Source organism: Tursiops truncatus, chromosome 6 (assembly GCF_011762595.2).
Source record: "Tursiops truncatus isolate mTurTru1 chromosome 6, mTurTru1.mat.Y, whole genome shotgun sequence".
In the NCBI taxonomy this organism is placed as follows: Eukaryota; Metazoa; Chordata; class Mammalia; order Artiodactyla; family Delphinidae; genus Tursiops; species Tursiops truncatus.
Genome location: NC_047039.1, coordinates 8,544,456 through 9,114,684, shown reverse-complemented (window position 1 = coordinate 9,114,684; position 570,229 = coordinate 8,544,456). Strand labels below are relative to the sequence as shown.

At 45.6% G+C, this 570,229-nt stretch overlaps 3 protein-coding genes, 1 long non-coding RNA gene, 1 other non-coding gene and 1 pseudogene across 12 annotated transcripts in view; 2 read left to right on the top strand and 4 right to left on the bottom strand.

The window, feature by feature from the left end:
- Window positions 1-16,128: 16,128 nt before the first annotated feature.
- On the bottom strand, window positions 16,129-134,958 carry SOX7 (SRY-box transcription factor 7). Of its 6 annotated transcripts, XM_033857571.2 has the most exons (10): window positions 134,801-134,958; window positions 130,408-130,517; window positions 128,746-128,838; window positions 126,937-127,015; window positions 116,085-116,177; window positions 109,939-110,015; window positions 50,359-50,444; window positions 30,297-30,469; window positions 27,816-28,550; window positions 21,595-24,406 (listed from the first exon to the last, which is right to left on the bottom strand). In XM_033857571.2, exons 1-10 carry the CDS (start codon window positions 134,817-134,819, stop codon window positions 23,478-23,480), a joined length of 2,394 nt encoding a protein of 797 aa, XP_033713462.1. In that variant the 5' UTR covers window positions 134,820-134,958; the 3' UTR covers window positions 21,595-23,477. The 6 variants fall into 6 exon arrangements, 4 of the variants coding, with proteins under 4 accessions (XP_033713462.1, XP_073661876.1, XP_033713464.2 ...); XM_004310577.4 differs by lacking the exons at window positions 21,595-24,406; window positions 27,816-28,550; window positions 30,297-30,469; window positions 50,359-50,444 and adding an exon at window positions 53,492-54,187; XR_012332361.1 differs by lacking the exons at window positions 50,359-50,444; window positions 109,939-110,015; window positions 116,085-116,177; ... (2 more) ...; window positions 130,408-130,517; window positions 134,801-134,958 and adding an exon at window positions 16,129-16,460 and having other exon boundaries at window positions 23,054-24,406.
- A 46,330-nt stretch (window positions 134,959-181,288) lies between these two features.
- XKR6 (XK related 6) lies at window positions 181,289-452,038 on the bottom strand. Its single transcript, XM_033857570.2, has 3 exons — window positions 450,791-452,038; window positions 203,070-203,266; window positions 181,289-182,436 (listed from the first exon to the last, which is right to left on the bottom strand). The coding sequence occupies exons 1-3, from the start codon at window positions 451,522-451,524 to the stop codon at window positions 181,472-181,474; spliced, it is 1,896 nt and encodes a 631-aa protein (XP_033713461.1). The 5' UTR covers window positions 451,525-452,038; the 3' UTR covers window positions 181,289-181,471.
- LOC141278936 (uncharacterized) lies at window positions 367,948-423,904 on the bottom strand. 2 transcript variants are annotated; one of them, XR_012332358.1, is made up of 3 exons: window positions 421,734-423,904; window positions 375,343-375,455; window positions 367,948-373,222 (listed from the first exon to the last, which is right to left on the bottom strand). It is a non-coding gene; the product is annotated as an uncharacterized lncRNA (long non-coding RNA). The 2 variants fall into 2 exon arrangements; XR_012332359.1 differs by lacking the exon at window positions 421,734-423,904 and adding an exon at window positions 419,139-419,188.
- Window positions 372,701-372,807, bottom strand: LOC117312871 (U6 spliceosomal RNA). The gene has a single exon (XR_004527275.1). It is a non-coding gene; the product is annotated as a U6 spliceosomal RNA (small nuclear RNA).
- An 81,911-nt stretch (window positions 452,039-533,949) lies between the features above and the next one.
- MTMR9 (myotubularin related protein 9) overlaps window positions 533,950-570,229 on the top strand; it is a 92,226-nt gene continuing 55,946 nt past the window's right edge. Inside the window, exons 1-3 of one of the 2 annotated variants that reach the window (XM_033857569.2) lie at window positions 533,950-534,770; window positions 547,880-547,988; window positions 552,843-552,968. In XM_033857569.2, coding sequence (XP_033713460.1) covers window positions 534,589-534,770; window positions 547,880-547,988; window positions 552,843-552,968 — 417 coding nt within the window. In that variant the 5' untranslated portion in view covers window positions 533,950-534,588. The remainder of the gene's footprint in view (window positions 534,771-547,879; window positions 547,989-552,842; window positions 552,969-570,229) is intronic. The other variant, XM_073805774.1, reaches the window with a different exon arrangement.
- The window catches only part of LOC109550898 (large ribosomal subunit protein P1 pseudogene), a 10,486-nt pseudogene continuing 927 nt past the window's right edge, over window positions 560,671-570,229 (top strand).

Sequence of the window (570,229 nt, the reverse complement as noted above, 5' to 3'; positions counted from 1 at the left end):
TTTCCTTAAATGTTTTCATTCATTCGTTCATTCATGGATTCATCCTTCACTCCACAAGCATTTTTCAACATTCATGTCTACCGTGTGGCTGAAACCACTACGGTCCAGGCCTGACCAGGATCCCAGCCTGTGTGGGTGGTGTGTGTGTGTGTGTGTGTGTGTGTGTGTGTGTGTGTGTGTGTGTGTGTGTGTTTGGAGGAGGTGGAGGGGGAAAGTGGGTACCCCTCCAGCTCAGGCCATATGCTGGAGGACCCCCATCTAGAGCAAGAGAGACTTGGGCGCCCTGGCCAGCCTGGGAACCAGCTGGGCTGGGAGCACTGCTCTAGTGCCCAGAAGCCACTGGAAGTCCTGGCTGACGCTGGGCTGGGTCACTGACATGCAAAGGGGTCGACAGCTCCCTCCTGCCCTGTCTTTCTCCCAGGTTGCAGGAGGTTCAACCATCCTGTCCACAGCCTCGTCCACATCCGTGTCCCAGCCTTGCCCTGCCGGTGCCCAGAAAAACCCCTGAGGCTCTGGGCGCTTTCAGACTCAGTTCATTCGGAGAGTGAGCTGTGTGGGCAGCGGACTAGGGGCGCTGTCCTCCCCACTGGACCTGGACCTTCCCCGGGAGGACTCCTGCCATGGGAGCCCCAGGTCGCTACCCCATGGTGGACCACTGGCCTGGCCGGATCCTCCTCCTAGGACCAGCCAAGCTGCCAGCGGTGGGGTGGGCGCTGCGGGGGCTGAGAGGAGGAAGGGGGCTCCTGCAGCCTCGTGTCCACGCTGCTTGCACCCCGGACCCTGCCTTCACCCTCAGGGGCAGCGCTGCCCCTCCCCCTGGGAGGGTTGGGTGGGGTCAGAGTGAGGGTTTCAGCCACATAGTACGTGCAGAGGTTACAAAGTGTTTGGGGGAGGAAAGAAAGAAAGAAAGAGAGAGAGAGAAAGAAAGAAAGAAAGAAAGCAAGGAAGGAAGAAAGAAAGAAAGAAAGAAAAAGAAAGGAAGGAAGGAAGGAAGGAGGGAGGAAAGAAAGAGAGAGAGGGAGGGAGGGAGGGAGGAAGAGTGAATGAATAAAAAATGTAAGAAAACCCTGAGCCTCCCTCCTCTGTCCACAGGGGTGTTGGGAAGCTTATGAAACTTCTCAGGTGTAACGCTCCCTTCCTCCTGCCAGGGCCTAGAGCACAGCTGCAGGCTCTACCTGTGATGGAAGAGGGAGACCCTCCCACCCTGCCCTTCCCCGTGGAACCCTCCAGGGGCTCGGCCCGGCCCTGTGCTGGAAGCCTCTGCCCTTGAGAAGATTGCCCCACTTAGCAAGAGAGACAAATGCCCCTCATACCCGGCTGGCTGCCACAGTCACTTGGTGTCATCTGCTCAAGGCCAAGCACAGGAGGCTGGGGGCTGGGCATCCGAGAGAAAGACACCCCACAGAACCCCAAGGCCCTTCCACCCCAAGGGCAGACCAAGCGCCTTTGGAAATGCTGGCTTTCAGGCGCGGGGCCCGAGCAGGCTTAGGAAGCCGCCCTCCTCCAGCTCGTTCTCAAACACGCAAACGTCCTGGTTACAGTACTTGTCAAATATCTACTTCACGTGTAGCTGAGTTACATTAGTGAAGGAGGGGGGAACAGAGAGGTCACAAGGGGCCAGAGCTGAGGAGGAAAGTCACTGCGATGAGCGGATTCCAAGGCCTCCTCGGGGACGGGAGTGGAGACCTCGGGAGCTAGAGCCGGGATTTCTACATCAAGGTAAGGCCACAGAATGGGTGGTCCTACTGGGAAAACCCTCCCTCTCACTACCCTGAGGAAGCAGGAGTGCGCAGCCTCTTGCAGTAACTCGTGGAGGACCCCAAGTCTGCTGTTCCCACCTGTGCCGCACGCTCGTGCAAGGCCTGGACGCACACACCACCCCTAACTCCGGCTGAGGTTGGAGCATCCCCTAGGGCCCGAGGATAAAGCGCCCCATAAGTGAGGCGACCGCACGCTCTGGTTTGTCCGGGACAGTCCTGGCTGACCTCTTTTGTCCTGGAGTCCTGCCTGGTTTGTCATTGTTTAATGGAGTGTTAATAAGGATTGCTCTAGGGCTTCCCTGGTGGCGCAGTGGTTGAGAGTCCGCCTGCCGATGCAGGGGACACGGGTTTGTGCCCCGGCCTGGGAAGATCCCACATGCCGCGGAGCGGCTGGGCCCGTGAGCCATGGCCGCTGAGCCTGCGCGTCCGGAGCCTGTGCTCCACAACGGGAGAGGCCACAACAGTGAGAGGCCCGTGTACCACAAAAAAAAAAAAAAAAAAAAAGAATTGCTCTAAAAGAAGCCAGGATGCGACTGGTGCCCTTCCACTTGGGCTTCCAGCTCCTGCCAGCTTCTTTTGTTTTTTTTTAACATCTTTATTGGAGTATAATTGCTTTACAATGGTGTGTTAGTTTCTGCTTTATAACAAAGTGAATCAGCTATACATATACATATATCCCCATATCTCCTCCCTCTTGTGTCTCCCTCCCACCCTCCCTATCCCACCCCTCTAGGTGGTCACAAAGCCCCGAGCTGATCTCCCTGTGCTATGCAGCTGCTTCCCACTAGCTATCTATTTTACCTTTGGTAGTGTATATATGTCCATGCCACTCTCTCACTTCGTCCCAGCTTACCCTTCCCCCTCCCCGTGTCCTCAAGTCCATTCTCTACGTCTGCATCTTTATTCCTGTCCTGCCACTAGGTTCATCAGAACCATTTATTTTTTAGATTCCACATATATGCATTAATATACAATATTTGTTTTTCTCTTTCTGACTTACTTCACTCTGTATGACAGTCTCTAGGTCCATCCACGTTTCTACAAATGACCCCATTTCGTTCCTTTTTATGGCTGAGTAATATTCCACTGTGTATATGTGCCACATCTTCTTTATCCGTTCATCAGTCGATGGACACTTAGGTTGCTTCCATGTCCTGGCTATTGTAAAGAGAGCTGCAGTGAGCACTGTGGTACATGACTCTTTTTGAATTATGCTTTTCTCAGGGTATATGCCCAGTAGTGGGATTGCTGGGTCATATGATAGTTTTATTTTTAGTTTTTTAAGGAACCTCCATACTGTTCTCCATAGCGGCCGTATCAATTTACATTCCCCTGCCAGCTTCTTGGTGTGTGAGTCACGTGTGCAGTGAGCAAGTTTTCAGTAAACTTGAGGCTAAATCCGGAAGATGACGAGGGCTGACCTGCCACTCCTTCCCAGGCCTTTCCTGTCTCAGGGTAACCCTCCCAAGGACAGGGTTTGCGGCTCTCCCGGGCATGCTGAAATGCTCGCGGACACAAGCAACTCAGGAGAGCTGACTCCCCCTGGCTGGGGTGGTGCAAAGGGACAGACTCAGTATTGCTGATCCAGTCGGTGATGCTGTGGCCTGCAAGAGGCATAAGGCCACAAGGCCACTGGAGAGCCAGTGGGGGACGGGGAGTGACAGGCGAAGGGCGTATTCGCGACATGCGGGACCTCAAAGGCAGGAGTCTTGCTGAAGGGCTCACAGGCAGTAGTCGGAGCAACTTTGCCACTTACTGGATGGTGTAAACCTACAGTTATTTATCATAGTGTTTGCAATCGCGTTGTCACTTTTCAACGACCCTTAGAAGCAATGAGTCTGACAAAAAAGGAAAGTGCATAAGTAATGAAAATGTAAAGGTCTTGACTTTCTCTTTTTCAAGAAAGTTAATGATGAGATGGTAACATGCGCAAATGCTTCGCTGCGTTTCATCCACCCTGAGAACTGTAGCGGTGTTATTGGCTATATAAAAAACAAGACATGAATCCACTCCAGAATCATCAGCATCTAACTCAAAGGTCAGCATTAACTTTAAAAAGACTGTCTAAAACCCAGGTCAAACATTATTCGGTGTGTTTCTGTGAGGGTGTTTCTGCACGAGGTTAACATTTGAATCTGTAGACTGAGTAAAGCAGACTGCCTTCCCTAATCTCCACAGCATGTGGCCTCACCCCATCAGTTGAAGGCTTTAATACAACAAAACCCTGACCTTTTGAGTAAGAGCAAAAGGATTGGAGGGATATAGAGGCTGGAAGAAGGGAGACCAGGAAGGAGGCTCTTAAAATAATTCAAGCCAAGTATAAGATTAACTGTCAGGTATGCAGTACACAAATATTTAGTAAGTACCTACTGTGTGCTAGCAACTATTCTGAGCCTTGAGAAGACTGCACCCAGCTGTAAAAAAGTCCCTGCTCATGAAATTTATAATCTGGTGGGGAGACAGAAAGTCAATGAAGTAACAAGCAAATATTTGATGTGACACATGGCAACAAGTTATGTGAGTTGGACACATGCTGTGTGCTTACACTTGTAAGCACTTGACATGTAGTAACATGTTATTTGCATGACAACCCTGTGAAGTGTGTACTATTATTATCATCACCATGTTATAGATGAGAAAAATGATGGGCAGGGGCTGGATAACACCAGCCAGTCCAGACAGAGCTCATACTCTTTGCCTCCCCGTGTTACTGCCTTTCAAGTATTGGTGGCCTGGCAATGGCAGGGAGTGGGGAGAAGTCCACAAGCAGGGGCCATCCTCTCCCCAGACCAGGCATTCTGAGCCCCTCGGCCTCCCCCCTCTCTGCTCCATGCTGACAGCTCCTGAGCGTTCATGCCTTTTTGCCAGCTGTCCCCCTGCCAGCCTGCAACTCCTTTGAGAGCCAGGAGCCATTGTACCTCTGTTGTGTCTTCTTAGACTTTCACATGTTGTCAGGCACATTGTACGCGTGTAGACCAGAGAGCATTGCCAAAGACCACCTGTTCAGCAAAGAGTGGCTGCGTGGACGGAGTAGAAAAGGAGAACCATGATGGGAGAAGCACTTTGAGGGCACTCATGCTGTGCACGCTGTGTTCTCTGGTTTTTCTGGGGTCTTCATTGCTGCACACGGGCTTTCTCTAGACAAGGCGAGCAGGGGCTACTCTTCGTTGGGGTGCGCGAGCTTCTTACTGTGGTGGCTTCTCTTGTTGCGGAGCACGGGCTCTAGGCACGCGGGCTTCAGTAGTTGTGGCTCACGGGCTCTAGAGCACAGGCTCAGTAGTTGTGGCGCACGGGCTTAGTTGCTCCACAGCATGTGGGATCTTCCCGGACCAGGGCTCGGACCCATGTCCCCTGAATTGGCAGGCGGATTCTTAACCACTGCGCCACCAGGGAAGTCCCATGTGTTCTCTGTTTTAAAGGGGAGAACTGTTGTATCGATAAGACATTGGAATTTTCAATAACAGGTGAGAAATCAAGTCCCCAACCTTCTTGGCCAGGATACTCAGAGTGGAGCAGGCTCCTCGTCCCTGGTCCTCCTCACAGAAACTCAGGTACAGGGCTAACAACAGAAATATTGACGTCGCCTTACAGGCACCTGGCGCCTAAAGGCTCACAAAGCAGCCCTCCACTTCAGTGGACATTTACAGTTTCGACTGCCCAGATCAACAGCTCCTTCTCTGAAAAACTGTCCTCCACCTCCTGCACCAACCAGGCGGTTCTGATGGACGCTCCCAGGTATAGTGCCTCCCTCCCTGGCCAAAGGATGAGCATGTTCCCCAAGTGGACCAATCCTAGTACTCCATTGCCCTCGGCCACAGTGATTGGACCAGGCATGGGCACATGACCCAAGCTAGACCAATCAAAATACTCCATAGTCACCCCACCCACCACACCCCCAGCCACGGTGATTGATTCAGGTGTTTTTGTACCTAGAGCTGGCAGGGTTCCCTCCCTCTAGGTGTGAGGCTGTAAGGATTCTAGGAGGCTGATATTCTAGTAGCTGAGATTCCTGGCTGAGAGAAGGAAGACACCGTGCAAAGGGAAGCAGAAAAGAAAGAGGAGAGATTGATTGAGAGATTGCTCCTTACCGATCACCTGGAGGCAGCTCCACCCCGTCAGTGGTTTGAGCCAATGTGCACACACCCATTATCTGGCTGAGGTCAGCAAGCCGGCGAGGCAGGGAACCTTCTCCCATGACAGATAAGGAAACTGAGGCTCACACAGGTGAGATGATTACTCAAGGTCACTTGACTAACAGGGGGCGAAGCCACGACAGATGCAGCAGAACTCCAGCCTTGAGATGAGAGCTTTGTCTCATCTACTGCCCCAAAAGGCACCGTCCCTGTAGCCAAGACCACTGCCCCACCCACAGGTGTAATTGCTCTTGGGTATAAGTCACACTTTTTGCTCTGGACTCTGAGCCAGAACACAGTATCTACTCTTAGATGGAAGATTATTCAGGGTCCACGGGACAGAACCTCTTCTTTGGGAACTTGGACCCTCAAAGTCCAGTGGAGGATTTAGGCAGCAATGAACTGAATTTACCCAACGCTATTATCCTCTCTTCAGAAAACATCCACCCCAACAGCAATGTCATCATACCCTGCTTGTTCAACAGGGTCTCGGCCATAAAATGCATTAAGTGCAAACCTCTGTCAACCGTTCATGTTTTATTATTATAACTCCTTACAATGCTACTTTGAAAATGTCCTTCAAAGAACCCAAAGGGCTTTCTGACATTTTCTGTAAAGTTCTTTTACACCTACTCCAAAGCTTGAGAAACCAGAGGCCATTCCCAGTGCCCACTTTTTTGAAATGAGGGGCAAGGTAACCCCTGTGACCTTTCTGAGCCCCCTGCCTACTCCAACCTTCTGAGAACACGGCAACGTGATTCCCAGCCTAGGTTCCAGGAACATACTTTCCTGAACCTGCTACGATGAGACTGTATTCTCCAGGCCCCATCATCCCAGAAGAGTTTCTTAGGAGGCTGCCCTTCCTGTGGGTTTCAGAGTTCCAGCAGAATCTGGAAGTGTCACCTCCATGACCTCTGAGCAGGGGAAGTGGCACAGCTAGAAAGAGCCTCTCATGTAAACCGGCCTTAGGTGTTTCCTTCTAGAGGACTCCAAGTACCTCTAAAGTTTTTGTGAATAATTTAGGCCAGACAGGTGGACAAAGGCTTTGGAACTTTTCTAGCCAAAGGGTAGAGCTGTTGGTGAAAGGTGGGCAGCGCTGCTTAAGATTCTTTGCAAGAAGCACTAACCTGGCCCAGTGGCTACTGCCTCCGGGACAATGCCAGTTGGAAATCTTAGCGTCCAGAGGAGACTCACTTTCAAACTCTGAACCAGGAGGTTGCTGGTGACTGGGACTCAAAGCCCGGAATTAACACCAGCCTGCAGGTGCGGCTGAGAGAGCCTGACAGCTTCATGGAGTAGCCACTGCCCACGTGCTGAAAAGGGCACTAGACGGTCAGCTTCTCAAAGGGCCGTGTCATTCTAGACATCTCTCGTGGGCCACCTCCCATTCTCACGGCCTCACCTCTGATTCCAGCCGAGGCTACAGCAATGGTTCCATGCCACTTTGTCCACTTTGTGCTCACAGTACCTAACTCCAACATATGCCAATGTCCCCTGCTTCCTGGCCCGGGACTTCTCTCATGTCACAGCCTGCGGCACTGTCAGGAACCCGCGTGGCATTCACACACTCACATCCTGGAAGTGTGGGGGGACTGAACATCCCACGGACCCCTCCGGCCAATAGAGGGGGGAACCCAATGCTTCTCCCTTTCATCCCTCAGGCAGACGATTCTGAGACACAATGTTTGGGGCTCCTCAGACGGTCCCAGTGGGCTCAAGTACTAGTCACCCACTGTGGTGGACAACTCAGGGACACACCTAAATACTGGCTTTCCTTCCTCTGTCTTCCCCCTTTGGTCTTCATTTCTGCTCTCTGAGGTCACTTCTCAAAGAAACTGTATACTGCAAGCAAACCTTTGTCTTAGGTTCTGGTTTTGAGAGGAGCGTAGGCTAAGACACGTCTTTATCTTTGGGTTCCCATAGACCAGCACTAGCTCTGAAGTTTCAGTGATGATTGCTGTGTAACAAACTATCCCCAGACTTAGTGGTTTAAAATAACAACAATCAGGGCTTCCCTGGTGACGCAGTGGTTGAGAGTCCGCCTGCCGATGCAGGGGACACGGGTTCGTGCCCCGGTCCGGGAAGATCCCACATGCCGCGGAGCGGCTGGGCCCGTGAGCCATGGCCGCTGAGCCTGCGCGTCCGGAGCCTGTGCTCCGCAGCGGGAGAGGCCGCAGCAGTGAGAGGCCCGCGTGCCGCAAAAAACAAACAAACAAAAAAAACAATCAGGATTTTGCTATAGGGGCAGGGTCCACGTGGACTGCTTACTTGTCTCTGTTCCACGTGGCATCAGCTAGAACAGCTCAACTGGGGCTGAAGGAGCCACTTCCAAGATGCTTCACCTCCATGGCTGGCAGGTTGGTGCTGGTTGTTGGCTGGGAGCTCAGCTGAGACTATTGACTCAGAGCCCTAACCCTCCTCCACACGGGCCTCTCCGTGTGGCTGCCTGGGCTTCATCACAAGCTGGGTTCCAAGAAGGAGGAAGTGGAAGGTGACAGTCATCTTAAAGCAGAGCATCACTTCTACCGTATTCTGTTGGTTAAAGCAGTGTTAGGTCCAGCTCAGAATCACGGGAGCGGGAAAATAGACATGCCTTTCAGGGAGAGGAGTGACAAAGCATTCTCAGCCAACTTTGATCTGCCACGGTGGCACGGAACACTAGATAAATGAAGAGTTAAATAAATGGTTAATTACAGAAGCAAATTCATTAATTAATGCTACCAGCCATTATTCAACAATTACTATTCCTCCCACCCACCCGTATAGGCAGTGTCACTCTACCTGAAATTTGAGAATAAAATATCACCTTTATTTATTTGAGACCAGGAAGCTTTTTGACCTCAGAGTCACGGAACAGCAGAGCTGAAGGGATCCTAGGGGTACCTCCTTCAGCCACCTCATAGTACAACTGAGGGAAATAAGTCCCAGGGAGAGAAAGGGATTTGCCCAAGGTCACCATCATGGTCATTGGTGATGATACCAACCCAGGGCTCAAATTTCCAGCCCAGACCCTCCCAGCACACCGGAATGCTGGGTGAAAGGGTGCAGGAAGGGCTGCCTCCTCCCTGCCTTTGAGTCTTTGTACCTGGAAATGCCACAATCCAATCTACTGTGAGCATGAGAGTCTGTGAAAGGGCTGAGGCGCCAGCACGGAGGAGGAGCTCAGACTGGAACCAGTAAGACCTCCAGGTACAGCTTGGCCTGCTCTACATTCGCGCCCATCACGGCCACGTGGCCCAGCCAAGCACGCTGGTTACTGCCCCATTTCAGGAGCATTTGTGGAACCTCTGGAATGTGCGAGACACAGAGGAGACTGCAAAAATAGCACCATGAAGGGCATCTCTAACTTAATACCGAGTACCTACCAGGTGCCAAGCGCCTTATTTCATTGTCGTCATTTTACAGATGAGACCACTGAGGCTCAGAGGAGTCGGAGAACTTACCTATTGTTCCCGAGCTAGTAAGTGACCTGCTGGGGTTCAAACCCAGGCCACTCACACCTAAACCTAAACGTCTATATTTCTCCCTAAATCAGCCATCACACTGAAGCGACCCCTGCCCTCTAGGGGGCTGCATCTAGAGGTAAGCCTGGTACAGCTGGTACCCAGTCCATAGGGCACTGCGTGACCAAGGGCAATGGCCCACAGGCATGCAGGTCATGGAAGAGGCAGGACTCGGGCAGGAGGGACCTCGGGACCCTGGAGGGCACAGGAGGGCAGGCCTCAGGGACAGGAGGCACCTGAGCCAGGGCTCCTGCTGGGAGGAGGGTGATGGTTAGAGTGGGCAGCGGTGTTGGAGGGCAGGCTGGCTGGTGGAATCTGGGGCTTGGAATGTCTGTATACGTTAGGGGAGAGGCCTGGGGGGCTCCTGGACTCCAGGTTCAAAGGGGAATGAGGGAGCCTGTCTTGAAGCTGCGTTTGCACAGCGACCCTACTGTTTTTTAATTGCTTGTGCACCAAGGCGCCCTCCAATAAGCCAGTCTGGTGCAGACCAGGGTTGGGAGGGGAATATGGAAATGGGCCCTCGGTGTGAGGCTGGGACTTTTGAGCCGTGTTCCCAGGAGGGAACCACCGTGATTCTCAGATGGGCAGTGACAGGATGAAGTCAAAAGAAAAGTGCACATTTTTTAAGTGCCGCCTTTGAGTCACTTGATGACAGCCTGGAATTTTGATCCACCCATCCACCCTGTGTGTCGGGGGGCTCTCAGGATTCCCGTTCTTCCAGCTGAGGAAACTGAGGCTCAAGGAAGTGGAGTGACTCACCCTGGGCCTCACAGGCAGCAAGGAGGGGAGCCGAGAGCTGGCCCGAGGCCCTGACCTCTGCGCACACTTTCTCCCCCCAGGCAGCAAGGGACAGGAAGACCATGTCCTGCACAGTCACAGTGAGGCTGGGCCGAGGGACACACACAGGAAAAGGCCACCCCAAAGCCACTGGGCCTTTTCTGGCAGAGCAGGCGCCCCAGGACTGGGGCCCCCCTGGGTCTTTGCCCTCCTTCACAGGAAGAGAGGTTTCCACCCTGAGCAGGACGGTGCATGTTAGAGGCCGGGCGGCAGCCCTGGGCCCGGGCCGGTTCCCAGCAGTCGGGGAGGCTGGGCAGAGCTGCTGAGTCACGGCACAGCCTCGGACAAGTCACTTCCCCCCGCCCCGGGCACCCGGCCTGGCACTGCAAGTGGGAATCCTGGTGGCCCGCACCTGGGCCCCAGGGGCCTTCCCACCGGAGCCAGCTGTCAGCTGGTCCAGCGGGGAAGGGGCGGATGACACAGGGGAGCAGGGAACACGTCGTTTGAGAACTGACGCTCGGTGGCAAGTAGACCCCACATGTAGAAAGCAAACATGTGGCTACTGACCTTTGTGGCAAAAAAGCCCCACACACCCTTGGGCGATGGGAACATGCCCGGGAGAGAGTCCTGGGTGACGAGGCTTCTGAAAATGGGTACAGCTGAGAGCCAAGACACCCCAAAGGTGGAGGTTGCACACGTCACTCCTCAGTGTAAGGAGCCCGTGAACTGCTCTCCAGTCGAGGAGAGGGGTCCTCATCTAGGGCACCGCAGGCTCGCTCAGCAAACTGCGGGGCATCCGTGGGGTCTGGTAACGTGGGGCACAGAAACGTGGCTTCTAGAAGCGCCCACAACAGAGTTCATCACCTGTTCAGAGGCATGCGCTGCTGCGGAAATGTATTCAGGCTACAATGTTCACTTTTTAAAAAAGTGAGTTTACAAAATGATGTAATCTCGATATTCTGAAATAAAGTTTAAAAATGTGTGTGTGAGCACACACAAAAACCTAGGGGAAAAAAAAAGCCTAGAAGGAATAGAACAAAAAATAATAAAAGGTTTTTAAGTTAGACCTGGAAGATAACTTACCAAAGGGCTCGATTTACTTCCAAAGGGAACTTAGCATCCTTATTACGATAGAATTAGCTGCCAGCTCCTTACTTTGATAAATCCGAACACTGACCATTAGTGTCGGCCCCCTAGATCTGTCCCCTTGGGGCGAGAGAAGAAGCTATCCCGAAGTCTTTTATATCAGGCCTTGGAAAGCCATGATGTGTGTGTATATGTGTGTAATATGTATTCCTGTATATGTGAGTGTGTGCAATATATGTGTGTAATATGTGTGTATGTAATATATATGTAATATATACGTGTGTGTATGTGTGTGTAATATATACGTGTGTAATATGTATATGTAACACGTGTGTGTGTGTGTGTTATGTGTTATCACTCAGCTCCCCACATGCAGCAGCAATTTTCTTCCTGATCTGCTCTGGTGGGGACAATATTACAAATAGTTTTCATTCCTGACAGATGGCCAAGGGTGGGGTATGGACACAGGCTGAAAGGTGGCAGACAGCCAGTGGAGAATTACATTTTTCCAGCAATCATCAAAAGGTGATTGCATCAGGAATTTATCCCTCACCATTGATCATCTCCTGAGCTTCTAGTTATTACCATAATCTGAAAGCTCTTGACATAAGCTAGTACCAATTTACAGGTAGAAAGACTGAGTCCCACAGAAATGAAGCGACTTGTCTAAGATCAAACACTGAGCAGAGGGGGGACCAGGACGTGTTGGAGCCCTGAGTAGATTCTGTCATCTAGCAGACACTGACGGGGCACCTACTGTGTGCCTGGCACGAAGTAGCCCCCGTGGAATCAAAGATAAAGATGCCCTTTCCAGATAAATTCGTTCCCAGACTAGCGGGAGGATAGAGGCTCGAAAACAGAGGTTGCATCGTCACACCCTCGGTACTGTGTGAGAGGGCTGTGGTAATAGTCACACACCCTCTGGGGCTGAGGGCCGGGGGAAGGTGGGTCGGATGGGTGGAGGATGTGTGGAAGAGGCTGTCTGAGAGCGGGAACATTCAAGCTGGGTCTTGAGACATGAGTAGCAGTGCACAGAGTCAAGATGCTGGGAAGGGCATTCCAGCCCGAGGGAACAGCCTATGCAAAGGCACTGGGGGATGCAGAAACAAATCCTATTTGGAAATCTGCTGTGCCCAGAACACAGGGTGTGCTGTGGGGAATGAGTCAGGGGAGAGGTGGCTGCCAGCTGGACCGGGGCCTGAATGTCCCTCTGAGAGGTCCGAGCTCCGCTTTGCTGGCGATACCAGGCAGGCAGAAGCTGGCCCCAAAGGGTGACACTTGCAGATCTTATGGGCCCTCCAGCTGGCCTGGATGGGGGGAGGCTCAGGGCGAGAGCCAGGTGACTGTGGCGAGGCCCGGGAGTGGACAGTAGTTGTGGGGTGGGGAGGATGGAGCCTGGGAGTCCCCCTGGGCCACAGAGGGCCCAGCCTCCCTTGGGAGACCAGCTGCAGTCTTCACACCTGGTCCTGACGGGAGGGGTGCTCCTGGGTGTCAGGGTTATGTGAGGACCTGCCAGGCTGAGCTCAGACAACAGAGGCCTCTTGCCTCACCCTGCGCGGCCCAGCAGCCTGTGTGGAGAGGTAGAGAGATCAGATGATGTGGGCAAGGTGAGGCAGAGTTCCAAGGAGGCGGGGCCAGGGCCTGGTGACACATGGAAATGGGGCCGGGCCAGATGTCTGGGGGCCTTATGCCACGGCCTGGTGACAAGGCTGGGCAACAACCCGGGGCAGCTGAAGTGAGAAGGGATGATGAGGAGGGACGTGTTCAGGGCCCGGGTGCGGGAGCCACACCCCCAGCACAGATGTGTGCAGCTCAGGGGAACCCCGCCCCGGGACCCCCACCACTGCCACCTCCCTAGAGACCACTCCCATGCTGAGGCCAGGAGCAGAGAGGAGGGGCACACTTCTCTTTTCCTTGCTCCTTTTCAGAGGCTCAGAGAACCAGGGTATTCTAGCCCCTAGAAACTCTCAAGTCTGGACTCCTAATTTACAGAGGCCCAGAGACGGAAAGTGACTTGCCCGAGGTCACACAGCAGACAAGTGGCTGGGCCAGCCCTGCAGAGCATAAAATGGAAAGGCCTAGACCCCAGTCTTCCTTCCTTCACCCACCTCTCCTATCTGCAGGCCTCCCATGACCAGGCGACCCCAGATCAGAGGACGGCACAGCCCAGGCAGCTCGGGTGGCCCTGTGCCATCAGCCAGGCTGCGAGTGGTCTCGCTGCCCAGGGAATCCCCCCACCTTCCTCTCCGTCGCCCACCAGCTGTTCAGGCTCAGCTGTGGTGGGTGGATGCTCACCCCAGGCGCAGTCGAGAGACAGCCCGTCCTCCTGGGCAGGAACTGGGAAGGGCAAGTTTGTCTCCACCTTCATTGGCAGGATCCCCATCTCTGCTTACCAGCGACGGGGCCTTAGCCCCTCTTTGCCCCACCTGAGCATCAGCTCCACCTGTGAAAGGGCATAATCACGCCTACATCGGGATGGCTGCAACGGCCACGCGAAACACCAAACGCAGCAGGGCTTTGTAAATAACCGTGTCCCCAAACGTGAAGGACGGAGTGCTGCCCGCACGTCCTGTGTGCCCACTCGGGGATCTGTCAACGCCTAGGCACATGTTTTCTCCAAGGCGAGCACATGTTCACCTGTGCTGGGCCTGAGATGCTCCCTTTGGGTGCTTTTATTCACCGAGAACCGGCTTCCCGATGAGGGTGGAGGGGGCGCCTTTATCAGGGGCCTGGGAAGCAGGTCTGGGCGTGAGTAAGGAGGTGCATCCCCAGTTTGGGGCCGGACTGCCCGGGGCAGGGGGCCTGTGGGAGAGCCGGCTATCGGGGGTGGGGGGGATGCGCTTGGATGGCGGTGGCCGGCAGTCCTGCTGGGGCCCCCATTGATGGCCGTGTGTCTGAGCAGCCCCTCTGCCCTCTCCAGGACTTAGTCCTCTGAGAAGCCCCTCTCCCAGACCTTGGGGTCCTATGCATAATCCTTGCCCCCAACCTGGAGTCCCGGGGAGCCCGGCTCCCAGGGAGGCGTCTGGCCCCAGGGGCAGGATGGTGGGAGGGAAACCAGGGAGGATGTTCTCTAGGGGAGAGGAGAGCTGAGCAGGGGCAGGGGCAGCTGCTGGTGACACTGATGAGTAGGTGCTGTCCCTCCAGGCCCTCCCTCCTTCCCACGGTGGGCGTGGGCTGCGCTCAGCGTGCCAGCCTTCCCCGGGGGCGGCCACTGCCCCAGCTGCTCCCCGAGTCCTCGATCCCTCATGACTCCCGGGAGGGGCTCCCCTGTGGCTCCCCTGTGGCTCCCCCGTCCAATTAGGCGGGGAGCGAGGCTCAGAAAGGGTCAGGGACTCACCCTGGCCACACAGCCCGTCAGGGCAGAACAGGGCAGCAGCTGGGTCCTGGGCCAGCCCCTGCCCCTCCCTCTGGGCCAGCCTGGCGTCTTACTTCCCAAGCCCACCGCTCTCCGCCCTCTGCCCTCGGACAGTGGCCAGGTGAGAGGGGGCTGGTGCGTGGACTGACTGTGAAGAAATTGACCAGCTTTCAGGCCCGAACTCCAGGCATGAGATCTGACAAACACATAAAAAGGTTTGCAGTCACTGCCCTCCTTGGACATGGTTGACTTTGGAGCAGGAAGGCTTCCGCTCTCAGGGGACTTGGCCGCTGAGGCCCCAAGACAGGCCGGAGTCCCTGGGCCTGGAGCCTGACTGCTCTGAAGGTGGGGACCTCTGGGCGTGCTGGGCCCCGGCCCCGTTTCCTGTGGCTGCAGAACGGGGCGGGGGAGGAACGCCCGGCCTGGGCGAGCTAATCTGGAGAAGTGATTTTCCTCCTCAGCCGGCCCCTCCCGGGCAGGGCTCTGGGCCCGAAGGTAGCCAGGCCAGGGCTCCCAGGGAGGGGCCGGCTTATCAGGCAGGAAACACTGGGCTCGGGCCACATCCTCCTCCTCCTGGTCACAGCGGCTCCCGTGGGCAGGAAAGTGCTCAGCGGACAGGCTGCGCCTCCACCCTCTCCAGGCCCCTCCTGCCGGCCTTCGTCCCCCAGCGACTGGGGAAGCAGAGTATGGTGGGCTGTGGCGGCCAGCTCGGGGTTCTGCCCGGCAGCCCTGGCCTCCCAGCCCCTCTGCTGCCCCTGGACCACCTGCTGCCTTTCTGGGCAGCCTGGTCACAGAGAGGGCAGACGAGTATGGCAGGAACACGACGAAGGGGCACTGGCTGCCAGAGACGTCTGGCTCCCTCTGTGCCACCTCCTGTTCCCAGAAGTGTCTGGGACCCTAGGGCCGTGGGCCTGCCCCTACCAGAGCGTACCGGGGCTCTCCATCCCCAGCCTCCCTCTCCTGGGCCAGCACCACCAAGGCCAGCCAGGCTGCCAGAATCCAGGAGGAAACTTCTAGGGAAGTCTCCTGGAGGCATGCCCACCCACAGGCTCCTGCGTCCCCTCCCATCTGCACTCCCAGGAACCCTTCTTCCCATCACCCGCATCCCTGCACTTGTGCCGCCAGCCCCCGTGGTGGTGGTGGGGATCTCCCTCAGCCCTGCCTCAGCCGCCCTCCTTGGCCAGCGCTGCCGAGGATGACTGACCCTCCGGGCCCAAGGGGAGGGGTCTCACCCGGCTCCCCCCACCCCCACCCCACCCCGCTGCTTCTGCTCCGAGTTGCTCCGTCTCAGGCGAATCCCCTGACCTCTCTAGGCCTCCAGTTCCTTTTTCATCAAATCTGGGGATTGACAACACGATAACAATTCCTTCCAGCTCTGACCTCCGCGATTTTTTTTCAAGGTCGCAGAGCTGGGAGGAGAATTCTTTCCAGTAAAAATGTAACTGCTCTGTTTACACGAGGACACCTCGATCGATTGACGGTCCTCATCGGAACAGACGGCTTTATCTCAGTATACCCTGTCTTGCAGATTTTAAAGGATGTCGCATGCTTTCCTGGACCTTCACAGCGCCCTGAGACGTGGGAGCCAGTGCTTCTGTTTTTCAGGGAAGGGAATAAAGAAAAAGAAAGTTTTGACACTTGTCGGAATTGGAGTGGAGGAGCTACAAAGCTCTCTTGGATTCTCTGACATGATAAGGACACACCAGCATGCAGGGACACACGTGGAGCACGTGGACGCCTTTGGGCCCCTGCCCCAGTGGCAGGACCCCATCCGTGGAAGTCGACCACATCTCTCAGGTCCTGTCATCAGAAGGTGCACTAGCCAGCTCCTTGAGGCCCCTGGAGGCTGCAAAGACATTTCAGTCATCAGAATCCACTGATTTTTTTCCAGAATCCAGTGGAATATTTTTCTTGTTTTAAGGTCCCCCCACTTGTCCCAGACCTGTGCCTCCCCCTGCCCCTCGGATGGAAGGAAGGTGAGTGACCGGTGAAAGGGCAGTGAGTAGAGCTAGGGGACCCGCCTTTTGGCCCAGGTGTGGCCCTCTGAGAGACGACTGCACCCCAGGCCTACAGAACATTCCAGAAGTGCCCACAGAGACCCCTCTCCCAGTCCCGGGCGATCCCCCGCTTTCCTCAATCACGGTTTGTATAATGGAACCTTCCTCATCCCTCCCCCTCCCACGTCCCTACAACCTTCAGCCTCCGGCTCAGGGGAAAACAGCCCTGATCTGGAGGAAAACTCAACCCACACCGGGGCCTCAACATGGTCCCATTACAAGGACGAAAGGAGTGTGACCACTACAGGGGGAGGACCACCTGGGGACAAATCCTGTACATCTCCTCATACAACATCAAGCAGATGTGGATTTAGACTGAGCAGGAGGGATTTAGGTGAGGTCCAAGAAAGAACTTTTGGATGATGGAACTCGTTAGACGAACTTACAGAGAGAAAACCCATTTCTCTAGAGGACTCCAATCAAATAGAAACCCGTCTGCCGACAATGGCTAAGACGCAGTCCTCAATAGAGGCAGGGGAGTGGACTCAATGACCCAAACGGTCTCTCAGTGCCAAACAAGGAAATGGATGGACCCTCTATAAGCCCCTCTCATGAGGTCCGTTCCCTCATTTCTGCTGCACAATCCGTCTCGGCGCGGTAACTGCTGAACACGTGACTCTGGGTTTTTTAAACTAGTACCAGCCTCCAGGTCTAAAAGAAATCTAACTTGTTTAAAGAGATCTGAAATAGACAATAGCTGTTCCGTACATGTGTATATATACACATATTTATACATGTGTATAAAGTCTTACAATTTCTCAAGTGCCCACAAATTCACAAACTACCTGTCCTGGAGGAGAGAACAGGTCCAGAGATTTACCGCCAGTCCAATCAAAGTCCAGTGATGGGGTGAGGTCACACCCCTGCCCTGAGTTCCGGCTCTTTCCAGATGCTCTCCCACTACCTGGATCTCCGAGCGCCCTGTGAACGCAGCCAGCTGCTCTGCGCTCCAGGGGACTCTGGGCACCAACCCAGTACCTGTGCTGACTGACAGAGGAAGCCTTTCCCCCACACAGTAAGCTGATGCAGATGGGAGGGTGTGCCCTCTACCATAGCGCCTGAGGAAAGGAACATCTCCAACGTGCCGAGGAAGCCAGCAGCAGGCACATAGCTGGTCCCCAGGAAGACAAGCCACCATGACAGGGGAAGCCCACGGAGCATTGGAGTTAGTGATAAACAGTCTTCAGGAGTTTTCCTTCTTCCTGGTAGGAAAGAGTTCATCCTGGGAATCGCACGGAGCCACCTTGTGCCTCGACAGCCAGCTGAGATGCGCCGGGAGGGCCAACAAACCAGCAGTCTGCTCCAAAGCTGGAAACGTGTTCATAGCTTAGACCTGTGATACCCCACTGGGAATCTAGCCAAGGACAGAAACAAGTAAATGTTCACCGCAGTGCTATGTATAATGGCAAAAATGAAGATGCGACAACTTAGTTATCTAATATCAAGGGGATGGTCAAGTAAATTAAACCGCATTCATGCGCCGAAGTACTGAGCTATCATCAAAAATGATAAATATGAAGACAGATATCCATGTGGCAAAACTTCTATAACAGGATGATGAAAGGATAAAGCCCAAAACCAATGGTATCTGTATCTTGAACACATGAATACAGGACTGGGGAGTTCAGTATACAAAAATGAGTATGTTGAAAATAGTTATGTTGGGAATTACCTGGTGGTCCAGTGGTTAGGACTCCGCCATTTAACTGCCAAGGACATGGGTTTGATCCCTTGTTGGGGAACTAAGATCCTGCAAGCCACACAGCACAGCCAAAAAAAACAATTCTTCTTAATTTTAAAAAAAGAAAATAGTTATGTCAAGGTCATGGAGTGGGTAATTTTTCTCTTTTTCTGAAATTTTTTCTTATTGATTTTTCAACCGCAAAGAAAACACCTTTTGCAGAAAAAGTTTAAGAACATAGGAAAACGTTTATTTAATATTAATGAATAAAAATATCTATTAAAAGAGACATGTGTATATGTAGAGCTATAGACAGACAAACAAAAAAGACTTGGTGGATATGTGTAAAAAAATTACCAGTCATGTCTCTAGGCTGCTGACAATAGATGATTTATTTTTTTCTCTATGATTTTTTTTCCTAAACTTTCTACAAAGACTGTGTCTCTTTTGAGAATTAAAGTATCAATAAACGATATAGATAGATAAGTGACAGATCGATGGATAAGTGGGTGGGCGGATGGATGGAAAGATGATAGAGAGACGGGTAGGTGAAGTGGGTGGATGGGTGAATGGATGGATGGATAGATGGATGGATGGATAGATGGATGGATGGATGGATGGATGGATGGATGGATGGATGGATAGATGGATGGATGGATGGATGGATGGATGGATGGATGGATGGATGGATAGATGGATGGATGGATAGATGGATGGATGGATGGATGGATGGATGGATGGATGGATGGATGGATAGGTAGATAATGTCTCTTTCCTTCTCTCCCTTCCTGCCCTCCTTCCTTCCTTCCTTCCTTCCAAATTCCTTTCACTTGGGATGAAATCAACAGCACACCTTTTTCGAAAGGAAAGGTAGGCAGTTACAAAAGCTGCCAATCACCCATCCTCAGCTCTGTTCTGCTGCCCTAGGATGGGACGGGAGAGATGCTCTGGTCCCCTGTGCCCGCCTCCTAACCTGTTTACTGCAGGCTGTATTGTCGCAGGGGAGGTGAACAGCCATGGCTGCATCACATCCAGCCTCAGAGCTCTGCACACACAAGGGCTCCAGAGTCTGGGTTTCCAGAGAGATGAGTGAGAAGATTAGGAACCCAGAATGTCTCGGGTCTTTAGCACCAGGACTAACTGGAATACCTACAGGACCTCTCAGATGTTTACCTTATTCATTTATTCATTCGCTTATTTGTTGAGCAGCTACTACGTGTCTGCCCTGCTGGGGAAGATGCACGTGGGTGGATGACACCAACGCCAGCTGTTAAGTGCCAGATCTGCTCACGTCCCGCGGGAGCTCAGGGAGGAGAGTGACCCGCCCCTCTGCCTGCACAGGTGGGGACGTCTGATCTGGAGCTGGAATGTGGGTGGGGTGTCATCAGACAGGTGATGGGAGTGAGGGTCTCCCTGGTCGGGGAATAGCGCTGGGAAGAGCATGGAAGCATGGGAAAAGAGAGCATTTTCAGAGAACAATAGGCTTTCCGTGCAGTAGGTACACTGTGGGGGAGGGGCGGAGGGCTGGCCATGTGAACACAGCACCCTCCCAGCACCCAGGAATCTCGCTGGCTCCCTGTGGACCCACCACTGCACTCACCCTGTGTGCCGTGGGCGACGCACAGGCACTGAAGGGTCTTAAGGAAAAGCGTGACGTGCTAACATCTATGTTTTAGGAAAACAGCTCATAACTGTGCACACCCATCAATTCCCATCAGCCAAAGCCCAAAGTGCTTTTGTCACGGGGCGGGGGTGTGGGGGTGTGTGGGGGGGTGGGGGTGGGAGTTGGGTCCCCGGGATGGGCAGCTAAAACTCTGAAATACACCCCGCTTCCGGGCATGACTGTTTCACTCATAGCTGAGCAAAAGTGAGAGAGCACCCTGTCGCCTGCCAGTTTCCTGCCCTCCCAGAGGCAGGGACAACGCCTCCACCCCGCACAGTGTGGCCTGGAATGAAACACGCCCATCTGGCAGCGTCCAGGGCCGGACGCTGACACACAGACAAGGCCAGCAGACGCTGCACGACAAGCCCTCCCGCCAGCCGACGACCCCGCAGACGGCCACTGTCAGCGGCCATGGTGGTGGGCCTGAGCAGCTAGGAATTCGGGGGTCATCTAACACCGGCCCTGCCATTTCCTCTTGGTCCATCCTCTTTCCCTGGGCTGTGAGAGGTACGAATGGGCCGCGTGTAATCCCATGCCTGGTGAAGCTCTATAAAAGGAACTGGGAGACTCAGCTGGGAGACTGTTCCACCGCCAGCAGATGCATCTGACAAAGTGCTGAAACCTCAGCCTCCGCTGGTCGGGTGACTCCAGGGTGTTACCTCCCACCCTGGGCCTCAGTGTTCCTGACTGTGCAATGAGGTGGAGTGATGACGGGCCCCACCTGGGGCTGGGGATGAGAAACAGACCATGAAACTTGCTGTAAAACTCCCTACATCTATAAAGTGCTATGAAAGTAATGACGAGAGATTACGATCAAATTTGCAGGATGAACGTCTGCCTGTGCGGACCCTCCCAAGACCTACTCCTTGGCCCAGAGGCCATGGAAGAACACAAGGCTACTACTGACATAAACAAGTCACAACGGCTTCCCTGCAGAGAAGAGCCAGACGCGGTGACCTGCCTGGGGACTGAGGGATCATCAGTTTTTTTCCAGGCACTTTTTGGCTGGGATTTTCATCCTAAACCTCACAAGATGCTATATCCTTTAATTAAATTACCCAACCTTGTGCTCCCCTGTCTTCTCCACAGCACTCCACGGAGCTTTGAGAGCACACGATTTTTGTAATACCACATCTATAAATGCCTAGTAAAGAAGGCAATCCAAATATTCTTCAAAAGATGATTTCAAAAAGAAGGGGGAAATGTGGTAGCCTTAAGGAAGCAAATAACTGGGCACTACTTCCCATCCTGAGAGAGCTGACAGCCACCTCATTCCACTTTACAAGTGTGAAGTCATCGCTCCCGAGGAGAAAACCGTTTTGCAAGCAGGCTATGAATCCATCTTTTCTTTCGATATCAATGACAACAACAGTGCTTCTAAGGTGTAAAATTAGGCTTTATCTCTTTACCATAACTCATAAAAGAAAACCAGCCACTCCTACAAGATAACTTTTTAAAATAAAAAAAGTTGAGGGAGAAAACATTTTGACCAATGCTGGAAGGAGCACTGCGCGTAATACCTACGCCTCCCTTGAAAACTTTTTCTTTTTGCAAAACTGTATTTCGAATGATAGAATGGTCACGGTACAAAAACGTTTATTTAAATTAAATATTTTAGACAAATCAATATCTACAACCATTCCAAAGCATGTGTAGTTCTTACAGAAAATGGAACAGTTTAGCTTAATGTCTGTGATAATGTTTTATAAGACTATTAACATACATTCTGGACTGCACCAATCATATTGTCCATGATTTACTATTTATTACCAAATGTCATATACAGTAATAGCATAAAGATTAATCACATAAGAGATTTTACAAGAGGACTCCTCGGAAGGAAAAAAGAAAAAGGATCTTTCAACAATATGAAATATAAGGTGAAACTAATAGGAGAATATATAAAACACGTACATATTTCATACAGACAATAATATGGTGAAATCAAAAGACAAACAACTGTCTTTTAGCACACTGACAGGTATGTTCCTTCAAAGGAGGCTTGGGGAAGGATGGAAATGTTTTGGGGAGGGGGTCAGGGCTCAGAAATATTTTCTGAATCACAGTGCACTTCTGTTCTTTGGGAAGTAAGTATCATAAAGGGAAGTTCCTTTGATGTGTGGGCTGAAGGTGTTACCCAAAGAACCAGCTGGCTGGTGAGGAGAACAAATTCCCATTTCTGCCGTAGGAATCATGCCTGCAATTTTAAGTCAAGGGATCTTTGAATTAGTGGCCAATTCCGGGGTGGAGAACGAGCAGAGAAGAAGAGAAAAAAGAAATTCCAGGAAAGGGAGATGGAGACAGCAGGAAGGAAGATCCTTTTGCATCTGCAGAAGGGAGAGCGTGATGAAATTTTGCTCAAGAAATCAACACATTCAGATTGGAAGAAAGCGATGCTGCTGTGCTGAAATTCTTTTCCAGTTCCCTGCTCTTTGGGTTGTTAGGAACAGAGGGCTGACGAGAAGCTGCGAAGGACAGCAAAGAGTATCTGATTCAGGCTGTGCATGGAGATGCGTGTGTTGTGTGTGTCTCACACACACTGTATGTATTCAGGCTGTGTATATTCTCTTGAAATGTGTGTGTAATAAAAAAAGAACTTGTCTAAAAAAATATGTTTGTTTGTTTTAAAATCTTGAATTCAATCTCATTTTCAGTGATGCAGTTAACGCCAGGGGTTAATTTCCCAAATCAAGGTGAGTGTCCTTTCTCAAAGCGTCCTTTTGGAAGTCTATGATCATATTGGAAGATTGTGACCAAGTGCAGCAGCCTGGTGTCCTTGGGCTGTGCATGGAATCGTCACCAGGTTGCAGGTGAATGAGCTCACTGAGGCCAACTTCATCTTCCTGTGTTAGCCTCGAGAGAATCCTAAATCAGAAAACCCTGGAGCAGAGGGGACCTTAGATGCGGCGTCTGTCCCTCACTCTACAGATGGGGGGGATGGGCGGGGAGGGGAGGGGAGTCGGGTTTCACCAGCCCCCTGAGGCAGAATTGGGATTGGGTCCCGGGTCCCCTGAATCTTAGCCCAGGGTTCTCCTCACCTGGACGACCAAGGGTCAGGACGGCTGTACCCCTGCAGCTGTGTCAGAAGCAGGAGAGATGCGAATGCTTCCGGGCTTTTCCCGAATTTGTTTCCGGGATGAGAAATGGGAGGAGAGGTCAGTGAAAATTCTCGCGGGAAACAGTGTCTTTCAGCCACGACCGGGCCTGATTCCCAGGGTGTGGCCAATGAAAACTCATTTGAAGGAATATACTCAAAACGCAGGCTGCAGGGGGCGGGGCGGGGCGGGGCGGGGCGGCCGGGCGGGGAAGGGGGCGGGCGGAGGGGCCCTGGATCCGCAGAGCCGATCCGCAGAGCCGGTCCGCAGCACAGACCTGCCCACCCCGGGGCGCTGCGCATGAGCTCCGCTCCGCGCGGGAAGGAGAGGCTGCGACCAGGCCGGGCCGGCCGGGCTGCCCCGGGCTCTATGACACGCTGTAGCTGTTGTAATACGTGGCCGTGGCATCAGCCAGCACGGAGATGAGGCTGGTCTCCGTGGGGCCCGTCGGTGTCACCTGCGAGACCGGGCCCTGCCCGCTGAGGGCCCCGGCCCCGGCGGCAGAGTCTGGGTGGCCAGGAGTGTTCAAGTACTGGTCGAACTCATTGCGATCCATGTCCCCCAGGAGTTCCACCTGGCTCAGCTGATCCAGGGCGTCGAAGCCGGGGTGCTCGGGAGGCGGGGAGAGCTGGCCCAGGTGGGCGTGGAGGTTGGAGTGGAGAGGAGGGTAGGCGGCTGGGGAGTAATAGGCAGGAGACGGGGGGCAGCCGGGCACGGTGGACATCATAGAGACGCCCGAGGACTGGCCGAGGGCCAGGGAGCCCAGGGGATGGCCGCAGTGGAGAGGGCTGGGGGCGTACTCCGGAGAGTAGGGGGGCCCGGGCAGATGGGGGATGCGGCGGGAATGCGCGTGCTCCTCCTGGCACGGGGAGGAGAAGAAGCTCTGCTCCGGCTCTAGCACGTCCAGGGGCGACATCTCCGGCGGGGTGGGCAGCCCGTAGGGATAGGCGTCCACGCTGCCCGGGGTGCCGCCGCCGCCGCCGCCGGCCGGGCCCTCGTGGAAGCAGCCCCGCAGGCCGGGCAGCGCGGAGCCCGGGGAGTACTCACCCCTGTCCTCCTTCTCCCCCGGCGCCCCCCGGCCGCCGCCCCGCTTCTCGGGCAGGGCGTTCTGGTCGCGGGAGAGCGAGCTGAGCAGGAAGCCGGGGTCCACGCGCTTGCACAGGCGCTTGGCCTGCTTCTTCCTGCGCGGCCGGTACTTGTAGTTGGGATAGTCCTGCATGTGCTGCAGGCGCAGCCGCTCCGCCTCATCCACGTAGGGCCTCTTCTGGGACAGTGTCAGCGCCTTCCACGACTTTCCTGCTCACACAAGTCAGAGAAGACCGCGCTCAGCCTCTGCGCGGCTCCGGACGGCCCGTGCGCCTGTCTCCGACTCGGGCCTCGGAGCATCGCACGTGCACACGCCGGCCGCCTCGGTCCCCCGTCCCCCCCCCCCCGCGGTCCCCCCTCCGCACAGGACGCACCGCACTCCTCGCATCCTCTGCCCAGCCCACGTCCTGCACGCACAGTGAGGCCAAACCAACCTCTCCCGCTTGCATGCCCCAAGGCGCTCGTACCAACTAGGCACATAGTCACTGGCACCTCTCCTGTCCAAGCCACCAGATAACGAACATATATCAACAGTGTGGGATTCTCGGTGAAAGGCCCACCTGACCCAACGTCACCGACAGGACAAAAACATGTCACGACTACAACATTGATTTGGGCTGCCTTTACCCTTTGAGGGTCAGTGCTAATCATTTGTGCATTTTAGTGAAAACTCTGTCTTCCTCTATTATCGCTGCCCCATCAAGGAAGTGATGCTATAATATTTATTTGTGGCATAAATCTCACAGGCCTTCTTGTCAGGGAACTCAGGCTCAGTTAATAGTTTTACAGATGGACGTAAATTACAGGATCTCACTTAGGGCATCAGAGGATTATCCCTTACATCTGAAGGTCAAATAGGACCCTACTGCATGCAACACGCACGCACACGCACACAAGCCATGGCTTCCGGTTGTCTACTTAGGACCCTCTGACCATGGCAGGGGGCACCTGCTCAGCCACTGACTCCCTGTACAGAAGCAAATCCCTTACCTTCCCCTGGTCTCTGTTTTCCTCACTATAAAAAATATATTGCGATGTTACGCAAGTCAAAACTCTCTCCTGAAGAAGCATCGCACACGTGTGTCCCACTGGTGCGAAAATGCTGGTTTCACATGTATTTTCTATTCATCCTTATTCACTTACGTTTTGTTTTGTGAACCGCTTTAGTATCTCTTTCTCTCTCAAAGTACATTGCACATCCCTCCCGCTGCAGGTTTTCTAAAGGCTGCTTCTGGACCCCTTAGATTGTTACCTCCTAGGGTGGGCTTGGGATTCTATAACTTGACAAGTTCTCCCATGACTCTACTGTATCCTGAAGTCTGAGACAAGCTAGCCCAGAAGGCAGGTCCCGCCACCAAGCCCTGGAAGGAAAGGGGCCACATCTCCCACCCAGAGCACTCTGCACAGCGCTGAGTCCAGAGCTGTGTACTGGCTGGCCATGTGTGCCGGGTCCACAGAGGGGGCTGGAGAGGGTAATTATTCAAGGCGTTCTCCTGTTGGGATGAAAGTTTATAACTATTCCGACAGACTTGTCAATTACTACAATTAGCTCTCACTTATAAAGGCAACTTGAAACGTGTCAGGAACTCCAGATTCGGGGTTGGCTATTAGTTTCCAGAGCGTGGCTGAGGCCACAGTCGTGGCAAGAGGCCTAAGACCCAGATACACCCACACCCTGAGTATGGACTGAATATAAAATGTGACTCTAGTTTCTAAGTGCACCTGGATATTGTAGTATTCATAAAATAGAGGTTCATTTTTAAAACCACTAAATGTATAACTGTCTTTACATGCTTTCTCACTCATAACATAAAAAATACCAGCGCTACTGGGTGAAGTTTTTAATGTTAAAGATTGCAGAGCTAATCGTCAAAAAAGTCTGGGCTCTCACAATCAGCCCCTTCCCTTTCCTAAGTCAGAAAGGAAAGGGCTGGGCGAGATCATGGGCTTGGGGTGGAAATAGATCATCCTGCTGCTCCCCGAGTAGCAGGTGTAGAAAGTCCACATTTTTCAAAGCAACACCATGTTGGTTTCCTTTGCCTAGTGCCAGGGGCTGTGTGGTTAAGCAGGAAGGAATCAGTGTCTTTCCTGCAAAGTGCACTGTAACCTCTGGAAGCCTAAGTGCCAACTGCCCACAAGGATCAGCTCACAGGAAGCGTTTGTCACCCAAGTCCCTTTGCCTGTCCTCTCCCTGAGAGCAGGCAGCCCTAATCCTGCAAGGCTCCCCAGCTTGAGTTCTCCCATCCCTGGCCTGGGCCTGCTCTATCCTGGTCACAAGAGCTGTGCTTGGGCAAAAGGCATGGCACCTGGGCACACCAAAAGAAAAACTTTTAGTGGCCCAGAAACAAAAAAGGTGTTTTCATTTCTTTGGAAACCTGAAGAAAAATGTAAATTTTTTGCTTGAAGAAATGTTTTATTATTGTATATATTAATATATTTTTCTTTAGGCCAACACAGTATAAAGTATGATTTAAAATATTTTTTTATGAGAGAAGGGGCTCACTAAGACACTGGCCCACTAATTCATCCTGGGCACAGCTAGCCAGGGGGCTGGGCTGGGGGGTAGGAGGCTATTTGAGACCAGCACTCCATCAGCTGCTTTGAAAGGGCGCCTAACTGCAGGAGGACGCTTTCCGCTGGAGGGCCTGTGGCTTTACCCCGCACAAAGGTGGATGTCAGCCCTCACTCCACGGATCTGGGGAAGGTGCCCCGAGCCCCAACGGAAAAAGGAAAAAGGCTGCAGCCTGGGCCGGGTGGGGTTGCAGAGGGCAGGGCCAGCCTCGGGTGACCACACACTGTCCCTTCTCACAGAGCCTGGTGTCCGCTGGGCACACAAAGTGCTTTTAAAAGTTCCCATCCTTCGAAATGAATAAAAACCACATTGAAGGGCAAAGAGGTTAGGAGTTGGGCGGAGCTGATAAATGCTCAGCTTCTGTCAAGGGAGAGAGAAGAGACCCCGGAGAACATCTTTTCTCTAGGCTCCTGGGCCTGGCTTGTCCCTGTCCCCAGTCCCGTCGCCGGGGCTGGGACCGCACAGCAGCCCGCGAGAAGCGGCCGGGCTCCAGGACAGACCCGCACTGGCCGCGCTAAGCATCCGAATCAAATTTTCTACACTCCTGAGACTGAGAAACAGAGGCTCGAATCAAGTCCACGTTGCTGTCGGTTTAATAATTAAGGTAAAGCAGGAATGCGTTCCCGCAAGGTCTCTCTTCACGAATATTCGTTAATGAGAGTTACGACCACCCTCTGCGATTGTGCCCGCGGTGGAGTTCAGGGAATGAGGGGGTCTCCCGCTCTGGTATGCCTGGCGAACGCCCGGTGCACCCAGCCGCGGCGTTTCCGACCCGGCCCGTCTGTGCTCGCGGGGCCCCTAACTCGGCTCCCGTCCCCGCGAGGGGGCCTCTCCGGCCACCCCGAGGGGCGCGCGGGTTCTCTTTGGGCCTTGTCCGGGCACCCCTGCTCGGAATCCCCGTCCCCGAGCGCACACCCACGCTCGCCCCGATGCCCAACCTCGCGGGCACGGCGCGCGCCCCACGCCGGGTCTGGCCCACCCCGCCCGGCCTCCAGCCGCCAGCCCCCCGCCCGCCGACCTCGGGCCGCGCCCCGCCCGCTCACTCACCCAGCATCTTGCTGAGCTCCGCGTTGTGCAGGTCCGGGTTCTGCACCGCCAGACGTTTCCTCTCGTCCTTGGCCCACACCATGAAGGCGTTCATGGGCCGCCGGATACGGCTCTCCGAGCCCTTGTCCCCCGGCGGGCGGGGGGCGGCCGGCGGCGATAGCCCGTCCGACAGCTCGGCTTCCAGGGCCGGGCACTCGAGCCCCTCGGGCCACGGGTAAGCTCCCAGCAGCGCCGCCATGGCCGCGCGGGGGTCGCCTCGCTTCGCGTCGACGGGCCGGCGCTGACCTGGCCCTCGCACCGGTCGGGGCGTCCAGCTTGGCCGGCAGCCGCGGCCCGGCCCCTTATTTATCAGCTTCGAGCGGCCGCGTCCTCCAATGACTCTCGAAGGCAGCGCGGCCACTCCCTCATTCTCGACGCGGGCCCCCTCCCTGCGTCCCGGGCCGCCGCGTCCCGGCTCCGACCTGCAGGGAGGGGAGGCGGGAGGGCGGGCCACTTCCCCCGCGCCCGCCCCCGGCCCGCCCCTCCGCCTCCCAGGTCCCTCCCGGAGATCCGCGCCCCGCCGCCCCGGGACCGCCGCTCTGCCCGCCCACTCCCCTCTCAGGTGCCGCTGGCCGGGAGGCGGGCGCCGCCCGCAGTCACCGGGCCCGCGTGCGGGAGCCGGACTCCAGCCCCCTGTCCCGACTGGCCGCGGCCTCCCTGGGCCAGGCTCCGCCAGCTTCTCCCGAGTGTGGAATCCTGCGGAGAATAGAAGCCAAACAGGTTTCGCTGGGGGTGGCCGGGCACGAGTGACTTTGACCGTGAATCCCGGCCTGTGACAGAACACACCTACTGCTTTTCTAAAATGACCTAAGGAGCGACAACCTCGCCCCCAGCCAACTTGGGCGGCCAGAGAGGCTGGCAAGGGCTGGATCCCGCGTCGGGTTCGCCGTGATGCCCACCCGAGGGCCCCCTCGACGGCCCGCGGCTCCCTGGCTCTCGGAGAGCACGTCGGCGTCCTCAGTTCTCCCTTATTCACCCTGCCGTCTGGTCTGATTTCTCTCTTCTCACACCTCTACCCCCATCCCACCCTGGTCTCCGGTGTCCCGGCTTCCCGCTCCCTCACCTCTAGCCCTTCCCTCACGGAATTCCCTTCTCGTATTTTCTCTCTTCTCCTCCGAGCAGAGTCATCCTGGCCCTCCCCTCCCGCATGCTCTAGGCTTTGGCACGACCCGGGGGCTCCCGAGTTCCCCTCCCCCTGACACCCCAGAGTAGACGGGGCTGCGGGCTCTGGGCCTGCGCTCAACTCCAAGGGCTGCGGACTGGGAGCTCAGGGCCATCCCTCGCGGACGCGAACCCCCTGCTCAGAGGACAGCTCCGCGTCCCGCTGCTCCGTGTGAGTAGGGCTCTTCCCCTGGCGCTCACTTCAGTGCAGGCATCCAGGAGGCACTCAGGAAATGTAGAATAAGTGAATGAATAAATGAGTGCGAAGATACGGCTTAGACACATCCTACTGTATAAAACAGGGCAGTCATAAGGCTTGACGAGATCCTGGAATCCCATCCACAAATATTTACTGAGCGCCCCCCCTCCACCCCGTGCAGGGCTCCGCAGAGGCAACCCTGAAAGGAGGCGGCACTGGGAGAGGACCGAGGGGGTCTGCAGTCAGGACCTGTCTTCAGTGGTGGGTTACTCCGTGCATGACCCAGACCTCCTCTCCCAATCCTAGAAGGAAGAGGATGATAAGACTGACCTCACAGGGCTGGGTGTGAAAGCTCAAACTCTACACATATATGATGGTTGATGTTAATATAACTGTTCACGTGCATCCCGTAACGTCTAACCCTGGATTTCAGGGCCCCCCGTTCAATGACTGAATTCACACATGCCTCGTGTGCAACATGCCCTCCCGGACCGGGCCCCACGGCTAAGACCGGGCAAGTGGGTGGAGAAGTGCAACTTCTCCGTTTTTAAGTCCCACTTTCAACCTCCAGAGCCCCGGACTTCACAGAGAACAGACTGAGTAGTTTCCCTCTCCCTTACAGCCAGGACCTAGAAGCAGCACCCTAGGCCTGGGCCCTCCACCCGCCGCTCTCGCGGGCCGAGGGTGACCAGCGAGGGGCGCGGGGCGCGGCGCAGCGCTGGCTGGAAAGTGGGTGTCGGGAGCCGGGAAAGCATCTTGGAACCCGAGGTGGAGCGGGCGGGGCTGGCTGGCACCGGGGATCCGGCGGGAAGGGGGTGATTTGCGGAGAGAATGTGTCCGCGGTCTAGGCTGACTTCCCTACTTTGGGAAGCCTAGGCCGTTTCCCGTGTTGAACCCCTCTGCCAAAAATTCCTTAAGAAAAATCCCCAGACCAGAATGCTCCGGGAACCGCGGGGAACTAGGGCCGCGCCCGGCCGGGGGTGCAGCTCGTTGTTGGGGGAGAGAAGGGATCCCCGCAGGGGTATTTGCGCGGCAGCCCAGGGCCCCTGGAAGGAACCGACTGCTACCCTTTCTAACCTCACCGTCGCTCCAGGGCGGGACGATGCTCCGCAGGGTCAGAGGCCTCTGGCGACAGCGCCCCCTTGCCGGCCGTGGGCGTCCCCTTCCCGGCTCGCAGCCCCTGGCGCCCTCCGTGAGCGGTTCCAGAACAGAGCGTGCGCGCTGTGGGGCCGCCCCCAGGAGCCAGGTTAAGAAGCTGCGCGGGCGCCGGGGAGCGCAGAGCGGTCCAGTTGGATTCCAGAGTCCGACAGCAAAGATGGAGAAAACAGCGGGGGCGGGGACAAAGAGAATACATGTTGTGATTGTTGTCTCCAATAATAATGTCTTGCATTTCGTCCGGAGAGCGCGCGCGAGCCTGGCTTGTGTAGGACCTGGGTGTTAAACTCCACATCGCCAGCACGGGCTTCGCCCCGAGCACGTGAACTGTGTGCACAAGGGAACCGGGCTCTCTCTCTCGCTCCATTCCTTTATTTCTTCACTCACTTGCACTGATTCACCTGGGCAACTTTATGCAAGCGCGCCCTGGTGCGGGCGGCGCTCAGGGATGCCGGGTCACTGCGACCTTCAGTCCGCCGAGCTCCGCATAGACCTCAAGTGTCCCCAAAGGCCGGGGCTCGGAGGCCTGAGCGAGAGGGTCAGTGCTGGCGTCCTCCGAGGCATCCCCAACACCTGCCTGGCCAGCGCTGGGCCCTGGACCGCGGCCAGTTGCTGGTAGAGGCTCATCAGTGGAGACTCTGCGCGGTGAATTAGAGAGCAACCGTGCCGAGAAGGGTCGAAACGTATGGGGCTGCGGTGCTTGGACCCGCAGCGGGATGGGATGGGGGTAGAGCGGCGGGTCCGCGTGTGACGATTCGGGGGCACAGTGGGCCTTGCCTGCCCACAGACTGAATCTTACTCTTGCGGTGTGTATTGTGTGAACGCTGCTCTCTTTCTCAAACGACTTTTTTCTTTCCTTTGCTTTTTCCCTTTCCTCCTTCTGTACTTCTCTGCTCCCCTCCTTCCCTCCCTCCCCCCTTCCCTTTCTAATCTCCCCCCTCTCTCCTCCCTTCCCCCATCTCTCCCCTCCCTCCCACCTTCATTTAGGTCTGTAGTTCACTGAACAGGGTTTACAGGAACACAGGACTTGAAGTCAGAAACCGGTTGCTTCAAGTTTCTAGCAGTGTGATGATCATTCATTCAGCTGATCTCAGCCTCGGTTTCTTCACCAGTAAAATGGGGATAATACAGGATTACTGATGTGGTGTTTGTGAAAGAACCTCGTACACTTAAATAACTGTGAAATATAGTAACGTAATGAATGGATGGAATTCTAAATATAAAATTAATAGGGTCGAGCCCACAAAACTTTCCCCGTGAGGAGCTTTCCTTATTCTATTCCAAACTGAAGAGTTTCGGTGATTCTAGGGGAAGGAGAAAGAAGGGAGTAGGGCACACATTCCTGCCTCGAACCGATTCCAGCCCTGGCCCCTGGCACTGGAGCCCTGCGCAAGACCAAGTGCTGGCAGCTGTGCCAGGCTGGAGGTGCCGTGGCTCCCAGCCCTCCTCTCTGCAACGGTTTTGTGCACATGGTCTGCTGGTGCTTTTTGTCCCTCACATCTGGCTGGTGGCTGAAATCACCATCACCGCAATCACCTTTGCTCACACTGATTTATCTGTACTCGACTGACAGTCTTTGCAAAGGTCATTCCCAGCTCATTCTTGCCTCTGTACAACCCTCTGTGGATTGGGCGGCCCAGGCTGTAGTAGTAAGCCAGTTCCCAGATGAGGCAGGTGGCACAGCAGAGACCTGAATACGCATCTCTCGTCCTCAGGTCTCTGCTTCCCCATTCCGGGGCTACCCCGGGTCAGCTTCCAGCTCAAAGCAGAGCCCCACGCCAGAGAGAAGGGCTTCTAACCAGCTGCTGCGTCTCCCCCTGCTTGTGTGCCCTTCCAGACCCATCGCTCAAGTCCCACTGGACCTTTCCTCATCCAAAGGGCACTGGAAGTTCAAGGTAAGGTGAAAAGCAAATGGGTAAACCCTGTTGGCCACGGGTAAGGTGCATGCTGGAGAGCCAGGAGACCTCATCCAGGCCTGCTGACTGCCCTCTCCTCTCCCCTCCATGCACCCCACCCTGCCCCACGCCTGGCTTCCCTCCAAGAAGCGGAGTTCCTCTCTTTCAAGCAACAGAAATCTCTTCATAGTCATTTAGGAGAAATTCGTCAAGGTCTCAGATTCAGAATAATTCAGAGATTTAAGATATATCTGAGGGCCTACCTGAGTGGACACAAGGACACCTGGACAGAGTTTCACAGTGTCCTAGGTTTAACAGCTCTTCTACAGGGGACTAGGGGGAAAGGAATAGGATTTTCAGATGACATTGCTTCTGAGCATGGGTAGTGTAGACCCCCTGGCAACATCAAAACTCTTTTGTAAGAGGGACTTTATAGTAACAAAACACTGGGGTAGAGAAACCCAAGTTCCCCAGATCAGGCTTTCTGGTTACCATAGAATGCCCCCTCTACATGTGTGTGCTCGTCTCTGATCAGTCATGTCTCCCAGCGAATGGTGGATGGATCCTGACTTAGAGCCAGAAGACATAAGTCCAGTCCCATCTGCCACTACTGGCTGAGCACATCTGAGCAAGTCTCTTAGCCAGTGCACAGGGTAGAGAGCCTCGGAGGCCCAGTGAACCAATGACGGGCTTGCCTCTGCTGTGTGTACACCGAGGACAGCACCGACGTAAGCTCTGCTCATCCTGGGATTTGTGTTTGCTTCCTCCTAGCCCTGGGGGCCAGGAGAGTTCCAAGCCAAGAACAAACCTTTGCTACATTAATTTTCTCCCGCTCCACTCTGAACAATGATCAGATTTCCTTCTGTAAGGGAGCACGTGTGCAGGATTACTGCACTGAAACGATCTTTACTTAATTGGTCAGAAGCTAAATTCTGACAAATTTAAATGGAAAAACCAACAGATGACAAGAAAAACTAAGAGTTGGTTTAAGGACGTATGCTCCATCTCTTTAATCCTATTGCCTCTTCTTTCCAGATGCCTAAGAGGAAGAAGAGAAATTGACTAGAAACCGCCTGTAAATAATACAAAATGGAAAGTAAGTCTTTTCTGAGCCGAGGTGCACACACGTCAGGATAATGAGTGACGTGAGGCAGGACTGATAGCGATCTCAACACGGATCACTCTGTCATCGGCCAACAATTCCGCTGTGAGAAACCAGGGATACTTGTTTGGTTTATGAGACTGCTTTAATGGGCAGATTTCAAGCTGCCATTATCTTACGTTTTGTTTCTTTAATCAGATGTTCATTGGAGTACAGTGTGCCCACAGAGAAGTGCGCAGGCGTGCGTGATGGCGGAGATTCCACAGGTGACCACACCTGCGTAAGCAGTGCGCACAGCACGAAACAGAATGCTGCCAGCCCTACTGGGCTAAGGCTCCCACTACCACTGACTTTTAAGTTCCTTTAGGGCAGGGACTGGGTGTCATGGTGTCTTAAAATGTAGTATATGAAGAGAAAACGTGAGGCATGGCAAGGCTGACAGACAAGGAGTCAATTGCCATTGAAAGCAGGGCACACGACACCATGGGGGCCACGTGGGGAAGCACTGGGGGCGGGGAGACTGGGCAAGAGACTTTATTACGGGTTCCTCAGGAAGGAACGAGGGAGGGAGGCAAATCAGGCTTAGGACTGGCAAGGCTGAATAATGTGGGTGGTCTCTGGGGTATAGGGGCTGTTCCTGGTTGTCTGGTAACTGGCCTTGGGGTGATTAGGACTGGAGGATAGTGGCCCAGAGTGCAAGCGCTCCTTAAAGGAGGTGTTTAGGGTGGGGGTTTATACCTGAGAAGTGCACTAGCCAGCAAGGTGTTTACTGCTCTGGGAAGTAGCTGGCCCTGGGAGGGGCGGCCCCTCCAGAGTCAGCAGGGCCCCAGGTGTCAAAGCATCAGCACACAGACAATAAGAGACATGGTTAACATACACTCAGCTTTCACACCCCGGAACCTAAAATAATGTGTGGCATGTAATGGGCACTCAATAAAAGAGGAAAGATGGAGGGAAAAGAGAAGGGAGGGAGTGAGGGAGGACACAAGGGGACAGCACACAGTGGGCTGGCTAGTTGGGCAACACGAGGGCTGACTTCAATAGCCTCGCTCCCCACGAGTGTCAAAGGGAGTTGCCCACAGCAGCTCATGGGGGGACCCCATTCAAGAGCTCCTGGATTTATATTCAGAAAGTTGGGATGTCTCAGCAGTGTTAGATGTCCCTTTATGAAGCCTTCACTGGGAAACACGCCTCTCATTCAACATCACTTAGAATACCTGTTTAAATTGGTCCTTGAACCATTCACCCTGCATTTCTGCTGGTATCTGACAGGGATCAGGGAAGACATGTGCTCTAGTTACCTATGGCTGTGTGACAGACCACCCCAAACGCAGCAGTGCAAGCAACCACTGTTACTATGTTCAGTGACTCTGAACATAGGAATCTGGCAGGAATTTGACAGTGTACAGCAAGGGTGTCTGCTTCATGATGTCTGAGGTGTCAGCTGGAAAGACACGAATGGCTCAGAGTAACTCGAATGGCCAGAAGCTGGAACCATCTGGAAGCTTCTTCACCCATATGTCTGACACCAAGGCTAGGATGACTCAAAGGCTGGGCTAAGCTGGGACTATTAGCCGGAGTGTCTATCCATGGCTTTTCCATATTATTTTGTCTTCCTCTTAGCATGGCGGCCTTAGAGGAGGTTTATTTCTTACCTGTCAGCTCAGCTCCAAGAATGAGTGTTCCACAAACAAAGCAAAAGCTTCATGGTATTTTATGACTTAGGCTTAGAGATCACATGGCATCACCTCTACTCTGTCGTCACCAATACTCTATTGGTCAAAGCAGTCAGAAGCCTGGCCAGATTTAAGGGGAAAGAACATAGATCCCCAATTCTCAATATGGGGAGTATCAAAGAATTGTGGCCATGTCTTCAAACTACCATGATGTGTGTGTATGTGTGAGAGGGTGGTGGTGAGAAGATCAGAGGTTTAAAACTGATAAGAAACTAAGTAACTCATCACAATACTCCTTCCCTCCCAAAGGCCAACGTCAAGGCAAAGAAGTGTGTCACCTTCTTCTTCACGCCTTCCTCCCACATACATTACACAATGCCCTTCCTTCAAAAGGTTTTTCAAAGCTCCCCCAAAGGAAGTAGTAGAAATAGGGTAATAGTAATTTCATTCTTACCCTAGTTTTGTAGATGAGGAACTAAGGCCCACAGAAATGAAATGACAGCTAGTGAGTGGCAAAACAGTTCTCATTCCAAGGCTCTCTCAAGGACACCCATTCATCGCTTAATTCTCCACAAGATGTAGGGCTTGAATGAAATGAGCCTGGATCCAAACGAACAACAGCACTTAAGAAAGTCACCTTTTCAATGATAGAAACTTCCACTTCTGCCCATGATGGAGAAACAGGGATCTGATTTCTCTTCCTACCTTGAACCAACACAGAACTAGATAAAATATATGAAACAAAAGTTTTCAGACATTGTACACGATGTAGAACAATAATCCTGGAAACGAGAAACAAACGAGGTGAACCCAGGAAGTTCCCTGCTCCCTGTCTGGACAAAGTTTCCAGGTCACAGCACAGGGAAGAGAAACTGAAACAGAGACTGGTGGTCTTGCTGTGTTGAGGAGACAGTGTTCTGAATTCAGGGAGGACAAAGCAAAGAAGAGGGGCCTGCAGAGAGGGAGGGCCTCAGGTATTTGCAGAAGGGTCTCCTTGAATCTTGGGCTGAGTACTCATATGCACATGTGTGAAAAAAAAATACCGAGACTGTGGAAAAAACACTGGAAAAAAAGTTTTTGAAAGAGTTTCTTTCAAAGAAGGAGTTTCTGTTACTACCAGCCAGGGTGGAAAAATGTCCTAATACATGGTGCATCAGCTAGTGTCCTCAGAAGAGTATTGGCTTTTGGGGGAAAAAAATCACAGAAAAATACAATGCATAACCAGGATGAAAAAAACGGTCAATAGAAATAGAACCAGAAATGGTAATGGAACTAGCAGATCAGGATGTTAAAAGAGCTGTTTTAAATACACTCCATATGTTCAAGAAGGTAGAGAAAAACAAGAACATGATGGGGAAAGGATGAAAAGATCTTAAAAAGACCAAAATCAAAATTTTAAAGTTGAAATGTACAATATGTGGAATGTAAAATACACTAGCTAAGATTAACATCAGACTAGACATTACGGAAGAAAATGTTAGTGAACACGAGACAAATATTCACAATGAAAAGCAGAGAGAAAAAAGACAGAAAATAGAGAAGCAACAACTGTGAGACAGTATTGAGTGGCCTGTCATAAAAGTAATTGAACTTCCAGAAGAAATGGAGGGATCAGAATATACATCTGAACCTATAATGGCTGAAAATTTCCCAAAGTTAATGGAAACTATAAACCCACTGATTCAAAAATCTCAACCATCTCTAACCAGACAAAACATAAGAAAACCACATAAAGGCACAAGATAATCAAATTTCTGAAAATCTAAAAATCAACCAGAGGAAAATGGACACATTACATACAGAGGAACAAAGATAAGAATTACAGTAGACTTTGTGCTTGAAACCAGGCAATCCAGAATAACATTTTTAAAAACACTGGAAGAAAAAATTTAAAACTCTGAACCTAGAATTCTGTACCCAGCCAGAATATCTTTTAAAATGAAGGTAAAATAAAAACTTTTCAGACATGCAGAAGCTTAGTGAGGTCATTATCAGTAGACTAGCACTATGAAAAATGCTGAAGGAAGTCCTATCACAAAGGAAAGTGAAACCAAATGGAAATTTGGATCCACATAAAGAAATGGTAACACACGGGTAAGTAGAAAAGACTTTTTTTTTTCTCTATTTTTAAAAACCTCTTTGAAAGATAATTGTTTCAAGCCAAAAAAAAAGAAATAAAAACAATATATTATGGAATTTATAACATATGTAGAAGTAAAATGTTACGATAAAATAGCACAAAGACCGTGAGGAGGGAAATGAAAATATACTTGTAAGGTTCTTGTTCCATATGTGAAGTGGTATTACATTATCTAATGGTAGACTTTGATCAATTAAAGATAAATATTGTAAACCCTGGAGCAACCAATTTTTAAAAAATGAATTAATAGACTATTAATGTAGATAGTACTGTATCATAAAAAATCAATTAATCCAATTTATACAAGACAGGAAAAGAGGAAAAAAGAAACAAAAAACAGATGGGACAAATAGAAAACAAAGAGTAAGATGTTAGATTAAAACCCAACCATGTCAGTGATCACATTAAGCAATGATCACATAAGCAATGATCACATTAAGCATGGTCTAAATACTCCATTTAAAAGGCAGAGATTGTCAGATTGGATACAAAAGCAAGACTCAACTATATGGCGACTATAAGAAATCCACTTTAAACACAAAGACACAGATAAATTCAAAGTAAAAGAATGGGAATGCTGGTTTCCAGTTTGTCATGGAAGGGGTTTAGAAGTTATCAGTCACGTTCTAACAACAAGCAAAGAGATGAACAAACTGAAAATCAACAACTCTTCTTAGATCCATCAGAGAATTAGGCCACAGGATGTGAGATAATAGAAAATATATATTGGTCTCTGCCTCTGGTTCCTGGCACAGAGTTCCTCGAGCCCTTGTAAATTCCTAAGTGATAAGAGCACTAGGGGCATCTTTTGTTCTATTGAGGTGACTCTGGGTGGGCATCGGGATGGGGGCTGGTCACCAGAAAGACTAAACCACAATTAGAAGCTTGGAATTTTCAGCCCCACCCTCCATCCTCTAGAGAAGGGAAAAGGACTGAAAATAGAGTTATTAATTGTTCATGCCTACATGAGGAAGCCTCCATAAAATCCCCAAAGCACAGTGTTCATGTGGGTGAGCACATCCACACCAGGAGGGGGATGCACTCCAGCTTCATGGGGACAAAAGTTCCTGCGCTGGGGACCCTCCCAGACCTCACCTATGTATCTCTTCATCTGGCTATTCATATGCATCCTTTATCATATGCTTTAATAACCTGGTAAACGTAAGTAAGAGTTTCCCTGAGTTCTGTGAACACTCTAGCAATTTAGTCAAACCCAAGGAGAGGGTTGTTGGAAACTCTGATCTGTAATTTGTTGGTCAGAAGCACAGGTGATAACCTGGGCTTGCAACTGCTGTCTGAAGTGTCTGTGTCTCGTGGGGGGCAGTCTTGTTATATTATACTAAAGGGCAAAAACACAGTTTGAAAAGAAAGAGCAAGCATCAGAACCAAATTCAGATATGACAGGGATGTTGACATTATCAGATTGGGGATTTAAAATAACTATGATTGGGACTTCCCTGGCGGTCCAGTGGTTAGGACTCTGCGCTTCCACTGCAGGGGGGCATGGGTTGGGTCCCTGGCTGGGGAACGAATGTCCCTGCAAGCCACGTGGCGAGGCCAAAAAAAAAAAAATCTATGATTAATATGCTAAGGGCTCTAGTGGAAAAACTAGACAACATGCGAGAACAGATGTGTAATGTAAACAGAGAGATGGGAATTCTAAGAAAGTATAAAAAAGAAATGCTCAAAATCAAAAGCACTGTCACAGAATTGAATGCCTTTACGGGTTCATTGGTAGACTGCACACAGCAAAGAGTCAGTGAGTCTGAGGATATGTCAATAGAAACGTCTCAAACTGAAAAAGCGAAGAGAAAAAGGACAAAAGATTTGAAACAGTGTATTCAAGAATGGTGGGACAACTACAGAAGGTGTAGCATATATGTAACGGAAATTATGCATGTTCCCGCGCACCAGGAGGAGAAGACAGGAAAGGACGGAAGAAATATTGAAAGCAATAATAATAATCCCCAAGCCACATTTTCAGGAAATTCAGAGAACACCAGATAGGAAAACGCCAAAAGAACTACACCTGGGCACATCATATTCAAACGGCAGAATATCAGACAAAGAAAAAATCCTGATAGAAGCCAGAGGAAAAATTGTCCTACCAGTAGAGCAGCAAGAATACGAATTACACGGGGCTTCTCTTCAGAAATTATCCAAAGGAGGAGAGACGGGAATGAACAGTCTGATTGCTGCACATCCTTGCAACACTTGTAACTTTATGGTTGTTGCTACTGTTGTTTTTCCTTTCTTTTTTATAACAGCCATCCTAGTAGGTGTGAAATGGTATCTTGCATATGATTTGAATTTCCCTAATGTGCTTATTTCCTGTGCTTATTGGCCATTTGTATATCTTCCTTGGAGAAATGTCTATTCAAGTCCTTTGAGCATTTGTTAATAGAGATGTGTTTGGCTATTGAGTTGTAATTCTTTATATATTCTGGATATCAATCTTTTATTAGCTATATGATTTGCAAATACTTTCTCCCATTCTGTGGGTTGCATTTCACTCTGTTTATAATGTTCCTTGCCACACGAAAATTTTTAATTTTGATGAAGTGCAACTTAATCTATTTTCTCCTTTGTTGCCTGTGCTTATGACGTCAATCCAAGAAATCATTGTCAAATCCAGTGTCAAATCCAATTTTGCCCCTGTGTTTCCTTCTGAGAGTTTTATAGTTTTAGTCACTACATTTAGGTCTTTGATCCCTTTTGTTATTTTTGTATATGGTATAAGGCAATGGTCCAACTTTATTGTTTTGCATGTGGACATCCAGTTTTTCCAACACCATTTGTTGAAAAGACTGTCCTTTCCCCATTTAATGGTCTTGGCACCCTTGTTGAAAATCATTTGCCCATATACCTGAAGGCTTATTTCCAGGCTCTATATTTCTTCCATTGGTTTATATGCCTGTCTTTATGCCAATACCACACAATTTTGGTTACCAGAACTTGGTAGCAAGTTTTGAAATCAGGAAATGTGAGACTTTCAAATTTGTTCTTTTCAGGATTGTTTTGACTATTTGAAGTCCCTTAAGGTTCCATATGAATTTTAGGATGTATTTTTCTATTTCTGCAAAAATCTCTCATTGCGATTATGACCAAGATTTCATTGAATCTGTAGATCGTTTGGGGGTAGTTATTAACATCTTAACAATATTGAGTCTTCCAATTCATAAACATAGGCTGTCTTTCCAGTTATTTGTCTTCTTTAATTTCTTTCAGCAATATTTTGTAGTTTTCAGTGCACAAGTTTTAGCCTGCTGGGTTAAGTTTATTCCTATTTTATTCTTTTTGATGCTATTTTAAATGAGAATTTTCCTCAATTTCCTCTTTGGATTGTTCATTGTTAGTGTATAGAAATGCAACTGATTTTTGTGTGTTGATTTTTCAACTTTGCTGAATTTATTAGTTCTAACAGTTTTTTTTTTTTTTGGTATGTGTGTAATCTTATGGTTTTCTGTATATAAGATAATATCATCTGTGAACAGAGGTAGTTTTACTTCTTCCTTTGGAATTTGGATAGCTTTTATTAATTTTTTTTTTTCTAAAATTCTCTGGCTATAACTTCCAGTCTTATGTTGAATAGAAATGGTGAGAGTGGGCATCACTGAATTGTTCCTGATCTTGGAGGAAAAGCTTTCAGTCTTTCTCCACTGAGTATCACGTTGGCTATGGCTTTTTCATATGTGGCCTTTAGTATGTTGAAATAGCTTCTTTCTAGTATACATTTCCATCTGTTCACTTTCAACCTATGATCCTTATATCTAAAAAATCTAGTGCCTCTTATAGTTGGATACTATTTTTTTTTGTCCATTCTCCCATTCTATGTCTTTTGATTGAGAAGTTTAACCCATTTACTTTTCAACTAGTTACTGATATAAGAACACTTTTGCCATTTATTTTCTGTATGCTTATAGCTTTTTTGTCCATTTCCTCCATTACTGCTTTCCTTTGTGTTCAGCTGACTTTTTGTAGTGACACATTTTTATTCTCTTCTCATTTTTTTTTGTATAGTCCATAGATGTTTTCTTTGTGGTTATCATGGGAATTAGATACACCATCCTAAAGTCATGACAATCTACCTTAAATTGATACCAACTTAATTTCAACCACATATAAAACCTCTATTCCTTTACAGCTCCACTCCCCTCACTCTGTGTTACTGATGTCACAACTTACATCATTATATATTGAATATCCATTAACATAGATTTATATTAATTAATTTGTCTTAAAAGACTGTAGAAAACAAAAATTGGAGTTACAAACCAAAATTACTATACTTTTTTTTCTATTTGTCTAAGTATTTACCTTTACTAGAAAACCATTTATTTTCATATGAGAGTATAGACATATTCTCTAGTGTCCTTGTATTGCAACTTGAAGGTTTTTTCCCCCAGCATTTAAAATACATCATCTTATTGCTTTCTGGCCTGCAGGTTTTCTGCTGAGAAATCTACTGATAGTCTTATTGGGGATCATTTGTGATGATCAATGTGATGTCATTTTTCTCTCGCTGCTTTCAAGATTCTCTACCTTTGGCTTTCAACACTTTGATGATAATGTGTCTTGGTGTGAGTCTCTTGGGTTTATCCCACTTGGAGTTTGTTAAGCTTATTGAATTTATATCTGTATATTTCCCTAAATTTGACATGTTTTCAGCAATTATTTCTTCAAATATTCTCTGTGCCCCTTTTCTTTCTTCTCCTTCTGGAACTCCCATGATTCTTATACTGGTCTGCTTGTTCTGTCCCACGAGTCTCTTAGGCTCTGCTCATTTTTCTTCCTTTTTTTTCTTTTTTTCTTCTCAGACTTGATAATTTCAAATGTCCAGCCTTCAAGTTCACTGATTTTCTTCCGCCTATTTGGTTTTTTTTAATTAAAAAAAATTATTTATTTTATTTATTTATTTTTGGCTGTGCTGGGTCTTCATTGCTGCGTGTGGGCTTTCTCTAGTTGCGGCAAGCGGGGGCTACTCTTCGTTGAGGTGATCAGGCTTCTCACTGTGGTGGCTTCTCTTGTTGTGGAGCATGGGCTCTCGGTGCGTGGGCCTCAGTAGTTGTGGCATGTGGGTTCAGTAGTTGTGGCTCGCAGGCTCTAGAGCTCAGGCTCAGTAGTTGTGGCGCACGGGCTTAGTTGCTCCATGGCATGTGGGATCTTCCTGGACCAGGGCTCAAACCCATGTCCCCTGCATTGGCAGGCGGATTCTTAATCAATGCGCCACCAGGGAAGCCCTCTTTTGCCTCTTTGAATGTGCTGTTGAATCCCTCTTGTGAAAATTTCATTATTTTTCATCCTGGAATTTTCTGTTTTGCTCATTTTTATATCGTTGCCTTGTTCACATGTAGTTTTCCTAATTTCCTTTAGTTCTTTGAGCATATGTAAGATGGTTGTTGTAACGTACTTGTCTGTATGCTTATAGCTTTTTGTCTCTCATGTCCACTGTGTGTGTTTCTTCAGAGATTGTTTCTGGAGATTTATTTTGTTCCTTTGAATGGGCCATGTTTCCCTATTTCTTTGCATGCCTTGTGATCTTTTATTGAAAACCAGGCATATGAAAAAACAGCCACTCTACCAGTCTTTGCAGACTGGCATGGGAGACGTTTACTAATTAGCAGGTCCCTGAGCCTGGAGATCAGCACAAGGTGAAGGCTTAAGAGCTTCTAAGGTCTTTTCTGGGAATATATCCTGTCTGTATATATGCTGTGCCTGTGTGTATATGCTCTCAACCACCCCTGCCCCCGCCCACCCCCTTCCCCTGGCTGCTTCTAAATGTATTTATTTCCCAGACCTAATGAAACTTAAAAGCTTTTGCACAGCAAAGGAAACTATAAACAAGACGAAAAGACAACCCTCAGAATGGGAGAAAATATTTGCAAATGAAGCAACTGACAAAGGATTAATCTCCAAAATATATAAACAGCTCATGCAGCTCAATGTTAAAAAACCAAACAACCCAATCAAAAAATGGGCAGAAGACCTAAATAGACATTTCTCCAAAGAAGACATACCGATGGCCAAGAGGCACATGAAAAGCTGCTCAACACCACTATAAGAGAAATGCAAATCAAAACTACAATGAGGTATCACCTCACACCAGTTAGGGTGGGCATCATCAGAAAATCTACAAACAACAAATGCTGGAGAGGGTGTGGAGAAAAGAGAACCCTCTTGCACTGTTGGTGGGAATGTAAACTGATATAGCCACTATGGAGAACAGTATGGAGGTTCCTTAAAAAACTAAAAATAGAACTACCATATGACCCAGCAATCCCACTGCAGGGCATATACCCTGAGAAAGCCATAATTCAAAAGGACACATGCACCCCAATGTTCATTGCAGCATTACTTACAATAGCCAGGTCATGGAAGCAACCTAGATGCCCATCAACAGATGAGTGGATAAAGAAGATGTGGTACATATATACAGTGGAATATTACTCAGCCTTAAAAGGGAACGAAATTGGGTCATTTGTAGAGATGTGGGTGGACCTAGAGACTGTCAGACAGAGTGAAGTAAGTCAGAAAGACAAAAACAAATACCGTATATTAACACACATATGTGGAATCTAGAAAAACGGTACAGATGAACCTGTTTGCAGGGCAGAAATAGAGACACAGATGTAGAGAACAAACGTATGGACACCAAGGGGGGAAAGCGGCAGGGGGTGGGGTGGTGGGGGGATGAATTGGGAGATTGGGATTGACATATACACACTAATATGTATAAAATAACTAATAAGAACCTGCTGTATAAAAAAATAAAATTTAATTAAAAAATAATAAATGTATTTATTTCCCAAAGAGTCTCACTCCAGCTTTTTCTCAGGGTCTTAGATGTTCTGTGTATTCCTCTGCCCACAATCTTTTGCCCCCAGGCACCTGTGGACCTGTGGTTCCCCTGCAGTTTCACATGCCAAGGTGCCCACCAGTTCCTTCCATGGCTTCCAGACTAAGATCCAAACTTTGCTGCTGTTCCCTGAGTTCTGAATCAGGAAGAAAGATACCAGTCCCTTGGGCAGCCCACAGATAGGCTAGAATGTTAACAATTTCCACTCAACTCTTTCTGGTCCAAGGGACAGAAATGAAGATCGGGCCACTTCCTCTTGACTGCATGGTGGGGGGTGGAACGAGGGCAAGTAAAGGCATCACAAAACCTTCTACCATCCTGAGTGAAGCTTCTTCTTGACTGAGTGTTCACTTGGTTTCTGCAGATCTCTGCTGGTTTCCAGAGCTTCTAAATGTTATTTTGGTTAGCATATAGTTGTTTATTTGATGTTTTTGTGGGAGAACTAGGGCCTGGATCTTCCTAGTCTGCCACCTTGCTGACGTCCCCAGTATTTAATTCTTCTGAGTGACTGAACATACTATTGTGTTTTTAATTTCTATTTCCAATAGTTCATTAAAGTATAAAAAATATAATTGTGTGTCGCCCTTGTACCCTGTGAGCTTGTTAAACTCACTTATCAGTTCAAGGAGATTTTGGGGGAAGATTCCTAGAGGTTTTCTATGTAGACAATCATTTTACAACTCAATATTGAGTAAAATGCAATGAAGGGGTAGGCGAAGAATTTGGACACTTTACAAAAGAAGATATAAGAATGCCAATAAGCATCTGAAAAGATGCTCAACATTATTAGTTATCAGGGGACTGTGCAAATTAAAACCACAATGAGATAATCTTATACATCCATTAGAATGACTAAAATTTAAAAGATATGAGAATACTAAGTGTTCGTGAGGATGTGGGACACACGGAAGCCTCACGAACAGCTAGTGAGGATGCAACGTGGCAGCTTTGGAAAACTGCTCGGCAGTTTCTAAGTTAAGCAACCTATGATCATATGCCCTGGCCATTCCACTCCTAGGTATTTCTCTACGAGAAATGGAAGTATATATCCAAATAAGAATTTGTACTTGAAAGGTTCACAGCAGTTTTACGTACAAGAGTACATGACTGCAAAAAACCCAAATATTCATGTGATAGATAAACGGTGGTCTCTCCACAAAATGTAATTTATCTAGTAATAAAAATGAACCACTGACAAATACAATAACACTGTCGAATCTCAAGAGCATTATGCTAAGTTGAAATGATTCCACTTACATGAAATTCTAGAAAAAATAAAGCTACAATGATAGAAGGCAGATCAGTGTTGCCAGGGGGCCAGGGCACGGGGGGAGGGAACTGACTGCAAAAGAGCACAAGGAAACTTACTGGTTGATGGAAATGTTCTAATCACAATAGTTGTGATGATGACACACTGTATCCACTTCTCAAAGCTCATCAAATGGCGCACTTAAAATTGGTGAATTTACTGTTTGTAAATTACATTGGAATCAGTCTGACTTTAAAAGTACAAAATTGAGTGCTAGGCACAGATTTCTTTGGGCTACAGGTGCCCACTGCCCCAAGATACACAGAAATGTGGAATAGAGGAAACAATTTTCATTTACTCATTGATTCCATTATTTATTTATTAAAAAATATTTCTTAAATACATGTTAGGGGATAGGCACAGGATTAGGTGTTGGGGATACAGAGGGACAAAGCTTATTCTGTGATAAGTTTAGGAAAAGGCTCCAAAGGAGCACAGGAGAGGGACGTGTAGCCCAGACCGAGAGTGGTCAGGGACGCAGGCGGCTGCTGAGCTAAATCTGGAATCATGAATATGTTGTGCTCCTCCTTCCCAAACATGTTCACACGGCGATCCTCAGGGAGAGCTAGGAGGCTCTGTAACGCAGAGGAGACAGCGGGGGCTTTCCAGTCGGGCAGATGTGGGCCCCAGGGCTGGTCTGGGTGCTGACTAGCTGTCGGACCTTGCAAAAATGTCAATCAAGCAGAAACTCATTTTTTCCATACCCAGAATCAGGGTAATCATAATTATCTGTAGGTTGTTCTGAAAATAAATGTTAAAATAATCACAAAGCATCCAGCTTAATGAAGGATGTCATTAATAACTGATAATGAGGTACACGTATCAGCCATTCTCAGCCATTTATGATAAACTCTTTCTACCATCCTGGTCAAACACGAGGGTAAGGAAAGAGGTGACTGGGACCCCTGAGAGTCAAGACTCACAAAGTGTCATGACCAGTGGAGTCGGGGTGGAGTGTCCTCTCAGGAGCCAGCCAGGAGATGGCCCTGGCCCAGGGACTGGCAGAGGACCCAGGAAGTCATCCAGTGCCTTCCCTTCTGCCTGGGGTGGTTCTGCACCACATCACTGCTCTGACTTGCATCTTCCTAGTGAAATTTCTAAAGTTCCTTCCGGTTCTAAAACTCCATGATCCATGAAGCAAAATTCAAAACACAAAATCCCAGCAAAGGGACTTCAAGGATATCACCTCTCTGATAAAGTCCTCTGGCACTAAGCAGCTCCTTTGACTTTGAACTGTCACACTCATGCCTTCATTCACAGGGTTCCTGCTGCCCATGCACAGCAAATGAGCATTCCTTGGCCTGCAAAATCTCTTGACAACTTCCTTCTGCATTTGGATACATAAGATTGTGACTATCCAAATGAATCATACGGCTTAGTTTTTCCAACCTTTGTGACACAGTTCACTGCACGATGAGCTTCCTGAGGGCTGGGGCCGTGTCTTCGTCATATCTGCATTCCTAGCCCCTGCTGCTTCAGGTCTGTGGGAAGACGAAGTGGGCACATGTGACAATACTCTGCCTCAGAGTAAGTACAACTCTCCCCTTACTGGTGAATCACCCTGCAGGGGCTAGGGAGGCACCTTCCGTCCCCAAATGGACTAAAGCACACCTTGAGCAGATAAATTCAACTATTCAAAACAAAACTCGAACGTAGTATCCATCACCTTTCCAGGATCAAAAACGGGTTAGGGCTGGGGAGACACCGTTCCATCCGCTGCTCTATGAACTGGTGACCTTGGTCCAGGTACTTAGAAACTCTGAGCCTATTTCTTCATCTACAAAGCAAGGAATGTAATACTGCAGCCCTTACAGGCTGAGGCTGAGGCGAGCAGGATCACTGGTCTCAGGGATGAATGTCTGGAGGGATCCTCCGGTTTGGAAGCCTGAGTACGTTTGTCCCCCCTTTGTTCCCCCTCTGCCGGCGCAGCTAACATAGTTTATCTCAGATTGGCAGTGCCTCGCCCCATCACGGCAGGATTTTGTAATCCCTCCAGGCCAAATTGCAACAACTTGCTTGACTTGGGCCACCAAGGAGACCCAGGGAGGGCAGGGTCCCAGAGCCTGTCACCTGAGAAGTCTGAGTCAATGTGACCACACCTGGCCTGCCCCAGGGCCCAGCTCGCAGCTCACCTCCCAGTGGGGAGCCCTAAGCCCTCCTGGGACTCTGGTGTCTTCAGGATGACCTGGCCACGCCTTCCTGTGCTGCACCCTGGAGCTGGTCGGCCTCGAGCACGAGCACAGAAGTGGTTCGGGAGCCCCGGTGACAGGGGGCACTGGGAGGGCGGGGACGCCAGCGCCTTCCCGCGTCCGGGGTCTCCGCTTTGTATAGGCAGCACTTACTCTCATTTCTCCTCTTGTGCTTGGAGGAGGAGAGGAAATGCATTGAGGGCTTTCTGTCAGGTGTTTCGCTGGGTCCTTTTTCCATTTAATCCTACCGCCGCCACTTGAGGAAGGGAGTCTTGAAAATGGGGCCCTGGGAGGGGGTCATCCGAGCTCCCAGTGGCAGGGTGACAGTCACACGGAAGGTACAGGCGGAGTGGGGAGGAATTCACGATTGAGCCCTCAGGCTGGGCGAGGAGGTCTCACACATACGGGTTCTCGTGCTGAGAATCAGAAGGATCTCCAAGCGGGGCCGGGGCCACAGCCGCGCAGCCCTGGTTAGTCATCTTGGTCTTGGGATACACTTCAGGCCTTCGGTTCGTTTGCTCCTTCATTTAAGGGTCCTCCTGCACCTGCTGTGTGCAAGGCATTGTCCTGGGTGCTCTATGGATACAAAGAGTTACTCCACCTCCAGAGGCCCTCGACCTGCATGGGGAAAATGATACACCCCAAAGTTCTATTACAGGGTAGACTCTGAGTCAGAAAGCGCTAGGAAAATTCGCAAGAAGGAGAGATTGCTTCTGGGGGCTGATGAGAAAAGGCTGGAGAATGTTGATGGCATCGAAGGCAGGCCTTGAAGGCCAGTAGGTGAAGAAGACACCCAGCAGAAGAGAGGGGGTGGGGATAGAGAAGAGCCAGTCATGGGCAATAACAAGAGACTGCAGGCCAGGGTGGGGGACCCTCGAGGCAGTGGGTGCAAGGGTCCGGGAGGGTGTATTACAGAGTGAACTGGAAGAATGGAAGGGAGAGCCAGGCCACGAGCCAGGCCGAGGGGGCAGGAGGGAGGGCGCGCTAAGCTGTGAGCCCCGTGGGGCGATGACTCACCTAGGACACTGACGATGGTCACTTAATCAGGTTGAATTATTACAAACAACCACAGATGCTAAAGTCAGAGGGCTGAGAGCACGGGGTACACACAGCAGTAACAGGGTACGGAAGGTGGCCTGGGAAGGGTGAACCAGAATTCCTTCCAGACCCACTGAATTTGAGGGGCCCTCGGGCTGGCTGGCTGGAGATGCCGGATGAAAACATCACCTGGCTTGAGACTGACTGGTGAGGGACAGAGACACAGCGCTAAGACTCGTCCAGAAATGAGCAGAAATGTCAGCCATGAATACATATGTACAGGGAACGGAGAGAGAGAACAGAGTGAGGCCGAAACCTTCAAAGACCTCCTGCCTCCTTCTCATGCTTAGCTGACAGTAGTAGGAGGAAGGGCCAGGGGTATTCACGAAAGGACACTCAGGAAGGGAGTTCTAGGGAGTCTAGGAGAAGGCGGAAGACGGAGACAGCCTGGAATGAAGCCCCTCGCCGGGGGGAAGCCACGAGGACGAGGGAGAAGGGGATGCTTCCACCAGCTAAGGTGCTGGACATCGCCCCTGGAGTTCTCACACCCTCATTTCCCCAAGTTCTGAAGGCTGGAGTTGGGGTTTGCCTTCAGCCATTTTCCATTTCCTTAACAAATGTGTGTCAATAGCTGTTTGTTCCATCTATGTTCAAAGGGTGTCCTGGTTGCTAGGTGATGTGAGGCTACCTGAAGGCCACCCCTCCTAGAACTTCCACACCTGGTTCCCTCAGCCGATGTGCTGGTAGCAGGAGGGATGAGGGGGGAGGGGAGGATGAGAGAGAGAAGCTGGGGTCTATCTTTCTCACACGCCCCACTTACACAAAACACATTTTTAGTTTACTCTACATGGAGGAATGTGCACATTAACTCTGCTTATGTATCACAGACTTAGAAATCCTGTTAATAGGGAGATTTTAGTAGAAAGTCATTCCTCAGGTTCAAGTCAAATGAGTGAGCACAGAATGTCTCACAGCTTACCACCCAACTCGATTAACACCCGCCAAAAGCTGAAGGAGATGCAACACCGTCTAGCCCTTGTAGACGCAGCCAGGTCCCAGGTATGTCCCACAGAGAGCGTCCCAGGGCACAGCGGCCCATTCTCAATGGCACGAGTTAGTAGGTCTTGAGGGTGGGTAGACCCTATAGTGGATTTGTTTCCCCGTCCTGAATTGGCCTGGGCTCCGCCTGAAGTTGCAGCTCAATAAATGTTTTTAGAACAAATAAATGTCTTTCGGCAACCATGTACTTTGCTCTAAGGAAACGCAATATAGGAAATACCAACAGAAAATTTGAGATGTAACTCATTACCAAATTCTTCCTTTGGTCAAATAATTCACTGTAGTTTTCCTTAAAAGTTGACTGCTAATGCTTATATAAATAAGCTCAGCACAGGTCGGAGGAAAGCACACGGTAGGCATGCGTGCTTTAGCCCACGCCCTGCAGGCAGCCTCAGGGCCCCAGCAACCAGAACGCCCCCTGTCCCAGCTACCCTGCCCTGCATGCGCCTCTCTCGGCCTCCCCGGCCCTGTCCCTATGGGCTTTGTGCATGTCGTTTGAGTGTATTCAGTGTCTCCTAACTGGAGAGCGTACTTTCATACAAGGAGTCTAGTCATCCTCTTTATTAGGACATACTAATTTGCTCACTAATAACTGAGCACTATAAAGTCAGATATCAGAGCAGCGATCTGACCTCCCCAGCCTCACAAGCCAGCGCAACAGGCTCTGAACTGCAGTGGCTGCAGAACCCGAAAGACAAACAGGGTGACAGTGGGGAAGTTCTTACTCAAATCTAAGTACGGCGCTGCTTGCTGGTCCAGAGGCTGAGATCGCTCGGGGAGATGGTGCTGAAACATTTCTCTGATGCTGTTCCTAAAAAACAAAACAAAACAAAACAAAAAACAGGTCCCGGCTTGCTCCTGCCAGGGTCAGCAGCAGGTGAGGAGAGAAGCAGGGATAGGCACTGTGGTATAGAACAAATGCTGGTTTTGCTTTCACCTTTCAGAAGGATCAGTATTTTCTACAAATTGGAAGAAATTCTGTCTTTGTTTCGTAGACTGGCAAACAGGCCTTATGAAGCTGAGTTACTTAAACAATTTCCCACCAACCTCTTGACCACACTGGAAAGGAAAACTCATCAAGAATTTCTAACATGCGGTGTTAGAAAGCATTTTCAACAGTTCGTATCAACAATACTAACTCAAGTTAACTGCAAAACTCTTCACAGTTTGCCAGCTGCTTTCAAATATATTCTCATTTAAATGTAACAATGGCATGTGAAGAGCAACAGCCACAGAAAATCTTGCTAAAGACAGGTGACGTCACAAGGGTGAGGACTAAATAAAGCAGTGCGGGCGTGTGGCCAGGGCAGAGAGGAGACTAGAGCATTGCTGGTTCCCTGGGAGCAGCATAAACCTAGTGATAAAAATCAAAAGAGGTCCTTTTATAAAGCAGAGTTTATCTGTAAAAGGGGATAAACAATAATGGTTATCTTACTGGGTTGTCTGAAGACTAAACAAGTTGATTTATTTAAAGTGCTCGGAACAGGGCCGGGCACATAAAACAGCAGAGAGTGATAATTATTTTCTATTACAATTAACAGAAAACAAAAGAAGGGCACTACAAGACAACATTTAAGCACCTCTTCATGGGACAAATCTTTTCCTGGGAACCTACTTTCCCTCTTAAAACTGAAGGATGCCAAGAAAAGCACTGATGACTACAGAATTAATACATTTTCACCGAGTGAAATAAATTAAGGCAAAAAATAGGGCTCATATGTTAACAATTTTTAAAATATCATGCCTATGAAATTCAAGTGTCCAGAGAGCATACATTTCATTGTTCTAAATTCCACTTTGATTCAGAAAACTAAGTGGCCTGAAAAGGAGACACTTGGGAAAAATGAAAGCTGAGCATTTCTAGAGGAAATATTCTGTGTTATTCAAAGCAAATGGTCACGATGTCTGCTCTTTGCTGAGCGTGTACCTTTTTCTCAGGCTACCCACTCGATTATTAAAATCATTCAGTTCTTTCTGCGATGCTTTAATATAATAATTGCCACGGTCTACAGGTGCTCTCCATGAGAGTTGCACTGCAACAGTCTCGCGATGCGACTGCCTTGGGTTCCCAACTCTGAGAGCACCCCTGAGCACCTCCCTCCTCTGGTCTTCCCACTGCCCACTTCACCCCACCTGGCCGAGATGCAGCTCCCTGCTCCCTAAATGCCCATTTGTTTCCTTCCCCTGCATACAATTCAGCATATCCTCCTGGCTCTCATTTTTACTGGCAAATGAAGTTAAAAGTAAATGAAAAGGCAAAAAACCCTACCCCAGTCTAATATATATCCATATATCTGTATCTATATATAAATAAAGATAATTCTCTTTAGGTTTCATACATACCCACTCCCTTCTGGAACTCTAGTTTCTTTCTGGAACTCCCTTCTGGAACTCTAGTTCTTTCGGAACTCTAGTTTCATATACAAGATAGGACAAGCACAGATAACTTGGCATGTGCCCTCTGTGAAGAAAAGTGACTTTAAAAATCTTTGGTGCTTTATTAGACTGGACATTGCCTGGGATTCTAAACTCTGAGGGCCACAATAAACTCAGACACTACAACTCAGGCTCTGAATTCATACGAATTTTCTCTGTGGGGTGTGTGCGTGTGTATCCTTTTAAACAACTAGCACCATTCGGAATTCTTAGGAGACTAAAATCAAACATTCTTCATATATTTTCTCAGTTTTAAGAAACTTGGGGCCATGCTTCATTTCTAATGTGTGACCCCGAGGGTTAAAATCCAGGGCAAAAGCTCATCAGGTGGTAGTGAGTTTTCGTTACTGTTACCCAGGAGCATCTATAAATCAGGTGGAAGGCAGCACACGACCCGCCCTTGTACCACATCCTCAGAGTTCCCGAAAGGTCTGTAGGACCGGAGCAGGCAGCCAGCAAGGGGTAAGAGAAAACTGGGAACTGAAAATCTGGGGGGTGGGGGGGCGGAGCAAGGAAGATGGAGTAAAAGGGCGAAAGGATGAAAAAGAAAAGGAGGGAGAGGTCAAGAGAACAAAGACAGCAGAAGAGAGGAAACCACAGTGCTGGACCTCTAAATCTTAAACATGTGCTTTCTTTTGCATTCTGTGTCCCAAAGAGGGTGTAAAGCTGTCTGCAGTTTTCCGGGGAAACCGCGTGGGGAGGGTTTACGCTGCACACGGGGAGACACGCCACGGGACGGCAGAGGCAGTATAAACCCAGGAGGTGACACCATCTGGTGGGAGCAGGACTGAAGGTGTCTTTTACTCTTTATGTGATATTTATACTTCTAGGAGCTTTCACAAGGCAGTTCCAGTCTAGATGAAAGTAATTTCATAAGCTTAGAGTCTCAGTTTTTCTTTCAACTTCCTGAGGATCCCCTGACGGTCACCGTTAAGGAGGAGTCCACTCTAGGGCACCTGTCCTTGAGGACACCTAATGGAAATGTATCCGACCACCGACTCTCGCTGAGGAACCGCAAGAGGGCTCCTGTGAGAGCGCTGGGAAGTTAAACTGCCCCCACCGTCAGCTCAAACTCCTCAAAATACACGGCTGCCACTGCTTAGTGGAAAAGACGGCATTAAAACAAATTCCCCATCAGAACCAAACCAGACCAGACCAAAACAACTCTCTGATTTGGGAATGTAATGATATAAAAGCAACTTGGCAGAAACATACGGTTGGCTATAGAACAAAAAGAGCTATCTGAATGCCAACTATTGCCTCTTAATCCTTTAATTAGACCGAGTCCTTCAGCAGGAAGCACAGTTCACTGTTACTGAAAGAAATCAAGAGCAAATACAGACTGTGAGAGACCTACACACACAAGCACGTGCACATAACGATGTACTCACATGAAGGGGAATAAATACGGTGGACTCAGAGTCTAAGAAAGAAATGTATTTGTTTCTGAGAGCCATGATTTGGGACACTAAGAAGTTCTGGGAATCCGATTTGGGAAAGCGTGAGGGCGAGATGCAGCAGGGCCGGGCGTGTCCGAGGCTGCGCGCGGCTCGCGGAGTGAACCGGCTCTGCCGTCGGGCCAGGGAGTTTGCCCCAGCAGCGCCCTGACAGCTGAGAAGCTGGGAGGCCCTGGCTCCAGAGAATTTATTTGGAACCTTTCTTCTTTTTCCTCTTCTTTTTCACTGGTGTTTCATCCAGCGTACCGTCCTCTGCTGTCTCAGCTTGCTTCTGTCCCCTTTTCTTTTCTTTCCTGTTTCTGGGCCTCGAGGGAGGGTCCCGGTCATCGAGTGGCGCCACGCAACCTTCTTCACCCTCAGAAGCAGCACCAGAATTCTCGTCCCAGCGTGGGTCTCCCAGCTGCCACTCAACTTGGTCTCTCTTCTTCTTGGCCTTGGGGTGGGTGCAATTCTCCACACTTTTATCTTTCGCCTCTTTCTTTCTTTTCTTCCCTGCTTTCCTTTCCACTGGGGTCTCTGAAGCCTCTGGCCCCACGGCCGTGCCCTGCGCCTTACTCTTGCGCTCCGCCATGCGCCTGGCAAAGTACTCGCGGATGGTGAAGGCACTGGTGGTCATGGGGGAGACGTCAGTCCCCTCTGCAGCGTCGGGACTGGGCTGGCCCTGAGGTGGGGAGAAGAGTAACACCGGTTACGCATCAGCTAGTCACTCACCACCGCCCGGAGCCCGTGTGGCTGGGGGGCCGGGCTCCCCCTGGACCCCTTGCCGGCCGTCGGGTAGAGCTGAGCCGCACGGTGCGGAATGCAGTGGCCACGCGCACCAGCTGAGGGCCGTACGGGGTGGGAGGCCGGGGAGTCGGAGGCTAACTTCACAAGGTAGATGGTGAGTCACCTGGACGCCATTCTGACAGAATGGCCCCTTGGCAACAAGCTTATAAATGGCAACGAAGTTCCCAGAGTCTCCATCAGAAACAAGGACCCTAAAAGCCCGGAGCTCTGGGGTGTCGTCAGACACCTACTTGGTCTCGCTGTGGATACACAGGCCTTTGCGCCCTGACCCACAAGCTCAGACGCCACGCGTATATGGGAGCCCCTGCTAAACCAGGAGCCACGTGCCAGCCTCGACCCTGGTGTGTCCAGAGCGTGGCCCTCTGGCCGCTCAAGAGAGGAGGCACCGGGGCTGGAAGGGCCCGTGTGCCCCCTTCCTCCTGGAAGGAACAGGAGAGCTGGGGTGCCCTCTGCCCTCAGCTGGGGGTGGGAGACATGAGACGCCCCCCCCCTCACACTGCCGTGAACTAGACACCCATGGCTGTGTCCGTCTGCTTCTAAATGGAGGAATTACTCACTCATAACCGCCGGGATTAAGTGTGGTTTACATTTTAATTTTACATGAATACACTCAGTTGTAAGGCTCGAGAAGGCTTGAGAAGAGGAAAACAAAAATGCTAACTTAATAGGCTGGGATAAAAAATCAAATGCTGCTATCACACCATATAGGTTGTGGCTGGCTGGCAGTAGGGAGATGAAAAGGTGTGTGTGAAAAAGGAAGCACCTTCAAATGGAAGCATATAAGGACTGTGCTTTAGGTAAGGTCAGTGTCTGGAATAATTCTGCCCACAGTCTTTTAAAATAATCAAGCCCTTAAACAAATACACTAAACTTAGGTTTTCATAATTACCTGGCTTCTCCCTTCACATTCACTTATTCACACAGGACGAGATGGGTGGTCCGACCCTTTCATGAGGTGGGAAAACAGTTTTCTGAATAAATCAGTTTCCAAATTAGGAGTCTGCAAATTATTCTGAACTGGGCGGGCAAAGCTCTGCTTGTGCAGCTAACTTTATTACAACCACACATATAACTGGACAAGGTATTTTCTTGTTACAGCAGCACTCAAAACCCGGCTCAGTGGGATCAAAGTTGCGTCCCGTCTGAAATTTCGGCTGAATCAGTATTATATCAGTGGGCAATTGGGCTCTGAATGGCCGCTGACCCAGCAAGCTCTCCCCAAAGGGTACCTTACCAACAACATCACAGCTTATCTAATCAGCACAAACCTTATTTTACTCAGGGCTAAAACCACAAAATCACGTAGTCAGTTTCTTAAATTTCAAAAGGTAAAATGCAGAACATGTGGAATAAACCAAATAAGCTTTTTAAATGTTATCTATCAATATTCAGTTTGGGCTGGAATCCCACGAGGTAATTTTGAGAAAAATTTAAAAATAGCTGCCACAGGAGCCAAAAACACAAGGTCACTTTGTCTTTTTGTTCCTCAAATGTTGAAAAAGAGCTGAAATTTTGCACAGCAGGATGAAAAATCTTCTCAAGGCTCTCCTGATCCCAGCCAATCCCCGCCTGATGGACGAGAAAGGTCTTGCCTTCCGTTTAGTAACGGCACACAGCCACACACGGCAAGTCTCCACGAAGCAGGCCTGTTTACATAAAATAGGTCTCACTTAGCTTCACAGTATGACAGGAGTTTGTCTTACGTGGGCCACCTCCTCTGGAGTGTATCTGTGTCCTAGGACTCAAATTCGAGTCATATCCCATGGCTCCTTACCTTGTTCACCTGTTTATTACCTTCTGAATTCCTGCTTTTAACAGTTAAATCACAGGAACTAAGTACTGGTATTAATCACACTTTTAATTACTAGAAAATACAAGATCATTTTTGAGTCACTTGTTGAACTCTGCGGGTCTTTCTAATCCTAGAAAATAACTCTGCTCGTAATCAAGTCCTCTGGTGATAAGGATTTTAATAATCATGGGCCACTGCACACCAAGCTCAGCGGGGCGTGGAGACAAGCCAGAGAGATGCCAGCACCCAAGGGAAGTGGAGGCGAAACAATGACTTGCAGGGGAGAGTGGTGGGCAGCCTCCCACACTCCAGGAATGTACCTGTTTTGAAAACCATGGCAACAAAGGAGGAATAGGTTGCAGACCTGACTGCTGTAGAAGCAAAGCCCAGGTCTCATATTTCATGACTTTATAAATCATAAACCCAGTTTTACTACAGTGATTACAATCCCTGTTTCTATATTCTCAGCCATGAATGCATGAATGTGAACAATGTACACCTTTTTAAGAAAATGAATACTTTTCATATCTGGTCTCTTCTTCAAAGTAAACAAGTACTGAGAAAAGCACCGGCAACTTTTTAGTACTCTGAAATAGCAACAAACTCGCTTCTTCCCACATTTCCACTAAACGCATAATGCAACCCCCCCACCAAAAAATAAAAAATCTGTAATACCAAATGTGACTTTCACTGCTTCATAAACTTTGAGGATCCCAATTTGCTAACAGTGTTCTAAAATCTAGTAAAATAAATTTACAAATAACTTGAAAACTTCCTGTTCCATACAAAATACTAGCAAGGGAGGTATGGTTAACTAATGATCTTACCGAACATTTGATTTAAGCTTAGGGATTTAGGAAACCTTTTCTTTTAAAATTCCAATTCCTGCTATTAACTAATGGAGAGCCTTAGATAAATCCCATAACCTCTCTGGGTCTCAGTTACTAATCAAGTCAAATAAGTAGGTTAAATTGGACCTGAAAGTCTAAAATTTACTGAACTATGAAATGACATTTGGGCTGGCCATTCCTCTGTGACACCAGACAGCAGAGGAGGGATAGTGAGGCTCTATAAGCAGGTAGCAGGTGAGCTCAGCTCATAGACCACTGTCACCCCAACTGTCAGGCCAAGATGCAGGAGTGACAGCAATGCACCTACAAGTCCATCCACAGAGAATATTTTACACCACCTGTAAGAGAGCATACAGCGGGAGAGCACATCTAGTAATACTACTTAGGAGAACAGAAAGGGCCAAATACTATTTTGCAATGAATAATTTGTAAGCATTCATTTAAAAGAACTGACACTATATATTAGAAGCTAAAATCAATAAAAGCAACAAACTGGGGTGACTACTAACTGGAATATGAATCTATTTTAAACCTAAGTCCTGGAAATCATCCTAATATTTCTAAGAAAGGTAGTAAGAAGCTGGAACTTTTAAAATGATAATAAATTCCCATTTTGTACTTAAGGTTTTGAAGGTTCTCTTTTTAGATACCTTGGCTTGAAAGTCTCCACTGATCCTTTACATACCCTAAAAATTTGTGTTCTCAAGAGGCAGAGAGTCGGGAAAATACCAATGGAAAATACCAATATCCGGATGGAAGCGGAAATGTGATGGGTTTCTGGAACGAATGACCTGGCAAGCTCTCCCTCAGCTTCATGCCTCTACAGTCTAAGATTCCTTAAGTCCTGCTTGAATGCCAAGAGATAAAATAGCTGTCCAGTCACAGCATACGCAAGGACAGTCAGGCTTTCCCCTGGGGACAGTGAGGGATAGAGTCTCTATAGTAGGAGCTAGGTAGGGGTCTCTCTGTAGAACCTCCAGCCTTTCTGTTGGCCTTGATGTCCCGTCAGTTCACTGGTCTCCTCACTCAGCTGGGGAAGGGACATGTCGCCTGCAGCTGTGCATATCCGAGGCCATGCAGTGCACCTAAGACGAAGAAGCTTTCCAAACACACAGTTCGGTCAATGAGGGGAAACGGTAAGGGAAACAACAAAACAGTTTAAAAGATCTCTCCCTAAATTTGTAATATATCCACTACTCTACCTCCCTTTTTGTTAATTAAAAAGAAAGATCCAAAGCTACATTGAGAATCTTGAATTATTTTCCATATATTTTAAAAGCTACCATTTTAAAAATATAAAATGAAATAGTCTGTGTTGTTCTAAAACACTGTTTCATGGGTCAATCTTGTCTGCCTCAGAAAACCCCGCAGTGTTCTCATTTCTTTCAGAACCTGTGAGTGTACAGCCTGTGTTTAAAAAAACATTTGACGATGGATTTTCCCAAGTGACAGCAAGGGCCTTAATTTCTACCCCAACCAATAAACACTCTGAGGGTCAGAACCCAGGAGGACTGCTCCCCAGCTCACAGAGCCTCAGTGGCTTAAAGCCAGAAGAGCCCGGCGGGACTACTCCCTCCATCATGTGTGGAGACTTGACCCAGAGTGCCCGCAGCCCGGTGCACTGAAGAAAGCGGCTATCATTTCTTGAATGCCTTCAGTGTGGCAATCACTTATTATCGTGTGTCACCTCACCTTGACAGGGGTAGAAACCGAACCTCAAAGCACTTAATATTCAGAAGGCCTGACGGTGGGAACTGGCAGAAGTAGGATTTGGCCCAAGGCTGCCAGGCGCAGAGCCCGTCCTCCCTCCACGCCAGCATCCCAACTTCCGGCCTGCATCACACAGACCCACTTGTCACTGTTTCTCTCTTCAGAAATCATCCCAACACTTAAGTATATATCAATTGGTCCATGCTCAACTTTATGAGGCAGAAGTTAACTGATGCTAAAACTTCAGGTCGAAAAAAAGGCCACAAGAAATAGATACTACTTTCTAAATAGAAAAAAACTCTATTATCTAGTTTGCAATTCATATAAATAAAAAAATAGCCTGAAACCAGGCTTAAGAGTTGTTGTTTTTTTGTTTGTTTGTTTGCGGTACGCGGGCCTCTCACCGCTGTGGCCTCTCCCGTTGCGGAGCACAGGCTCCGGACGCGCAGGCTCAGCGGCCATGGCTCACGGGCCCAGCCGCTCCGCGGCATGTGGGATCCTCCCGGACCGGGGCACAAACCCGTGTCCCCTGCATTGGCAGGCGGACTCTCAACCACTGCGCCACCAGGGAAGCCCAAGAGTTTTATAATTAGAGCTGGAGAATCTTAAGGCCTCAACCTATCTCTGGCCATTCTGAATTACAAATGGGGTAGGGGCGGGGGGCGGGAAGAGTTGGATGCAAAGGACACAAGACCTTGCAGAGAGAAACACTTAAGAAATTAGCTATCATATACCATAATCATCTCAGGTGCCTGAAAGATGCATGTCGCCTTTTCTCAAATGGCTACAGAATGTCATGGGCCTGTTCTTCGCTTCTTTTAGGTGCTCTGCCTAGAGGCTTTGCAGCTCAGTGAGCTGTCTGCTCAAGCTCTTCTGGGTTCCCAGTCCTCGGTGTCATTCAACCATGTCTACTGAGATGGATTAACAGTGAATTGCCCAAATATAGAGGATTCTCTTTATTATTCTCGGAAGAATGTTGTTAGTAACTTTTGGGGCAGGGATCACCGCAGTTTGGATAGAGAATTCAGGGAGGTGTTTGGGGCAGATGCACCACAAGCATAAAATCTTATCAGTTATGATAAGCATACAGTCCAGGATGAGCTTTCAAAGGCACAACGCTTTAGCTCACCAGCCTTTCTCATATGTCACTGCCGATCTTAAGTGACAAGATGATTGAAGCCTTTTGATTTCCACGTTGCGACACAGGCTGCAACAGTAACCCTTCAATGAACTTTCTCATTGAAAGAAAAAGCAGACAGCCAGAGCTCAAGGGTAATGGACTTAGCAACAGGGTCATTAGCTCTGAGAACTACTGCCTGTGATGAACAAATGCACACTTCCAGCCCAGCCTGTGTCATCAGCTTGTGCTGCATTAGTCTGTGAAGAGTTAAGAAAGCTTGGCAAGTGAGTAGTTTGAAAGAACACTTGCATCTTCTCTAAACTTTCCGGCAGGACAGCTCTGACAAACACAAGTTATGTCTTGATGTCTCCTGGGAGGCAGAAATTGCGCCCATCCACTTAGGACAGCGATGAATTCAGGTATGAAGCCATTTCAGGTATGAAGCCCGTCAAGATGGGGGCAGTGCTGAGGTGAGGGGGTGCCAGGACATGTGAGCACAAAACCCTTCGCCGACAGAGGGAGCCGAAGGCACTGCCGCGGTCGCCTGTGATGCTCCCCGCGACGCTCTTCCAGATTCTTCATACACAGTTGTGTGCGTCACTCCCTTAAAGGTCAAGTGCAAAGCTGCCTCCTTCAAGAAGCTGGTCCCCTGTGAACAACCTCCCTTGGTTACTACTGTGACTAGCAATTGGTTACTTGTACTTTCTGGTTTTGTATAATTTGCTTTCTAAGCATCTTCCCAAGGAATTTTTAAGTTCCTTGAGGGCAGAAATCATGCCTATTTCATTTGGGTTCAGCACAGCCTCTAAGGAAGAACAAACACATGGTGAGCGCTCCAGGAAAGCACAAAAGACACCAGCCCCAGGCAGATCCAGGCTGGGAAGCACTCCCACCCCCCCACTGAACCAGAAGCTTTGTATTTGTCAGCACAGGTTCCTCTGCGTGCCAGGCGGGGCTCATGACTAGAAGGGGCTTGGAAGGGTGGCAAGCAAAGAGAGAACCAGCATTTTGCAGTGGACAGTCTTCCCACCCAGATGAAACCACACCCTTCTAATCAGATGCCACCTTGCCTCCCAGTGCAAATCGCTCCGCTAACTTCTGCAGGTGCATCCCAGTGCCTTTTAGTGTGATCAGCCCATCACTCCCTGTGGCCCTGAGCGATGAACAGCTCAGTCAAACGATCCATACATGTCTCTTCTGGTCTATTATTCCACATGTCATCACGTCACCTTCTGGAAGATTAGGTAAATCGGGAAAATGGGGTGCTGTGTTTTATGGAACTATCACATGCATGATGTGGGGCGGGCTGAACATCAGCAATAAGGTGACATGCGCGGGTTGTGACTGTTCTCGCCATCAAGAGAAGAGGCTGGAAAGCAAGCGGGTTCTAGAGTACATCCAAGGCAAAGTCAGGAGATGACTCTGAGAAGACAAACAGGTGGATCAAGTTCCACGAGAAGCCCCCGGCAGCAGGTTGTTAAGGTGCAGCCTACATGTTATCTTGAGCTCATCACACAACCTGGGAAGCTGCGCATTCCCGCGAGTCATCAGAATGGTTTGCCTCCAGAGGTTAAGCAAGGAGCGATCAACATGTTGGTCATAGAGCAGAGACTGTGCGACTATGTCAGCATTTCTTCTCTTGCTTTCTATGGTAGCTTTTTGGTTTCCACATGATTGAAAACACTGTTTCACTGACAATGAGCTATGTTTGCACTCACAAGAAGTTTACTCAGGGGTAAAATCTGGTGATTTTTTCAAGATATCATTCACTCACTCACATGTGGAGTTAGGATAAACACACAAAGTCTCAGAAATAACCAGCCGCATGGAATCTGCCTGGGAAACGCAATCACTTGCAGGATTAGCAAGCATCACAAGAGTTAAAAACAAATACAAGACTCCACTGACTGACGGGAAGTTTTGATTTGAAGAGGGGTTAAAAATTAAAAAATACAACAACAGAACTAGAACTACACAGCAACTCTTAACTTTACGTGAGTGTGTACATGTGTACAGTGTGTGTATGCTCATGCAAACAGGTTCTAGGAACCCAGGACCTGTGCAGGGGTTCCAGGAGGGCTCTCTGGCTGGCACATGCCCCGAGGGCCAAATCCGGCTGCTGCCGATCAGAATGGTTTTTACATTTTAAATGGGGGGAGGGAGGGGGAGAGAATCAAAGGAAGACTATTTCATGACATGAAAACTATGTGAATTTCAAATATCAGTGTCCATAAATAAAGTTTTGAATTTCATCAGTAAGAAAAATTTGTTTTCTCTCTAGTATATAAGTAAACATAACAGATGCTATGTAAATATTTGCTGAATGAATAAAATTTATTATGAAATATAGTCTGCTTTTTGGAAATGTTAGATGCATGTGAAGTATATACACACACACACGGAATTGGTTGGAGGGCTCTGGGTTTTGATGAAGTTCTCAATCTCAGTCTCTTGTTAACTTACTGAATTATGCTAGTGAGGGGTAGAGAGGGCTGCCATCTGCCGTTTGATTTCTGGCAGACAAGGACGAAGTTTGCTTACGAAGTGATCTGACATCAAAGAGAACTCCCAACCCACTGTAAGCAGGCAGATACCTCTCTAACGTTAGGCATTAGAACCCTGCCTGGAATTTACAGACTCAGATAAATGAACTGGACAGCTCAGAGAAGATAACGGGGGACTGGAAGGGACAGAATATCTTGCTTTTCCCTGAACAACAGCAAAGAACTACAAATAATGCCAAATGCCTCGTAGGAAGGCCAGTGCTAACAAAGCTGTTTGTTTTCTTTTTTCCACTTGCCTCATCAGCTGCTCAAATTACCACTCATTACGAAAAGCCAACATAAACATGTTTTAAAGGGATGGTTCTCTATGGCAACAACCTCTCTCAAGTAACTGACATCAGAGCTACTGACAAGAGTCATACAGCCTCTGGGGAAAGAGAGGGAAAAGAAAAAAGGAGCAGGTTTCCTGCCTCCCTCACCAGTCTTAAGGCCTGGAAAGTTGCAGTGATCCATGTGACAACATTTCACAACCCATTGGCCGTCACAAGATAAACGAGGCTCCTCCAGAGCTAGAAATGATCAATGTGGCACAGGTGCCAATTTCTTTGATTGAAGCCTAAAAATAATCCAAACTGGCTATCGTTTATGATTCTAGGTCAACTGGTTCTGTTCCCTGCTCTCTGGAGACAGGACAAAAAGCTTCTGTAAGTAGTTGAAGCCTAATGCCTGAGCCTCCAAAAGCAGAAGCAGAGGCTGACGAAGGGCCTGTCTCTTCCACCTTTACTCCACTGACTTGAAAATCGCTTAGGAATCATTAACGACTCAAATTTAGGCTCCTTATTATAGAAAGCATAGCATCTTTTGAAGATTTTAGAGACCGTACTATTCTGAAACAAGGAATAGAGTATGAATAGTTATTTGGAATAAGAAGAGAAGGGTAAATTAATTCAGGTGAATGAAGTTATTACTAAAGTCCTCTCCCTCAGCTCCTGTATACTATATGGGATTTATCGTTATATAGACCTCTTTTTAATTGACCAGAAACTAAAGTAACAAATATTTAAAAAATACTTCTAGGAGTAAATTTGGTAGGGCAAAATAATTCTATGTTTAAAGGATATTTAAGCTAGTAAGAATAATTAGATAAAATCCTGAAATCACTGAGTCGTGGAATAAAAGTAAATTATACAAAAAAAATAAGATCTTGAGGAGGCTGAGGTCCAAAGCCGTGGCCATCCAGTCCTTCATAAACAACCACTGAGCAGCTCCAGCAGCTGCTGTTTACTTGACCAGGGCCGGGGCCCAGACAGGAGCTCCCATCTGTGGGAGACACACAGTTAAAAAAAAAAAATTATAAAAAGGTCTGGGTAGATCTCATCTAAGTGTTCTTGCCACAATAAAATTAAAAACAAAATGCAACAGGAGAATTTATTTTTTAGAATAGACAGAAACTAAACAAGAAAACCAACTACAATACAACTCCATTCAACAAAACCTCTAACCAATTAAACTGAGATTACAATTCCAAAGAGTTCATAAAAATTAAAATTATTACTGCTATTAAATAGATAATTCTCATATATTACTATCATATATATTTAAATATATCATCTCTTAGTTTCATGCAAGCTATAATTTTATTTTATAAGCAAGAAACATATTAAGGAAAAAGAACAAGTAATATTGCCTCCTTACCTGCTCAAAATCCAAAAAAGTTCCTTAAAGCAAGACCTGCCTCTTGTTTGCAGCCCATAACTGGCTCAACCTCTGTGGAGATTCAATGCCCTGCATCACAGTGCTTCCCAAACTACCAGGGGTGAAGGGCCAATTATTTTTCTTTTTAAAATCTCCTATCTATTGTGGGCCAAGATTTTTGTTAAAAAAAAAAAAATTAGAAAACAAAATTTCAAAAAGACATATAAAACACAAGTTCCAATTTCTAAAAATTAATCACACTACTATAAAAGTTTCTAAATGCTTACTCTCAATTTCTGTCCTGTCACGGGCTGGCCTGTGGACGATACTTTGAGTGGCACTGGTATTAAATACTCAAAGGAAAGTAAGAAAGGTGCTAAGTTCAGTGTAGTAGAAGCGGCCATGACCTGGGTGTCAAGAAATCTGACTCACATCTGAGAGAATGTGTGATCTTGGACAAGTCACTGTACTTTCTGGGCCTCAAAGCAAATCGTTTGCAAAACAAGGAAGGAGGGCTACTCAGTGACTTTTTTCAAACATGGTTTTAGCAGTGTGTGTCTTTCTCCAGACGAAATCTTAAACAGAAGGCCAATGTATAACATACCAGGGGAACAGTGGTTGAGGTGGCGTTGGGGGAACCCAAAGCTCATGTCCTGACCCTCCTCTCCCTTTGTAAGGCCCCCGAGGCATCTTTGACGAACTCTCGGGGCTTTACGGAATACAGTTTGAAAAGCAACAGCTATGTTGTTAAGGTCCATTATAATTCTAACATTCACTGTAGCCTAGATAATTTCACAGCACTCAGTAACAGGAGACTAAGAAACTTGCAAGAATAAAATTGGACCTTTACTATTATATAATAAGCACAATTCTTAAGGTGTCATTAACTTTTGGAATTCCAACAATTGGCTGTTTGTGAGCACTGGCCAGTGACCAACGTCTTCCAAAAGTGGTAACAAAGCACCAAGCCTGGTCTCTTCTATACTGTAAAGTGTTATGTTGCAAACTGGATCTTTATGAGGATCCAGATGACTGAGGATGAAGTTGAGGTTGACTGACTCTTCTGGGTCTACTGGTGAGGCTCCAAGGAGGACCCAGAGGGAGATGGTAACGCCTACACCCATGTCACCGGTGTCCCTACCACGGTCACTCCAGACTATAGCGTAAGAAGCAAAGTATCACCTCACCAGCCACCAGCTGCGCTAAAACCCAAAGGAAGGTTCCTCTTCATCTTATTTTCATTACATCGCAGGATGAAAATCTGGGAGAGAATGTTATTTCTGCTTTCCTGCCATAACAGAGGGGCAGAAGGAAAAATGAACCAATATTTCACTCTTCTCCTCCAACACTGGGCCATCTAGGTATCAATGTTTTCTTATCACAAAAGCTCTTAAAACCATTTGCTTGATCTGTCAACAAACAAAAAGCCAAATCTAATCCTTTCGGGCAAACCTACAGAAAGTCTAACCAAGCAAAACAGCCCAGTGACTTACAGCTCTGGTTGTTTTGGTAGCCCTTGCCCTCAGCCCTTGCTTCTTTTTCTTTTCTTCTGCTCTTTTAATTCATGTCTTATTATGAAGTTATGTTTGTTGGTCTAGAAGACAACATACATTTTTACTGCTACTAAAACAACCTCCAAAAAAAGCAATGACCCACTTTCTCCTTTCTGGCCTTACAGAAAGTAGAGGCAGGCCCCCAAGCCCTGTTTGAAGTCCTTGCTTCCAGGAGATGGTCGGTTTATGTCTCTTGTCTGAGGACAGGAAAAGGATGCACTCTCGGCACCGTGTGCTAGACAGAGATAAGACCAGAGATTTCTGTCCTCAGCACCTTATCAGCTCTTCCTGCTACTTTCCAGAGTGGACAGCACCATGACTGGCAACAAACTAGCCTAAGGGGGGCTGGGTGGTGAGCAGCTTGGGGATTGGAGGGAGGGAGGTAGGAAGGGGTGTAGAATGAAGAAAAGAGGTGAGGTTTTTAACACACCTTAAAATGGTTTGGCTCAAATAAAACTGTCTTTTAAAAAAACCACAAATTTTACATCTCATTTTGCTAAAACTGCAGCAACAGGGACAGAAGTTTTTACAAGAACTTCCTTTCTGGTTGGAATGCACCACCACCTTCCTTGCTTTGAGCCCTGCCCCTAACTGCTTTGTGCTACTGGCTCCCGGGCACGTAGCACAAGTCCGATCTGCTTGTCGATGTTCCAGCCAGGGGCCTATAAACCAGAGGCTGCAGAGAGAATGCTTCCTACAGGCACACGTGCCTCCATTCAGACAACCAGTGTTTTCTGGGGCCACTCACCACTCCATTTCCGTATCGCAAAGAAACAAGCAAGGCTTTGAGATACTCTTCCAAACATAGGAGGATGTCACTGATGACCTCTTTGGGGAACAAGGCTGCTGGAGCAGCTAAACTGGGCTACACTGAGCAAGGTAATTTAAATCAGTTATGGCCTCGGCGATTTCTAAGGAACTCATGTGAAAGTGATACAGATTTGGCAGTCTTCTTCTTTTTTTTAAGCAATGTATTTAATTTTATTTATTTGGCTCTGTTGGGTCTTAGTTGCAGCTGTGGGATCTTTGTTGTGGCATGCAGGTTGTGGTGCGCAGGATTTTAGTTCCCCGACCAGGGATCGAACCCACGTCCCCTGCATTGGAAGGTGGATTCTTAACCACAGGACCACCAAGGAAGTCCTGGCAGTCTTCTTTTTAAAATGTTTTTATCATGTAAATTTTCAAATATAAGGAAAAGCAGATAAACTAGTATAATGAACACAACGTACCCATTACCCAGCTTCAAACTTTATCACAACAACCATCACCATTATAACCATCTCTACTCGTATTAGTTCAAAGCAAATCAAAAGTATCATATACTTTATAAGTATTTCAGTATGTATCTCTAAAAGACAACAGCTCCAAGAAAAATCCACAACTATATTATCACATAAAAAATTTAACAAAAATCCCTTAACATCACTAAGTATCTAGTTTGTGTTCACATTGACTTTATTGACTTTTAAGTTATTTCTTATTATAATTCATTTGAATCTATTTCCTAATAAGGTTCATATATTGTGATTGGTTGATATGTCTCCTGTCTCTTTCAGACTATAGGTTCCCACCCCCTGTCTTTTTTGTTTTTTCAAGTTCTTGCTGATGGAACCAAGCCGTGTGTCCCACAGAATTCTCTCAGAATCTGCATTCTGCTGAGTGGATCCCTGTGACATGTCCTGCCTATGTCCTGTAAAGGGAAATCTAGAAGGAGGCTTATTTTCCAGCACAACATGTCGCCTGATGACAAACTGGGATGGATTCATAGTTAAGTGAGCCTGAGAAACAAACCTATTCCTCCCTTCAGTTCATAATGCACACCATCATCTGAGAGATCGGTAGTTGTTAAATTTCAGAATTTCCAAGACTTATTTCACTTTGGAACCCTTTGGGATATAACATCCCCGGCCACCCCATGGGATTAGCATAGTTATGCTGAACCTACTCTGAGACGGTCTGCTCACACAGACACTGCCATGATCTGGATAAAATGAGTAGTTCTCCTAAATCTTTGATCTACCTTGGCCTGTCTAAGGGGGTGAGCTTTTACCAAAAATGGCAGATACCCGGTAGGGAGGTGAAAAGAGGACCAGGTAAGCATTCCGTTATGAACAACCAGTCTGCTAGGTGACTTTGGGAGAAAAGGCTAGCTCTTCCCTAGCTATCCCATTATTGAAATGGGAATATCTGTTCCCAGGCTTAGTCAGAAAAATCACTCTTCCACCTTGGAATAGACGGTGGCAGAGAAATAATATGTCCTAAATCATGCCAAGTATGTAGGTATCAAGGTTAAAGACTGCCTACAATATAACCATATTTTCTCCTTGGGATTACGTGCAAGCAGTAAGAGCTGCACGGTCTGACCAGTGGGATAACCAAGTAAAGAAGAAAGATCTGGAAATCGGGTTCCCTGTAAAAGTCTGTGCAAAGTTCAAATTACAGCAGTGAATAATTTACAAAATAATCAAGAGAATAAAAATGGAGAACATAATCAGGAATCAATGGACATACAACACAATTAAAATTTAAGAAGGCAATTTCTTAAAAAAAAAAATGAACCTGACTTTGCAACCAGTTGCTTGAATCCTTTCACAGAAGAAAATTCCAAATGACTTTAAAACACTGTAATTTGACTGTACATAACCTAATGGGATATACCCTAAGGACAGGAAGAATTGGCCAAAAAAACCCTTTTTCTAAAAACCCCTCAATGTACTTTTTTTTTTATAATCAAATTATAGATGTTATTCTGTGACTACAGTACATACGATGGGAAATAAGCAAATGAGTAACATGATATTTTAATGCTTTTTATTTCTAGAATTGATAGATTCCAAGAATCTTACTGTGGATAAATAAAGATAAAAGATTAATGAGGTTAAGTCTTGTGGTCCTGAATTTGAAAAAGCAATATGAATATAGACTCATAATATACTTTATCATTAAAAAAAATTACAGTTCTATCAGTGTTCTAAGGCCCAGGAACAAAGACCAACCTAGTAGCACTGAGCAACCCTACTGCCTAGATTTGGCCTCTAAATATCATTTACCACAAAAAGGAACCAGGGAGAAATGGATGACTCCAAACCTGGGGCAGCAAATGTACAAGGTGGGTCTGAAAAAGCTTATACCAGGTAGAAGGAGTGATCAAATACCATTTAGGGTCACATCAAAAGAATTTAGGAACCAACTTGAAGAGGTTCTCACTGGGCGGATGGAAAATTTCATCATAAAAAATAAAGATGACAGGGCTTCCCTGGTGGCGCAGTGGTTGAGAGTCCACCTGCCGATGCAGGGGACACAGGTTCGTGCCCCGGTCCAGGAAGATCCCACATGCCACGGAGCGGCTGGGCCCGTGAGCCATGGCAGCTGAGCCTGCACGTCCAGAGCCTGTGCTCCGAAACGGGAGAGGCCACAACAGTGAGAGGCCTGCGTACCGCAAAAAAATAAAAAACAAACATGACAAATGCAACACATTGGAACATAAATATATTTCAATCCATGAGTGATACAGAAAAGGAAAACTCACTGGTCCCTTTCAGAGAACGCTAAAGAAGCTCTTCCATTTGAAAACTGGTAAATAGAGGAAATAAACAAAATATTACTTATTTATTACCCCTAGGTAATCAAATAGTAGATATGTGAAAATCTCTATTCTAAATTTCGTTCTCAAAATTAGAGAGGAAAAGAAAGAGATATGGAGAGGGAATCTACAGATTGAAAGAAACTTAGAGATACATCAACCAATCATTATATGTGAACCTTACTTAGAGCCTGACTCAAACAAAGAAACTGTAAAGAAAACTAAAATTGATGACATTTATGAAAATTGAAACTCTGAACACTTACTGATGATAGTATGCAATTTTTACCAAGTTTTACAGAGTATAATAATTGTCTTGGAGTTATACATTTTTTAAAAGTCCTTTATCTTTTAGGGATATGTCCTGAAGTACCTTTTAGAGATATGTTCTGAAGTACTGAAGTGTTCGTGGGTGAAATGTTATGATTTCTGGGATTTATTTATAGTAACACAGGGGGGAGAAGTGTATAAGTGTATGGGGTGCTTGCCTGTCTCTACCCACCTTTACAGTCTAGCCCTATAAATGTGCTTGCTGCTCCCCAAAGGCCCTTTGCTTTTTCAAGGATCTGTCTTTGTGGGTATGGTTTTCTTTTCTCCTTGCAAGGCCTTTCAACCTGGCAACTGCTACTCCTTTAAGACGACACACATACGTTACCTGCTTTAATCTCTGCAAGCTGAATTTATCACTACATCACGTATGTCCCCAGACCTCTTGCACAGCACTCGAGGCCTTTGCTCCAGTTGATTCTGCACATCTCTGACTTCCCAACTAGACTGTGAAAATGGGTTGTGTCTTATTCGTTTAATCATTTGTCATTCAACAATGCTCTTGGATGGCAAGGAGAAACATCTGAGTTAAGAAGAAAAAGGAATTGGAAGGGTCTGGATCAGGGGAACTAGAAACGGAGAAAGCAATTAAAATAACATTACTCAGAAGAAGAATGATGAAATAATGATAGATTACACTGCAGGGAGTCGTGACCAAGCCTCGAGCCTCTTTATATATAGCCTGTTATATAGTTATATAGCCTGTTCTACAGCCTAAACTACAGGATCTAGTAATTGGGGTCCATTAAAAAACAGCATAATACAAATGCTATGCTTTTGACTCCCTAAAAATGTAATTATCATCTTAACAGGCAGGAACGGATAGGATGGGCATGAGGGTGACTCAAATTAAATAATTGCTTTAACTAAATGAATAACGTCACTGTTTAAAAAGTACATCATACATTTTTAAAAAAGCTTTTCTTAGGATCACAAAGTAAGCAGGTAAACAATTTCCAATATGAAACTTCAACAACTTTGGAATAAGAATTAGATGAATATCTAAAGCTGATACTCTATTCACAGGTTTCAGTGATACACAGGAATAAATTAACGGCACTGATTTCCAAAGTCTGCTCAACAGTTTCCTATAAAAGCTACCTTCCTTTTAGAAAGGGCACTGACATGACTGTTCAGATTGTTCTTAGGTAAAGTACCTTCCCCAGGTTAGCTTTTCTGTTTGAGAAATAGAAACCCCACTAAATCTAGGTCACTAAAATCAAGACATAAAATAAATTTAAGTACTTGTTAAAAGCTATGTAAGGGACTTCCCTGGTGGCACAGTGGTTAAGAATCCGCCTGCCAACGTAGGGGACACAGGTTCGATCCCTGGTCTGGGAAGATCCCACATGCCGCGGAGCAACTAAGCCCATGGGCCACAAATACTGAGCCTGTGCTCTAGAGCCCGTGAGCCACAACTACTGAGCCCATGTGCTGCAACTACTGAAGCCCACACACCTAGAGCCCGCTCTCCTCAACAAGAGAAGCCACCGCAATGAAAAGCCCGCGCACCGCAACGAAAAGTAGCCCCCGCTCGCCGCCACTAGAGAAAGCCCGTGCGCAGCAAAGAAGACCCAGAGCAGCCAAAATTAAAATAAATTTATATATATATTTTAAAAAAAGCTATTTAAAGTTCAGGCCCAGAAAATGCTTCAAAACCAGTCAAGTAAAACTGAGATCCTCCATATGATTTTAAGAGTTGGAATGGGAATTATAAAAGGAGTCCTGGACAAAGGTCAGGGGACACAAGTGACTGCAGGCTGGCTGTCACTACTGCTACTACGATGCTTAAATCGACACCTTCTGATGCAGAGAAGATAAACTTGTCAAAGGACACCAGATGACAAAACAAAACCCAAACACTTTGGCCTTGTGCTGTTTGCAGAGGCTGAGCGCTGTTCAAAGAAATAAAACTCCCAGTGAACTTCCTGCTCGTGGCTCACTGGGCTTCAGATAAGAAGTAACAGAACCCTGACTAACAGAAAGACCTACCAGCATGCTGACTCCCAATAAACACAGAGAACTTATTTATCATTTACATCTTATGGAGGAAAAAAATTACCTGGAAAATTCCTGTAAAGCTTTAGGTTAAAGATTGAGTTTTAAATAGAAGTTTTTGGCTGTTATAATGTGGATCCAGTGGAATTACTTAGGATTACAATTTAATGACTGATAAACATTGAGAACTATATTAAACTACACCTAGAGCTCCTAGTGAAATCTTACTAATTTAGGGCTGGGTTTAAGCTTCTCACATTATCTCTATGGCCTAGCAAATAAACAAATCAGAATCCTCCTTAATACTTTACTTTACAACCAAAGTCTACAAAAGACAAGATTCTTAAGCTCTATCCAATAGTGTTTCAGTGATCAATTATCCAGATGACTTAATTACAAAATAGTCTAAATTACAAAGAACTCCTAAAGCTCAGATAAATACTTACGTAAATTTCTTAAAAGAAATGCTTTCAGGTGGCTTCAAGAAATTTAGGAATGCTCATTTATAAATATTTGCTGTACTAATTATAATTAGTTCTTATCAAAGCAATCCCACTGGAACAGTTTAAACAATAAGCTGGGGTTGAAGCTGTTTTTTACCTATGGAACAAAGGTTCTTAAACCCCACACATAAATAAGAAATGAAAGAAAATCTTAAATGCAAATACTTTTCACAACACTGAACAAACCAGTGTTGGAAGATCAATTTTTAAGTACCCAATTCATGAGTGCACGCTGTGGTATATGTCTATCTACATCTCTCTATATATGTGGGTACACACTTGCCATGTGAGGACGGAGTAATGCATCCTAAGAGGAACAAGCAATGTACTGTGAATAGCTCTTTCCTCCTTAGCTAGACAAGTGTTCCAATTTGTTGCCAGGGAAATCAAATTGAAGATGGTAGGATTGGTTGCCTAAAATTTCTGGGCTGGGTCTATTGCTAGGAGATGAAGGGATTTTGTATGGCTAACATGTCAGAACTAGGACACGGTCAGCAGCAAGATTAGGCCATCCATTTTATCTCTGAAGGTGCACAGATTCCACAGGACCTGAAATGTTCAGATTATACTTAGGTAAAATAGCTTCCCTGTCTATAGAAACAGAAACCTCACTGAATCTAGGTTACTGAAGTCAGACATAAAATGAGTCTAAGCACTTGTTAGAAAACTATTTGGAGTTCACGATCCTAGTCATTCTTTCACATTTTCATTAATCCAAAATGCCCTGTAATGCTTCAGAACTATCCTTCATCACTTGTTTCCTTGTCAATGTATTTGAAGAGTCACTGAAAGGAATTAGTCAGCAGTGTTTTGATGGCCAGAGAAATGACTACTTTCTCAGTTCCTCTGATGTTCTGTAGTAACCAACCATTGTAAGTCTGTGATGTGACATCTGGTGGGAGAGGATGCCTAAGTTAGGTACAATATATCATGTGCAACCATGGCAAGAGCCTTACATTTTAGGTGAATTTCTCAGGGCCACTAAGCCTGACAATTAACTGCCAAGGCCACGTCTGTGAATGGCGACACTTTCTGAGGTCAATGAAAAAGTGAAGAGGCCCTGATATTATTCCTTTACTCTTCTTTCGCATAGTTTGCAGCGTGACAGCATCTCTTTCTGTAACACCAAGCGGTTCATCTGCCACAGGTAAACAGGGGAATAGTCATAGTAAAACATGGAAGTTGTGTGATGTTTCCTAGGCCAGGGGAGCCAGGGCAGTGTGTGTAGAAACATACTCCCCGAAGGAAAGGAAGAAAACCCCAAACCTCTCAGTCTGGCTGTTGCTCAGGCAGGACCCTTTTGGCTCTATTTTCAGAAAACTAAAACTAGCTCTGGCAGCAACTGCTGTGCTGTATCCCCAGACCCGCCCTTCAGGACCGAAGCGTTTGCTCCTGGGTCAGTCCTCTCTGGGAGCAGCCACCTGGCGTAAGGTCACACTCCCATTCCCGGCGGGCAGGGGCCTGGCCCTGGTGACTAGTGGTCACTGCAGGGCCGTGAAGGCCCAGCATCCTGCAAAGATTTGGGGCGATTCTGAAGAGGTCCCTGTGGAGTCAGCAGAGGACTTGTGACTACATCATGGCAGCCCAACCTCTCCCCGTGCCCGATCCTGATTCCTCCCCCCGGGCACCCCTCCCAGCTAAGACTCCAGAAGCACCTCCCAATACATTTCCTTCATGCTAATTAATGTCCATGTGAAGGTCTGCTTCCCAGGGAACCAACCTTAATGGCGTCCCCACAGCTCAGAGCTCCACTTCCGTCCTTAGTAACTCACCACCTATAAGCCAATGTGTTCATTCTACTGTTTTTGAGCATTTTAAAGATCCCCCGAACTAGTCTTCCTGGTCTGAGTGAATTATCTCATGAGGCAACTCTGTGTGTGTGTGTGTGTGTGTGTGTGTGTGTGTGTGTGTGTGTGTGTGTGTGTGTGTGTGCGTGCGCGCGTGTGTGTGTGTCAGAGAGAGAAAGAGGTGGTGTGGCGAGGCAGGCAACGTGTGTGGTCTTGGTTACAAAACTGCATAGGTTTTAGCAGTTTACCTCTTACCTGATTTTCCCCACAAGCTCTATCATTCTTAACATGGCATTTTGCAAAATGTAACATTTTTCAAGAACACATATATTGTGTTATAACAGGGATGCCTATATTTGACATTATGCTTCATAATATTTGTTACTGGACGTTAATACTTTGGAAGAGCTTACAATATTAACTACTGTCTTTGTGAGTACATTGTGAGTTACATGAAGGCAGGAACCATTTACCTGGTAAAAGCCAGGCAAGGGGCTCCTAAATGATAAAAGAGGGGTCTCAGGGCTTCCCTTGTGGTGCAGTGGTTAAGAATCCGCCTGCCAATGCAGGAGACACGGGTTCGAGCCCTGGTCCGGGAAGATCCCACATGCCGCAGAGCAACTAAGCCCCTGCACCATAACTACTAAGCCTGCGCTCTAGAGCCCGCGAGCCACAACTACTGAAGCCTGCACGCCTAGAGCTCGTGCTCCACAACAAGAGAAGCCACTGCAACGAGGAGTAGCCCCACTAGAGAAAGCCCGTGCGCAGCAACGAAGACCCAACGCAGCCAAAAATAAAATAAATAAATGAATGAATAAATAAATAGATAAATTTAAAAAAAAAGAGGGGTCTCAGCAGGGATGGTAATTTATGTTATAAAAGGATTCATTGTAGGGTTTAAAAAGTGAATGTATTAAATGTATTAAAGGATGTATGAAGATGAAATCAACAAAATCCAGAGTATGGAAAATCCTGTAAGACAAGAAATTCAAGGTTTCTTCAACAATAAACTGCAAGGAAAAAAGAGAGGAGTAATTGGAACTTATAGGTTAAAAGAGTCTAAAAGACATTATCAATTAATTGCAATATACAAATCTTCTTAGGATCCTGATTCAAACACACACACACAAACTAAAAAATTAAGAGGCAACTGGGAAAACTTGAACACTGACTGGATTTGATGACATTCAGGAATTGTGGTTCATTCTTCAGGTATGATAACGGCACTGGGATGGTGTGTTTAAGAGTCCTTACCTTTTAGGGATGTATAATGAAATGCTAAAATCAGGTAACAAGATAGAGTGATATGATGTCTAGGAATTGCTTCAATAATTGGAGAGAAAGTGGGTGGAGTACAGCTGACATAATATTGGCCCTTGAACTGATCATTGTTGAGCTGGGAACAGATAGGTGGGGACCCTTACTATTCTCTCTACTTTCCCTACATTTTAAGTTTTCCATAATAAAATGTTTTAAGAAGTGAATGTACGTCTTGTCTGCCAGTATATTAGAACTGTCTCCGGAGTGTAGTGAGTAACCCAAGGCACCTACTCGTGAGTGAAAGTGATCACTAACTGGCTGGACTGAAGCTGGCAGTTCCATTATCCTAAGAGATACCACCTCGGGCTCCCACAGAAGGGACAAGGCAGAGGGGAACCCAACCGAGGCAGAAAGGTAATCCCATCTGTGCACTGACTCGGACGGGAACACAGAAGCCAGCAAAGCGGTGTGTTTCCCATATGAGATCATGGATTGGCCACCAAGAGCCACTGCTAATGTTAGAACAGGGTTTTTCCCTGAAAGAGTCACAATTCCTCTTGCTAGCAAAACAGGAACTGAGCCTAACAGGAATATTATGTAATACCAGGGAACTGAGGAGACTGGGAAAAGCAGGATGAGGGGTAGAGAAGAGCACAGGATGAAGGTGGAGGCGGGGAATGGAAACTGCTCGTGGGCTTGTTAAAGGGGCCCAGCCCAGGACGGCTTCCTGCCAGCCTCACCCCTTCCAGCCAGCTCCTTCTTTCCCTCCATTACCAGGCAACTTTTAGGCCATCAAAACATGCTGGGGGAGTGAAAAAGCCTATCTTCTCCATAGCTGACAAGCAGGACTGAGGGGATGCTAGGCAAAGAGAAGAACAGAGGGCCAGCAAGGTGGGGAGGCAGGCTGGATGAGCTCCCTCCGCTGTCAAGAGAGCAGCGGTCCAGCGAGGCGCCTTCAGAGCACAGCCAGGGAGCTTGGGGCCCATAAGCAACACGTGCCTCAGGCTCCGCGGCAGAGCTAAAAACGCAAGCTCCTGAAGGGACAAAACGTGCGACTTTTAAAAAGGTGCACCACAGCATGTACACGGTGATCCTGCTTTTGAGACGGCAGGAAGTGGTGGACACCATCTCTAGCACACGCACGGTCCTCCACACCCCAAGGTTTAATTATGGTTACCGCTGGGTGTTTGGATCATGGCTTTTTTCTTCTTCTTAATGCATACCTATAGGCAATAGTTTTTCTACAGCGAATATTTACTGCTTTTATAATAAAAAAGTCATCTGAAATTTACACACACACACAAACAGAAAAACCCCCACAAGCTTAGGGCAGAGTGCTCTTTCCTCCAGGATAATTGCACTTAGGGCAGACTGCTGTCGTGCCAAGTGGCAGGTGTGGCCCTTGACTCTGAACCAGTCCCAGGAGGCATTTTCTGAGTTCCCTCTGCCACTCGCCCAGCTCCTTGCTTCATCCCTTTCATCTCCAGATGGTCCCTATGCCTCTCTCAAGCTTCCTCCCTGCCAAACCCACCAGCTCCTGTCTACGGGGATTCTAATGAGACCCAAGGAAAAAAGCCTTCAATCACATGAAGTGACAGGAGAAAGTAGCCCAATTACAACGAAGGAGGCTTATCAGGAAGACACGGCTCCAGGGAAGAAAGGCTTTGGCAGACGTGGATAGGTCCACAAAAAGAGGACCGCACAGCATCAGGTGAAGCGTGGAAAAGACCAATTAATAGAAACAGCAATGAAATGAGAGGCAAGTGAATATACAGCGAGTGGGAACAAAGTTAAAAAGTGTGACTGCAGGGAAGGCCCAGGACGACGTGCACATTTTGCAAGCTGGTACTTCACTGCTGAATTGATCAGCACACACGGAACTGCTCCTCCCTCGGCATTCCTCAGCCCAGGGGGCCACACTACCATCCACTCATGCAGCTGCCTAAGCCGAGTCAGACCCTGAGTCCTGGGGCATCCACCCCAGCCCCTGGTGTCACTCAAATCTGTTCCTGTCGCTCCAGCTCTCTGCCACAACCTTGGCTCAGGCTTTCCATGCCTCTCTGGAACAACAGCCTCTTCACTGAATTGCCTATTGCCTCCTCCTCCTGCCTTCATTCTTACTTCCATATATCCTGCAGCCAAAGGATCTTTCTAAATTGCAAAAATAATCATGCCCCTTCTATGCCTCAAATCCCTCAGTTGCTTCCAAATGCATGCAGACATTATGGTCTAAGTTCCCGGCACGTGTCTGCACAGGGTTGTCTGGGAAGCCTTGTCTTCCAGCCCACTGCATTGAAGAGCGCCTGGCACACAGCACACACTCAAGAACTGTTCATGATTAATGAAGGAAGTAAAGCATATTCACAGTAAAATAATCTTAGTGATTGAATTTATGAGAGATTTGCAAATGGCGCACCATACGCAGAAAAGGGACTCTTGCAGGTTTGATGATAATTTTAAGATCTTCAGACTAACAGTTTATCAACAGGTGAATGTAGTAGAAAAAAGGCACTAATTAAGGCAGGGGCCCCCAACCCCAGGGCTGCAGACTGGTACCGGTCTGGGCCGCACAGCAGGAGGTGAGCAGTGGGCGAGCGAGCGAGGCTTCATCTGCCGCTCCCCATTGGTCTCATTACTGCCTGAACCACACCCCCCACCAATGGAAAAACTGTCTTCCACGAAACCAGTCCCTGGTGCCAAAAAGGTTGGGGACCGCTGAGTTAAGGGACAGGATAGGATTGCTTTAATGTGAGATATATGGCCTATAGTGTACATGACTCTGATTAGCAACAAACGGCATTCTATGTTGTGTGTGCATGTATGTATACACATCACACATACATATGATATAGTTATAACCTGTGATATTACTTATATCATAACATGTATTACTTACAGTTGTAATTATACATTACAGCTCAACCTCTTCCCCAGGTAGGCATCTCCCACACCCACGTGGATGCTGACTCTCCACTCGGACTCCCAGCTCCGTTCCACACTGCCTTCTTCCCAAATCATGCTCCCCTGGCTGTGGCTCTCAGTGCACTCACTCTTCCAACCCTTGTAACATCCGCTGAGTGCCTACTATGTGCTAGGACTTTGCTAGGGATAGAGATCTGCCTTCAGGAGCTTCTAGAAGCGTAAGCTTGAGTAGTTCCTGCCCTCAAATACGTATCTACTAGTGTCTGCATTCCCTAAACTATTTTAATGAGCATATTGTCTATATAATCCTCTATTAGCTGGTCTACAAAAAGTTTCAAACCAAATTATTATGTATGACACAAGAGTTTTCTGAGCCAAGAGTTATGCTCCTGAGCCCGGTTTGTTCAAATGTCTTGCGCTATTTTCCCACTCAAAAGCTTCTAATGGGCTAATGCTAAAAGAAGAACACACGGGTCCAGTGGAACATAGGCACCTGTTTTAATTTTTATAACGAAAGGTCATTAGTCTCAATAACCAAACAAAAAGGAGTCTATTTTCAAAAATAAAAGTAGCCAGAGTTTACAAGTCATTTAGCCTCAGGGATCTCTGTCAAAGCAGCAACATGAATATAGTTAATGAACGTTGTTATAACAAATCATGGTAACACTTAAGACCATTTTAGTATACTCCTTATTACCTGTGGAGATTTAACTTAAGATAAACTTAAAACAAACATTATTGTAATGGATATCTATTAACAGATATCTATTAACACATTCAAGCAAGGAGCAAAATAATTCAAATGGGTGTGTGGGAAGCTACGCTGCCCGCATAGCTTTTTTATAAGAAAACTACATTCAAAGATTTAGGAATCTGAACAAATGTAAACTGTTAAAAAATGCATTTGCTCGTTGCCTAGCAGTTGTTTGTCAAGTAATATAATACCTCTCTTCATTGATTTTTCTCTTCAAAAATGAGAATGCTATGGAAGGGCAATGAGGGGGTATTTCTAGGAATGGACTCATAAGAGCTAAAGTTACCAATGCTCACTGATTGGTAATTTATCACCAATTAAAATTTGCAATTACAAATATATTTAAAAATATATAGATTCTGTAAACAGTCACACAAACACCTCCTTTAACCAAGAAGAAAAGGAACTTTTGTTTTCTCACAAGAAGTAGCTTTGTTATACATTTGCTTAAGGCTGAAACAATATTGCAAAGTAAAAAGCATCAAACCTTTTGCCTATTATCACTTTTAAATGAGTGGGAAAATAATATATGCATTCAAATTAGACTTTTAGAATTTAAAACTAAAATCCAAGTGCACCAATATTTTTAAGATGGCATTTTTGTGTGTGTGTGACATCAAAAACAAAGTGCTCTGAATTCTTGCCAGGAAGAGAAAGACCATTTATTTACTGTATTTATTCAGGGCAAACTTCCTTGTCCATGTCAGAATGCGAAATTTAACATTACTGAAGAAGAGAAACAGTGATAAAGGAGGTGGAAGTCAGAAATAAACACATCACAGCTTTCCAAATATTTAAAGAGGGTCAACGTTATGCCCACTTAGAAAGTGGGTATTCATTTAGAGAATCAGAAAATTCAGAAGTTTCTTGATTTTAAACAGTGAAAAATTCTAAGATTAATTCACTCAACAACAACAACAGCAAAGATCACTTGGACTGGGTAAAGTGCTAATATCAAAGAAAGAAAAATCACCAGACCTACATGGCTAAGGGTTATCAAGCCTCCACGTCAGCCAAGTAAGTCATAGAATTCCCCTGACCTGGTTACAGACGAAGGACTTGGCTCACTCCCATGCAGTCTTTCTTAGCTGCTATAATCAATGAGGCAGAAAGGGTCCTTTCTAAAGGTGCCAACAAAAATGTTCAACAATCAATGTCACCTTAAGTAAAAGAAAGTCTTTACCTTGTAACTTCATGACATACTTTATAGTCACTACTTATAAAAAAAAACCAAGACTCTCAAAGAATACTATATTACCTAAATAGGTAAAGTTAAAGTGATCTCACATTTAAAAAAATTAAAATCTATGATAGGGAATTCGAAATATTATGATAGTCATCAAAAAACAACCAAAAGGCCCCTACCCACAAAAATCATTTGAATCCTTTTCATGCTACCTTAGCGTCCTTCCCTTTCAACTGAACACATAATTTTCTTTTTTTAATGCTTGTGACAGCTTTTTTTTTAATTAATTAATTTTTGGCTGCGTTGGGTCTTCATTGCTGCACACAGGCTTTCTCTAGTTGCGGCGAGCAGGGCTACTCTTCGTTGTGGTGTGCGGGCTTCTCACTGCGGTGGCTTCTCTTGTTGTGGAGCACGGGCTCTAGGCATGAAGGCTCAGTAGTTGTGGCTCGTGGGCTCTACAGCACAGGCTCAGTAGTTGTGGCTCGTGGGCTCTAGAGCGCAGGCTCAGTAGTTGTGGCGCAACTAAGTTGTGGCTTAGCTGCTCCGCGGCATGTGGGATCTTCCCGGAGCACAGCTCAAACCCGTGTCCCCTGCGTTGGCAGGCAGATTCTTAACCACTGCGCTACCAGGGAAGTTCCGGAACACAGAATTTGTAAGGGTGAATAAAATGAAGTGACTCCTTCAATTGCCTGGCATGGTTTAAGCAAAACTATTATCCCCACAGAAGAAAGGTAAAGGTATTTCATGAAGAGAACTTGCTGAAGAATTTGGATGCCAAGTGGTGAAAGAGCTCAGAGATTTGGAGAAACAGTGGGCTCAAGTAAGAATGAGATGGAAGGTGTCTAGGGCTGCAGGTAATAATGGTGAGAAAAGCACATCCAATAACCACTGAATGCATGAAGCAGCTTGCTTGCTCTGGTAAGAAAGGCTTCTATGAAACTATGTGCAAAAACCAGGTAGAGGGCAGCCTGAGGAGGAGGGCGCCCATCTGAAGTCAAAGACCCTAGCCAGGTGAGGGACACTGGTGTCCGCTGGGCCAAGTGGAGCTGACAGGAATTTTGATTTGGTTAATTTCAACCAGAGTGGAGATAATCTATAAGAATCTGATGAGTCAGAACTTTTCTACCTTATATTCTAGCCTCCATCCTAATATTCACTTGCCCATCAAATCACATTCCAGAGAACAGAATGGGAAAAGAAATGACAATAGTTCTCTGTTATACTGAAGACCCAGCTGGTGAGGCATGGCTTGGACACTGCTGTTCTATTCGTTTAGTTTTATTCTGGTAATACATTTTCTTTAAAACATAAAATGTTTAGGACATAGGAAGACCTAGAAAACTAACTTGTTAACTTCAGATAGATTATAAAAATCTGTTACTCTGCCTACTAGAGCAGTGTTCCTCAGCTTGTTTTAAGAGGCATAAATAGGTGGTTTTTCAAAAAGAGGCGTCCACAGTCAAGTAAGTCAGAGAAGCTTTGAAGATACACCATGTCCATTACCACATAAAAAACTCTAAGAAGGGTGCAGTAAAAAAAACAAAACAAAACAAAACTTGCTTTATAATTATATGTTTCATCAGGTGTTTCCCAAATGTATTCAAACATGTGACATGACAATCATCAACCCCCAGCCCTCCCTTCCCCCCTCAACAGCTATTAACACCATCTAGTGCTGTAGGGAATACCTTTTGGGAAACCCTGCCCTACAGCAATGCTGACAGTAAGAACCAATGAGAAGAAACAGTATCAAGGCTTGAACTAAAGCTGATCCAGTCTCTGTATCCCCTGACTTCAGCACAGCTCCCCTATGTCTGCACAGGATGGCAGAACTGCAGTAAGGCTGCTGCTGAGTTGAAATCAAGACACCTGCTTTACAGCACAGGTCCTGACACTGGTTTGAATCTTCAACCAGGTCACTGAACCTCTGAATCTTCCTCAGTTTTTTTTTTTTTTTTTTTTGCGGTACGCGGGCCTCTCACTGTTGTGGCCTCTCCCGTTGCGGAGCACAGGCTCCGGACGCACAGGCTCGGCGGCTATGGCTCACGGGCCCAGCCGCTCCGCGGCGTGTGGGATCCTCCCGGACTGAGGCACGAACCCATGTCCCCTGCATCGGCAGGCGGACTCTCAACCACTGCGCCACCAGGGAAGCCCTCTTCCTCATATTTAACACCTGCCTTGCCTACCTCTCAGGGTTGGTATCTAATGATGTAGAATGAAACAATGTCGAGACGGTACTCTCTAAACCAAAAGCCCCATAAGAAATATGGCATTGTTATTATTGTTGTTGTTGAACGACTCCCTGCCTAATAAAAAGGCTCCAGTTTAACAGCATGGACCTTCTGCATTTAGCTCAAACCTGCCAGGGAGAGCTTGAACTGGTCAACAGCGGTTCTACTGTTCTCAGTGAAAGTTTTGAACACATGGTTACAGGAGGCAATATAGTTGTTATCCAAAATCAACAACAACAACAAAAACCTTCTAAAGACAAACAAAGTCTGAGTCATGTACATTATTGCAGTCTGGGAGTATTAATACACAATTATTTTATTCAAAATAAAAAAAGAACCTCTGAATCAGAGATGTAGAAAAAAAAAATCTAAGCACAGTTGGCTGGGACCAGAGACGTCTGAAATTCACTTGTATTCCTAGCGCTTCATCATCATGACAAAAAGCTCCAAAGCCATCTTTTGGCAATTTCTAGTTAAACTGAGGAAAAAGAAAACTAATAGCATACTTCCAGTCATAAAGAAATTAATAAATTTCTTTAAACATTTGGTAATTACAAAATGGTACAACAGCAACTAACGTCCTTTCAGTTTCTGATGGAGAGAAGAAATCTTCATTAACACGTGTTGGAAAAATCTCAGTCTTCCTACAATGTGTTTAGTTCTAAATGATGGATTAACCCAAAACAACTGCTACTTTACTTAGTCAGAAATAGAAACAAGTAATTTTTTATTGAAGTGTAGCAGACATTCAATATTGTATTAGTTTCAGGTGTACCACACAGTGATTCCACATTTATACACATTACGAATTGATCACTACGATAAGTCTAGGAACAACCTGTCACTAAATAAAGTTATTACAATATTATTGACCATATTCCTTATGCTGTGACTTATTCTATAACTGGCGGTTTGTACCTCTTAATCTCCCTCACCTACTTTGCCCAATCCCCCAACAACTCTCCTCTCTAGCAACCACCAGTTTGTTCTCTGTATCTATGAGTCTGTTTCTGTTTTTTGGTTCATTTATTTTTCATGTTTTAGATTTCACATATAAGTGAAATCGTACAGTATTTATCTGTGTCTGATTTATTCCACTTAGCATAATACCCTCAATGTTGTTGCAAATGGCAAGATTTCAGTCTTTTTTATGGCTGAGTAGTATTCCAAAGTGAATAGATACCACATCTTTATCCACTCATCTATCATTGATGGACACTTAGGTTGCTTCCATATCTTGGCTATTGTGAATAATGTTGCAGTGAACACAGGGGTGAATATATCTTTTCGTTGAAGTTGTATCATAAAAGATGTTGAATTTTATCAAATAATTTTTCTGCATCAGTGAGATGATCATATGCTTTTATCCTTCATTGCATTAATGTGGTATATCACATTGATTGATTTGAAGATACTGAATCATCCTTGCACCCGTGGGATAAATCTCACTTGATTGTGGTGTATGGATTCTTTAATGTACTATTGAATTTGGTTTGCTAATATTTTGTTGAGGATTTTCGCATCTATGTTCATTATTATGTTTTTTTGTAATGTCTTTATCTGTTGATATCAGGGTAATGCTGGCCTCATAGAGTGAGTCTGGAAGCGTTTCTTCCTCTTCAATTTTTTGGGCAGAATAGGTATTAACTCTTCTTTAAATGTTTGGTAGAATTCATCTGTGAAGCTGTCTGGTCCTAGACTTTTGTCTGTTGGGAGTCTTTTGATTACTGATTCAATTTTTTAGTTTCATTGATCTTTTCTATTGGTCTTTAAAATTTTATTTATTTTATTTATTTATTTTTGGCTGTGTAGGGTCTTTGTTGCTGCGCGCGGGCTTTCTCTAGTTGTGGAGAGTGGGGGCTACTCTTGGTTGCAGTGCGCAGGCTTCTCATTGCGGTGGCTTCTCTTGCTGCGGAGCATGGGCTCTAGGTGCGCAGGCTTCAGTAGTTGCAGCACGTGGGCTCAGTAGTTGTGGCTCACATGCTCTACAGCACAGGCTCAGTAGTTGTGGCGCACAGGCTTAGTTTCTCTGGGCACGTGGGATCTTCCCCGACCAGGGCTCGAACCCATGTCCCCTGCACTGGCAGGTGGATTCTCAACCACTGCACCACCAGGGAAGCCCTCTATTGTTTTTTAAGTCTCTATTTCATTTATGTCCACTCTGATCTTTATTATTTCCTTCCTTCTACTAACTTTGGGCTTTGTTTGTTTTTCTATTTCTAGTTCCTTTAGGTGCAAGGTTAGGTGGTTTATTTGAGATTTTTCTTCTTCCCTCAGGTACGCCTGTATCACTTGAAACGTCCCACTTAGGACTGCTTTTGCTGCACCCCATAGATTTTGGAATGTTGTGTTTCCGTTTTTATTTGTCTCAAGGTATTTTTTTAATCTGCTCTTTAATGTCTTCATTGACTCATTGGTTGTTTAGAAGCATGCTGTTTAGACTACATGTGTTTGTGTTTTTTCCAGTTTTCTTTTTCCCCTGAAATTGGTTTCTAGTTTCATATCATTGTGGTTGAAAAAGATACCTGATATTATTTCAATCTTCTTATTTTGTGAGAGACTTGTTTTGTGACCTAACATGTGATCTATTCTGGAGAATATTCCATATACACTTGAAAAGAATGTGTATTCTGCTGCTTTCAGATGGAATGTTCTCTCTCTCTCTCTCCCTCTCATATATATATATATATATATATATATATATATATATACACACACATATATGTGTGTGTATATATATATATATATATATATACACACACACACACATACATACATATATATGTATATATATTATTATATATATATTAAGTCCATCTGGTCTAATGTTTTGTTTAAGGCCAGTGTTCCATTAATTTTCTGTCTGGATGATCTATCCACTGATGTAAGTAGAGTGTTTAAAATCCGTACTATTATTGTGTTATTGTCAATTTCTCCCTTTATGTCTGTAAGTATCTGCTTTATGTATTTAACTGCTCCTATGTTGGGTGTGTGTATATATTTAAAAGTGTTATATCCTCTGGTTGGATTGATCCTTTTATCATTATGTAATGCTTTTGTCTCTCATTACAGTCTTTGTTTTAAAATCTATTTTGTGTGACATATTCCATTTGCATGGTGTATCTTTTTTCCATCCCCTCACTTTCAGCCTGTGTGTGTCTTTAGATCTAAAGTGAGTCTGTTGTAGGCAGCATATATATGGGTCTTGGTGGGTTTTTTTGTTTGTTTGTTTTACCCATTCAGCCACTCTATGTCTTTTGATTGGAGCATTTAGTGCATTTACATTTAAAGTAGTTATGGATAGGTATGTAGTTATTGCTATTTTGTTCATTGTTTTCTGTTTTTGGAGTTTTTATTCCTTTCTTCTCTTCTTTCCTTGACGACTTTCCTTGACGACTATTTTTAGTGTTATGTTTGTATTCCTTTCTCTTTATTTTTTTGTGTATGTGTTACAGGTTTTTGATTTGGGGTTACCATGATGTTCATATATAACAACCTATGTATACAGCAGTCTATTTTAAGTTGCTGGTTGCTTAATTTTGAGCACATTCTAAAAGCACTATATTTTTACTCCCCTGCCCCACATTTTATGTTTTTCATGTCATATTTTACATCTTTTTATTCTGTGTAAAACTTAACCATTTACTTTAGATATAGATGATTTTGTTGTCTTTTAACCTTCATACTAGCCTTATAGGTGGTTGATCTGCTACCTTTACACTATGTTTGCCTTTACTAGTGAGATTTTTTTCTTTCATAATTTTCTTGTTTCTAGTTACGACTTTTTCTTTTTCATTTAAAGAAATCCTTCTAACATTTCTTGCAAGACCAGTTTATTGGTGATGAACCAAAGGAGTTAAAGTTCAGCTTTTGCTTGTCTGGGAAGCTTTATTATCTCCCCTTCAATTCTGAATGATACCCTTGCTGGGTAGAGTATTCTTGGTTGCAAGTATTTTTCCTTCAGCACTTTAAATACATCATGCCAGTCCCTTCTGGCCTGTCAAGTTTTGGCTGTAAAACCAGATGACAGTCTTATATGGGTTCCCTTGTATGTATCTAGTTGTTTTTCTCTTGCTGCTTTTAAGGGTCTCTCTTTGTCATTAACTTTTGACATTTTAATTACAATGTGTCTGACAGTGGGTCTCTTTGAGCTCACCTAATTTTGGGAACTCTGTGCTTCCTGGACTCGGATGTCTATCTCCTTAGCCAGGTTAGGAAAGTTTTCAACCATTATCTCTTCATACAGGTTTTCTGTCCCTTCCTCTCTCTCTTCTCTTTCTGGGACTCCTATAGAGCAAATGCTAGTATGCTTGATGTTGTCCCAGGGTTCCCTTAAACTATCCTCAGTTTTTTAAATTCTCTTTTCTTTTTGCTGTTCCTATTAGTTGACTTCTATTACCCTGTCTTCCAGATTGCTGATCCATTCGTTTGCATCCTCTAATCTGCTGTTGATTCCTGCCAGTGTGTTTTTCATTTCACTTATTATAGTCTTCAGGTCCAATTGGTTCTTTTTTATATTTTTTATCTCTTTGTTGCAGTTCTCACTGAGTTCATCCATTCTTCTCCTGAGTTCAGAGTGCATCTTTATGACGATTACCGTAAACTCTATCTGGTAAATTTTGTATCTCTGTTGCGTTTTGTTCTTTTTGTGGGGTTTTGCCCTGTTGTTTCGTTTAGTCTCCTCATTTTACCTGTCTGTGCTGTTTCTATGTATTAGGTATATCAGCCATGTCTCCTGGTCTTGAAAGAGTGGCTTTGTGTAGGTGTCCTGTGCGGCCCAGTGGCGCAATCATCCTGGTCACTAAAGCTAGGTGCTCCAGGGGTATAGCCCACGTGGGCTGCAATCTTCCTGCTACAGTTGGGCCACGACTGCTATGGGCATACCGATTGGTGGGGCTGGCCTCCAGCCTGGCTGTCTGTGAAGCCTGGCTGCGGACTGCTGTGGGGGTACTGGTGTGCAAGGCTGGCCCTGCAAAGTGGGAGCTGCTTTGGAGGGGTGCCAGTGCTAGCCGAGGTGACCTGCCAAGTGAGGCAGGGTGGGAACTGCTTTGGAGGGGCTGGCTGGGGTGGGGCAGGCAGTATTCAAGGGAATGCTGGGGTGGAGCATACTGTGTTAGCTAGGTTGATGGATAGTGACAGAAATGGCACCCATCAGTGCTAGCCCCGATGGGTGGAAGAAGAATTAAAAAAAAAAAAAAAAAAAGGCACTAGCACTTCTGTCCCTGGAGGAAATTCAACCAGATCCCTGTCCCCCCAGCAGAGCCCTAAAATTATCAATGAATCTCCCTCTTGTATGAGCACTCTTCAATGAGCCAGGCACTTTTCAATCTATTGCCTCTGTGCTGGGATTCAGAGTGAGTGAATCATACATGAGCCCTCTAAGAGCAGAGTCTCGGTTTCCTACAGCCCTCCAGCTCTCCTGGACATTAGACCCATTGATTTTCAAAGCCATGTTATGGGGGTTCGTCTTCCCAACTTCAGGTTCCCCAGGCTGGGGAGCCCTACGTGGGGCTCAGACCAGTTGCTCCTCATGGGGGACCTGCACGGTTGTGATACCCCTTCAGCTTATGGGTCATCACACCCATAAGCCAGGTGGGTGGATTCTGACTAGACCACATCTCTGTCCCTCCTACCCATCTCAATGTGGCCTTTTCTTTATATCCTTAGTTGCAGGAAATCTGCTCTGCTAGTCTTCAGGTCGTTCTCAGAGATAGTTGTTCTATATGTAGTTGTAGTATTGGTGTGTCCACGGGAGGAGGTGAGCTCAGGATCTTCCTACTTGCCATCCTGATTCAGAACCCAAAGCAAGTATTTTTAAGCTGAGAAAATATGAAGTAGTTGCCTTGATTTCTCATGAGTAAAAGCTATACTAAAAATGAAGAATAGATGGTGAGACAGAGTCCACTCTGGATTTACCCTAGCAATGGATGTGCTTCTGAGATGACTATAAGACATAGGTAGGTAGGCTTTTTTTGAATAAATTGGTCAGCCAAATTTTTGGAAAACTTAACTTCTCCGAGTACATGTGATCTGGGTAAAGGTTTTAATGCCCACTAAAGTATGTGCATATGTGTGCGGCTCAAATACTGAGAGAAGTACGATGGGCAGCCCCAAGGAGTTACTGAAAGGTGACTTCCATACCCTCCACATCCATTTGCCCTAAACATAACTGGTGAACGAGGTATTGTGGCTACATACTATTTTTACCAGTTTTTAACTAGCACATGGTTAAAAAAGGAAAAGTCAATATGAAGGTATACTTTCAATTGATATATACATAAAAGAAAACATAAAACAGAAATTACTAAAAAGGAGAAAAAATACAACTTCTTGGTATCACTCAAGCTTACAGCTAGGACTCCTGATTATGAAAAGTCAACCAGGAGATTCAAAAGCTGTATACTGGTGCGTACTTAGGAAAGTTCCTTTGGCAGCAAGCTGCTGGAAACCGACATCCTTCCATAGCCTCATCAATTGCTTTTGCAACTCTCTCAAAGGGGGAAGACCACCCTAATTTCAGAAAGGTAAATTCTTTCAAGTCTAATGACCTAGTCAGTGTTTCTGAAACTGCAGTTATCTAGGGGCCTGTTAAAAAATAATTATTTCTAGAGGCCAGCCAATCTACAATATGCATTTTTAACAAGCTCACTAGGTGACTCTTCTGCCTGTTAAGACCTGGAATTGAGAATGGGAAGCAGTGACTAAATCACTGCTTAGTAGCGCCTCCTAGTGTCAGCTTTTCAGAAAATACTCGGTTTTCCCAAATTGTGCACAAGAAGCAAGTATTTGATATTAGAACAACAATCATCACCCAAATCTTCAGTACCAGTGGTGAGAAAAAAGGCTTGCCCTAACGGGGAAAAGCCCTCCCCTCTCCTTGCCTGTTAACTTGGTTAGGGATTATCTATGATGCCTGAGGTACATGTTTTGCCAGCACATCACTTTCTGCTCTCTTTGTAAGAAAACTTGCTCCTTCCGTCATATGAATTGCAGGAAAGTGAGAGCTCACACCTAAACACACTTCTACAGAAAATAAGAGATGAGGGCTCTTCCTATTTTCTTAGAAAAATGATTAAGTGCAGCATGATATTTAAAATGTATTTGAATAAACTTCAATATTTACAGAAAGGTTTTCTACTTTTGTCCACTTTTTAATTTCAGTGCAGTCGTAATCTATTCTATTTGGACAGAAGAAAAAAACTACAGAAAATGGTAGGCCCAGTTACATGTCTGACAGACCTGCACTTATGTTTTATACTATTAACTATACTTGAATATGTTATCAATGTGAGACAGTTTCAGTAAAACTGACAAGACTTCAAAATGTGTGTTCACGCCTGAAGCACTTCGTCGTTGTTGCTTTTACATTACAGGATGAACAGTCCCCTTCAGGCCCCAGAGGCCTGACAGTTGCTGGGGAGACGAACGGACCTGTCTGCTCTTCTTCATTTTTCTCCAGTCTGGCTCTGCTATTCACCTTACTCTGTGTTCTGTAGCTGCCATGAAAGATTCCAGTTCATTCCCACTGCATCTGCCTGGCTTACGAAAGTCCGTCCTTGCCAGAGTCTGAAATGCACAGGTAAGTGGCCTAACCTAGAGGAAGTACGCAGGGAAAAGCACAGATACTTGGGCCAAAGCCAAGTGGGCAACAAGCCCACAGCTGTCTAGTATCACCCACTGCCACTCTCAGTTTGGGCGCAGTGGACAAAACATGCGTGTCTGCATGCGTCTGAGTGAAGGGGCCTGGCATCCGAGCAAGCAGCCAGGGTCCATGGGATAAGAACTCAGCTGACAGGGAGTCAGAGTACAATGTTTAAGGCCTACGGACTTGAACACGGATCTTAGAAATTTTATCGGGAAAAACAGGTTTTTTTCCAAGTTAGGGTGACCTCCAACAAAGCTGAACAGGGAACGTGCTCCAAACTAGGGTCTAGGAAAACGTTGCTGGGCTATCTGTCACTACGACTCCTGGAAAGCTAGTAAAATTCCTGTCTAAGGTGGTAGAACTCACAGGGCCGAGTCAAGACTGAGACCAGGTCTGCAGCAAGCCCGCACGCCGCCTACTCTCCTACACCGTTTACCGTCCGTTACTTCTGTTCTTTAAGACTTTTGTTCTTCTTAGTTTAAATTACTTTTTTCTATCTACACTGGTCACTTCCACAAAGTGAGACCTTGGGCACAGGGACATTACCTAGGAAGAGTCTGTTATTTGGTACAAGCCTTGAGGTTTCATGACTGCTTTGACACGGCAAATGTGTGAACGAAGCAGCCAATTTAAGGGTGACCCTGTTGCTAAACCACCTTGATGCATTTGGATGTCACCACAGGGTTCTACACAATGTCAACGATAATTATTTTGCGGTTCTTTTACTGCAAGTGCTGTTATGAGTAAACTGGGTTTCTCTTAGTCACGGTTAACTAAAACAATAGAATGGAGTTTATCTACACGAGCTGGTTGAGAATAAAGTACAAATGCCTAAGGTTACACGACTCTCTCGCCTCGCCTCCCCACGGCCTCCAGTCACAGCACTTACTGAGGCGCTAGCTTAGCAGGGACAATAAACCCACCCAACTCTCCTTTCTGCACAGCAGACCCTAAGTTTAGGTAGTCGCCACCTTGCTGGATCCTTGTCATAGGTCTTTTCAGCTCTACATTTTATTATCACGAGCTCAGCAAGACAGGGACAAATACGTTTCATGTGTACACTGCTACTAAAAATAGAATGCTAGAACATATAAAAACTTAGGTGAATTCTTCCTAATATCACAGATTAATCCTGCAGAGAGAGAAGGTGGGGATAAATAAAGAAACGGGATGGATTTCCACTGAAGACTTAACAAAACTGCACCTCAAACTCAATTTCTCATATACTAAAGTAGGCGAAAATAAATACGATCCAGGTTATTTGCCTGTACTTACTTCCTACCATTTCGAAGATAATGACACTCTTTACATTTGCTTTATGTCTTAATGAGTCTCCAAAATGCATTCACACACACACTGTTTCATCCATACTGTCCAGGTGAGGAAGCAGAAGCACAGAGCAGGTAAGTGGCCAGATAGCAGTGTGGTCCCTCAACCAGAAGTGAAGAATGGAACCCTTTCACCCCGCCTGTGGTTGCACTCAACCTCTATGGACCTCAAGTCAAGGGAGGACCTAGATGGTCCCTTTCAGTTCTAAAACCCTACAACTTGCTCAAAGTCGCACTGAGGGTTAAGTGACAGAACTGGGACTTGCACCTAAGACTTCCGGCTTTTAAAACAATCAATACTCACTGAACTGTGCCAAGCCCCCATCTAATAAATAGAACAACTGTTATCATTCCAACCCAATCCTGGATGCTTTGAGCTTGTGATCAGTGTCTCAAGAATCCTAACTACTAGCCAGACAAAAGCATTTCTATCATTGACCATGGATTTCATCATTGCCCCATGAGAGACTCTGCTGGTCACAGACTGAAAGTGGTAAAGAAAACATCGTATCATGCAAGGGAGCCATTGAAATGTAGCCAACTTATGGCACTGTCCCTCCAGCGTGAAAGGGAAGTAAAGGACATACAAGTCATAAATCCCATCACATACAGTCCAAGGAACTCCCTCCCCAGGAGCACACGGAACAACTTCAGGAATAAGCTCAGGGAGTTGACAATGCCTGGGTCACCTGGACTGCTGAAACAAACCTCTGAGACTTTACGCAGTGTGTTCCTCACGCACCAAAGACAATTCCCTCAGAACTTCTTGCTCCACGTACAAGGGTAAACTTCACTATGAAAACAACTTTCACTCGTGGAACACCAATCTAATTTGGATATTCCAGGCTTGGAAGAGCTTTGCATTCCATTCCTAAGTCCGATGATAAAACCACCATTTTTTGAACTTGTTCCTATTCTGGGACTGCAGTCCCTTTGCCAGAACCCAAATGATGACAAAAACCTATGAGTTACCCTACATTCCTAAATCTTCCTTCCTGCTTGCTACTCCCAGATCTAGATTTCCCAAGCAGGCACGAGTAGACAGAGGACAGTGGGCCCAGGAGGAACCAAGAACTCTACTGTTTCCACGCCTCAACTCTGTCCCACACAATCAAGCAGATGAACCATAAGTAAGGAACATAGCAGACCTCTAGGTATGGGGGGGAGGAAGTGCTCACAGAACAGGGGAATTACATTCTGCAAAAGAATCAAAATATCTATTCTCTTGTGGCAGGCATCTTTCATCCACCTTTATTCCCTCTCACCTCCAGCTTCCATCTTTGATTTCTATTAATATTAACATAGATGACAAGAAGACTTATTGAAAGGATTTAAGGGAGGAGCCAACTAGGACACATTATGACAAAAACTGGGAACTAACAACTTTGCACTTGAAGAATGACCATGACATTGTGAACGCACCACATGAAATAACTGAACCATTCTTTGAGCAGAGCTAAATAAATGTTAAAGAATATTATAATTAGTAGGTTCCCCAACAAATTTTGTATTATGAAAACTTTCAGATCTATATAAAAATTGGTGAACTCTCAATATTCTTATCAACAGTTAACGAGGTTCTGCCACATCATTACATCATTCCTTTGTTCTTTGCTAATGTAATTTTAAAGCAGTAACCAGAAACTTAACAATGCTTATATGTACTTTTCAATTAAGAAGCAGGAAAATTAACCTGCAATTAAAACAATACATTTGGATTCCCATGAGTATTAAAAAAGTTCAATCTGTCTAACTCACAGTTACCTAGTTTCTTAGTGAGCAACTATTAAAGACACTGGGCCAGGGCCTGTGAATGGACACAAGTCACGGCCGCCATCTAAGGTAGAAAAGTCAGACAGACACTATTAGAAGTGTAATGAAGAGGTAGCACACTGAGGCAGCACACGTGGAGAGCAAATTCAGACGGACGCAGAGCTGGGTGAAGCAAGAGGCTGCGGAGAGGAACCCCTTCATGAAGGTATAACTATGACGCAGGCCCCCCGAGGGCAGGGACTCCCGTCTGCTTCGTTACTGCTGCATCCCTAGAGCCAAGAACAGTGCCTGGCACAGAGGCATTTAGTAAAAATCTGCTGAAGCCGTCAACGAGCCAGGACTTTAATTCCAGTGGCTGCTCAGTAGAACAACTATGTGTGCCTCCTCTTCCTTCCTCAGTGGTGGGAAGCAGGACTTGAACTGCACTGGAAGGACTCGGACAGGCAGAGTAGACCAGGCGAGGGCAATGGAAGAAGAGGCAGTGATGTGGGGAAACAAAGATGTAGGACAAAGGCTGCCTGGGGCTGGCTGGAACCGTCCTGGGGGAGATCTGCAGCGTGGGGCAACAGGCGTTAGCACTGGGAAGACAGAGCACGGCAACGTGGTGGAGGGTCTGGGGTGCGGGTGTTTAAGGGCGTGTGTGTGTGTGTGTGTGTGTGTGTGTGTGTGTGTGTGTCTGTGATGTTGGCGATGACTGAGCAGGACAGTAACACTACAAGAGAGAGATTCTGAGGAAACTGATGATAATAGGACACGCTGAAAAAAGGAAAAATTGGGGTCAGGGAGAACAGTTCCGAGAGAAATTCAGGGGTAATAACGATCAGGACATCGGCAAACATGGAAAAGCAGGATGAATGCGGTAGGTATGTTAAACATACAAAATCAACAGGAGCTGGTGATGGTCTCAAGGGATATGAAGCTAAAAGGAAAGAAAGAAATCAAATATCATACTCAAGTCCACTATTCAACTATGCAGGGTAAATAAGATGCACAATGATGAAAAAGATGCTTCACGCTCTTACATTTTTCCCTGCGACTTCGGGTATGTGTTTCATTCACTCATCGTCATTCTCACCTGGAGTGACCCCGCTGATGCCTCAATCTAAAACTCAGGACCAGAGAAGTTAAAGGCTTGGCTCGGAGTCACAAGTGTGACTGCCAAGAGAGATCTAAGACTAAAGACGAGATACTCCTGTCACTCAGTTCGTGACTCTTTCCACTTCAACATCATACTAGTTTCCACTCATCTTTCCCAACAGAGCAACTGTAATTCTAAGAAAGGCACACCTGCAGCAGGTGAGGCCCATCTCGCCTGGTAGAGCACCTTGCACTCTTTCTGTGGGAGAGGAAAATGGAGCCAGCGGCAGACACGTGACCCATGGCTTCCCTCTGCCTACAGGAATGAGCCCAAATGGCTTCCACACCGGGCTCACAGCAACAACAGTGCACTTCTGCATGCTCAGAGTACCTTCTGCAACCCACTCACACATTTCTATGGGCTGAATTAGGAACTGCATGCTTCCATGACACACTGTAGACAACTGAGGCATGCAGCGAATGACTTGCGCTTAAATTCACAGGAAGAACGAATATTAGAGCTGAAGGAAAGGAGGGTAACGACAAATACACGACCTCCTTCACTTCAGAGTGGGGGCTTCTGCAGTCTCATCAGGCTCACGTTCTAATGGCTTGAGTAGGAGACACTCATGAGGATGAGGATGAGGATGAGGATGAGGATGAGGGAGTGGAGAAAGAAGAGGAGGGAGGGGAGGCCCACAGGAGAGGCCCGGGGCAATCTAAATTTTAGGTTATTTCCAGACACCTCACATAAGGAAGTAAATCTGAATAGCAAATAGGGTAAGCTTTTGTTTTTTGTTTTAAAATTGGAATAAAACTAGGGTCAGGATTTGAAAACAACACCCCTGCCCAAGTCTTTTGAGACAGAACAGTTTACAATTTGGAACTGATGGATGAGAAAAAAGAGTTGTTAAATTTTGAACAAATTTTCCTTTTGTTGTGAAACGCTTGGATCTTAGTGTTTCTAACCTTCTTTCCTTTAGTAACTATGAGCTGAATATCCCTATCCTCTTATGGAATGGGGAATAGAGATTTTTCCCTCTAAAATAAAAATGTGTGAGGAGACAAAAGGTTTAATCTTTGGTAAGACTCAACTTGAGAGGCTCTGCTACACAGAAGCTCCGCTAGGTTGCAGCTGGACGGCAGGTTGAGACAGCCGCCCAAGAAGGAGGAGGCCAGAGCACATATGCAATGACCTCCACCCATGTTCCCCAAGCAAGAGTGCCTTCTAGAGAAACTGAATCCACTGAAAAAAAGACCTGCAAAAATTCTGACATCTGGGGGTTCCCCAAGGAAAAAGCCAAGTTGCCGTGACCACTCCGCACAGCACAACTCACCAGCTGAGCGGTGCTGCCTGAGCAGCTCTCAACATTTGCTCACTGACTCTGAAATCAGCACAGACAGCAAAGGAACGTCAGGCTGTGGGGAAACGCTCCAGCAGGAAAGAAACAAACCAAAACCAAAAGAGAAAAGGAGCTCAGGGGAAAAAGAAAAACCACCTGTAAATCTCATAACATAATGCATTCAGAGACAAGGGAATATATTATATCCATGAAACAAGAACAAGATGCTATTTAAAAATAAAGGGACAGTCAGATGATGAAAAATAGCTCTGGGCAATTAAAAATATGAGCATAACACTTAAAATTTTAATAGAAATGTTGGAAGATAAAACTAAGAAAATCTCCCCAAAAGTAGAAAATATAGAAAAACAGGAGACAAAAGATAAGAAAAATCTGAGGAATAACCCAAGATGTCCACCACATAACTAATGATTCCAGAAAAAACAAAGGGGAAAAAATAATCAAAGAATCAATAAAAGGTAATTTTCTAGAACTGATAGAACATGAAACTTCACATTGGGAGGCCTATCAAGTGTGTCTGGTGAATAAAAATGTCCAACAACTCACATTTCCACAAGATTTTATAAATCCCAGGATAAGAAGATCCTGTTTTCTCTGGATATATGAGATCCATATATCATATATATGGAAACAGATATATGTCATGGATAGAAATAAGAGAAAACAGAAAACAGATATATGTCATGGATAGAAATAAGAACAGCGAGAAAACAGATATATGTCATGGATAGAAATAAGAGAAAACAGAAAACAGATATATGTCATGGATAGAAATAAGAACAGCACCAACGGATATCAGAAGACACTAGAGCAATGCCTTCAAAATTCTGAAAGAAAATGATTTTCAGTCCAGAATTGTATACCCACACAATCTGCCATGGCATTATGACAGAGATCTTCAGAACTGCATGCCTTCCCAGAAAGCTGCTGGAAGGTGAGTGAGGAGACAGACGCAGGATGCAGGACAGAGGAGGTAACAGGAGCAAAGTGGAGGGGAATGTCTAGGATGACAGCGCAGAGCAAACCCAACAAGCAGTCCAGAGTGAGCGGGCAGAAAGAGTCCAAGGAGGGCGGACTTCTGGGGAAAAGACTGAGCTGACAGATTATCAGACACGTGTGACACTGCAGCAAGTTTTATATGACGTGGCTAGTAGAGGGCACGGGGAGAATTACATGGTTACGCCTTTCGTTCCCCACCAGAAAACAACACAAAATTGTAAAAGGAAATATAGTTATGGTACACTACTTGGCTTAGCAGTGAACAATATTTACATAGTCATAAAAATATAAACACCAAACACTAAAATAACTAATAAGTATAATACATCAGTATTTTGAATGGTAAAAGGCCTAAATCCTAACCTACCAAAATAAAAGTCCAGGTAATGTTAGACTAACACATCAAGAAAGTCAATGCAAGATATGTGCTTTAAATATGAAGATAAATACATAAGATAATTGCCCTATAGATACCACACAAGATACCATGTAAGAAATGAAGGTGCTGTAGGAAGCAGGCTTAGGAGGTAAGGAGGCAAGGGGTACAAAAGATGAATGCTGCTTTTCGTGATGTTTAGGGCAGCTTAATTTTTTAAATCTATGTACATATATTACTTTGATTAAAAAATAACAATGAATATTTAATGAGTAATCACACTGTGCTGGAACTGTTCCAAATGCTTTATAGATGGTATCACTTAATTTTCACAATTTTATTAGGTGAAACTATTATTATCTCCGTTTTAAAGATGAGGAAATTAAAGCACAGAGAGGTTACGTAACCTGCCCAGTGTCTCACTGCTAGCAACTGATGGAACCGGGATTCAAATTTAGACAGTGTGGACTAAAATCTGAAGACCTTAACTTTGAAGTAAGCCAGGAAAATTTATAATCCATAATTTTGGAAAAAGCTGTCTGATTTTCTTTCACCTACTGATAAACCTAGACAATCAAAACCAATCAGACTAACAGACATGAGTAAGGAGAAGGCATTTATTTTCTCATACCTAAAATCCTATATTTTTCTATCAACAACAACAAAAAACGCAGCCTAAACAGCAAGAGCAGCAGAAAAGGGAAAGTTGGAAAAAATTGCAGTCACACAAACTATAGTTAAAAAATGACTAAGTTTCCTTGATATATGAATTTGTTGGAAAACCATTTATCAACAGCCTGTTTCTCTCCAGCAGAGTCCCTCAAGCCAAGAGCCATGTCATTCCCCTTTGACTGATTAATTAGCCAATCAGGGGACATTTTTCATTGTGAGGCATGATGGTTTATTCCAGCTAATGTTTGGTCTCTAATGGCGACACATTAAAGCCAACTCGGCTATTTTACCCTGTGGAGTGACCAAAAGGAAAGGATAGAAGATAAATCAAAAGAGCTCCCTTCAGTTTCCCTTCAGTCCTTAACAAAACCCCCAAGGAGCAAATGGCTGGAGGAAGGATCCTCTACCAATAAAGAGAAAAAAACAAAGAAAAGAAAGGTGGAAACCCGTTCAAGCCAAGGGGGATCCTTTCCTGTTTCTGAAGAGCAATAATTTATTCTCTGTTGATTAACAGACCACTGATAGAACAGGCACCAAAAAGTCAATATCTAGCTCTTCTTGCTTTTATCAAAAGCTGTGCTCAATAGAAAACTTAGCTCTGCAATGCTTCTTCCTCACTTGGAACGATTTCACCTGCACTCTGAATTAGAGGAGGCTAGCGAGGAACCTGATCGAAGGCACTATTTATACACCGACCTCACCGCAGTCAGGCAGCTGCCCACTGTGCTCCAAGTTCTCTAAGCTTCTTACCCTTCTCCACGCCCCTGACAGGCACCAAAGCACGGAGAAGTAGACGTTCAAATATCAGCGGAATATGAGTTCCTACAGAGGACAGATGTGAGTATTCACATATCCAGGAGACAGGAAGCACATCTTAACCATGCTTAGCACACTGCTGAGCACACTCAACAAGACGGGTCTAAGCAGCCAGTCTCTGCTGTGCAAAGAGCACTTGATTACAAACCAGCAGTCTGTGTCAGATGAGATCACAAACGCGTCTCATTTGTCCTGAAGAGGATTTACCACCTCCGCCATCACTGTTACTATTTTGTGAATCTCGGATTCCTGCTATGGAGAAAAATAAAGCAAAGGAGATGGTACAGGAGTGTCAGGGTTTTTTGTTGTTATTGTTTGTGTTTCCAGCTATAAACAGGGTAAAACCAGGAAGGCCAAGTGAGATGACATTTGCACAAAAACGTGAAGTAGGTAGGGGGCAAACAGTCCATGCAGAGGAGCCGCCAAGTACTGAAACTTAAGGCAGGAACACTCCTGAACCACTGGAGGAACAGCAAGGAAGCCAGAGTGACAAGAGCAGAGCAGGCAGGGAGAACCAGAGGTGAGCATGGCAGCGACTGTGAGAGCGCGTGTGAGAGCCGCCAGGTGTGGGTGTGGTCACGCGGGACTTCAGGCCACTGTAAGGACTGGACTTTTACTCTGAGTGTGACAGGGAAACTTGGGAGGCTTCTGAACAAAGTAGTGACATGATCTCAATCCCATTTTCAAAAGATCACTCAAGCTGCTCTGGGAAAAATACTCTAGAAAAGATTCTATGTATTAGATTCTCACAGGTAACTTTACATCATGGTCAAGGTGTTTATATGGCCATCTCCTCTAGCAGAGGACCATGAATTCTGCGAAGGAGCCGAGTCCTATTGTCCTGTAGCTTCAGCAATTAGAGTAATGATTGGGACACACTAGGTACTCAATAAATAATTACAGAATGGTTAAATGTTTATAACTTTGAAGTTTTTCCTGCTTTTCCATTAATAAGTACCAAGAAACTATACTTTCTGTGGAAGAGAAGAAAACAGAACTATACATAACCTGTAAGAGAGTACCTTTTGTGTCTCAGTAAGTAAAGGTCACACTAGGTACAAAGAATCATGTTGGTTCAAAACTTAATATCCTTGGTAAACTATTTACTATTTTGTCTTAGTTTTCATATCTCCAAGGATGTTTATGTTGCTTAGATGGATTTCAGTGAAAAGAAAGGATAGGATAATGGCGTCCTGATACCTCTTAAATAGACTGTCCCTCAATTCTCTTAGGCATTTGATTCTACTGGTAAATGTCTGCAAAAGTGAAATTTTCTAGGACCTCTCTAGATAATCTGTACTGTCCACACCCTCTTTAAATGGGAACATTTTTTCTATCTCACTTAATCTCTGAAATTCACATTAAAAATGTTTTCCCTTTCTACTGCTAATGCAAACAGACCGATTTGCAGGATGATGACAGAAACAGTCCTGCTGGGTACAGGGGCATAAACTAGATGATCCTAAGGGTCTTTCTGTCCTTGGGATCCATTATCCTTATATAAACAAACAGACTCCAAAGGTACTAAAACACTATAAATCTTTTGGGACTAGCGACGGCACGAAATGCATTTTGAACATTTTGTTAACTTCACTCCCATCATCTCCATGGATACTCAATAAACGATGACAATAAAAAGCTTCCATTTCAGTTTTCTTTCATTTTTTAAAAGCAATGAGTTCTTTACACTCTAAACAAATGCCTATACCTCTCCCCCAAATTGTACAGGACATCATATTAGAAGGAAGATTACCACCTTAGTCATTACCTATTTTAAATGTTAATTGAAAGAGAATTGATGTGCTAAGAAGTCCTCTCTAATGGCTGTAATGGCAAAATGACAACAAAAGCCTCTCTGCTAGAGAAATTTAAGGAAGGACTCATTGGCAATGAGTGGGTTTAGTCGGTACATTTACAGTAAATGTCAGTCGGCATGTGACTATGTACACTGGATTAAAATGTTCACATTTCTAAGCATTCAGTGGAAGTTATTACTCACCATCATAACTTTGTGTGTGTTAATTCCAGTGATGACAGTGCTCTTAGCAGCAGCAACTCAGATGCATTGGGCACTTACTATATGCTAGGGACTTTGCTAAGAGCTTTACATGGCTTGTTATTTCAGCTTTGCTAGATATGTTATCATCCCCATTTTATGAAGGAAGAAGCTGAGACTCAGAGAGGCTAAATAACTTACCCTAAATCACACAGTCTTCAAACTACTCATGGGCTCAAGTATAGGTTTATGAAACTCTGAAGTGTCTATTCTCAATACTATATTCCACTTAATGAACCTCCCTTTAGAAGAAACCAGAGAAAGGGAACATTTCATTAGATGACATCATTTCCTCCGTCTCTTGGTTAAGATAATTCTACCAGGCTTACCATCAATGGATAATCACAGAACCATAGAATGACGGGTCCTAGAAGAGCCATTTCAGTTATCTAGATAACCCCCACCCGCCCCCCCGCCCCCGCCAAAGGAACAGCTTAAAACAAGAAAAACCATTTCATTAGCACACTATTTCTTTGGGCCAGCAATTCGAGGAAAAGCCTGGCTGGCTGGGTCTGCCCGGGGTCTCTAACGTGGCTACTGTCAAAAAGGGATTAGAGCTGGCATAGCAGGGGGCTGGCCAGGCACTTCTTGCTCTTTGTGTAGACTTGGGTACCCGCATCACTCTCCACGTCACGGCCTCTCCATGCAGGCTACTTTGGGCTCTGGGCTTTCTGACAATCTGGGGGCTCATGGCAGCTGGGCTGCTTACATGCAGGCTGAAGGCTTCGAGAGCAAGAATTTTAGCTGACGAAGCCTCAAAGTTCGCACAAATCCCCACCGCTACACGCAAGTCACAAGCCTGCCCACATGGAAGCAGAGGGGACCAGGCTCCATCTCCTGATGAGAAACCAGCAGGGGTCAATCTAGAAGAGTATGTGGAATGCGAGGCATCACTGAGGCCGCCTTTGGAAAACAGAATCTACTACAAGAACATATAATTCAACACTCTCATTTTATAAACAAGAACATGAAGTTGACATATAAAATGGGGATACCCACAACAACTGTCTCGACAGGATACCTTCACCTTGACACTCGCCATTTCTAGTAACTCTTTTAAGTCTTGAATCTCTAGGACAACTTGCTATTTTACCTCACTATTAGTTAATTTCGTATCTGAACACATCAAACACTTTTCACATTCATCTCCTGGATAAAGACCATAAGTAGATAAAGTCAAAACTGCCCAAGTACATGAGAATAAGGGAGAGGAATCAGGTAATGTTCTTTCCTTTGTAGTCTAGGAAAATGTAAAACTTCAAGTCAAGTGCCTTTTCAAATGTGAGTATTTCACGTGTTCTCCTTCCTCCAGAATCAGAGAACCTTAGACTTGGAAGAGCTCACATGCACGTAGTTCAGACTCTCACCTATTACAGGAGTCCCTCCAGGAAATTAACCACGAGGTACATCCTATCCAGCTGGCCGGCTCTGTCGGCCCATGCTGCCTCCCTTCTCTGAGTAGAAATCTTTCTGTGAATTTCATCCATCAGTACTAGTTCCTCCTCTGAAGTTTACCAAACAAATCTGTTCCTTTCCTAGAGGACCCCTGAAACCATTCAAAAGTTCGAAGTCAGGATCTCTCTGTAGTCCAGGCAGAATTTCCTAACTGCTCATCTAATTGTTCCTGTGTATAACATGCTTTCCAGATACCTCTGTCCCTAATGCCATGCTCTGAACACATTCTTATAACATATGGGACCCAGGCCTGAACAGAACAGTTCAAATACAGTCACCAGTACAGAAAACACTCCAAACACCTGCTGCTTTCAGCTGCTTCTAAAGCAGCAGCCCAAGCCTGCATTCAGGACAGTTGCCACACTGCATATTTTGCTTAGGTTAAACTTGTGGTCAGGTTACATGTCCCAGGCTCTAAGGTAATTCTCATTCAACTGCTACCAGATTAGTTCTTTCCAAGGATTAAATGAGACTTTACATATCTTCACAAAATTTCGTCTATTTAGTTTTGGCCAAATGTCCCAGCTTAGAGAGATTATTTTGAATCTTGATTCTGTTATCAGTGGTCAAAACACTTGGGACTTCCCAGTGGTTAAGTCTCCGTGCTCCCACTGCAGGGGGCATGGGTTCGATCCCTGGTCCGGGAACTAAGATCCTGCATGTCATGTGGCGCAGCCAAAAAAAAAAAAAAAATACACATGCTGACAAGAATTACTGACATCATCATTGCTGGCAAAAAACAAACTATATAAATGTATTATTTATATAGTGTTATTTATTAGTATTAATAAATACATTATGTTATTATAACAGTTACATTATTAAAAATAATGTTATTTATTAGTATTATTTATATAGTATTATATATAAATGTATTATTTAGCTTGTTTGTGGGCTTAGTTTAAATTTACCTCTGACTAAAAGGTTCTTCATCGTAAGATTACCTTAAGCAAGCACTAGGCTAGAAGGCTGCTCACCTTTCGAATGGTGATGCAGATCTGGGTGAGGCAGGAGGCAGAGTGACAGAGGTTTGCAGGAAGTGGGGACATTCAAATATAAGAGCCCACATCTGGTAAGCCATTTACAAAACTCAACCCAGTTCACAAATACGGGTTACGAACATGAAAATTCAGAACCAGTGAGAAACAGCCTTCATTTCAAAGGTGTTTCAAGTAAAAAATTAAAAAAAAAAAAGAGAGAGAGAGAGAGAGAGAGACTTCTTTTCCCAGTGATCTTCCCCTCTGAGTTCTTTAGGGTAGTCTATAGAACTAGAAGAAAGACTGGCCTAAAATACCCCATGAATTCAACCACCCAAAAGAGAAGAGTCTGCTTGGAAGTTAGTTTTCAGATTTGACAGTCAGCAAGATACGGGAAAGGGGATTGGTGATGATTAATGAGAAAGGGACACAAACCACAATGAAGTCATGCTTTGGTTCAAAAAGCGAAAGCTATCAGAGGAATGCACGGCAAGTGATCATTAGCTGGGTATCCTGAGAGAACATAAGAAATACATGGTTTCTAATTCAGTCAGGTTATAAAGGTGAAGAAATTGACAATTATTTGGCCCAAAGCCTATGCCAGAAGTGTGTTGTTTAGAGAAACAAAGTAGAAATGCTGGTAACACACTCTCAGTCCTCGCTATGGTTTAGGAGTATTTTCTCTAGTGATAAGGCTGAATCAGGAAACAAGCTGGATAGAGGAAGGAAACTGGGAAGGTGGGGGAGGGAAAAAATGAGAGAAGGGAAAAAAAAAAGGAGTATCAGGAAGTTCAACAAGATAGGAACTAACAGAATTTGTTTTTCAGTATCTCCAACTTCAACTTGCAACCAAGTGAGAAAAGACACACACACACACACACACACACACACACACACACACACACGTGCCTCTAACTCCCAGCAGGCACTGGCCAGCACAAGTACCCGCTGCAGGTCTCATGGGGCCCTAGTAATTTCAATTCAACATATTCAATCATTTCCTTGTCTCCGTAGGAAGCGCATACATCTCCAGTTCAGGCGTACTCCAATCCAGAGTTACCGTCTCCCCATGAATATAGTCAGAGTGTAGTCCCTGAAGAGACAGGAAGGCTTTAACTTCTACCGCAATGAAAAACAGTCAAGCCTGTGAAAAACTATTCCAGAGTGAAATGCAATGTTGGAAAACCAATTTCTGGCAAACAGGCTTGATTTTTAAAAACATAAAATGGCATAAGCAAACATTCATTCAATAATCCTTCCTCAAAAATCTACTAAGGACACTAGTGGATTACGCTTGGCATTGGATTGAAATTAGTTGATGGAATTTTCCTGTTCTCAGAGAAGAGGGAGTTATTTACCGATCAAAACATTTCAAAAAGAAAAAAATACTTCAAATATCAACCGTAAAGCTATACAAGCCATGATTTTTAAGATGGGTAACAAGTCTAGTTTTTTAAAAACAGAAGTACAATGAAATTTCAATTTACTGAATCCCTACCGTGTGCCAAGCACTAAACAGATCACACACTGGGGACCCAGGAACAAGCACAGCATAAGTCCTCTCTCTTTAAGTAGGTCATTGTCCAGTGTATGTGACAGATGAGAAAGTCCACATGTAAAAATACAGTGGATCAGGCTTGCCTGGTGGCGCAGTGGTTGGGAGTCCGCCTGCCGATGCAGGGGTCACAGGTTCGTGCCCTGGTCCAGGAGGATCCCACATGCCGCGGAGCGGCTGGGCCTGTGAGCCATGGCCGCTGGGCCTGTGCGTCTGGAGCCTGTGCTCCGCAACGGGAGGGGCTGTGGCAGTGGGAGGCCCGTGTACCGCAAAAAAAAAAAAAAAAAAAAATACAGTGGATCGATTTCTTCATTAAATGTATAAAGGTCAGAGACAGAATAGAAGGCGTAATTTAAACTTCCTAAACGTGTCCTGGACATCTTGAGTTTAGCTTGGGTTGTTGTTTTGTTTTGATGTGAATCTCTTTTTATTTCTACATATTATAACTCGTACTACCCTCACAAAGAAAATTTTCATTTTAAGTGATTTCTTTTTTGGATTGGGAAGAGTTTGTTTTGTTTTGTTTTTATGCATAGTCCTGGATTTTAAGTTTCTTTAGGGTTCAAGGACTCCTGTGAAAATCAGATGAAAGCACTGGACTTTATATATCCAAACACACATGCAGACAGACCCACACACAAATTCTTTATGCAATTTAAAAGAGTTCACCAACCTCCCCATAATGAGTGTACCCCAAGACACTGCCCAAGGAGCTCTCCCATGCTGACACATTACAGATGGCAAACCTGTCACATTATGATACACCCTATATTTATATATCACTTTACGGTTTGATATACTTCCAGAATTACTAAAGTAAATGACTTAACCGATAACCTTGGGCTTTAGAGACATCAAATGATCTGATTCTACAAGGCGTTCTCGAAAGACCCATGAGACAGAAGACATAAAATCTAGCATGGAAAAGTGCAGGAGGCAGGTCACTGAAACTACAATCAGCCCTTAAAAACCTGGGTATTGATCATTACTGATATGAGCAGACTCAGCATCAGACCATGGGAGATCCAATGAGCCATATACATGATATTCTATTTCAGATCAGACAATTCAGTTAGCAACAGTGATTGCTGGGGGGAGGAACTGTGGTAGAGGGAATGTGACTATAAATGGGGCCAGCATGAGGGAGACGTTCGTGGTGAGGGAACAGTTCTGCATCTGAATTCGACAGTGGTTACAGGATCCACAAACGTGATGACATGGCACAGAACTACACACAGATCCCACCAACATCAGTTTCCTAGTTTTCATCTTGTATGATAGTTAATAAGATGTAACCCCTCTGTACTATCTTTGCAACTTCCTGTGAATCTATAATTATTTCAAAATTAAAAGTTTTAAAAAAACAAAAAGCAAAAAAACCTCATGACGTATTAATTGAGGGCTGCTGTTTTGGGGATATATGTGTGTGTACGTGTATGTGTATTTAGATCATTCAGTTCATTTGAGAGACCAGAAAATACACAAGTAACATGGTACCTATGCTCCAGGAACTCAAGCTAGCTTGTTCTTAATTCAGCCTGCCTACAGCTCCAATGACAAAGTAAAATGTTCCCAAAGCTGGCCCAGGCATTTGGTAATATGCTTCCAAACCCCTAACAGTTCAACTCTGATTGAAGGCAAGGTAGTGACGTTTTGAAACTTAAACTATTATTTTCAGCAAAACGAGAATCATTTTTCCACAAAGTTCTGTTAAAATATTAACTATTTATGTCTCTGGCAAAATCTCAAATAAAATTTCTACATCATAACTAGATCATTAAAATGCAGATTTTTTTTTTTTTAAACACAACAAAAGTTAATTAACATTGGTAGTAGTGTGGTATAGGGGAAAAAGCACTGGCTTTGGAGTCAGAGGGACCTGGATTTCAATCCCATCTGTGCCACTTCGGAGCTTGGTAACAAACCTTTCTGAGCCTCTCTGCAAGAAGGTCGATAATGATGCCTACTTCATAAGATAGCTATGAGGATTAAATAGAGAAATAAGTGTCTAGCACAGTGTCTGGCACACAGATGCTTAATAAAGCTGTCATTTCTATTATCGTAACAGCCAGGGGGTGTAGAAATCAGCGGGTTGCGCTTCATGTGAGAGGCATGATGCTCCCCAAGCCCGATGTGGACAACGCCCAAGGTTCTTTAAACCTAGATGCAAAGACAGGACCAGTATCAGCACCTTATCCAAAGCACCCAGAGAGGTGCTACCGCTTTAACATTTCATACCACCATGGTTTCTGAGACTCCAGCATCTGACCTCCAGCAGCGCCTTGGCCTCGGTAATGCCAAAGACTGACTTGAGGCCAATGTTGCTATGGGGGTCAAGGGAGTAAAACAAAGCAATATTCCTTCCAGCTGAACACTGGAGCCAAAAGAGGTGGTGTTTTCAAACAGATCTGATCAAAGGACTCCAGCCCTCAGCTAGAAGGGCTGTTGTAATTAACATGGTAAGGTTTCTTAGCAACGGTTTACTTAGCAACAACGAAGGTACAGGTATGCCTCAATAAAAGCGAACTCAATATATGAAAATCCATATGTGTGTAAAAGACAAATTTAAAAGTGACCGCTTTACAGACAGGTGTTTTATTTGGTGCCGAAAAAATGTGATTAGATTTAAGTACATATATACATGCAGGTGTGTGTCAAATGTAAAATACTGCAGAGATAAAAGAAACGAAATTGAGTTATTTGTAGTGAGGTGGATGGACCTAGAGTCTATCATACAGAGTGAAGTCAGAAAGAAAAAACAAATACTGTATGCTAACACATATATATGGAATCTAAAAAAAAGAAGGTCACGAAGAACCTAGGGGCAGGACGGGAATAAAGACACAGACCTACTAGAGAATGGACTTGAGGATATGGGGAGGGGGAAGGGTAAGCTGGGACGAAGCGAGAGAGTGGCATGGACATATATACACTACCAAACGTAAAATAGATAGCTAGTGGGAAGCAGCCGCATAGCACAGGGAGATCAGCTCGGTGCTTTGTGACCACCTAGAGGGGTGGGATAGGGAGGGTGGGAGGGAGGGAGACGCAAGAGGGAAGAGATATGGGGATATATGTATACGTATAGTTGATTCACTTTGTTATACAGCAGAAACTAACACACCACTATAAGGCAATTATACTCCAATAGAGATGTTAAAAAAAAAACAAAACACTGCAGAGGCCCCATGCGCTCCCTGCGGCACATGCGGCAGTGCCACCAGCGGCAGCGGCATCGCCCGGGAGCTCCTCAGAAATGCAGAATTCAGGTCCCACCCAGCCCTTGTGAAACAGAACCCACAGCTTAACGAAAGTCCCAGAGGATCTGTGTACACATGAGGATTGAGAAGCCCTGCTCTAGGCAATAGTCCTGACACTACAGCCAAGGCTCCACCTGCAGCGTTACCCGTCAGGGCCTCTACTAGTGGTTCTCAAGCCTTACTCCTCATTACACGGCAGAATAAACACCTGAATCACCTGGGTAGGATATCTTTTCTTTTAATTAAAAAAAAACACAAAAGGGCTCTCTCTTTTTCTTACGTGCTGATGCCCAAACCCTAACCCAGACTTTGGATTTCATTGATCTGGGGTGGGACCCTGACAAGAGCAGTTTTTTTAAAGCTCCTCAGCCCATTCTTGGGCAACCGTGGTGGAGAAGCACAGCTCTAGAGCAGGAGCTGCACCTTGATAGAACACAGCCTCTCCACCAAGCAGGACCTTAACTGCATCAGCAGAATGAGAGATGAAGAGGTGCCTGGATACCATTCTTGCACAAAACACAGAATTATATCAAGGTTGGTCTTCTCCACACCAAGTGTACCAAAATAGATTTTCCCTGGGCTAGTACTAGGGAACTGTTTCTGGAACTCCTCAAATACAGGGGAACAGCTCGCTTTAACCAGATCATAAATGACTATACCGCCAAAAAGTCAAGTACCGCACAGTGCTGAAAAACCTTATGGCATCCCACACCAGTAAGCCCTCAAATAGATGGCGATCAGAGGATGAGAAACCTCTCATCTCCTATAACAAAAAGCTTTCCTGTGCTTACCACATAAATTCTTTTAAAATTCTACCAGAAGCCCATAAGTAATGTTTCCTTCCCCGATCTGTTCAACTGTACAATTTCAAAGAGGATGCTGGAGAGAGAGGACGCAGGCTGGGGGCAATGAAGGCTGGCAGCAGGGAGAATCAAGTAATCCAAGGCAAAGATTCAGAAAAGCCGGTGCAGTGGGAATGCACGACTGGGAGAGCTGGGACAGAAAGACAGTCCCCGGGGACCCAGGGAGGGGCGGGCGAGGCACTGAGGTCAAGGCGCAGGGTGTGGCCAGGCGGGGTTGTTAGGGCAGAGCAGAGGCTCAGAGAGCATCCCTGAGGGTACTGAGGACACTGGAAGGAGGGGAAAACTGAGATAAGCCAGGGGCGGAAGTCCTTGGTGAACCAGGCAGAGGGCCTAATCCACATCCCACAGGAACCAGGGAGGGGCGGAGCAGAGGTGTGACCAGAAGCTGGGTTGTCTGATGACCCCGGCTCTTTTCAACAGCCTCCTGTGAATGAAGCATCCAGTGCAGCCTGAACTCGGGACGCTCCCTCCCTAATGATCCACCTACCCAGACGTAACTCAGCAGAGCTGCAGGAAGTGCCGCTCAGCAGGCCCCAGGGCCCAGGCCTCCCTCCTCTGTCCTAATGGCTACACATGCGGGGGCAGAAAAGTGCTGAAAGACTAGGAGTTTGGTCCTAACCTACAAAGGAAGTCACCAAACAAAATTTCCAATAACTGGTAATTCTGAAGTCTTTGAAAATTATATTAAGTAACAAATAGCTACCATCCTGGAAAATTTTCTGACAGTCTGGAGAAATGTCAGAAATAAATGAAACACGTCTTTTTTGCTCTGTAGTCATCAGGACCTTGACTAGGAACCAATAAAGGAACGTGAGTATGACACATCAGATTAGCTGAGTGATAGTTACCATAGCTAGTGAGAGCAACTGTATATTTCAGATTTTCATAGATATCAATAAGATCAATTTTAAATATTTTTCTCCCATTATCTCCAGAAATGCATATTCTAAGAATCCTACTATTTTGATATGCAAACGACATCCAGGGCTGTGTCTTCCAGTTGGAAATGGCACAAAGAACTCTGTGCTGTATTACAGAGCCCAGTTTAATAGTTAGGATCATGAATTACGGATGCACCCCATTCAGGGTGCAGTTTAGTCACTCGATTCTTGTCTTCTAGTTTTGAAACAAACAATATTGTACAATGGAGGAAATACCACATCTAAATCCCTTCCAGGTTCTCCATGCCGATCCAACATTGTCTCAAAATGCTTTTCAGGTGGAAGAGCCCAGGACTGAGCGTGAGTCTGACGGTCTCCCCCACAGCCATGCTCCAGAGAGAGCTACGCGCTCTGAGCAAAGCGAGCAAAATGGCTGCCTGCAGCGAGCGCCTCCCTCCCTCGTGCAGCCGGGAGACGCTGGCCCCTCTGAATCCATCAGCAACAGGCGTTCTTCCCGGAGGTTAGTCTAGTCCTCACACCAGGAGGGAAAAAAGCCCAGAGAACACACATTCTTTTTAAAGTTCCTTATAATACATATGATCTATCAAGTATTACTATTCAGAGGATACCATTCAGCCTTTGTATGAAGCCTCTAGAAGGTTTTTTTGGTAACTTTGCCTGGAAAGTACTATGAGTAATAAATATACATAGTTCTATACACAGTTGAAAAATCAATCGTATGTGGCTTAATACCTCGGGAGTCTTCTTATTCTGTCTTTTCCCAAAAATGCAGTCAAGATCTGTTTGGCTCCGAGATGAGAGATCCTTCCCTAGAAAAACGTGACACCTTCAGTAATATATTCTTTCTAAAATAAGGAATACAAATATAAACCATGAAACTCCTGAAAGCAAGATGGGTTTTGGAAAAGAAATAAACAATTTTGTAAACTACTGACCTTCTGTTTCCCCTTCACAGATTACTGCAATTAAATAAATTTAAAAATCACTTAAAAATCAAATAAGTGAACCAGAACCCTTGACTTTCTCTTAATGTTAGAAACAGCCCTGAGCATGGAGATGGAGAGGAAAGCTCAATTCTACAGCAGCTCTACTACTGGTATGCCTTCAAGGTATGATTTCTGGGCCTCTGGGCTCCCCACTTAGAAAACAGATCCTGTTTACTTCAAGGAGACATGAGCTACTTACTTAGGATTATGAAATGCAGGATAAAAAAAACGCTGCTAAGAAACGTAGCTCCAAAACCCCAAATGAGCACAGGAATGAGAACATACTGCATTTGACACATAGAAGCTCAATAATTAATTGAATGAATGAATTTTTTTAATAAATGCAAATAAAATTCATTGCATTAGGGTGAAAGGGTTTCAGATGTTTCTCTTTAAATTTTTTTACTGTAATAGCTATATCTTTTTTAAATAAAGGGATACATAATAAGAGTCGGAAATTAAATGGCTTCTGGCAAAAACAGTGTCCAAAGGATCCTTGATTCTTATTAAAAACCCTAAACTCTTTAACTTAATTTCAAACCCACAAACCAACTAATTTAAAATTCACTTCTACGGAATTTCCACTTCTACCAATAATACCCTGTGAGCAGTGGACCAAATCTAGTCCCATTTGTCAACTTCACGGTAAATGTATTCTAAAATGTAACTACTACATACAAAGTCTTGAGGCTCCGGGGGAGTGAGGCTCTGGGTTAGACACCAGAGTCTTTGTTCTGCGTTGGAAGCCTGAGCTCCACTGTCACAGACCCACTTATCTTCTTGGTTTCCTGCAGCAAACTGACTTGGCAAAGTACCGTCATGACCCAGAAGGGTTCTAGTTCACTGACTATCACTGGGGCATTCAAATATGATATTGCTTAGTGACTCCATGAAATTAAAAAAACAAACACCCTTCGATTTAATGCAAAACCAGGCGCCAAAACCAGTTTCCTAGGCTGCAGTACCAGACTCATGGGTCCAGTCAGTGCAACCTGTTCCTGCCAGGACAGGCTCGTGCGTGGCTCTGTGCTGCTCTCGCCTCTCTTCCTGAGCTGGAAATAAATGAAGCTTCCTGGTTCTACCTGGCTATTACGTAGAACCCAGACAGAAGACCCCAAAGGAAAGCTACTCAAGAGCAAAATGAAGTCTATCCCAGATGGGAACTCAGAAAATGAACCAGAAAAGTAGGGAATAAAACTGGTGGGGAGAAGTGGACAACGTTCATGAGGTCTGAGACCTATTCCAAGCTTTGCCCTCAGCAGAACCCATTCTGCACGGCAGAGCACATTCGGGTGGCAGTTTCTAGTTCAGAAAAAGGAGTTGTACTGAGTTCAAAATACGTGGCAGCCACCCATCCCTAAGCTAGCTCCTGAAATGGAACAGATACCCTAAAAGAAATGCAAATGACAATCTCTTTTACAGCAACTGAACTAAAAGGAATGCTGCAGGGGTTAAGGAAGGGAGGGTACATGCAAGATGACAATTCTAAAACAGGATGTCAAAACATGAACACGCAGTGATGAAAACCAAATCTAGAATCAAAGGGAAAGCTGTCAAGCTAGTAAAGAATGTACCAATGAAGGCGCAAGTGTTTCTAAAGTTTTGGTGATGGGTTCTCGTATCAGAAATGTCTACCCTTTAGCAAAGTTCACTTAAGTAAATGTAGAAACCAGGATTGTTAGAGGCCTTGCTCTGGATTTGATCTGGAAAACAAAACACAGAGAAGAATTAAGAGACCAATGGAAAGGAACTTAAAGGTAGATAAAACTGTGAAGATGGAAGTGATGTTGAAATAGTTATTAGTTAATGGTCCTGGCTGAATAGTTTACAAATGTTATAAAATTATGGCCAGTTTTGAATAAAATATACATATTAAAAATGAGTTTGAAAGTTATTGGCCTCAGTTCTGAATGACGGTCAAATCATAGCAAATACTGTTGATAAACTTGTCTCAGAGAAAATGACAGTCAAAAAACTGAACAGAATAGGAAGTATATGTTATCTGCCTGGATTTGGTTTATTTATCTACCAGTCTTCAACCGTCCATATCATTTCAAGAACCGAGGAAAAAAGGTTCTAGTAGCCAAGCTGATGTAACAAAGTCCATGAAGGGATGATCTGATCCTTTCAGAGAACAGCAGTTTATTTAGGATCATTTTAGCTGTTTTTCTAATCATGAGGATTATCGGGTGTTCCTGTCTATCAGCGCAGCAAATGGGAAGAGAGGAACATGACCGCAGCCAGACACCCTTACAACACCAAGAAGTCCATATGGGAAGCAAATAAAACGATAAAAAATAAACGTAAGAACTTGATAATCATGGAAATTTGGAACCTCTTAGTTTAAGGACAAAAGTCACATAGAGCCCAACAAGTGCTAAGGCGAAAACTGTATTATAGCACTGTATTATATCCAGGACTCAAAAAACTGAGTTCTTCTACTCAGAGTAAAGGGGCAAGGGTAAGGAAATGCAGGTTTGAGAAATATGTTCGTTAAATAAAAAACACTGAAGGGTTACGTAGGTAGCTTCACTTGCTTAGAAAATTTATTTGCATTCCCCAATCAAGAAGGATAAAACAAATGATATTATATTTTGATTTTGTTTTTTAGTGAAAACACATAGGACTGATAATAAGCCTAGGACAGAAGATTAAGAAAACGTCACTGAAAGGGTAATAATGTGAGAAAATCAGGAAACCTGAGAGAATCAGAGCAGGGGGTAAAATAAGTGAGATCCTCACAACCAATAAGAAGACAGTCAGAACTTTGTAAAAGCCTGCAGTGGTGCTACTTCACAGTTAAATGTCAGAAGAGCCAGAGCCTGAAGAGGAAGCGGAACACCCATCACCCGAGCCTGACAGCAGGGGGCCAGCTGGGCCAGGACACTACAGTCCGCGTCCAGACCAGGAGCCGACCACACGGACACGCACTCTGAGTGTAGTTTCCTTGTTTAAGGAGTGAAGTATCACAAGTTGTCACAGGAATGAGAAGCCTGAATAAATTACCACAGTGAAGCCACACAAGTACCGTGTACACAACCTTCCACCCACCCACTGCATGACTGGGAGCAACAAGCAATGCTCTCTGGACAACTTCTCACTGTATAATACTAAAAACCTCGAAAACGGCTTTGGAGGAATTTATATTTTCCCTATTGTTTTTTCTCTGCAGATATGGCCTTGCCAAATATTTTTCAAATTAAAAGAAACCACTGCTGAAGTTAGGCTTTTAAACAAATATGGATGAAACTAACATTTTGAAATTATGTAATAAATGATGTCAAATTTAAATTATAAATTTAGGACTAAAGAAAGGAATAATTATGTATCAGAACTAAAATGCTACAGCCAATATTTAGGCAGTAACAAATTTTACAATGCTATTTGCTACTGTAATCTTTATCTTCACTCTTCACACCAAGCTAAATAAAATGCCGTCTTTCCATGTTTTAGTTTCCTGGACCATAGATGGAGTTACAGTATGAATCATCCTCATTAAACAAGTGAGTTAGTTACTGTACTACGAGCATACCCATGGGCAAAACTCCTTACCATCCACTATGCTGTGGACATCAAAATGTCCACACAATGGCATCATTTCTGGTAAGTTCTAAAGCACAACCTATTTTAGAACTCAACAATGACTTAAAAATCTTTCATTTCACAAAAATGGAAACTGAGGCTAAAAGAGGGGAGGAGGTTGAGTGATTTGTGTGAGACAGTCATGGCCAGAATCCAGTTTCCTGTGGCCTAAGATAGTCCTTCTTGGAGGAAACTGAGAGGTTATCATTCACATCCAGTGACAACAGCTGCTCTACAAGGAAAGATTTCTTTCAGTAAGTTGAAGAACTTTAAAATAAACGTTTGGGGACTTCCCTGGCGGTCCGGCGGTCCAGCATGGAGGCGCTTCCACTGCAGGGGGCATGGGTTCAATCCCTGGTCAGGGAACTAAGATCCCACATGCCGCACCGCACGGCCAAATAAATAAAATTAAAAATAAATAAATAAGTAAATAAAAATTAACTTTCACTGTGGATTGCTGAGATGGACAGTAAATGAGTATTTTCCTCACTACCTGGATTTCTGCCTCCCTCTATCTTTCCTATTTATTCCCAATCTGCAATTCCTCTATTTTCCACTCAATCTTCTCTGCTACCTTTGTTACAATATATGTTGAATTACCCTCCCTACATACCAATGCCCCCTGCTCCCCAAACAAGGCTAATAAATAAGCAAACCTCATTTTAAAAGAGAGAAAAGGAAAGCACAACACACCAAGCAGGTTGATAGGGTCACCTGGCAAGGGGGTGGCTTAACTAGAAACAGAAAGGAGATACTCCTGGCATCCATTAGATTAAAGAGTTTTATCCCAGCTTCGGCAAATGCTTCAGATGAAATCATGCATGTAGTCAGGTACAAAAGGAAAATGAGAAGATTCTATTCTCAAAAGTTAGAGCTTAAAAGGCTGCCGTACTACCCAAAAGTCACAGCGCACTTTTAATTTCATTTGTGCTCAGCACCCCTCCTGCTGTATCTTTTTTTTTTTTTCCCTAAGGGGATGGGTATTAAGTGACCATTTAGCCTCTCCCGACAAGGACAGAGGGGCCAACAAGGATTGCTTTCTGTCCCGCAGCAGGTCAGGGGTGGAGAGGAACCCTGCTCAGAAGCCATACGGGAGAACGACAAAGAAGCTTCTACCCTGACAGAAAGAAGAGAGGCTAACACGACGAGCCAGACAGGCCATACCTGCCGGGACAGGGAAGGGGAAGCCCCCGTCTCTCCCTGCACACGTCCCCGAACCCAATCGGCTCTCTCCTCCCTTCAGCTCTGCCATGAGCCCTCCCTCAAACCAAACCCAGTCTACCTTTTGGGGTCCTGGCTCCAAATGAGAGCCACCATTAACAGTTTAGAGTAGTGAGAATTCCAGTGCCCACTGCTATTCAGCAGGGTTCTAGATGTCAGGGAATTCCCAATCATGCCAACGAGACTAAAGCAAAGACACGTGCTTTTCCTGGCATACAGAGGTAGAAACATACATCCACTCTCCCATAGACCAACCATCAAATGGTGACTAGATAACATAGTTATCATACTTACACTTTAAGTATATTAATGTAATAAATAACGTTTTATGCCTGAAAAGTACACTTAGTACACAACACTGTTCCATGGGAAAACAAATGGGGAGTTGATGAGTTCAAGTTAAATGGTTTCTTTCCAATACAAGACTGCCACCTAGTGGTTAAATAGGACACCTGCACCCACGACTGACCGTGTAGGTACAGCACTGGGGAGTGGGGAGGTGGTGATGAAGGAAGACATGTTTTCTAACACTATTTTTGCAATGACCATGGAACACCTAAGTTAACACTGCATGAAACACAGAAACGGTGTGGAATAATAGAAGAGTCAACTCGGGAGTGAGATTTCTCATAGTGGAGATCTCAACATGGCGCATAATTCTCTAAATTGGCACATTTTAGGAGCTGTTCAACACTAACATTAAGCTCTGAAAAACAAGAACATGTAAATAAAAATGTTGAGCGATAAATTAAAATTTTTTGATCTAGCCACATAAAGTCCCTTTTCTCTTCTAAACAGCAAGTTAGCTTCCACACTCAGCTTTTTACCAAAGGACTCGTACATAGTCTAAAGCCGAACCTGGGGCCCACCTCAGAACGAATGAGTCTGCATCTGCATCCTAACAAGACCCCCGGTGACTCACAGCAAGAGCTGAAACGTCAGCGCTGCTTTAGATCAATCCAGTCAGCGCGGCCCTCCTTCCCCATTTTGTAAGTAAAACAAGTGATGCTAGTGAAGAGCTAAAAATGCTTTAAGAAATCCAGTGTGAACACAGAGATTTCAAACAAGGAAAGAAATGCTTAATTTTACCTTTTGTGAATTTCATATAATGAACACGGTTTTTGGAGATTTTGGACTTCTCTTCAAGGCTGAAAGATTTCTTTTCCTTGTTGTCTGAGGAGTCTTTTAAAAAAGCATGAAAAGCATTACATTAAACTCTCTGCATTCCATTCTCATTCTCTTACAGTGACACAGTCTTATTTAAATAAAATCCTATGAGACCCATTATTTATTACTGAACTCTAAAAATGATCAGAAATATTCTTAAACTGTGTACCATGGATCCGGCAGGGCTATTCTCCATAAGTTTATAACATCCTGGAAGAAGAGAAATGAAAACTTCTGTTCACACAAAAAACCTCCACATGAATGTTCATGACAGCTTTATCTGTGATAGTAAAATACTGGAATTAACCCAAAATTCCTTCAATGGGTGAATGGCTGAGCAAATTCTGGTACTCCCTTATATGGGAACACGACTCCGCAATAAAGAGGAAGGAGCTGTTGATACTGTGCAACAACCTAGATGGCCTTCAAGGGCATTATGCTTAAATGAAAAGGTCGATCTACATACTATATGATCCACTGAGACTATAACATTCTTGAAATGACAAAACTACAGAGATGGAGAACAGATGAAAGGTTTCTAGGGACAAAGATGAAAGTGGAGTTTGGAGGTTGGAGAGGTAGAAGGTGGGTGTAAATACAAAAAGGCATTATGAGGCAGCTCTTTTGTGGTGATGAAGCAATTCCGTATCTTGATTGTGGTGGTGGCTACATGAATCTATACATGTGATAAAATTGTACAGAACTACACACACACACATACACACACACAAATGAATGAAGGCTAAAAAAAAATAGTGAAAACTGAATAAGGTCTGCGTTCTAGTTAATAGTCAACATGAGTGTCAATTTCCTAGTTTTGATGTTATGCTACGGCTACCTTGGATGTCACCGTTGGGGGAAACTGGGTGAATGGTATTCAGGACTCTTTCTACTACTATTTTTGCAATTTCCTGTAAGTCTATAATTGTTTCCAAATAAAAAGTTCTTTTAAAAAGTGAATAAAGGTAAGATAGATTAATGACAATCAAAAACAGATCAGAGATGCTAATCAGGTAGAGCGTGAAGGCGCAGAGCTGGCACTGAGCCACCGCCTCAAACACCAGATTTCACTGGAGGCTCGCCTTTCAGGACAAAAGCAACAACAAAAACAAATCATTGAGGAATAAACTCATGTGGTTACTCCTTTGACAAAACAGGAAAACGTGAGCCAGAAAGCAGTCTTAGTCCTTTGCCTGAAATATCAGAGCACGTAGATCTGGGGTGAGAGTCAGTGACAGGAATCTCAGTAGCTGCCTGTGTTCCCTCATCTTTATCTATTTGTCAAGTTTAGGTAGCAGAAAGAGCACATCATAGGTAGAAAAGAGACTGAATTTTCCTATGGTTATGTCATAAGGAAATATAAATACGAGGTTAGAGAAAGGAGAAAAAAGGAAATTTTCACCTTAGTAGTGAAGCAAAACAAGCACATGTCCATTAAACACATTAGCTAAGGGTAATCCCTCCCAGGAAATTAGTCATTTCAAAAGCAAAGTGTAAATTACATAGCAAGGCTCTGAACAATGTTAAGGTAGATGTTTCAAGCTTTCAGACAATGCCTAGCACAGCTTAATCACATCAACAACCTGAAACATTCTCCTCCGCGGTCACTTCCCAAGATCAAAAGTCCCAAGATTGGGACTTTTTCAAAAACATCCCACCAGGAAACTTTCTGCTCTTTTCTGTGGCCAAACACTTTACATAGCACATAACAGTCTCAATTTCTTTTTTTTTTTTTTTTAGCGGTACGCGGGCCTCTCACTGCTGCAGCCTCTCCCGTTGCGGAGCACAGGCTCCGGACATGCAGGCTCAGATGCCATGGCTCACGGGCCCAGCCGCTCCACGGCATGTGGGATGTTCCCGGACCGGGGCACGAACCCGTGTCCCCTGCATCGGCAGGTAGACTCTCAACCACTGCACCACCAGGGAAGCCCAACAGTCTCAATTTTGATGTTCCAAACACAAACTACCAAGCACAGTACCAGCTTGAAGTGGCTTTTACCCAGGCGCTGGGCTGTAAGCTTTCTGTGCCATCCTGCATTCCATCTCGGCAACCGCCCTGGAAGGTAGCTGCTAGGACTAATAAACCGACTGCACAGGGCACTGAAGCAAGAGGGCTAAAATAAGGTCCATCAAGGCGGTGGCTATGACGGAACTGGAACCCAGGAAGATCTGCATGAGAGCACACATCCTTAACCTCCACACTGTGTGCCAGCGGAGCTGCGCTCACACTTCTGGGGACGTGAGAACCTCCTGGGAGCTTCGCCACCTTCCGAGCACACAGCCTTTCCAGAGCAAACCCGAGCCCGGACACGTCCTAGGGGAGCAGTTTCTACCTGGCTGTCCACACACACGCTTTCCTAAAGCTGCTCTGTTCTGTGTGGATGCATCAATCTGGTCCTCCTTCTTTGCTTCTCCCCTGCGTCCTCCTCCCACTTTACACAAGGGGAGCACAGCTCTCCTCTCACCAGGATCAATAAGGAACAAGCCACAGTACTGGTGTCATGGAGGCGTCCTTTATTCAAAGCCGCAAACCCAGTACTTCCAAAAAGGTTTTACTGTTCTAATAATTATTTATCAAAATTTATTATTTCCTGGTTTTGTGTATTTACAATCTACTAATTAATAAAGACAACCTAATCCAAAGTAAAGGTATTTACCCTTAGGACTTGGGGCTATGAGAAATAAACCCAAAATTTATATGTATTTGTTTTGTAGTGGAGAAACATGACAGGGTAATGAATTTTTCAAAGTTCAAGCAAAAAAAAAATATTAACATATTATGGGATATATACAAGGGAAATATTTCAGAGGAAAAGAAACTAGGAAACATAATATCTCTGCATATTAAAGGACTTACTTTTCTATTTCTAAAGAGATGACCATGGATATCAAGTTGCTCTGGGATTTAACATCCACTGGATACATCTGGGACTGACGGAATGCTTTTATTTTAAAATGTCAATTTTCCCAATAGGCAGGTATTATATTCTTTGTAACTATTTAAAGCTGTGATTAAAAACATTATAGATGTCGATCTAAAACTGTGAGATAGGGCATACTGGTTTTCGAAATTCCCTCAGGAGCCCTGGGAGCAAAACAATTTGAAGATGCCTGTCCTAAACCACACCTCTGTGGACGACAGGTTATCAGCATCCCAGTTTATTTCCAAAATATTTAAAATCACAAGGGACAAGATACCTGACAGAAGTAAAAAGCACTTCTTAAACCATGAGATAAGTCTATCAAAAAGCTGGATTGAGGCTGAGAGTAACTAATTGAGACAGGATAATTTTTAAAAATGAAATTTTAAAGAATATAGAGGTTTTTGTGTCCCACAAAGGAATAAGGGTTATTTCTAGAATCTTTGCAAGATTCTACGAAGAGAATAGTATAGAATTTCTGTTTAGTTGAAAGGCAAACTGTGTTGATTCGGTAAGCAATCTTAAGGAGCTAAAAATATTATTATACCAGAAAAATATGTTACTAGGTTATCGTGTCATCTGCTTGTCAGCTTTAATTCAAGTAATAAAACCAAATATTCATTTGGATGAAGATACTGTATTTACCAAAGATGACTTGGCAGAAAAATAATCTCAGCTCTCCTGATCCATTTCCGGGCCAGCTTTTCTGTTAAAGGACTATTCTAAAGGCTGGACTGTACTGAGTGAGACGGAGGCAGAGCTAACAGCCCTGTCCCTACCGCAGGGGTGCAGCACCCTCTAGTGGTCTTGAGGTGGAAGTTAACCTATAGATCAGTAACTCAGTTAATGATTTACTACACTTCTATGGCTCACGCAGAAAAAGACTCAGCCTGCACAGGTGAACCAGTGGATGGGGTTGCACACGGACAGGCACCACCACCTGGAGTCTGTTATGCCCTCGCCACCTTCCTGACAAATAACACAGGCTTCCCCGAGTCACTTTCAACACTTCCCTGACCGCCCTTGCGGGAATCTATCAGGAAGGCCCAGCTGCAGTGATTGTGCTCAGCCTGGGCAATCAGCACAAAGGGACCTGTCCCGAACCAGGGTTTTCATGCCTATTACAATGGCATTTCTCAGTTAGCAAACAGTAATCAAGATACCATCAAATTGGAAAAAAGTAACTTTCCAGCTATCACTGTCAAATCTCAAAAGCAAACTGCTCAAAAATCTGCTTTCTCTTTTCCACAGCTCCAAAAATGAATCTCATAGCTCCTTCCTCTATGGAATCCTGGTGTGATAATTTCTGGGCAACCCTATCACTTGAAAAGTTACAAAGTATTCTCTAACTCAGTACATCAAAGGAGAAAGTTATGATACCAAACAAGGTGAGAATTTTCCCTGTTCAAGAATGAACGTGTGGGGGCTTCCCTGGTGGCGCGGTGGTTAAGAATCCGCCTGCCAATGCAGGGGACACAGGTTCGAGCCCTGCTCCGGGAAGATCCCACATGCCACAGAGCAACTAAGTCCGTGTGCCACAACTACTGAGCCTGTGCTCTAGAGCCCGTGAGCCACAACTACTGAGCCCACGTGCTGCATCTACTGAAGCCCACGCGCTTAGAACCCATGCTCCGCAACAAGCGAAGCCACCACATTGAGAAGCCCGCGCACCGCAACAGAGACCCCACTCGCCGCAACTAGAGAAAGCCCGTGTGCAGCAACGAAGACCCAATGCAGCCAAAAATAATAAATAAATAAAAATAAAATAAATTTATTTAAAAAAAAATGAACCTGTGAATGCCTCTAGGTAAAAGAACCCAAACTCAAGAGCTTCTGCCTCCATGACGATGGTCACAGTAAAGGCCACCTCAAGTCTGACACCTTAATCATGTCATTGAACCTGTTTACGAAAAGTGATGGCCATTATACAACACCAGATTTTCATTAAGGTAGACATTGATTCCTGATACTCAAATTGTTGCAGCCGTACTCTTTAGTTAACCTTCATTACAGGTTTAACATGACATAAATTACACTTGCCATGTTTTACCTCCGGAAAAGGGCCCATGCAATTTTCAGGAATCTTTTATCACCACAAACATCACCACACGTAGGAGTACTTGAAGTCTGTACAATTAGTTATAAAGCAAACCCCTCGTTACCACCTCCAGGGTTAGAAACAGAACACTACCTGCATCTAGAAGCATCCTGCACCCCTGTGCCTCTTCCTTCTGTAACAGGGGTTCTCAGCCTCGGAGCTACTGCATTTTGGGCTGAATAATTTGTTCAGGGCAAGGAGGAGAGACACAGCTGTGCTGCATCTCCGGCCTCTCCCAATCAATGTCAGTAACATCCCCCCAGTTGTGATCACCAAAAATGTCCACAGATATTGTGAAATATCCCATGAGAGGCAAAATCATCCCCAGTTGAGAACCATTGTCCTAAGAGTAACCATTACCATGATTTTGGGGATAACCACCCTCCCCTTACTTTTCGTTCTGCTTTTAACCATTCTGGGGGGAGAGGGGGTAATAGCCATAGAAAGTGCCTAAAGCACAATGTACTCACATACCTGTGTAACTACCAACTGGGTCAAGAAACAGAACAAGAATAACAGCCCAGGAGTTCCCCATGAGCCCCTTCTCAATCCCAAACCCCTCCCCCTCCCCAAAGGTAATCACTGTTGTGACTTTCACAGTACTCATTTCTACTACGAGTAACTTTATAACAAAAGTTATAACAAAATAACTTTGTTTTAACAAAGTAACAAAATAACTTTACCACCCAAGTCTAGTACCTAAATATCATATTTCTGCATTCCATTTGAAGTTCTATGTAAGTGGAATCACACTGCATGTTATGTGTCCCACTTCTTTCAGTCAACATTGAGTTAATGAGAGTCTTCGACACCAGAAGCAAACTACAGCCTGTGGACCAAATCCGGCCCACCACCTACTTTTGTAAATAAAGTTCTATGGGAACATGGCCACATCCATTTGTTTATATATCATCTCTTGCTGCTTTCATACTCCAACAGCCAAGCAGTTGTGACAGAGACGCTTCGGTCTGCAGAATATCTCTATCTGGCCCTTTGTGGAAAGTCTGCCAAACCCTGCCCTATACTCTCACATGTAACTGTACTTTATTCTTCATTTCTTTGTATTTACAAATGTGGCAGTCTACTTTTCTGTTCTATTGTTGGCGGACATCTGGGTTATGGCCAGTTTGGGGATACTACAGATAGTGTTTTAAGTATTCTTTCCTTCTGACTGAAGGATGTGCATCCTTGGAAATTGCCTTTATTTATGGCCTACTGATAGTAAACTTTTTGTCTGAAAATTTATTCTTGAAAGATATATTTGCTGAATGTAAAAGTCTAGGTTGCCAGTTATATTTCCCTCAATATATTACTCCAATGTCTTTGGCTCCCATTGTTAAGAACTCTGCTTTCATATATAACTGTTGCTTCTTTGAAGATAAGAAGTATATTGTCTCTGGCTGCATTAAGAATCTTCTCGCTCTTTTGTGTGTGTGTGTGTATGCTGTTCTGCCATGATGCTATGTTGTCACACCTGTTATTACATTTGCGAGTAGAGACTTTTAATGTAATCTGCATGGATTCTCTCAATTTTCTTAATCTGTGGATTTGCTTTATCACCAGTTCTAGACAGTCTTCAGCCCTTATCTCCTTAAATTTTTTTTTCAAAGTACCATTCAGTCAGAACTCTTTTTTTTTAAACTTTATTTTAGTTATTTATTTTTGGCTGTGTTGGGTCTTCATTGCTGCACATGGGCTTTCTCTAGTTGCAGTGAGCGGCGGGGGCTACTCTTAGTTGCGGTGAGCAGCTTCTTACTGTGGTGGCTTCTCTTGTTGTGGAGCACGGGCTCTAGGCCCACGGGCTTCAGTAATTGCAGTAGGCAGGCTCAGTAGTTGTGGCTCATGGGCTCTAGAGCGCAGGCTCAGTAGTTGTGGCACACGGGCTTAGTTGCTCCGCGGCATGTGGGCTCTCCCCAGACCAGGGATTGAACCTGTGTCCCCTGCATTGGCAGGCAGATTCTCAACCACTGCGCCACCAGGGAAGCCCCTATCTCCTTAAATTTTGCCTCTGTTCCATCCTCTCTCTTCTTGTGCTGCTGAACTTTTATTAGATATTAGATTTTCTCACTTTATCCTCCATCTAAACTTCTATTCCATATTTCCATCTTTTCGCCTTTCACACCTGCATTACGGATACTACCTTCTAATCTATGGTCTACACTTTCTTCAGCTGTGTCTACTTTATTAAACCCAACAGCACATTCAGTATCCAAACCTGTGTGTTAGAAGCCACCTAAAGTCATCAATAATGCAAACTTATGAATACCTGACGGGAAAGAAAAAGCTTAGGAAACAAAGAGATTTGGATAAATTTTCAAATAAATCCCTCCTATCTTTGCTACTCTCTCTCAACTATTCAGGAACTGAAAAAAATTGGGAGATCTAGTTATTTTGGTATTTACTTCATTTCTTTCTCTCACACTAGATTTGAAGTTTCTTCAGAGGGGGAATGAGTCTTTTTATCTATTTCTGTATCCTTAGTCTTCAAATAATACCCTCAAGAAAGTGAAAAGACAACCCACAGAACTGGAGAAAATATTTGCAAATCGTATGTCTGATAAAAGACTTGTACCTGGTATATATTAAAAATCTTTACAAGTCAACCACAAAGACACATAGCACAGTTTAAAAATGGGCAAAAAATCTGAATAGATACTTCTTCAAAGAAGACACACAAATGGTCAATAATCATGTGAAAAGATGTTGAGCATCATTAGCCATTATAGAAATGCCAATCAAAACCACAATTAGATACACCACTCCCACCAACTAGCATGGCCATAATCAAAAAGACAGATAATAGAAAGTATTGGCTGAGATGCAGAAAAATTAAAACCCTCATACACTGCTGGTATCACCCAGCAATTCCATTCTAAGTATAAACCCAAGAGAAATTAAAATATATGTCCACACAAAAACTTGTAAGTTAATGTTCAAAGCTGCATTATTCAAGATAGACAAAAAGTGACAACAACCCAATGTCCTTCAACTGATGAACAAACTGTAGAATATCCATACAGTGGACTATTATGTGGCAATAAAAAGGAGTGAAGTACTGATACATGCTATAACAAGGATGAACCTTGAAAATATTATGCTAAGTGAAAGAAACCAGTCACAAAAGACCCATGTTGCAAGATTCCATTTATATGAAATGTCCAGAATAGGCAAATCTTTTTTTTTTAACATCTTTATTGGAGTATAATTGCTTTACAATGGTGTGTTACTTTCTGCTTTATAACAAAGTGAATCAGCTATACGTATACATATATCCCCATATCCCCTCCCTTTTGCGTCTCCCTATCCCACCCCTCTAGGTGGTCACTAAGCACCGAGCTGATCTCCCTGTGCTATGTGGCTGCTTCCCACCAGCTATCTATTTTACATTTGGTAGTGTATATATGTCCATGCCACTCTCTCACTTCGTCCCAGCTTCCCCTTCCCCCTCCCCGTGTCAAGTCCATTCTCTAGTAGGTCTGTGTCTTTATTCCCGTCCTGCCCCTAGTTTCTTCAGAAACTTTTTTTTTTTTAGATTCCATATACGTGTGTTAGCATACGGTATTTGTTTTTCTCTTTCTGACTTACTTCACTCTGTATGAGACTCTAGGTCCATCCACCTCACTACAAATAACTCAATTTCGTTCCTTTTATGGCTGAGTAATATTCCATTGTATATAAGTACCACAGCTTCTTTATCCATTCATCAGTCGATGGACACTTAGGTTGCTTCCATGTCCTGGCTATTGTAAATAGAGCTGCCATGAACATTGTGGTACATGACTCTTTTTGAATTATGGTTTTCTCAGATATATACCCAGTAGTGGGATTGCTGGGTCATATGGTAGTTCTATTTTTAGTTTGTTAAGGAACCTCCATACTCTTCTCCATAGTGGCTGTATCCATTTACATTCCCACCAACAGTGCAAGAGGGTTGCCTTTTCTCCACACCCTCTCTAGCATTTACTGTTTGTAGAGTTTCTGATGATGGCCATTCTGACCGGTGTGAGGTGATACCTCATTGCAGTTTTGATTTCAGAATAGGCAAATCTTTAGAGTCAGAAAGTAAATCAATGGTTGCCTAGGGTGGCTGGGGGAAGTGGGGAATGAATACTACTGGGTACAGAGTTTCTTTGGGGGGTGATGAAATGTTTCATAATTGGTTCTGGTGACAACTCTGAATATACTAAAAGCTGCTGAATTGCACACTGTAAATGGGTGAATGGTAGGCCTGTGAATTACACCTCAACAAAGCTGTTAACAAAAAGTGCAGCGACTCCCTGCCCTGTCCCCTGACCCCGCACTCTTAGCTGGTTCTTCTCATTTTCCTTACTACATGTTTCTCAATAATATTCTCATGCTGCTATTTCTTACCAATTTTCAATTGACTTCCAAAAACGGAACTAAGGAACAGGATGCAGTTTTAAGTTGGCAACTGAGTATGGACCTTGTTGAGAAGGTGCACAGAAGCTATCTGGGGGAAGAGTGTTCTAGAGAGAGGGAGGAGCCAGTGCGAAACCCCAAGGCAGGAGCACGCTTGGTGTATTCAAAAACCAGTACAGGAGTCGGTGTGGTCAGGATGGAACTGGTAAGAAGGGGGAGGGTAGGAGACAAAGTCAGAAAGGGAGAGGGTCCATATTGTGTAAGGCTGCGAGTCCGCTGCAGGGGCTTCGGCTTTTATCCTGAGCAGCACAAACGGACTTACATTTTAAAAGAATCACTCTGGCTGTTGGGCTGAGACACGCTGGAGGAGTCTGCGCGTGGACGGAGAAAGATCAATTCAGAGCAGCAGCTCCCTGTCAGGGCATTCTGCCCAGGGGACACTTGGCACTATCTGGAGATATTTTCGGTGGCGACAACTAGGGGGAGGGGGTGCTAGTGGCACCTTGCGGGTAGAGGTCAGGGACGCTGCCAATCATTCTAAAATGCACACGACATGCCTCACAGCAAAGAATTATCTAGCCCAAAACATCAGCAGTGCCATGGCTGAGAAGACCGGCTTCAGAGGCTCCTGCAATAATCCAGACAAGAGATAACAGCTGCTCAGACCATGCTGCTTACCGTGCAGGTGACATGGAGCAGTCAGGGTCTGAATATATTGTAAAGGTAGAACCAACAAAATTTCCTAGTGGAAAAAGTTCTTTGGCTGGAACAGCTGGAAGGATGAAGTTGACATCAACTGAAATGGGGAAGATGGTGGAGAAAACAGGCTGTGGGCTACGGGTGTCAAACAGTTTGCAGGGTGCAGGTGGGGGAGGTACAGAACTGGAGTCTGGACCTGCTAGGTGCCAGGAGTCGATGACACCCTGAATGCAGACACTGAGCAGGGCGTTCAGGAGAGAGGGTGAAGGAGTAGAGGGAAGTGTGGCAGCGGTCACCACACATCGCCCCGTGAGACTGGAGGGCGTAAGAAGAGAGCCAGGGCCAAGGAAAGATGAGAGAGGGCCAAGGCCGGAACTGCGGGACCCCGGACATCGTCAGGCTGGGATAAGGGAAAGGCAACAGAGAAATGTAAACTGAATAAAAGCTTTACCTTATCATTCTCAAACTCGTAATGGGGAAAAAAGTATTTGCTTATGACTAAGGTTAATTCAATGAGAATATCCCTAAAACATAAACAGAAATGACTATTTGTGAGAGCTACAATCGATTAACTTTCAGATATAGGATGCTTACAGTAAAAAAGAGTTGATAAAAGCATCTTAGATCGAGATTACGTCTTCTACAAGCCAATGGATAAAAAGCAAAGTTTCCTTACCTGCTGTTTCCTGCCCGTGGCAAGTGTTCAGTTCGGCCAGAAGCTGGTTAAAATCATCCTGATGAGCAATCCAGCTGTCCTGAAAATGCCAAAAACTCAATCAGAGACAAGCCTGTAGTCTACCTAAGCTGCGATAAGATATATATTGGAATCAGGGAAATCTGGTAGTTAATGTGAATTTTTAAATGTTTCACCAAAATATTATTTTATAAATTTGAATGAAAAAGAAATAGTATAATTTGAAATGTAATTTATCTATATCATTATTAAAAATGAGGAGCTTGGAAGCTTAAGCCCTGACTTCAAATGTAGGTGACTTATCAAGTCAACTTATAGTCAAATAAACAACAGGCAACCTGTGTGCTAAATGTTAAAATAAAGCAAAATAAAATATTTTTTTTCTCACTATGGGAAAATTATGTAGGTCAAAGGAAAAAAGCAGTGACAGATTTGAGGGCTCTCTTCTTTGCTCATTTGAGCTGAAAATATTTTGCCCAATTCTGCTTGCTTGCATCCAGCCCAATTTCAGAAAACAGCAGTGGGGACGGGAGGAAGAAGGACTCCAGCTTCCCTGAATCAATCAGCACCCATTTATAAGGGGCTCAGTTAATAAGCTCATCGTAACAAAGACGACCTAGCTTTAAAAGAGAATGAACATCTCCAAAACAATATCAACCTGTGGGGAGCAGGGTTTCAATTCGGGAACTTGCCTCATGCGTACTTTTTAAAGAATGCTTAAGGTTAAGGTATATTGAATAGGTTTACCGGGCAATGCTTCTCCTAAAAAGTTAAGTGTATCTGTATATCCACCTCTTCAAAACTACCTTCAAAATCAACCTTACATAAACTCTTTTTTTTTAAATTGTCCAAGGTGTGTTTATTAATTGATGAAAATAGACAATATTGCTAAACATTCCATCTAGTAAGTGTGTGACATTCCAAACATTTTGAAGTACTGGTCTTGGATTTTGTCCTCAGAAATAGAACACCTCCCTGCCCCTTTTTTCAAGTGTATTGAGATATAGTTGACATATAACATTATAATAGTTTTAGGTGTACAACATGATGATTTGACAACATGTATATGTTAAACTCTTCCTTTAGTGGTTTAAGATTTTAGCTGTTAGCCCAAACAATTTTAGCTGCTCCAGTCCACTACTCTGAGCTATTGAACTAAGCAATGTAACCCAGTTTACCTAAAGTAATTCCCCAGATTTCCTACCAGATTCTGTTGGCTGCAGAAATGTAAGAACAAAGCTTTCAGTTTAGATCCTTTCTACAGTGAGCAATGATACTGAAAATGAAAGGCAGGGTAAGCCATGAACTTTTAATTACAGGGTCATATTTTCAAAGTGTCAGTGTTTTAAGGGGAAATGTGAATAAATTCAAGTGCTATACACCAACAGTCAGACAACGGGACAGACACTTCCTTTCAGTATTTCCAAAATGAAATGCCACCAATTTTAACAATATAAGCTAATATTACAACGCAGGTAAAGATGAAAATTCCTCTCTGTCCTGAAATTAATATTTCTTTAAAAAGAACACTTTTTGCAAAGTTCAGCAATAAAGCTACTTTGGATCTCTTATGCATAAGCAAGTAAAGAATCCCATAGGGCAATGAGGCAAAACGATGACACGTTACAGATGCCCAGCAGCTTAGTTATGGGCTCCTTAGTTATCGAAAACATGTATGATACACGCTTGAACAGCTTAAAACTGATCAATCAATTTGACTGGATTAAATTTTTTACACTGACAAAAATATCAATTATGCAAGGAAAACCCCCAGCAGACGCTGTTGCTCACTTCATTATTGATCGTAGCTCCTAGTCCCAGGTGGTTATTTTTAACTTGAACTTTAATATGATCTGTGGCTCCTTGCTCCTGAGCCCCTAAACCCTGTGGAGATTAAACACAAAGAGAGTTAGCATTTTTATCAGGTATAAAAATACCTCTCTTCCTTCATCAACTGTTTGATTAATCACTAAACATCTAGGAGGCATTATCCTTGTTCTCAAAGAGGACACAGTCTAATGGATTCTTACAAGATTCTGTAATATCAAGGATGCACTTACAATAATGAATGCCAATCCTGCAACCTGTGACCCACTTCAAGGACCATGGAAACACTAAGGAGAACATCCTTTCTCTGATGCTCAAAAGCAGAGTGCTACTGCCAAACTAACAGAAGCCCATCAGAGGCATTAAAGTCTATGGTGCTTTCCATTAAATAATTTTACAAAACAACACTGAGGAAGGGGACCCCAAGTCCCCCGCATCATTAACCCTCATTTGTAAAGAGTCCCAGAGCGCCTGGTGTACTAAATGGCACCCAAGTGGCTCCAGCACAGTGGATGGAGAAAATAAGGTGATACAAAGGGGCCAGACCTTAAGGACCTTGGAAGCTATGGGGAGAATTTGGATATTATTTTTTAAAACAATGGGAAACCACCAAACTTTTAAGCAAAGGAATGACATGATCTAATTTCTGTATTTTAAAAGCTCATTAAGGCTGCTGTATGGCAAATGGCCCAGAGGAGGAAAAGAAGGGAGTCAGGGAGGCAGCTGAGAGGCTGCTGCGTTGATCAGGGCAAGCAATGGTGGTGGTTGGTCCAGGATGGGGCCCCGGATAGAGAGGAATAATGGCTGGGGATTCGGGAAGTGAGAGAGGTCAAGGAATCAAGCACGACTCCCAGGTTTCTGGTTTGAGTAAGGTGATAGGGTGTTATTTGCAAAAATGGGGAAAACTTGGGAAGAAAAAGATTTGTGGGGGGCGGGGGGGAATCAAGAGTTTTATAATAAAAATGAGCTACTTGAGATGAGGACAGAGAAGGGACTAGGGCTGAACCGCAAGGAATTCCAAAGCTCAAAAGTCTAGAGGAGGAAGAGCCAGCAACAAAAATTTAGCAGTGGCTGGTAATGTGGGACGAAAAACCGGGAGAGAGGGCAGTATTGTGGAAGCCAAGACAGTGGTATTTCAAGTCAATTATGTCCAGTGCTGCTAAGGGATAAAGTAATGTGAGAACAAAAAAGGATCCATTGGATTTAGCAAGATCTTTAAAGACCTTGACAAGAACCGTTTAAGTGCAGAGATATCAGCAGAAGTCCTACGTGAGTCAGGAATAAAGGGAATGTGAGAAAAAGGAGAAAATGCGTAGTCTAGCTTTAAGGGTGAATAAAATCTTACTCTAAGCAACATAAAACTCTGATGGTTAAGCATGATTCCAAACGCAACTAATTAAAAGGCACCATTTATGAAAATCACAGCAGGTTAAACAATAAACAAAGACAGCTGACGTTTATGTTCAGTTCTAACTCTATCATCACAAGGTCATTATCATTTAATTATTTCTCCAAAATCACTTATTGATCCAAAATAAATTTCTCCCAGTCTCCTAAGGAAGATGTATTCTCCTGATCTGAAATCTCTCTGCCTGGCTCCAATTTCTTTGCTCTTCCCCAAGATACCTTTCCTTTAGACCACCCCATCTTCTCTAGCATCCTCTGGCCAAACTTGGAGTCATCATTACTCCACGCAGTGTTTCTTGGATCCACAGCCCACTTCTGCTTCCGCCGACCTGTAAATGACAAATTATCTCATTAGCAACTTATCTTTCAAACCTGGAGAATACCTCACAAGTACACACATACCTAATGCATACACACGATACTTGCATAAATACAACAAACATTATGTTTTATTAGATACAGATGCAGATTTGGCATCCAATGGATAGTATCAGCTTGGATCATTTATCCTGGTTTCCCCAATAACTGTATATTCTGAACATACAAACTGACCTTATAAGGTTAAAATAAAAATATTCCCCCAAATGTGACAAATCGAAACACATGAGGTACCATCAGCTGGGCCTTCCAATTCAGCAACTGGCAGCAACCTAAGGCACCTGTGACACCAGTGTCACTATCACCAGCAGCAGTCATCACAGACATACGTTAAGTGCCAAATGCCATGCATACATTCTCAGGTTCAATTTTCACAGTAACCCAATGAGGAGAGATCTGCACTTTTCAGATGAGAAAATCTGAGGCCTACAGAAAGAACGTTCCTAATGCCCCCAAGCAAAAAACAGAGTCTATACAAACCAAGGTCCTACCAACTCCAAAGCTTTTATTTTTAATTCACAGCATACGAGTCATGATCTTGGGGAGAGTCACCCTCCGTGCAACCTACAGATACTAATCATCCCTTCTCACAGAAACGCCCTAAAGCCATATGACCCCTTTTCTGAACTCACACAGTAAATTACCTGCTGCTTTTTTTGGTCATTTAATTAACATTCTTCTGTATTATGGCTGTTTCTATCCATCTCTTATGGTTGCTATCATGCCATAATCTCCTTAAGGCTCACACCCATGTCTTATTCTTTCCTATGCTTCACTGCAAGAAGTGAAAAACACTTTGCCCACAGCAAGCATTCAGGAAAAACATGAATGAATGTATGAATGACTGAGAAAGGAAAAAGGAGGGGAGGCTGAAGAAAGGAGACAAGAAAAGGGGAAAGATAAAAAAAAGAGGAAGGAAGATAACTGAATTGAGGAACTGCTTTGAGTCCCTACAAGTTTTTTTTTAATATATATAAATAACTGACCATTAGAAACTCAAGTTTATCGCTATAGTTTTAAGGACAATTATGGCAGAGAGAATGAACTCCAAAAGTTTATTAAACAAGCATATGAAACCCAAAAGTAAACTCTGGCCAAGCGGGGAATTTGGAGGTCAGGTGTCATCATCATTCACCTACTGCACCAATGGAAGCAGAGCATCTCACTGTCAACAGCTGCTCACGCCGTGGCAGTCTCCTAACGAGTATAAAAATAACAGCCTCCAGTCAGAGAGGCTCAGTGTACTGCATGTAAAATCAATAGAGACCTGTAACTATCCACACCCTAGCAAAAATAAGTAAACCTTTACTAAGCATGCAGGCAGAAAAAGACTTCTTACAAAGAAAAATGAGTTGGGCTCCAATTTAGAGTGCTTTGCAGAAAAAAGGTGACCCCAAAATGCTACATGTGACTACGTTACCACTTATCTAGTAAATACTCAGCTAATGAACAGCATACAAGATGGGCCTTGTTAACCAAGCCTCTCTCTCTGTAAGGCTGCTTCCTGGTGTGTGTCAGAGTTCATGTCTCTACTGTAGTGTCTGCCAAGGGTCTCCGACTGGGGCTTGTATGAAGGAGACATTTTTGAGAATGACTGCACCCACCCTCTGCAACAAAGACGGCATACAGTTTATGTCACAAACGTCTATACGGCAGACTCTAATGCTGACACAAGACTGGAGAGGCAGCGAGGTCAGCTCCTCTTCCCCAGGGAAATGGCAGGTAGCCTCACCCAGCAGAGTAGGGCAGCTACTCCGCTCAGGGTAGAGTGCCCTGAATCTGCACAATCACTCCTTGGGATGACGGCGGCGGGGCGGGGGTAACCATCCTCTAGCAGGGACTCCTCCTACATGGAGATCTAATAGGATACTTCCAGGGTAACCCCAATAAACAGCCCTGCACACAACAGCTGCCAGGCCTAATTCCATAAGGTTTATGCCAGGATTCAGCTTACTCTGAAAAGTGTGCTGAGTTCCAAGAGCCAGGGACAGAATTTTTTTTTTCTTTGCCCCAAGACACTTTCAGATATTCAAGACCTCAAAAAATATATCATTCATATATTCTTATTAAAATATTATTCAAGACATATTCAAGGTTACAGCAACTGCAGCATAAAATCTTAATGCAATGAAATCCATTAACTATCGTGTTGTCATTTGATTAGAAAATGTAATAACTGCAAGTGTCAAAAACTGGTCTTGAAAAGAGTCTATGAAAAAAAGTAGTATCTTGATAAAATATGGGTCTAAGACTCTGAATTAAATAAGGACTGAAAAGTGACAGTGATAAATGAAATTCTTCTCTTACGTTTATATAAGCGAGATTTCTTACCTTACATAGGGGAGAACCAATAAAATAATATTTGATAACTAGAGAAATGCAGGATAAAAAATGTTTTTGAGAAACAAAGCAAACTACTAGATTTTAAAAATGGGATAAGTGACTGTGGAGAAGATGAAAGAAAACAAAATATAGTCCATATGGCAAGAGAAAACAAAGGAAATTAGCATACTTACTGAAGTGAAAATGTTCACTAAGATTAATTAGGGGAAAAAAGTAGGTTATAAAACTGTACCTACAGAATTATCCCAATTTTATAAACTATCAGAGAAAATAACTGCTAGGTAGTGAAATGGCAGACTGGGACTTTTCTATGCTTCTATTTTCTCATTTCTAAAATAAGAACACCAGTCCCAAATATCTAATCATAAGGGATGCCACTGACATTAATTTAGTAAATTGTTTAAAAAAACACAAAATATTATATACTATTAATGTCAAAGATTTGAAATTTTGGAGTCATGGTGGGAAGAGAACGGAAAATATTCTCATGAAATTATGCAGCTTGAGTTGCTGATGTCCACAGATGGCACTTCACATCTGTATATCATTTCATACTTTGAACTATTTTCACGTTCACCATCTCATTGATTTAAGCCAACCTAGTAATGAACATAATCAAAGAAGTTTTTAATAGCCCCAGAGAAACTGATCAGGGAAAGAAACATAAATGAATAGCAGAGCCAGGGCTAATGTTCTCAAGTGCACGCTGAACTAAGCATACATCAAAGAATATTAAAACCACAAGAAATCTTAGCCACACTGGTTACACAGATGAAGAAATAGAGCCCACAGGGTCACACTCTAAAACACACTCTTTTCTTTAAGTCCCTGTTTAAAAAACAATAGAAATCTGCTGACCCTGGTGACAAGAACGTAAAGATATAGCGATAACTAGATCAATTTTGTCACTTTCTACCTCAATGACCTTGGGGTGAATTATTTTCCTCTGAACCTCAATTTCTGCCCCTGTAAAATGTGAATGGTGCCTTACCCACTCCGTTTTGTGTTCCCATTCCTCCACCCCCTTAGAGGATGCCGACAGCATTTATTTCATGGAATCCCTGTGTAGCGTCTGTTGGGTCTGTTAAAATTTAGCAGTTGTTTCTGCTCCTGGCTCACCAGACACTTTCAAAGATACCGGCCGGCTTTTCAGGACCAAGGCACGACTGCCATCTGGTGGCCGGCAGCCTTAGCTACAGGTATCGTTCAGAAGTTAAACAGCCTCTCCAGAGGGAGGGAATTAACGAACTTCACAAAGTGATGGGAAATGTCAAAGGCAAACTGAGGCAGGGTGGGGCGTTGAGGCCAACATTCCTTCCATAGTAGAGTGTTAGTAATTCCAACTACTAAAGTCAAAACCGCCACTGTCTTACTTATAATCACTCATTAGCCCCGCCTCCCCTAAAAAACGCTAACTTCTTGTGTTTGATGCTTCTAACCCCTTTGCTTTTCTTTTTCTTGATTCAATACACTTTCAAGAACGGGATTTCACTGCCTGAAGAGATTCTGCTGGCCCAACCGCCTCTTTTTAACCAGAGGAAGCTGAGGCCCGGGGAAGTGAAAGAGCCAGTCCGGGTTCCCACAACCGGTGTCCGGACCCCCATTCGAACCCACCACTCGCGTGTTCAGGTCTGAACGTGAGAACAAGCATCCCAAGTGGGCACTCGCAGTCTCTCACCAGCAGACCGCAGCTAACTTTCGGGGAAGGCTGGGCTGGGAAATCTCCGCGGCAGCCAGGGCAAGCCGAGCAGGGCGTCCGGGACCCCGGCCCCCCGCATCCCCCGGCCCACCGTGCGGCGGCGACCGGTGCCCACCGCCACTCGGTCCGGCCGCCGCGTCACCCGGAACCTTCACCCTCGCGCCCGGTCGGGCCTCCGAGCCCAACACTCACGCTCAGCCAGCATCGACATGTCGCCGACCCTGTGACACCGCGGGCCTCGGGACCTGAGCGACGGTGGATACCGCTCGGCGGTCTCGCGGAGAAGCTAGAACCACGAGCCTCGCAAGCCCGGCAAATTGCAGGCGCGAGGGCGCGCGCTGCTGACGTCAGTGAGGCGCGACTCGCTCCCGGACCGCGCGGCGGCGAATGGGCGGGGCGCGGGAAGCCTGGGACTGCATCTGGGTGGATGCTGGGTAGACTCGCGGTTTCCAAGGTTTGTTCCAACTCCAGCATTCCGTGTGTCTATGAAATATCTATAAGGATCATCCACTAAAAAGAGCTGTTATTAAGTTTGGAGGGTTTTTTTTATTACAGAATCTTGATATTTTAAAATTGTCAGCTGGGAGTAGATATTGCACTTTTAAAAATAAGGTGATTCAGTGTAAGACATTCCATCTTATTCTTCAGTCTCATGGCAGACCCGCATAGAGCAGGACTTCTCAAACTTTAATGTTTGGGTGAATCACCTGGGGATCTTGTTAAAAATGCAGTTTCTGGTTCAGCAGGTCTGGGATGGCGCCAGAGATTCTGCATTTCTAACAAGCTTCCAAGGACGCGGATGATGATGGGCTTACTTTGTGTAGCAGGCCATTAAACAACCAAAGGTATGAGTGAACTCAGGGTTAAAATATACTCTTTTCTTTTTTCCTGTTCAAGAAAAGTGCTTTATGAAGAACACTTTATAAAGTGATGGTGATAAACGCTTTCAAAATATTTCAAAGAACTGAACCAAGAAGGTATTTAGGTAAGTCATCTATGCTATTCCCCTGCCTTCAGGCAAGTGAAGACCACTATTAGAGACCGATGATTACTCCTTCTTTTTTTTTTTTTACTAAATTTGTTTATTTTTGGCTGCGTTGGGTCTTCGTTGCTGCAGGCCGGCTTTCTCTAGTTGCGGCGAGCGGGGTCTGCTCTTCGTTGCGGTGCGCGGGCGTCTCATTGCGGTGGCTTCTCCGGTTGCGGAGCACGGGCTCTAGGCACATGGACTTCAGTAGTTGTGGCTCGCAGGCTCTAGAGCACAGGCACAGTAGTTGTGGCGCACGGGCTTAGTTGCTCCACGGCACGTGGGATCTTCCCAGACCAGGGCTCGAACCCGTGTCCCCTGCATTGGCAGGCGGATTCTTAACCACTGGGCCACTGGGGAAGCCCTCCTTCTTTTCTGTAGCTCTGGTAAGTCTCATGTCCATCCCTCCCATCCCCACACCGTTCACATGCGTACAATTGTAAAAACTAGCCACACATTCTGTGCAGTCACAGAAAGGAATTCTTAATGTGTTGCATTACATCTTTATATTCTATTCCAGATATGTCACTAACAGTTTATCTATAAAAGAAATAAAGCTGAATCTTGCCAGTTGAATTTAGCTCATTCCTAAAGAGGCACCAGTGGGACACAATGCAGGGCTGGGGTGGGGTGGGGGAGGGGAGGGGAGCGGTCAGAGAACATGACAGAGCCTAAATTCTGCTACCGGCTTGGGGTGAGTCCTTGGGCAAGTCATTTCACCTCTTTTGATATCACTGTTTCAATCTATGAAAAAAAGGATGATCTCAGATTATTTCCAAATCTAAAAGACTTTCAGAGAATTACTTTAATCCAATCCGGTTGCTGTTACCCAGAGAGTGGAAGGCTCATCTCTCCCTGGAGGATTTCTCCTGCGGTCCTCACCGAATCTTCCTCAGGCCCCACAAGGAACACAAGTTGAGAAGCACCTACCCACCCTGAGATCCAGTACCCTAGAAATGGGTGCTTGATGTCTTGCTGAGATTTATTTACCCATCCTGGGGGAGGGGGCGGGGGGTGTCTGGTTTTGCCAGGTTGTTCCCCCTGCGATCCGCTTTAAACTCCACCCCATTTCTGTTGCTTATGCCTCTGAGTAGGGGAATGTGTCGCTGATACTGTTTCTCTTAAGTCGACAAGCCAGTGAATGCCAACTCAGGACTCTCATCCTCCAGGCCTCCCGAGTAGTTTATCTTGTCCTCTCTTGCAGTCTTTGTCTGTTGTCAAAGCTCAAATAGGAAGACAAACCCTAGCCAACTGCTTTGTGCAGGGAAGACTCTCTCTTGACCCTAGTCCAGGAACACCTCCCGGCTCCCCGGCAGCAGTTCTGGCCTGCAATTCCTCCTCTGTTGATCCTCCTTATCAAAATGTTATGACTTCAGGGCTTCCCTGGTGGCGCAGTGGTTGAGAGTCCGCCTGCCGATGCAGGGGACACGGGTTCGTGCCCCAGTCCGGGAAGATCCCACATGCCGCGGAGCGGCTGGGCCCGCCATGGCCACTGAGCCTGAGTGTCCGGAGCCTGTGCTCTGCAATGGGAGAGGCCACAACAGTGAGAGGCCCGCGTACCGAAGGAAAAAAAAAATGTTATGACTTCAAGCTTTAGCCTCCACAAAATCTGTAAAGCTCAACAATGGAACATCGTGTCCAGAGATCAAATCACCTAATGACATCAAAGGGAAAAAAATCTGATTTCCTGACTGCCTTATGATCGTTTTCTTTATTGTCTCAGGTTAGCCTTCTCTAGTTTTGGAGCAAGGTGGTGACACTTCAGTCTCTTTGTCTTGAGATAGTTTTAGGACTGTAGGTGGTAGTGGGGAGGGGGATGGGGGATGGGGGCAGGGAGATGCCTGCAAAGGGAATGCGTAGACACAGGGTTGGAGTTGGATGATGAAGGAGGATGGGCTGACTTGGTCACCACGTGAGAGGGTTTCCAGACCTGAGCTGCTGGCCGAGGACCCCTGTCCTGAGGGTGGGAAAGCATCATATCAGGCAGGGACTGCACCATGGCAGTGATGATGGACACCCTGGGATCCCCTAGGAGGTTCCCCGAGCCTCACTGTGGCTCTCCCTGACCCCTCTGGCATCTTCCTTCCGGCTTCTGCTGCTCTCTGGGTAAGCAGTGCACAGCCCAGGGAGCTATGTCCACATGGTCTGTCCCCCCCACCATGATTTTCCTTGGTGCAGTAATTAACAGAATGGGCTCCAAAGTTACAGAGTTCAGATCTGGCTCTGACACCTGCAAGTTATGTCTGCTCTCTGATTCCTCATCTGCTATCCCATGGGGTTGCTGGGAGGATTAGGTAGAAAACACATGAGGACACCTTGTGGGCTACAGCACTATAATACTGTAGGCAGCCATGGCTGTTTACCCTGAGAATTACGGGCAGGTCTTGGGTCGAATCTGCCCCGTCCTTATTCTTCATGGTCCTCTCTCATCTCCTACCGAGTACCAGTTGTTGACCTTGGGCAGCTCCCTAAATGTCCTGTGCATCATTTTCCACATCTAGCTGATAAGGATAATGCTGGTACCTGCCTCAAAGGGTTGTGGTGCTGATTAAATGAAGTGATTTAATGAATGTCTTAAACGAAGTTCTGAAGTACTGGAGGACAGTGTCTGGCATGGAGAAGGAACTCGAGAAATGGCTCTGTCTGTATTTGAGTGCACACAGTTTTGTTTTTTAACTGCACACCAAGGCCACCATCTTACTTTAGGGAAATCTCTATAAGTGTTTTAGGGTCACCTTTTACTTACACAGAGTTCATTCACATTTGATCTCTTTTAAAAAACTTTGTTATGAGAGATACCATTAAGTAAATAATACCATTCGCAAAGCTGTAGGAACCCCATTTTTTAAAATTCCACTTTAAAAAATAAAAAGTATATATAATAGTCTATATATACATACATATACAGTTAGCATATGCATGGAAAAACTGGGGGAGACTATATTCCAAACTCTTAATACTGGCATTTTCAGGGGAGTGGGGAAAGGAATTATGGAAGACTTTTCATTTTCTGCAATACATATTTGTATATCATCAGAACTTTTAAATCATAATAACACGTTACTTCTTTATTATATCACAATAGTTTAAATATATATATATCCTATGTATTAATATGCATGCTCCCTATAGAAGTGTTGTCTGGTGGAACAGACATAAATATCTTGCCTGGAAATTTAATCCCATCTTATCCACTCAATCCAAGACACACTAGAAACCTGTCACGGGCACAGGTGACAGTAATCTGTCAACATTTTGGAAACCACTGGACACTTTTAGCATGTTCCTGAGGCAGAGACAGACGAAGAGGGAACCGTTGGGAATGATGCCCAGCGGTACAGCAGCGGACCCTGTGGACCTGGGGGCTCTGCCACGAGTCCATGTTACTTCAGACTCCCCTCAACCTTGATTCTCTGTGGCTTTCCAGCTCCTACTTCTGAATTTCTCCCTTTGGGGGATCTTTGACCTCCAGGCTCCCACTTCTTGATCCTGGCTCGACTTTCTTTGGTTTTCTGGTCCCTGATTTCTTGAGGACCTCTCCTGCCCCAGGTGCTCAGACACCACGACCACCTGTCTGGCTCCATTCGGGCAGCCCTGCCTGGCATTGGCCTGTGACACAACTCTGTGGAAATTTCTAGATATCTGAGAGGGAAGCTTCAAATGCGAAGACGTCAGTCATATGGCTTTGCAACTCTCTTCTGATTAAAATGACATCTGCAGTATTTGCAGGCAGGCCAGCCATCTATGGTCTCGGTCTCTGTAGATTCATCCAAGTTGCCGCATGTGTAACAGTCTGTACCTTCTTTATTGCTGAGCAGCATTCCCAGGTATGGATGTATCACTGTTTCATCATCCACCTGTTGTAGGATATCTGGGCTGTTTCCAGTTCTGAACTATTATTGCAAACATTCCCGTGTGTGAACATAAATACCCATTGCCTTGCAATAAATGCGCAAGAGTACAATTGCCGAGTCATCGGGTAATTCATGTTTAAATTTGTAAGAAACTGACAAAACTTTTTTTTTTTTTTTTGGCCACGCAGCCACGTGGCTTGCAGAATCTTAGCTCCCCGACCAGGGATTGAACCCGGGGCCCCGGCCATGAAAGTGCTGAGTCCTAACCACTGGACACTGGGGAATTCCCAGAAACTGACAGAATGTTTTCCAGAGTTGCTGCCCCATTTCACTTTCCCATCCACGGTGTATGAGTGATCTGGTTTCTCCGCAGCCTCTCCAGCATTTGGTGGTGTCACTATTTTCGTTGTATAATGATATCGTGTGCAAGGCACTCCCAGTCCTGGGTTGAGCGCTCCCTTCCTGTGGCACTCAAGGTCTTCATGGGACCACAAGTCAAATGCATGGACTGAAATCTGGGGACAGAGGCGATCAGACCAGGCCCAGACCACACAGGAAGTTAAGAAGGAGCTGGAAGGAAGAAAGCGAGGTGGAAAAGCTGAGGGACGGGGCAGGGCACAGAAGAAGTGAGTCTAACCGGCCTCAGCAGCACTTGCTCGGGGGCCTGGGGCTGATGGGTGGTGTGTTGGGAGTAGAGTGTCGTGGGGGTGTGTGTGTGTGTGTGTGTGTGTGTGTGTGTGTGGTCAGTAAGTAGGAACTTGACAGTGGTTCACCCAGTTAGCCCCTCACCCAACTCCAACTGCTAGGGACCAAGACAGCCGAACTTGTCTTTACGAGTAACACAGAAAAGAGGGCCCAGAATCACAGACCCCCAAGTGCAAATCCATACGGCACAGGGAAGACCCTGACATTCTAGACTCATGTTCTCCATGTAGCTGGAAAGGGTCTTCTACATTGCCTTTGATGAAACCATTTAGCAAAGCAGGTAAACACAATTTTAGGGAGGATTTTTGTCCCCTACATGGCCCCGTATCCTAACTTTTGATTGCCAGCCTGCATTCGGACTCCAAGAGCCAGTAGCCTGGGGTCTGGGGTTTTTCCTACCTGGAGAGGGGGGGTGGTATCAGCGTATCAGGAGGTGGCCAGGGCCTGAAGGGCCCACCCACTGACCTCCCCCCACCCCCCCCCCACCCCCGTCCCCTGTAAGGTCTCTTCCTCTCCTGGGGGTTGCCAGCTGCTTCTGAGAAGCCTTTGGTCCAGTCAGAGGCCACCTCAGCTTACACTGCTGCCAGTAAGCACCCAGAGTTTTCCACTCCACACTCATCTGTCCCTCCCCCTCCATGAACAAAGGAAAAGGCACACGTACACACATGTTATTAAAATGAACTGTTTATATATCTCAGTTGAGTCAATACATTATAATGTATTAAAATGGAAAGGTACAAAATTGAAATAAATACTTTCTGATTCATGTATAAATCTTTTTTTTTTTTGTCAAGATGACTTTTATCGTCAGTACATGTCACAAGAAAACATTTAAAATGACACTGAAACAATCATTTAAATCATGGTGCATGGAGGAAAAAGGTAAAGAAAACAACTTTTGGCTTGTTTTGGCATGAGACCTTGATACAATTTGGGTTCCCCAAAACCATGTGAAGGGTGATAAAATAGAAATGCTCAAAACCGACTTAAAAAAATAAACAGGCTTTACAAAAACCCTCTTTTTGATGAACCCGGCCACTTCTCTACATGGTCTGCACTTAACAGTAGATACATTCAATATTGTCCACGGGAAGACAGCAGCTGCCTTTCGTTTTAAAGAGCTTGGTGGAGAGGCTGAAGGAGTATGCTGAGGTGGAGGTGGGCAGGATGTACAGGAGAACAGAAAGTCTGGACGGTCTTCAGGAACGCCTCTGAGAATGGGGGTGTGGAGGGTCTCTGGAGCAAGTGTTGGCGCTGAGAGCATGAGTCCAGACCTGAAGCAAAGCAAGTGGGCAGGATGGAAACAGTGGCTGCTGTGGGGCAGGGTGGTCTCCCCACCTGAGCAGTTCTGGGTTTGCCCTCAGCCTGGGAACGTTTCTGTCTCAGCAAGAGGCTAACCCAGCGCTTTGGGGACAGGGCTGGGACTCTTTTCAGGCACAGCAGCATGGGGGAGACGGGGACGGGTGTGGGGCTTCAATGAATGCCACGGAAGGGGCTTCCTCCTCTGGTTCCCGTCTTAGGTGGCTGTTAAGGCAATAAGGACTTCAGCAAACTAGAAGTTAAGGGCAGCTAAATTCAGCCAGATTGAAGGCAAACAAAAGGTGAGAAAGAGTCCCTTTCTCCTCGGCTACCTTCCCGCCCCAAGCACGGGAGGTCTCAGCTCACAAAGCTCTGAATCTATAGTACGCGGTAGCGGAGGGCTTGCCCTTTGGAAGCTCCATGGAAAAGAAGGCTCATCCCTGGCTTTGGGCAACTTGACCCAAGTTTCCTTGCTCCAGACTCTCTTTCCTGAGGTCCTCTCAGGAGGGCAAGCTATGGTCACCCAGCTGTTGAGTGAAAAGTGGAAGCACCAAGGTTCACGCAGAGTTAGGGCAAGTCCTTGGCCGCAGACCATCTGGCCCATCCCAGTGGCCTTGAACACTGTGCGTCCTGGAAAGCAAGGCCTGATGTTCGAACGCCCCAGTGAGACCTATGCTCAGCTGGAGAACAGGACTAGCCCTTCAGGGTTCAGAAGTGTTCCCCCTGCATCAGATGGAATGACGGCTACGAAGTCCATGGGAATGTGAGGTCCTGGGAAGGTTTGTGAGCTCATGTCTGGGTCCTCAGGGGAGTGAAAGAAGCTCCTTTGACCTGAATCCACTCACAGGGAAACGTACAGAAGACTGAACAGAACAGATGGAAGAATCTTTTCCTTTGCCCTTGTTCTGAAGTGAAGGAAATAGACCTTGACATGCTACGGGAAGGATAAACCTTAACAGTTGCCTCCATTCTGGGCAGGCTGCTGGCAAAACGCAGGGTGATTTGACTGCTGAGGCCTAGAATTGAAGAACTGACTCTCAGGCAGTTGCTAAAAGGTACAGCTACTCACTCCAGCAAATGTGAGGTCAGTAAACAAGGCAATGTCCCCTGCATCCTGTAGCACTAGGTTACAGCCTAACGCCAGAGCTCTCCGTGAGATGCCTGGGGCCGAGGATGCAATGACTTGGACACGGTGGCAGCTGTGATCTGATTACTCAGCACCCCCTCAAAAGGGGGCATTCATGGGGACCCGATGTGCAGAACGAGAAATGCCGTCTGGGGGCCAGTGCCCTGCCTGACTTTTCTCTTGTGGAAGCCGTATGATTTTGGTCCTAAGCAAAATGGGTGACATTTCTTCCAGGAATCCAAGGATTATAATAACAAATCTATAATAAAGTCAATGTGATCATCGAGCTGTGGGGGTACAGATGAAACAAGACTGGTCAGGAGTTGATCATTGTTGAAGCCCATGGGGAGTTCTGTGGGAATTCACTGTACAATTCTGTTTTCATTTGTGTTTAAATATATGTTTTGAAATTACCCACAATACAAAACAAGGCCCCTTGGACGTTCTCTAACTTAATCCCTCATTTTCCAGACAGAACCCAGTGGTTAAGCACCCAAAATCACATGGGGAGTTCATGCAGTACCGGTACTAGAACCCAGCGTGCTTTCTGCAGGGATTAAGATACATGGGCTGGATTGACATACGGAAATCAATGTCAGGTTCTTGAGCTCTGCTCTTACCACGCTGAGAAGCAGGGGTTTTTTTGTTTTTTGGTTTTTAAATCCTGCCAATTAGCCCTAAGAACATAATAATAATGGCAAGTACCCTTCTCCCATAAAGCCACCAGTGGCGCTTTCTGTGAAGGCTCTCTTTGGTCCCAGCATTTCAAAGGGAAACACTGTCCCCTAAGGTTTCCTGGGACAAAGCAGTCACTGTAGCTGCTTCTCAAGGGAACCACCACCAGGAAGGGCACTGAATGTCCTTCCTGAGCTCCTGGCCGTGTGCAGTTTTCTCTGGAGCCTGACTGAGGGCCCGGTAGGGGGAGGGGAGTGTCACACTTACGACGGGGTCGGGGGTGGGGGGGTGGGGGGTGGGTAGAGGTGTAAAGGGCTGGTATGGCAGCCATTGAAGGGAATAAATCCCTTTAAAAATCTTCAACCCAGGTTACTCGATCTCTTTAGAGAAAGAGCACTGTAATCTAATTGAAATCAAAGACATTCATCCATTTAATAAGAAAAAGACTTTTAAGAAGTGGAGGCTTGGGAAAGGGAGACAGGAGACAGGGCTCTTCTCACAGTGATGACACGGGTAGGGAACCAAGGGGCCTCGGTAGCAAGTTGTAGACTTTAGTTTGAAAATTAAAAATGTTCTAGATACATCCTTGTAAGCTTATGAGGACACACCTCAAAGGGTGTATTCCCAAAGGAAATCAGGCCATAAAAGCCAGGCAGTTCCATGTTCCCAACAGGGAGAAGGTGAGGTCAGAAGACCTGCACCAATTTTAGAAGAATAACACCCAGGAAAGTTCCGGGTCCATCATTCTGCACAAGGAAACCACGCTTTGGGTTCTGGTGGCTCAGCTGAGATGAAAGTTAGCAGAGAGAGGTGAGATTGAAAAAAAAAACCCAAAAAACAGAAGGAATTTATAGTAAGAATTATGAACATGAGCCTGGATTTTAAACGTGTGGGCTTCCCGAAACAGCTAAAAGAAACTGTGGAATGTTCTCATAGAGAGATGACATGCCTTGGGCATGGAAGATGTCCAGGAAAGTTGTAATGGCTGAAGGAGAGATGGGGTGCCTGGGTGGATGGACAGACCCCTCCGATTATCTAGAAAAATCTGTTCTGGCAAGAGACTTAGTAAGTTATAGATTTCAACTCTGCTATTTCTTACTCTCATTGTTCTTCCTTGTCCCTCAAAATATAGGTTAAATAAGATATCAGCTCATTTTTTATTCAATACCCTAAGCTTCTTAACTTGGTTTACAGGGGGCTGGGTTTGGAGAGGGCGTGTGTCTATGTGTGTGTTCACATTGCCCACAGTAACTGAGAAAATAGATGCATTTCTTCCCCAGAAACTTATATAAAACATGACGGTTTGGGAAATATCATCTGAGTTTCACAAATTAAAAGAAGGTCTCTGAGCTACCGCTTATAAGTCAGGAGAGGGACAAACGAGCATCGCCTTGGGGATCTGATGTAAATTACTAACTGTGTTCCTTTGGGAAAATTACTTCCTCTCTCTGGACTGGAGTTTCCTCATCTTGCCACTATGCGGTCAACCTTGACTCTGAGGGAGTGTAGCAAGTGCTACTCAACCTAATGAAAATGTCAATATATCCTGAAAGATGTCCATGGCAATGGTCAGTAATGGGCTTGGTGCTCACGGTCACGTACGTCCCAACAGGATGAAGTGCCCATGACAAGCAACTGAGCTCTGAGGTCTCCACTCAGAAGAGTGAAAAGAGCAGTAAGCGCTTGTTTCCACCTGGTTGCCTGTCAGGACTGATATTTCACTGCAAAGCCAAGAAGCCTGAAGACCTCAGAGAACTGGCTGTGTCTCTAGATCTGAGGTGGAAGGAAAGGCCCATTTGGAGACAGTTGAATTTTTCTGCCAAAAGACCAACGTCTGCAAAACCACAAATGCTGGAAATACAGGTGCTTCTAATACCAACTGTGCATGTTGTTTCCTAGCAGGGTAGGGAGAGTCTATCAGTTTTTGGTGGGAAAAAATAGAGCAGCAATCTCCTTGAGTGCTCGGGGAAAAGCAAGCCTGTGATTTTGACTCGATTCGAGAAAAGATAGGATTCCAGGGGACAGAAAGTCAATTCCATTCACCAGAGATATTGCCTACCAATCCCACCTCCTTCCAAGCTGGGCAGGAGCCACCTCACAGAAGAGAAGACTTCAGAAGCCAGGGTAGTGCCAAGCCAGGGTGGCTCGTGCCTTTTAAGACACGTCTTTCCCCTGAACAGGCCTAGATGTCCTGAGGAGGAGAGAGGATGCTACCAGCACGGTCTCCAGACACACGGCAGTCACATCTCTTAGGTAAAGACCACTCTTGCTGTAAGTGCACTGAAGATTCAGGAAACTGTAGTTGCCTCCCCTCGTCCCACCCCAAACACTGCCCTTCCTCATCTTACATCTGGGGAAACTGAGGCACAGCAAGGACAAACAGTTTTTCTGCAGCTCTCATACTGATCTAGTGACACACCTGGCAGGAGAACCCAGGGCCCCTCTCTCTCTCCCTCTCTCATTCTCATTCTCTCTCTCTCTCTCTCTCTTTTGATATCTTCCATTGCCTTCCTGCTTCATTCACATTTAAAGTCTGTCTACCTGTCTATTTATCTATAATATATGTTCTCTTATGTATAAAATATAAATAATTTGTAGATTTCTGCTTAACTCCCTGTCCTTTTCTCTTCCTTTACATAACTTGGTTTGGAAACAAAAATAGATGTTCCATGGCGAGGGAAAACCACAGTACTGCTCAGAGGAACAGACCTCTGGAAGGAGAGATGACAGCCTTTGTCTGTTGGGCTGGGGGTGCTTCAGATCTGGACTGTACAGCAAATGAAACGGAACACAACTCATCAGAAATCAGCAATGGAGACATCTGTGCCAAATGACGTGAACTTCCACCACCTGGTTTTAAGGAACAGTAAATACAATAGAGATAGATAGATACACTATGCTGAATCTCGAGTCATAAAACAAGTTGTAAATAGAATTATGCTAAATTAAAGACGGACATCATAGGGAATAGTCTGGTCAACAACCAATCATCGTTAGAATCAAAAAAGTAAACCGGCCTTTTCACTGAGTACCTCCACGACATTTCTCAATGCACTAAGTACATTTTAACCATGCAAAAATACACAGACATCTTAACTAGGTTGTTTTTTTTTTGTAAAAAAATCAAACACCAACAATATGCATTTTTTTGTTGTTGTTAATTATATTGGTTAAAGTAACAGCCAGTGGCTGCCAGGTATCAGATATATCATATACATATTTTTATACAGAATCTGGACAACACAACATTACACATCAGAGAGAGAAAGAGAGGAAAAGAGAAAGAGATTATTTGTTCCTTGGTGGGTTTGTTGCTGTTCAGTAAAAAAAAAATAAAGTAAAAATATGAGAAGCAATGCTAAGAAGGAAAACACTTCAACAAGTTAGGAATACATAGGGAGAATTGCTAATCAGAAGTACAGGAGGAAGAGAGTTCATAGTTAGGTCTGTGTCTAGAATTTTCTTCACTAAGAAGCAAAAGTGCACAACAGGTGTATTGGTTTGGAAAAGCAGAAAGAGCGATTGACATCATGCTGTCTGGTTCCCAACACGTTTCCAGCGAGAAGAAAAAAAAAAAAAAACCATAATCACAAATTAATTTCACAAGTTTTGTTTTAAAAATGTCCTCCCTTACCCAAGAAGCTGGGTAGTGCAGGGGTCGGGGCAGCTGAGTTTCGAGAGTCCTTGGCAAAGGTTTGGCCAAAACCGTTGGCCTTAGATTAGTTGGAGATATGAGCTGTCTGTGGGAATTCACGCAGTGGAATGCGACGTCGGCTCACTGGGTCCCCAAGCTCCCCGTGCCAGCTGGTGATCTGGTGCAGGGAGCGCACAACCCACTGACAGGCCTGCTAGCCAGGCCCCAGTCCTGCCCCTGAAACATTTGGCGTCAACACGATCCTAAGAATTCAACCTGGAAAGAAACAAGACCTTGAACACAAGCTATGGAAGCACTACCATGGTCACGGTTAGATACAAAAATGTGAAAATTCAGATGTAATCAAAAATACAAAATCAGTTTCGATAAGATTTGCTTTTCGTGTGTCTGTTTGTTTTTAAACCATTACAGTGCAAGGTGTTTTCAAATTACAGTAAAAGTTATGTGTCTGCTTACAGTAACTAGAGTAAGTAGCTGATTTTGCTCTGCTGGAATCAGAGGTCCCTGATAAGTGAGGATGCACCAATCTGAAATCAACCCAGCACAAGAAAAGGATGTCTCAACAGAAACACAGTTCACCAGGGCTTTCACCCCTTCGAATTGTAACGAAAGATGGTGTCCTTTGCTCAACTCATTAGCGTGAGTTTCTTCCTCCGTTGAAAAAAAAGAAAAAGAAACGGATGGTATTAAAATTCCAACAAGAAAAGGACTGGAAATCTGGGGCTGAAGGGCAGAGCATCTGAAGGGAGTTTCCCGCGTCACTGAGCTTTCCCATTGTACTTAAAAATAAAAAGAATTGTTTCAGCATGAGCCTCCTTGGGCAATGCTGCTTTGTGCTTCAGTCCCGCTCCACACCCCCCATCCCAGGCTGCTGGGAAAGGAAGCAGCACCACCTCACGGGGTCAAAGGAAACCGTGATGGAGGTCACGGCCTTGTACCATCAAGAATCGCCCCCCAGGAAAGGACAACGGAACTGCTGAGAAGGGCCGGGGGGCCGGGGGGGGCAGGGACTGAGGAGCCTTCGTCTGGCAAAAGGACGGCCCTCGTCAAGGCCACTCTCAGAGCCAGTTCTGGAAAGGATGCAGAGGAAGGAGTCAAGAACCGCAAATCATATCTCAGAGGAAGAGCCACCGTTGCCCCAGAGCCTGCCTTTGGGAGGTGGGCAAGTGGCCCAAAGAGGGCCGCTGGCTAAATGAAGTGACAAGGCGACAGCCTTCACGTTCATGCTGTGGGAGAGGAGAAGAAGGAAGGGTAGTGAGGAATCATGCTTTTCCACTCTAGAACCAACAGTCGGCCTGGGTCAGGAGATGCAAGACACCCTGGAAAGCTTCAGAGCCCTTGTCTCCGTTCCAAGGGGAGCGGGCGGATGTTGGCAGCCGTGGGCACAGACATCAAGCCAGAAGCCTGCGGGGGCCACGCAGAGCCCCCGTTCCTCCCAGCCCGTCTCGAGCCTCATCCTCGAGCCCAGACCCACACAGAACTCGCTCTGAATTCTTCCTAACTCAGTGGGGCAAACTCTTCCCAGGTTTGTTGAAATTAAAAGGGACAGTTTTCGACAGCCAAGGCTGTCACTCAGGGCCTGGGATCCGCCAGTCCTGCATAAGGGGTGGGCAGCCCAGTCTCCCATCCCCCTGGGATGTGGCCCGGGTGGCGGAATCTACCTGCCTCACACGAGTGACCTGCGTAGGTGAGCGACCCCTTTACTCACACCCACATCCCCGAGAAAGAGAAGCAGCACACATTCCTCCGTCCTCTACCTTCGAAATAGAGTGTGAGGTGCTGCACTCAACTGTTTGGTTGTGATCTGGTCACTGGAGGAAATCTGGGCTTGCTCTGCATTTTGCTACGCTCCTCAAGAAAAGAAATCTCCACCAGACCCTGCAGGCCCAGCGCCTCCGCACGGCTCTGGCTCTGCTCCCCAGCGGGGAAGTGGACCGCCATGCGCAGCTGAAGCACGAGGCTTCCCCCAGCACACCTCCCTGGCTTGTTCTGACCCTAGGGGTTGTGGAATCAGGCAGACCCTGTGTGTGTGTGTCCATCGTTTTTAGCATAAGATGCTCACGCATCCTTATCCCTTTGGCCATAAGAGACCCTGCGCCTTCCTAGGCTCCCCGATCCCGTTTCTTACCCAGCCTACCCAGAGTTCACTACCCAACCCGACCTGTTCTAGCAACGCAGTTGCTCTAGAAACATTCTCTGTGCTCGTCCCCCAGCTCTGACTCGAAATACAGCCCACAGCCTGGTCCTCTGGTGTACAGAGGTGGTGGGACTCCAAACAAGCCCTCTGCTCACAGCTCTGGGTGCCACTAAGGGGCTGGTTACCTCCAAGCCAGCTGCGGTCTACAGGGACCGCTGACCATGGGTCTCCCCTCCAGTGGAGGACTTTTCAAAGGTGCAAGCTGCTTTGCCCGAATGGCCTCAGCAAACGCCTGCGTTCTTCCTGACCTAAATCCCAGAAGCCCTGCCCGGCTAGATCTGCTCTCTCCAAGTGGTGTGTTTCTAATCTGGCAGTTGGCCACTGAAATATCATTTGAGGATTTGTGATCACAGGTGTATTTACACGAGCGAAGGGACAGGATGGAGTTAGGGAATGAAATGATATGTAGTGTGGCTTGAAGGCGAAAGAAATGCTCCAAGATCCCTCTGTGCTGAGTTCCTACTGCTATCCCCAGGCAAACGTGAAGCCTGGTGAAAATGTACAAAACTGGGCTGTGACGCCCTGTTTTGGGTTCCTGGGACTATTTCGTACTATTTACCATTAATTGTGGAGCTGCCCTGGCTGAAAGAGATTTCCAGGAGTGGTGTTGCAGAGCATAGGTACCATCATCCTGGGGACAATGGTGGGGGAAGTGGGGTGGTCAGTAATCTCTGCACCTCCAATACGGCTGATTCTCCTCTCATGACGAGCAGATGCTCTGGTCGTTACCCCAATACACTTAAACTGTTTGACAACCACAACAGAAGAGGGATTGAGGGAAATAAAATGTTTTTTACCTTCAAGATACATATTTTGAGTATGTTTATTAAGACGGTGAGAAGTTGGCTTCATCTTTTCTTTTGAAGCAAGAGAAATATAGTTGAATTGATTTTGGAGATGTTTACGTTCCATTTAAGGAAGATCTCCTAGGTTCTTATAAACATGAGGATGAGTTTAAAAGGAAAAGCTACCTTTTTTCCCCTGGGGTATTTTAGTTCACAGTCTGGAGACAATTAAGAGCTTCACAGACATTTGTTGAGTGAGTGGGTGTATTGATAACAGAATTTTAGGCTGGGAAGGAACCTTAGGGAGTGTCGTCTTCATTTGGCAGGAGAGAAACTGTCCTTGAGCTGATTCAGTGGGTTGGTGGTGACTCCGGTGGCCCTGCTTCTGCATATGGATTGCAGGGAAGCGGGACCCTGCTTGGAGGGGAGATGGGGCTGGAGCACAGCTCTCCTTGGCCCTGTGATGTAACAGCACATCTTCCTAAACAATCTGTGTTTCTGCCACAGAAGTTCTTCTACCCTGCTCTCACCCAGCCATGCTTAGAGCAACTGGATAAACTATTGATAGGCTTATAGTGGTCCAGTTGGCTGAACTGAACTAGGAGATTAAGGAATTAACAATAACTTTTAAAAGTCCACTATTTCTCATCACTGTTAAACATCGAGGACTTAAAAAAAAAAAACCCCACCACCTATTGAATAATCTGTAGCTTTAAAATGAACTTACTTGGAGATTAATATGTAATATTTTAGAGATGGGCACCTGGTTAGTGATGGATGCAGTAAGTGTGATATGTCTTGACTTCAAAAACTCTTTTGATAATGCAGACCTCATTATCATTATATGTCTTGACCTCAAGACATACCTCAGCATTCACCATGAGAACAGAACAGTGCCCCCAGAAGGATCATTCTTAAGAGGAATTAATGACAATCCTTCGTTGGCCTAAAGGGGCATCGTGAGTGTTTTGTGGGGACCAGCCCAGGGCTTCGTATTTCACAGGGAGCCTTAGAAGGTTAGCTGACTGATACAGTCATGCGATTGCACCTCATTTCTCTCGTGGCTCTTCCTAAGGGAATAGCCTTCTCTCTTGTTCTCTGTAACCCATGTACATGTTCATAGCATATTGCAGAACCTACACCTTGTAAGCCCTAAACTCAGGATGGAGGTATGTGTTCGTGGACATGAAGAAATGATGGCTAAGAACAATAGCTAGAATGGGGTAGGAATGTTGAGTTTCACATCTCCTGGAGGCAAGGCAGGAAAGAGGTCTCCTGGACTGAATGTTGAAGTCCTAATTCTTAATGTGATGGTATTTGGAGGTGGAGTCCTTGAGAGATCATTGGGTTTAGATGAGGTCATGAGGGTAGAGCCTCCGTAATGAGATTAGTGCCCTTATAAGAGGAGGAAGAGACCAGAGCTCTCTCTTTCTGCCACATGAGGACACAGCAAGAAGGCAGCCATCTGCAAACTAGGAAGAGACCTCTCACCGGACACCAGACCTATGACACCTTGATCTCGGACTTTCCAGCCCCCTGAACGGTGAGAAATAAATGTTCGTTGTTTAAGCAACCCCCCAACCCCAGTTTATGTTATTTTATTATAGAAACCCAAACTAAGACAGAATCCTTTCCTGAATTCCTCATCTGCATCCCTTTTAAAGCTCCAGGTCAAGGCTAACATGATTATGGATGAAGCAACCTGTTTTCTTTCTAGAGCAATCTATCTTCGGGAAAGCGGAATCTTCTCATTTCTCTCCTGTCTCTGTCTCTTCTTTCTGGTCAAGCCATTTTTCCCAAGAGAGCATTGCTTTTGAGCAGGGGTCCTGGTGATCTTACAAGAGGTATCTGCTAAAAATGGTGGTCAAGGGAACCAATATATTGGTGCACACTGGGGGTTACTTTTAGGGAAAGGAGAGGAAGAGTAGGGGACACATTGTGTTAAGGTCCTAAATCCAAAGTGTGCCACCCACGAAGAAGGCTCAGCGGTCTTTCAGAAAGACAGGTGGAGGCAAAGAGCTGACAACACCCATGTCATCTCCTCCCCATTAGAGCTCAGAGAGCTGTATCTGGACTCATCACTTTCAGGCTTACCCTTCAGCCCTCGATGTACAGGTTTTAGTTCCCCGCCCAGACTGTGAATTACTTGAGGACAGGGCCTAGTCCAATGCCTGGGATACTTTCTGGTTGAAGGGTGAGTGAGTAAATAAGGAGACTAAATTATGAAGAGAATGAACAGACTGGCCGTGAGTCAAGAGTCCTGAGCCCTTGGTTCTCAAAGAAGGGGCTCTCCTTCACATCAGGACAGATTGCTGCAGCTTTGACAGCTGGGGTGAGGCCAAGCCAGGTCTTCACAAGCTTCCTGAAGCAGAGTTAGAGCCAGGGTTGTCCCGGGTCTGTGGGGCAGTCCTTCTGGAGGCAGGAGCTCTTGTTGAAGGCAGAGGTTTGCTGTCTGCATTTTTGGTTTTGTTTTGTTTTATTTTTTTTAGCAGCTTGGGCTCCGAAAGATAATGGTGACACTCAATGCCCTGATTTCTTCTCTACAACACGGGTGGATCCTGATCAAAAAGGCCCTCGGGAGAAATCAGAGGAGCACCGATTGACTTAAAAATATGTTGTTTAGGCCCTTTTTTTTTTTTCCCAGAGCACCACTGGAAATCAGGGAAAGGGTTTCTTTCCCATATGTCGACTCAAGCTGATACCTTGAGTATCAGGGGCCTTGTACCCTGATAGAGTAGCAGGGGCCCTACTCTTTGCCCATTTCAGTAGGAGTTGTTTATACCCAAGTCAAGCCGTTTGGGTTGTTACAGGCTTAGATAAACGTCTCGCTGTAGGGTGGACCCTCAGAGTCCCATTAGGCAGCAAGAAGGAAAGAAAGGTAAGATGACCCCAGCAGTTTAAGTAGGGGTGCGCGCCTTTTCAGCCAACACACCTGAGCCCACGTCGTGGTTTGTGTTTCATTAATCAAGGGAAGTTGGGCAAATCATTCAAACCCCTATGTCTCTTTCCTCCTCTGTAAAATAAAGCCCTACGTTAGGTTCCTGCAGATAATAAGGTCACTATTAACTCATTCTTTAAAAATAACTTGTGCAAAGTAGCAGCCCACCTTTTCTGGATGGATGCTAGGCAGATACGTTTAGTCTGTCAGCCTCAGGGATGCAGGGGGTCATCATCCCTCTCATGCTAGAAAGAGTCCAGGCCATGGACTGGCAGCAAAGACTTATTTTACGGAGGTTAAAGAGGGAATGACTATAATGAACCAGACCAAGGAAATCAGGGGATTCCAATTAGAGGGCCAAGCCCATGTATTCTATTAACAGGGTCTAATGTTCAGAACATCCACCCCTGCATGTCCACTTAGACATGCTGAGAATCTGAGGTCTGTACCAAAGGCCAGGCCACTCCGAATGGGAAACATGAATTCCAGGAAGGGACCCATCAGTGGGTAGGGTCTCACGCTTACCCTGCTTCTTTGTGCCTTGCATCTCTCATCCAGCGTCTGAATGCCTTTTGTTATTTACTCTCAGAACATGAAATTAAGCCGAAGAAACTGTGGGGTAATCTGTGTGTAAGGCCGAAGGAACTGGGCGCCACTGGGGAAAGGGTCGGACAAACCCCAATTTTTCTTGGCCTCCTTTTCATCGATACTCTTTTCGTGGTATCTGGAAAGGCCCAGAACCACCGCATTAATTATAGAAGAAACTGGGCCCTTCCCCAGATCCCAAAGACTCAGACCCCCTTAGGATATGCTGTGCCCATAGTGACCAGCTGCTACAGGGAGCACCCAGAGCTGGCTGAGGTCTGCAGGCCTGAGTCCCTCTGGGAGGCTGCAGTGGTCTCAAATATTCTGGAAGGTTGGCCTGAGCAGGATTGAACTGAAACCTCATTAAGAAACAGAGACCGGGCTCTTCTGTGTCTCATGGGCAGCTTTGGGCTTTCAGAAATCCCATTCATCATTCAAGCCTTCCTCCCCTTTGGCCTTAATTCAAACCTGGAATGGTCAACGGACACCCTCCAATCCCCTGATTCGCCCTCACCTGCGGAGATACGCACATCACCACCACTTGAAGGCCTCATTCCTCTGGCTTCCACCGCACTGGGTGGACCAGAGGAATGGGTTTTAAACAGACCAAAGCTGCAGGGAACTAAACTTTGAGCCAAGATGTGCACGTGAACACACATGAGCACCCACAAGCCCGGCTCTGGGAGCTCCGTGAAGCCTTCGAGGAGGGAGAGGGTTTAGCAACAAGGGAAAGCCATTCTCTGAATCACATTACCAACTGCAGAGAAACCGGTTGCAGCTTGAAGGACTATTCTTTCAACGAGGTTGGGTGAATGTTAACAGACGGTGACATTGCTGGAAATTGTCTTGCTTTCTCATCAGAAGGCAGGCAACGTCTCGAATGAATGACGTCACATGACTGTAGGCACAGTCAACTCAACTCACCCATCTTCAGGCATCCTACGGAGCCTCCAAAACCCAACTCAAATCCCAGTCTTTTTAAAGTCTCCTCCTATATCGCTGCTTGGAAACCCTGCTTCCCATTTGAGGTGCCCCTAGCACCGTGCACTCTCTTAGGGCTCTGTTTTTCACTGTATTATACTTATTTATGCACGTTTCTTCCCTCTCATATTTAATTCCTTGAGGTTTGTTTTCTCTTTGGAGCCCCTTCTGCCCTAGCCCTGCACTTGGCATAGTAGGTGTTCAAGAAATATTTGAGAGCCAGGTGACTGACTGAATTTGAAGTGGGAATACTGTCTGGCAGGAATGCTCCAGTGCGGTGAAGTCAGTTCATCGTCCACCACCTTGTCCTCGCAAGGAGCGTCAGTGTGTGGCAGACCCAGTGGTCCAAGGTCAACAAGTCTCTACCACTGCTGTACCATACTTCAAATTCAAGGTAAGAGAAATCCTTAAATCATCTGCCACACCCCACTGAAATACACTTCCCACCTCGAATTTCAAAGCGATTTCAAAGTATCTCAGGCACAGAAGCTGCCCTTGTCTCACAACAGCCCACCTAGAAAGCAGCCAAAGAGTCAGAAGTGGATTCCAAGTTGGAGATTACCCCGGAGGTTCAGGAGCAACGAACAACGGTAAGCAGGGCTGCAAGCTTCTCTATCTAGAACCATCACATCCCAGGACAGCGCCCTCTCCCTTCACAGGGATGGAGAAACACCCAGACTAGTCACAATGAAAGAAAATGGACAGCATCCTCACGGCAGTACAGAAACTTCCCACAACGACCCGACAACGACGTCAAGACCAAAGACCAACCCGCCACGCAGACACAAGGTCTCTGGACAGAAAACGAAGGGCAGAGAAGAAAATACCTTTTCACAATGAGGTGAAGCTCAGTGCCCTTTCCCCTGTTCCCAGGCTCGCTCTGTCATGTTGGGAATCCCCTCTCCACCAAGGGAGCTTGGCTTGGGAGCCAGCAGTGGGACACTACGTGAACAAAACGGGCTGGTCTGGATCAGAAGTCGCGTCATGCCCTCACCTATAGCGTCTGGTCCATTTGGATCCTTGCTCTGTAAGAAACAGACGAAACCTGGTGCTACAGGTAGGACTACAAACACACCTACCCCAGCTGCAGCAAGAAGTTCCTTCTGTTCACCCCGGAACCTCCTAGTTAGCTGTGTCCTGTAGAGATCTGGACGTACAACGGGTCTGGTCATCCAGGAAAGGTGACACCAAGTGTGGAAATGCCCAGAACCTACATGGAGAGAGAAGTCAGCCCAGTATCCAAACTTCAGAAGGGTCTCCAGCAAACAAGGCCTCCCCTGTGGGAAAACTGGGGACCTGAGATGAGCGGAAAGACAGAGCAAAGATAAGGCGGTATGGATGGCTCTGTAGGTAACTTTCTTCTGGCATTGGGTGGGCTGGAAGGTGGTGGTACAAGAAAGGATCCCATAGAAACTCACCTAAAAACGGGCTCCTCTGAATCTACAATAGTTATGTCCCCAAAAGAACAGGGAATAATTAGAATTGTGCTTCCTAGTACCTAAAACACAAAGCAAAACCTTTCTTAAACAATTATTTCAACAGAAATTTGGGAATCTTGGAAAGCTCAGTGAGGTGGCAAATTCCTCAGAACCAAAAACCAACTTTGGAAGTATACTGTCATTGTGCCTATGTGTGTGTTTTGTGTGTGGGTGTGCGAATATATCATATATTTCCACTCACCTACATATAGATATATATAGATAGATAGATAAATATATATTTATCATTAGATTTTTTCCCCCTTCAAGTCAACACCAGTGTGTTCCAACTTCAGTACATATTTTATCTGCATTTCGACTGATACACAGACCATTATACTATTAAAAGAGAGAAATAGCTGAGAACAGGCAAAGTATAACCTAGCCAGAGTTGTTTAAATGCCGGTTCAGCATTGTTAAGGAGAAAAGCAAACCTCCCCAAATACAAATGAAAATGTCTCTTCTTAATACACACAAGCAATTCTTTATGATCTTCAGAAGAAAACAAAACAGGAGGAAAATGGAACATACTATGAAATTGAATTGTAAGCATTTTTCTTTTTTGTAGTCATTGTAAGTACTTTAAGGGAAAACACTGCACATGTAGAAATGATTCTCCCCCGCTTCGATTACAACTCTTCCCTAGCTCTCTGGAGCTGGGGGATAAAAACACATGTTCACTCAAGTAACATTTTAAAGGATCTTTAACGTGTAGACCTTTCTTTATCCCGTTGAAGTTGAGAAATGTCTTCCAGATTTTGGCAAAAGATGCAGAAAAACAAGGGTAACTGAACCATACAGAGTATCTAGGGCTCACGACCTAAGTTGCTTAGTTAAAGGAAAGTCATTCTGTTCGAATTACAGAAGAAGGGAATCAATTGCAGACAGTCCACCTTGCGATTTCTATTCAAGATCCCTTCGCCCTGTCCTGTAATTGGTCAGGATTCTTCTGAAGAACTTGGGTCTTTATGGCATCGCTGGCTTGCAGACTACAAATGTTTCCAGATCGCCATCCCTCTGAACACATGGTATGGAAGAGGGTTTCACAAGGTTTGGAGAATATGTAAGGGCTGGGCACAGGGCACTTGACCACCAAACAGCACAACACATAAAATCGACCGAGAGAAAATGGCGAAGTCAAAAAGTTGAAAGCTGCCAACTCAGGTGAGGATGCTAGGGAGTCAGTGGGTACCATGTTCCATGCCGAGAGATCGAAATGAAAGAACAGAAGTTGGACATAAATCAACATTGAAAGCTTCAAGAAGTCTAAGCCAAACCAATGTTTCCTTTTTCCCCCTACGCACAAACCTTTTGTTCTAAACCCAACGGCATCGAGATCAATACTTCTATCTGGAAGATTCAAGTCTGCAGAGACGCTTGCCTTCCATTTGATCACATGAGTCCACAGAAATAAAGCACCTTTGGAACCAAGAGTTGTTCAAGAATCCTAGTGTCTTATTCAACGTGTCAAAAAAGTACTGTTAAAATAATCAGAATAATTCATCAGATCACAAACAATAATATTGACTCTAGTGAATAGGCAAAAGGGCTCCCAGGACAGTTCACAACTAAGAGGATAGAGCACAATAAAAGGCTATGACATGTCATGAAGAGTCTGTGTTATAGCTTTGAACTTTATTGCAAAGCAAAAAATATATATTTTTATATATATATATTTTTATCTACATTTCACCTCTGACGTCGTACACAACACGAAAGCACAGGAAACCAAAAAACTCATAATGAGGTAGATACATAACACTTACAGATGGAGGAGACTAAAGAGTTCCAATCTGGCTTAATACTGCGGTCACCAATGTACGGATTTTCAACACAGCAGCAAGCACGGATTCACAGGGCGAGAAGCCCAGTGATCCCAAACCCAAAAATAAGCCCCATTGAAAAAACACCTGCTTCAAGATGAAAAGAAAAATATTTTTAAGTCAGGGAATCAGACGTGTTCAATTAAAAGCCCTGGTGTAATAAAGTTTTTGTTTTTGCTTTTGTGCCCAGGAAAATATATATAATTATATATTTATATATATATATATATATATATATAATTTTCACCTATGTAATTGGAGTAACCTGTCCCACAGGGCTCTCCTTTGTATCCCTGCGGGTGGGGTTGCGGCAGCCTTGGGAGCTCAGCGCTTGGGGGATGACAGTAAGGGTCTGTAGATGCATCCTCACCTCTGCAGCCACTGTGCCAGGGACCGCTAGCCTCTGAGGGCCCTTGACACGTGCCTGGGAATAGCTGGACATCAATTTAGCCCTGAAGTCTCTGGCATGACTTTACCTTCCTAGGATCACCTGCTCTCCTAGTGGGTGAGGTCAGAAGCACCTACTGGTTTGGGTTGCTGGGATTGTCCCTTTCCCTTTGTCATTTCCATTTACAGTCTTTCCGATGGAGAGCTTAAAAGGCCACGAAGAAGGCCATCTTCAGCCTCAGTTTTTACTATAAATGCATTTTCACTGTAAAATGCACTGTCAGGCAGTGGTAGCTGATGAAAAAACCAACTCCGTCCTTGTCTGATGTCTTGAACGGGAGGAGGATGGAGTGAGGGAAAGGGACCAGGAGAGGACACCTGGCTGATTGAGGCAACCGGTGGGAGGACGGAACCATGAAATGACGAACCAAGGAAGGGTCAGCTCAGACAAGTGCAGATGGAGATCTAAGGGGCTCCAACCAGCAAGCCAAGGAGAAACTTGAGTTTGTTGCCAGTGACTCAAAGGCCCCAGAGACCCTAGAGAAAGTGCAGAGGAAGTGAGGCTCAGAGACACCGATGGGCCTAAGAGTGGAATTGAATCAAGCTTCCTCAGACTACTCAATAGTTATTTTGACTCTGGATGTGATCCTGCTTTGGTTGGGATTTGCTCTACCGGGAAATAGCTGGGAACAGGTCAGCTCGAGCAAGAGGGAAGACAGAGGGGTCCAAGAAGAATGCCTGGTGAGTTTGGGAGAATGGCAGGATGGGGGAGGGGAGGGGGTGGGAAGCCTGGTACCCGAGCAAGTGCACACCAGGGAAGCTTGAAGTCAACCCACGCCAGGCCCGGCCAGGCCCTGTTCTCCAGAATCAGAGTGCTGACTGCACTGTCCCGTTTGTCTGTGGGTCTTCTTTCTCCCCTGCTGGACTGTCGATACCCTAAGAGACCCTCTTTCCCCTCTACCTCCCCAGCGCCTGGCACAGCGCCTGGCACGTGGAGGGCATCACCCAGGCTGGATTGCGTTTTTAGAAAATGCACCAAGAGAACGGTTTGGGGAAGAAGGGAAGGTGTCCACGGTGTTGTAAGAGCTTTAAAGACCCTACATTTTCCCCCCAGACCATACCCAGGAGCCTCCTCCTGTCTTCCTAGGTACATCTCAAGGCAAGAGTCACATGTGAATTTTGAACATAAAACATTATCCTGAGAAGGAATAATACAGTGGCAGGACCCAGCGGGAGAGGAACTAAAAACAATCTGTCTGAGGATGTGTGGAAACTGAGTCACAGCAAAGTGGACCGCTGTCTCCAGCACGGCTGGGCCAGTAGGTTGTGAGGGAGTGGTGCAATCTATCTGAATTTCCCATAATTTCAGGAGGCAAAGACAAGGTGAGCTTATGACCATCCTTCTCAATTGATTCCCAGTCTTGCCCTCCAGGAGTTCCCTGGGAAGGGGAGGCCGAGGGCTCAGTAATCCAGAGACTAGATTCCCTGTCCCCTCGGAGACCCAAAGCAAAAGGAATCAGTCTGGTGAGCAACAGACAGCATTGGAGTCATTACAAGGGCGGACTGTCTGACCACAGGCATTCACTAGGGAGCGAAGGCAAAGAGTTTTTACCTCGGAGGCCTTGAGAAAAAATTGATATCATTTTGTCTATGACTGTGCGGACAAACAAAAATTAGGTGGTGTCTGAGTCTCCTTCAAACCCCGAGATTCCATTGCTCCTTTGTGCTCTGAAGAAGCCCGAGCTCTGCCCAAGGATTGAGGGATTTTTCTCGTGGGTAACTGCTGTGACTATAGCAGGATTAAGCGTGTGTGTGTGTGTGTGTGTGTGCACGTGTGCGCACACCCAGTTGGCATGAAGCTGACATAACTGTAATCAAACGTATGAAGCAGGAGGCTGACCTATGTTTGTGGGGAAATAGCACGTAGGGTTCTTCTCTCCCCTCCTCCAACTCTCTCTATTCTGCCCTTTCCTGCCCCTTTCCTCTCCCGGGTTCCCCTCCTCTCTCATTTATCTTGTTTTTCTCCCTTAATCAGTTCACATGACAGTGAAAATCACTTTCTTAAGCTGAGTAGTTTCATGTTGGTCATTTCATCCCCTGGCTTAAGAACTTACCGTAGGTCCCAACAGCTATCATCCCAAATCCCAATGGATCAGTTCAGTTGTCAAGACGTTCACAAATGCATTTGCCTGTCTCGCTATTTTCTTACCTTTCTGGTTGGGACCCATCACGGTGGTCACCAAGCTCACCCGTGTTTCAGAGATGAGGAAACCGAGGCTCACAGAAGGCAACTGACTGGCCCAGGATGTGGGGACAGGAAGACGATGTAGGTTCCCAGGCTGCTCCCTGCTCCAGCCTTGCATGGGGAGTTTCCTGTCTAGAATTCTCCTTCCCTCTGTCATGTCATAGCCAGTATCTTTAAAAACCTTCTCAAAATTTATCCCATGAAGCTTAAATTTCTGATTCTGTCCTAATTCCAACTGTTCAACTCTTCTACGGGATCCTTAGAGAAATAATCCACTTGTCCGGAAGTCACCTCACCTTTCAAGATCAGACACACAAAACCCACCACTACAAAACCCTAAAGAAGGAGATACAAAAGTTCTCAGGACACCAAAATAGACATCTCACAGCATTTGCAGGAGGAGCTCTCCAAGGACTCACATGGAAAACAGGTGTCCTTTTCCATGGGGATACCCTATTTCATAAAACGTCACTAAGCTTTTAGTCCCCTAAAACCTCACACTTCTCCAGCTTCTATGGCCATCTGCAAGGAAACAAAAATGTCAAGACAGCCCTAGCCCCAAGCTGTACCTACCAGGCACTCTGAGCTACCTGGCCTTTGTGAACTGTTGGGAAATGGCACGAGGGGGAGCCTGGAAGACCAATGGGACCAAAGATCCGGGTCTGACCCCCAGCTGGACCCCTGGATGACCACGGGACCCTGTGCAATCACAGAAGCTCCCCAAGCCTCAGTTTCCTCATTTGTAAAATGGGTGGGGTTTCTCACCTTGCCAGAGTATCAGAAGGATTTAGGTGAGATCATTGTATGAAGGCACTGGGACAAAGCCTTCGTCATCATTGGCCTCAGTTAATGTTAGCTGCATCTGACTTCTCCCAACCTCCCAAAGGGCTGACGTCACCTGTGCAGGTCACGCTGGTCTTGCTCTGACACCCTCGATGTTCCTGAGACTCCAGGAGTCCTAAATACTCCTTTCCTCTAAAGCAACTGTCCCCTCCCCCAGAGAAGTACACACAACATCTCTGACGGGACTCCTCCTCCACTGCCAGGTGGGCTCTGGGCTGCGCCTGACTTCTCTGGCGTCGTGGCATCTGGAACTCTATACCTCTGGGCCCCTCAGGGTCTCAGGTGCCAGTCGATGGCCAGAGCCCACCTGACAGAGGGTCAGCCCCCACCCCACAGCAGGATTCATCCCCTCTGAGGGGGAGGGCTCTCCTCGGCAAACGTTCTGTTCGTGCTGCAGGTGAATTGCCACCTCCAGACAGGCACAATCCCTGGGTCTAGATTTCTGGCGGAAACTCAAGGATGCCACAGCCCCCAGACGTGGGCATGTCCCTTCCCAAAGAGGCAGGTTGTCACAGCTCCAAAAGAGGTGCTGGACGCTCTGACTCGGCCCTGGTTGAGGAGTGGAGATGGAGACCACTTCCACCCTTTACCTTTGTTGTTGGCCCTGAACTCTGAACTTCTTGGAAGACCCAGAGCCTCCGGGGCCTCTAGGCTGGTACCAGGGACTGAGCTGGTTGGGCAGGCAGGAGCAGAGTGGGGTCACAACGTTGACAGGGCCCCGCCAGCCCCCAGCCACTTTTTTTTTTGCGGTACACGGGCCTCTCACTGTTGTGGCCTCTCCCGTTGCAGAGCACAGGCTCCGGACGCGCAGGCCCAGCGACCATGGCTCACGGGCCCAGCCACTCCGTGGCATGTGGGATATTCCCAGACCGGGGCACGAACCCGTGTCCCCTGCATCGGCAGGCAGACTCCCAACCACTGCACCACCAGGGAAGCCCCCCCAGCCACTTTTTAAGCAAGGACAGGAGTTGAGAAATCTCCTAGTATCCTGGAGCTAATTCCCTTGATGTTCTCTGAGCTGTAAAGACAAGCTGGCTTCTGGTAGAGGCTCCTGGGTCTGTGTCTGATAGACCTAAAAGTGTCTCGAATGGTACCTCCAAGGGTAAGAGAACTCCTTTTCAGGAGGAAACGAGAAAGAGTGAGTGATAACTTCCTGGGATGGGTCTTAGCAGGTGTGACCTATGGAACAGGACAGAAAGCAAATGCACAGCACTTAAGTAAGATCCCCTGAGTCACTAAGAATATGTGTAGGATGAGCAGGCAAGGAATGAGGCTGACAGAGAAAATGCACTCTTGTCAAAGAACCGACCTTTTTCATTCCAGAGGAACTCCATCCGAGCTCCCACCAGCCGTGGAGCGGAAGCAGGTTGTGCCAGAGCAGTTAGGCAGTGTCTGAATTTATCTTTTGAAAACTGTCTCGGATGGCTCGGCCACCTTGTGCAAGATTTGTAAACCGTGTGCAAAACTCAGACTTGTGCAGACAACCAGAGAAGTAGAGGACCTGACTTCTGTGTGCAGGGCTGCCCCTGCCTAAGTTGTGCTTTGTCTAACCTCGGGATCTCTCTTCTTCCCAGAGACTCCTTTTTAACACCTCGTGAAGACGGGCTTGGCCAAGCTGGGTAGTTTGTAAATGAACCTGGACCCGCTCTTCTCTGTAGCTAAGAGTGTGTTGCAAATACCCTCAAATGACATGCGCTTCAGAGGTCAGGTTCTTGGAGACTTTCTTTATGTCTACCTTTTACATTGAAAGCAGATGCAATAACCCCAGTCAGTGGCTGCCAGGGGAGGAGAAGGATCAGCAGGAAGCAGCGCAAAGGCAGGGAACTGGGTTTTGGCACTGGGTAGAGTGCGGAGGGATGGTAGGTGGGAAGGCTGAGGCTGGCATAAAGCTGGGTAGGACATATGAGTTCACCCTCTGGGATAGGTTACTCCATATAGAGGACTACACATAAGGAAATAAAAATCCCCAGGTCAAATCCTGCCCAGAGTAGCCGGCTCCCCCGCCAGGGTCTCTATTCAGGACCAAGGTGTAGGTGCTAATTTAGCTGCAGGTCCACAAAATTTCCCCGCCCCACCCCCAACCCCCGAGGTCACACGCTCATTGTTCCACTTAAGCCAAAATTTTTTTTCTTGCGTTAAGTCAACACATCCCCCAAACTTCCTATAAAAGTTACACTTTATAAAGAAAATAATTATTTTGAATCAAGAAGAGGATGGAAACCAGTTTGTAAACATGTAACCGAAACATAAAAATACACATCAGTTCACTTATAGAACCAAACAGGGTTACATTGAATCATTGAAAATGAAAGAAAAGGAAAATTTTTCTCGGGAGCTCTTAAATTTAGGAAAAGAATCACTGTAGCACGCTCACCTTGAACCAGGGGGTGGATACTGTGGTTCTGGTACAAAGGAAAATCTGTGCGGGAGGTGGAGAGTGGAGGTGAAGGCGGGAGGGATTGCATAGTTGTGAAACAGTGGCTTCTCATCAAGGTGAACAAGTGCGTCGTCTGATAAAATAGCATTTGATAATTTTTTTTTTCTGTTCATGTCTGTTTATGGTATTTTTCTCTGTCCATCAAACATTTCATCCATTGAAGCATATATACAGTACACACACACACACATGCTAGCACTAAACACCTGAATTACACAGCCGTACTTAAAAGGACCCCACAACACTTGTTCCGGGCAAAGTCTGTATTCATCGATACACTTTTGCTACAGCCTAACCCCATTTCCTGTCAAAACTCATCTTTTGGGTTATTTCTCTCTTTAGCAAAGGAAGGGGTGGGTGAGAATGGGGGCACTGAGGAAAGCACCAGAAATGGTTCTATTCTCTTATTGAACTTCTGTGGAAAGGCCTCACATTTTGCCTAGGGGTTCACTGCTTTCTAAGAGATGGGGGGAGACAACTGCCTCTTTTTTTAAGCTTTCTTGAGGTAAACATTATTTGTTAACACCTTAGGCAGCAGACGTGTTTTACAGTGCTATCAGAAACCTTAGAATAAGGAGGAAACAACACCGAAGTCTAACGTCGATGCTCAGAACGTTTAGAAAGCACGTCTCTGTTTTAATTGATTTTCCTGTCCTCTCATTCAGCCAAACTCCTTCTAATAGCATATAGAACAGAACAGAAATAAGAGTAATTTCCTATATCATACTGGGCATCCCTTATCTCATCCTACCATAAACCTCTCTTGCTCATGTCCTAAAAGTTGTGAACCAACTGAAAATTAGAATAAAGATGAACATACGTTACACTTTTTCATTCTTTCTATCTGCCTCAAGCATATATATATATATATATATATATATATATATATATATATACATATACACACACACACACATATATATGATAGTTTACATCAATATAGGAAATAGCAAAGGTCTTTTAGTTACATTTTATACAGAATCACTGCATCTTATCTTTATCTTCTATTCTTTCTCTCTTTTTGGATAAACAATTGGCTATAACAATCTATAGTAAGGCTTCACAGAAAGAATTCTGCATGTTTTGTTTTTCTCTAAGAACCAAAGTCTATAAAATGAGGTTTGATTCTAGCACCTTATACAGTGTTAGTGACGTTGTTTCCTTGGGAGAAATTAGCACTACCCACCCCTTTAGGTGAGGTCTATCAGTTACACGATTTTCATAGGTATTGCCAAAGGGAGGGCGTACAATGTGGTGGAGATGGAGAAGCAGGAGGGGGACAAAGCAAAACCCCAGGATCAAAATCTTAGCAACATACAAACAAAATCTTAAAAACATGTCAAGTTGCCGTCTCCAAATTAATAATGCTTTCACGTTTGAGTGCCACAGATGCATCCTTTGAAGTTACCCTTCCCCATGAGGTAAGGAAATACGATGTCTATTTTAGATGAGGGAACAGAGCCTGGGAGACGTATGCAGGTCACAGAGGAAACCGTCTGGATTAAGTCACAGAGTCGGGGATCCCCAACATCTAGCCTCTTATTCCCAGACTGTCCCCTGTCACCTCTGATTGGTGAGTTGAGATTTTGGAAAAGCAGCTTTTTGGCCACTGATGAGGAAGCAAAACAAACAAACAATTTAAAAAATATCAGCACCAAAGGAAGTTCAAAAGAAGCTGCTCTTTGCTCCCTTAGCAAACATTCCATGTTATGGAGACAGCAACTTTCACAAGAAAGGAGAAGAAAACTCATCACAGGAGTAACCCATCTCGTTTGTTGGTGTCCTTCCCGGAAGTCAAAACTCTCTCCCCAGAGCTGTGAGTTCCAGTTGAGTAGTGTCGATTTTTTTTTTGCAGAGGAATGATCAACTCCCATCAAAGCTGCATCAGAACCTCAATTATATAATTATATAACTATAGTGATATCTCTATATATCTATTTATACATGTATACGTTAAGTCTTTTACTGCACGGGCACACGATACCAAGGAAAAGCACTGGCATTGCTGTTTGCTGCAGGTGGCTGCCTTGTCTGGAGTTACATGAGAGAAGCACCACGAGAAAAGGCACCACAAGGTTTCGAGAAGTTAAATTGTTTGTCGTCACCGCCCTGACCTCTCTGTGGTAGGTGAAAAGAAAAATCTTTCATCTTTAGAAGAACCCTGGGGCAAGTGATTCAAAAATGACCCCAACTCAGGTACACCTGTCCATTTCAACTCACCAGGGAGAGAGGGAAGAAAGAGCCTGATGTGGTTCTTTTTAGTGAAATTTTTTTGGCTAATAGAAAAGGAAAACGTTTCCATTTTTTAAAAGAAGCCGGGGGGGGGGGGGGCGGTTACTGAGACACTAGAAACCAATACCTCCTAAAAAAGTGAGAATAAGAACCAAAATCTTGTGCTAAGGAAAGTCCTCCACGGACATCTGTCTTTCTGATATGATTCCTTGGTGGTATAACGCATTAGGAAGAAAAAGAGAGAAAATGAAGGAATTACATCCGTAGGCACTGTTAGCCACAAATAGCACCGGCTCTAGATTAATGAGGACAGAGAGATGTCCACACCTGTCCACATCGCTGAGAACCATGAGTGTTGGCTTAAAATCAACTTTAGAACTACTCCATCCTTATAGTCTGGCCAAGAAAACGGGAAGTCGTTGGCCATTCGGAGCACCGAGAATGACGTGTGCCACTGACGAACCAGAAAAGAAGAGGGGGCGGACTGCAGAGTGCATGGTAAATGGCATCTTAATTTTTATTAGTGACTTGCCGGCCTTGAAATAGCCCTTCGTATGTTTCTCGTTCCAGGCGAGGGCCACACTCCACACGAGGTTGCTGCAGAAAGGTCTGGACGTGGGGTGAGGGGGGCAGAGCCTTCCTCACCAGCCACTTTCCTTCCCTCGCACCTGGTCTGGGTTGGAAGAAGGAAAGCCGACTGGGCATGCTGGTGTGACCTGCAAGGCTCCCGGGACTTGCTGTCTAAGCCCACGGTGACAGGATGGGGGCGCCTGAGACCAGGATCGAAAGGCTTGCAGGGGGCTTCCCTGGTGGCGCAGTGGTTGACAGTCTGCCTGCCGATGCAGGGGACAGGGGTTCGTGCCCCGGTCCGGGAAGATCCCACGTGCCGGGCCCGTGAGTCATGGCCGCTGAGCCTGCGCGTCCGGAGCCTGTGCTCCGCAACAGGAGAAGCCACAACAGTGAGAGGCTCGCGTACCGCAAAAAAAAAAAAAAAAAAAAGAAAAAAGAAAAAAGAAAAGGCTTGCAGGGACCCTTCTTCCCAAACCCTAGTCAATGTGACAACACAGGATCCTGCTCAGAGGGAGTCTGACACAGCAGTCTCAGTGGCATGCGTATTTAAATTGAACTATTGCTTTTCCTTCTGGTTTCTCGAATTGGGGTTGGTTTTTTGTTGTTGTTTTGCCTAAGTTGGTGTTCAAATTCTGATGCTTGTCTATACTGAAATTGATACTCCCATTTCAGTATGAGGAAAAATGAATTATTCCTACCACCTTCCAGCAATTTGAATTATTTATCCAAACCTACTTTGGGGGCATGGACAACAAGGGACAACCAAAAGGCTTTTGACAGAAGAAACCTCTGTTTGTAAAGGGCCTCTTCTAGCACCTTCCTGGGACAGAGAGAAGCCACCTGGACACACCACCTGCCCCTGCCCCCACGTCTCCTTTCAAGCTCTTTTCCACCCACATGCCTCCTGCAGTAACAGACTTGGCTGTTTGGGAGTCAGTCTGCCCATGGCTTCAGGAGAACGGTCTCTGCCCATCTGTTCCTTCCAGGGGTTCCTCAAACTTCCTTCTAGACAAGAAATGCACTGCTGCCCTCCAAGCCCCTGCCTCTCCATTGACTCAAGGTCACTGGCGTCCTGACCACAGTCCCAGCAACCACAGCGGGTAGAGTCTGGACAGGAACGTGCAGTGCTGAGCTGCCAGGACAGGGAGGACTGGCCCCGCCCCCAGCCTCCCCAGCTTCTCCTGCCGCTGCCGGCCAGCAGAGACGGCAGAGAGAAGGGAAACCCACATGTGTCCCTAAACGAGACCAAGGGCCAGGCGATCCGTTGGTCTGTAGCTCTGGAGAAGGGAAATACTGATGGGCCCAGCTCAGAGGTCTCCTCTTACTCTCAGAGTCAAGTGCTGCCTCGGCTGGAGGGGCTCAGCGTTCGCTCTGCATCTCTATGTATTTATCAGCCCGCCTTCTGGTAGAGTGCTTTGAGTTTCCAGCTGAGTCATAGCGGCCAGAGTGTGTTAGAGCCAAAAGGAACTTTTTGGAAACAAAGAAATTGATGACTGGAGAGGCTAAATCATTGGTCTAAGATCACACTGATTTCCTACTGGGAGTCTTTACACTGCCCTGTTAGGACAGGTGGAATGCCATTCTTAGCCTTTACACCTTCCACGGTTCCAGGCACTGTTTTTCCTCTCTTGCTGCATCAGCCATGGGCCAGGACTGTGTTGTGCATACAACAGGTGCTCTTAAGAGCTTCCTTTTCCATCCAAAGGGGTCCATTAATTAGGCAGCCTAGGTTATCAGCCAAAGACATAAGGATTCTCCTTGGCCTGTAACACAGGCTTCCCATAAGCAGTACCTGCGCAGGTCAGGTGTGATAAAGGGCAAGGGTACCTCCTTAGCCGTCCCCCACCTCTGGCTAAGGCACTTCCACATAGAGCTGCTCAGGAGAGAAGGGGCTACAAATAGGCTCATTTACATTCCCTTAGGTTGAGAATTTTGTCAACAGCAAGGTGGCCATAAACCTGCTGTATTTGGGAGGTTCAGCTGATAGGCTTAACCTTCAGCCTAGAGTTCACTGTAAGTTATCTTTAACACCAGCAAACTCAAGAGTAAAGGAAGGCATGGTCTGAGCGGTGGAAGCTGTATTTAGTCACCCAGCTGCTTCATGAAACGGAGGAACTGATGATGAAGATGAGATACAGGAGAAGGGAGGAAGAAAAGATTCCCAGCGGGATGCAAGGGCGAGTCTCAGAAGGATGACTAAAGCTCCCGCAGCAAACTCCCACCTCGGCAAAACAAGAGAGACTAGGGCACTTATCATCCGATTGGAATTGCCAAGTTCTAGAACGTTCCTTTTATAGGTGCGTGTCTGATCATTTGTTCAGTGGGGGGATGGGGGCAGCAATAGGTGGAATCTCAAAGTGAACGGTGTTTATGACTCTGCTTCCTTCAAACCCTCAAATACACATCCAAACCAGTTTCTCAGACCCAGCTCACACTCAAGAGTAGTGAAGAGAATATTTTGTTAGCCCTTTAGGGAAAATTACAAATATTATGCACTCAAAGCTTTGAATTACCTGAGAATTTCAAATAGCTTTGCTCTATAAAGAGTCAGTTAGCAAGTCATCAGTTTCATTGGGGTTAAAATTGGAAGAATGATTGGTAGAAAAGTATCCCAGAAAAACTAAGCAACTGTCAGGAAACGTCCTAAAAATTAACCATTATCTGGGGAAGAGAGATTGGATTCCAGCCTTTTGACCCTGCAGGCAGCCTCCCCTCACCAGGCAGATGGGTTGGGAGAGCCAGTGACCAGGTGAGCCCAGAGGTGCCCAAGCATCCCTGCAGGGTGAGCTCAGCAAGGCCGGAGCCACAATTCTGTGGCCTGTCTGCCAGGCGTACACGGAATCGGAACGCTGAGAAGCTCCAGCGGCTGCCAAACCACAGTGACGACCTGCAGATGCTGAGAGATGGCAGGGACTTGATGAGAGTCTATTTCTCTTTCTGTCTTTGCCCTCTCTCCTCCTCCCTCCCTCCCTCCCTCCTTCCTTCTCTTCCCTCCCTCCTTCCTTTGCTCCCTCCCTCCCTTTCCTCTCCTGCTCATGTATTTTCTTCGAATGTGCACATTTTTTTTTTAAGTAAAAGAAAAAAGCCACATTAGTCCCTCCAGGATGGTACTCCCACATTCCCGGGTCCCACCTCCGCATCTCCCTCCCTGTAACACCAATAGAAAAGAGCCTTCTTGGAAACACGTCTTGTCACAAGAGTCCATGCAGGGAAAAAGATAATGGAACTACTATACACTGGGGACTGGTGCTGGGAATAAAGGGACAAAAAACTGGGGGAGGAGGTGTCACGCATGCTCCTGGCGTGGTGGTCTGCAGCAGCTGGCAGCGTGCCACACCACCGGGGTTGGGAGGCACAGACGTGCACATGTGACAGGTCGGGGAGGGCACCCCAAAAGCTGCTCCTCTGGAGTGGGCTTGAAAAGGTTTCCAGGGGTCTTGTTCAGACCCTGTGGTTTTTCTCCCACCTGACACAGGTGTTTTGGGTGGCAGCTCTTGTCTGGATCCCAAACATTAGGACATGGCTCCGCCCCTGGCTTCCCTCACTCTTCCGGTCAGAGGAGAAACCTCAGAATAGGATGCAGGTCAAGAGAGGCTTGTGACGCAAAGCACAAGTTCAGCACCTTTTCCCTCCTGGTAACTCCCGAAGCTCTTTTCCCCTCTGTGGAAGGACCCTTCCAGCATCGCCACATCCCCTGGCACTTTGGGTCACGTGCATCCTGTCACCTGAGAGGGAGGGAATTCGAATGACTTTTCCACTCCATGTACACCTGTTTCTTCCCAGGTCTGTCCCCAGACTTGTGACTGTCACTGCATTGGGGAGGGATGTGGCCCGGTTTTGAAGTCGGTTCTGCCTCCTAAGGGCGATTGCTCTGAAATGTCTCTGTTAGAGTCGCCAGGAAGGGGGTCACATTCCCCGAGTCGCTGGGGGCTTCACTAGGCAGCCTCACGCCATCTGCAGATACTCATACTGCACGACCACACCCGTCAGGCGTGAGTTTCAGTGGCCGGAGACGCTGGTGGCCGAAGGACATCTAATGCTGCCTGGGCTCCAAGCAGTAACTTCCCACCTTCCTTGTCCACCTGTGCCTCCCTCTCCTTCCGCTCTGAGGACCACCGTGCTAACGATCAGAGTTCCTAGGTGTGATCTGAATTCTCAAAAGTGGGGAGCTCCTCAGTGAGCTGCAGCCCAGAGTCTCCGGGTTGCTCTGGAGACCTGCTACCCGTCCCAGGTGTAGCAGAAGCAGGCATATCCCAGCCCAGGGGAGCCTTCATGGCCCCGGCCAGGGAGAAAGAAAAGCCCATCTAGGCTGGGTCTATTTCAAGTCCGGCAAGAGCCCTAACATCAAAATACTCTGTTAGAGCAACTTTTTAAGCCCTTTAAGAAAATGACATATACAAATATGTGTGTGTGTGTGTGTGTGTGTGTGTGCGCGCGTGTGCGCGCATATATATACAGAGACACACGTGTCTGTGTATATATATATGTATACATGCCCAAGATTGGCATATTTATGTATCTCGATGTGATTAAGAAGCTTACAATGCAGTTATATGATCATGGACTTCAATCAGGACCCTCACTTCTGCCCAATTCACCATAATCTCAAAATCTCAGATCACCTCACAGCTTCTGTGTCCACTCTCTCTCTCAAGCATTTCATAATCACTATAATTCCAAACAAATAAAAATGAAGCCCTCGGTAAGGAGGAAGACAGCGTCCCCTGTGAGGTTGGAGGGGCCCCTACCGAGCTGTGGGCAATCACTTCCACAAAGGCTTTTTGTTATTTTGATGAGAGGATGCCCTAGATAGCCCAGGGACTGAGAAAACTTGTATTTTCACTTGGAGGCCCAAGTTGGCCTCCTAAGTTATTGGAGAGTGTCCCGGGCTGTTTAAGTAACATAATCAGCCCCTCTCTCCCACCCTCCAGCTCGCGCGTCTCTGCTGGGACCCAGGGCCGTGCCTTTTAAAGGCGTATGTATTTAAATGAAGGAAGAGAGGGAGCCTGTCCTTGACCTCAGGCAGGCTGGCCCGCGAAGAGGCTGGGGCCACAGCTCAGAGTCCTGCGCAGTTAGCGGAAGCACACATCGGTGGAGGCATCCAGGCCAGGGAGAGGCTGAAGGGGCTGAGTCTGGACAAGCGGCCCCACCCGGAAGCTGTGTGCGCGTAAGGACTGGCCTCGTGGAAAGAAGGCTCTTTGGAATCAACGCCGGGCTGTGGGAGCTGTCAGGAGAGCACAGGCTAGAGAAGGGCAGAGAGACGGCCGCGGAGCGCAAGATGCTCTGGGGCCAGGCAGCGCCAAAGCTGAAGACATCCTTTCCTCAGGTCCTGGGTCGGAAGGAAAGGACCCAGAGCCCCTGTACTACCTTGGGTTCCTGAAGGAACTCACACGGGGATCCCCCAATCCCACATCCAAGGTAGAGGGGACCACTGTGGACCACTGAGTCCCACATCTTTTCTCAGCCACAGAAGAGCCACGTTTCAAACCTAATAACCTTCCCTTTCTCTTTGTTCCCTCTTCCCTCTGAAAGGCAGAGAAAGTAATTCTCCTCTTTCCCTAAAGACTGGCATCATATCATACTTTTCAGAGTAACAGGTGGTTTCACTCTGGTTCTAAGACACAGAGGAAGCCCCGCTGAGCTCTGAGGATGGCTTTCTGGGGCACGAAGATTTCTGAGGATTCTGGGAGACAGCCCTAGTGGTATTGAAAGAGCATTCCTGAAACTACAGGGGACTGCGGGCACTTCCAGAAGCTTTGATTTGGGGCTAGATTTCCAACCTGCTTAGCTCAGTCGGTGGTTTTGGCTCTTTTAGAAACGAGTGAACCTTGGGCACAGCACTGGAGAAATAAATTGAGATGTGCTATATTTTAGATTATTTCAGAATCCAGACTTGATTCCTTGAGTGTGTTTTGGAAGGGAAGAACTTCGCACATGGAAAAACAAATGTGAAATTTAAAAAGGCAGCTAAGGAACTCAAAATTCCCCCACCCTGCTGCCACCACCAAAGAAAAAAAGGCAGTCACATGTTTTGATTTGTTTTCTAGCGAAGACCCTTGTCTTTGGAAGCCAAGACTTTCCAGCAAACAACAGTGTACCAGACTCTCCAAGGACACAAACCGACCAAAAAGCACCCAGCTATTCCAGCACAGCATAAGCAACCGTCTTCTGGGTCTGGAGAGAGAAGATGGAGGCTATGGTAAACTGACGCTGAGCCCGGAGGTATGACGGAAACAATGGAACCTCATCTGCTGGTCACAGGACACGCTCGCTGACCCCCAAAGGGAGAAGGGTAACCAACATTTGTTTGCTTCTCAGAAGAGCATTCTCTGATGGAAGATTTATAGCTCTCCCTTCTTGCCCAAATACTTGGGAAAAAAAGGAGAGTAGCCTTTTTGGGGTAGAAAGACAGAGAACATCTTTCCTGACCCATATTGAGAAAACTCTGTTAATTCTGTCCTCTTGTACTGCTTTAAAATATTCGTTAATCAAAAAAGAGAAAGGGAGCTAGATCGTCTTCCCCTTTCTCCACGGCACCCAGGTGGTGCCTTGCACGCAACAGGTGCTCAATGAATGTTTAAAAGGATTTTAAATAGGAAGCAAACTTGACAATAGTGATACTTTTATCCTCAGAGTGCTTTCCCAGACATTAATGACTTTATCCTCACAACACCCCTGTGAGGTAAGTAAGTAATACTCTTCTCATTTTACAGAAAGAGAATTTGGCCCCAAGAGTGACTTCACTTAGGTCTGCAGAAGGATAGAGTCCTGGGTTTTCACTTCCAATGACATGATCTGTTCGTGAGAGCATGCCTTTCCTTCCCATAGATGCTTTCTCTGACCCTTTACTGAAACAATAATGCTTAAATACGTCACTCCATAAAATCAATTTCCTCCTTTTGAAAAGAATATGCCTTGGTATTTCTGCCCCAGAGTGCGTAGGAAGTAGTGATTAGATGGTGGCCGCCGTTTTCTTTCCACATACTTCTGGGAACCCTCTTCTTCTTTATCACTCTTCCTGCACATCTACTGAGTCACTTTGTTCTCTGTGGCTCCACGTGGCCAACTTCGAAGTCCTTGGTCACAAATGCCATACAGTTCGTCCGCCATCCATCCCGGTCAAAAGAGGAGTGCCGATGAGAATGGACGTCTCATTTATTCCTTCCTCTGGCTACCATCAGAAATGCTTGTGGAAAGAAATAATCCCAGCACGATTTGGCCTATCCACAGAACGATCAGATACAAAATCAAACAGAAGTCATTATTGAATTCCAAACTATGATCTGGTCCCTTGTGCTGTCAAAACAATAATATTAACTTTGGAGAGCAGAGTCAGAGCAGGTGGGAAAGGAGCTCTCGTCAGAGCTGCACAAAGAGCAGAGGAGGATTTGCAGCAGTACCTGGACCTTTAGGACAGGCTCAGGAGGTGCCTTTTTTTGTTTTCTGTTTTTTTCGGGTGAGAATTTTTACATGAGAATACACCTGAACTCCCAGGAAAGGACCAGAGCCAGATTGAGCTACAACTGGTGAAGCTTCTAGAATTTTCCTCTCCAAGAAGGTTCTCAGAGCCAACGGAAAATCAGTGTTACAGCTGGCCCTCCCAGGGTGCTGGTGTCGTTCTCCACTGCTCCCACCTGCCCTCACTCTGGTTTAGACCCTAAGAAGTATCATACATGGAGGTCCTTAGGATAGGTCTGCTTTCTTGCTCAAATGGTATCTTAATAGTTGAATTGATAATAGCCACCCCATAGTAAAAAGGAAAAAAAAAAGAAAAAAAGGAAAGAAAAACTCAGCTGAACGTTTCCAATTCAAATGATGAGGGGAAAAAATACCCGGATTTGGATAAAAACCATTAGTGATATATCCAGCAACCCCTGTTTGTCTCTGAATCTTTGCCTGCAGGCTCCACTCAGAGCACACCAGGGAATGATTAAAACCCAACATTGGGACCCACATTTTGCCTGAAGGGATTTAAAAAAACAACAACAATGACGTTTTGTTTCTGTATTCTGCAGAGAGGCAAAGAGAAGGCCAGTCCGTTTGATGAGAGGAGCCTCAATGTTGAAAAAGATTGTAAGGAAGAACAAAAGCGAGAGCTATTTCCTAAAGAGCTTTCAACCACCTTAAAAACGATCTCCAAATACTCTCCAAATTCACCCATCCTCTTGTCTGCCCAAAGCTTAATGAATCTCAGTTTTCAAACTGATCCATCCCTATATTCTCCAATACTTAGGAAAAATTAACATCAGGACATTTGGTTTTAGAACTACGAGGGGCCGGCTTGAGCCAGGGGACTGCCGGTTGCCTAACTGGAGTCCCACTGTGCTGGGTTCACAGTGCTGTGCAGTATCTACGAACTATGTGAGACTTTTCCCTGTCCAGCCGTGCTGCTTGTCCTGGGAGCTTCCAGGTGGCCCCGCACCCAGAAAACACGCTACCTTTCTGTGGTTCCACTTCCCAAGTAACGAGGCCACCACTATTCCTTATATGATGCCTCCGCTACAGGCAATAATGACTGAATCCTCACAGCATCCCTGAGCAGGAAAGAAGCTGGCCTTCTTTCTCTCCACTTTACAGATGGAGAAACCAAGGCACCGAGAGGTGAAGTGAGTTATCCACGATCACAGTGGGGACCCTGAATCAGCCTGTGATATTTCCTGATCTTTCTGGGTCTAAAGATGAGCTTCTAGGAGGTCTACAGCTGACACAAATCTCCCAGCCCCACTCTAGCCCGAGGACCCCTGAGCTATGGTGAGGATGGAGAAATCGACCAAGGGAGTTCATCTACTAGGTGACCAGGTGTCTGTACCCACCATGTCAAATGGCCAAAGGCCGTTTCTAGAGAGATGTTTGCTGGGTGACCACTTGGCACTATATCCAAAGGAAATTATTCCTTTGTTCTCCTTGGTCTGAGGATGTATTTTAGGAGTAGACCCTCCTGGACGAGCATGAGTGAGCTGACTGACTTCAGTTTCCCGTGTGGAGTCTTGCGATTCGTGTTAGGGGTTGGCAAGGGCAGGCAGCTCCCATTGGGGCGTGCGTACTGTTCTGCATGGGATGGGGCACACCAGGGCAGGAGCCCCTGAGGTCCTGCCTGCTCATTTCCCATTTGGTCTATTCTTAGCCCTTGACACAAAGTGTTCGCTGTGTGCAGGGGGAACTCCCACGGCGTCCGTCTGCTGCCCTCAGGAGCTGCCATGAATAGGACTCCCAACCTTTGGCTCCAACACATACCAGCCTTGTCCTGCCAGCCACTACGCGGAAAGGTACAGAGGATAAGAAGGCACAGCTCCTTCCCAGGAGGAGGGGAAGAAGCAGATGGTGCCCGGGAGAGTCAAGTAAGGCAGACAGAAAGAGGCAGGCAGAGGAATAAAGCTGCAGGTAGATCAAGGCAGTGCCTTTGTCTTTTGATATTTGGCCAATAGCATAAGATGCAGTGTTTCAAGCAAGAAATGAAACCTTTAAAATAGCTCAGGATAGGTGAGAAAGAGGCTTAGGTTGCCACTGCAGGAAATGAGACTAAGCATCATCTTTTTCCCCCAGGGAGATGCTTCGAAAAAAATCTCTGAGAAGGCAGGATGGCCTTTTCACAGGCTTTGCAACTGGGACAGGGAAGCACTGATTTCAGATCCTCTGGGACAGTCCTCTTACGAGCTTACGGTTTTGTAGCCTGCGATAGGCTGACCACTGCAATTTCCATGTCCAGGAGGTCAAGCTGTGGATGAGAACGGAATGTGGCTTATCTGGATGGAATGTTTGTTTCTGTGCCGTGTGTGTGACTGTAATGTTCGTACAGCAGTGGCCGGTGTTGGATGAAGGGATTTCATGCACGTCTGGGCTTTAAGAAAAGGAGCGGATGTTGACTTAGATTCACTTCCTATAGGACACCTGTGTGTGCTTCACGAGGAAGGCTGCCAGACAGAATCTAGTACTCAATCAATGTCTGAGAACGAAATGAGCAGAGCTGCTACGTCTAAGGCAGATGCAGGCCCTGGGGATGAGTCTGCCCTGTGCGTCCTTCCCTTTCCCCTCATGCGGAGGCTCTTCCCGGTCTCCCCTGAGCTCTTCGAGACTTCCCTGGCCATTTTCTGGTCTATACTGGGAATATCACTGGAATCAGGGGAAAGTCATTGCAATAAGCCATCTTCTCTTCCCACTCTCCAGATACAGACCCCCTTCCCCATGCCAAATCTGGTAGTGTTATTTTAATATTTTTGGTGAAGAAATAACAGATTTTAGTTTTTTGATGAGAAAATCAAATGAATGTGCACAAGGAGTGTGCCCTTCACGAAGACACCCCCCCCCCCCCCAGCTGCTGTCATCATACCTCAGAGGCCTCAAAAAGGCTCACTTTGAGTAAGAAGCCACTTTCCTTGGCAAAGACAATGCCATCGTGTGGGCCAAGCGAATGCTAGGGAACCGACCCCTCCTCCCCATCTGAGAGCCAGCAGCGGGAGGGTGTGGAAGCTGTGTGTAGAAGACGCCCCAGCCCCCTTCAGTTTAGGGCCTGACACCCTTTCCTCCAGCCCAAAGGCTCTGAGCGGGCGCACTGTTGTTCTCCTCTTCCCTCTGTTCCTAGGTAACGGAGAAACAAAATTTTGCTACGGTCTGGGGCCATTAGGGCCTGGGGCTCCTTAGAGCTCTCCCAACCCCCAGGAGCAAGGAGCAGAACAGAAGGGGAAAGAGGAAGTATGCCTCCAGCAGAGGGCCTGTCAACACCGTGAGGGGAGTCTCGGTGCGTACAGTGAGGCCATGCCTGTTCAGAGGGCCTCTGGACAAGATCGGCACCGGAAACCTCTTCTTCTGCCCCTGTGACCGTATGGGAGGGGATAAAAGGAGATGGAGAATGGGGGAAATGATGTCATTCGATGCTTTTTAAGAACCTATAGATTTTTCTTCCTGAGAATAAGGCTCCTATCGGGACAGGGTCTGATGTCTGTGGTCCACCCTCAGGACCACGGTCCAGACAGGTGTTTGTACTCTTTTAAACCACCCTGGGACTCAAAGGGGCTGTGGCTATTGAGGGGATGGGTTAGGCCTCTGGGTGTCTGGGGTGACTTTGTGCCTGGGGAGGTGGGGTTTGGGGGATCTGAGAGGGATGAAGGGGCCCCCCCGGGCCGTAAGAAAGTATTGTCTTTCTTCACTGAAGAGGGACATGCCGGCAGCATGTACCACCAACAGAGATGGAGCCTGCCCTCCACAGCACTCCCGGCCCCCTGCCTGCTGGGACAAGTCTGACCCCGCAGAACAAGGGGAACCTTCTGGAGAAAGAGTGGAGGAATGTGTTGGAGAAATGAGAAACTCTGGGGGTGGGTAAGGTCATTGGGGCTCATCTGCTGAATTTAAGTCCTCTTAGCTCTGGTGTGGGATGTCACAGGCCTGTGACAGTGAGCTCAGGGGACATCACCTTGATGCCGTCTGAGGGGACTGAGGTTTCACGCAGGGGCCCAGAGAAGAGGCAGACCTACTGAGCAAGGGAGAAAAAGAGCTTACAGAAACGATGCTAACAAAATCAGCCTGATTTTAGAGATGCCACCATCTTTGTTCTTCATTCTTTTCTGAGAATGAAAAGAAGGGCCAGATTTTCTGTGGGGGATTGTGGGCATATCTGATGGGGATGCAATAAGGAAAGTTAGTTTCTTATTTTATTCTCTAGCTCCTGGTACAGTATGCTAATCTCCTACCAGAACTAAATATTGGAGCTTGTTAATTAGTTTTCATCAGGAATTTCTGGGCAAGAAGTTGCCCCAGAGAGTTGTTTTTTTAAACATCTTAAGCGTTCCCTTGGGGAGCAGCTGGGGGAGCATGAGCTGGTGCCTCAACGCCCTTAAGGGTTTGTCAGGGGTCAGGCAAATGCTGATTAACATGGGATTCCTGGGGTGGGCTGAGGCCACCACCTCTCAGGGGGTAAGAGGACAGATGAAAACTTTAAGTTTCCCTCCTCCCTCCCACCCTCCCATGTTCTTTACTTCTTTCTTGACTTTTGTTCCTTTTCCTGTCTCTTTGCAGAACTGGACTTCCCTGCTGCTGCTCATAGACACGTATTTTCATCCTTAGGAAAGGCTGTGGCATGATGAAGGGAGTGGGGAATAGCATGTCAGGGGAGCAGGGCACCCTCCTGCCTGAGTCCTGTGGAGCCCAGTCCAATGCAGGTGGAAAGAAAGGCTTCCTGAAACATCCTGTGGTCTTCAACTCTGTTCCCAGTGGCTAAGGCTCCAGAGAGCCCTCCCTGAGTCACCCCGACTTTTGGCGCTCCAGGTCAACGGACGTCAGCAGTTTTCTCGGTTGCGTGTAAACACACGCACGCGCGCGTGCACACTGAATGTGTATTAGTAAAACAGAGGTGGCAAATTAAAGTCCGTGACTGCGTCGAAATGAAAAAGAGAAAGGAACTAAATCTAAGAACAAACAAGTCTGAGTGGCCGAGGTCCCAGAGGGATGCACAGGATGGACAGCATCAAGCCCCACTCAAATGGCCTCACCTTCTCCAGCCTCTGCAGAGTAAGCCATGAGCTAATAAGCCCTTGGTAGGGAAGCAGAATAAAAAGGAAAAGCACCTCTGACCAGATTGGAACTCCCAATTAATCGCCAAGGGGCCCCAGCCCTCAGAGGGGTGGGGACAGGCCAGCAGGGCTGGTCCTCAGCAGGCCTGGGTGTGCTCTGTGCGGAGTGCTTCCTGGACATGCCCTCCTGCCCTCTGCCCTCCATCCCGCTGCCAGGGAGAACCCGAGGGGACAGTCACGTCGGGGAGGGAGGGGGCAGGACGGCACTGCAAATTTAGTAATAATCAAGGAAATCAAAGGGGTCTGAACAGAGAAAGGAGAATCCAGTTTTACAACCCAACTGAAATTTAAAATTTGTGGGGTTTTCTGTTTTGCTTTGTTTGTTTTTTACAGGTTTAGATAAACAATGAAGGGAGGAAAGGAGAAACCTCTTTGAATAATATATATTTTTAAAAGAACCCCACAAACATAAAAAAAAAATTCCTCAGTTTTTGAACTTCTCTTAAGAGTAGCTCAAAGTGAGGTCTTGCACCCTAAACAGTTATATCTGGAATTAAGAAAAAAAATCGCCGCTACACACAACAAAGACTAACAGTATTTTTACTTAAAAATATTGTGTGTATATATAGAGACTTATATATATATACCTTTTTTGTGGAGATTTTTTTTCTTTTTGTGATTTTTTTCTTTTCCTTTTTTTTTTTTTTTTTTTTTTTCCCAAGTAGAGATAAGATGGGATTGAAACGATGCCCTAGAACAGAATATTCCTTACAAGAGCAATACTTTGAAAAATAACATTTAAAAAATGGTTGAACATACTCGCAACACCTCCAGAAATTCAACTTGGTACAATGAGGAAATAAATAATTGAATCAAATCTTCACCCCATGACACGGTCTCTAAGACCCAGAGTATGCTGCTGGTGTGACTCTTGCCCTCATAAAGGGGCTCAGGGTAAAGCAACATCCCCTCCCCCTGCTCCCCACTTCCCAGCCCCTTACACTCCACCTCAGCAATACCCAGAGTCTGTCATATATTGTTTTTTCTACATTTCTGGCAAGACCTTGCAGCAGACACACACACACACAGACACACACACACACACACACATATATGTGTGCTCTGGGCGCACACACACACACACACACACACACACACACACACACGACACACACAGAATTTCCCACTCAACCCAGATGCACCGAGTGAGCTGAAGAACTTTCAGCCAACCACAATGGTGAAAGACAGAAGCACCAAACAGTCTTTGAAATGGGTCAGTTATTACAATTGAACTTATTTTTTATGTTCTAATTTTCCTCTTTGTGTTACTATTTTTAAAAAGCACAAACGAAAAATGAAGAATTCTTTCCAGATCAATTTAAGGCTTCCCACCAAATGGAAACAGAAGAGGCCTTACACAATATCACATGGGATAAATGTATACCTTTCACGGCCTTAAAATGACAGAACAAATCATTTTTGCCAGTCACTGATTAAGTATTGTGCCTTTAAATTGATGTCATTCTTTTTGCTACTATGCTGAGTTTTATTATTACTGATTCTCTTTGATTACATATATGGAAATCTCCTTTAATTTGCTTTAGAATTTCCTTTTCTTAGCGAATTATTAGGGTGGTTTTTGTTTTGTTCTGTTTTGCTTTTTCACCAGGAAACAAATGCGATTCTTAATAGGTGAATGCTAAAATGGCACCTAATCAGCCTTCAAGGAGCTTTTCCAACCATCTGAATTTCAAATGGCCCTTTGGCTCCGAGAAGGGGCTGAGAAGTTGGGGGCAGGGACGGGAGAAGGGGGAGAGAAACCAAAAAGAGGGAGGGGTTTCTATGCTTTTGCTTTTGGTCAATTTGTTTTCTTCAATACAAATCATCAGATAGGAAGAATGATTGCTTTGTGTTTTATTGGTTGGTTGGTTTTTGTTTCGTTTCTAGATTGGTTTCATTTGATTGTTTAATTTTCCCTCTCCCAGTGCAAAAATCACCAGAGAGTTTTGCATGAGAAAACGTGACAGTACTTAATGAAACTCAGCACCTAAGGGCATAAGGCAGTTGAAGGTTTTGTTTGTTTGTTTGTTTGTGTTTGTTTTGTTTTGTTCTTTCAATCAGCACCAATCCCGTAAATGACCTACACTTGGTGTAAAGGTATAAAACTTTGTTTTTCTTTTGGAGTGGAGACAACTCCTTCTTCTCCACCGTATGAACCATAGTGTGGGATTTTTTTTTCAATACTGTTACTTATGTGTAAAAAACAAAAGAAAGGTTTTCTTTTTGTTTTTACTTACAAAACATAGAGAATATCTTTGTATACATACAGCGACTGGAAAGAAAGCTTATCTGAAGGGGTTGTGACTTATTTTCTTTTTGTTTTTTGTAGCATTGGTGGTGGTGGTGGTAGTGGTGGTGGTAGTTCTGTGTATTGAAGGAAGGGAGGAGTTATATTTCTTGCAAGCGGCGTTTACCGCAAACCAAACTTAAGGTCCCCTTCTCAACTTGGGTCAAGATGCTCTTAGAGTGAAGACTCATACTGTAGCAACTCGTAAAGGAGCGGTCCATCTCGATACCGAATGCCTACCGCGGCGGGGGTGACATACTGCAGAATGTTAATAGTCCTTCTCAATCTCCTGTCTACAAAATGAGCATCCCAAGCTGGGTATCTCTTTCTTGGCATGTCAATCTTAATGAGGGGCCCTTCTGGGAGGTAAGGACGCCCCAACGGGGTAGCGGGCCCCATGGGTCTCACTTGGAAAACGGGCAAGCAAGTGTCAGCCGTGAGATCCTCCTGTTGTTCCGTTACGGCTCTGGTAGGCGTGACCTGGGTCCCCCGGTACCCAGGGGTCTGAGGCGCCATGGGCTCAACATCGGGGGGCAAAGGGATGCCCCAGAGCAGCTCGGCACAACAGGAGCTGGCCAAGATCTTAACTCGCGGCCCCGTGGGATGCAGCACACCATAGTATAAGAGCATCAGAGCAATCCCAGCCACAAAGCTAATAAAGACACAACACAGTGCTGGCACCGCAAAGGAGTCAGTGGTCTCCGGGTCTCTGTAAAAATACCAAAGGAACGTCAAGGCAGCATTCTCGGTCAAGACTATCGTATAATATGCAAACATTCGATATCGAGTCCGCCCTTCCTTGACGTTAAACCAGCAGAAAATGTACACGATCCCTACCACCATGTTGAAGAGGATCTCCTCCCACTTGGACATGCAGAAGTCTGTTCCGCCATGGATAATCCAGAAGGCCATGGCACACCAGTGAACCACCACGAAGATCCCGAAGTAGAGCTGGAAGATGGAAGCAAAGAGGGCAAAAGAGAGAACTCTGGATGAGATGGTGAAGAGGCGCCAGAAGAGGTGGATGAGGGCCCCTCTGTAGCTCATACTCTTCTTGTCGTCCCTGGAGTCCCGCAGCAGCTTGTGATAGGAGGCTAGCACCCAAGCCAGGGACATCAGGGAAGTCACAGAGGAGACACCTGCCGGAAAGACACAAACCCACACAGTCAAAACCGTGGACCTCAACCGCCGGGCACAGCAGGGCTGCCAGCCGAGGAGACGCCCACACACACCACGATCTAAAGGAGGAGGGAGAAAGAAACACAAAATCAGGACCCGAACTTGGAGGCCATGGCTGCCCCCTAAGCTGACAGCTTGTGAAATCTAGCTTCAGTGTCAACGACCCGGTCCAGAACTTCTGGAGACCCGCGGCTCAAGAGTGAAGCTGAGGTTGGCGTGCCCTGCCAAGGGGCTGGAGAGCCAGGACCGCTGTGCTGGCTCATCACCTCTGCTGTGGGAGGGACCCCATGTGTTCTATTGTAAGAGATCATAAGCTCACGGTGGGGTCGGCGTCCTTGTCACTACCAGGCTGTGCTCTCAGAGCAGCCAGCAGACGGGATCACCGATTGTGAAGACCGAGAGCTTGCTAACGCCCCAAGTTGCACAACTGTTCTACTTTGAGAAGGCTTTGGAGTCACCCTTCCCCTTCTCGCCAGCTCGCTCAAGGCCAAGGAGCCCTTAAGGGGATCTTCTTCTATCTGGCATTTCCCCATCCACTCCCTAAGGCCACCCTGATCAAGGACCCGGGGATAGCCTGTGTTCCTCTGACTGCTTTCGCATTCACTCTTGTCTCTCGTGGTCTCCCCACGTTCCTTGTTGCCTTCTCCAATCAGCCACTGCTCAAGGTTCCCCGAGGCCTTGACTGGTGAGGCCCTGTCCTTCTCTGCTTCTGTCCTGCAATGAGCAGTGTAACTTGGGCTTTGGGGATGCCTTTCCCCTCCCTAGCCCGGTGAGCTCTCCAAGGCCTCTGCACGTCATTACCTACATGTCTCCTCAACGAGCAAGTGAATGTGTCTGATCCCAACGGACGGTAGAGCAATTTTATTTATGACGCTGCCTATGTGATATTTGTAACTCAATCAATCTAAACACAATAAACAGTGGCTGGAGTCTCTCCAAATCCACCCATGAGCAGGCAATCATGAAGTCAGGCATCGTCATACCATCTCCTCTGGAGCAAGACCCCCTTGTCCCTCTGCTCCTTCAAGCACTATCTCCACTCAGTCCGTCTAGTGCCTCTTTTGTTTTTCTTCTCTCCCCAGATTTCAGAATTAAATGCAGCTAAATTCAGCTGGAGCCCTGAATACTACCCCATGGGCCACCATCTCCTAATCAAAGTCCCCACCTTCACCCCAGAGCACGATTCCCCTACAGCGTTCTTCCAGGCTGACATCAAAGTGACCTGGTCGTTTTCTCTCCTAAGGCCAAAGGTCAGACCCAGGAGCCTCGTTCATCAAGAGACCCATGAAGCTGGCCCAGAGCTCCAGCCTTCTGTTGGTCTTTCCCCGGCCCCTCCTCACCTCTCCACTTGACCCTCAGTGAAGGATCAAAGTCCTCTGTCGCTCCCTCCCCCCCCGCCCCATGCATTTATCCTTCCCCACCCAGCCCACGCGGCACCTCCCTTCCGACATTTCAGGGAGATGCACCGGTCTGCAGCTTGCAGAACATTAGAGTCTGATGCCAAAAACCAGTGTGCTGGCAGAGCACAGAAAAAGCCTGGAAGGTTAACTGTGACAATGAGTATGTGTTGCTTTTGCAAGAATCACAGCCAATGTGGAAAATAAACAGGGAAGAAACAATCCCAATTTCTCCATAGAAGCCAATCTTGAAAACACCTGGTGATTTTCCTCTCACTTTTCTGGAAAGTTCTGAACACAATACTTAGGTGTGTGCTGCTTTGCCCTTTGTACACACAGGGCATTTCCACCAGCCTCTGCTGAAGCCATGTGGTCTCTTGCGACCATGTCACAGTGGCTATGCTGACCTTTCAGAGCCCCCTGTGTTCGTGTTCTTTTGAGGCTGGGGCAGGGAGGCGAATGGGTTCCCTTGGGAGTCACGTGATTTAGGCTGTAGGTTTCTGGACGGCAGGGAACGTGCAGTCATCTTGATCATCTGGGCCAGGCTTATTGCCAACACTGGAGCATCCTCGGAAAGCTTCTTTGCGGCATTACCCCTCTCCTGGTGAACCCATTTCTTGATGCTAAAAGTGATACATCTCAGAGGTGCTACCGACCCTCAGTGATCAGGGGGATCTCTACAGCAGCTGGATGGAAAGAAGGCTTGATTTTTCTGTTTCTTCTAATCAAGCAAAAGGTACTACTTCCCCTGTTTGCAGAAAAGCACAAGCTCGTGAAGTAAGAAGTTAGCTTTCGCCGAAGCGTGGTCTAATCCAGTCTAACTCTGAGTGTGCTCTTGAACAAACTTGGGGTGCAGAAGCAGGACAGCCCCTCTGCTGTCACCGTCCTGATTTCATTGTTCGGTGTGCTGTGATGGTAGCCCCATCCACGCCCAAAATGAGCAAAGAGGAATTCAAACGTCCACTGACCACATTGGTGAAGCGAAATTCAATCCTTCATCGTCAATCTATCTTCTGGGTCACCTACGCCACTTCCAGATCCATGCCTGTGGTTTCAGGGTACTGCAGAAATCACTCCCCTCTAAGCCGACGCACACACTGCCTCGGACCACGGTCAGCGCTTCTGGAAGTTCTCTCTAGGATGTGGCATGAATGTTCCGCAAACGTCGTAAGACATCACTGCTAAATTACAAGGGGGGCTCGGGAGACAGTCACGTGGAGGACCGAGAGCTGACACTTGGCCGGGGGCCTGTGGGCTGGCTGATGTCCAGCCCCCGTCTTACCTCTCTGCCTCATCTGCTCCCGACATGGTGAAGTTGTAGATCGCCAAACGTTATATCCTCTGGAGCTTCACAGACCACCCACTTCAAACCCACACATCCAACAGGAAACAGAGGCCACCCCAGAGAAACTACACACCATGATTCACTGAGCATGTATCTTATTTAGAAGAACCCTGTGATGTAGGTACTTGTTATGGGCAATGTCCCCACCTCTCCCACCCCCAAATTCTTATGTTGAAGCCCTAACCCCCAGGACCTTACTATGTGACCGCATTTGGAGATAGGGCCTTTAAAGAGGCAATTAAGGTAACATGAGATCATTAGGGTGGCCCTAATCCACCCTAATCACTATTGTCCTTATGAGAAGAGATCATTTGGGCCCACAGAGATGCCTGGGATGTGCTCACAGAGGAAAGACCACGTGAGGACACAGCAAGAAGACGGCCGTTTGCAAGTCAAGGAGAGAAGCCTCAGGAGAAATCAACCCTGCCGACACGTGATCTTGGACTTCCAGCCTCCAGAGCTGTGAGACAATAAATTTCTGTTGTTTTAGCCACCTAGTCTGTGATATTGGATACAGTGTTCCAATTCCATTTTTTTGATGAACAAGATATTTTTCAAAAATCATACTTCTATCAAGAAGTAGAATTGGAATTGAAACTCAGACTCCACGGCCTTGAAAGTAGCCACTGTACTAAATGGACCCTCCAGATTTGGTCTCAGAAGGGACTGGGCCCTCTGGGTGTAAAGGATTTGAATCTTTTGCCAAGAGTGGATGGGAGGTGTAGTACCTACAGGTATCTGAGAGAGGGCCCTGAGTATGGAGCTAAAAACCAAATCTGAATTCTCTTCCACTTTCCTCAGGAAAGTAACGTTCAAGCCACAAAGAAAGAGATGACTCCAGCAGAATTAACTGAGATCACTTTCCCTCTGTTAAGTGATTAATCTTCAAAGGCCTGCAGCGTATATTATTACAGAGGGAGGAAGTGCAGGGTTTTCCTCCTGCAGTGGCTCACTTGGAGATTTCTGTCTGGCCCGAGGTCAACCCAAAAGTCAATGCATTATCCTGACCAAGACCCCAAGACCACAGCAAGCGGCTGTGGAAGCAGCCTCGTGGCCCCCAGTGAAATTCCCAGACAGGCCTGGGCACATTTATGATTCCTCTCACTTACAGCTCCATCATTTTCTGCGTTGCAAAGATCAGACTGGAAATTGTAAAACACTCCACGTTCGGCTGTGACGAGTTCTGGGCAGTGACCTTCACGGCTTGCTCTCTTTTCCTGCCGCAGACCAGGAAGGGGGGATTGCAGCTGGCCCACTGGGTGAACCAAGTTCAGCCCCACCATCTGGGAGGTCACTAAGCCAGAGCCTCATGGGGGCCACTCCCTGAGAAAGGCTTGGGACAGGGGCCTTGGGGCTCTGATCACCAGACCCAGGGGCTAAGGTTTCCGGAAACAGGATGTCCACACCTTATGACCAACAGAGCAAGAGCATGAGGGGCTGCAGCCTGCAGTTGGAGGCCCTTGACCAAGGAGGGCCAGTCCTCTGGGAAGTCACCGTCACCACCAATTTGGTGGTGTCCCTGCAATACCCAAGGGTCACTGCCAGTTGAACTGTTGCCAGTTGGGGAGCAAAGCAAAAAATGAGTGTGGATGTCCCACCACGTGAGAAGCAGACAGAGTGACAGGGTGTCTGAGGGAAGATCGGGACCCTAAAATCAGAGAGGGGTGGGGAGCAGATGAAGTGGAGGAACCAGGAGGAAAGGTGTGATGCCGTGGAAGGGACCAGGGCGGCAGGAGGGCCGTCATCAGGGTGAGGTAGGGAGGCTGCAGTCTGGCAAGAAGAAGCAGGGCCATGACCCGGATGGACCAGAGCAGAACGGCACTGGGGGCCAGTGAATGGGAGCCAGAAAGGGGACTTGAGGAGAAACCAAATCGCGAGACAGTCTCGCCGGGGGAACGCTGCACGTGGGTTCAAGGAGTCTCTGAGAAGCCGCAGGAGCACCTGGATTGGCCCCAAGGCTGTTTGTGAGCCTGGGCGAGTGGGGTCCACTGCTGGACTTTGTTTCCCAGAGCGGGGGCGGTGAATGCCCGGCCCTGTCACCAGCTGCCCTGTTCTCCCTTCTGCCACAAAGAGCTCCCTTCTGGTCCCACCGCTAAATCACACACTGGAAGACACTCGAGGAGGAGGGACTGGATGGGGCGCTGAGCAGAGCAGAGCAGGCGCAGAAGAGTCAGCCGTGCAGACTCCTAGCTCCCAGCTCCCTCCTATCAGCGTGTCTCCGTGGGCAAGTGCCGCCAGCTTACAAAGAACAGCCCCCTGAACCCTGCACCCTCTGCCGTGAGATCCCACCTCTCCCGTCTCTTCTGCAACCTTCTCGAGGGTCACCTCCTTGCTCCCTTAACTCTCCCACCTCCCTTCACTCCTGACCCCCGAGTCACAACCGAGAGCTCTCGGTGAGGTTGACGACCAATTCCTAAGGGTGGCATTCAGAGGACTGGGTCCATGCATCTCCCCCGACTCTGACATCTGTCATTTGGATTTACTCTGCCTTTCACACTTGACCATTAGCTAGTCCCCAGTTATGGCATCCTTTCCCTGCTGGGCTGTTATCCTCGTTTTACAGGTGAGGAGACTGAATCTGAATTTAAGAGATGTGGATGTGGCCACACTCCCGTTGTGACTCACCTGATTTATACGGCATTGCACCCCCATGGGCGGGTCCCCCAGAGATTCCCCAAACCAAGAAACAGGCTCAAGTTGCTATTTGTCTATCCACACGTCAAGGTCAACATCTGCCTCTCTCAGCCCTCACCTCCTCCCTCCTTCTACCACTGAAGCTAAAGTTTGGGGGAACTCCACCACCTGCTTGTCTAATTTCCACTGTCTATTTTCTCCAGATTGAGCTCCTATTAGACGGGCAATTCTCTTTCCACCCATCAAACTTCACCCATCTTCCTACATTTTAAAAAAGCCCAGTCTGTGCCTAGAAATGCTCTCAGAAAAAAGATAAGGCAGCTGTGAGCACAGCTCTCTAAGCATCACTGCCTGTCTCCTGTACTAACCTCCACCCAGGAGACACAGCAAGGGAGTGATGATACAAAGGTACTTTCCTACCCGGGCCACCAGGGAAAGGAAACCAGCCTCAAGGATGCCATCTGTGAACCAGGCTCAGAGACGTCAAGTAACTTGGCCAAGGTTACACAGGAGTAAGCAAGAGTGCGACCACCGACCCCTGGGATTATCTCACTCCTCACTCACGGTCTGTGTGCTGGGGCCAGTCATCCTAGCTTCCGAGATCCAGTTGTCAAATTGGCAGGAATTTTGTGGGCTGGCTGATGTCATGTGAGAGGACTGAAATAGGTGTGGTGGGAATATTTACACCACAGAAATTGGCAAATGCTACAAATTAGGGTTCCTTCCAACCCTGCTAAGAACTGGTTGTTAAGCATTTACCAGCACACCCCTTAAACTTGCTGAACATTGTTGCCGATTAGAGGAGCCTCATAATGTTCTCCTCCACATTCCCACTCCACACTTCTAAGCAAATCAGACGCACTGCCTGGCGGTCAGTCAGAATTATATTCTGTGAGTCTGATGTGGCAGCAACAAAGAAATCAATCTCTTTTTTCAACTTACACTGAAAATACATCCACAGTAAATAATTTAAGGTCTAACAGTTTTCTTTGAGCTGTAGACTTTTGCAAGCACTGACATATTCATTTTAGTCCCATTTGGAGAGAGTGTGATCCCCACGTGAGGTTACCACATGGGGTCACCTTAAGACACTCCTGACATTTCCAGACTGACCTTTAGGAAGGGTCATAATAAAAGATGGCATCCATCCCTGTGGATGTAACCCTCAGGACAGACACACCGGTGGCTGAGGCAACCTGAAAAAACCCAAGGCCAGTCAGGGTGGCATGGTGTAAACATAGGAAGGAAGGGAGGATTGGAATAATTCAGGAGAGCTGACATCTGAGAAATTGTACCTTCACATGCTCCTTAACGTCAGGGAGATGGTCCAAGGGGGACAGAATTCAAATCCGGCCACCACAGCAGGAGTCTCCGTTACAGAGCATGTCTTACCATGGTTTCTGTGACAAATCTCTTCATTGACTCTGAATTCAGGCTCATTATGTCACCTGCTAATCTCTAATAAGTTTCCATAACAATAATACCCCCTCTACTGAACAGCTACCTTGGCCCAGACTCTATGCCGTGACACCCATTAACCGGATCATTCTTCCCTATAAATGTATCTGAGGCTGATTTTAAGATGCAGAAATGAAGGCTCACAGTCTAAGCCACTTTTCCAGATCCAGTAGTTAAGAAATCACAGAACCAGGATTTGAACACAGGCTACCTTAACTCCAAAACTCAGATTCTCTTCTGAATCACTGGAAGGGCATGTCTTCCCATCCCCATTCATAAGTGAAGGAATTAGCATTCAGGTTTATACATCAATTTCTTATCAATTTGGTAATCGAGCCCCTCTGATCATCTCTGAGAGCACCGGTGGCCAATCTGTAGGCCTGCCAAGCCGAGGACCCCCCCTGGAGGCCCCTCCCTGAGCCTGCCAGTAAGTGCAGAGGTGGTGACGCCTCTTTTTCATCTCTTTTGCCCAGATTGTTGGGAGGACCTCCTAGTGGGTTTCCCTGCATCCGCCCTCGTCCCGACAGGCCACTCGCAATTCCACCAAAGTGACTAAGCTGAGGTACGTCTCTCCTCGTGGCCTCCCAGGCATGGCGGCCTGTCAACGGTGCCTGACTTTCAACCTTTTCCCAGGGAGGCTATGCCTTCCCGCCCTGCTGAACTCAGCTGTGCCCGTGACCTGTCCCAGCCACTGGCACATGAGCAGAAGCATGTGTGTGTCACATCCAGGAGGAAGGGCATGCTCCCTCACCCCTGCCGCAGTGACCTGTGATAGACGCGCAACAGCAAGAAATGAACCGAAGTTGTTTCAAGCCAGGGCAATGGTTCTGGCCTCTAAACCCGGCACGGCCAGCCTCTCCTGCTGACACACCGCTTCGCTCAGGGTTAATGCCGTGGTCCTTATACGGCCTGTAGGGCCCCTCGCGACACTGCCTGGAGTTACAAGTGTATACCATGGAGTCCCCACCCACGCCCTTCACCACCTGCCTTCTCCGATGGCCTCAAACCTAAGTCCCTCTCAGGGCACCAGACCTTCATCCTGGGCCCTACATGAGACGGCCCCTTCCTGCTCCAGGGTCGCCTCACGCCAGCCCCTCACTCCCCCTCTGTCCCACATGATCCAGGCACAGTCCTGCCTCAGGGCATGTGCGCTGGCTCTGTCCTCCACCTTGGGGGCCCTTCCCCATGTCCCCAAGTGTCACCTCACTAAGGCCTTTACCAGAGCTCGGCCTCTCAGCCAGGCCACCGCTGGCCAGCACACTGAAAACTGCAACCCCCCAATGCCTCCCCCACCTTCCAGGCTTCATTTCCCACCTTAGCATCTCCCACCACCTCCATACACTTTCTCTCTTACTCATTCCCCTTTTCCTTAAGTTCGTAGGTACCGTGATGCATGTGAGCCCCCAAGGGCAGTGCAGCAATTGGTCAGGTCCTTCTGAAACTGTGTGCAAAACCGTGGGGGTATTTTTCTCACGAGACCGTCCACAGCTGTCCTCTGATTCTCAAAGGGGCCCATAGGGAAAGGGGTCTGTGACCCACCAGCCATCTCCCCTCACGCCATTTTCCCCCGGGGAAAGGGGAATTCCCCGGGAGCCTTCATTTATGCCTGTGTCCTTTAGAAGAAAACCTTGAGGGTAGAAGACGGAGATGAAGAGGAATAACATTCAGTGAATGTTCCCAATGCATCAGGCATTATGCCAGATACTTCGCCTAAGTTATTTCGTTTCATCCTCACAATAATCCCCTGAAGTGTCTACTGGTGTCCCATTTTATAGGAGAGGAGACCAAGGCGCAGAGAGGTAAAAGGATCTGTCTAGTTACTGCACGAAGCATGTCCTTTTATTCTGATGGTTTGCCTTGTGGGGTCTTGTGGATCCTGGAGGGACCGCCCCTCCCAGGTTTAGCAAATTCCTCAAAATAGCAAACCACAAGTGCTTTTCATACGCAAACCAACCAGTCCGGAACGCACACCTCCTCTGTTGGGCTCTGACACTCTGGGCCACTATCCCCCTGTCCTAATCACCCCAGGGCCAGGTAGGGACAGCGCTGTGCCCCAGAGCCTCCTGAAATTATTCAGACTAGCCTATGCTAAGCCTGCTTCCCCTGCCTCACTCATTCCTTCCCTGGGAAACCACAATAAAGGCTCTTGCCCACATTTTCCCCTCACTCCCTCTGCCTGCTGATGGACACTGGTGCTTCCCCAGGTGGCCCCCCACCCCATGGTGTGGCATGCCCTCTCCCCTTGGGATCTCTGAGTAACAAGCGATCTTTTCAATGGCAGTTGTCTCCTGATCTGTTGCCCTTGAGACGCCTAAATAACAACAAAACCTGTCTTTTAAACAGTTACAACATTAGCAAACTGTTGGAGAGGGAGCTTCAAACCCAGTATCTCCAGCTCCAAAGTCCCCCATGGCCTGGGGTTACAAGGCTAAAAAGCCTCCAGGAATTCCCTTGTCCCATGGGCTCAAATCCAAGCCCCGACTCATGGTGCCCAAGACCGCTGTGTCTGGGCCCTGCTCCCAGGCCCGTGGTCAGGACCTGGTGATATTAACGCACTCACAGAGGCAGGAGAGCACCGTGGTTCTGAGTGTGTGCTCTGGAACCAGGATAGATTCTGCCACCCTGCTGTCAAGTGTCACCTTCCCCGCTATATCAGTGTCCTATGGCTGCTGTAACGAATTATCGCCAACTTAGTGGCTTGAAACAGCACAGATTTATTAGCTGACAGTTCGGAAGTCAGAGTCTGAAATGGGGTTCATTGGTCCCAATCCGAGGTGTCAGAGGTTTGGGCTCACTCTGTAGAGGCTCCAGGAGAAAATCTGCTTCCCTGCCTTTTGCAGCACCCACAGCTGCATTCCCTGCATCCCCTGGCTCACGGCCCCTCCCCTCCTCTTCAAAGCCAGCAGGGTGGCATCTTCAACTCTTCCATTTGTCACATCGCCTTCTGTCCCTCTGATCCTCTGTCTCCTTCTTATAAGGACCCCTCTGATTATATCAGATACAACTGGATAACCCAGAATAAGCTCCCATCTCAAAATCCTTAAGTCAATCACACCTGCATAGTCCCTTTTGCATAAAGTGCCACGTATAGGCTCAGGGGATTAGGAAGTAGACATCCTGAGGGGCCATGTTCAGCTGACACCACCCACAGTCACCCATTTAATAGCAGGGCAAAGGTCCTCAATGGGAATGTTACGTTCCCCCATCGCCCCCCACCCCCAGGACATCTGGCAGACTTTCTTGGTTGTCACAGCTCGGGGTGAGGGCGCTGTGGGCATCTAGTGGGTAGGAACCAGGGATATTGCTAAATATTCTGCAGAGCACAGGACAGCTCCCCAATACACAAGCAAAGAATGATTTGGCCCCAGATATACTAGTGCTGAGAATGAGAAACCCTGTGACGGGGTTCCTATTCCTATTTCCTCAATGTTCTCAAGTTACAAACAAACTGTGAACCTGCATGTGTCAAGCAGCTGGAGATTCAGGCTTTCTAGAGTTCCTCCTGAGAACTGCTCAATATCCTGAAAGAGGCCCCTGGGGCGCAGACCAGTGACCTTGGGAGAGGTCATGAGAACAGCATCTCTGCGATCTGATACCTAGACAAGGAGTCTCTTCTGAGCGGCTGACCACGAGCTGACGGTCACTCTGGGAACATGGGGGAAGGCAACAGCCCCCCTCTCAAGGAGCTTCAAGGTCAAACACTGGTATTTAAAGGACCGGGCAGGAGGAAAGCTAAATCCAGCCCTCTGATTCGGTTGCCTCTTCTTTCTAAGATGCTGTCAGAGCTATTGAAATACCATCTTCACAGCCAACTAGGTAAAGGCAAACTTTAGAGAGTCTAGAACAAATGTCAGCCACTCAGCTGGTCTGGCACAAGCCTCGCAGACGCCTGGATCCTGGTGGGCCTGAAGCACACTGTGAAGAAATCCGTCTGCTATCCCTGGAAAGTTCCAGCAAATCCACCCTCACTGAGGAGCAAACAGCCAACCAGTCTCAATGCCCTGATGCTCCCAGACGGACTGCATTTTAACAGAGGCCGTGCGATGCCCTGGAAAGCATGGGCTTTGGTACAAGCAGACTGGGCCTTAGTTTATTGTTCGTGACCCATGCGTAAAAACATGGATTTGGAATATTCAATGTATATTTGATATATGTACATCTTTGATGTACTCACATACTATACTATATATTTATATATCTATATATGGTGTATATATATAGAGAGAGAGACAGAGACAGAGAATGTGTATAGTACAATGTACATACGTGGTGAATATATAGGGTGTACATATACAGTATCCTATGGCAATAAAGGTGTGCCTACATGTCCTATTCCCCCGTACACACGTATATAGACTCAATTATATTTGAAATGGTATTATTCATGTGTTACTCGTTATTGCCTGTCTCCACTAAGATGTAGGCCCCCGAAGGGCAGAGACCCGCCTGCCTGGCTCACCTCTGTTCCCCCAGAGGCTAGCACAGGGCCAGGCGTGCTCAGTGCAGATGTGTTTCAGGGAACCTGTGTGATGTATTATCGTTGACCGTCAGACTTACCTATAACATTTTTTGTGTGTGTGGTACGTGGGCCTCTCACTGTTGCAGCCTCTCCTGTTGTGGAGCACAGGCTCCGGACGCGCAGACTCAGCGGCCATGGCTCACGGGCCCAGCCGCTCCGCGGCATGTGGGATCTTCCCAGACCGGGGCACGAACCCGCATCTCCTGCATCGGCAGGCGGACTCTCAGCCACTGCGCCGCCAGGGAAGCCCATACCTATACTATTTTGACAAAGGCCTAACCTAACTGATTTTCTCATGCAATCATGCCCTCCCAAGAGAGAAGTAGGCCTGCAGCCGGGGGCAAGAGCATCTCCAGCTCAATCTCCCCTTGCAGGGCCCTGGGATTCCAGGTTTGTAAGTGGGGGGAGATGAGGGTCCTGCTGGGATTCTAAGCTACAATGATGTAATTTAATCTAAACCCCAAAGTCATTCCCTCACCCGAGACACAAAGTAACCGCATGTGTAACTCTTACCCCTAGTCCCCAGGTGGCTTCCCCTCTAATTTCACAGGGTCCCCACCCATCCTCTCTGAGTAGATTACAGCAGGTACGATTATTCCCAACTTAAAAAGGAGAAACCGAGGCTCAGAGAGGTTAAGTGATGTGTCAGAGATCCCAGCCAAATTAACAGGCAAGGGGGGTGGCTAGAAGCCGGCGCCCACAGCTGGAGTTCCCACCTTTTCTCCTGTCACATCCTGCCTCCTCCCCCGTGAACTGCTCCTCCAGCCAACCAGCTCTGCGTGTCCCTGACAGGTCACCGCACGATCTGACCACCGCAAGAGAAATCCTGGGAGGAGAAGGGCTTGGGCCAAGGGCAGGGGCACCGCCCACTTCTGCACCAGGGACTGAAGGGTGGGGAGGAGGGAGAAGCGGGAGAAATGGGGGGGACAGAGGCGCGAGACTGGCCATCGCAGGCTGACCTCGCTGCTGCTGCTGCGCCCTCGGCACTGTGCTGGGCTAGAGCCAGCACTCTCCACGGTCCTGGCCTGGTTACAGGAGGAACGGCCCCTGGAGCCCTGGAAGGGACTGTGTCGGGAGGCTGCGGAGGGCTCTCCGACTGCTGTTGAGCTCCACGGCAGCTCAGGCGAGCAGCCTGGCGAAGGGAGCAGAGCTGCCAAGCAGGTGACGTCGCCCAGCCAGAGCCTCGCTGAGCAGGGCAGCAAAGCGGGCCTCGGATGGGTGATTGCCAGGGGGCCCCCTTTGTGACACAGACAAATGTATTTCACTTGCTCCTGACAAAACCCCTCTGAGGCAGGAGTTACGACGCATGGTTTACAAACGAGAACCCCGAGGCTCAAAGAGGTTAAGGGCCTTATGGGACTGATGCAGCTTCTAAGTGCAAATCAGAGTGTGAAGCCAGGTCCACACCTGTTACCACTCAAAACAGGAGGCAGCACCTTTTCTTCTAGGCGACAGTCTCAGGAGACTACCGGAGGGACAAGCAGAGAAGGCCTCAAGGTACTTGGTTATTACTGGGGCAGGGTGGGGGGGTGAAGGGAATGATGGGGTCCCCAAGAACAGCAGGAGATGGGGATGAGCTCCACGCAGTCACAGGTGGGCAGGTACTACAGCGGGCAGGCTCCTGAACCCCAGGGTCTGGCAGCCTGGGGCACGTGGGGTCTGAACACATAAGAGGGCCTGGAATTGAGAGAGGACTCAGCTCTCCGCTGGTCAGCGTCAGACCCAAACGTCACTCCAGGTTGGCCAGGGAGTGACTGCCTCACCCCTAGGACTCCTCTTGTTGTCCTGACCCACCTAACACCTCCAATTGTGTCTAGAATGGAAAGGATCCCTTTTTTATTTTTACAGATGAAGAAGGTGAGGCTCAGACAGGAAGGAGAACAGCTTCCAGGGACTCCCCCATTTCCTTCTCAGGGTCTCTTCCATTCCACCCACTCCCCAGGAGTGAGAGATGTGTGACACAGGAAGACATCATTCATGAAATCTGTAGGCCTTCTTTCCTTGGAAATCTTAAGAAATAGAAAAGATCTTTTGAAGATCACTTAATTGCCGTCTTTCCTGGAGCTGGGAGTTCCCACGAGACCTTGAGTTTGCGATTGCCTCTAATGTGAATGTCTAGCCTAATAATTAAACATTGCTCCTGTCCGATTCTTGCTCAGATTCCCCCACTTTTCTCTTCCTTACAGTCACAGCCTGCCAGACTGAAAGGACTTCAGGAGTCCCTCCTGCCCTTACTCATATTACTCAGGCTCAGAGATGAGATGGGAGAGATTTTCCCAGCATCCCTTGCCACGTTCTAGCACAGTGGACTCAGGACCCAGGGCTCCTTCAGCTGCCCGCCTCCCTATGCAGGAAAGTTGCGGGGTGGGAGACAGGAGAGCAAATCTAAGAAGGGTGACGTGTCTCTGTGGGGCAGTGAAACTGTTCTGAGATTGGTCGTGGTGATGGTGACAACTCCGCGGATACACTAACAGCCATTGAATCGTACACTTCAAGTGGGTGAATTTTACGGTATGTGAAGTGTATCTCAATAAAGCAGTTTCAAATTTTTTAACAAAGCAGAAGAGGAAGAGATGCTCTGCTGTCAGGACCCCCGGGGCAGGGCTGAGCCCAGGCACGACACACCCACCTTCCCAGCCTCCTGGCTGCTCCCCAAACACTGGAGTCACTTTCTTAGCCCAAGGCCTTGCCCTTGGCTGTTCCCTCCTCTGGTACACTCACCTCCAGAGATCTGTGGGCTGGCTCCCTCCCTCCTTCATATCTTTGCTCAGAGGTCCCCTTCCTGCCACCCCATTGAAGACTGGGAGACCTTCCTGCAACACTGTTGAAGGCTGACACGGCTCTGCTCCCCCGCCCCTCTCTCTTCCCAGCTTTAGAGCTCTGCTGAGTACCTACCATTTTCTAATAGCTGTTTTGTTCATTGTCTGTCTCTCCCTACAAGAAATGCAAGCTCCACGAGAGCAGGGCTTTCTGTCTGTTTTGTTTATTGCTCGTATCTGTCCCCAGTGCCTAGAACCATGCTTGGTGCATAGGAGGTGCTTAATAAACAGTTACTGACTAAGTGGCCCCGTTACAGTTACGGCTCAGGCTTCTGAACTGGCAGCACTCGGCGCCTCCCCCGAGAAGCCCCACTGGCTTTGTCCCAACGTTTCATGCACAAACATTTTCAGGTGGCCAATGGTTATTTCATCTGTGTTAACTGTAGTGAAACTGATTTAGCCTGCCTTTCTCAAACGTTTTCTGCTGCTTTAAGAACGCTCCCTCATACGTACATACTGCCTTTTCTTTTACACTTAAAATTTGTTAAGAGCGTAGATCTTACATGTGTTCTTATCGCAGTTTAAAAAAAAGAACTCTCCTCTCTTTTTGATGCACCAAAAGTGATGTCTCTGTTTAATATCCTTGCAAACTCTGTTTAGAAGTGTGAGGTTTTAATGTTCTGTCTGACAAGAAGCCACTGGGAGCTGAAGCAGAACTGGGAGCTGGAGTTGGCTGTTCAGGGCACCCTGTGTGTAGACGCCAAGCGGGTATCTGATGGGCAAGAAGGAGGGGCAGCTTCTCAGAAGGAGACAGAAACAGAGCTGGGGAGAGTTCGTACCCCGGGGAAACGAGAGAGGCCGAGTCTGTGTTCTGAGGGGAGAAGGAAGGCGTGTCCCTCTTCACTGCAGTTACAGGTGAAGATGCAAGACAGCCAGGGGAAGGGCATGAACAGGGAAGCGCACATCTTCTCCTTTATCTATCCTGGAGGCTAAGACCGAGAAATGGCACGAGCAGCCTGGAGCTGAGATCCGAGGCTGGAAGATCGTGGTACCAACCTGGTCTGCAACCCCAGAGCATCTCTCAGAGCTAGCGGCTCCAGCTCAGCACGGGGCGGGGGTGAGGGCCAGGGGGAGTCAGGGAGAAGGGGGCTACTCCACCAGGATTAAGTCAGGCGGTGGCTCACACAATAGGGGATCGGGGGCACCGAAACCCCCCATAACTCTGCTCAAGGTGATTCATTATCTGATGGTGTTTGATGCAGTGAAATGGTTGTTTCAATAACAAAGTTTACTCCTTGGTAATGAGGAAAGTTGAGTAGGAAATTCCCAGGTCTGGTATAGAACACAGATCTGTGGTCATGGGCCACACAACCAGACCACCCTCACTTTCTGGGTGGCAGCTTCACCTAAGTGTAACCAAAATCCTAAATGATCAAGGAGCCAACTTTTGTGTCCCAGATTTGGAGGGTAACAGCTAATGTCCATATGAGCGGGACTGGAGAGACACGACAGCGCTTTTCACATTACAGAAAAGAACTCTCCCAAGGGGAGAAACATGGACGTCTTTCACTGTGGGGAGGGGAAGGCAGGGAGGGCCGTTTAACCAAGCCCACAGCTGAGAAGCAGACCCTGGCCTTCGCTCCCCTGAGAACCGGAACCTGGAAGCCTAGCCCTCACGCAGAATGGAAACCTGATCCGGAGAGGAAGCCCGGAGAGGGAGCTGATTGGGATGACTTTCGTCCTCACTCGGGAAAGGAGGAAGAGCTCCTGGGGTGGCAGCTGAAGAAAAAGGTACAGACGGGAGCAGAGAAACTGGACGAACACCTGCCTCTCTGCAGCACTCTCTTGCTGGAGAAAGGAGCAAATGTGAAGCTAAGGTACACGCCACTGGTGGGCTTCTGATGTAAGCGGAGCTGACAAGTGAGGTTAAGAAAGAAGGAAACTATTAGGGAGGTTAGCACCAAAGGGACGGAAAGACAAGAGGCCTATTTGTATCTCAGAGCTCAACGTTTGTTTAAAAGAAAACCAATGCTTAAGGGCTTGGTGTTTAAGAACGCCTACCGAAGGGTAGGTATCTTTGCAAACCCATTCCTGACACAGCATCTTGCCTACAGCAGAGCAGGTGCCTGACAAGTGGGGTCGTGAGGCCACGGGCGAGTGGTCATCAGAGCCCTGTAAGGCGGATAACTCCTCACGGTGAGCTCAACCCCAAAAGGCAGGCTCAGGTGCCGTGTGGGTGTCGCCAGTGGCGCTCGCCAGCCCTGCCGATGTTCACGTGGGAGGGTCAGAAAACCCAAAAAGCCAGGAAAGGTGACAGAGCTACGAACCCTTGACCCAGTCCCCGTAGAGGGGATTTCTAACAGCATACCCTGTTAGAAACCCCCAGCCCTCCTTCTATCACTGCCTGCACCAGGCCTGCTAAGTCTTGTTGATTTCCGCTCCAGAGCAGCCCTCCAGCCCGTGCACTTGGCTTCCACCCCCAAACACTCCAATCCCATCGTTTCACCCTGGACCTCCACCGCTGCCCCTAACCGGCGTTCCTGGCTCAGCTCTTGTTTTCCTCCTGCACAGCAGGAAAGGGAATCTTCTTTAAGAGACTTCCTACATAACCCTCCCCACGGCACTTGGTATAAACCCGAGCTGCCAGGCCTCTGCCTTCCCCTCCATCCTCCGCACGTCGCTCTCCTTCCCCACACTGCCAACCTCCAGCTGTGCTGAGTCCTTTCATTTTCTAGAGCAAGCCAGGCGTTTCCTATCTCAGGGCCTCTACGCATGCCGTCCCCTCTGCCTGGAAGGCTGCATCTGCTTCTCCCATAGCTGGCTCCTCAGTGTTTATGCTCAGCTGAAATGTCAACTCTCTGCAGAGGCTTCCTCTGACATTCCTGCTCAAATAAGCTCTCTCCACACCCCACCCCGTGTACTGTGGTCTTGGCACCCTGACTGTTTGCTTAAGGCACTTCCCACAGCGTGCTAGCTGTCTAGCTGTTTCTGTTATGTCTCCCAAGAGAGAATGGAAGATTCATGAGGGCCCGGACCACATCTGTTCCCTGTTACCCTCAGCACGTAGTACGGCTCCTGACTTAATGCATCTTGTTGAACGGCAGACTGTATCAAGTGCCCCTAATACGCCAGCCAAGGTGCTGTAGAGGGGTACGTGCAGCTCGTTAGACCTTCACCACCACCCAAAAGCAGTTATTATGCCCACTTTACAGATGAAGAAGCCCAGTTAGGAAATTAACGTGCCCCGTGTCGTAAAGCCAATAAATGGTGGAGGTGGAATTTATACGCAGCTCTGTCGGGCTTTTCTCACTATTCAGGACTGCTTTCCAAACTCTGTCACAGCCTAGAAGCCTCGTGAAGCTTTCAGCAGACAAAAGACTCACTACTAGTGTAAGTGGCATATCAGATAACATGCCCCTTTTATATCTTTATTTAAACTTTCAAGACACCAGATTTAAGTAAGACCCCACTGAAGTACCCAAATGACTCTAGCATAAGATTTCCATGATTTATTATTACTGTTACTATTGGGTTAGCCAAAAAGTTCGTTTGGGTTTTTACGTAAGATTCCTTAAGGTGTTAACGGAAAAACCCGAACAAACTTTTTGGCTAACCAATATTATCTTTTGACTTGAGTCTGGTTTTGTGGGTAAATTGGATACAAATCCATCTTGCAGGCCAAATACTGTACTGCTAACCCAGTGATAAAAGAGGAATAAAAGGTGGATAGCTGGCAAAAGTGGAAGAGGTTGGCATTGGACAAGATCCATGGAAAACTCACCTATTACAGCAATAGTGATCTTTCTAGCCATCTACTAGCATTAACGGTATAGAGTGGACAGGTGTCACCAAAAGCCCACCAAACAAGGCCAGTTAGCCATGATCTCACTAGTAACTCGTGGTCCAATTCAGAAAGTGTATCTGCAGTAAGAGCTCGACCATCACCAACCACAAAATGACCAGATGCGGCCCGAGGCCCTTGACATTCATCACGTCAAAAATGCTCAGAACAACCCTCTGTGGTAGGTACCAATATTATCCCCATTTCAGAAACGAGAAAACTGAGGAACAGAAAGGCTCGGTCACTTGCTGAAGGTCACACAGCTGTCCAGCAGCAGGCGGAGTCACCCCATCTTTCCAGGCCACGGTCCTCTAAGAACTCACAGAGTCCACGTCGCCAACACGTCCCTTCCAAGTTCACAGACTTTGTCTCCTCTCCTCCAATTTCTACTATTTAAAATGGTTTTCTTTAAAGGGCATACATTTCATGCAGCTTTTTATGGGAAAAGAGAGGGAAGGCATCTACCACCATAACACAAGGGTCCAGTGATGAGCAGATATTCTAGAAGTTAAGAAAGAGGAACATGGGACTTCTCTGGCTCCAGTGGTTAAGACTCTGTGCTTCCGCTGCAGCGGGCACGGGTTCAATCCCTGGTCGGGGAACTAAGATCTCACATCCCGCACGATGTGCCCCCCAAATAAATAAATTAATTAAAGGGTTGATATTTTTTAAAAAAGGAAAAAGGAACATGCCAAGAGCTTACAGTCTATGCTCCATGACAGTGACGGCCGGTTTCCTTCCTTCCCATCACCCCAGCCAGCCCTGCAGACCCTCATCCTGGGGACTCACAGCCCAACAGCAAAGATTGCCACTGACCTCTGTCAGGCCCAGCAGCCCCCAAATGTATTTAACTGTGCACGTCTATTTCAAGAAATAACTATTCCATTCACCAAACACGTGGGGAAGTGCTCCCCCAACCTCTGAGCCGCTGGCATGAAAAGACAGGCATGTGGGCAGAAGAGCCAGGGAGTGCTTCCCCAGGCCAAAGTAGCCTGGCTCTTGTCACTCCCAGGCTCCTGCTGACAAAGGCTCGCCCAGCGGCCCCTTAGCCTTTGCTGACATGGGCCGCCTGGGCTCCCATGTCAGGAGGACCCCTAGGAAGCAACATCGGCTGCCCCTCGAGTTTCCTCTCTGCGGACTTCACATCCAGCCTCTCTGCATTTCTAACCTGAGCAGTGATCACAGAAAGAGTGGGCTCAGCAAGGCAGCTGGGGCAGCATGACCCACGGGGCGGAAGATGGGGGGTCACCCAGGATTGTGCCCATGCCACTTCCCTGGCAATGCGAAACACACCCCCTTAGACGCCTGCAGAGCTGGGTAACAAAGTGTTCTACGTGCCGAATATCATTGCATTCCCCCCAAATTAGGTACGGTTGTCATCTCCCCCGTTATACCAAAGAGGCATAGAGGTTCAATGAAAGGCCAGAGCTTGGGGCCACGTGGGGCAAGGGGGTATCCCGCTGGAAAGCCCCCCCTACAGGTGCTCATTCATGAACTTGGTGGGACCCAGGGCCCGCTGGAGCAGCTGGGGAGCTGTGGGCCCAGAGGTGAGGACCCAGGAGGCCAGCAGGCCCCACTGGCCAGGGAGAGGTGGGCATGGCGAACAGACCCTCTGCCCCAGCTGCCTTGCTACTCCAGATCACACATGCTCGAGCCCTCTCGAGTCAGGAACCTCTGGGCTGAGTCCCTGCAGCAACAGTCCTGCTTGATTATTCCTCACGACGGGAAGCTCTCTACTTCCTGAGAGTCTTTCCATCCCTGGACGGCTCCTGCTGTTTGAAATGTCTCCCACATGTAGAATCGATAACGGTCTCCCTGCAGCTCCCTCCAGACCCTTTGGAGCATCATCCTTCCCTGACATCCCTTCAAATGGTGAAATTCACATAGCTCAAGTCCTCCCCAGGCAAAACGTCCCCAGGGCCCCCCAAGTGCTGTGATCTCCAGCCCCTCGTCACCCTAGACCTTCTCCCCTGCTGGAGCTCCAGCCCTGCTGAAATGGGCTCTGACACGACAATGACACTTGCAGGCTGGTCTGACCTGGGGTCTGCCCTGACATTGGCGACCTGGGGTGAGACTCCACCTTTACCAGAGGAGGCCAATGTGGAAAGTCAGGTGGGCAGTCAGGTGGCCGCCAGAGGCTTCCCGCTGCTGTAGAGACCAGTGTCCAGACCGGGCCCTGGGCGCTCCGAGACCATCTGGGGCCACAATGGCCAGGAGTGGGGAGGTGCGGCCAGTGGGCGGGGCATGCTGGGCTCTGGACCCCCATCCGCATCTACCTAGAACAGAGCTACTCGAGCCTGTTTTATAAGTGGGGCTTCTACCTTTTATACGCAGGAGCACCACAGCTTACAAACGTCTAACACTGCTAATGCCTCTCGGCTAAGGCATCTTCCTCATAGCCCGCATGTGTGCAAACACCGTGGCTCAGGCCAGCGCCAAGATAAGGGGCCTCTCCCCCCCCAGGACTGGGAGACTAGGGCCCTCCGCCCTGCTGCTCCAGGGACACGGAGACCCGGCTCTCCTCTGCTCACATGACGGCGGGGCAGGCTCGCACGCAGGGGCGCAGAAGTCCTGTGCGGGGGAGTGAGGACTCGGGGTCAGGGCGACGCCCCCAGCCCCGGGGAGGGGGAGGGGACTCACAGGGCAGCGTCTCGGCGCGGCTCTTCTGGATCATTATGCAGAGCTGTAGCACCAGTTGGGGGGCGCTTTCCAGGAAGGTCTCCAGGAGGCGCAGCATGTTAACGTCTGCATATTCGTACATCATAGCCCAGTAGAAGCGTCGCTGGTGTTCCTTCTGCCGCTGGCTCTGAATCCCCAGGTACATGGTGCGGATATACCTGCCGAGAGACGGGACAGAACACAGAGAGCGTGGGTTGGCGTGGGAGCTGTGGGAGGGTTAGCATCCCCTCCTTGGCGCTGAGGTTTTCCGGGTGCTTGGACCAGCTCCAGGGGTTCTGCCGGACCACAGACGGGGTGCTGAGGCTTCGGGGTGGGGTGGGGTGGGGGCAGGCCAGGGAACGGGTCCCAGGCAAGTTGTCCCCTCCCTGGCCTCACTTTGCTCATCTGTAAAATAAGAAATGGAAGAGTGGGACCAGGTGATCTCACAGGCCTGCCAGGGAAGCACCACAGGTGAGCTCAGGGAGCAGGTGGGCTGGCCGAAGTTCCGGGTCCCAGGGGGAACCTTCCTGCAGGGTTTTCACGTCTCTGGAGGAGGAGGGAAGGGAATTAGCATTTATGAAGCTCCTACTAAGTATCATTGGCTGGCTGGCGACTGCATGTTGCCTGGGTCCCAGGCGACAGGCAGGTGTAGTTCCCACGTAGGACAGACAGGCGGGACTCACTTGCCCAGGCTCCAGACCCGATGGCGGAGCAACCAGGAGGCGGCCCCAGGCTGCTGGACACCAAAGCTCGTGCGTGCCCCGCTCTACACTAGGGACGGCCTGCAATGGAGCCTCTATCCAGGTATAGCCCAAGACTCAGTCACACAAACCACTGAGCCCACTCCACCCAGGAGGGACAAGGGGCAAAGGGAGCAGGTGCAGGCAGAGGGCACGGGCTCTGGGTTCAAATCCCGGCTCTGTCATCTGCTCACTGTGGGACCTTGGACTAATTACCCAACTCTGTGTCCTTGTTACTCTTCTTTCACACCGCAGAATCACAGCATCACACGGCTGGCGGGAAGATTAGGGAGATAATCCGCGTGCTGGGCACGTATCCAGGTCCACGTGAGAAAGCCCCCAGGCCTGCCTCACTGTCACCTAAACTTCGGAAGCTTGTCTCCTAGCCACAGTCAAGGGGAGGATGGAAGGTAGCGTCCAAGCCAGCCAGCCGTCTCTGGGGCCAGGCCAGGCCCAGAGGAGCCGGCAGCGCCGGGACAAAAGCAGGGTTCAGAAGGCACACTTTGCGGGCCTAGTTAGGATCAAGAATACGCATATAAACTGAGGCCACAGACAACAGGACAGAGCCACACTTGCGTCCCTGGCCGCCCCCTGGGAATGTATATCATTGTGTCTTTTAAACGGCCGAGCCGGAATCACAGAGGTTGAGAGCATGGTCGACCCCCCTACAGAGTCCCCACTGTCCTCAAGCACCGTCAGGGGCCTACTTGGGGCTGCTGGACGGTCCCTTCTCTCTGTCCCCATCACCACCGCCAGCCTGGTCCCCGCCACCACCATCTCTCCTGGATCGAAGCAGAAGCCTCCTAACTGGTCTCCCAGGGTCCACTCTTGCCCCAGAACAACCCATTCTTTGCACAGCAGCCAAGGTGCTTTGTGAAAGTCACAAATGCAATCATGTCACCACCTTCTTTCAACACGCCCGTGGCTTCCCGTCAAGTTCAGAATAAAATCCGAGCCCCTCCCTCGGCTCATGGGGTCCTGCCCGCCCCTCCTGTCCCACCGCCCGGTCTCTCTCCCCGCGCCCCCTTCTCGTGTCTTCTCTGTCTCTCACGGACACCTGAGTTTGTTTGTGTTCATGCCATCTCCTGGCTGTGGATGCAGAAGGAAGACTCCTGCCCCCAGTGCTCAGACTCCTGCAGGGCAGCACTGTCACAACACGGCGAAGGCAGCTCATGCCCACGTTTACACCGGATTCCTGAGAGGCTCACAGGCAGGGGCTCTATACCCCCCACCCCCTGGGAGCAAAGGGAGAAGTGGGTGTTGTCCAAGAACCTTGCATCGACGTTAGTGAAGCCCATGCTTTAGAGGCAAAGACGCAAAAACATACATTTGTAAAATAATTTAAAACTGTAATTGATGCCCTCTCCAGGTCCAAAACAGTGGGCCTCCCTCCTGTGCGCTAAGCGTGTACTGGACCCACAGAGGAACGAGTGGGCCCCCAGAGTGGGCATCGGGACACAAAGCAGCCCACCTGAACCATCGGTGTGACCTGAACCACACGTGCTGGTGACGGCGAGCGCATCCGACACCTGACGAACACCTGATGGCTGCTTCTCTAGATTCCTGAGAGCCTTTAAGGGACTGGATCTCTGAAAAGACCCACACGGGAGGCTGGGACGGACACCTTATTTTCTGCACATACACTCCCTGGAGTGAGCGGAGAACAACCCTGCAGAAATCTAAGGGGAGGGAGGCACTGCAGCGGGGACGGTGTCGGGGCCAGCGTGGAGAGGCCGGGGCGCCAGCCTCGCCAGGCACTGCAGGCCAGGCATCTTCCGGAGGCCCCGCCGTGCCCTGTGGGGCAGGTCTGGTTGTCATCATTTAACACCTGGGGAAACTGAGGCTCTGAAGTGAAAGGGCCCTGAATTCTGTTCCGTTCCATGTTCTGTCATTTATTGGCTGCGCCACTTCCCACAAGTCATTGCCTCTCTCTGAGCCTCCATCTGTAAGTTCCCAAAATCAAAGGACCAGGGGAGGGGCCAGGAAAGGGGCAGGGAGGTTGTTGTACCTGACCCGTAAAGCTATGGGGTCACTGAGAGACAGAGACAGAGACACAGGGACAGAGAGAGACAGAGAGGCACACAGAGAGACAGAGACAGAGAGACACAGAGACAGATACACAGAGAGACAGAGGCAGAGACACACAGGGAGAGACAGAGAGGCACACAGAGAGACAGAGACAGAGAGACACACAGAGAGACAGAGACAGAGACAGAGAGACACAGAGACAGACACACAGAGAGACAGAGACACACAGGGAGACACAGAGACAGAGAGATACAGAGAGACACAGAGACAGAGAGGCACACAGAGAGACAGAGACAGAGAGACACACAGAGAGACAGAGACAGAGAGACACAGAGAGACACAGAGACGGAGAGACAGAGACAGAGGCACACAGAGAGACAGACAGAAACAGAGAGACAGAGACAGAGAGACACAGAGACAGAGACACAGAGACAGACACACAGAGAGACAAAGACAGAGAGACAGAGACACACAGGGAGACACAGAGACAGAGAGACAGAGAGACACAGAGACAGAGAGGCACAGAGACAGAGACAGAGAGACACACAGAGAGACAGAAACAGAGAGACAGAGCGGCACACAGAGAGACAGAGACAGAGAGACACAGAGACAGAGAGACAGAGAGGCACACAGAGAGACAGAGACAGAGAGACACATGGAGACACAGAGAGACACAGAGATGGAGAGACACAGAGACAGAGGCACACAGAGAGACAGAGACAGAGAGACACAGAGACAGAGAGACAGAGAGAGACAGAGACAGAGAGACACAGAGACAGAGAGACACAGAGACAGACACACAGAGACAGACACACAGAGAGACAGAGACAGAGAGACAGAGACACACAGGGAGACACAGAGACAGAGAGACACAGAGAGACACAGAGACAGAGAGACACAGAGACAGGGAGGCACAGAGACAGAGACAGACACACAGAGAGACAAAAACAGAGAGACACAGAGACAGAGAGACAGAGAGGCACACAGAGAGACAGAAACAGAGAGACACACAGAGAGACAGAGAGACAGAGAGACACATGGAGAGACAGAGACAGAGAGATACAGAGACAGAGACAGAGAGACACACAGAGACAGAGAGACACACATAGAGACATAGAGCGATACAGAGACAGAGAGACACAGAGAGACAGAGACAGAGAGATAGGGAGAGACAGAAACAGAAAGACAGAGGAACAGAGAGAAAGAAAGAGACAAAGTCGGAGACAAGGACAGAGAGACACAGAGAGAAACAGAGATGGAGAGACAGAGAGGGAGACAGAGACAGACACACAGAGAGAAGAGACAGAGAGACAGACAGAGCTCTGCAGGAGAGAATGGAAAGAGAAAGAGACAAAGGAGAGGGAAGCTACATCAGAATTTGGGGCCAGAAAGAGAAGACCGACTAGATGAGGTGGCAGTAGGAAGAGCCTGGGTGGGAGGCTGGCCCTAAGGACCTGTGGTCACAAGTAGTTGGGAGGCGCTGGGAAGTCCGACTCTGAATCTAGGGCAGAGGGGAGGGTCAGATTAGTCAGATTGGATGATGGCCCGGGAGGCAGAGCAGTGGGGGACGAGGCGCACAGGTGAAGGTGATGAAGCAGGGCTTCAGGTCCAGAGGCTCCACACCAGCACCCAGAACCGCCCTGTGGCCGGCAGAGCCTTGGTGCCATGGGTCTCCCAGGTCAGCTGTGGTCTCTGTGCTCCAAACCTCAGCTCTGCCCAGATGCGGCACCTGCAACGCACAGTACTGTGGGCCACAGACTCCCACAGGGACCAGACCACAAATCTATATTCTCTCAGGGGTGCACTCGGACCACAGCCTCTACCTCTCCTAGACTCAGAAGGTGGCTCAAGGTGGAGGAATGATTATGTAGCAGAGCCAAGCCTATGCTTCCAGGTCCCAGGCCACGGTAACAGCGACACTCAGGTTCACCTAGGTCTGCCCTACCAGGGCAGAGGGAGCAACTCGATCCGCCCCGCCATCCCCATGTTCCCCGAGCCACAAGCCCCTCTGCCCATCTTGGCCAGTGCAGTGGAAGACAACGAGCCCAGAAATGCTTGTTCAACCGTAACACCTGCCAGAGAAACCAAGCTTGCATTTCCTCTGTGAGAACATCCCCAAATATGGGAGTAGATGAGGGTGGGAGTGGGCAAAGCCAGAGCCTCTCCCCACCGATGAGCAAACAGATGCTAGGAGCCCAGAGTGCACTGGGATCGAGTCCAAGACCCAAACTGGAAATCCTGCCTCGCAGGGACACCAGCTCACACAGTCACCCACCGTGGAGGAGGAGCTAAATCAGAGTCCAGTTCAAAATTCCCTATCAAGGGCCTTCGGCCTATTCCACCCCCTCTGGCTCCTGCACCCCTCTCTTCTATCCTTAAGTCCTTGGGTTCCCAGTAGACCTTGTAAAGTCCACAGTGGGTCTAGGTGATCTCTCCGCCCGCCCAGCCAGCGGCCTCCTGCTAAGCCTTCGGCCCCTGTGCAAAGACAGCCTTGGCCCGTGGCCACAAGGTGGCGCCAGACCCTAAGCCACGCAGGAAGGCTGCTCCGCGCACTGATCTCATCCCCAGCTAGCGGCCCCCTAAGGCCTGCACCTTCCGACGCGATGGCAGCGTTGGGGTGCAGGGGGCAGCAGGCGAGGCCTGGGGGCAGGCCCAGGTGTGACGAGTCCCCATGGGAAAGCCCGGCATCTGCAGGCGACACACGGTGGGCTGCTGCTCCCTTACCTTCTCCCCTTCCCTGGCAGGTTCCAGAAAGCTCACCTTCCCCGGGAAAGGTAGTGCGGGAGAGAAGACACGCAACTCTCCTCCTCCTGAATTGCTTCCGCCTGGATTTTGTGTAGCCTCCTGTCACACCATTCTCTCCTAAGAATCATGAAACGCACGGATCTAAAAGCAGGGGTACAGCGTGTCCCCATGGAGTGAGGACTCAGGAAAGCTGGGGCTGGCCTATGGTCTGCAGGGCTGCACGACCTTGGGCGAGTCACCCCCGAGGCCGGGCCTGCTGTATTCATCCAAAACAGAGGGCGGACGGGAGGACCTCTAAGCTTCTGCCTACCTTTCGTTAACGCCATCCTTCTGTGGCTTCTTAGAGCCTTAAGGATGGCCTAGCATCTTTACAGATAATACCCCTGTTTATGTGGCACTCATATATATGTACCGGGCACTGTTCTGAGCATTTTGTACTTATTAGCTCATTTAATCCTTCCAACAAATGTATGGGGTAGATGCACTATTACCCTCACTTCAACATATGGTAAACTGAAGCACTGAGGTTAAGAAATGTGCTTCAGTTTACCCAGCTAAGTAAGGGGTTGAGGAGGGCTTCAAGCCCAGCAGTCTGCTTTGGGGCCAGTGCTTTTCAACTCCTACCCACACGCCCCCTCAGAGGTAGACCAGTTGTCCCTTCTCTTTTAAACTTGGTCCAACTTGCTCCCTTCACTACAGTGGAAAATCACTGTTTGCCCCCAACACCTGGGCTCTCTTCCAGGTCTGTCACTGGCTGTGTTGCCTTGGGGAACATCTCCTACCCTCAGGGAGCCTCAGTGTCCTCATCTATACAATGCCTAGCCCAGAGCAGGACCCTAGGACAGGCTGAGCAAATAGATGCCCCCCCCCCCCAAAGGGGCTCTCCTCCTGTCTTTCCTTCGGTCCACTCTATTCTCCTTCCAAGTCTGTATCCTCCCCTTACTTTGTAAACCATGGAACTGTTTAAAGTTCCTTATACCTCCAGGAGAACTCTCTATAGTTTTTTGAGCACATTTTCACTTTTATAGCAGCTCTGTGAAGGAGACACATTTGTCATCTTTTTCCCGTTGGTTCATCTGAGACTCAGAGAGGATAAGTGATTTCCCCAAAGTCACACAGTCAGTCATGGTTCAGGCGAATCAGAGGTCTTGCCCAAATCGTGTTACCCCATTGGGAGTCAGCTATAGCTCTGCCTAAATCTAAGGGAAATGAGTGATTTCTGCAAAAGCAGGAGGCTGAATAATTTCACCTGTCTGGACCTATAGGCCCCTGCTGCTTCTTATGACACCCTCAGAAGCAGCATTTTGAAATCTCCGATTGTGGACAGCAACTCATCCTCAAAGCCCCAAACAGGACTGAGTCTAGGTTTTGTGGGGCCTGAAGCTTAGAGAATTCGCTTTAAGAAAAAAAGTAGTCTACCAAACATTTAAAGTAGAACTAGCCGGATTCTACACACTTTTTTCCCCCAAAAAAATAAAAGAGGAAAGAACACTTCTCTGTTCACTTTATGAGGTCAGCATGACTCTATCAAAGCCAGACACATACAAGAAAATAAAACTACAGATAATATCCCTTATAAACATAGGTGCAAATATCTTCAACAAAATACTAGCAAAACAAATCCAGTGATATACAGAAAGAATGATATTCCATAGCCAACTGGAGTTTATCTTGGAAATGTAAGGCTGATTCTATATTCAGAAATCAATAAATGTAATCAATGATATTAACAAGAAAAACCACATATCACATTAACTGATGCAGAAAGAAAGCATCTGACAGAATTCAACATCCATTCTGTTTTTAAGCTCTCAGCAAACTAGAAATAGAAAAGAACTTCCTTAACCTGACATAGATGAAGGATATCTATAAAAATTAACAGTTAGGGAATTCCCTGGTGGTCCAGTGGTTAGGACTCCACGCTTCCACCGCAGGGGGTGCGGGTTTGATCCCCGGGCAGGGAACTAAGATCCTGCATGCCATGCAGCGTGGCCAAAAGAAAAAAAAAAATAACAGTTAATATCACACTTAATGATAAAAAGACTGAATTCTTTCCTCTTGAGATCAGGAATAAGGCAAAAATGTCTAAGCTCACCCCTCCTATTCAACATCATACTAGAAGTCCCAGTCAGTACAATAAATCAGGAAAAAGAAAGTATATACAAACTGCAAGGAACGAAATAAAACTGTCCCTATTTGTAAATGACATGATTGTCTAGATAGAAAGTCCCAAGAAATATACACAAAAAGCTCCTAGAACTAATTGGCAAGGTAAGCAAAGTCTCATGATACAAGGTCAGCATATAAAAATCAAATATATTTCTGTAGACTACTAATGAACAATTGGAAATTGAAATTTAAAAACATACCTACCACTTAAATTAGCTCCCTTAAGGGGACAGGAGGGGCAAGATAGGTGAAGGGGATTAAGAGCCCCTTGCATCACAAGGACGCAACACACAGCACAGGGAATACTGTCAATACTTTATAATTACTCTGTTCAGACTATAATCTACAAAGATATCGATCGAATTACCCTTCTATATACCTGAAATGAACATAATATTGTAAGTCAACTATACTTCAATTTTAAAAATACCTCTATATTTTTGTTGTATTTCAATATAAGCAGCCACACCTCCAGGGGCATTTGACCCTTATCCTGGGTGGGCGTGGAACACACTCTCACAGCCACACACACACCACCTACATGAACACTCCACACAAACACCACACAGACACACATGCACCAACCACCACACACACGAACACACTGCACACGTCCAGGGCTCCACCTGTAGAGACACCTGTAGCCCATGATCACATCCCTGTGTCAACATGATCCAACCCCAGATCCCTGAGGGGGTGGGTCCCTGCCTGCCCCGACCATTCGCTGTCATCACAGCAGGCACAGAGGGAAAGCCAAACGCGCATCACTTCCTGGTAGCTGGGAACCCACCCTAGAGAGGACGGGGCACTGCAGCTACCAGTCAGACAGCATCCTGCCCCCGACACCAAGGACAGAGCTGGGCCAGCTGCCACCGAAGCACCCAAGGGTTCACTGACATCTGAACATGCGCAGCCCCCAGCCCCGTTCACACTTGTCCCGCTTCACCTCCACCTGTGCCTGATTGAGTCGGGAATCCTGACTTGTGGTTGCAGCAAAGGCACTGAGGGCTACTGTGATGTTGTGTGATCTGCACTCTCATCTGGTCCATCTTTTGAGGGGTGGAGGAGCTCCCCCCTTGTGTCCATTCCATTGCTGACCATATCCCAGGGATCTAGGGCCAGGTGGCCATGCAGTGGCTGTAGAAGAAAGTGGCCCAAAAGGGGGGTGGGGGAGGTTTCAGGGTCCCGGGCTACATGCGGCTTGTGCAGGAACCTTGTCAGTCTGGGGCTTGTCACCCGCTGAGGACTGCTGAGCTGGGTCACCAGGCGTTAACGGGGGCTCCAAGGCTGCTATGTCAAAAAGGTTGTGCTCCCACCTGCATGACATAGATTCTGTGCCCAGGTAGGAACCCCCGCGGCTGTTCCCTGTGGTCCCAGGTCAGGATAGAGAAAAGTCCTTCAAGCTCTTCCAGACCATCACAGATCTCAGGGGCACCAGCATCCGAGCTGTCGCAGACAGGATCAGGGTTCAGCTTGCAAGCATCTGCCAGGTTATTATCTTCGCCATTCCCATGTTACAGATGAGGAAATCAAGGCTAACCTGGACTCAGTAACCTGGGTGGCTCCCTATTGGCTGTGCAGCCAGGCCAGTCTCCTGCCTTCCCCCGCCCCACACCTGCCCCCGACCCCTGGCCACACGTGATGGCCCTCCCATCCCAGACCTTCCCAGCATGTGCCCATCTCTGTGTCTTTGCTTCTGTTGTTTCCACGCCCAAGCAGCCACCCCTGGGCCAGGCCCAGCTCTCCCCACATGCCTTACCCCATGCCTACATCCAAGTATTTCCCTCCCATCCTCCCCTTATACTGGGTCCTCAGTATAGTAATAGCTTCCATTTACTGGGTTCTCCCTACAAACCAGACACAGTGTAAACTCTCTACATGTATTAAGTCATTTAACATGAGAACCTTACAGTCATGTACAGATGAAGAAACTGAAGCACCTGAGGACGCCACTACCGAGACTCATACCAGGCTGCTGGACTCCAGAGAGGGTGCTTCTAACCCAGAACACTATATTCTCCTGTTCCTTATCTTTCTCTCATTCCCTCTCTCCTCAGTTCACTTACTTCTTTCCACAATTCTATGAATTAGATTATTAGCCCCATTTTACACATCAGAAAACTGAGGCTCAGAGGGGTTAAATGGCATGCCAAGTTGGAAAGCCAAATTTCAGCCTCGATTTGTTTGGCTGTGCTACACGCCTGTTTTCCACCCCTAGAAGCCCCTCCCCTCCCCTGTTACAGCTCTCCTCGCAGCCCACGCTGTACTGGAGTCACTTACGTACAGAGATGCGTCTCCAGCCAGATCTTAACCCCCAGGAGGGACGTCTGTACAGCCGCTGCCCCCAGCCCACCATAGTAAACATCAAATCAGAGGCGCTAAGGTGAATTTGTCCCCTACTCTGACGGTCTCATTTGACCAAAGAGATGCCTGCAACACTACCTTCAAATACGTAAAATACATGTTCCCCGAGGCAGACGACCCGAATGGGTGCAAGGAGCACAATTAAATCAGGAAGGATTTGGGTTGGAGACAAGAGATAACTTACCAACCAGCCTGACGGGATAAGTTACAACGAGGCAGGTTTTTTGCCCCTCTCTGGACAGTTTCAGAGAGAAGCAAAGCTACGGGGCTGTCAGATGGCAGAGGTTCGCAACTCACGGAGCACAGGGGCTGCAAGTGTCCTCTCAATTTATCGTAGGCGCGGCGCGGTGTACCCAGTGTCCGCTTGGGCACACACATGTGTGTGTTCATACACAAGTCCTAGCCGAGGACCCCCTCAAACCACCCAAATGCAGGTCTGGGTGGCTCAAGGGGCCCCCAAGCTGGCACAGCAGGAACAGTGCACCAATGCAACCCTGGCTGTGGGCCATGGGCTCTTTCTGAGTCTGAGAATGGACTCTGCAACCTTCCACTGCCAGGCTGGCCCAGAAGCCCCTCTGATTCCCCACCTCACACTCCCGCCCACCCCCCCAACTCCAGCTGAGATGCCTTCAGCGTGTAGGAAAGATGGAGGGGCCAGCTGCCAGCTCAGCCCCCGAGAGCAGCACATCAAATCGGAGCTATTTTTAGCCCTTCTCTCCAGCATCTGACATCAGCTGAGCAGTGGTGGCCGGCTTGGGGCACGCATCCGAGAAAGCAGGCGTGAAATGGCATGGCTTTGCTGGGCCCAGGGGAGATAGCAGAGAAAAGCTCCACAAAGCTTCAGGGAAGGGAGGTGGCTGCAGTGGGTACCACTGGTAGTCTTCCTGGATATAGGGTCTTGGTGGCAAGGTGGCCTAAGCATCCCTCAACACCCCAGGGTGCAGCACAGCAGAACGTGGGTGGAAACTTCCCCACCAGCCTCATTTTCCCACCGGCACAGTGGGGCCTGGGCTACTGCTCCTTCTCTGAGACTCTGCAAGAAACCTGATTTAAAAATCAAAACACCTTTGCAAACCTACATGTTGGAGAAATGCTTTTTGTTCCCCCTTATAAACTCCCAGAAGGACAGAGACCAACGCGTTTTGGGGGTTTTTTGCTTGTTTTTTCTTTTTTTTTTTTGGCTGTGTTGGGTCTGTTGCCGAGCGGGGGCTACTCTTCGTTGCGGTGCACGGGCTTCTCATTGCAGTAGCTTCTCTTGTTGTGGAGCATGGGCTCTAGGCACGCGGGCTTCAGTAGTTGTGGCACATGGGCTCAGTAGTTATGGCTCGCGGGCTCCAGAGCGCAGGCTCAGTAGTTGTGGTGCACGGGCTTAGTTGCTCCGCGGTATGTGGGATCTTCCCGGACCAGGGCTCGAACCCGTGTCCCCTGCATTGGCAGGCGGATTCTTAACCACTGAGCCACCAGGGAAGCCCAAGACCAAAGTTTTGCGGTTTGGGTTTATCTTTGCATACCTGGTGCATGGCACACTGTCAGACACTCGGTGGGCACTTGGTGTTTGTCTCATGAATGCATGAAGCGACTGGGCAGGCTGCTAGTAAAATCCTTGCGCTCTAGGAAGTTTATAGTCCAACCTTGCGGGGCAGGTGTAAGGAAAGCCCCCCTCTTCTCAAAGCTCAGGTCAGCCTGGATCCTCCGGGAGCAGCAGCGGCAGAACCTGGGGCCCTCTTCCCTGCTTTTCTTCCCCCCACCCCTAAGTTGTCTTCAAGCCTCCCTCTCTGGCCAGCTGAGTCCCCAGTCCTGGATGAATACGTGACTGCATTCCTCTCCCCAGCTGGCACAGACTCTTTCCAACCAAGAGAGCAAGCCCATCACTGGCGCCGCCCTTGTGCTTTTCTGCTTGGAGTTGGAACCACTGCAGTACCCACCGTGGGAAAGCCCGTTTCACCTTCCCCCAGATGAGAACTGAAGACTCTGACCACGGCCCAGCCCGTGCTGCTCTGCCTGCATCCTGGTGCAACGGATTTGCTCGATCCGAGGCAGCCGGTCCGCACCCAGCTGCCTGAGCAGTTTGGGAGGAGGTCGGCTCCACCCAAACAAAGGACACATTAGTGTGTGTTCAAAGTACCTCACAACCAAAAGGCAAAAATCGTATATTAACGCATATGTGTGGAATCTAGCAAAATGGTATAGATGATCTTATTTGCAAAGCAGAAACAGAGACACAGATGTAGAGAACAAATGTATGGATACCAAGGGGGAAGGGACGTGGGAGGAACTGGGAGATCGGGATTGACACATACACACTATTGATGCTATGTATAAAATAGACAACGAATGAGAACATACTGTATGGCACGGGGAGCTCTACTTAATGCACTGTGGAGACCTAAACGGGAAGGAAATCCAAAGAAGACACATACGTACGTACACGTATAGCTGATTCATCTTGCTGTACAGTAGAAACTAACACAACATTGTAAAGCAACTAGACTCCAAAAGAAATGAATTTAAAAATTGAAAAGAAAAACAAGACAAAGTACCTCATGACCTTGACGGGGATCCAGTGGTCCACAGTAAAGTCACGTGCACCTCGGTTGGAGCTCTGAATCACGCGATCAACATATAAACATGAGCCTGCCCCAGGGCAGCGGCCCTGAGGAACCCTGGGCACTTGGCAGGAGGCCACGCCCGTGCCTTTGTCATAAGCCTCTCATGCAGAGTGTGGCTAGCATGTCCCAGCGCCCCTTTTCTAGCCCATACTGGGTCTGCGGCAAACGAATTTATCTGAAACGTTCAAGGAGGTGTTCTGGTTTCCTGATACTACCTCTTGGGGCTTATTCTCCTTGTGGGCCGTCTTGTCCTTTCATGTGCCCTGAACTTGTCCCTTTCAGACTCTCAGGAGGGCTTCACTGCTGCAATCCAGCCCCCTCCCAGACGTACACCCCTGTTGCACGCCAGGCACTGCGCCAGGCACGGGGGACCCAGCCCGAGTCCCCGTGTCCTTCCTCTGCATCATGCTGCCTCTCTGACCCACGGGAGATACAATCTCTGCACCAGTGTCGGGCACGGTTAGTGGTTTAGGCTCCGGAAACTGCCTTCCAGCTGTGAACGCTGCCCTTGGAGGGTGAGGGATGGGTCGAGGAGGAAGCCATGGGACCACTCACTGATGGGTTTGACCCTGGCTTCAAGGCTCTTCTACTGTGTCCTGCTGCCACCATGTCCTGGCTCTGTGGCCTTGGGGACGTTCCTCCCCCGTGTTTCCTTCTCAGTGAAATGAGCAGGTAAGACCAGATGAACTCTCAGGCCCTGGCACTACCTTGACCTCACAGGCCTCGTAGGGCCTGGTCTGCTTCCCAGAGATCTTTCCAGATCAGTGGTCACCCTGGAGGACCTGGGCCATCTCCTCTTGGGCACCCCCCCCCAAACCCCCCTGCAGGTTGCTCTCCTGCATGGGAGAGGCTCAGGGCTGCCCGGGAGAGCAGCCTCTGCCCCTCCAAGCCCACTTCTGTATTCAGGTCCCCATCCCCACTCTGGGAAGCCAGACAACATCACGTGTGCTGCTTCCTGGAGATTTTCAGGGAAGCAGGCTAGAAATAGGAATAGAAGGTGACATTTAGTCGAATTTGCACTGCACCAGGAGTGAGGCCAGTGACGTTTCCACATCTTAGAGCCCATCTCCAGGTGATGCCCAAGCCCAGCTCGCTTACCAACGCCCTGGGCAGTCCAGCCTCCCCGGGAGGCCGCCAAAGTCAGACACGAGAGAGGGCACCCAGGCCAGAGTTCGCTGTGTGAGCCTCACACTCGTGCGGCTCTCTCCGCGACGGTGTCCCAGTGAGCTGCTGGGGACACAGGGGATGTAGGAAGAGCACTGGGCTGAGAGGACGCCTGGCAGCCAGGGCTGCCTCTGCAGGTGACTGGCTTTAGAGCCTGGCAAGGGGCTTTGTCCCCCTTACCCGACCCCAGCCTCCCCATCCGTAAAGAGCTGAACGATCATTTCTAACTTCTTTCCGGATCTCCACGTCCAAGGGGGCAGCCGTGCAGACTCTCCCTAACTGCTCCACGGCCTGCAGGGGGCCGGGCCCATCTTGGTGACGGCTGCAGTGCCTGGGACGAGGCCACAGAGCCGGGGCAACACCTCATACATGTAGGTAGGCTGAGAGCTGGCCGTTTCCACCTGGGCTGGGGGAGGGTGGGCTGGGAGGCAGCGTCTGGCCTTGAGCTCAGATCACCTGCTGCGGGGCGGGGGGGGGCGGTCCTTTCTGGGTCCGTCCCACCAGATCCCCTGCTTTCAGGCAGTGGCACTACCTCTCAGGCCCACACCAGACGGGGCTTAAGAAGAATAATAAACAATACAATGACTCTCTGGTTTCTCTCCCTGTTTGTGTACACTCGCCGCTCCCTCCGACACACCTGCACTGACCTTTCCTCGTCACCTTCTTAAGGTTCCAGCCAGGGGTGGTCTGGAGTCTCCCCTGCAGTCAGGGCAGAAGGCGGTGGCCCCCAGCAGCACAGGGCACAGGCTGTAAGTGCGGGGGGCCAGCCCTGGGCCCAGTCCCCTCCCTGCGGCTCTGACCTCTTGCTCTTGTGGCCGGGAGGGCATGTCGTTCATGGAACAGTCACCTGACAGGAGTTCAGGAGGCCTCCCACGTGCTGGACACAGAGCCAGGTGCAATCGGGCCCCAAAGGAGCTCCCATCCAGCAGGGAGACAGGCAAGGGCACCTAAGGCTAAGTGGAACGATGCTACTGAACACGGCGCATCTATTGTTCCCCCACTTTGCAGATGAAGAAACTGAAACACATGGGCATAAATAACTCATCCAACGACACAGAGTCAAGGGCCAGAGGCTACGGACTGTACCCTGAAGCAGGAGGGGCTCTGAGCACAGAAGAGGAGCTCCTAACCCAATGTGGGCGAGTGAGGAAGGTTCCAGGAGGAAGTGAAGTCTGGGCGGAACCTCAGCTACCAAAGGGACCAATTCTACAGCCACAAGCCCCTTTCCCAGTGTCGCCTGCCTTGACCCAGGGCGCACAGGCTGAGCTCACGGTTCCTCCACCATGGCCCTCTCCTGGATCTTCCTAATGAGAGATAACCCATGGGGCTGAAATTGGGAGCCTTCTGAGGTCACGAGCTGGGTTGTTCTCACCTTGCCATCCTCCCTAGCCCATGGATGGATGGATGGATGGATGGACGGACGGACGGACAGACGGTAGGATGGATGGGGAGGGGGTGGCTGGGACCAGAGGAGGCCAACGCTGAGAGAGAGGAATGGCTTCTGAGCAGGGGAGGGTGGGATTCCGCTGCCTCCTGCAGGCGGTCTCGGCCTGGCCAGTGGGTAGTATGGGGGCTTCTCTTTGCTCTCAGTCCCCAGACCCTCTAGGCCCTGCTAACAGGGTGCCCCCTGAAGCCAGTGTGGCACAGGGCACCCTCTCAGCCCAGTCTCAGATGCCCCAGCCCCCAGGGGCTCCCGAGGCCAGGATGCAGCAAGCGTCCCTCCTAGGAGCCTGTGAGAGTAGAGCATCCTCCCTGGGCCAGCAGCCCCAGGCAGGGCAGAGGGTGGCTACAACAGGGCCCAGGGGCCCAGGCCTTTTCTGTCATCCCCACTGACCAGGCCTGAGATGGCCAGAATCACATCAACATCTTAAGCACCAATCGCGTCATCCATGAAATGGGGATAAGGGTCTCTTGTGGCTTCGCTTTTGATTTCCTACAGGTGCAAATGAAGAAAGGGATAAGTCCGTACAAGTCTCGGTCTAAGAATATATAACAAGACTATAAAGCCTGGCCTCAGACACAGAATGCTTAATTATTCATTAATTCATACCTCAGCACATCCTGAACAGAATTTGAGATGCAAGAGCACATGATACAGCTGAACGGCACCACAGACCCTTCGCTCGCAGGCCAAACCATTCCCCTCCCAAGGTTGCCCGTGAGTAATTGTTGGACATTTTCTACGAGGCAGGCAGTTTGCTAGAAGTTTCTCGTGGGCCACCTTACACAACCCTCATAGCTAGCTGCCCCATCAGGCAGGTACTATTATTGTGCTATTCTATACATGAGCAATCTGAGGTTGACCCAGAGATGGTATGTTACCTGCCCAAGGTAACACAGCAAGGATGGAAGAGCTGGGATTCAGCCCCAGAACCCAAGCAGCATGCTCTACTGTCTCCCTGTGATGGTGTCTTCAAAACCGCCACGAGCTACCCAACCAGAGTCCGCCAGCTTCCCCAGGGACAGCTACCCTGCGCAGTCCCTTGTACCAGGTACTCGGGAAGCCTGGAGAACACGGCATCTCAGGCCCCAGCCCTTGAACTCATGTTCCAGGTGGAGGCAGACAATAAACAAAGGAGCAAATAATTATGTAACATCATCCCCGGGGTGGTAAGTGCCTGGCGCGAACAAAGCCCAGGGATAGAGACGGCGGAATGCGCGTGGGTGCGTGTGCGCAGGCGTGGAGCCAGGGGCCCAGCCATGCGGAAGGAACAGATGGTCCACAACTCCGAGACGGGAACGGGCTTGGGCAGGGGCTGCGGGAACGCGGCGGGTCTGCAGGCTGGGCAGGCATGCGGGGAGACAGGATGGCCTGGGGCTCATCACCAAGGAACGTGGTTTTAGTGCCCAGTAACAGTAGTAGCTTCTTGTGTATTACACATCGCACTGTTCCCTTCTGATCTTTGTGCCCCGGTCTCTCCACCTCCTTACACAAGTCCCTCGACCTCTCAGGACCCCAGTGTCCTCACCTGTAAAATGAGAAGCCTGGCCACGTGGCCTTTACCGCCCCTCCTCTCACTCCATATCTACTGGCCATCAATGGGCATCTGGGACCAGAACTGACCTTCCCTGGGGACATGCAGCCCGACCTGTGCTCCCTGCTCGGGTGACGTCCTCAGGGAGGAGGCTGTCGAGCGCCTCCTGGGCAGGGGACCCCGATGGACATCTGCACGTGCTGGGATGTCCGGGAGCCCTGTGCCCCTCCACGGTCCACTGTTGCTTGGTCCAGCGTGAAATGGGCCTTGCATGGTAGGGGGCCTTGGTGGGGAGCTGACTGGAGGGACAAGGTTTCCTCCTTACCAAACTGAGCTGGGTGTGGGGAGCCTGAGCCCAGGGAGGGGGTCAGAGCGAGGAGTGGGCATCCAGCCCCTAAGAAACTGGGATCAGCTTCAGCATGAATTGGAACTGGGACTGGGTGGCTGGGAAGGAGAAGGGCCAGAGGTACAGGTGTGTCTTTCTCCTCTGGGCTCAGCACAGGTCCCCAGCATGGCCTCTCACTGCCTCTGTGAGCCCGTCTCAGGCCTTTCCAGAGCTCCCACCCCATGCCTCAGCCCCACCTGCCTCCAGGCCAGCCCAACACCGCTACCTAATTGCAGAACACTTCCATCACCCCAGAAATTCCAGACCCAATATCACTCACTCCCCACCCCTCATACCACAGCAGCTGGCAGGCACTAGTCTACTTTCTGTCTCTATGGATTTGCCTACCCAGGGCATTTCCTATACATCGAATCATGTAATATGTGTCCCTCGGTGTCTGGCTTCTCTCACGTAGCACACTGTTTTCAAGGTCCATCCACACTGTAGCATGTGTCAGTACTCTAGTCCTCTCTATTACTGAATAATATTCCATTACATGGATATACTACCCGTTGTTTATCCATTTATTGGTTGATGGACATTTGGGTTGTTTCCACTTTTTGGTTATTATGAACAATGCTACTGTGAACATTCATGTACAACTGTTTGTGTGGACATGTGTTTTCAGTTCTCTTGGGTACAGAACTAGGAGTGGAATTGCTGGGTCATATAGTAACTCTAGGTTTAACTTTTTGCGGAACTGCCAGACAATTTTCCAGAGTGGCTGCACCATTTTACATTCCCGCCAGCAATGCAGGGGGGCTCTAATTTCTCCATATCCTTGCCACCATTTGTTATTAGCTGTCTTTAATTTTAGTCATCCTCGTGGGTGTGAAGTGGTATCTTGTGATTTTCACTTGAATTTCCCTAATGACTAATGATGTTGAGTATCTTTTCATATGCTTATTGGCCATTTGTATATCTTCTTTGGCAAAATGTTCATTCAGACCTTTTGTCCTTTATTAATTGGCTTATTCATCTCTTTATTACTGATTTGTAAAAGTTCTCTGTGTAATCTGGAGACTAGTCCCTTATCAGATATATGATTTGCAAATATCTTCTCCCATCCTGTAGCTTGTCTTTTCACTTTCTTGACGATGTCCTCTGAAGCACAAAAGTTTTTAATTTTGATGACGTCCAATTTGTCTATTTTTCCTTTTGTCGCTTGTGCTTTTGGTGTCACGTCTAAGAAGGTTTTGCCTAACCCCAGGCCATGAAGATTTATTTCTGTGTTTTCTTCTGAGAGTATTATAGTTATAGCTCTTATGTTTAGGCCGATGATCCACTGAAGTTGGTCTTTATGTAAGATGTAAAGTAAGGCCCAAGTTCATTCTTTTGCTTGTAGAGAGCTGGCTGTCCCAGCACCATTTGCTGAAAAGAATATTCTCTCCGCATTTAACTGTCTTGGAACCCTTGACAAATATCAACTGCACATAAATGTAAGGATTTATTTCTGGACAATTCTGTTCCATTGACCTACATGTCTGCCTTTATGACAGCACCACTATTTTGTTTACTATAGCTTTGTAGTAAGGTTGGAAAACAGGAAGTTTAATTACTCCAGCTTTGTCATTCTTTTTCAAGATTGTCTCTCTCACTCTCTCTCTGCCTTCTAACATTTACTGAGTGGAGACCTATGTCAGATGCAGGTCTAAGTGCCTTGTGTGTATTAATTCACTTAACGTGACCTGTGAGATAGGTTCTACCATAGTCCCACTTTACAGATGAAGAAACTGAGGCACAAGGAAGTCAGATAACTTGCCTAAGGTCACACAAGTGGTAGGTGGCAGAGCTGGGAGGGGAACCCGAGCCGTGTGGCTCCTGTTTCCCTGACAGACACCCAGAGAGATGCCAGACATGGAGTGAGCTAGTCTGGGGCTCAAAGAGGCTTGTCCAAGGTTCAGTGTGACAGAGGCAGGATGAGCTCCTGGTCTCTGCCCCCGCTGGCCACCTCCTCTTTCCATGCAGCCCTGCATGTTCATTTCAATGTGGATGACTTGTCAAAATGCTGGGAGGGGCACAGTGGCCGTGCAGTGATTCCCTTGGCCCCTGGGCAAGAGGGTGGGGCCATGATGCTGGGCCCAGCCCTCCACAGATCCATGGTCCTTCTCACAGCGAAAGGGGCCCGGGACGGGGACTGCATGGGGTCACTGTGCCCATCACTTTGCAACTAGTACCATCCCTGGGCCAGCAGCTATAAGCTCCAGGAGCTTAGTGGCCCCGTCTCCCATGCTTGTGACCCTGCGGCAGCCAGCCCAGACCCTGGCAGGGACCCAGCAGCTCTGGCTGATGCTGGCTGAACGGGGTGACCAGGTCGGTGCTACAGGCCCCCCATTTGGGTGCTAGTCTCTCGCAGCTGTCAGTCAGCAGCTTTCACTGGATTCGCACTGCCTGGACCTTACGAGCGCTGGGTGAGACCTCCCTGCCCCTCCTGGCCCTGCAGAGGGTCCCACTGGGCAGAGCCCGGCACTGATGCCACAGCTGTCTGAGAACGACAGGCCCACCAGGCCAGCAAGGTCGGGCTGGGGTGGCTGAGACTCCCCTGTCCCGTCCCCCCTGCAGTCCCAGAGAGGAAGTGGGCTCCTGACTCCTGAGCCACCTGCCCCAGCACCTCCCTCCTGGCCATCCCAAGACACCCTCCTCAACACGTCCAGGGCCAAACCCTTCCTCACTCCCTTGTTCACGCTCTGTGGCCTCCTGGGTTGCCCTTCTCCCTTTCACTCCTCATTATTCAATACCCAGCCCCAACATCCCTTCTGGGAATTGTCCGATTCCTCCCCTCCCCTCCGCTCCCCTGGGGAGTGTGTGGCACCCTCTCTGTTCCCCTCCCGCCCCGGCACCTGTCACCGTGGCACTCAGCACGCTCTATCGTACTTGTAATTTTGTGTTGCTTGTTTTGCTTTTCCTTTGCCTCTTTCATGAGAACGTGAGCTCCTAGAGCAAGGACTGGGCCACACGGGGCCAGGCTCGCAGCTGGTGCTCAGTTACTTTCTGTGCATGAATGAATGAATGAGTCTTGATTAAATCAATGGATGGATCAGCGGTGGACCGCCCCCGGGAAAGCACTGGAAAAGTCACCCCGTTGTTGAAGCGGGTCTCTCGCAGCTCATTGGATCACTGCTGCCCAAGTTCCCCACTGATGCAGCTTAGCAAGGCTCCTGGAACCCCTGCGGGAGCCCCCAGGGGCCAGCTGGGAGCCCACCTCCTCATTCCCGGCCCACCACCCCCCCTTAACCCAGAGTCGGGACTCGTGTGCTTCAAATTCCTTTTGTCACAGAAGAGAAAAAATGATCAAGCTAATTCACACTAAGATGACAGTGGCTTAAGGTACTATCCCTCCAAACAAGGGAGAGAAACGTTTCAAATAAAAGGAATGATGGCTCCTGGCGTCCCAAAGGGTTCCCGTCGTCGCAGCATGGGCCATGTCCCCCGCCCCCCCCATCCTTCCTTCTACGCGAAGAATGGCCCTGCCTCGCTCCAAAGCCACCTTTCTGTAGAGAAGAGTCCATCTGACCAGCCACAAAAATTCGTCCTTGAACCCAAAAGACACGTGTTTCCCCCAAGCAGACGGAGCAACCAGTGTACGCAGCGCATCATACTGTCCCGTTTCCTTTGTGTCTGTGACACAGGCAAGGTGGGCTTCATCATTCCCCTGCTACAGATGAGAACACCGAGGCCGTGAGGTTGCCTCACTGACTCTCACCTACCAAGACCTGAGGTCAGGCACAGCAGCCCAGGCTGGTCTTCTGGCGTCTCCAAGATCACCCTCCGTAGCCACGTGGCTCCCTGCTCCTGCTACCTCCCCACAGCTCCATCCATCATCATCATCACCCTGGAGTACTGTCACCCTGTTTAAAGGGAAGTCACTCCCAGAAATGTCTGCCTAGGACTCTGTTATGAGCTAAACTGTGTATGTTGAAGTCCTAACCCCTCCGACTGTGAGTATATTTGCAGATAAGATCTTTAAAGAGGAAATTAAGGTAAAATGAGGCCATAGGAGTGGACCTTAATCCAATGTGACAGGTGTCCTTGTAAGAAGAGGAGATTAGGACACAGGTAACACACAGACTAAGGGGTGACCATGTGAGGACACAGCAAGGAGGCGGCTGTCAGGGACTGAGCTGTGTCCTCCCACCCCCGGTTCATATGTCGAAGCCCTCACCCCCACTGCATCTGAAGGCAGGGCAATGAAGGAGGTGGTTAAGGTTCAATGAGGTCCCTAACCTGATGGGACTGGAGTCCTTATAAGAAGAGGAGGAGACACCAGCGATCTCGCCCTCTGTGCTCACCCGGACCAGACGGAGGGCCGCCTGAGGACACGGGGAGCAGGCAGCCATTCACGAGCCAGGAAGAGAGGCTTCAGCAGAAACCAGCCCTGCTGGCACCTGATCTCAGGCTTCCAGCCTCTGGAACGATGAGAAGATAAGTTCTTGTTGTTTAAGTCCCCGGTCTGTGGCACTTTGTCATGAAGTCCTGGCAAACTAATGGAGTCCTAGGACCGTCCACAGAGAAGGGGCATCTCTGTTTCTTCCTTCAGCTGACGCTTTCTGGGCGAGTGCCGGCCCTGTGGTCGTCTGGCAAGGAGGTGGGTGGGTGCAGAGTGTGGGTGAAGGGGCTCTGAACTCAGGGGTTCAAATTCCGGTCCCCTTCCTGCTGTTAAGACAGTCATTCCTTTGACTTAAGCCAAAGGAGGTAGCATATCCCGTCTCGCTTTGCAAGAATAACAGAAAGTTAGAGGCAGAAGGGGCAGAAATCCAACCAATTCCTTTGCAGACAAAGAAAACTGAGGCTCCAGGAGAAGAGCCTGGCTGTGATGCATCCCAGGTCTCCTGGCGCCCAGCCTGCATTTCTCTGCCATCTTCTGCCTCCTCTCACGGGTCCTCTTCTGGGGTCAGGTGCTATGGGGGGGAAGGGGGCGGGCAGGAGAGCTGGGCTACCATGTTACTCTCACAATTTGCCTCCGGCTGGAAAGGAAAGATGCAGAACCTTCCTCTGGGGCCTGGGGGACAGATCACCCCCCTCAACCCAGTGGTCACTGGCTTGGCTTCACTCCCCTTTACTTTCTGCACCGCCCACCTGGGTGGGTGGCAGCTTGTCACGCCTCTAGCCCTGACTTGGGGTCCATCTTCTCGGCCCTGGGGCGCCAGCTCCACCCTTTCTACGAGGCAGGAGCAAGCCTGCCCCACACTCGAAGGAGACATCTCCCAAGGGGCAGAGAGCTCACCTGAGGGCAGGAGGGACACTCAGGCACAGTGATGCGCACACACCACTGGAAGGACAGCTCTTCCCACCTTGGCGCCGAGAGGCCAGGCAAGCCCCAGGGGGTGAGGGGTCCTCAGCCAGGCAGGGGGCTTCCCAGGAGAAAGCAGCAGGGGCCAAAGAAAGGGGCCACGGCCAAAATCCGCCGCAAAGTGGCCGCTGCCCCCTCTGCATCTCCCGCACCACCTCCACCCCACTGGCGGGTGGGGAGAGAGACTGGACCAGAATTTGCAATTAAACTGCCTTCAGCTTCTTGGGTACAGGTGAGGCCTCTCTCACAGCTGCGTCCCCATGGGAAGGAAGACCCCATTCCCTCCAGACAGGTCCTTCCACTCAGCTGGGCATCGCAGGCCTGAAGGGAGCTTCCAGAAGCAGACCCGAGGTCCCCTGCATGTCCCCTACCCCACTCACTCCCCCTTGGCAGTGACAGGCTCCCAGCGACTGAGGGATTAAGTGTTAACGTCTGGCGGCCTCCCAGGAGACAGACAGGCAGGCCCTGGGGTACCGATGCCGCAGTCACTGACAGGAAGAAGAGATGAGACGGGCGGCTGGACAGATGGAGACTCCACCTGCCGAGGCCCACTCTCCCTCCGTGGCGTGTTTCCATCCCTCCCTGGCGTCCAGTCCCACTGCCAGGGTAGGATGGGGCTCGCCAAGGGGGACCTTCAACCCAACCCAGGGCAGGCCTCTCCTTCCCTCCTCCGAACCAGCCAAATTGGAGACTGAGGAAATCCATTCAGATCAGAATTGGTCATGTTTGGTCCAGAAACTTGAACTAAACCACATGAAGAGCCGACAAGTATACCTAATCTCAGAATGAACCCCAGTATATTGTTCTTTTTTTAAGCTGATTTTTTAACTGCTAAAAAAAAGTTATTACAGTTAGATTCGTAATTAAACACAGACGTTTCCTATATGTACTAGACCAAGACAAGTGGAAGAAATCATGGTGATTTGTAAAGTCTGTTGGTCCAGGGATGTGCTGTGTGACCTTGGGTAAGTCACTCGCCCTTTCTGGGCCTCAGTTTCCCTCATTTGCGTCAGGCTAGAAGATCTAAATGGCTCTTAGCCCTGCTTATCTAACCCCTGAATCTCAAAATAGTCTCCAATTGGACTCTGCACTGCCCTTCCATGAGATTCAGTTCCCCTGCCTGGATGATAACCAAGGCAAGTCGTCTGGAAAAGGAATGTTCTATACGTGCCACCTGCGAGGAGCCTGGGAAACGGGACCGAACCCTGGGGCTCGGGGAGCCTGCTGACTCTTTGGAGCCGGCACTAATGTAATTATGTGATTAGGACGTTCATCTTGGTTTTCACTGCGCTTCACGTGGTTACATCAAAAGTGACAATGAGCTGCCTGGTGGGTGACACCATTCTCCCAGAAGGGCCCACGGAGAGTTATTCTGGGCGGGGGTCATCCCAAGACACGAATATCCATTGGCAGGACGGGCAGTTTCGGAGACGTCTGTCACCTGGGAAGGGGCGTGCCCGCTGCTGTCAGGGGTGAGAGTCGCAGAAGCAGGGGTGGGAAGAGCTGAGGCCACTCCCACCTCCGTTCTCCATTTCCAGATGGAGAAGCAGGCCGGTCACTAGCTGACAAAGGCGGTACCGTTTCAGCTGCAATTTCTCATCTTTGCACGGGCTGACTCACTCCTTCGTCTCTATCCCACAAGGCACGAGGCGCGCAGCTGAGAAAGTAACACCAAGTCTGAGAGTCCCTGGAGACGGGACACAGGGGAGGCGTCAGGAATGATGACTGTGCTGTGGGCATCCTGCCCTGAGGGCTGGGCAGCCAGGCCTGGAAGCAGCACCTGCTTTGGGAAACGGGTCCCTCCTTCTGTGCAAAAGACACGTCTATGCTTCAACGGGAAAACATTAAGCCCGAGAAGGGGCCCCAAACTTCCCGGAGGCCGGAGGACACCCCTCTCCAGGGCTCCTGCTGCCAGAAGTGGGGTGCTGATGCCCTGAGTTCTGACCACCTCGCCTGCTCACCCTGGGCTCCACTTGCTCTGGGGCTCCTGCACGTGGACGCACGCAGGGATAAGGACAGTCCACGTGGCTTTCCCCACCCTCCAGGATGGCTGAAGGGTTCCTCCGGTGCCTCTCCTCTCACCCCTCTGCAGTGAGCTTGGCATGGAGACTGCAGAAATGACAGAGGAACTGGGCTCCCTCTGCTGCCCCCTGTCCCCTGTGACCCCGGAGGGCAGGGAGCAATGGATCGACATTATAGGGAGACCGGTCTTGCCCACCGTCTCCGTCAGCTGGGACTGCTCTAACCAAATACCATAGACTGCGGTCGCGGGGAGCACTTAAACAACAGACAGACATCATTTCTCACATTCTGGAGGCTGGGAAGTCCAAGATCAAGGTGCCAGCAGGCTCAGGTCTTGGCGAGGGCTCCCCTCCTGGCTTGCAGATGGCGACCTTCTCACTGTGTCCTCACACGGTGGAGAAACAGAGCTCCGGTCTCCTCCTCTTCTTATAAGGACACAATCCCGTCACAGGGGCCCCACCCTCATGGTCTCACTTAAACCTCATTACCTCCCAAATCAGGATGCCATTGCCTTAGGAGTTAGTGCTTCGACACATGACTTTTGCGGGGGGACACAAGCCTTCAGTCCGTACCACCCAGTTCAGAGAAGACAGGAGGAAGAAACAGAAGAGTCAACCGTCTACGGAGCTGGATACCCCGTGTTCCAGGGGCAGGAATGGGTGGGAGGTCCTTCTCAGGGTCCCTTCCAAACAAATGGCTGGAGCCATGAGGGGTGAAGGGAGAGAATTCAAGGTGTCCCCCGCTCTCAGGTGCGACCCTGCCCTTGCACAACCCCAAGAGTGACGGCCTCCTTACTTTGTGCCCTGGCGCCCCGCTCACCTCACGCCGTCTGGGCCCTGTCTTCAACCTGCCCGAGGTCCAGGCTGCCTCCTGATGGGGAGTACACACAGATCTCTTCCCAGGGAGGTGGGTCCAGGTATAGTTTCCAGGATGTCAAGGGAAGCCTCAAACCCATTAAGCCATGACTATCACACAGTATTCGAGGCATACCCTTGACAGCCCAGTCCCGGGGAAAGGATTCACATGCTCCCAAAGGCAGGAGAGAAGCAGATTAGAGCGTGAGCTGAGGCCTTTCCTTTGATCAGGGAGTAACCCTGCACCTCTGCTGGAGGGGAAGGGAAAGAAATCTTGTGAATTTCCACCATGGGACTGCCACTGAGGCATGGTTATCTGATTTGATCCCCAAAATAGTCCAGCGAGGGAGGGTTGTTCTCCATTTACAGATAAGGAAGCCGAGGCTCAGAGGTGTCAAAGGATGTGTCCAAGGTCACAGAGAATCAGAATTTCGGGTCTGACATCAAAGCCGCGTCACGTCCCAAGGCCTGAATTTTCACTCACTCTCACTCCCTCAACCATTTAACCACTCACACCTTCAACAAATAGTATTTAAGAGCCTGATACACAGCAGGAGTTGCTCTAGGCGCTTGGGATACAGCTGGCATCAAGAGAACAAAACTAGGGCCATGTGACAGGGAACGCCTGGGCGTGCCCAGGTTGGACTGACCAATAAGAAGGTCTCTCTGAGGAAGGGACACGTGTCCTGAGACCTGAGGTCCAGGGCAAGAACGCTGCGGGCAGAGGGCAGGGTGAGGGCCCAGGTCCCCGGAATGGCTGAGGCACGGTGAGCAGGGGACAGCAAACACCATGACACGAGGTCAGAGAGGAAAGCAGAGGTGACCCATGAGCCCCCACAAGAAGGTGGGTTTTTTCCTAAGTAAAAAGGGAAGGCTTTAGAATGATAAGATTTAAAGATTTAAACGGCAAAGTGGCAAGATCCAATCTACTAGTTAAGAAGCTGGCTCTGTCTTTTGTGTGCCCACCAGCGGGGAAGCTGGGTGCCACGGGGTAGCCAATTGGCTCTTGGCCACATTCTAGACAAGAGAGGGCAGTGGTGTGAGTGACGGTGGGCAGTAGGGAGGACAGACGTCATGACACAGAACGGCTTTTAGACCGAAAGCCGTGTGACTTCCTACCAGCCTGGCCGGGGCCGGCGGCAGAAACAGGAGTCAGGGGTGGGACTCGCTATGAGCCGGAATGCAGACACCCCTGACACGTGGAGGGAGAAACAGGAAACCTCCGACGAGCGAATAAATGAAGAAACCCAGGAGAATTTCAAGACTGCCCCTTCGGGCAGAACCTCATGCACAGGGACCCACCTGGATGGGGGATGGAAACGGCTCCAGCGTACCATCAGGATCACCCTGGTCCAGGGGGCTGGAAAACAGGAAATGTGTTCTCCGATTTGCCTCTTTTCACTTTTTTAACGTGAGGGTGTGGGTGTCTCGAGAGAAAGAAGGAAGGCCAGGGACTGTGGCTGGGACCTCTCATCATGCCAAGGGCCACAAGAATAGTTATTTCACTGGTGATAAAATGGGGGCATTTCTCACTCATCAGATACAAATGCATGTCTAATTACACACCACCTTTCTAGAGTAAAAGTGGTACCTTTTATTCAGGGGAGAGTGTCAAGCACCTTCTCCCTTAAGTGCTGCCCTGCCTGCACTGCTCTCTGAAGTACAACGAAGGATCTTGGTTTAACTGCCACTTTCACTTCTGGTGCTCGGGGGCTGGTGCCCGAGTGGCGAGCAGGGGGTACCTTCTGAAAGCACAGAGGGGACATATTTTCAATCTTTTTTAAGAGGTAAGAAAATGCAAACCATAAGTAGGCTTACATGCTGTTTTCCGAAGCATAATATTATCATACGGTGGAGAGGTTATTAAATCGCCCAGTGCGACTCAGTTCCTCAACCTGCTTTGCGTGACGGAGTCTCCTGCTACATTTCTGCAGCCCCCCAACTCTCTCTTCAGCCCAATTTGCCACTGAGGGGTTGGGAGTTTGGCTGTAGCAACCCTCAGAGGGATGCCCCCTGGTGCTCTAAGAGGGAGAAGGGCTTCACTGCCTCCTTCTGAAGCTGTGGGCCAGGGAGGACTTTCTCTAGAGGGTGCACGTGTATTATTATTTCTTTTTATATTTTGCCTCTTTGGAACCTGCAAGGGGATTTGGTGCAATAGCACTTATCTCCCCTGCTCCCCTATATTTAAGCTGATATATCCTGTTTTTGAAGCAGATAGGATCTGTTTTGGCCCCTGTCTGAATTTCCAAGTAACGACTGCCCTTTGAACCTGGGCATCCTCACTGGTCCCCCTGCAACCACCCTGGGCCCCTACGGTAGACTGAATACCCAGTACAGCCTCCTACTCACTCAGAGGCACACGGCCACGGACTCAACAAAAGCCCCCTGCTTCCTCGTGTCCTTGCCCACCTCTCCCCCTCACTCATTTGGCTTTAGTCCCACAGGTGCTCTCAAGCCTGCTCCTGCCTCAGGGTCTTTGCACACTACCTGCTCCCTCTGCCTGCAACACTCTTTCCCCAGAGGCACACACAGCTCTCCCCTTCAGGCCTGCGTATCACGAGGCCTCTCCCAACCACCCCATTTCAAAGGGCAGCTCCCTGCCCCCCACCCCCCAGCCCCCGCCAAACACTGCGCGTCCCCTTTTCTGCTTTACTTTTCTCCAAGCCATCTTTACTATCTCTCCTATTCCCACGACTTCACTTAGGTACCTGTTCACTGTCAGTCTGCCCTCACTAGGATATCACGGCACGAGGGCAGGGAGTTCTGCTTGGTGTGAATCCCCAGCACCTACCACAGTGCCTGGTGCAAAGTAGGCTCTTAATCATTCATTCAGTGAATGAAATGAGTAGAAAATGAACTTTGGGGTCAGTCGGGAATTCACCTCCTAGCTCACAGCCACGTGCCACTGGGGAAGCTACTGGACCCCTCTCTAAGCCTTCGTTTCTGTGTCTCTGTAATGGGCAACGTAGTACCCGCTCAGAGGGTGGCTGTGCGCAGTGTGTGAACCATCCAGCACAGTGAGTGGCACAGAGCAGAGACGCAATCGATCTTAGAATTCCACCATCTCCTGCTACGCGCCCACCCCCAACCTTCAGTGGCTGCAGAGTCAGTGGTGGTGGAAGAGCCCAGTGTGCCTGGTACCCCAGGTGGGGCATCCCAGCCACCCAGAATCCACAGACGGGAGGGCGTCCCCAGCCCTCAGGCATCAGCCCAGCGTACCACCTGCGGTCTGTGAACTCTGAGAACCTTCTCCTGGGTGCCTGGGCTGCATTCACTGTCCCAACTAACCTCCCCGGTGCAGGGCTGCATCTATGTGTCCCAGGAGACAGCCTGCATGGAGAGGCAGTTGTGGGAGACATGAGTGGCTGATTCTCTGAACCCTCCACCCCACGGCCTCCGGAGGGGGCTCCCAGGACACCAGTCTTCTCAGCTCTGCAGGACTGAGCACACTGAACCCCCAGGCCTGTCCTGAAGACACAGCCTTGCTCAGGGCCGGAGCTCAGCCCCAGAGGCACAAAGGCACAGGTGGAGGCACAGTTCCCAGTCACAGAACCCCAGATTTCCCACGTTCGGGGCAGGAGAACAATCATGACACACACCCCTCCCCAAGCACCGTGGTCCCTGAGGGCTCTGAGGGCCCACAGACACTCCTACCCGAGAAGCTGCCGGGCTCGCTGTGGACCGCTGGCACCTAGCACAGCGCCTGTGCACACGGATAATTTGCTGTATGGACGCAGGGAGGAAGAATACAAGAATATGGCTATCCTTCTGGCTTTCTGGTCATTTTACAGGATAATCGCAGGCACTCAGGGGCCCTGTGGGAGCCGTTCTGGATTACGCTCTTTCCAGAAGGAAAACCAGGACAGCAAACAGCTCACTTGAGACACGGGGGAGTGAGGGCTTGGGGCCTGAAAGCACCATCTCTCCCTCTCCAGCAGCTGCAGGGTGTTGCCGGGGCAACAGAAGGCTGTCTGACAGCATTTGGCAATTTAACTCTTACTCCGCACAGAACATGAAAGTGAGAACAATTTAACAGATGTTCTTGCTGCTGACAGTTCAGACGATGGAGAGAAGCTTGTGATGCATCTGGTCTGGGCCAAGCAGAGGCACTTCTGATTTCCATGTGGTGCTGTCTCACGCCCAGCAGGTGTGGGCCGCCTGGCTCCCTGGGAACCAAAGAATCATCTTCCGCATCCTGAGTACTAGGCTTCCTCCAGGGCACCAAGCTCACCTTTCAGCCCAAGCTGGGCAGATGGAGCCGGGATCCTTTTCAGGTGCAGTGATGCCTAAAGGTCTATAGCGGGGGCTCTTAAACTTCAGAGTGCATCAGTATTGCCTGGGGGGTGAGGAGAGGGCTGCTAAAATACAGACTGCTGGACCCCACCCCCAGAGTTTCGGATTCAGTGTGTCTGGGGTGGGGCCCGAGAATCTGCATTTCTAACAAGTTCCCACAGGTTTCTGGTCCCTCACCCAGGGACCACCCTTTGAGACGCTGGCGGGTACAACCTTGCCACTCAGAGCACAGTCCTCTACCAGCACGGCTGGCACCGCCTAGACATCCGTTAGGCACGCGAGTTCTCAGGCCCTGCTCTCAGAACCTCGAGAATAGCATCTCTGGGGGCGGGGCTCAAGAATCTGGGTTTGAGCGAGCCCTCCAGGCGATTCTGATGCACCCTGACGTTTTGAGAAGCGCTGGGCTAGGGCAGCAGTTCTTAACCGTTCACTGCACATTAGAATCACCCAGGGAACACTTCCTGTGCTCAGGCTGCACGCTGATCTCGGGGGGTGGGGTACAGGCCCCTTCGTGTTCAGAGCTCCCCAGGTGATTACAATGCACAGGCAAGCCTGAGAACCACCGGTCTAGGTGGCCCTACACAAGCGTGGTCTTAGGACCAGCGGTGTCAGCATCACCCAGGAGCTGGTTAGAAATGCAGACTCTCAGGCCCTACATCTCCAGAACCAGAATCTGCATTCCAAAGAGACCCCTGAGTGACTGGTGTGTACAATCAAGTGTAAGTCCCACTGATCTAGAGACACCCCTCCGCCCATACCTACTGGAAGCATGATCCACGAACAAAGCATTTGTCTTCTCTGAGCCTCAGTTTACTCATCTGTAAAATAGGTTTACTACACAAACCAGGTTTGGATTGTATCGATTAGTAGATGAATGGTCTCCCTCTGAATCAAGCAGGAGGGAGCGGGACACGTTCCCGGATTGTACAAAAGCGACTGCCATCCTAAAAGGTCAGGGTGCCAGGCTTTGGCAGCAACACAGAGCTGAGCGGGGCCTGGGGGACGAAGCCTGTGTGCTGGACCCGAACCCACCACGTTGGATAACAGCGTGATCCCAGCGGGTCGAGACGCCCTCCGCGCCTCAGACTCCTGTCTGTAAAACGAGGGCATCGAACCAAACATGCTCTCAGATATTCTGTGGCCTGAATCCTTGTCTGGAACCTAACATATGATTCCACAAATACTTACGGAGTGTCAGCACGTACCTGTGCTGCCTGGTGCCAAGGCACAGAGTTGCAGACTAACAACATAACAGGCCCACCCCAGAGAATATAAACACAAAATGACCGGGACTCAGAATTGCCCCAAACTCACCGAGACGCTGATGTTTGCAAGATACTGTCTGTTAACTGCTCATTCCTGTAGATTCTCAGTGCTGGCCCTCATCAAGACGGATTATTAATTCATTTGTTAGGCCTCAGTTTTAAGTCAGGTCACATACACAGAGTTCATTATTTTAACTATAGAAAGGCCTTCCCTGGGATAAAATTTAAGGTCTTTGCCCTCAGGTTTTATGAGGGAGCAAAATGAAAGCTGTCCATTTGTAACAAAATTTCAGCCAGAACTTGTTGCTTCGGCCTTTGATATGAGGACTCAGGTAATAAACCCCTTCAGTGCCAGGAAGATGTCTCTCCCTCTTAAGGAAAATCTGAAGCACCCTTGGATCAGAGAGTGTGATATGTTTCCCTTTTTGCCTCAGCTGCCGGAAAGCTCAGAGATAAACGGAGCTCTCAACCGTAGCCTCATTCAACTCAGGCACCCTGGCCCATCTCCTCTTTGGTCTCTTGTAACTGGGATTTTATTCTGTATTCTTTTAATTTTCCTGTACAATTGTGAGCAGGCTTAATACATTTTGGAATTGAGTAGGGATAAATATTTCAGAGAGTCGTAGAATGTGAAAATTGAAAGAGACCTTCTCTTGGGCCAAGAAAAGGTAAGCAACCTCCTAAAATTAGTCAGTGGTTTGGGACTAAAAGGGACCCAAGTCAAGGTCCCCCTGCCCAGTATTCCTAACTACCTTCACTTCCACATTCTTCTCTGGGGACCCTGGCGATACCCCCTCTTGCCAGTGGGGAAGCTGAGGTCCCAAACGGGGAGGGACGTGTGCCAACCACATTCACGTCGGGGTGCTGGCTGCCCGCCCCCCCGGCCCGGCATCCCATGTGCTCTTGCTCAGACCCTGCGCCAGCATGGAGCCCACCGTGGGAATAAGTCACCCAATCAGAAACATTCCTGTCTGCGAACCCCAAACTCCCAGCCCTTCCCTGCCCCCGACCCCTTGGCAACCACAAGTCTGCTCTCTGTGTCTTGAGAGTCTGGTTCTGTTTTGTAGATAGGTTCATTTGTGTCATAGTTTAGATTCCACATATACATGATATCATATGATATCTGCCTTTCTCTGTCTGACTTCACTCAGTATGAGACTCTCTAAGTCCATCCATGCTGCAGCAAATGGCATTATTTCGTTCTTTTTTATGGCTGAGTAGAATTCCATTGTATCTATGTACCACATCTTCTTTATCCATTCCTCTGTCGATGGACATTTTGGTTGTTTCCATGTCTTGGCTATTGTGAATAGTCCTGCTGTGCACAGAGGGGTGGGAGTATCTTCACTTTGCTGCACAGCAGAGATTGACACAACATTGTAAATCAACTATACTTCAGTAGCAAATAAAGTTAAAAAAAAGAAGCAGTTGCGTCACTTCTTGCACTGGGTGACAGATTCGAAGGAAGCACTTCTTGGGGCACATTTTCCGGTCTTGATTTCCAAAAATGGATTTATCAGCCCCTTCTTACAACACTCCCTCCACCTCTGTAAATCCCACTAGAACCCAATCCCAGGAGTGACAATCAGTGACGTGCCTCCGGACCATGGACCTGAAGTATTTGTTAAGTATTCCTGCACCGATTAGCCATTGGTTGGAACACCCTGAGCACCCCTGCCCCTGATTGCCCTAGGGTTCATCCTGGCACAGCAGGGGCCTCGGGGCGACCTCCCTCCTGAGGAGATCAGGCTGTGCCTCACAGTTTGTTCAATATTTTGAATATGAGCCCGGCCTCAGCAGAACAGAGCTTTCTAGGAGACATAACACGGAATTTGGAGTTTGACATTAGACGGAGTTTGAGTGTGTGCTTTGCTAAGTACTAACGTAGGACTTTGAGCAAATTACTTAACCTCCTTCTATCTGCCTTACAGAGTAGATAGGAGATGGACAGAACATACATGTAAAAGTGCTTTGTAAACTCTAAAGGGGCCACTGGTTATTGTCAAGTCATATGGTCTTGGGATGTATCAGCACGGAGGGAAGAGAGCAAGTTCGTTAAAACTGCACTGGGAGTGACAGACCAATTAATTAAATGTGGTCCATCCACACAACAGGGTGTTATTCAGCCTTAAAAAGGAAGGAAATTCCGACACATGCTACATGGATGAACCTTGAGGACATTACGCTAAGTGAAACAAGCCAGTGACAAAAGACCAAATACTGTATGATTCCACTTTTAGGAGTTACCTAAAGTAGTCAAATTCATAGAGACAGAAAGTAAGATGGGGGTTTCCAGGGGCTGGAGGAGGGAGGAGTAGGGAGTTAGGTACAGTTTCAGTTTGGGAAGATGAAGAAGTTCTGGACCTGGATAGTGGTGACGGCTACACAACAGTGAATGTCTTTCACGCCACTGAACTGTACACTTAAAAATGGTTAAAGTTAAAAAAAAAAAGGTTAAAGTAGTACATTTCATGTTATGTGTATTTTACCACACACACACACACACACACACACACACACACACACAACTTAAAAGAGAACTATGCCAAGAGTCACACTCTGTAAGTCCCAAGGGAAAGCCTGGCACCTCTGGGAGGAAGCTTCCTAAGTTTTTGTACATGGAGTTTGTAGCAGTTAATTTGGTCATTCAGTAGTAGTTTTGCTCTTTCTCATTCCTTGAGAACATGCCTAATAGATGAAGCTTCAGATTAGATTCTTCTGGATCAGGAGGGTATTACTGTACATCACGCAGAAGTATTCCTTGAGAACACACATCACAGGACCAGAGATCCAATTAACAGGAATGGACGGAACACTTATTCTGAAAGAATGAACTTGACCCATGTTCTAAGCGAATACTTTAAAGTTACCCATTACTAACTGCCATGGATGTCCCAGTATCTCGGTGAACACCACCAAGCGGTAACAAAACCATGGTGGAGGAGGAACACACTACAGGCGCCATGCCTCCCAGGACAGTCATCGAAATGCCCACTGCCCAGAAAGCCTGCAAAGCATCCCCTACTTTTAGGATCCGTGTCTGCTGGGCTCCAAACTGCAAAGGGAGGAAGGAGTGATATTAGCTAAGCCTCGGTGTACCAGACTTTCCACACACTCTTCATTCAGTCTTTCCAAACTCCCTCTGAAATTCCCACTTCATTGATGAGAAAACTGAGGCCCAGGGAAGGTGTAAGGCTACTGGTATTTCTTGAGTGCCCACTTTGTGTTGGTACCGTGGCTAGGTGCTTTCCAAATGGGATCTCCGTTTTCTGGATATTACCATCATTCCTTTTTTTGTTTTGTTTTGTTTACAAGTAGGAAATTGAAGCTCAGAGAGGTGAAGCCATTTGCTTAAGGTCACACAGTGAGTGAATGATAAAGCCAAATTGGAATTCTTATCTTTCCAACTGCCCAGTGGTGCTTCGCGTTATGTCCCAGTGGCCACTGTGAGACAGTAGGGCAGGAGGGAGGAGAAGGTATTTCAGGAAGGGCCTGACAGCTAGTTGGGTCTCCACGGATGCTAGCGGACTCCGATATGTTAGTCTTAAGAGAACACTGTGCTGTATGTTTCTAACTTTAACAGATAAGCCAGGAATTAGAGTGAAACACGTCTCCTTAGGAGTGTGGAATGAGCAAGGCCTCCTACTGATAGGAAGATGGATGGACACAGAGGACAGCACCTTCCCACAGTCACACAGTGGGACCAGTGTTGCTGGATCCTCTCCTGCGTTTCTCTTCAAAATAGCGCATGGGCAGCACAGAGTGGTGACCACCAGCTTGGGGGAGGAAGATATCACAGGAGAGGCCAGGGTCCCCCTCCTCAGCCCGAAACGTGGACCACATGCCCTGCCAGACCCCGGTCACAGGGCAGCCCAGCCACATCCTGGGCTCGGGCCTTTGCTGGAACAATTATTTATTTCACCCCCATCCCCAGCTTTGGTGAGGGAGAGGTGCCAGGTGAAGAGCTGGATTGCCATCCAGGGTGCCTAGAAAATGGTCTCACTTTCAGCCTCATTCTGCACTTCTCCCTCTCGCCAAGAAATGTCACCTTAGTGAGATTCTATTTCTTCTCCAAGAGCTGCTTCCGTGGAAAAAGGCTCCATCTGTACCAAGCAACAGAGGAAAGAGCACAGAATTCGATGTCAGCGCATCAGGGTCCATGGGGGGAGGGGAGATGGTGTTTGTTCCCCTAAATTTATATGCTGAAGCCCCAGCCACCAATGCGATGGTATTAAAAGGTAGGGCCTTTGAGAGGTGACTAGGTCTAGATGAGGTCATGAGGGTGGGGTCTTCATGATGAGATTAGTGCCCTTAAAAGAAGAGGAGGAGAGCTCTCTCTCCCTCCGTGAATACACTGAGGAAGGGCCATGGAAAGGCACAGCAAGAACACGGCCGCCTGCAAGCCAGGAAGAGAGCCCTCGCCAGGAACCAAATCTGCTGGCACCTTGATCTTGAACCTCCCAGCTTCCAGAACTGTGAGAAGTAAACGTCTGTTGCTTAAAGCACCCAGTCTATGTTTTTTTTGTTACAGCAGCCTGGGCTGACTGAGACTGACGGGGCGTTATTGCTTAGTGCATACAAGAGTTTCCATTGAGTAGGTGACTCCTGGAGATGGATGGGGCTGATGGCACAACCGTGTGAAGGTACTTAATGTCATAGAACGGTACATTGACATGTGGTTAAAATGGCACATTTTATGTATATTTTACCACAATTTAAAAAATAAAAATTTTAAAACAGCACTTGGGTTCAAAACCCAGCTTTGCCACTTGGTGGCAGGTGACCTGAGTGGGGGGCTGCCTAGCCTCTCTGAGCCTCAGTTTCTTCCTCCGTCAAGTGGTCCCATCCTGACCTGAGCAAGCCTCCCACAGGTGGGTCAACAGCTACAGGGGACCAGAGAGGACCAGTAGCCACGTGCTGGCAAAGAGCCCCTGAGCTGCCCCGACAGAGGGCTGCAGAGGGGTGTGGCTGACACGACCTCACACTCACGAGGAGCCACAGACCTGCTTCTTCCAGGAGGAAGAGCACAGCAGTGTCAGCCGACAGCTGCCCAGGAAAGAAAGCACCTCTGGCAGATCCCCCAGCTCTCTGAAACGGCAGGTTCAAATAAAGCTGCACTGAGAAGCAGACACAGCGAAGCAATGTGTTCCCACCCTTCATGCCCTCAGAGGGCAGGACCTGGCGCCTTCCCCCTGGGGAGTGTTCCCACGCCCTGGCCACCACCCCGATCCGGGCGCACGGCTGGAAGGAGGAAAAGCTCTCTGCTCAGCCCACCCTTCCTCTGTGGGCTGGAGAAAGGGCAAAGAATCCGGTCCACGAGCTTTTCAAGACAGGGAGGCACAGCCCCTGTAGGAGCCCTGGTCGGGGAGTCAGGAGGCCGGGATGCAAATCCCAGCTGGGAGATGAGGGCAAGCCGATGGTCTCTGCTCAGGCCTCACTGCCTCCACCACGTCCCGCTGGGAGACTTAGGTTCAAAGCCCCGCTGGGTCACACAGGCTATCCACTCAGTCTCTGAGTCTCCTTCATGGGGAACAGGGAAGCACCGGAAGTTGCCGCCACATTGTGGGAGGATCTATGAGGTCAGGAATGGCAAAATGCACTTGTCGGATGAGAGGGTAGAAGGGAAGGGCCCACATTGTCCTCTATCATCCGTGTAACGAGGGGATCTGCACATGGGAAGCTGCCATGGGGAGGCCACAGGGGGGCTCGAATGGCAGCTGGTCCAGGTCCACATGCTGGTCGGGGACCCGAGAGCCAGAGGAGCTGGCAGGTGACCACCGTGCATCCCACCTGGTCTGGCAGGGCAATGAACGTGCACTCAGGCCATCCCCACCCGACGGCCAGCTGCTCTCTGGACACTGCCCTGTTCTCGTGCATCCAGCAAGCGGTTAGCAGTGTCCACGAGGCGCCCAGCAGTGAGCACAGGGGGACAGGAGGGGACAGCTGCCCCAGGAGGGCCAGCTCCAGTCCAGGCTGAGCAGCAGCGGAAACTGTGCCTTTTCCTCTGCGTTCTCAGGCCTGGCATGGGAGGCCCGACAAACGTTTGCTGAATAAGCGCGTGTCTCAGAGCCACTGAACCGGCTCAGCGGCCCCTATTCCTAAGCGGCTCACCCACCGACTTTCTCACTCCTGGTCTCTGCCTCTGTTTCTGTCTCTAGCCCTCTGTCTCACTCTCACAGCGGGCTACCTAAGACACCTTTGCTTTAATCCCTCCCAAACCGACGTGGCCCCCCCGAAAGCCACCGAGAGCCAGTTTACGTGAGGACCCACCTGAGTGAGGAACGGGTGTGTGGACACAGGGAGTCTGAGCACACACGCCATCAAGTGTCTGAGCTCGAAGACCCCAGGCAGTGACGACTCCCCTGCTTGTGTCACTCAGCCCACCACCTTCCTGAGGCCTGGGCCACGAAACGCTGAATGACTACTAGCGTCTAAGGATGCCCCCCAAATGCAACAGACGTCAACGGTCAAGTGACCTGCCCGAGATCACAAAGCTAGTAAGGTTCTCTGAGCTCACATCCAGGACCCTGTGCTTCTGCCGTGAGACCTCGTCTCTTGGAAGCTCCCATTAGGAGCAGCCTCACGGCCTCCCAAGGCTGGCTGGCACCACGGAGGTCGTCCAGGCCAGCACTCTCGTTTGACTAAGACGGAGCCCGGGGAGAGTGACCTGGCTGACCAGTGGTAGAGCAGAGTCTAGAACCCTTGCCTCCGGTCTCCGCCCCGGCCCACACTGCCCTCTGGTGACCGCCGGAAGAAGACACCTGAAGACCGACCGGAGAAATGATCTAACCTGCTGCGCAGGGTAAGAAAGAAGAGAGTGTCTAATGATACAAGCAGTCTGTCCGCGGGCCTTGGGAGGGGGCGAGGCCCCCATCATTGGGGGAATCTGGGAGCAGACTACATGACAACCCTGGATGTGACTCAAAATATGTAACAACTGATCCTACACAAACACAGCCAATCGTCACCAACAGCCGTCACAGCACCAGGACGGCTGCGCTTGTGCACCCCGAATAATCATCGCTTTTGTCACCACTCTCAGAAGAAGGCATGACGGCTGGAGTCCCTCTGTCTCTGAGGGTCTGTGACGGAGGCAGGCTCTGGGATGGGGAGGCGGGGCTTTGGAATGAGCGAGTTACTTAGGAAAGGCACTTAACCTCCGCGCTTGGGTTAGGCTGAGGTGCGTGAGTTCTTGAAAAGTGTCATGAGAACACACAGCAGGCCCTTAACTAACGGCAGCTCTTATTGCAGCAGCTGAGAGTGGTGCAGGTGATGACTGAAGACACAGCTTTTGGGGGCAGAAACTGTCGCCTGCGTCTCTCCAACTTCCAGATTTTTGCTCTTCTGACTCCACATCTGAAACCTAAAGGGCCCACCGACTTGAGCCTGCTTCCCATTCCATTAGAGGGAGTGATGGAAACGAAGGAGACTGGTCCCTTGTTCCCGTGGACCACCTGGCACCCCAGGGACATCCAGTGACGCCCACCTCTCCCCCACTACCACCCAAACCTTAACTCGCCCCAATTCAGAACAGATTCATAGGAGAGAATAGATTTATTGCCTGACATGCATATTTGGTGGCCTTCAAAGAGAGTTCATAAATACGCCGTGCAATTTATTGGTATTTAATGTTATGCATTAATTAATAATCTTTATGCCCTCCAACATGTGCTAATTTGAAAAACGTAATGTAACTTTCAATAACTCTTGTCAAAACTTAATAAATTTCCATGGATTTATACATCCTGGGAAATATACTCCATCTCAAACAAATTAAATAATGCATGTAATATGGGGGGGGTGGTTTGAACAATTTATTAAAGCTTGATTTAATAGGAAATAGGTGTATTTTATGAGCTTCTTATCAGGGACTCATGCATTCTCTTCCAAAGAAAGAGAGCGCGGCACCCCAGGCACCCTGCTCGCGGTGGCTACGTGAGCTGCAGTGTTAGCCTCTGACCCTAACACAGAAGGAAACGGGCTGCTCTTGCCCTGCCTGCCCAGCTCTGTCCTGGGCCCTCCTCTCTTCTCTGCATCGCTTCTTTGCTTTGACAAAGGCGCTTATCCTCAGCCTCCGTGGATACGCCCACATCCACAGACTGCTGAGGCCTCCCCACCCCAAATCAGCGCCCCAGGCTCAGCGCACTGGTGCAGCTGCGGGGCCGTGGCCACCGGCCACGCTCCCCGGCCCCAGAGGTAGCTGGACAACTCTCCCCCGACCCCCCAAAGGTTGGTGTACAGCCTTGTCCTGCCACTAGGAAATCAGGGGGCTCCCATGGCCTATGGGCAAGGCCACACTCCTCAGCTGGACATTTCAGGCCTCCCAAACATCGTCCTGCTACCTTCCCAGCCACAGCTCTCACCCCACACAGAAGGTCCCCTTTGGGCGAATCACCCTGCCGCCATGCCCAGCCCCGGCCGGGGCTCCCACCTCCACACCCAGCCCTCTGACCTTCCCCTGGCCTGGAACTCCCGCCACTCCCCTCCTCCTGTCGAAGTCCCCTCTGAGTATCAGGACCCAGCCCCATCTTCAACCTCCTCTCGGCAGTCTCTCTGAATCCCCAGCTGGAAAAGAGCTCGTCCTCCCCTGCGGGTCTCCCGGGGGAGCGTACCTGACTCTGCCCCTCTTCCCACCCTCTCCCACCAGGAAGGGCTCCTTGAAGGGCTGAGGCCCACTCACCCCGTCCCCCCAACCCCTGCAGGGCCCCGTGGGGCTCAATACGCATTTGCTGAAGTAACAGATAAAGGAAACTAATGAATGTTCCTTTGTACTTGCAGAAAAAGGAACATGACAGGTGCAGGAGACCTGGTAGCCCCAGGTACATTCAGCCCCACCCAGCAGCCAGCGTGTTCCTGGTTCCTGGGGGGACTGTCTGGAGCCCAGGTGACTCCCAATGAGAAGAGGCAGCAGTGTCACCAGGTCAGACCCAATCCCCCTGACAGTCTCCTCCCCAGCCAGCCAGGTCCTCTACAAAAGGTTGCTCTAGCCACCTTGAGGCTGGAGGGACTAGAGCCAGTCCTAAAAGTAAGTTCATAGGGAGAAAATACCAGATGAATGCAGATACTTTTTCACCTTTAAATTCCTATCCCATTTGCCCCCAAAACCTTTGTCATCTGCTACTGTTCATCCACTGTCAGGTAGGCCCAGGTAAGAGGATGCATGAGTAAAGAGCAGAGCCACAGCTCATGCACAAACCGCAAACCTGGAGATAGACCCGTGCGCTCGTGGATGTGGGTCTGAGTGCAGACATAGGAAGTAAATCAATTTTCTGAGGGTGAAATCATGAAGAGCTCCTATGGAAGGACCAATTCCATCAATCGTCCGTGTGGTTTGGGATCCATGGCAGTATTGCAGGTGGGCCTGGGGTGCTCTGCATCAAGGCACAGCACGGAACCAGCAGGCACAGCAAAGAAGGACCAACCAAGAAGAGGAGACATTTCTAAGACAGAGCCAGCAAGCCCTGGTGACAGATCAGACATGAGGGTGAGGAGGACGAAGGCTTTGCGAAGGGATGAAGGGGTTTCAGGAAGAGCCCAGGTCTTGCTGAACCCCACTGGCAGGGGGATTGGATAGAAGTATCAATAGTTTAAGAGGAGGAGAGAGTCTACCATTTTTAACCCTAAATCTAAAAATTTCTAGATTACAGGCACAGGGGATCTAGAATAAACCTCCCAATTTAGCATTGACTATACTTTCCCAAGTAATAAAATATAACACCATTTCTTTTAAAGATGTCCAGGCAGTGACATTGCCCAGCTACCTTCTATAACTTGTTCCAGTGGCTGACTACCTCCGTGTCTAGCAATTTCTTCCTTATAACTAAGTTTAATCCTTCATGCTCTAGTTTAAGTCTTTCTTTGATTATTCCTTCTTTCTCCAGTGGAAGTGCTACCATTTCATGGTTAATAATAGGACCTATTATCATGTAGAGATGTCACATCTCAAAGCCAAAGGATGGCTAATGAAAAAATGGGAAAATCCATGAATTGTGCTTTTATTCCAAAGACTAATTGTTTAGGAAAAGCTCTGGCTTGGAATAAGGCTAGCTGCTAAGCCTATACAGAGTAAGGCTCATCCCATCCAAACAAACTTTCGTGCACTTAAGGCCACAGTCAACACAGAAGCCTTAGTTGCTGCCCCACGGCAAAGCTGCCACGAGGAAAGGACTTTCAAGTGGAGATGCAATCATTTTGTCGCTGTGAAGTCTGCACATGTCAACTCAACTCTTTATGCTGTCTCTCTGATCAGCTCTTTTTCAAAGGCAAATGGCAGGTGGCAAAATTAATATGTGGCAGCAGAGCAAAGATAAATAAAAGATACAGTGAGAATTGCACTTTCCCTTTGATTTCTCCCAGTTGAAAATCATCTCCAAGAGAGCAAACGAAACGTTTACTTTTACAAGAAAGAAGGGAGTCTGGGGAGATGTCCCCTGTGTCCCGGCTCCCCTGTCTAAGATGCCTTTGTACAATGTGTGCAAAAGTGACAGGCACACCCGCTCCCCAGGTGCCGCCCCACCTCTGTGAGACGGGACGCGCGGCGCTCTTTACAAGCACCCGCCTCTCCTACCTCTGCTGCTCCGTGCCTCCACACGTGGGCCCTGAACCTGTGTTTGATCCACCCCCCAAGGCTGAGAAGGAATTTTAGCGGCTCTGTTGTGACGAAGAGAAAAATATGGAAAATGTTCTATTCGCTGTCAAGTTAGTATTGGGGAAAAGGCCAGAGTCCAGGAGAGATCCTTCTGGAGTCAGTTTCATGAGCTTACAGGGAGGGATTTGGGTGCAAGTGAAGAAAAGAATCAGAAACTGATTTGTGGCTGGAATTAGAGCCCTTGCATTTCTCAACCCCTCCGCACGCTGTGATCTTCACCTGCAGATGCTGAAGTGGCGGAAGGAGGGTGGAGGTCGGCACAATGACGGGAAAGTATTGGTGGGGGGCGGCGTGGCTGCAGGTCCAAGGACAGGGTGCGAAAAGAGCCCCTGGGGAGGAACGACAGGCTGGGAAAAGACCCCTGGGGACGGGTGGCCCCATCTGGACCCCATTTCTGCTCCTTTCCAGCTGTGTGACCTTGGGCAAGCCATTTAACTTCCCTACGCCTGTTTTCTTATCTGTCCAATGGGGGTACAGGCCAATTACCTTATAGGTTCGTAAGAATCAGATGAAAGAATATATATGAATATGTCTTGCAATTTGTAAATAGTATTGTGCAAATGTAAGCTCTGAGGTGGATCTGGAGAAGAAAATAATGTAATAAAATAAACCTAAGCAAAGTAAAAGCAGAATTAATATTGATAAAGAATTAATGAATCAGCAATTTTTTAAATGGTATACGAATTCAAGAACTGCTTCTTTGAGAAAAAATAAAATAAAGTGCTAGCTATCATAATCAAGAGAAGAAGGGAAGAAAGCACAAATGCACAAAATAAGAAATGGGATGGGGAAACGACCACAGAAGTTATTAAAGGAAACATTTAAGACTTATTTGCTCCATTCTACCCAGCTAAATCTGCAAACCTGAATGAAATGAATTTTTTTATAGAAATGTGCAAATTACCAAAACCAATCTTTAGAAAGATAGAAGAGGTAAGGAAAATAATTATCATAGAAAGAAAGTTGTTACAGAGCTGAACGTACTAAAAAGAACTGGGCCTAACTGGTTTTATAGAAAATTCTATCTCATCCTTAAGAAACAGACAGCTGCCATGCTATTTAAACTGTTCTAGAACACAGAAAAAGAAGGAAAGCTTATTAATTTTTTCAAATAATACCAGCATATCGCTGACAACAAAACCAGAAAGACAAAAGCATAAATAAAACTATAGATCAATCTTACCTAGAAACATTGCAAACTCTTAAATAAAATATTAGCACACAGAATCCAGCAGGACAGTAAAAGAAAGACATTGTCTCAGACGAGTCATGTAGCCCACAAACGTAGGGATGTGTTAAGAGGTCTATTACCATAACTTGCCATACTAATGGACCAAGAGAGAAAAATTATATGATCATCTCCATAGACACTGAGGGCATTTTATAAAATTCTATATCCATTCTCAATCAAAATAAACTCTTTATCTTAAACTACAATAAAATTCTTAACTTGCATACACAATCGCACACACACACACACACACACACACACACACACACACACACACACACACACCTCTCAACTCAAAAGGCTGTATCATGCTTATCTGGGAAACATTACAAGTATCCCAGGAATGTCTATTAGCAATACAAATTTTTAGCATTGGTCCGAAGGTACTAGTGAACTCAAGCTAGAGACAGAGAAAGAAAGAAATATAAAAACTGGAAAGGAGGAGGTAAAACTGTTACTATTTTCAGGTGAAAACGCCAGAGAATCAACTGATAAGTAAAGGAATCCAACTAGGTTGTTGACTACAGGATTAATAAGCAGTAATTACCAGCTTTCCAAATGAAAACAACCAGTGAATGAAAGAAAGTACCATAAAATAGTAACACAAAAGACAAAATACACACCAGGAAATGTGTATGAAGAAAATATGAAAGCTCGACTATGACTTAAACAAATGGAAAGGCGACCTGTGTCCTTGGACAGGAAGTCCCAACATCGCAAAAAATTTTAAATTCTCCCTAAGTTAATCTGAAAACTTAGCTTGACTTCAATAAAAATACCAACAGATTACCTAGATGAGCAGGTTCTCAAATTCACATGGAAAAATAGACATAAAGAATACTTAGGAAATTTCTGAAAAAATAGGAGTAATAAGAAGAGACTACTACTAGCTAAAAAATATTACAAAGCTACATAATAGTTAAAACAGTGTAGTCCTGACACTTAAGATACAGACAGATCCACTGAATAGATTAGAAAGGCCAGACATTGACTGAAAAGCATATTGGGATATATTGCCACAAGGGCGGCGTTTATTTCAAGTCAATGGGGGATGGAGAGGGATTGTTCAATAAATGATGGTAACACAGATCACTAGACTTCTGGAAAAGTGAAAAGTGGATACTACTTCACAACATACAACAAGTAAATTTCAGATTGATCAAATATTTAAACATAAAATGAAATTATATTAGAATTAGGAAAATATTTTATAATCTCATCATTCAGACAGCCTTGCTAAATAAATATGACATTATGCCCCACACCATAAAAAGGATCTCTAACTGTGATTTCTTTAAATAATTTTTTTCATGAAACAAAAATACCATAAAATCAAGGCAAACAACCAACTGGGAAAAATTTTGTAACTCATATTAAAGATAAAAGGACCACAATCATCTTTATATTTCAAAATCTTGGTACTATGGAGAAGCTTCAAAAACTGATTCTGCTACAAAGAGGTGGTTGAACTCTGATCAACAAGAGAGGGACTTGTGGGGGGTTTTTTTGTTTGCTTTTTTGCGGTACGTGGGCCTCATCACTGTTGTAGCCTCTCCCATTGCAGAGCACAGGCTCCAGACGCGCAGGCTCAGCGGCCATGGCTCACGGGCCCAGCCTCTTCGCAGCATGTAGGATCTTCCCGGACTGGGGCACGAACCCGTGTCCCCTGCCTCGGCAGGCGGACTCTCAACCACTGCGCCACCAGGGCAGCCCTGAGGTTTGTGGTTTTTGAGAAAGAAAAGGAAATGGGAGGCAGCAGACTGAACAGTTAAAGAGAAAAAGCTTTACAATTAGACACACCTGGGCTTAAATTGCAGCTCTACCACATATGAGCTGAGTGAATGTGGGTAACATTCCTTTTTAAATTTTTTTATTTTTAGATAAATAAAGCAAATATGGCGAGGTATTTATTTATTTTATATTGGAGCACAGTTGATTAACAATGTTGTGTCAGTTTCAGGTGTACAGCAAAGTGATTCAGTTATACATAAACTTGTCTTTTTCAAATTCTTTTCCCATTTAGGTGATTATAGAATACTGAGCAGAGTTCCCTGTGCTATACAGTAGGATCTTGTTGGTTATCTGTTTTAAATATAGCAGTGTGTATATGGCAGTATTCCTTTTAATATCACCTCTCTTCAGTTTTCTTATCTATAAAGTAATGATACTAACTAAGATCTTTTTCACAGGTTTGCTTTAAGGATTAAATGAAATGTATGTGATGGGCTTAGCTGAGTGCATGATATATAGTAATCTACAAACACTCCCTATGTATTAAGAAAGAAATGTTTAAGCAGCTTTCAATCGTTAAGAAACTCCAAAATATGACAGAGAAACACATATGTGTATAGGTGAACAATTAGGTGCCACAATACTATGTCCTGAAGAGGTGCCTTCTGTCCAAGGAATCTCAAGCGGCATCACTAGTTCGTCAGTTCACTCAAAGTCTCAATAATCCATCTGATAAGAGCAGCAGCAGCACGTAGCACCAATTTACAGCTGAGGAAACGGGCAAACCCATCCTTCCGCCTGTTCAGGCCCCAAACCCTGGAGTCAGCCTTGACTTTTTGCTCTCACACCACCCACATCCAATCTATTATTACTACTGTAGACTTCAAATATATCTTCATATTTTAACCACTTCTCACCAGTCCTCATGTGACTGCCTTAATCCAATCCCCTTCTCTTTCACCTGGATTACTGCCTGCAGGAAAGAACTGCTACCCTTGTCCTCACAGTCTATCTTCACTGAAATGAGAGGGACCCTGTTAAAAGGTAAATCGTCCTGTCTCTTCTCTCCTCAAAAATCTACGACTCCCTATTTTACTCAGATCAAAATCCAGAGACCTTACTTCAAAATACAAATACCTTACTTCTGCACGGTAAAGGAAACCAGCAACAAAATGAAAAAGCAAACTATGGAATGGGAAAAAAATTTTTCAAAGCATAAATCTGATAAGGGATTAATATTTAAAGTAGGTAAAGAACACATACAACTCAAGAGCAAAACAAAACAAATAACAACAATATGATTTTAAAATGGGAAGAGGAACTGAATAGACAATTTTACAGAGAAGATATTCTAGTGGCCAACAGATATATGAGAAGATGCTCAACATCACTATTCATCAGGAAAATGGAAATCAAAACCACAGTGACCTATCACCTCACCTGTTAGAAAGACTATTATCAAAAAGACAACAAATAGGGCTTCCCTGGTGGCGCAGTGGTTGAGAGTCCGCCTGCCAATGCAGGGGACACGGGTTCGTGCCCCGGTCCGGGAGGATCCCACATGCCGCGGAGCGGCTGGGCCCGTGAGCCATGGCCACTGAGCCTGCGCATCCGGAGCCTGTGCTCCGCAACGGGAAAGGCCACAGCAGTGAGAGGCCCGCGCACCACAAAAAATTTTTTAAAAATAAATAAATAAGACAACAAATAAATAACAAGTGTTGGCGAGGATGTGGAGAAAAAGGAGCCCTTGTGCAATGTTTGTGGGAACGTAGATTGGCACAGCCACGATGGAAAACAGTATGGGGTTTTCTCACAAAATTAAAAATAGAGCTAGCATACAATCCAGTAATCCCACTTCTGGGTATATGTCCAAAGGAAATGAAATCACTGCCTCAAAGAAATATTTGTACCCGCCCCATGTTCACTGCAGCATTATTCACAATAGCCAAGATATGGAAACAATCTAAGGGTCCATCAACAAATACACGGGTAAGCAAAATGTGGTGAGTATAGACACAATGTCATATGACCCAGCCATGAGAAAAAAGGAAATGTTACCATTTGTGACAGCATGGGTGGACCTTGAGGGCATTATGCTAAGTGAAACAAGCCAGCAGAGAAAGACAAATACTGCATGATCTCACTTATATGTGGAATCTTAATATTAAAATTAAGAATTAAGATAAAACTCATAGAAACAAAGTAGAATAGTGGTTGCCAGGGACTAGGGAGTGGGGGAAAGAGGGTGAAGTTGGTAAAATGGTACAAACTTTCAGCTGTAAGATGAATAAGGTCTGAGTATCTAATGTACAACATGGTGTACGTTTTTATTTTTTTTAACATCTTTATTGGAGTATAATTGCTTTACAATGGTGTGTTAGTTTCTGCTGTATAACAAAGTGAATCAGCTATACGTATACATATGTCCCCATATCCCCTCCCTCTTGCGTCTCCCTCCCACCCTCCTTATCCCACCCCTCTAGGTGGTCACAATATAGTTTTTTTAAAAAATCCGAAGTCCTTACTATGGCTCCCAAGACCCCCCTCCTCTCCCATGATATGGGCCCGATTTCCTCTCTGACATCATCTCCCACTACCTTCCCTTGTCCTCTTCCCCCATCCAGCCCGAATGGCCTCTTGCTGCTCCCCAAACATTCTAGGCAAGCTCCTGTCTCAGGGCCTTGAAGGAACCTGCAACACTCCTTCCCCAACATCTGCATGCTTCACTCCTCACTACTCTCAGGTGTTTACTCGAGAACCACCTTCTCTGGGTCACGGGTACACGAAGTGAGTGACGCTGTCTTCTCTACTTTGGAGTGTATTTAAATTTTTCCACTAAAATATTAGTTAAGTCAATTTCTCAATGGGGCTTTCTCTGGCCATCCCATCTAAAATTTCAGCACTCCCTCCAACAATACTTCATATATGAATCCCCTGCTTTTTGTTCCTTGTCACTGTCTAACATTTTTCTTAGTTATTTTATCTATTATCTGACTCCCCTCTAGAATATAAGTTCCGTGAGAGCATGGGGGGTTTTTTTGGGGGGCTGTTTGGCGGTACACGGGCCGGTACGCGGGCCTCTCACTGTTGTGGCCTCTCCCGTTGCGGAGCACAGGCTCCGGACGCGCAGGCTCAGCGGCCATGGCTCACGGGCCCAGCCGCTCCGCGCCATGTGGGATCTTCCCGGACCAGGGAACGAACCCGTGTCCCCTGCATTGGCAGGCAGACTCTCAACCACTGCGCCACCAGGGAAGCCCGAGAGCATGGGCTTTTAAGCTGTTTTGTTTGCTACTGACTCCCCATCACCTAGCACAGCTCCTGGCACAAAAGAGGTGCCCAGAAAATGTTTGCTGAGTAAGCAAGTAGATGAATACACCCAGTCATTCTCTCTGAGACATCCAGTGATTTTTTTTGGTGAATCCTGGTCTCCTTTGGAACCTTTTGTTTTTCATTGTTTGGAAATCCCCAGCAGGCCTTATAGACATTATGTAGACCTATAGACACCACCATCATTTCCCGGAGAGCTGAGAACCCCATTGCCACGCAAGTGTCACCCACAATCTGAAGGAGCAGGGACTCTAAGCTCAATTCCATTTCCCCCCATCCCTTTTCTGCTTTTCCATGCAAGGCGCACACAGACACGGGAGCTGTTGAGGAGTGGACTGTATAGAATTCATTACATATTACATACAAAGGGGAACGATCTGGGCCTGTTCTGAGGTCCATCAGTAACTCAGAGCCAAGAGGTGTAACATGTATCAGTCACAGAAATTGGCCCCAACCTAGGATGCCAAAGGAAGAAAAGAGGTCAGAGAGAGTTACTGGTCCCAATTCTTCACAAAACAAACTTGCAAAAGGAAAAAAAAGAGAACCGTGGCTCTCTGAATTCAAGGTCTACAATCTGCCACAGGCCCTGCTGTGGACTGAAGTTGCAAAGTTACCCTTCCCTTCAGTGACTTGTGGGGTGTTTTCCGAGGACAAAAAGTCACAGCGTTCTTGATGACTCACGGAAGAGACAGAGGACACCAGCCTGGACATGAAGGATTTACTTGACATTGGCAATGAGATTCAGTCCTGACAGTCACTGAACACCACTGGGACCCAGCTACATTCTTCTGTTGATTCAACACAATTACTTGTGTTAAGTACCAAGAAACAGACTAGACTACAGCCTAGTAAGGGGCCTGGGCTCCATGAAGGTTATATTATATAGGGAGTTGGGTAATGCCCAACAGGGCCAATATCCAGGTGAGTGCAACCACCCAGAGAACCCAGTGGTTAAACAGAAAGAGTGAATAATTGACTCATTTGCTTGAAATAAGGGAAATGAATAGTGAACCACCAAGTCTGACAAAAATTGTACATGGGTTAATACTTTTCTTATCATTCCTTTGGTTGAACTGTCTGTGATAAAAACAAGATAGCCAGAGGGGTCACTACACAATGACTTACAACTGGACATACAAGTTAGCTGAAACTTGGCTAAGCCAAAATCACAAACCATGTGAGACGTGAGATCACCAATATCTACATTAGACATAATTCTAAACACCAAATCCATTTCAGTAGTTGAAAGAAGTCACAGGGAAGAGAGAGGAGGCTAAAATAACAGCTCTCAATATAGCAGAGTGGCTGGAAGCATAGGTTCAAATCCTGGCTCCACCATCTGATGGATAGGTAACATTTAGTAGTTGCTTAGCCTCTCGGTTTTAGTCTTAAATTATCCATAAAATGAGCCAATATCGGTATCTCACAGAACTGAAGTTATGAAAATTAATGAGATCATGCATGTAAAACATTCAGAATAGTGCTTAGCACATAGGTGGTGCTGAAAAAGTATTATTAATAATATTGTAATGATGCACATGTAAAATACACATGTAAATATCCTGTCTAGCTTACAGACTATTAGAAAAAAGTGCTTCCTTATGAATGGGAAGTGGTCTGGCAGAGATTATGTGAGAAACAACGTAGCCAAGCCAGTCCCTCCCTCTTGGTATCTTTTCACTAACTTCTGTTTGTTACATGTGATGGCATCAGATGAAATGTCATGATTCAGTCTTGATCAGTCGGTATTCATGTGATCAGATGATCTACACAGAAGATCACAAACTGGGAAATCAGGTTATGGTCACCATCGCACAATGTGATCTACAGGAGGTTATCATTCTCTCCTAGAAAGCAGTGGCATTCCTTGTAAAATGCTGATCGAGGTCATGATACTCCCCACCTCACATGAGGGGTTGTAAAGGTGACAGACCCTTTATACACGCGCGCACACACACACACACACACACACACACACACACATTAAGTTTTGCAACAGCCTGGTATCTGGATGGGTAGTGGTTATACACACAGTAATTTTCAATGCAGCGTTAGCAAAGAATTGCTCCAGTACAAAGGAGGTATCCAGGGGCTTTTAGGGTGGGGCTGCCTCTGGCCATGGTTCTGAAAAATCTGCTCTGTGCCCTCACTCCCCCCTCCGCTCCCCACCCACCCAGTAGCTGTCCACGGTCACAAGCCAGTGTGGCTGGGAGACAGTGCGGAGCAGATGCAGAATAGTTTACCGCTGTTCTCACACCGGTAATTGCTGACCATGGTCCTGAAAAGTCTTCTCTGGTCCAAACAGGAGCTGTCCGTGGTCACAACCCACTGTAGCTCATACTTGTTCTCAGAGTTCAAAGATTTGTCCTAGCTGAAGTTGCCTTCCTCTTTCCCCTTGAAAGTTCTAGTTAGTTCTTCCTTGATCCTCTTCCTCACAGACTAGCCTGGGGATCATTCTGATTCAGGGGGTTCAAAGAAGCACGTTCTATTTCAAGATTAATTTGGACGTTAAGATCTGAACAAGATGAGTCTATCTTTTCTGGGTCCTCAGGATTGCTACAGGTCCCAATTTGCAGCAAAACAACCGTTCAAATCAATATAAAAGCAGACTCTAAGGGGCCTTCCACACTAGGAATGACCCAGGTTCCAGAAAGGTTTTCTATGGACTTGAGTGAGCAGTCAGTGAACCTCTAGACCCAGATCAGAGTAGAATCATGGTTTCTAGTCTAAACTTCATTAAAGGTAGAGTTGCAGGATTGCTGTCTTCAGTAATTTATCTTCAGTATCTATCTCTATTGACTCAACTTTCTTTCCTCATCCTGTGTAAGATAGCATTTTTCTTTTTATTCCTGACCATACAGCTAGATTGGAATTGATTCAAACACTGTTCTTCTCTGGTTTTGCTGCCAAATATATGCATACATACATATACAGATATAGATATAGATAGATATAGTAAAGCCTAGTGGGAAAATAGAACTGGGTAATTCCATTCTCCATTTAGATCTTGGCTCCATATTTCAGCTTCCTGTTTATAAACAGGTGGTTGACAACGGATATCATGAGACAGCCATATGATGGGTACAGCAGGAAGCACAGAACTGGGCAGGAGTCCTACCCACAGGCCTTCACAATCTAAATATCAAGATCTGCACTCTTCAGGGAATGGAGATCTATAAATAGCAGAGTGATGATATCATCATCTCCCAGCCTGTTGCTGTTCAGCTATCAATTATTTATCAAAGAGCTCACCAAAAAAATTAATAGATGGTGGTAAATTCTATAGCTGCATTTAACCATAAACACACACACACACACACACACACACACCCCACAGACCAACAGATTTTAGTGGCTACTGATTAGAATGAAGAATTCATCTAGCCCACCCCTCCGATTGTATGCTGGGGATCTTGAGTCTAACTAGCTCCTAATGCTCCCTCCTTGCCTAGAGGGGCAGGTGTGCTTCTCTCGATAATTCAGTGGCACTGTCCATAAACAAGGTCTCGATTTCTTTGAATACTGAGGAACTCGAAACTTGGGGTTCAACTTTGAGTGAGTAGCAGTCTGTGAACCTTTAAAATACATCTGACGTGTTAAAGGGAACTCTCATCCCTCTTGTTCCCAACATAAAGTGAGGCCTAGGTTGGACATCAGGAGGAAGGACCTGGGAGGGAAGCCTCCACTTCCACACGACCTTGAACAGGTGTCCTGACCTCCTCCACCTTGCTAACCAAGCAGCCACTGTGTGTCAAGCAAGTCAATCCTGTATCCGGAGAGCAAGTCTCCAAGAGGATGGCTGATGCTGGGACTGGTCTTTGGGGCACACCCACAGCCCCTGGGAGAGCACTGCCAAATGGAGATTGGTGATCTCAAGCTCAGCTCCCCTAAGTTCCTGAATGGTGCTACCCTCATGCTGACCTGAAGCTGAACACCACCTCAGAAGGTCGGAGGATGTCACCTTTCCCCAGTGACCTTGGATCCTTACACTTCTTTTAAAAATTGGTGCCTGGTCTCTCTTAACAAATAAGGAGGAAGACAAGAGGGTAGGCGGGAAATCGAGAAAAGATTCTGTTTAAAAATGTCAACGTACGTGTATCTACGTTTATATAAATAGAAACCAAAGTGGAACGTGGAGGGGCACATGCTATTTTAAGGACAAGCTGCAGTCGTAAACTCATCTCCCGAGTGATGCTACTTTCTGGCCGCACGCCCTGGCGTCCAGGCGAGGCTGTGGTGCTTTTTATTCTAGTCACGTTGAACGCCTCTTACGAACCCATCCATCTTAATCAGCACCTACCACTCGCGGCAGCCCTGCAGTCAGGAGGCAGAGGAACAGACAGCAGGAGGGGACGGGGTGTGAGGGCAGTGGCGAGAGGTGACGTCATAAAAGGAAGGAAGGAGAGAAAGGGGGTGGGAAAGAGCTGTTGAGGTGGGGGAGGAGGCCCCAGCCCAGCCGGTCGAGGGTGAGCTGTGAGGGGCCTGAGTCTTCAAGGGGGACACACCTCAAAGCTCAGGTTCCAGGAGCAGGTACCCCTGCAACTGAAGCTCCTGACGCAGGGAGGGTAGAAGGGGCTGCAGAGGAGGTGGGAGGCCGAGTGGCTGCCCCCTGAGTCTTCCCTCTGCTGCGCTCCTCCCTCCTTGCCTCAGCCTGAGCCCATCCCTGGCCTGGAGTCCTGTTGTCATGGAGCAGCCCTGCCCCTAGCCCACCTGGCCCCTAACCCATTCACACACCCTGGGGCTCCTCCTCTGTGGTCCTTTGGAACGCTTCCATTGGAGTTTCAATCATCCAAAAGCCAGGCTCTTGCAAAGGGGGTCTCGGGCTCCCCACCCCACTCAGCCCTACACAAGCTGCACATCTGCAGCCTCAAGCCCCCCCCAAGCTGGCAGGACTGCGTCTGGGGTGAAGTCTGAGCTCAGCAAACCCCTGTGCTCACCCAGCCTGGGGCGGCCCCCATCATGTGGCCTCGATCCCGCCTGGTATTCCACTCATCTGCTGCAGCCAGAAACACTAGAAACTGCATTCTCCTTGGCTGGGCACCTGAAAGCCCTGCCAGCCCCTGGGCCCTGACCTCAATCCCTAGCTGGGAGCTGAGGTCCCTCTATAAGCACCCATGATGCAACGTGGCCACCCACCAACATCACAACCTGGGAGCTCCAGGGAAATCCGCACCAATCTGACTCCAGCCTGAGCTTGTCATACACCTCCAGACACTGTTCTTTTGAGTGACTGCATTGTCCTCACTGGGCCAGTTCCCCAGGCCTGGTTCCTGGCTTGCTCCTGAGGGTGGCACTTGGTTAAGCCTCTTGGAGTTTGATGCTTCCCAGGCAGGACTCAACTGCAGGACTTGGGCTCAAAGTTCAGGATTTGTGGGAAACCTGCAGGAGACTCCATGCCACATGGAAGGCGGAGGGGGGCGCCCCATGAGTTGACTGTCCTCAGCCTGGTCACAAGGTCACCGTTACTCTAAGAACCAAATCTGGAAGCTAGGCTCAACGATTAGAGTTAGAAACGACCCATGTGTTACTTCCACATTATCTCCAAATGCAGGTGCCTCAGAGGATGAAGGAGACTTATATTTATTAAGTACCTATCCTCCACTTACACATGTATTACTCCATTTAATCAGCAGAACAGCTAGAAAAGAGAAAAATCATACCCATTTTACAGATAAAGAAACTAACTCAGAGGACTTTGGTAAATTGAGCTCGAGAACTAATAAATGGTAGAGCCAGAATGCAAATAAAAATCTGTCTAATCCCAAAGCTCATGATGTCTTCCCCCCTCTTAGCCCAGGAAAAGGACAGAAAAAAAGCAAAGGGGTAGGGAAAAGAAAATGGTGATGTACAGAAACAAACTTCTTTTATCACAAGTCACATCTTTGCCAAGGCCATTTTAAGAGGTACGTTCAACCCCTGAGCTACATTCACCAGTCTGGTGGCAAGGTCTCCCTTGTATTCAGACAGCATTGTCTGAGAAAATTCCGCAACAAGGGGGACTTAGGCTAGACCCACATTGTAAGAAGCCATCTGCCTCATCAAGCAGAAACCACGCAAGATGTATAGACAAGAAAGCATTTTTGTCTTTGCTACCAGTGTATGCTGGTAAGAGGCAGGAGATCAGAAAAATCAATTCGTGAGCTATTAAATTTGGTGTGTTAATTCGCGAGGCTGAGCCAGAAATCAGGAAAGCTGCCTAACTGGGGGCTATAGCACAGCAGAGGGTGAAATTGCCGGAGGAAGGGGAGCCTCCTTCAATGGGGATGCTACAAATGTGAGAGCAATAAGCCCACCAGGGGTGCGGCCCCTCCTCCAGGTATGGGGAGCAGGTCGGCCCCAGCAAGGTCCTCCCAGTCAACATCTAGTTCCTTCAAAGACAGGCTCTGGGGGCACCCCATGTCCCCCATGATCACTATCCTCGGGATTTTCTCAAGATGCTTCCTCATGATGGGCCCTACTATTGAGGGCCTTAAGGTCCCCACATCCCAAGGAAAGGGCTACCTCCCCCCCCTCACATCACCACCTAAATACTGCACCCCCAGACGTGGTCTCTAGCCTCTTTAGTGGGGGTCAGTCACCTGCTGAGAATCCTAGAGTAGCAGTGGCCACTCTCTGCAGGATAAGACAGCTACGCACAATGACCTACATGCTTACATTCGATGCCGGGCTTCAAGGAACTGTCAGGCTTCAAGGAACTTCATGGGAATATCAGTACCAATGAGATCAGGACTCGACTGCATGGCCAGGACTCTGAGTTGGGCTGGGAGCTTTAATCTGCATTTGCTCCAATCCTTCTCTCTCCCCTCATGTCTACCACAAATCCGAGCTACCTCGTGAGACACTCATGGGAATGACTTTCGTTCCAGCCTGGATGATATTCAGAGATGCAGCAGGGCAGGGGGCTGAGCTCTGTGACTGGGTCTGGGGTAGGGGATGACTCACTCTACCTACTGCCTGGGTAGTTGTGAAGATCTGGTGGAATTATGTCTATGTACTAGCCAGCGTTCTCCAGAGAAAACAGACCAGTAGGACATAGGTAGAGATACAGAAGAGGGGATTGTCTCACGTGGTTACAGAGACCGAGAAGTCCCATGATCTGTTGCCTGCAAACTGGAGAACGAGGAAAGCCAGTGGTGTAATTCCTTCAGTCCGAGTCCAAAGGCCTGAGAACCCGAGGGCGCTGATGTCCAAGGGCAGGAGAAGATGGAGGTCTCGGCTCAACAGAGAGAGTGAATTTGCCTTTCCTCTGCCTTTTTGTTCTATTGGAGCCCTTAGTGGACGGGATGGGGCCTCCCCACACTGGGGAGGGCCATCTGCTTTACTCAGTTCACCAATTCAAATACTAGTGTCCTCTGGAAACACCCTCGCAGACACACCCAGAAACAATGTTTTACCAGTTGTCTGGGCACCATTTAGCCTAGGCAATTTGGCATATAAAATTAACCAACACAGCCTATAAACTGGACAAAAGTTAGTTTGTTCCAGAGTCAGTTCTCCTCCTAGGCTGGTGTTCACTGTGACTAATGGTGCTGGGGGCAATATTGCTGGACCATCACGACAGGGTCCCAGTGATTAGGAGTCAGCATATTATTCTATTGTTTGGTGACGTCTGGAGAGGTTACGCATCTGTGCACATTCACACGCCATTCATCAATTACCCACAAATCTCATACCCTCCCCTGACTTGGTTTGGCTCCAAGTGTTGGAATCTTTTTTTATAAATTTATTTATTTATTTATTTATTTTTGGCTGAGTTGGGTCTTTGTTGCTGCGTGTGGATTTTCTCTAGTTGCTGCAAGCAGGGGCCACTCTTCATTGTGGTGCACGGGCTTCTCATTGCGGTGGCTTCTCTTGTTGTGGAGCACGGGCTCTAAGCATGCGGGCTTCAGTAGTTGTGGCTTGCGGGCTCTAGAGTGCAGGCTCAGTAGTTGTGGCGCACGGGCTTAGTTGCTCCGTGGCATGTGGGATCTTCCCGGGCCAGGGCTCAAACCCGCATCCCCTGCATTGGCAGGTGGACTCCCAACCACTGCGCCACCAGGGAAGCCCCAAGTGTTGGAAACTTTTTGACAATATCTCGTCTCTTCGCTGAACACAGTCAGCTGAGGACTGGGTGAACGTGATGGATCAATGAAAGATTTGCGATTTACACCGGCCATGTGTCCTCAGGTGAGTCACCCTCTTGGGCCTCAGTTTCCTTACCTACATGATCACGGAGGTTGAAACAGATCCTCTCAAAAACTCCTTCAGGACTAAGTTCTGGGATTCTATGCTTCAGGTGCACATAAACCTAAATGGAGAGAGAACTTTTAAAGGAAGCAATGCCTAGAAAATTTAATGTTTTTCTTTGGTCATCATTATCTACTATCAACTTCTCAGATCAATAATATTTTCCATAGATATTGACTAAAATATACCTTTGTAACTCACTGTGATTCTCTCTGGTCTACTGAGGGGCACTTCCGGGGGTGAGGGGACCAGTGAGCACACTAAGCTTCACCATAGCTGTGTCTCCAAAGTTCCAAAGCTCCAAAGCTCACTCTCCTCCTTTGTCAGTGATTTCTGTCCTCTCCTGACAATATTTTCTGATGGCCTCCAGCTAATGTGAGGAGAGGCTTTGAGTTGCTTTTCTATACACTCTACTTTTTTCTTACGTGCTTCGTATTCGGCGGAAGTTAAGTGTGAAGGAACGGAACACATCTCTACTCTGCTGAGAGCAAGAAATAAAATTTTCCCAATTACAGGTTTCCTCTGCAATTTTCCTCTTTGAAGAAGAATAAAACATGACACCCACCCATCCCCATTTTCTTAGCTTTTTGTCTTCTGTACGCAGAGGCGGTGTCAACAGAATCGTGCATATGTGGTTGTGTAAAGACAACTTCTGTCCATGAGAAAAGGACTGGCCTTAGGGGAGGGGGAGAGAAATAAGCAAAGTCCTTCCCCACCAGCCAGACAGATGCACGCACGCGCGCGCGCACACACACACACACACAGGCACTCACCATGACCTTTCTAATCATATGCACTTTTTCTCCAAGGAGGACACCCCATGTCTTCATAGTTTTTCTCTCAGACCACAACATCTGTACTGACTTTCATATTTTCTATATATACTTTATTGTAAATGACTCCACTCAACAAAGACTTACGGGGCATCCAGTATATGTCAGGCACCTGCTTAGCCCAGGGACTGTAGCAACAACAACAATATGACCTATAAGTATCTCATCTTTTCTGTGAGTCAGATGCCGTTCCAAGAGCTTTGCATGTTTTAGCTCCCTCAATCCTCACAGCAACCCCAGGAAGGAAGTACTATTATAATCTCCACTGTGCAGATCAAGAAGATGGAGCACAAATTAACCCAAAGCCAGAACAGCCAGCAAGCAGAAGAGCCAGGCTCTGAACCCAGAGTCTATGCTTTCAGCCACCTCAGAATATCACAAACCCTGTTCTCTCCTTCTAGCTGGTGAGTTACCATTTAAACAAATAATTAAGGCACCATGGGTAGAATTTCTTCTTACAGAAGAGAGTTACGGAGAGGAGGCCATTCCAGGGGGAGGGGATAGCACATGCAATGGCCTATGGACATGAACATCTGCAGGGGGGCATGAAAAGACATGAGAGTACGGCTGGGTAAAGAATATTGGGTGGTGTGAAGGTTAATTGTATGTGTCAGCTGACTGGGCCATGGGGGCCCAGACATTTGGTCAAACATTATGCTGGGTGTTCCCGGGTGAAATTAGCATTTGAATCAGTAGACTGAGTAAAACAGATTGCTCTTCCTAATGTGGGTGGGCCTCCTCCAATCAGGTGAAGGCCTGAATAGAAGAAAAAGACTGACCCTTCCCCAAATAAGAGAGAATTCTTCCTGCTTGACAGCCTTTGAACTGGGATGACTTTTTTCCCATCTTCAGACTCACACTGAAACATCAGCTCTTCAGGTCTTGAGCTTGCCAGACTGCCAACTACACCACCAGCTCCTGGGCCTTCAGATGCAGACTGGAATTACACGTCAGCCCTCCTGGGTCTCCAGCTTACCAGCTACAGACTTTGTGGCTCATCAGCCTCCATACCTGTGTGAGCCAATTCCGTATAATAACTCTCTCTCTGACTCTGTCTCTATCTCTATTTTTATTGGTTCTGTTTCTCTGGAGAACCCTGGGAAGTGCTGGGGGAAATGAAAATAAAAGATACGTTGTGTCCAGATAATGATGGAGGCCATGAAGGATAAGGAGCTAGACAAAGCTGTCTCTTGCCACCCCCCCAAGAGAATTCCTGTTAACAAGAGGCCAAGCCATAGACTCTCAGAGCAGAATGTCGGGGACGACTGGAAAGGGACCCACAGTGACCATAAAATAGCATGCCAAGAGGCATTTGTGGTCCCAATCACAGGATCCAGATCTAGAGATGAAGGGGAATTTAGAGAGGTCCTAACTACCCGCCTCCCCACCCTGCCCTGCAGTTTATGGGAGAGAAGGCTGAGGCCAGGGAGGGGAGCGCAGGTCTGGGGTGACATCTGTGTGTGCGACAGAGGGGTTGTCACCACCTTCCCCCAAAGCACAGTCCGGAGCTCACTCCCCAAATCACCCATCCTCCCACCAACCCAGCTGGCCCCACTCAAGAGATGCCTAGAAAAGCTTCCCCACGATTCAAGGAGGAGAACGAGGAAGTGTGGTGCCACACACACACACACACACACACACAAACACACACACACACACACACATCCCTTGGTTGTCATTTTGAGCCTAATTGTTTTAACACCAGCTGTCAGGTCTGCAAAATTCTTCTCTGGTACCAATGACCTGCAAGATCTAGAATAACAAGGATGTGTTTAAAAATAGTCCAGATTCCTAGAATTCAGTTCTCCTCACCCGCCCTTCTCCATCTTACTGACAGGCCTGGTTAGAACTCCACTTAAAATTTATGAGTACAAAGCCAAACACTGTGATTCAGATTTACTAGGAGTGGTAGAGGAAAGTGGTGGACAGGAGCAGAAGCTGAAGATGCAGGGACCTGGGCTGCTTTTCTGCAAAGCAGGCTGGAAACCTTGGCGGATCCTCAGCCCTACACCCCCGTGGATTGACTTTCCCCAGCTCATCAAGCTGGGCACTCACTTCCTCCACTGCCCCCGGGGCTCCAGGTCTCCTGGACCCTCGCAGACAAGCACCCCAACAGCTAAGATCTCAACACCCCTTGGTGGTGGGCCCATCAGCTCCCTGCAGCCCAGACCCCACAGACTCTGCTCCTTCTGCCTCCAAGCAGTATGGCAGCAAGGGAGAAGGCAGCTCTGCAGGCAGACAAGCTCAAGGTCAAATCCCACACAGCTGCTAACTAGCTGCATGACTTGACAGTCAAATTCCTAAATCTCTCGCAGTCTCAGTTTCCCATCCGTAAAACCTGGCTCCCATGATCATTCTAAGAATAAACACAGGGGCTTCCTTGGTGGCGCAGTGGTTAAGAATCCACCCGTCAATGCAGGGGACACGGGTTCAAGCCCTGGTCCAGGAAGATCCTACATGCCGCGGAGCAACTAAGCCTGTGCTCCACAACTATTGAGCCTGCGCTCTAGAGCCCATGAGCCACAACTACTGAGCCCACGTGCCACAACTACTGAGCCCGCATGCCACAACTGCTGAAGCCCGCACGCCTAGAGCCCATGCTCGGCAACAAGAGAAGCCACCGCAATGAGAAGCCCACACACCGCAACAAAGAGTAGCCCCCGCTCACCGCAACTAGAGAAAGCCGGCCTGCAGCAACAAAGACCCAACGCAGCCAGTAAATTAATTAATTAATTATTTTAGAAAAGAATAAACGTAAAGTACAGGGTACCCTACACTCCACGACTGGAAGGTAACAGAAACGCTTTTCTTCCCCTTCCTAAGCCCAGCTGTCTTACTCTTTCAAACACACTTAGGTAACAGTAAGTCAGGGAAATTTCAGTTAGTTCATAGCATCATTTATGAAACCGGAGGCAAGTTCAACATCCAACCTTGAGGAAATGGCTAACTTATGATTCATCTCTTCTATGAAGTCGTGTGCAAGCACTCAAATTCTATTTTACTGACATGAGAAAACACTCATAACATGATGTTAAGAGAAAAAACCAGCATGCAGATTGTATTTACAGTGTGATCTCAGTAATGTGAATGAAAACATGAAAATAAAGCTAGGCAAAACGCTGACAGATTGTTTCTGGGCAGAGGACTTATCAGTGAGCGCTTTCTCTTTATTTATGCTTTTTCATTTCCAGAACAAAAATGCTTAAAGAAATCAACGGCCTTTTCTTGTTTCAAAAGAGAAGAGTTGGGCCACCATCATGGGGGGCAAACAGTCTCTTCCTAGATGACAAAATTAATTTAAAGTTCTGAAAAAATGCTGTTTGCCATATTTGACCAAACAGTGAGGTAGCCCAAGGAGACGGAGAAATGAGTCTTGTTCTACACCTGGTTTGGTTGGTATAAATGAGTTGAGAGGAAGCTTCAAAGTAACTAGCCTTCCTCCTGCGGACGGGGGTGCAAGGGAATCAACGTGTGTAGACGGAGCCCCATCAGTCACTCCTGGGACAGCAGGAGATGCTCAGCTCCAGGCCACTATGCAAGTCATGGGCAGGGTCAGGAAGTCTTCTCCCAGGACCCCAAGATTTAAGGCCAACCTAGAGAACTCTCATGTGGCTTATAAACGGACAATTCAGAGGATTCAGAGAAATACGAGAGAGGAAACTGTCTGACCCTTCCATGGGTTTAGTTAATAGACATGTCCATCTGTGAGGACAAGCAGAAAGCTCTGTCCTCGGAGGAACCTCAGGGAACACCTAACCCAACACGCTCCAGTTATAGATGAGAAAACAGACTGACTGAGGTGAAGTGATTTTCCCCAGAGTCAAGCCAAGAGGCGTGTTTGAAGCTCTGCGTGAAAGAGCAGGAGCAGAGCCCACATGCAGCCTTACTGCCCTGGTGCCCTCAGGTGAAGAAACAAGGTCACTGCAGCTAAGCAGCGCACAAGGCTGAAATGGTGTCTCAGTGAGAAACAGTGCATCACGACATATCGTTTTCTTCCTCGCTGAACACACAGCTGCATTTGGATAGACATATATGTTTTAGAGCATAATTATTCTTTCCTAGAGATTCTCTCGGCTATTTCAAGCCCTCAAGCCTTTGCCTTTCTGCTTAGGAAGGTGCACCCCTCCCCCAACTTTTTTTTGGCTGCATTGAGATTTTGTTGCTGCACGTGGGCTTTCTCTAGTTGTGTTGAGCAGGGGCTGCTCTTCGTTGTGGTGCGCGGGCTTCTCATTGTGGTGGCTTCTCTTGTTGCAGAGCACAGGCTCTAGGCACACGGGCTCAGTAGTTGTGGCGCACGGGCTTAGCTGCTCCGCGGCATGTGGGATCTTCCCGGACCAGGGCTCCAACCCGTGTCCCCTGCATTGGCGGGCGGATTCTTAACCACTGAGCCACCAGGGAAGTCCCCCCACCCCGTGCCCCAACTTTAAAGAAACTCTATACGTATCTGAAATCTGGATTTAGGGGGAGGAAACAACAGAATAGTTGCTGGCTTTCTCTAATGATTTAGCATATGGGAAATAAGAAACAGAGCTAATGCTTATTGATCATAGGCTAAATGTTAGATGCCACACATATATTTTCTATTCTTATTCAAAAACAATCCTGTGAAGGAAGAATCCCATTTTTGATGGGGAAACTGAGGGTCAGAGGATTAAAAGTCACCTGCTCAGGGTCACCCAGTTAGGAAGCGGCCTCTTATAACGCACTGCCCTGAGGCTCCCGCAAATAGAAGCTGAGGTAGACAGCTAGGGAGGCGCAGAGCCTTGGTTCTCATATATTTAAACTATTATCTCACAGCAGTGATACTTGATTCCAATTGAGCAGCAATTTGTCTACTGTGTAAAGAAAAAGTCTCCTCTCGTGGGTAGACCTAGAGACTGTCATAGAGTGAAGTAAGTCAGAAAGAAAAACAAACATCGTATAATATCGCTTATATGTGGAATCTAGAAAAATGGTACAGATGAACTTATCTGCAAAGCAGAAATAGAGACACAGACATAGAGAACAAACATATGGATACCAAGGGGGAAGGGGGTGGTGGGATGAATCGGGAGATTGGGACTGACATATACACACTACTATGTATAAAACAGAAAACTAATGAGAACCTACTGTAGAGCACAGGGAACTCTACTCAGTGCTCTGTGGTGACCTAAATGGGAAGGAAATCCAAAACAGAGGGGATAGATGTATATGTATAACTGATTCACTTTGCTGTACAGCAGAAACTAACACAGCATTGTAAAGCAACGAGACGTCAGTAAAAATTAATAAAGAAAAAAAGAGAAAGTCTCCTCTGCTTCCTAGAGACGGCCCCCAGATGCCAATTCTGGGCCAGCCAGGCCCACTCAGACACTGCTTCCGGGTCCCCCTGCATCAGGCAGCTGCAGGGATGAAGGGCTGCTGCCACTGCCCATCTCTGAGTTAGGAAAGGGGCGCAAAGAGAGAGCCCGTGTGCTGAAGAGGAGCTGGGACAAGGTAAAGGCGGACTTCCTGGCCCCACAGGTCACCAGAGCAGCCCCTGCAGGCCGCTCACCACCAGTCAGGGGCAAGCGGCTCAGCCCGAGGCCTGCCCACCCAGGGCTGGGACTTCCAGGCGCCCTGGCCCTGGGCACGTCAGGCTGCCCCAGTCCCCACTCGCTCTCTCATCAGCCCCTGTTCCTCACAGCACGTCCTTCCAACAGACCTTGTTTCCTAGTCAGACCTCTGGGATTATAAGGATGACTCTGCCCTTCTTCTCTAGTGGACGGATAAATCCATGTTGTTCCTTATGTGGGTTCCCCCAAATGCAGACTTATTCCGGGCTCCTGCCCGGAAAGCACAAATCACTTCAAACCACCTCCTCCTCTGTACACTTTGTGCAAGTCTTAGAGGCCAGGAATGCCTCCCCTGCCCCTGTCCTGGGTGGCCAGCACCATCCTCCTCCAAGACCCTCCCTTCTGAACTCCAAAGTAATTTACCTGCGGGCCTCTTTCTTTGTCTGGAAATTACTGTGTCCACATAGGATCTTCCCTCTTAGACGGAGCTTGCTGGGGGAAGAATCACTCAGTGCACATGCACAGCGGTTTCAGAATCCTTACAAAGAAGAGGCAGACCTACTAGAGAATGGACTTGAGGACACGGCAAGGGGGAAGGGTAAGCTGGGATAAAGTGAGAGAGTGGCACGGACTTATATATACTACCAAATGTAAAACCTTCAACTGGTGGGAAGCAGCCACATAGCACAGGGAGATCAGCTCGGTGCTTTGTGTCCACCTAGAGGGGTGGGAGGGAGACGCAAAAGGGAGGGGATATGGGGATATATGTATATGTATAGCTGATTCACTTTGTTATAAAGCAGAAACTAACACACCATTGTAAAGCAATTATGCTCCAATAAAGATGTTAAAAAAAAAAAAAGAATCCTTACCAAGACCAAATGCTCACAGTGCTTGCAGTTCTTTCCATTGCCAGGGGAAGAAGGTAGGAGAAAAGAACGGCAGAGAATACACACTGTCCAGTATCAGTAGCAAGTGGAAAGGACGGAGGTGTAGGAACCGTCCACATCCCAGAGGCTGTCTCCCCTCCCACCCAGCACCGTCCCTGACAGGTGACGCACCGGTGACAACTAACGGCTCTCCCCACCGGTGACCACGGGACAGCCCAGGCCACGGTGGACATGTGAGTTCAGGGACTGTGAGTGCTGTGGCCTCCCACTCAGCCCCACCACCCTCAGCGCCAAGATGTGAGTAGCACGCTGGGCACCTGGAGTGCCAGGAAAAGGAGGCAAAAGGGAAGCGGGGCACAGTCTCCATCCTCAGGTGCTGGTGCCTACTCCAGCTGGGATGGAAAACTCATTTGTGGGAATAATCTGGGCACAGTTACAGAGCAAGTCACTTCTGGATGGAAACCAGGGGTTTGAACGGGAGGGCCTCATGGGGGCTCTAAAGGCCAGAAAAGGGAGGTGACTGGCCCGGTTAAGGACAGTGCTGAGGGTAGACCCCAACTCTGTAGCTCCAAGGTGGAGGCTCTACCCCCTGTGCTGCCTCAGCTCACAACATTCACAGCCAGGGAGGACCCCAAGGAGGCTCGGCTGGGACTGAACAGGTTAATTCGGGAAGGGTACCACAGCCCCCGGCAAAGCAAATCAGCCCTGAAGTAACTGATGTACTTTTTACTATGTATTTGCTCTATGCAAGACACTGAGGAAGCAGAGATAAAGCTGCACAGCCCCTGCCCAAGTAGTGATCACATTCTAACAGAAGGACGAGTACAGCATTATCCTCGTTGTCACCACCACCACCATCATCAACGCCCTCATCATCGCCCGGTCATCATCACCACCCTCATCGTCACCACCAGCATCACCACCACCAGAATCACCACCGTCATCATCACTACCATTATCATCACCACCACCACCATCATCACCACCCTCATCACTACTCCCATCACCACCCTCATCATCGCCCTGTCATCATCACCACCAATTTTCATCACCACCACCATCATCATCGCCCTGTCGTCATCACCACCCTCGTCATCACCACCCTCATCATCACCACCACCAGAATCACCACCGTCATCATCATCACCATTAACAGCACCACCATCAACTCTGTCATCATCGCCAACATCAATACCATATGACCATCAACAGCCTTGCCATCATAGCTACCGTCCTGATACTAATACTCTAATACCTAATCTGTGTCAGCACTGTGGATTACATTCTTCATCTTTAATGCTCAAATATTCCTTTTGAAGTAGGAATTATAATCCCCATCTTACAAATGAGCAAAGTGGGGCTCAGAGAAGGCACACAGCCTGCCCAAAGTGGTACTATAAGAACTTGGATTCTGGAGCAGGTCTGCTAGACTGCAAAACTTTCCCTCTTTTGCCCTCCAGGCTACCTCCATCAACAAATAGTTACGTTAACATGTAATAAATGTTCTAACAGACATAGGCAAGGAGCTTTGGTTAATTCTGCTGTGATGGCGAGCCAGGAGTTCACAGGCGAGGATATAGTCGAGGTGAACCTTGGGAGGGCTCTCGAGTCCTGGTGGAAAGAGTGATGGCCATGTGTTCCAAGGAGACTGGGAAGGATGCTGGGCGATCAGGGCACAGCAGTCCTGGAACACTGCAGGAGTGAGTAATGAGTGGGTGAGCGAGAGTAGTGTCAGCTGGGACCAGGATGCGAGGGCCGCACCCCCTGAGCCGCTGAAATGGAGGTAAGCCTGTGTGTTAGGAGGAAACCTCGAGTCTTAGGCCAGGGCAGTGAAATGCTCAAATCTACTTTAAAAAGTTCACTGCGGGGTGAAGATATATTGACAAGGATGTTTATGAGTCTGATGTTTATAAAAAGTGGCAACTGCTTACCAGGCTAGGAACAGAGAACTGCTCCAGTGAACCTGTTGCTAATCCACACAATGGAATGCTCTGCTGTCATTAATCACGGTGATGTGTAGCATCCAGCAATTCATCCTCCAGGTATTCATCCCAAAGAAGTGAAGGCAGGGACTCAAACAGATATTTGTACGCCTGTGTTCACAGCCGCGGTATTCACAACAGCCAAAAGGTGGAAGCAACCCAAGTGTCCGTGGATGGATGAATGGATAAACCACATGTGGTCTAACCATACAGTAGACTACCACTCAGCTTTAAAAAGGAAGGCAATTCTGACACGTGGATGAACCTTGAGGACATTATGCTAAATGGAATGAGCCAGACACAAATGGATAAATACTGTATGATTCCACTTACACGAGGGACCTGGGGGAGTCAGATTTATAGACATGGAAAGTAGAATGGTGGTTGCCAGGGGCTGGGAGGAGGGCAGAAGAGGGAATTAGTTTTTAATGGGACAGAGTTTCAGTTTGGGATGATGGGAAAGTTCTGGAGCTGGATGGTGCTGATGGGAGCACAATATGAATGTACTTATCAGCATTAAATCGTAGCCTTAAAAATGGTTAAGATGGGGCTTCCCTGGTGGCGCAGTGGTTGAGGGTCCGCCTGCCGATGCAGGGGACGCGGGTTCGTACCCCGGTCCGGGAAGATCCCATATGCCACGGAGCGGCTGGGCCCGTGAGCCATGGCCGCTGAGCCTGCGCGTCCGGAGCCTGTGCTCCGCAGCGGGAGAGGCCACAGCAGTGAGAGGCCCGGGTGCCGCAAAAAAAAAAAAAAAAAAATGGTTAAGATGGTAAATTTTATATCACGTGTATTTTACCACAATAAAAAATGATGATATGGGCGTGCATTAACACAGAAATACGCTGTAACATGCTGGTTAAGGAAAAACACATGTTATGTTATAATCCTAATTTTTTTTTTTTTTTTTGGCTGCACCATGTGGCTTGTGGGATAGTTCCCTGACCAGGGATCAAACCGTGCCCCCTGCAGTGGAAGCGTGGAGTCCTAACCACTGGACCGCCAGGGAAGTCCCCCTAATCCTACTTTTAAACATATATGTATATGCTAGCCCAAATATTAAAAGATACGAATCAAAGTGTTAACAGTGGTTATTTCTGAACCATGAGATTACTTTGTTTTTTTTTTTTTGTGGTACACGGGCCTCTCACTGTTGTGGCCTCTCCCGTTGCGGAGCACAGGCTCCGGATGCGCAGGCCCAGCGGCCATGGCTCACGGGTCCAGCCGCTCCACGGCACGTGGGATCTTCCCGGACCAGGAAACGAACCCGTGTCCCCTGCATCAGCAGGCAGACTCTCAACCACTGTGCCACCAGGGAAGCCCTGAGATTACATTTTATTTTCTTCCTCTGCATATCTGTGTTTCTCAGTTTCTACAACGGACACTATAACTTATAATAAGAAATGTTTTCAATTAAAGAGAGGAGGAAGAAAAATATGCAAGACAGATTGATGGCATGATGGATTCACTAGGGAGTGGGATGAGAAACAGGCTGGGGAGGAAAAAACAGGAGGAGAGCCAGTGAAGCGGCCTTGGCAGTGGGACTTTGATTCATTCATTCATTCAGTGCCCACCTGCGGGAAACCGGGGCAGAAGGAACAGTATCGCAATTTTCATTGTTCACTCCTTACCTGTATGTTGGATGCCTGCGACAGAGCCAGTCACTGGAGACACCAATGTGACCAAGATACTCTATCTGTCTTCCCAGAATGTACGTTCTGTGTTGGGATACAGAAAGACAAGCCACCAAGTGGTATGGAGCAAGGCATCCGTGGATGTGCAGAGTGCTGGGGACATGGCAGAGGGACACAGGAGCTGAGTTAAACGGGACTTCTCTGCGAGCTTGGGGCCTGCAGACTCATGCAGGCCAGCCCCAGGGGAGTGGAGTTTGGTGTTCCAAGCAGAGGACACAGAGCACAGTGTAAATGCTCAGAGGTCACAAGAGAGCCTTGCAGTACAATACCAACAGAACCTGTAGGATTTCTTCCCCTGAAGACATCACAGAACAAGCAGACATCCCTGCCCAGCTGGATACGGGGTTTTCTGCGGCTGCCTCTGCACGTTACCCATCTAGCAGCCATCTCCCTCTTCTCCCTTAGTTTACAGACGCTCATCTCTGATCCAGCTGCAAAGTGGAGAAAGTAGGCTCCTCCCCTAACCCAGGGGATGAACATGATTGGTTCAAGTCAAGCAATTAATCCTGTATCCCTTTTCCGGTGATTAGTGTAGAAGTAGATATATCACAAAATTCTGGCCAATGAACCCTTAGAAGAACCCTGCTAGGTGGCTTCTAGTTAGGATTTTGCTCCTCAGTAAGAGGAAAGAGCTGCTAAGGAAAAGGTTCATTTTGTACCTGCCCCCTTAGATCCAGCTTGGGATGCTGCTCTGATGCTTGGAGCTGTGGCAGCCAATTTATGAGCATGAGGGACAGGCTAGGAGAGTCGCAGAGACAAGGGTCCAACCTCCTAATATTTTTGAACTGCAGACCATTCTTAGAAATGCCCATCTCCAGCATTCTGTTATGTAAGATAATTAAATGCCTTTGTCATTAAGCCTCTGCTAGTTTGTTATTCTGTTCCTGCCGCCAAATGCACCTTACGTTGGTTATTCTGTGCCTGCCTCAAGACCAAGAGCTAACGCGACAGCTTCTGTGGGTCTGGCACACTGGGATGTGATCCCGATGGTCATCTGACGCCTGAAAGCCAATATTTCCCTTCCATCAGGTCACACCTCCCCTGCAGCCTTCTACATGCACAAAGAAATAAAGCTGTTGACTTAATAAAGCTGTACTTTCCACCCAGCTATCAGCATCATTGCCCTCAATATTGATGAGTTGCATGCAGAACAGATTATACCAAACCCACAGAGGAAGATGGGCTGATGCAGCCAGCTCTTCCTTTCCCCCAAACAAAGCACACTTGGTCAAAGAAGCAGGAAACAAAACGAAAGGAAAAAAGTCCACCCAGATCTCATCTACTCGTTGTGGATGCAAGGGTGGCCACGTCTGCACCAGGGGTACCAGAGGGCCGTCTTTGAAGGCCCTGCCTTCCTTTTAGACGCCCTTGCTCCCCTTCCCTAGAGGCAGAAGAGGCAAAACTCAGGTGAATGAGGCAACCGGCAGGCAAGGAGCTTGAGATCATAGGGACAGATGGCAGAGCTGGGCTGTGCAGGGCCCAGGAGCAAAGCAACCAGGGCTGAGTGGGCTCTGCCTGGGAGAGAAGAGAGGGGAGCACGTGTCTGCCTTATTCAGAGACTGAAGTGCATTTCTGACCGTTGCATTCACCCAGGGAGCAGGACGATGCAGCCCTGCACCAACCAGGTCCTGCCGCGCGGTTCCTACACGCACTGTGATGCACCTGGGGAGAAGCGGCCTGGTTTAACCACGCTCGCATGTCACTCTCACGGCGCCCGTCCTGCTCAAACACCCTCAGTGGCTCCTGCTATCTACAGAGTTGAGGCCACTCCCTTTCGCCCGGCCCTCCACAACACCCCCCACCACTAAGGGCTTGTCGCCCACTCGGCTCCGGTGTGCACCCGAAGGCCAAAGGCTGGCGCAGGCTCTCAGGCAGCCCACGGAAACCCTGCAAACTACCCCAGGGCTTTGATTCCCTCTTCCTCAGCGAGGCGCCCCTCGCCACTTCCTGTCCTCAGGCCACCGGGGCTCCACGCCGGACGCAGCATGTCGGTCTGGGCTGAGGTGCTGCCAGGAGCCCTGGGTGAGCCACAGGCCAAGCTGCTCCAATCACACCCCACCGCCAGCAGCCACAGCAGGCCCCGGGGGGCTCCCCAAGCTGAGGGACACCGGCTTACGTGCACAAGGACCTTCGAGCTCATAAAGAGCAAAGGCCTGAAGGATTATTCCTCTTAAACTGTTGTCTAAAGTTGTGTAAGGGGTTCGTTAGCACAGACATGGAACCAGGCCCCGATTTACACCTCTCCTCAAGTCAGTGGATGTGGGCTGGTCCTATTCCAGAGCTCCACAGCCTCTGGCAAATTGCTCCAGGGTAATCTCTAACTCTCTCTCTCTCTCTCTCTCTCTCTCTCTCTCTCTCTCTCTCTCTCTCTTCATGAAATGAGATAGGGCCTGATGGAAATAGCATGAGTTATGGAGTAAGACAAATTTGGGTTCAGAATTGGTCCCAGTCATTCTATAAAATGCCTGACCGGCATTCCTCAAAACTGTCAAGGTCACCAAAAACAAGTCTGAGAAGCTGTCGGTCTAGACAAGTCTGAGGAGACATGATGACTAAATGTAATGTGGTGTCCTGGGTGGGATCCTGGAAGAGAAAAAGGACATTAGAGAAAACTAAGGTAACGTGAATAAAGTATGGACTTTAGTTAATAATAATGTATCAATATTGGTTCATCAATTGTGACAAATGTTCCACACTAATGTGAAGTGTTAATAACAGGACAAACTGGGTATGGGGTATATGGGAACTCTCTGTAACACCTCTGCAATAATTCTGTAAATCAAAAACTGTTCTGAAATAAAATGTTTATTAAAATATAATAATAATAACTGGTCCCAGGCACTTAATAGTGGTGTAACTTTGGGAAAATGATTTCCCCTCCCTAAGCCTCAGTTCCACGTTATAAAATGGGATAATAATAACTACCTCATGGGGGTGATGAAACATGTGTAGAATGTTTTCATAATGCCTAGCACACAATCTGTACTCATTAAACATTCCTTTTTTAAGTCCCAACCAAGAAATATAGTTAAGATTCAATAATAGCAAATAATTAACCCATATTTAAAATTTCCAGTTTTCCCCAAAATGTCCTTTATAACCTTTTTCTTGGCCCAGTATCAAGGCTCATGTATTCCATTTTATTGTCAGGCCTCTTTATTGTCCTTTAGTCTAAAACAGTGGCCCCCTCCTTCCCGTTTTTTCTTTCATGACACTGACACAAATTTAAACCAGACATTCCCAGGAGGTCGAAGAGCAGAAGCTTCCCACCAGAGTGGGAGCTGAAACCTGGCTTGAGTGATGTGGTCATTTTTCACTCAACCCCCTGTTAAGCCACGCCCTGCCTACCACACACCATGCATTTTACTAAGGACACTGTATACATTGTCTCACATTTCTCAGCAACCTTATCAAGTCAAGACCATTATCCCTATTTGACAGATGAGAAAACTGAGGCTCACAACAGTTAAGTGACTTGCCAAAGTCCTACTGCAGTCACTAGCAGAGCTGGGATTTGAACTCTGGCTCAAAACTCAGGTTCCTTCCCAAAAACCAAAACCACAGTCCTTTCAGGGAAGCTCCCCTTTACTGGGAGAGACCGGCATGGAAACAAGCCATTACAACAATACAATGACAAAAGTGCCAACACACAAGCAAGTGGGGGACACCACAGGAACCAAGAGAAAGGAAGTGGGAGCCTCAGGGGATACCAGAGAGCCTTCCCAGGCAGGGGGCAGGCGGGGCCCCGGGAGGGGGCAGCACCCTGTCCGGCAGCCACAGAGCAAAGGTGCCTCCGCCAGAAGGACACAGGTGCACAGGGGATGAGACGGGAAAGCAGGTGGGCACCGGGATGAGGAGGGTCCTGAAGGTCTGCATTCATTTTTGTATCTGCCCATTCATTCATTCACTCACCAAATATTCGTGGCGCTTCTATTAAGTGCCAGGCCTGTCCTGGATGCTAAGGATACAGCAGAGAACAAGGGTACACAGACGGCAGCCTCACGGAATTTACAATCTAACTGGGAAGGAGATAATAAATAAATAAGTGATACGCATGGCAGTTAAGTGTAGGGAGGAGAATAAAGCAGAGGGGACAGGGAATACCTGGAGCCAGAGGGATGGAAAGGCCTGGATGAGATATCTGAGTAACGATCTGAAGGAGGGAGTGAGGGTGGCTGGCAGTGAGAGTGGCAGGGGAAGAACATTCCAGGTGGAGGAAGCAGCCGAGGCAAAGGGTAAATTGAGGCTGGAAGGGAAGAAGTGCCCGGTTGAGGGGCCGCTGAGGGGCCGCACTGGTACCATGGGAGCAGCACACTATCCCTACGTGTGCGACAAAACCGTTCAGGCACGATCGTGCCGGGCACCATGCTGCCCGCTTCAGGACCACCGGATGCCAGTGACAAGAGCCTTAGCAATCTTCACGCTCATTAATGACCCTGGTGGGGAGGATCTGGAACATGGTGGGCAGGGCCTTGAAGCCCCTATCAGAGCACATGGTGAAGGGATTCAACTATGGCTAGGGCCAGCCCCACAGGAGCCACCCCTGGCCTGACATTCCAGGTCCCAGGACCCCCCATCACACCCCAATACCCCAACCCTGACTGCCGGCATGGCGACACATGAGAAGGCCATGGCCCAAGCCTCTATAGGATCTCAGCTGCTGGAGAACTGCCATGCAGATAAATTTCACCTGCCAAGTTACTAAACCTCTCCAGGCCTCTATTTTCTCATCTGTGAAATGGGGATAATAATGGCCCCTATTTCCTAAGAAGGATGATATGACTTAATAAATGTAAAGTCTTCACAACACCATTTGCACATAATAGGAACTCAATAGCTGTGAGTGGCTGTCCATTATTAGGGTGGTTGTGCCTGCTGCTATTATTATTATTATCAATATTACTGACAGTAGCCCCAAACTACACTCATAGTCTACCTAAGGGTTTCCAGGACCACCGGGGAGGGAGAAGAACTGGAGAAACGTAGACAATGGAAAAGACACCCCCTTCCCTCAACTTGTCTTCCACCCTCGCACCACCTACCCAGCTTATGTGCCTCCCCCCGCCCATTCACTCCTTCTCCTCCAATCTAGTGTCCCTCTTTTCTCTTGGTGTCAATAGCGCTCCCCAGGAACGCACTGTAAATACATTGGCAGCTCATTAACAACCACAAACGAATACATTTTGCCTCATGTCAGGCCATGTCTAATCAACTGCTGTAATAAATGCAATTCTATTCTAATAATCCTCTGCACTCCCAGAGCATCCTTCATCCAAGGCCTTTCTGACAACCCTTAGCCCCCAGGAAAGAGGCGGTGCCTTGCTGAGTTGCAGCATCTGGGCTTATAAGAGCTATAAGAGTCCTTACATATCTGTAGACCACCCCTTCCCTCAGCTTGAAGATTTAAAAAAAGCCCAGAGAGAGGAAGTGAATTTCCCAAGGTCACACAGCAGGTTGGGCGCCAAGTCAGTGGGAACCTGGGCTTCCAAGCTAGCATGTATTGCTCCACAGCAGGCATTTAATCCTCAAGTGACCCTCGAGGGCAGGTACCATCAGTACCTCTGCTTTGTGGAGAAAGACAACAAGGCTCAGAGAAGTTAAGGACCTGCCCAACATCTCCTGATAGCCGTTGTAGGTAAATGCAGAGGGAGGAGACTGAGGAGACTGACCTTACCTACCGTGAGGCTTTCTAGGAGTCTCTCGGCCAAGAAGGAGCAGAGGAAAGGGGGTCTGTGGGACAGGAAGGGGAGGAGAAGGATTTCCCACAGCATCTCGCAAAGTGATCTCTTGGGATACAGGCTCATAAGGCCCCAAAAGTGACGCATCAGGAAACAAGGCCATGTGTATTTATTGGAGATGCATACTCCTGCCCGAGGGCTCTGTCTGGGTCTGCCTGGCAGAGGCAGGCTCCAGACAGCGAAGGACTGACTTTCACACCAGCAATCTGTCGCCACAGATCCATCAAGAGAGACCCTTTAATATCTGCCCCCTTCTGTGATGCCACAGTGCCTAGATCTGGCCCCGAAGCTGTGTTGCTGACGGGAACCAACACCACCCATTAACCCAGAACTAGTGCAGACAGAGCAGGTCCCCAAACGCATATGGAAACCAGGGCTCGCACATCTATATGGATGCTCTGCCTTTGCCTGGCAGAACGAGTTCAACAAAAATCAAAACATACTTCAGAAGGTTCCTTAAGGAGTAGGGATCTGCTTTATGAAGTCTGGGGGCCACAGAAGAACCTCTGGAGTCACCCTGTCCATGGCTCTGTCTTCCAGCCCACCTGTACCCAAGCCACGCATGCGGACGGCTCCCTGTGAGGCCACCCAACTCCTCCAGCGTCCGTTCTCCTCCTCCTCCAACATCCAGGCCGGCAGGACAGACCCCAACCCATCCCCGGCCACTGCATGAAACCTCAGCTTTGTCCAACCATGCCTTTCCTCACCCAGCAGACAGGCCTAACGGGCCAGAAGGGATTTGTTCGGCTCTCCAGATCCATCATAATCTGAGCGCTTAAAGGTCCCCCAATGCCCATTTAGACAATCCCCATTTTCTAACAGCCAGTAAATACTCTGGGACCGGGTGAGCATTTTTAAAGGTCCTTAAATAGCTCATTTGCATAATCCATATTTTCAGAGCCCCTAAGCATGTGTCCTGCCTTCCTAATCTCAATCTTTATTATGCATGAGAAAGAAAAGGCTTCCAAGGAGTGTAGCAGCCCTTCACAACCCTTCTGGGAGAATTGATTCTTGTTTTCAAAAATGACCACGTTTTCAAAAGCAGGCAGGGAGCTAACCACAAAAGGAAAATATTTAAAGGGAAGCTGTTAACCTGTGTAGGCCTGCAAATGTTCTTTCCTTGAAGGCAGGAAACTCCCCTGCGGGCTCCTAGGGGTACTAATTACACACTGGCCCCTGCAAATGCTTCAGTGAAGGTTGGAGCCCTCCCCGCTCCCACACTGGTTCCCTCCTGGAGCCTCTAAGAACACAGCTTCACCTGAACATCTCTTTCAGGATCACTTTTCCAGTTTTAGTCTCAGCCCAAAGCCCTTCCTGCAGAAAGGAACGGAAATTTGCCAGGAGAAACTTAGGTGTCAGGATTGTGGGCTGTTCAGCAAGAATCTTGGGTAAAGCCTCTACCCTGTGGGCAACAGGAAAGTTGATTCCTGCAGAAGAAAGCCCCAGGGGATAGTGAGAAAAAGCCCCCAGGAAGATGAATCCAAGACAAGAAAGACGCCCCCTGCAGCCCCTCCACTCTCTTGGATGGAAAAACAATCTGTCCTGTTAGGAAGGACATCCAAATTCCAAAACACCTGCAACCACAGTCAAACATGGGCACCCCGCCCCCCCTCCCCAAACACACACAGAATGTTGAGCCAAAGAAGCCAGGCCTGAAAAGTACATACTGTATGACTTCGTTCCTATAGACTTCTAGAATAGACAAAAAGAACCTACGATGAGAGAAGCCAGGACCAGGGGTACCCTGGGTTTGGGGCTAGAAAGAAGACGTGGGGCACTTCTCAGGCACAGGTAATAGCCTGATCTAGGTGCTGTCTCCCTGGGTGTGTTTACTCTGGGGAAATGCACAAAGCGATACACTTTTTCTTTTTGGAGGTAATCCAAATCCCCTTAGTTCCAGTTTCAACCTCCCCCCAGTTTCTCCTGGCATGGCTCTCAAATCCCCTCCTGCTGCACCTTATTTATCCAGAATGCCCAACTATCTGTGAAAAGGGTCACTCCTCCTTTGTCCAGATTTTGGATTTAGGAAGGGTGGGGGGTCTTTATAGTAACACGGACATCTCTAAATGGACGAGGGGCTTCTTTGCCGTTCTTTGCCCCGTAACTCCCACACCTGCTAGAAACCCCACCACATTAGAGAGGGGTACCTAATGGGGGGTTGGCGGTGGGAAGGCGTGGAAGCAGCTGGCAGAGAAACTCAGTCAGGTCTGGCAAAGACGGATGTCTCCCTGTTGAGTGTCTTTGAAGCTGGGAATGGGCGCCAGGCCAGGTGGTGCCGGGTTTCTCCAGCCTCAGGCAGGCTGCAGGGCTGGATAACCTGAGACCCACTGCCAGGCCCTCCAGAGACTGGCTGAGCTCAGAACCAGAAGGAAGGAGGGGGCAGAGAAAGCTGGGGAGGCGGGGGGGAGGAGGGAGACGAAGGGAATGAGGGGGAGGATTGAGGAAAGGCAGGAGAGAGGAAGGGGGGAAACTGACCGGCTCTGAGAGCCAGCTGGGCGCTGGTGGGTGGCAGCGCAACCCTGCCGACTCTGGCCTCTACCGCTACATCTCGGGCTGCGGGGCCGGCAGCAAATGGGGAGGCCAGAGGAACTTGGACACTCGGGACTCTCAGCGGATCCGTCGCCAACATCCTGCCCTTCCTGCTTCACACACACACATCCCGCCCCAGCCCACTGGCCTCGCCCCCTGCGCCCTGCGCCGTCCGCCCCACGCGCCCTCCTCCGGGCACCTCCTCAGACTCCACGCAGCCGGGCCTCCGAGGGGCTCGCGCCCCGGAGGCGGGGAAAGGGAGAGAGGCTCCACAAAGAGCCCAATTCCCAGGTGGGACGTTCCTCCGCCCCCACCGCGTCCCCTTCGTACCCCGCCCCGGTGGGGAGAGTCTGCGGTCCGCACAAGCAAGTCAGCGCCGCGGCCGCTGGTGACGTCGCGCGCCCAAGCTGGCTACCCCGGGTGAGTGTGCGCGCGCGGCGCGAGCATCCCGCTCGCTCCCGAGCCCCTCCGCCCGGGAGCCCGCCTACCTTCCTCCCGGCTCCGCTCGGCGCCCGTCGCCTTTGCCTGCACACTCCTGCCCGGTGTCGCCAGGGCTGTTATCAGTTCGCGTCCCGAGAGCGCTTCCCGGGGTCTGGCTGCGGATGCGCGGAGCCCTCGGCGGGGGCGTTCGAGAGCCCCCGCCTCCCTTGTCACGGCCGTGCATGGCATCATTCCCCTGGAACCCTCGTCCCCACGTCTTAGCCTTCTGCGGCCGGCGTCCGAGCCCCACCGGTGCCCCCTCTCTTCCACACCTTAGCTCGGAAACAGCACATCGTTCCTACCCACCACCTCATCTCTTCCCGAGCCCAGCCCGGAAGGCCCAGAGCCAATCTACCCTTCTCTTCCTCTAGTTTCCCAGTTTCTTCCTAGTTTCCACCTTCTCTCAGACCCTCCAGCGCCCAAATCCTGAGCAAGTCACCTTTCAGATGATTGATAGAGAGATAGATAGATAGATAGATAGATCGAGGGACAGATAGAGATACGAATGTATACTGAAGGGACAACCCAGGACCCCAGTTTGGCCAGGACAGCACCCAGGCTTTCACAACCTGCTTAATAGAAATGAAGCTGCAGCATTCCAGCTGCATAAGCTGTGCAAACTGTAAAGTGCTTTACGCCCCTTTCTAACTAACCACAGTAGCAGCTTGGACTGGAAACCCAAGTTCTGCTTGCAGATTGTTTGGGCACAGCTCCGATTCTGCCAGGCTTGCCTACCAACATCACCACACTAATTCATCTGTTCCGTCAACCAGCACCCGCTGAGCCTGCTGTAGGCACACACTGTCGGGTCCTGTCACCCAGAGACCGACAGGGCATGTGCCTGCTCACTGGGGGCTGACATTCCGGTGGGCATCAGACCCCCCCACAGTAACTCCATGTGACAGGTGCCCTGGGAGAGGTTAAGGATGGAGAATTATGAAACACTGGAGGGAAGGCATTTGACCTGGGTCTTGAAGAGAGGGTTGGGAGTTTCCAGAAGAAATGGCCTTTCAGGCAGATGCACCAGGATGCACCCATAGGAGTGGGTGCCCCATCTTTCCCGGGATGGGAAGCAGATTGGTGGGACCGGATCACAGTTCCCTAAGGTGATGGTGGGTAGTAGACAGCGTCCAAGAGAAGAGGAGAAGGTCGGCTGATGCCAGGTTGAGAGAGGCCCTGACCACCAGCTTATTTCTTCTGTTCCTGTGCCCTCTGCTAGACCTGTCCCCAGGCCTCTGGGCCAGCTCTTCAAACTATGGACACATGACAATCCGAGAGTTAATCGGCCCTCCTACTGGAGAAGCTCCGGATGTCACAGGGTTGCACTGCTGTCAGCAGGCCCTCCATCTGTCTGACTTTAATCCCCTCACCCCCATCCAGGCACGGCCTCCCCCTCAGGGTGACTCAGCTCCTGGCTCCTTCCCTTCCTGCCACCAGCTGAGACGTGTGACCGGTTACCATGGTGACCGCAAGGAGCCCGGTTCCTACCTGTCTTTCCGGATGAGACCTGGATGTCTAAATTGCTCCTGAGACCTGGATGTCTAAATTGCTCCTGAACGGAATGCCTGGGCACAGCTGCTCACCTGCAGAGGTGTGTGTCAGGCGGCATCTCAGGGCCCTCCCCCCCTGCACGAACCCGGGGTGGGGGCAGCGGTAGGGAGCGGGAGACCAATGACAGATGCCTCCACCACGGGGACTCTAGGCTGGTATTTCTCTCCATAAGATGCGGGTCTCCAGAGGGAGGGGGACAAAGCACATGAAGGCAGGAGCTGAGAGCTACCATCCAGTTTGTCTGTGGAAAAACCAGGACTTTCCACTATTCCAGGTCATGACACATGTGTATCCTTCACAAATACACTTGGGAGAGATGCACGCTTATTTGTCAAAGGTTATCATTCTTATCAGAGTTACACACCCATGCTCACAGCACCAAAATACTCTTCCTGACACGTGGCCCATTACTCTCCTGCCTCAAACATTCCATAGCTCCCCAGTGCCGAGAAAGAAGATTCAAACCAACTCCTCACCCTGGCCTCAGCCCCCCTTTTAAATCTCTCACAGGCTACCTAGTGACCACACTTGCTGTTCCCCGCCCCATGCCACAGCCTCAGCAGACTGCTTCCTGCTTCCCAAAGGGTCTCCAGCTGCCATGCTTGTCTTCAGCTGACCATCTGCCTGGGCTTCACTGCACAGTCACTTTCTCAAGTCGTCCTCAGCCTCAAGGCTCAGCCTCAAGGCTCAGCCCCATTCCTCAGGCCCTCGGCCCCTCTCTTATCCCCAGTTAAAATTTCATCCCCCTTTCCTTCTTCCTGGTTGCATTTTTGGGACCTATTAGAAGACAGTCTGCCATGAATCACACAGACTTGAGTGTATCTGTCACCCCCAAAGGCAAACACATGGTTTTGTTTATTTTTGTGTCCCTCTGCTTCTCAGGGGGCCTAGCACAGGGCCAAAGTGAACGGGAACTGCATGGCACTGGTTCACCCTCTCTCTCCTCTCTAGGCAGGCTTTGAAGACCTCCACCGAAGATAAATGAGGAGACCTCGGTCGGACCGTCATTCCACGCTCACACATAGATCCCTCACCCGGGGACTTCCAGACCCAGTGAAGTGGCACTGCCTCCATCCCAGCTTTCCAGAGCTGCAGCTGCCTGAGGGGAGGTGGGCCGCTGGGCATTTTCTTCTGGGGGTGGAGACAGGGCTCCCTGGCATTAGTCAAAGGTGGCAAGAGACTCGGGAAATGGGCTGCAAGAATGCATGCATGGTGCTCCAGCTATACCCAGTCCCAGCCCCAGGGCACGGATCCCACCGAGTGGTGGGGCCTTAAGCAGGTGGCAGCAGGCTCTGGCCCCCAGGACACAGCTGGCCGAGGCTGTGGCTGCAACCCCGAGAGGCCCCAGCTGAGCCTGCACACAGAGCTCTTGGAGGCGAGGCTAACGTAGTTAATTGGTTCCAACCTTCGGCTAGGAGTATGAGCATTGATTGGGCACCCGTGGGCTCAGAAGCTGTAACCTCCGCGGATGCTTCACTTCCTTCTAAGCTTGAACCGAGAAAAGGGAAATACGATCAGAGGTCGTGGTGCTCACTTCCCAGCTGGGCTGAAGCATAAATAGTGGAGGAGCAACCACTAAGAAATCAATGGTGAGGAGGGATGATGGCTCTCCTCCCCAGGGCGGGGCATGGCTGCCTCTCGGGGAAGAGCCAGGCCCAATCAGAGCAGATGACAGGACACAATGAGCCACGTTCCCGCTGCCCAGCCCCAGTCCCCTGGCCTGTCTCAGAAGGGCTTGCATCTGCCCTGACTCTTGCAACACGGGGACTTCCGGGCTGGGGACAGGAAGAGGGGACTTCACGTAAAGGTCTTGGCACTTGAGCTTGGGCTCTTGGGGGAGACGGGGACTGGCCCCGCTTAATGCAGTTTAATGCAGGAAGTTAAACCCTGCCTTTAACTTTGGCCCTATGCTTGACCCCCGAGAAGTAGAGGGACATGAAAATAAACAAAGCCGCGTGTTTGCCTTTGGGGGTGACAGATACACTCAAGCCTGTGTGATTCATGGCAGACTCTGTCTTCTAACAGGTCCCCAAAGGCAACTGTGTGTGCCCCCCCACCTCCACACAGAGACCCCAGCCCATTCCCCTGCCATTCCTCCATCCTCACAGAAGCTCATCCATCGTCCAGTCGTCCAAGTATCAGCTCATTCAAGAATTAATTCAACAAGTAAGAACTGAGTCCCTACTCTGTACCTAGCCCTGCGCTAAGCTCCTTGTGACCTCCCCTGTAAAGCGGCGACGGTTCTGCCTGCGCTTCATAGGGTATTTGTGAGAATCAAACGAGAAGACAACTGCCATGTGCTTGCAGCCTGTGAAGTGTTATGAGGTATGGCTTTGACAGGGAGAAGCCCTTTGGGTGCTTCCGAGAGAGGAATGTTCCAGCCCCTAAGGGACTCCTTCCCCTCCCTTGGTCCTTGCAATCCCAGCCAAGGAGCCCTTGATTGGCATTTACGGGCTAGTTTCTCAGGCCAACTTTGTACTTATTCCTAATATGAGGATTTAGTTTATATTTTCAAGACTTTTACAAAAGTATTCTTCCCCAAAATTTGCTGTATGACCTTAAGCGGGTAGCTGGCCTCTCTGTGTGTCAGTTTTCTCATCTGTAAAATGGGAATAATAAGGGTAGCTGTCTTACAGGACTGCTGTGAGGATCTGAAGAGTTAATATATATGGGGTGCTTAGAACAGTGGCTGGCACGCAGTGGGTACTATGTAAAGGTGAGCTACTTAGGACCATGATGAGATCTGCCGGTGGGACGGGAGGATTCAAGCTAACATTTTATAAAGGACCCAAGGGAGCCTAGTGGACAAATGCTTGGCTTTAAGACACATCAAGCCCTGGTCTCCCCAGGCCTTAACCAACCTCCATATAACAGCTTCCTTGGGAAAGAGGCTGTCTTACAAACTCAGCCTGGAGATTCTGTGTCCTAAGACACTGCAGCCTCTGAGAGAAGACACAACAGAGTCTCAAGCAAATAAATAACCCTGACCAACTGCTTCTGAGTCCGCAACAGCATTTACTTAGCCCCTGCCTCCGGCTGAACACTGGTCTGGACACTGCAGAAAACGAAGAAAAGAAACAAAGCACTGGCCTTGAGGAGCCTACAGCCCACTGGGGAACTTTTCAAGAAATGTAACCAAAGCAGCCCCTGCCCTGTCCAGGCAGTGTGTCCTAGACAGAATGGTCCCTCTCTTAGAGAATCTAACCCTTCTTACTCTGTGATTATGCATGGAACAGACAGTAGGGGGCCAAAAGCACAAGTCTAGAAAAAGGGACTGCAGAACAGTGCTCCCATGAGCACTCCTGAGAAAGGCCTGCAGGTCATGCCAAGCCCACCGTCCTGCCCAGGTTACCATGGCCATCATTAGGAGGAGCGGCACTTTTCACTGTGGACTTGGGTTTTTGTCCTCTGCGATCAATGAGCCAAAACGCTTGCAGATAAGAAGAGTCCACAAGGCAAGGTCCACTCCAAGTGCAAGAGCACATGACGACATTAGACAAATGCCAGAAGTCAGGTCCTGGATACAGTGTATGGGACAAAGACTGGGCATCAAAATGCCAGACTGAGTCATCAATCAAGGGATGAAGTGGGCAGTGGAAGCAGAGGAGGACTGACATGCTTCCACCTGTTTTCTTCTCTAGTCCTTACAACACAATTAAGTTGATTATTCCCCTTTTACAGATGCAAAAACTGAAGCTCAAAGGGGTTATTTGTCCCAAGGCTCCTCAGTGGTTAAGTGGTAGACCGAGGTTTTTTTATCCCTAAAGCCTGAGTTTTTTCAACTATACCACACAGCCTACAAAAATAGAGCAATCATTTCCATTTCTATATTTGTTCTTAATATTTAATTAATATTTACTTCATCAGACACCCCTTAAACATCCTCAGTGTCCTAGGGCGGCAGCTAGGCATCTCTAACCCAAAGCTCCTGCATCGCCAGGCCCCAGGGAGGGAAGCGCCGCTCCTCCAGTCCCTCTCCACTGGCGCACCGCGTCGGCGCTGACAGTACAGCTCCAGTTTGTTCAAACTCCAGACCGAAGGCTCAGACTCAGCTTCTGACGTGCTGAACAAAAAACAGGGGCAGGAACTTGTCTCAATCAGTGAGTCAGGGTGGTGGTGAGAAAGTGCCGGGGCGGAGAGGACAGCGCTGGTGGCGGCACGTTTCCCCGGGTCGCGCAGCAACCACCACTACCACCCCCGCCCCGAGTCCCGCCCTGGCCGCCACTGGGGGGCGCTGCTCTCAGACCCAGCGCGTGCCAGAATCACCTGCAGACCCCTGACCCACCCCGCTCTTTCCCGGCGGGTGGCTGCGGTGCCTCACAGGCCCCCCCAAGGCATCTGATGCTCCATAGGCCCCAGTTTGAAAAACACTGCAGGGGGCAGGCGATGCGGGTCCTAGGCTGGGGCAGGCGGCTGCGGTGGATGGGCATGTGATGTCAGCCGGCGGTGATTACTTTCTAAAGAGATGCTTTCTGTCTTAGACTCTAAGATGGTCCCTTGGGGATGGGAGCGGCAGGAGGGGCATAAAGAGCTTCTAGGCCACCCCTGCTCTATTTGGTGGGGAGGAAACCCCCACCCAGAGAAGATGCCTTCAGTCTCTTTCAGAGCTGCTTTTCTTTCAGTTACCGTTTCCCAAAGGTGCCCCCTCCACAGACAGCCTTCCTCCACTGAGAATTTCTCCCCTGCCTCTGCATCACCTGGAGAGGCACTGCTCCCCTCCTCAGGCCTGCCTGTCACTCTAGACCTTCTTTCACTACTGAGGCAATCGTCTTTCCCCAGCTAGGTGGGTTGGGCAGGTGGGAACATTTGCAGAAGGGGAACTTAAAAGCTTACAGGGTGAATCATGATTGCAATCAAACCTGGGAAAGTCCTCATGACTATATCTTCACCTACATTATAATAAACACATTGCCGCACACACAGTCCTCTACCAAACACGTTTACACATCTTAAAGTAGTCATGAAAGATCACGTACAATTAATTTCCAGTTTCCACCCTTTGCTCCACGGAAGTGGTTCAGGAATTCCCTCTCCCAGAGATTTCATGAAATGTTGATAAATTATTGTTGCCTTGTTGCAGACAACATGCCTATTAAGAGGTGTGTGTGTGTGTGTGTGTGTGTGTGTGTGTGTTCTGACTCCCCATCCAAATGTTCACCGTTTTTCATTGGGCTGTTGATCCCTGTCCCCTTGCCCCCCATCACCCAAAGCTGCCCAACCTTTGAGTCTGTCTCCTCATCAGTGAAACAGGAACACAACAGACCCTTACTGCAGGGATGCTCCAAGGATCAGAGGACGTAATCCAGGTAAGGCGCTTAGTAACGTGTCTGGTACATAATAAACACTCGATAACTCGTAGTAGAGATTTGTTACTGGGATTAACGAACCAACGTACACCACGTATGTGGCTGTCCTCAGCCCCGCCTCATGCCTTGCTCACCAGGATTTCATTCCTGCCAGGACTATCCCACCTCTGTCCATGAGGCCAAATTACCCAGGCTTCTATGAGGTGCCCTCCCACATTTCCACTGCCTGCTGGCAGGTGCCGCTTCTGCTGGCCCCTGTGGCGGCCCTAAGAATGTGGAAGAGAGTGTAGAATTAATGCTTCTCAAAGAGACAGTACAGGTGAGCAGACAGCTGCAAAGAATGGGCATTTTGAGCCCTGGGAATGCCCAGAACTGGACTGTCCCTCCTTCCCTGGGGTTGCAGGCATGTCCTGGGGTGGGGTAGCAGCCATGGCTGGCCCGGTTGCACGGTCACCACTAAGCTGGTCAAAGCCTGCTCCCTAGCATGGCTGTCTCTGAGTCCCCGTGGATACCAGCAACTGAAGGTGCAGGAGGCGTCAAGGGGTCAGATGTCCCCGGATGACGGCTCTGACATGAACAGGGAGAACAGGGAGCTCCCACCTTCTATAAGACCTTTGAGCTGATTGGAGTGTGTCACACGGGGGTGAGACAAAATTCATTTCATCAAAAGTTCAAATGCCTGTGACAAATTTCCAGACACTTTTGTTCCGGCCTCATCTCCCGCACACACACCCATCTGCCGGCACCCTGCACTCACCTCTGCCAGCTTCACGTCTACTCGAAAAGAAACTTCAATCCACTGGTTACATTTGATGTCCCTGCTGCCTTTCAACACATTTTTACATAATCTGACTTTAGAGCCTTTTCTTTACAATATGCTTCGCTTCTAAAAGGAACTGATACTTTGGTTGATGGAGTCTATTCAAAAAATGCCTATTGAAAACCTGCTTGGGCCGGCTAGGATCTAGACACTCTGGATGCAGGGAGGGGTTGGTGCGAAGATGGAGGGATGCAGGAGACACATCTTTTCCCTCCAAGAGGCTTAGAGTTGGGGCAGTGTCAGGGGAGACAGTGATTCACACACTAGCCTGAACACATGCCCAGCTTGGTGAATACTCCCAAAGAGGTGAACACAAATTGCTTCGGGAACAAAAGCCTAATTCCTGTGTTTGCACAGGCCTGTGATTGCAAGTTTGTGAATTCATGAGTTAGAATTTATGAATATACAATCATGGTGCATGAAATAGAGCTCTTGATCTAATAGTACTAATACACGCTAGATAGACTGTGACTGGATGAGTGATTAGCGAAGCTCTGGACTGTGATATTGTAGAGGGAGAAATATAAACTGCCTATATTTATGAACAGCTGCACTCTTCAGTATGGCAGCCTCTGGCCACACGTGGCCAGTGAGCCTGGGAAATGTGCCTGGTCCGAACTGAGATGTGTTGTGAGCACTAAACACACACCAGATATCAAAGACTTAGTCCAAAAAAAGTGTAACTATCTCATGAACAAATGTTATGCTGATGACATTTAAATGATAATTTTTTACACACTGGATTAAGTGAAACATCATTTTACATATATGTTATTAAAATTAATTTCACCTACTTCTCTATTTTTTTGAATGTGGCTACCAGAAAATGTAAAATCCCGAACGTGGCTCACATTTCTGGTCCACGTTATATTTTATTGGCCAGCACAGATCTAGAACATTCGTATCTGTTACATCATTTAATTCTCACCACAATTCTACAAAGCAGGCATTGGCCCCATTTTAAAGCCAAAGTAACCAAGGCTCAGAGATGTGGTGAACTGGCCCACGTCACACCACACAGCTCATTTGGGTCAGAGGCTCAAGGGCTCACCGGCTTCCTCACCTGTGCCACAGGACTCACGCATCCCTGACGTGGTGCAGGAAGAACGGAAGGAGAGGGAGGACGTGGCATTCGGGCGGTGTCAGTGCCCGTCCTGTGGCACAGCCTGAGAACGACCCCTCCGTCCAGTGCCTCTTGCCTTCAAGGCCCACAGTTACAGCCCCCCGAGGCTGCGCTGGGAGCCCCCTTCTTCCAGGTGCTGCTCCCCGCGCCCCTATATCATGGTGCCCCCTCTGTGCGGCATCACCAGCACAATGAGAGTGGCTCCTGAGGGCCCACCCTCCTCTCTGCATCCCCCGGGCTCGACGCTGCGGTCTCTGAACCGTCAATGCTCAAACGACTGCTTCATCAATTCACTATTTAAAGTGAGGACTGGCCTTCTGCACGGCCACACTCCTTTTTGCTATTTTTAAAATAACAGACTTTGTTTTATGGAGCAGGTTCAGGTTCAGAGTGAAACTGAATGGAAGGTACAGGGGTTTCCCATAATAGTCCCTGCTCCCCTACACACAGCCTCCTCCACTATCACCATCCCCCACCAGAGTGGTCCGTTTGGTACCACGGAAGAACCTACACTGACACGTCATAGTCACCCAAAGTCCACAGTGTGCATTAGAGGTCACTCTTGGTGTTGTCCATTCTGTGGGTCTGGACAAATGTACAATGACATGTATCCACCATTACAGTATCACGCAGAGTAGTTTCGGCCCCCTTGAAATCCCCTGTGTTCCACCTATTCATCCCTCCTTCCCCCCAACCTCTGGCAACCACTGGTCTTTTTACTGCCTGCAGAGTTTTGCCTTTCCTAGAATCTCATATAGCTGAAATCAAACGATATGTAGTCTTTTCAGGTTGACTTCTTTCACCTTAAGATGCTTTTAAGGTTCCTCCATGTCTTTCAGTGGCTTCAGAGCTCATTTCTTTTTATTGCTGAATAATATTCCATCGTCTGGATGTACCACAGTGCATTTGCCCATTCACCTACTGAGAGACATGTTGGTGGCTTCCAAGTTTTGCCAATTATGAATAAAGCTGTTATAAACATCCACACGCAGGTTTTTGTGTGAACATAAGTTTTCAGTTCCTTTGGGTAAATACCAAGGAGCGCAGTTGCTAGATCGTATGGTGAGAATATATTTAGTTTTGTCTAAATTGCCAAACTGTCCTCCGAAGTGGCTGCACTGTTTCTGCACTCCCAGCAGCAGGGAATGAGACCACAGTACCTTTGATGAGCTGACACCATGTTTTCTTGTTTCTAGGGACTCCAGCTTTGTGCTCCCTGCCTACCCAGCTACCCAATCTTACAGGTGCCCCTGCAGGCTGCATTTAGCACTCAGTACACTATACAACGCTGCTCCTTAATAATGATTATGCTAATGGCAAGCACTTAACAAGAGCCGGGCACCGGGCAAAGCTCTTCCCATGTACCAGCCCATCAATCCTCAGAGCAGCCCTGTGGGTGGGACTGTCATTCTCCCTGTTTACACATGTAGAAACTGAGGCTCTGACATGTCCAGTGGCTTGCCCAAGGTCACCCTGCTGCTGGGTGGAAGTGGTGGGATTTGAACCCTCTGCAGTGAGCCTTGGGTTGGGAGGCTGCTGGTACGTGTCTCTCCATCTTTCTCAGCTGTGAGCTCCTTAAGAGCCAGGACCACACCTCACTCACCTGCAATCATGCCTGTGCCTGGTGCCTCCCCGGCAGCCATCAGCAGATGCTGCCTGAGCCCTCAATGACCCTCCAGTCCTGTGTCACGGGCAGTGCTCTTTCCTCCTAAACGAGCTGTCCCCAAGAATCCCGCCTTGTTTCTCTGCCATTCTCTCCACGCCCCTTCCTCCCAGGCCCTGCACCCTCGCAACCCCAATTTTCCTTCTGGGCTGATGACCCCCCAAGTCCTATACCCAACCTGGCTTTGTGTGAGGACCTCCAATTCCCTTGGTAACTCTGACCATCCTTAGTTTCTCCCTTTAGAAGGCCCTTGCTGCCCCCTCATGTTCAGTGTTATGGACCAAATGCTGTGTCCCCCCAAATTCATGTGCTGAAGCCCTAACGCTCAATGAGACGGGATTTGGAGGTGGGTGACTGGGAGGTGATTCAGGTTCCACGAGGTCATGAGAGACCAGGGCCTTTAGAAGGAGATGACGGAGCCAGAGCTGCCCCTCTCCACCATATTAGGACACAGCCAGAGGCAGCTGTCTGTGGACCAGGAGGGCTCTTATCAGAACCAACTACACTGGCGCCCTGATCTTGGACTCCCAGCCTCCAGAACCATGAGAAATACGTTTGTTGTGTAATCCCCTCCGTCTATGGTTTTTGTTGTAGCAGCCCAAGTAGACTATGACATTCAGCACGTCAAGTAAAGGACCTCATGGTCTCCCTTGCCAAGCCATCCACCCCCATGTCCTCAGCGGGCTTCCCTTTGCCCTCCTGCCTGTCTGAAACCTGAGATTCTCTAACTCCTCTTACTCATATTCTCACCTCGCAATTCTCCCTTCAAAACTTCTCTTGGACACACTACTATATATAAAATAGGTAACCAATAAAGACCTACTGCATACCCCAGGGAACTCTACTCAACACTCTGTAATGGCTTCTATGGGAAAAAAATCTAAAAAAGAGTGGATAGATGTATATGTAACTGATTCACTTTGCTGTACAGTAGAAACACACAATACTGTAAATCAGCTATACTCCAATAAAAAAAAAATTTTTAATTAAAAATAAAAAACTGCTCTTGGACTAATCCTTTCCTTTTCATCCCTGCTGCACCATGCTTGTTGGAGCTATTTTCCATCCACTTTGGAACAATTGTTATAGTCTAACTCAGGGGTCCCCAGCCCCCGGAGTAGTGGCCCAGGGCCTGTTAGGAACCGGGCCGCACAGCAGGAGGTGAGCAGAGGGCAGGGAAGCGAAGCTTCATCTGCCGCCCCCCATCGCTCGCATTTCCGCCTGAGCCATCCCCCACACCCCCGTCCGTGGAAGAATTGTCTTATACAGTCCCTGGTGCCAGAAAGGTTGGGGACCGCTGGTCTAACTGGTCTACCAGTCCATCCCACACACAAATCGGCAGCAATAATAACACCCAAGCCACATACACACGTCACTCCACAACCTGCTATGGCTCCCGAGTGCTCGCTGAATTAAGACCATTCTTTATTCGGTAGTCACAATCTGCAGTAATCCGGGCTCCCACCCTGCGCCTGTCTCAGCTCACCCTGCACACACCTCCACCCCAGCCCAGCCAGCTCCCTCTCTCTCTCCTGCCCAAGCCGGGCTCACTTCCGTCTCTGACTGGCTCCACATACCGTCCCCTGGCCTGAAATGCCCTCATCCCTTTTCCTTTTCCATCTGGATGCCAACAGGTCCTCCAGAATGGTCCCAAATCCAGCCATGCCAGGACAATTGTCCTGAGAACGTTGGCCTCACGGGATTGCTCCTTCCAGACTGCCTGAAGCCAGAACCCTGTGCAGCCATTGTTTTCTTTTCTCCTAACACCTAGTAGCCGGAGTCCTCTGTGCACCAAAAGGGTGTTTTACGGGGAGGAGGCACCCAGAAATCCTCAGACTGAATACCCTAATCAACTCAAAAGTAGAAAATAATTCTAGTGACAAGCCCCAGTAAAATATAACCTTCCTCTTGAGAAATATGGCTTGTGTCTGAATGACAGTCCACCAGCAATGACCCCCTGCAAGGGTCCCTTAGAACCTGAGACCCTGCAAGTCGAAGGGATGTTTCTGGCGGGGCAGTGGGTTGGGGGTGTGGGCAGACAACTCAGTTGATGTCCTTGTGGTTCTGAGGACAGGACCAGGTTCCCCTGGCTCAGCCTCCTGTTGGGCAGGAGGGAAGCGGGCCCTGCTGGGCACGTCAGAAGACTCATGGCACAGACTGCTAACCAGCCACAACAACGGTCTCCAAGGTGTGGAGGTGGGGATGGTGTGAACTGAAGCCTCCCTACTTCAATACCCTCATCTGAAAGTCCCCAGATGGGGAGACCAGCCAGGGAAAGCCTCCCTCAGACCCATCATCCAGCACACAGGTCGCTACCGTTTAACAGATGGGAGCCACGTGCCAGGACTATGGAAACGCTCTACGTGCTGTCCCATTTTAATTATTACAAGAACACTGTGGAGTAGGTGGTCTTCCTACCATTTTAAAGACTAGACAATGGAGACCCAGGCACAACTGGTAAAAGCAGAGCTGGCATAGGGGGCACCCAGCGGCCATCTCCCCGGCCCACAGTGAACCTCCCATCTCTCTAACCGCCCCTCCCCCACCATGGGGTGGGCCCTGCCAGCCTTGAGGAGATGACCCTGTCCACTGGCTACTGTTGGTTTGGCCAGAGACGGACTGACTCAGGCTGGGCCAATCAGAGGCCCTTCCCCTGATCCCTCCCTGTCACCAGAAGAGCACTTGACCCAACCTGAGCCCAACAGAATCTGGCACTGAAAGAGAAAATGCTGAGGGGGGCAGGTGGAGGGAGGTGCCTGGGATCCTTTGGACGTCCACCTCCTGGTCCATGGTGACCCCAAGGCCCAAGCTGCACTCTTGCCTTGGGTCTCATGGGATAGCTCCTTTGGGTTGTGCTAGCTCAGTGGTTTCTCTTGCGTCTAGAAGGCTGCTGAGCGATGGGGTCTGGCCACACAAGCCCTGCAAAGACCAGCATGGCCCACAGGGGCTCCTGGCTCGGGAAGCCACTCCACTCCCACCATGGAGACGGGCCATGAGAACAGAACCACAAGGCTGTGAGGGTCCAGGAAACGAGCCCAGAAAAGTGGAGACTCAGGAACACTCAGCAGCTGTCCGCCAGCACCTGAAGACCTGCCATACACACAAGGAGGGATTCACACCGAGCTGGACGAGGGAGAAGAGGGAGGGCAAATGAAGGCGAGGCTCACAGCAGCCAATTCCAGTGCACCTGCAAGGACCCCGCTGGAAAGTCACGCTCAGATTGAGTGCCAGCTCCTCCCCCAAACCCCCCCACCACCACTTCCCTGGCTAAAATGAACCTCACATGTGAAACTAGGACTTTATTCACACCTCCCAGTCAATACATCTCATTTCTACTCAACATTACAGTAAATAAATATACAAATCTTCACTCCCTACTAGACTAGAAAGAATGGAGGCAGAATCCATGACTGATTCATTTTTGTAACCCCAAAGCCCCTGGCCCCCAGTCTCCAGCCTGTAGGAAGAAAGTGTGGGAGGATGTGTGTTGAATGAGTGCACCTCGGGACCCCCAGCAGGTAGCCCGTGCCCTGCCATAGGGGTATCCCCATCCAGGACTTCTGAGAGGGAGCTCCTGGTGGGGGGTCAGGAGACAGGGTTTACCACAAGGTCCCTTATAACTCCTGAGTTCCAGCGTTCTGGTGCCCCTCTAGGGGAATCTTGCCTTTGCTCATCTAGTTTTTCCTTTGCTTCCTTCACAACTTGGCACTAGACGTAGGGCTGAGAGCCAGATAGCAACGAAAGCTGTCAAAGAATATCTCCCCGCCAGAAAAAGCAAGGGAAAACAACATCTTGGTGGGTTCTTCCAGGGGAAGAAAAAGTGAAGTAGTCTCTTTCTGCCTTCTATGTGTTGGCCTGAAATGGCAGTTTTGCAGAGGGAAAACATATTTCTTCCGAGCAAAGCTGTTTGTGGTGTGAAAGATGGAGTGTGTGTGCTGAGCACCGAGACACAAATTGGCCTGAGGCTCAGCTACGCGTGCTATTTTCACAGGAGTTTACGTTAGGGAGGGAGAGGTTGAGGAAAGGAAAAAGAAAATCTTTGTTTTGTGAAAATGGAAAAAAAAATGTTGGCCTGGATCAAATTCAAACCTGGCATCTGGTACGAAGACGGCTTGTAATAGAGACGTGCTGGGCGAAGGAATGGATATCAAGGGGCAAGCACCCCATATGCTCACTCCAGGCTCACCAGAGAAGGCGCAGGCTCATTCCGCAGCAGGATGGCTCGGCACCTGAGCCATCCACAGACTCGAGCACCCAGCGTCTGCTCCAGGGCATGGCCAGGCATCCTTCTGAGCCCTGCCCCTCCTGTACTCCCGGGACCCACCTCACAAGGCTCTTGAGAAGACTGAAGGAGACAATGTCCATAGAGGCATTAGTACAAGCCATGGCCCCTAGTGAGCACTGAGGAGTGGCGGTGGCTTTGCTGGTGATGGTGGCTGTGATGATCATGACGGTGATGATGGTAATGGTGATAATAATGATGATCGTGGTCATGACCACGACGGGAATAATGATGATGACGGTGATGATAATGGTGGTAATAATCATGAGGGTGACGATGAGATGATGAAGGTGATAATAATGATCATGATGGTAACGATGGTGATGGCTCCTGCCTCACCCACTGTGGGCACTGCTCCATAGCCCCTTCTTCCCCTCACAGCTCTACTAGCCCCTCAGACTCAGAAAGGACCTGCCTCAAAATAGGCAATGGAGAAAAAAGTCTCTTCGTCAAGCAGTGTTGGGAAAGCTGGAAAGACGCATGTAAATCAATGAAGTTAGAACACTACCTCACACCACACACAAAAATAAACTCAAAATGGCTTAAAGACTTAAATATAAGACAGGACACCATAAAACTCCTAGAAGAGAACACAGGCAAAACATTCTCTGACATAAATCGTAGCAATGTTTCCTTAGGTCAGTCTCCCAAGACGATAGAAATAAAAGCAAAAATAAACAAATGGGACCTAATCAAACTTATAAGCTTTTGCACAGCAAAGGAAACTGTTATAAAAAATGAAAAGACAACCCACAGGATGGGAGAAAATACTTGCAAACGATGTGACTGACAAGGGCTTAATTTCCAAAATGTACAAACAGCTCATACAACTCAGTAACAAAAAAACAAAAAAGCCAGTCAAAAAATGGCCAGAAGACCTACTTAGACATTTCTCCAAAGAAGACATACAGATGGCCAAAAGGCACATGAAAAGATGCTCAACATCACTAATTATTAGAGAGATGCAAATCAAAACTACAATGAGGTATCACCTCACACCAGTCACAAAGGTCATCATTAAAAAGTGCACAAACAATAAATGCTGGAGAGGGTGTGGAGAAAAGGGAACCCTATTACACTGTTGGTGGGAATGTAAATTGGTGCAGCCACTATGCAGAACAGTATGGAGGTTCCTCAAAAAACTAAAAATAGAGCTACCATATGATCCAGCAATTGCACTCCTGGGCATATATCTGGAGAAAACCATAATTAGAAAAGATACATGCACCCCAATGCTCATTGCAGCACTATTTACGATAGCCAAGACATGGAAGCAACCTAAATGTCCATCGACAGAGGAATGGATAAAGAAGATGTGGTACATATATACACAATGGAATGCTACTCAGCCATAAAAAAAGAATGAAATAATGCCATTTGCAGCTACATGGATGGACCTAGAGATTATCATACTCAGTGAAGTAAATCAGATAGAGTAAGACAAATGAATTCATTTGTATCATATTTTAGATTCCACCTATAAGTGGTAGCTACCACTTATAGGTGGAATCTAAAATATGATACAAATGAATTCATTTATAAAACAGAAACAGACTCACAGACATACAAAACAAACTTATGGTTACCAAAGGTGAAAGGGAGGGGAGTGGATAAATTAGGAGTGTGGGATTAGCACATACAAACTACTATATGTAAAATAGATAAACAGCAAGGTCCTACTGTATAGAACAGAGAACTATATTCAATATCTTGTAATAACCTGTAATGGAAAAGAATATGAAAAATTATATATATATATATATATATATATGGTTGAATCACTTTGCTGTACACCAGAAACTAACACAACATTGTAAGTCAACTATACTTCAATTAAAAAAAAAAGAAAGGACCTGCCCCAAAGTGCACCTGGACCAGAGTTGCTCAAAGAGCAGTCTGAGAACACCTGCATCGGAAAGCTCCCTCTGTGGGTGAATTACGCGGATCCACACAGGGAGCCAGTACTAGACCCAGATCCTCAAATTCCAAGAGCAGTGTGCCTGCCAGCCTAGCATCGCCTGTCATTTCTCCCACAGTGATGTGCTGAGTGCCAGCTGTCTGCAGATCGCTGTCCGGGACCACAACCAAACCAGACAAAGTTCCCACCTTCGACAAGCACACATCCTGGGCGGAGGAGGAAAGGAGACTATGGGAAAGTGGTGAGTGCGAGGCGAGGGTAACAGAGGAGGGGCTGAGGGAGTCCAGAGGAGAGAAGCAGGAAGCCTGGAGGGTCTCAGAGGTCAAGGAAGACGGTATGGAGCACAGGAAATTTAACTGAGCTTTGCAGGATGAGGACTTGCCCAAACTAAATAAGGAGAAGGACACTGAGGGCAGAGACGAAAGCATGAGCAAAGGCCAAAAGGCAAAGTGTTGAGGACGTTTATGGGAAACAAGAGGAAGCTCCAGGTGGGACGGGGCCACACAGGGCGCAGGGCCAGCGAGTCAGAGACACGGGCCTCACGCTGGGCTGAGCAGCCTGGCTCTGACCTTATACGCAACAGGGAGCCCTAGGGGGCTTTCCAGGAAGGGGGCGGCGTGCATCTTACGGAGGTCAGCTTGATGGCAGCTTAAAACTGGACGGGATGGGAGACGACCTTGGCCCTGAGCTCCGGCCCCTAAGGGCGCCAGCACCCAGGGAGGCCAGTGGCTGCCAGGCCTGTCTACCCTCTTACCTCCCCGTCCCCCGGCCTTTGATGGGGACAGGGCTGACAGATGGCAAGGGTGTACGTGTGACATTTAATGACCTCAGCATGCTCACCTCCACATATCCCAGCCCAGCCTTGCCTGCTCCCTTGCACCAATGAATCAACACAGGCTTCCCCTGGGGTGCGTTGCTGATGTGCTGGCCACCGGCAGGTGCCCCAAAGACTCTTGAGTTTCAGATCCATACGTGCTTAGTAGCAGTGTGACTTTGGGTCAGTTGCAGATCCTCTCTGAGCCTCAGTCTCCTCATCTGTCAAATGGGGATGATGACACTTACCTTAAGGGGCTGCCCTGAGGTCGAGAGACAAAGTACGACGCGCGCAGCCCGGTGCCCAGCCCCACAACCTGGTGGCTGCTCGGATGATGATGATGACGATGACAGCGATGACGTAGCACCCCATTTCCAGCTCGCACCATCGGCATCACCGCCAGCATCAGCAGTACCATCGAGTCATCTTCCCGAGTCGCAGCCGCTCCCGCCCCTCAACAGCCCGCAGGAGCCAGGAGACCAAGTCACCGACGGGGTCCTTTGCTTCGGGCCCTGAGCAGAGTGTGGCTCCAGGAGCAGTGGAGCACGAGGCCGGATCTCGGCACCCAGACAGGCTTGTCTGACCCCGCCCCCTGGGGCAGAGGATCATGTGGGGTGAGCTGGGCTCCGTGCACCCACACAAAGGGTACCCTGGAGGGGGACCCCGAGGCCCGAGAGTGAGTTCTGCTCTGCAGCTACACTTCTGGAACCTGAGCCGCATCGCGGGGTTCTTGATGAAGAAAGAATTCAGGGCTTCCCTGGTGGCGCCGTGGTTGGGAGTCCGCCTGCCGATGCAGGGGACACGGGTTTGTGCCCTGGTCCGGGAGGATCCCACATGCCGCGGAGCGGCTGGGCCCGTGAGCCATGGCCACTGAGCCTGCGCGTCCAGAGCCTGTGCTCCACAACGGGAGAGGCCACAACAGTGAGAGGCCCACGTACCGCAAAAAACAAACAAACAAAAAAAGAGAAAAAGAAAGAATTCAGAGGCCTCAAGTGTCCCGTGCTGCCCAGAAATAGCAGGAGAAAGGGTTTCACAGATATTGATAGTAAGGGCTCCTCACGGGTGTACGGACAGTGGTAGGTCTGCATACAAAACACTTTCAGATCCATCCTCCTGTGCAGAAGGCAGGAGGAGATTAGTCAGTTGACGCTGCAGACGAGGACACTGGGCACGGCGAGGTGAGGGGTCTCCTCGAAGCGCCGCAGCTCCTGGCAAGGAGAAAGGCAGGTCTGACTCTGCATCTAGTGCTCCTCTGTGTCTGACTGAAAGTTACCTGTGAAAGCCCCTTCCTCACTGGCAAAGAGAAGAGCATTTTAGAGCTTACAGGACTTTCAGAAAGTTTCTAGTCTGCTCTCCTAGGTGGTCATCTGTGCTGGAATTGTGAAAGGAGGGGGACCTAGAGAAATACCCTCTGTGTCCCACCTCAGCGAGTCATATGTGTTTAAAGTAAGAAGGACCCCACAGAGATCTCTGACCAGGTCATTTTCAAGCTGTTGAACTAGAATCTCACCACTCACTGTGGGCCAGCGTCAGCATCACCCGGGAGCCGGTCAAGAATGCAAATTCTCAGGCTCCCGCAGACCTGCTGAGTCACATCACTGTGGGTGCGGCCCAAGAATCTGAACTTTACCAGACCCTCCAGGCGACCGCACGCTACGTTTTGAAAATTTGGCACGCTAAACCTGACGCACGATAAAAGCTGAGAAACACTGCTCTCAAGAAGTTGAAGGCAAGTCTCATTAAGTTGATATAACTATGTTTTCAAACCACAAGAAAAGCAACCTTAACGCTCTAAGTTATGTGCCAAATTTGGACACCTCAGAGGCCATCAATACCATTAACTTGGGCTTATGTCACATTTGTGCAGTGGGACCCGGAAGCCCCTCATATGTGAACTCCCTGGAACATGGCCGTGGCCGTGTAGAGGTCTTTAGCGAGCGCAGAGCTGGGCACACCCAGCCCTGTTAAACACAAGAGCCTGGGCACTCCGAAGGCTCCCATGGGCTGCACTCAGAGAACGCCAGGCGTGTATAAGCTTGAAACACCTTCCAGACTCAGCATGAAAGGCAGATGTGCAGCCTCAGATAAAACGCAACCCGTCATGCTCTCATCATTCCATAGATGACGTTAGTGCCTTCTGTGGCGTTTGTCTGGATTAGTATCCTATTCACATGCGTGATAAGGAATGGACATGGGTTAGAGATTCTACTGTGAAAAGACAATTATGCAATACCCTCCATCACGTCTCTGGATCTGTTTCACTCAAGATGAAACAGCTCAACAATTATCAATTGAGCTGTTAGAAAACTCTTACAACTACTGATTTGAGCTGATGAGGATTTTCTTAAGACTGTGTCACACACACACACAATGGATGTAATTAAATGCCAAGACTGATGTGTAAATATATTAACTACAATCCCTAATTTCGAATATGAGTGTTGTCAGGATGGACCCATTTTTCTCATTTACTGATTTGATAAAAAGTGAATATTCTAAGTCTTAAGGTGGGGACCCTTTTTTTTATGAGAACATTATTGGTATCTGTTTTGTATTTTGGGACTTCGTGTCGGATTTAATTTGAGAAAAAGATGCCTCTGTTTTAAAAGTGTTAGAAAATTACTAATTCAGGCCAGCCCTCTCGTTTTATAGATAAGGGATCCGCATCCCCATGAGGTTTGGGGATTCACCCAAGGTGACACAGGTATTTTAAAGTATAATTAAACTAGGAAGCAGGGAAATACTTGTTGTGCAGGGGACACTAATAAATGGAGGGGAGAGAGGAAGAATACACTTCAGGCACTCAGAGAAGCAATTTGAGTCGTTTAATAAATTACGTGGCTTTCATCCTCCAGGGATTTGGAGGAATAACTAGCTTTGTTCAGTTTGGCCAGAGGGGGTCAGGTGGGCTTCTGTAGCTTTAGCTACCTGGTTACGTTCACCCATTTTCTACCATGGAAGCCCCAAAACCCCAACTCGCAGTTCACACACACTCTCCGCTCCAGGGAGGGCAGGTCTCTCAGATCCAGCCGCAGCGACGGGTTCAGGGAGGACCAGAGCCCAGCCGGAGCCAGTGAGACCGGAGGAGACTTTGGCAGAAGGAAGAGTGAAGGGTGGTAACTGCCATAGAGGCCCAGAAAGGAAACAGCTCACCACTCAACCCCACTTTACCAATGAAAGGCCAAGAGGAGGAAACATGCAAATGCACTCAAGTCTCAAAAACCCATTATAGATCTACCTTACAGGTCTGAAATAGAAAAGAGGCGAAGTGTGGATAAAAAAGGCAGGGGCAGGCACCACCGAAGGAGCGAGACTGAGGACCTGGGGTGACAAGGAGTGACCGGCCAGTGAAACCAAGCGGAACTGCAGCCTCGAGGGCCCTGCAACCACTATGGTCGGGCCAAGCCCACCCCTCCCCTCTTACCAGACACCCCCTGTGTGGGGGGGGGACGAGTGTTTATGGGCTGGAAGGACGTAAGGGACCTCTGTGTACCTCTGTCCTTTTACAGATGAGGACAGTGGAACCCAGACAGGGACGTGGCTGGTACCAACAAAGCACTTGGAGCAGAGACTCATCCACGGTGAGCAGGAGGAAAGAGATTGCTGGGTATGAGGGGAGGAGAGGCCACCTGAGGACCACACGTCCTCCACAAGGATCTATGCCAACTCTCATTTTTACTCACCCCTTCCCCAGCACAGCCCTCAGGACAGCGGGGGCTTGAATACATGTCTGTTGAATGAATGAGCGATTGTCCCAGGCCCTCCCTGTGCCCGTGCTCCCACTCAGCACACAGACCGGGGTGCTCACGCTGGAGTCCACGGAACGGGGAAGCTGCTCTCCAAAGAGCAAAAGGATGTCAGCCCGTTAGCAGAACAAGCTTCCCATTCACTCCTTAAAAGCATAACTTGCTAACTGCTCATGCACGGAATTATTCATGCCTCCAAGGCTGGGGTTTCCCACCTTTCAACAATCACTCACCTTTTCCATCCTGGCTCCAGCCAGTCCCCCACCTCCCTCAGTTTAGGGAGGAGAGGAAGTATGAAGAAAGAGTAACCCCAGGCAGTTCCTTAGAAAGGCCAAGGCTTTGCAATGAGAAGCACAGGGTGGGCGGCCGGCAGGCAAAAGAGCCCCCCCTTTCCACTGCCCTTCCACCTCCCTTCCTTCCTTCCTTCCTTCCTTCCTCCTTTCCTCCCTCCCTCCCTTCCTTTCCTCCCTCCCTCCCTCCCTTCCTTCCTCCTTTCCTCCCTCCCTCCCTTCCTTCCTCCTTTCCTCCCTCCTTCCTCCCTTCCTTCCTCCTTTCCTCCCTCCCTCCTCCCTTCCTTTCTCCTTTCCTCCCTCCCTCCTCCCTCCCTCCCTCCCTTCCTGCCTTCCTTCCTTCCTCCCTTCCTTCCTTCCTGGCCCCAGCAGCCTCCTGTCCTCCCATCTAAAGGGGATCATTGGTCATATGTGTCGCTTTCTCACAGAGAAAACCAAACCTCAGAATTTGGGGGCCTGAAGAGGCCTCCTAGATTCAGGTGTGTGTGTTGGTCAGGCGGACACATGAGGGCCCTCTGTGTCATCTTGGACACCTGCTCTGGGTTCTTTACGGACATCAGCACATTCTGTCCCTTCCATCGGAGTTAGAGGCCACCTCCCCAGCCGCTGTTGGAGTGTAAATGCTGTTTAGAAACTAGGGAGCAGCTCGCTGTACGGTGCATCTCTATAATAAATTCTAGAAATGTTTTTCACGAAGGGTTCATAAAAACTTGGAGAATGCTTGTAACAGAATATTCAGGGGAAACAAGCAGAAGAGAAAAGTGTAGGGAGAGCACAATATCAATTTGGCTTTTGAAAATAACGCTGACCGTGCAAATGTTAACAAAAGAAAGGAAAGGAACCAGAGGTGAAAGTCGATGACCTCTGGGTAGGAGGTTGTGGGTCATTCAGAAATCAAGGTTTGATATTTTCCGAGTTTCATCCCATGAGAACGTACTGCTGTCACGGTCTGAGGGTAGGGGCCTGGTCTGGTGGACACACATCATTATCAGCTATGAACATCTCAGAACAAACGGATTGGACAGACCAGCTGAGCAGCTGGGCCAGACGAGACAAGTGAGCAGGGGAGTTGGGGTAGAAGATACCAGTCCCAGAGCAGGAGCCGGCCAGGACCGGAGGACAGGGTGGAGGAGCAGAGGGCTGGGAAGGAGGGAATGGTGAGGGAGGTCAGCGCCCAGGAGAGGAGGGAGCAGGGCCGGAGCCCTGGGAAGTGGGGGACAGGCAGGGGCTTGAGGGCAAGCCCACCTCCATCAGGCCCAGGCCAGGGAAGGCCAGCCCTTGGGGCTTCACACCATTGGTGGAATAAGACATTAAAGATGGCTTTAATATACTCAAACTGTTCCAAAAATTATAGATATACAAATATATATATACACACATGATTATGTGTATAAATACAGAAACTACACATACGTGTGTATAAGGCCCTCCTGCCACCTCGGCCCCCGGGGCCCATAGGCCAGCACCATATTCCAGCCCTGTAGAAGCCCTTTATGCCCACACAAGCAAAGAGGAACACGCTGTCTGATTTCCGTCTCTTTACCAACAGGAAGCATCTGAGACACACCTGCACTCTGCCCTTTTCACTTCGCACCACTTTGTCCACTTACCACTAACACCGGGGTCCCCAGCGTGGTCCCGTCGCGGCCCCTGACGTTGCAGAAGTGGGGCAGCTCTGCCGGACGCCCCTGGCACTCGGGCCCTGAGAAGGCCCTACACGTGCCTCCTCCTGCCGGGTCTCTGGAACTCAGTGAACGTGGGTGGCGGACACTGGCCGCCCCGCCAGCTAGCCCAGCCTGAGCGCAGCCCGGCTGCCAAGCTGCAGTCCAGGGGTGGACGCAGCCTGCGGGTCACGCTGCCAGGTCCCTGGGCGCCGCAGTGCCCCCACCAGCCCAGGATGGCCCAGGCCACCCAGAGGGGCTCCTTTTCAGGTGGGACCTCCATGGAGTGCCCAGGGCACGCTGGCTCCCCAGGGACTCCATGCATTATGAGACGATAAAAGATTTAAGCTTATAAAATATAAAATATTAACTTAATTGTCATAAATAATACATGCCCAATGCACTTCTGCTGAAGAAAAAGGGGGAAAAAGAAAAATGACAAACGCTCTAAGTGGGAGGACTCGCAGTGGGCCAAGGATGAGAAGCCAGGGTTGGGGAAGTCTCCCAGGCAGGCCATCGTGGAAACTGCTAATGGGAATTCAAGCCTCCCCCTCCCAGGCTGCCCACCTCCTCCATGCAGCCTGCCCTGACTTCTCCTTCCTTCACCTACCTAGGGCTCTCCGGAAGTTCTGCCTTTAAGAAACTTCCCACTCTCTGGCTGGAGGAGCTAATTTTTGGTTATGCATGTCCTGGTCTCTTTGCCTGCCATCCACAGAGCCCCTGGAGGCAGAGACTGGATCTTGTACGTCTTTGAATGCGTCCTCCTTTAGACAGAGACAGCCCCAGAAACTTCCACCACATGAATGAACTCCCCCCCCACCCGCAATGGCCTGAGCCCTAGGCCTCTCTCTGTCACCACAGCCAGCATGGAGTGTGCTTTGTGGCTGATCAAACACATCTACAAATGTTCTCTCACATCACCCTGCCACCAGCTCTGTCTTGTAAGCACATGGGGTGATGGTTTTCCCATTTTACAGATGAGGAAACTGAGGCTTAGGGAAGATGAGCAACTTGCTAAAAGACATTAGCTTTCTAACCTCAACTCCAAAGACCTTTGCTTCCCCGTGGAAATATCTTATTTGTTCTTTGCATTATATTTTCCACCCTAAACTCACTCTTATAAATGTTAATTCTATCCATCCAGTTCTGATTGTCCCAATAACCCCAGGAGGTGAGGAAGGGCAGGTACCCCCATCCCAGCCCCTACCTCCTATGGTCGGTGGGACTAACTACGCTAAGCTTCTCTCTAAGGGAGGTATTATGACTACGTACCTCGCAGAGTTAGTTCCTGGGAGGGGTGGACTAAGTGACTCATCTATAGCACTCAGCGCCGCACAGGGACTGCCCCAGCTGGTCTGGCCATCCCCATCATCCTAGCCACGGGGAGAAGCACGGGGTCTGGGAGACGGGGGCCACCAGCCTGCGGCCACTTAGCATCTAGGTCTGCAGCTGACACAGAAAGCAGAGCCCTCGCTGCCTGCCCAGAGTCCATGGACGTGTCCAGAAGGCTCCTCTGGTGGTCCCCACTGTGACTTCCCTGTCAGCTGGCCTTCCCCACCCAGCACACACCCCCGCACACACACGTGCAGCCCTCAACGCTCACCGTCCTGCAGGGACGGGGGACACAGGGACACAGGCGGGCAGGGAGCGAGAAGGCAAGGCTTCCATAGAGACAGGAGTTCCTTTTCCTGCCAGGGAAGAGCTGAACTTCCTCTCTGACTGATCCGCTCTAAACAGTGTGTTTTTTCAGAACTGCAGGCGAATAAAATTGAAAAACAGGGACAGGATGCTGCTTGCTGATGGCGTGTCATGACCAACTGATAAGGCTTCCACCCGTCCGACCAGCTGCCCCCAGGCCCGGACCCTCCTGAGACCAGATGGAGGGCAGAGCCTCACAGAAGCGGAGAACCTGGGGCTCACGCGGCCTTCCGCCCCCACACCCACATCACTGACGAGGGAGGCAAGGCCCCGGGGGGAGACGCGACTTGTTTTAAGGCCAAATTGTACGCTAACGCCAGGGCTGAGGGCCGCCTCCTCGGCACCAATGTGGAGTCCCAGGACCCAGATTCAAGTCCCAGCTCTGCCGCTCACCAGCCGTGGGAGCCCCTGCTCAGCCTCAGCTTCCCGGGGCCTCAGCTTCCAACACCTCCTCCCAAGCAGAGTTACTAGGAAGAGTAAATGCCCCACATTGGGCCTAACAACCAACTGGAACTTAATACATGTTAGTTCTTCCTCCCAGACCGATGCCCCGCCCACTTGACACGCCTCTGACAGGGCGTCCACCTTCTACACACGCCACAAAATAGATAATCCTTAGCTCTTGATGAATTACGAAGTGCTCCCCCAGCTTTCTCCTGTTCCCCTTCTTTACTGAATTTCTGTGGTCTCCACCACATCCAGTATGCTGGTGTGGCTCAGTGGACACCACCAAGGAAACTGGAAGAACAGAAACATTAAATATGTCTCAACACTTCTAAGTTAAAAGGCAACGGCCATAGGGTGACTATTATTAAAAACAGACAAACAGAAAATAAGTATTGGTGAGAATGCGGAGAATTGGGACCCTTGTGCACTATTGGTGAGAATGTAAAACGGTGCATCTGTTGGAGAAAACCATGTGGCAGTTCCTCAAAAAGTGAAAGAATTACCATATAATCCAGCAATCCCACTTCCGGGTATATACCCAAAAGAATGGAGAGCGGGTCTCAGCGAGATATCTGCACACCCACATTCACAGCAGAATTATTCACAACAGCCAAAAGGTGGAAGCAACCCCTGTGTCCATCAATGGATGAATGGATAAACAAAGTGTGGTCTATACATACACCGGAATATTACTCAGCCTTAAATAGGAAATTCTGACACATTTCAACACGGATGAACCTTGAGGACATTCTGCTAAGTGAAATAAGCCAGTCGCAAAAGGACAGATACTGCATGATTCCACTTCTAGGAGGTACCTGGAGTGGTCAGATTCATGGACAGAAAGCAGAATGGGGGCTGCTGGGGGCTGGAGGGAGAAGGAAGTGGGGAGTTATTTGAGTACAGAGTCTCAGTTTGGGAGGATAAGAAAGTTCTGGAGATGGATGGTGGGGATGGTTGCACAACGATATGAACGTACCTAATGCCACTGAGCTGTGCACTTAAACACGGCTAATTTGGTAACTCTGATGTTGTGTATTTTTACCACACACACACACTAGCCACAACAGCAGCTATGACAGAACTACATGGTCCCAGGAACTCTGCTAAGTGAACCATGCTTTTTTCAGCTGCACCTTACGACAACTTTATGACTAGTGGTAAAAGTCCCAGTTTTACAGATGAGGAAACTGTCCTTAGAGAGGTTAACTGCCTTCCTAAGAAGTTCTCAAGCATAAGCCTGTTGGACCCTAAAGCCTGCGTTCCCTTGACCACGATGAACAGGACTACCTTTTCTGCAATAACAAAGTGATTTTCTGTCTCCGTCTCTCTCTGTCTCTAGTCTCTCTGTCTCTGTCTCTGTCTCTGTCTCTGTCTCTCTCTCTCTCTCTCTCTCTCACACACACACACACACACACACACACGGTCACAGCAGTAGCCAGAGGTCACATGTTGCTCTGGTGACACTCAGTCATGTGGAAAATCAGCGCCTACATGGATGGTAGGGTTGACTTTGGAAGCCATCAGCAAGCAGCATTCTGTCCCTGTTTTTCAATTTTATTCACCTGCAGTTCTGAAAAAACACACTGTTTAGAGCAGATCAGTCAGAGAGGAAGTTCAGCTCTTCCCTGGCAGGAAAAGGAACTCCTGTCTCTATGGAAGCCTTGCCTTCTCGCTCCCTGCCCGCCTGTGTCCCTGCGTCCCTCTGATGAAATGGATTCAGACCTGCAGAAACCCACAGAGATCTCTTCACACGCCTGGTGGTTTGGCTCATGGACAGGGCCTGAGCCGTGTCTATCTGTTCCGGGAATGCTGCTGAATGTATACTTGCATGAGACACACATGACATTTGCAGGGAGACTCACTTTAAACACAATCAAACACACACACCCCCATCCAGGCCCTAGTGGGACGTCCTGACTCTGAGACAAGCCGATATGCTCCATCGTCCCCGACACCCTCCCGCTCTACTCCTGAGGAAGTCACGGGGCTAAAGAGGGAAAATGGGACCCGGGACGTCAGGGGCTTCCCTGAAAACCTCAACAGTTTTGGGAGTTTTCCCGAGAGCCTCCTGTACCTCATAACTCAAATCAACAAACAAGCAGGAATGGAGGCCCAGTGACGTGCCAGCCTGTTTCTGGGTATGAGGCAGACAGCAGTAAGCAAAACAGACGAACCCACGGAAACACAATTTCAATGGCGGCAGATAGACAACTAATTACTTGCTCAGGCACGTAAGCAAGTAGTAAGATAATTTCAGAGTGTTGAGCACTGTGTATAAAATAATTAACTAGGTGATGTGATAGAGTTACAGGCAGTGCCTGAAGCCCAGCCTTCCAGGCCAGGGCTGGTCTGTACATCTACCCTCCTACAGCCACCACAAGACGGCTGGGGATCTGAACTGAACAGTCTGCAGGTCCCGAAGTGCACTCCTGTCCAGTCCTGTAGCTTTCCTAGCTGGCTTCCATTTGAGTCCCGCCTTCGTGACTGGACGGGGGCATAGCCAGCTTCAGGGTCGCCAAAGGCCAGGCCAGGACTGCATGCACACCTGAGAAACACCTGAGGAATGTGTTAAAAATACAGAGTCCTGGGGCCAACTCCCAAGGTGTCTGATTTTCTAGGTAGAACTGGGAAATCTGTATTTTTTCAAGCACCCCAGGGGGTTCGGATGAGCCCCGAGGTTTGCGAACAACTGATCCAGGCAGTCCTCACGGGGCCCTTTCAGGCTGAAGATGCCACGGGGGGTGGGCTCCCTTTCTGGGTTACTCTTGGACTCACTCAAGGCCCATGGCCTTCGGGACTGGAGCTACTCCTGGCTCCGCCGAGCCCTGGGGCCGACCTTGGCCTCTGCTCCATTCCTCCGTGGCCCGAGTCCCCCTGTACCTCCCTACCACACTCCCCCCAGCCCGGCCGCCTGTCAAGTGAAGGAAGCGGGGCTTGGCTGGCTGCCCGGGCACACGGCGGTGGCAGTAGCTGCCAGCTTTTATCAATGGGATCAACAGGGCGTCTGCTGGGAACGAGTCAGGACAGGTTCCTTGTCACGGCTGCCCTGGCTGGCACTGTGGAGGTCACCCTGCAGAAGTGGCTGGCCTTGGCGGCAGGAAACTTTTCTGGGGAGGGTAAGTGGGTCTGGGCTTTGGGGAGCTCAGAGGCCCTCCCTGGGATGGGCACGCTGTTCGCTGGCTTGCTGCGAGGCAGCTTATTCTTGTAGAAGTCTTATATGGAGTTCTCCTGGCTAGAACAGACCTACTGGCTTCACGAAATCTTCCCTTGGCTTCTCCCACTGCCTCATTTCATTCTTATTTGCTGAGCAGCCAGAACCTCTGTCTGTTTCCCTGTTTCTCAGGACACGATTGGGCAGAGGGCTCAGAGCTCTCCTTAAGCTGGTGCTGTGCGTGGTTAGTCTGTTTATCTGTAGAGAGATGGATGCCTGAAGCAGAACCAGATGCTGCGAACACAGCCTCGGGCTTGAGGCTGGCTGCCCCCCGCCCCAGCTCCCCAACTCCCCTCCCCAGACCCCTCCGCTGGGGCTGCAGGATAGCACCGTCCAGGGCCTGAAGACCCAAGCCTTTCAGGCCCCTGGCATCTGCCAACACCAACACCACCAATTCTTTACTGGGAAACGCGAGGGGAGGAGGCTAAACAAGAGAGAAGGAAACTAAACAAAGCAGCCTGGGCACTCAGACCCACCTCTGCGAGGCAGGAACCTGTGCAGGTGCTGGATGCTCCCACCTCCCCCAGGGGCTCATAAGGGTGGCTCCGAGGGAAACACCCAGCTGATAAAACCCAAAGGGGGGCTTCCCTGGTGGCGCAGTGGCTGAGAGTCCGCCTGCCGATGCAGGGGACACGGGTTCGTGCCCCAGTCCGGGAAGATCCCACATGCCGCGGAGCAGCTGGGCCCATGAGCCATGGCCGCTGAGCCTGCGTGTCCGGAGCCTGTGCTCCACAACGGGAGAGGCCACAACAGTGAGAGGCCCTCGTACCGCAAAAAACAACAACAACAACAACTTAAAACCATCCTTGGACCTCACAGTCTCCTCCAGCCGCCACACTTATTTGTCAGCTTCCCCTTGGAGCAGAACATCTCAAAGAAACCATCAATACCCACTGCCACCACCTGTCATTCTCTCCGTTCAAGCTTTTGTCCACGCCTCCCACCAAAACCACTCTTGTCAAAACTCAGCAGAGACCTTAGTCTTCCCAAGTCCGATGATCAACTCTCAGTACCCATCTCACTTGGCCTTGTAGCAATAACCAGTGGGCCACACTCTGTTGAAAGCCTTTCTTCTCTTGGTCCTCAGACAGCCTTTTAGGTCTCTTCTAGCTCACTGGCCATGCTTGGGCTCCCTGCTGCCCCCTCTTCTCCTTGTCCTCCAAAATGTTGGAGAGCTCAGACCTGAGCACAGGTCTCTCTCTTTACTCTCTCCCTAGGTGATCTCATTCAGAGACCTACACACTGAAGACTCCCAAATTTATGTCTCCAAGTTCTATGTCTGCCCAAGTGACTTAGTCCATTACTGCTGCTATAACAAAGATACCATAGCTCACATGGCTTATAAACTACAGAAGTTTATTTCTCATAGATCTGGAGGCTGAAAGTCCAAGATCAGGGTGTCAGCACGGTTGGGTTCTGGTGGGACCCTCTTCTGTTTGCATCCTCATATGGCAGAAAGCAATGAGAGGAAGGAAGTCCTCTTGTGAGAGTAGTACATTTCATAAGGGCACTAATCCCATTCATGAAGGCTCCACCCTCATGACCTAGGCATCTCCCAAAGACCCCCCTCCTAATACCATCACACTGTGGGGTAGGGTTTGTAGTGGGCATCATCCAATCCATTGAGGGCCTGAATAGAACAAAAAGGCAGAGGAAGGGTGAATTCTCTCTCTCTGCTGGAGCTGGGACACCCATCTTCTCCTGCCCTTGGACACTGGTGCTCCTTGATCTTAGGCCTTCGGACTTGTACTGAACTACCCCACCAGCTTTCCTGGGACTCCAGTTTGCAGATGGCTGACTGTGGGAGTCCTCAGCCTCCACAGCTGCACGAGTCAATCCCTCATAATAAATCTTCCCTGTATTTATATATATCCCATTGATTCAGTGTCTCTGGAAAACCCTGACTAATACGCCCTCCCACAGCCAAAGGCCTCCCACTCATGACTTCCGATTACATTTACCACAAAATCCCAAGTCCTCTCCTGCCTCTGTATCCCTACATCTCTCCCATCCGCTCTCTCCATTCCAGCCACACTGGCTTCCTTGCTGGTCCTCGCACATTCCAAGCATGTTCCCACTCTGGGACCTTAATATTTGCTGTTCCCTTGCCTGGAAGGTCCACCCCCAGATCTTCTCAGATCTCATGTGCTCTTTCCCATCACTAAGGGCTCCACTTAAATGTCACAGCCTAGATGCCCTCCCCTGACCTCCAGCCCCACAGATGCCTCCCCTTCCCTGGCTTTTTTCTCCATGGCATTTATTATCATCAGAGATTATAAACGATTTATTATATTTGTTTATTGCCTTCCTCATGAGACTCCATGAAGGTGGAAATCTTCTCTGTCTGGTTCACCACCATCCAGTGCTTACAACGGAGCCTGGCGCACAGACGTTGCCTGGTAAGTACTTGTCTGAGGAGGGAGTGAAGGAAGGAGTGCTGAGGGCACAGGGCATCTCTTCCGGCCCGGCCCGCTTTGCTCTCACTCTGGTTTTCTCCACCCGTTCCCACCCACCTTGAGTCACAATTGGCTGTCTCTCCTCCCTTCTCTCCGTTTCCGGTCAGGATCACCTCACCCACCCGAGGCTGGCCCACAGGGAAAGCTCAGGGACCTCCATGAACCAGGTTCCTCGCTTCTGAGACTCCAATCACTGCAGGCTTCCTCTCTTTGGGAAGCCCTCTGGGCTCCCTGAGGGCTGTTGGTCAGGGCTGGAGACATCTCCATTGCTGAAACCCTGCAAACTTGACCAGCCATCAGTGCCCTGTGGTGCCCTTCCAGCTGCCTTCCCAACCAGCTACTGATCCAGGCAGAGCAAGGTAGAGAAAGCTGTGAGACCTAGTCCACCTTCTGGTCTTACGAGTGAGGAAACTCAGCCTCTATGCAAAGCAGACCCTCCCTACCCATCCATCCACTTTTCCTGCTTCTTTGCTTCCCAGCAGTTACAGCAAAGTTTAACTATTTAGCATATGAGTCTGTTTATTAGCTGCCTGTCCCACAGAAGCTCCCACTAGAAGGCAAACTCATCGGGGCAGAGACTGAATGTGCCTTGTTCACCTTGTGTCCCCAGCATCTGGCACTTAGCAGGTGCCCCATAACCAGCTCTTGAATTAATGAATGAAGAGGAGGGTAGTAAGTTGCCTATGAACACCCTTCAGGGAACTAGAAGGTGAGAAGAGGGAAGGGAAGCAAGAAGAATGCAGGGCCAGAGCACCCTGGGGGGAGAGCCCCCGAATAGAACATCATGGACCACACAAGCACCGAAGCCCGGCTTCCTGATTCTCGGGCAGCACGCTTCCACTGTCTTCCACTTGCTACTTCAGAGTCCTTCTTTCAGCACCTGGACCAGCATCTGTACACACCGAGCACCGTGCAGGCAGGGGGCATACGGCAGCGCTCCCGACAAAGCCCTCACCCTCCCAGCCCGAGCGTCCTGGGGGAGGCAGATGGCGTGCCTGATTCCCACTTCACACATGCTCAGAGAGGTTCTATAACTTGCTCAGGGACACACAGCCCTGCAGCAGCAGATGCCCGGTTTTAATTTATGACTGCGTGCCTGCCCTGTGTGCAGGAAGGCCCTGGGGCTCGCTCTCCCCGCTCGCCACTCACACACCTCCACCTTTTCCCCTCTTGCTCAGCCCCACTGCCTCCCCTCCCTGCACCTGCCAAATGAGACACGGTCACATCCACACGTCCAGCGACGCATGCTCTGTCCTCAAAGCCGGCAAATCAAGAGGTAAACAGGTGTGGGACTCAGTGCCCCAGATGAGAGCACAAGGAGGGACAGGAGGGAGAGACGGTGGAGGGAGCCAGAGAAAGCCTGGCAGGGGCAGGGGCAGGAGCGTGAGGATCCAGCCGCCACTCAGACGGCAGCGCCGCAGCCACTGGAGTGAAAATGCACAAGGCACCTGCCTGGTGAAAGGTCCCTGTAAATACCTATGTTACCATCACCTCTAACAGCAACGATGATGCCTGTGTGTGTGCCTGTGCGTGTGTGCGTGTACACACCCATGCATGTGCAGCTCCTCCGGTGGCAATCCTTTCCCTGCACCCAGAGAGCTGCCAGCCTGACCCAGAGCCGCTGGGACAACCAGCCCGGGCTCTGCTGAGAAGGGCGCCCGCCCTACCCAACCAGAGCTTCGGGGACTTGTGCACCACTGCCTGATCTCTGGCCGGTTACCTGCCCCCTCACACCAGCACCCCCAGGGCTCAACCCGCGCAGATAAAACTGTCACTCGCCCATCAGGGCCATTTGGGGTCTAGACTCAGACACTTGGTGGCAGCACCGAAGAGGCTTTACGTCAGGGGTGGGCCCTGCAGAGGCGTCCAAGGGGCTGACTCCCGGCTGGCCCTTCCCCTGCCCTGTGGTGACCTGGGATGGGCGCAGTGTGTCCTCTTGGATAAACCACCTCCTGCTCCGGGACTCACTCTCCTCTGCTCTGAAGAAAGGAGGGGCAGGACGGGAGGTGGGGCTCCTCTGATGTCTAAGTAATCCCGAGCCCTCCAGGGACCTCTCCCTCTCCTGGGAGTCGCCGTCCCCCACGGACCTGGGTGGACCCGTCAGTCACGGGCAGAGATCAATCCCTGATGCTCTTGCACCGATTAGAACGAAAGCTGGCTCTGGGGAGCTGGACCTCTCCCTCATCCCTAGACAGCGCAGAGTGGGCAGCAGGCGGCAGCATCTCCCAGGTAGGACCACAGCCCGGCCCGGTCCCCCTGCTCCCCTTCCCAGCTCCCGTGGGCTCCCACAAACATAGGAACTCCAACCACCCTCTGGGCATGTGGGAATTTATCAATGGCTCCCTCTCTCTGGAACAACTTTCACTGATCAACTCTGTTTCTAGCCTTCTGTTCCTGAGAATCCCCACGGGGACCAAGATTCACTAGCTCTGCCTTGCGAAGAAAAACACCCCCCGTCCACAAAACACTTTCCTTCTTTTGTTCTCTCCAGCAAACACATCCCACCCCAGGAGAAAGGAGGCACCCCCCACACCCCACCTAAGCAGGGAGTGTCGGGAGATATTCTCTAGTTCCTTCAGCTTCCTAGAATTCAGTGATTTAAAAGCATCCTCAAACACACACAAATACACGTGCACACGGGCAAGCCCCGGCAGAAACACGGGAAAGGGAAGGAGCCGCTGGACCACTGTGCTGCAAAGGTGGAATCACGATGGATGCTTCTTCTTCTTTAAATTCTCTCTACTGTTTTATGAGAAATAAAATAGGATGGGAATAGTGAACATGGAATCAAAGGGTCCAAGTTCCAAGAACACAGACTGTCATGGTTGCTGGGTAGGCAGCACCCAGCAATGATACCTTATAAATCAACGTCTTTTAGTGACGTTAGCAGCTTAAGGGAATGGAACTTCCTTCCACAGGAAACAAGGCACTGTGAGGGGAGCCATATCCTCCTTCTTCCACTAGACATGGCCTTTCCCACGTCCAAGGCAAGCAACATCTGGAGACTGAATGCTGAGCAGGACCAGAGGAGGAGAAAGACTGCTCAAGGAATTCAGTCTTAACTACTAACTCCCCACTGAGGACCATTAGAAGCCATGAGGCCTGAGTATGAAGCTGTGTGCCCTGGACAAAAATGTCACCCATGTACAGGTGTTCAGGTTGTGCACTGCCCAAGGATGTAATGTCTTGGGGTGGTGTGCCATTTACACTGTAAACATAAGCCAAGTTATCTAAAGAGTGTGTGGGTGGGCACTGCGGTTCCAGGCCTCCTGACTGAGTCCCACGGCAGCAAGAGAAGGAGCCCTCCTACATACATCCACCTGCAACACTCATTAGTACGTGCCCACGTCATGGCACCATATCCCAACTACGCCCCGGGAGGGACCTGAAGTCATTTCTTTCTCCTGCCTACCCCCTCCGGAAGCCCAATTCCTGCTCCCTCTGAGAGAACAACATGGAATGGCTGCCTCACCTTGGTGGTGGGTGGAAAGAAGCTGCAGGGTGGGGAATGGATAGGGTGTGATGTTGCTGGCCTGTGTGTGAAGCCAGCAGTGGGGGCTGCCGCGGCTGCTGCCCACCGGGCCCTGAGAGGTCCCCAGGCAGCAGTGGGCTGGACCACCTTGTACATAACTACAAGAGTTACTCAAGGCAGGGCCCACTTCCTAATTCATGCAAAGGCCCTATGGGCTAGCAGAGGCCCGGGTGGGGGTCGGGCCTGCGCTCTCCTCTGTAAGAGGGGAAAGCCAAGGACTTCCCTGGAGGTCCAGTGGTTAAGACTCCACGCTCCTAATGCAGGGGGCCTGGGTTCAATCCCTGGTCCGGGAACTAAGATCCCGCATGCCGTGTGGTGTGGACAAAAAACAATACAAAATTTAAAAAATTAAAATTGAAAGGGGAAAGCCAGAGGGCAGCCCGAGGGGGCACATCCAGGGCTTTTGTTTGGACGTTTGTGGGAAGAGGGCTCACCCTCCCTGAGAGCTCCAGGCCCCGCCTCCAGGCCCTGCCCTGCATTCACAGCTCTCCTGCCCGAGTTCTGCTCTGTAGCTCAGGCAGTAACCTTACATGGAGGTGATTCTGTTAAAAACAGAAGGAGGCCTCCTGCCACTTCCATCAAACCCTGGGAAGGCAGAACTCAGCTGAGCCTGACTGCTGTTCCCAGGAGACTGCCTGCCTTTTATTTATACGTTTACTGGGAAGTTCTTTACTTACATTGTTGAAATTTTCATTTCCCACAAGCTCCTTGGTTCCCCAGACCCCTTCCATTCCCCATGATGCGGAACTACCAAGCTGCTGCCGACTGCCAGCAGCTCACAAGGCTCTTCTGAGAACTGCTGGGTAAATAGTCCCCGAGTTCACTGGGAAAGTGGCGAAAGAGGGGGCAGCAGCTTCTCTACAAATAACTGGGCTCATGGCTGAGAGACGAACAGCTCCCCCAAAGGCAATTCCGCCGACAGACTCATCCTCATAAAAGCATCTCTCACAGCTGGAGTCGGACCCCAGCTTTCCCGTGACGGGGTGTTGGGACCACTGAGTTCCAGAACAAGTGGTCCACAGAAGCAGCCACACGCGTGCAACAATGAACACCTCTGTTGATCTGGGGGAAACCTGAGGATTATTCCTACTCTTCGCAACCCACTAGCTTTTCTCAATGGAAGAGGGAGACATTAACCGCTTTTCATGTCCCTCCGGCCTCCTGTGTCTACCTTCCTGCCCCTCTCACCTTCCCAGGCTCCAGGCAGGTGGTCAGCTGGGAAGAGGAAGCTTTCTGTGTCCTGCATCACCCCTCTTGGCTCACCCCCGGCCTCACCTCTCCCAGCCCAGGATGGCCCAGACCCGGCCGAGGAGCCCACAGGCAAGGTGGCGTCCCCCAACTTCAGTGCCCACCAGCCCAGATCTGGGGCCTGGTTCTCGGCGGCCCAGTTCCCACGCTCCTGCTCTCTCCCTTCCCACGGCTGCTGCGGCCTCCCCACTGCCTGGCCCCACCCACTTCAAGCCTGGAACAAGGAGCTGAAGCCCCACGCTGCTCGAAAGCCTCGCTCAGCGCCCAGAGACCCAACCCATCTCACAAGCACCTGCCTGCTACTCACCCCCACTCCCTGTGCCCCGGTTTTCCACCCAAATGAAACGATAAACAAAAGTAACATCAACTCCCCTACATGGCATCCTCCTCCCCCCCGCCCTCTTTCATCCCCTGCTTTATTTGTCTTTATCACACTTGCCCCTACCTAACTCACTACACGTTACTTATTTCTCATGTTCTCCATCTCCCCTGCAGACTAGAATGGAAGCTCTACAAGGGAGGATCTTTGTCTGTTTTGTTCACTGTTGTGAACCACACAGGGCCTGGCACACAGTAGGGGCTCAACCACTGAGTGATGAATGAATGAATGAACGAACATACAACGAGAAGCGACACATGTCCAGAAAGCACCCCTCTTCATGTGCATCATCTTAGCTCATCCTTGTGAGAGCACTGTGAGGTAGGAACTTCTGTCTTCATGTCACACCGGCAAGAACGTTCAGCGAATTCCCAAGTCACAGAGTCGGCAGGGAGGTTCAGGAGCCCACTGTAGCTTTGCTCAGCGTGATGGTCCCCGAGCTCAGAGGAATGAGGAAGGACCCAGGCCCGACCGACCCCAATGCCCAAGCCCTTAGACATCACTCTCTGCTTCTGAGCTCCCTTCCCCATATGCCGCATCTGAATCACAGCCCAGAGCACATGCAGCATCTTACAGATAATGAACATACAATAAGCATTTGTTAAATGAATGAAATGAAAGAAAACAGCTTTAAAATTGCTTTGTCTGGGCTGTTTGAACCATAGTAGAGTCAGTGCATAATAAATTTTGAAGATGGCAACAGATACAGATGAATGGGTAAAATATATACGAAGTTTCTCATAAATATAGCTAACACTTTTTCACAATTTTCACACATCGAAGTTCACTCTATTCTTCACGTGTTACTTAAGGGTACTTCTACGGTAGTTTGTAATTATTGTCATGCATGACACTGTTCCTGTAAGTATTTCAACCCTAACCTTCCTCTTCAACATCTAAGTATTTCTCTTAAACTCATATTTTGCAAGTCAATGTAAGTAACTTCTGTCTTGACCAACAGCAAAAACGTTGCTTTGAGCCAAATAAAAAAAATTGTTTGGCAGATGGGGGAGTGGGGCAGTGAACAAAATGGGTGGAGGTGGTCATAAGAAGAAAACAAATTGTTGCCTGTGTCTTGTCACATGTCTGTTGCCTTAATTCTACACGACCATCTTCATCCTCCTGGCTTATTTGATTCCCATGCACCGTTCTAGAACATTCCAAGACTGAAAGCTCCTTGAGAGCAAGGAGTATGGTTTCCTCATTCTATTTGTGTTCCAACAGCACACAGCATGAGTACCTGGTAGGGGGCAGTGTCTTTCAGTCGAACTGGATGAATCTTTAAACGTGGAGGGAGAGTAAATATTCTGCAACATTCTTCCTGATTTTGAAAGGAATGTATATTCACTTTAGGACGTTTAGAAGACACAGAAAAGGATACAGAAGAAAACAGAAATACCTTGGCGTTCGTTGGATCCCATCACCCTGAGATCGGTACTAGCACACGGACCACCCGGCACGGCGCAGTGACTTAGCCTCTGGACCAGAGGGATGGGCGGGTAAGGCTGCCTCGGGGCAGGCCGGCCTGGCACAGCTGCAGCAGATGCCAGGAGGTCCTGAGGATGCCTGGCTTCACACAGAGCTGAGTGCCAGAGAGGAACTCTGCTACTTGGAGGTGCGGGAAGCTCAGAAGGTGTGAACGTCGTTGCAGGGGGCCCATGTTTTAAAATACAGTGTTTTGGAAAATGTGAGTTTCCAACAGACGCCTGGCACTGAAAAGATACTTGATTATTCATAGATCCAATAGGAGGGACCACTCTGGGAAGCACCAGGGTCAGCCAGGAGGCAGCAGGAGTGGGGGAGTGTATCAAGAGGCTCTGCTGTGGTTTCTGCAGGAAGGAAGGGCAAAGCAGGATAGGCAGGCTCAGGACCAGCCAGTCTGAATCACTTCAGTGCGTGCTGGGCACGGGGCTGCCCCCAGCTGTCTGGTACCTGGCCCTGGGGTGATTAGGGAAGGGGGACAGTGCTCTGGAATGTGAGGGCTGGGTAAAGGAGGTGGCGGCGGCGGGGACTGTATCTGAAAAGTGCACCGGCAGGTGAGCTTCTCACTATCTCTACGAATGGGCTATCCCTGGGAGGGGAGCTCCCTCTATGGTCAGCGAGGTCCCAGATGTCAAAGCATCAAAGCACAGGCAGTAAATGACAGTAACACAGCCCTTCTGAGGGGGCACACGCTCTCGGGCTCGAGGAGCCGGTTCATTAGCCCTGGGCCTCCAGGCCCCACTAGGCCTGACCACTCTCCTCCAGGAAAATGCTCCCCCGGCCTCCATTCCAGGGGCAAGGCCGGGCTGGTTCACACACCTGCTTGCGATCCTCAGGCCACTCCCGGGAAGGACAGAGAGTAGTGAAGGACTCGCCCCGGTCACCCAGGGGATGGTAAGGCTGAGTTCATCACAGGACCAGTGCTCCCAGTGATGGGGAGCTGGGTGGCAGAGCCTAGGGTCCCTGCATGGAGCCTCAGACTGTCAGGTGGGGGGACCCTGGGAGTGCATCCAGACGAGTCCATCATTTTTCAGAAGAGGAAACTGGCTGAGAATGACTCACAGAATCAGGATCGCAGTCTAGATCCCCTGTTAACTCTTACTGTGCTCTCCCCACCCCACCGCCCTGAGTGATTCAATAGGAAATTATTTTATTAATACTAATACAGCTGTCAACATCATCGTCATCTTCCTGATTTTCATGCGAATGGAAAAACCCCACTCCTTTGTCCCCAGTGCGGTAAGAAAGCACCGACAGCCCCCAAACCCGGATGGAGACTGGATTTTTCAAAAATTAGGTCAGGCAACCAGGATCCTTGGGGGTTCGACTGGTCTTAAGCTCTGATTAAAGCCCGCATCTGAATGAGCAGAGTTTCGGGTCTCCAGAGTGGGGAGGAGAGAAGAGGGCTCAAGGGCGGGGGTGGGGTGGGGTGGGAAACCGAGGCCTCCTGAGCAGAGGCCGCAGAGGCCCTGGGGCCAGGCCAGGGCTGGACAGCAGGGGCAGCAGGGCTGGGGTGGAAATGCAGGGAAGTAGACTCTGCTTTTTACCCACTTAAGGCTGAGAACTGTTCTCCAACCAGGCCGTGAACTTCCAGACTTCTCCGTCTTTGCATTAGTGGCCCCCTCTGCCCGTCCCACACCCCCTCAACCTGGTAAACCCCTCCCCAGCTCTCAGATCCAGTTGCACTATGCTCTCCCCTGTGAAGCCCTTTGAATCCCGCTCCCTGCCCCCCACCCCTGACCCCAGCTCTGGAGGAGAACCCATTGTGCCCTCCACAGTGAGGGGTTATTAAAAATAACCACTGAGAGCAACTAGCTCATGCCTGCCACTTAGCACACATTGTTCTTAACCGGCCCAAGTTCCCTGCAAGTAGGTGTTAGTATCCCCACTTTACAGATGAAGAAAAGTGAGGCTCAGAGAGCTGAAGTAACCTGCTCAGAACCCTTCATCCAGCAAGTGAGGCAGAATCTGGACCCCACCCAGTTTTGCCTGAATTCCACACCCAGCGTCTATCCTGGTGGCCAAACTGCCTGCCTGGCTTTCTAGCTAGACTGTGAGATCTTCGAAGGCAGGGACCCTGGTTCATAATGTCTGGCAAATCTTCAGAGCTCAAAATTTTCTGATGGATGAATAGACAAACAAATGAATGGATGCATGGATCGTGGGATTCTCCCACCTTAAGGCAAGACCATTCCACATGTGTAGGTTTTATACCAGACCAAATGTGTTGCTCTAGTCCTTTTATTCCCACAACTGGTAGGAAGATCCAGTAGGACGGTACATCAGGGTGACAGCTGAGCTGCTATATCAAAGGCACCCCAAAAGGCAACGGCTCAAACAAAATACGATTTGGATTCTCTTGCATGTGATAGTCCAGGTGTATAGGCAGCTCTGTCCCAAGAGGTTCTATCAGAACGTAAAATGGTGTCGCCTCTCTGGAAGACAGCCTGGCAGGTCCTGAAAAGTTAAACCTAGAGTTACATGGGACCCAGCAACTCTACTCCTAGTTCTGTACCCACCACACAAAAACTCATCAAGAATGTTCACAGCAGCATTATTCATAATAGCCAAAAAGTGGAAAAAACCCAGATGTCCATCAATTGCTGAATGGATAAACAAAATACAGTACATGCATGCAATGGAATAGCATTCAGCCATGAAGGGAATGAAGTACTGATACATGCTACAACATGGATAAAGCTTGAAAACATTATGCCAAGTGGAAGAAGCCGTTCACAAAAACCATGTATTCTAAGATTCCATTTATACGAAATGTCCGTAACAGGCAAATCCACAGAGACAGAAAGTAGATTTGTGGTTGTCAGGGGCTGGGGGGAGGGGAGCAGAGGGGAGTGGCTGCTAAGGAGGACAGGGTTTCTCTGGGGGATGATGAAAATGTTCTGGAATTAGTGGTAAAACCACTAAAATATATGCTTAAAATGTTTTTTATTGTAAAAAATAAAAAAAGAAGCCATCCTATCAAGACTGGCTAATGGGTCAGCTGTGCCCTTCTCAACCCATGGCTTCCAAGGTTGCTATACTTGCTGCCTTTCCCAGCCAGTGGAGAGGAAGGGTGGAAAGCCTACATGTCCTTCCCACGTAAGGAAGCTGCAAGCACGAATTCTGCTCAGGGTCCATGATGAGAACTTGGTCTCATGGACACACCGTGCCCATGAGAGGCTGGGAAATGTGGTCTAGCTGAGCAGGCCAGCCGTGTGCCTAGAAAGAAGAAGATGGATTCTGGGGGGGCTGGGCAGGATAAGAATCTTTGCCCAAAATGGTAAATTAAATGATAATTGACTCTCATCTGGTTATTTACTCTGCAGATATTAATAACAATAGGTAGCACTTATATAGCGCCAGGCCCTGATTTAGGTACTCTGGGAGCATCATTTTAGTTAATTACATTAAAACTTTATGGCATATATTATTACCCCTATTTAAAGGTGGGGAAGTTGAGGCACAGAGCATTAAATAATCTACCCAGGGTCACCCATCTAGTACGCAGCAGAGTCGAGAGCTGAACCCAGATCCACTACTGTAGAGCTGTTTGCTCCTCAGTAGCCAGAAACCGTGAGACAGTGAGACCTGGTATGATTTATGGGTTCAGACCATTCATACTTTTCTTCTCCTTGGTGCTACTGGTCACCTCCGTTCGTGCCCTCACTGGGTAGACCTAAGGTACAGACACTTAAGAAAGAGCTCAGTGCACTCCTTCAGTGAACGACAGCTTGCTCAGTGCTCTTGCACTTTGGTGGGTACCAGCATCATCCGTGGAGCCTAAGGAAGCCTGTCCTCCTGCTGGCTCAGAATCTCAGAGCAGCGGCCAGCGTGTTCCTACAGGCGGTCAGGTGCAGGCCAGATGAAGCGTCTGAGAATCACTGGCAAAGCTGACATTTTGCCCACGTGGCCAGAGCATTCTCTCCGGTCAGGCCCCTTGGGCTAAGTTACCATATTGGATCCTCCCCGATCCTCCCACGAAGCCGGTAGGTATTATCATCCCCATTTTACTGTGGATGAAGCAGAGGCCCAGAGAGAGAGCGGGGGCCCCAACCCTCTCCTATCGCCTGTTCATCCACAGCGCTGGCCCAGCTGTGATGCCCTCCAGGGACAGACACCATTCGCTCTGTGACTTGCCTCAGGAGCTGCGCACTGGGACAATCGGAACTCTGCCCATGGATCGCCTATAGATCGCCCTCATCCAACACTGTGATTACTCACCCCACATCTGCCACCTCCTCAGACCACTGGACCTCAAGCCTTCACCAGGAGTCACCTGGAGAGACTGCTAAAATTACAGATTGCAGAGCCCGTCCCAGAAGGCTCTGATTGGAGGGGTCTGGGGTGCGGCCTGGAACTTGAATTTTTATCAGACACTCCAGGGCCAGCCTTGTTTGGGAACTACCTTTCAGATTGAGTTCAATCCCCTCATTTTATGGAATGAGAACACAGACCCAGAAGGGTCTCGCCCTGTGCATCAAACACTGACTGGCTCCCTCCTGCTCTCAGGCACAAGCCCAGCTCCTCCCAAGCTAGTTCCTCCTCCGAAGGATCTCTTTGCAAATGTTCGGAAAGCTCCCTTACCTCCCTCTGGAACAGTTCTTCCCCGTCCTCCTCCCACTTTGCCTAATTGCTGCTCATTTTCTCAGCTCCACAGCACCTCCTCCAGGCAGCCTTCCTGGATCCATTAAATGGCAGGTTAGTGTGCTCTGACCTCGCACTCTATCATAGCACTCGCCACGCTGCACTGCAAGACCTGTTTACTTCTCCGTCTCACTTCAGTGTGGTGAAGGCAGGGACCACCTTGGTTCCCTGCACTGGTCCTTTCATATTATACTGTAGATCTTTGTTGAATGAATGAACGAACTAACGAATGGATGAAATAAACAGCATGAGCATCCCACAGGCCCCTGGCTTAAGCTTCTTCTCGTAAGGAGATGGGACGGAGTCCACTGGGCCCCGGGCACTGGGCGGTGCCGCCGGCCCCTTGTGTGGGCGGGCGTCGCAGTGAGAGGGAGGGACTGTCCGGGCGGGCAGCTGCAGAGCCATCTGCTGCGCGGGCGGCGGCGCCCGCCCCAGTGTTTGTTTACAAACCCGGCTCTGCGTGCGAGAGAAACACGGCTCCTCTTCCAGGCGCGCGGCAGCCGCTGCCAGCCCAGGAGGAGGGGCCGTCGGGGGCCGGGGGCTGGGGCCGCGGACCGTCCGGTAGGGCGTGGCCCGCATGCCGCCTGTCCCCTGCCTCTCCTGCATCTCCACTCCTGCCCGCGCTCCAACCCACGGGCAAGGGCCCGAGGTCCAGTCCCCCCCCCTCCCCGCAACCAGCCGTGCTACCCCATCCAGAACACGGACCGTGGTAACAACAGTATCTATGTTATTAAAGCGCGTTAAGGATTAAGTGAGGTAATGCACACAGTGGCATTTTATTAAGCTATTGTGGTGTCACTGTGGGTGATTCGATGGAGCTTAAGCATTTCACAAAATGTCTCTCTAGTCTGATTTATCCCCCAACTCAGGAATCCCATTTCAGACAGTCCCAGGTGGAGATGATAAGGCCCAGGTTAATATTCATGCAGGAAAAGAAAAAATTCATTTCAAAAAATAAAATCATTCTGATATAAGTGTGTTTCTAGTGTTCCCACTTTGGGTACGGTATGGTACAGTACGGTATGGGATGGCATGGTATGGAATGGTGGCTGCCATTCCACCCTGCAGCCACAAGCCCCAGGGTGAGCTCAGAGTTTGGGGAGGGGAGCAGGCGGTGGGTGACTAAGGAGAAGAATCCCAGGCAAAGTCCACTCCTAAGCGCAGGTCTGGAGAGGGGGGCTGGCTTCCATCCCAAAGGTGAGGATGCTCACTCAGGTTCCAAATGGCTTTGGGCGGTGGTGGCTGCGAGCAAGGCTTTGGAGGGACAGCTATGAGAGGGCAATACTGGCAGCCCTCCACTCTCCCCTCCACCACCCCCTCCCACCGGCTCTACCACAGACCTTCCCCAGACAGCGCCTGTGTCTAGATCTCCTGCTTTCTCTGTAAGCCGGCGGGGCCTCCATGGCGCCAGAACTGGGCATGACTTGGGGGTGTTCCCCATACGCTCTCCAAGGGTAGAGGTGGTTTCGTGCTTGCCCTGGATTTTTCAGTACCCAGGGGCTTGCTTCTGTATGATTATTGGTTTGTTCGGGTTTTTGTTACAGATTGAAGAGGTTACAAAGTGAGGACAAAGAGGAGGTCATACCTTCTGCCCACAAAGGGACTCACATTCTAGCGGGGGAGACAGAAAAAGCAGGAACTGCCACTATTCTTTGTCTACCTACCCTGTGCCCAGTGCTAAGTTTGGTGTTTCTCTGGTAATAAATACTTACTGCATCATGCACTGGGCCCTGAGGATGTCTTGTAGTCAAGGAGAAGCATTTAAAAGTAATTCCAGTGACAATACATGAGCCATCAGGGAATGCCTCCTTTAATCCGGACACCAACTTGCTAACAACGCTGAATAGTAAGTATGATTATCCCCGTTTTACAGATATGGAAATGCCAACTCAAAGAGGAGAAAACTTATCCCCAGTCTCCAAGCCGGGGTTTGGAGTCAGGTGCAAAGCCATGTTCTGACTGCAACAGCTGCTTGGGGGAGGGGGTGGAAATGGCCAGTTTCCTGGTTCCCGACTGGAACAGCTGGGTTATAGGAGCACATTCAAACCATGGATGGTGAAAACTCTTCGCTGAGGCTAAAGCAGAATAGGAGTCCACCTGGGGAGCCCATTTAAAAAATGCTGAACCAGTAAAAACGTAACTAGGAGCCACCACCCGACAGTCCCGTCTGGCAGAAGCCGAGGCCCATCGGGCCCACCCCCAGGTCTGGGTAGTTGAAGAGAAGCCTCTCCCCACTCTCTCTCTGTGCAGATCCACTCATCAATTCTGTCATTCAACACACCCTGAAAGACTGTCTTGCCTAGAGAACTCCAGCCCCAATCCGGGAGATGGAGACACAGCGGACGCAAGGTTATTAGGGCTGGAAGGGCCCTGTCCAGGGTGCTGAGGGAGGACAGAAGAGGAAGGAGGGTTAAAAGTCCAGTCCCCTCTAGCGGGGAGCCGGCGGCTGAGAGCAGAGTAGGCCCATTCAACCTCCTTGGCCCATAGACTGAGAAGGAGGAGGAGGCTGGGCAGAGGAAGAGGGAGGGCGGGAGGACAGCTGTCGGCCAGCAGAGCAAGGACTTAACCTGAGGCCGTTAAAATGAGTCTGAGTCGCTGTGCATGGGTCAGGCGAGGACGCAGCCGGCATTAGATGCTGCTGCCCTTAGCTCCCTGGCCTGTGTCCCTCAGCTGCGCTCGGCCCTCTGAAGAGCAGACAGGAATTGTAACAGGGTGAAAGCAGGACGGCAGCAGGCTAATACATCAGGGGAAAGCAATCTGAAAACACAGGACTTCACGGCAGGGACAGGCTGGGATAACCAGGATGCTGAGAGAAACCAGACCTGACAGCAGACAGCAAGTTAGATCTGATCTGGAGGTGAGACAGGGCGGGAGGAGAGGCTGCTTGCATCTCTCCTCCCCACCTGCATCCCGACTCCTGCCCAGCCTCACCTGGCTGGGGCCTTCTGGCTGGAAAGGCACTCTGCCCAGGGCATACGAGGTGCCTGCCACGGGCTGGGGTGTGGGTTTCAGGAAGCAACACCAACTAAGGTACCCCAGGAAATCTGGGGAGCCAAGGCCGGAGGGTGAGGAGGAGCTGATGGGCTTCTTGAGAGACCCAGGGGGTGAACATGTGATCTGTGAGCCAAATGTTCACAGGCAGAATCAGATCTCCAGTGAGGTTGATGCCTGATTTCTATGTTCCTTCACTTAGCCCCACCCTCCCTCAATCCCCCAGTAAGAATTTATAAATCATGTGTGCAGAGACCAAGGTCTCCGGCTTCATGAGTCAGGAGTCATTTCTTCAATGCCACCTCTCCTCTACGTGCTTGGTACAACATAGGACCCAAACAAAATGGGAATCGAGCAACTGATTAAATGCACTACAGATAGAGAGTTTCTTTTACGGCAATTTCACTGAGTTCTTCAAAAGAGCAAAGAATCCCACAGGAATAAACATAATTTTCCTCTCATGAAACATGGTCTTAAAGTGTGAGTTTCATTTATTTTATGGAACAAACCTTTTTTTAATACTATGATATAAGCAGCTATGTATCTACCAAAAATGTTTCCCTCTTTCTTCCTGGGCATGCAGTCAGACTGCATTTCCCGGCCTGCTTAGCAGTCGGTGTGGCCACAGGACTGAGTTCTTGGGAAGTGTGTGGAGGTGAGCATCCTTTCCAGGTCTGGCCCATAAAACTCTCCCATGGGTAGCTGTCCATCCTTTTTCCCCATCCACTGGCTAGAAGTGAAGGACTCTAGCACCCCTGAAGATGGAAGAGTGAGTAGTCTGGGTTCTTGAATCACCCATGGAAGGCTGCCACGAATTACCCCACTATACTCCTATGTGGACGAGAAATAAATTTAAATCCTGTTAAGCCACTGACACGCTGGCATTTATCTATTACAGCATCCAACATTAGCCTACTCCCAGAAGCACTTACTATGTGCACAGTATATGGCGAGTCAGGCTGGGGTGGCATATGTACAAGTCAGAGTCCAATCTGAACATGTGGGGCAGGGGCCACGCCAGGAACGTCCCCAGAGACTTTTGGCTCAGTGCAAATTTGGGGCACATTGCCCATCCCCCACCCTTCCCCAGCTGCAATGTGGACCTGGCCACAGATACTCACTAATCACCTCTGATCAACTCTCCCCCTTAGCGGCTCTCCTGCCAGACATTTGGACTTAACTGACATCCCCATTCTTTTTCAATTAGGGATTAGTGACTGCATCTCTTTCTCTTCGAACTTCTTCCTTGAGCTAATAATTTCCCTTAAAATCTTCCAAACTTGCCGTTGGGTCTGACAAAAAGCTTACTGAGTGCCTTGCTCCATCCCTCAATTTCACTCAGCCTTCTAAAGTTCCCTTTTATAGCGACGCCCATCAACCCTCCATTTACACCGTGTTTTGGGTTAGATCTCTTTCATGCTTCACTTCCCTACACGGCAGCCTCCTCACGCCCTCCAGTCTCTTCCTCCGCTCTGCCCTGTTTCCCATTTCTTTTCCTATAAATGGCTCCCTCCATACTCAGTGCACTTCCCCCCTTCCTAGCCCTCCCACCACAACCCCGCTCACTCTCTGAGACACATTCCCTCCCCATTAATCTGCCAACTAGGAAAGAAAAGTTAAAGCTTCCCTTCCGATCCCTATTCATCTCTGTCGAGACATGTAGATAACTGTTAAAAAATTAGTTGGCCATTATCCCTCGTACTCCCCTATCTCCTGTGGTGGTGGCCCATTGTCCTCTGATCTCATACGTCCTAATTTCTCATCACGCTAAGGGGAGAAAAAACCCTCCATCTTTCAGGAAAGGAAGCATAACAATTTGTAGGGAAGAAAATAAATTGCTTAGTCAAAAGGATATTGCAAGAATCATCAGGATTCGTTCTCGACTTTTACCTCTTTAAACGTTCCGTTTTCTGCCATCTTAAGAAATATACACATCAACTTCTATCAGATCTCCTTCTGCATTTCAAATACTTGCATCCTCCATCCTTTCATTCCTTTTTTTTCTCCAGGTATTTATACATCCTCCACTTCCAAAAAGATAGATCACAAGAAGGCACAAAAATAATAAAATAACTTATAAAAGAATATAAACCAATTAAGGAAGGGATAAGATCTATGAATCTGTAAAGACTAAGGATTCTTACTGTCATTGGGCATAAAACTGAGCCCTAAACTCTGATGCAAGTAGAGTTAATGACAAAGTAGAATGGGAGACAGGAGGGGTGACAAAGATCTCAATGGTTAATATTAGGAAGCATACCGTACACGACTGTCTTGTTATTCTTGTAATAAAGTCTTGGAAATACTTTAAAAATATTTCTTCACTTCCTGCCTATTTGCTAAAAGGATACGACACAACAAAAATCATTATCATAAAGACAAGAGACATGCTAAGTGGGAATATATATGTGGAAGGAGGGATAATTATAACTTTCTTTTAAAAGCTAGACTCAAGGGGGTGAACACAATATGAGTGCAGAACTTAGCTGGAAGCTTCCCAGCACCCATGGTAAAGATGGGAATTCGGGGAGTTCACGGAGCTGGATTTTTCCTAACTACAGTTACAGAGAGCATTGCCTCCTAGCTATGAACTATAACAGGAAGTTGTCTCATGGGTCTTGTCACTGCCCTTAATCTTTAGAAAGAACTTTCCAAGGATTTTGTTTTTTAATCACGTAATCCTCAAGTTTCTTGGTGTACTCCACTGTCCAAAGGCTTCGTCATCTTACCCGACTCTGCCTCCAGTGTGACTTTATCCTTTGATTGGGTGTTTCCCAGACACTTGGGCACCCTGACCTTGATTTGCACCAGATTAGCCACACCAACTGCTGTCGTGTCTACATTGTTTTCCTTTAACTCTACTTGCATTTTACTTAATAAATTTCATGTCATCCTAGGAAATCACAGCTTTGGCGTGCTAGCTGCATGATGTTCTCCCTAATGCCCCAAAATAAAAAGAGCCTATAAATACAGATAGAAGCCTATAAATACAGATACCATTCTTGAGATTCTGTAAGTGCAAGTCTGATGTCACCAGCTCTCCTCCTCTTTGCTTTGTCCCAAGACAGTTCATAAGGGAACATTTGCCTGAGAATGTTTCCCTCGAGCTTCCACTCAACTCTGCCCATGCTGGTGTCAGAAACCATCACAGCTGACATCCTGCTTTCCTCTCCGCAGCTAATGGGAGCGTTTTTATTCCTTCCTGGCTTGTGAATGACCTCCTCCTTCCTCACATTCCACCCTAACTCTGCCTCTTCCTCAAGTCCCACCTTCTCCATGAAGTCATTCCTGGTATCAACCTTGAACCTGGACTTGCTTCCACGAACTTCCAACAGCACTCACCTGGCTCCCAGCAGCGGGCCTAAAATACATAGTAAGCTCTTGTGTATACGCTCTAGCAGCTAAGCACATACTAGATGCCCAGTAAACACGGCCACGTGTCAGGGCTGAGCACTGAATTTGGGGTCAGGAGCCCTGGGTTCTTGGGTAAGTCATCTTCAGGCTTCTGCTTATCCAGCTATAGCACGGCAGTGAAGCTGGCAGAGGGGACCTCATATTTCCGAGGCCCCTGCCATCTTGCCCCCACGTTTTGCTCCTGCTCTCTGTGGTGCCACACTGCCGGCCGTGTGGATTCCCCCATGTGCATCCTGACTTTGGCTTTCTCTGCTGCGAGCGCGCCCTGCATTTCCCACTGGTGTGTCCTTCCAGTGGAATCTTCAGCAGTCAGTAGCTGTTCTTGTCTGTAGAACAGCTCTCTCTGCTTCTCGCCTTCTGCTCATGGCAGGCACATCCCAGCATCCCGGACAGTCCTCTGTCCCTGGTCCTCCTTCTAAAACCGCCCTTAGTATCTGCTCGTTGTACCCAGACTACTTTCAACCTCCAATTTCTCTGCTCAATTTCCCTGTTTCCATTTCTATGGCATCTTTAGGAAGACACTGACATTTTTGTCCCGTATAAACATAAACCATTTTTTCTGCACACAAGCCACAGAGCATTGGACTGACGACGACAGGCATTCTACTTGTTCTACCTACTTACTGGCTCTGTACCTTTGGGAACTTGGCTTAACCTTTCTGAGCCTCAGTTTCCACATCTATCCAACAGGGATGACACTGCCCGGGCTGTCTCTTAGTTACCAAACGAGACCGTGCTGTTCACCGTGTGGCTTTCTGCAGGTCCTACCTCTGCTCCTTGCTACTTCTTGGGCTCAGCTCAAGTCAGCCCCAAACCCCCCAATCTAATGAGGCCAACTCCGGGAAGAGCTTTTCCCCTAAAACACATGCACAGATTTTAGAGTTTACACGTCACTTTCTCATACACAGTCCGTTGATCCTCACACACACACAAACTGAGGTACAATGGAATATTATTCAGCCTTTAAAAAGAAGGAAACCGCGACACACAGTACAATATGGATGAATCTTGAGGACATTATACTAAGTGAGATAAGACAGTCACAAAAAGGCAAACCCCATCAGCCCTCTGTATCCGAGGGTTCCACAACAGTTTACATAGCATTTACATTGTATTGTTGTAAGTAATCTAGCGACGATTTAGTTCACCGGAGGGTGTGCATAGGTTATATGCAAATGCCACAACACTTTATATGACGGACTTGAGCATCTGCAGATTTTGGGACCCACAAGGGTCCTGGAAGCAATCCCCCGCAGATACCGTGGGACGACTGTATTGCATAATTCCACTTATGTGAGGTATCTAAAGAGGTCAAATTCGTAGAAACAGAAGGTAGAATGGTGGTTACTAGGGGCTGGAAGAAGGGGGAAATGGGAAGTTGTTTAATGGGGACAGAGTTTCAGTTTTGAAAGATGGAAAATTTCTGGAGACCTGCTGTCTGACAACGTGAATATACATACCGTCACTGAACTGTACACTTAAAAATGGTTGAGATGGTACATTTTATGTCACGTGGAATTTACCACAATCAAAAATCTCTTTAAAGCTATCCAACCAGTCCAATTTTTAAAACGAAGTTCTATAATCAATGTGGCCATTTTCCCGAAGAGGAAGCTGAGGCTCAGAGAAGCTCACTAAGGACATGCATCCAGGTCTTCAAAATCCCGACCTCCCACCCCCAGTGCCCTGGGGAAGCACGAGAGGTACACCTGAGCCACAGGTGTGAGCACACAGGGCCCCAGAGCCCAGACCCCTGTCCTCCCACACGGACTGAGGCACATGGGGGGCTGCCGTCTCCCTGCAGGGCTCTCTTCCGCTGAGGGTCCCGGCAGGAGCCTCCCGCCCTTCGCCACAGCACAGAGGACCCTTCAGGCAGGGTGGTCCTTTGTCCCCAAGACCAGCTGAGCCCTCCTGTCCCCCCACCCCCAGGCTCCTGGGGCCTGCAGTGTCCTCACGGTCTGGATGTCTGGCCACTGCCGCCCCGCCCCACACCCGGCAGCTCCAGCGGCCTCAGGCCGGGGTGAGCCCAGGGCTGCCTCTCCCGCCGCTGCAGGTTCTCCTGCTACACGACTCAGTTCAGCTGGCACCTCGCAGGGAGACTTCCCAGGCCTCCACGTGGAATGAAACTGCCCTTCCCTGGGTCCGTGTCAGGCCTGCTTCCTGTCTGGGGCTCGTCACTCTGCTCTGCCTTTGCCTATTTCCTGTGGCCTCTTCCCTGGACCCTCAGCTCCCAGAGGCAGGAGCTACGAGTCCTCCCTCACCTCCCGCTGCTGTGAGGCCATGGAACGAGATGGGGCTGCGCAGGTGTGGGCGGAAGCTGCAAGGAAAGAGGGACAAGACCCCAGGCCAGGGGGAGTGTAAGGACAGGGCTGCGAGCACGAGAGAGGCCTGTGGAAGTCGTGGCTTAGGGCGCCAACGGAGGCCGGTGGGGAGCACAGACGCAGCGGAGGCTGGTGTCTGACGCACTCGGCTGCTGAGGGGTGGCTCTGACTGTCCCAGCAGGGCAAGGGCAAGAGCATGGCGTGGCAGCTCGAGGTTCTAGAATAAACCTGCATATGTGGCTTGAACTTGCATCCTTCCCTGGATTCCCTCGAATCCCAGACACCTGGACCAGGGTGATCTTGACCAAGTCACCTCCCCTCTGAGCACAAGAGTCCCCGTCTCATATCAGAAGGGTTGAATCTGACGATCCCTGGGTCCCTGGGGTCCCACACGGTTGGATCCAAGAGTCCAGCACGGGTCTCATGTTGGAGGGAGAGAGAAGGAAGGGAACTCCAAGTCTGCCCAGAGCCCCGCGCTGCCCCCGGGACTCTCGGTACTGGGACAGCGGGCCACACCTATCAGGCAACAGCATGAGGGTGTGGAGGTGGCCTGGGGGGACGCTGGTGGCAGAGGCGTTGTATCTGTGGTCAGATATGTGAACTGTGCCAGGAGCTGCCTGCTAGCGGTGCCACCTGGTGCTACAAGAACCTGTGACTGGCACAGTCTGAAGCCAGGGTCCTGTCGGCGTTTTCCTGAGAAGGGTAATCGTTCATCAGCTGTGCAACTGATATCCAGTACCTTTACCCAAACCCCCATTCCTATGGAATTCATGCATGCTTGCACGATTTGAATATTGGGATTCCCTCCCGATGAGCAGTACCTAAGGACTGTAATGAACTCTGGAGGCTGTGTTTAAACAAATGTGCTTAACACATGCTGGCTGAGAGCCAGCTCTGTGCCAGGTACCGTGCTGGGTCTGGGGCGGGGTTAGAAGGGTAATTCAGAGATGCCTCCTGCCTGCAAAGATCCACAGTCGAACATGGGAGAGGAGACCCACACAGGAAGGACTCTGTCCAAGGCAGAAAGGGAGACGTGCCCAAAGGTGACAGTGGTCCCATAACTGCCCCCAATTGGAGACACTCTGTAATAACAGCCCCCGTCCATCTGGAACAGCCCAGATGTAGCCTTTCATTCTAACATAGGCACCGATCAATGCCGAAGATGAATTAAACTGATGAAAATCAATCCCAAAGCCAGCTTTTCTTTCCAGACCAAAAATTTTCATCAACGACGGAGAATTAAACGATGCCACTAAGTTCTGAGGCCCGCATTGTACCGAGTTCAATCACAGGTTGTGAAACTAGATTAAGAAGTAGAAACCCTTGGCAAGAAGCTGTTCCGCTGGCCCTTGGCAAATGGAGAGGGGCCGAAGTGGACCTCGGAGTTCAGAGTAAAACGACAGGCCCTGAGGTGGACAGTCCTGTCCAGCGGCCACTCAGGAGCCGCTCCCGGGCAGGTGGCCCGGGCTCTACGGCCCGTTCAAGAGGCCCAGAGTGCAGGCAGTAGGTTCTGGATTGCTGCCAGGAAACAAGCCAGAGACACGGAAAACACCCAGTGGTCTCTTTGGCTGGTTTGAAGCAAAGAATTGGAAGGAAAAACAAAAAGTGTTGAAACATAGATTCGGGGTACATCATGGAAGGTTAGGAATTTTAGACGTTTAGGGTGTTTGAGCAGGAAGTTAAGACTTCAAAGAGGCAGGTTTGCCTACTCTCGGGGCCACAGGGAGCCGGACATTTTTTCAAAGTCCTGTCTCTGAGGTTCCCGGCGACAGCCACAGGTCTGCCCTGTACCAGCTCCAGCAGCCGCAGAAAGGAGGGAGCCAGGGCACGCACAACTCTGGTTAGCAGGAGCTACGCTCCTTCTCCCACCTCGGGTCTCCCCGACCTCAGCAGCACCCACACGGCCCGTGGCCCACTGTCAGTTGCCAGATACAACATCTGAGATCCGCCCTGCAGCACTGCCCAGCCCCGCCTGAGCAGACAGAGCTTGCGGCCTCATGATTCATTCATGCATTCATCTACTCACTCAATCACTTCCCGGGCCCTGGCTGTGTACCAGGCACTATGCTGGATGTAGGGGATGGATAAAGAAATGCAGATGATTCCTGACTCACAGGCCCTGCCCTGGAGAATCAGCCTAGACCTGCGTTCCCTCAACAAACACTCTCTGAGCACGTGCTATGCCCCAGAGCTCCGCTGGGCACTTGGGGACACCACCCCTGCCCCAGGAAGTTCACAGTCCAGTTGGGGGAGATGGGCGGAAAGACGGCAAAGTGTATATGCTACCCAGGGTGAGCCTCGGGGCCCTGGCCCCCAAGGAGAAATTTCCAAGTGGAGGCCACATGCCAGGCCCCAGTGAGGCGATAACGAACTGTTCTGGAATGAAGTTCTAATGCTGGAGCATCTGTAGGAAGCAGTCTTCTGGGAGCAAGATGAGAACCAACAACGCTGAGACCCAGGATGAGGGAGGAAGGCTGACAGAGCGGCGGGAAAAACCGCTGGAGCTTCGGCAGAAACCACAGTCGTTTTCCCACAGGGCGGTGGGCCAGCCCTGGACTCGGAGCAGAGCCTCGGGACAGGAGAGGTTCCAAATGGCCCACAGGATGCGGCCGGTGGCACCATTCTGGGAAGCCGAGGCACTGGGCAAGGTGGGGAGGGGAGGGGAGGGGAAGCTGCCCCAGCCCTTCAGGGGATCCCACAAGGTAGCCCATCACATCTGGGGGTGGGATGTGGGAACACTGTCAAGCCTTGCTCCGGGAAGAATATGATGGGTCCACACCGGCCATGGGTCCCTTGGTTAGAAATGAGCCAAGTTCCCCCTACTTTATCCTATCTGAGAAATAAACAGAGACTGGGTATAGACAACGAAGCTGGGCCTGAGTCTGCCCTCTAAGCCAACCGCTTTACTAGGGTCCGGGTCAGTTTCCTCCCAGGGTTGGGATTAGGGAAAATGTTCCCAGCTTGATTCCTCCTGGTGAAAGTTGGCTCTTGCCAGTCAAGGCTGGTGACGAGAAGGACTATGATGAAGCCCCCACACGAGACAGTCCTTTACACTCACAAAGGACTCCATACACGATCACAACTTTATCCTCGAAACAATCCTGGGAGGTACATAAGAGAAGCAGGTGCTATTGTTCCCAGTTTATCAATTCAACAAAGTGACCTGATCTCCGAGAGACACTTGCACATCCATGCTTATCGTGACGTTATTCACAATAGCCAAAAGGTGGAAGCAACCCAAGCGTCCATCGAGAGACGGATGGAGAAACATAATGTGGTCTATCCACACAATGGAATATTATTCAGTCTTAAAAACGCAGGAAATTCTGACACAGGCTACACTGTGGATGAACCTAAGTAAAAGAAGCCAATCACATACACACATACAGAATACCATATGGTTCCATTTATACAGAGTACCTAGAGTAGTCAAATTCATAGAGACAGGAGGTAGAAGCATGGTTGCCAGACGCTGGGGAGAGGAAACAGGGAGTTGGTGTTTAATGAGTATGGAGTTTCAGTTTTGCAAGATTAAAGAGTCCTGGAGAAGGGGGGTGGTGATCGGTTTACAACAATGTGAAACTACTTAACACTACTGAACTATACACTTCAAAATAACTAAGATGGTAATTTTGTTATGTGTATTTACAATTTAAATTTTTTTTAAGTTTTTGTAAAAACTGACTTGAACCGAGATGTCCTGACCATCAGGTCACAGGCCTGCTCTCTACGCCACCAGCTGAGGAGTGATGGTGGCACGGACACCAGGAAGAGACACAGACTGGATCAGACCAGCAGCTGGGTGAGAGTCTCACTGGCCTTGTGACCTGGTCTCTGCCTCTCTGAGATTCAATTTTCTAAGCTATACATTGAAGCTGAAACACAATAATGGAGTAAAGTATCCCAAGCCCCAGGCAGGCACCCCGTGAAAGTCAGAGTGGGCTAAGGATGGGTCCGGCTAAGTCCAGCGAGGACCTGGGTCCTCAACCTGCCCAGGAGTGGATGGGCAGAAGAGCGTCCACTCATCCATGGCAACCTCGCCTCCCAAGCCACGGGGGTGAGAAAGTCCAGTCTTTCACAAGTGAGAGTCTCACTCTCTTGTTGCTTCAAAGAGTAGAAAGTTACGCCCAGCTGCCGGGAAGCCCAGGCAGCAGCGAGCAGTGGCCAGAGTACAGGCTTGGGGGCCAAGGGGCCTCAGCGCAGCCTCTCACTGTGTGACCCTGGACAGGTCGCTGCATTTCTTCAAGCACCGCGGGGAACCGCCGGGGATGATGGCTCCCCCTCAGGGTGACTGAGAGGGTTAGAGGGGGTCCTGGGCTTTGAGCGTCTGCAAAGAGGGGGGCTCAGTAAGGTTGTCTCCTTTGAGAAGCACACTGGAGAGCTTCCTAGAAGGTTCTGGGGGTGTCCAGGGCCCACAGCTGCAGAAAGGAGGTTTTAGGGCTGACCGAGTACCCACGTTGGGGACGGGAGAAGAGCCAAGGAGGGTCCTGCCCACAAGCGACCTTCCCTCATGCTAGCTGGGCAGAATGGACACGGCTGCTGAGCGTGTGCTGTGGACCAAATGTGTCCCCCCAAGTGTACTGAGGCCCTAACCCCCAATGTGATTGTACCTTGAGGTGGCGCCTTTGCAGAGGTACTTAAGGTTAAATCAGGTGGTAAGGGTGATAGCCCATGACGACTGGTGTCCTTATAAGAAGAGGAAGAGACACCAGGGATGTGTGCACAGAGGAAAGGCCATGTGAGGGCACAGAGAGGTGGCCACCTACAGGCCAAGGAGAGAGGTCTCACCAGAAACCAACCCTGCCGACACCTCGATCTTGGACTTCCAGCCTCCAGAACTTCGAGAGAATTAGTCTGTTGCTTAAGCTGCCCAGTCAGTGTTACTTTGTTGTGGCAGCTCAAGCAGAGACAACAGGATATCATCAGGCCCACATCACTTCTCTGCTCAAAATCCTATGAATCTCTGCCCCCCTTCCCTCGCCCACTGTGCCCATCCACCCTGGCCCTCTCTTCATCCCCGACCACACGGGCTGCTCCCACCTAGCACAGCAGTGTCCACCACAAATGCGAGCCACAGATATAACTGTTTTCACACGTGTGTAATTTAAACTTACATTTCACGTATGTAAATTTAAATTTTCTAATAGCCACATTTAAAAAGTTCTTCTGGAAGATGAAATTAATTTCGCTTAACTCAATATATCCAAATATTATCATTTTGATATGTAACCAATATAAAAATTATTCGTGAGCTATTTCATAATCTTGAATTTCATTCTAAGTCTTTGGAATCTGGTGTGTATTGGACACTTACAGCACATCTCATTTGCACCGGCCACGTTTCGACCACGCTCGACAGCCACCCGCTACCATGCTGGAAAGCACAGGCCTGCAGTGTTCTTCCTCCAGACTCCACAGGGTTGACTCCATCTCCACCTACAAAGGTCACCTTCCTATGAGGCCCAAGCTGACCATGCTGCTGAATAACACCCCTCTGTTTTAGTCCATTCAGGCTGCTATAACAGAATCCCACAGACTGAGCAGCTTATAAACAACACACATTTATTTCTCACAGTCGTGGAGGCTGGAAGTCCAAGATCAAGACCCGCTTCCTGGTTCATAGACGGCCGTCTTTTTGCTGTATCCTCACACGGAGGAAGGGGCGAGGGAGCTGTCCGGGGTCTCTTTTATAGAGACACTGATCCCATTATTGGGGGCTCCACCCTCAAGACCTAATTGCCTCCCAAAGGCCCCACCTCCAAATATGGCCACCTTGGGGGTTAGGATTTCAACATATGAATTTGAGGTGGACACAAATACTCAGTCTAAGCACCCTTCACAGGGTAGTTGCAGGGCTGCTTGAGGACGCCACACAAAAGCATTCTGCACAACACCCAGCTTGCCCTGACTGCTTTATCAATGTTAGCTCCTAATTAAGTGCCATTTTTTTTTTAATAAATTTATTTATTTTTATTTTTGGCTGCGTTGGGTCTTTGTTGCTGCTGCGCACAGGCTTTCTCGAGTTGCAGCGAGAGGGGGCTACTCTTCATTGCGTTGCGCGGGCTCTAGGTGCGTGGGATCAGTAGTTGTGGCGCACGGGCTTACGTTGCCCCGCGGCATGTGGGGTCTTCCTGAACCAGGGCTCGAACCCGTGTCCCCTGCATTGGCGGGCAGATTCTTAACCACTGCGCCACCAGGGAAGTCCCAGTGCCATTATTATTATTGTTATTGTTATTCAGAAGCAAAGCGCTTCTCCACCAAGTTCCATAAAATCTGGTAATAACTGAAAGAACCTGGAATTTGGACTTAGCGTGTCCCACGTTTGAATGCCGACACCAGTCCTCGCTTTCTGTGATCTTACAAGTCCCTTATCCTAAGACCCACTTGTATCATCTGTTAAATAGATGGAGTAATACCCAGGGTTGCAGGAGAATAAAACAAGAAGACAAATGTGAAAGTGCTGGCGAAGCAGACAGTTGTGAACTACGTTCGCATTTACAGCTCCGAAATCTAAAAGACTCGAAACACCAACAGCTTCTTCATAATTCCTGGAGGTGAGATCTGCCCCCAACCGACAGGTTATTTATAATCTTTATGCGCTTGCACATTCTTGTGCTTTGCTGGGGAAACATTCACGGGTTTGATTACGAGGTGCTGCCCAGAACCTCACACTCAAGAGTTGTGCGATATACACACATGCACCATGTCACCTTTCAAAAACCCCAAATTCTGAATCGCAAACACGAATGGCCCCAAGCATTCTGGACAAGGGACCACAGACCCCCCAGTATAAACCTTTCGTCCTCATCCTCACTGCATGCCAGGAAAAGAGTGTAGGAGGAAGATGGGCAGCCCTGGGTGGGTGAAGGCCCAGCGCGACACTGTGCACCGGGCAGGGCCCAGAGGAGGAGGTGACTTTCCAGGCCCGGGCCTCCTTGGGTCACCTTTGGCTGAAGCAGCTAGAACAGCCAAGGAAAGAGCCTGGGGCTGTTTCCCCCCAGCCCCCTCTATAAAGTAGAAACCCTGCACCATCTTCCCAGCTCCAGAGCGAATCTGGGCACGGATTCTGGTCTCCATGGCAACCGCTCCAATCTGTGTCAGTGTGAACGCCAACAGAGTCTGCTGCTGCTAAAATTACAGGAGGGGGAAACCCTCGCACGCTCAGCCTTTTCTGCTCCTCAGAATCAGGACCCCAGGGGATTCACAGGAGAGAAGCTGAGCTCGGGAACAGCCTCAGGGTCCAAGTGCGCTGGCCCGAGTTGGCCCTGGGGGTCAGGGGTGAGATCTGGGTGGGCAGGGGGCAGGGGTGACGAGAGCACTTACCCTCAGTTGGAAGGGCCTCACCGTTGACCTGGATCTTGACCCCGGGCCATCCCAGACAGCTGTGTCGTTAGAGCTCTCTGGGGAAAGGTATTCTACAACCTCCCTTGGTACCCTATTCTAGGGTTTACTGAGTCTTGCTGAGTCTACTGGGGAAGACAGACCTATTTTTAAAACTTCATTTGGAAGGCTAAAGTAGGGGAGGGAATTCCAGAGGGAAAGGAGAGCTGACACTGACTGAATTTCTTACTCTGCACCCTGAGCCTTTATCAACATCATCAACTTCAGTCAGCACTGAGAGCCTGTGGACCACTGTCACCATCTTACAGATGAGGAGAAGAGGCCCAGAGAGCTCTCGTGACCATCCCCATACCCGTCCCTGCTCGCAAGCCTGGGAACTTTGCTGCAGGCTCCTTCTGCCAGGCACGCCCCCCACGAGCAGTCTGTTCCAGTGCCTGTGCGGCCCCAACGCCCACCCTCGAGACCCCGCAGCAGGGGCGCCACTGTGCCCGGAGCTCCTCGCACTGTTGACAGCCCCCCAGCACTCAGCATTCTCACCTCAGAGCCAGCAGTGTGCGTTTCTCTAACTCCACCCCCAAGACCCCCAAACGAAGGAGTTTCATCCTAGAGGAAGTCTGACACCAGAAATGCGTCGGGGCAGGACGTGCACTGGGGCCATGACAGTGACCCAGGCCTGCTGGCACGCCACGCTGGCCGTCGGGCCCCTTTGCATGTGTTCCTCACTTACTGTCCAGCGCCCTGTCCTGTTGCCAGGTCCTAGAGCTGCTCTGTTTTCCCAGCCTAAGGATCTCCCCGCCCCAGGTCCTTTGCACGCCCTATACCCTTCCTGGAACAGGCTTCTGAGCTCACCCCATGCTGGCTCTTCCTTTCCGTTGGCTTGACACCTACCTTCTCTAACAAAAGTCCCCACCTCAGTGTCTTCTGAAGTAGCCCCTACTTATTCTCCTCCAGCTCTGCAGGCCCACTAGGCATGGCACTGATGGGCGCTCATGACTGACTGGTGCAGAGTCACCCAGCCTCTCTGGCCCAAGGTCCCCTGTGCCTGACAGAGGCCGCCCCCGGGAGAGAGGTCCAGGCTGGTCTCAATGGCAATCCAGGGAGGTCCTAGCAGTTGGCTGTTAAGAGCCCATCTGGAGGTTCTCGGCACACCAAGGATGCTGAGAGAGGAAGGGGGTGCCCATTCAGCCAGCCCTGCAGGTGGGATCTCAGAGTGATGCCATCCAGCCCCCAAGGCAAACATCCCCTCCTTGAGGCGGCCCCGTCCCCATGAGCAGTCTATTCCAACCAACCTCAGCTGACAGCCAAGGCAAAGGAACCCATGGGCCGAACCAAGACCACAGGGGAAAGTGAGCAAGGCGGAGAAGCAGGGCACCAGTGGGCCTTAAAACTCCAACCATTCTGCAGCCTGCACGCTGCTCCTCCAGGGCAGGAAGCAGCACCCGAGGGCCGGGGGCCGATCTCCAGCCACCGCTTACAGGAAGAGAACTCCTTCTCCCCGACAGAAAACGTGACTTCTGAGCAGACGCCCAGTGTATACAGCCGTGCGTGGGCAGCTTCTCCTGTTGGTCGGCAATGGCAGAAGGAAGGGGTAGGGAGATACGACCTAAATATGTATCAGCAGGGAAATAAATGCATACGTTTTGCCGCATCATCAAACAGTTTGATTCAGGTTATATCGAACAATGGAATAAATGCAGCCTTTAAAAATAAGGAAGTATTGAATTGATCTGTATTTCTGACTGGAGATATGTCCACGGTGAGAAAAGCAAGTTGCAGGTGATATGTCTCTTATTACGTTATTTTTGTGAAATAAAATCTGTGCTCTGTATATGAGTTTGACTAAGCATAAACAGTGCGGAAGTCCACGTCACCCCAGCAGTTAACACCTGTCACCTGTCGGAGGGGAAGGTAGGCTGGGGCGGGAGGAGGGGCAAGGAAGAAAGGGGAGAATGTGGTTTTGCTTTATACACATCTTTGAATTCTGTTACAAAGACCAGGTAACATTTTGTAATTAAAAAACCAATAAAGGGGGACTTCCCTGGTGGTCCAGTGGTTAAGACTCTGCGCTCCCAATGCAGGGGGCACGGGTTCAATCCCTGGTCGGGGAACTAAGATCCCGCATGCCACATGGTGCGGCCAAAAAGAAAAAAGAAAAAAAAACCAATAAGGTAAAAAAATTCCAGAAGGTACCCAAATACCCCCAAAGGAGAGCACACGCTTGAGATCAGTGTCCTCCCTCAAATGGGCAACACCCTGATATATCTGCAGAGACCCACATCAAAAAGCAAGAAAAAATGCCCACTTGCAATTTTTCATTGACATCTTTTTTTGTTCTTTGCCTAATTAGAAGAGCCTGGCCTCTCCAGTCATTTTCATCCCCATAATAAGACAGCTTCCTAAGCAAACTAACAAAAAGAGGTCTCTTCTCACACAATTTGTCCAAGCTACAGCATATGCCAAATCAGGGATTTGTCTCTTTATAAGAAAGGACAGATTTTAGGAGGAAGGTAAGGAAAGAGGAAAAAAGAAATCAGAACACGTCAAAAGAGACATCGCTTGCAATTCCACTGACCTGACTATCGGGCCCATTTTAGCAGTTTAACTATTTATCTATTTCTCCCAGCAGAATGTAATGATCGAAACCTTGGAGATGTAAAGGCAGTGCTTGCCACTGGGTCGAGTCTGTCCCCAGCCTGCCGTGCTGAGGACGAGCTCTGCAAGCCTCCCTGGCTGCTCTCCAGAGCTGTCTGCACAACCCACTTCTGTCCAGCTGGCCGGCCAAGAAGTCTCTGCTGAGCATTGGCTCGTGCCAGGAAACAATCTGGGGGAGGAGACAGACAGCCCCCGCCCCCAGAAAGCATATAACCTAGTCAGAAAGAGAAGAACTCAGAGGGAACGGCATGAGAGCAGTGTCTGGCTGTTCTCGGCAGCTTACACCAGCCGGTCAGGCTCTGTTTGCCCGTCTGTGTTGCCAACCTCTTTGGGAAGGAGAATGGATCTATATTATCAACCACATTTTACACAGGAGGAAACTAAGGCTCGTTGAATAAGATACGTATAATAAAATGACAAAATGTAAAGGACACATCAATGGTAAATAATCATGAAGGAAACTCAGGGGTCTGTGATTATTTGGGACAAAGCCCTCCACAGCAAAACTTTTGGTTAAGCCGAAAGGACTAAGTTTAGGTAAAAGTAATACAGGGAACCAGGAGAGGTCGCCCCTACTTTCCAGGCTATCTACCTCAAAACGGCATAGTTTCCATGCAGAAAAGACCAAATTCTGAGGAAACTAAGATTACTGAGAAAAGCGAAGGTGCCCGAGAAATCCAGAAGATGGACTGTAACTTTAGCATGACCTAAGCTTCCTAATGCAATAATGACTCAAATGGAATAAATCTATTCCTGCAGGGGCAGAATTACACAGTTCTCTGTGATCCAATGTCAAATAGGTTATCCTTTGATTAAGGTCTTAGCATGGCTGAGAGTTTTGTTGAAATGATGTCCATTATCTGCACAGCAGTTCATCTCAAGTCTGTTTGGCCCAGTGTATTTCAAATATGATTTGATCATACACCAAAACTGTGGGCATTTAACGCATTTTAAACGAGAAATGAAATGCATTTGCCTTGCCTTCTCTCCTGGGGCTGCTCCATCCCAGAAATTCCCACGTCAGCAGGCTCAGGTGAGCCCTCAGTGGGAACGTGGCTCAGCCTGGATTTTCCCTCCTTTCCCCACGGCTCTCTACCCCGAGTTCTGACCATCAAGTTGAAAGGGAAGCTCACAATCAAAGAAGATGTAAACAAGAATAAGCCCTGTCGGCTTAATGGGGAGAGAGAGAAGCTTTAACGTGCGTTAATTAGTAGGGGGTTTACTTTGCAATAGTTCATTAGGAGTCAGCGTTAGTCCCACTGTTCTCCTCAGTGTCAGTCGGGCTGCAGCCTTACGGCCGCAGTCAAAGGCGGCATAAGCACATGCTCCTGGTCCTTTGAGGCCAGATGGGGCACCAACAGACCAGAGAGGCTGTGCACAGTTCAGGGAATCCACTTAAGGATGCTCCTGCCTGCCCGCCCTCTCTGCTAAGATCTGGAAGGAACGAATGGCCAGGGACCCCAGGTGGAGGGGAGTCAAAAGTCAAAGCAGGGCAGTTTGGGCTCTGCTGACAGACAGCTCCTTCTGCCGCCAGAACATGCTACCACGTGGCCAGGAGCAGAGAGCTGGGCGTAGGAAATCTGAGGAGAGTATTTCTGCCCTGAACACAGAAAAGGTTGTCCAGCCGTGCTTGCGGGGGCATCTGCAAAGCGCAGCCTCACTCTCTGTAAGATCTCGCTGACAAGCGGGATCCAGAACATCTCGTCTTGGGATGGGGCTCATATAATAACATGCCAGCCGTCCACACCTCGCCATAAGGCAGGAACAAGAGCCCGGCAAAGTTGGAAGGGGCACAGTCCAAATGGCTGGTGAATCTCAAAATCTGAGCTGAAGTAACGTGGGTTCAACCTGCAACCTGGGACAAGGTCAAAGAAGGGCCCTCTGCTCCAAGAGTGGCCCCAAAGCCTCCCTTCTGCCCTCGGCAACCCAGCTTTCCTGAGTCCCTCTGGACTGGGACACTCTGCCACGATCTGACAAAGCCCAGGATTTAGTGGACACACCCCACTTTCCTGAACAGGGACTGGGCCGTGCTGCTACTCTGATAACTCAGGGTTCAAGGACTGAAAAGGAGCTGAAGAAGCCAGAAAGGATAACAACAGGTCCCTGGGGGTGGCCTTCCCATGAACGAGAGCGGGAGCAAGTGAGCAAGGCTTTCTGGGCTCCCGGCCCTTTCTACAAAGCCAGGGGGCGGACTGACATCTCCGAATGCCCCTGCCCTGGAACTCGCGGCTCCCACCACAGAACGAGGCCAATCTCAGGACCGCCCTCTTTGAGACTCAGTGGCCGGTGGACGGGGGGCGCCTGGCTGCCTACAAGAGCTGGTGGGGGCCCCTGCCGTCACCCCCGCGCCAGGCTGGCAGGGAGCCCCAAGTGCAGCTGGAGGGCGGGGGCGAGGGGTGACCACAGCACTCTCCCCACCCTCCTGCTCCTCCCCCTTCCCCGCCACCGAGGGCCAGCGGAGCACACAGGCCTGAACCGTCATCTCCTCTCTTATGTCATCTCTGTGGGATCTGACGGGCTATGGCATCCTCACTGGGGTTCGGGCTTTATTTGTGTGCTTTTACTGCGCTCCTGGGTGGGCTCTCCCCAAGCCCCAGTCAAAGCTTTCCCTTTCACCCTGCATGCGCTTCCCCTTCAGGGCCTGGGGCTGTTTCCATGGGGGAAGAGGGCGAGGAACTTGTTCAATGTGAAAAAGCCAAACGCACCAAGCTGTCCACACCCGCATTAGATGTCAACGTTAACAATCTGAAAACAATCTAAGTGGCCAAACAAGAAGGAAATGTTCAGTATCAATGGCGCTCTGGTAAACTGTCATAACTAAAAGTAATTACGAAAGACACACAACTGGGACTTCCCTGGTGGTCCAGTGGTAAAGAATCCGCCTTCCAATCCGCCTTCGATCCCTGGTAGAGAACAAAGATCCCACATGCCTCGGGGCAACTAAGCCCTCGTGTCGCAACTACTGAACCCAAGCGCCTCAACTGGAGAGCCCATGTGCTGCAAACAACAGAGCCCACGCGCCCTGGAGCCTGAGTGCCACAACTAGAGAGAGAAAACCCGCACGCCGCAACTAGAGAGAAGCCCACACACCACAACAAAGAGCCCGCAACGCAACGAAAGATCCCACACGCCTCAACAAAGACCCCGCGTAGCGCAACTAAGACCCGATGCAGACAAATAAATAAATAAAATGGATGTTAAAAAAAGACACAACTGTAAAGGGAAGTGACTTGTATTATATTAATTAAGAAGGGGAACACAGAATTTGTATGCCTACTATGACTGCAACTACATATTTTAAATTTTTGTAAAGAAATGCAGTAATACATATCTATATTTTAAAGTTTTTGAGGTAGGAAGATAAGTTTTAAAAAAACTCCTTTAATAACATATTTTTACAACAAAAGAAAAAAAATAAGGAATCTGGTGCAAAGGTGGCCCTCAGTGGGGTTCCCTAGTCCTGTCTCTGCCTGGTCTCACCATGTGGCCCTGCCCAGGCCTCTCTGAGCCTCAGTTTCCACACATACACTGAGTAATAAGTTACACAGTGTTAACTGCCAGTGTATCTTCCAGTTCTGGTTTTCTACAGTTTTGTCCACCCGCAAACAGTGCTTACTGACCTAATTAAACTATGGCCTCGACCATCAGTATTTACCAAACCAAGGGAGATGGAAATCTGGCCGGAACACCATCTGTGCGCACTGTGCCCTCAAGAGCTCAGAGCAATTTGCCACATACGATTTCAGCCGTGCTCGACTTTGCACAAATAGAAGCTACTATCTTGCTTCGACGCTGGATCACTTAGCACTTCTTCCCAGAATTTAGGTATGATTTACACTATCATCATTTAAAAATAAAACTCTCCTGTCTCTAAGAATTGCACTGTTTACGAGAGAGCATATCCTGATTGGGAGGGAAAGAGAAAATATTTATTCAGAAAGTTCTTCATGTTTACATAGCACCTCACACTAATGAAACATCTACCGGATCTTAATGGTGAGATGAAGGTGTAAATTTAGAGCTCCACCCACCAGCCTGGCGTTATTTCTGATTCAGTCCAAATCTGTTTGAAATAAGTTACCAGACTTCACCAGCTTTCAGAGTTAATGTGTGGGATCTATTTTTTCCCCTTTTACAAAGAGGCACTTGCCAGTAACAGTTTAGCTATTTCCCAAGACTCAGAGAAGGTTCTCCATCCTTTTCTGTCAGTATTGCGACTGATGCCGGCTTCGAGGGAAGGGGCAGTTACTCACACACTAAATGGAAGAGAACTCTGACACCCTTCGTCTCCCTCACCAATTCACCACCGGTCAGCTCCTACGGAAACACCGGCTTAGACCTATGAGATGAAGCACCTGCCGGGTAATGGAATCCAGGGGATGCTCCTCATCTATCTACGAGGCAAATCCCAATCTCCTTTGCCTGAGAAAAAAGCCTTTGGGGTCTGGGGCCCCAAGCTGCACCCCTAAACTGTTTCTCATCTCCCAGCTCTGCCTCTGCTGGGGATGGCCTCACCGCCCCGTCCCCACTCTCCTCTGTCCCCACGGTCACCTCCTTCTCTTTCTTCCAAGCGCTCCTTTCTGGCTTTCGGGACCCTTAGGCACTGCCTTGCCTTCTGTCAGCCCAGAAGAGCTCTACAAGCATCAGTACTCGCCTCATCCCACAACCCTCACAAGTTTACCTCCGTGCCCCCTACCCTGTGCCAGGTGAGCTGTTTAAGGGCAGGGGCCGCATCTTCCTGTCTCTGTATCCCCGGCAACAAGCACGGTTCATTCGGTTCAATGGGTACTCACGGCATGCCTGCCCTGCGTGCCAGGTGCCAGGTTGCACTGTTCCTGCTCTCAAGGAGCCCACAGCCCTGTGCAGGGGACCTGGCCCGGGGAGAGTGCCTGAGCACATGTGTGTTAGATGTGAAAGGGGTGTGTGTGTGTGTGATGACTGCATTAATCCTCAAACCAATTCCATGAGAAGAGCTAGTTTTCCTCATTTTATAGAATGATACTGGCCAAGGGTGGAAGAGTGTAGTGGACAGTGATGGGGGGGAGGGTGCCAGGGTGGGTAATGACCCAGCATGGTGCCCAGGAAAGAGCCTGCCACAGGTCAGGCTGCTAGTAACCCCTCTTTTCTGGAGAGAGGTCAGCCACCCAAGACCTCTCCTCAAACACTCTCACCCGTGGGTTGCTGGTGTGGACCTGGGGACAGCAGTGGCCTCCCGCTCCTGCCATCTTTCCCCCAACTCCTTCCCACCTCAGCTCAAACTGTCTCTCTAAGGAAGGCTTGCTGGGCAAGAAGACTCAGCTCTCGCCCCCCTGCCATTTACATCAGTGCCCACCTCTCTGGAGAATTAAGTGACTTGGCTTGTCCTAGTCCAGTTGTTCTGTCAGGTCTTTTCGGTGGCTTCCGTGGGCCGGTGTTCTACACATCAGCAAGACTGGTGTTTGCCAAACTGGGATCTGCAGATGTCCTGCCTCAGCATCACCTGGGGAGCTGGGAAGACGCACCTGAGCCTCACCCCAAATCTACCGGGTCAGAATGTCTGCAGTGGGGACCCAGGGCTTCACAAACTCCCCGGGGGATTCTCATGCTCACTGAAGACTGAGCAGCACCTACAGAAGGAACCAAGTCTCCAGGTGGGCCTGGGTCCCCTGGAGGACACTCAGCAAGTGCTCAGGGCACCGCAGCTGTCCACGTTCCCTCAGGGGAAGAATTAGGAGCAGAAGTCAAACGTGTTTTTTTAAAAAAAAAAAAAAAAAACAGTGGAATGCACGTCCCTAACCCAGACTCGTGCTAATGCACTGCCTCGGTGGTTTATGAATGTTTGCTTAAATGTAAATAAGGTATTTGAGAAAAAAAAAATCACACTACAGGTAAAACACAGAGGTTTAATTCGGTTGACCTATGGAATATTCTGGAAGTCTGAGCACTAATGAGCCCAAATCCCTGGCTGCAGATAAGCCTGGCACACAGTAGGTCTTCGAGCAGTGCTAGCTGTTACCGTTGTTATCGGTAACTGTCAGCCTTCGGCAGAGGTGGGCATCAAACATGGAGGTGCTCATCAGATCTGTGTCCTGTCACTTATTAGTGCAGTCACTGAAAAGGATCCTAATGGGATGAAGACACTATATCCTGCCCGGCCCACATAAAGGCAACCAGAGACCGACACCTCTGAAATGTCAGAAAGAGTAAAAAGCTTTCAATGGCCTCAAGTCGAGCTGTACACACTAGAAAGCCGCATGCAGAGGTTAAGTGACTTACCTCAGCTACAAAGTAAATCCCCAGGGGAGGCAGGAATATAATCCAGGTCTCCGGTGTCCCACTCTGATAGCATCTCCTTTCTAGATCCTGCTGCCTCCTCGGTGAAAGGGGAGACTTCAAATAAAAAGTCAGTGCAGTAGTTTGCTCCGCTACCAACAGAGGCAGTGGTGCGGCTGCTGCCTGCATCCTCTGAGAAGATTTAACGCCAGAAACATCTGAAACAGAACAGAGGCCTCGGAGGTCACTTGGCCAGTCCCGTCCCACAGGGCTCGGGCCTGCCCTTCCTCGAGATCGCCAGGGAGTGGCTCCGCGGCAAGGCTGCCCCCTGCAGGCGTCTGCCTTCGTTCAGGACTGAAGTGTGGACAAGTGGAACACCCTCCACCCAACACACGCTCATTCTCCTCTGTCTTGCCCTCGCCACCCTCTGTTCCAGGGTCTGGAAGTCCTTCTCTTTAGCTGCCTCTTTTCCTCCTACCAAATCTTGTAAAATCAGGGCGGGCTGCACTGTTCAAAGACGGCTGAACCTATCCTCTGAGGAGGCATGCGACAGTGTCTCCACGAAGAGCACTTTGGGTTGCCATTGTTGGTTGACCACCCACCTCCTTCCTCCCCTCCTTCCCTGCCAGCAGAACTCTGATCTCGAGGATTTTCCTCCCCTCGGGGAGAGCGGCAGATCTCAGGTTTGGAGTGGATTCCAGCGTGCCTGCTAAATCTCAGCAACTCCATCCCTCCTGGGATTAACTTTAGGCATAGTAACGTGATGGGTCCTGGCCAATGAGGCACGGTGGAAGCCCACTGCGGGAAGTATGGAAAGGTTTCCTACTTCTTAAAGAGACACACGTGGAAAGAGACCTTCTCTTCTTCCTCTGGCCACTGTCATATCGCAATACTACACTGGGATCACTGAAAGCCACTTTGCAGCCCCAGTGGGACCCAGCCTGACCTTCTGAGGATGGCGGAGCAATAAGACGGAAGGAGGCTGGGTCTGTGATGTCATCTTTGAGCTACTGAATGAACCAATCCTAGAGTAACATTACCTAGTGACTTCTCGTTAAATGACATGACACATTTTCCTTATTACATAGGCTACTTTGAAGTGCATTTTCTGTACCTGTAGCCCAAAGCACCCTGATCAGCAATCTCTCTTCTCAATATGGTCTTTGCATTTAATTGATGAGACAGAGTATAACCAACACGAATTTCCAAACTATGTATAGGACCAACATACTACACGTTAGTGTAAGTGTTTAACATTTTAGAAATTTTTCCTGCATGACTGGAACGTAAGTTGAACTCCTTCATTTCTAAAACCTAAATCCATAGTGGAGTCTTTTACATCAAACCAGAGTAGTGGCCCGATGGTAAACGGGAAGGGTTTTCATGATGTTTACAGCTCTAGGGAAAGGGTAGTCACGTAGTGTCACTTTGTTTATCAACATAAGCCGGCAGGCTCCCTGGGACAGGGAGAAGCTGAATATTAACCGAAGACTGTGTTCCTTTTACTGTGGTATTGTTTAAATTCAGGAAAACACAAACAATTTTGCTTGAGGTTAGACAGTCTGGAGGTCAAACCATGACTTTAAGGCAAAAGGAATGCGACAAATAATCAGTGCCTCTGTAGGCTCCAGTGTAAGCAGGGATACGGAGAAAGCTGCGTGGATTAATGTGCAGCTGTTATCCTTCTTTGGACCTGGAACTTGCTTTCATCCTCCTTGTATCTGAGTTCCTGACAATGGAGGAAAATGGAAATTGACCTCCCCTTCTAGCCTAAGAGACTGTGACCCAGTACCAAGTCCCTCAAACCAGAAAATGAAGCCCAGGTTTGCAGGATGGGGGATGGGGTTGGGTGACTCCCAAACTCGCCCACTGGAGATTATACCTGGGCTACTGGGAGGAAGTGGTTTCTGCCAACCCAGCCGGGAGTGCTGCGTATTCTTTCTGAACTCCCACAGCATCTATTACCTGGAGTTCACACAGATTGCTGCACAAACATAGCTCTGCACTGTACTTTTAAACAAGAACAACACAGAGAGAGCCAGTGAAGAACGATGGCACTGGGGGCGCTGAAGCCACGTGCTGAGCCTGAGGCCAGGGAGGGGCGCTGGGCCGCAATGACGCGAGCACTGTGCCGGGAGTCCTGAGAAGACTGGGTGCCAGACTCAGCTCCGCCCACCCTATCCATGGGAACACCTTGCACATCTGTAAAGTGAGAGAGGCTCTAAATCCCATTCCAGCTCAACATTTCCATGCGATTTTTTTTCTCTTGGCCACACCCTCATTGGCTACTCATTCAACAGATGCTGTATTTATGAAAGCTCACTAGGTAGTGGGCACTACAGGGATACAGTGGGAATGAGATGTGCTTCCTGCCATCCAGTGGGAGATGCTGGCGGGCCCAGGTGGTGGGAGGAGGAGGCACTGCCCAGGGTGGGAAGAAGTCACGCCCAACTGCAAGAGGAGTGGGACTCAGGCAGGGGGAAAGGGTGGGGCTGCCCGACCCTACCTGAAAGTGTCAAGAAATGGTGGCATGTCCATCCGCTGCCTAAGAAGCTCAGAGGGCAGCGTTTACAGAACCTGGAGCCACGTATGTGCCTGACCATGGTCAACCAAGAGAAGCCTTCTGTTTCTCTGTTTCTCTAGAAGCATGGCCTTTCAAGAAAGACAAGACTGGCTTGGAATCCCGACTCCACCGTTTACTACATTTGTGATTTCAGGCAGGTTAACTTCTCTGAGTCTCCATTTCCTCAACTTAAAAATGGAATTCACACCTGTCTCATAGAGTCAGGAAGATGAATGGAGATGATATAGGAAATCGGCTAGCACAAGCCTCAGGCCACAGAAGGAGACCAATGAATGGTAGCAGTTACTATCATGTTTGCCCTTCCCTTGCCTATTAGGTGCGCTGTCATGGTGGCGGCAGCAGGGGTTGCAGGGACATTCTTTTTGAGGAGGCACCTGGTATTACTGGGGCTGGAGACTGGAGGATGGCTGATCCTACTGTTCTAGCTCCAAGCATGGAAGGCTACAGCTCCACCTCTTTCATCCCCCCTCCCTGGAATTCCATCTAAACCTGAATGTACGGTGGTGGCAGGACTTGGAGGGCTACCAGACAATATTTTCAGATTTATGGACAGATTCTATTCTCCCGATTTAGATCTTGACAGAGAAGACTTCATTTCATGAAGGGACCACTCTAATTTCAAAGCAAAAGAAAAATATACATGAATCTGATTTTTAAAGAACTACTGCCTCACATAAAATGAAGACTCAAGTGTAGAAGATGAAAAATATGTAGATGAAAAGATTCCGGGCAATATCTGCATCTGGCAATATTTTAATGATAAAATAATTAAGTGGCTTTTGCACCATTTTAATGCAAGGGAAGCCCTTCATAACTGGAGCCTCTGTCTTTGTCTCATGTTCCATCTAAGTATGAGGCTCCTCGTGAAAGGATCCTGCACGCCACTGAAGAGGGAAAGGGCTGGGAAACACGATGTGTGGGAGCTGGTCCTCGCTCTTCCATGCAGTAGCTATGGGACCTCAGTGGCCCCGTTAGGGCAGCACAGGGACTTAGTGAGCTGACCTCTGAGAACTTGTCTGGGACCAGTGTTCAGATCTGAAAAACAATTTGCTCTGACTCTATCAGCACCTCCTCCCAAGACATGACTGAAGTGGTTGGCACAGTGCTAGATGCTTTGTCACCTATGTCACCCTACTGAGTCCGAGCAACATCCCCGAAAGGGAAGCACTCTCAGGGCCACTTTACAGAGGGTAGTGGTTTCCACGATATCACACAGCATTGTGCGGGGCAGGCGGGGTGGGTTAACAGGGGCGAGAAGAATAGGACGGCATAGGAGAAAATTGCCAATGTGTCCGCTGGTGATACAATCCAACTCACCCATCTAAACAGAATAAAAAACCAAATTTTAAAAAAAATCCCAGCTCCCTGAAAAAGCAGCAGAGGGAATACAGACAGCATCTGTCTTAAAGCAGGGCTGATAGTGACTCTGAACCAATTTTTTTTCTGCCTACCTGGTAAACTACCACCCCCAAGTGCTCTTCCTGCTACCCTGCCCCAACCCTGGGGCCCCAGAACTAATCACAGTCCTGCAACTAAAGGGTTGTCCTGGCCCAGCAGGGGCCCCAGCCTGAGGGAGCATCATTTGATTCAGGGGCCTTACAAGTCTTACAGTAGTTTAAATATTACTCCTGTCTATAAGATCCTTCCACTCAGTCAACTGTGGCCATTAACTATCCAGCAACCAGCCCCCATGCGTTCACGCAAGCTGGCTGTGAAGCCATTACTTACTCTAAGCTTTTAAGCCCCAGTTGCATTTACAATGATGGCCTTTTAAACACATGCCGAAGAGCGCATGTACTATTTATGTTCACGTTCCTTAGAGAATCAAGACTGGGGAACTGGACTCTTTCTAGAATCCAAGTCACCATCCCTGTCCCACCTGAAGACCCCTCTGTTGGGTCAAACTGGTGAATCAAATACCCAGGAGGCCCAGAGCAGAAAGATGTGTGGTCAGAAGGCTCAGAAGCAAGGTGGGGGGAGAGCGGAAACCGAGGCAGAAAGCATGCCAAAATGCAGCCAGGGCAGGAGGGGCTCAGTCAAGTGGCGGGGGCAGCAGGGGCTGGGTTTCCTGGGTCTCTAGGGGCTCTGTCCCACCTCACACAACCCAGAGACACAGAAAACGCGCTTCTGAGTGTTAGGAAGGTCACATCAACACTTAAATTCCAACAACAACGTTGCCCACGCTTTGAGATTACCCAGTAAGGGAGGGATGGTGCTGTACCAGTGAGAAGCCCGCAGCCGTGTAGGAACTCGATCACGTTCTGCAGTACACCTCCTAATGCCAGCGCCGGCCTGGTCTTGGCAGACGGCCTCTGGACCCTGTTAGGCAGGGCTAAGCTGGCACTGGTTCCGTTACAAACTCACATTTACCTCTCTGGCCAATAAAACAGACATGCCAAAGCTTAAAGCAAAGAACAGGGAAGAGGAAAACACTTTTTTTTTCTTCTTTTTTAGACGGTGTCATACTCAATACGGTGACTTCAGGACTTCATCAAAGTTTGTTACTGAAAAGGACCCCCTGTTGGTTTTTGGCAGTCCAGCAGCCCTCTCCCCATTGGCTGGGCCCCTAGCCTCCAGTGTCAGCCGTCTTGGTAGCAGGTGGTGGCCGCTGCCCACCCTGCAGGTGGAAAGCCCCAGCCAGTTCCTTACGCTGGGAACAAGCCTTGGGGAGAGGACACGTAACTCGGTCTCAGCCAATCAGATGCGCTGACCAGGCCGCAGGATGCCTGGAGGTTCCAGGGGCACACCTGCAACTCTGAAGAGCTTGTTCCTGCTAGGGTGACTTTGTCAGGGCCTCTGCAGCTTCTCCCTGGTCATCTGTCTCCTGTCCAATCCGTATTCAGGCACCCAAATTCTCCCTATACCTTCAAGCTCATTCTTCCCACCCCTCCCCGACTCAGCCAAAGTTGGATCCCATTATTTGCCACCGCGGAGGCCAGACGCGTCATTCACACTAATGGTAAATGAACAGGACCAGCATTCTTGAGGTCAGGGCTCCACTAATGCCAAGACTCAAAACAAGCTGCAACAGACCCACTGTTCTAAAAGACTGGGATCCACCAGCAGATCCTGAATCCTGCAAGGAGGATAAGGTCTCCCTGGAATGCTACGTGGGCACCACTGCTGGGGAAAGCCCAGCCCTCCACTACGTTAGACAGCGTGGAGTTTAATCCCACAGTGAGGTCATCAACAGTGAGAAATGATGAGTTTCCCATCACTAGAAAGACTCAACCTGACACAGAAGGCAGAGGAGACACTTCTTTCTGGGAAGAGCAAAGTCCCGGAAAGACTCCTTCCAACTCTGAGTTTCAAATAGCCTCCCTGGGTAAAGAATAACCACAAAAACAAACAACCAACCTGTGACTGGTTGTTGGAAACATAAAGTTAGCCACAGTTAGACTGAAAACTGTTTCCTGGGAGTGTACTGGAAAAGGAAGGGGTGCAAAGAACATTAGTAGCTTTCAGAATTCACAGACACCTGTTTTGAAAAAGTGCTAAGAAAATTCCATTCAGTGTGAGGTCAGAAAGATTTCAGACTCACACCTCATAAAACTGTGATATCAGAAGACAACTTCAAATCCACACCTGTGTATCAGCTTACATATAATAAAGATGTTGTTAAATATCTACTTGAGCCAAAAAAAAGGATTTTACAGAAACCCAATCTGACATAAAATGATAATTCTGACCCAGATCCCTTTGCAAAAGAATAAATCTCTCAGAACCAGTCTTACGCAGCCAAGCATAAAACAAGGTGTTTCATTACGGACGGATTCAGATCATGATGCCAACACCGCTTATTTGACCCACACCTCACACTGCCTTGTCCTGTTACTAATTTTTTGTGGCACCATCTTCCTTTTCTAACTTCATGCCAAGTCCCTAGAAAGGTGAGATTATGCCTGGTGCCCTGGAGTCGGGTTCTCAGTAAATGTGGAGGCAGAATGGCTCAGGAAGAATGTCCCTCTTTCCTTCAGGTGACAGATGGAAGTGAAGGCGTGACACGCTCACTAAATCCAATGAGCTGAAGACACTAAATACTTAGATTCGAGCAAGGAGGATTAAACCATAATGTTAACATTGCTTTCAACGTTTTGGACATACACTCTGAAATTTGTTTATTTCTTCAAGTATATTTAATGATATTAAGTATATGATATTAAATACATAAGCATATTTTTGTACTTGCTCACAAGTGCAAAACATTAAAAATGAATAGGATGGTACCTGCCGTTTGGTGCCTAATTTGGTAAAATAAAATAAACTGTAATATGATAAACACCATCTTAGAGGTATAAGGCATTCAGGGGCTTTTGTGAAAGTTGTGATTATTTGTGGCAGAGTAAATCTGGGTAGGCTTTATGTGCCTTGCACATAAAAGAGGCTCAATAAATGGATGAACGGGTGGGTGGCTGGATGGATGGACAGATGAATGGATAGATGGAAGTGGGTGGATAGAGAAATGGATGGATGCATGCATGCATCGATGGATGGATGGATGGAAGGAAGGAAGGAAGGGGGGTTGGATTAGTATAGCTAGGGAAAAGTGACAAGGAAATTCCTGCCAAGAAAACCACACAGGCCAAGACAAAGGAGCAGGAAAGCATCAAGCATAACTTGGGACCCCATGGCAGCAGGTCCAATGAGGGAAGCGCTAAAGTAAAGGCTAGAAATCGTCTGTGCCTCATCAGGGGGTTTAGACCTTGTCTGATGTGGAATGCCAGATGGAGGGAATGGAATTTGACTAGTCAGGAAAAAGGAAATCTTAGAAACCTTCTGAATGGGACGGAAGGAATATTTATTATATGCTCACTGAGTGCCAGGCTAGAGCTAAGTGCTTTTTAAAAATGAAATGTTTCAAGCACATAAGAAAAGAGAATAATACAAGGAACACTTATGTACCCACCCAACTTTGTCAAAACTTAACATTCTGCATGAATAGCTTCATTTCCTTTGTGAGAAACAAATCACTTAACATACAATTGAAAGCCTCTCTGTACTTTTCTCCACTCCATAACCACTGCATGAATTTGTTGTTAATTGTTCCTGGGCATATTTTAATATTTTTGCTAGATAGACACTTATTCATAAGCTAGATACATATATGTACCCACACACATATAAATATATACACATATATAGGTAACTATATATAATATATAAATAAACATTGTTTGGCATGTTTTAAAATGTGATATAAATGGTTTCATACTGTAGATAGTCTGTGTTTGCTTTCTTCACTCAACATTTGTTTTCAGACTTAGCCATGAGGATACAAATGCAGTTCTGTACAGTACAGAATTGCTGTAGAGTATTCCACTGAAGGACTATCCTCTTTCCTTTTAACGGATATTTTTGTTATTTCTGATGTTCCTGCCATTAAAAACAAGGCTGTGGAAAGCACCCCTGGTGACGGGCTGCTGCGCGGTGGGCACCCACGGCCTTGCTCTCTTGCTCTCTGAGACGGTGGACCAGCAACGTGAGCTACTGTTGCTTGACATCCGCGCCTACGTGTGGTGCTATATGATGGGCGTGAACCCAAATTTCTTTTTTCTAATTTGCATTTCCTGGATTGCTAATGAGATCAAACATCGTTTAATATATTTATTGGTCTTTTGATTTCCTGCCTAGATACTCTCTGTTCATATGTTTTGCCCATTTTAAAAAACTGGGTCTTTTTCCCTTGTTGGTTTAAAGGAGGTTACTTGTAAGTTCTGAATACTAACCGTTTGTGAGTTACATGCCCTACAGATATCTGCACACAGTCTGTGGCTTATCTTTTAGTATTGTTTTTGGTGTACATGCTTCAATTCCTAACTACAGCTCATGGAAACTGTTATCATTGCCTCCACTTTATAGATGAGAAAACTGGTCCTGTGAGACTTGCCTGAGACCCCTCGGCCAGACTGGGGAAGAGGGACAACTTGAGCCCAGGTCTTCACGACCCTAAGACCCTGGCTTCCCCCAGCTACACTTCTAGACCATCCTCTCTTTCTGGTGAGAAGTAACCATCCACTCTGGCAGCAACAGGTGGTGTTGGGAATGGATGGAAGGGAAAAGAGGCAGGGGCTACAGGCAGAAAAAAATCCACATAAACTGACCAGTAACCAGCTGACAGGGCCAAGGACAAGGATGCGGCTGCGTCCAGGTGCAGGAGACAGAGGTACTTCTAAGGATACAGAAATACAGGAGGAAGGTGTTTGGAGCCTGATTTTTAACATGCTGAAGTGCTGGCGTGAAATGGTGTTGGAAACGTGGTGCAGGACAGCGGTCCCCAACCTTTTTGGCACCAGGGACCGGTTTCGTGCAAGACAATTTTTCCACGGACAGGGGTGTGGGGCGTGGCTCAGGCAGTAATGCGAGTGATGGGCAGCGGCAGATGAAGCTTCGCTCGCCCGCCCACCGCTCCCGTCCTGCTCTGCGGCCCGTTCCTAACAGGACGCAGACCCGTAATGGTCCGAGGCCCGGAGGTTGGGGATCCCTGGTGTCGGAGACTTCGAGGCCTCCTGCAGAGAATCCCTGCCGCTGAGGGTCTGGGTGAACGGACAGAGAGAGAGAACGTGGAAGGAGAGGAATCAAGTCCAGCTCTGGTGGCCCCAACTCTATCTCACCCACGGGGTCGTGAAATTCCCCAAGAATTAGTCTCACGCAAACTCTTCTTCCTTCCACACCTGACACCCAGCACGACACCAAGCTCACAGGAAGCATTCGATAAACGTTTGCTAAATGAATGAAAACTGTTCTGTCTGTTACACAGGTCCACAATCGCTATGGTTCAGAATTTTTTGGCCCTTAGGAAAGTAAGTAAGTACAACAGCCCACTGGAGTTTAAGGTACAGTTCCATTCTGCAGTTAAGTGTACACATATTCACAGGAAGTGGGATAAAGCGAGACCATAAATACCCTTAAAGCATTTAGGTCATGTTTTGCTGCCAAATGAACTTGCACCAAAACTTGCACCAGAAAACAGTTTCGTGTTTTGTAACGTGGAATTGCAGATAAGGGATCGCGAGCCCAGAGCATTGTTTCGTAAGCTTTTCTCACTACAGTGCAGAGTCGAAATACATTTTCCACTGAAACTCATTACACTCACACACACACACCCCTACGAATGTAAAACTGAAACAGATGTTTTATTAAATAATACTCCCTTACAGTATGTGAGGCACTTCGACATTTTCTATTTTATTCTATTTTTTATTTTTAGAATTCTGATTGTAGCCAATTAAATTGAGGTCAAAGCCCACTAGTGGGTTTGAAAAATACTGCCCAAGAGCCCAGCACAGTGCTTTGCACACAATAGCTATTGGGTAAGCGTCTGTTGAGCAAAATGAAGAGTAATAATTGTACAAACACCACTGTGGACTTTGTACATGGAACACTCTGACCTTGAGACCCCCTCTAGGTTTTGGGTAGCTAGGAGGGGACCCTGGCGGTAAAGATCTGTATCCCCTGGAAGCCAGGATATGAGGGATGGGGGATATATCCTGGGTCATAAAAGACAGAAACTGCTTAGTTCACAAATCTGCCAAGAGCTGGCCATGGTCCTGCCCGGCAAAGATGAGCAAGAAAACCAGAAAGAGGTGCAAAGATATACTCTTCCTCCTGGATGGTGATCAAGAAGCTCACTTTGCTCTACTTCTGGAGGAACTTCGGCCAGAAAAGAACTCAGCATCCCTTTCAACCTCTTTCAATTCTTCTGGCCCGCAATCATCAATAAATTGGTTTTTCATCATGAAATATCAGAGCTGAAAGGGGCCTAAAGACCACACAAATCAGCCAGTCGGTCCCCTCATCTCACGGGAGGCAGTACAGGCAGGAAGACCTTGGGGGCTGGCGCTGGGACTCACAGTGCAGAAGACCCAGCCGGCTGCCTGCCTGCCTGCCTGGGACGCCCATGGCGTCCAGCTGTGCTGCACGTTTATCTCAAGCCATAGCCTCCACCACGGCACAAGGATGGTGATGCAGGAAAAACTCTGGCATGAAGTTCAGTGCCTCCCTTGCTCCCTGAGCTCTACCATGGACTGGATCTCGCCCACCAGCACTTAATCCCCTCATACACTCTCAACCTCCTAGTTATGATAGAAATTTTAGGCACCATGATCTTTTCTTCTTCTTCTTCTAATTACCTAAGATGCACTCAGATCTGGTTTAAGCATTTTATACATGAAAATGATATTAAAAATTGTGTACTTCAGGCCACATCTGTCTCTCCCTTTTTTGATTTTTTATAAATAATAAATGTATTATCTGTAACATGAAATTTAGCACTTTATACTTCAGTGTCTTTATATTATCTCTTTTTGTTTGGGGCATATGTAATTTCTCTCTCAAACTGATCAGGGGAACTCAAACACACAAAGGGACCTCTCCTTGGAACCCTCTGCCTCCTGCCCCTAACACCCAGATATCCTTCATCAAATCATCTGGAGCAGTGAACAGACTGCGGGATGGTAGCACCAACTTTAGTGGGGTAGTTGCCAGCTGCCAGACACTGGAGTTAAATCACCACCTAGTCCTCCTCTCAGCCCTGTGGGGCAGCACCACCATCATCATCATCGTCATCATCACCATCATCACTACTATTTCCGAGGCTCTGAGATGCCAAGTTCTTGGTCCAAAGCCAAGGATGGTCTGTGTCTTCCTCTCACCTCCCATGGGTAGACTGGCTGCTCCTTAGAATGCAGGATATTACTTATGGGGTGGATACTAAAAAAACATAGGTTGATTTGTGGGCAAATTCCTTATAAAACCTTTCAATGAGACAACTCCAGGCTACAGGAGTGTACTTTCACTCCTATCTGATCTATGAGCATAATTCAAATCTGTTCAGAGATATAAAACTGGCCATTTTTGGTTTGACTTTCTTTTCCCAAGTTGTAAACACTAATTTGCAAGGTCTGCACCCCATTTCAAATGAGATACTACCATATATCAAAAAATAATGAATCGTGGTTAAAAGAAACATATAAATGTGAGGTATTACATTCATAATTTGTAAATACAGTGTATCTTCTAATATATTCTAGATGTTCTTCAAATAGATTACGTTCTATGTATTCCTCAGATATATTACATTTGTAAATATATTATCTCTTCCAATAAAAAAAAAAGTCCACTTGCCATACTGTAGTGGCAAGCGTGTGGGTCAGCCATGGAGCTTGGACACAATCACATGCATGTGCACTAAATGTGGACTTGGGAGACTGGTGCTTCCAGAGACCCATCATAACATTGTAGGGGGCTCCCCAGCACTCCGCTCTGAATCCCCTTCTTCATGAAAGCACTCTGCTCTTCATTATTAACAGACTGTAAAGGGTAAGACAAAACACACCCACCACACTAGTAAAATTTAATGCTCAAAGCAAGGGGTGGGGTGGGAATCATGTGCGACTTGGCTCTGCTCCTAAGTCTGTGGACTTGTGTAAGGTACTTTTTTTTAAGCTTCAGATTCAGTGGCTCTGGGGTGTAACTCAGGCACTGGTAAATTTTTAAAAGCCGTAACAGGTGATTTTGATGTACACATTTGGTTAAAACTAGCTCACATTTAATTAGTGGTTGTATTTTCCTCAAAATGCTTGCTGCCAATTCCTAATTCCACTGTCTTCCAATTAAGTCTACAATTAAAACTAACTTCAGTCATTTTATTTCAGGACTGCAAAGACATTTTAAAGTATAAATGCAGAAGAAAGCATAAAATAAAAGATTGGGACTTCCCTGGTGGCGCAGTGGTTGAGAGTCCGCCTGCCTATGCAGGGGACACGGGTTTGTGCCCCGGTCCGGGAGGATCCCACATGCCGCAGAGCGGCTGGGCCCATGAGCCATGGCCACTGAGCCTGCGCGTCCGGAGCCTGTGCTCCGCAACGGGAGAGGCCACAACAGTGAGAGGCCCACGTACCACAGAATAAATAAATAAATAAAGTAAAAATAAATAAATAAAAGATTGAAAAATTTGACTAAGTAAAAGTGTAAATTTTTCTAAATGTGAAAAATACTATAAACAAATTTAAATAACAAATGAGGGAAAATACGCGTACAAGTGACAAATGTTAATATGTTAATATACAGAGCTTTCAGGGATCATTAAAACAACAACAACAACAACAACACAACTCCTAGAGAAAAATGAGCCAACGACCTAAGAGGCATTTCACAAAAGGAAAAACATGTAAGAAATACAGTCTTAGTGAAAATCAAATATATGCAAAGTAAAACAAAAGGATACCTTCTTCAACGGTCAAAGAGGTAAAGTTTAAAAACAATGCCCCAAAATAGCCAGGGTGCATGTTAGTTAAAGGTGTACATTGGACAACTGTTCTGGGGCATGCTCTGTTAATATTTATCAAGAGGCATCAATCATCTAACAAATATTTTAAATATATCTTTAGAGTTGGTAATTCCGATTCTCAGTATTTATCCTAAGGGAAGAACCAGAGGTGTGTACAAAGATTTGGTACAAGGATCTCCCTTGCAGCATAACATATTAAACAACAGGAAACAAACTAAATGTTCATCAATAAGGGATGACTGGGTACATCTGTGTGATGGAATACCAACTAGTCCAAAAAAGAACACTCTTAAATAATATTGCAAAATTTGGGAAAACAATCATTCAATATTCTTATGCGAAATAATAGGTTACAAAACTTAATAGTAAAAAAAAAAAAAAAAAACTTTAATGGTGTCGATTTGTTAAAACATGTTCTTGAATGATACCAAAATGGTAACAATAGTTATCACTGGGTGGTAGGCGTATAGTGTTTATTTTCTTTGTACTTTCCTTTAATCTCCAAAACTTCTGCAGTGAACGTGTATTATGTTTATAACAAGACACCATCAGAACACTGCAAAATCAAGGCACTCGTGTTTTCGAGCTGAACAGATGCCAAACGAATCAAATCTTTCTATGCTACCGCTCGATTGCTCAGTGGCAAATGCCTGAGAGTTTGGAAAAGGAAGGAAGACAGACCAACATCAATAATAAAGCAGCCTTTCCCTAGAAAATAGTCATCGTGAAAGTAAAAGGCCGTATGAGAGTCAACGGCCTCCAATCTCATGGACCCAGGGACAGTCGGCTTCCTCTTGCCAACTGGGGCCCAAGACCCGAGGCTCACAGAGGCCACAGTGGGTTTCCACGCAGGTATCTTTCCCTGTTTGACAATATTTAGTGATTTCTCAGCATAATCCATATGAAGAACAAGCATCATCAAGACCTCACTGGAAGTTATCTTAAGACCAATTAAAATCTAGCTGAGATAAAGACACTGTGTTTCCTGTCAGCAAATCTTGAGTGAGACTGAGACCATTTGCACAGGATTTGCACATCCTTTGTCCCATGTGACAAGTACAGTGCTCCTTGAATCAATGCCACTGAGCCCTAGAGCTCTACTTCCATCTGGAATGTGGAAGGTAGCCTCTAGTCAAGGTAAATCCGATTTTCCCAAAGACAGTTAAGTTTGTCACCACCAGGGCGCTCACCATCTGCTGTGTCTCCTTGTTGCCTACAAATGTCAAGTCTAAGAACTCACACATGACCTTGATACCCCCCTAGTCCATCAGCGCCGCTCAGGAGACCTCAGGAGACACCACCGTCGTAATAAAATTCCACGTTATTTTCTCTACTGGGTTTCCAAAAATGGTATTTTAGTTCCACACCCCCTCCCTGTTCTGTATTCACGATGCAACAACTAAATTAGAACTAGCCTAAGAGGTTCCATGAGGAGTTAGAAAACCTGGGTTCTAACACAAATTTAGTCACTCTACCTCTTGGAACCTGTCTTATTATGTGTAAAAGGAGGTCACACAGGCACTGCTCAACTCACAGGGTAGTTACAAAGTTTCCATGGACAAATGCTTGTGAAAGTTCTTGGTAAGCAAGAGTCTTGCTACTCTGTGTGATCCGTGGACCAACTGTACTGGCTTCACCAACGAGCCTGTTAGAAAAGCAGAATCCCAAGTCCCACTCCAGAAACACTGAATCCGAATTTGCAATTGAACTAGGTCCCCAAGTTGTGTGCATGTGTGTGTGCACGCACGCACACACACACACACACACACACACACACAGAAGAACTGATCTGGGTGTTATTTCTGAAAGCTGGCATGTGATCTAGAGGACCCAGAGGACAGGATGAAAATGAGGTCCTATTCTTATCTGTCTATGGTTTTTCCTGATGCTATTAATGTCATGTGTACTTCTCATCCTTAGAATTTTATGTGTTCTAGCGTTCTAATGTCTAAATACTGGAAAACAGTATTTCAGTAATTTCCTAACTAGAGGGCAGAAATTCTGTCTCCATGCTCATCTCTGAGTCACTTACAGTTTGGATTACATGGTCATGCATGTTTGTACTACGTTCCTTTTCAGTTAAAGATTCCTTACAGAAAACTTCAAGATACCTCCTTTAGAGTAGTTGAAGGATTGATTATTTATTTATGCTTGAACAAGTGAGCAAAATCACTTAGAAATCCTGTTCCCTTAAATTTCAGTCTATTCGTATTGTTGGAGGAACAGTCTTCTTTGTTCCTTGAGTCTTAAGTGGGAGGAGAAATACAAATTCATCGTTTCAAAAGTCGTTTTTAAATATACTTTCTAGTCTAGGAACTTTCTAGAACATTCACCCATAAAAATATTTAAAATCATTATTAGCTCCTGAATTTCCTCTGTAGAAGTCTAAGCTAGAAAGTGGTGGGCCTTAAGAATTTCGCAGGAGAAAACAGGCATGCTGCGAGCTTCCTCCCTCTCCCCTGGGCCTCCGGCTTGGGGGGTAGGGGGTCAAAGCAAACCCTGAGGCTGGGCATGTTGTCTTCCTCCCACTTGTGCCCTTCTCCTGCACAAGGACCACACACCACACGGGCAGCCACCACCTCCTCATGCACACCTGGCTCCACATTACAGCTCCCCTCCCTCAGAGCTCTTCTCTTAGTGTGAGGATGGCAGAAGGGCAGTCTTGTTCAACCAAACTCACGCCCTGAAAAACTGCAGGCTCAGTGAGTCTGTCCAGATGACTGTTGTAACCCTGGCCTCCAGCACGATACCTGGCACCATAGCTGCTGCCCAGAAAGTATCTAATGACTGTAGTCATCCATTAAAACGTTTTCTAAAGGCACAGTCACCATCCAGCTGGGGGACTGTTAGCTGCAAGGGAACATTCAGGCAGAGAAGGGGCTGGAAGCAGGAACGACCTGCTGGCCAGGCCGCCTGGCCTGAAGACCCTGCCCCGAGGCTCCTCTACGGCAGTTGGGGCTTTTTTTTGTATGTCTTTTGCTTTCTTCCAGAGTCTTTAAAAGCTCCAAGTTTCTTCACAACTCCCAAAGTGGGAGCAGTGGGGGATTCATTCATTCACTCCTTCAAATATTATGCATTTGCTGAGTTTCTAACATATGTCAGGTGTCGTTCTAGCTTTGAGGAAACATCCAGGAACAAAACAAAGACCTTGCCCTCTCTGAGCTTATGGCTTAGTGGAGGAGACAAGTCTTTCATGCCAGGTTGCGATAGCTGCTAGGAGGAAATAAGGGAGCTAATACCAGAGACGCTGCTTCGCACATCTGATGAGGAGACAATTTACAGAGAACTAACGGAAGCAAGGCGGGGAGCCCTGTGAGCCCCTGGGGGCACGTTACCAGGCAAAGGGAACAGCGAGGGCAAAGGCCCTGAGATGGAAAGGAGTGGTAATCACCAACGGGGCTGGCTGATGAGCAGAACCGGTGACATAGCTATGGTTTTTAAGTAGCTCCCATTTTTTTGGGTAAATTTATTTATTTTTGGCTGCGTTGGGTATTTGTTGCAGCGCACAGGCTTCTCATTGCGGTGGCTTCTCTTGTTGCAGAGCACGGGCTCTAGAGCGCAGGCTGTGTAGTTGTGGCGCACGGCCTTAGTTGCTCCACGGCCTGTGGGATCTTCCCGGACCAGGGCTCTAACCCATGTCCCCTGCGTTGGCTGGCTGATTCTTAACCACTGCACCACCAGGGAAGTCCCAGTAGCACCCATTTTTAAGAAGAGGGAATAGACCTTATGACTTCAACCTAAGCCAAACCTTCCATGTAACAGGGCTCTGAGTCCTGGACTCCTTGAGTTCTGCTCATTGTGTCTAGTGCACAATGGCTCAATCTAGGAACCATCTAAAAACCTTGAGGATGAGAAGTGGCTGGGGAGGATGGCATAGATATAAAACCCTCTGAGTAATCCAATTCGACCACCTCCAGAGGACGTTTCCCTGAAAGAACTAAAGTAACAAACTTAACCCTCCTAAAAACTTCTACACTGAGAAACAGATCGGGGTTTCGTGGTAGAATGTTCAACTTCCTAGGAGAATGTGTTGTCTCTTTCATCCGCCTAATGAGAACGGTAAACCGTGGAATCAAAGGAGCTTCATGGGAAGAAGCTAGAAAGTCCCCGGTCTGGCTACGATACGGGCTAAGCACTTACATACCCAAGGCTTCTGCGGGCCGCCGCCTGCGAGTCAGGGCTCTGGAAGCGGCTGCAGACGCGCGTCGTGAGCCACAGGTGCTCCCACCGCGAGGTGACACGAGACGCGGTTCCCTCCGCGCCCAACGCAGAGGCCACAGCCCTCAACCCACCTGCTGCTGTCGCCACGCAGGTCTGAAGACGTAAGCCGTCGCTGAAGGGCACAGGAAAGGGCAGGCATGCGCACATGCCCGCACGCATACGCAAGGCACGCACCCACGCACGCACACGCACGCACACGCACTCGCACGCACGCACCCGCCCCCCCCCCCCCCCCGCCCACACACTCTGCTCCCAGGTAACGTCTTACAGCGCAAAATCCTAATATCTTGTATCTCAGTTATAAGCATCCCCGTTTTTGGAATTGTCCATCATTTACACCAAGGAGATGATTGGGTTAGTGCAGATACTATACAGAAGGTTATTTATTGAAACTGAGTTTATAAGGGTGAAAACTGGAAAGAACCTGAAAAACGAGAATCGTAAACCACTAAACTTACAGCAATAGTGTTGGTTATATCTGCATGGAGCACCCATTACAAAGGATGTTGTTAGCAAATACTGTATACTCCTGAGAAGAAAGAAGTCTAAACTGACGGTGATCAGGATATTAATAGCAGTGAAATGGTGAACTCTGCTTTTTATTTTTCTATGCCAGCTGAAATTTTTACAAATCATATGCTTTTTATGAGAAAAAAAAGTTATATGCTTTTGGAAACACAGGTACTGAGAGATGGAAGAGAGGAAATTACTACTAACCACCTTCTTCTCCATTCCTCACTTGCCAGAGATTATAAACTGCGAACCCCCAAAAGCCAATGAATCTTTGCTATACTCAGTGGAAACTCCCACATGGGAGAAGCCCCAGAGGACAGCAGTGGTCCCCTGCTGCCTGTAGAACTTAACCCCTACTCCCTCCGTGGCATTTGGGGTCCTCCATGATCTGTCTCATTTTCACCACCCTTGAGTTTGACCTTGCTCAGCCTGGCCTGTCCTTCTAACCCCCTTGCGAAGTATGTGGCCCCTGGGGCCCCCTTAAAAGCCCATCCTTTGTTAGTGGGCCCTCAGGACTCTCAGTGTCAGATTCTGCCATGCAGTCCAGCTTGTTATGACCTTGCCTATCTCCACAAATAACGTCATGTAGATGCCATCTGGGCTGGATCCTGGGAAAGATTCTGGGCAGAAGGAACGACAGTGGCAGAAACAAGGAGGAATGTGCACAGCTGGTCTTAGACGCGGTGCAAGCCTCTAGCATAGATCAAGAAGTGGCAAGAAAAGCCATACACCATTGTTGGAAATGTTTCAATATTTTCTCTCTTCCTTAAGATAAACCTGTTGCTCAGCTCCAATTACTACAAACATCGTCTTTCCTAAATCACACTTTCCAGGGAGGTCTCCTCTGATCTCCCTGTTTGAAAACTAACACCTACCCCTCCATCCCTCACCAGGGTCCTGAGCACATTCTCTCTTTTCTATTTATTCCACAGTGTGATAATTTACTTGTGTCTGTTTACTTCTGCCAGAATGTAAACTCCATGCTTTGTGTGTTCTGTTTCCCAAGAGTCCAGAGCACAGTAAGCGTCCAGTATGTTGGAGGAATGAATAACTTACTTAGGTGCCATGTCCAACTGTACTGCGCTTCTCAAGACCCCTACGGAATAGCTTTTAGAGGAAATGATTTTGCTGGAGACTCTCATACTGAAAAAGGTGGGGAGAAACAGGAAACAAGACTGGCAAGCGACAACTTCCAATTGTTGAGAAACGTGGCCTTTTCATTCACTCGGCCGTCTAAGGATGCAGAAACTCTGCCCACTTGATGCCCGGCTGGGCACCAGGGTAATCCAGTGCTCAGACATTTCATTTGTGAGGATTCAAGTCTCCATCAGCAGGAGGAAGATGAGGACAAAAACAGAACTGGAAGAGGCAAGAGTTAATGTGCAGTACTCAGCTCTGTGCTGTTTGGCCATAAAAACATCCTGATAAACCAGTGATAACTGTATCCTAATCCAGTATTTGCTGCACTTTAATAAGAACTTCTACCCATCCCTGTGCCACTTCCCTTCTATCACCTCTGATTCTTGCTCCAAATTTCAAATCCTTAAGGTACTCATCAACTTCACTACAAAAAGTTGGTAGTGAGCCAGAAAGATCTGTGGGGCAGGAGACCAAGAAAGACAAGAGAAAGGGCTATTACAAGGTTTTACATGGTACTCAGACCAAATTGATATTTTTTTGATCAGAATTTAGGACATGGAAGATGGAATTCTAGATCAGCAGCTGACAGCAATTTTTTAGAGGAAATGGCAACCACTGAATTAACTCTACTTGTTAATCTCAATTTAACCACATTAATCTAAATAATCTAGGGGCAGGGAGAAACAACAATTTGCTACAATGACTTCCTGGAAGGATGTTATAAAACAAGCAAACAAGAACTGCTTATGGTGGTAGATGTGAAAAGCCACGCTCCAACACCTGCCTCAGACCTCCTAAAATCCAGCCATGGCCTTCAGCCCCGACACCAGGGGGAGTCCTGCTGAATCAGGGCCAACAAGAACCAGGGGAGGTCCCAAACGAGATCCACGAACCACCCATTCACCTGTCTTTAGCCTGGTACTTAGACAGAATAATCCCTCCCTTTTTAAAGTGGGAAAACTAGCCTAAAATGATGTGAATATTTTAACATTTGCTAGCAGATTCTGCAAATGGGGCTTTGAAAATTGCATAACTCATTCTGTGATGTGGTTTTCTAAGGTCAAAATGGGGCCTGGAGAAGCCTCTGAGAGCAACTCAAGAGCTAAAGAAAGTCTTAATTCCTAAGGGAAAGTTCCTGCGGTATTATTTGACTAAAACTGTTACTTGGTTTGGAACAAGACTGAGATATTGATGAGAGGAAAAAACTAAATCCCGGACTTACACCTGTGTTATCAAAGGCCCATAATAAGAGACGTGTGCTTTCTCTTCAGAATACAAAACTGCAGATCTACCAAAATTCTGGGTCATATTTGAGGTGAAACGGTTTCAATCAATTATTCTTTTTCTGCTACAAAATTAAGAATGCTCAAAATATTTAATCCAAAATTTTAATGGGAAAGTAGTGCCTTCCAGTAGTGAGAAATTTAAAACTCTTGCTGATTGTTTTCCACCCTTGGGAACGGACGTACAGCACATAGCAAATGAAGTCCAAAATCTCTCTCAAACCAATTTCATCTTATTTAGTAATTTCATTCTTGCTTTCAAGTTCCAGTGAATACAGAAAGCAGGTGTCTGCCTCACTCATCATAGCCCTGGGTTTAATAACTCAAAGTTGGGTCTCCTAAGAAAAAGTCTCTAAGGAAAACACTTAATGTAGAATATGACAAGCTTTCCCTAATGAGCAATTCAGTGAGAATTTTGCAACATCCCTGGAGATAAAGGGAGGTACTTTGGAGTATTGTAAATCATGACTAGAGATCACTGACTTCCTCCGAACTTGCCTACAAGCACCTGTTCAGGAAGGATACCGACCTTCATCTTAAAGCTGCCAAAGGAAGAAATCTCAGTATCTTTCTTGGAAACTCACTCGACACCTTTTATATATATATATGTCACTTACACGAGTGGCTAGCACATAAGTAGACGAGACATAAAAATTGGTATTGTGTGGCTTATACTCTTCTGAAAAATGCCCTTCTGGTGGGGGAAAATGAAGGTGATCACCCTACGGCCCAAACACATCTCGGAGTCATCCTTAGTTTCTCCTTCTTCGGGATTCTTTTCTCCGGTTCTTTTAAAACTAATAAAAGTAGTCTGGTCACACAAGACTATTCAATCTTGAACTTTAGTATTAGAGATAAGCGGAAATAAAAATGTTATAACCACTGCATAGTTCCTGGTCATATTAGTGTAGAATTTCCTGCATGTTGATGACTATTTATTTCACAGGTTGAAAAATCACCTGCAAAGTAGTAAAAATGGTTTCCTCAAAGTTTGTATTGTAGCAGATCTTTGCATTATCAGTTCATTTTCACACAAAACTACCGGCAATTTGTCTGACAGATTTCCAGACAACCACTGGTTGAAACAGGATACCAGCTATCCTTTTAACTGCTACCCATAATAAGGTTATGACAATGACTCCCATGACACAGCAGTGCTGAAGTAATTATCTACACCTTCCCAAACTGTTCTCTGGCACCCTAATCAGTGTCCTATGAGTTATGGGTTGTGGGATAAACAACTGGGACCTTAATATGCTAATATTGCACAGAATATTGGAATTAACATTCCAAGAAGTAGCAGCTCCCAGCCTTCCGATTTCACAGGCCAATACAAAAATTTTTAAATATCTTTAGAGAACTAACTTGGGATGGCAAGCTTTTCATTTTTACCAAATAAGGGCATACAGTAGACAGGAGGACATGAAAGTTTAAAGGACATTTCTTTTTTTTTAACTGAAAAAATATTTTGAAGTCCTTACACTGTCTTTGCTTTTTTTTTCCTATTTTGCCTCAGATCAACACCCTTCCTCTGCTGCTCATTCAGGAACTGTGAGGATAGACTTCTAGTACCAAGCCTGACCTTGCATTCAGGGTCCACGGGTCACAGCTTACACACACTGACCCACACCACTGCTAATTCCAGATGGGGATCTTTCTTTTCCCTTCAAACTACAAATCCCACCTCCACCCCATTCCTACTGACTTACTACTGCTGTTAACTTGGACAGAAAACGGTCACAAACCTCCTATTTAGACCATCACATTTACAGATCTTTTTGTTCATTTCCTTTCCTTTAACTCACATATTTTATTTAACAAAAGTATCATTACTAAAAGCTCCTTCAGAGTACAAAGCTACTTTATTTGGACAAAGTTTGCTGCATACACAGAAATACTTGATATGCATTTCCAGCCAGCCCAATCCCAAGCATTTGGTAATTACAGCCAAAAGTTTGGAAACTCTTACTGGAGACATGGACCCTGTTTACAATATTTTTATTTTATGTGGAATGTGCGGAAAACAAACACACAAGAGCAGCTTCTAAGGATATTTGTACATTCCATGAGAAGTAAACATAGTATTGTATGCTGTAAAAGTTTACTCAAAAAAATAATTTCAAACTCTTAGGCTTTAAATAATGAGACTGTTTAAGTTTAATTTTATTACAGCAAGAGTCAGAATATTATATACAGTATATACTCCTTTACACAAAACACATTTGCACGTGTTTCTGAAAGCTACTTGTAAGAAAAAAACGTTTAGAGTACTATCACATTTTGAAAATGTCAGGATAATTTGGTAATATTTTCTAAGGGTTATGTTACTTTGTGTATTTTTTAAAGTAAGACATGCCTGGATGGTCAATGTGGGTTCATGTGGGTTAACCTCAAATCTGGCATATTTTTGGACAAATCTTGCTTTCAAAATCTTATTGATGTGATCATTTTCTCTGCACATGATTTGTTTTACTAGCATCTGGGGGAAAACATATGGATCTCTCCAACTATCTCATTAACTCATGACTCTAGGACCTAGGCAAGCTCACAGAGAAGTCAGTTCTGGCTCATCCTGTGCCTGAGGCAGGGTGAGGGTTCACTCCTGGCCTCAAGAGGCCTGGGTGGTGAGGGAAAGAGTGGACAGTCACACCCAGCTGAGCATCAGAACAGAGCAGACGGCCAATGGAGACACCTGTCAACACCACAGCTAAAAAAGCTCTATTTTAAATACAATACTATGAACTTTTATAGGCAAATCTTAGAGAGCCAAGATTGCTAAGTCTGGATCTATTCTATTTCCCCGCAGGCAGGGAGGGAGATGGAAATGCAAGGACACAAGTAGACTCCTTCAGAGGAAAGCAACGGAAACCTCCCATCACAGGCAGAACGAAACAGGACAAGAGGGAAGAAGCCTGGACAGTGCTGTTATAATTCTATCCTGACCTAAGACAAAGGGGCTAAAGTTGGGCAACATTTAGAAGAGCTGAAAAGGAAATGGAATAAAGTTACCTGGGAAGGAGAAGTGGGATAGATTTAACAGATTCTGATCAATTTTGGAATCCTATATGCTCAACGTTTTCCCCACATTTAGGTCAACAGTACAGAAAAAAAAGGACAGAGAACAAGCATCTGGGCACAGATGAACTCAGGCTCCTCTCTCAGGGCAGGTGAAATTGGGAGGCACATGTTGTAAAAGTCCAAACACTATATTCCAAAAGGAACACAGAAACACCTTTGAATCGGAACACATGACGTCTAACTTTAGTTAAGCTGAAGGACCCAGGCTCCCTCCACCAGTGTGAATGATCAAGAGTCGACTGTACTGACGGCAGTGTTTTAGAGGCTAGAGTTGTGTTTTTCTTACATTCAAGATATATGTTATCTGTCTACAGGTCCAATTCATAAAAGACATTCAAATTATGTTTCACGTACAAAAGCGGTGAAGTCTAAGATGTTTCCAGAGTGTGCTGTGCTGTAATCTGATGATGATCTTCCATCTTTCTACTCGGTCCCAAAATTACTTCCTTCAGATTTCTTGATTTTTCAAGGATGACCTTCTCAGTGAAGCTGTATTTGGCAGAAAAGTCCCAATGACTGCCGTAACAAGCAGTTGATCTGAGATTCCGAAATGGAGATTAGAGCCACTCAAATGGAATTTTTTGTCAAAACACGTTTCTAATAAGATAAATCAAAGCATCCCTCTGTGTCAAAATATGAACTGAAGGCAGTTTTCTCTAAAGTTACAAATAGATTAATAAAATTCAGAAATAATCATACACGCAGGAAACTTGAAAGGAATAAAGAACAAAATATCTAGGAATCTCAACAATTTTCCTGAAAATATGCTACAAATTTCAGAGTCACAAAATAACAGAATCCCAAATTTCCAGTCATTATGTTAATTTGAAGTACACATTTCACACCATGAATGTGGTATCTTAAAACATGAGAAAAAAAGTTACATTTAGGTAGAACACCTTTATAATGATTAAAAATTTTAGGAGAAATATGCTCATTTTCAAAAACAAAACATTAATATTCAACTGACTATGAAATAAATGCCCCTAAACCAGCAGGAGGTAGGTACTACCTAGGAGGGCTGTCCCATGCCTCAGGCCCTATTCTTACCATTTGCACCTTTGGGGCAGCCCTTTGCAGAGTTTTTGCTCCATGACATCACAAAGCTCTGGACTGTGGCTTCAGTTCAGTGGGTAAGGCAGTAAGCATCCTTCAGGATCTGGCGCTCCATTCAAAGGTGACAGAGAACTACAGACGGAGAGTGACAACAAAGCTGGAGCAAGGTCAGAAGTAAAATGAAGATGGTCTTTTAGATCAGGGCTTCCTGAATGACAACCAAGGGCCATCCCTCCACCCTCAGAAATGGAAGTTTTGTTGGGGAAACGATCCATAGCTTTCTGCCGGTTTTCAAAATGGGGTTTAAAACTTCCAAAATACAAATGGCCATCGTTCGAGGCTCACTTTCTCTATGTGCCCCTATGTACTGACTGTACCCAAAGATCTAATGATCCCTGGGTAACTGAGTCAATTTCTGAATCCTCACAGCGATGTGCAAGGCCGTGAAGTGCAGTGATCCAAGAAGGTACAGACCTTCCCATGAGACATACACACTAGAAATGCTATTGTAGTACAACTTTAAACAAATTTAGGTTTTATTTAGAAGTTTCTAGAAAGCAACCATCAAATTCTGATTATATTCATGCCATCAATTCTCTACTATGTTCAGTATTCTGCATTATTTCCTAAAGTTATACAGCAGGGATGAAAGACCCATTTTTAAAATATTTTCTCTAATATTTAAGATATTTATTTTGAATTAAGCTAATCTTTGAGCTACATGCCCATTCATAACATACCAGAATAAAATCAAACTCATTGTTAGTAAATGCACTGATATTTCCCAAGATCACCTGCCACTATCCTTAAAATACTGCGGCATGCCAGTGTGAAGTACCCAAATTAAATCGGAATGCCTCCTGTCCAAGGGATTTCACACGCTACCTCATAACCTCCAGGAAACGAATTCCCTGCCCTTAGTGCACCTTCGGTTAGTTATATAAGAGCTTACCACCCCGCCCCCATCCCCACCATCATTTTCATTCTTAGGCTCTTAAGTTTTCCCCTCTCCTGGGTCTCTTTCATTTGTACTCACAGTGTTCACAGAATCTAAGAAGATCTTTAAAATATTCATTCCAGTAGGGACCAAGTTTTTTCCTGCCTAATTCCTTTAGGGTATATCAAATGCCTAGGCCCGGTCAATATTGTGGCTAGAATTGGCTAAGAGGAAACGCCTCTATTGACAAAAGTATCACAGAAAGAGAGTTTTGTTTTGTTTTTTTTGCGGTACGCGGGCCTCTCACTGCTGTGGCCTCTCCCGTTGCGGAGCACAGGCTCCAGACGCGCAGGCTCAGCGGCCATGGCTCACGGGCCCAGCCGCTCCGCGGCGTGTGGGATCTTCCTGGACCGGGGCACAAACCCGTGTCCCCTGCATCGGCAGGCGGACTCTCAACCACTGCGCCACCAGGGAAGCCCCACAGAAAGAGAGTTTTTTAAAACCAGTTGTAATGGGAAAGCAGCTAAATAGGCAACACATTTAGATTAAAATATAACTTGATTTTTTTTAAAAATCTATCTGATGTTTTCATTGTGCCATTAAATATATATCAGCCAATTCCTCTTCAACCAAGCAAAGCAAGGGAGGAGGGGGGAGGGTGCGGTTACAGTGTAGTTTATTTAGCTTCTAAATGCCTTCTAATAGAAATGTTATGAAAACTTCTGTTCTACACCAATTTCTGTATTACTGGATAATCTACCAATAATAAAACTTGCAATAAACAAATAATTAACATCCTACTGAGCTACCACTCAACCTCTGTAGTTCCCTGAATTCTACTTATCCTTTCCCTTTAATCCTTTTTCAAGTTGCTCTGAATACGGTCTTTAAAAAAAAAATCAATCTTTCTCCAGTTTTGGTCAAAACGATAGGGAGGCAATCATATTTGACCATCAAAATAACTACCCACCCAGAATGTTACTCAAGTTCCTAATCCCAGCAGGAACAGGCCAGAGAAGATAACCACCAATAATGGAACTCCAGTCACCCAAGCACTGATTCTCCTATCAAATACATCTCCACCCATTTCTAGGGTCAAGAATGACCTAGTTCACATTCTGGGTCTACATGAAAGTAGCCTATAGTTTTAGAACAGTGTACATAGAATATAGGCAACTTTCTATTTTTTAAGGGAAACAGCCCTTCTTGGAAAGTCAGGTTTTGTTCCTTCTCCTTTTCATTCACACAGTCTGCCTCTTGGCATTTTCCTCTCCAAATTTATTCACTCAACAACAGGGGGAGAGGAGGAGGTGAAACTGAGCAGCTCCTTTCCCTCCTCATTGGCACTTCCGTCCCACATAATAATATCTAACTTGAAAACTGGCAGCATTTTGCCACAAATGTATTGGATATATCGGATAGAATTTGCATATTCTTATATAGACCATGTTGAGGCCATTTCCAGGTTGAAGTTTTGTAATTACTACCTTTAGGACTGTCACCTGATGATTTTTTTAATTAATAAAAAAATATGGAACGCTTCACAAATTTGCATGTCATCCTTGCACAGGGGCCATGCTAATCTTCTCTGTATCGTTCGAATCTTAGTATATGTGCTGCCGAAGCGAGCACTCACCTGATGATTATTTTATCTTCTCTCCTCCTGATCAAAAATTACCTCTGATCTACGTAAGCTACACTACAAGGTAGGCAGGCAAAGAAGCTGACCAAATTGGCACGGGAGGATTACATAAACTGCCTGGAAAAATATGAGGTCAATGAGAGCCCCCAAATCTTCAAAAGATAATTGTCTCCAGAGTATGACACTAATAAATGATAGCTGAGAATTTGAGACATGCATGCTAACTTAGAAATACAAAATTATAATGCCTATTCTTTTATATACTTTTTATTAAATCTATTGGTTCACCTAGAAAGTCATTATATATACAAAAACAACAATTTCCAGAGTTCCTAAATATTTCCAACATATTCAACTTAGGGATCCAAGATTCTGAACATGCCATCACCAAAAAAAATTGCAAACCTAAAAAACAAAAAGGAAAAAAAATTAAACAATGTCAAAAGGAAAAGACTTTCTTAGAAAAGGTCAATATTTACTTTTATAATTTTCAAAACATTTTAAAGTTAATTTTTTTCTCATTTACAGTTATATGCTTGTAAGTCTAATATTAAAGTTTTCCTTAATAACAAGGCAGTTTACTTATAACAAAATAAATATTAAACTATACTCATACACATTACCTATTTAAATATTTACTGGGTCAAAATATCTTCATATGTACAGCTTCAGGCTTTAAAGTGGTATTAGATTTGTCTTTATTTTCTTTGAAAAGCTACCATTAAGGTAACAGACATTCAGATGCATAAATGAAATTACTGATTTCATTCTTATGTAACTCATACCTTTAGAAACTATGTTTTAGCCAGTTAGTAGTGGTGAAAGTCTTTGTGCTTCTATTTCATTAACTTTTAGCACATGAAATAAGAAAGATGACCTTCAAAGTTCTTGTAAGCTCAAAAAGGGTCAATCTAGATAGGCTTTATTTGAAAAAGAAAAACAATTTTGTTTGGGAAAATACAAGAAATGAGAATTTCTAAAAATAAAAATAATCAGTAATTCTCATTAAAACATTAATACACAAAAATGAACTATATGAACAATTCTTCTAACTACAGGCTTAAAAACCATGCTATTTAGACCAGCCTATTTAATTTTTCCATAGAAAATCAGGAGTTCAGAGTTCACATTTCCAAAAGAAGAGTAAAACAACAAATTAAGAGATAAGATAAAACAAGGAAACAACCTATTGTACATTGCTTTTCTTTAGAACAAGGCTAGGCTGAATTATCTAAGTATAAATTGAGGTCACAGATATATAGTCATTGCACTCCAGTCAACCAAAACAGTGCCTGGATTTACGTAACATGTGAATAAGTCTATTATCATAGAAAGTCACATACATGAATAAGAAGAATATATTTTATAAATTTTAAGTCACTCTCAACATCTGAGAAAATACTGTCAGTAAAATACTATTTGTAATACTGTTTTTAAGAAAACACTGTTTGTAAGGAAATGAGGTGATGTTTAGAACTATATTACCACTGAGCCTCTAGAAGAGAACATGAAAATAAGCATGACTTAAAAAAATAATAATAATTCTTATTGTTGTCAGTTCCTTAGAATTTGCCCTCTGCGTTACTCTCTGGAATAGGATGACAATTTCATTTTCTCAGCACCTCATCACAATTAAACAAACTGATGCATAATTTAGACTAAATATAAGTACATTTATAATATTATTTTTGCTATTAATGCTGTTACATGTAGTACAGGAAATGAAATAATATGAAGAGCCACTTCTTCTGAAAAAGTGGCTTAGTATAAAATTCGAACTTGAGCAAAGAATCTACTGAAATTCTATTCTGGGGGGGTGGAGGGATAGTGATTGCCTTATCAGCACGGCTATATCAACACATTTAACAGGACATGGTCCGTTGGAATAAACTTAATAAAGAGAGCCACTACACTCCCTGAAAAATGTTTTACTACAATAGAGTGCTGTTATCTTCAACTATAAAATATATTTTGAACTAAGATACATGTAATAATTAGAGCAGAGTTTAACTGATACAACTAACATTCTTAATGGGCACTTTACCTTTTAAAAAGTAAAAAACACACACATACATAAAACATCAAAATTCTTTATGACAGAAAAGCAAAGCTGTGGCAAGAATCTTTACTTCCTACTCTGAAAACCTTATGAAGCCCGTAGTCCCTGTTAAGAGCAAGCTGTATTGGTTTGCAAAGGAAAAACATTATTTCAATCTGCAAATACCTAATGGGCTCAGGTGCTTTCGTATAATAAATATTTTGTTGTTACTTAAGTACCTCACAAGAGCTCATTTTTTTTAAAGTTATGTTTAAACAACTCTTAAAGGTTTAATTAATATGTAGTTTTATATAATTAATCCTTTTGTTATTAAACACTTGAACCAGTTTAGTTAGAATGGCAGCATGTTGTTTAATACCTTTTGTTCACAACTTAAAATTTTAAGCTTAAAAAGAAAGGAATTGGGGTAGGAGAGGAGACATGGAAAAACATGAAGGCCTCTCTTTGTCTCAGGCTTTGCCATTACCATTCTGTCTGCAGTGGTTTCAGGACGAGGCGATCGCACACCTTCTAGCCAGAAATCAGATGGCCTCAAAACAACCTCATTTCAGTCTTAGGCCTCATGTCTTTCGCTTAGAGCTAAAAATAAAAATACATGTGAATGAACAAATGGTCATGAAATGAAACCTTGAACATGACACTAAAATGTAAAATATTAGAAGGCATTATTAATCTCAGAAAAATGAAAATGTACACATTTCCATCCAGAGTACCACAACCTTATTTAGAAAGTGTGCTCTTCTTACCCTGTCAGCTTGCTGGGTATAACAATAATGACAATTTAATTCCAAGGTGGTTCAACAAAGCAAGAGTAATATTTTATTCATCTCCTGAGATTATGAAACATTTATTTATTTCTTACAGAGTTAAATATAACAATATCATTAACGAAGCTAATGATGTTAGACAGCAACTTAGCACTTCTTTACGCACATAAACCAAGGCAAGAAAGTAAAGTGTAACGCTGAACCAGAACAATGATCTGGCCCTAAGAAACACATTTTTGTGTATTTAGAACTCCTAGTCCAACAGTAATGCTAGTAGTAAGTGAAAATTAACCTGTTTCTACAAAGTGAGCGTTCACTCATTCCACAAATATTGAATGTTTCGAAGCACTGGAAGTCAAATGCTGAATATGAAAGATGGTTCCAAACCTCAGCGAGTGGGGTCCTAGCCTTTTATTTCCTAATTTTTTGTCTCGGGTCTTGGCTATAATGCTAAGGGGACAGAAAATAAGGATTGCTGTTTCCATGAGAGGAGGAGATCGGTATGTATCACACGACAGCTGAATGAGACTGCAGGACTGGAAACAAAACCCACTCAGAAGCCCCACGCTCATGCTGCGAGTGAACGCCAGTCACCAGTCGGTCTCTTCCCATGTGAAGCTTGTGTTTTCAAAACCCTACATCAATCCTGAAAATTAATTATCCTTCATTTGGAGAGCACTGGTGGTTTCAACCCCAAGTATAAACATCTCAGACTACTTTGTAAGGTTATGTCAGCCAAGAAACTAAAATCACTTAATAGAAGAGTACTTCATTCACCTGAAGCCACAATTTAAAATCAGAAATTCTGCTGCCAAAGCTACTTAAAGAGTTGGCCTTAACTATAGTGTAATGAAGACAAGTATCTCATAAATTTTTATACCATTCATACATATCCATTAAATTAAATACATAAATTACCATTAGAGTCTATACTAACATTGTTCAATGTTTTTCATTTCTCTGCTTGATCTATACCAATGAAATTCTTTGTGTAGGAATATGGTACATTACCAAAAAATATCAAAATATATACACATGATTCAATTTAAGCTCTATGTTTGTCTTAAATCAAGGGTCTATAAACACGTCTGAGTTAGCTTATCTTCCTTCATTTTTCATGTGAATTCCAACTAAATTTAATATCTGGACAACTGGTACAAAGTTAAATGGTTTGACTCTGAAGTTTCTAGGTCTCAGAACCACACTTTAGAGGAATAAACTGTAATTTACACTTAAGTATTTAGAATAAAGAAGAAAAGAACTGTTTTGAGTCATATCTAGGTTTAGGCTAATGCTTGCCTCAAGTGAAAATATTAAAAACAAAATCAATGAGCTCTGAAGTCCATTTCCCACTGATGTTCATAAGATGATTCTATAAGTTTTATCTTGTGATGCATTCACATCTTCATCAAGGAAAACTGCATGCTGGTCTGATTTGTAAACAGTCAATGTATCATGTATGTCATAGATCCCTGCTTTTTCCAGTTGCAATAAATTTCAAAGAAGACATAAATAATTGATAGATACACTTTTGCTATAAGCCTTAAACATTCACTTATCTGTAAATTCCAAATCTGTGTCTTACATCAACAAAGAGAACCCACAGTTCTTCTCAATTCATATTTGCTAGCATTCTTTGGCAAAAAACGAAAAGTAGCTGCCTCTCCAAAACTCAGGTCTTTCCCTTAAGTAACTTTTATCCTCATCCATACTATGTTCACAGTTTCATTCCCCCCTTTGCTTCAATCACAGTATGTTTTGTTATACAAGTTACAGTTCTATCATATTCCCTGAACCAATCCATCCAACCCAGAGAATGCAACAACAACAAATATTTGACCCTATTCTTTGAATTCCACAATTTTCACTACTCTCACTTTGGTCAAGACCTTTAATGATAAAGTAGTGAGATTTTAATACTCAGAAGACATGCTTTATAGCTTATTAAGGCAAGTAATTTTATACTCAGTCTTGTTATATTAATCATAAAACTCCATTTGTCACTTCAAGACTGATACATTGAGGTCTCCCATTTAATAAAATCATTGAGTGCCAGTAAGTTAATTATAATTTCAACAGGGCTTCCCTGGTGTGGCACAGTGGTTAAGAATCCACCTGCCAATGCAGGGGACACAGGTTGGAGCCCTGGTCCAGGAAGATCCCACATGCATGGAGCAACTAAGCCCATGGGCCACAACTACTGAAGCCCGCGTGCCTAGAGCCCATGCTCCGCAGCAAGAGAAGCCACTGCAGTGAGAAGCCTGCGCACCACAATGAAGAGCAGACCCCACTCGCCACAACTAGGGAAAGCCCGCGCACAGCAACAAAGACCCAATGCAGCCAAAATAAATAAATTTTATATATATATATATATATATATATATATATATATATATATATATATATATTTTTTTTTTTTTTTTTTTTTTTTGCGGTACATGGTCCTCTCACTGCTGTGGCCTCTCCCGCTGCGGAGCACAGGCTCCAGACGCGCAGGCTCAGCGGCCATGGCTCACGGGCCCAGCCGCTCCGCAGCATGTGGGATCTTCCCGGACCAGGGCACGAACCCATGTTCCCTGCATCGGCAGGCGGACTCTCAACCACTGTGCCACCAGGGAAGCCCATAAATTTATTTAAAAAAAAATAAATTTCAACAAATCATAGAATCAAACTTCTTTAAAAACAATGCCTATCTATTCAAGAGCATCCAATGTAAAATACATTCTCATGAAAATCAGTCCCTTAGTTTAGATGTTACTATAAATACATTTATCAGTCAGAAAATCTCAAATTCAAGGATTCTATAGGAAGAAGGGAAAATGCTCCAAAAAATGACATTGAGACAATTCTAGCAATTTGGAAAACTTAAGGCCAAATCTTTAACTTCATTCCTTAAGCCAAAACAAATTCTGGGTATACCACATTTAAAGTTAAAACATGAGACTATAAAAATATTTTAAAAATTTTTTTAAATAAATTCTGAAACACAGGAAGGACTTTAATTATGATTAAAAAAAACTAGAAGTTACAATTGATTTTACAAAAGACAAACCAAACAAAAAATCAATTATAAACAAAAACAAACAATAAACCAAGGTAAATATTTGCATCAAATATTAATATCCAGTTTTTACAAATTGCTAAGAAAAAGACAATCCACTGGAAAATGGACAATGATTATAGACAATTCACTGAGAAATAAAAATGATCTGTAAACATATGAAAATACCTTCAAATTCACTCAAAACTTAAGAAATGCAAATTAAAACATACTAACAGATGAAGAATGATTATCAAGAATCTGGGGGATGTGGTGCTCAAATTTACCACTGGGAGAGGTGTAAACTGGTGCTAAATTTTTGTGGAACAATGGCAATATCTATAGAAGTGTAGAAACCCACATGCTTTAAACCCACAAATTTGACTTCGGGGACTAGGATCCTTTATACTTCCTCTTTCATGTAAGCAAAATTATTTGTACATGGAGACTACTTATAATGACAATACTACACCAGTAATATTAATATACAAAAAATGAAAGAAAAAATCTGGAAAACAATCCTAACATCGGTCAAAAGGAAACTGTTTCCAAAAAATTATGTGTCATCTCATATAGCTGTGGGGAGGTGTCCTAGATATACAGGCTTCACCCACTATCTATCTGAAAGGACAGTGTTCCTATGAAACCCTTCACAAGCCAAAATGGCATAAAGCAAGGAAGCAATCTTGCTAACAGATGCACAAAATAAATCGAGATAAAGCACAGATGCTCATACATTTCAAAGCTATGGTGGCTGCATGCCGAGATGCTGAGTGCAGTTCCTGGGGAAGGAGCTCAGTGGGGCCGCTTTACCTGCTTTGGGTGTGCACTGCCTCTGTCACAGCTAGTTGGAAAACAGACACTGAACCCTATTTTGCTTTCTGTCTTTTTTCATAAAAGCAAAAATCCTCCTCAGAATTCTTCTGGTTAGTGAAAACAGGCACTAAGTAGGACTTTCTTAAAAACGAAGTGGCATAAAGCGAACTTTTGAAAACTGGGGAATACCTGTATTACTAAGTGCATAAATGACACTGCTGAACAGAAATATAATGTTCATTTCAAAAATAATTTTTAAAAGGTGTGCAGTATGAGTAAGAAAGGGAAAAACACGAAAATTATGAAAAGCTATCTAAGAAACTCTTAAAACATATAAGAATGGGGAGAAGCACTGTCTACTTATAAAGTAATTTTTGTTATATATGTAATAATTACAATTAAAATGTTTTTCAAGGATGCTTTCCTATTTCAGCATTTCAAGACTATGGATTGATTTCTCAAAATGGAAAAGAATTTATAGCCTTGAGTCACGTCTTGAGAGCCACCCTGTGAATGTGAGAATTGTTGAGGACCACAGAGGCACTCAGCTGTCACTCCTGATATATACTGTCAACATGGTCCTGGGCACTGTGCTTCTTGAAGCTGGCCATCGCTTGCTTCTTCTCATGTTCTTAAATCTGCACACCACATTGTGGCAGGCAAAGTTCACTTTCACTCCTGACTCCTATATACCAGGGACAGGTTGCGAGGTTTTGAGTTTACTTTTAAGGACCTAATGGGCTATCCAATAGCTCAGTGTGCGTGTGCCTCAAAGTCAGTTATTGATTGTTTACCATACCCTCCCATCCGAGAGCCGGCGCCAGTCCAGTAAAAGTGTGTTGTTGCTTTGGACTTCTCCAGTGATCTTGGACTCCAAACCCAGCTCCTTCAAAATCACAGTTTTGGGACTTTGCTGGTAGCGCAGTGCTTAAGAATCTGCCTGCCAGTGTAGGGGACACGGGTTCGAGCCCTGGTCCGGGAAGACCCCACATGCCACAGAGCAACTAAGCCCGTGCGCCACAACTACAGAGCCTGCGCTCTAGAGCCCCGAGCCGCCACTACTGAGCCCGCGTGCCACAACTACCGAACCCCACGCGCCTAGAGCCTGTGCTCTGCAACATTCGAGAAGCCACTGCAACGAGAAGCCCGCGCACCGCAACGAAGAGTAGCCCCGGCTCACCGCAACTAGAGAAAGCCCACGTGCAGCAATGAAGACCCAACGCAGCCAAAAATCAATTATTTTTTTTTTTAATTACAGTCTTGCTATATTATGTGATACCCACTATTATAAACAATACATGAAACTGGTCAGGCTTCCCAGTAAAACATCACTGAAGAAAATCAGCCTCCTAGGTAGGAGAAACAAACAATGCTAAAAAAAATATTTGTCCATTTAAAAATGGTCTTTACTCTATAATCCTGTTCACATTTGTTCCAAATCAGCACTAACCGGAGGCAGAATCCCTGAATTATTCAGCAGGTCAAGGAGGCGCGTCCACCCTGGCACGACTAGATGCTGGCACTTGCAGGAGCCCTCCACCCTCAAAAGTTTACGGCAAATGGGCCTAACAATCACGATGCATCACTTCTCACTGGGAGCCATGGTGCGTAACCACTGGCACGTACACAATTTTGAACATTTTCAACCTTCATTTTTCTTTAGATGTTAGGCCACTATAATTGAAAGTGTTGTGGAAATTATCAGCAGATTAATATTAATTTTACTTGCGCCCTCACTAATAGATCACAATTTCCAAACCCTTCTCTCTCTCTTATCTAAGGGTACACAGGGATCTTCTTCTAAGGCTAACTCTTCCTCTATCACACAGCTCCTGTGGAATTTTAATCCTTCGTTTACATCTTCTGTTTTCCCTCCAATGGCTCCTTTCCTTTTGCCTACAGACACATTCAGATCTCCTGATCCTGAGACTGAGGCACGATCCATTTCCTTGAACACATCACTGACTTTAGAATGTCCTTCTTCCTCTTTTTCTTTACTGCCAAAATGCCAAATTTGAAGAGTGAGCTACATTTGTTCATTCACTCAAAAATATTTCCTGAAAAGTGACTATGTACCAGAGCCTGGGGACACAAATTAGCAAGGCCCCCTCCCTCAGGGAGCTTATGATTCCATTTACACAGATAAGCAGATACATTTATGGATTCAAAATGTTAACTGACACAAAGGAAAAACACTGGCGTCTATAACAGTATCATTGGGGGGCTTAATTTAGATTGGGCTGCCATTCCGTACGACCTGTGTGTTTGTGGTCCTACACATTGCATAGCAGCAATGGCGGGGTCTCTTGAAAGGAGTGACATTTCATGAGATCTAAAGGCTGAGCAGAAACTGGCCAGGCAAAGAACAAGAGAAGTAGCATCCCAGGCAGAGGGAACCAGATATGTGAAAGCGCTGGACAGCAGAGAACACCGTGACTTGGGAGGACCAGAAAGAAGAGTGGTTCGTCAACAGACCCTGACGGAGAGCACACAGGCACCAGCCAGGCCAGCCATCTCACGTGGCCCGATGAGGGCTGTGGCTTTATCCTAAGTGCGCCAGGGACTGTGTTCATCTCTCACCCTTAACGCCTTAGCTCTTTGCAGCCTGACTTCTACTCCTCCCACACTCTTTTAACAGGCTCTATATGTGCTCCTAACATGTAGCACCTTTTCAGTCTTCAACTGACAGTTCAGCTTGTGAAATGACTTCTATCCTAAGTTTGAAAGCACGAGCTGTCATTGATTTTTGTATCTTCCACTTCTCTCAGTATTTAGCTTAATGTTTTATACATAGTAGGTATTCAAAATGTACACAGTGGATAAATCAGTCTTGGAAGAAAACACATTGACGAAAAGTTAATTACAACGGTACAGGAAAGCAAGCATATTTAATAAGATTCCCTATTAGTAGTATATTTGAAATTGCCTTATCTTATGCCTTATTCTCTCTCACAGTGATGGAACAGGTACAAACTCAAGCAAGAAATTCCTTTAAACAAATGCCGTAATATAATTTGATCAGTCTGCGAACACATGTTCAGATTACACTGCCATTCATTTGTGCTTACTGCAGTAGCTGGGTGCATGGCAGTGGTCTAGTTCTCCCATACTGAAATTATTAAAATTAGATAACAGACATCCAGGTAAAATAGACATTTAACTGAAAAGTATGATTCCTGTTACAAAGAATACAAGCTGATGCCATCCCCCACCAACTAGCCATTATATCCTGCAAGTTATTGTATGTATGCTTCCCTTTACATGTATGTATGTATGGGCTATTCGTTTTGAAACTTTGTAGAATATGCTATTCCTTTCATTTTTGATAATTTTAGCAAATGCTAAAAGTCAATGGCCACCACATTTATAGATCTGAGCAGGAAATCAACATACTTATGTTCCAGTAAATGAAAACAAGCAGCGAGTAATTTCACCTTATTCTGGTAGGTGGGGCAAGATGTCAAGTTTCTTAGGTTCAACATTTAAGGGTTCTGCCCACATTCTATTAGAACTGTTGGTACTGATCTAGAAAGAAATGTAAGATCTGTTTATTTTAGAAAGTAATATGCTTCCTCTACCGTGAGCTGTAGATGTTTTACCTCTTTGCAAGCCTTTTCTTTATGTCTACAGAATGATCTGAGTTGTGCCCACAACCAGCCCATCATATAATTAAGCTTAATTAGATATTTTCTATACAAAGCAAACAAAATGTACTTTCATTGTTCTTGTACCAAATTCCCCACATTATGTATCTTTTATAACCAAGAGTGAGAACTCTATAAAATTTAAATGTAAATGATAAAAACATTCTCCTCTCCTTCATCCTTTGTTTTACAATGGCTAGAAGACCGGATTTGTACATTCTGAAGTTTAATGTGTATACACATATCAGAATGTTTCTGCTTTCTGATGTCTAGTTTTCTTAGAAGTAGATTAAAAGGTTTCTATCTCTTTGAGATGCTTCAGCCTTGCGAAGAGAGATTGTGTTATCTAAAAGAAATGATCAGACTAATAGTTGAAACATTTTATAACTGGGTGGTCACTTTGCCCATGATGGGAAAGAAAGTGCCTGTGTTTGGCATTGAAACAGAAATAGAAAAAAGTGCCTGTGCTGGAAAACAGAACCACACTGTCTTAATGCAGAGATGTCTATGACAAGTCCACGTTCAATGAAGTGCAGGCCATTCGCGGTTTTACTATTAACTTTACAGTGTCATTCTTTTTTTGTAATTCCCAACGACACAGGCAACAACTACAGCCCGGTCTGGGCTCATAAGAAGAAGGTATACAGTTATTAAGAGCACTAATGCACAATAAAAATTTTTAGTGTTTTCCTGGCCTCAGTCAGTAACTGTTCTAGTAAAAGGAAAGCAAATAAGAAGGACTCAGGTACTTTAACTTCCTATGAGATACTCTTGCCCTCTGAAGTCACAGCCCTTTCAATGTCCTTCTCTGTGAAAAGCGACATCATTCTTCTAGTCAGAAATCCTCACAATTTGTTCCATTCCTCACCGGCCATATCCCTCTCTCATCACTGGAAATGTCCATCGTTATGGAGGGTTGCAGCAGCCACTAGAATCCCCTGATGAGTAAATTTGGTCTTCTAAACTGAATGGCAACCATTTAAAAAATTTTCACTACAGAAAATTTCAAATGTATATGAAGTAAACAGACTAGTGCCATGAACCCTCATGTACCCTCAACTCACTTTCAATAACTATCAACATTCTGACACTTTTGTTTCTCCACACACTCCTCACTCCCCAACTTGATGAGGATTATTACTTCCCTTTTTTCCCCCTGAGATAAAAGTTACAACTAAGTTTTTTTTAACCATCTTAACCATTTTTAAGTATACAGCTCAGCAGTAGTAAGTATATATTCATACTGTTGTGCTGCCACCACCATCCATCTCCACAATTCATTTCATATTGTCTGAAACTCTTCAGCCTCTAAACAGTAATTGCCCATTCCCCTTTCCCCACTTCCTCCAACACCCACCATTCTCCTTTCGGTCTCTAAGAATCTGACTACTCTATAGGTACCCCACGTAAGCAGAATCATACAGTATTTGCCCTTTTTTGTCTGGTTTCTTTCACTTAGCGTAAAGTCCTCCAGGTTCATGTGTTTATTTTTTGTGTCCTTCCTTTTTAAGGTTGGATAATATTCATTCGTATGTACAGACTATATTTTGCTTATCCATTCATCTATCAATGGACACTTGGTTGATTCCGCCTTTTGTCTACTGTGAATAACACTACTATGAACACGGGTGTACAAATACTTCTTCAAGATTCTTCCAATTCTTTTGGGTATACACCCAGAATTGGAATTGCTGGATCATATGGTAATTTTATTTTTCATTTTTTGATGAACTACCACATCATTTTCCATAGTGGCTCTACTAGTTTACATTCCCATCAACAGTACACAGGATGATAAACAATTATGTTTAAGAAAACTGGCACTTGGCAAAAATGTAGAGTTTACAAAGTACGTTCATATACATTATACTACATAATCCTTCAAACACAGCTGACTAGCTTGGAGGCCTGATCTCTTGGCAAGTATTCAGATTCTTAATAATGTCACCTCTCTCCGTATTTCTGAATAAATGTTTTCTTCTAATCAGACTGGTTTAAGCAGACTATATTACACAATATTAGATATGTATATAGCTAAACGCTAAAAATATTAATAGTGAGGGACTTAAAGGACCCAAATGAAATGTAAACATAATAGAATGATATTGTCGATCCCAAGGGGACTAACCTTAAAACAGCTGTGAGACATATATATGGAATCTAAAAAAAAAAGGTTCTGAAGAACCTAGGGGCAGGACAGGAATAAAGACGCAGACGTAGAGAATGGACTTGAGGACACGGGGAGGGGGAATCGTAAGCTGGGATGAAGTGAGAGAGTGGCATGGACATATATACACTACCAAATGTAGAACAGATAGCTAGTGGGAAGCAGCTGCATAGCGAAGGGAGATCAGCTCGGTGCTTTGTGACCACCTAGAGGGGTGGGATAGGGAGGGTGGGAGGGAGACGCAAGAGGGAAGAGATATGGGGACATATGTATATGTATAACTGATTCACTTTGTTATAAAGCAGAAACTAACACACCATTGTAAAGCAATTATACTCCAATAAAGATGTTAAAACAAAAAACAGCTGTGAGGATCTTAACAGGTAGCCTTGACAGATACCAGCTAGACAGTTACTAGGTAATTCAGACTTTATGTTTCCTGCAGATTCCACTATGTGAGGTAGTCGTACATGGGGTGGGGGGTGAAGTAAGTGGGGTGAGCAGAAGCTATGAGGCAGCACAGAAAGCCCACAGGGAAAGCTGGAAGCAAATGGAGGAGAGAAAGCAGGCAATGAGTTCAAAGCTTATTGATGAGAAAGTTATATAATTTCCAGGGCCTAGTGCATAATAAAAATGCAGGGCCCTTATAAAAAAAAAAGTTAAGAATTTCAGGATGGCAAAAGGAAAACATTAAGTCAAGTGCGGGGCCCTGTTCAACTGCACAGGTCGCTGGCCCAGGAAGCCAGCCCTACGTACTGAGCTGAAGACAGGACGCAGGGCAACTAGCACTGCTCCCAGCAGCAAGGGTGGGGGAAAGGCAGGAGAAGCGCCACGTCTCAGTGCAGCAGGCGCCCACAGAGGACACCGGCGTCCAGGGCACAATTCACAGGGCATATCAAGGCCAAAATGTATCTCCAGGCATTCCCAGGTCCGTTTGCTTTTAAATAAAGGGGTGGAGGGTTAACAAGCAAACATCTATTAACTCAGTTCATGGCTGAAAATGAGATTAATCACCACCGAACAGACAGGAGCACAGTAGGCAGGAAATATAGAATTGCTACGTTTTGGTGAAAGGCATCATGAAGAAGATCTGGCGTCTATCAATACCCAAGAAAGATCAATATGGCTGCCCAAGAGCAGGAAGACAAGAGCCCTATATATTTTATCTGAAATCTGCAACGTGAAGAGGGACAGGAAAGACCACAGACAACTTTTCCCTTATTGACTAAGTGCCCAGGGTTAGCCGTGGTTCAAAAATATCCTGTTAGGCAAGGAGAGGGAGGAATCCGGGGTTGGACAGGAAAAAGTTTTAATATCAGAGTGGGTCTTGGGAAAGTTAATGAAACAGAAGTCTAAAATGAGAAGAAAAACGAGAAGCTCCCAAAACTACCAGTTATGTCACAATTCCAGAAATCAAACTTGTCTACTCTTGAGTCATTCTTATAGCTTCTGAAATGTTGTGGTAATGTGTAAGAGAAGCTTGTCATTTTTTTTAACGTAACCATAAATGTTAATTAATTTTCCTGATAGCATAAGCCAAACATGCTTTATGAGAAAATAAAAACTAAGTTCAAAAAGAAACTTCACAATAATATGTGGACACTCCTCTCTTTCTATACCACCTTCGGGTCATGTTAGAAATTGAAACCTGAATTAAAACCTTCTTTTGCCTTTATTTCTAAAATACAGTAAGACAATCCAGTTAAACACTGAGGAGGAATTAACTCTAGTGTTTCTGATAATGTCCATAATGAATAAAGGTAGAGTCATTGGTATTCATTTCTGTTTTTAAAATCACTTAGCTTCTCACTATCATCTTGAAATTCAGGGGTATCAATTTAATAATGAGCTACTTATTTTGGCCTCAATTTAATAAAGACATAAACTATTCAAACAGCAGAAAACATTTCTAATAAATGCCCACCACTACAACTATTTTCCAATGTATTACATCATTTCATTGTGTCTCTACAACATCCTCTAGTAATAACACTGGAGTAAGTGGTCCATTTTCCAAAAGGAAAAAAACTAAGCTGAAAGATTTTACTACAATAAAACAAAACTTCTAATATCTACTCTGAGATACTTTCTTCTCTCCATAAATCAGTGCATCTAAACAACAGAAAAGGTCTTTTACACTAAAACACAATTGTGTCCTATTTCCTTCCCTCTGGAAGCTATCGATATAAAGCAGCAGATCATGGGCTATCCAGGATGATGAGAAACAATGTTCCCCATTCATCCCTCAGGGCAGTAGAGATGCTAGGAGAGTTAAGAGGGCACCAAATGGAGAAGCTAAGTGAGTCCCAACTTCTTCTGTCTGAACTGCGGATTGCTTCCTTATTTTGTTTTTAGAACGGTAAAGCCTGAATCTTTTAATTAGGAAGGAGCTAAAGTCAACTAGTCCAAATTTTCACCAGTGCTGGAATCCCAAGTCTATCAAATGTTCACTCAACTTTTGCTTAAATATCTCCAAAGACAAAAAGACTGCTTCCTTGGAAAATAATCTTTCTCATTTCAGAGCAGCTCTGTTGGGCATCATTTTGGTCCTATACAATTCAGGAAAAATCAGCAATGTCAGGATATATGAATAACTCACCTGTTTTTATTGTTCAATAATAATAAGTCCTGAGGTCATTGTCTCTCCAAGGTTTGTTATTTCAGTGGCTCAGTGTCACCCAAGGCTACATCCTTCTTTTCACTCAGCCACTAGCTCACTGGTTTAGCTCTCCTTATGGTCTCAGGATGGCACCTATCATTCCAGGCTTCACGTGCAGACATAACAATGTCCAGTGTAAGATTATTTCTTCCCTGCTGAATCTTTTTATCAGAGAGGAATGCTTGTGTCTGAAGACCGCTGGCACACATCTTACTGACCAGAACTACGTCTGGCCAGTCACCAATAAGGAAAAGGGGTCTATCATGATTGGCTAAGACTAATCATGATTTGCCCCTCTGAAGCTAGGGTCTGCCTGTCTTGAAAGACAAACCTCTACAGAGAGGGTAGATTACAGAGACAAAATCAAGGTTCCCTTAGGAGGAAGGGAGGGAGAAAGGGCAGGGATATGTATAGGTGATCCAACATTTGCTATGGGTGTATGGCATCAAAAACTTGTCTTTCAGTTAATGTCTACCTACTGGCACTAGTTCTAACCTCTAGATCTAACTGGAGAAATCCCTGTTCCTTAACTGTACTACAAATTCTGTATATGAAAAACACTATTAGGTTCACCTCCTCCTCAACCCTAACTTCTTCTCTAGGTTAAATATTCCCTTTTCTGTCTACAGGTGTCCCTCGGTATCCATGGGGGATTGGTTCCAGGACCCTCCCCCCTACTCCCCCATGGATGCCAAAATCTGCACATGCTCGAGTCCCTTATATAAAGGGCACAGTATTTGCATATAACCTAAGCACATCCTCTCATACACTTTAAGTCATCTCTAGATTACTCATAATACCTAATACAATGTAAATGCTATATGAATAGTTGCTAGTAGGCAGCAAATTCAAGTTTTGCTTTTTGGAACTTTCTGGAATTTTCCTAATATTTTAGATCCAAGATTGGTTGAATCTGTGGATGCAGAACCCACAGGTACAGAGGGCTGACTGTATATGACTTCATATCTACATGGTTACCATCTTGATCGCTCTGCAGTTTGCCAATGCCCTTATAAAATGCCCATGATCCTCTTAAAATGTTTTGTACCAGTACAACATGCTAATTACCTCCCATGTGCTTAATACTACACTTCTATCAATACCATCTAACATTATGTTGCTTCTCTGGTACCATCCTTCTCCTGGCTTCCAATAAACTTTATCTTCTTACAACCAACACTTCGAGTTTTTTTAAAAATGATATGGTACAAAACTCTACACTTGGTTATGCTGTATTTCACCTTACTTTTGGCCTATTTTTCCAACCTATCCAGGTGTTGCAATTATCTTGATTCTGAAAACTAAAGTGTTTGCCTCTTTCCTGGTTTTCAATTACAGAAATTCAGATTTAAGCAAAGCTCGCTCATGTTTATCTCTCAGCTTTGAAGAAGCAGGGCTATGTCACCTGGCGAAAACATCTTATGTCTCACACAAGCCTTCTGGGGTTAGATTAGCTTGTTGAATTTTCAAGGTCCAGAGACTAATCCTCACAGGGTCAGCAAAATGATCGTTAAGTGTATCGAGTACAGCCATCTCCCAGGGGCCGACTGACTTTCAACGGACTAACTCAAACCAGAATACCAATTCAGCAATGTTAAGTGAAAATTACAACAGCCAAGGGGACCAAGAGAAATGAGAGCCCTCTGGCCAATGTATTTTCACCCACGCCTGTCCACAGACAAACCATATTGGAAACCCATATATTAATCAAAGGGAACCAGATAATTGAATCATCTGCTCACTGAGCTCTTTCCATGTAGACGTGCAGCACGGGAAGCCAAATCATAATCAAGCATTTGTTTAGTGAGCACAGAAATCTAAGCAAAAGAATATCTAATATATCTAATACATATTTATAATATATATATTATCTATATATATAGCTATTATATATATAATATTGTCTAATGTATATATTTAAAAACAGTTATCTAATATATATTTAAAAACCTCAGGGTAAACAGTCTTGTGTGTCATTCTCCACCACAGGGTTATTGCTCTAGTACAACTGAGCAGCAGATGGGGCTACTCTGATTGGTATTTGAATAAACAGTGTTAAAAACTGCCTCCGTTATCTGACTAACCAACTCCCCTCTGACAGTCCCACTTCTTAATTAGATATAATGTACCCTACCCCATGGGGCTATGATCAAGCTCAGCTGGCCTGCAAGTTAGTCTGTTTTATAGACGCTGGAGTCATACTGATTGAGTTCAAGGCCAACGCCTCCTTCTGGAGGCTCTAGGGGAACTTCTAGAGACTGCATCACATGCATTCACAGGCTCACGGCCCCTCCCTCCACCTTCAAAGCCAGCGTCAGCCGCAGTGCAGCGTCTTCAAATCCTTCTGCCTCTGACCCTCCAGCCTCCTCCTTCCACTCGTCAGGCACCCTTAGATTACATACCCTACTTAGCTAATCCAGGATAACCACGCCATCTCCAAATCCTTAATTACATCTGTGAAGTCCATTCTGCAACGTGAGGTAACATACTTACAGTTTCTGGGGATTAGGATGTGACACCATTGGAAGATCATGTTTCTGCCTACCACAGAGCTACTGTACTGTAGTCTCACCACTGATTTTATGTTAGCCATTTTAAATTTGGTGGAAAAATTCAGCTTATCTTGAAACTTCTATACTATTAACTAAGGAGGACATGGCTACTTCCATGCATAGCTCATACTAAAATCAGACTGCATTTTTCTATTTCAGTTTTCACACACAAAATGGCAGATGTTTGATTTATCAATGGAGGAGAAAAGAAAATATGGGTTAAGCAATCACTAAAGCCTTAACACTGTACCAATTAATACAGGACAAATTAGCCAGAATGAAGTTAATATATAAAAGGGAATCTAAATGCTTTATTGAGTTTTTCCTATTAAAAATAGGAAATATGCAAAGGATGGAAACAAGCTACTGAGTTTATTAATCATACCCTAAACTCTGTCATTACCAAACAATTGCAACCTTTCCCGTCATCTCAATTTCAAACGCCCTATGCCCACCACCGAATCTTCCACCGCAGTGGTCCTGACTGCTGCTTACCTCCTCCTGGAGATGCCAGCGCCAACAATTCCCCAACCCTGATGGATCCTTCAACTCATTGATCCTACCACCTTTTCATTATCCACACCCTGTCCTGATCCTCACGTCCTAGTGTAGACCTTACAATCCATCATTGTAATCACTCCCTTTGAATACACTCTCGCCCCTCCCCTCTCTCATCTCAATGGTACCCCAGCTAGCAAAAACCCAACACTCTTAATACCCAACTTTCTGCCTACTTCATGCCAGCCCAAGAACAGTTTAACATGGTAGGAGAAAAACCTCCACCACTAACTTCAAATGGCCCCTTACAGCTGCCCCTTAATCAAACTACATTTCCTTAATCCACCGATTCCACTTTCCCAGGTAATTATCTCACACCCTCCCTCTCTGCAACCCTGAAAACCTTTCTTCCCCAATCCTCACTCTCCGCTGATAGCTGTTGCTTCCTGTTTCACTCAGCAAACAGAAACCAACAGACCCATCTCCCCTCATCCTCTACCCAATGACTTGCGGCTTGCCCATATACTCTCCTCTCCCTCCTGTTGGTCTGGGTTAATTGCCATTTCTTCACTTCAGCCTTTGGCCTCTTCCCTTCTCTTACCAACTTGAGGCTGCAGCTCTAGCTCTAGCTCCCCTCTCTCCTGCTTCATCAAATTTTTCCTCTCTGTGGATCATTTCTATAAGCACACAAACAGGCTGCAATTTTCCCCATCACACGCACTGCCTCCAATCACCTTCCTCCCATCTTCTCCAAAGCTCACACACCAGGTGCTCGCCCTTAACATACCGCAGAAACTTCTCATCAAGGTCATCAGTAATCTTTGTGCAACTAAATTTAACAGTCAATTCTTGGTACTCATATTATTTAGCCAAGATGATGAATCTTTTTCCATGAAACACTTTCCACACTTGACTTTCAAGACACCATAGTATTCTGGTTTTCCTTCCACCCTACTGGCCAGGCCTTCTCACTGCCCTTTGCTGGATTCCTCTCGTCTCCCTAACCCTAAAAGTTAAAAGTGCCTCAGGGTTCAGTTCTCAGGCTTCACTGTCTGCATTTACTCCTTTGGGAAAGCCCTTCAGTCTCAGGACTTGAATCACCATCTGTGCTGAAAACTCCGAATTTTACATTCCAGCCTAGATCAGAGCCCTGAACTGCCACCTCCTAGATCACAACTGCCTATTCCATCCCTTCTCTTAGATGTCAGGCAGGTGCCTCTGCATGTCCCCAACCAAATCCCTCATTTCCCTATAAGCCTGCTCCTCAGTCTTCCTCAGCTCAGTATACGGCAACTCCATCCCATCCAAAACCTTAGCATCACCCCTGACAACTTTCTTCTCCTCGAATCCACCATCGTTTCCATCTGCAGACCCAATTAGTGCTACCTTCAAAATAGACCTAGAATCTGAACACTTACCAGCTCCACTGATACCATCTTGAGCCAAGCCATACTGCTAACTGATCTGCTTCCACTCTTATCCCCCTATATTAATATATGCTATGGTCTAAATGTTTGTGTCTCCCCAGAATTCATTATGTTGAAATCCTAACCCTCAAAGGTGACAGTATTAGTAGATGGGGCCCTTGGGAAGCGATTAGGTCCTGAGGGTGGAACCCTCACGAAGGGGATTAGTGCTCTTATAAAAGAAGACCTCAGAGAGCTCCCTCACCCCTTCCATCACAAGGAAAAGGAACAAGGACACAAGGAAAAAGCTCCCACTATGAACCAGGAAGAGGACCCTCATCAAAACGCAACCATGCCGCCACCCTGATCCTGGACTTCCAGCCTCCAGAACTCTAAGAACCAAATTTCTGTTGTTCAGAAGCCACCCAGTCTGTGGTACTTTATTACAGCAGCCCAAACAAACTAAAACAATACAGCAGCCAGAATTTTTTTTTTCTAATTAAGGTTCATGGGTTGCCCTATTCTCTTTCTCTTTAAAAATAAAGTGAAATTCATGTATAGTGAAATTAAACAGATCTTAGGTTTCAATTCAATGAGTATATCCACTATATAACCAAGACCCCAATCAAGATTCGGAATACTTCCAACTTTGGGCTATTATGAATAAAGCTGTTATGAACATTCCTATACAAATCTTTTCAAGGACATATGGTTTCCCTGGGTAAATACCTAGGAGCATGAAGTGCTGTGTAACAGAATAGAAATACGTACATGCATGTTCACAGCAGCGCTATTCACAACAGCCAAAAGGTGGAAACAGCCCAACTGTCCATCAACAGATAAATGGTTAAATAAAATGCAGTAACTCCATACAATGGAATATAATTCAGGTATAAAAAGGAATGAAGTACTGATACAATGCTGCATGGGGATGAGCCTTGAGAACATTATGCTAAGTGAAAGAAACCAAACACAAAGATCACATTTGTATAAGATATTCAGAATAGGTAAATTCATAGATACAGAATGTAAATTGATGGCTGCCAGGGGCTGGGGGAAGGGAAAATAGGGAGTGATTACTTAACAGGTACAGGTTTTCTTTTAGGGCAATGAAAATGTTTTAGAACTGGGTAGTGGTAATGGCTGCTCCACACTGAACATACTACATGCCACTGAACTGTTCTCTCTGAAATGGTTAATTTTATGTTATGTGAATTTCACCCCTCCCCCCCAAAAAAACACCCCACACACAGGATTTTATTTTATATTATTTGAAACAGAATCTCACTCAGGCAGTTTAGGACAACACAAAACCTTGTGTCAACACCACTGTATGTGGGTGAGTTGGGTCATTTCACTAAACCACATGGTCTGGAGCAAGTCTCTTCAACTCTGCAGACTTCTGGGGTTTCTTTTCATGTGTAAAAGGAAGATCCTTCACTGGACTGTTGTGAGGATTAACTGAGATAATGACAATAAAAATACTTTGTAAAGTGCTAGGCATAAAAAATTAACCATCTTTTCTATTAGGACCAATAGGGGATATGCTCAGACTGGGAGGCCCATGATGAATACAGGTCTCAGGGAGGCAGCTAAAAATATTTTGAAGAGCTAGTCTTATAAGGATGGAGAGAAGAGGCTCCAAGTCAAGACACACCAGCAAACTGTCCTCCTTTGGCTTCTATGATGACCTAACTTGTCATGAGTCATACGTAAGATTATCCCCGGTGCCCCAGTCAATGATTTAACACTGCGCTCAAAACGAGCTTGAGAGTGTTGCCATTGAGAGGGGCTGAAGAAAGATTACCTGAGATAAAAGAGGCCACTTTCCTAAAGCCATAAGCTAAAGAGCCCCAAGTGCGCAGGAGATAAAACAGGGAGCTGACCAACTATTATGCCATCTCAAAGTTTAATCTCAATTAACACAGGTTAACAAACTAGAGTTTGACTACAGTAATTTGCTTACATCAAGGAAAAACACTAACCAACATATAAGACTAGCCATCTAGAAGTAGCATTAACTAGATTTAACATGTTCAAATTTAAATGTCCTTAAAACTCAATATGCAACAGCTACACAAATTAACAAAATACTGATAAAAACTATGATCACTTAACCAACTCTATGGCAGGTACCGTGCAACATAGTTTACGAATATTATCTGCATTCTTCATAACATCCAAGCACTATCCCATTATGCCAAGCAACTTGTGCTGAATCAAATTAATCAGAGGCACCTCTGCAGCTTGACCTCAGGTGGGGCTGACTTCAAAGCCCATACTCCATCCACTATACCCTGCCGCCTCTGAGCCCCGAAGGAAATTCTAGGGTCCTAAGTCCTCCTAGATTCTAAACCCAATTGAGTGCAATTTCAGAAGGTGTGTAACTAACCAAAGGTCTTACTGTTAGAGAAAAATCGGATTCTAACACTGGGGAGCCCTATTAGACAGACTGAAGGGATTAATTCTAGAATGGAATCATGTTGATTGTACTTGGTTGAAATACAATTGTTGGTTCACGGCCAGTCTGGACTTCAGGTCACAATCAGAGCCCATCCAACAGGAGGCCTGGAGAGCTGAGTGACTGCAGGAAGACGCAGCCCAGACCTAGAATAGTTCTTCTGATCTCTGCCGATGCCCAGGAGCCTCGTACAAGTAAAGGAATAAATATTCAGAAACACAAGAGTTCTAGTCACTTTAAGATTTAATTAAGGGGGCTCACAGGCCAATTACCTAACGCAGCTGCATTTCGTCTTCTTTCACATACAATGCTCTCAACTCAAAAGAAAGGAAAAGACAGGCTATAACTGAAGACTTCTTCAAGCATGCAGGGAGAAAAAGCAATCCCCACCAGGAGGAAAAGAAATCAGGCTGGCCTCAGACTTTCCTGCAGCCACATTAACCGGCAGAAGGCAACAGAGCAGCACCTCTCTAGTTCCAAGAAGAACCTATGACCGAGAACATTAAAACCTCCTTTCCAGGAGTTCCTCCAAAACTAAGGGCCACAGACAGTCTGAAGCACAAAGGGTGCAGGGAGCCCAGCACCCGTGAGTGAACATTTCCTTCACCTTCCTGCGATAAAAGCCAAAGGACTCCTGTGATCTCTGTCAGGGATTTCAACGCCTACATTGAAAACCCATCCCAGCCATCGGGCCTTTCAAGTCCGGGGCTCCAGTCACCCCTTCTGCCTCTAACCTCAGCCACCCACTGCTGCGGTCAGTGCACAGCCCCATCACCAACAACTGCACCCCCTCCAAAATCGTGCTTTTAAACATACCAGCGACGCTCCAACCTCATGAAGGCCTCCTGCTGACCACTTCTTATGCTAGCCATTACCCCATTCATTCATTCAACATTCATAAAATGCCCACTATATGCCAGGACTCTGCAAGATGTTTAAGACAAAGATGGGGGTGGGAGGATGGGACCAAGTACCGCCTCTGCTCTCTCAAAGCTAACACTCAAAAGTGGGAGGCAGACCATAAGCAAATCAAGAAACACTTGAGTGGTATAAAGGTAAGACACAATGGGGATAAGACGCTGGCAGACTAGAGGGATAGAGAGGGACAGAAGGTTTTATACTGTCACCAGGCTGGGTCTACGGAGGGTTCATCTGTGCAGAGAATTGATGGGGAAGAAAGATATACCAAAAGAAATAGGTGTATCAGTACTAGTTTCATAGTAGAATTTAAAAAAAGCAATAAACAAGACAAAAAGGAATATTCCATAATAAATTGAATAATCCACTAAGAAGATAAAAATAATAAATTTTATATACCCACCAACACAGCTCTGGTAAAAAGTATCACAAAACTTGGCAAATTAACATTCACTGAGGGAGGCTTTAACAAATTTGGTCCGTTAGGGTTGCTGTAACAAAATACCAATGGGTAAGTTGGATAAATGGGGAGCTTATAAACAACAGAAATTTATTTCTCACAGTTTTGGAGGCTGAAAGTCCGAGATCAGGACGCCAGCATGTTTAGGTGAGGGCCCTCTTCCCCGGGGCAGAGCTGGCATACTCATATAGCAGAGCGGGGCAAGGAAGCTTTCGAGTGCCTCTGTTATAGGGGCATGAATCCCATTCATGGAAGCTCTGCCCTCATGACCTAATCATCTCCTAAAAGATCCACCTCCTAATACCATCACCTTGGGGGCTAGACTTCTACATAAGAATCTGGGGGGGACACATTCAGACTATGGCAAAACCCTTCTGAGAAATCAAAATATGAAGCAGGCAAAAAATAAGTAAGGACATAAAGGATTTGAAAGACCCATTAATAAGCTACATTTTACACACACACACACACACACACACACACACACACACACACACGTGTACTTAACAGAAAATACACATTCTTTCCAAATATACATTTGAATATTCACAAACACTGATCACATATTAGGCCATGAAGAAAATCTCAACATATTCCACAAGAAAAACCAAATCTGCTAGCCAAACTGCAAGGGAACTGGAAAATAACAACAAAAGGCTATTAAATACAGCCATTTACTTGGAAATGTAAAACACCATTTTTTAATTCAAGAGGATATAAAACTGAGTATTTTTAACTGATTAGGAATGAACAGTGCAAAGATGACTACTTCGTACTGTGGAACATAGTCAAAGCCACAATGTAGGTATCTTGCAGGAGTTCAATGCACAGTGAACACATGAAATGACTCAAAAATATTACTATTACCTAAAATTTCCATTCTCGCCAGCCCTGCTTTATGAGGTAGTAATGCAGAGTTTTCAGGTGAAAAGCACACAGGTCAATTTCAGGGGGATTCTGCCCCACCCCTCAAGCACTGTACAGTGCGCTACAAGCGAGGAGCTCTGGCTACAATGCCAGCTTTGCCTGCGTGGGCTATTTAAATGCTCTGAGTCTCAGCTGCTGTGTCTATACAATTAGGAGGATTGGCTAAATTAGATGATCTCTGAGGTCTCTTCTAACCTTCAGAATTAAATCACTCTAAATGCAGAAGCTCTTCGTGGTAACCTATTTGAAAGCAAGCTCCTGTGTTGTGCACATTTCCCTGCTCTACAGCAGAGTGCGCACCACAGATTAACCTTTCCTTAATGACAGTCACCCTAGTGAGTATTTCCTATCGTACCTGTGCTTTAAAACAGATACCACAATTCAAAAGTGAGAGTAAGATAAATTTCTGCCTTCAAGGAGTATTTCCTCTTCATTTGCCAAGTGATTTCTCAATTTAGAAAGATATATTATTGGGGGGTGGCGGGAGGGGGCGAAGAGAGAGAGAAAGACTCTCTCCTTTTTGTGGAAAATACTGGTTTTAAAAAAAGGTTTATCACTGCAAAATCAGGTATTTAAGTGACTTTTAAAGTCCACTGATGGGACTTTAAAAAATATCTGATCATTGGGGCTTCCCTGGTGGCGCAGTGGTTGAGAGTCCGCCTGCCGATGCAGGGGACACGGGTTCGTGCCCCGGTCCGGGAGGATCCCACGTGCCGCGGAGCGGCAGGGCCCGTGAGCCATGGCCGCTGAGCCTGCGTGTCCGGAGCCTGTGCTCCGCAACGGGAAAGGCCACGGCAGTGAGAGGCCCGCATAACACACTCACCAAAAAAAAAAAAAAAAAAATCTGATCATCACACATTTCTTGAGTGGTTCATCCCTGACTTTAAATGTTACCAAGCATATAGATCTGCTTTCCATTTCCACAGGAAGCCCACTAGATGCCCAAACCATCTCTTCTTCAAGAGTTAATAACTGACTCTAGAAATTGAATAATATTCACGGGACACAAACACCATAAAATACCATTTTTCAAAAGATTACAGGGACTTCCCTGGTGGCACAGTGGTTAAGAATCCGCCTGCCAATGCAAGGGACACGGGTTCGAGCCCTGGTCCGTGAAAGATCCCACATGCCGCGGAGCAACTAAGCCCATGCGCCACAACTACTGAGCCTGCAGCCCGCGAGCCACAACTATTGAAGCCCGCGCACCTAGAGCCCATGTTCCACAACAAGAGAAGCCACCGCGATGAGAAGACTGCGCACCACAATGAAGAGTAGCCCCCACTCGCCGCAACTAGAAAAACACTGCGTGCAGCAACGAAGACCCAACGCAGCCAAAAATAAATTAATTAAAAAAAAAAGATTTACGTACATTTAGTGTCAAATGCTATATAACTTAATTACAATATCTTAATTCTACCTGAATTGTAATTCATCCTAAATTTATTGTTTTTGAATTTTGCATTTGCACCTAATTTTTAAAATCGAGGTGAAAAGGAGGACAGGAAAATAAGACAGAGAGGAATATTTTCTCCTCTCCTCCAGCCAAGTCAACTGTCTCAAAGAATGATCCTTTCCATTTTTCTGCCAGTTCACAATAAATGGGAGAAAACAATTCAATCTTCACTTTAAAAAATCTCATCTACTTGATATATAATAAAAGGAGATAAGGAAAAGGGATATTGAGGTACAAAGCTTAAGTGTCAATCTTCATTCTTGTGCCAGATTGCATGGGAAAGCCCTGATCACACTTCTTACATGAAAGGTCTGACAATAAAGTAGTAAAATTAATTCTTCAAAGCCACAGAAAAAGAAATCTCATTACATATTCAAAACATATACTTCTAGAAAAAAGACAAGTAAGTCATTTTCAGACTAGCATTTAGCACTTAAGATAAAGTAAAACTACTGAGCAGCTGGTGTCATTTTTGTTGTTGTTGTTGTTGTTGAAATACAGCTGATTTACAATATTGTGTTAGTTTCAGGTGTACAGCAAAGTGATTCAGTTATACATATTTTTCAGATTTTTTTCATTATAGGTGATTACAAGATATTGAATATAGTTCCCTGTGCTGTACAGTAAATCCCTGTTGCTTATCTATTTTATGCACAGTAGTTTGTATCTGTTGGGTGGTTTCACTTTTTAATTTATTTTTGGGTTGCTGTTAAACTGTTCACTCTCAAAGTTTAATTATTTTAAATGCTTCCAAAATGATATATTTTTAAGCAAAGATGTAAATTCAGTTCCTCTTCACTTTATAGTCAAGACCTGCATCTGAAGTTTTTAAGTTTCCCAAAGAACAAGCATTTTACAATGGTATTTACAATAGAGCAAGGTACTAGTATGGTAGGTCTTTAAAGGGAAATTCAGGGTTTCTCTTCTCTCTCCTCGCAGTATCCATCCATGTTCCTTGGATTCATCAGGATCTGGGGCAAAAACCAGGGCCTGGACATTACACAGAGACAGTGCCAAGGGCACTGAGATACAAAGGAAAGGGTCATTCAAAGTCTGAACCTAAATGGTATGGTCTCCTTGGAATTCTTTAGGCTAAGGGACTAGGACCTCCCCACTATGGCTAATACTTGGTCCTTAAAAAAAAAATCTTTCTTTGGCTACTCTGCAACTGGTTCTCATTCCTACCTACTTGGGATCTGCTCTGACCTAGCTCTGCTCTGGGCACTTTGCCTACAGGACAGTCATTGAGAACCCTGTATGAAATACTATATATATCCCCTTTAGACTAAGGTAGATTGTAGACCTTCCATCACAAGCCATGGGACACCCAGACAAAGTGAGAAGCAATGTGAAAGTGACATGGTAATGAGAAGTTAAGTTAGGGGCCTTTATAAAGAACATTGGATCCATGTATATACACACCTACTAGAATCAGCATAACATCATCAGAACCTTCAGTCCTTCTTAATATTCCACTTCACTGCAGCAATGTTACCACTAATCATGTGAAAAACAAATGTGTTCCCAAATAATAAATTCTGTAGTCAAACTATCTGAACTCTGAGCAGAAGACCCAGAAATGATGTCATGACATCACACACAATGTATCTTTGACTAAATAGGCATTTCCTGGTCCCCTAAATCCTCTATCAACCAGTCGTTTCGCTTCGTGTACCTTCAGGCATACCGGGGTACTCTTTTCCTGGCTTGTCTTCTTCAGCATGTTTCATTTCAAAGTGTCTCCCGTCTTAAAAACAAAAACTAACCCCACAGCAAATTTTTTTTTTCCCACAGCAAATTTTTCCTTTTGGTATCTCCCAGGCCCACAAAGTACCAGACAGAAGTTCCTCAAAGGGTATTTGTTGAGTAAATGAGGTATACTCAAAAGCTATCAGCAATTCATCGGAAAGGAGCAGAAACAAATAAAAAGATGATCAACATTATACACAATTAAGCTCTGCTGAAAAATTACTTTTTACCAACCACATTGGCAAACATTCAAAACAATCTGTTGGTGATGCTGTGGAGAAATAACCTCCTCACATTGCTGGCGGGAGTTCAAACTGGTACTAGAAAAGAGAAACCCTGAATTTCCCTTTAAAGACCTACCATGCTAGTACCTTGCTCTAGTGTAAATAGCCTTTATGGAGGGCAATTTGACAATAGCTATCAAAACTGCACATGCACATACCCTTTGACACAGCTAGTGGACTTCTAGAAACTTATTCTGTAGATATATTAACACATGTGTGAAGATTAGATGTGTTATGTGTATGCATGTGTGGTATACATATACACTTACCATATTACGGCAGCAACGGCAAAAGATTTCAAAAAATGTAACTGTCCATCATAAGAGGTATAGTATGCTACTGTTTATGGCAAAAATAAATATGCTTTAATGGTAATATATTTACAAAGGTGTGTGTGTGTGCACGCGCGTGTGTACAGGCAAACGACACTGGCTGCCTCAGGGGAAGAGAACCAGCGGCTGAGGGACATGGATGAAAGGAAGACTGTGAATCCCTGTTTACCTTCTGAAGGTATTTTATACCATTAAACCATTCCAAAATAATTTTTACCTATTAACTTTAGTTAGGTCATGAAATTTATGTTTCTAAGGAATTGTCCCTCCTCATAAATTTAAAAGAAAAACTCAATAAAAGGTTTTGCACCAATTCTCTATTTTAATCACTACTCTCTTCTTTGTATCTTACTTATATCTTTCAAGTAAACTTCAATTCCTAAAATCACACATACATTTCCACACAGAAATCTAAAAAGGCATAATCCAGATTAAGAATCTAAAGGAAACAGAACGAGGGTATACTTCTCCCATCTATATAACAAATACAGAGAAAGGCCGAAAGCTGTAAAGATATAGAAAATGAAAGCTGTTTGCTAAGTGGAACCCGAACACATACACGCTCAATTTAATACAACATCGAGTCTCTGGATTTTATTTTTTCATCGAAATTATAGGTACAAATAAGGATTACTGGAGCAAAAAAGAACTGCCCAGGAGAAAGAATCTCTAAAACAGAGTACAGAGTACATACCTAGCGTTACTTCCTAGCACTACTGATCCAAAGAGCCATATTTTTTGTAATACTTGGACCTTAAACTTCAACATGACTGGGCCCACCCCAGAGATTCTGGTTCAGGTCCGGGGTGGGCTCAAGAATCTGCATTCCTAACAAGCACCCCAGTGATGGGATGCTGCTATGCCAGGACCACACTTTGAAAAGCACTAACTCCATGCCTTCCGTTATATCATGGACCCAATCAGATCATGCCATCTCCTATTTTAAAACCTAGCAATGACTTCCCCTCACTGACAGAATCTGCCTATGAGGTCATTCATGACCTGGCCTCCTACCTTTTGCCCTGATTTTCTAGAAAAAGCCTCATCCTCAAATCACCTGTACTTCCCCAAAAGCATCCTTTAGGCTCAAACCTAAATAAAAAACATAAATGTCTCCACATTCCTCTCTGATATTTCTGAAACCTGGGCAGGGCACAATTAGCCCTGCTGCTAGCTCCAGTCCAGTCAACCCATGGCCATGCTAAACCGTGCAGCTACATGGCAGCAGAGCAGAGCCACCATGCTACCATGGAGTTTTCTCAAAGAGCTGTATGCAGGGAGGAAATGTCTACTGAAATTATGCTTTACTTCTTCCAAGAAACCAATACATACTAGATAATAAAAAAGAAACGATTATAAAGACTACAGGGGGTCAAGGCTAATAGAAACCTTTCTTCATTTGCATATTCTAGCCAGAACAGTTAGGAGAAGTTCTCTCTCAAACCTAGACAGTAGCCCTCACATCTCAAGACTTCATAAATGTCTCTTTAAAGTCATTATCTAAGACTAGGTTCTCTACTACCCCACTCTAGGGGAGGGTCAAGCAAACTGCCACCATATCTCAGCCACCCCTAGTTTTCTGGAAGAAAAGGAGAGCATGGAGAAGGTCTAAAACCTGCTCTTCTGGGTCAAATGGAATAAGGAAAAAATATTTTTCCTATATGGAAAAATACCATTCTACAAGGTGAGCAACGTATGTACAAAGCACAAGCAGCAGAGAGATTCTGCTGAACTGAAATAAGAAGAAAACAGGTTAGCTCTGAATCTCCTTCCAGTCTTTTTTTCCTTTTTATCTTCTCCTCTTAAATCTCAGGCTTTCTGAATTGTACAAGAATTCTAAGCTCTTTAGAATTAACAAAGAAATACTGGAACAAGGCTGACATATAAAACATAACAAAAAATAAGACTTAAGTCCAAAATCTTATTTCTTGAAACAACTCTCCCTTGACCCACGGTAAACGCACTAGCCCTTCTCTCTAACTGCCCTGCCTGAGGCGGCAGCAACCCCTTCCATCTTCCGAGACAGAAGAGCAGTCAGTCAGGTAGGCTCTTCTTATCACTTCATTCAAACAACATTCTTAAAACACTTGCCTCTACCTTAGAAACTGACTACCTGCTAAAACTCTGCCCTTAAAATCCATTCCAGAAAAATTTTATAAATGCAAGGATCATAAGGAGATCCTGCACGTACTTCCCACAATGAATCACCTATACTTAGGACAGATCTCATGTCAAAACATTGGCAGGTACGGCTTTCCCACCATCTTCTCCAATTAGTATAAATAACCAAGGATTAGAATTAGAATTTATTTTATTTGAGGAACAGAACACTGGTTATATATCTAATATAAGAAAAGAAACTACATTTTTCAAGCAAGTTTCTTTATTATTCAAAACAATTATTCAATATAGAATGTCATAGGTACCCAAAGTGCTACTGAAAGAATGCTATGATTTGATGTCTAAACTATACTACTGGTTCTCAGATGGTTTTCCTACATTCATTTTCCATTCTATATTTGATTTCAGATTCTTACTGAAATAATTAAACTGAGAAGGTATGAAGAAGCAGAATTATCTCATTTAATTTTAGTTCTCCCTTCTAGGCCCTCCCCTGCTCTACATAACACAGGAAGCTGCCAGTTTAAAAAAAAAAAAATCAAAATTACAACCAAGGGGGTCTTCAAGTTGATGAAAAAGGGGAAATCAGGATTGATGTAATAGGGAGGACAATTAGATAAGTTCTCAGTTCTCTGAGTCTTCAAAAATGACTAATTTTACTTGAAGTGTTTTCTATTCTCAAAATAGGCAAAACCATATAAAAGAAATAACTTATATCCCAAGGAAGAAGCACTTTTTTTTTCCACTGAAGTATCTGTATCACTTATTAGCTGATAATAAATTAACCTCACATTTAAATTTCCAATAACATACTAATATATAGTCAGCTAGTTGCCACATTCTGGATTTTTAGTTACTTGTTGGTGACTAATAAAAGCAATTAGTACTCTAACCCATTCTGTGGTGATTTCACAATAAAACAATGCATTAACCGTAAATATTAAACACAAATTGCTATGTTTTAACTGGCAATTTACCCTCTTGGCCTTCCTCACAAGGCTGTTACTTCATAAAAGCAGATCCTTTTCTCTGTGAAATAACAAAAAATTCTTCATTTTTCTGTACAGAAAAGTAGAATTTTCTCTAAGTGAAATATAAAAACAGACTATAAAAGCAGTTTAGGTAGCAAAACCAAAAGCTCACAGACAACATTTATGACGTAACTCAATGACAAGAATCCTCACCAACTCCACAGTACAAGCAGGCGAGGACAAACCACCAGCAGCCGTAAGACCATGTTACCGATGACTGTGCCGAAGAAAGCAGAGAAAAGCAAGGGGATGTCTGCGGCTGGCAGAACAGAAGAAACCCCACAGCCCTCGAGTTTCCAGCCCACTGGAAAGCACAATGGACCAACGTCAGATGAGCAGCTGAAACAGGGAGAGGTTTTGCCCACTCCAATAGCAGGTGAATGCAGGTCTGAAAGGGCTGCAGCAGTGTGCCTCCATGGACCAATGAAACGGACCCTCCAGGACCCCCCTTCCGGGACAAGGACCCACACTGAGGAGAAAATGCAGTGAGTGGAATCAAAACTGGACAAAACAGGGACAACAAGATGAAAGAAAGAACAGGTCTAGGTAAAACTGGGAGAGAGGAACCATAAAATCTCAGAAAGTAAGCTGTCTGTGCAAAAACCACAAAAGAAGGAGTACTATGAGGAGGGGAAAACAAACTAAACTAATCCTCCTTCTAAGAGATGGAGAAAACTAACTTCACATAAAAATGAGCAACGGAATCTACTGATGTCAGATGCCATACAAAATTACTGTAAAGAAAAGATATTCAACAGCTAATATCCCCAACAGACAATAAAAGCACGTCCACCCCCAATTTCAGAACCAGATAAAAGATATCAAAATGATACAAGGCATGAATGACTATCAGATTCTTTTTTAAATTCACAGAAGAGGTGATTCAGAAAACTCAAGGAAGAACAACAAATAAAAGAAAACACCATTTTAGAAATGAACATTATTTTAGAAGACGAGAGCAAATAAACACAAAAATGCTTTTAAGAGAAACAGATGGCTAAAAAGAGAAATTTTTTTAAATAAAAGAAAACAGAGATAAATAAAAAGGATGCAAGAGAAACATAACAAATATTAAAGATAGGAAAGGAAAATCTAACAGATAATAGGAGTCTCTAACTAAAACAACAACAAAGCAATGGAAAAGAATACTGAAAATTATAATACAAGAACATTTTCCTGAATAAAAAATGATATAAACCTACATATCGAAAGACCATACCATTTATCTGAGACTATTCACCCCAAACGAACAACACCAGACATACTCTCAAAAAAACACTGGGCGTCCCTGGTGGCACAATGGTTAAGAATCCGCCTGCCAATGCAGGAGACGCGGGTTCAAGCCCTGGTCCATGAAGGTCCCACATGCCGCGGAACAACTAAGCCCGTGTGCCACAACTGATGAGCCTGAACTCTAGAGCTCACAAGCCACAACTACTGAGCCCGCATGCCACAACTACTGAGCCCACGTGCCACAACTACTGAAGCCCGCATGCCTAGAGCCCGTGCTCCGCAACAAGGCACCACAATGAGAAGCCCACGCACCTCAACGAAGAGTAGCCCCTGCACGCCGCAAATAGAGAAAGCCCGTGTGCAGCAACAAAGACCCAATGCAGCCAAAAATAAATAAATAAAATAAAAATAAATTTTAAAAAAAGTACTGGATTGAAAGAAAAGTCTTTGGGACTTCTAGGCAAAAAGAACAAATGACTCACAGAGGAAAATATCATTTGATATTGTCAGCAATATTTTATGACAGAAGAAAACAGAGAAACATAATTAAGATACTAAAGGAAAGAAAATGCAAGTCAAAAATTTTATATCCAGCAAAAGTGACTTTCAAGTGTTAAGGGAACAGTTATCACTATGCAAAGAACTCAAGAAGAGTTGTCAACAACTTCCTGGGTAATCTACTAGAGAATAAGCTTTAGAAAACTAAAATGACTACAAAGACATATAAAGACTGCTATGAGCATCAACTAACTGTATGGTTACTTGCAGAACAAAGATTAAGTGAAAGTTAAAAGAGAGATTATAATATTTAATGGCTATATGTTGACACAGTGTAACTACTAAAAACCATCGAGAGACTGGGAAGAGCATATACCAAACAACTACCTTCTATTTTGACTCCACAAGAGAAATAAAAGCCCTTATCTCCAGAGCCCTTCCTTGTTCATACACTAGAATACTAACCGCTCAGTTTGACACTACAAAGAAAGAAAGAGAAAAAAAGATTAAAAGAGTAGTGCTAGAAAATTTTCCCAACACTGAAGATAATGATTTTCTTTGCTGAAAAGGCCAAGAAACAAAACAAACAATGAAAAGATAAAATTTATTTGTAGCTGACATGACCATCTACATAGAAAATTCCCATGGAATCTACCAAAGAAGCTACTAAAACTAATTTTAGCAAGGTTCCAGGATACAGCAATATATGAAAATCAATTGTATTTCTACAAACCAACAGAAATTGAAATTAACAAAATACCATTAAATAATATTATCAGAAAATATAAAATACTTAGGGATAAATCTGATGAAAGACACACAAGAACTTTACACTGAAAACAACAAAATAATGCTGAGAGAAATTAAAGACTACCTAAATAAATGGCAAACTATGCTGTGTTATTGGATCAGAAGGTTCAGTATTGTTAACATTTCAATTCTTCCCAAACTGATCTACAAATTCAACACAATCCCAATTAAAAGCCTCACACGCTGTTTTGTAGAAGTTTATAAACTGACTCCAAAATGCATGTGAAGATGCAAAGGACCAAGAAGAGCCAAAACAGCTTTCAGGAAGAAGAATATTTGAGGACTTACAGTACAAGGCTTCAAGACTAATTTTTAAAGTTACAGTAATAAAGAAAGTGTGGTATTGGCATGAAGATACACAAAAAGATCAATGGAACAGAACAGAGCTCAGAAATAGAATCACACATTTATGGTCAACTGATTTTCAACAAAGGTGCAAAGGCAATTCAGTAAAGAATAACCTTGTCAACAAATGATACTAGAACAATTGGATGTTGATACAAAAAAAAAAAAGGACTGATCCATACTTCATATTATATACAATAAGTAACTTAAAGTGGGTCATAGACCTAGATGTAAAACCTAAAACTATAAAACTTCTGGACGAAAACACATAAGAAAATCTTTGTGTTCCTGGATTTGGAAAAGATCTCTAAAATACAATACCAAAAGCACAATCCATAAAAGAATAAATTAATAAAAGAGACTTCATCAAAATTTAAAACTTCTGCTCATTAGAAGATACTGTTACAAGAACAAGAAGACAAGCCAGAGACTGAGAGAAAATATTTTCAAAGCATGTATGTGATAAAGAACTTGTATCCAAAATAAACATTTCTCAGTACTCAACAGTAAGAAACCAAACAACCCCATTTTTAAAGTGGGCATGAAATTTTAACAGATACTTTACCAAAGAAGATATATGGATGGCAATAAGCAGATGAAAATATGCTCAACATTATTAGTCATTAGAGAAATGCAGACTGCTACCATTACACATCTCTTCGAAAGGCTAAAATCACAACAATTCATCATACCAACTGTTGGCAAGTGTTATGGTCTGAATTGTGTGTCCCAAACTTCATAAGCTGAAGCCCTAACCCCCAGTACCTCAGAATACATGGGTCTTTAATGAGATGATTAAGTTAAAAACGAGGTTAGGGTGGGCTCTAATCCAACCTGACCTGTGTCCTTATAAGAAGAGGAAATTTAGACACAAAAAAAGACCACAAAGAAAAGACCATGTGAAGAGGCAACACAGAGCAGCCATTTACAAGCCAAGGAGAAAGACCTCAGGAGAAAGCAACCCTGCCAACACCTTGATCTTGCACTTCCACCCTCAAGAGCCACGAGAAAATTAATTTCTGTTGTGTAAGTCCCTCAGTTTATGGTATTTGGCTATGGCAGCCCTAGCAAACTGATCCAGCAAGGATATGAAGCAACAGTAACCCTCACACAGTTCATGTTAATGCCAAATGGTATAACCACTTTGGAAAACAGTAACGATGTCTTAAAACCTTAAACATACACCTCCCATATGATCTAGCCATTCCACAACTAGGTACTTACCACCTAAAGTAAAAGCCCAAAGACTTGTACACAAATGTTCATGGCTTATTTGTAATAGCTCCAAACTGGAAACAACCGAAGCATCCATCAACAGATGAATGGACAGACAAACTAGGGTTTCTACAATGGAATACTTCTGGGCAATAAAAGGAATGAACTATTAATATGCACAACAGCATAGATGAATCTGAATATAATTATGCTGAGTAAAAGAAACCAAACAGAAACGAAAACAGTGTATAATTTCATTAACATAAAATTCTAGAAAAGGTATACTAATCTATAGTGAAAGAGCAGATCAGTGGTTGCTTGGTGACAGGAAGGGGTTACGAAGGTGCACAAGGAAATTATGGGCAGTGACAGATATGTTGGTTATCTTAATTGTGGATCCCAAGGGTGAGGATATACATTTCAAAACATATCAAATTACACACTTCAAATGTGTGTAGTTTTCTGTAAGTCAATTATACTTCAATGAACCTGTTAAAAAGTTAAATATGTGCATATTACACATTAAATACTACAAAGGAGAAATGGACATAAAATCATCCATCAATAAAGGTTTCTAATAAACTTCTTCCAGGCCTTGACAGATGGAGTAAGTAAAAAACCAAGAACACAGAAGAATATTTAAGTTGAGATGAAGAGCAGTTTTAGTGACTAAAGGGTCACCAAGGATATTTCTGTGGTCCGGGTTTCTTGATCTAGAGGCTGCTCACATGGGAGTACTCACTTTGTCAAAATTCACTGAGCGAAAACGTAAAAAAAGCCACTTGAATTCAACAAGGACTACAAATTAATATATAAATTTTGGCTACTAAATAGATTAAAAGACTGATAATACTTCTTTGAAGTATATGCAAACTGGTACCTATTTAGAGTGTTTTTTTATGTTTGTTTCATGAGATACAGAGATATTTACCCTACTAAATACTAACACAAGTACAAAAGGTAAATATGTATCAAGAAGTTTACTGAAGAACTTTTTGTATTCATATGTATAATTTTTGCATTCATAAAAACATCAGAAATTAACTAAATATTTTCAATAAGGAATTAACAAATTATGGCACAATGTACAACACAATGGAATTCTACATATACATTTAACATAATCAGAGCTATATATACTGATACAGAAAGGCATGCAAGATGTTAAGTTAAAATACCAAATTGTAACATGATACGTATAGTATACTCCCATTTTTAATAAAAGTGAGTAAGAATAATATAGAGGGTCACTCAACAAACTTTTAATAGTGTTATTTCTGTGAGGGTGAAATTATGGGAAATTTTTGCTCTGTATATTTCATGTCCAGAATGGCTTCTACTTTTGAAGTAAGTATTGGGTTCCATAACACCTTACGGAAAAACCCAAACTTTTTGGCCAACCCAATACGTATCACACTTCTGTAATGTGAAAAACTATATAAAAAATTAATGAGATGAAAACATTTCCAGAATGTCTATGCTTAAATCTTTCAAAAACCCACTGCTGTTTCATCCTTCATATAAAAGTAGGAAACAAGGTGAAAGTGAATTTAATTAGGTAGGACTTCCTTCTCTACACCCACATCCTCCATACTGGGTTACTTCCTCCCTGATTCCACCTTGTTTCTTAAATTGGAATATCTGACTAGCTGAAAAAAGGGAGTTGAACAGAATGATCACTTAAAATTCCTTCCAACCTTGAAGTCCTTTATTGTTTTCCCCTCTCTTTTATTCTGTCTACCTCCTTTAACCATAACAAAGATGTGTACTGTTTACTGTACACAGTGGTCCCCCCTTATCCGCAGGGGTTATGTTCCAAGAACCCCAGTGGATGCCTGAAACTCGGAGAGTATGGAACCCTATATATACAATATTTTTTCCTGTACATACATACTAAAGTTTTATTTATAAATTAGGCACAGTAAGAGATTAACAGCAGTAACACAATAAAAAAGAACAATTATAACAATATACTTTTATTAAAGTTATATGGTTGTGGTCTCTCTCAAAATATTGTACAAATTTAATGCCTCTTCCATCTTTTCTTTTTTATAGTTTTTGTTTTTTTTATTTTTGGCTGCAATGGGTCTTCGATGCTGCATGTGGGCTTTCTCTAGTTGCAGCGAGCAGGGGCTACTCTTCGTTGAGGTGCACAGGCTTCTCATGGCAGTGGCCTCTTCTGTGGCAGAGCACTGGCTCTAGGCGCGCGGGCTTCAGTAGTTGTGGCATGCAGGCTCAGTAGTTGTGGCTCACGGGCTCTAGAGCACAGGCTCAGTAGTTGTGGTGCACGGGTTTAGTTGCTCCACGGCATGTGGGCTCTTCCCAGACCAGGGCTCGAACCTGTGTCCCCTGCATTGGCAGGTAGATTCTTAACCACTGTGCCACCAGGGAAGTCCCTTATCTAAGTATTTCTCATGCAGTGTGGCCACAACTTTTGCAGTTTAAGATGTGACAGCAAAACCAGCATGAATTTCTTCTTCTTCACAGTTTCACAAATAGATTTGTTCTTACTGAAGATCTTAGCGACCTCAGCATATGATTTTTTTTCCTTCCTTGAGAATTTTCACCTTTTCACTTAAAGGAAGCACTTTATGGCTTCTCTTTGATACATCCGAATTGCCAGCATTGCTACTCTAGCGCTTTGGGGTCATTACTAAGTAAAATAAGGGTCATATCCCATGAGCATAAGCCCTGGGATACCACGACAGTTGGTCTGATAACCAAGACAGCTACTGAGTGACTAACAGACGGGATACACTGGACAAAGGGATGCTTCGTGTCCCTGGCTGTATGGCACAAGATTTCATCACTCAGAATGACATGTTATTTAAAGCTCATGAACTGGGACTTCTCTGCTGGCCCAGTGGTCAAGAATACGCCTGTCAATGCAGGGGACATGGGTTCGAGCCCTGGTCCGGGAAGATCCCACATGCCGCAGAGCAACTAAGCCTGTGCACCACAACTACCGAGCCTGCACTCTGGCACCCGTGAGCCACAACTACTGAGCCCGTGCTCCTAGAGCCCGTGCTCCACAAGAGAAGAAGCCACCGCAATGAGAAGCCCGCACACCGCAATGAAGAGTAGCCCCCGCTCGCCCCAACTAGAGAAAGCCCAAGCGCAGCAACAAAGACCCAACGCAGCCCGAAAAATAATTAATTAATTTTAAAAATAAATAAAATAAAACTCATGAACTTACAATTGGTGTCAGAAGTAAGGGCTGTCTTGGGGACTGTGCCCTCAAACTGTGCAGTTGGCTAACTCCGGGAGGGTATCAGCCAGTGTGTTTTTGCAGTTTTCTTGCAAATTAAAAGAGTTTCTAATGTACATGTAATCTCTTCCTTTCTGCTGGTTCCTTCTCTGCCTATAAATATGGCCTATCATCCCATTCTTTAAGAGAAAATGAAAGCACACGCCCTCTGTCTTCTTTTCTCTCCACTGACTGCTTCAATCCTTCTCTTCAAGTCTTCTCAGTAAGAGAAGTTCAAAACTGAACCCTAAAATTTTCTTATCATATTCTCATAAACCTGCTATATAAAGTTTCTACTCCTCCTGGAAGGGAAAGACAAATAGGGAATACAAACGATTTCTACAGGCACAGCCTCGTATTTATCTGAGCTGCAATAAGAGATGAAAACAATTAAGAATCTTCTGGCCAGGCCCATGTTTTCATCCTGAGGCCCCCAACCACTGGCACCTGCTTCTCCAGTCTTCGACATGACATACTCCCTGGAACTGCGCTCATTTAACAAGCTTATTTTATTACTCAAAAAGAGGCTGCTTGGCTTGGCTATAGTCACCTCAGCCTTGTCTTGCTTCAGGCTTCCAAATTTTAAATAGCGCTACTTAACATCTGGGCAGACTGAATTCCCTGCCCTACTAGTTAATTAAGGGTCAAGTATTCCAGAGTGGTAGTCAGATACGTTCAAAACTGAAAAGAAAAATCTGTTTTTAAATCAGTATGACCAAAGACTTTATAATTTGAACATTAAAGCTTCATTAAAAAAAATCAAATAAACAAGGGACACCCGCCCCCTCCGAGGGAAAAAAAATGTAAGACTTCACAAGAGTCGTGTACTATCTTTAGGATACAGATCTTTAGCAGAATTCAGGATCCTTAAATGAGATTCAAGAACTATACACACTATCTAAAGCTTTACACTTCTGAAAAGAGGCACATGCTGTTTGTTTTACACAAGTATGCAGTTTTCCACCTATTTCAGTGATTTCTCAGAGTAGAGAGTTTAATACTTAATTCTCACAAAGCACCCATCATCACCCCTTGCAGACTATTATTACACAAGGCTAACTGGCCTCCCCACATCTGCTCAAACCTCCCATCAATCTCTGCTCCACTCCGCTCCACTCCACTCCAGGGTGATCTTCCCCAAAACTTAATAAAAGAACCTGATCTTCTTCCAGCAATGGTCTTCTGGAGCCTTTAGGATGAAGCCAAAATCCTTACAAGACCCTCACCATGTGGCCCTAGTCACCATGTCCTGCTCTCCCCCTGCATACGTACACTTCAGCCTTCTGGGTCTGCTTGTACAGGAACCCCACTCTCCCCAGGCACGCTCCCTCCCTCATAACTGCGCCCTCTGCCTCATACATCCTTCCCCCACTCTTCCGCCAGACTCTACCCATCCCTCAGGCTGCAGGTTTCACAGTACCGAAGAGGTCTTTGCTGGCACAAACGAAGTAATAAACAGCCACACATGCCCACATCAGACAACCCACCTCTCACAGCACCAACTACTCTTGTTCAATTTGTCTCCGCTCGACAGGAAGCTTGAGACAGAAACCATGATTTTCTTATCCCCTGCTATGTACACGGTGCTTCTGCACATATTTTGCTGAATGAATTGAGTCTAGAAGCATAAACTATACTGACCTTAAAGGCTTCAGTCCATTATTAGTACTAATTATATAATCTTATTAAAATTTCTTTTCAAGAATCCCTCACAAAAGAGGTTTCTCTCAAGTGAAAGTTTGTCATTAAAATACTACACAGGTTTGTAACAATAAAACCAGTATACAATTTTTGAGTCTTTAAAGAGCATATGTTTTCACTAAGGATTCAGAGCAGAAAGAATATAAATGCAAGAGTAATGGCCGCCTAATGAAGTTTCATTTTAATTTCTGAAGCCAATTAATACCATGCCCAAAGGGCATTATAACCACAACCAAAAAACCTCCTTTTGTTAAGCATAGGGTCAAATCTATGTTCAAACATGTGCTAAATTTTAATGCTTTACCTAGGCAGAATTTCCCTCATAAGAAGCTGATTTCTTTATAAATAGTATCTATGAGATTAGAAACTAGCGATTAACATTGTGGCCTAAGTTAAAACAAAGAAAACAGGTCACCATAAAAATTAATCCTCTTCATAGTTTATAGTTAAAATTATCTAAGAGTAAAAGAAAAATGCCCAGCAAGGATTTACTAAGTGTAGAACCGGCTGAATTCACTTCTAAATGAGAAACTATTTAGAACAAGATAAACTACCATAGACCCCAACTTCATTTTCCCCACACCCTGAAAAAAAAATGCCAAAGCCTACAGCCCAAAGCATGAGGAAGAACTGTGGAAGTTCTCACTTTATATTTATGTTTGATCCTTTCATATATCTGTCCTATATCCTTAATGACCTCAACTAAGTTCAAGGGCATGGACTCTCTGATACATTCTCCTATCACCAGAACCTAGCAAAGAAAAGGAATTAAATGAACACAATGAATACAATAACAGCAAGATAGTAGGTCAGGCCACAGCCCAAATTTACCTATAAGCCAACTGTAAGTCTTATATAAGTCCGATAGTTCTAAATACAATGTACGCAAGCCATTCATTACAAATTAGATTATTTACCCATTCTTTCCTGATGCCAAGTGTCAATTCGGTGTTGGATCAACCCTGCTACCTTTTGAGCAGCCTATTTCAATCACCCTCTTTCCTTCTTTACTGGCTCCTTCCTTTTATTTAAATACATTCAAGTCTCTCCCAACTTGAATAAAACTTCTCTGGACCCCATGATCTCTTCTAGCCCTCTCCCTCCTCAAGTCCCTTTATATCCAAACATCTTGAGAAAGTGGTCTGCATTTCTTCACCTCCTACTCACTCCTTAATCATATATGCATGATGCAAGTGAAGTAGTAAATTACTGAGCCATAAAACTGAAGATGAAAATAATTTATGGACAAAACCATTACACTTTTAAACATTTCAAGATCTATAAACAGAAACTTACCCAAGTCTCTTTCCCAGCTAGAGCTTCTCCTACCACTCCAAGTTTTTATCTAGCCCACCTACCTCTCGCTTTTAGCTATACGGTGGCAAGACCTAAATCCTCACCATGCATTTCTGCATAGGTCTTGCTCCTTGGGTTCCCGCTGCTTAGAATGTTTTTCCAACCTTTTGTTCATTTAACTTTCTCATTCTTCAAGCCCAAACGCAAATGGCATCTCCTCTCTGTAACTTTCCCCAGCCTCTCACCCCAATAAAACTACTCCTTTAACTGTGTTCTCAAAACACTTAACTCAGACTTCCCTGATAGCAGGCAATACGTCATATTCTATTTTCTTGCCTGCCTGTCTCCTCAGCTGAACTGAATTACTGGAAGGCAGAGACTGTCTTAAAGGAAGTCAAAGATCTGTGAAACCCCTAAAATTGTATGCAAAATTTCCCATATCTTTTGTTTTTGGAGAGAAAGTCTATAGCAGTTATCAGTTTCTCACAGAGGCATGTGACTCCAAAGAATTTAAAAATACTTCCCCCTAAGTTAGCACAGTACCTGTCACATAGCAGAGACCCATTAAGTGTCTATTAAATTGTCATCAATATACAGCAGAAACTAACACAACATTGTTAAGCAATTATACTCCAATAAACATGTTTAAAAAAAAATTGTCATCAATATACTTGCAAAGTGACTGCACAGTGATGAATCTAAATATTTATTTGCGGGGAGAGAAGAAACAAATCTTGCTTACAGAATTGTAAATAACATGTCATCACTGCCCCCTCCAGGAGGTGGAGCTTAATCCCCCCATGCACATGTGCTCACACAGTCCTTGAGGGTGGGCCACTTAGTGACTTGCTTCCAAAGAACAGAACGGCAAAAGAGAAAAAGAGTAACGTCACAGTGAAGAAACCTGGCAAACACCACCTTACTAGTGATGAAAGTTAACCTTACCCATGATGTAGTGTAGGCATCAGAGCCCCTTGATACAATGTGTCAAGAAGGGCATTTCACTCCTTCTTGAAAAAAATCTAGTATTCTTTCCCAAAATCCATCACCTCAGGATAACCATGACAAAAAATCGGACCAACCCAAACTGAGGAACGGTCCACAAAATGCCTGACCAGTACTCCCCCAAACTGTCAGGGTCACGAAAAACAACGAAATATTGCAACTGTCACGGCCCAAAGGAGACTAAGGAGATGTGACAACAAAATGCAATTTGCTTCCCTGGACTGGATCCTGCAACAGAGAGAAGATACAAATAGGAAAACTGGTGAAATCCAAATGAAGTCTGGAGTTTAGTTAATAGTAATGTACACCACTGGTTTCTTAGTTGGGACAAATGTACCATGATAGTGTAAGATGTTAACAACGGAAGAAACTGGGTGAGGAGTATATGGGAACTCTCTGTGCTTTCTTTACAATTTTTCTGTAAACCTGAAATTATTCAAAAATAAAAAGCTTATTTTTTAAGAGTCTAGTTTCACCTAATTACAAACTTCTCAGATTCATAGTCTCCAAACTTCAAAGAACTATTAGCTAACAGATCGGCTGTCCAATCTCCATTAAGTTACATTAGACATGCCATAAGGAGTGTTTTACTCAAACCAAAGCAAAAATCTGTCAATTATAATTATGAAAATTAGGAATTACAACTTAGAACTTAGTGATTGGCATCTATTTCTTGATAATGAAGCTTCAAATGTGTAATTAGTGACATTTAAAATCTGAACCATTCAACTCTCTACATTCAAGCATCACAATGCACTACAACACAATGAGCGGGGAAACACAGACCAACAAACAATAATAAACGCTTAGGTGCCACGACAGGGGGATAGCGGGTGCAATGGGGGCCAGAGCAGGAGCACTGGGCTGTCTGAGGGAGAGTAAGGCGGAAGGATCAGGAAAATTAAGTAAAGTTTACAATGAGATCTGAAGGATGGGAAGCATTTGCCAAGAGAATGTGGATTGAGCGTACCAGGCAAAGGGAACAGCCTACACAAAGACCTACAAGTGAGAGAACATGGCCAGTTGTTCAGTAGGGCTTCAGCCTAAAGTGCTAAGCAGGGCATGACAAGCAATGAGGCAGCTCAGTTTTTCACTCTGCTTTTGGGAGTTGTGCCTAGAAGCTTGGCCTAGAGTTTCTTTAGCTTTCCCAAGAATTCTGAAGCAGCTTTAAACCTTTGTATTTAGTTCATTATTTGCCATAAAGACTGACCAACAAAACTGCTCTTATGAAGATAATTAGCCTCCACACCATAACATTCAACAAAAACAACAAAAACTTAGCGTTTAACCATAGGTCTCTGTGCTCAATCCTATCTACTTTCTATACTTTCCTATCTTTCTCCCCAGTATGTGCAAAAAGACAAAGAAGGCAGGTTTGTAAAATCTATAGATGGCAGACATTGCTAACACAATGTTTTAAGTCCTGCACTTATGCTCAAATGTATCAATTACACAAACACAGGTAGAAGTGAACCAGGAGAAAAGGAAGGAATGGAGGGAAAGAATAATTACCACCACACTAATCTCACCATACTGACACAAGCCAAAAATATAAAATAAACCTCTCAAGCCTCCCCCTTCCCGCATCAGAGGCCCCACCTGACAGTAGAACATATGGTTAAAAGTATGGAGTCGTGAGGCCAAACTGCAGGGTTTTGAAGCCCCACTCTACTATTAACTGGCTCTATGACACTAGGCAAATTACTTAGCCTCTTTGTGCCTCAGTTCCTGCCTTGTGAAATGTGGATATTACCAGTCCCTACCTAATGAATCAGTGTGATGTCTAAATGTAGTTAATACACTATTAACTATCATTGTCAGCTGTTATTAATAGGCACTATATATTGATACTACCAAAAGTGTATATTCTCTGTGCCCTCACTGAATGGCCATCCTGTCCTCTCCTCCATCAAGAAAGTATGTCAGAGAGTAACAACCATTATCTTGAATCTACTTGATCTACTCCGTATGATTTAAGTAAGTCATTCTCAAATCTTAGTTTACTAATGATAATATATTCTGTACACAGTAACAGCCACACTTCAGTGTTACAACATCTAGGAGAAATGCTGATCTAGACTGTGACAGAAATGGATAACTGCCTACCTCACACTGCCCCGCCTCACCTCTTGCTAACAAAACCCTGATTTTGTTTGGATATCAGCTGGCCATGCACTTTAAGGGGGACTGGGCCCATCTCCACTCTCTGGACCAGCAGCACTGGCTGGCATCACCCACAAACTTGGGAAAAATACAAATTCTCAGTCCCCAATCCAAATGTACTAAATCAAAAAACCTAGGGATAAGGCCCACCAATCTGTGTTTAAGTTCTCCAGGTCATTCTGGTGTACACAAGTTTGAGAATCATTGACCAAGAACCACTGAGCTAATAATGGTAACTTCTAACTCTTGTCATTGATTGGTTTAGGAATGGGCATGTGACAATTCTGACCTAGGAAGGGTACTTTGGGAAATTCTGCTTATTCTTAAAATGAACACACACACACACACACACACACGAACACAAAGAAGGGACCTTCTGTCTTCTAGCCTCTAAATGTTGTCGATTAGAGGTTTGATGTTTAGAACTTCTGCAGCCATCTTGTAACTCTGAGAGGGTAAGCCAAGTCTATCTGCCACACCGGGTCCTTGATATAATCAAGGTGAAAAAAATAACCAATTGTGAATCTACTCTTCCATGAGACCTCCTGCTATTTGAGATAACAACATGTTTCATCAAATGTAAGATACAGCAATGGTAGAATGCATCACTATTTTATAAGTCATCAAGGAAGGGGGGTGCTGTCAACTACCCTGACATGCTATTCACCTAAATGTTCAAAATGTCTCAATTTCAGGAATGTTCAGATATGAAGAAAAGGTACATCTCCCAACTGAAAACAGTAAATTCCTTATTGTTTAAGCCAAATAAGAAGGGGTTTCCTGCTGCTTACTGCTATAAAAACATCATAATTGTTTTAAAAGGATATTATTTTCAATTCTGGGTCTTCACTAAGACACAGAATACATGAAAGATGGGCAAGAATAATGGTGCGGAATCTTGAAATATGAAGTAAGAGAAAGTAAAATATTTAGACTGAGAAAAGAACATTTAGAAGAGGGCATCATGACTGTCCTCAAATACCTGAAGGGCTGGAATATTAAAAAAGGATTAGACCTTATCCAGATAAAGCTGGGAAAGGCAGATTTTAACCTAAGGAATGAAATCTACCAATGGAAGAGTTGTCTTAAAAAGGTCCATGCGCTCCAGCAGAAACATAACAATTACTTGAAAAACTAAGGGTATGAATACCTCCAAGGACCCTTTCAACTATAAGATTCTAAAATACTAGAATATAGCGAAGGTAAGAAAACTCATTAAAACACAAAATCAAATCAAAACTGCCAGTAGGACCTGATCTAGGCAGAGCACCTAGGAGAAATTAAATTCAAGAAATCAAGATATCTTTGAGGCGTAGAATTCACAACCCTCGCAGGGTTATAAGATGACTACAGCAGCTCTAAGCATCAAGTCAACAAGCAACAACATCTACAGGCTAGAAGAAAGAAGGCCCCTTCTTTATGTTCATTTTTAAAAACAAAGACTTTCAAAGATCTACCCACCTCCGATCTAAACTCCTGTGGCTGGAATTTAAAGTTAACTCTCCACCACCACCTACCTTGACACAGCTTCCACTCCAAAAGGAGTCTACTCACTCAGTGTCCACATTCCAAGTTATCCATAACCTTCCCCTAAACCCACCTCAGCCTAATTCCTATCTAGTGCCTTTGTTCAGGATGTCCCTACAAACCTAGGATGGCATTAACCCTTTTGCCCATCTGAAATTTGTAAATCTTGAAAAGTGCAACCAAAATACCCAGTCCCACGGTTAGGATGGACCCCATGATTCTCCTGCCAGTAACTGCCAACAACTCCCATAATGCACAGCACACAACTCCCTCTAGACTGAGACTGCACTTACTCAAGAGGGCAAGACTGAGCACCTGACTGTTCTTTCAGATGTTTTTATTCTTCCAATTATAATGTAAACACAATCAGGGGCCCCCACAGTTCTTTACAATGTTGGGAGCATTTTAAGCCCTTAATAAACCTTACTGATTAGTCAATCACTTTAGAAACTATCACAGATCTTTCAGGAGTTTAATATTTAATATATTTATATAATGGTAAAATATTTATTAAACTATATCATCAAGTACCTGTGACTCAAAATTCTGGTGGGCTTAAACTAACAAAGAAGGAAAGTAAAGAATAAAAGGCCTTTGTAAAAAAGGAATTGTACTTAGTTATCCAGGTCTTGGCAAATACATGAAGCTGAATAAATGAAAAGGAAAAAGAAAGCAAACTACGGAAGGATCAATCTCATCTTATCCTACTCCACAGAATGTCATATCTGAAAAGTAATCCAACTCCATCATTTTTTATATATAAAAATAGTGACTCAGAAAAATGAAGTGATATGCCCAAAGTAAAGGAAAAAAAAAAAAAAGGTCCTTTTTTTTATTTTCCAAGTCAGGAACCTTCCTAATTGTAAAAGAAAACTAAAAAAGGAAGCCTCTAGAGTGTTTTAAAAGAATGAACAGAGAAATGAATCTAAGAGTTAAGGGTACAAAAAGTTGAGGGAAGGAGGGAAAAGCAGGTAATGCAAGTGGACTGTATTAAATTAAATAGGAATATATATGCCTACCACATAGTAAACCCAGAAAAAATGTCTCCTTCTCCTAGTCCATAAGATATCCCGAACTCTCTGAAGCTTTATGGCCTTAACATTCTAAATGGTGAATAAAGATTCACCAAGGTCACGACTTAAAGTAGAATGCTCCTGACCAATTGTGGAAAGGGAAAAATATACTAATTTTTTTTACTATAATCAGGTAGTACATAGTTTCACTTCCAATTTCACTTAAAGGCAGCTAAATTAGAATCTGAAAATGGTTTTATACTGACACTGTGACAGTGAAAATTTACAGAACATACTTTCTTCTCCACAAACTACAATATAAGAAACTCATTTTATTTGTTTGCTTTTGGCTTATATAAAAGTGTGACTTTAGACTTTCCAAAATTTTTAAGACATTACAAAAGGCCTATTGATTAACCCAGTGAGGCACTGAACTTCGAAGTTTTAAGGTGGTCTGTCTGGCTGACACTTGGGATCCAGAAAAAGAACTCTGTAATGAACCAGAAACCACTATCCATTTACTTAGATGTCACATCCAATGGCCAAGTCCTAGCAGAACTCCGTAGGACAAGCATGTAAGACCTCAGAGACATTTTTATGCATTCATCAGAGATCTCATTCTCAGTCCAGCTAATCTGTTTGGACCACGGGCCTCCAAAAATGTCACTTTAGGAAAAACGAAACAGCTCTTCTTTAAAGAGAAATGGTTTATTTTACCCAATTTGTTTCCCCTTACATGAAAACAAGGAGAGTAGAACCCTTTACTAATACAATATCATACCAAAGCCAAGTGATCATAACCTAAAATTATTTTCTAATAAAACCAAGGACATGTAAAATGATCAAGAAATCAACAAATAATTTAGAAATTGTTAGAACACATTAAGTCATACTCTGTGAGGGTCAGTCCTAATAATTACCATTCTTTCAAACTTCTTTAAAAATACAGTTTTTTTTAAAATACAGTGCTTTTAAAAATACAGTTGCATATAAAGTATAAGCATTGCACAGCATTTATTACCCAAGATAATGTATTACTAAGCCTATTTCCATATGCACTTAATTCTAATAACTTACTGTTGCAGGAAAAATGTGACTGGCACATCAGAGACTTTGTCTTTTTTATGTTTCCACTGTCATTTTCTGAGTTCTCACCTAGTATAAAGAGCTCAAAAAATCCACCCAAATCTGCATGTACCATGTCTTAACTTGGTCACACAACTAACGATGTCCTGCATCTACTGGAGATAGACATCCATGATAAAATTAAGTTCCATAATAAAATCTGAGGGCGAAACTCTAAAAACGCATAGTGAGTAACAAAATACATGAATACTGAATTTGGTAGTGGTACTTATTCAGGTGGGATAGAATACATATCATTTTGTTGTTCACATGGTCTGTTACTCATTGTTTTTAGTCTCTGACAGCACCACCACTTCTGTAGTACTTATTTTGTGCTAGGCACTGCCTCAGCACTTTAGATACATCAACTCACTTATTTTATCTATGTTACCTCATTTCACAGTTGAGGAACTGAGGCAGAGAGAGTTCACTGATGTCCAAGGTACCCACAGTCACAGAGTTAAATGAAGGGTTTAAATTTTACTTTGTTCTAAATCTTCTCTGCTGTCCCTGGCCCAGCTCTCTCTGAAAAATGCATGCAAAACAAAAGGACAAACAAACATAAAAAAGACAACCCTGGGACTTCCCTGGCGGTCCAGTGGTTAAGACTCTGCACTTCCACTGCAGGGGTGGTGGTTTTGATCCCTGGTCTGGGAACTCAGATCCCACATGCTGCGTGGCACCAGGAGCGGGGGGGCGCGGGGGGAGACAACCCTTCCTCAGCCTCACTGTTCTGGTAGGTTACAGACACATGCTTCTGAATGGTAACGTGAAGGTAAGTGTCTGGAGGAGTGTCTCTCATCTTAGGTCCCCCCTTACCATCTCCCCTCTAAAATGGGAAGAATAAGCATGACCAAGCCAGCACTACTTCCTACTTGCTCCCCTACTGAGTTGGCCTATTCACAGCCATAAAGCCAACCTTCCCGCAGGCTTCTACTTCAATTCAGGTGCACGAGTGAGGTTTGAAAGTGCCTCAAGCAGAGCCAACAGTTCTCTGATCCTTTACAGTAGCAAACTCTGCAATTGTGTGTCATAGCAGCCGTGCCAGAATGAGGGCAATTACTCTAGGCACTTGCTAGACTTCTCCCTTTTCTCCATCCCTGGTGTTCAGCCTCTTTTCCCAGCACCTACTCAGAGCTGTCGTTAGCCTTTTCCCCTTGGTTTTTACTGCTCCTACATTTATGTTATTCTAAGTCTTCTCCCCTATGGATTCCTGTGGGGAAAATGAAAGGTTTGAGAGGAAAAGTAGAACTAATAAAATGAAATGAAAATTCAAGAAAGTCTTGTTTTAAGTCACTGTTTCAACAGGTATAATGGCTTTGTTCCTTTCAAATAAACCAAGCGTCAAAACATAAGGAATATACGGCCCAAGTATAGTAAATAAATACACACATATATGCCATAAAAGTCAGGGTCGTCTTTCATTCTTAGGATCCCTCCTTTTTTTCTATCCACTAGTTTCTAACTACACTGCTCTTCTCTAATCACATAATCAACTATTTCTTAAAATCCATTTGTCAGATTTGAAATATTAGAAGCAACATCAGCCTTGGACCTCTGTGACGTGGCTCCTAGATCACCACCATCACTTACTTATGAAACATTTTAATGTCATTAAAGTTTTGTTTACCTCCCCAATGGAGTGTTCAAAGGAGATGTGTCACGAAAGAACTAGAGGTGCCAAAAGGGTTAGGACATACCTTCAGTCCAAAAAAAATCCCCCGAAGCAACACGTATAGTAAGTAATCCAACCTTTCCCTTGGTAATTACTATCCTAAGCAGAGAAGTGCAGACCCACTAACTCCTATGCTTTTGTGGAGAATTTGAACCAAATTACATTTCAAGTTGAAGCCTGGACAAGCAAAGTGAGGGGCAATGAGGTACAGCTGGGAAGACGGCATGCCGTCTACGGTCACAGCAAGCTTCAGGTTCACTTCGTACAAACCATAACCTATTACCAACTGTTTTCTATTTTTATTCTCCAACTCAGTCTTCAGAATAAAGGCAACGAGTTAACTCCTAAGTAACACTCCTGAAAAATTAACAATGAATTCCAATCCAGTAGTAAAATGACTGATCAGGGACAAAAGTAGACAAAGAAGAGCAGAAGAACATTATATATTCTTGCATCCAAGGGCCTCAAATTTTTGTCCAAATGGTCATTTTTAGTTCATGTATAATGCTAGAATTTGTCTTCTTCTGAATACACTCTGTGTTATACTGTCTCATGTTACATAAGAGGGCAGTAAGGTCTTCAAAAGCCACATGCAGTGGTCACTGTCTAATGTTTTGCCAAGTGATGCCATATTTGCAAGCTGATTATAAATGCATACTATCTACCAACTAGATAAAAAAACATTCTAGCTATATTTCAGTTTTGTCAGTAGATGCATAACTATAAAACAATAAATCAAATCATATTTACCACTGCCTTGGGCTATTTCAGAGGTGCATTTACGCCGAGGGAAAAAAAAAACAAAAATATGGCCTTAAGCTATAAAGATCACACAGCACCAAACCTAATTAAAATCTTATACGTTGGGCTTCCCTGGTGGTGCAGTGGTTAAGAATCCGCCTGCCAATGCAAGAGACATGGGTTCGAGCCCTGGTCCAGGAAGATCCCACATGCCGCAGAGCAAATAAGCCCATGCGCCACAACTACTGAGCCTGTGCTCTAGAGCCCGCGAGCCACAACTACTGAAGCCCACGTGTGTAGAGCCCGTGCTCTGCAATAGGAGAAGCCACCACAATGAGAAGCCCGCACACCGCAAAGAAGAGTAGCCCCTGCTCGCCACAACTAGAGAAAGACCGCGTGCAGCAACAAAGACCCAACGCAGCCGAAAATAAATAAAATAGATAAAAAATTTTAAAAATCTTATATGTAGTACTTACTATTTATTTAATCTAATATTTGATAGGAAAAAAACATTAACACTACTATTCAGTCAACAACACTACTGAAAATAGAGTAACAGAAACTGTAGTGATTGCCAGGGAGAAAAGCAAGCCAATTAAATAGGCAAAGGACTTCAACAGACATTTCCCCAAAGAAGATATACAAATGGACAACAAGCAAGCTCGACATCATCAGTCATTAGGGAAATGTAAATCAAAATCACAGTGAGATACCTTCACACCCACCAGGATGAATTTAATGAAAAAAACAAGGAAAGTAACAAGTGTTGGCAAAGATGTGGAGAAACTGGAACGCTTGTTCATCAGCTGCTGAGGAAAACAGTTGGCAGTTACTCAAAAAGTTAAACACAGAATTACCATATGATCCTGCAATTCCACACCTATACCCAAAAGTGAGAGAAGGGACTCAAACACTTATTTGTACACCAGTGTTCACAGCAGCATCATTTGCAAAAGCCAAACAGTGGAAACAATCCAAATGTCCATCAACAGATGAACAGATAAACAAAATGTGGTATATATCCATAAAATGGAATATTTTCCAGTTTTAAAAAGGAATGAAATTTTGATACATGCTACAAGACAGATGAACCTCAAAAACACGCTAAGTGAAATAAGCCAGACACAAAAGGACAAATGTATGATCCCACTTCTATCAGGTATCTAGAATAGACAAACAATGACAGAAAGTAGAACAGGGGCTTGGGAAGGAAGCAATGGGGAATTGCTGAATAGGTACAGAGCTTCTGTTTGGGAAGACGAAAAAGTTCTGGAGATGGATGGTGAGGATTATTACACAACATTGTGAACGGACTTAGTATCACTGAACTACACTTAAAAATGGTTAAAACAGTAAGTTTTATGCGTATTTTACCACAATGATAAAAATCTTAAATGGCATATTTTATGTTTAGTATTTTACCACTGTATTTTTGCAATATAGAAACAAAGAGGAAGCAAGAAAATAAAGTCTGTGATCTTACAGGTGTGTGTAATAAAATTTCTCCTGTACAGACATAAAAATGAAGTCTGCAGCTTCTAGTTGGATCTGATGTTAGGTCTGGGTTAGTAACTAGTACCCTAGGGTAACCTTAAACAAGGGTGACTTAAGCTCCTGATTATTAGATAATATCTTGTACTGAACAAAAAATACAGTGCTAACTTGCTACCCTATGCAATACCACAAAATGTTAAACACAGAATTATCACAGGACCCAGCAAGTCCACTCCTAGGTATATGTCCAACAGAAATAAAAACAGCCCACACAAAAAACCTGCACACAAATTTTAACCGCACTATTTGTTAAACAGTCAAATAGGAGAAACAACCCAAATGTCCATCAACGAATAAATGGATAAACAAAATGTAGTATATCCATACAGCTGGATATTACTCAGCCATAAGAAGGAATGAAGTACTGATACAGGCTACCGCAGGGATGAACCTTGACACTATGTAAAAGTCAAAGAAGCCATTCAGAAAAAACTACATATTGTACGATTCCAGTTATATGAAATGTCCAGAATAGGCAACTACTCTGTAGAGACAGTAGGTCAGCGGTTCCCAGGGGTTGCAGGAAAGGGAGAAGGTGGAGTGGCTACAACGCGTTAGGGTTTCTTTTCAGAGGGATGAAAATGTTCTAAAATTAGATTGTGGTGATGGTTGTACAACTCTGTGAATACACTAAAAACACAGAATTAAACACTTCAAATGGGTAAATTTTATGATGTCAACATATCTAACGCTGCTAAAAATAACTGTTGCCAGTCAACATTCTGATCATCATCTCAAGTGCTAAAGCAAAATCTCAGAGGGGAAAAACAATAGCATCTGAACACACAGGACATTCAACTCTTGTTTGTTTGTTTTGTTTTGTTTGTTTGTTTGTTTGTTGCGCTACGCGGGCCTCTCACTGTTGTGGCCTCTCCCGTTGCGGAGCACAGGTTCCAGACGCGCAGGCTCAGCGGCCATGGCTCACGGGCCCAGCCGCTCCGTGGCATGTGGGATCTTCCCGGACCGGGGCACGAACCCGTGTCCCCTGCGTCGGCAGGCGGACTCTCAACCACTGCGCCACCAGGGAAACCCTCTTGTTTGTTTTTTTAACTCTTTGCAATGTTAGAAAATATTCCTAGGTTTGAATAATTTAAATGATATTCTATTCTATCACCCTTCACAATGGCTACTCCAACTTAAGGATTTAGATGAGCAACCTTGACTTCTTGACTCTAACTGGTTTAGAAATTACAAAAGAAAAAAACAAAAGAAAAAGAAAATATTTTGTCCTCTTTACATACATTGTTCTTGAGTTCCTGAAGTCTATTTTGTCATAAATGTAACATGCTTTGTCAGGTGAAGGGACAGATTGCATAAAGAAGAAAGGATTTGCTGGAGTACGGGCCACCAAAGAAATCAACTGAACACCGGGCACCTCAGAAAAAAAAAATGCCATTAAGAATTCTGCTGGTACTAGAATTAAGGACATGTATATACATACACAGATGTGCACACACACATACAGAAACCAAGCTAATTCAAAAAATGGCTGAGCGAAAAAAAGAAAAATCAGCCCAGGAAATATTGCCTGTTTCACTACTAATTACCAGAGGTTAAGGAGCTGCATCCCTCAAAATACCATTCCTTCACTAAGGCACATACTTTAGGTCAGGTTACCCATCATCAGGGGGGTTTCCCTCCACATTTTGCATCCACACAAGTACATTTTCTCAACAATAACTTCTCATGGCGATCACATGATTAACACAGTGGCACTGACCTCCCTGTTCTGAGTGCTTTGACACATTCATGCCTGCCCCCCAAATAAAATGAGTTTCATTTACTGTAACGGGATGATTAATATAGAAAGGAGGGTAGGGTTTTGGGGGTTTTTTTTTCCTTTTTTTTAACCACAGAAGAAGCTTCCCCATAAATCAATTCTAAACTGCAAAGCTTTTCTTTTCCTTTACTCCATGGCTGTCTCCAGATATGTTTGCCTACTCAGCAGGAGCAAAAGCCAGAAAGCATGCAGGCCCCAAAGAAAAACACCAAGAATAAAACACTACAGAAGACTCATGGGGGAAAACATTTACTTTAACAAGCGAAACCAGAAGGAGGATTCCTGCAAGTCTTCGCAAGAGTGGGATTGTTTCAAGTCATAGATTTAATTAATTATACCAACTTTCTCATCTGCTATTTAAGTCATTAACATATCTATAATTTCCATTTGCCTCATTTGGGGACCAAAAGGTATGATTTTAAAATATAACAGCTTCCAGAGAACGGAGGTGTGTTTCCAAAAGATGGCACAACATTGTGAGAACGTGATTCTGGAGCCAGACTAGCTAAATTCAAACCTGTCACTAAGCTGTCTGATGCTGGGCCACTCATGTCTCTGTGCTTCCATTTGCATGTCTGTAAAATGAATGGGGACAAGAGTACTCACCTCACAGGGTTGCCGTGAGGACTCAGTAAGATGTATGTAAGCGCTTAATGCCTTGCCCGTGGGAGACCCTCAACATAAGTCAGTCGTTGTGACGGTGGTTGTTCCAAATATGAGTAAGTTCCTGAACAATGACCCTTCCTGCCCACTTCTCTGTTGAAGTAGGATTTTCCTTTATTCAACCCACCTCCACCAGTCCCTTAATGCCCCTGCAGCCTCCAGAGAACTAATGTGTGATCGCTCTTATCAACAGCAATCAATGTGGTTATGACACGACCACAAGTCACTACTCGAAGAATTCCGCTCAGATATCACTCTGTTAGTTGCTGGGACACGGGGAAAAAAAGGTGGGGGGAGGGTGAATGTGGCACCTTTCTGCTGTTGGTGATTGGGGATGAGGGGAGTTCTTTTATATTTTTTTTACAGATATCAGTATTTTCGTCTGACTTGTTTACAATATATTTTTTGTTTAGAATATACTAAGTTTCAATAAACACTATAAAAAATTCAGTTTCAAATTAAAACAACTACTGATCAGGTACAATTCAAAACATTTCTATAAATTCTATCCTACATGTAATTCTTCTTAAGGATCTAAGGGAACAAAATAACTACAGCTGTCAATGATCTCCTCTCAGTGAATGACAAAGAGGGGACCTGAAATTGCATTAGGAGAACATGCAGAGATTCCAGACACTTCCTCTCTACGAGTAAGCCACTCCTCTCTACTAGTAAGCCACTCCTCTCTCTACCAGACGGCAAGTGACACTCCAACAAAACCCACATATTTAAAACAAGTGTAGAAATGTTTATTGTACGTTCCCTTCCAAAGCAGCTGCTCAAAAGAATGTACTTGTGCGGCAATAAGGAAATCAAAGTATATGTCCAACTAATGAAATCTTTTACGAGCTGAGCACTGCACAGACTCCAACACTAGTAGCTGCCAGCTGCTGCCTAAATACTATTTTCCAACATCTTCTGAAGGCTAGTAGTTACTCAAATAGATTTTTTTAAGAAAATGAATGCAAAATATTGTAATTATTAGCAGATTATTATAATTAGACATTCTGTTCTTTCCTTTGATTCAAAGAACAAAGTGGCTCTGACTGTAGCAAAGAACACACATGCCTTCCCTTGGTGGCTCATTAATCCATTGAGAGGTTACACTGCCTTAAGTCGTGGAGACCCTGCCCTGAGCACTGCTCCAACTCCAGCTCTCACCTGAGATCTCCTGACAAGTCCCACAGCTCCCTTCAGTAACTCGTTCCTCAAGATCCAGGGAAGCAAAGGAGAAAGGACAACCAAAGGATCTTTCCACTTTCTCAAACACCCCCAATCCACATTCTGGATAGGAGAATATTTAACTAAAATTCCAAAGGAATTTAGAATTATCAGGATCCCCCTATGCCCTTTCTAAAACAGGTAAGTGAAAATTTATTTTACAAAAATACAGGAGAAAAAAAAGGAAATAGAAAGCATTTACGAGATCTATTCCTCAGATCCCTCTGTAATAGGTTTAAAAAAAATTTTTTTTTATTCTGATTATCTACTTGAAGATAATTATTTCACTTTGAAAGCAACTTATGGTTTTTCAAACCCTGTTCACTATGCTTCCCTCTCCTACCAGACCAATGACACCTCAACATCATCACTATACCTCCCGCAGCGTCAACAGTACCAACCGTGCTACTCAGCATTTTTCGTGATCTTTTCTTGACTGTACAAATAGCTAATGCAAGTACAAAAGTACAGGCTTGCAAGTTTATCCTTGTCAAAGAATTAGAGGAATGCTGATTTGCATTTAAAGCCTGACAAATTAATACTAATTTCTGACCTCTGAGAGAGATTGTCTCACACACTATTCTGTGAGTGTAAAACTCATTTTACAAGTTCCCAACCTGTGTGCCGAGTGTTCCCAAATGGACATTATCACTGTTTTACACAAGCACTTTTACAAGTTATCCAACTCCAAAAAACTGAAGCATCTCACAGTTGAAATAAACCTGAGAAATGACCTAGTCCAACTGACCAGCATATGCCTATATCCTGTTTTGATGCTTATAATAATTTTAAGGTCGGTATAATAGGTACTATCATTTCCAATTTACAGAATCAGAAACTGCGGGTGAGCTGAGGAAATGGCCTAATAAAACAGATAAGTGAGGATCAAACATATTTACTATGTCAAGAATAAATTCCCCTCCAAAGAACACTTAAGCATGTTACTGACGCTTCAAAGGGCAAAAAATGGTTCAAATATACTGGTAAACTGGTGTTTTTATTACAATGTCCCTTTATTTCTAAAATAAATATATATACTTTTTTTAAAATTACGTCAAGCTAAATTTCATATTAAACTGTTTTCCGAAGCATTAAGATACTGCCCCACAGTGCTCCCCGCCACCCCAAAATCCAAGGACTATTGAAAAATCTGGGTGAGAAGGCAGATGAGGTCCACTCGAGGCACCCACAGCACTGCACCCGCTGGCACTCAGACCCACAGCAATCAGCGCACCGTAATAAAGCACGAGCATCCCTCTGAAAGAAAACCCGCGCAAAGCCTCTAGATCAGAGTGAGAGGCCTCCTCTGGCCGTCTTCCTGGTTACTATTCTTAGACATCTCAACACTGGGCAAAGTATGGCACCACTGGCAGCAAGATGTTACTGCTGGCAGCGTGGTGGACTCCAGCTGCTCCACTGACAGCCACTTTCACCGTGGCCAAGACGATGAGAAGATAGACGGAGAGGGGGAGAGGGCAAGTCCCACAGAGCGAGCACGCCATGCGTGCCAGACGCTACGCCAACATCGACTCATCCAAACCTTGAAAACCCTACCTCGGAGGTAGTGTTCTCACTCCACTGAGGGGCAAACCAAGGCTCTGAGAACTCAGCGATCTGTTCCAAAACCTAAGCCTATGGCACTACGGAACTGAGAAAAATGCGTTATCTGCAGGGTTAAAGTGATGCATAAGGAAGCCCCACGGTATTTCCATTTGTTACAGTGTGACATTAGCTGGAACAGGATGTATAACATCACACAGAACAGTCCAGCTCAAAGACCCTCGCTTATCCCATAGCAAAGCTGTAGTTTTTACCTTTTTCATAATCTTCATTACAGCACATTTTCACAAACACATAATTTCCTTGTTTGAAGGGTTACTATACCCAGGCAAACTGCCTTCATTTTTAGTCAGAGTGACATTGGGTCAACCACAAAAGAGAATTTCCAAACCTACTAGGTTAAAGAAAAAATCGTGGATGTTACGGGTCGAACTGTGTCTCCCAAAAAAACATGTGAAGTCCTAACTAACCCCAGTATCTCTGAATGTGACCTTATTTGGAAACAGGGTAGTTGCAGAGGTAATAAGTGAAGATAGAGTCATACTAGAGTAGGCTGGGCCTTAGTCCAATACGACTGGTATCCTCATAAGAAAAGGAAAATTTAGACACAGACACAGAGAGAAGGATGCCATGTGACAACAGAGGCAGATAACGAAGTTATGCAGCTGCAAGCCAACGAATGCCACGGACTGACAGCCATCACCAGAGGCTAGGAAGGGGAAATGAAGGATTCTAGCCAGGGTCTCAGAGGGATCACAGCCCTCTGGCACCCTGGTTTCAGACTTCTAGTCTCCAGAACTGTTGAGAATAAATTTCTGTTGTTTTAAGCCACCCCACTGGTGACACTTTGTCACATCAGCCTTAGGAGGAAACTAATACAATGGGCTAATGTACACTCCAAGGTACTGCCCAGCTGAGGCCTCTCTGACATAGAAAGCCTGAAGTCTGAGGTCCTTCTTAACTGTAAGCTACACAGAACTGATCCCATCACACTTGGTTTTATAACAGAGGCGAGAGCTGACTACAGCACAGAGAGCAGGGTACCGAGCCACAGAGGCCAGGTGGAAGCCAGGTCTTCCAACCAACAGGCAGAAGTAGTAGGAAACCGTCCTACAGAGAGACAGGTTACCCTAATGAACACCATTACAGGCAGAATTACCAAAAACAGACCACAGATATGTATTCCAGTCAAATCAGTAATTTCACATGCTCAACAATGAATTAGCGCCTCTAGTCTAATCTTTCAAAAGTTTATCAGCTCTGGGATCGAGTGACCTGTAACAACCTCAAGGATTAATAATATAATATTATGAAACTTTGAAAATTACAAGTGGGCCCCCCAAATTAGTATATTAAAAATGGATAACTTCATTAAATAGTCTTACTTATGTGGTCATCAGGCTTAGGGAAGAGTACAACCTGAATTCCAATCAAAAAGGAACTTGTTATATACACACATTAAAGTTGAGAAAAAAAGGATACAAAATATCCCAACCGTGGAGAAATCACTTTAAAAAATACCAAGTTTTCAAGTACAAACATCTGAGAGGTTAGAAAAAAATAAGAAATGGGAGAGGAGCTTGGATCAAACAAAAAACTTCTAGTTTTACTGTAATTTTGGCTGTAAATAGGAGTGAGACAAAGCACTTACAGACAGTTGCTGAAGTACCAAGTGAACTCTTCCTCTGCTCTTTAATTCTCCAGTTTTTGACTGGTTTTGGTTCTGCCTGAGCCTACAGGAGACCAGTCGCCCACAGAACAGGCATCTAGCTAGAGACGACACATCTAAGGTTAACAGCTGGACTACAAGTTGACAGATGCCTTCTTTATGAAAAGCAAGTAACTGATTATTAATCTACCAATTCCCACCTGGACTGTAGCTACCACACATAGAGAACAGACTAAAATAAACCTCTACATACTTCCAGTTTGTGTAACATTTCCCAGGCAAGAGATCAAAACCACCGCCTGAAACAACCAGACCCTGGGAGACGGTCACCAGCAAACGTCTCCCCAAATTGCTAAGGCTGTTTCCAAGGTTGCAATAGAGACAAGGTTGCACGGAGACAAACAGTAAAGAGCATGAGAACAGTTTGGTTGAAATAGTGTTGTAAGAATGTTTCATTATGAAAATGGGACAGTGGAGTAATGAGGGAATGAAATATGGGGTTAGAAAAGTCTTCTGGAACCATGTACTTAGCACTTTGGGTTTAGAAGTTTGGGGTACATTCTGTGAACAAACAGGGACCACTGAAGGTCTTTGATCTGCTGACAGGTTCACAGAACGAAGATCTGTCAATGTTGTTTGGAAAGGGTGTAAAATGGCTGGTTAACATCTTTCTTTACTGAGGGGATTTTAAAGAATTGTTGCATAGTTACACCATTTATACGTAATATTTTCCTTATCAACTAAAGGGTGGTAAACTCTTTATCCATCAAAAGTTTATACATGCATATTTCATAATAACATTTTTTTCCTTAAGAAAACTCATATAAACATTTTAGATTTTTTGGGTGCTAGATAATATGTTTTGACATTTAGACAAGACTGTTTCAAAAGACTGCCTACCTAATGTATTTTTGAACATGGACAATCCACTTTTTATTCAAGCATTTATCAATATGTAAATAAATTACAAAGTGACTATAGTTTTCTCCCTGGTTTCACTTACAATGAGAACTTACAATCATTTCACTTACAATCATTTAATAGATACACAGTTCAAACTGCTTTAACAATATCACATTTTTATTTGGAGGATTTACTTTGAACACCTAAGCAAGGCATATTTCTACGTGTAGAAAGAGGGTTGGATACAGTTAAATAAAGAAAGAAAATTTGGCCAGGTAGAACCTTATCAATGCCTGGTACAATTTTCAATCCTGTGGGCCAGGTAGAAAAAGCTGTTAATATCTAACATTTAGTAAGTAAGTGTATCAAAGCTTTATCCTCAGACTTTACATGTATTAAGTCTTAATTCTCAAAACAACCCTGTAAGGTAGTAATATCCTCCTCCACAAAGCTGTTCCTGATCTTTCTACCCAAAATAAGCCCCATTTTACCTGTGAGGAAACCCAAGAACAGAGTGGTTAAATAACTGTAACCAGTTAAGAGCTGGTCCAGGGCAGGCTTGAGACCCAGCACTTGGCCTCCAAAAGGCATGCTCTGAAGGCCTGGGCTTCTCTGGCCCTCCTTACAAGCAGTGCCTCATCACCACAGGTCAGGCTGTAGGAGAGAGAACTCGGAAGAGCTCTCTTTTGATTTAAAATACTACCTACCCATCCTTTACTGGAGTCATTTCAGATTTAAAAACACTTGGGTTCTCATTTTCCAATCTGAGACTATGAGTATCACTGTGAAGACGAACACTAACTTCTTACCGGACAACGGTTGCACTGTGCCGTAGAAGTGGAAGGGACCAATTTCAAAATAATATTTTTAGGTAACACAATTGAAGCCGGTGCCCCCCTGCACAGTGTGACTAGAACACTGGTAAGAGGTATGCCTTGGGGCTTCCCTGGTGGCGCAGTGGTTGGGAATCCGCCTGCCAATGCAGGGGACGTGGGTTCAAGCCCTGGTCCAGGAAGATCCCACATGCCCCAGAGCAGCTGGCCCCGTGAGCCACAACTACTGAGCCTGCGCTCTAGAGCTCGCGTGCCACAACTGCTGAGCCCGTGTGCTGCAACTACTGAGGCCCACACCCCTAGAGCCCGTGCTCTGCAACAAGAGAAGCCACCACAATGAGAAGCCCACGCACCACAACAGAGTAACCCCCGCTCAACACAACTAGAGAAAGCCCGTGTGCAGCAACAAAGACCCAATGCAGCCAAAAGTAAAAATAAAAAATAAATTTACTAAAAAAAAAAAAGCGGTATGCCTTGATCCAAATGGATTGGCTGTGGGGACATAATTAATATTACTTCTGTTTTTTAAATTAACAACAGTACTGGGCAAGGAAGAGAAAAAGATTTTGTTTGTTCATTTGTTTTCTGTGTTTAATCAGTGAGTAGGACTATGACGAAATAAAACTATCCGAAAGGTCCGTTGATTTTTTTAAATTTTGATGAAATGCACATGACATAAACTTTACTATCTTAACCATTGTTAAGTGCACAGTTCAGAGGCATTAAGTCCATTCACACTGCTGTGCAACCATCACCACCATCCATCCACAGAACTCTTTTCATCTTCCCAGACTGAAACTAACTTCCCATTACCCCCCTGCCAGGGCCTGGCAACCACCATTCTTTCTGTCTCTCTGAGTGTGGCTACTCTAGTTACCTCATAAAAGTAGAATCATACAGTATTTGCCCTTTTTTTTACCAGCTTATGTCACTTAGCATAATGTCACCAAGGTTCATCCAATGCTGTATCATGTGTTAGAATATCCATCCTTCATAAAGGCTGAATAATATTCCATTACACATGGGTGCTACATTTCACCTCCTCATCCATCTGCGGACAGTGGGGTTGTTTCCACCTTTTGGCTACTATGAATCATGCTGCTATGAACATGTTGTACAAATCTCTTCAAGCTCCTGTTTTCAGTTCTTTAGGGTAGACACCCAGAAGTGGAATTGCTGGATCATATATAATTCTATATTCAATTTTTTGAGAAACCACCGTTCTGCTTCCATGATGGCTACATAATTTTGCATTCCCAGCAACAGTGCACAAGGGTCCCAATTTCTCCACATCCTCACCGATACTTGTTATTTTCAGGGTTTTTGATAAGAGCCATCTTTTTTTTTATTGAAGTATAGTTGATTTACAATATCATGCTAGTTTCAGATGTAGTTAGGAGCCATCTTAATTAGTGTGAAGTATTATTTGTTGGAATTTTTTTGTGCATATATATATATATATATATATATATTTTTTTTTTTTTGGCGGTACACGGTCCTCTCACTGCTGTGGCCTCTCCCGCTGCGGAGCACAGGCTCCGGACGCGCAGGCTCAGCGGCCATGGCTCACGGGCCCAGCCGCTCCGTGGCATGTGGGATCTTCCCGGACCGGGGCACGAACCCGTGTCCCCTGCATCGGCAGGCGGACTCTCAACCACTGCGCCACCAGGGAAGCCCTGCATATATTTTTTTTATATAAATGATTTATTTTATATTTTTTGGCTGTTTTGGGTCTTCATTGCTGCGCGCAGGCTTTCTCTTGTTGCGGAGAGCAGGGGCTACTCTTCCTTGCGGTGTGCGGGCTTCTCATTGCAGTGGCTTCTCTTGTTGCAGAGCTCGGGCTCTAGGCACGCAGGCTTCAGTAGCTGTGGCTCATGGGCTCTAGAGCACAGGCTCAGTAGTTGTGGCACATGGGCTTAGTTGCTCCGTGGCATGTGGGATCTTCCCAGACCAGGGATCGAACCCGTGTCCCCAGCATTGGCAGGTGGCTTCTTAACCACTGCGCCACCAGGGAAGTCCCTGTTGGATTTTTTAAACACTATTATTTAAGACTATCGTGAAGTTTAGCAATTCATTTTTCCTTTGGTCTTGAGAAGTCCTACAATCTGTGTGGATTAATATTACTACAATGTCACTAAGTAAAATTTTGGAGCATCCACCCAAGTGGGCTTATGAATTGAAAACTGAAAAGGCTTAGGAATAAGTTTCTAAACACAGTGTAAGCATTTTAACATCTGCAACAGTATTACATTCTGGAATCCCTGGACGTAACAGTAATTATTTTGATCAAGCTCAGACAGGGTCACCCAGTGGCTTCTTATGACATTGGGGAGTCACGTCTGCTTGTAGTCTGGGCAATGTTGTCTGGATACAACAGATGCAATATTGGGAGTGAAAGACTAAGCCAGCACCAGATAATATAAGTAAACACACTAAAAGTATTAAAATTATATTAATAAGATCAACCAGGCAAAAAATTTTATCTCAAGTAGTGCGTATTTGACCTGTAACACCATACAGCTCCTATTAAAGGTTTCAGTGTCTGATTTTTATTCTAATTATAATTTGCTGTTTTATCTCTCAAGCACAATAGTTGAGAAGATATTAATTATGTATTAGCCATACAGGTCACAGATTTTGGCTTTGTAAGGAAAAAAAAAGGATCCTCATCTAGACCCTGGTACAGTCTCACCTGGTGATAATATTATGTAGAGAAACTTTAATTATTAAATAGCCTCTAAATAAATACGCATATTTATTATTTTAATGCTTTAGCAACCTACTTTTTAAAAGCCAATTAAGAATACCAGAAAATGGGGGGCTTCCCTGGTGGCGCAGTGGTTCAGAGTCCGCCTGCCAATGCAGGGGACACGGGTTCGTGCCCCAGTCCGGGAAGATCCCACATGCCGCGGAGCAGCTGCGCCCGTGAGCCATGGCCGCTGAGCCTGCGCGTCCAGAGCCTGTGCTCCGCAACAGGAGAGGCCACAACAGTGAGAGGCCCGCGTACCGCAAAAAAAAGGCAAAAACAAAAAACAAAGAATACCAGAAAATGTAACCTAAGTCATATTTGGAATTAACAGAACAAGCATCTTAAAACAGTTGACCGTTAAACCTTCACTACTAGACTAACAGGTCTCTATATTATAATATTTTATGATTTCTAGAAGAACTTATAAAACATATCGACGTGTTTTGATGAAAACATTTCAGTTTTACTTTAAATCATATTTAGATGCTTTAACACCTTTATAAGGAATTTTTAGATAATTTTAATCCATTCCCAGTGATTATTAACACGCAAAACAAATAGAATCCAATCAGTTTTACTAACAAAGTTTTAGTGTAAATCTCCAAATTTAGGTATGAATTTTGCACACGTATTTATTTGGTGGCCTGTACAATTAAAAGACAAAAAACAAGGAGTGATTTTGGGGGGCAGTTATTTGGGGAATAGAAGCCAACAAGTTCCCTAAGTATGGGACACAGTTTTGTTAAAGTTACAACCTCTGTGAGCACATGTCAAGATCCCAAACTGTCCTAAACCAGATGATCTATTTAAGACATGAAACACTGACAAGGCTACAGTACTTTTTATTTAGTCTATGAAGGCCATTTTTACCTCAATGAAATCTCATCTGAAGAAAAATTATTCAAAACTCTAGTTGTACCATTTCATTATATTTTAATTTAGTATATTTAGCACAGATCACACTTAAAATTATTAAACGTAGTTGTTACTTTTAAAAGTTAATTTAAATAGAGTTACTTGTTTCACCTGACCAGTTAAAATAGGGTTGACCTGTGTTTGTATGCCACTCAGGCTAAGAACAGTTTTGACATTTTTAAGAGTAAAATAAATGGCTAGTGGGAAGCTGCTGCATAGCACAGGGAGATCAGCTCGATGCTTTGTGACGACCTAGAGGGGTGGGATAGGGAGGGTGGGAGGAAGGCTCAAGAGGGAAGAGATATGGGGATATATGTGTACATATAGCTGATTCACTTTGTTGTACAGCAGAAACTAAAACACTGTAAAGCAATTATACTCCAATAAAGATTTTTAAAAAAAGTAAAATGAGACACCTGACATGGCTAGCAAATCCTAAAATATTAAATATAAATCAAAGTTTTAAAAGGAATTGTCTCTTTTATGTTCCAATCAATAGCAATTTACATTACACACACACACACACACACACACACACACACACACACACACACACACACACACACACACACACACACTCCCTCCCTCCCTCCCTCCCTCCCTCCCTCCCTCAATCTAATCCGGAGAATACCTGACCTAAGTAGAGAATTGTTTCTTCCTCAGTCTCTAGTCAACAAAACACAAGCTCCCTCTTCTGTAGTACAAAGCTGTTCCCTGGGCAGGACCACATTCCCCCGGCTTCCGTTTATATGGGCGTAGTCACAGGGCTGTTCTCCCTGTGGGATGATAGCACCAGTGATGTGAGTCACTTCAAGCCAGGGCTTTTAAGAAGCAGTTGTGCTTTCTCCATATTTTCTTTCCTTTCTCTGGCTGAATGCTGAGGGCGCTGAGTCTCTAAAGGATGCTAAAGCCATGATCAGCCAGGACCACCCACAGAAGACAATACACCTCTTGTGTTAAGCCACTGAAATGTTTGTTATTACAGTTAGTGAAGAAAAACACTGTAATACTCAACATACACATTGTATATTTGCTGCCTTTCACATTTTACTAACTTCGACTTAATGTGGACATTTTCCCAATCCTAAAACAAAACAAAACCACCCTATGAAAACAGATTGTTTATATTGCTGAAAGCCGTGTTTGTTAAACCCATCAGTTTTTTCCTTGACAACTGGCTACTGTTGCTCTTTTTTCCATTTACTGTACACTCAGATGAATTTTAATATAAAGCCTCACTATAACTACATTTCAAATGGGCCGAAATTTAAAGCCATTCCTGCTCCATACATGTAGTTCAAGGGCTGATGTGGCATTGAGACATTAGCTCATTCCATCCAATGACTATGTTACAGAAGCAGAAATTTAAAAGTGGATTGAAATAGCCCCTCTTCATTTCTTTATTGTATATAAAGGCCAACAAAGCATGAGAAGAATAACTTTCACTTAACCTTGAAACGCTGTACTATCTCCAAAACTAGAACTTCGCAAAACAATAGAACCTTGACAACTCCAAGAGCTGCATCTTGACACCATCACAGATTCAAAAACATGTCAGTTATGCCACAATGCATGCTCCCGTAACATGTATTATTTCACACATGACTGGCAAAATGGGAACGACAATAGTATAATGGGGAAATAGTTTTGGTTTGTAAGTGATTCTTCCCAGCATGTTAATGTTTTGAAGCTATCAAGGGCAAGATTTTTCACAAATAATAAAGACTTAGGAAAAAACAAGAATAAGAAAACCGGTGAGAATCTTACCAAAATACCTTCCTTTTGTACAAGCAGTGGTGGCTGGTTTAGTGTCTTCCATATTCCTTATCCTTTCCTCTACCTAGTGATGCTGTGGGCACACGTGAAGGCTAAACCCTGGACCACAGCTTCAATTTTGGTGAAAATGGCCTCCAGTAGAAGCTAATACCTACAAGAATCTACATATCAAAGAAGGAAAAGCATGTCCCAGGATAAAATAAGGCCTTGAACCATCTGGATATGAAGCTGAGTGCAAATGTCCCCGATACTATGGTGCTAATATTTGGATTGTCATTGTTTTGTTAGTGTTCTGGTTACAAAGTCACATGGTTTTAAGTAGTCTAGCCTTAATCCTATTTTTCCCACAGCCCTGTTGTTTGCATTGTGTGATTTTACAGAATGAGAGGGTTTTCAGGACTATCACATTATGGTAGATATGATTATACCACGAATTGAGAGAGTGAATTGCAGATGCCAAACAAATAGAATGACACATTCCAATCTCACAGGGCCCTATTCAAAATCTTGTAACATGCCTGACAAATACCATCTCATTTAATCCTAGACTACATCTTGAAAACTACCTAAAAATTATGTGGTCCCTATCAAATAGTGGAAACCACAAATACGGTCCACAAATGCTATAAACATGTTGTAATTCTCTATTTTTCCAAATTTACAATGTAATTGCTTTTAACTTCAGCTTCGTTTTGATAACTTTTGTTTAATTTGTGAACAGAGTAAAAAGTCCTTCATGTTGCTTCTCTTTTCTTCCAACCCCAAAATGCGCCATCACGCACTAGGTCTAAGCAAAGCCATCTGAGGTTGCTTAAATTTTGAATACATAATTTCTCTATTGGAATGCATATCTTTTCCTTCAGAGAAAGCTTTAATGAAAACTGCCTTACAAAAGGCAAAATGGCAGCATCCTAAACATACAGGGCTATTAATAACTACTATTATAACAGGGCTATTTATAACTACTATTTAGTTTACTACTCAAAAGCTGTGTTCCTTATAACCAAGCAAAATGACAGATTTGGAGTTCTGTTCATTTTTATCCAGAATCACAGAGGATCCAACCCAGTGTATGGTGTGCCTGCCCATACATCCTGTGTCCCTCTCTGCCAGCTGTTTTCTCTCCTAGAGGTTCTGACCTTGAGCTTCCGAGTTACAAGGAGCCTGGGTTTTCTCACCACTGCCACATTTGAGCTCCATTGCTAGATGGAGCTCAAAGGATGTTATTTTGGTGTATGTAGAGTTTAGGGGTCCCTGTTGATCCACTGTACTAAATAACTTACAGCAGGGAAGAGTAAAGACTGTAAAACCCCTTCCCAACCCCTCCCCTAGCTATTCCTCCCCGTGAATCCATCAAGCAAAATGTAGTTAGGTCATTTTCCTTCTCTGCTTCCTTCATTCCTGTCTCTAACGACACCTATTTAATACCTATTAGGACACTTCTCCCCTTTCATTCACCAGTTTCTTTTTAGGAATCCTATCCTTGGCACCAATTTTAACAAATATAACATTTCTGAAAATCTGAGCCATGAAATTCACTCTGCACTGAGTATCAATTTTCCCAACATAATGAAATGCCTCTAACCTGGCACTTTTAGAGCACCAACAGTGATCATTTGTGTTAATAATGACCTTGAAGTACTTCAAACTTCCAAAGAAGCTTCTGAATCAAAAGAATATTCAATTATATGCTGTACAGTTTTAACGTAAAATGCCTTTACAGTATTCTAAAACTTATGTATAACCCATATGCCATAGTATATGGCAAATATAGCTACCATTTGATTAATACACACTTTCACCAACCATTCCAGCTAAGAGTACGGTCCAATCAGAGACTGTTTCCATTAAAACTGGTGTTCCATTAAAATCATCATCAGAGCTTCCTTTATTCATTCCACCCCTCTATATCTGATACGCCTAGTGCTCAAGTTCACACACACAAAAAAATATTCCCAAGTGATTCTAATATAAACTCCTTCTCCCGGAGAACTACCGCTGTAAATATTGGTAGAAATCAGCCTATAGAAATGTGGTTCTCATCCCTGTCTGTGCACTGCTTGGGGATCTTTCTGAAAACACAGGCTTTTTAAAATAGATTCTAAGGCCCATCCCAGACCTACTGGATCATAATCTCTTATGGTAAAACCCAAATATCTGACTCCCCAGGTGACCCCAAAGCACAGTCAAGTTTGAAAACTGCTTTATAACCTTAAGGAAAGAGCTACTACTCTTGGTATTTCCAACAGGTAAACAGAGAATCAACATATGGGTGCATCTTGTCTGCAGAGTTTAATACACTAGAGTTGAAATCAGAGGTCTCAAAGAACCTCAGCGTGTACATGAAGAGGCCCCAGTGGTTCAAGAATATCATTCCTCCACTTTCAATAAGCCAAAACAGCGAAGTCCCAAAGTAAAGTAAAGTAAAGTAATTAGTGAGAAGAGGCTCCGGATCCTTACAAGAGATATAGAAAACTGCATATATTTTGCCGTCAGTGAGATCTGGCTTCAAAACTTTCCTCCACCAGTCACCAGTGACTTATCAGATTACTTAACCTCTCTAAACCCATTTCTTCATCTGAAAATGGGCACCAAAAAAACTTACAAAAATTTAAACGAGACATTTGTAAAAAAAGAATTTCTAATATTGTTTCCTTTCCACCTTAGTAATTTCTATGCATCCTCCACTCTCCTTTGAGTCATACACTGTAACCTGTTATATTAGCCCTTATATCAGGTTATTGCTGTTACATACAGAGAACACATGAGACATATTTCAAATTTGTTCCTCCAAAACTAACATGAAGTTTAAACTCTGTCTACTGACAACCAGCTGAAAACCCACCAGTGCCTAGATTCATAGTAACTTCTTCAGGACGGATTTTTTTTTTCTTTAACTCTCAGTTCCTGATTCCAGTACAGCAATGGCTCTCCAACTTTAGAGAGCTAAGAACGCCTAGGGAGCTTGTTTAAAATACAAATCCCACCTCCCACCAGCAATTCATGATTGATTCAGGCAAGGATTCTCAATGGCCACTAAAACTATTAGGTAAAAGGTTGTCAGGAAATAGGCCTTGACACCTTGCCAAAAGTCTTACTCCACAAGTGACTTACTGACTGCAAAGGGGAAAATGTACCTTTATACAGAAGAATCTGGCAGTCAGAACCCTAACCAAGAGATAAAACTTAGCATCACGAACAGTGAGATGAATCATGTTATAATGTGATATGATGCAAATATGAAGTGGAAAGCAGTACTTTTGACAACACTATGTAGTCTGAATATAATCAAGCCCCTAGAAGCACCTTCAAGTTTACCCGAAATACAGAGGGCAGATCAAACTTGGAGGAAACAATCAGGCAATCCAAAATACGGAACATACAAGAGAAGTGGCCCAGACTCTGCAAAAGTTAACATCATGAAGAAAAGAAAAATTTAAGAATTGTTCTAGCATTAAAGAAACATAAAAGCAATGCTGATTAAGCAATTTTGATTAAGCCGTGTTGGGAGGGAGAAAACCTATAAAAGATATTGTTGGCGACAAATGAGCAAATCTGAACGTGAAACAACTATTAGATGATTTTCTTCAATTATGGAATAATTATGGGATTACCATGAATTTTCTAAGATGGGATAATAGTATTATAGCTATGCAGAATTAGTCTAATTATTTAGTATTTGAGGCAAAGTATGGAGAGGTGCAACCTCATGATACATGTTAAACACACATAAAGCTATCTATGTTAATTACAGAATCCAAGTAGTTGGTACTGGGTGTTCAATATACTCCTCTATTTCCCTGTATGCTTAAAAGTTTCCATAATAAAGAGAGCAAAAATACACATTCCCTGGTCCAACTCCCTGAGGTTCTGATTCTTTAAGCCCATAGTAGACCCACAAATCTGCATTCTAACAAGCCCCAGGCCTATCCTAATACAAGAGGTTCTCTGACCACTCTAAGAAACACAGCCAAAGAGAGAAAGCAGAAAGTGTCTGCTGTCTGGAAGGGCCTGGGTTCCTAATTTCCTGCCGGCTCTATTTTATCACCAGGCTTTCCAAGCCATGAATTTGGTGTCTTCCTCACCTCTGCCGTCTTTCTTCATGTGTACAGTATGTTTAAGACAGAATGAAAAAGCGGACATAATGGTCAAAGAGAAACTTTCTACTTCATGTACCTATGATTCTTTGAGAACATCTGGCCAGGGTAAACAATAACTATCAACTCTTCCTCCCTTCCCAGGATGCTGTGAAGAAAACTGATATGTTTACCTTTCTGTGAACTGAATATTCAAATTTCTTCCTAGAAATGATTTGATGGACATATAATCCATGCCCTGTATATTAATGACCAATATAAAACAGAAATAGCTTTCTCACAATTAAAAAGAAAAAAGACCAAAATATTGCATACAAAAGTTATTTTTAAAACCACTTGTTTGATATTTCAGGATAAAAGCAATATACTCGTAAAGACCCTTTTTGTTAGCAATATACAAAATACGTTAGGATACTGTCATTTGTTTTAAAGTATATTAAAATACAGTAATGCAATATACCAAGATCCACCTACGTTAGACATACAGAAAAAAACCTAAAGCTGAATTTTATGTACAAATGTGTTCTTGTCATAGTAATATTCACTGAATCCTTCAAACAAATCACGTTTTTTCCCCAAATTCAACTTAAACCAAAAAAGTACCTATACCTTAATCTAACAAAATACAAAACACAAAAAAAACTCACTTAGAATCATTTCCTAAAACAGCTCACAACTGACAGAAAAGCTATCATTAAAAAAAAAAAATTTTACAAACATTAACTTTTCAAAGTTAGAGAATACATATCAAACGATAAATTGCAGTAGGAGATTTTGAGGTTCCTCCCCAATTAGAAATTAATCTAGGTAAACGACTCAGAAAAACCTCCAAAATATATGTTAGATATATGCATTGCTTTAGCTTAACCTGACAGTAAAAAATTTTAAACATAGGATTATAAAAGGACACCTTAACGTAATTTTAGCTGAAATTGCAAGTGCCCAAAAGTAGCTAATAAACCAGGATACCAAGTTTTTCAGAAAGTCTTATCTGCTATAAATTTTGACATTAGCTAGCAATATATACATAATGCCTCTATAGGTAGCAAAGTGATTACAAGTGATGAAAATTTTTTAAATTAATAAGTCAAAATAATACATGATAGGACTTCAAAGCAGTTCCTAAGAAATCCACATTTTTAAATATTTTAATTGTTCAAACTAGAGTCTGAAATTCCTTGTTTAAAACTTCGGAGTGCTAATACCTATAGCATAATAGACTTTCTAAAATTGAGGGACCTGAAAGATCAATTAGTTTAACTCCTTATTTGATAAATATGAGGAAATGGAGGCCAGAGATTTTTTTGAACTTGCAGAATGATAAACCTGATTTCTTAACTCCAATGTTCCCTTTATACTATTGCTGTGCCCTGTGGTGTTTTTCTTCGTTTTTGTTTTGTTTTGTTTGAGTATCTCCAGTAGTGGTAAATAGTGGATTGTCTTTCGGCAAAAAACAAAAGTCAGTGAACTTTTTAAACAAGGCTATATTTTCATGATTTAAAAAAAATTAATTCTTTGAAATTCACAATTTCTGACTGGGAACTAGGTAAACAGAGTATCACAAGGAGTAAAGTTTTAACCACAATCTTGTTTGCAGAAAGCATACTGTAAATCAAACCAACCCATGATGAAAATAGCAACAATTGAGACAGTTTATTTCTTTTTGCATCCCACCTAATCTTGCCAACTCTCCAGAATTTATCCATTACATACTGCTAACTAATTGGCTTTAGGGATAAAGTTTGTAAAAGCAAAGCAAATGATGTTAAAAGGCAGAAATGAACTGTTCATGATTTCTGACATGTGCCTACTAGGTTTCCGGAATGCTAGCCTTCTGCAATACAAATTTGGTGTTTTGTTTCTAGATCATTCTGGAAATACTATCCTTCAGCACTGTTTGCAATTTTACTCAAAGTGTGCCATTTTTTCATCACCTTCCCTTGAAAATTCACCATAGATGTCAAGTTTTTACTGTTTCTGTTCACTCAAAAATGAGAAATAATCTTCAGAGATGCTTTCTTCATACTCGCTCTCCTTTAGGTAAGTAGCTCGTTGTCTAAATATAACTCTTCTACCCTCACAACTCATCACGCATTTCCACGATTTTTCAGGTAGGGGGAGGAGGAAGGGAGTAACTAGATGAGACTTTATGTTGTTGAATTTATCCCTTTTCTCCTTGATGGTGTCAAAGCATCTTGCCCATTTCACGATTATAAAATTATTATCCTACATTTTCTTCTAGTGCTTTTACAATTTAATATTTCATGTTTACACTTTTAATTCTTTTAGAATTTTTGTTTATGTAAGGTAGAGAGCTATTTTTCCCCCAATTGCGTAGTCAATTGCCTCAATATCATTTGATAAATAATCTTTTTTTCCTTCACTGATTAGGAATGCCACCTTTACTACCTACTAAATTCCCACAAACCTGTCAATTTCTCTCTTTACTCTGCTTCAACACCTATTTGCTTAATTCCTCTGCCAGTGGCACATTGATCTAATTACTGACACTACAGCACATTCACTTCTTGACAGAGGAACATTTTTCTCAACACTTTTCTTTTGAATTTTGAAAGGTTTTTTTGACTACTCAAACACATTACTTTTCTCCAATCAATTTTCCTCAAGTTTCCCCTCAAAAAAATCCCACTGAGTTTCTTTTGAACCAGAATTCCATTAAACATATGGACCAAAATGGGAAAAAAAAAAAAAGATTTTTACAATATAGAGATTCTCATTCAGTAATAAGCCGATACTATATAAAGTCTCCTACACAAACGGACACACACACACAAATACACATATACAATCTTTTATCGTGACTAGGGCTGGTATTCTGGCCCCACGAGTGAATTTTCTTATTTGAAAGGTAACATTTCCATTCCTAAATCACAACATCTTAGAGCTAGAGGGACATTACAGATCACTTAGTCCAACACCTCTCGTAATCGCGTTGTTTACCTCAAGCCTACTTAAGAGAATCATTTCAAAATTAATTTCCCTTGTACATGCAACACAATCATAAACCTGCTATTTGAATCACATAAAAGTCAGATAAGTGAGCTACATTTATTGAAGAATGCTTTGAATCTAGGAATCCTTTTAGAATAAGATCCATACTTAGGCTCAAAGAAAAAAACACTGAGTACTATAAGTGCATACACTTGAGACGGCCCCAAGTACTGTATTTAGACACTCATGTTTCCAAGGTAAAGTTGTTTTGTTATGGTGTTGTCCAGGAACCAAGCTTCACAATACCAAAGCATTCCATTTCCGACTGTTCCATCCTATTTGTTAAGAACATAAACCCAATAACAATCTCGAAATGGAATAAGCCTGAAACCCAATTCTAAAAGTGCTTCTCAAGCCTGGCTGCCCATCTGATCACCTGTGGAGCTTCTAAAACTAAGACTGCTTGGGTCCAGCCCTGGGATTCTTCCTCAGCAGGTCCAGCAATGCTCAGGCATTTTTTAAGCTGTAGTAGGTTCTATTCTCAGCCAGAGTTAAGAACCGCTATTCTAAAATATTCAGTAAGAACAAAGCCCCATAATTTTCCAAGTATCCCTACACTGAGGGAGGGTAGGGGGAGATAAGTTAAAAAAGCATCTTCACCAGCCCAGCAACATTTGCTGCTGATTAGAGAGTTGTATCCCTATATTACATCAAAGTCTTGAAATGGAAAAAATGCTACAACAAAGCTTTAGATTGTTTACAGACTGATGACCCCATTACGGCAGGTGAAACACCGCTTCCTTCCTCTCACTTGAAGGCAACCTTCTCCATCACCTCATCTCCCAAGATAAAGAACAGCTGACGTTCACTTTAAAAATGGCAGATAAAATTCAGGCTTTAATCTTAATTAAAAGTTTTAAGTCTTTAAAACATACCCATAAAAATAAATACATAAAGAGGGAGATTAATGATTCGGCTACAACATCATGACATTACATGAAATTTTAGTCAAAGAACTTGCTTCTTGACTGCAGTGAACTGCCAAGCCAACACTAAGCACCCCCTAAAAGTAGCACAGAAGCAAAGAAAAGCTGATACACTGAAGGAAAAAATTTACACACAAAAATGCAATATGCAAACCTGTTTCTAAGCTCTAACCCTCCAAGGAAATGATCTCACTTTCTAATAACAACACATTGTACTAAACTGAAGCCTGGTGAGACCCCTATTCCTGGTATGAGTGACTCACAGACCCGCTATCCCTGGGAAAAGCACCTGAAAAACAGAGCACATAAAGGTAGACGGTAAGTTCCACGTTAAGTAATTAATTAGGGAAGGTAAAGCATCCATTAAACAGACCTTAATCACACAGTAGTGCTCTGCAAAACAAGGTTCATGAAACCAAATCATCCTACAGGCAACTATTCTTCCACGCTCCAACTCTGGCCCACCCAAAAATATTTTCTTACATTCTGTGAAGTCATTTGGTGAAAGAGATGTCAAGTATTTTCCATCTTGATAGCAAAGGCAACGTGCATAGAAATTTACCACTTTAATGTCAAGAGAAACTAATTTTTCTTAAATAAGCACTGTGCTTTTGTTCACGCGAGTCAAATAATTTTACATTAAAAAAAAGCATATGAAGAGACACGCTTCATGGTTTAATGCAATCAGTTTTGACAATATACTTCACCAATATCTTTTCTTAGAAATGTGGCCCAAATCAAATTCTTAGACCCTAACCTTTATGTCACATGACCACATGAAATAAAATTTAAGTAGCAAATATGATTAAGGGAACAAACTGTAACCTCAAAAGATCTGCAGAAAAAACTGAGATGATGTATGTTTATACACACTGACAAGTTTGCCAAGAGATTAAAACTAGAAAAGAATAAATACCTTTCTCCAAAGCTTTTACTTATGAATGATTTCCATGCAAGCCACATGCCTAGCAGGTATTAAAGAGCAGACTCTGCTCCTGGAGTATTTCAAGTAAACAAGCTTACTGAAAAAAAATAAAATCCTTCCTCAGTAAATATTTCTTTTGAAGTATAGTACGTTGGAATAAATAACTTAGATGAATTAGCATGCCTTTTAATACCTTAACTTCATAAAATATTTAGACATATATTCTAATCTTGAAAAAGGACCAAAAACTTTAGACATAGTAATATCACAAGCATCTTTTCAAAAAAAAATATATATATATATATATTTACCACTACAGACTCTGAAAGTTCAATAAAAATCTGGAAAAATAATACACAACCCTGTTTTAAACAATTATAAAAGCTAAATTCATATTTAAAATATACTTTTCAGTTTGTCCACAACCGGGACTTCTACTACTTTACCAAATACAATTAAGGTTTAGGTCAATAGTGCGGGATTACTCTGCCTAAAAAATCTGTGAAACAGAACTCCAATTTCAGTATGTCCCAAAAGCTTACTGCTAATAAATATCTATGATGGATTACATTAGAAACAATTCTCTCAGGAATTTTAACCTGACACCAAGGTTTTGATTGCCCACATCTCCACGCCTAACATGGAGAGATAGGTGACTTTCGGTACAAGCCTACTTATTAATTAGATGCTGTTCAATTTTACTACTATTTCAAAATCTCTCCCCATACTTTTTGTCCCTCTCCCCTTCATACCTTTGCATCTTACCAACCTGCAAGAAACCAAAAAAGGTATCCCCTATGTTAAACACACTATCTTTGATTCAGTATGGACTGGGGAGTTTTTAGATTTAGATTTCAAATTCAAAACATATGTCAAAATTTTCCTTGACCCCATATTAGGCTCATAATCGCTAAAAGTTAATCAATAATCTTTGTTTCTATTTTATTCCTTCTCTTCTTACAAACCTATCAGCAGGAAATAAATTATCTTCAGACAAACAGAGCTAGGAAAAAAAGTTGCTTGGTTCAATCTAGGAACACCAGTAAACTACCCTGCAAGGACCAGAAAAATCAAGAACCACTCACATGTCCCCTATCCTGAATTTGCATGTAAATTCTGCAGGACAAAGTTCTTGTTCTTTCGTGATTCGACTTAATTCCTCCCCATGCTTTCTGAAATGTTTTTATTTAAAATTCTGAACAGAGACCTAGACAAACAATTCAAAACACACTGAACTTCATTTCAGTTAACCTGAGTACATACCAGTAAACTGAAATTCTGAGCACCTAATATCTCCTACTAGGAATAGGTGCCTGAGCAGTGTAGGCAAAATGTCTTCTCACAGAAGCAACGTACCTGAGGAGCTCTGTATAATTTCTCTTCAGTAAGATTTTTTTTTTCTTGCGAACGCTCTCACCCACAACTCACTGTTTGCAGAATACACTCAAGCTGATTTAAGTTGGAGGGCACAGATTTACCAACGTTTTAATGAAATCATTTCCTTAGTTTAGCAAGTTAAGCTATTTAAAAAAAAAAATCTGCAAGTGGTTTTTGAGGGATTCACCTGGCACATGTGAAATTTACAAGAAGGGAAAGAGCCCCAGGGCTAAGCTTGGGGCTTGTGTAAACATAAATCACCTGCGCACTGGCCTAGCTACCAACAACAACGTTCCACCAGAAGAGATGTCCAGGTGGCTAAGTGATTTTCGGAGGTTGAGAGTTAAAAACAAACGCTTACACCTATCATATATTATACAATTTTACCTGTCACTAAGAAAAGGGCACGTCTAATCCAGCAATAAAAGTCATTTTTCCTTCAAGGAGAGCAGCGCTTTGGAGTCCTTTGCAGGGGATGGGGGTCGCCGGACGGGGGGGCGGGGGCGTGGAATAACGGAGCACTGAAAGGAGAGGCAGCCAGGGGAGTTGCACAGAGCCCCACACAGGCCACTGCGGAGAGAAGACGGGGAAAGAGGGGAAGGTGTCTCACCGGGGCACAAAACCGAGTGCAAACCGGCTGGAAGAAGGAAGGTTCCCCCAGGAGGCGAGCTAGGGTGCAGATAAAAAGCGCTAGCGCCTGGTTACCTTGGGATACAGGGGCAAGGGACCACGGGAATATAGAGATCTACAGAGACAGAGGAGAGGGAGGATGAGGCAGGGTCTCCGCTAAGTGCGAACCAGGGATGAAGACATACAGCGGGACTTGGGCCTCCCCGGGCCAAAAGGCGTGGCCAGGGATCCAGACCGCACGATGGTCTTTTTGAGACGCCAGGGGAAGTGCGTGGCAAAGCCCTCCTTCAAGACCCCGTGCCAGGCCTGTCCGAGGGGCCCACCTGCGGGGCCCCTCGAGGGCGGAGCGCACTCCGGAGGGCTCCGGCCTCGCCCGCGGGGCCCTCTGCAGGGCCAGCTGGCCAGGCCCCCGCCCCCGCCCCCACCCCCGCAGTGCTCTTACCTCCACACCTGCCCCATCTGCAGCAGGTGGATGACCGACAGCCAGATCCACACGGAGAGGCGGCAGAGGCGCTGCGCCCCCGGCGTGGCCGGGACCCCCGCGCCATGGCCGTAGACGGCCCCCATCATGGGGGGGCCCCGGCTGCTGAGCCCCTCCACGGCGCCCAGCCCGCCGCCCGTGTAGTCCTGCACGAACCAGCGGAAGCTCAGGCTCTGCACCAACAGGGACGGCACCAGCACGAAGGAGAGGGTCAGCCCGAAGTAGACGTAGTCCCCCTTGCGGTAGTAGTCGAGGGCAAGCCACAGGTCGGTGCCCACGTCCCCGAAGAAGACTAGCAGCGCCAGCACGATCCACAGGCAGTCGAGCCACGGCCGCTCCACCTGCGGCGGCTGCGGCCGCTCGGCCGAGGGCGTCGGGGGGTGGCGGCCGGCGGCCCCGGGCGGCTGCAGCGGCTGGTCCCCCCCGTCGGCGGCGGCGGCGCTGCGGCGCGGCTTCTTGCCCAGGAGGGAGCGCAGGCAGGCGGAGCGGCAGCCCCAGTAGCACGAGGAAGTGTTGCAGCAGTGGCAGATGTGCAGCGAGCTGCTCTCGCCGGGCTCGCTGCCGTCGCCGCCGCCGCCGCAGCCGCCTCCCCCGGGCTCCCCGTCCTCCTCGCCGCCGCTGCCCACCGCCTCGTCCAGGTTGTGCAGCTGGGCGAAGCCCACCCCCACGCCACCGCCATCGGATTTCGCCGCCATCTTGACTCTCTTCCCAGCTCCGGAGGTTGGGGGGGGAGGGACGGGTGGGGGGGGGGGAGAAGGCAGGGAAAGGGGGGGGAAACGAATGGAGAGGAAGGGGGGCGGGGAGGAAGCGGGGGAGCAAACGAACGAGGGGGGAGTGGGCCAGGGAACCCCCTCCGCTTCCGGGTAGTTGGCGTCACTTCCGGGCGAGCCCCCCAATCGCACGGCGCCCGCAGCTCCCCAGCCCTACCCTCCCGGCCAAGATGGCCGCCCTCCTGTGCCTCAGCTGCTGGGCGGGGGACCGGGGGGTTCACCCCGCCAGGGCTCCCCTTCCCCTCTTCCGTTGACCCCGAAACCCATCAGGTTGACCCCTCGGCGTTTCTGAATCCCGCTGGGCCGAGTGAGGCGGTCCAAAGTGATCCCTGGAGGGGGCAGTGCCAGACGTTTTGGGGTCCCCTTCCTCAGCGTCGCAGCTCACAGCTTTCCTCCTGGAGAAACGCCCCCTAACACCCTCCCGGCTGCTGGCGGAGGGGCGGGACCTGTGAGGGAAGGGGCGGAGCTAGTGCAAAGCAGGTGATTACGTGTCACTTCCGGGAGATAGGATGACCTCATTGTGTAGTTAGACGCCCCCCCCATCAAAATGGCTGTCTCTCACCTCTTTGGCTGTTTCTTTTCCTTTTTTGATTTTTTTTCTTTTAAATTTGTCTCCTTTTCTTATTTTGAGGGTCTTTACAAATTGTATAAGTCAGTTTAGATTCCCATACACACTGATTCTCACTTCTATTTAGACAACTCCCTCCTCTTTTACCTCTGTTGACCCCCTGATTTTCTTGTCACTGATAACTTTACCATCTTTTGCAATAAAGTTTTCACCATTCCCTTAAGAAAAGTGCAGGCAAAAATCCAGTGATAACCAGCCTGATTGGGTCTTGAAAATTACAGCGAAGACTGAATTGGCATATTGTGACCTTGAGTGTATTTTCTTCACGATTAAAATGTATTTCTACCAACTTTTTTTTTAAGTATGCAGTTTTTCAATTCTGTGACCTTAACTTGGAAAATTCAGAACTAGCCAGGGTTTAAGCTGTGTCAGTTACTTCTTCAAGCTTTTGGATGTGTGAAAATTGCCTTTCAGAATTTTTTTGGTGCTAAGGATCTGTCAGTAAACATGGCTTTAAATAAGTGAAAATGTTATCAATGTGCTATATGATTAAAATAGGTGCAGGGTACACTACTTAACTAACAGTTTACAAAAGTGAAGCAGCACTGAATGGATTTGAATTACAATGATCTTCTAGTGAAAGTATATTTGAAGCCAGATAGAGAAAGCTACATGGTCACAATTGTTACTGATCAGGTGAATGGAACATTTTGGAGTTAAAAGAAAAAATTTTCTAACCCTGAATTTTCTCATTGACCTCTCTGGATTTTTGTGCTCATTTTTCTGATTCTGTCTACTTCTTCCTTCAGTAAAACCTTCTAATCATGCCAATAATTTTCCTTCAAATAGGACAAATTAGGTAATATTTGTATGGCATTGAGGTTTCGGGGAAGAAAGATGCCTTTGAAATTTTCAGTATCATTATTTTGAGATATATAATATTTAACACTATAGCTCCTAGTTAAATTTTGGGGGTGGCAGGGCAAGGTGAGGATTCCACATTTTGGTACACAACGTTTCATGGGTATTTATGCCAAGCTAAAACCTGTAAAGACGTTTACAGAAAGTACTCAAAGAGAATTTTTACCTTTGCCATTTGAGGGGGGAGGGGGGAAGAAATAATCCAAAATCTACTTTTGGAAACATGTCACATAAGGGTATCCTTTTACTTCACACTATAATTTAAGCCTCCTTGTTCCTATGGGCGTAAAACTTATAGCCAGCAGGTAAGGATTACTCTGCATTTAGATGAGATACTACTTCTTTCTTTACTGAATTTGAGTTAATAACACCTTTAAAAGATGGCATAGGTGTAGAGTAGGACTGCCCAGGTTTGGATCCCAGTTCCACTAAAACATGAATAAAGTGAACAAGATAGTTAACCTCTTTAAATCCCAGTTTCCTCCATTATATAAATGGGAATATAACAGTGGCTTCTTTGAAAAGTTGTTCGGCAGGGCTTCCCTGGTGGCACAGTGGTTAAGAATCTGCCTGCCAATGCAGGGGACACGGGTTCGAGCCCTGGTCCGGGAAGATCCCACATGCCGCAGAGCAACTAAGCCTGTGCACCACGACTACTGAGCCTGCACTCTGGAGCCTGTGAGCCACAACTTCTGAGCCCGTGTGCCACAACTCCTGAAGCCCGTGTGCCTAGAGCCCATGCTCCACAACAAGAGAAGCCACCACAGTGAGAAGCCTGCCACCACAACAGAAAGTAGCCCCTGCTCACCGCAACTAGAGAAATCCCGCTAGCAGCAACGAAGACCCAATGCAGCCAAAAATAAATAAATAAAACAAATAAATTTATTTTAAAAAGAAGTTGTTGGACAGATTAAAGATCATAGTCTATTCAAAGCTCTCAACACAATGCCTGATAGGTAGTAAGCACTGGATTAATAATAACTATTATTATTATTACTATTGCTATTATTGTTATTGCTATGTTCACATATGCCAACATATAGTTACTTAAATTCTATCATCCAGTAGATTTGGTATCTCTAATAAATGAAAGCATTTTCAAATAATTCTAGGAAATAGATGCAATTAGTTTGTTTTTAAATACATTTTCTCTATTTGAGCCTGTGAGCCTGTGAAATGAGACAAAAAAGCAAGCAGCAATGACATATTTACGATTTTCTGTTTCTCTGTGCCCTGAAGGAACATAATCTACTAGTGAAATTAGCTAAGTAAATTACAGTCACTATATAACGGGGACAAATGAGGCTAAGTCAAAAGGGTTTATCACAATTGAAGTTTAAAGTACATATATAAGATTCACAGACTGTCAAGTGATTTCAACTTTACATTTGCTGTTTCAAAAATTTTACCATTCTGCCTTTTATGGAAGGGATACTTTGTAGAACCCAGGAGTTTCTAAAATTGAAATCAATGATAATAAACCTCTCATGAAGACTCATTGAAAGGTTAACATAAATTTGGACTGTGCTATGAATGGTCCTTTTTTTTTTTAACCTAGAATTTTGGGGCAATTAGATGTCCAAGCCAGTGCAGCATTTAACACAGTCCTGAACACTTAGTGAGCACTCTATAAATATTGGTTAAATGAGTGAATTAATTAATTTTTCACGTAACTGAAATTTACCCTTTGAAGTGACTTTCATTGCATTACTTTACATTTTATGATGTAAATCTTCATAAAACTCAATTGATATATTACAGAGATATCTCAATTCTTTAGTAAACCGGGGGTGGGGAAGGGAATAAAAGAAATGCATTGCCCACTGGTCTGCTTTCTTACCAGCACACCACTTAACCCTTTCTTGATGATTTGCCCTTAAGGTAGCCTTATGTTAAGAGACTCTGACTGTCTATGGGCCTGCTAAAGAGGCACCCAGGCCTACTGGTCACTTTTGTTGTTATTGTTGTTTCGAAATAACAATTTTTTTAAGCTCTGCTTTTCATCAGTCAGTTAACAGCTTTGGCTCCTGTTATTTCCACTCGGATATAGGCTGAGAAGCCAAACTACAAAAGATGCTGGAATAACATGTAAAATAACAGTAAATAGATTTTTAGAGCCTCTTCTATGAGTAAAGTGAGACAGAGTTAATATATGGAAATTGTGGCATACATTTTGGCTGTTTAGAGAGAACTTTGGGGTTTTTGTCCCAATTCTCTGTGAGTTTCAGAAAGGTAAAGAGGGCAAGTTAGTGTCGAATACTGTTGTGTGTTAGTCACTATCCCAAACATTATTCCATTTAATCTTACAACAGTCCAAAAAGGCATGAGCGTTAGTGTCCCCATTCTAATGGTCTAGAAAACAGGCTTGAATCAGTCTCATGACACCCAGAGTCTCACCCTTAGGAGGTAGGGTAGGCATGGACTAGACTCTAAAGCCTAAACCACTTACTCTACCCTTGCCCTGGGCCAGACAGCTATTGGCCCCTCGAAATGAAGTCAGTGTCACTGGTTTAGTCACTGGAGGGACCCTATTATGTAAGATGCTGATACACATCTGAGAGACAGGACACTTGAATTCCAACACGAGGATTTGCCCCAGAAAAAGCATTGCAAAAGGGCTTCCTACATTCTTCACAAGATTTTCCTACTTTGAGCCTAGGTAAAGCCTCACAACCAGTAGGTGGATGTCATCCTTATCAAATCTATTCCTCGTATCCAATTGTCTTCAATAGATATAGGACTTCTTTGAGCACTGCAGAGTAAGCACAGAGAACCCATTATCCTGAGAAGCTCCATTTCTATATTTGATGTTAAGAACTGAAATTTTAACAAGCCCTCTCACACACTCCTGCTGGTGTTGCAAAATGGTACAACCTCTATGGAAGGGAATTAGGTAGTATCTATCAAAATTGCAAATGCAATCACCCTCTGAGACAGCAGTCCCTCTTATGGGAATTTATCCTACAGATAAATATGCACATGCCAGAAATTACATGTGGCCAAGATTATTCATTTAGCATTGTTTATAATAGCAAGGAAAAAGATGGGAGAGAAAAAAAATGAAGTGTCAATCCAAAAGGAGACTAGTTAAATTAGTTAGACTGTGGCATATCTACACTACAGAATACATGCAGTGATATTGTAAATTTACACTATTCTTTTTTAGTGATATAGAAAGAGTTGCAGTATACTTTGTTCTCCAAAAAGAGTAAGGTGCAAAACAATACAGCTTGCTATGTTTTCTGTAAGGAAGGGGAAGGGATAAGGTTACCTATTCTTATTTGCTTGTATTTTTCCAAAAAATTACAGTGATACCTATAGGATGGTGGTAGTGGTAGGAAGAAATGGGAGGGATGGGAGAAAGGCAATAATTGTTTGAGGGAGGGTTTTATTTTTGAAGGATGCAGAGTGTGCACACACATGCAGGGTTGCAGAGACAGGTAGGAATGAAGGGGTAGGTACATCTGTATTTTTGGACAGCAGCTCCACTGAGGAGTATTTTGTAAATCTTTCTGTCTCTTAAGAACTCTACCATCTGTGAATTGACTTAAACCCTTCTTGAATTTTCTTATATTTCTATAAGGATTAGAGGAAGTGGAGGAAAAGAGCTGGAAGAGTTAAAGAAGGCATTGTGGGGGAAGGGAGAATTAACCCCAAAAGTTGGAGCAATGGGCAAGGAGGATCTAGATACAGGTTGGTGTGAGGCAGGGATTCCACCGGCTCTAGTCAGGGCATCAGGCAGTCCAGAGACAAGGATTTGCATGGACAAGCGATCAGGCTGGAGAGCAAGGATGAGAGAGAGGGATGGGGAGACTAGAAAGCTGGGTTGATACAGGAGGCAGGGGGCGCTGTTGCTATCAGTGCAGCAGAATGAAGTGCAAAACTGAGTGATCCAGTGCCCAAGCACTTGGGGCAATCAGGAAGGAGAAATCAGGAAGGAGAAAGAGGAAATCAGTGATGGATGGAGGCACAGAGAAAAACTTTAAGGGGGAGCGGGGACTCTGCTACATTTGGGTTCCATCAGATCTCAACCTTCATCCTTCCAGATTTCGGGGTTTCAGTCTTTTCAGTCATCCTTATACAGAATCCCCTGGATCCCGCTGACAGATTCCATCTAGTGAGTGTACATTGGGTGCCTACAATCTACTCAAGACTGTTTTAAGCACCCTGGAGAGCAAATAATGATATAAACATCCATGACCTCAAGCCAATTACAATCTTCTGTGTGAGTTTGGCTTGGGGGTTGTGTGTGTGTCATATACTTTCAAGTGATAATTAAATTATGCCTTTCTCTGGCTCTTCCTTTTTTTTAATTTATTATTTTATTTTATTTTTGGCTGCGTTGGGTCTTTATTGCTGCGTGTGGGCTTTTTCTAGTTGTGGCGAGCGGGGGCTGCTCTTCGTTGCGGTGCGCAGGCTTCTCATTGCAGTGACTTCTCTTGATGCGGAGCACGGGCTCTAGGCACACGGGCTCAGTAGTTGTGGAGCATGGGCTCTAGAGCACAGGCTCAGTACTTGTGACGCACGGGCTTAGTAGCTCCGCAGCATGTGGGGTCTTCCTGGACCAGGGTTTGAACCCGTGTCCCCTGCATTGGCAGGCAGATTCTTAACCACTGCACCACCAGGTAAGCCCCTCATTTTTTTTTAAATAAAAGTTTCTGGGTTTTTTTGTTTTGTTTTGTTAGTCAAAAAGGTGAGCTTTGTATTTAAATCCCAGCTCTGTCATTAGTTAAAGGATTTTGGGCAAGGTAGTTTCTTAATTAAGCCTCAGTTCCTCAGACATAAAAACAGGGAGAATAAAATGTACCTCATAGCATGGTTTGTGACGGTTAATTGAAATAGTGTAAAATGTACCTGCCACTGAGTTAGGGTTGATGCTGGCCCATCCCTGCCTCATGTTGCTAGATCTTAATGTTGCTAGATCATCGCCATTCCCAAGCTCCTAGTTCATTGATTTTTTACCATATTTCCTCTGGTTTTCCAGCACTGCGAGATTAAGCAACCATGCAGGTTTCTTGTGGACTTTGCCTTTCATACCGGAAATTGGATGATGGAACCGGCAGTCACACAGCCCGGAATCTGAATTCCCACTCTTACTGTGTCACCTGGGCAAGTTACTTCCGCTCTCAGGTTTACTTTCCTGATGGATAAAACAGTGAGCACACTGATTCCCCCACAAGCTTATTGTGATATCAACGCCTGGGATACAGTAGGTGGCAGTGAATATTAGTCCTCCCTCCCTAGACACTCCCTGGATTTGTTTCCCGAGGCTGCTGTAAGAAATTATCACAAACTTGGTAGCTTAAACCAGCACAGATTTATTGCCTCACAGTTCTGGAGGTCGTAAGTCCGGGAGCCGGGGTTGGGGAGGGACTTCCCTGGTGGTCCAGTGGTAAAGAATTCACCTTGCAATGCAGGGGACGCAGGTTCGATCCCTGGTCAGGGAACTGAGATCCCACATGCCGCGGGGCAACTGAGCCCGCGCACCACAACTACTGAGCTCGTGCACCTCAACTAGAGCCCGTGTGCCACAAACTACAGAGCCCACGCACCACAACTACAGAGCCCATGCGCCCTGGAGCCTGTGTGCCACAACTAGAGAGAAGCCCGCGCGCGGCAAGGAAATATCTCACGTGGCTCAACAAAGATCCCACGTGCCGCAACTAAGACCCAAGACAGCCAAAAATAAATTAAATAAATAATAAATAAATCGTTAAAAAAAAAAAGTCCAGAGGGGGTCTCAGCGAGTGTCAAGGTGTCAGCAGGGCTGTGGGCCTTCTGGAGGTCCTAGGGGAGAGGCCATGTCCTTGCTTCTTCTAGATCTAGAGGCTGCCTGCGTTCCTCAGCTCATATCCCTCCTCCATCTTCAAAGCCAGCAATTACTTCACGTCTGCGTCTGTCGTTAAATCTTCTTTTCTAACTCTGACTCTCCTTCCTCCCTCTTCCCACCGAGATAATCCAGGATAACCTCCCTATCTCAAAAAAATACTTATTTTAATTACATCTGCAATTTCTCTTGCATGTAAGGTAACATGTTCACAGATTCCAGGGATAAGGATGTGGCCATATCTGGAGGACTGTTATTCTGCCAACCACTCCCTTTAACTTTTTCCTCTTGTGCAAACCTGATTTCATCATTCCTGGCCCTCAAATTGATGCTGTCCTCCAATTTTCATACTGCCGTGATACCAGCCTCACTTGGTCATCCAGACCCCTAGCTGATGACTCACTCACAAACTCCAAGACCATTGAGCCAGAATGAATTTAAAGAGCATTTTGTGAACACCCTTCATGTTACAGATGAGGAAGAGGAAGCTGGCCGTAGAAGACATTTATTTAAGGTCACACTAGATCACATTAACTCAAGGATTAGGACTTACATTTCCTGATATTCAGGCCACAACTTACTGCTACATAATGTGAATTATACCTTATAAAGTTGTATATTTTCAGTTTTTGATATCTCCTCTTTCATTTCTCTTTCTTAATGACAGGAATACTGGTCTTAGAGATTAAAAAGGCACAAATTAGGGTTGAGTTCCAGGAACACTATTGGCCAGTTCTGTGACTTTGGACAAATCCAGATTGAATCTCAGTTCTATATAGGATAAGAATATTAATGTCTGCCCTACCTTCCTCTGAGGCTTGTTGTGAGAAGTTCTCTTATAGGCTTATTGGATGCTTTCTAAATCATAAAGAGATGTAAAAAATATAAGGAATGACTTTTATCCAAGTTGAGGCTTCCTACCTAATCTCCATGACTTTATTCTCTTGTTTTCCCACCCAGCCTGCTTACCATCACCAGGCTAACAAACGTAAAATTCTATCATGCTATTGTGAAAACATGTGATAGCTCACTAGTTACTACAGTACAAAGTTCAGTCTGCACCCCTTAGTTTTCAGATCTTCCATAATCTTGTTCCCAACCTACATAGTCAAAATTAATCTTCACTGTTGAACAGAACACACCCTTATCAGGAAAATTTTCTCATGGTCCACACATATCTGGCTCATTCCTGCACTAGAGCTTCTGATCTCCTTGTGTTTTTCATTCACAAAGTCTATTTACCTCCCCTTTGTCTATCATTCAATTCAAAAATTCAAATCAATAAACTTAATGAAGGCTTACAAGAAGAAGGTATCATGCTAGCAATGGCTCAAAATCACTCTCATCTTTCAACACCTGTTTCAAATCCCACCTTCTTCAGCAAAAAATGTCCTTGAGGGCTTCCCTGGTGGCGCAGTGGTTGAGAGTCCGCCTGCCGATGCAGGGGACACGGGTTCGTGCCCCAGTCCGGGAAGATCCCACATGCCACGGAGCGGCTGGGCCCGTGAGCCATGGCTGCTGAGCCTGTGCGTCCGGAGCCTTTGCTCCGCAACGGGAGAGGCCCGCGTACCAAAAAAAAAGTCCTTGATTATTCCAACACAGAATGATACCTCCTTCCTCTGAAATCCTGTAGCATTTAGAATTTCAATCACAAATTTTCATTTATTTATATGTACTCTTACATTGTCTAAGTTCGTGTAATTATTTTAAAAAGAGAGCCATAAGGAACCGTCATTTCATCCAATCTCTCATTTTACATAAGAATAGTCTGAGACTCATTTATTCAAGCAATAGGTATTGAGTACTTACTAAGTATTAAGCACTTTGCCCAAGGAATCTAGTAGAACAAAGCAAAATCTCTAGAACTCCCAGAGAAGGGGATGGACGTATGCCAAGTTGAGGACGTAACAGATGCAGAGGCAGCACCATGAAGGAGCTCTGGTGCTCTCGGAACTCTTCAGTGTGCCTACAGCATCAGATGCAGGTGTGAAAGAAGAGGAAGATGGTAAGCGTAGACTGGAGTCATTTTTGAAGATACATAAAAGTCAGGTTTAAGACTTTAAAGTTGATTGTATAGGGCAGTGGAAAATCATCAGAGGCTTTGATTCAGAGAAATGACAAAATTAAGTTTTTGTTTTAGACCAACAGCTTTGATGAAAGTGTAGAAGTTAGAGCAAAAGCTGACAACATGCAGGTATCCTAAGCTGACGAATTAATTGGCATCTCTATAAACCAGTATTTTTTGGCTCAACCTTTATTAGTGCAGACAGGAAGAAACTAATATTCTTTTTGATAAAAATAATATTCATAAACAGATTAAATTTTCCTAGCCCAAACAGAATCAATTGTCCTTTAAAAAATTGGCAAAATTGGGGCTTCCCTGGTGGTGCAGTGGTTGAGGGTCCGCCTGCCGATGCAGGGGATGCGGGTTCGTGCCCCGGTCCGGGGGAGGATCCCACGTGGGCCCGTGGGCCATGGCCACTGGGCCTGCGCGTCCAGAGCCTGTGCTCCGCGGCGGCGAGGGGCCCACGTACCGCAAAAAAAAAAAAAAAAAAAAAAATTGGCAAAAAAGTTCCTTCTGTATATAGTTCTCTTGCATTTATCAGTTCTATTTTACGACTTTCTAAACTAAAGAACTTTTGCGAGAGCACATTAAAGGATTTACATTTTAGATACTAAAATAAGTCACTCCTTCCAAACAGTCAGCACTATGCAATGCATTCTTTGGTTTTAAAATTTCCGTGGAAAGCCAACTTTCAGTTAATTATAATCACACATAATCTTTGGGAAGAGACTTTAAAATATATATATATATATATGGCTGACTAGGATTTTTTTTTCCTACTCCAAATCACTGTCTACTTAGGCATATGTAGTGGACAGACCCTAAAAGATGACCTTCAAGGATTTGTCTCCTGGTGTTCACACTTTTGTGCAATCCCATCCCTTTGAATGTGGAAAGAACTGTGGCTTGCTTCTAACCCATGGAATGTGGTAGAGGTGACATGATGTCACTCTTCTGGATTACATTACATTATATATGACTCCATCTCAGCAGGCTGAAGCTGGAGACTCCCCTGGTGGGCTGGATGTGGCAAGATGACTTCTAGGATGGGAGAGCAGCCTCATACTAACGGAGAGCTAGAAGCTAGGGCCTTCAGTGATAAAACCACAAGGAAACAAATTCTGCCAGCAACCTGAGCTAGGCAGCAGATCCTTCCCCGGTTGAGCCTCCGGATGAGAATGCAGCCCAGCCAACGCCTTGATCACAGCCGTGTGAGAGCTGAGCAGAGGAGCCAGCCAAGCTCTGCCTGACCTCCTGCCCCAAGAAACTGTGGGAGAGTAACTGTGTGTTGTTTTAAACTGCTCGGTTTGTAGTAATTTGTTACAGAACAATAGAAAACTAATATAGCAGGTAGATAGAATCAATTCACACTTCGCTGGTTATTTAGAGTTATATAAAAATTCAGCTAATTGGCACCATATTTCTAATTGGTTCAAATATGTTTGTGTCTCTAGTAGACTGAATCTCCCCATCCACAACTGCCCTATTGGCTTGCCCCATCATCCAGCTGCAGTTTCAACCCTGGGTGAAGACAGAGACAGAGAGAGAAGTAAAGGGGCTGGTGTCATGGTCTAGATGAATGTCTCCAGGCTGGGCCTCAGCAATGGAATCTGGAAGGAGAAGAGGAGACAGATGCAAGGAACAACTCAGACTCTTATTTCATATATATATATAAATACACATATATAAAAATATATATAATATATATGTGTGTGTGTGTGTGCATATATATATTATATACATATGTATATACATTTTTTTTTTTTGGCTGTGCTCACAGCATGTGGAATCTTAGTTCCCTGACCAGGGATTGAACCCATGCCCCCTGCATTGGACGTATGGAGTCTTAACCACTGGACTGCCAGGCAAGTCCTTATTTTATATTTTGACAAAAGCATTACGCTGTGCATCCAGAGTATGGTACACTTGTAACTGATGCTCATAGTAATGGTCCCAAGGCAGGACTGGTAGGCACCAAAGAAACACTAAGTAAAATACAAAAGCTTTAACTGTATTTTTAACATTCTAGTTCTTAAGAGGTGGGTTCATAGCTATTCATTTATTATTATGCTTTATAATTTACATATATATGTCGTAGGTTTTTTGTATATATCAGTGAATGTCAAAAAATATAAATAAACATTAAGATCAGCCTAATGTACTTCTTAATTGTTAACCTATTTCTCTTACCTACCGTAAAAGGATTGTGCCATTTGAAAGGGTAGTTTCAAAGGTAGTTTCAACTACCTTTCAAAAAGGTAGTTAAACACAAACTCTGCTAACCAGAATATCACACAACCTGAGGACATAATTCATTGAGATGGTTTTTGTTTCCCATATTTTGTAGCATAGGTATAATGAGAAAAAGGAAAGAGTACAAAGCAAAACAAAACAGGATGAGAAGACAGAAAAGGAAAAACCAACTGAGAAATTCCTTTTTATGTTGCTAAAAAAAGGAAAGGGGAAAATCTGGGATGAAGGAAGGCCGAGCTAAATGGGAGGAGCTGACAGAAGAGAGAAAATGCAGTATTATACATAACAGAGACAGAAATAATTTACACACTGCATGCAAATCAGGTGCTGTGAGGCTGAGCCAGGCACAGAGTGGGCTTTCAGGCCCACTCACAAGCTCTTTTAGACACGCAACTTCAGACGCAGCAGCCAGAGAGGAACAGACGCAGCAATTGTCAGCAGCATTTTCTGCTATGTATGGCATAGAGCAGCTTCTTCATTGCAACATATTCAACCAATCTTCATGGGGCAAAGTACTATGCTTAATGCAGTGCAGGATACAAGACTGAGTAAGACACAGCCCTATCCTCCAGGGACCTTCGGATTAGGGAGGAGGCGTGCTCACATACGTGAATCTAAAAGCCTTTAAGCACCCTCCATTCTGACCCAGTCCCCACCCTTCCCTGAAGTCTTACCATGACAACTCACACATTTACTCACCTGCTTGGTCCTTGGAGGTATTTGAGTTCATGTCCCTCTTATGTAAGTGAATACATTTGATTCTTGAGTTTTTATTCTTCTTCTGTCACCTCCTTGCATCCTAATGGCTAACATGGTGAGATTCCTGACTAGATCAAAGTCCTTTTCAAACTAACGGTTGCCACCTCCAGTTTCTGTGCTTTCTCTTTGCTACCACTGTGTTCGCTTTTGTTCCCAGAACTATGCACTAGACTGAGGGTTTTAATGATTTTTCAAGAATAATCCCTAAATCCTTTTCTTGATCTCTGTGTTAGAGGATTATTTTCTGCCTAGGTACATCACTGCACTGGCCTCCTTGCTCCCCAATTAATTATTAGTTTGTCTATATTAAATTACACTTGCCATCTGCTGATAAAATCACAAAAGTCTCCAAGCCTTTTCCATTGTTCTCACTATTTATTGGTGGTTTATTCTGCCTTCCATCAGCTGAATCAGCTGCAAACTGGGGGATCTGGTTTCCAATTCCTTCTCCCAAGTCTTGTCTCTATAGTGGAATTTCTTTGTGAAGATTTCCTATTGAGAATATATATATATATATATATATATGTACATGTATATATATATGTGTGTATATATACATGTATATATATATATACATATATATATATATATGTGTATATATATATATATATATATATATATATACAGTTTGGAACAATTCACACAAATTTTCCTATAACCTAGCTTACTGGAAAAAAAGAAAGTGAGAAATGTACTAGATGATTTCGAACAACTTCACAATGGGTCATAAAATAATGAGTTCTAAGAGAGACACATTAAAAAGAATGAATAATAGGGCTTCCCTGGTGTCGCAGTGGTTAAGAGTCCGCCTGCCGATGCAGGGGACACGGGTTTGTGCCCCGGTCCGGGAGGATCCCACATGCCGTGGAGCGGCTGGGCCCGTGAGCCATGGCCGCTGAGCCTGCGCATCCGGAACCTGCGCGTCCGGAGCCTGTGCTCCGCAACGGGAGAGGCCACAACAGTGAGAGGTCTGCGTACCACAAAAAAAAAAAAAAAAAGAATTAATAATAAATAGTAGAAATAAAATCAGATCCCTCAAATATAATGCAGCAAAATCAACATGAAACAAAATAGTGTGAGTAATAAGTTTGAATCATAGAACTCAAGTTTTGGTGTGGAAGAAATAAGGTTTTATTCTCCATTAAACAACTGAGTTTCTATTCCAAGCCCTAATCCTATAAGATTGGCAGCTTTCCTGCCCCGATCATCCTGGAGTGGTCCTCCCAGGGATGTGATAAGGTTCTGAGATCACATGTAGACTCAGTGTGTGTTAGTTTGCTCAGGCTGTCATAACAAGGTGCCACAGACTGTGTGGCTTAAACAACAAAAATTTATGTCTCACAGTTCTGGAGGCTAGAAGTCCAAGAATAAAGTGTCAAGAGGGTTGGCTTCTCCTGAGGACCTCTCTCCTGGGCTTGTAGATGGTTGTTTCCCTGCTATGTCTTCACAAGTTTTCCCTCTGTGCATGTCTGTGTCCTAATCTCCTCTTCGTATAGGGACACCAGTAGGATTGGATTAAGGCTCACCACTATGACCTTGTTTTACCTTAATTACCTCTTTAATACCTTCTCTCCAAATACAATCGTACTCTGAGGTACTGGGGGTTACGTTTACATATAAATGTGGGTGTGGGACACAACTTAGCCCATAACAGCCTAGACTGAGGTAACTCCTTCTGACCATCAGCCAGTCTTCCATGCAGAGGTAAGAGCCTTATCTCGGGCCAAGAAGGGCTGGGTACATTCAGGCCAACTGCTTTCAAGCCACGTTGGGGTATCAGGATGGGTCCCTAAGGCTACGATCCCTTGGTGCCCATGGTCCCATGTCCCAAGCACATCTTGCCCTGCCCCCCCACCAGGGTAATGACAGAGAGGACTCTGCTATTCCAACACTCCAGTCCTCGATTCTGTCATCCAAATGAGAATGTTTTCTTTTTGGTTTTGGGAAGGCCCTCTCTACCTCAGACTCTATCAACCTTAATGAATTAGACTTTTTGAAACACAAGCCTGGAGATTTGATAGATTCTTTCTACTTCCTACCTGCGTCTGCCTTTCCCTAAGGTGACGAAGGATGTGCTTGAATTGAAAGATACAAAAAATGTAGAAAAAATTAGGATTTCAAACTACTATTTAGTTACATATAATTAATACACGTGTCCGGGAGCGTTTGTATTTTTTCTAATTCCAGTGTTCTAAGAGTTCCATTTAGTATTTTCTAACTGTATGATTTTTTTCAATCAAGAATGACAGGGTCTTACAGAAATGGAATATATTATTAATAAATATCATGACAACAAGTACTTGTTGAGGACCTATATTAAACTTTACACTGAGGACACATGAAATATTTCTGGACCTTGGGGTATAAAGCACAAAGATGCAACAAAACCCAACACAATCATTATTGCCTCTGAATGTTCCTCTTTTAAAACATACTTTTTTTCTGATTTAAAAAAAGGTAAACGTGTCTGTTTACACGTTCTTGGTTAAAAAGCTGAAAACATAGAGTGAAAATCATCTGTAATCCTACCACTCAGAAGTGGGCCATTAAGTTTTAGATCCCTGTTATACATTTAGACAGTCTTTATAACTAGTTGTTGCTCATTTGTTTATTCATCAATTGTGTATTAGATGTCTACTATGCGTAAGGAAATCCTTGTGCTTCTAATAACTCCCTAAATGCAGAATTTCTTACAACAGGGTTGACTAATGCCTTTCGGATTCCAGCTTAGGTTGTTCCAACAAGCCCCAGATGATGACGATTAAACACATACTTGAGCCCATGACCCACCATGGGCAGGTAATGGCCGCAGGTCTAAAACAACGTTCCTTCCCCAAGAGGAGTCCAGTGATCCCTTGGGGCTTGAAAGCACTCCTGTGAAGCACTGTATCCTGCATCCTATCATAAAAAATCATGTGCCATGGGCAGTAAGAGCAAGGACTCTGAAGCAAGGCTGTCTTGATTTGAATACTGACGCTACACTCATTTTACCTGTGTGACTTTGGACAAGTTACTTAGCCTCTCTCAGCCACAGTATCTTCAACTATACAATGGGGAAGACAACAACTACCCTGATGTAGGATATTGTAAGAATTAAATGAGTTGCTACATATAAACTCTTAGAACAATGCACGTAAGCACATAGTAAGTACTCACTATCATTTCATTTTAATCATGAAGCACCTGTGCTCCAGATGTCCTAGGACACACACGTGAACACATACTTTTTGTCTTCTGATCCTCACCCAAAATGATTTTATTATCAAAGGTATGGGTCAATTAGTTGTTGAAAAGGAGGCAGACAACTCAGTAAACAGTTGATTGCAGACTCTAGCCTGCAAACTTTAAAATAATCACCTGTGGTGATTGCTGCATTGTCATGAGTAGATTGATTTAACACCAACTACCAGGGGGGATAGTGGTGGGGGTGGGGGTGGTAGGATGAACTGGGAGATTGGGATTGACATGTATACACTAATATATATAAAATGGATGACTAATAAGAACCTGCTGTATAAAAAAAATAAAATAAAATTCAATAAATAAATAAAACCAACTACCTCCAGAGAAGATTTTCTCAAAGGAGAGAAGACTTGATCTCCCTTCCTCCTTTTTTCCTCTCCCACCTCCACAATCAAAATACTTTATCTTGGGAATAAAGAAAAGCAGATCCCCAAGGATGGCTAACTGGAGGATTACAAGTTCACTTGGGAAAGGGTGTAGCAACTGGTGCCTGAGACATCCAAGATCTTTCATCCCTATTTGTTTTACCAGATTTATCCAAGTGGTGGGAAATATGTCCACTGTGAGTCTCGAGTTTCACATCTTATAGTTTGTGTCAGTAGAGAAACTCTAATTGACCTCTTTTGTTTTGAGGCCAAAAATCCTAGAAAACAGACTCATTGGCTCTACTTCCAGGTGCCCTCTCCTGGGCCAATCAATCATGGTTGGGGCAGAAGGGCAGAGTAAGTCAGGGAAGAACATTACAGGGTAAACCACAGAAAGGTTGGGTTCCCAAGAGAAGGGAAAATCTCATAAAAGTCCAGAACAAACAGATTTATCATTTATACCCATGGCTGGTTTCCCAACTGATAAGAGCATCCATCTTTAGTGTTCACTATTATAGAAAGAAATAATAAAATATATTTTTAACTTACTTAAATGTGCTTAAAATTGCAACGCAACTGACTTTTCAAATGTTTAATCCAACCTCCTAAGGTTCTGATTTATGAAGTGAAAGCTAGCATTTCGCAAAGGAGAAGAGAGTTAATACAGCTGCTCTTTTTCTAGAGATATAGAAATAAGAACCCAGCTTTCATGGCATGTGCATTTGAAAATGTCTGATTCAGGATGAAGAGACTGTGAATGTGATTTGTGGCTTAAAACCAAAAAGAGCTAGCTCCTAGCCCTAGCTCCTTACCCAGTGGGCTTCTCTTGTCGCGGAGCACGGGCTGTAGGCGCACGGACTCAGTAGTTGTGGCTTGCGGGATCTAGAGTGCAGGCTCAATAGTTGTGGCGCACGGGCTTAGTTGCTCTGCATGTGGGATCTTTCCGGACCAGGGCTCGAACCTGTGTCCCCTGCACTGGCAGGCAGATTCTTAACCACTGCACCACCAGGGAAGCCCCACACGGGTAAACTTTCAACTTTGAAAACATAAAATATGAAGTTAATGAATTACACTTTAGCTACCTCAATTTATTTAAGGAAATTATCAGAATCGCCTCTATTACCCAATGGAAAAAGGAAGACATGGCATGGTGAAGGAACAGAACATAGCAGTGAGTAAAATGGGAAAGTGTAACTATTTATGTGTCTATTCAATAGCTCAGAAATTTTGCTGTTGCTTTTTTTTAAAATGAAGCTCAGGAGTGAGTTGAGATTATAAAGAATTACAGGATCCCTTAGGATATGGTAAAAAAAAAAATTTTTTTTAAGGTATAAAACACTGGTATGGGTTAAGCCAGAAAGATTCCTTGTAGTCTAGAATTTTCATATTTTAGTGTCTAATGATTTCAAGGTACTTCAACGTTTTAAGATAGTTATATGAAAATAAAAAATCATCCTCATTGTTATCAGTGCTCTTACTTAAAATTTTAAAAATATAAATACAAACCATATGGAATTTAATAGTCCTTGGATCAATTAATACTTTTCAAGGGTTTGTAATTATAAAAGGATTTTTGAGGAAAATGTTCTATTAAAATATTAAATTTAAAAAATATATTTATTGAAGTGTCTTATTAAAACATTTTGTTCTTTTCCAACAGGCAACAGTTAGGGATGAAGTATTTAATTCCCTATGTTAAATAATTGCTTTACCAGGTTCTATCATTTTTTTCAGTCCATGTTTTAAAATCTCAAAACAATAATACATAATAGAAATGTCACTTTTTCCATTACAGTAATGTAAATTATTAGTTGCCACTACCTCCGCAGTAACTCAGGTGCTATTGAGACGTGTCACATGATGTAAGGATTTGCTTTGAGCACCACTCCAAAGATAGAATGATCTGGGATCCATATTTGTTTAGCCTCCATCTGTGCCCTCAACCCTTCTGGGCCCCGGTTTCATTATGTAAAAATAATCTTGTACCCTACTTATATCTTTTTTTTTTTTTCCTGCGGTCGCAGGTCTCTCACTGTTGTGGCCTTTCCCGTTGTGGAGCACAGGCTCCGGACGCGCAGGCTCTGGACGCTCAGGCTCAGCGGCCATGGCTCATGGGCCCAGCTGCTCCGCGGCATGTGGGATCTTCCCGGACCGGGGCACGAACCCATGTACCCTGCATCGGCAGGCGGACTCTCAACCACTGCGCCACCAGGGAAGCCCACCCCTACTTATATCTTAAAGTTATTAGGAAGATGAGATGGGACCAAGGACTGACTGTGTCCCCCACCCCAACCCAGGGGGCCTGATCTACGGTGGGTATTCAGTGGGTGTTCAATGAATACTTGAAGGGTGCCTTGAAGAAGGAAATCCATCTGAGTCTAAAAATAAAATCAAGCATCTGCAAACCTCAAGTCCTCAGTGTTCCTACCCACCATTACACTTTTACTACCATCTGGAAATTGTTTGTGTTTGTGCACTTCGCATGAACGACTAGGATTCACAGAAGGAGAGGAAAGAGGAAAAGCACACGATCCAAGAACATATGTGTAAAAATCAACTTAATTGAAAGGTTTTAAAAAGGGTTAAATATGAACTTTCATTCACCAGCTTTTAAATTTCAAAACAGAAATAAAATTATTCAGTAAAAGCTAATATTAAGTGTAATATTAAGACCACTTAGAAAGACAAGGAAAGAAAGGGAAAGACAGGGAAGAGGGAAGACTCAAAGCCCACATAGCACTCCCTGGACCCCGGGGCAAAGATCTGCCTCATTGTCTGACTGCCTTTGAAATGCCTGCCTTTAAGTGTGTAGGATATGAATGCACTGCTTGAAATTGTTACCAAGGGTTGGGGCAGAGGGGTTAAATTCCTCTTTTTAAATTGGAAAGGACTGGCAGTCTTGAAATCACTTCTAATCTTCAGAGGAGGGGGAAGGGAGAAAAACCTCACACTGGTACTTTGGTAGGGACGTGGGCGCCGACACTTTTCATTCTACTAAAAACATAACGTAATGGAGAATGAAGACATTCATCTTTGTGACTATCAAGCATGATACTTTCCAAGACTCGATGACCATTGCTTTATCACAACTATAGTACAGGCAAAAACGGCTCCCCTGGCCCAAAGAAATTAAGACAAAGTTAGATATCCTTATGTCTCTTTTTGTCCATCTTCACCCTCTAGAGTTGTTATAAAATGGGTCTCTCTTATCACTCTTCTGAAAAACATGCTGCCAATACTTTGAGGACGATGTTCTTCCTCCTCCCCCTCCCTCTTTGTCTCCTTCTCCTCTGCCACTGCTGCCAGCATCTTCACCATGCAGCCCCAGCTTACCTTTCCAGTCTGTCCTCCACATCACCAAAGTGCCACACTAGACTCTTCTCCATTCTCCAAACATGCTCCTTCCATATCTCTGTGCCTTTAGCAATTCCATTACTCTTTTTACCTAGAAAACATCTACTCCTTGTACAAAGGCTGGGATAACTTTGATATCGAACAACTATTTTCAACCCCAGTTGCACTAGAATCACTTGAGGCGCTTTTAAAATATACTACTGTCCAAGTCCCACCCCAGAGAGCCTGATTTAACTGGTGTTTTGAAATGTGCAGCCAGGGATGAGAACGACTCATCTATACCTTTTGTGACCCTCTCTTCTCTATGTGGGATGAATCATTCCTTCACGTGACTTTCCAGAGATTTCTCTGCATACCTCCATCATACCACATGGCACAGCATCGTGCAGTTCTGGTTCACTATCTAGCTACTCATGTGTGAGACCTCAACTCTCCTGGGACTGGGGTCTTATTTTTCATCCTTTTTTGTATCCCATGTCAGAATCACCTGGAGTGCCTTTTCCAATACACACCCAACCCCTAGAAAGTCTATCTGGAATCTTGAAGATATGCATGAAAGCAGGGGAGTAGAGCATGAGTTTTTTGTTCTTTTTTTCTTGCGGTACACGGGCCTCTCACTGTTGTGGCCTCTCCCGTTGCTGAGCACAGGCTCCGGACACGCAGGCTCAGCGGCCACGGCTCACGGGCCCAGCCGCTCCGCGGCATGTGGGATCTTCCCGGACCGGGGCACGAACCTGCGTCCCCTGCATCGGCAGGCGGACTCCCCACCACTGCGCCACCAGGGAAGCCCAAGCATGAGGTTTTTGTCATTCAAGTGGGTTCATAGGTGACTCTGATTGTCCATCTCCAATACGGCTTCCTCCACCCCAGGTACCTCTCTAAAGACCAGTGCAACTCCTGTCTGTCTTCCTGGGAGTGCATTCTGTCACCTCTCTCTCCACGACATCTCCCAATTACACACCTGTTTCCTCCTGTTGCATGGCTTCATGTGCTGTCAGAATCATCTCCCTCAAGCGTTTTGCTCCTGTCACAACCCTTCTTAGAAACTTACGCAGGTTCTAATGGTTTCTTGAGTCAAATTTAAACTAATTATGCACTCTGAGGTTTTTCCACTACAGTAAGTTCCCTATATATGAACGAGTTCTATTCCAAGAGTGTGTGTGTAAGTCCAATTTGTTCGTAAGTCCAACAAAGTTAGCCAGGTACCCAACTAACACAGTCGGTTATATAATACTGTATTGTAATAGGTTTATAACACTTTTCACACAAATAATACATACAAAACAAACACAAAGACAACATTTTTAATCTTATAGTACAGTACTTTGAAAAATATAGTCGTACAGTAAAACAGCTGGCATATGGGGCTGGCATGGAGTGAACAGTTAAGAAGAGTTACTGACTGGAAGAGGGAGAGGAGGTGGGAGATGGTAGAGCTGAAGGATGGTCAGCAATAGAAGATGGAGGGCAGGCTGCAATTTCACTCACACCTGACGCTGATGGAACACACGTTGGCATCTTTGAAAGTTCGCATCTTGAAGGTTTGTATGTAGGGGACTTACTGTAATTTATCCAAGTGCCCTCTCTTGGCACCAAGAGAGGTTTCATTGTATCTTCAGATTAGCAAAGCACTAGCTTCTCTCCTGCCTCTAGAGATCCCACGTTCTCTTCTTCCACATGAAAAAAGTCTGTGTTCTCTTCTCTTCCACCAAAATATACCAGTTTCCTTATGCAAAAAAACAAACAAAATTTGTTTAAAAATCACGTCTTACACCTCTATAAAGCCTCTCCCCATCACTCCTGACATTGTTTCTCTCTCTCTCTTTTTTTTTTTTGCAGTACGCAGGCCTCTCACTATTGTGGCCTCTCCCGTTGCGGAGCACAGGCTCTGGACGCGCAGGCTCAGCGGCCATGGCTCACAGGCCCAGCTGCTCCGCGGCATGTGGGATCCTCCCGGACCGGGGCACGAACCAGGGTCCCCTGAATCGTCAGGCAGACTCTCAACCACTGCGCCACCAGGGAAGCCCTTCTTTTAAATCATTGAGTATGTGTCTTTGTTATTCTTCTTGGTATATTTTGCTTTTTATTTTGGTATATTTCTTTTTTTGTTTGGTAGGACAAAAAAAGCCAGGGGTTGGGGGGGGCATTTGAAACCAGAAGACTTTATTAGCTATTTTGCTCAGACTTTTCACTTTGAAGAGCGTGGTTGTTCCCACCTGTGACATGGAGGCAATCACGATCAGGTTCACCTGCTTACCTGAATTCAGTGTTGTAGGACTGCAGAAGATAAAGTGCATGGAGTGTGCTTTTTTTTTTTTTTTCTTCTGTACGCAGGCCTCTCACTGTCGTGGCCTCTCCCGTTGCGGAGCACAGGCTCCGGACGCGCAGGCTCCGCGGCCATGGCTCACGGGCCCAGCCGCTCCGCGGCATGTGGGATCTTCCCGGACCGGGGCACGAACCCGTGTCCCCTGCATCGGCAGGCGGACTCTCAACCACTGCGCCACCAAGGAAGCCCTGGAGTGTGCTTTGTGAGTTCTAAACTGCTTTACAAAGAAAAGACAGTTATTATTACTGTGATTATTTTCTGCCACCCAACTTCACTCCAGTAGTTATACACACAGCTCTCCACCAATGAAATCCTCCCTTGGAAGCATTTTAAGCTGTTTGGCAAGGAAGAGGATGCAACATTTTTATGCTTTATCTTCATTTCATTACTATGCTAATGGTATTTATTTAGTTACATGTTTCCAACAAGCTTTTGCAAGTTCTGAATGTGTCCCTCCAAAGGTGTCTAAAAGCCAGCCGCTGAAGCCACGTGAACTCACAGCAAGGCACCGCATGGAGACCAGGGTCCCCCAGAAAGGCAAGTGCATTGTGGGAAAAAGAATCCAGACTGTGTGCTCCATTCTCCCTGGGCTTTTTCTCAGTGATCGTTCTGCTTCTGAAGTGACTTGGGAGCCCCAGAACAAAAACACCACATGTAGTGGCCAGCCTCCCACCCCCATCATTCCTTCAGCTCTGCCTAAGCAAGTCACAGGAACATCTGAAACTGGCAAAGCAGCTGCTTTCCAGGGTGATCACAGCACTGAGATGTTCCCTCATTAATGCTCACAGCTCTCCTGTGGAGGAGGTGGGTGGCAAGCAATTTCAAGTCCTTTTCTTCTTTACTTACCAAAGAGTCTTTGCTTTCAATAACTGACACAAATGAGTGAACCGTTTTGGTTATAAGATTATGATTTGCCCATCGCCCCTCATTAATGCTATTAAAACAACCTTTGTCTTTCTTAAAATCTGTGCAGCCAAGTGTGTGGCAGAGTATAAAGAGAACACGAAGACCGCCTGGGTGTCTGTATGTGACTGAGCGTTAGATAAGATGTCCTTTGTCTGGCTTGGGAAAACTCCCACAGGACAAATAGGATTAAAGGAGACGCTTTTCTTTCTCCGGGAACCTCCTAAGCCTCACCTCTTTTCACAACCTCTTAACCGCAGACACAGCCCCCTAGCTCTCTGCCTTGTCCATCACACCGGACGCCCAGAAATGCCTCTGTCTGCCTCACCCTCTTGCCCCACCCAGGCAAGGATTCATTGTTTCCATGATGTAAGAGAGGGCAAACAAGCCAGAAGTCAAAATACCAAACTGGGGGCACCCCTGGGTTCCCCACTTCCACATCCATGCTGGAGGCTCAGAGCTTTCACGCTGGTCCTGCTGGAGTTTCCTCCGAGACCACTCATCTGGGCCACACTCAGAGCAGGTGCAATACCACGTGTTCTGGGCTCCATCGCAACTTCCACTCTGCTGAATAACTGGATCTACTAATGGAAAGTTTAAAGGTCACCACACGGGAGAATAGAAGGGGAGACGGAGCTAGTATTGAGCAGGGATTTACTGTATGCAAAGACTGTGGCAGGTTCTGTGCTATCATTTCATGGTCGCAGCAGACTCTACAGGTGGTATTGGCATCTTTGTTTTGTGTTTTGCTCAAAATCCCAGTGGCTTAACACAACAAAGCTTCAGTTCTCATTTTTGAAACCTATGCACCGTCCGTCTGCTGCACATGGGTCGCTCAGGCGTCCAGGTGATGGAAGCACTGCCATCTGGTAGCTGCACTGTCTGAACCCCACGGCCGTGTCAGTCACCGCAGCAGCAGAGGAAAACCTGGGCGGATCACACGTGGGCTTTCCATTGCTTTAGTGGAATCACTTGTGGCCGTATCCCATTGGCTAAATACGCGCATGGTCCCACCTAAGCCACGGCAAGGAGACAGGAAGACGCGTGAAAGCAGACGGAACGTCCTGTGAGTAGCTGTGGTCACGCCAGGGTCGCACAAATGCAAATGCCGATAGCTATACTTCTGTATCTTTTAAGGCATGACCCCACTGCATGACCGATCCGTACCCGATTCATCTGGGCCTCTATTGGAATCATTTTCCATCAATTAACATTCTTTGAACACTTATAATGTGCGGGGCCTTGTGAGTGGGGGACCAAGAGGGTGTTTACAGATTCAGAGGGAAAGCAGACATGTTCACAAATAAATGTCATTTTAATAAAAGGCAGATTTCGATGAATGGAACAAGAAAACTACCAAGTGCTCTGGAGCTGCAGGGGAAGCAATCATTCCCTGCCAAGGTGCTAGGAAAGGACTTAGAGAGGATTTAGCTATTTCAATTGGGCTTTAAAGATTGATTAGCATTTCCCAACAGGTAAAGAAGGGGAGGGGCAAAGACCCTCAGGCAGCAAAGCTCGGAAGGTGTTCGGGACACAGTAAGCCCTCTGCTGTGTGACTTAGGAGAGGGTGCGAGAGAAGGAGGTGGAAGAGAAAATATTTTGGGTTCAGATAGGAGGGTCATGAGTGCCGTGCATGGGAGCATGGGTATTCTGGGGAAATGGGGAGCCATCCACAGAGGGTCTCTGAGCACAGGGGTGCCATGGTGAGATCTATCTGGATTCTCCTAAAGACAGCTGGCATCAGGGTATTAACTAATGAGTTTTTCCTCTTCCTCCCCTTTGGGAACTCCTAGTCTTTATGAACATATTTATTTTCCTTCTACCCTGGGGTTTGTAATCAACATGAATTTAATCTGCCTAAACACACATACCACAAAAGCAAAGTTTCTTTTTTATCCAAAGAAGACTGTAATCAGGCATTCACACTCCTTCAGCTCTTTGGGTGTTTCTTTTAATCCTCTTTGAAATAAACATTCTTGTAAAATAGTGCAACCTCAGAATGAAGATGAAGGGACAGAGCCTCGCACTGTAGTTTTGTTCTCTCATGTTGAATTCAGCTGTGCTGAATTTGGATGGCTGTTAGGTCTAAAGTCCAGCTTACTATCTACTTACTGTGTGCTTTTGCCAACTTACTTAGCCTCTCTGTGCTTTTGGTTTTTTGATTTAGTAGGAAACAGTTATTTGTTCCTTCCTGGAGCCGGTAGGGACCTTCCACGTACCCTCCACGGGCCAGGAAATGTATCAATCACAGATGACCTTAGTGAAAGCATTTTATCCTCTTCTGAAGAAAGGAGGCCAGGAAGGAAATGAATGGATATTAACTGCATACCTACATCTGCTGGTGGTTGCACGTGTGCTGTGTCAGTTACTTCCAACATGATTCCCAAGAGGGAGGTATTTACCCTGTTCTGCAAGGAAGATGCCTGTAAGGTCGGATCTTAACAAACGGCACCGCGAAAGGAAGGAAAGCTTCAAGTGAGCTTTATTAGGGAGCGCTCCCGGGCGAGGTTCACTGGTCCGAGAGAAAGGGGCCAGAGAAGTTGCTCCCAGTACTGGATGAGGGGGATTTTTACTGGGGTAAAAGCAGAAGGCGGCTTGCAAGGGGAGGGGGTGGTTTGCTATACAGGGTAATTCCTTATTTGGTGAGGATACAGCAGGGCCAGGTGTTGGTTGGTCTGTTGTGGGGCGTAAGCCCATTTTCCCTTCCCCTCAGCCCCATTGTTTTCTAGGCAGGAAGTTAGAGTCTCTTGTTGATTCCCAGAACAGGTGAGGTCGTTATGTCCCAATGCCTCTCCTACCTCATACTGGTGGATGTTTTCTCTTACCCCCGGGGCCTCCTTTCACCCGGGCCAACGGACCTTACAATGCCAAGGGACACCCATGGTAACTTATACATTGACATCTGGCTGATGAGTGGAGACCCAGGTTGGGAGCCCTGTGAACTGCTGGATCCCAAGGTCCACACCAGCTCTACCCACCAAGGCTCGAGGCGCTCGGAAACTTGTGTTTCTCCCACAGCGTTCTCCTTCTCAAAGCTGCCACAGGCCTCTTGGCATCCATGTTAGGCCTCTTGGCTCTCCTGACCCGCTTTTCTGGATCATATTCAGCTGGGATGGATCAATCCACAATTGTGAGCTCCATGCTGCCTCTCTAGCCCTCAGGTGCCCCTCACCCACCCAGCCAGACTTGTTGTTTCCATGGGCTTCCTTGTCTCTGGAGGATTCCTCTGAACCACCATGTGGTCACTCCCTCTTAATTGCTCACAATTTCCCAAGTTCCCAGTCCTACAATAAGCAAGGGAAAGGGTAACATTTTCTAAGACATATGGGTTTCGTGTTGCTGGCAGATTTGTAAACTTATTACTGTCTCTGCATATCATATAATTAAGATTGAATTATCCAAGACTTTAAAATAGTGCCTGCTGCTATAGTGCTGCTGAAAATGTTAAGGAAAAGATTTTTGCCTTTTTTTTGTTTTTAACACGTGCAGCTCACCTCTCCCGTCTTCTCTGAAATCCCCATTCTCGTTAGGGCCGCAGGACTGAGTTTAGCTGGCCTGATGGAGAGGGTTCAGTAAGCTGATACGCTTTGCTTTTGGAAATGCTGCCACATCAGAAGCATAGGGGCACATTCTAAGATATCTGCTGTGGCTTCTAGAAGGGACCTGCAGTGGCAGGCAGGTGAACCGACAGCAGGCTGGGAGGGGAATTCACACAAAGGCAGAGGCTCAGACACTGGGCCCCATCTCGCTGAGACTGGACCAAAAATGGTTCAGGGCTGATACTTCAGAAGGAGAGTAGTGCACAGCTCTGTAGGTTACTGATACTCAGTGCCCTGGATAAACAGATAAACACAAGAGTACATGCACTGTGGGAGCCCGGAGAGAAAGATGGGACAGAAGAGGACCAGTCTGGGCACATGGATGAAGTGTCCATTCCAAGACACTCTTCTGGGCTCGTTCTCGTCCTGGAGAGGCAGCAGTGAGTGGTGGCGTGAAGCGAGATCTTACTTCCCTGCCCAGGAACTGAACCCGGGTAGCCTGGATGAAAACCAGGAATCCTGGCCACCACCACCCCTGGCTCTTGCCCCCCAGTGAAAAATGCATTTCTCACGGAGGCAAAAACTGTAAAAACAGGTACCAAATTTATTGTTAGAGACATAGCACAACAACAAGCGGGAGAGCACGTAGAGAAACAGTTTGTTTAGTTAAGACAGAAGCAAGGCAGAGATGCATACCCGGAGAGAAAGGGTGTGGGCATCCTCCCTAATGAGGAGAAGCTCAGTAAAGAGACGGTTAAGTCATTGATATAGGGCAGTTCTTCCGGGTCTTTGTTTACCTTTGGCCAGTTACCTGATTTCTTTTTCCACACCTGCCCTGCCCTAGGACCCTCTCCAATATGCGTGTGCAACTTTTATTCCAAGATGGATTTTAGCCCAGAGGCCTATGGGACGGCCTTAGCATCACATATTATGGGGTGGTGACCCCTCCTTTTTGACCCCCAAGGAGCCTTTCTGCACATGTGCAATGTTTCCCTTGCCCCAAGGATGGGAAATGTATGACCTCTTGATCTTTTAACAGGGTTTAGCCCCTCTCTGTCCCTCATAAAAGTGTCCAGTGTCCAGTTATCTACCCTATTCCTGTTGTTGTTTTCTTATATCGAAGTGCGGGTCTTGAAATATAGACAGGAGATCCGGTCATACATATGCAGTCCAGAGCCCGTTTGTCTCTTGCCTCGGAAGATGTAAACAGGGGGCTGGTAATGAATGTCTGGGTTGGAGGCCATCTTCTTCTCACCCCAGGAAGTGTGAACAGGAGGCCAGTTGTAAATGTCTAGCTCGGAGCCCATCTATCTCCTGCCTCAGTCCCTGTACTTGGAGAGCTGGAAGTCTAGTGGGAGAGGCAGACAGAAAGGCAAAGAAGACATGCCAGTGTGACACGTGACGGATGCCTGAAAGTAGAGGGTGCTGGGCTGCGTGGGGGCAGAGGGACGGGAGGAAGGGTTGCAGGGAGAGCTAAAAGGAGTCTTGAAGACTGCTAGGAGGTGGCCAGAGAGTAAGGAAGGGCATCCCAGGGAGCAGGAACGGCATGAGCCCAGTCTCAGAGGCCCAGAGGCAGCAGAGAGCAGATCGGCAAGTGGTTCTGCTGGGGAAGATAGAGGATTCTCTAAGTGGGGTGCTTGGGTGGCAACAGCAGGTCACCTGGAGCTTGTTAGAAATGCCAGTTCTCAGGCCCCAACCCAGACCTGGTGGATCAGAAACCCTGGACATAGGGCCCCAGTCTCATGTTTCAGCAAGCTCTCCAGGTGATGCTGGTGCCTGCAGGTCTAAAGGAGGCCCCTGCAGTGAACCAGGTGAACAAGGATACAGTTAAACAAAAGACCAAGGCAGTGGTGGTAAGAATGTAGAAAAGGCGACAGATCGAGAAGGCATTTGGGTGGAATCCCTTTGTATCTCTTTCATAACATTTTCCCACTTTCTTTATCGTCTCATCCTCCCCCTCTGGGTTTTGTGTCCTTGGCCTCTTGGGAGCAGAGACCTCATTTCCCCTCAGGCTCTCATAGCCCCCTACATGGTCCCTGAACCCAAGTGGAGCTCAGGTGAGAGATGGCTGAGCAATTTCACACTGTCTCCTGTCACGACTGGTCCTGGGGTCCAGGGGTGGGACCGAATCTGTAAGCATACTCCCAGAGAAGGGGACCTCCCAGGAGATATGTTCCCAGGAACCCAGACCTCCTGGAACACCTAGCAAGAGAGCCAGAGGAGAGGAGATCAAGGGAGAAATGGGAAAGGGAAGGTGGGGCTGAAGAAGGAAGAAGAGAGAGGAAATGGAAGGGGGACAGGAGTTCCGAGAAGGTGGACAGGTTTGAACAGGAACTCCCCTCTCTCCTCAATCCCAGTTCTCCCAGCTCTGGTGGGAGTTGTTCCCGCTGCTCCTGGTGTTACCATCCTGGAGGATTGGAGGGGCCCCTCCTCATGCCTCTGCACCCACGGATGCCCCCTGCAGGCCCACAAGTCGCCACAGGCACTGGCCCAGTGCAATGAAGCCTCCTTCCTACCTGCATCCTCTGCCGTATCATTGTACACAGCCTCCACGGTCTATAAGCTGTCTGAACAATGTTTAGGAAGAAATAATGTCATTGCGGTGAAGAACATGGGCCCGGAGTTGAGTTCATATTCTTGTTCTGTCACCCGCTGACACCTAGAACAGTGCAGAGCGTACGGTGGTGCAGAAATGAATGAGTCAGTGAATGGCCGAGTACTAGCTGTGAAACCTGGAGCAAGTGAACGATTCTGAGCCTCAGTTTCCTCACCTGTGAAAAGGGGATAATAGTACCTATTCCATAGGGTTGTTGGGAGAGTGATCCACTATGTCTAGTGCTTATCCAAGGCCAGTTGTTCTTGGGCAGTGGAAACAGGCTCGCTGCCTTGTGGGTGGAGTACCAGAGCATTTCCACACCCACCAAAGCCTTGCTTCTGAGCGGGGTGCCGGAACCACCTTTCTCAAAACTGTCTGGGATAAGGGCTGAGTATAAGATGCCAGAAAGGGAGATTTGGGGCCCTTACTCCAAACCTACTAAAGTACTCTTGAAGAGTGAAGCCTTAAACCCTGCATTTCTATGAGCTCCCCAAGTGATTGTCAACTCACACTAATGTTTAAGAGCTCTGTATTTAGGTTTCCGTTTATAAATTAAAATACAGAGTCAACACATGAATATAACCGTTCATAGTTGAGGACATCAGGCCCCAGGGTAGACCTCTCTAGAGTCGAATTTATATATAATGAAAGACCAGATGTTCTGTAATGGAGTAACAAACACGGGCTCCTAACACCTGGCACCAGAATTCCTCTTTGGAGAGGAAACTGTCTTTGATAAACATGTTGACACTGGATGCTGATATCCAGGGGGCATCATAAACAAGAAAAGGAAATTCCCTGGCGGTCCAGTGGTTAGGACTCCATGCTTTCACTGCCAGGGCGAGGGCTCAATCCCTGATCGGGGAACTAAGATCCCGCAAGCTGCATGGCACAGCCAAAAAAAAACACAACAAAAGAACAAAAACAAACCCAGAAAACAGAACAAACAAACAAAAAACAATTGCTGAACTGTTCTGCATTTAAATCGTATAAGGGAGAAAGAAAAAAGAAGGAATGAAGGATGGGGCTACAGAGAAATAGAGAGGGAGGTTGGAGCCATGGTTTAGAAATAACTTAGGGACTTTTGGGGAACTGGACTACATAAACTTGAACTTCGAGTGGTTTTCATTGTTGTAACTTAAAACCCCTGTCTTCCCAAGCCCACTGCAAGGGCTCCTACACCTACAGAGCTGAGCATAGGTATATCTGTGTCCTTTCCCCAGCAAAGTGCCGTGTAAGAAAACAGTACAACCTTCCGGCAGGGTTTAGTTATTGGCCGCCTTTTCTTCCTCCTACTCTCAGCCGTCTTGCGACTCAGTGAATTGCCAAATCTTGTCCTTGTTCAGTGATGTCGGTCAAATCCACGCCTTCTTCTCCATTCCCGTTGCTGTTGCTCTGTTTCAGAAATTTGCCACTGATGCTTTCCTAAGTCATCTCTGTCTGAATTTTCTCCCGTCACAGGCTCAAACCGCCCTCCTACTGCTGCCAAAGTTAACTTTCAAATGAAGATTTAATATTGAGAAGCAGCATATCACAGAAATAAAAATAGAGTCTATATAGGCTCAAGGGCCAGACTTGTTGAGATCAGATTCTAAGACGTCCTATGAGCTGTGTCTTTGGTTTGGGTAAGTCACTTAACATCTCTTTGCCTTAGATTCCCCATTTGGTAAAATGGGATGATAACAGAACCTTCTCCCCCCTTGCCTTATTGCATGGTCTACAGCAGCCGGGATGTGGAGTGGAAGTGATGGTTGTGGATAATCTCGCGTTGTTCCTCATTTGTCATGGGGGTGGAGGGGGAGTTTCAAAAAAAAAGCTGGAGGGCTTACACTGCCGGTATTAAGACCTGTTCAAATCTGTAGTAATTAAGTCACATATGGTATTGGTGCAAGAATAGACAAGTAGACCACTGGGACAGAATAGAGAGTCCAGAGATAGGCTTGTACATATATGGTCCCCTGAAATACAATAAAGGTGACATTGAAGTGGAGTGGAGAAAGGTGATCTTTTCTTTTTTTCTTTTTTTTTTCTTTTGTTCTGCGGTACACGGGCCTCTCACTGCTGTGGCCCCTCCCGCTGCGGAGCACAGGCTCCAGACACGCAGGCCCAGCGGCCATGGCTCACAGGCACAGCCGCTCCGCGGCATGCAGGATCCTCCCAGACCGGGGCACGAACCCACGTCCCCTGCATCGCCAGGCAGACTCTGAACCACTGCGCCACCAGGGAAGCCCAGATCTTTTCTTTTTTTTAAAAAAAATTATTTATCGTAATTGTAGTATAGTTGATTTACAATGTCATGTTACTTTCAGATGTACAGCATAGTGATGCAGTTATACATACATATATATGTATATGTGTGTATATATATATATATATATTCTTTTTCAGATTCTTTTCCCTTATAGCTTATTACAAAACATTGAGTATAGTTCCCTGTGCTATATAGTAGGACCTTGTTGGTTATCTATTTTATATATAGTAGTGTGTATATGTTAATCCCGTCCTCCCAATTTATCCCTCCCCTCCCCCTTCCCCTTTGGTAACCATAAGTTTGTCTTCTATGTCTGTGGATCTACTTCTGTTTTGTAAATAAGTTCATTTGTATCTTTTTTTTTTTTTTAGATTCCACATATAAGCAATATCATATAATATTTGTCTTTCTCTGTCTGGCTTACTTAACTTAGTATGATAATCTCTAGGTCCATCCATGTTGCTGCAAATGGCATTACTTCATTCGTTTTTATGACTAATATTCCATTATATATACATAATGGAATATTATATAATATTATATAATATATTATATAATATTATATAATATATAATATATTATATAATATTATATAATATATAATATATTATATAATATATTACATATAATATACCATATATAAAGATTATATAATACATCACATATTATATACGACATACATAATATATGGTATATTATATATTACATATATAATATATTACATATCACATATTATATAATATGCAATATATAACATGTGAAATGCGACATATAATATATATGATTTATTGTATGTAATATGTATCTTATTATATATGCGTATTATGTATAATATATCATGCATATTGTATATGATATGTAATACATAGTATATTACATGATATATCATATATCATATATAATATATTACATATCGTATATGGTGTTATATAATATTGCATATTGTGTATGTAATATATAATATGTAATACATAATATATTAACATGTGATATATATGATGCAATATGTTGCATATTATATATCATGTAATATGTAACATATTATATAATAATATAATTTATATTTAATATATTATATAATATGTCATATATAATATATACTGTATATAATAAGTATATATATTATATAATAATAGATATAATAGATATACGAATATTCCATTTTATATATATATAATGGAATATATATATACCATAACTATAGCATAATGGAATATATATATACCATAACATAATGGTGTATATATATACCATATATATGGTGTATATATATACCATAACATATACCATATAATGGTGTATATATATACCATAACTTCTTTATCCATTCATCTATCAATGGATAAAGTGATCCAACATTTAGATCACTTCCATGTCTTGGCTATTGTAAATAGCGCTGCAATGAACACTGGGGTGCATGTACCTTTTCTTATTATGCTTTTCTCCGCATATGTGCCCAGGAGTGGGATTGAGGAATCATGTGGTAACTATTATTAGTGTTTTAAGGAACCTCCATACTGTTCTCCATAGTGGCTGTACCAATTTACATTCCCACCAACATTGTAGGAGGTTTCATTTTCTCCACATCATTTCTAGCATTTATTATTTGTAGACTTTTTGGTGATGGCCATTCTGATTGGAGTGAGGTGATACTTCATTGTAATTTTGATTTGTTTCTCTAATCATTAGGTGAGCTTTTCAATAGATGGTGCTGGATCAATTGGATCTCCATATGAGAGAAAATTAATCATGATCCTTACCTAACACCAAACAAAATAGCCATTCCCAATGGATTGAATATCTAAACATGAAAAGTAAAACTCAGATTTTAGGAAAAAATGGGAGAACATTTTCATGACCTTGAAGTAGATAAAGATTTTTAAAACAGGTTACAAAAAGCAGTAGCCATAAAGGAAAAAAATAGATAAATTAGATTACTTTAAAATTAAGAACTTCTGTTCATCAAACATCACCATAAGAGAGCCAAATGTGACTCACAGAATGGGCGAAGACATTTGTAATATGTATACAAAACAAAAATTCTTAGCTAGAATATATAGAAAACAATCCTACGAATCTATAAGAAATAAGAATATCACTCAATAGAAAAAATGCAGAAAAGACATGAACATTCACTTCAAAAGAAGGACATCCAAATGGCCAATAAACCCATGAAAAGGGCTAAAATTCATTTGCCATCAGGAAAATGCAAATTAAAACCAAAATGTGATGCCACCTTATCCCAACCAGAATGGCTGAAATGAAAAAGACAGAATATATTAAGTACTGGAGAAGATGTGGAACTGAAACTCTCATAGACTGTCGATAGGAGTGTATATTGGTACAATCACTTTGAAAAAAACATTTCACTTTATCTATAAAGCTGAACATGTACATAATCTATAACCTAGAATTTCTACTGCTAGGTGTATACTCTACATAAAAATGTACATGGGGCTTCCCTGGTGGCGCAGTGGTTAAGAATCCGCCTGCCAATGCAGGGGACATGGGTTCGAGCCCTGGTCTGGGAAGAACCCACATGCCGCAGAGCAACTAAGCCTGTGTGCCACAACTACTGAGCCTGCACTCTAGAGCCTGCGAGCCACAACTACTGAAGCCCGCGCGCCTAGAGCGTGTGCTCTGCAACAAGAGAAGCCACCACAATGAGAAGCCTGGGCCCCACAACAAAGAGTAGCCCCGCCTCACTGCAACTAGAGAAAGCCCGCTTGCAGCAGCAAAGACCCAATGCAGCCAAAAATTAAATAAATGAATAAATAAATAAATTTATTTTTTAAAATGTACATGTATTCACCAAAAGACACAAGAATGTTCATAGCAGCACAAGGCAACAGTAGCCAAACACTGGAACACAGTAGAATGAGTGTTTTACTCTAGGGACTACTTTATGGTGATAAGAATGAACAAATACTGCCACATAGCAACATGGAAAACTCTCTTGAGCATAAAGTTGAATAAAAAGAAGCCACACAGAAATGAGTACAAATTGTATGATTTCAATTATAGGTACAACAAATATCAGATCTCTAGAGCTAACTTATCTTGCATAATTGAAATTTGATACATGTTGACTAGCAACTTATTTCCTCTTCCCCCAGGCAACTACCTTTACATTTTTTGCTTCTATGTGTTTGACTTTTTATTTTATTTATTTTTTTGGCCACGCCACATGGCTTGTGGGATCTTAGTTCCCTGACCGGGGATCAAACCTGGGCCCTCAGCAGTGAGAGCGTGGAGCACCACCCACTGGACCACCAGGGAATTCCTGGGATTGACTATTTTAGATACTTAATATAACTGGAATCTTGCATATTTTTTTTAAACTCCCTAGAGTTGTCTGTATAGCCATGTTGAGGACTTTGGGCATAGTATTTTGCTCCTACCCCTGGTACAATAACAATCATTTTGTATTAGGAATATTCCTCGCTGGTTTGCCTTCAGTAGCTCTAGGCTCATTAACAGAAGGAATGATATTCTGTTCACTTGGGTATCTTCAGTGCCCAGAAGAACACCTGGCACAGAGTGAATAGTCCATATGTGTTTGTTGAATTGGAGTGACCCTTCCAATTATCATAGAGGGTAGGATTTAGCATTGCCACCAGCCAGCCAAACTTCTTCAGCATAGCTCTTCAATTCAACATACATTTTTAAAGAGTCTCCTTTGAGTCAAACACTGGACTGGTGTGCTGGAGTTGTGAAGAAGAGGAAGGTCAGTCCTGGGAGCCAGATGCTCTGTCAGGCAGGGGCGACATCGGAGACTCCCGGGGGCAGGTCCATGCTTAGTGGAGGAGCCTCAGATGAAGTGATCAGCTCTGCTTGGGTGGACCTGAGATACTTCCAAGAGTGAGTGATGCCTGAGCCACATCCCAGCGAGCGACTAGGAGTTTGCCAGGGGGGCAAGGAAGGCAAAAGCATTTCGGGAAGATAGAAAATCCATGTCCATGAGTAGAACAGCTTGACACCAGGTGGAGAGATGGAGGAGGGTGAAGGGTGAGAGGTGAATGGCTTGGTAAAGAGGTTGGATGCATCCTGCAACAATGGGAAGTCAGTGAAGGGTGAAACAGGAGAGTAGCAGGACCCAGTGTGCAGTTTTAGAGAGATCACTTTGGTTGCAGTGGGGAGGATGGATTATAAAGCAAAACTGAAGACCGAGGGACCAGTAGGAGAGGGTGAGGATATTGTAATGATCCAGGCGTGAGAAGTCAAGCGCTTGAGTTGGGCAAAGCCTGTGGGGATGGAGAGGTGGGGACAGGTAAGGACCTGAGTAGGAAGATTCTCCACCTTCTCCTGTAAAAAGTTTGGGGAAAGGGAGGTGAGTAAGCGTTATATTATACAGGTAATATTCTCTTTTCAAATTTTCCTCCTTCGCGCCAGAAAAAGACAGAAAAGCAGAAAGAGGGGGTGGGATTCTGGAGGACAGGCAGTCCATATACTAATGTCACTGGGGAATGTAACCTGCTCACAACGTCCATCTATTATGTTAGGTGAAGATACATTTTCAGCTGAAAAGAATTATTCTAAAACATGGGCATGAAACAAATGAGCGCATGACATCATGTTGTCCACAGGCCTCAGCAGAACGTTTTCCTTAGATAGCAGCCTCGGGATAACACTGCCAGCATTCCCCAGTCCCAGAAAGAATCTGTGCTTTTGTCACTCAGTGATTTGTAACAGGAATAAAAAAACCCCTCTGCTTATGTAAGAAATGCATCTGAAACTCCATGGCTGGCAGGTGCTTGAGATCGTTGAGCAGATGTCTGTGTGAAGCACCCAAAGTCCTCTATGTACGTTGGAAAGCACACATACGCCAGCTCCCTGCTGCTGTCCTGGAGAAAATATTCCAGACATGCAGCAAGGGGCTCTGTGCCTTTCCTCCCTGACTTCTCTCCTGTGGAGTATGAACCCAGGATAGTGTCTACTCAGAATCCTCTGTCCGTTGGCATTTGGAAAGGTCTGAACTGACTCCATCTATGTGGTACCTCCAAGCAAGACTGAACCCAGCTAACCAAGGATCTCTGTGCAGCTTCTGGAGTTGTCACCGAGTCTCACAAGCCTTCCTGGTGTTAATCCTGCATCCTGGATGCCCTTCTCCCCAGACTCCCTCTCGTAGGTTTTGGGGCAGCTACCTGTCGCCTCTCCCTGTCTACCAAGCTCCCCCCTCCCCCCATAGTGATGGGATCCTTACATTCTTTTTCAAGCTGACTACCACCTGCTCCCCTTTCCCTTTGACAGGTGGATGGTGCCTCTCCCTCCAGGGGAAAAGGAAAGCACAGGTGCACATTCCTGCTTTTCACAGGGTGGTGCACAGGGCAGCCTGGTGCCCTTGGAGGGGGGCTGGGAGCCATGAAAATGTGGGGCTCCAATGACAGCTCTTTCTCTCCTCATTTCGGGGATCTGGGCAGGTCATATATTCTCTCTACCCCTCTGTTTCTTCCTGCAGAAAACAAGGGCAAACCCTCCCTTAAGTAAGACAATCCTTTCCAGGGATCCAAACATGGAGGAGGGCACAAGGCAAATACTCAGCAGATGTGGGTTCCCTTCTGTGGGACGCACACAGTGATCCTAGCAAAGGGCATCACTAACTGTATTTCACATCGGAGGAAGCTGGGGGAGGGAATGACGTGAATTACTCAAAAAATCATGCAGCAGAAATTTCAGAATTTGAACGCAGATCTGCTTGGCTCCAAAGCAAACCTTCCCTCTGCCCTCCCCCACCTTCCTCCAAGACCCTCACCCTTCTCATCTTCTGTCTTTCTTTACTGTTTTCTTTTCTTCTGCCTATAATATATTCAGGGCTGCACCGTTATTAGAAATAAAACCCCAGTCTTAAAAAAGCGGGAAATTCTGATACAGGCTACAACATAAGTGAAACGAGGATGTTATGATAAGTGAAAGCAGCTAGTCACAAAAGGACAAATACTGTATGTGCCCCTTACATGAGGTCCTACAGAAGTCAGATTCACAGAGACGGAGAGGAGGGTAGAGTTACCAGGAGTTGGACAGAGGAGGAAACGGGGAGCTAGTTTTAATGGGTGCACAGTTTCAGTTTGGGAAGATGAAAAGAGTTCTGTGGATAGATGGCGTTGATGGTTCACAAGGCGAATGTGCTTAATGACATTAGAACTGGACACTTAAAAATGACTAAAATGGGGCTTTCCTGGTGGCCCAGTTGTTGAGAGTCCGCCTGCCGATGCAGGGGACGCGGGTTCGTGCCCCGGTCCGGGAAGATCCCACATGCCGCGGAGTGGCTGGGCTCGTGAGCCATGGCCGCTGAGCCTGCGTCCGGAGCCTGTGCTCTGCAATGGGAGGGGCCACAGCAGTGAGAGGCTTGCGTACCGCAAAAAAAAAAAAAGACTAAAATGATAAATTTTAGGTTATGTCTATTTAACCACAATTTAAAAATGAAATAAAGACAAATACAGTAAAATATCTGTGGCCTTGTTTACCTTTTGCTCCTCCTCCCCCAGGTAGATGCTTTAAGATGCTTGGTCATGTTTTAAGATGAGTGTAAGTGAATTACCTCACAGCTGTTGGGTGGCTACTGTGGACTGAATTGCATCCCCCCTCCCCAATTCATATGTTGAAGCCCTAACCCCCAATGCGACTATATTTGGAGGTGAGGCCTTTAGGAAGGTAATTAAGGTGAAATGAGGTCATAAGGATGGGGCCATCATCCAGTAGGGCTGGTGTTCTTATAAAAATAGGAAGTGGGACTTCCCTGGCGGTCCAGCGGTTAAGACTCCACGCTTCCACTGCAGGGGGCGCGGATTCCATTCCTGGTCGGGGAACTAAGATCCCACATGCCGGGTGGCACAGCCAAAAAGTAAAAAAAAATTTAAAAATAGAAGATAAATAAAAATAAAAAGAGGAAGAGACATTGGTGCACTCTCTTTCTCCCCGCGCACACAGAGGAACGGCTGTATGAAGACGGATCGGGAAGGTGGCCGTCTGCAAGCCAGGAAGAGTGCTCTCACCAGGATCTGAAGTTGTCAACACCTTGACCTGGGACCTCCAGGCTCCAGAACTGAGAAAATAGATTTCCGCAATTTAAACCACACAGTCTGTGGCATTTTGTGATGGGAACTCAGCGGGGCTCGCCCCAAGGGAGTTTCTTCTGTCACCTGGCTTGGTGGTGGGCGGGTTGTGTGGCCCAGTGGTCAGTGACCCTTCCTTTGGGTCAGCACAGCCAGCCCAGCTCTGACCCCTCCTGACACCTGTCCCTTCAGAGGTGGACATAGAGCCGTTCCTCAAGGAGAACATCCTCACTGACAGTGACAGAGGGAGGAGCAAGACCCCTTCCCCCTGACCCAGGAGACTGGTGTTGGGTAGGGAGGGCCAACAACTGGGCGGGGGAGTGTCTAAGACTTACCCTACTCACAAGCTAGTGAGTTAACCTGCCAGTTTTCTGCTTGCTGGTAGGAGACGTGAGACTTCTGGGTCAGAGACAAAGGATCCTACTACTCAGAGCAACAACAGGGTATCAGCATCTGTGCTTGTCTTCCCCCACCCCGTTCCCAGAGGGTGCTGTGATGGGGTCAGCGCTGCCTGCACAGGAACAGGTGGCTTAAGGGGAAGGAGCTTCGTGAGCCCAAGTCATTTCCAAAGGGCAGGAAGCTGGTCTGAATTTTGCTCCCCAGGGCAAAATGTGAATCTCTCTTACATTAGACAGCAAACACACCTGCGCTTGCCTGCCGAGGGCCACACCCCTCTCTCTCCAGGCGATCTGCCACACCAGCACCCTGGTAGGAGACACGGCGAGATATAGAAGCTAGTGGCTCTGCTGCACTGATGGAACCCTGCCTGGGACAGCCCCACACACAGCTTCAAGAAGCTGCACTATTTCTGATCCACAGTAGATACTCACTCTACGTAGTGGAAGCAGTCCTGGAACCTACACTTGAACGTGCATGGGTCTGATATCCTGCAACTTCACAATATGTCTGCTTTTAAAATGCGGGTTTTATGATGATTCGGGTATGGTAAGGCTAACAGGTCAGGAGAAGACTCAGCACTGATGCAGTAGTTTATGACTCACGGTTCTCAAGAGGAGGGGGCCACACCCACCGAACCACACGGGGAAGCGCCAGGGTCTGTCCGGAGGCAGAGGGAGTGAGGGGCCATCATGGTTGCCACAGGGAGGGGCAGGCAAGGCAGGGGAAGCAGGCTTAGGATAGGCCAGTCTGAATCATTTCAGCGGGCTCTGGGGCCCAAAGCTGTCCCTACTTGTCTGGTACCTGGGCCTCCGGTGATTAGGACAGGGGGACAGTGGCCCAGAGTGTGGGCGCTGGTTAAAGGACGTGGCTGGGGAAGGGGGCTGGAATTGGTTGGTTTTGCACATGAAAGGTGAGCACCTACCCCATTCCTTTACTTTGCCCAAGAACCGGCTGGCGCTGGGGGCAGGAGAGGGTCCTTCCTGGGTCAGCAAGGCCCCAGATGTCAAAGCATCGGAGTAAAAAGACATACTTAATTCAAAGTCACATGAAAGCAGTACGTGGCTCTGAAGGAGACGCCAGAAGAATGTGGAAATGAGGAGGCGTGTCAGCTAAGGCACTGCTAGAACTAAAACGCATTTCACCCTCAAGTTAGTCCATCAGTCGTAAGTGTTCTCTGAGTAGCTGCCACGAGCCAGGCACCGTGCTGGGTGCTGGGCGGACGGGGTGAACTGAACAGACCCGGCCCTGCCTCGTGGAGCCTGGGGTCAAGCCCTCGCAGGGACCGGCTACGTGAAGTCCTCAGCAGCTCCCTGGGGAGCCTAATGACCGCCCCACCCCAACCCACCCCGAGAACACTCAATTTGTTACCGAGTCCAAGCTCGCTTACCAGGCCAATAAATCGGAGACGGGGTGTCGAGGCAACGAATACCACTTTACTCGGAAAGCGGGCATACCAAGAAGATGGCAGACTAAGGTCCCCAAATAACCATCTTATCGGGGTCTGGGTGCCAGTTTCTTTTACAGAATCAGAGAGGGAGAGGGGGTGAGGAAGTAAAGTAAAAAGGGCCATCAGTCTTGCAAAACATCTCCTGGAATGGCCAGCCTGAGGGCGGAATTGTGTTAATTTCAGCCATTTACTGGTAAGCGGGGTCAGGTTGTCTCCCAGTGAGCGGAACAAAGGCACTTAACACTCATGCAGAAGGGCCCGGTTCCCAGTCAGGCCACTCTGTGTGATTATAATAACAAAAGCAACGAAAAGCAAAGTCAAAGAAACAGATCCAACATGGAGTCCAATTTAGCTCTTCCCTGTTACAATTTGTCATCTGAAATTGGAGGCGTGTCTCTCTGGGGCACATTTGGGCCCCAAGACATCATGCATCTCTCACTATATGGCGTGCTGGGCGGGAAGGAAGACCCTGCCTTTTGGAGCTCCTAGTCTCCACCAGAGGCATTTCCAAAGTTTTCTCAGCAGCCTGAGGACCTGTCTGAATCCTCGCATCCGGGCCTCAGCGTTATTTCTTTGTCAGACTGTGTAAGCTCTGTCTGCAGCAGGCACCGTCCATCACCGCGGTTCTCTACTGTGCTCTTTTGGAAAAGAAATGTAAGTGTTTCTGTAGCTCAGAGGGGCATTTGTCTTAGTTCATTCGGGCTGCTGTAATAAAGTACCATAGACGGGTGGTTTATAAACAACAGAAATTTATCTCTCACAGTTCTGGAGGCTGGGAAGTCCAAGATCAAGGTGCCAGCAGATTCGGTGTCTGGTGAGAGCCCGCTTCCTGGCTCATGGATGGCCAACTTCTCTGTGTCCCCACGTCGGGGAGGGAAAAGGGCTCCACTCTCCTGATCTAATCACCTCCCAGAGGGCCCATCTCCAAATACATTGGGAGTTAGGCTTTCAACATATGAATTTTAGGGAAACACAAACATTCAGTCTACAGCAGCATTCTTTATTTTTTTTTTAATTAGATAGTTGATTTACAATGTTGTGTTAGTTTCTGCTGTACAACAAAGTGAATCAGTTATACATATATATATATATCCAGTCTTTTTATACATTTCCTTCCCATTTAGGTCACCACAGAGCATTGAGTAGAGTATAGCAGCATTCTTATTTGGGGGGTTTTCTCCACTGTTCTTCTCCCTCCCACCCTCTTCCACCTTTTCTGGAGGTGCGGAAGAGACTGAAGAATTTCCCTCTGTGATGGATGAAAACTGAATTTTTGTTGGTGCGCACACGGTAGTGTACACAGAAGTAGAAGTATAATGTTGTACACATGAAACTCATAGAATGTTATAAACCAATGTGTCCTCAATAAAAAAAGAAATTAAAGAAAAAAAGAATCTATCAGATGCTCTCTTAGCAGACTACGACATCCAGCGCGGGGGCCAATGAAGAGATTCCAGAATTCAGTGAGGGATAGCACTTGCTGACATAAACTCTTCTCCAACTCTGATTCTAAAATGTCTTTTTTTCCCCACATTAGCCCATGGGTCACAAACTCCTTTGATAATATTTAATAAATGTTGGCAAATATTTTAGGCTTTGCTGGCCCGGGAGTCTCTGTCCCAGCTACGTAGCTCTGCCAGTGCAGTGCAGAAGCTGCCAGAGAGCTGTATAAAGTGCCACCGACATGAGCTGCAAGGATGAACCTTGAAAACACGACGCTAAGTGAAAAAACGCCTGGCACAAAGGTCTGTGTATTGTATGGTTACATTTATGTGAAATGTCCAGAATAAGCAAATCAATAGAGACAGAAAATAGATGAGCGGCGTCCAGGGGCTGGTGGGAGGGGAGAACGTATCAGCAAGCAACCTAGGATCTGAATGTACTAAAACCCACCGAGCTGTACACTGTAAAGGGGTGAATCTCATGGTATGTGAACTATATGTCAACAAAGCTAGTTTTTTAAAACAGCCATAGACAACATGTAGATAAGTGGGTGTGGCTTTGTTCCGATGAAACTTTATTTACAAAATGAGGGTGGATGTGGCCCATGGGCTGTAGTTTGCTGAGCCCTGTGCTAGACTGTAAGAGTCATGTAGTCAGGGCTGTGTCTCGTTTATCATTAACTTCCAGGACCTAGTGTAATAGTGGTCAAATAAGTAAGAACCCAATAAATGTTTGCTGAGTGAAAAAAAAAAAAAGCATTTCCCTCTGTAAGATTGGGCCCGATGCTAGGTCTACTTCAAGCCTTTAACTAAGACACAGAGATAGACTTAAGCAATTGCAGGCTGGGCTTCCCTGGTGGCACAGTGGATAAGAATCCACCTGCCAGTGCAGGGGACACGGGTTCAAGCCCTGGTCCGGGAAGATCCCACATGCTGCGGAGCAACTGAGCCCATGCGCCACAACTACTGAGCCCGTGAGCCACAACTACTGAGCCCGTGTGTCACAACTACTGAAGCCCACGCGCCTAGAGCCCATGCTCCACAACAAAGAGAGGCCACCACAGTGAGGAGCCGGCACATCACAACGAAGAGCAGCCCCCACTCGCCGCAACTAGAGAAAGCCCGCGTGCAGCAGCGAAGACCCAACGCAGCTGAAAATGAATAAATATAAATAAAATAAAATATTAAAAAAAGAAATTGCAGGCCACTCATAATTATGTAAATATGAGCGTCTGGTGAAATATACATCAATGCCCTAGTTTTTAAATTCTGATGCAGTAAAATGTTTCAATTTGGGTTCTGGCAACGACTGTGATCATCTTAAGAGATGTATAAATACATGTAAATAAGGTATTAACATCACAAGACTGTTTTAGACCATTTCCCCATCTGGTTTGGCCCTGTAATTGTGTGGGAAGGTACAGTTCTTAGAATCTGGCCTGAAAAAAACATCACTTTCACTCTAGGTTCTCAGCAGCCTGCAAGGTGCTTACTTCCAAAGCCGATTTCAGATTAAGTTATAAGGTCTGTGTAGTACCCACAGACACCAGGTCAACATTTTATGGTGGTTGTTATAGGGAGATGGTTCTTCTGAACTTGGTTAGTTATCAGAGCGATCTGGAGAGTTTCTAAAAATTCATATTCTAGGCTCTGCTCTTAGAGATTACGACGATCCAGCTTTGCAGTGGGACTGGGAAGCTGTATTTTTCAAAAGTTGCTCAGATGCCTGTGATGGTAAAGCACAGATCTCGCCTGAGAGTTCTGCTGGCCTGGGTGTGCTCTCCTTGCCAGGGCCCTCACCAGGGAGCTTGTTAGAAACACCCACTCTGCATGTTCACAGGCTCCCCAGACGATTGGCAGGAAAACGTGGGAGGCATTGGTGTAGGGTGTTCACACGCCTGGGAGGTTTTTGGGAGACCGTGATGGTCTCACTGTTAGCTGGTCAGGAAAGACTTCATGGAGAAGTCGGGCTGTTAAGAGGGTCAAAAAGGCAGAGTGAACCACTGCTTCTATTTGACCAACACAGAAGCAGAGGAAGCAAGAAAAAGCAGAGAGGATGCAGCAGATGGAACACAGGTGCTCTGTCCCCCCAGTATTACCAAAAGACGAAACGCAGACTCGATTTTGTTGGCACGTTTTTGCTGTAATTCATCATTTACACTTGGCCTTCACACTAGAGCATTATCTTAGGTATTTATCGAGGGTATTTGCAGAGCACGTTAATACTGTCTTTCTAGAGCTTTTACTCAACTGAGGCTGCTTACTGCCAAAGAAAGCCCTGGGGAACCAGGAGATTGTGCCTGGAACCAGCCCTTCCCGTAACACACTGTGCACCCTAGCAGAGCCACTTGGGATCCCCGGGCCTCAGCTTCCTCATCTGTAAAACATCTGTGGCTCCTGGCCTCATCGATCCTACGTCCTGTTTTGTTTTTTATAATATTTATTTATTTAGGCTGCGCTGGGTCTTCGTTGAGACATGCAGGATCTTCGTTGTGGCCTGCGGACTTCTTAGTTGCGGCATGCGTGTGGGATCTAGTTCCCTGACCAGGGATTGAACTTGGGCCCCCAGGGAAGTCCCCTATGTCCTGCTTTGAAATAAACATTTGTAACATCTTCTTTGCTGTTCTAAAATGAAAATTGTAGCTATAACCACCTATAGACATAATTTTTTAAAACCACTCTGGTGCCCTAACTGTAATTTAAGTGGAAAATTCAAGTGAATACGTTGTAACCAATAATATGTATTTTAATCTGTAAAGGCTTGGGCAGTGTACTAAACCTGTCTTTTATTGTCTGTATTCTGATGCTTTGACATCTGGGGCCTTGCTGCTCCTGGAGAGACTACGCCTCCCAGGGCTGCTAGCCTGTCCCTAGAGATAGTAAGCAACTTGCCCCAGAGCAGGAGTCCTAACCACTGGACCTCCAGGGAATTCCCAAGAGTAGGATTTTAAAATTCAAACCAACCAGTTCAGAGCCCACAACCCAGCCACCTCCTTTCTCAGGCTCTCACGTTCCCAGTAGGCCACTATCCCCCTGTCCTAATCATCCCAGAGCCAGGTACCAGACCACTAGGGACAGCCCCCATGCCCCAGAGCCCACTGAAATTATCCAGACTAGCCAGTCCTAAGCCTGCTTCCCCTGCCTCACTTGTTCTTTCCCATAGAAACCACAGTGAAGACTCTTGCCCACATTTCCCCCTAGCTCCCTCTGCCTCCTGACCCACCCTGGTGCTTCCCTGTGTGTCCCACCCCCATGGCGTGGTGTACCCCCTCTTGGGAACTGTGGGTAACAAACTATCATTTCAATGGCAGTCATCTCTTGGCCTGTTGGCCTTACTATACTTCAAATTTTATATTAATACACTATATTTTTAACAGAACTAGACTACAAGACATTAGGAAATGGTTTATTGCCCCTACTTATAATGAATAAGTTTAGATTTAAGAAAAGTCAGGGACTTCCCTGGCGGCCCAGTGGTTAAGACCCTGCACTTCCACTGCAGGAGGCGTGGGTTCAATCTCTGGTCAGGGAACTAAGATCCCACAAGCCTCACAGCACGGCCAAAAAAAAAAAGGTCAAAGATCAGGATTAATTTCCTAGAAGGACAGCGAATGAGAAAGTCAAAGAACAGCTAGACAAAGGGATAAAAGTTAGTGCTAAATATCAACAGAGCTGACTGATTTGTACATGGCAGGAGAAAGAGGAAAATACCTTAAGTTAAATAGAGAGAAGATGCCGAGCTAAGTCATAGATTGCAGAGCAAAATAAGAAAGGATGACTTCTTTGCAAATCATCCAGGCCTGATGTGTAAGTGCAGTGTCAAAATAATTCCTTGTGATGACATGGGATGAGGGAGGGATGAAATATCACAGAAAACATTGCAGCACTATTTACAATAGCCAGGACATGGAAGAAACCTAAGTGTCCATCAACAGAGGAATGGATAAAGAAGATGTGGTACATAGATACAATGGAATATTACTCAGCCATAAAAAAGATGAAATAATGCCATTTGCTGCAGCATGGATGGACCTAGAGATTGTCATCCTGAGTGAAGTAAGTCAGACAGGGAAAGACAAATATCATATGATATCGCTTACGTGTGGTATCTTAAAAAAATGGTATAAATGAACTTATTTATAAAACAGAAATAGAGTCACTGGTGTAGAAAACAAACTTATGGTTACCAAGGGGGAAAAGGGGGGGGAGGGATAGATTGGGACTGACATACACACTACTATATATCATGTAGATAACTAATAAGACCTATTGTGTAGTACAGGGAACTCTACTCAATACTCTGTAATGATCTATATGAGAAAAGAATCTAAAAAAGAGTGGATCTATGTATATGTATAGCTGATTCACTTTACTGTACAGCAGAAACTAACACAACATTTTAAATCAACTATACTCCAATAAAAAAATTTTAAAATGTCACAGAAAAGATATCCCAGATCTTGAAATCCCATCACACACAGTTGAAGCAGATGTTCTAGCTCAGAATGTCCGGCAGGACGTTGGAAAGTCTTAAGGGACCTGGGTAAACTCCTTGTGTGACCTGCTCTGGGCATTGCAGGACATCCAGTGTCTCTCCCGCTAAACATCGGTAGCCCCCTCCAAACACGTGACAACCAAAACTTCCTCCAGAGGTTTTCAAGATGCCCACCTTGTGAAACCACTAAACTGGATGACCCCAACCTGCTCCCAGGACCAGCTTGCCTCAACTCTATGCTTCTGAGATGGCCGAGGCTTCACAGATGAGGTATATTGCTAATGTTCTTTGAAGTCTGAGAGTTACTATTGCTGGACACCAAAGTCCATTGCCGTGAACTGGCCAGAACATGTTAAGACACAAAGGCAATGAGAATATATGAAGAAAGGAGTGACAAACCAAGCCACAGTGATTTTTTGAGAGCCAATCACCACCTTTAAGTGAACATCAAAAACTTCCACAATTGTGCAAGCAGCTATAGTTCTGGAAGCACAGTTTGGGGTAGGCACTCCTCAAGCCCCCAGGCTCTAAGATGTGGAGCTGGTAGCAAGTCAGTCCATGGTGGTTAACATCTCGGGCTCTGGAATGAGACAAAACTGGATTCAATCCCAGCTTTGCCACTTGTTAGCTGGGTAGCTGTAGTTAATTTACTTGGCCTCTCTTAGTTCTATAATTGGTAAAATTGGAATCAGATGCCTAATTATAGTCATTTGTAAGGATGAGAGAATGCCCGCAAAAGGCCTAGCCAGAAGCAGAGCACTTAATAAACAATGTAAACGTAAGCTGTTATTAATTTACATAGTATCTGAGCTTTCTATTTTCAAACTGTCCACCAGAGGGCGCGCCAAACACTGTCCTGGAACTTGAAAAGGCTGTTGTCCAGCGTTGCTCCCAAATTCTCAGTTTATAAAACATGCTCTAAAAATCCTAAGCACTGGTATCTGAGAAAAGGGATTCAGCGACTTTCCATTCGTTTTCCCCTTCCCCGCTGAGAGGTCCTATACCTAAAATAAAAGCACTCAACTTCGAGACTGTTCGTTTAAATGAAGTCGGATGTGTAATCTTGCAGCACTGAGGCTGCCTCTCTAAATCAGCTGCAAACAAAGGGCAGAGCTGGGGAAGCCGCCTGTCCTGGTGCAGGCAGTAAGGGACACATCGTTTGTAATTCCACACAATAATACCGACCAGAAGTCACTTCATATTTTTAGATCACCACGTGCCAGCAATTCTGGTAAAATACTCCACACACACACAGACAATAAAGAATAAATCTCTCATTGTTTGAAGTTCTAAACTTCTGGCAGGTATGCTTGTGATTTATTAATACATATGTAAGCTTCAACTTGGTACATTTCCTTATTTATCCATTAATAATTGTATCCTATCTGGAAGTTAATCCAGAGAAATCCCCGTTGTGCTGAAGTTCCTGCTCCGTGGACTCAGCTTCGTGCATTTTCCTTCCAGGGTAAGTTCCATTTGATTCAGAAACATTGAGAGCTTGGAGTTTAATTCTTGATTAATTCTTGAGCAGCAACTGTCTCCAACACCTGTTTAAATAGCAGGTTCAAAATGAACCATGATAATGCAGCGATTGCAAAGACAAAGGAACAGGCCTTGAGTTACTTCACTTTTGCCATTCTACATGATACAAACTTGGAGGTTTTGGTTGTGTTTAAAATTAAAAACAGTTCCAGCTATAGCATAATAAAGTCCTGGGCATGTAAGGTACAGCATGGTGACTATAGTTAACAATACTGTTTTGTATATTTGAAAGATGCTAAGGGAGTGGATCTTAAAAGTTCTCATCACAAGAAAAAAGAATTGTAACTGTGGGTGGTGATGGTTGTTAACTAGTCTTATTGTGGTGACCATTTCTTAATATACACATATATCAAATTGTTAGGTTGTACACCTAAAGCTGATACAATGTTATATTCAATTATATCTCAATAAAACTTTTTTAAACAGTAAAATAGAGTGAGAACTGTGATATCTAATATTTTCCATTGGCAAGTGCAAATTTTGTTCATATGTGAAATATGTTCTAAACTTGAATAGCTACTGAATATTATTATATTGTTACTAAAAGTAATTTTGTTGTATATGGAAGGGGAAGTGTTAAAAACCATCCACTCCAGGTGTTAATTATGCTAGGTCCGCCTTGGTCTTAAATCCCAAAGAATTTCCTTCCAGCTGCTGACAGCCATTCAAGAAAGGAAGGAAGGCTTTTCTATCAGGAAACTGGATCCTGCTTTAGAGAAGCTGGGAGAGCAGTGCTGGGCTGGGAGGAGAATCTCAGAGAAGGAGAGAAGGGTGGGCAGCTCCAGCCAAGGCAGCGCGCTCCTTCCCGCCCCCCTCCCGCCCTCAGGCCAGAGGAGACCACGATCCAGTTTCCTAATCCTGTCCGAGGTCAGGCCCATCCCCCTCCTGAGCCTTCCCTTCATTTAAGGAGGCCGTATTTGCGAGGATCTCAGAGCAACTGACAATTAGCAGCTTAGGCCTGGAGCTAGAGGGGCAGGCTCGGAGGGAAGACCCGTTGAAAGCCCGGCGGTGAGTGTGTTCTGGCCGCGACCGCGAGTGATACACGCGTCTTGTTAAATCTGCACACGTGCTTCAAAAATAAGTTATAATTTCATGCTCCGCGCTCCGTGGAACTTGGTCAGGTTTTACCCGTTGAGAGAAACTGACCACATTTCTGTCTTCTTGTTGGCATTGCTACAATGTTTCTGCCCCTCTGGTTTGCTCTGGAAGCCGTGTTCCCGCCCCCGAACGAGGGGCTGTCTGGATACCACCCCTGCAGGTCTGCGGTGTGGGTCACCGGCGGCTGGGTCAACCCCATTCCCAGATAGATTCCAGGCTAGTCACGACTATTACCGTTTATTAAGGCTGGGACTACGGTCTAACAGTTGTCTCCGCTTTATTTCTAATTCTCACAGTGATTTCAGTTTATGGGTGAGGAAACTGAAGCCCAGAGGGCAAGCAGAGTTGCTGACCCTTACCAGGTAATGATGTGAACACGAGCCCCAGCAGAGGGCAAAGGGCGCAGGGGTACCAGGTAGAAATGAGCTCCTTATTCCTCCTCCCAATTTTTTTTTTTTTTTTGGTTTTTATAAATTATTTTCAATTGTGGTAAAATACACATAACATAGAATTTGCCAAGTGAGCCATTTTAACTCTTGTCATCTTGAAAACTGAAACTCCGTACCCATTAACTAAGTCCCCCTCCTTTCCTCTCCTCCTGCCCCAAATCTTATAAAGCAGATATTGTTATTACCACCAGCTCCACTTTACAGATGAGGAAACCGAGGTCATGGGCTCTTCTGACTGGTGTGGGGTGATACCTCACTGTTGTTTTGATTTGCATTTCTCTGATAATTAGTGATGTTGAGCATCTTTTCACGTGCCTGTTGGCCATCTGTATGTCTTCTTTGGAGAAATGTCTGTTTAGGTCTTCTGCCGTTTTTTGGATTGGGTTGTTTGTTATTGAGTTGTATGAGGTGTTTGTGTATTTTGGAAATTAAGCTCTTGTTGGTCACATCATTTGCAAACAATTTCTCCCAGTCCATAGGTTGTCTTTCTGTTTTGTTTATGGTTTCCTTTGCTGTGCAAAAGCTTATAAATTAGGTTAGGTCCCATTTGTTTATTTTTGTTTTTATTTCTATTGCCTTGGGAGACTGACCTAAGAAAACATTGCTATGATTTATGTCAGACAGTGTTTTGCCTGTGTTCTCTTCTAGGAGTTTTATGGTGTCCTGTCTTATATTTAGGTCTTTAAGCCATTTTGAGTTTATTTTTGTATATGGCGTGAGAGAGTGTTCTAACTTCACTGATTTATATGCGGCTGTCCAACTTTCCCAGCACCACTTGTTGAAAAGACTGTCTTTTCTCCATTGTATATTCTTGCCTCCTTTGTCAAAGATTAACTGACTGAGAAACTAACACACCATTGTAAAGCAATTATACTCCAATAAAGATGTTAAAAAAAAAAAGATTAACTGACTGTAGGTGTGTGGGTTTCTTTCTGGGCTCTCTATTCTGTTCCATTCATCTATATGTCTGTTTTTGTTCCAATACACTGTTTTGATTACTGTGGCTTTGCAGTATTGTCTGAAGAATGGAAGGGTTATACCTCTAGCTTTGTTCTTTTTCCTCAGGATTGCTTTGGTAATTCTGGGTCTTTTGTGGTTCCATATAAATTTTAGGATTACTTATTCTAGCTCTGTGAAAGATGTGATGGGTAATTTTATAGGGATTACATTAAATCTATAGATTACTTTGGGTAGTATGGCCATTTAAACTACACTAATTCTTCCAATCTAAAAGCATGGATATCTTTCCATTACCTTGAATCATCTTCAGTTTCCTTTATTAATGTTTTATAGTTCTGAGTGTATAAACCTTTCACCTCCTTGGTTAGTTTTATTCCTAGGTATTCTTTTAAATGTGATTTTAAAAGGGATTTCTTTTTACGTTCTCTTTCTGATATTTCATTGTTAGTGTAAAGAAATGCAACTGATTTCTGTATACTAGTCTTGTATTCTGCTACCTTGCTGAATTCATTTGTCAGTTCTAATAGTTTTTGCATGGAGTTTTTAGGGTTTACTATATAGAGCATCATGTCATCTGCATATAATGACAACTTTACCTCTTTCCTTCCACTTTTGATACATTTTATTTCTTTTTCTTGTCTGATGGCTGTGGCTAGGAATTCCAATACTATGTTGAAGAGAAATGGTGAGAGGGCATCCTTGTCTTGTTCCAGATTTTAGCAGGAAGACTTTCAGCTTTTCACTGTCAAGTATTATATTGACTATGGGTTTGTCATAAATAGCTTTTATTATGTTGAGATATGTTCCCTGTATGCCCACTTCCATAAGGGTTTTTATCATGAATGGATGTTGAATTTTATCAAATGCTTTTTCTGCCTCTATTGAGATGATCATGTGGTTTCTGGCTTTTCTTTTGTTGATGTGGTGTATCACATTGATTGATTTGTTGAACCATCCTTGTGACCTTGGAATGAATCCGACTTGATCATGGTATATGATCCTTTTTATGTGTTGTTAGATTCAGTTTGCTAATATTTTGTTAAGGATTTTTGTATCTATATTCATCAAAGATATTGGCTTATAATTTTCTTTTTGCTACTATCTTTGTCTGGTTTTGGTATGAGGGTGATTTTGTCATCATAGAATGACTATGGGAGTGTTCCTTCTTCTTCCATCTTTTGGAAGCATTTGATAAGGATTGCTATAACTTCTTCTTTGTATGTTTGGTAGAATTCCCCAGTGAAGCCATTCAGTCCTGGACTTTAGTTTGCAGGCAGTTGTTTTTTGTTTTTATTACATATTCTGTTTCACTTCTAGTGATTAGTCTGTTCAAATCATCTTTTTCTTCTTGACTCAGTTTTGGTATGCTGTATGTTTCTAGAAACTTTTCCATTTCTTCTAGGTTGTCCATTTTGTTGGCATATAACTTTATAATATTTTCTTTTTATAATTTCATATTTCCTCAGTATCAATTGTTATTTCTCCTCTTTCGTTTCTTATTTTGTTTCGGTCTTCTCTCTTTTCTTCTTGGTGAGCTTAACTAGAGGTTTGTCAATATTGTTAATCCTCTCAAAAAAAACAGCTCTTGGTTTTATTGATTTTTTTCTATTATTTTTAATCTCTAATTTATTTCCTCTCTGATCTTTGTGATTTCCTCCCTTCTGCTGACTTTAGTTTTTTTTTGTTCTTCTTTTTCTAATTCTTCTAGGTGTTAGATTAGGTTGTTTATTTGGGATTTTTCTTGTTTTTTTAAGAAGGCCTGTACCACTATGAACTTCCCTCTTAGAACTGCTTTTGCTGCATCCTGGAAATTTTGTATGGTTGTGTTTAGTAGTGTTTAAATATGACCCAGTGTGATCTACAGATACCTATCCAAAATCTCAACAGTGTTTTTTTGAAGAAATAGAAAAATCTCTCCTAAAATTTATATGGAATCTCAAGGGACTCTAGGTAGCTAAAAGAATCTTAAAAAAGAAGAACAAAGCTAGAGGACTCACACTTCCTCACTTCAAAACTTACTACAAAGCCACAGTAATCAAAACAGTGTGGTACTGGTATAAAGACAGACATATAGACCAGTGGAGTAAAATAGAGAGGCAAAATAAACCATTGCATATATGGTCGAATGCCTTTTGACAAAAGTGCCAAGACCACTCAATCTTTTCAACAAATGATGTTGGGAAACTGGATATTGACATGCAAATCATGAAGTTGTACCCTTACCTTACACCATATAAAAATAAAAAATTAATTGAAAATGAATCAAAGACCTAAACACAAGAACTAAAACTATAAAACTCTTAGAGGAAAACAGGGGGAAAACTTCATGACATCAGCTATTTCTTGGATATCATACCGAAGGCAAGAAAAGAAAAAAATATAGATAATGGGTTACATCAAAATCTAAACCTGTGCATTGAAATATACAATCAACAGAGTGAAAGGACAACCCATGGATGGGAGAAAATATTTGTAAATCATATAGCTGAGAAAAAGGTTAATATCCATAATATATAAAGAACTCCTACAGTTCAATAACAACAACAAAATAATCCAATTAAAAACTGAGCAAAGGACTTGAATAGACATTTCTCCAAAGAAGACATACAAACAACCAATAAGTACATGAAAAGGTGCTCAACATCACTAATCATTAGGGAAATGCAAATCAAAACCACAATAAGATATCACGTCATACCCATTAGGGTGGCTAATGGGTATGAAGTGATATCTCCCCCAACAACAACAAAAAAAACAGGAAATAAGTGTTCACAAGGATATGGAGAAATGAGAACACTTGTGCACTGCTTGTGGGAATGTAAAATGGTGCAGCCTTTGTAGAAAACTGTATGGCAGTTCTTCAAATAATTAAACGTGGGATTACCATATGATCCAGTAATTCCATTTCTGGGTATATACCCAAAAGCAATTGAATACAGGACTCAAAGATGTATTTGTACATCCATGTTTATAGCAACATTATTCACAATAGCCAAAAGGCGGAAGCAACCCAAGTGTCCATCGATGGATGAATGGGTAAACAAACTGTTGTCTACTTATACAATGGAATATTATTCAGCCTTAAAAAGAAAAGAAATTCTGACACAGGCTACAACATGGATGAACCTTGAGGACATTATGCTAAGTGACATAAGCCAATCACATAAGGACAGATACTGTAGATTCCACTTTTATGAGGTACATAGTATAGTTAAATTCATAAAGACAGAAAGTAGAATGGTTGTCACCAGTGGCTGGAGGGGTGGGGGGACTGGGAAGTTGTTTAATAGATACAGAGTTTCAATTTTTCAAGAAGTAGAGAGTTCTGGAGGTGGATGGTGTGATGGTAGACAACAGCCTTAGCATACTGAACTGTACACTTAAGATGGTTACATTTCATGTGTATTTCACAAAAAAGAAACATCCATCAGACCATGTTGCATGTCTTCTCTGAGCCCCCCATGGTTTTCCTCCTCATTCAGAATAAAATCCAAATCCCTTCCCCTGGCTGAGAGGGCCCTACACTCCAGCCCTACCAGCCCAGCACATTCTGTCTCAGGACCTCTGCATTCGCTCTTTGTTCCCTCTGCATGGAAGGCTCTTCTCCCAAATGACTGCCCTGCTCGTCCCTTTATTTCACTCAGGACTCTGCACAAACATCACTTCCTTTGGCCACTAGATCTACAATGGCACATCCCACAAACCCCATATCATACTTTATTTTTCTTTATAACTTTCCTCAGTACTTGGCATTCTCCTTACCAGTCATCAATCTCTTTATTGTCTCCCATATCATACTTTATTTTTCTTTATAACTTTCCTCAGTACTTGGCATTCTCCTTACCAGTCATCAATCTCTTTATTGTCTCCATCACTAGAACGTGAACTCCACAAGGCCAGGGGTTTGCCTTCTTGTCTCCGTGTTCCCACTGCCTAGAATGGTGCTGACCCACGGCTGATGGTCAGTCAGTATGTCACATGGACTAGTGAAGGAAGAACAGCACACGACAGACATGTTGGTGAAACTGGTGGATGGGGGTAGAGCTGGGAGTGACTGGATGGTGGAATCGGGATCCCACAAGATCTCACGGAGTTGATAGGCTGGGCTCAAGTAATAAGGTGAAGCTTGGGACTTCCGTGGTGATCCAATGGTTAAGACTATGAGCTTCCACTGAAGGGGGCACGAGTTCAATCCCTGGTCAGAGAACTAAGATCCTGCATGCCATGCAGAGCAGCCAAAAAGAAAAAAAGTTGAAGCTTAACAGGGATACGTGTGAAAGGTTATATATACTTAGGTCAATGGCACAAATGAGCACAGGATGTGGGGAAGATGTCTTAAGAGCAGCATCATAACCTGCAAAGACTTGGAAGATGTATGTCAATGGGAAGCTGGTGATGGGATGGATGGGACCCTGCAGAAACAGCCTGTGATGGAAGGCTGCTGTGTTTTGCACAGAACATTCCAGGGAGCAGTGCCATCCGTTCTGGGCCGGACAATTTAAGCAGACAGAGGTTATTCAAGAACATTCAGAGCACGTGACCAGGATGGCAACGGCATCCAAACTCACATCCTATAAGAAAAAATAGAAGGATCTGGAATGTTTAGCCCATAGCTGGTAGATTTGGGAGCCAGACAGAACTGAATCAAATCCTGGTTCTGCCTTTTATTAGCTGCGGCACGTGGACAAAATTCTTAACCTCCGTAATCCTTAGTTGTCTTATTGTCAAGGCCAGTGTTGTAAAGGCCTTGTAACATATAACCACTTGATCACTACAAAGTTATCATACACAGGAACCCTTACAGTGTCCTCTAGAAAATTTGAAGAGCCATCCTTTTAAATATATATCCAATTGTCTTCACTGCAATAGTCAATGAAAGTCCTTGACATTATCTTTAATCGAGTCCAACCATCATGTGTGAATTTAGCATTTAATGCCCACTTTTTATGAATTTTTATCTGTGTGTGGGCATCCCAATTTGAGGCATTACACATGTGAGCAGAATTAAGACTAGATGTGAGTGAGAGAATATCATGATAGTAGCAGCAGATGGAATATTAGGAACAGAAAAGCTCCAAACACAGAATATCTTTTGTGTCGCCTCTGTTAGGTTGTCTGTAACCTACACCAGCTCTGTTCTGGACCATCTGGGTCCAGCAACCTTGGTAGATCCTACGCTTGCACCCTGACAGAATTCATCTTGAAGAGGTTTGGTTTTAAATAACCGGAAGGTTGTGCCATTCAAGAGTCTTACCTTTGGGACACAGAGTTAACTTGCTCTCTGGTGGGTACTCACGGGTCTACTCCCTGTTCAGTTACTGCAGCACCTGAGCGTAGATTTAACGTGTCCTTCACTGGGATCTGAATGTTCTTTTTGCTGGGTGTACCTCCTGTCTCCAATTTGTAGTTCATGGCATGGCCCTCAGTGAGGGGTAAGGGGCAAGATAGTGGCAACTTGCTGATGAGAACACTGACCAGCTCAGTCTAGCTTTTACCAAAGTGGACAATGTCAGAATCTAACAGCTGAGAGGGTTCATCCAAACTGGGACACTGTGGGGAGTAAAATGAGGGGTTGGTATGAATAGTTAACACTGAGACAATGTATTAGACAGGGTTCTCCAGAAAAAAAAACAATAGGAATTATATACCTATATCTATATCTATCTATCTATAAATTGGCTTATATTATTATGGAGGTTGAGAAGTCCCAAATGTGCAGCCATGAAGCTGGAGACCCAGGATTGGTGGGGTGTAGTTTCAGTTCAAATCCAAAGGCCCGAGAACCAGGAGAGCAGACAGTGTAAGTTCCAGTCTGAAGGCAGAAGAAGACTGATGTCCAGCCAAAACAGTCAGAGAGAGACAGAGAGAAATAGAGAGAGAGAGTGGGGGAGAACTGTGCCTTAGTCACCTTTTTGCTGTGTTGAGGCCTTCAACTGATTGGATGAGACCCACCCACTTTAGAAAGGGCAGTCTGCTTTACTCAGTCTATAGACTCAAATGCTAATCTCATCCAGAAACACCCTCATAGACACACCAAAATAACGTTTAACTGAATATCTGGGCATCTTGTGGCCCAGTCAAGCTGACATATAAAATTAACCATTACAGACAACAAGCATAAACTGGGGCTGTCCTGGGAAAATAAGGATGTATGGTTACCCCAAGTGGAGTCCTCTAAAGAGGATATAATCCTAAAATGCAGAGGCCGTGCAGGAGCTATTTCATAAGGGTTCAGTATTTTTCTCGTGCAGAGGAATGAATTCTCCTGATCATGAAAGACGAAAGACCCGAGACATGTCAGCTTCACAAACTAGATTAGCTAATTTGGTTTTGACAGTTCTATCAATCCGGATCACTGTTTCCAAGTTTGGAAATGTGGATATAGAGATGGATACTAAAATTGTTCAGTGGCCCCAGTAGCTTGCCTGACAGCTGAAAAGAACTTGTTCCATAAAGAGAGCTGTGTCTGTGGGATGCACTGAAGGTATTCTCCAGGCTGGAATGAACGACATACTGTACTAATGTCTTTGAAACAGGGTAAAGGGGTGCTCTGCGACAAGGAAGTGCCTTCACCCAGTGAAAATAACACCCTCTTGGAAGGACATAGTCCATAAGTACAGGGGACCCGATTCACATGGCCCTAAGCAGTGCTGCTTGATGTCTTTGCCACACCTTTATAGATATTCTAGGGTTATGCTGATTGCAGATGAGACAACTATGTATATAAATGAAGATTTAGTACAATTTCCACACCAGTTTGTTTGTACCCAGGTGTTAATTCTTGCCTTTCTAGCCTGTGTATGTGCCCAGAGGGATATGTGTACGAATTGTCTAGGCGCCACCTAGTGGCCATTTTGGGAAAAAATCAAAGATGGTGGGAATTCCAAAAAAAACTCGACAGGTTCTCAATTTGGGGCTAAATCTTGGAAAGAGCAATTAAAACTAAACTAAAAAGTAGAGGAAGGGAGTTTTTAGGGCAACGAAACTATTCTGTATTATACAATAATGATGGACATATGTCATATGTTGTGTTGTACCCATAGACGGTACAACACAAAGAGTGACCTCTAATGTAAACTGTGGACTCTATTTTTTATTTTAAAAATAAATTTATTTATTTTTATTTATTATTTTTGGCTGCACTGGGTCTTCGTTGCTGCGCGTGGGCTTTCTCTAGTTGCGGCGAGCGGGGGCTACTCTTTGTTGCGGAGTGCAGGCTTCTCTTGTTGCAGAGCACAGGCTTTAGGCGCACAGGCTTCAGTAGTTGTGGCACGTGGGCTCAGTAGTTGTGGCTCGCAGGCTTAGTTGCTCTGCGGCATGTAGGATCTTCCCGGACCTGTGTCCCCTGCATTGTCAGGCAGATTCTTAACCACTGCACCACCAGGGGGAGCCCTAGCCTAATAGACGTCTGAAGGTAATATTACCCACCAGCATTAGGAATTTGCATAAAGTGGGGAGTATCCAAGAGCTGAATTCGAGTCTGTGCAAACGTTAGCAGACCTTTCAAGAAGCCCGAGCACACCCCAGGGTATGCAGTAGGCACAGCACACAGTGCATCACGTGTCACCGCGGGGCACAGGAGCCAGCGTGCAGCTGGGAGCGCGCAGCTGGGAGCGCGCAGTCCTCGGCTGGATCAGCCGCGTGCCGCTAACTCATTCATTGCCACGAAGTGGGTACCATGCTCCGGGTGGGCACCACGCTCCCCTGAGAGGCCCCAGGGCTAGACCAGTACAGGTGCAGCGCCACTGCCACTGCAGCGGCAGGGATCCCTCCCTGCAGGCTCTGTGGGGCCATCACATCTTACTCCCCAGGGTTTCTCCATGCCTTGCTCCTAATGGCCTTGTACCCAAACAATGTTTAAAGGCCAACATTAATTAACCCTTTTGAAACTCTAATTTTATCCACATAATCCATCTTACCTAGCATATTATTAGGCAATGTTTATAATCGATTTTTACTATCTTCATGAGTGTCACAAAGATATATGTGTTTATATGACAAGAATACATAAGCCAAAACCACATGTGCATGTACTTTACTTTCTCTTATAAATTTAAAATTCTTTCTTTGGAAAATTTCCAGATACGCAGAGATTACTCCCCAATTTCCTCAGTTGGCACTTAAAGGTCTCAGGTCAATTAGGGATCTTAGGAAATGTATTTTAGTTGACATTTAAAAAATATAATCACTGTTATTATTAAAAATTTGTCAGAGAAATACAACACTTGAAAACTTATCCAGGCAGAAATGGAGTGATTCCATAGGTTCACATAATTTGCAGGGTTTTACATGAAGCCATTAGTTGTTGTAACTCTCATTAAATACTCATGCTTATATTTACAGTCTTAAATATTTCATGTAAGAAATGATAACCTGATAACTGTAAGGAATTTAGGATATTCTATTTAGTTAAGCTTGTGGTAGGATAATAATTTCAAAGTCTTGCATAGACTGTTATCTTTAAATTAAATTGCACACTGTGATAAAATCAGAGAGAAGATGTATAACTTTTTTTTTTTTTTTTGCGGTACGCGGGCCTCTCACTGCTGTGGCCTCTCCCGTTGCGGAGCACAGGCTCCGGATGCGCATGGCTCACGGGCCCAGCCGCTCTGCGGCATGTGGGATCTTCCCAGACCGGGGCACGCACCCGTATCCCCTGCATTGGCAGGCGGACTCTCAACCACTGCGCCACCAGGGAAGCCCAACAGGAATACTTTTTACACTTTTATTAATGACTTATTTAGACATTATTTTTAAATTTTTAAAAAATTTTACTAGTTAGGGTAATATATACCTTTTTAAAAACCATGTTAATGATTTTTAAGTGTACAGCTATAGATGTTAAGTATATTCACATTGCTTTGAAAAAATATACCTTTTGATCCATCTTTCAATAACTATGTTAACTTTTGAAGTCTTCTTATTGGAGATTTCCCTTTCCACAAAGGAAACTATTGGATGCTTCAGTTTCTAGAAGACCGATTTCTTTAAACTGTTTGAAATACACATATAGGTGGTTACAGTACATAATTTGCAGCTTGGCTCTCTCCCGGAAATTGGACATTTTATTTTTCATGGCTGAAGAGCCTTTCTTAAAGGGCCAGCATGTTTAAAGCGTTAGGTGTTTTGACATAATTTCTTCAACGTTCTTGCTCTTTGGGGAGTCTTTGAGAGTCTTTATCTTGTTTATTTATGTTCTTTGTAACTCCCAGAAACCATCAAAATAGGAGCTGTATTGAATTTGAAAGACTTTCCAACTGCACTTGCTAAGGCTCTGGGGAGACAGGCTATCCAGGTGTTTCCCACGTGAATTTCTCAACAATTCTGGGAGCTGTAGTAGGGGTGTAATTTGGAATTTGTTCACACATCTGGTACAGCATGGATTGGCTAGTATTGTAGGTTTTATAAATTTAATACAAACTTTTTTTTTAATTTAAGGGCTCTTAATTAGATTTAAAAATAGCTCCCAACTCTGCTCATGACCAAGGTTTATAGATTACAACTTGTTCTTTCACTAAAGGTGGGCTTCCAACGGGTATGTGTTAGTTGACAGCAGAGACCCATCTGTGTAAGCGATTTTTGAGAAAGGGTGTTGTTGGATCAGAGCCTGATTTCCTGTCACAGTTATAGAGGTTGGTGAGGGGAATTTCCTTTGTGTGGTATCTTAGTCCGTTCGGGCTGCTATAACAAGGTACCACAGACTGGGTGGCTTATAGACAACAGACACTTACTGCACATATTTCTGGAAGCTGGAAGTCCAAGATCAGGGTGGCAACCTGGTCAGGTGAGGGCCCTCCTTCTGGTTCATGGCCAGTGCCTTTTTGCTGTGACCTCATGTGGTGGAAGAAACTTGGGTGTTCTCTGGGGTCTCTTTTATAAGAGCACTAATCCCATCCTTGAAGGCTTCACCCTCACGACCTAATCACCTTCCAAAGGCCCACCTTCTAATACCATCACACTGGGCGTTAGAGCACAACATGGGAATTTGGGTGACACATTCAGTCCATAGCAGGAGGCATGGAAAGGGGGACGGGAGTAGCTCTAGGCGGAACAGTAGTTCCTGATGTGACTTAAGGCACCTCCTGGACTTTGGGCATTTTCACACCTTTAAATTTAAATGCCTCTTGGAATTCAATTACTTTGGTCTTATGAAGTTATCCCTATGAAGGCCATGGCCTTCTGTATGGGCTAACTGGTACACTGGTTCCATTTTTCTGATTAGGTGTAAGAATCTTTCGCATAATGTATGATCATGTAAAAATCAGGAGTTTCTTTGGTGAGAGATTTGTTTCCTTAGGACAGAACAACCCATCGTGCCAACATATACAGATGTGAAAATTCGGTTCCTTAGTCTCTCTAGACACATTTCAGTTGCTCAGTAGTCATGTGCGGTTAGTGGAGAGCACAGAATATTTCCATCATCTCTGAAATTTCTACCAGACATGGAGGTTTAGACCATATTCTCTGAAACATGGCTTCATGCAGATTAAGCATTAACCCTACATTAATGTGCTTCTCTGCCCTTACCAGAAGCTTTTCCCTCTCTCTCCCTCTCCTCATAACAGTTTTGTTGAGATATAATTCACATGCCACACAAATCACTCATGTAAACTGTACGGTTCACTGGGTTTTAATATATTCACAGAGCTGTGCAACCATCACCATGATCGATTTTAGAACATTTTTACCACCTCAAAAAAGAAATCCCACATCCTTTAGCGATCGCCTCCAAGTCCTCCTATACCCCCGGCTCTAAGCAACCACCCAAATTATTTCCTGTCTCTATAGATTTCTCTATTCTGGACTTTTTGTTACCGAATCGGGTCCCGCCGCTTGCCGCTTACAAAATCAATACTCACAGATGTTGGTAGAGAGGAAAGGTGCTTTTAATGAGAATGCTGGCAATCTGGGGAGATGGTGGACTCAACATCCCCCCCAAACCACCTCTCAAGATTCTGCTCAGCCATGAAAGCTTTTAAAGGGAAATAGGGACGTAATATCAGTTAATCATTGAGATAGGGGGTCAGAGTCCTCTTCATACCCCGCTGTGTGCAGGCTTCAGCGCAGGCTTGTCGACTCCTCATGATATTTCTTTAGGTGCTGTCTTGTTCACACGGTTTCTCTGCGAGATTACTGAATGGGAAGCTAGAGAAGAGATCTGGTCATCTGTTACATACTTATTTTTCATTTCTACTTCTTTGATCTATGGAGATAACCAACAAGTTAGACGAAGTATTGCGTAATCAACAGATTTGAAAGCTGTGCTAGGGCCAGAGATGAGTAGGGCATGGGGGTGTCTGGTTTAAGATTAGTGACAAGACAAAGGGGTGCCTCCTGCAGACACCTCTTTTCTGCCAAAAGCTTTTTCCTGCTAAAAGCTGCTTGCAAATTATAAATGGAATCACATAATATGTGGTCTTTGGTGACTTTCACTTAGTACGGTGTTTTGAAGGTTTATCCATGTTGTAGCGTGTATCAGTACTTCATTCCTCTTTATGGCTAAACAGTATCCTATCCTACCCTACGCGTGGACTAAGAATGCGCCTGTCGTATCAGCAAAACAAAAGATGCTGCAGCCATCAGGCCATCAGCCACTAAAGCTGCCTGCTACGGTGAGCCCTGAAGGGACTCAGGGTGGGAAAGAGCAGGAGACTTGCCCTAGCTAAGGTGCAAGGTGCATATCAAAGGAATGGTTTCAGTGAGCCCAGACTCTTGCATCTTCCCATACAATTCATTAACTTGGGATGTCTGGTTTTCTTTAATTAACTGTCATCTTTTGATGTTCTGACCACCTGGTTTTTGTTGCAAAAACCCCTATATGTCCTGGCTCCCCCCCTTACCTCTTTGGAACAGTCCCTCAGAGCCGTGTGAGAGGCTGCCTCCTGGGCTTGAGTCCTCAGAAAGTCCGGCAAATAAAACATAATTCTCAACTTTTAGGTTGTGCAGGTTTTTTTCAGTCGACATATGGATGTACCGCATTTTGTTTATCCATTCATTAGCTGATGGACATTTGGGTTTCCACCTTTATGGCTAGGATGAGTATTGCTGCTATAAACACTCTTATACAAGTTTTTGTGTGGATATAGGTTTTCATTTCTGTAGGAGTGGATTGTAGGGTCAAATGGTAACTCTGTGTTTAGTTTTCCGAGGAACTGGCAGGATGTTTTCCAAAGTGGTTGTACCATTTTACATTCCAACCAGAAACGTATGAAGATTCTAATTTCTCTATATCCTCACACATAGTATCTGACTTTTTGACTCTAGCCATCTTAAGTATTATCTCATTGTGATTTTGATTTACATTTATCTGATTTCAAGCATATTTTTATGTGCTTCTTGGCCATTTCTGTATCTTCGGAGAAGTGATATTTTTCAGATCCTTGATCATTTTAAATTGGATTGTCTTTTTATTCTTTATTGGTAAAAGGTTTTTAAAAAATATATTCTGCATATAATCCCTTATCAAATATATGGTTTGCTAATATTTTCTTCCATTCTGTGGCTTGTCTGTTAAATTTCTTGATAGTGTCCCTTATAGCATAAAAGTATTTAATTCTGATGAGGTCCAATTGATCTCAGGTGGCCTAAGCCTGCAGTGGCTTGAAGCAGGGTTTTGGTTCCCGGCCAGAGATAGAGGTCGGGCCACGGCGGTGAAAGCACTGAATCCTAGCTACTAGACCACTGGCCAGTGACAAGGCCCTGGCCCTTCAGCTTTGCAGAAAAGAATTCCCACAAAGATGGAAAGTAGTGAAACAAGTGAAGTGTTTATTAGGCGGAAAAAGAGTACAGTATGTGTGGATAGACACACGGGCGGACTCAGAGAGTTGTGTCCTCGTGGTAGTTTAAATCACTTATATGAGTATTTCTTCCAGATTTCCTTTGGCCAATCATTTTGGTTTGACAGGTTCTGAGTCCGTATTTGGTATATTTCAGGACCTTCCCATGTGTGCACATGCATCTCTCACCCAAGATGGATTCCAGCGAAGAGGCCTATGGGTAGCTTGACATCACTCCCCTTTTGACCTCCAAGGACCTTTATAGACAGAAAGGGCTCCTTGACTTTGAGAATGAGAAATATGTGGTCTCTTATCTTTTATCTGGGCAAGGCCCAGCCTTCTCTCTCAATTATCCTGTTGTTATGGAGTCTCTGTCCACAGGGGACAAACTCCAGCTGTTCAGCCTGGGGCCCATCTATCTCCTGCCTCATAATTTATCTATATTTCATTGTTGTTGTTCATGTTCTTCATGTCATATCTAAGAATCCATTTCCAGATCCAACATCATGAAGTTCTGCTTCTATATTTTCTTCTAAGGGTTTTATAATTTTAGTTTTTTCCATTCAGGTCTGTGATTCATTTTGAGTTAATTTTTGTATATGGTGTGAGGTAAGGGTCTAACTTCATTCTTTTGCATTTGTCTATCCAGTTGTTCTAGCACTGTTTGTTTAAAAGAATATTCTTGGGCACTTCCCTGGTGGTCCAGTGGTTAAAACTCCACGCTTCCAATGCAGGGGGTGCAGGTTCGATCCCTGGTCAGTGAATTAAGATCCCACATGCAGTGTGTGGCCATAAATAAATAAATAAATAAATGTATATTTTTCCTCACTGAATGGTCTTGGCACCCTTGCTGAAAATCAATTCACCATAGACACATAAGTTTGGTTTTGGACTCTCAGTTCTACTCCATTGATCTGTATATCTATCCTTGTGCCAATATCACACTATCTTGATAACAATTGCTTTGCAGTAACATTTGAATTAAGGAAGTGTGAACCCTCCAACTTTGTTCTTCTTTTTCAAGATTGTCTTCATTATTCTGAGTCCCTTGCATTTCCATATAAATTTTATAACCAGATTGGCAATTTCTACAAAGAAGCTAGCTGGGATTTCAATAGGGATTACGTTGAACCTGATCGCTTTGGGGAATGTTGCCTTTTTAACAATATTAAAGGTCTCAATCCATGAACATGACATTCTTTCTATTTGTTTAGATCTTTAAAACTTTCTTTCAACAATGTTTTACAGCTTTCAGAATACAAATTTTATACTTCTTTTGTTCAATTTATTCCTAAGTATTTTTTGATGCTATTGTAAATGGAATTGTTTATTTTATTTTCAGATTGTTCATGGCAAGCATATAGAAATACAAAAGATTTCTGTGTGTTTGATCTTGTATCCTACAATCCTGGTGAACTTGTTTATTAGTTCTAATAGTTGTGAGGTTTTTTTTTTGTGTGTGTATGTGTGTGTGTGTGAATTCTCTAGGATTTTCTCTATACGAGATTATGTCAAGTATAAATAGATGTAATTTTATTTCTTTCTTTCTAATCTGGATGATTTTATTTTGTTTTACTGCCTAATTGCCTTACTAGAACCTTTCATTGGACAATGTTGAATAGAAGTGGCAAGAACACTTTATATTATTCCTGATCTATTGGATCCATTAAGTATGATGTTAGCTGTGGGTTTTTCACAGATGCCCTTTATCAGGTTGAGGAAGTTTCTTTGCGTAGTTTGTTGAGTGGTTTTGTTTGTTTGTTTTTTGTTGTGGTTTTTTTTTCATCAAGAAAGGGTGTTGGGGCCTCCCTGGTGGCACAGTGGTTAAGAATCCACCTGCCAATGCATGGGACACGGGTTTGAGCCCTGGTCCAGGAAGATCCCACATGCCGCGGAGCACCTAAGCCCGTGAGCCACAACTACTAAAGCCCACATGCATACAGCCTGTGCTCCACAAGAGAAGCCACCACAATGAGAAGCCTGTGCACTGCAGCGAAGAGTAGCCCCTGCTTGCTGTAACCAGAGAAAAGCCTGTGTGCAGCAACAAAGACCCAACACAGCCAAAAATAAAATAAATAAAATAAAATAAATAAATTTATTAAAAAATAAGAAAGAAAAGAAAGGGTGTTGGATCTTGTCAAAAACTTTTTCTGCATCTACTGAGATAATCATGTGGGTTTTGTTTTTTATTCTATTGACATTGTGTATTACATTAATTGACTTCCAGGTGTTAAACCAACCTTGCATTCCTCAGATAAATCCTACCTGGTCATGGTGTGTAATTCTTTTTATATGTTGCTAGATTTGGTTTGCTAGCATTTTGTTGAGGGTGCATTTTTGCATTGATATTCACAAAGGAATTTCGTCTGTAGTTTTCTTTTCTTGTGATGTCTTTGTTTGATTTTGGTATCAGGGTAATGCTGGCCTCACAGAATGAGTTGGAAAGTATTCTATTGTGTTTTTTGGAAGAGTTTGTGAAGATTTGGTATTAATTCTTTCTTAAATGTTTGGTAGAATTGACCAGTGAAACTATCTGGGCTTTAGCTTTTCTTTGTGGGTAGTTTTTGATTACTAATTTAATCTCTTTATTTGATATGGGTCTATTCAAATTTTTAAATTTTCTCTTGAGTCATTTTCAGCACTCTGTGTCTTTCTAAGAACTTGCCCATTTCATATAAGTTATCTAATATATCGGCATACAATTGTTCATAGTTTTTCTTTATAATCCTTTTTATTTATGTAAGGTTGGTAGTAATATCCACTCTTTCATTCTGATTTTAGCAATTTGAATATTCTCTCTTTTTTTCTTTGTCAATTTTTGTTAATTTTGTTGATCTTCTAAAATAACCAACTTTCGGTTTTATTGATTTTTCTCTATTGTTTCTGTCTTCTTGATTTCTTTAATTTCTGCTGTAATATTTATTATTTCCTTCCTTCTTCTTGCTTCAGTTTTAGTTTGCTTTATTCCTCCAGTGTCTTAGGATGGAAGGTTAGGTTATTGATTTGAGATCTGTTCTTTTTTCATATAGACATTTATAGCTATATATTTTCCTACAGACACTGCCTTAGCTGTATCTCCATTTTCATTCATATCAAAATATTTTAAAATTTTCATTTTTATTTATACTTTGATCTATTGGTTATTTAGGATTATGTTATTTAATTTTCACATATTTGTGAGTTTCCTAAATTACTTTCTATTATTGATTTCTAATTTAATTCCATTATGGTCAGAGAACATACTTGTTTATTTTAATCATTTTAACTTTATTAAGGCCTGTTTTATGTTATAACATACAGTATATCCTGGAGAATGTTCCATGTGCATTTATGAAGAATGTACAGTTTGTTGTTGTTGAGAGAAGTGTTCTATAGATGCAGCAGAATCTATTTTTTCAGTCTTTATGGAAGTTTTCAAATGCATACAAAAGTAGAAACAGCATATGATGAACTGTCATCTACTCACCATTCAGCTTCAACAATCTTATGGCCACCTGTAAGAGTTTTGACAAGTGATATAACTGAGTGCTTCCCAATCACTGCAACAACTTGGACTCTCCAGTTAGTAATGGTCTCTCAGGTGAGAAGGTTAAGAGGCACAGAGACCTTTTCTTGTGCTGCCAAAATGTTCACTGGTCCAGAATTTAGGGGCAAGCTCTGGGTGATCTCTGTTGGACCTCCAAAAATGTTCAAAACAAAGGGGCAACAGAATCGAGCCTTGTCAAAATTTTATGGTATGCATAGCAGACAGTCAAATAACAGATTCCATGAGGATCTTGGGGGAAGGATTTTTAATGCAGAATTCGGTTGTTTACATGAGGTTGTTTGCTAAGGTGAGTGCATATAAAATGTTATATTGGTCTAAGCATTAAATAAGACTTTGTGGCCAGATCTTAGCATGTCTTTGTAGCCAATTGAGTAGATACTCTGTAGTTATCTGGGCACTAATTGTTAAGTACAGATTACAACAGATCTAAGTTATCGCTTGTAAAGCTTGCAAAATTCATTCTTATTTGATATTCTACGGTCATACTTTTACACTTCCTTTTATTTCTATAAACATATTAAAATATTTACTTTACTTTCTTTTCCAATATCTTCAGTCTTTTGTGAATGTTTCTACTGTTTCCTCTTTCTCCTAACTCCTGCTCTTGTGACTTGTTTCCTCTTGTGTCTTATAAACTGTCATTGTGAGATTGTGTCCCATGGATACCATCTGTAACATTTCTTTGACTTGAGTCTGAGGTGTATTCTTTGAGCAAATATTTACATTTGCTTTTTCAGGCACCTGATTTATGAGCAATCCAGGATGTCTTAAAACTAAATTATCAGTTTGGTGTTCCCAGGATTCTCAGACAGTATACCTTCTGGCCCTAAACCTGTGTGAGGGTGAAGTGCAAACTCTTAAATATATTTGTCTCCCCATCACTCGGAGGTAAGGTCAAGAGAGACAAGTTTCTGGGCTTCCCTGGTGGTGAAGTGGTTAAGAATCTGTCTGCCAATGCAGTGGACACGGGTTCGAGCCGTGGTCTGGGAAGATCCCACATGCCGCAGAGCAGCTAAGCCCGTGAGCCACACTACTGAAGCCCGCGTGCCTAGAGCCTGTGCTCTGCAACAAGAGAAGCCACCACAATGAGAAGCCCACGCACCACAACTAAGAGTAGCCACTGCTTGCCGCAACTAGAGAAAGACTGGGCGCAGCAACAAAGACCAAAGCCAAAAATAAACAAACAAACAAATAAATAAATAAATAAATAAAAAAGAGAGAGACAAGTTTCCTTACTATCTCCTTAAGAGAGGAAGGATTTTTTCCTGGATTACTGAATGAAATGTGGCTTTCAGGGTCCCAAATAATGAAGGTCTCCAGATGGTAGACTTACCACCGGTGTAGGCACTAGACTTTGTCTCCTTTTCCCTCAACCAAATTATTAAATGGAAACTCCAGGCCCCCAGATGTTCCTTGAACAGTAACTGCTTCTGATCCTTGCTCACATCGCTGAATTCACGATTTCCATTATTTTTGGCCTTTGAGAATTTTCTTTTACTTTTTTGCTAGGCCAGCTATACATTTAATAATATGTCGGGTTTTAAAAAAATATTTTAAAATACTTGCTTTTTTAAAAACAGACAATCATAGGTGTTTCACACAAAGCGTTATTAGGGTTTGTAGTCTGCCATATTGCTAAAAATGGAAGGCAATAATTTTGTGGGTTTTTCTGTTTTTACGCTTAGAGCTTTATTTCAGCTAGAACTTATTTTTGTGATTAGTTTGAGATAAGGTTAAGTTTTTTTCCTGTAGATTCAAACAGCATAAAAGGAAGGTATAATGGAAAATGGGCACTAAATGAGTGTGTTAGGAACTCTGGTGAGTTCAACTTTAGGGGCAAAGCAAATATCAAGTAACTAACAGATTGCTTTCATACCTTTGGTTAATGTCTGCTACCCACCCCAGCCCTGACTCTTTTTGACACAAAAGGTTCAAAATGACCCTTATTCTTTTTTATAGTGCTTTATTCACTGCATTTCCCCTGCTCTCATACACCAGCTTTTCCCCAGTGAGCTTCATCACTGAGGATCTCCTATTTACCGTTCACTCTTTTATACCTGACTCTTCCAGGATGGTGGGACCTAAATAAAGATGGGTGATTAGGATGGTGGGTGGATTTTAGGATTTGGGTCCAGATAAAAGTAATCTGAGACTGCTAATAAGAGATTAAGTGTTAATAGTTGATTTGTAAATGCAACCCCATCTAAATACAGAAACTCAGAACCCAGGATGAATCCCATTCCTACCAACTGTGAGGAACGGTTCCAACTCTTTGAAATATCAAATGTGTAAAATATATGTAAATATATAAATAAATAAACCATTTTCTAGAACTTAAAGATTGTTTTGTTATAGAAAGATTTAAATTACAATGCACAGCCTTTTTAGAAATGAGAAAACACTAAATGAAGACTACGTTCTGTTTAACAATGAAAACATCCAACTTTGGAAGACCTTCCTAACCTTTGATTGGAATAGAAAAGTTTGCTTTCTTTCCTTTTATAGGACTCTATTTATGACAATGTAAATATTATAATTAAGTTACATCTTTGTGATGGAAGTTCCAATGTTCTATTTTCTCTTTTTTCCTGCAGTGAAGCCTGGATATCCCTTTTCTTATTTTCTGGCTCTCTACTCAGAAGATCCCTGTGTTTATTTATCTCCACCTTGCGGGTATTGTAAAGCATTTGTCTTTTTAAAACATTGATCTCCACCTTGCTTATATCATAGAGCATTTGTCTTTTTGAAACATTTTAAATTTATATTGGATATAGTTGATTTACAATGTTGTGTTAGTTTCAGGTATATAGCAGAGTGATTCAGTTATACATATACATACACCTGTTGTTTTCCAGATTCTTTTCCCATTTAGGATATTACAGAATATTGAGTAGAGTTCCCTGTGCTATACAGTAGGTCCTTGTTGATTATCTATTTTATACATAGTAGTGTGTATATGTTAATCCCAAACTCCTAATTTATTCCTAACCCCTCCCCTTTGGTAACCATAAATTTGTTTTCTATGTCTGTGAGTCTGTCTCTGTTTTGTAAATAAGTTCATTTGTATCATTTTTTTTAGATTCCACATGTAAGTGGTATTGTATATTTGTCTTTCTCTGTCTGATTTACTTCACTTAGTATGGTCATCTCTAGGTCCATCCATGTTGCTGCAAATGGCATTATTTCATTCTTTTTTAAGGCTGAGTAATATTCCTTTGTATATATATACTGCATTGGAAGATCTAGAAATTGATTTGGTTTTTGTGCTCATACCCTAGTTGGACAAAAGTTTAGAAAAAAGGAAGCAAGTGTAAAACCTCATAGCAGAGGATGGTTTTCATCCATCAACCTCTGGGTTATGGGCCCAGCATGCTTCCACTGCACCACTGTACTGTTTTAAAGGTGTGTTGTTTTAAGCCACTAAGTGTGTGGTAATGCGTTACAGCAGCCATAGGAAACATATACAGTATACAAGGCCTGGGCACATAATAAATGTTCAGTGACTACCTTCGCCCCACCTTCACTGTTGGAGGAGTAGACAAGAGTCGCTTTATTACTTTGCCAGGCAAAGGGGGCCACAGAAGGCCAGCACCCTCAAGACTGTGCCCCCCTTCCTGGGAAATAGGAAGGGGTCTTATAGTTTCAGGGTGAAAAATGAGGCTGTAGATAAGGATTGGGGCTGATGTAGTCTTGCATTTTTCTTTCCCCCTGGAGATATTGAGATCATTAGGGCTGGTGTCAGGTGTTTACAGAACAGGTTCTGGTGGTCCTCGAGGTTATCATTCCATGACCTTCTTTCTGGAATGAAGGATGCTCACAAAGGAGTGTTAGGGAGTGTTGTCTTGGAGAAGTAAACAGCAGGTGCATAATACCATTTTAGCTAGAGGGCAATCATTTTCAGAGTGCAATTAAGCAAGAAAGAGAGGGGGGTAAAAACATCTGTAGAAGACCAGTTGAATGAGCAGAAAGAATAAAGGCTGAATGAGGGTTAACATAATGGGGATGCCTCAACTAGTTTCTGCTACAGCATCACCTAAAGAACCACGATGGAGGAGTGAGGGAGACCAGAGTTGCCTGGGTTGACTGTGTCAATTCTTTCTTTCTTCTTCTTCTTCTTTTTTTTTTTTTAGGGCCTCTCACGGCTGCAGCCTCTCCCGTTGCAGAGCACAGGCTCCGGACACGCAGGCTCAGCGGCCATGGCTCACAGGTCCAGCCGCTCCGTGGCATGTGGGATCTTCCCGGACCGGGGCATGAACCCATGTCCCCTGCACTGGCAGGCGGACTCTCAACCACTGCGCCACCAGGGAAGCCCCTGTTCTTTTTTTAAAATAAATTTATTTATTTAATTTTGGCTGTGTTGGGTCTTCGTTGCTGAGCGCAGGCTTTTCTCTAGTTGTGGCAAGCGGGGCTACTCTTTGCTGCAGTACGTGGGTTTCTCATTGTGGTGGCTTCTCTTGTTGTGGAGCACGTGCTGTAGGCGCGTAAGCTCAGTAGTTGTGGCACGTGGGCTCAGTAGTTGTGGTTCGCGGGCTCTAGAGTGCAGGCTCAGTAGTTGTGGCACATGGGCTTAGTTGCTCCATGGCATGTGGGATCTTCCCGGACCAGGGCTTGAACCCGTGTCCCCTGCATTGGCAGGCGGATTCTCAACCACTGTGCCACCAGGGAAGTGCCCGTGTCAATTATTTCTTAATCTTTGGTTTCATACAGGTTTTTTTTAAAAAAATAAACAGAAGACCATCTACATTAATTTGCTAGGGCTGCCATAACAAAGTACCACAGACAGAGAGACTTAAACAACAGAAACTTATTTTCTCGCAGCTCTGGAGGCTGGAAGTCCAAGATCAAGGTGTCAGAGGGTTGGTTTCTCCTGAGACCTCTCTCTGGGGCTTGTAGACGGCTGTCTTCTCCCCATATCTTCACATGGCCTCCCCTCTGTGTGTCTGTGTCCTAATATTCTCTCTCTCTTTATTTTAAAAAATTTTCAGCCGTTCCTCACAGCATGTGGGATCTTACCTCCCCGACCAGGGATTGAACCCGTGCCCCTTGCATTGGAAGCGTGGAGTCTTAACCACTGGATGGCCAGGGAAGTCCCTAATATTCTCTTCTTATAAAGACTTTAGACATATTGGATTAGGGCCACCCTAAAGACCTTATTTAACTTCAATCATCTCTTGAAAGACCCTGTCTCTACAGACAGTCACATTCTGAGGTCCTGGGGGTTAGAACTTCAAAATATGAATTTTGGGGGACGCAGTTCAGCCATCAGGCCGCTGTGTCTGTTAGATAGCAATTACTATCAAGTTAGGATTGTATCCTCCCACAGCCTGGCAGACGGGAGCCCTATCCTTCCTGAGGATTGCATTTCAAAGGAATGGCTTTCAGGTCCTTGACAAAGACACTCCTGAGTTGTAGGAGATACATACACATCTCAAAGGGACAGAGGAAGTGTTCACAGTTGCAGGCCCTTTTTAGTACATGTTCTGTAAAGTCAGGTCAGGGCCTATTGTCAGGTGTTGGGTAGAACAAATAGTAACTTCTTTTGGTAGGTTTGAGGTTTTTCAGGCAAGTGCTTCAAGGTGGCTAGGTTCATCCTAGGGCTGTGGCCTTGAGCTGTTAGAGATCATGTTAGTGTTATTCAAGGCTTTTAAAATTTTATTTTTTTTTTGCGGTACGCGGGCCTCTCACTGCTGTGGCCTCTCCCGTTGCGGAGCACAGGCTCCGGTCGCGCAGGCTCAGCGGCCATGGCTCACGGGCCCAGCTGCTCCGCGGCATGTGGGATCTTCCCGGACCGGGGCACGAATCCGTGTCCCCTGCATCGGCAGGCGGACTCCCAACCACTGCGCCACCAGGGAAGCCCCCCAAGGCTTTTAATGTGTGTGGGATAAGGAGAGGCGAGTGGATGAAGTCACTTATGCTAAAGGTTTGCAGTTTTTAGCGGCCAAGGCTGAGCCTGATTAGAATTGGAAAGGAGGAAGTAACACTGTCACTGTTTGCAGATGACGTGATACTATACATAGAAAATCCTACAGATGCTACCAGAAAACTACTAGAGCTCATCAATGAATTTGGTAAAGTTGCAGAATACAAAATTAGTATACAGAAATCTGTTGCATTTCTATACACTAACTGTAAGGCCAACTGGCCCGAGGCAGGGGAACACAATCAGATTCACAGGTTGCATCAGACCGAAACTCTCCGGACCACCCAGTTCCAGAAACTGACCTGGGGACTTTGCACCCGGCCCAGCCTTCCCGCCTTTCGAGGGGCGGGACTAACGGTTCCCCAGGATACCCGAAAAGACCACCAAATAAGGAATACCCTGCGCCCTCCCAGATTCACCACACCCCTTTCCCTTCTTCCCCTATAAAATCTTGCCCAACCCTCGCCCGGGTGCGACTTCTCTGGCCCCTTTCTCTCGGACCAGTGAACCTCGCCCGGGAGCGCTCCCTAATAAAGCTCACTTGAAGCTTTCCTCTGTTTCGCGGTGCCGTTTGTTAAGATCCGACCTTACACTAACAATGGAATATTAGAAAGAGAAATTAAGGAAATAATCTCATTCTCCCTTTAAAACACCCAGTCACCTTTGAACAAATCAAAGTTCAATTCACTCTGGACCTTCTTCCCTATTGCAATATTATATTCCTGATTAAAATCTGCCCTTACCACTTTAACTAGTATCTGGTTTTGTTTATCTTTGATACTGATGATGACAGAATTTCCTCTTTTTAAAAAAAATTTATTTATTTATTTTTGGCTGTATTGGGTCTTCGTTTCTGTGCGAGGGCTTTCTCTAATTGCATCAAGGGGGGGGCCACTCTTCATCGCGGTGCGCGGGCCTCTCACTGTCACGACCTCTCTTGTTGCGGAGCACAGGCTCCAGAGCACAGGCTCCTCTCTTGTTGCGGAGCACAGGCTCAGTAGTTGTGGCTCACGGCCTTAGTGCTCCGCGGCATGTGGGATCTTCCCAGACCAGGGCTCAGAACCCGTGTCCCCTGCATTGGCAGGCAGATTCTCAACCACTGCGCCACCAGGGAAGCCCCAGAATGCCCTCTTAAGTCTTAGGACAGGAGATGGTCTCAAATTGAGAGTTCAGAAAAATAGATGTTCATTGCTCCTTAAAAGTGAAAACCTGAGGGACACACACACACACACTGAAACCAAGGAGAAAAAGTCAAAATGAATCAAGGGACAAGAGACTTTTTGTCAGGGAGGAACTGATTAAAATGCAGCAGAAAACCAGCAGAGGAGAGAACTTCTTTCCTGTCTCTTGTCACATATACCTCTACTCCCCTGGGGATGAGGGATTGGAGGAAACACAGACCCAGAGGCCAGACTGTGGGAGATATATCCTGGTTCATTATTTGGTATTTTTAGACAAATTGGTTCTTCATTCTTTCCCTGTTCCTCATTTATCTTATCTCAAAAAATAACAACTAAACTAGATTAAATAAGTGATGGCAAAGAAAGCATTGGCAGTAGAAAGAACATTGACCAGAAAGTTAAAAGAAATGGATTTTGCAGCATTATTTACAATTGCCAAGACACAGAGGCAACCTAAGTGTCCATCAACAGATGAATGGATGAAGAAGATGTGGTATATCTATACAATGGAATATTACTCAGCTGTAAAAAAGAATGAAATTCTGCCATTTGCAAGAACATGGATGGACCTAAAGGGTATTACGCTAAGTGAAATAAGTCAGACAGAGAAAGACAAATACTGTATGATTTCACTTATATGTGGAATCTAAAAAACAAAGCAAATGAACAAACAACAAAACAGAAACAGTTATAGATACAGAGAACAAACAGGTGGCTGCCGGATGGGAGAGGAGTAGGGGAGGAAAGAAATAAGTGAGGGAGGTTAGGAAGTACAAACTTCCAGTTGCAAAATAGATGAGTCATGGATATGAAACATACAGGGTGGGGAATATAGTCAATAACTATGCAATATCTCTGTATGGTGACATAGAGTAACAGGACTTATCATGGTGATCATCTTGAAATGTACAGAGATATCGAATCACTATGTTGTGTAACTGGAACTAATGTAGTGCTGTAGACCAATTATACTTCAAAACAAAAGAAACAAACAAACTCACAGAAAAAGAAATCCGATTAGTGGTTATCAGAGGTGGGGTGGGGGAAGAGGAATTGGATGAAGGTGGTCAGAAGGTATAATCTCCCAGGTATAAGATAAGTAAGTACTAGGAATATAATGTATAACATGATAAATATAATTAACACTGCTGTATGTGACATATGAAAGTTGTTAAGAGAATAAATCCTAAGAGTTCTCATCACAAAGGAAAATATTTCTTTCTTTTTTTTTTTTTTTTTTTTACAGTACGCGGGCCTCTCACTGTTGTGGCCTCTCCCGTTGCGGAGCACAGGCTCCGGACCCTCTCCTGTTGCGGAGCACAGGCTCCAGACGCGCAGGCTCAGTGGCCATGGCTCACGGGCCCAGCCGCTCCACGGCATGTGGGATCTTCCTGGACTGGGGCACGAACCCGTGTCCCCTGCATCGGCAGGCGGACTCTCAACCACTGTGCCACCAGGGAAGCCCTTGGGAAAATATTTCTTTATTTCTTTGATTTTGTATCTATATGAGATGATCGATGTTCACTAAACTTATTATGGTACTTACTTCATGATGTGTGTAAGTCAAATCATTATGCTGCACAACTAAACTTCTATAGTGCTGTAAATCAATTACATCTCAATAAAACTGGAAGAAAAAATGAAAATGGATTTTAGTCCCCAATCTACCACTAACTAGCCATGTGATCTTAGATCAGTGATTTCAAGTCTCTGAGCCTAATTTCCTCATCTGTGAAATGAGAGGGTTGGATTAGAAAATTCAATTTCATTCAGATGTATTTGTCAAATATTTATTGCATGCCCATCGCTGGAGCTACAAAGATAAAGGAAACGCAATCCTTTCCTTCATGCAGGTGGAGTTAAGGCTGCTGGAGAGTGTGGTGGAAATTATTGACCAGTGGACGGGGCCTGGGCAGGGAAGGAAGTGACACTAAGTAATGCTAGTAGAGACTTGAAGTCAACCTGAGCAGGGCAGATTTAGTGTGAGCGAAAGTCCTGTAAAAGAAACTGTGGTCAGAAGTTGGATTTGGGGATTTGAAATTGTCAGATGTAGAGAAGTTCTGACTGATGAAGAGATTACATTCTGTGGGCTTTAAATTATGATTTAACAACTCATATTTGAATTCCTACAAGTAATCCCTTACAATGAAACAATGAAGCTCACAGCAGTAGTTAACTGTTGCCAAGTCTTTTGGTCTTTGGTGAGCTTTAGGAATCTAGACCTCCGCAGAAAGATCAGCAATTATGCTTCCCTGGGTCAGGGCACATTAAAATTGAATCGCCAGTCCAGGCCACTCCATACCACACATGATGCTAAACCACAGTTCCAAGTGTGTTCTCGTGTTTAGCTGTCAAATGCCAGAACTTGCCTTACTGCCCATTCTATTTCAGCGTGTCATAATTGGTGGGGTTTTTTTTATTTTGATTTTTTTTTCGATCTTAACTTTGAAAAAATTTCCAGGTATAGAAAAATTGGAAAAATGGTATACTACACACCCTTAAACCCTTCACCCACATTAACCAATTATCAATAATAAATAAATGCCACATTTTCATCCTGTGTGTGTGTACATACTTCATGTGTATGTATATATGTATCTATATGTATCTATATATATATATATACATGTATGTATACATACACTTCATCTTTAAATATTTCAGCATGCGTTTCCTGAGAAAAGGGACATTTTTATCCTGTGTGTGTGTACATACTTCATGTGTATGTACATATGTATCTATATACATGTATGTATACGTACACTTCGTCTTTAAAATATTTCAGCACACATTTCTTGAGAAAAAGGACATTTTCCTGCACAACCACATGATCATTATCCCACCTAAGAAAACTAACATTAACTCAATAATATCATCTAGTATAAATTCCATATTCTCACTCCCCCCAAAATGCCTTTCGCAGTAATTTTTTCTTTGCATCGGGAATTAATCAAGTTTCCTGCCTTGCGTTTGGTTGTTATATCCCTTTCACCTCTGAATATGGGATGGTTCTCTTGCCTTTTGCTTTTGTTTTCTGTGGCACTGAATTTTTAGGAGAATCCAGGGCAATTGCCTTGTAGAATATTCCACCCTGGGGGTGTGTCTGATGTTTTCCTTTAGATTTGAGTTAAGTGTGTCTGGCAAGAACATGTCCCAGGTGATGCTGTGAACCTGACCTTGCCTCTCATCAGGAGGCACAGAATGTCTGGGTGTCGCACTGTTAACGCTTGGTCATGGTGGTGACCACCAGATCTCTCCAGTATAAAAACATGCTGCTCTTTTTGTAATTACTGAGTCATCTTTGGGGGTGATACTTGCAGGTCTTCTTAAGGTGGTCATCTCTGAGAAGAAAGATTGGGGAGAGAAAAGCAGAATAAGATGAGAAAGGAAAGGACAGTGGAGTAAAGGCAAAGGAAGGAAAGTTAGGGATGACAGGAAGGGATATTGGAACAGGTATCATAGTCTATTAAACAAATTAAAGCGTTGAAAACAAAACTATATCTCGCACTTAAACTTGTGTACAAAGCTTCCCCTAAATCGTGTGGGGAAAGAAGGAATTGCAGGCTAGGGAAGTGTGACTTAAAGAGCTGAGAGCAGACTTGCTTCCCTACTTTATTGGAACTTGATCCTGATTTAGGTTCAGTGACAATAAAATAAACCCCAACAGTATTCACTGAATTTGCATTGTTGACATTCCCACCTAGTAAATTTTTCTACTTCTTAATTATGCCTTTATTTTAGACGTGTCTCTTTCTTTTAATGATATCCAATTATATGTAATTGCAGATTCTTAGTTCACTTCATTATGGCTATGAGCAGAAAAGCACTTTATCGGAGTGTTCTCTCTTTCCAAATATTCTCTTTATTCCTCCTTCCAGCTGCCCGTGTGCACAAGGGAAGTTGAGTTCATACATATATGTTTCCCACTCAACTGCACCCCTGTGGCAGACGTTTTCTGACACCGCTCCTGTTGAGAGATGGGATCCGTGTCCTCTCGCTTCGAAACTGAGTGGGTTTTGTGACTGTTTAAGATCCACAGAGGGCAGTGGAAATGACATTATGTGACATCCGAGTCCGGGTCATAAAAGTTGATGCAGCTCTGATTTGCTCTTGGGAATATTCACTCTTGACCTTCAGCTGCCATGTATGCAGCCCGCCTGTGCTAAGGCCGCTGTGTTACCGGGTTCAAGCTCGTATTGATGGCCTCATGACAGGCCAATAAATCGAGAGACGAGGTGTTGGGGCAAGGAATATCAACTTTATTAGAAAAGCCAGCAGACCAAGATGATGGTGGACGAGTGTCCCAAAGAACCATCTTTCCCCAGTTAAAATTCGGGCTTCTCTTATACTCAAAGGGGAGGAGGTACGGTTGATTGCTGCAAACTTCTTGGTGTCGGAATCCTCTGTTCTTGGAGCTGTCGCTGTAGGTTGATCACCATGTTCCTGTAAACCATGACAAGACAAATGTTACTCTCTGTTCTGCAACTTTTTATCTCTATACGAATAGAAAAGTGTACACGTTTAAAGGTCAGAGCCTTCAGAATGGGCTATCCTGTATATTTCAGGGTATGGGCAACATTCTAACTTGTGGCAAAAGCAATAGAATACAAAGATTAAAGTAAAAGAAACAGAGCTAATATGGAGCCAGATTTATTCTTCCCTATTACAACTGTACTAGCAGGAATACAGAATCAACTCCCAAGGAGACCACAGGGAGAGAGCCTGAGACCACAGAAACAGATGACTGGGCAGCTCTCACTCCCCCTCCCATTCCCCTTCCCACTACTCCAGCTCTAGCTATCAACTACTGGGTGTTGTTTCAAGCAATTCTGTTTGGGCTGATTTATTTTATGTGCAATAAAATAAATCAGCTCCTCTTCCTTCCAGTTTGCCACTTTTTTCTAAAGCGCTGGGTTCCTTTGCTTCTGATGAAGCAGCTCAGTGATTGAGGCACAGGAATGTGGCTATTAGAATGTAGTATCTGAACACAGACCTATGGACCATATCACTGTCACCAGAGGCTTCCTTTTGTTGCTGTGTGCAGTGAAACCTCAGCCCTCCTTTTCTTACTTAAGAATGGCTGTCTTCTCCCAACACCCACATTTCAGAATCTTAACAGATTAAAGCAATGCCAAGTGAGTCTAATTTAATTTAGCAAAGGCCTGGGTTTGGGACTCAGAATTGTTGCCTTTGGGTTTCTGCTTCTCTGCTTGGTTTGTCATTGAAAGGACATTGGCATCCTTTGAGCCTCCATCCTTCTCTGAGCTGGGACCAATACCTCTCCTATCTGCTTCGCCAGGGTACTGAGAGCCATATGTGACAGAATATTAGAAAACATGTAAATTGTAAAACAGTGAGTAAACATAAGAGATGATAGATATCGTCGTCCCTGGGAAGTTATTCATCTGCTTTAATTTCCTCATCTGCAAGGTGGGAACAGTATAACACCACCTTCCTCCTGCTCTCATCAAAATACTGCTTTAAGCATCCACAATATTATCTAAAGTTGCTCAGATTGGGGGGTGGAGGAGAGGTCAGGGTGGAATATGTTAAGTAAAATACGGAGTATGTATTCAACAAGTATACATTGAGTGGCTACTGTGTATTGGCACTAAGCTAGATGCTGGGCATATTGCAATCAAAAAATGGTCCTTCCTCTCAAGGAGCTTACTGTCTAGTGGAATGTTGTTATGGACGCATAAGGAGTCTATTTCAAGACAGCTGAAGAGGGGAAATCAGAGAGAGTGACCAAGGTGGGCTCGGATCTCCTGGGTGGCCATGTAGCACGGTGGTGAAGAGCACAGAGTCTGCACTTGACTCCTTGATTCCGAATCCTGCTTCCGCCACTTATTGCTGTCTGACCCTGGAAACATTATTAAGATCTGTGGGCCCCAGTTTCCTCATCAGTAAAAGGAGAATACTAACCAACCTCAAAGAATTGTGGAAGGACTCCATGAGCCAATGCTTGTAAAGCATTTATCATAATGTCTGGAACACAGAGTAAACACGCAAAAATGTGAACTGTTGTTACTATTATTATTACATAGTGCTGTGGAACATTTATAACATGGAGCCCATAGTTTTGGAGGGGAAGTCAGAGAAGGCTTCCCAGAAGTAGTGACATCTGAGTTGAAATCTGAAGGATGATAGGCATTAGCAGGTCAGAGACAAGGTACTGGGAGTGAGATGAGTATATACCAGGCAGAAAGAACAGTCAGATTTCATGTGCACAAAAATCGTCTAGCAGTCTTGTTAAAGTGCAGATTCTGATTCAGTAGCTCTGGAACAGAACATTTCTAATGAAGTTCCCAGGGAATGCTGATGATGCTGGTGCCTGTTCTACACTTCCACTTGGTAGCAAGGTTCTAAATGGGTGCAAAATCTCAAAAGGATACAGCAAGCTCTTTAAGGACGGTTGGCATGAAAATGGGGGTTGGGGACTGTTGTGTTGAGTAGAGAGAAGTAGGAGAGATGAGGTCTAGGATGCTGATCACAAAGGGGCTAAATCACAAAGGGACTTACAAGTTAAGAGAAGAAAAAAGCAATTTGGAGCAGCAAAGAGGGCTTTAACTGCCAAGTGGAAAGTGGGTTGGAGGAGAACCTCTCTAGAAGAAAGGTGACCAACTGAGAGGCTTCTCCTCTCAAGTAACAGTAGGTGAGAAATGATGGTACAAGCTATGGCAGTGGCCCTGGGGATGGAGAGAAGTGGAGGAATTCAAGAGCTGTTAGAAGATATGATCAACAGTTTAGTGATTGATTTGCATGGAGGATGAAGGGGGTGGAGAACACAAGAAAGGCACAGCACAAGGTTATCAGTTCGTCTCAGCTGCCTGCAGTCAACACATAATTACAAAGCACATGGAGAATAGCTGCTCATCAATGGCACACAGAGGCACTATCTTCTCCACCTGAGATGCTCCTGCTACTTTTGGCAATCGTTGACCTACTGTTTTCAAAATACCTTCATTTCTACTAACTCCTCAAGGCCTAATGGAGAAACACAAAACCAGGAATGTAAATCTGTACTTCATAATTTAGCACTTACTCTCTTATTTTATTCATTCCTTATGTGGGGTGTGTTGGCCTCCCCACATTAGCTATTACTCTTTGCGGGCAAGGGCCGTGTCAGATCTATTGTTTCCATTCCCCACAGTGGCGATGACCAGGTAGGCAGTTAATACATGCTAGTTGACTAGTTGATAGAATAACATCTAGATGTTTACACGTCAGTGCCATTTATTACACATGAAATGATGACAATATCTGTCAGGTGTTGAGTGTTTTATATACATTATAAATGACATCATCTTATTTGGTTTATCAGAATCCTCTGAGACCCTTATACCCGGGCAGCTGGGGTAATAACTTGTTTGACTACAGCTTCACTTAATTATTTTAATAGAAGGAAAGCCTATCCCATTACTGTTGAACTCTACTGCCATCTACTGTTCATGTGGTAAGTTAAGCTATTGTGCTGCCCACCTCCTTTCTTCTTTACTATTGAATGTATGTTTTCTTCAGATCTCAAGGGCTTTCTATGCTTGGAGTTTCAATCCAGAGAAGATGCAATTTTCTAATAGTTTCTGGCATTTCATTATAACAACCCAACATGATATTGACAATTTTTTTCTCATTGGCAAAAAGAGTTTATGCCTTTATGGAATATTAACCATTTAAAAATGTAATGACACAATGGTCTTTTCATAGGCTTTTTTTTTCCCCAGGAAAATTAAAAGAAAAAGGTCATGACATTTCTGAAGAATTTTTTCCCTACCTTTAGAAGACATCATTAAACTGGACAGCTACCTAGGCTAAACTGCATTCAGGGTGTAAATCTTAATTCATCCTTCAAGGTCCTCCTCTCAAATGATACCTTCTCCATAAAACATTCCCTAATTCTTCATTCTAGAAGTCAATTCTCCCCTACACAATTGGTAATTGTTATAATGAGCCACATGGTGGAAGGACAACAAAAATTCCAAAATTAGGGCTTTCCTGGTGGCGCAGTGGTTGAGAGTCTGTCTGCCGATGCAGGGGACACGAGTTCGTGCCCCGGTCAGGGCGGAGCGGCTGGGCCCGTGAGCCATGGCCGCTGAGCCTGCGCATCCGGAGCCTGCACTCCGCAACGGGAGAGGCCACTGCAGTGAGAGGCCCGCGTACCAATTAAAAAAAAAAAAATTCCAAAATTAAAAACAAAACTTTATAAATCGTTTCCGCTCATTCTTTCTTTTCTGATGGTTGTTTTTCTATTGTAGACAATCAACATAAAACTGGGCTCTCAGCTGTAACAATCTCATAAAGGGGTTTGTTTTAAGAAAGAGAACGTTTTAGTTAGGACAAGGACTGAAGCAGGGACACGTGTTGGGTGATCTGATGAGAATTCAGGCAATTTATTTTGTCTTTATTCTGAGACTTAAGCCAACTCGCTGTTCTTAGGTTCTAGATGGTGAAGATATCAAAGGTTAATGAAGTAACAGTAGACCGGGTCTTAAACCCTTGCATATTTCCCCTCTAATGCCCTATTTTAGTATGAAAATGTTAGTTTAAAAGGGGAGGGAGACACCAGGTAAATTTCTGGCATAGTTAAGGTGTCTGGAAGTAGTTCAGTTGGATTGTATTTAATGGGAAGGCTGTGCGGTGGTGACCAAGGCTCAATTCCTTGAATTTCATAGACCTAGACTGAAGCCCGTTCTGCTACATAAACTGTTTTAGCGCGTCACTTGAGTTTCCGCAAAGCATAGGATTGGTCACTTCCTCTTCGGTGCACTGTACGTATTTCTACCTAGGTCCCTTTCATAGATGTTTGTATGCTTTTCCTCTTTCTTGTTCCAGGTCACAGCACCTTGGCGCTCGCCCTCTGGGCGTCTGCGGCGTCCAGCCGTGCCCCTCCCTTACACCTGGCGCTTCTGTGTGGTCACAATCACCGCCTCAATCCCATGAGTCATCTCTTCACGGCCAATGGATGAAAATCGCCAAAATTTACGGCAGCCCCACGCTCTGAAAAGGGATTACTGCTCAAGTGGAGGGAGGCAGGTCAGGGACGTCTTCTCGTCGTCCCTTTTTCCCTAGCCTTTTCTCAAACGGAATGTTTGTAGGGGTGGCGGGTGCGGCGGTTGGCTTGCAGGTAGAGCTTTTTCCTGCTAGGAACACAAATCTTCGATTCCTGCTGTGTTTCCGGAAGCATTCTCATCGGACCTAGGCGGGGACCGACTTCCGGATCGGACTCCTCTGTCTTCCGAGTTTCGAGCCCGCCGCTTCCGCCCGGAGCTGCTTTAAGCTCCGGCTGCGAGTAGCTACTTCAGCCAGGAGTCCGTAGCGTCTCGGACGTGGAAAGTGGCCCTGGGTCGGCCTCCCTCTTGTCCCCTCAGCCTGCCCGCCCCGAGGCCGGGTCCTCAGCTGGCGGCGGTGGCGGCTGGGCCTGTCGCGGAGCGTTCTCTCTGCCCGAGTCCTGGGCCTGGGGGAACAGAGCGGTGAGGGAGCGACGTCCGGCCTGGCCCAGCCCCGGTCCAGCCCCGGCTTTCCCGGGGCCTGTGACGGTGGCCACAGGCCTCGCCGCGCCCACCCCAGCCTGGGGCGGGGCACGACCTCCCCGCCCGCGTCCCCGCCCCTTCTGCCTGCCCAGCGCCTGGGCATTCCCTTCAGCCCAGCGGCGGCGTAACCGTCTCGCCCCTCCGGGACTCGGCAGTCCCTTGGCTCCGGCCGCTGGGGAACATGGAGTTTGCGGAGCTGATTAAGACCCCACGGGTGGACAATGTGGTGCTGCACCGGCCTTTCTACCCGGCCGTCGAGGGGACCTTGTGTCTTACTGGCCACCACCTGATCCTGTCCTCCCGGCAGGACAACACGGAGGAGCTGTGGCTCCTCCATTCAAACATCGACGCCATCGATAAGCGGTGAGTACCTGTCCCACCCCCTATTCCGCGGGGAACCTGGGGTCCTCAGGTGCAGGTCTGCGGAAACGCGTCCCATCGCCCAACCAGCCAGCAGATCGAGCCCCCTCTGGCTTAGATTGAGGATTTGAGTTTTAGAAAGCAGAAAACCATCCAAATGAGATCCCTGGTTTCCATTCAGTTTGGCTGGGTTATCACGTGGTTGTTATCGTGATTATCATTTTTGGTACATAACACCATGTGGGGGGATATGCAACGTTTTCTTTTAAAATTTCTTTTGCTTGCACCGTCATATTCCCTGAATGTTAATTGTCCATCAAGGTTCATGAAATTGTGATTGAATGTGATTTAGGTAGAGTCTTTACTTGCCACTTTCGAGTATGTAGACTTTAGTATGTAGTGTCTAAATTCCATAAAACCTTTTCCCCTCCTCTCAAAAATGTTCAGTTTATCATATTTCTCCTTATTTCTTACCTTCTGGGTCATCGATTTAAGACTTCCCATTATGGGAGATTATAATGTCTTTTATTTATTTTTACTCTGTTTGGCTTTTGGAAAGGACAGAGTAGGCTCTTCAACAAAGGTATTAATTAATTAACCTCTTATTTTGCACCCCAGACTCTGTCTTTCCAGGGTAGTGCCTCAGAGACAAAAAGTTATACTTCTTTGCAGTCAGAATTATCATTTCCCCAATGGCTTTGTACTTACTCTAGCCAGAAGAAGGTAAATTGGTTATCCAGTGAACACTAAAGTATAAATGAATGACAACAGCTTTTTCTATTACCTCTCAAGAGAATTTGGGTACAGTATTAAGAAGATTCCTAGAGAGGTTATGCCTTAAAAGAAAATACTTTGTAATAGTAGAAGGTAAACAAAACGGGTGAAGTGGTGGTAAATTTATTTTTTCAAGCAGAGGGCTCCTATTAGATAGATTCCTGAGATCACCTTCTCCTGTGTAAAAGTTTTCAGCTGTTACTCATCTATCAATATTCAGTTTAACCATTTCAATCTGCCATCCCTTTCACAGGTTCTTCTGTTAATCCCACAATGAGAAGTAATTCCCCTCACCTTGAAATCCTATAGCTCTTTAATTATACCTCTTTCATAAGTATATTTTACAATCTGTATTTTGATAGTTACATATATGTTAGCTCCTTGGAGCCAGGACACAAATTTGGTTAATTTTTATCTCCTTCAAAACTGTGGCATGGGCAGATAGGCACATAGGAAGTAAAAGGATTAACCACTGAATGGTCAGTGGTGCCATAGAATACAAATTAGAGTTTCTTCATGCCACCAACTCTTTTCTTTCTTCCTTACCTCTTTCTGTGGTTGCTTTTCACTCTCTCATTTCATCGTATTTACCTAGCATTCACTACACGCTGGGCCTGGTTGGGCTAAACCAAGTATTTAAGATAAGCACTTTTTAATCTGTTAGGGGAGAAATGACAAACTGTACACATTTATCTTTTTCCTGGGAAGCAGCATGATGTAATGGAAAGAGCTAGCTAGCTAATGGTCAGATCAGAGTTTGTTGAGTTGTTGCTTTCAAAAGAGTTACTTCCATGTGTCTCCTATATGCTGAGTTCTGTCTGGGCTGTGCAGATGCAGTGGTGACTAAGACAGATGAGGAGCTTATGTACTAGTGGAGGAGATGGACGTTCACATAAGTCAACAAATAAATATATAACAACGTCAGGTAATAAATGCCAGGAAGGAAAATAAAGGAAGATGTTAGGATGGAGAATGCCTGGAGTCAGTTCAAGAAGACAAGTGACATTTGAATTAATGAAGGGAGGAAGCCTGCAGTGTTAATATTGGAGGAAGGAGCGTTCCAGCCAAAGGGAATGCAAAGGCAGAGACTTGAGACAGGACCATGCCTGGCTTGTAGGAGGAAGAACAAAGAGGCAGGTGTGGCAGGAGGGCAGTGAGCACGGGGTAGAAGCTAGGGGGACTAGGGAGACGGCAGAAACGTGGTTGGAGGGATAAGCAGGGGCCAGATGGTGTAGGGCCTGTTACGCCATTGGGATGGTTTTCATGGGAAGCCTTGGAGAGTTGAAAGCGTGGAAGTAGCAATCGCTAGACTTCTAGAAGATGATTCTGGTAGCTGGCAGAAAATGGATTGTAGAAGGGCAGTGATTTGTTAGCAAATCATTAAAAATATTTTTCCCTTTCTGTGGATTGCCTGTGAATTTCCTTGGTGTTTCTTTCTTTCTTTTTTTTTTTTTTTTTTTTTTTTTTTTTTGGTGGTACGCGGGCCTCTCACTGTTGTGGCCTCTCCCGTTGCGGAGCACAGGCTCCGGACCCTCTCCCGTTGCGGAGCACAGGCTCCGGACGCGCAGGCTCAGCGGCCATGGCTCACGGGCCCAGCCGCTCCGCGGCATGTGGGATCTTCCCGGACCGCCGCACGAACCCGTGTCCCCTGCATCGGCAGGCGGACTCTCAACCACAGCGCCACCAGGGAAGCCCGCCTTGGTGTTTATCTGGTGATTTTTTTTTTTTTTTTTGGCACCAGTTCCTTATATACTCTCTAGGTATTAATTCTTCGCTTAGACATTGCAGATATCTTCTGCATCTCTCTCACCCATTTGTTAACTTTTGTGTGGTGCCCTTTGTGGAACAGAAGTTCTAATTTTAATACAAAATTCATTGATACTTTATGGTTTGTGCTTTTTAAGTCTTAAGAAGTCCTTCCTTATCCCAAAATTACTAGGATATTCTCCTACTTTTCTTCCATATTAGCTTTATAGTTTTACCCTTCATTTTTAGGTCTTTAATTCATTTGTATTCTACCTTTGTTTCAAGTGTGATAAGAATCCAACTTTGTTTTTCTTCATGTAGCAAGCTAGTTTTCCTAAAACCATCATCTAACAACCCATCCTTGACTGATTTATCATATTATCAGGTGGTTTTATATATATGTATATATAATATATACAGCTTTTGCTGTGCCCCATAAGTTTTGTAATGTCACGTTTTTGTTTTCATTTTTTTTGTCTGTGTTTTATAATTTCCCTTGTGATTTCTTCTTTGATCCATTGGTTGTTTAAAAGTGTATTAATTTCCATAATTTGGTGAATTTCTCAATTTTACTTTTGTTACTGATTTCTAACTTCATCCCATGTGGTCAGAGAAGATACTTTGTATGATATCTTTTTTTTTTTTTTTTTTTGCTGCACCTAGCGGTATGTGGGATCTTAGTTCCCATACCAGGGATCTAACCCATACCCCCTGCAGTGGAAGCTCAGAGTCTTAACCACTGGACTGCCAGGGAGGTCTCTATATCTGTCTTTTAAAATCTGTTGAGACTTGATTTGTGGCCTAACATACAGTCTATCCTGAAAATTGTTCCATGTGCACTTGAGAAGAATGTGTATCCTATTGTTGTTGGGTAGCATGTTTATGTCTGTTAGGTCTAGTTAGTTTATTGTATTAAGTCCTCTGTTTCCATATGTATATCTGTTTGGTCTCCAACTGTTATTGTAGAACTGTCTATTTCTCCTTTCACTTCTGTCTGATTTTGCTTCAAATATTTTGATTGTCATAAGATGTGTAAATGTTTATAATTGTTACACCTTCTTGCTGTGTTGAACCTTTTATTAATGGATAATGTCCTTTGTCTCTCATAACCAGTTTTGATTTATAGACTATTTTGTCTAATACTAGTAAAGCCTTCTTTGCTGTCTTTTGGTTACTGTTTGCTTGGAATATCTTTTTCCTCCATTCCTTCAATTTCAACGTGTTTGTGTCTTTGGATCTCAAGTGAGTCTCTTGTGAGACACTATAGTTAGATCATATGGTTTTTTTTGTTTGTTTGTTTGTGGTACGCGGGCCTCTCACCGTTGTGGCCTCTCCCGTTGCGGAGCACAGGCTCCGGACGCGCAGGCTCAGCGGCCATGGCTCACGGGCCTAGCCGCTCCGCAGCACGTGGGATCTTCCTGGACCGGGGCATGAACCCGTGTCCCCTGCATCGGCAGGCGGACTCTCAACCATTGCGCCACCAGGGAAGCCCAGATCATGTTTTTATCCATTCTGCCAATGTCTATCCTTTGACAGTTTAATCCGTTTACATTTAAAGTAATTATTGGTAAGGAGGGACTTACTTCTGTCATTGTGCTGTTTGTTCTCTATATGCCTTAAAGCTTTTCTGTCCCTCATTTCCTTCATTATTGTCTTCTTTTGCACATAGTTGATTTTATTGTAATGAAATGTTTAAAATTTTTTCTCATTTACTGTTGTGTATATTCTGTAGCTTTTTTCTTTGTGGTTACCATGGGGATTAAATTTAACATCCTAAAGTTATAATACTCTAATTTGAGTTTATACCAGCTTAACTTCAAAAACATACAAAAACTCTACTCCTTTATAGCTCTGTCCCCACTGCTTTCCATTGATGTCATAAAATTACATTTTTATGTATTTGGGCCTGAAAACATAATCTAGTAATTCTTTTAAATGTATTAGTCTCTTAAATGATGTAGAAAATAAAATGGGCGTTTACAAACCATTGTTACAATAATACTAGATTTTAAAAAAAAGTAACTTTATTTTTGGCTGTGTTGGGTATTCGTTGCTGCACGTGGGCTTTCTCTAGTTGTGGCGAGTGGGGGCTACTCTTCATTGCGGTGTGTGGGCTTTTCATTGTGGTGGCTTCTCTTTGTTGCACGGGCTCTAGGTGTGTGGGCTTCAGTAGTTGTGGTACGTGGACTCAGTAGTTGTGGCTCGCAGGCTCTAGAACACAGGCTCAGTAGTTGTGGCACACGGGCTTAGCTGCTCTGCAGCATGTGGGATCTTCCCAGACCAGGGCTCGAACCCATGTCCCCTGTATTGGCAGGCGGATTCTTACCACTGCGCTACCAGGCAAGTCCCAATACTAGCTTTTATAATTGCCTTTTATTTTACCTTTTTGAGATATTTATTTCTTCATTCAGCTTCAAGTTACTATCTAGTGTCCTCTCATTTCAGCTTGCAGGATTCCCATGAGTATTTCTTGCAGAGCAGGTCTAGTGCTCACAAGCTCCCACAGCTTTTGTTTATCTGGGAATGTCTTAATTTCTCCCTCACTTTTGAAGGACAGTTTTGCTGGATATCAGATTTTAGTTGACAGTTTTTCCTTTCAGCACTTTGAATATATCAGCCCACTGTCTTCTAGCTGCAGAGTTTTTGAGTTCCTGGTGTGGGTCTCTTTGAGTTAATCTTACTTTGAGTTCATTGAGGTTTTTGGATGTTTATAGTCATGTCTTTCATCAAATTTGGGAAATTTTCAGCCATTATTTTCTCAAATATCCTCTCTGCCCTTTTCTTTCTCTCTTCTCTTTCTGGAACTCCCACTGTGTGTGTGTTGGTCTGCTTGTTGGTACCTCACAGGTCACTTTTCTTTAATCTTTTTTTCTTTCTGTTTCTCAGACTTGATAACTTCCATTGTCCTGTCTTTAAGTTTGCTGATTCTTTCTTCTGCTTTCTGAGAATCTGCTTTTGAATCCCTCTTGTGAATTTTTGATTTCAGTTCTTATACTTTTCAGCTCCAGAATTTGTTTTTTCTTTTCTTTTTTTACGTTTTCTATCTCTTTATTGATATTTCTGTTTTGTTCACACATTATATTCTTGACTTTCTCCATACCTTCCTTTAGTTCTTTGAGCATCTTTAAGACTGTTAAAGTCTTTGTCTAAGATATCATCTTCCATCAAGTCTTTTTCAGGGACAGTTTCTGTTTATTTTTTACCTTTTGAATGGGCCATGCTTTCCTGATAATTTCTCTGCCTTGTGATTTTTTTTTTCTTGCTCAACACTGGACATTTAGATCTAATAATGTGGTAACTCTGGAAAACAGATTCTCCCTCGTCCCCAGGGTTTGCTGTTTTGGGGGGTTTCTTTTGTTTATTATTTTTGCTTTTTTGACTGCTGTAGGATGTCTATATACCAAGGATCAGCCTGAGGTGTAAACTTAAGGCTTTCTCGTCTTTTCTGAGCCTGGGTATGTGTAGTCACAGTCACTTCCTAATTTTCCTATATATACAGTTGTTTTCAAATGTCCTGATCTTTAATGTCTGGTTCCTGAAAGGGGGAAAGTGAAAAATGAAGAGGAGTGGGAAGAGAGCTGACCCTGTAAATCCACTGAAAGTCACTGATTGGGGGCTGGAGGCAGCTTGCAACAGTGGGAGGAATTGCAACAATGGCTGCCTGCGTCTTTGCACCTCTGTGATCAGAAACAGCAATCTACAATCACAGCACAGACCCCTGATATTTGGAGGACAGGGTGCTTTCTGCCCACCCTGGCTCCTGTAAGCTGTGTGCAAGCTGCTCCAGGAACATACACACAGCTGCTTGTCACTTGGGTGGGGGTGGGGAATGGGTAGCTGCTATTTTGCTAAGAGCTGAATATATCCAAAATTAACTGCAATTTATTATCCAAGTCTTTCCCTGGAAGTTGCAAGCCTTTAATAGACATCAGAGTTCCAAAATAGGTACAGCAAAGAGATTCTGCCAGTGCAATTGTTATCTAGGTGGGAAGACAGATTCCTAATGCTTCTGATTCCACTGTCTTCCAGAATCCTTTCCCTTGTTAAGTTTTGAGGGTTTTTTTTTTCTAAGTATATTCTGATACAAGTCTTTTATCAAATATAAGATTTGCAAATGTTTTCTCTCAGTCTGTGGCTTGTCTTTTTATTCTCCTTAACTGTGTCTTTCAGAGAGCAAGCATTTAAAATTTTGAAGACATATAGTTTATTAGCTCTTTTATAGACTGGGGTTGTGATAGCTAAGAAACCTTTGCCTAACCAGAGGTCACAAAGATTTTCTCCCGTGTTTTCTTCTAGAAGTTTTATAGTTTTAGGTTTAGATACATGATCCATTTTTAGTTAGTTTTGTATATGGTTCATGTATAGATCCAAATTCTTTTTTTCATATAGATATCTGATCGTTGTAGCACCATTTCTTGAAAAGTCTGCCTTTTCTTCAATGAATTGTCTTTGCACACCTTTGTCCATATATAAGTGAATATATTTCTAGACTTTCTGTTCTATTCCATTGATCTGTTTGATGCCATTGCTGCCACAGTCTTTATTTTTATATTAAGTCTTTAAATTATATAGTGTTAGCTGTCTGATTTTGTTCTTATTCCAAGTTGTTTTGGTTATTTGAGGTCATTTGCATTTCCATATGAATTTTTAAAATATTTATTTATTTATTTATTTTTGGCTGTGCTGTGCAGCTTGCAGGATCTTCCCCGACCAGGGATTGAACCCGCACCCTTGTCCGTGAAAGCATGGCATCCTAACCACTGGACCGCCAGGGAATTCCTCCATATGAATTTTAGAATCAGCTTGTCAATTTCTTTTTAAGAAAGGCCTGTTGTGAGAATTGTGGTGAACCTGTTGATAAGTGAACTTGATGAGAATTAACCTAGGATATCATAATATTGAGTCTTCTGACTTACGAACAAATCTCTCCATTATCTTATTTAGGTCTCAAATTTCTTTCAGCCATGTTTTATAGTTTTCACTCACAGGTCTTTCACATCTTTTGTCAGAATTTCCTCTATGTATTTCATATTTTTTATGCTATTTCAAGTGATATTTTTCAAATTTCAGTTTCCAGTTACTTGTTTGTATTAATCATTTATAAAAATTTTAATTTATTTTATTTTTGGCTGCATTCCATCTTCGTTGCTGTGCATGGGCTTTCTCTAGTTACGGCAAGTGGGGACTACTCTTCGTTGTGCGGCACGGCCTCAGTAGCTGTGGCTCATGGACTCTAGAGCGCAGGCTCAGTAGTTGTGGCGCCTGGGCTTAGTTGCCCTGCATCATGTGGGATCTTCCTGGACCAGGGCTCAAACCCATGTCCCCTGCATTGGCAGGCAGATTCTTAACCACTGCGCCACCAGGGAAGTCCAGTACAATGTTGAGTAGAAGTGGTGAGAGGGAACATCCTTGTATTATTCCTGATCTTAGTGAGAAAGCATTCAGTCTTTCTCATTAAGTATGCTATTAGTGGTAGAGTTTTTTAGTTTTTTAGTTTTTGTAAATGCTCTTATCAGGTGGAAGAAGTTCACTTCTGTTCCTAGTTTGCTGAGAGTTGGGTGGTTTTGTTTCATTTTAAAATCATGAATAGCTGTTGGATTTTGTCAATGCTTTTTCTATATCTATCGAGATAAGCATATTGTTTTTCTTTTTCAGTTTGTTAATATGGTAAATTACTTTGTTAAACCACCCTTGCATTTTGGGAATAAACCCCATTTGCTCGTGATACATTATCCTTTTTATATATTGTTGGATTTAGTTTGCTAATGTTTTGTTTAGAAATTTTACATCTATGTCTATGAGGGATATTTGTCTGTAGTTTTCTTGTAATGTTTTTGGGTTTTGTATTTGGGAAATGCTGGACTTTAGGTGTGAATTGAGAAGTAATTGCCTCTTCTCAGTTTTCTGGAAGAGTGTGTCTTGACTTAATAGTATTTTTTCCTTAAATGTTTTATAGAATTCATCAGTGAAGCCACCCAGGACTGGAGTTTTCTTTGTGGGGAAGATTTTATTGAAAATTTCAGTTTATTTAGTAGATATAGCTCTAACCAGGTTATTTATTCTTGAATGAGCTTTAGTAGTTTGTATCTTCTGAGGAATTTGTCCATATCATTTACCTTGTTGAATTTATTGGCATAAAATTGTTCCTAATATTCCCTTATTATTTTTTAATGTCTGTGGAGTCTGTAGTGATTGTAACCTCTCTCATTTCTGACATTGGTAAATTGTGACTTTCTTTATTCCTGATCAGTCTGGCTAGAATTTTATCACTTTTATTGGTCTTTTGAAAGAGTCATTTTTGCTTTTATTGTTTTTCCCTAGAATCTTCTCTTATTTCATTAATTTTTTTTCTTTTTATCTTTATTTAATTTTCTCTGCTTTGGATTTATCTTGCTGTTCTATTTCTAGTATAGTGGAATCTGAGGTCACTAATTTGAGACCCAAATTTTCTTCATTAATTTCCTTCTTTCCTAATATAGGTGGTCTCCTCAGACTCTCAACCCCACCCAGTTTTCCTCTCCCTTCACTATAACTTGGAAAATCTCAAAACAGTAAATTGGGGCAGTCACTGAACTCACCCATCTCCCAGAGAGCTCTGTTCTTTGTTGTCTGATGTTCAGTGTCTTGAAAACAGTCTTTCCTTATATTTTGCCCAGTTATTTTGGTTGTTTCAGGTAGGAGGGTAAATCTGGTCTCTGTTATTCCACTTTTGCCAGAAGTGGAAGTGCCAAGAGTATGAGTTTTCAAAATACATTTCATAAGAGGCATTCCACTGTGTTGTTTAGTTGTGGATATCTGGTGGAATTTTCTTTGCTAGGATTTGACCCATGTTGATAATTTTTGCTTATCCAAATTCACAGTGCAGTGATGTTGGGCATGGGGGTATTTACAGTTGAAGTAGAATTTGGGAAGAGTAGCTGTAGGAGTCATTTTCCTAAGCTAGGCACAGTATAAATAAAATTATCTGCTTTAGATCAATCTAAGAATTCTTAGTTTAGGGAATACTCAGAAGTATTAATGGGAAAGAATTGGGGCAGTCAGTGGCAAAGCAAAAGAAAAATCAGAGCTATCAGCAAGTGCAGACAAAAAAAAAAAAAAAAAGAAAAGGAAGACAAAAATCCCAACTAAGGTAAAATTAAATTTGTTCAAAACTTACTGATACAAAATTTATGATTACACGTGGCATTTACTCTGAAGTTTTCCTTGACTTAGAATAGATATTGCAAGTTAATAGGTTTTAAAGACTGAACAAAAGATACTTATTTTTCAAATCAACTGTTGTAAGTTTGGAAGTAAGTAAAATCTGAAATGAACTGTTTTTCTATGCTTTGGAAATATCTCTACACAAACACTTAATACATTAATTACAGATCTGTTTTTCCTATAATTTGCAGTAAGGCCCCTAATAATCTCCATTAAATGAATTGGCCTAGCATGAATTACTTTATATATTTGAAAAAAAAATTAAATATATTTAAAATTATTTGTGGCTCACATTTTAATGATGCAGGCTTGATTCTTCCTTAATTAGATTACTAGGGGAGAAGAAAGTTGAATACAGGCACACGGTGGAGGTATTGCAGGTTTAGTTCCAGACCACCTCAGTAAAGCCAATATGACAATAAAGAAAGTCACATGAATTTTTTGGTTTCCCAATGCATGTAAAAGTTATTATACACTATACTGTAGTTTATTAAGTGTGCAGTAGCATTATATCTAAAACAACAGTGTACATACCTTAATTAAAAAATACTTTATTGCTAAAAAACGCTAATCATCATCTGAGCCTTCAGTGAGTTGTAATCTTTTTGCTGGTGGAGGGTCTTGCCTCAGTGCTGATGAATGCTGACTGATCAGGGTGATGGGTGCTGAAGGTTGAGGTGGCTGTGAAAATTTCTTAAAATAAGACAGCAGTGAAGTTTGCCACATTGATTCTTTCCTTTCAAGAACAATCTCTTTGTAGCATGCAATGCTGTTTGATAGCATTTTTCCCACAGTAGAACTTTTTTCAAAATCAGAGTGAATCCTTTCAAACCCTCTTGCTGCTTTATCAACTAAGTTTATGTAATATTCTAAATCCTTTGTTGTCATTTCAACAATCTTCATCAGGTGTAGATTCCATTTCAAGAAAACACTTTGTTCAACTCCTTATCCATTAAAGTTTTATCATGAGACTACAGCAGTTCATTCACACCTTCAGACTTCACTTCTAATTCTAGTTCTCTTGCTATTTCCACCACATCTGCAGTGACTTCCTTCACTGAAGTCTTGAACCCCTCAACATTATCCTTGAGGGTTGGAATCAACTTCTTCCAAACTCCTGTTAATGTTAATATTTTGACCGCTTCCCATGAATCACAGATATTCTTAATGGCATCTAGAATGGTGAATCCTTTCCAGAAAGTTTCAATTTACTTTGCCCCGTTCTAGCAGAAGAATCACTATGTATTGCAGCTATAGCCTTTTGAAATCTGTTTCTTTTTTTAAAAAATTAACTAATTAATTAATTAATATTTGGCTGCGTCGCGTCTTTGTTGCTGTGTGTGGGCTTTCTCTAGTTGCGGCGAGTGGGGGCTACTCTTCGTTGCGGTGTGTGGGCTTCTCATTGCGGTGGCTTCTCTTGTTGCGGAGCACGGGCTCTAGGCATATGGGCTTCAGTAGTTGTGGCACGCAGGCTCAGTAGTTGTGGCTCATGGGCTTAGTTGCTCCGCAGCATGTGGGATCTTCCCAGACCAGGGCTCGAACCTGTGTCCCCTGCATTGGCAGGTGGATTCTTAACCACCGTGCCACCAGGGAAGTCCCTGAAATATATTTCTTAAATAATAAGATTTGAAAGTGAAAATTACTCCTTGATCCATGGTCTGCAGAATGGGCATTGTGTTAACAGGCATGAAAACAACATTAATGTCATTGAACGTCTCCATCAGATAATGGGTGATCACGTGCATTGTCATTGAGCAGTAATATTTTGAAAGGAATCTTTCTGAACAATAGGTCTCAACAGTGAGCTTAAAATACTTAGTAAACCATGTTGTAAACAGATGTGTTGTCATCCAGGCTTTGTTGTTCCATTTATAGAGCACAGGCAGAGTAGATTTAACATAATTCTTAAGGGCCCTAGCTAGGACTTTGGGAATGGTATATGAGCATTGGTTTCAGCTTAAAGTCACTAGTCACATTATCCCCTAACAAGAGGGTCCATCTGTCCTTAGAATCTTTGAAGCCAGGCACTGACTTCTCCTCTCTAGCTACGGAAGTCCTCAGATGGCATCTCCTTCCAATATAAGGCTTTGTCTACCTTGAAAATCTGTTGTTTAGTGCAGCTGCCTTCATGAATTATCTTAGCTAGATCTCCTGGATAACTTGCTGCTTCTTCTACATCAGCACTTGCTGCTTTGCTTTTACTTTTATGTTATGGAGATGGCTTCTTTCCTTAAATCTCATGAACCAACTTGTGCTAGCTTCAGACTTTTCTTTCATAGGTTTCTTGCCTGTCTCTGCCTTCAGAGAATTAGAGTTAGGGCCTTGCTCTGGATTAGGCTTTGATTTACGGGAATGTTGTGGCTGGTTGATCTTCTATCCAGACCACTAAAACTTTCTTCATATCGGCAATTAGGCTGTTTTGCTTTCTTATCATTCATGTGTTCACTGGAGTAACACTTCTTTTTTTTTTGGGGGGGCGCGTGCGGTTCGCGGGCCTCTCACTGTTGTGGCCTCTCCCGTTGCAGAGCACAGGCTCTGGACGCGCAGGCTCAGCGGCCATGGCTCACGGGCCCAGCCGCTCCGCGGCATGTGGGATCTTCCCGGACCGGGGCACGAACCCGTGTCCCCTGCATCGGCAGGCAGGCTCTCAACCACTGCGCCACCAGGGAAGCCCTGGAGTAACACTTTTAATTTCCTTCAAGGACTTTTCCTTTGCATTCACACCTTGCTACTTATTTGTCATAAGAGGTGTAACTTTTGGCCTGTCTCGACTTCCTCACTAAGCTTAATCCTTTTTAGCTTTTGATGTTAAAGTGAGATGTGTGACTCTTCCTTTTACTTGAGCTCTTAGAGGGCATTATAGAGTAATTAATTGGCTTAATTTCAATATTTTTGTGTCTAAGGGAATAGGGAGGCCTGAGGAGAGAGAGAGAGATGGGGAAACAGCAGTTGGTGGGGCAGTCAGAGGACACACATTTATCAATTAAGTTCACTGTAGTATATGGGCATGGTTACTGGTGCCCCAAAACAATTAAAATAGTAACATCAAAGATCACTGATCACAGATCACCATAACAAATATAATAACAACAACAACAATAATAATAAAGTTTGAAATATTGTAAGAATTACCAAAATGTGATGCAGAGAGATGAAGTGAGCAAATGCTGTTGGAAAAATGGTGCTGATAGACTTGCTGGACACAGGGTTGCCACAAACATTCAATCTTTAAAAAACTCAATATCTGCAATGCTCAATAAAGTGAAGTGCAATAAAAGAAGGTCTGCCTGTGTAGATGGTGATTATAACCTCCTCTTTTTAAAGAAATAATCATATACTTTGAGTGGGGAGTATATAGGTCCCTAAGCATAATTTATAATTTTTTATAGGTTTGTGGGACCACTGGGTACCATCATCATAAAATGTAAGGATTTTCGAATTATTCAGTTGGATATTCCTGGAATGGAGGAATGTTTGAATATAGCCAGTTCCATTGAGGTAAGTATTTTGGAAGCAAAATGTGATGAAAATAAATAATCATTAAAAGGAACCTTATTTTCTGCTTCACTGTAGCTCTTATGTTTTTTTTTAACATCTTTATTTATTGGAGTATAATTGCTTTACAATGGTGTGTTAGTTTCTGCTTTATAACAAAGTGAATCAGCTATACATATAAATATATCCCATATCTCCTCCCTCTTGCGTCTCCCTCCCACCCTCCCTATCCCACCCCTCTAGGTGGTCACAAAGCCCCGAGCTGATCTCCCTGTGCTATGCAGCTGCTTCCCACTAGCTATCTATTTTACATTTGGTAATATATGTAAGTCCATGCCACTCTCTCACTTCGTCCCGGCTTACCCTTCCCCCTCCCTGTGTCCTCAAGTCCATTCTCTACGTCTGAGTCTTTATTCCTGTCCTGCCCCTATATGTTTCTTTTAGATATTTAGTCATGTTTGTGACTCAAATATTGAAGACTGAATGGAAGAGCCTCACCCTGAGTCATTGTTATAGGAATGTAAAAAGATTTTATTGACTTACAGCAGTTTTTAATGCTGGTTATTCTTCTGGGTTTATGGATGTTGTAGCATGTGACAGGAATTCCTTCCCTTTTAAGGCTGAATAATATTCCATTGTGTGTATATAAATGCTGAGACTTTTTAAAAACGTTATTTCTTTTGTAAAGCAAGTAATTATCAACAATGATTGTAGTCTTGTTTGTTTTTAGTAAATCTGAATTTCCATAATTATGTTTGCTTAAGACAGGATGTATTTTATATTTACAGAAATGATATTGAATATCTGTTCAGATTACAAATAATAGAAATTTTACTTGGATAATTTAATATTTAAATTGAAGAGCTCACACTGTTTTCTTTCCCATTTTAAACGATTTTGGTATACCCTCAGATTTTAAGTTGCTTTATTTTAAATCATTGCCACTAAATTATAGCAATTAACTTCATGTTTACAGTATTTTCTAGGTAATTATAGAGACACACTGATTTTTTTTTCCTTCTGTCTTTGAGTGACTGATCTGGGCTTTGTATGCAAAATAAATGCTATTGGCTTAACTGTTAAAGGCGGCAGAAAGGCTTAAATCTGTAGGATCTCATTTGGCTTTTAAACAAAAATAGAGAAACAGAGGAACCACTGTTGTGGTACTGAGAAAATGGCATGTAGCATTTTTCTTTCTGCTTTTGCTAAATTTTACTTAAGGAAATGAGAAGATGAGCTGAACTGTTTGTCTTACATATTCATCATTTGGAAATAACACAGTCATGTTGATTTGGCTGAATTTGCTGACATGAGTGAGAAACGCACTGTGGCTTCTAGGCTGTTAAAGGGAAATGCTGTCCTGCTGTTTGGGCCAGGGAATGCCACTCACCCACTTCAGTTGAGCCTGTGTTTTTTTTCAGTTGTGGGGTTGGATTTTCACTGAGCTGTCCACATTTTTTTTTTCTTATCCCGTTTATAACTTGTAAGATAGATGGTGGGTGTTAGTGAAGTTGCCTGTGGTAAAGAAACAAGGCAAAGCCTATTACCCCACTTGCTGATTGCATTTACTTAACTTCTTGGCATCTGACACTAATCAGTTGTTTATTTAGCTACACATATTACCTAAAGCTCTGTAGAAACTGACTGATTATGTAGAAGCCTTACGGCTGAAAAGAAGCAGTAAGTAATTTGACCTTGTTTTAACAACATAGTAAATACACATGGTGTACTTGGCCTCTCGCCTTTTCCTGGCATCCAATTTCCCTCCCTTCTTCCATACATCTTGACATAATTTGGTAGTAATAAGTGCATTTCTTTTCTTTTTTTTTAAAGAAGATGTTGGGGGTAGGAGTTTATTAATTAATTTATTTTTGCTGTGTTGGGTCTTCGTTTCTGTGCGAGGGCTTTCTCTAGTTGTGGCAAGCGAGGGCCACTCTTCATCGCGGTGCGCGGGCCTCTCACTATCGCGGCCTCTCTTGTTGTGGAGCGCAGGCTGCGGACGCGCAGGCTCAGTAGTTGTGGCTCACGGGCCTAGTTGCTCCGCGGCATGTGGGATCCTCCCAGATCAGGGCTCGAACTTGTGTCCCCTGCATTAGCAGGCAGATTCTCAACCACTGCGCCACCAGGGAAGACCAGTGCATTTCTTATAAAGCACGGTTGAACTATTCTTTGTTATCAAAATCCATATACCCAAATATATTCTGTTGCCATAAATAGAATCCCATTGGAAGAATAACTGGCAAGTGCTTGGTTTTCTAAATTATAGCAGGAAGTCAGATGAATCTTATTTTCTATATAGTTTCAGTGGCCTTTTAGGGTTGAAATGACTTCAGTTCTTTGAGCATTAATGTGTTTAAAGGAAAAGTTCTGTCTCTAGTGACATGAAATGTAATCACGACAAGTCTGAGCCTGAGTGCTTATTGCCTGCCAGAATGGTTGCTGACATGCATTTAAAATAATGGTTGTGGGCTTCCCTGGTGGCGCAGTGGTTGAGAGTCCACCTGCCGATGCAGGGGATATGGGTTCGCGCCCCGGTCCGGGAGGAGCCCACGTGCCGCGGAGTGGCTGGGCCCGTGAACCATGGCCACTGGGCCTGCGTGTCTGGAGCCTGTGCTCCGCGGCGGGCGAGGCCTCAGTGGTGAGAGGCCCGCGTACAGCAAAATAAAATAAAATAAAATAATGGTTGTACCGATCACTATGGAATACAGTATGGAGGTTCCTCAAGGAATTAAAAATAGAACTACCATATGATCCAGCAATCCCACTTCTCGGTATATATCCGAAGGAAACACAAAATCATTGTCTTAAAGAAATATCTGTACTCCCATGTTCACTGCAGCATTATTCATAATAGCCAAGGTATAGAAACAACCTAAGTGTGTTGATGGATGAATGAATAGGGAAAATCACACACACACACACACACACACACACACACACACACACAGGAATATTATTCAGCCTTAAAAAAGAAAGCAGTCCTGGGCTTCCCTGGTGGTGCAGTGGTTGAGAGTCCGCCTACTGATGCAGGGGACACTGGTTCGTGCCCGGGTCCAGGGAGATCCCACATGCCGTGGAGCGGCTGGGCCCGTGAGCCATGGCCGCTGAGCCTGCGCGTCCGGAGCCTGTGCTCCGCAATGGGAGAGGCCACAACAGAGAGGCCCGCGTACCGCAAAAAAAAAAGAAAGCAGTCCTGCCATTTGCAAGAACATGGATGAAACTGAAGGGGGTTGTGTTAAGTGAAATAAGCCAGACAGAGAAAGACAAGTAATTCATGGTATCACTTATATGTGGAATCTAAAAAATAAAAAAAAGCAAACATAGAAACAGGGAGTAGAAAAGTGGTTTCCAGGGGCTGGAGGTGGGTGAAATAGGGAGAGGTTGGTAAAAGTTACAGATGTTTATGAGATAAGGTTTGAGAATCTAATGTGTAACATGGACTATAGTTGATAACACTGTATTATGTAATTGAAGTTTGCTAAGAGAGTAGAACTTAAATGTTTTCATAAACAACAACAGAAGGTAAATATGTGAGGTGATGGATGTGTTAATTAACTCGATGGGGGAAAAACCCTTTTGCGATGTGCATGTGTATCAAATCATCACTTTGTACATTTGAAATATCTTACAGTTTAATAAAGCTGTCAATTTATACCACAGTAAAGCTGAAAAAAATTTTTTAATATTGCAAAGAATATCTTTTAAATAATAAAATTTAAAAATAAAATAAAATAAAGGTTCTACTGACCTAAAAGGAGGTAGCTTTATTCTGAGAGCTTGGGGATGTTAGCGTGATGTTGGGCCCTCTTCTCCGCCTCTAGCTGAGTGTCTCCAAAATTACTGCAGTTTGAATTATGCTAATTGATTTTGCTGCTTTTTTTTCCCCGCTCACAGAAATGCTTTCTAAAACTCCCCTGTCAGAAGGATGAAACTGCCAGGTGATGTTCTGTTTCTCAGTTCCTCCATCTAGTCAGGTTTCCCTGGTGTTGTCACCAGAATTCAAGTGCTTCAGATGGCAATAGGCTTATTTTGGGACCACAGAGTTATTGCCCCGGTTTTGGGTCAGTGTAGCATAAAGGTATGAGAATACCTGACCATATCACTCTAGGAAGGGAGGAAATTTCACATCGATGGAGGCGATGTGGAACATGTAACAGCTAAAATTATTTTAGAGTTTATTATGTGCCAGGTACTGTTCTAGCCCTGTTACATACATTTTCTCTCTTAATGCTCCCAACAGCCCTAAGAGGTAGCCCTATGAGGTAGCCCTATGACGTTACTTCCTCTACTTTACAGCTAAGGAAAGTGAGGCATAGAGTGGTTACATTACTTAAACACTCTTGCATCGGCATCTGGAATTTGAGTCCAGCAGTCTGACTCCCTTCTGACTCTTTGGCTACTAAGCTTTTTTACAATTGCTTACACACACTGATTTTAAATAATTTACATATGTTTCTGTATAGTTAATAACTGGATTTTGAGCCAAGGCCTTACTGACTAACCAAAACCTATTCTCTAATCCCCAGAAGTATTTGGACCTTTTTATTAGGGCTTATTAAATGGTCTCAAGAAGCAGTTTTTTCATTTTTCTCCTGAGTAGGTGTGCACGTTGTTTTGTTCTTTTGTTCATTCAGCAAATGCTAATTGAGTGTATGTTATGTGCCAGAAACTTAGAGGCTGAAAGCATGGTAATTAGCCTCAGTAAGGTATAATTGTATCTAGTGATAAATACCATGTTAGAGAAATATATTGGGTGTCCATCATTATTAGGCCGTATTTAATACCAATTTGGCAATTAGAAAGTGTTTAAAATTGTGATATGTTCCAATTTTCTTTTTTATTTCTTTTTTCCCCTAGGCATTGTCTACCCTGGACTCTATCACTCTGATGTACCCTTTCTTTTACCGGCCCATGTTTGAAGTGATAGAAGATGGCTGGCATTCTTTCCTTCCTGAGCAAGAGTTTGAACTCTACTCTTCAGCTGTGAGTAACTTTTGAGAGAACTATGGGTAATGAGAAATAACCCAGCACTTTACTTGTGAAAATGATCACTTCCTTTTGACGAGTAATAAGGTGCAGTTGACTTATCCATGCCTAAAAGAAGTATCTATTAGCTATTAGTGCTGCAGCCTTTGCCGTTCAGAGATTTGCATAATTTGTTCCCAGTGCTGCAGCTTAAGTAATTTTTCTTCTAGTGGATTTACTGATAAAACATTAAGATCTTCATAAAGATAGTCCTGAAAACAGCTTTATATACAGTAATTAGGTTCTGAGCCATCTCCCAAAAGTCTGTTGAACCCACTGTGTATCTAGGAGAGCACTAGAGAACCATGTATCAATTTGTTTTTGTGGGATGATTTTTGTGATTTTATAATTTGGATCCAGCAGTGGATCCAGTGTACTAGATCCACTGCTCTTTCTGGAAGATTGGAAGATTGGCAGGACCTTCCTGCACACTTTCTGCTTCTACTGCTGCCCACCCTCCTGAAGCCATTTTTTTCTTAGCTTTTGTTAATACTTTTTCCATCCTGATACTTGTTTTTACTGTTAAGTATTCTGCCAGTGGACGGTAATAGTACCCAAATAACCTGTACATATGGAATGAGAAGATATACATAAATGCCAGATTAAAAACAATCAAGGTTTTTCTATCCCACTTTTACTTAGGAGTGGGATGTTGTTTATAAAGGTTTTTTGCTTTCACCAAAAAAGAAACATCTGTGTCTGTCATTGAGTGTTCCTTCCCCTTCTCCCTTAACTGACTGAAATGTACAAATACCCAAAAAAAGGAATGGGCTGTATCTCATTAGGAAAGAAGCTGCAATTGACCAATAAATAGAGGCTGTTGGTCTTAAAAAAAAAAGTTTTTTATTTTTTTTATTTTTTTTTACTACTTTTCTTTTTCCAGCATACCTCTGTAAATGGGTCCTAGGAGGATCAAGAAGTAGGGACCAGGGTGCCATGTAGTTTAAAGAACAAAGATGTCCATAGCAGCAAAGTGAGAAAGGAAGGGGAATTTTACATTCTTGTGTATGGACCATTTTTTTTTTCACATCTTTATTGGAGTATAATTGCTTTACAATGGTGTGTTAGTTTCTGCTTTATAACAAAGTGAATCAGTTATACATATACATATGTTCCCATATCTCTTCCCTCTTGCGTCTCCCTTCCTCCCACCCTCCCTATCCCACCCATTCCAGGTGGTCACAAAGCACCGAGCTGATCTCCCTGTGCTCTGCGGCTGCTTCACACTAGCTGTCTATTTCACGTTTGGTAGTGTATATAAGTCCATGCCACTCTCTCACTTCGTCCCATCTTACCCTTCCCCCTCCCCATATCCTCAAGTCCACTCTCTAGTAGGTCTGTGTCTTTATTGCTGTCTTACCCCTAGGTTCTTCATGACCATTTTTTTCTTTAAATTCCATATATATGTATTAGCATATCGTATTTGTCTTTCTCTTTCTGACTTACTTCACTCTGTATGACAGACTCTAGGTCCCTCCACCTCTTTACAAATAGCTCAAAGTCGTTTCTATTTATGGCTGAGTAATGTTCCATTGTATGTATGTGCCACATCTTCTTTATCCATTCATCTGATGATGGACACTTAGGTTGTTTCCACTCCGGGCTATTGTAAATAGAGCTGCAGTGAACATTTTGGTACATGACTCTTTTTCAATTATGGTTCTCTCAGGGTATATGCCCAGTAGTGGGATTGCTGGGTCATATGGTAGTTCTACTTGTAGTTTTTTAAGAAACCTCCATACTGTTCTCCATAGTGGCTGTACCAATTCACATTCCCACCAGCAGTGCAAGAGGCTTCCCTTTTCTCCACACCCTCTCCAGCATTTATTATTTCTAGATTTTTTGATGATGGCCATTATGACTGGTGTGAGATGATATCTCATTGTACTTTTGATTTGCATTTCTCTAATGATGAATGAAGTTGAGCATTGTTTCATGTGTTTGTTGGCAGTCTGTATATCTTCTTTGGAGAAATGTCTGTTTCGGTCTTCTGCGCATTTTTGGATTGGGTTGTTTGTTTTTTTGTTATTGAGCTGCATGAGATGCTTATAAATTTTGGAGATTAATCCTTTGTCAGTTGCTTCATTTGCAAATATTTTCTCCAATTCTGAGGGTTGTCTTTGTTCTTGTTTATGGTTTCCTTTGTTGTGCAAAAGCTTTGAAGTTTCATTAGGTCCCATTTGTTTATTTTTGTTTTTATTTCCATTTCTCTAGGAGGTGGGTCAAAAAGGATCTTGCTGTGATTTATGTCTTAGAGTGTTCTGCCTATGTTTTCCTCTAAGAGTTTTATAGTTTCTGGCCTTAGATTTAGGTCTTTAATCCATTTTGAGCTTATTTTTGTGTATGGTGTTAGGAAGTGATCTAATCTCATACTTTTACATGTACCTGTTCAGTTTCCCCAGCACCACTTATTGAAGAGGCTGTCCTTTCTCCACTGTACATTCCTGCCTCCTTTATCAAAGGTAAGGTGACCATATGTGCATGGGTTTATCTCTGGGCTTTCTATCCTGTTCCATTGATCTATCTTTCTGTTTTTGTGCCAGTACCATACTGTCTTGATTACTGTAGCTTTGTAGTATAGCCTGAAGTCAAGGAGCCTGATTCCTCTAGCTCCATTTTTCGTTCTCAAGATTGCTTTGGCTATTCGGGGTCTTTTGTGTTTCCATACAAATTGTGAAAGTTTTTGTTCTAGTTCTGTGAAAAATGCCAGTGGTAGTTTGCTAGGGATTGCATTGAATCTGTAGATTGCTTTGGGTAGTACAGTCCTTTTCACAATGTTGATTCTTCCAATCCAAGAACATGGTATATCTCTCCATCTATTTGTATCATCTTTAATTTCTTTCATCAGTGTCTTATAATCTGCATACAGGTCTTTTGTCTCCTTAGGCAGGTTTATTCCTAGATATTTTATTCTTTTTGTTGCAGTGGTAAATGGGAGTGTTTTCTTGATTTCCCTTTCAGATTTTTCATCATTAGTGTATAGGAATGCCAGAGATTTCTGTGCATTAATTTTGTATCCTGCTACTTTACCAGATTCATTGATTAGCTCTAGTAGTTTTCTGGTCGCATCTTTAAGATTCTCTATGTATAGTATCATGTCATCTGCAAACAGTGACAGCTTTACTTCTTCTTTTCCGATTTGGATTCCTTTTATTTCCTTTTCTTCTCTGATTGCTGTGGCTAAAACTTCCAAAACTATGTTGAATAAGAGTGGTGAAGAGCTTCTCTGGTGGTGCAGTGGTTGAGAATCTGCCTGCTAATGCAGGAGACACAGGTTCGAGCTCTGGTCTTGCAGGATCCCACATGCTGCAGAGCAACTAGGCTCGTGAGCTGCAACTACTGAGCCTGTGCATCTGGAGCCTGTGCTCCGCAACAAGAGTGGCCGCGATAGTGAGAGGCCCGTGCACCATGATGAAGAGTGGCCCCCGCTTGCCACAACTAGAGAAAGCCCTCGCACAGAAACGAAGACCCAACACAGCAAAAATAAATTAATTAATAAACTCCTACCCCCAACATCTTCTTTAAAAAAAAAAAAAAGGAGTGGTTAGAGTGGGCAACCTTGTCTTGTTCCTGATCTTAGTGGAAATGCTTTCAGTTTTTCTCCATTGAGGACGATGCTGGCTGTGGGTTTGTCATATATAACCTTCATTATGTTGAGGAAAGTTCCCTCTATGCCTACTTTCTGCAAGGTTTTTATCATAAATGGGTTTTTAAATTTGTCAAAAGCTTTCTCTGCATCTATTGAGATGATCATATGGTTTTTCTCCTTCAGTTTGTTAATATGGTGTATCACGTTGATTGATTTGCACATATTGAAGAATCCTTGCATTCCTGGAATAAATCCCACTTGATCATGGTGTATGATCCTTTTAATGTGCTGTTGGATTCTGTTTGCTAGTATTTTGTTGAGGATTTTTGCATCTATGTTCATCAGTGATATTAGCCTGTAGTTTTCTTTTTTTTGTGACATCCTTGTCTGGGTTTGGTATCAGGGTGATGGTTGCCTTGTGGAATGAGTTAGGAAGTGTTCCTCCCTCTGCTATATTTTGGAAGAGTTTGAGAAGGATAGGTGTTAGCTCTTCTCTAAATGTTTGATAGAATTCGCCTGTGAAGCCATCTGGTCCTAGGCTTTTGTTTGTTGGAAGATTTTTAATCACAGTTTCCATTTCAGTGCTTGTGATTGGTCTCTTCATATTTTCTATTTTTTCCCAATTCATTCTTGGCAGGTTGTGCATTTCTAAGAATTTGTCCGTTTCTTCCAGGTTGTCCATTTTATTGGCATAGAATTGCTTGTAATCTCTCATGATCTTTTGTATTTCTGCAGTGTCAGTTGTTACTTCTCCTTTTTCATTTCTAATTCTATTGATTTGAGTCTTCTCCCTTTTTCCTTTTTTTTTTTTTGCGGTATGCGGGCCTCTCACCATTGTGGCCTCTCCCATTGCAGAGCAACGGCTCTGGATGCGCAGGCCCAGCGGCCATGGCTCACGGGCCCAGCCGCTCCACGGCATGTGGGATCCTCCCGGACCAGGGCACGAACCCGCTTCCCCCGCATCGGCAAGCAGACTCTCAATGACTGCGCCACCAGGGAAGCCCCTCCCTTTTTATCTTGATGAGTCTGGCTAATGGATTATCAATTTTGTTTATCTTCTCAAAGAACCAGCTTTTAGTTTTATTGATCTTTGCTATCGTTTCCTTCATTTCTTTTTCATTTATTTCTGATCTGATCTTTATGATTTCTTTCCTTTTGCTAACTTTGGAGTTGTTTGGTTCTTCTTTCTCTAATTGCTTTAGGTGCAAGGTTAGCTTGTTTATTCAAGATGTTTCCTGTTTCTTAAGGTAGGATTGTATTGCTATAAACTTCCCTCTTAGAACTGCTTTTGCTGCATCCCATAGGTTTTGGGTCGTCGTGTCTCCATTGTCATTTGTTTCTAGGTATTTTTTGATTTACTCTTTGATTTCCTCAGTGATCACTTTGTTATTAAGTTGTGTATTGTTTAGCCTCCATGTGTTTGTATTTTGTACAGATCTTTTCCTGTAATTGATATCTAGTCTCATAGCGTTATGGTCGGAAAAGATACTTGATACAATTTCAATTTTCTTAAATTTACCAAGGCTTGATTGGTGACCCAAGATATGATCTATCCTGGAGAATGTTCCATGAGCACTTGACAAAAATGTGTATTCTGTTGTTTTTGGATGGAATGTCCTATAAATATCAATAAAGTCCATCTTGTTTAATGTATCATTTAAAGCTTGTGTTCCCTTATTTATTTTCATTTTGGATGATCTGTCCATTTGTGAAAGTGGGGTGTTAAAGCCCCCTACTATGAATGTGTTACTGTCGATTTCCCCTTTTATGGCTGTTAGTATTTGCCTTATGTATTGAGGTGCTCCTATGTTGGGTGCATAAATATTTACAGTTGTTATATCTTCTTCTTGAATCGATCCCTTGATCATTATGTAGTGTCCTTCTTTGTCTCTTGTAATAGTCTTTATTTTAAAGTCTATTTTGTCTGATATGAGAATTGCTACTCCAGCTTTCTTTTGGTTTCCATTTGCATGGAATATCTTTTTCCATCCCCTCATTTTCAGTCTGTATGTGTCTCTAGCTCTGAAGTGGGTCTCTTGTAGACAGCATATATATGGGTCTTGTTTTTGTATCCATTCAGCCAGTCTGTGTCTTTTGGTGGGAGCATTTAATCCATATACATTTAAGGTAATTATCGATATGTATGTTCCTATTCCCATTCTCTTAATTGTTTTGGGCTTGTTATTATAGGTCTTTTCCTTCTCTTGTGTTTCTTGCCTAGAGAAGATCCTTTAGCATTTGTTGTAAAGGTGGTTTGGTGGTGCTGAACTCTCTCAGCTTTTGCTTGTCTGTAAAGGTTTTAATTTCTCCATTAAATCTGAATGAGATCCTTGCTGGGTAGAGTAATCTTTGTTGTAGGTTTTTCTCCTTCATCACTTTAAATATGTCCTGCCAGTCCCTTCTGGCTTGCAGAGTTTCTGCTGAAAGATCAGCTGTTAACCTTATGGGGATTCCCTTGTGTGTTATTTGTTGTTTTTCCCTTGCTGCTTTTAATATGTTTTGTTTGTGTTTAATTTTTGATAGTTTGATTAGTATGTGTCTTGGCGTGTTTCTCCTTGGATTTATCCTGTATGGGACTCTCTGTGCTTCCTGGACTTGATTAACTATTTCCTTTCCCATATTAGGGAAGTTTTCAACTATAACCTCTTTAAATATTTTCTCAGTCCCTTTCTTTTTCTCTTCTTCTTCTGGAACCCCTATAATTGGAATGTTGGTGCGTTTAATGTTGTCTCAGAGGTCTCTGAGACTGTCCTCAGTTCTTTTCATTCTTTTCTCTTTATTCTGCTCTGCAGTAGTTATTTGCAGTATTTTATCTTCCAGGTCACTTCTCCGTTCTTCTGCCTCAGTTATTCTGCTATTGATCCCGTCTAGAGTATTTTTAATTTATTTTATTGTGTTGTTCATCGTTGCTTGTTTCATCTTTAGTTCTTCTAGGTCCTTGTTAAATGTTTCTTGCATTTTCTCTATTCTGTTTCCAAGATTTTAGATCCTCTTTACTATCATTATTCTGAATTCTTTTTCAGGTAGACTGCCTATTTCCTCTTCATTTGTTAGGTGTGGTGGGTTTTTTCCTTGCTCCTTCATCTGCGGTGTGTTTTCTGTCTTCTCATTTTGTTTATCTTACTGTGTTTGCGGTCTCCTTTTTGCAGCCTGCAGGTTCGTGGTTCCCGTTGTTTTTGGTGTCTGTCCCCAGTGGCTAAGGTTGGTTCAGTGGATTGTGTAGGCTTCCTGGTGGAGGGGACTAGTGCCTGTGTTCTGGTGGATGAGGCTGGATCTTGTCTTTCTGGTGGGCAGGTCCACATCTGGTGGTGTGTTTTGGGGTGTCTGTGGACTTATTATTATTTTAGGCAGCCTCTCTGCTAATGGGTGGGGTTGTGTTCCTGTCTTGCTAGTTGTTTGGCATAGGGTGTCCAGCACTGTAGCTTGTTAAGGTTGAGTGAAGCTGGGTGTTGGTGTTGAGATGGAGATCTCTGGGAGATTTTCACTGTTGGATATTATGTGGAGCTGGGAGGTCTCTTGTGGACCAGTGTCCTGAAGTTGGCTCTCCCACCTCAGAGGCACAGCACTGACTCCTGGCTGCAGCACCAAGAGCCTTTCATCCACATGGCTCTCTAGCTTCCTACCCCAGCTATACTGAATTCCTTGCAGTTCCCTTGATTCATTCGCCAATTCATGCTGCCCTGCCTCTTTGGAGCATTTTTATATAGTTTGTGGATATCTACCTGTATTTACATTTATATTCAGGGTCTTTATAACATTAAAAACTGCATAGTAAGCATTCTCAAATGCATGATGCTTTTCTTTTGTATCCATTAACTACTAGCTAACAGCTACCTTAGAGGAATCCTTAGTTACTTCCTAGGTGGAAAATGGCAGTCAGAATTTGATCTGGAAGGGAGATGTCTGGATGATTTTCTTGATTATCCAGAAACGTCTGTATAAATGACTTGCTCATGATTTATCTTGTAGTTAGGTGCCATAAGTGAACCAGTCTAAGTCTACATTCAACTAGCCAACGTTCAAATCAGTCTCCTATTCTGTGCAGAAATCCTCTGTGCTAACACATCCACGATGTGGTTGTCCAGCTTCTGCTTGAAATCTCTAGTGCAAGAGAATTTGCAAAATCATACGGTAATGTCCCAGATGGGAACAGTCCTAATACCAAGCTGAAGTTCCCCTGTACTTAGACCCCATGTTTCTGATGTTGTGTTGTGTTTTTCAGGTTGTCTTATTCCTCTACTATGAATTGTTCTTCAAATTAAGAACTTTTATGTCCCCATTAAGTTTCCTCTTCTACAGATTAAATATCAGTATTTATTTCAGCCTTTTCCCATAGTGCTGAACTCAGGGCCCCACCCTGTCCTGGCTGCTTTCCTCAGCAAGGCCTTCAGTTTGTCATTGATTCTCTTAAAACATGGTACCCGTAACATTTAGCGTAGATTGGAACTATTACTGATACTTTACTGTACCCTAAAGTTGCATTGGCCTTTTTCAGAATTAAATTACTAATGAAATAAACTAAAATTCCTTCATCCTTATACATGTGTTGTTAAGGGATCCTCCTTGCCTTTTTGTTTGTTTGTCCGTTCATTCATTCTTATATTCAACATTTTTTTCTCGTAGGCATTTCCTTTTGGGGTTAGCTACTTAGTTAAGCAATTTGTATATTTGAATTTCTGTTTTAAATTCCTGCAAATTTTGTAATCCACAAATTTAATGAGAACATTTTTAATGCCTTGATTTGAGGTATTTGCTTACTATTGCTAGATTATGGAAATTTTAGATAAGCAAAGCATGGTCCCTTCCTTTTAATTGTTCAAAGTCTAATAATTATCTAAGTAATTGAATACAATAAGTGCTGACAAAATTTCCACAAGACACAGGGGAAATGAAATTATTAGATCTGTGTTATAGAAAGTCAGTTCTGTTGCAAAATGCTGAGAAACTGCTTAATCGGATACTGTAATAACATAAAGTAGATGGTTGGATCAGTAGCAGAGTGATTACAGTGCAGAAGGATTCAGGAAGTGGAATTAAAAGGAGTTGGTGAGTCACTCCCTGGATGTGAGAGGTAAAACAGGCAGTGGCATCTAGGTTTTACCATTGAAATGGGAAAGACAGAAAGAGAAATATGTTTGACAGGGAATGAGCTGAGTTCAGTTGTGGGGATGGCAAATTCAAAGGGCCTGTGTGGTACATGTCATTGAATATGTACAAGAGATAGTTTAGAGCTTATTTGAGAGATCTGTGTTAAAAATGAAATATTGAGCATAATCAATGTATACATTGTGGGAACCATGGGGAGAAGTTGATATTGCTGAGGGAAAGCATCTAAAGTAAGTAGGGGGCCAAGGATGAACCATGTAAGGGATGAGTGGAGGAAAAAGCCAAGGGAAGAGCGAGCTTCAAGGAGGGGGTCACTAATGTGAAAGCTTCTTATTCGTTGTTTGTTTATTGTCTCTCTTCTGGTCTAGGATACAAGCTGCTAGAATATAAACTTTAGGATGGTGGGAAACATACATGTCATTCTTATTCTCTACTGTATTCTTTTTTTTTAACATCTTTATTGGAGTATAATTGCTTTACAATGGTGTGTTAGTTTCTGCTTTATAACAAAGTGAATCAACTGTACATATACGTATATCTCCATACCTCCTCTCTCTTGCATCTCCCTCCCACCCTCCCTATCCCACCCCTCTCGGTGGTCACAAAGCACTGAGCTGATCTCCCTGTGCTATGCAGCTGCTTCCCACTAGCTATCTATTTTACATTTGGTAGTATATATAAGTCCATGCCACTCTCTCACTTCGTCCCAGCTTACCCTTCCCCCTCCCTGTGTCCTCAAGTCCATTCTCTACGTCTGCATCTTTATTCCTTTCCTGCCCCTAGGTTCCTCAGAACCATTTTTTTTTTTTTTTGTAGATTCCATATATATGTGTTAGCATACAGTATTTGTTTTTCTGTTTCTGACTTACTTCACTCTGTATGACAGACTCTAGGTCCATGCACCTCACTACAAATAACTCAATTTCGTTTCTTTTTATGGTTGAGTAATATTCCATTGTATATATGTGCCACATCTTCTTTATCCATTCATCTGTTGATGGACACTTAGGTTGTTTCCATGTCCTGGCTATTGTAAGTAGAGCTGCAATGAACATTGTTGTACATGACTCTTTTTGAATTATGATTTTCTCAGGGTATCTACTGTATTCTTAGCACATGATTGGCAAGCAGTTGATATTTGTTGAGCAAATGAATATAGGAATGTGTGCATTTATGCAGGATAGGACAAAAGGACAATAAGGCCTTCTATATATCTTTGGAATCCTCTGCCACGTAGACATATATCACTTAATCAGTCAGTATTCGTTGAGTAAGGTTTTTTGACCATCTCAAAAACTTTCTAAATAGTATTAGCCAGTCCCTTCTTCTCTATTATATCCAAAAGAGATGTATGGTATTGAGAAGACAGAGTACTAAAACTAGCTATCAAGATATCTTATGTTGCATCCCAGATATGTTGGCTGCTTGACTTTCTGGGACTCAGTTTCCAAGTCTACATGATGAAAGTATTGGACAAATGATCTTTAAGAGTTCCTCCCCTTTTAACATGCTTTTATTCTAGGATATCATGAAATATTATTTCAGATACTTTGCTGAAATACACATATATAGTATATCAGTACTCTCCCAATCTACTACTTCAGAAATTATATACAACAACGATGATGATAAGGTAATGGTTGAGTAGCTTCTATCTGACAAGACCTCCTGCAGATATACAATGACAAACTATGAATAAAATACAGAAAACTACTACTTGGAGGCTCTGGTAAGTGAACAGAAATCAGCATATTTTAGAGGGGAGTGAAAACTTAGAGGAAGTGAATGACAGAGTGAATTTCCTATTTTGCGGGCCTTGTCCTGAGGCCGGTGAAATTATGGCATTGATGGTATAGGACAGCTAACATTCTGGTGAAAAGCCCACTTTGTCTCTGGTGGGAGGAAGGGCTTGGGGAACCAGAGAGCCAGAGGAGGGGAACCTTGATTCTGTATATAATCCTGAATCTCTGGCTGACTCTTGACCCATGATTGCATGGGAGAAACTGGGAGCAGTCAGAGCTAAGGTCTGAGCTGCCGTGCACCTCAGATGTTACAGAGTTTGCAGTTTAAGTCTGAACAAGCCGTTTCCTTGTAAAACAGAACCATAACACTCTTCAAAGATGTGTAATAGAATTCAGTTTCTGGACATTCACAATGTCCAGGATACAGTCCAAAGTTGAGCCAGGATGTTATGACCCATTCTCAAGAAAAAAGACAATCAGCTCCCTTTCCTCAGCTGCCGCTAAGGTGCTTGGTCCTTCTGAGGAAGCTAAGGCCGCGTTGGGGTGCAGCCCTCACTTCATCCGGTGACTAGCATTGCTCCTGGCAGCACCTGGCTAGCACTCACCCACACCGTGGCCTCCGTCTCGGAGCTCGCCTGCATCTACTTGGCCCTCATCCTGCACTACTGAGGTGACGGTCATGGAGGATAAGATCAATGCCTTCATTAAAGCAGCAGGTGTAAATGTTGAACCTTTCTGGCCAGGCTTGTTTGCAAATGCTTTGGCCAGCCAGTGTGGACCTGCCCCAGCAGCTGGTGCTGCCCCAGCAGGAGGTCCTGCCCCCTCCCCCAGTGCTGTCCCAGCTGAGGAGAAGAAAGTGGAAGCAAAGAAAGAAAAATCTGAAGAGTCTGATGATGACATGGGCTTTGATTTTTTTGACTAAACTAAACTTCTTTAGTAACACAAAAAGCTGGGCTCTTTGCAAAAAACAAAAGACAATCAGCAATTGCCAACCCCAAGATGACTCAGATGTTCACGGGATCGTACAAGATCTTTCGAGCAACTGTTTAAACTGCCCAACTTTCCATAAAGGAAACTATGCTTAAAATGAGACAAAAGACAGGAAACCTCAGCAGAGAAATAGAAAACATTAAGAAGAGTCAAATGGAACTCAGCATTTTTTGAAAAATTTGTATCTGAAATAAAATATTCACTAGGCTAAATGACAGAGGACAGAAACAGTAAAATTGAAATTAGAGCAATAGAAATTATTTGGAGAAATAAAGAGAGAAGAGAAATTATGGAAAAATAAACAGAGCCTCAAGAATATGTGGAACAATATCAATATATCTAGTATATATATAATTACAGATCCAGGAGAGAATAGACAAAATAGGTAGAAAAAATATTTAAAGAAATAATGTTCAGAAACTAAAAATTTGGTGAATATTCTGAATTCAAAAAACTCAGCAAGCCCCAAACAGGATAAGTATGAAGAAAATCATGCTAGGCACATCATAGTCAGACTGTCAATGAACCATGATAACATGAAGATCTTGAAAGCTGCCAGATAAAAACAACACATTACATACACAGAGACAATTCAAATGACCGTGGACTATTCATCAGAAATCATGGTGACTAGAAGACAAAACTTTTAAAGTGTTGAAAGGAGTAAAACCTATCAACCCTGAATTCTGTATCTGGTGAAAGTATCTTTCAAGGAGGAAGGTGAGACAACATTTTCAGATAAAAAGAAGCTAAGAATTTGTCACCAAGAGACGTTCACTATAAGAAATGTTAAAGGAAGTTCTTCAGACTGAAGGGAAATAATACCAGAGGGAAACCTGAATACTCAAAATGATTGAAGAATATTGAAAATGGTAAATTCTAGGTAAATATAACAAGCTATTTTGTTTCTTTTTAGTGTCTTTAAAATATGTATGACTACTTAAAGCAAAAACAATGGCATTGGGGGCTTCCCTGGTGGCGCAGTGTTTAAGAATCTGCCTGCCAGTGCAGGGGACATGGGTTCGAGCCCTGGTCCGGCAAGATCCCACATGCCGCGGAGCAGCTAAGCCCGTGCACCACAACTACTGAACCTGCGCTCTAGAGCCTGTGAGCCACAACTACTGAGCCCGCGTGCCACAACTACAGAAGCCTGTGCTCCACAACGAGAAGCCACCACAGTGAGGAGCCCACACACAGCAACGAAGACCCAATGCAGCCAAAAATAAATAAATATATAAATAAATTTATTAAAAAAACAAAAACAAACTATGGCATTGCCTTTGTGGTGTTTATAGTATATGTAGACATATTACGTATGGAAACTATGTCATTAAAAATGACTGGGTGTGGTGTGGCTGAATGGATATAGATCAGTACAGCTTCAAGGTTTTTACATATTACGTAATGTGGGCTAATATTTAAATTAACAATATATATTATAATCCCTAGAGCAGAGTTTCTCGAACTTGGCGCTGTTGACATTTGGGCTAGATAATTCTTTGTTGTGAGAAACTGTCCTGTGCATTGTAGATTGTTTGGCAGTATCCCTGGCCTGCCACTAGATGCCAGTAGCATTCTTCTCCTCCAACCCCAGTAGTCTTCAGTCATTGACAGATGTTCTCTTGGGGCAAAATCACCCCTAGCTGCGAACCATTGTCTTAAGCAGTCACTTCTTAAAAATGTTAAGAGGTATAATTAAAAGATTAATACATTAAAGTGCAATTCTAAAAAGTATTTAAATAATTCAAAAGAAAGTGGGAAAGAAGAAACAGCAATAAAAACTGAAGGGGCAAACAGAAAATAAATGCTAGACTAAAATCCAGCTGTATCGATATTTAATATTGGTGAGCTAAATGCTCCAATTAAAAGGCAGAGACTGTCAGAATGAATTAAAGAAAAAAGCAAGGGAGTTCCCTGGTGGCCTAGTGGTTAGGATTCCAAGGCTTTCACTGCTGAGGGCTCGGGTTTGGTCCCTGGTTGGGGAACTGAGATCCCTCAAGCTGCGTGGTGTGGCCAAAAAAAAGAAGAAAAAAGCAAGATGCAAATATTGCTGTGTACAAGAGATGCATTTTGAATATAAAGAGCCAGATTGAAAATAAACGGGTGGGCAAAATGTGCCATGAAAATAATAAGTATAAAAAAGAAGTAGCTTTATTAATTCCAGATTTAAAAAAAAAACTTCAAGACACAGAATATTATCAAATAAAGAGGGTCATTCCATAATAATAAAATTCATCAGGACAACATAATGATTTATATATAAAAATAAATATTTATGCCTGATAGCCAAAATTGATGGAAATGAAGAAATAAGCAATTCTGTGATGATTGTAGATTGTTTAAACTGCCCTCTCAGCAAGTAATAGAACAACTAAACTAAAAACAACAACAAAACAAGTAGAGACAGAATCTGAACAACACTCTCTGATGTTCATTGAATACTACTTCCCAACTTCTGCACAATAAACAACATGCAAGAGCACATGGTATGTTTTCTAAGAGAGAATATACGCTGGGCTATTAAATAAATATCAATAAATCTAAAAGGATTGAAACCATACAGTATATAATCCCTGATCACAAAGTAATTATATTAGAAATCAGTTAACACTAAGGTATCGAGGAATACCCAGAGTATTTCTAAATTAAACAACATGCTTGTAAATAATCTGTAACTCAAAGATGAAATCAGAAAGGAAATTAGGAAATATTTTGAACTGAATGATAATATCAAAATTTGTAGAATATAGCTAAAGCAATGTTTAGAGAGAAACTTATAATGTTAAAGTGCTAATATAAAACAAGAAGAAAGGTCTAAAATCACCGACTTAAGCTCCAACTTAAGAAACTGGGAAAAAAATTAGCAAAGTAACTTGAAAGAATGAAATGATAAAAATAAGAGCAGAAATGAACAAAATAACTAGAACTAATAAGTTTATTAGCAAGGTTGCTCGGTACAAGTGTACAAAATCTAACTGGCAATAAGCAATCTTAAAATGAATAAAGTACTTAGTAATACATTTAACAAAAGGGCAGGATCTATACAAAACACAAAAGAAAACACAAAACATTGCTGAGAGAAGTTAAAGGACATCTAAATAAAAGGAGAAACACATGTTCATGGATTGGAAGACAGTATGGTTAAGATCAGTCAGTAATGGGCTGAGTTATGTAAAGGACCCAATAGTAAATACTTTAGGCTTTGAGGGTCATGAAATCTTTGTTGCAGCTGCTCCACTCTGCTGTTACAGCATGAAAACAGCAATAGATAATATATCAATGAATGGATGGTGCTGTGTTCCAGTAGTATCTTACAGGCATACCTCATTTTATTGCATTTTCATCTTATTGTGCTTTTCAGATATTGTGTTCTTTACAAATTGAAGGTTTGTGGCAATCCTATGTCAAGCAAGTCTTTCAGTGCCACTTTTCCAACAGCATTTGCTTACTTCACGTCTCTGTTGCATTTTGGTAATTCTGAAAATATTTCAAATCCTCCACCAGCAGAAAGATTATGACTTGCTAAAGGCTCAGATGATGGTTAGCATTTTTTAGCAACAAAATATTTTAAAATTAAGGTATGTACATTTTATTTTTTAAGACATATTGATGTTGCGCACTTAATAGACTACAGTATAGTGTAAACATAACTTACATGCATTGGGAAAGCAAAAAATTTGTGACTCGCTTTGTTGCAATATTCACTTAATTGCAGTGGTCTGGAACCAAACCTGCAATGTCTCTGAGGTATGCCTGCATTTACAAAAACAAGCAGGGGCCTGGATTTGGCTTGTGGGCTATAGTTTGCTGACCTCTCATTAAGATGCTAATTCTCTCCAAATTGATTTATTGATTCAGTGCAACTCCTATCAAAATTCCAATAGATGTCTTTGTAGAAATTGCCAAGATTATCCTGAAATTTATATGGAACTGCAGAGTTACTAGAATAGCCAAAACAACTTTGAAAAAAAATAGCTAAATTATTTACATTACTTGATTTGAAATTTTACTATCAGGTTACAGTAATCAAGAGAATGTGGTATATTGGCTTAAGGATAGATATATAAATCCATGGAACAAGATAGAGGGTCTAGACATAAACTCTCCCATTTGTGGTCAATTTTTGCCAGAGGTGCCTAGACAATTCTATAGGTAAAGGAGAGTTTTTTTCAACTAATGGCATTGGAACAACTGGACTGATAAAAGATAGATCTAGACCTTTACTTCCATCCACAAAAATTAACTCAAAATATATTACAGACCAAAACATAAGAGCTAAAGGTATACAATTTCTTGAAGAAAACACAGGAGAAAATATTTATGACCATAGATTAGGCAAAGATTTCTTAGATAAGACACTAAAAGTGACCGAAAGCAGATTAGTGATTTCCTAGTATTGGTTGTGGAGGGGAAGGTATGGACTGCAAAGATGCACAAGGGTATCCCAGCAAACACCATGTAGGATAACCAAAAGGAAATTTTTACTTAGATGTATTGAGTTCAGCTATTGAACAGTAAGGCAAAGAGAATATCACAAAATTAACCAAAGAGAAAAGACAAATTACATACATGGTGAAACAAAATTAGAAGAGAAAAAAAACAATTTGGTAAAATTAAACATCTACTTATAAAAAAAATAAAAAAAAAAACAAAAAACATCTACTTATGATAAAAGCTCTTCGCAGAGTTGGATTTGAAAGGAATTTATTTAATCTGATACAGGGTAGCTACAAAAACAAAAATATACAAAAAGCAAATCTTTCATTTGACAAAGATGCCTGCCATTGCTACTCATAGCTGACTCAGGAAGACAAGAAGGAAAAATAAAAGGTATTAGGATTGAAATGAAAGAAGCAAAATTGCTATTAGTTGGGTTTTTTTGGCCATGCAGTACGTGGAATCTTAATTCCCTGATCAGGGGTTAAACCTGCCCCCCTGCATTGGGAGCGCAAAATCTTAACCATTGGACCACCAGGGAAGTCCCTGCTCTTAGTTGTTGATTATATGCTTCTCTACATAGGAAACTGAAAGAATCTTGAAATTGTAGGCATTTCTCTACACCAAACATAATTTTGAAGACATACAACTAAAATGCTGTAAAAATATAATGTTCCTAGGAGTATATCTAAGAAAAGATATGAAAGATGTTTATTGAGAGAATTTTAAAACTTTATTGAAAAATTAAGAAAGCTTTGAAAAGTAGAGGGACACTATGCTCATAGACAAGGATATTAAATATTATAAAGATGTCTCCAAATCAATCTATAAAGTCAGTGCCATCTTATTAAAACACCAGTGGGTTTTTAAGTGGAATTTGATAAAAGTTACATGAAAGAGCAAAGGATCAAGGGGAACCAAGGTTCTCTTGAAGAGCAAGAAGGAGGGAAGAGGATTCTAGGAGACTTAGCCTACTAAATACAAAGTTTATTCTAAAAGCCATGGATGGACTTGCTGCAGCTAGACAAGTGCGACAGAATAGAGAGGCCAACGTGTGGAAAGTTAGTGGCATTGCAGGTCAATGAAAGAAGTGGCATTGCAGGTCAATGAAGAATCATAGCATTCTCTGGAGTAGGAAATCAGTAAGTAATACCTAATTGTGAAAAATAGCCAAAAATTAAAAAAAAAAACAAAAAACAGCTGAAAGAGTTGAAAATGGTTGCTTCTGGGGAAAGGGAATTAGATGATGTGTGAGCAGGAAACAGGTAACTTCCTTTTTAAAAAATAATTTTTTAGAAACTGTCTTTTAAATTAGTAATGTGAATAACTGAACAGTGAAAAAATTTAATTAAAAA

Excerpts from the sequence above, each read along its gene's own strand:
- XKR6 (XM_033857570.2), bottom strand. The coding sequence starts at position 451,524 with ATGGCGGCGAAATCCGATGGCGGTGGCGTGGGGGTGGGCTTCGCCCAG. Across the intron at positions 203,267-450,790 it reads CAGATGGGGCAGGTGTGGAG|GTATATCCGCACCATGTACC; the intron begins GTAAGAGCACTG and ends GTCTCTCGGCAG. Across the intron at positions 182,437-203,069 it reads CCGCGCCGAGACGCTGCCCT|GTGTCTCCTCTGTGACTTCC; the intron begins GTGAGTCCCCTC and ends TCTTTCCGGCAG.
- SOX7 (XM_033857571.2), bottom strand. Across the intron at positions 127,016-128,745 it reads GAGCTACGATCAATAATGAA|GACAGCTGGATTGCTCATCA; the intron begins GTGAGCAACAGC and ends TGGCATTTTCAG. Across the intron at positions 110,016-116,084 it reads TTATATGAAATTCACAAAAG|GGAAGGATCTCTCATCTCGG; the intron begins GTAAAATTAAGC and ends ACGTTTTTCTAG.